Raw genomic sequence first — 576,716 nt, 5'->3', positions numbered from 1 at the left:
TCTATTCCTATAGTCCCTGAGCTTCATGTTCCAAAAACCATGAAATATGTCCAGCTGCAGCAATTGCTGGGCAATATCAATTGGATAAGACCTTATTTTAAAATCCCTCTTGAAGTTTTACGGCCGCTTTTTTCAGCCTTAAAAGGCCATCAATCTCCTGGTGAGCAAATCACCTTGACCTCCTCTCAACAGAAAACTGTTGCCCAGTTAAAGGAAATTATGCGTCTCCACTGGGTTGATCGAGCAATTCTTAATGTTTTGCCCGATGTAGTCATAATGACAGATTCTGTCCAACCTTTTGCGGCCCTTATTCAGTCAGGCCCATCAAAAGTTCATATAATTGAATGGCTATATTTACATCATAAGCCAAAGAACACGGTGACTCCTTTAGTGGATCTCCTTGCTCAGCTCATCAGCAAGGGACGCCGTCGATGCAAAAGCCTCTTTGGCATTGATTGCCGCCAAATTATTGTGCCCATGCCTTTGGAGCAATGGGAAACTGTTCTTTCCACTAGCATGGATTTGCAGTGCGCTTTAGCCGATTTTCTTGGCCAAGTGGGTTGCCATATCCCAGCCGACCCTCGCCTGCAAATGAGCAAACAAATTTCCCTGTCTTTCTCTTCCATATTATCTCCTGTCCCTTTGGATGCCCCTACTGTTTTTACTGACGGAGCCCCCTCCAGGGGGGTGGTTGCTTGGCAACAAAATGAGGAATGGCACAGCCTCTACACTCTCCCACAAAAGTCTGCTCAGCGTTCTGAGTTAGCAGCTGCTGTTAAAGCTCTGCATCATTTCTCCTCACAGCCAATTAATTTGGTAGTGGACAGTCTTTATGTTGCAAATGTCATAACTCGTTTACAGGGCAGCTATGTAAGCCCCTTATTGGATGACAATTTATTGAGCCTTTTCCTGTCCTTACAATTGCTTCCCTCTACTCGCTCCCACCCACTATTTGTGGTGCACATTCGCTCTCACCAACCCTTCCCAGGCTTTATCACTGATGGCAATGCAAAAGCAGATTCCTTGCTTAGGGCTTTGCCTGTCTCCCCCATTGAAAGTCATGCTTTCCATCATCAGAATGCAAAAGCCCTTAGCCGCCAGGTCCAAATTCCGTTGGAAGCGGCGCGTGCAATTATCCAGCAATGCCCTCAATGCTCTAATCAGATTGGCCACCCCAGCCCTGGTGTTAATCCCCGTGGGCTGGAAGCCAACCAGTTGTGGCAAATGGATGTAACTCACTTCGCCCCTTTTTCACCTTGGAAGTTTATACCTGTTTGCATTGATACGTTTTCTGGCTTTATTTGGGCCACCCCTCAAAGGGGAGAACGGGTTAGACATGTTTGTAATCATCTTGTTCGTACCATGTCAGTCATGGGCAAACCTCATTCTTTAAAAACTGACAATTCCGGTTACCACAACTGGGGTAACCAAGTGCGCCAACGCCCACCTTTGGCCATTGATTTGTTGACCCCATACGTGGCTTCCTTTAATGTCACTTGTGCCCGTATGGTCAATTGCACAAAAACCAACTGTGTGAAATTGGGCAAGGATAATTTTAATTGCTCTAATTATGTAAATATTTCTTATGTATATAAATATACAGAGCTGCCTGAAGGCTGGTTCTGGTTGTGTCCAGGCTATACATTCAATTAAATTCCAGCAAACATTAGCCATGGCACACCTTGTTGTTTAAGCCGTTTGTCCATCATATTACCCAAAAAACATCATCTGTCCCGCTCTATAGAATTGACTAATGATTGTGACAATTCTGTTTCTCTTTCCAGTAGATCTGAATATATTTCTTTAGCTGTTTCTTTCTTAGGAGTCCCTGGATTGGCTGTACGGAATAGTAGGAATATTAACTCTTTACCCTGTTCAGCAGCAAAGGCTTTAAATTTTACTTCACAAGCTCTTCACCTTTTGAACAAAGAACAGAGTGAACTCCAACATGGACTCGTGCTGCTATAGATTATTTATTGGTGCTTCATCATTATGGCTGTGAACAAGTGGACGACATGTGCTGCTTCAATATTACTGATAATTCTAAAGCCATTCAAAGCCAAATCTCTCATTTGCAAAATCTTACACACCACATTAAACAGGACGTTGGATTTTCTGGCCTCTGGGATTCATTCACCCAGTGGTTTACTGGTTGGTTGCCAAATCTGAATTGGCTTCGCAATTTTTTTCAATACGCTATTGTCATAATATGTATATTAATTTTGTTATGCTACTTCGTCCAATGCATTCCTGGTCTCATACGTCTTTTGTCTCAGCTTCTCTCTCCCCCTCAGCCACCCAACAAAATCATTGCTGCCTACTTTGCGAAATGGCAACACCAACAGTAAACATTAGGGGATATGTGGACAGACTTATTTCCGGCATGCGCTGGCAAACCATGTATCCAGAAATATTTTTGTCCCACTCACCTTTAAATCAAAAAGGAAAGGGGGAGATGAAGGTAAGCTTTGCTTCTGCACATGACTGTGGCATGATAGGAAGCTTTGCTTCTAAGCTTTGCTTCTGCACATGATGCTACACAAACTGTTCTAATACTAAGACATTCCCTCATCATCCCATAATGTTAAGTTCATATTGAGTTCATGAAAACATTACACTCTGACCTGTTCTTAATGCATAGTTGACCACATCTATCAGAATGTAATTGTTTAAGCTTTGCTATATCAATCACTAGTTATAATTTAATTAGGAGGTTTTCATGCCTGTCTAGTTCTGTGCTCCCTTTCCCAGCCTTTAATCTATTGGTGATTAATGCCTATATGTAACCTTTGCTTTGTACTTGTGTTAACCAATCAGCAACAAGCGCACCTTTACTTTGTACTTGTGTTAACCAATCAGCAACAAGCACACGTGTGGCAATGTTGTAATATTCAATAAAAGGGACTCCTCGAGGCTTGCTCGAGAGATGCCTCCCAGATGACACCTGCTAATCGTCTGTCGCTTATTTCAACCCAACACTGCAGTGTTGGATGGCAGGTTGAGAGGAGTTCCCTACCAGGACAGACTTTGCTCATGTGCTCAAGACATCGATTCCATAAAACATATTTTGTTGCATTGTGCAAAATTTGAGCAAGCCAGGGCTGAACTGATACTACCCTTGCTGGTACCTTTCCCAGGAAAATCAGAGGCTCACTATGTCAGGTTCCTATTGGAAGACCAGACAAATGCTAGAACATTAGCAGTGGCAAAGTTTTTATTGGTGGTTGCAAGAACAAATAATCCCTATATTCTGAACAAAATGCTTGTTTAACCTGGAGGTAGGCTCTATGAATTGTGTATTGCTTTGTAATGATTTGTTGGGTCTCTGGACCGTAATAAAGATTGATGATGGAAATATCAAAATCTTAGATGGAAAAGTGGAGAGTATGGGCACTAAGATTGAGAAAAATTCCACATTAATAATGGACCTTTCTAATCAAGTGAACCAACTGACAACAAAGAAGAAAAAGCAAGACAAGATGCTGGAGGGAAATTCTTAACGACAGCGCTGAAGAATAAAATTCTGTTTAGGTGGGGATTTCCTGAAGGACTTACCTTTACATATAAAGAGAGAAGAGAAACCCTTAGATTGGTGGAGGAGACCAGAATTTTTTGGAGGAAGTACTGGGAGGAGCTAGGAGGAGAAAGGCTCCAAGAGCAAGAAGAAACAAGATAAAGCTAGAATTATTATAACGACTTCTACCTTTTGTGCCCTTATATTATTATTTCTTTTTCTTTACCAACTACCCCCGATTTTAAAGTAGTCCATATAAATTTAATAAAACTGTATGGCCTTTAAGTGTATTTCCTGGAACATTAATGGTTTGAACAGTAAACTGAAAAGGAACAAAGTAGAATGTACCTTAAAGAAAGGAAAATGGGATATAATATGTCTACAAGAGACCCATGTATCTAAAGATCATATACAGGTACTAAAAAACAAGAACTTGGGTCTGGAGTTTATAGCCGCAGGAACGGAAAAGAAAAGAGGGGTGGTAATTTATGTAAAACCAGCGTTAAGTCCACAACTAATATTTCAAGATGAGGAAGGTAGAATAGTAGGAGTAGAAATACAAATAAATCAAGAAAATATAATAGTGGTAGGAGTATATGCTCCAAATAATAAATACGAATTTTACAGAAAATTGGAAGAGAAGCTTTGGGAATTTGAGAATGGAAAGCTAATTATGATGGGAGATATTAATGGAGTTATATCTATTGAAATGGATAGAACCGAGAGAGGGGGAAAATCAGGCAGACTACCATTATCGTTCTTCCAGTTGACTGATAATCATAATTTATTCGATACCTGGAGATTGAAGCATCCCACTGAAAAGGATATTACCTATTTTTTTGAAGATAAAAAATTGGGAGGGAGAATAGATGCAATTTAGCCCTCAAAAAAAAATGACACTGAGCTTGGTAAAAGCAGAGATTCTGAATAAATCTCTCTCAGACCATAATCCAGTTACTATACACATAAGATTTTTAAAAAACATATGAGAGGGAGGTGGAGGATGAATGATGAAGTTTGGAGAGATGAGCAAAAGGTGAATAAAATGAGGGAATTGTTGAAGGAATTTTTTGAAATTAATGAGAGACATGGGACAGACAGGAAAATCATTTGGGATACCAGTAAAGGCTATATGAAAGGAATTGGAATACAACAAATGACAAGAATAAGGAAGGATAGGATTTTATGCTGAAAAATTTAGAGTATATGGATGTGGGGAAAGAGTTTTTCAATGGAATTAAGGCAATATATATAGAACAGAGAGCTAAACTGATAGACAATAATGTAATTACAGAAGATATAAAAATATCTAAAGGAACAAGACAGGGTTGTCCGCTTTCGCCATTGTTATTTATAACGGTTCTGGAGGTCTTTTTAAGTGTGATTAGACAAAATAAATTAATAAAAGGGGTGACAGTAGGTCAGAATGAATATAAAGTTAAAGCCTTTGCTGATGATCTGGTAATAACAATTGAAGAACCAATGGAAAGTGTAAAAGAAGTATTGGAGGAGATTGAACAATTTGGAAATGTGGCCGGGTTTAGATTGAATAAGAAAAAGACTAAAATAATTGTTAAAAATATGGAGCAAAGTAAGATAGAAATAATGCAACAACAGACAGAGATAGAGGTGGTGGAAAAGGTAAAATATCTGGGAATTTGGTTAACTCCTAAAAATATTGACCTGTTTCAGAATAATTCCCTGGAAGGGAATAAGGAATGACCTGGAGGTGTGGGGTAGAATGAAATTGTCTTTTGGGGGCAGAATTTCTACGATAAAGATGAGCGTGCTTCCAAGGATGTTATTTTTATTTCAGACTATCCCCATTATAAAGGGGGTATGGCTCTTTAAAGAGTGGCAAAGAGTGATTTCAAGGTATATCTGGCAGGGTAAGAAGCCAAGAATAAAATATAAGTTATTAACGGATGTGAAAGAAAGAGGAGGCTTCGCCCTGCCAGATATGAAATTATACTATGAAGCAGCATGCCTATGTTGGTTAAAGGAATGGATAAAATTAGAAAATAAGGAATTATTAGATCTCGAAGGTTTTGATAACAGATTTGGATGGCACGCATATTTATGGTGTGACAAGAAGAAAATTCATAAAGGTTTTGAGAACCACATCTTCAGGAATTCGTTAATAGAAATATGGGACAGGTACAAAAATCTATTGGAACCAAGAGTTCCACACTGGCTATCTCCGTTGGAAGCTATGAGTGTAAAGAAAATTAATATAAGATGTAATTGGATTACATATGGTGAAATGGTAATTAAAGAAGGGGGGAAATGGAAACTAAAACCATATGAACAAATTAAAGAATATGTATATGATTGGCTGCATTATTTCCAGGTTAATGAAATGTTTTAAAAAGATATAAAAGAAAGTGGTTATGTAGAAAAAGATTCAAAGTTTCAAACAGAGATAATAAATAATGAATGTAAAATTTTGTCAAAAATGTATAAAATATTGTTGGAATGGAATACGAAAGATGAAGAGGTTAAATCGGTAATGATACAATGGGCCAAAGACTTTGGGTATAATATTCAATTTGATGATTGGGAAAAACTGTGGAAAGAAAATTTAAAATTTACTGAAAGTACGGCGTTGAAGGAAAATGTTATGAAAATGTTTTATAGATGGTACATCACACCGGTAAAACTAGCAAAAATGTATAAGATATGCAATAAGTGTTGGAAATGCAAAGAAAAAGAAGGAACGTTTTATCATATGTGGTGGGAATGTAAGAAAGTGAAGAGTTTCTGGGAAGCGATTTACAATGAATTGAAAAACATGTTAAAATATACTTTTGTAAAGAAACCAGAAGCTTTTCTTTTAGGGATTACAGGAAAGGAAATAAGAAGAAAGGGTTGTAAACTTTTTCAGTATGCAGTTACAGCAGCAAGAATTTTACTGGCCCAGAAATGGAAACAAGAGGAAACTGACAGACTATGTGGAATTGGATAAATTAACTGGGAAAATTAGATATGTGTGAGACCAAAAGTTCATCAAAGACTGGGGAAAGTTTGTAGAATATCTGAAAAATGTATGTGATGTGCAAACAACGCTAGTGGGGTTTCAAGAGGCACTGTAAAAGTTGAGATGTATTGTTAAAAAGAAATAGAAGGGGGAGGGAAGACAAATGGCAATACAAATGAAGGAAATGCGTACTGAAGAGACAAATGCGGATGATTGCCAGAGAAGCTGAAGGAAGTCCAAAAAGAGATAATTTGTTAAAATTTGGATAAAAATGTATAATTGTGTTGGAAAATTAATAAAAAAATATTTATTTTTTTAAAAAAAGAATAAGGAAGGATAAAGCAAAGGATACTATGGAAATAAATAAACAGATAAGGGAGAAGGAAAAAGAACTGTTGAAAAATCCAAAACAATGCTAATAAATGCAGAAATGGAATGGAAACTAAGATTATTGAAACAAAAAACCTTTGAACATGCTAATAAACCAGGAAGGTTATTAGCATGGCAATTAAAGAAGGGAGAGGCAGAAAGGCTTATAAATAGAGTTAAGTGTGAAAGCAAAATAATAAACAACCCTAAAGAAATAGAGAAACGATTTGTTGAATTCTTTAGAGAACTCTATAAGGAAGGATATGAAACAACAGAAGAAGTTAAATAATATTTAGAACAGAATGGTCTTCTGAAACTTACTAAAGAACAAAAAGAACTGTTGAACGCCCCTATTACATTGTACAAAATTCAAAGAGCAATTAAGGAAGCAAAGATAGGAAAGTCACCAGGGCCTGACGGCCTACCGGCAATATATTATAAAAAATTTGAGGACACACTGACTGACCCATTAAGAAGTATCATGAACAACATCTTAAAAGATGGAACCATGCCGGACTCATGGAAAGACAGCCTTATTGCATTAATTCCAAAACAGGGAACGGACAATCTATTTATTAACAACTATAGGCCTATCACACTTATTAACAACTATAGGCTTATCACACTCCCAAATAACGATTATAAACTATATGCAAATATTTTAGCCGAAAGATCAAAAAAAGTCTTCCAGATGATTATACACAATGACCAAGCTGGCTTTTTGCCCAGGAGGCACATTTATAGCAACACTAGAAACATTATAAACTTATTAGAGTATTTAGACTTAAGAATAGAAAAGAAGGCAGTCTTAATGGCCATAGATACCGAAAAAGCTTTTGATAGGGTCTTCTGGAAATTTATGAAAGGTCTATTACACCATATGGATTTTGGTATACAGTATATAAAAGGGATTGAAGAAATATATTCAAAACAAAAAGCTAAAATCATAATAAATGGAAATTTATCACAGGAGTGTGAAATCCGTAAAGGGGTCAGACAAGGTTGCCCACTATCTCCCTTAATTTTTATATTAACATTGGAAGTTTTATGTAAACAAATTAGGGAGGAAAAAGAAATAAAATGGATTATGCTGGGAAATAGAAGTTACAAAATGAGGGCATTTGCTGACGATCTAATTATAACTACGGAGCAACCAAAACAGAGTTTAACAAAGGCGGTGGAAATAATATATGGCTACGGTAAAGTTGCAGGGTTCAAACTGAATTTAAACAAGACAAAACTATTAGTTAAAAATTTGTTGCCAGATGAAAAAGCAGAATTAGAAAAAATAATACAAATTAAAATCTACCCCAAAATCAAGTATTTAGGATTATGGATAACACCAAAGAATATTAACTTGTATGAAGATAATTATATTAATTGTTGGAAAGATATCAAAAGACAGTTGGAGACATGGACAAGTTTAAATTTATCATTCCTGGGCCGTATTTCGGTAATTAAAATGATAGTCTTACCGAAGCTACTCTTTTTATTCCAAATGCAATTATAGGAAAGACCAGCAGTATTGACAAGTGGCTAAAAGAAATTTCTAATTTTTTGTGGAAGGGTAAAAGACCAAGAGTAAAGCATAAGATATTAATAGATACTGTAGAAAGAGGTGGCTTCGGGTTACCGGATTTGAAGTTATATTACAAAGCCTCATGTCTTCTCTGGTTGAAAGATTGGTGTTTATTAAAAAAATTGGGATATTTTAGATCTAGAAGGTCATGACACCCATTTTGGATGGCATGGCTATCTTAATTATGGGAAAATAAAGGCACACCAGAGTTTTTCAAATCATATAATAAGAAATGCTATATATAAGGTGTGGGAAAAATACAAAAGATATTTGAAACAGAAAACCCCAAGATGGAATTCTCCATTAGAAGCAATCGCTGTTAAAACAACAACAACAACATTAAAGAGAACTGGATAACATATAACACAGTATTAAGGGATGAGGAGGGTCAACTAATATTGATAAGTTATGAGAAAATAAAAGATCACTTTTCTAGTTGGCTAGACTACTTCCAGGTGAATGAAATGTTCAGACAGGACAAGCAGATAGGTTTTGAAAAGGAGCCTTCAAGATTTGAAAGAGAATTACTGAATAGTAAAATTAAAATAATCGCTAAAATGTATAGACTTCTTTTAGACTACAAAGTAATGGATGAGGAGGTTAAGGCTTCAATGATAAATTGGGCCTAAGATGTGGGCCATCCAATTATGCTAAAAGACTGGGAAAACTTATGGAAGGTAAATTTGAAATTTACAGCCAGCTATAATATAAGAGAGAACATGATGAAAATGGCTCATAGGTGGTACCTCACTCCTTCCAGATTATCAAGAATGTATAAAAATTTGGCGAATGCTTGTTGGAGATGTGGAGGAAATAACGGTGACGTGATCCACATGTGGTGGACGTGTGAAAAGATTAAAAACTTTTTGGGGAAAATATACGATGAATTAAAAAAGATGATGGGGATAACTTTTACTAAAAAACCGGAGGCATTTCTATTAAGTATTATAGATAAAGAGATCCCAAAAAATCTAAGAGAGGTATTCTTGTATGCAACCGCAGCGGCTTGTATACTTGTGGCCAAGGGATGGAAAGATCACGAGGCTCCAAAAATAACAGATTGGCAAATCAAATTACAGGAATTGGTGGAGACGGCTCAACTGCCTAGTAAACTCAGAGGAAACTCAAAGCAAAAATTTGAGGAAAAATGGGATGGTTATAGAAGATATGTTCAAAAATACAATAATAGTTTTGACTCCGTGCTAGCATTCGAGTGATAAAGGAACTAAAAGGAGGTGGATAACAATTAAGGATTTATTATGTTTTAAGAATGTATTATAAAAATTATATAGAAAGGTTTATTGTTTTGTGTACATTCAAATGTAAGATAAAATATATGCAAAGGGACTTGACAGGAAGTCAAAGTTGAAGAAGATAAAGGGGGGGGAATATTTACTTTTATTATAATCATTTTGTGTGCGGGTGTGTGGGTGTGGGTGTCTGCACATATGTGTGTTGTTGTATGCAATGTTTGGGAGGAAATACGACGGTAAATAACAAACTAAATATTGATGTATGTAATTTTTATTTCTTAATTATATTTCATGGTAGTATGGCTGTATTGTTTTTTGTAACACAAAATCATTCAATAAAAATTATATAATAAAAAAATCCAAAACAAGAGAGTATAATCCAGAATATTAAAATTTTACAATCCCAATTAAATAATTTAATAAACAAAGAGGTAGAAAATAAGATTAAATGGACAAAACAAAGGTATTTTGAATCGGCAAATAAACCTGGTAGAATGTTGTCCTGGATAACAAAGGAGAAACAAGCAGATAGGGTTATAAATAAGATTATTGAACAAGGAAAAGAAATTACAGACCTGGACCAAATAAAAATGATGTTTAGGAATTTTTATAAAAAATTATACGAGTTGGAAGACAAAGATGAGAATAAAATTAAAGAGTATGTAAGAGAAAACAAAATCCCTGAAATAGATGGCAAGGAATTTAGTAATTTAAACTCGTGCATAAGCTCAGAAGAAATAAGAGAGGTGATAAGGAAAATGGAAACTGAGAAATCACCAGGTCCAGATGGAATACTGATTACATATTACAAGAAACTAGAAGAAGTAATAATCCCTAGACTTTAAAAGATCATGAATGAGATAATGGAAGAAGGGAAAATTCCTGACTCTTTTTAAAAATATATATATATAAATTTTTATTAGATTTTCCACAGTGATAACACAAACCACAAAGCAAAATACACAAAAACAGAAAAGGAAAAAGAAGAAAGGGGTGGAAAGGGGGAACAATAAACAGATAGACAATAATAACAAACTTAATTCTTCACAAATCCAACCTTTTAAACATCTTGGCTGACTTCCTCAAATCCCTCCCTTATGAGTTTCCTTGTAATTAAAAGTAACAGCTTTCCAATATCATTACTAAACTAAAACAATTTTGAATTATAATCCATCTTATTCACTTTTCTTAACATTCTAAATCCCATTTATTTAATTATAACTTAATTTAATCCTAGGCCTATTTGTTTCTTTCAAGTAATTTCTAATTTTTTATATTACAATATTTATTCAAATAGTCCTTGAATTTCCTCCAGTCCTCTTGAAACTCCTCTTCTTTCTGGTCGTGGATTCTTCCAGTCAGGTCAGCTAGCTCCGAAAAGTCCATCATCTTCATCTGCCAATCTTCCACAGTTGGTAGTTCTTGTGTTTTCCAATTTTTAGCAAGTAATATTCGGGCGGCCGTTGTGGCATACCAAAATAATTTAACATCTTTCTTGGGCAATTCTAAACCTGTTATTCCAAGCCGAAAGGCCTCTGGTTTCTTAATAAATGTATATTTCAACATTTTTTTTCAGTTCCTTATAAATCTTTTCCCAGACGTCTTTCACCTTGGGACAAGTCCACCACATATGGCAAAAAGGGACGCGGGTGGCGCTGTGGGCTAAAGCCTCAGCGCCTAGGGCTTGCCGATCGAAAGGTCGGCGGTTCGAATCCCCGCGGCGGGGTGCGCTCCCGCTGCTCGGTCCCAGCGCCTGCCAACCTAGCAGTTCGAAAGCACCCCCGGGGGCAAGTAGATAAATAGGTACCGCTTACCAGCGGGAAGGTAAACGGCGTTCCGTGTGCGGCTCTGGCTCGCCAGAGCAGCGTTGTCACGCTGGCCACGTGACCCGGAAGTGTCTCCGGACAGCGCTGGCCCCCGGCCTCTAGATGTGAGATGGGCGCACAAACCCCAGAGTCTGTCAAGACTGGCCCGTTTGGGCAGGGGTACCTTTACCTTTACCTTTACCTTCTTTTTCTTTACATTTCCAACAAAGGTTATCACTTTTGTGATAAATCTTTGCTAGTTTTACAGGGGTCAAGTACCATCTATACATCATCTTCATAATGTTTTTCTTTAACAGTGTACATGCAGTGAACTTAACCCCTTTCCTGCATAGCCTCTCCCAGTCCTCCATCATTATATTATGTCCCACATCTCTTGCCCAATCAATCATAACCGATTTAACTTGTTCATCCTTTGTATGCCACTCCAACAACAAATTATACATTTTAGACATATTCTTATCATTAGTATCTAACAACTCCGTTTCCAATTTGGTTTTTTCTGTTGCAAAACCATTTCTCTTATCCATCTTATATAATTCGTTAATTTGATAATATTGCAACCAATTCACTTCATCTTTAATTTGTTCAAATGATTTTAATTTAAAACCTTCCTGATCCTCTAACAACAAATCTGAATATCTCAACCATTTGTTTTCCATATTTAACTTTTTTTGGGCCTGTGCTTCCATTGGTGAAATCCATTTTGGTGTTTTTCTTACTAAGAGATCTTTGTATCTAGTCCATACATTGTATAACGCCTTTCTAATTACATGATTCTTAAAACCACTGTGGGCCTTTATCTTGTCATACCATAGATATGCATGCCATCCAAATCGACATCATCATTCTCTAATTGAATCCAATCCTTGATCCAGCAGAAGGCAGCAACTTCAACGTATATCTTCAAATCTGGTAGGGAAAAGCCCCCTCTCTCTTTTATATCTGTAAGTAATTTATATTTAATTCTAGGTTCCCCCCCCCGCCAGATAAATTTAGACAATGCCTTCTGCCATTCTTTAAAACATTTAGCATTATCAATGATTGGTAAAATCTGAAATAAAAACAACATCTTCGGCAATACATTCATCTTAACCACCGATATTCGGCCCATCAATGAAAGTTTTAGGTTTGACCATACCTCAAGATCTCTGTTGATTTCATTCCATAATTTTTCATAGTTATCTTTATAAAGATTCAAATTCTTTACCGATAAGTTCACACCCAATATCATGGGAATTGGGGTTGCTTGTGTGTAAACCTCCAGCTGTTCCAACTGCTTAGGGGTGGTTGCGTCTTTCCCTGGCTGAGCAGCCTTTTGCGCGGCTACCTCAGTCGCTGGTAGAATCCGTCAGTGGGTGTCTCCTAAATTTCCTACAGCATAAGAATTCCTTAACGGACAACCTCCTCCTCGCCTCTCTGCGCGGAAGCCTTCTGCGCAGAGTGGGCGTGCCAAGCGGTGGTCCTCCACTCTCCTCACTGACTTCACTGGAAGAGTCTTGGAGCCTCTCCTCCGAAGTGCTCTCTGCCTCTCCCTTCTTCCTGGTGTCACCTACACTTCTTTCCCCAGAGGACGTTCTCTCTCTTCCCTTACTGGTTCCCTCTCCGGCAGAATCTGGTAGCCTAGCCTCTCCACTCTGCTCCGATGTCAGTTCCCTGACATCCACCTCCCTCCCAGGACCCTCCCCCTCCCCCATCCGTTCCTTGGACGGCGATGCAGGAAACCCCCGGAAGGAACTCCCCCCTCCATCTGATGATTCAAGTACCTCTCTCCACACGCTGCTGTCTCTTCTCGCTCCCCAGTCTCCCCAGTCAGATTCTTCTCCTTCTGATAATTCCCCTTCCTCCTCTTCGGAGGCGGGAAACCCCACAAATTCTTCCTCCTCATCGGTGGTGCCAAATTGCTCCCCCCAGAACCTCTCTGGTGGTTTGGGCTTTCTCGGATACCTGCTATGAAACTCCTCCTGCAGATACTCATCCCTAATATCTTCTGCTGGGACCCATGCATTTTCCTCTTCAGACTCCCCCTCCCACGCCACCAAGTATTCCACTCGCCCCCCTCTGCACCTGGAATCGAGAATTTCAGCTGCATGGCCACTGAGTTCCCTTTCCTCCATCTGTGGATGCAAGGGTGTTTCACTTTGCTGACCCAGAAATTCCCTCCCCTCCCTGAACGGTGAGAGTAAGGACCTGTGGAACACTGGGTGCAGTTTCATGTGAGATGGCAATTTGAGCCTAAAGGCCACCAAATTTACTTGCTGGGCTACTTCGAACGGTCCTAATCTCTTGGGCCATAGTTTCTTACACCCTCCCTTGAACGGTAACCCTTTGGTAGACAACCACACCTGGTCTCCCACTCTTATGTTTCCCCCCTCTCTGCGGTGCTTGTCTGCCTGCCTCTTATACTCTTCCTTTGCCCTTTCCAGGTTGATCTTAAGCTGTTGGTGTAAAGCCTCCATCTCTTCCACAAATTGTTCAGCCGCGGGAACACTCCACCTTCCCTCCCCTCCCCCGGGGAAAGCCCTGGGGTGACACCCGTAATTCGCCATAAACGGACTCATCCCCGTGGACACATGTTCTGCGTTATTGTATGCAAACTCAGCCAGCGCTAATTTGTCCACCCAATCGTTCTCCCTCTCGTTGACGTAGCAGCGTAGGTATTGTTGAAGTATGCTGTTAGCTCTCTCTGCTTGTCCGTTGGTTTCTGGGTGTCGGGCCGTCGAGAAACTCACCTCGACGTCCAGTAGACTCATCAGCTTCCTCCAGAATCTGGACGTAAATTGCCTGCCTCTGTCGGATAAAATCCTCAAGGGGACGCCATGCAACCTGAAAACATGCTCTACAAACAGTTTGGCTGTTTCTTCTGCAGACACCGCATGCAAGCACGCAATAAAATGGCACATTTTGGTCATTAAGTCAGCTACCACCATTACTGCCGTTTTGCCCCTGGCCTTGGGTAAATCAGTCATAACATCAATTGATACCACCTCCCATGGTCTCTCTGGTGTGGGTAAGGGCTCCAGTAACCCCGCGGGTGCTGCCCTCTCCCCCTTAGCTCTCTGGCAGTGCTGGCACCCGCGTACGTATTCCTTCACATCTTCCCTCACCCGTGGCCACCAAAACTGCCTGGTGACCAGTAGCATTGTTTTGTGTTGCCCAAAATGTTCCGCCGTGGGGTTGTCATGTAGTTGTTTGAGTATTTTGCTCCTCAAATCCCCCTCAGGTATGTACAATGCACCCTTATAGTACAATGCCCCGTCCATTACTTCAAATCCCCCCTGATCTTCCTCGTTACTTCGGATTTCCCTAAGCTTGGTTTGTGCATACTGGTCATCCCTCGTCAAACCGGCCAGCTCTTGCCTCCCTACTAACATTCCCACACACACCCATCGGTCCTCGGGTATGACATAACTTACTTCTGTCCCTCCCTCCCCTTCCGAGTATTCGGGCTTGCGGGAGAGGGCATCTGCTCTGACGTTTTCCTTCCCAGGCACATACCTAATCTCAAAATTAAACTTGGAAAACTCCTGTGCCCACTGCACCTGTCGTTGGTTCAGTACTCTCGCCGTTCTCCAATATTCCAGGTTCTTGTGGTCAGTACACACCTGGATTTTGTGCTGTGCCCCTATTAGAAAATGTCTCCAGCGTCTAAAGGCCTCGTGAATTGCCAACAGTTCTCGATCATACACCGTGTAATTTTGCTCTGACTTGTTCAGCTTCCTGGAAAAAAAGGCACACGGCTTCCACTGTCCCCCATCTCCCGGCTGGAGCAATATGCTTCCTACCGCTCTGTCTGACGCGTCCGTCTCTAGCCTCATCGGCTTCTGCAGATCTACATGTAGAAGCTGCTCTTCCAACGCGAAAGCCCTCTTAAGCTTTTCAAAAGACCGCTGGGCCTCTTCTGTCCATTCGAACTTCTTCTTACTACTGAGACAATCCGTTATGGGTGCCGTTAGATGGGCGAAGTTCTTGATGAACTTCCTGTAGAAATTTCCAAACCCCAAGAACCTCTGTACGTCCTTCCTGTTCTTGGGAGGCTTCCATTCTAGCACTGCCTGCACCTTGCCCGGGTCCATGGCCAAGCCCTTGTCCGACAACCGATAGCCAAGGAACTCCACCTCTCGAGTGTGGAATTGGCACTTCTCCAGTTTGACCCACAGCTGGTGCTCCTGCACTCTCCTCAGCACTTCCCTGACGTCTTTTACATGCTGCTCCTCATTCTCTGAGTAGATTAGGACGTCGTCCAGGAAAGCTACACAATTCTTGTAGAGCAGGGACCCCAACACATGGTGCATGAAACTTTGAAATGTGGAAGAGCCTGATTGGAGTCCGAAGGGCATAACTAAGTACTCAAAGGCTCCCAGAGGGGTGAACATGGTGGTTTTCCATTCATCCCCCTCCCTCATCCTTATCAAGTTGTACGCCCCCCGAAGGTCCAGCTTGGTAAAAATCTTCCCCTTCCTTACCCTGGCTAAGATTTCATCAATTCTGGGCATTGGGAAGGTCACTGGTTCCGACACGCTGTTCAATCCACGGTAATCCACTACGAGCCTGGGCTCCTTGGAGTCTCGCTTGTCCACAAAGAACACTGGACTACCCCCCACCGCCCTTGATTCCCTTATGAACCCTCGCTTCAGGTTCTTGTCAACAAACTTCCGCAATTCCTGCATCTCCCTATCTGACATGGCGTACAGCTTACCCACTGGCAGCTGAGCGTCTGGGAGTAAGTTGATCTGGCAGTCAAAGGGCCTGTGGGGGGGGGGTAGCCGATCCGCCTCCTTCTCGCTGAAGACTTCTTCCAAGTCCGCATACTGAGGTGGTACCTTCCCTTTTCCCCCTACTGCCATCCCTGCCACCCTGGCTACTGCCATCCTCAGGTTTTCCCCTCCATGGCAGTGCTCTACACAGTGGGCCGACCCAAAGGTGACTGTCCGCTGGTGCCACCCTACTACTGGGTCGTGCAGTGCCAGCCAACTCATTCCAAGTATGATGGGTGGTCCTGCTAAGGTGGCTATGTGAAAGGCAATTGTCTCTGTGTGTCTAGAAACTGTCACTTTCATGGGCGGGGTCTGGTGGGTCACCTCCCCTCCCAAGAGTTCTCTCCCATCAATAGTGGTTACTTGCAGGTACTTCCGGAGGCGGCGCGAAACGGGCAATGGCGGTCCTCTTCAGTCTCTGAAGAGGGGCTCCGCAGGAAAGGATCGTTCGCTACGGCACAGCGACGATCCACTAAGAAAAACCACGAGCAGAGTGAGCTCGTGGCCGTGGGACTCGGCGGGCACCTGGAGCGACCCCCAAAACGAAGAAGGGACCCCGTAAGGGGCTCCGGAAGCGCGGAGGGGAAGCGGTGCTGAGAGTACATCGCTCTTTCTGCGGGAGCGAAGCCGCGCGGCTGTTGCTGATGAGCGCCGACCTTTCTTCCTTAACTATTGGACTCCAAATCACCTACTCGTGAGTAAGAAGAGCATTAATTCGGAACTGTAAATTGGGAATTTGGCTGAAAGCGGGAGACGAGAAAAAGGAAGTCCGTCTCCCAGTAGTGCTTAGTGATTAAAGGCAAAGGAACAGACAAGCTGGAAGCAATAGAAAGGGATTTTAAACGGGAAGTATCATGCGTCTGGAGGAGCTAGCAATTGAAGGGAAAGGCAAGCCTTCTTGTTTCTTTCTGTTACTATGTTGATTTAATTTGGAGACCTTCTCCTTTTGGGGATTCTAAAAACTTTAAAAAACCCAGTCCCGGGCTGGCAGGGGGAAAAGGGCTGCTTTGCGGATACATACATAAAATTGAAATGGATACATAGAGGCATCATTGGAAGATACAATTAAACAACTGTATCTTGCACCTTCAGATAGACTATTGTGGTAACATTGAAAGGGCTCTGCCAGTGGAAAAAAAAGTTTTCTAGAGACTATTGTTAACTTATTCAGCTGCAGGAACTTTAATGGCGACCAAAACTTTTTTCCTTCTTTCCTGAACTGCATCAATACTCCCTCTAGTGGAGTTTGGGATTTACAAATTCCTGAGAACTAACTTTGTTTTGACTCTCTGTGGTTTGGTTATCTACTTTGAGGCCTGTCTTTCCCATGGAACATTTGACAGTTTGACCTTGAATCCAAAGACAGGTGTGGAATGAGTGGCCCTCCAAAAACAAGAGCTGCGTCGAAAGCAGGGAAAGGCCAACTTGTACAAACAACTCTGATTTCCCAGTCTCGCAGATCTTCGGTCCCTGCTGTTCTACAGGGAGCTGTACCTTCAACAACAGCCCCATCCAAGGAAGCTGAGCAGCCAACAACTGAGGATATGGCAGCAGGGGGAACTGGCAACCTTCTAGAGGAAATGCTACAACAATTTGCAATCTTGAATAAGAAGGTTGATGACCAAACAGCAAAAATTCACTTAGCCACATCTTCAATTACTAAACTATCTGAACAAGTGGCTAAGCATTCACAAGAAATTGGGAATTTAAAAGACGCTACATCTGAGAATCGGAAACTGGCCGAGGCTGCAAATGAAAAAGCTGATCAAGCAATTCAGAAAGTGGATGAATTGAAAGGAGAGGTAAGGCCGCTACACAAACATATCAGCGACCAGCAGGCCTATCTGTCCATGGTGGAACTGAGATACAGGGAAAATAATTTAAGATTACGCTCCATCCCAGAGATTGAGAAAGAGGATCTGACCGGCTTTTTGACAACAGAATTCTCTAAATTCTGGGGTATAAAGGAAGACACAGACTTTAAAATAACAACTGCATTCAGATTGGGAAGAGTTGCCAGGAAGGACAGGCCCAGAGATTGTTTGATCATCTTAAGGACCAAGCAGGAGAGAGACAAATTACTTGACCTACACTTCAATAAAGCACTTGAGATCCAGGACAGAAGAGCAGAAATTTACAAGGATATCCCTAAACAATTACTGGATCTCAGATCTAACTATACTGATCTAGCTGGACTCCTGAGAAGTAGCGGAATACCTTACAGGTGGGAGTTTCCACAAGGCCTATCATTCAACTACAAAGGAAAGAAGATTAAAATCAAAACGAAAGAGGACAGCCAGAAGTTTCTACACGACCACGGAGAAGACCTGCAGAAGGGAGTAGCAGTTCCTTGGCCTCCACCAGAGTCTGGAAAAGAGCCAGCACCCTCGGATTTGGACAAGAAAGAAGACGCCCCATAAAGAGCAACAACAGATTGATACAGGATGTCTCTACAGCTGTATAGTTGGAATATTAATGGCGCAAATACCCCGGAAAAACGCAAAAGGATTTTTCATATTTTGAAGAAGGAACATTTGGATATAATCTGTCTGCAAGAAACTCGTGTGACTAGGCTCCATAGGAAAGTGTTAATAAACAAAAGATTAGGCCAAGAATTTATTTCATCAGACAGAGTTAAAAAGAGAGGCGTGGTGATCTACGCAAAGGAGAATCTATCACCAAAATTTTTGTTTAAAGACGAACAAGGAAGAATCCTGGCAATTGAAATACAAACCCAAGGAGAAAAAGTTTTGATATTAGGAATTTATGCACCAAATGAGGGGAAATCAGAATTCTACAAGAAGCTTCATGAGACATTACTGGACTATCTGGACTATTCTAACATCATTATGATGGGAGACATGAATGGGGTGGTCTCTACCTATATGGATAAGTCACAGAACCAGAACCTGACCAAGGATGGAAGACTACCAAAAACTTTTTTCGAACTAACTGACAATATGGATTTGATTGATCTATGGAGGACGAGAAACCCCTTAGGTAAAGAAGGAACTTTCTTCTCTGAGGCTCACCTGTCATGGACAAGAATCGACCAAATTTGGACAACTAGAGGGCTGGCACCTAAGACTATAAGAGTAGAAATCTGCCCCAAGACCTGCTCCAACCACAACGCTCTGAAAATGGAAATGAGATTTACTACTGCCGATTCCTTCAGATGGAAAATGAATGACAACCTGTTAAGAGATCAAGAGATTGTAAAGAAGGCCCAAAAAGCTTTAAAGGACTACTTTGAAATCAACCTGAATACCTCGGTGGAAAAAAGAATAATCTGGGACGCAAGTAAAGCTGTTATGAGAGGGTTTCTGATACAACAGAATACGATTAAGAAAAAATTATGGAATGGGAAAAAGGACAAGATATTAGAGAAGATAAGAGATGGAGAGAAAAAATTAAGATTGAATCCAAAATCAAAAGAGACTTTAAGAGAAATTAAATTCCACCAGTCACAATACACGAAATTGATCAACCAAGAAGTGGAATGGAAAATCAAACAAATGAAACAAAGATCTTTTGAATCTGCGAATAAATGTGGGAAACTGCTAGCTTGGCAGTTGAAAAAGAGACAAAAATTAAATTATGTTACCAACCTAGAAGTTGAAGGGAAAAATATTCAGAAACCGGGAGAAATTAGAAAGTGCTTCCAGAAATACTTTAAAAAACTGTACACCCAAGGGTCCGAGGAAGTGACTGAGATAGAACAATTCTTGAAAGACAATGGCCTACCAGAACTATCTCAAGAGAAGAGATCAATCTTGAATTGTAAAATAACACAACAGGAAATCGAGGATGCCATTCAGAATATGCAGCTAGGCAAATCTCCAGGCCCTGATGGACTTACCTCCAAGTACTACAGGATGTTAAAAGACTACTTGATACAACCATTAATGGAGGTCTGCAACCAGATTATGGGGGGAGGGAGGGCACCAGAAACGTGGAAAGAAGCATTCATCACACTGATACCTAAAGTGGAAACTGAAAAGACTCAACTTAAGAACTACCGTCCCATCTCACTCCTAAACGTGGATTACAAAATATTTGCAGATATCTTGGCAAATAGATTCAAAAAAGTACTAAATGAAGTAATTCATAAGGACCAAGCAGGCTTTCTCCCAGGTAGACATTTGTTTGATAACACTAGGAATATTATCGATATTCTGGAACTTTTACAAACAAATATTAACACTAAAGCAGTGCTAATTTTTATTGATGCGGAGAAGGCCTTTGACAACATTTCTTGGAAATTTATGAAGAAAAACTTGGAAGGGATGGGAGTGGGAAGGGGGTTTGAGAATGGAATAGAAGCAATCTATTCAGAACAAAAAGCTAAGTTGATAGTGAACAATGTGGTGACAGAAGAACTTCATATTGAAAAAGGAACACGTCAGGGGTGCCCCCTTTCCCCTTTATTGTTTATTTCAGTCCTGGAGGTTTTGCTGAACATGATAAGGAAGGATCGGCAGGTAAAAGGAATACGGGTCGGAGCGAAACAATATAAACTGAAAGCATTTGCAGATGACTTGGTTTTAACATTACAGGAGCCAGAATCTAGTACAAAAAGAGTTTTGGAATTGATTCAGAAATTTGGTCGGGTGGCGGGCTTTAAGCTGAACAAACAAAAAACTAAAGTGTTAGGGAAAAATTTGACAGCTACTGAAACAGAGGAGTTTCAGAAGGAAACAGAACTAAATATTGTTAAAACAGTGAAATACCTGGGGGTCAATCTCTCTTCCAAAAACTTGAATTTATTTAAAGATAATTATGAGAAATGTTGGTCAGAAGTTAAAAAAGATCTAGAAATCTGGTCAAGATTGAAACTATCCTTGTTAGGCCGAATTGCAGCTATAAAAATGAACGTTTTGCCAAAAATGTTGTTTTTGTTTCAAGCCTTGCAGATTGTGGACAGAGTGGAATGTTTTGGAAAGTGGCAGAAGGACATCTCTAAATTTGTCTGGCAGGGCAAAAAGCCCCGAATAAAGTTTAAAATACTAACTGATGCAAAGGAGAGAGGGGGGTTTGCCCTGCCAGACTTAAGGTTATATTATGAAGCTGCGGCCTTTTGCTGGATGAAAGATTGGATTCTGTTAGAAAACACTGATGCCCTAGATCTGGAAGGCTTCAATAATTTGCTAGGTTGGCATGCGTATTTGTGGTATGACAAGGGAAAAACATACGGAATGTTTAAAAACCATATTGTCAGAAAAGCAATATTTATGGTCTGGAAAAAATACAAAGACTTATTGGAAAGCAAAACTCCGAGGTGGGTATCACCAATAGAGGCCAAGGCTCGGAAAAAACCTAATATGGAGGCCGGTTGGCCGAAATATTGGGAAATAATAGAAAACATTGGAGATAATTGGAGGTTGCAGAGCTTTGAAAAACTAAAGGGTAAGGTGCAAGATTGGCTTCATTACGCCCAAATTAATGAGGTTTTTAAGCTAGACAAAAAAACAGGATTCCAGGTGGAAAAATCGAAACTTGAGACAGAGTTGTTAGAACCAAAGACCAAGTTATTATCGAGAATGTATAACTTGCTGCTTAAATGGAACACTCAGGATGAGACAGTTAAGTCAGCCATGATAAAATGGGCTCAGGACATTGGTTATAATATCATGTCTGAAGACTGGGAGAGGTTATGGACCACCGGTATGAAGTTTACTGCATGTAATGCTTTGAAAGAAAATATTATGAAAATGGTATACAGGTGGTACATGACCCCGGTCAAGCTGGCTAAGATATACCATTTGTCCGATAATAAATGTTGGAAGTGTAAGGAAGCTGAGGGGACATTCTTTCACCTTTGGTGGACTTGTCCAAGAGTGAAGGCCTTCTGGGAAATGATTTATAACGAGTTAAAAAAGGTGTTTAAGTACACCTTCCCTAAGAAACCGGAGGCCTTCCTTCTGGGCATTGTCGGCCAGAAGGTGTTAAAGAAGGATAGAACTTTTTTCATGTATGCTACCACAGCAGCAAGAATCCTTATTGCTAAGCATTGGAAGACTCAAGATTTGCCCACACTGGAGGACTGGCAGACGCAACTGATGAACTACATGGAACTAGCCGAGATGACTGCCAGGATCCGAGATTTGGGAGAAGAAGCAATGGAGGAGGACTGGAAAAAATTTAAGGACTATTTGCAAAAGTATTATAAGTTATATGAACTTTAAGATGCCGTATGACTTGGAAGGTTAGCCCCAGCAACGAGAGTGGATTATATATGAAATTGGATAATATTCATGAAAGAATCAAAGTTTAAATGGGTAAAAACGACAATATGCTATATTTTTAGAGTAAATGGAAAATAAGGGGTTTAAACTAAAACTGCAATTGAAAATACAAAGAAACACATGAAACAAGGGTATAATTTGCTGATAATTTTATTGTTAAGAACGCACTATGCGGGAGATGCGGGGAAGTCCGATAGAAATTTGAAATAAGTTACTGAAATGGCTTTGATTTTCTGTTCTTTCTTTTTTTCTATTTTCTATGTTCTCTCTTTTTTCTGTCTTATCTGTAATTGGAAAAAATGTAATAAAAATTATTATAAAAAAAAAATAGTGGTTACTTGCAGGGGATGTTCTAGAGGCACCACCTGTAGCTGGTGTTCTAGCGCAAAATCCTTGCTAAAGAAGTTGCAAGAGCTGCCTGAATCCAGCAGCGCCTTCACTTTGATGGGGTGTCCGTTTGGGAGTTCTAGCACCTCTATGGCGATGGCTGCTCGGGGAGGGTCTGGTTTGGGCACTTCTACTGGTTGCTCGCCTGGCTGCTGTGCCCCCCTTCCTGCAGCCAAGCACTGCCATTTCCCGGCGCCTCTTTCCTTTCCTCCTCACTCCCCACTGCCCCCACCATTCCTTGCCACGCCTTCTTCTGAGGGCATACTCTGGCAAAATGTCCCGGCTGCTGGCCTAGGAAACACTTCTTACTTGCTTTCCCCTCTTTCTTACGCACCACGCTGGAGTTTGAAAACCCGTGCGCGCGCGCTCCTCCAATCTCCATTGGCTCCTCGGGTGTCACCGTAGACGCTGGCATGTCTAGAATGCGGTTGTCATGCCAACGCTCTGCTCTCCCTTCCCGCCTTTCCAGAGCGCGCGTCTCTTGCCTGACTCCTACAGCGAGCGCCAACTTGGTCAGCTGGTCCATCAACTCCGGGCGGGGTGAGCGGGAAAGTTTGTCTCTCACCCAAGAGGATAAGCCCTCCTCAAATAACATTTGTACTGGTTCGGAACTCAGATCCCACCCAAGTTTATGGTTCAACATCGCAAATCTCGACCAGTACTCTCTCACTGACTGGTTCCCTTGTTTGCACCCCATCAGTTCTTTACGAGTCACACTCTGTTCAACATCACTCGAGAACATGTGGTCCATGGCGCTAAAAAACTTCCTCAAGTCCTTCAGAGCCGCGTTCTCCGCCGCCATTAAGGGTCGGACCCAATCTCTGGCCCTCCCTTCCAGGTGCCCCACCACGAAAGCGACTCTTCCCCCATCGTCGGCAAAGTCATCATACTGCAGATCCAGCGCATACTGCACTTCGGTCTTAAAAGCGTTATAATCTCTGGGGTTGCCCCCAAACTTCTGCACTAGTCCCGGTACATTTCTTGCGATGGGGGTAATCTTCCCCTGGACATCATGGGTCCTCCTCTCATCCAGCCGCTCCGCTAGTAGAGCCAGGTGCTGTTCCAAGTCTCGGTTTCTCTCCTCCAGACTCTGTCCTCCTTTGGCCCCCTCTCCTGCGCCGGCTCCTCCGGTTTGACTCATGACTGTGCCCCTGTCCTCTTGCACACAAGCAACGTAAAGGACTGACGGATTGCTATCATGGGAATTGGGGTTGCTTGTGTGTAAACCTCCAGCTGTTCCAACTGCTTAGGGGTGGTTGCGTCTTTCCCTGGCTGAGCAGCCTTTTTGCGCGGCTGCCTCAGTCGCTGGTAGAATCCGTCAGTGGGTGTCTCCTAAATTTCCTACAGCATAAGAATTCCTTAACGGACAACCTCCTCCTCGCCTCTCTGCGTGGAAGCCTTCTGCGCAGAGTGGGTGTGCCAAGCGGTGGTCCTCCACTCTCCTCACTGACTTCACTGGAAGAGTCTCGGAGCCTCCCCTCCGAAGTGCTCTCTGCCTCTCCCTTCTTCCTGGTGTCACCTGGACTTCTTTCCCCAGAGGACGTTCTCTCTCTTCCCTTACTGGTTCCCTCTCCGGCAGAATCTGGGAGCCTAGCCTCTCCACTCTGCTCCGATGTCAGTTCCCTGACACCCAAATATTTGACTTTTTTCACAGAAACAAGGCCTGTCCTTTCAAAAAGGGTTTTTCTTTCCTCATTATCTACGTTTTCCCCTAAAACTTTGGTTCTGCTCTTGTTTAATTTAAATCCTGCTACCTGCCCAAACTCTTGAATCAGCTCCAGTGCTTTTACTGCACTGGTTTCTGGATCTTGTAAAGTTAAAACCAAGTCATCAGCAAAGGCTTTTAATTTATATTGCTTGGATCCTACTACAGTGCCTTTAACCTCCTCCTCTTTCCTCAACATGTTTAGCAAAACCTCCAGAACAGAAATAAATAGCAGAGGGGGAAGTGGGCACCCTTGCCTGGTTCCTTTCTCAATTCTGATTTCCTCTGAGACCACATTATTAACTATGTTTTTTGCTTTTTGTTCAGAATACTTCCGGATTGGCTGCCCGTTCTGCTGGAAGGGTGAGCTCTTTCGCTTGAAAGAGCACCGGTGCTTTGAAGGTCGGGGAAACTGCTAGAGCGACGCGGTACCCTTTTAAAAAAAGAATGGGAGTGCCTAAATGAATACCTCAAAAGTCAAGGTTTGAGGGCAGAAATCTGGCTGAGTCTGCAATAACCTTGTGAAGTGAAAGGATGTGAAAGAAGGATTTATATCTAGCTGTTAGGATAGAGATGATAAAGAAAACAGGAAGACACAATGAGAGATAAAGGAGGTGCTGTGGGATTGGTGGAAGTCAATGTCTTGTTGTTGTTGTTGTTTTAGTGTTTATAATATTAACTTGTAAGATATGGATTTTTTGTTTTGTTTTTGTTTTTGTTTTTTTAGTTTCCGAATGTTGATTTTTGTGTGTTGTGTATTGTTCTTTTTTGATATCTTTCGTGTTGTTGCTGTTGTGTGGAAAATACTAATAAAATTTATTTTAAAAAAAGAAAAGAAAAAAAGAAAGATACCATGCAAACCACGTTTGCCTAACTTGGAGCTTTGTGGTGTGTGAACCCACATGTCAGAACCAAAAATTCTCATGTGCTTGATGTATGGTTTCTTGCCAAACATCTTTTCATAGGGGGTACAACCAATCAGTGATGCCAATCTGCAATTAAAAGAATAAACAAAACAGCTGAGCGATTCTGCCCAATAACGCTCTGGAAGATTGGCATCATGCAGCAAGGTTTTCAAGCCTTGAAGCAATGTTTGGCTTGCCCTTTCACATAGTCCATTCATCCAAGGAGACCGTGGACTTGAAAAGTCATGTTGAATTCCTTTCTCAGTCAGAAAAGCTTCAAACTGCTGAGAAGTGAATTCTCCCCCTCGATCTGTAAATAAACATTTCACTTGTTTATCATGCACATTTTTCAACCAAGCACAGAATTCCTTGAACCTAGGAAACGCTTCTGATTTCTGCTTGTGATTGAACACATGAGTATACCTGGAATATGAATCAATGAGAACTATGAAGTACTTGGCTCCACCCAAAGAGGGTGCTAGTGGACCAATGAGATCAGCATGCACTACCTGATATGGTTCTGTAGCTTGTCTACTAGATACCTTACCTTTTGCAGCCATTTTGACCTTGTTTGCTGCACATGCCTTACACTTCATGTGGTACCTGCAGGGTTTAATAGTTATACCTTCAACTAAGGCAGGCATTTTGGAAACTGCCTCGAAGTTTAAATGACCAAGTTTCCTGTGAAAATCATGAATACATCCTGCATGCAAAACCTGGTTAATATGTGCAATAAAACAAGTTTCATCCTGTACAACATCAACAGAATCATCATAATGCAGTACAAATAAATGATCAACATAATCAGCATGCAATACATAGTCATCTTTCTTGGTGATGGTGCACTTCCTTTTCTTTAAGGAAACGTCTATGTCCTGTTCAGTCAGCTGCAAGACGCTGAATAGATCGTGTGCAGCATCTGGAACAAAAAGAACACTAAGTATTGATGCATCCAAGCTGTGAAGCACAACCGTTCCATAGCCAAAGTCAAAATGTCAAAATGTTTATTCGGCTATTATGCCCATCATAAAGCACAACACACAAAACAAATCAAATAAAACAGCGGTCTCGTACAAGCCACAAGTAATATAACACAATTCACAGCTCACAAGGACAAATATTGGCAATTCAAAAGGAAAATTTAAGATTAAGACTGAAAATTTAGACACTACGCTAAAATCAATATCTGATGTCATTATCGAAAATTCTTATAGCTATCAATAATCAGCTAACATTCCATTCTGTCTCTTGTACGAGAGGACGGCTGTTAGGAATTTAGCAACTTGTAGGGTAATATAAGGATCCACATCTTGAAGAACCCAGGCAAGCTGTAGGTCTACTGGTTTGTCAGCCATAGGCTGGATTATGGAGTTTAGTATACTAGCACGAGCTGAACTGTACATAGGGCAGATAAACATAACATGATGTAGAGATTCAGATGTTTTCATTTCACAAGTACACATTGAAGGGACTTGGCAATTAGTGAATCTATGTCTCAGCACGTTTGTTGGAAAGACATTGAACCTAGCTCTAATGAAGGCATATCGGTGAGATGCGGCCATAAGCGATGTTAAGTAGGACGGAGCACGGTAGATAGGAGTTATGCCGAGATTTAACGGCGAGCAGGCTCCACCACCAGCTAAGAAATTTTGGTATAGCTCCGCATCATCCAGCCTTTGATTTATACACCTTTTTGCCACGTTTAGATCCAGTTTGAGCAATTCAGTGGGCGAGATCTCATAGGACAGCAATTTGGCATGGATTTTTCCTGACCACAAATTTGTGAAGTCATCCCGTCACATGCATTGAATGAGATAGTGGTTCGGGAGTTTATGCCATAGGGATATTCAATAAATCAAAACTCTCCTCCATAAAACTAACTCCACTGTGGGGATCTTCATTTCTAAGCGAATAGCCGCATTACTTACGCATGTTGGTAGTTTTAAAAGTCGGCATAAGAATTGGCTTTGAAGCGACTCTAAAGGTGAGAGGTTTGCAAAGGCAGCCCATAAAGGTGCAGCATAGGCCATTGTGGCCATCACTTTGATGCTATACACTTTCAAGGCCTTGACTGGAGATCATGTGGTCATCCGCTTGTTGGATTGCACCTTCCTGCAGAGTAAAGGACACAAACAGGTGATGTCTCGACAAACATGCCGAGTCGCTCCTGAGTCGACGGTGAACAAAGATCTAGACGTCTTCTGGACCTTTGGAGTGTAGCTTGAGACCATGGCCTTCTGTTGCGCTGTCCTGGACTTCTGACCTTTGCCTGTCCTTTTCCATGCGTTGAGCTTTCGCTGCGCTGCTCTGTTGCTTTGGGATGTTTACAATCCGTCTTCATGTGGCCTAGACGTCCACATGACTAGCATTTCACTGCCTTCAAAGCTTTGGCGCCATCTAGTGGTTGCACTGCATTCTGGGATGACATCTGTGAGGACTCCCCCTTAGTGATACAGCTAACACTACGCCGATCCGCTTCATTCAACACCACAGCACTAACATGCACTACTGTTAGCTGAGCAGTAGGCAAAACAGCAAGCTGGCTGGCAATCGCTTCCCAGCTTGAACCCAAAGAATGTAGAATCATGAAGGAATACACAGCCTCTGGAAAGGTGATTCCACGCTATTGCAACTCATGCCTGAGATTCTGCATTTCCATGAGGTGAGCACATACATCTGCTCCTTCAGCAAGTGCCATATCATGCAACTTGGCATAAAAGAACAAAGAAGCTCCTGCCTCCGTTCTTAAATGTGACTCTTGGAGACTGTCCCACATTAATTTGGCTGAGCCTTTTTCATGCAAAAGACATAGCTCTTCAGGGGACACAATAAGCGTCAGAGTTCCCCTTGCTTTGGAATCCTTAGCCTCCCACTCTTGGGTCACTGGAGCTGGGGGGGCCATCTTTTCTTAGCAGGGCTTCTGCATACTGCACCCATTCCTGGTAGTTCCCCTTTGAGAGCTTCGGTATCCCCATTGCAAGTTGAAGGGCTTCCTGTACTTTAGCATTAGCCATGTCTGTGTCTTTAAAGCAGGCTCTGTCTGTTTACAAGCAGCTGCGTTTCAAACGGCACACTGCTTGAGGCTTTTGCATTCTCCTGCCACAGCCGATTAGTGCTTTTGGCTAAAAGTTCAACGTCCACCCTTATTGCCAATTAACTGGGGACTGGCAGGCTTCCCGGGGCAATGAGCACATACCTCCCATCAATCTTCTTGACACGCAGAGAAGATAAGCTGCATTCCGTTCTTTTGGGCCCGAAACCAAAAAATGTCGGAATCTCCGCTACGACTGAACTACTCCTCAGGTTGAGTCCTCTGGAATCTCCCCTCCGACGATGATTAATGACCTGAGCCTTTGATAAGGCTCTAGGCACGTTCCCCATTCAGCAGAGTATCAAACACAGCAAAAGAGACGAGAAATACGAGCTGCATTGCTAGGTTTTATTTTCTAGCTATGCAGACAGTAAGAAATACATCCTCTCTCTGTGAAAGCAGAGAGCAACTGAAAACAAAGGAACAGGAAACCAGTAACATCACATCCGTCTCCCGTCTTCTGTGAGACTTCCAACAGCCTGGAATGTCTGGAATGCAAAACAGGGTCTTGTGACTCCAAGCACTGCACAGTGGCATAAACAGAAACCAACAAAGGGCTGGGTGCCAGGAAGCTTGACAAAGGAGGACAGTCTGCTAATTGTAGGGGCCTCTGCAGCACTCACTATGGCTCAAAAGGCAAAGCTCCTTGTGAGGAGGGTAGGCAGGAGCACTGGCAAAACAAGAGAGCCAGTGTCGTGTAGTGGTTAGAGTGCCTGCCTAGGACCTGAGCGTCCTCGGTTCAAATCCCCACTGGGTGGCTTTGGGCCAGTCGCTGCTTCACAGGGCTGTTGTTATGGGGAGGAGTGTCAGGAGCCAGTCAGGACCAGGTCAGAATGAAAAACACTGGTGTCAGTGAAGTTAACTCTTTACTGAAAGAAACCAAAACAGTGCAGGCCTAGCAACTCTTCCCAGTAGGTCATGCCCCAATGAGGCAGTTACAGGGACTGAAGGGGAGATTCCCTGGCTTCTTCACCAGCCTGCTTCCTCTCTTCATCTTGGCCCCCATCCTCTGCAGCCTCTGCTTCTGCCTCAATGTTTTCCTGCTCTCTGCACTGCTCTCTGCCCCAGCCTCTTCCTGCTCACTAAACCCTGTTGCCTCTTCAGCTTACGACACCTTCTCCTTGTTGAAACGTCGCCAGCCCGGGAGCCGTGCCAGCCTGCAGCAAGCCTCCCGAACATCCATCAAAGGCGAAGTTTCAATCATCCCTGGCTGCCGCTCAGGAATCTTCCTCCTCCTCTCAGACCAGGGCGATCGGCCATAGGCAGCCTCTCTCTTATGAGGAAGCATACCAGTTTCCCTTGCACAGCGACAAGAGGGAAAAGGCAGTCTGTAGTTTCCAGAGAAGCGGACACGGAGCAATGGATCCAAACTACAAGAAAGAAGATTCCACCTAAACATTAGGAAGAACTTCCTGACAGTAAGAGCTGTTCGACAGTGGAATTTGCTGCCAAGGAGTGTGGTGGAGTCTCCTTCTTTGGAGGTCTTTAAGCAGAGGCTTGACAACCATATGTCAGGAGTGCTCTGATGGTGTTTCCTGCTTGGCAGGGGGTTGGACTCGATGGCCCTTGTGGTCTATTCCAACTCTATGATTCTATGATTCTATACTACATTTATTTACTGCAAAACAAACAACACAAAGGACTGCATGTCTGAGCAGCTCTGGGTTTCATGACACAACCCTGCTCTGTCTCAAGAGCGGAAGAGACTGAGAGAAACTCCTCCCAGTACACAGTGAGACTGGCTGAGAACAGAGTCTCACTTCCTCTCCCACGCTGTGAGACAGCTCCTGCTGTTTCCTGCCAGAGTGGCAACTGGTGGGGGCTGAAATCCCCATACTCCTCCCAGTCTGGTCCCTCATTTCCCTCTGACCACACATCGTCGTCCCACAACCACTCTACTGGCTCTGATCCTTCTTCCCTTGGGTTCACTTGGGGGTTCCCCAGCTGGTGCCTCCCACCCACTCCTCTGCACCCAGGCTGTGATGGCCTGGGAATCAGATTCGGATGCTGAACCTGAGGGATCCCAGCCTGCACAGGATTCCCCACCTCCAGAACCAGCTGAGCCGGGGCTGGGGCATGAGCCTGAAGGGTCCTCACCTGTGCTGGATCTTCAGGTGCAGGCACCAGCTGAGTCTGCTCTGGCTCCTGAGGGGGTGGAGGACCCATTGCCTGCAGGTGCTCCACTCTCAGCCCCGTCAGGGGAAGCTGAGGTTGCCTCTGGCTCCAGTAACCCTCCAGCTTCTCCTGAGCTGTAGAGGCTCAGGGCAGAGAGGCGGAGGGAACTAAGTTGCCGCAGGAGGAGTGCTCGCCTTCAGGCCAGGAGAGGCCTCAGGGGAGATAAAAGCCAGCCAGCCCCAGTCCCAAGTTGCAGGAGCAACATCGTTGGTTGTCAGTTCTAGCCTGATCCCTGACCTGCTTCCTTGCTGGCGTGCCTGACCTCACCCGACACCCTGCCCTGCACCAAGCTTCGACTTCTACGGACTGCCTTCATATTGCACCATCGACCTCGGACTGGACTTGGACCTCGCCTCTCGATTAGCTCTGGTGCCACAGCCAAGAATTTCCTGCCTCCAAGTCACAGCATACCAGTCTTCATATAGCCACCCGTCCCATCATTGCATCCCCAGATGTTGCCTGCCCCTGAGCATTGTCCATGCAAGCTGGAGGTTTGTGGGGGGTATCACACTGCAACAACATCTGGGAATGACCCAAGGCTGAGGAAGGCTGCCTTAAAAGGAATCCAGCAGGTGCCAGGTCTTAATTGTGGGGGGAGGGAATGTACACATGAGAGGAGGCATTTCCCCTACCCCCAGGTAAGCAAGCATGCAGCTCTTACTGCTGTTCCAAACCATTATCTTTTTTTTTTTTGCAAAAATTTTATTAGTTTTTACAATATCAACGACAAACAAAAACATAAAACAAACAAAACATAACAAACATAAATCCTAACCTTATTGAAAATAACAGTTATTTACTTTGTAAAACGACTTCCTCGTTTCCCCTTAGTTGAATTTCACTTCATATCCTTATAACGGTTTTCCAAATCCCAATTTTAATACCCTTTAGATTAAACGTTAACATCTTTAAATCTTTTCCTTCTTGTATTAAACATATTATTTTGTCAGTTAACATAAGTACAATCCTGAGCCCATTGAGTATCTGGACGCTATTTCCAGTTATTTTAGCTTAACAAATTTAGCTAAATAATCATTAAATTTCTTCCATTCTTCATGGTGTTCCTCCTCCTTCTGGTCGCGGACTCTTCCGGTTAGATCGGCTAGCTCCATAAAATCCATCATCTTCATCTGCCATTCTTCTACTGTTGGTAATTCTTGAGTTTTCCACTTTTTAGCTAACAGAATACGAGCCGCAGTTGTGGCATACAAAAATAGATTAACATCTTTCTTGGGCAATTCCGAACCTATTATTCCAAGAAGAAAGGCCTCTGGTTTCTTTGTAAATGTATATTTCAACATTTTTTTTCAATTCATTATAAATCTTTTCCCAGAAGTCTTTCACCTTGGGGCAGGTCCACCACATATGAAAGAATGTTCCTTCCTTTTCTTTGCATTTCCAACATGTATTATCACAGTTATGATACATCTTTGCTAATTTTACAGGAGTCAAATACCATCTATACATCATCTTCATAATATTTTCCTTTAACAAAGTACATGCGGGGAACTTCACCCCTTTCTTCCACAATCTTTCCCAGTCCTCAAACATTATATTATGTCCTAAATCTCTTGCCCAATCTATCATCACTGATTTAACTTGTTCAGGAAAGGGAGTTCATGATGGCTGGGAGTTTGTTAAGAGGGAGATACTAAAAGCACAACGTCAGGCAATACCAATGAGACGGAAACATGGAAGGTGCCTAAAGAAGCCAGGGTGGCTATCTAAAGAACTTTTAACTGAGTTAAGATTAAAAAAGGATGTGTACAAAAAATGGAAAAGGGGGGAAACCACCAAAGAGGAATTCAAACAAATAGCCAGCATGTGTAGACACAAAGTCAGAAAAGCTAAAGCACAGAACGAACTCAGGCTTGCTAGAGAGGTTAAAAGCAACAAAAAAGGCTTCTATGGGTATGTTCGTAGCAAAAGGAAGAACAAAGAAACAGTGGGGTCACTCAGAGGAGAAGATGGTGAAATGCAAACAGGGGACACAGAAAGGGCTGAACTCCTCAATGCCTTCTTTGCCTCAGTCTTCTCCGATAAGGAAAACAATGCCCGACCTGAAGAATTTGGAGCAAACGATTCAGCAAAGGAAACACAGCCCAGAATAACTAAGGAGATAGTACAAGAATACTTGGCCAGTTTAGATGTATTCAAGTCTCCAGGGCCAGATGAACTGCATCCAAGAGTATTAAAAGAACTGGCAGATGTGATCTCAGAACCACTGGCAGTCATCTTTGAAAATTCCTGGAGAACAGGCGAAGTCCTGGCAGACTGGAGGCGGGCAAATGTTGTCCCTATTTTCAAAAAGGGGAAAAGAGAGGACCCAAATAATTATCGCCCATTCAGTCTGACATCAATACCAGGGAAGATTCTGGAGCAGATCATTAAGCAAACAGTCTGTGAGCACCTAGAAAGGAATGCTGTGATCACCAATAGTCAGCATGGATTTCTGAAAAATAAGTCATGTCAGACTAACCTGATCTCGTTTTTTGACAGACTTACAAGCCTGGTAGATGAAGGGAACACAGTGGATGTAGCCTACCTTGATTTCAGCAAGGCATTTGACAAGGTGCCCCATGATATTCTTGTAAAGAAGCTGGTAAAATGCGGTCTTGACTATGCTACCACTCAGTGGATTTGTAACTGGCTGACTGACCGAACCCAAAGGGTGCTCATCAATGGTTCCTCTTCATCCTGGAGAAGAGTGACTAGTGGGGTGCCACAGGGTTCTGTCTTGGGCCCGGTCTTATTCAACATCTTTATCAACGACTTGGATGATGGACTCAAGGGCATCCTGATCAAATTTGCAGATGACACCAAACTGGGAGGGGTGGCTAACACCCCAGAGGACAGGAGCACACTTCAAAACGACCTTGACAGATTAGAGAACTGGGCCAAAACAAACAAGATGAATTTTAACAGGGAGAAATGTAAAGTATTGCACTTGGGCAAAAAAAATGAGAGGCACAAATACAAGATGGGGGACACCTGGCTTGAGAGCAGTACATGTGAAAAGGCTCTAGGAGTCTTGGTTGACCACAAACTTGACATGAGCCAACAGTGTGACGCGGCAGCTAAAAAAGCCAATGCAATTCTGTTTTTTTTTAAAAAATATTTTTTATTGCTTTTCTCAGGTACAGAATAAAGTCAGATACATAAGAAAAAAAGAAAAAGAAGAAAAGAAAAGAAAAGAAAAGGCATCCATCTTTTCTCAACATTTTTTCATCACCAACCGGACTTCCCCACATCTCCCTCATCCTGCATTCTTTATAATAAAGATGTCAACAAATTATTATCTTATTTCGTGTGTTCATTGTACTTTCAAATAGTTATATTTTAAGTTTAAAGCACTTAATAACAATTTACTTTTATCTTGGTATAAATATAATATCGTTTTAAACTTTAGTCTCTTCATATTTATAATCTAATTTCCCATAACGCCAGATCTTGTTGCTGAAGCTGGATTTTTCAAATCATGCAAATTTTTAACATTCATATAACTTGTAATATTTTTGTAAATAGTCCTTAAACTTTTTCCAATCCTCCTCCATTGTTTCTTCTCCCAAATCTCGGATTCTGCCGGTCATTTCAGCCAGTTCCATGTAGTCCAATAACTGCGTCTGCCACTCTTCCAGTGTGGGCAAATCTTGTGTCTTCCAATATTTTGCAATGAGAATTCTTGCTGCTGTTGTTGCGTACATAAATAAAGTTCTATCTTTCTTTAACACCTTCTGGCCGACAATGCCCAGGAGGAAGGCCTCTGGTTTCTTACGAAAGGTGTACTTAAACACCTTTTTTAACTCATTGTAAATCATTTCCCAGAATGCCTTCACTTTTGGACAGGTCCACCAAAGGTGAAAGAATGTCCCTTCAGCCTCCTTACATTTCCAACATTTATTATCAGACAAATGGTATATCTTGGCAAGCTTGACTGGGGTCATGTACCACCTGTATATCATTTTCATAATGTTTTCTTTCAAGGCATTACATGCCGTAAATTTCATACCGGTGGTCCATAACCTTTCCCAGTCTTCAAACATAATTTTGTACCCAATGTCTTGAGCCCACTTTATCATGGCTGATTTGACTGTCTCATCCTGAGTATTCCATTTAAGCAGCAAGTTATACATTCTCGAAAGTACCTTGGTTTTTGGTTCTAACAATTCTGTCTCTAGTTTCGATTTTTCCACCTGGAAGCCTATTTTTTTATCCAGGTTAAAAACCTCTTGAATTTGAGCATAGTGAAACCAATTTTGCACCTTATTCTTTAATTTTTCAAAACTCTGCAGTCTCCAAGTTTCTCCAACTTTTTCTATGATTTCCCCATATTTTAACCAGCCAACCTCCATATTGGGTCTTTTCCAGGCCTTGGCCTCTGCTGGTGATAGCCACCTCGGAGTCTTACTCTCTAATAAGTCCTTATATTTTGTCCAGACCATAAATATTGATTTTCTGACAATATGATTTTTAAACATTCTATGAACCTTTGCCTTGTCGTACCACAAATATGCATGCCAACCAAAAGCATTGTCAAACCCTTCCAGATCTAGGACATCAGTGTTCTCAAGAAGTAACCAATCTTTCATCCAACTGAAGGCCGCAGCTTCATAGTATAGTCTCAGGTCTGGCAGGGCAAACCCCCCTCTTTCTTTTGAATCGGTCAATATTTTAAACTTTATCCGGGGCTTTTTGCCCTGCCAGATAAACTTTGACACATCCTTCTGCCACCTTCCAAAACATTCCACTCTGTCCGCAATCTGTAGGGTCTGAAACAAAAATAACATTTTCGGCAGTACATTCATCTTTATAGCTGCGATTCTGCCCAACAAGGAAAGCTTCAATCTTGACCAAATTTCCAAATCTTTTTTGATTTCCGACCAACATTTTTCATAATTGTCTTTAAATAGATTCAAGTTTCTGGCAGTCAAATGAACCCCTAGGTATTTCACTTTTTTTACCACACTTAGTTCTGTCTCTTTCTGAAACCCATCTGTTTCTGATGGTGTCAATTTTTTTCCTAAAACCTTAGTTTTTTGCTTATTCAACTTAAATCCCGCCACCCGACCAAACTCATGAATCAATTCTAAGGCTCTTTTTGTACTAGATTCTGGCTCTTGTAATGTTAAAACCAAGTCATCTGCAAAAGCTTTCAGTTTATATTGTTTCTCTCCGACCTGTATTCCTTGTACCAGCCGGTCCTCCCTAATCATGTTCAAGAGCACCTCCAGGACTGAAATAAATAAAAGAGGGGAAAGGGGGCACCCCTGTCGTGTTCCTTTTTCAATTTTCAACTCTTCTGTCACCACATTGTTCACTATCAATTTGGCTTTCTTTTCTGAATAAATTGCTTCTATGCCATTTTCAAACCCCCGTCCCACTCCCATCCCTTCCAAATTTTTCTTCATAAACTTCCAAGAGATATTGTCAAAGGCCTTCTCCGCGTCAATGAAAATCAACACTGCCTTAGTATTCATGTTAGTTTGTAAGAGTTCCAAAATGTCAATAATGTTCCTGGTATTATCAAACAGATGTCTGCCTGGGAGAAAGCCTGCCTGGTCTTTATGAATTATTTCGTTTAACACTTTTTTAAATCTACTTGCCAAAATGTCTGCAAAGATTTTATAATCCACATTTAAGAGTGAGATGGGACGGTAGTTCTTCAGTTGAGTCTTTTCAGTTTCTACTTTAGGTATCAATGTGATGAAAGCTTCTTTCCACGTTTCCCGTGCCCTCTTCCCCTCCATGATCTGATTGCAGACCTCCATTAGTGGTTGTATCAAGAAATCTTTTAATGTCTTATAGTACTTGGAGGTAAGTCCATCTGGGCCTGGGGATTTGCCCAATTGCATATTCTGAATGGCATCTTCAATTTCCTGTTGTGTTATTCTGTGATTCAGGATTGCAGTCTTTTCCTGAGGTAATTTCGAAAGTCCATTAGTTTTTAGAAATTGGTTTATCTCAGTCGCATCCTGAGGCCCTTGCGTGTAAAGTTTTTTGAAATATCTCTGGAAGCACTTTCTAATTTCCTCTGGTTTCTGAATATTTTTACCTTCCACCTCTAGATTGGTAACAAAGTTCAATTTTTGTCTTTTTTTCAACTGCCAAGCTAGCAGTTTCCCACACTTATTCGCTGATTCAAATGATCTTTGTTTCATTTGTTTAATCTTCCATTCAACTTCTTGATTTATCAATTTCGCATACTGTGCTTGATGAAACTTAATTTCTCTTAAAATCTCTTTGGATTTTGGTTTTGATCTCAGTTTTTTCTCACCATCTCTTATCTTCTCTAATATCTTATCCTTTTTTCCATTCCAGAGTTTTTTCTTAATTGTGTTCTGTTGTATCAGAAACCCTCTCATTACTGCCTTGCTTGCATCCCAGATTGTTCTCTTTTCCACCGAGGTATTCAAATTAATTTCAAAATAGTCTTTTAGAGTTTTTTGGGCCTTCTTTACAATCTCCTGATCTCTTAATAAAGTGTCATTCATTTTCCATCTGAAGGAACCAGTTGAAGTAAATCTCAATTCCACTTTCAAAGCGTTATTGTCGGAGCAGGTTTTAGGGCAGATTTCCACTTTTCTAGTCTTAGGAGCCAGCCCTCTAGATGTCCATATTTGGTCGATTCGTGTCCATGACAGGTGGGCCTCAGAAAAGAATGTTCCTTCTTTACCCAAGGGGTTCTTTGTCCTCCAAATGTCAATCAAGTCCATACTGTCAGTTAATTCAAAGAATGTCTTAGGTAGTCTGCCATCTTTAGTTAAATTTTGGTTCTGTGACTTATCCATGTGGGTGGAGACCACCCCATTCATATCTCCCATCATTATGATGTTGGTAAAGTCCAGATAATCCAGCATTATCTCATGCAGCTTCTTGTAAAATTCTGATTTTCCCTCATTTGGTGCATAAATTCCTAATATCAGACATTTTTCTCCTTGTATCTGTATTTCAATGGCCAGGATTCTTCCTTGTTCATCTTTGAATAAAAATTTCGGTGACAAGTTCTCCTTTGCATAGATCACTACACCTCTCTTCTTAACTTTGTCTGATGAGATAAATTCTTGGCCTAATCTTTTATTGATTAAAACTTTCCTGTGGAGCCTAGTCACATGTGTTTCTTGTAAACAAATAATATCCAAATGTTCTTTTTTCAATATATGAAAGATCCTTCCTCTTTTTTCCCGGGAGTTCCCGCCATTTATGTTCCAACTTAAAAGCTGCAGAGACATCCTGGTTTAATCTATGAGTCTTAAAGGGGTGTGTCTTCCTTTTCGTCTGGGGCTGGCACAGGTGTTGGCTCAGGTTGGGGTGGCGGCCAGGCCCCTGCTATTCCCTTCTGAAGATCCTCTCCGTGATCGTGTAGAAACTTTTGCTGGTCCTCTGGTGTTCTAATTTTAACCTTCTTCCCTTTAAGGTTGAAAGATAGTCCTTGGGGAAACTCCCACCTATAGGGAATTGAGTTGTTTCTCAATAATCTTGCTAAGTCTGTGTATGTAACTCTTAAATCCAAAAGTTGTTTCGGGATATCTCTGTAGATTTCTGCCTTCTTGTCCTGGATCACCAGTGGTTTCTTAAAATGTAGGCCCAAAATTTTATCTCTTTCTTGCCTAGATCTCAAAATGATCAGGCAACCTCTAGATCTATCCTTTCTCACCAGTCTTCCCAATCTGAAAGCAGTAACAATTTTGAAGTCTTTATCTTCTTCTATATCCCAGAACTTGGATACTTCTGAAGTCAGGTAGCCAATCAAATCTTCTCCTTCAAGTTCTGGAATAGCTCTCAACCTAAGATTATTTTCCCGATTTTTCAATTCGACCATAGACAGATAGGCCTGCTGATCATTAATCTGTCTGCAAAGTGGCCTTACTTCCTTTTGTACTTCCTCAACCTTCTTGTTAGCTTGCTCTGCTTTTTGATTCGCTTGCTCAGCCAATTTGCGATTTTCTAAAGTTGTTGTTTGAAGACTCCCAATTACTTGTGTGTTTTGGGAAACCTGCTCAGTCAGTTTATTAATAGTAGTCGTGACTTGATCAAATTTTGTATTTAAAGCTGCCAACTGTTCCAGAATTTGTTTAGAAATTAGGTCAGAACCTCCTGCAGCCATATCTTCTGAAGTTGGCTCTTGGGCTGGCTGAGCCGTTTCTCCTTCTTGCAATGTCAAAACAGTAGGAACAGTAGGAACAGATGATCTACGTGGCTGGACAGTTAATGTTGTCTGTAACAATTGTTGTACAGTTTGTTTTGCTTTCGACTTAGCAGCTCTTGCTTTCCCTGTGCCACTCATTCCACAGCTGTCTATGTGTCAAGGTCAAATTGTAGCTCCCATGGGAAAGACAGTCCAAAACGTAAACAATCACCAAAAGGTTAATCCAAACAAAAAAGCAGTTCCCAGAGATTTATTAATCCCAAATCCACTAGGGGGAGCTTCCCTGTAACTCACAGAAGGAAAGAAACTTTTTCCACCATTAATCCAGCAGTCCAAAAAAGGAGAGAAAGAGAAAAAACAAACTCCAGGGGAACCTTCTTTGCCCCTTTAAAACTGCAGAGTTTCCCCCAAGTAAAACAAAGTTTCAATAAAGATGCCGGTAACAGTTTCTTACTTGTATCCTCCAGCGCTCAAAGTAGCCACTCCATCTGATACAGTTCCCGCAGTTTGACAGTTCTTCAGTAACCCGGCAGCCCAGAGATCCGGTATTTAAGCGTTTGTAATCCACTCAAAAGAGGGAGGATTTAACTCAAATCCAGTCAATTCCTCTGCCCTTCTAGCTTGCCAGATCAAACTTTGGGAATTTGCACGAAAAAGAGTTCTTTTAAATATCCCTTTCAAAGCGCTTCACGCTTGGCAAAGTCTTTGCTTTGATCTAAAAGCAGCGTCGGGAGATGGACTTCCTGTTTCTCGTCTCCCGCTTTCAGCCGAAATTTACTATTTTAGTCCCATCCAAATTCTATTAGTCCTTACTCACGAATATGAAGTTTGGAGCCTGATGTTTTCAGAAAGAAAGGACAGCGCTCATCAGCAGCAGCCGCGTGGCTTCACTTCCGCGGAAAGAGCGATGAACTCACAGCACCGCTCCCCCTTCCACGATCCGGGGCTCCTTACGGGGTCCCTTCAACGTTTCTGGGGTCGCTCCTGGTGCCCGCCGAGTCCCACGGCCACGGGCTCACTCTACCCGTGGTTTTTCTGGATGGGTCGTCGCTGTGCCGCAGCGCACGACCCTTTTCCGCGGAGCCCCTCTTCAGCAGCTGAGGAGGACCGCCATTGCTGTTTCACGCCGCCTCCGGAAGTCAAAAAAAAAAAAAAAAGCCAATGCAATTCTGGGCTGCATCAATAGGAGTATAGCATCTAGATCAAGGGAAGTAATAGTGCCACTGTATTCTGCTCTGGTCAGACCTCACCTGGAGTACTGTGTCCAGTTCTGGGCACCACAATTCAAGAAGGACACTGACAAACTGGAACGTGTCCAGAGGAGGGCAACCAAAATGGTCAAAGGCCTGGAAACGATGCCTTATGAGGAATGGCTAAGGGAGCTGGGCATGTTTAGCCTGGAGAAGAGGAGGTTAAGGGGTGATATGATAGCCATGTTCAAATATATAAAAGGATGTCACATAGAGGAGGGAGAAAGGTTGTTTTCTGCTGCTCCAGAGAAGCGGACAAGGAGCAATGGATCCAAACTACAAGAAAGAAGATTCCACCTAAACATTAGGAAGAACTTCCTGACAGTAAGAGCTGTTTGACAGTGGAATTTGCTGCCAAGGAGTGTGGTGGAGTCTCCTACTTTGGAGGTCTTTAAGCAGAGGCTTGACAACCATATGTCAGGAGTGCTCTGATGGTGTTTCCTGCTTGGCAGGGGGTTGGACTCGATGGCCCTTGTGGTCTCTTCCAACTCTATGATTCTATGATTCTATGATCTTTCGTATGCCACTCCAGCAAAAGCTTGTACATTTTAGATAAGTTTTTACCTTCAGTATCTAACAACTCCATCTCCAACTTAGATTTTTCCAAGGCAAAACCATTTTTCTTATCCAGTTTATACAATTCATTAATCTGGTGGTAATGTAACCAATTTAACTTATCTTTAATTTGCTCAAATGGTCTTAATTTATAACCTTCCTCTTCCTCTATTAATAAGTCATAATATCTCAACCATTTGGTATCCATATTTAATTTTTTCTGGGCCTTTGCCTCCATTGGTGAAAGCCATCTGGGCATCTTTCTTTCTAAAAGGTCTTTGTATTTTATCCAAACATTATACAACGATTTCCTAATTATATGATTTTTAAATGCTTTATGGGCTTTTACTTTATCATACCACAAATATGCATGCCAACCAAACACATTATCAAATCCTTCCAAATCTAGTAAATCTGTATCTTCTAATTTCATCCATTCTTTAATCCAACAAAGTGCAGCAGCTTCAAAATAGATTTTTAAATCTGGCAGAGAGAATCCCCCTCTTTCTTTAGAATCCGTAAGTAATTTGTATTTAATTCTGGGTTTCCTCCCCTGCCAGATAAATCTAGAAAAAGCTTTTTGCCATTCTTTAAAACATTTTACATTATCTATAATTGGGAGGGCTTGAAACAAAAAAAGCATCTTTGGCAGCACATTCATCTTAATCACAGAAATCCGGCCCATTAATGACAATTTTAAGTTAGACCACATCTCTAAATCTCTTTTAATTTCATTCCATATTTTCTCATAGTTATCCTTATACAAATTCAAATTTTTCCCAGACAGGTTCACCCCCAAGTATTTAACTTTTTTCACAAAATCTAGGCCCGTTTTTTCTTGTAATATTTTCCTTTCTTCATTATCCAGATTTTTCTCTATTACTTTGGTCTTGCTCTTGTTTAATTTAAATCCTGCTACCTGACCAAACTCATGTATTAGCTCCAGTGCTTTAACTGCACTGGAGTCTGGATCTTGTAATGTCAGAACTAAATCATCAGCAAAGGCTTTTAATTTGTATTGTTTCGAACCTACTGTAATACCTTTAACTTGTTCGTCTTTTCTAATCATACTTAGCAAGACCTCCAGAACCGAGATAAACAGCAGAGGGGAGTTCCAAACCATTATCAGCTTTGCCCTGGGGCACCTTGATTCCCCCTCTCCCCAGCCTCCACCCACCTCCTCAGTTGTGTAATTCTAAAGCCCTGTTGTCCTGAACCACAGCCCAATGCTGTTGTGGGCGGGAGGGGGAGGGATTTACCATTCATCACGATTTGTTGGCAGGCACACCAGCCAGATCTTAGTGGAAGCGAGGATGTAGTCATTCCCATGCACCTTTAACGCATCTCCCTCGCTAAATCCTTGCATTTAAAAAGTGAAAACTTCACCCTCCTTCAAAAATGCCATCTGTCTCCCACCTGATTTGTTATGGGTGGGGGTTGCAATAAAATGTATTTTTTCTTGGCCCATCTCTTTCAGCCCCCTGCCAGCACAGAAAGAGTTTCCATCTGTATCCTTCCTCTGAGAGCAGAAGTGTGGATTTGCTTATCTCTAAATGATTTGCACTGGCAACTTGGATTGCTCTTCTCTCTCTCTCTCTCTCTCTCTCTCTCTCTCTCTCTCTCTCTCTCTCCTCTCCCCCCACCCCCACTCTCCCCTCCCAGCCTGAATAAGGATTGCATGCCTGAGTGGCGATGATAATTGCAGGCCACATGCAGGCCACAAAGGCCCCAATTCAGGAATGCTCGGCTTAACCACGAGGTTGGACAAAGACACCACATAACCCAAAGATCCATTATTTCTTCTCTTCTTCTGTCACCACCCACCCCCAAGTCGCTTTCAAATTTATTGATTACAGTGGTGCCCCGCAAGACGAATGCCTCGCAAGACGGAAAACCCGCTAGACGAAAGGGTTTTCCTTTTTGCAATGCGCTTCGCAGGACGAATTTCCCTATGGGCTTGCTTTGCAAGACGAAAATGTCTTGCGAGTCTTGAGATTTTTTTTCGCTCCCCCCCCCTTTTTCTAAGCCGCTAAGCCTTTAATAGCCTTTTAGCAGCTAAGCCGCTAAGCCTTTAATAGCCGCTAAACCGCTAATAGCGCTAATCCGCTAATAGGGTTGCTTCGCAAGACGAAAAAACCGCTAGACGAAGATACTCACAGAACGGATTAATTTCGTCTTGCGAGGCACCACTGTATTTTGAAAAACAAACCAACAAGGACTTCCGGAGCAGTGCACTCGAAGTACGGTTGAAGGATTGTGCTCTTGGCAACTCGAGGCAGTCCAAACGCCAGAGAAAATTGAGGAGGAAACGGAGGCATGAGTTTTCCCGAGCCCACGTGGGGATCCTGCGTACAGAGCCCAGGGCACCGCATTTAAGGGGTTTCCCCAAAACCATTTAAAATCTATTTTAGAACATCTGGCCGAGGAGCTAGCAAGGGGAGAATCTCAGCGCTAAGGGGCAGAGCCATTCTCTGGCGTTAACATCTCCAAACCCAGTGAGGAAGTGCTGAACTCTCCAATAGATTTAAAACAGGAGATAAAAAGACCCCCGCCCCCCTTATAAAGAACTGGAAAACTGCTGGATATTGGCAGAGCACGGGACGGAGGCAGCAGAAAGAATATATAAAATACAGAGTGAGCTTCAAAGAGTGAAAGGGGACCAATCCCCACAGCACTAACAGTAACTGTTATTAAACTTCACAAAGGTGCCTTAGAAGAGTGACTATAACTCAGCAGAGAGTCTTATAACAGCAAAGACTGAGACTGCTGAGACAGAGACTGCTGAGATAGCAGAGAAAGGGGGAAAACCAGCAGCCTTCTACTTACATAAAGTTGCAGCTTTTAATCAGAGCCATCAATTAGAAAGAAATAAGGACAAAATACTCTGGATCAGCTGTGTGGGACGAAGGGGCTGCGAGGGGAAGGAGAAGAGTGAATGAGTCAGCGTGGAGGAGCCCCGCCATAACGGAAACAAAGGCAGGCATGAACAAAGGCAAGCAGGAAGAGGAGCTAAGGAGTCAGCCTGCATACATGAAAGGGGGAAACAGAGGAGAGAAAACACAGTGTAGAAAAAAACTAGAGGGACGCCTAGAGGCAAGAGAAGTGAAAGACGCGAGTAAAATCAACAGAAGGCAATTAAGTATAGCGGCAGCTCCACCTACAGGGCAAACAGGAAATAACAAGAATAAACTGATATAATAAAGAAATGAACATTGTTTGTATATATTAGCTAAATTTGAAAGTATGTGCAACCTAAAAAAATCAAATAACCCAAACAAAAGAAGATTCCTTGATTGATTGATTGATTGATTGATTAGATTTATTGCGGCCATTGGTCCATATCGAAACAATACATCAGAATTTATCCATAAACAATACAGTTTAAACAGTTCCAAGTTAAAACACCCATATAGAACCAATTTTACTTCAGTTAAGTAAACACTATACACAATAAGCTCCCTCTATGTAAACCGCAATTCAGATCCATCAGATCTGATCCATCAGGGAGTCGACCTGGCTTGTGTGACGGAGACCTGGGTGCGCGAAGGGGTAACTGTTACCTTACGAGAGATGGCGCCCCCGGGTTTCTCCGTCCTCCACCAGTCACGGACTGTGGGCCGGGGGGGAGGGGTGGCAGTATTAATCCGGGAAGATTGTTCTTTCAGGGCTCTACCATCGCCATCGATCCCCGGCATTGAATGTGTTGGCCTAGTGTGGGGCTCCAAGGAGAGCTTGGCTGTCTGGCTGGTGTACCGGCCACCTAGCGCACCAGCAGCCACCCTGTCAGGCCTGCTGGAGGCGGTGGCCGGCTGGGCCTTGGAGTTCCCTAACCTATTGGTATTGGGAGACTTCAACTTCCATGCTGATGCCACTCCCTCCTCACAGGCTCTGGACCTGGTGTCTTCCATGGCGACACTAGGGCTCTCCCAGTTTGTTTCGGGCCCCACACATCAAGCAGGCCACACGCTGGATTTGATCTTTGGCGCCGGTATAGATGTGATCATGTGTCCTTCAATGAAGGTGCCATGGTCTGATCACTACGCTCTGAAAGCCAGGATTGACTTTCCACCCCCACCCTGCTTAGGTGGCGAGCCGATTTGGGCTCGCCCGCAGAGGCTGATGGACCCGGATAGATTCCGTCAAGCCTTGCGGGACCTTACTCCCCCTGGCGACTCATTGACTGAGCTTGTTGAGGGCTGGAATACCCAGCTCCTGGCAGCCATCGATGAGATCGCACCTAAGCGCCCTCTGCGACCCCGCAGAAACCGGGCTCCCTGGTTTACCGAGGAGCTTCGGAAAATGAAGCGGGACCTCAGACGGCTAGAGCGAGTATGGCGGGGTGCCCGTGACGGAGCCTCAAGAACATCTTATAGGGTTTTTATGAAAACCTATGAGATGGCAGTGAAGGCCGCTAAGAAATCTTACTTCTCGGCCTCCATTGCATCCGCTAGCTCTCGCCCGGCACAATTATTTAATATAATTTGGTCTTTAACGTCCCTTGAAGGACAGCCAAATTTAAACAACAATTTGACACACAGCTGTGAGGCATTTGCGAGCTTTTTTGCGGAGAAGGTCCTGTTGCTCCGCCATGACCTCCCTGCCAATTTGGATACAATAAAGGAACTGGAGGCCCCTCGACTGTCCTCGGGTCCAGTATTGGACCACTTTGACCGGATATCTCCAGCCGATGTGGACAGATTCCTCCAAGCTGGAAAGCCCACCACCTGTCCTCTTGACCCGTGCCCGTCCTGGCTGATTAGAGCGTGTCCAGACGAGGTGCGGGGCCCCCTGGGGGATATCATCAATTTGTCCCTTGGCACCGGGATATTCCCAGGGGAACTGAAGGAGGCGGTGGTGCGTCCGCTCTTAAAGAAAACATCATTAGATCCCTCAGATCTATCCAATTACCGCCCGGTCTCTAATCTTCCATTCCTGGGTAAGGTGATTGAGAGAGCGGTTGCTGAACAGCTTGGTAGGTTTCTGGATGAAACATCGGCTTTGGATCCATTCCAGTCCGGCTTCCGCGCTGGTCATGGGACCGAGACGGCTCTGGTCGCCCTAACAGATGATCTCCGCAGGCAGCTGGATCGAGGCGGGTCGGGGCTGCTGATTCTTCTAGATCTGTCAGCAGCCTTTGACATGGTCGATCACGAACTCCTGGACCACCGCCTTGCCGACGTGGGGATCCAGGGCACAGTCCTTCAATGGCTGCGCTCGTTTCTCTCTGGTCGGGGACAGAGGGTGGCGCTTGGGGGGGAATTGTCATCACGCCACTCCTTGGTGTGTGGAGTGCCTCAGGGTGCAATTCTCTCCCCGATGCTTTTTAACATCTTTATGCGCCCCCTCGCCCAGCTTGTCAGGAATTTTGGGCTGGGTTGCCATCAGTATGCCGATGACACCCAACTCTATCTGTTGATGGATGGCCATCCTGACTCGGCCCCAGATACACTGACCAGATGTCTGGAAGCTGTGGCTGGATGGTTACGTGGGAGCCGGTTGAAGTTAAATCCTTCGAAGACGGAGGTCCTCTGGCTGGGGCGGGACGATATGGGATTGAGGGGGCAACTCCCATCTCTTGCGGGGGTGCAATTAGTGCCAGCACCGTCCGTTAAGAGTTTGGGTGTAATCTTCGATACCTCCCTCTCTATGGAGGCGCAGATTACAGCTATAACAAAGGCGGCATTTTTTCATCTCCGCCAAGCTAAGCAGTTGGCCCCTTATCTCTCTCGTCCTGACCTAGCCACTGTGATCCATGCGACGGTCACCTCCAGACTGGATTATTGTAACTCGCTCTACGTGGGGCTGCCCTTGAGACTGACCCAGAAACTCCAGCGGGTGCAGAATGCCGCGGCGAGACTCCTTATGGGGTCTTCGCTGCGAGAGCACATTCATCCAGTATTATACCAGCTGCACTGGCTCCCGGTGGAGTACAGGATCAGGTTTAAGGTGCTGGTTTTAACCTTTAAAGCCCTATACGGCCTAGGACCCTCGTACCTACGGGACCGCCTCTCCTGGTATGTCCCACAGAGAAACCTACGGTCAGCAAATAATAACATCCTCAAGGTCCCAGGCCTCAGAGAGGTTAGGCTGGCCTCAACTAGAGCCAGGGCCTTCTCGGCTGCGGCTCCAACCTGGTGGAATGCTCTGTCACAAGAGACTAGGGCCCTGCGGGACCTGACATCTTTCCGCAGGGCCTGCAAGACAGAGTTGTTCCGCCAGGCCTTTGGTCAGGGCGCAGCCTGACCCCCTCCTCTGGCAACCTGCACAAAATCTTGCTTAATCGGTTGCCATCAATTTGATTTTAACTAATTTTATAATGAAATATTTTTAGAATGTATGATTATTTGATTGTTTATTTGATTGTTGTTAGCCGCCCTGAGCCCGGCTTCGGCTGGGGAGGGCGGGATATAAATAAAATTTATTATTATTATTATTATTATGCATCTTAGTTCTGGCACTTATTGATGGTTCTTAAGTTTAGCTAAGCTGTCAGAGACATACAGTGATCCATTTCTCCTCTTTTGAAATAAAACATTAATCAGGTATCTAGCGACTGCAAGGGATCTACTTGTATCTTCGTCGTTTAATAAGTGTATTATTTGGGCTTCCTGAGGACCGTCAGCAATTCTCGATAAATATGGGGCCAGAAACTTGGACCGTGCAGCCGAATGTAATGGACAACAGAAGATTATATGATATAACGATTCTATAGATCCACTTTTACGGTCACAGAGGAGTGAGATCTGACCGTTGGAGAGTCTGTTACCCAACACGTTTGATGGGAAAACATTGAATCTAGCCTTTATAAAGGCATACCTGTGCGTCACCACAGATAAGGTAGTTAAGTAAGATGGAAGTTTCGTTGGTGGTGTGGTGTAGTGGTTAAGAGCGGTAGTCATGTAATCTGGGAAACCGGGTTCGTATCTCCGCTCCTCCACATGCAGCTGCTGGGTGACCTTGGGCCAGTCACACTTCTGTGAAGTCTCTCAGCCCCACTCACCTCACAGAGTGTTTGTTGTGGGGGAGGAAGGGAAAGAAGAATGTTAGCCGCTTTGAGACTCCTGAAGGGGAGTGAAAGGCGGGATATCAAATCCAAACTCCTCCTCCTCTTCTTCTTCTTCTTCTTCTTCTTCTTCTTCTTCTTCTTCTTCTTCTGCCAAGGTTTATCGGTGAACAGGTGCCACCACCTGTCGCAATATTTAATTGTAAATCCATCTCCTCTGATTTGTGAGTTATAATTCTTTTGGCAGAAATTAAATCCAATTTTAATAGTACAGATGGAGATAGTCCTAGGGACACAAGTTTCCCATGTATTATTTTTGCCCAGGGGCTAGGGAAGTCATCTCTCCAAAGACACTGTATCAAGTGGAGATTTGGAAGTTTATGCCATAATGCCAACCAGTAACAGAGGATGCATTTCCATAATGTGGTTTCTAGAGATGTAACATTTAGTTCCAGTCATATAGCAGTATTGCTTACACACCTGGGTAATTTTAGCAACCTTCTTAAAAGCTGGTTTTGGATTACCTCCAAATGGGTTAGGTTAACAAAGGACCCCCATAATGGGATTGCATATGCTATTGTTGCAATCACCTTTGCCTTGAAAACTTTTAACACTGATGGAATATGGAAAGCCCCATCTGAAAAGAAAAAACGCAATAACGCATAGGAAAGGGCTTTAGCTCTGTTTAATACATATGTAATATGGACCTTCCAGCCCATGTTGTGTTGGAGAAAGACTCTCAAGTACTGAAATTTAAAGACTTGGTCAATAGCTTTTCCGTCTATTCTCCAATTATAGGTTTTTCGACTCTTGGTGAAAATTAGAACTTTGGACTTAACATGGTTAATTGTAAGAAAATTTGATTTGCAGTAAACATCGAAGATTTTTAATGCCCTCCTGAGGCCGACTCTTGAGAAGGATAGGATCACTGCGTCGTCTGTGTAGAGTAGAAGGGGGCAACGATATTGGGCAAGACGGGGGGCGTGGATCGTTTCTTGAGACTCTATCAGAGACGCCCTCATATCACTTATAAATAGATTAAAAAGGGTCGGAGCAAGGATACATCCTTGACGAACACCTGTATTGATAGTTACTGGATTTGAGAGGTCGCCAGCCGGAGTGATTCTCACCCTGGAAGCCGATCCGTCATGCAATTTAGTTATTAGCCACAAAAGTCTTTTGTCTATTCCCCATCGGGCTAATTTTCCCCAAAGTAATCCTCTGGGGATGCTATCAAAAGTGGCCTTTAAATCAATAAAGGCCGCACAAAGTTGGCCTCTATTTGGGGAGGAATATTTCCGGGCAAGGTGGTATAAAACTAAGACCTGATCAACCGCTGACTGATTCGGTCTAAAACCAGCCTGTCCTGTTCAGGCCCAATCAGGTTGTTCTCTTCGGCCCACTTAGTAAGCTTAGTTAACAAGAACCTTGCATATATTTTCCCAATTAATGACAATAAACTGATATTCCTGTAATTTCCCGGATCATCTGTCGAGCCTTTTTTATGAATTGGAACAATAATCGCATCCTTCCATATTCTTGGTACCTTCCCATTGTTATTTACGGCATCAAAAGTAGCGGTCAGGATTTTCGCCCACCAGTCTGCATGAAGTTTTATAGCTTCCGCCGGGACTAGGTTGGGACCGGGGGCTTTTCCAATTTTAAGATTAGAAATGAGTCTGTGGATTTCTTCCGGGTCAGTGGGTGGCCAAAGAGGGAGCTGCTCATAGACTCCAGCGATTGTATTAATATTAAGGTCTGGTAAGGCAAAATAGTTCCTTAGAAAGGATTCCCAAATTGGGGCAGGAATAACTGTTAAGGGGTATCTTTTAGATTTTCTGTTAACCAACAGCCATAATTTTCGGGAATTACGGGTGCTTGAGGCAGCTGTAAGTGCTTGCCAGCGGTTCAGTTGCCATTCCTGTTTGGCCTTTTTTTTGCACATATTTATAAGCTGATTTTGCCTGATAGTACTCCTTGGGAAGCATATTCGCCCCTGAGGATTTGTAATCATTATAAATAGCACAGAGATGTTGTTTGGCTTAAAGAAGATTCCTGGTCTTACCCAATACAAGAGCAATTAAAAGAGGAATTTTTTAAAAGCGGAAATGGAAGTATAAAAAGTGAAGCAAGGGAAACTCCCAGAAATAAACGAAGCGCAGAGACTACACGAAACTGTTATTTTAAAAGAGGTATTGGTAGGAAAGTATTTAAATGGGATTGAGGAGGATTCAGACAACAATTGGTTTAGGTTTAGCCTCAGCCTCTAACCAAACAAGGAGAACATCGATGGTGGAGAACGAGAGCAATATGGACGTCAAAAAGTTATTATTGGCAATGGAAAGAATGGAGAAGAACCTAGGAGACAAGATAAGCATCCTAGATGGAAATATTGAAATCTTAGATGGAAAAGTGGAGAGTATGGGCACGAAGATTGAGAAAAAATCCACATTAATAATGGACCTTTCTAATCAAGTGAACCAACTGACAACAAAGAACAAAGAGCTAGACATGATGGTGCAGGAGATAAAGAATAAGACATTAAAACAAGCTGAAGCCATGAAAAAAATTCAGGCAGACCAAAGAGATTCAAGGAAACGCCAAGAGAAAAACAAAGAGGAAACTGAGGAACTGAGGAAGGTTCAGGAAGAGACTCTGGATGCAATCGCTATCCTTGAGATGAAGCAAAAGGAAATGATGTTATGCCTCCGAGGAGTTAAAGAGAACCAGGAGGAAGAAATTTCAATGAAACTATTGAAAGAACTGGCAGACTGGTTAGGAGTCGAGGGGGATGAATTATCTTTGGACATTGAAAAAATATTTAGGATTAAGGTGAACAAGTCAAGAAACAAAAAGGGACGGGGAGATTGTTTAGTATTTCTGAACTCGAGGCTACACAGAGAAAAAATCCTATTAAAGAACAGAACTGACCTTGAAGGAATGGGTTTCCCAAACCCAAAACTGACCGTACAGGCATTTTTAAACTGCACCAAAATCCCCATTTCTCCTTAGCTAAAATGCATAAACTTTAGCTGTTGAGCAAATGCAAAACAAGAACACAGCTCTCTCCTTATCAGTTTGACGGCAAGACTGGCCTTGACTTTACCAGTAGAACAGACACAGACATATCTTATGTTCTGACCACAAATGACGGGGAGACCCAAGTCTGGGACTAACGCCAGAGCATGTTCTCGGAAGTAGTGACCTTTTGCTCCAAGATAGGAGTAGGAACAGGAATATCCTTTTATGGTCAGGAGTGCAGGAAGGAAATCCCTTTTATGGTTGAAAGTACCAGAGCAGGAACATATGTGATGTCAACCTACGTATACAAGCTGACGTGGTTGGAAGGAGGGAGAGGGTGCCTGGAGGGTATATATACTGCATGAAACTTGTCATTTCTTTGGACTTGCTGTGGACTCACCACGCAAGTGCCTTCTGCTATCCGGAGAGCAGAATAAACTCTTTCTTTGAACCAACTCGGTGTCATTTTGACTTCCTTCCTCCTGTCACGGAGCAACGCAGACCCAATCGGTGAACTCCAATAAGGCTACAACCTCTTGTGTATAGAGGGCAAAGTAATTGAGATTATGAAGGAGATCCCGACCAGGTTGTTGAAGAGGAGAGATAATTATAGATCCTTAATGGCCGGGCTGAAGAAGAATAAAATTCTGTTTAAGTGGGAATTTCCTGAAGGACTTACCTTTACATATAAAGAGAGAAGAAAAATGCTTAGATCAGTGGAGGAGACCAGAATTTTTTGGAGGAAGTACTGGGAGGAGCTAGGAGGAGAAAGGCTCCAGGAGCAAGAAGAAACAAGATAAATCTAGAGTTATTATAAAGACTTCTACCTTTCGTGCCCTTATATGTTTTTCCTTTACCAACTACTCCTGATTTTAAAGTAGTTCATATAAATTTAATAAAACTGTATGGCCTTTAAGTTTATTTCCTGGAATATAATTGGTTTGAATAGTAAACTGAAAAGGAACAAAGTAGAATGTATCTTAAAGAAAGGAAAATGGGATATAATATGTCTACAAGAGACCCATGTATCTAAAGATCATAAACAGGTATTAAAAAATAAGAAGGTGGGTCTGGAGTTTATAGCCGCGGGAGCGGAAAAGAAAAGAGGGGTGGTAATTTATGTAAAATCAGTGTTAATCCCACAATTAATATTTCAAGACGAGGAAGGTAGAATAGTAGGAGTATAAATACAAATAAATCAAGAAAATATAATAGTGGTAGGAGTGTATGCCCCAAATTATAATAAATCCAAATTTTACAGGACATTGGAAAGGAAGCTTTGGGAATTCGAGAATGGAAATATAATTTTGATGGGAGATTTGAATGGAGTTATATCTATTGAAACGGATAGAACCGAGAGGGGGGGGGAATCAAACTCAGGCAGACTACCATTATTGTTTTTCCAGCTGATAGATAATCTTAATTTATTCGATACCTGGAGATTGAAGCATCCCACTGAAGAGGATGTTACCTATTTTTCTAAAGATAGAAATTGGGAGGGAGAATAGATGCAATTTAGCTCTCGAAAAAATTGGCACTGAGCTTGGTAAAAGCAGAGATTCTAAACAAATCTCTCTCAGACCATAATCCAGTTACTATACACATAAGATTTAAAAAAAACATATGAGAGGGAGGTGGAGGATGAATGAGGAGGTATGGAGAGATGAGCAAAAGGTGAATAAAATGAGGGAATTGTTGAAGGAATTTTTTGAAATTGAGAGACATGGGACAGTACCTATTTATCTACTTGCACTTTGATGTGCTTTCGAACTGCTAGGTTGGCAGGAGTTGGGACCGAGCAACGGGAGCTCGAACCTCTGACCTTCTGATTGGCAAGTCCTAAGCTCTGTGGTTTAACCCACAGCGCCACCTGCGTCCAAAGTTCATGTCTCCCTCAGTTGCCAGCAGATTCCGAGAGTGGGCCTTTCTTGTCCGTCCGTCCCCAGCATAAGAACCTCGACACGCCCAGTCTCCGCCTCTTTTCCTTACACTTGGCTCCCTTGCCAAAACTAGGTGACGGAAGTTGCATCTCTGTTTCCCTATTAGTCTCCCTGGGATTGGTGCTAGGGCTCGCAGATAAGTCTGTGAGCCTTTGCCTCCCCTCCCCCCACCTTTCTTCTTCCGTTTCGCCTGAGGCTTCGCTAACACCAGTCTCTGACGAAGTGTTACTGCTGATCAAAGCGGGAGGCTCTCTGTACGTTCCTGCCTCCCTCCCCCCTCTTGATGGCAGTCCCCTGACAAAAGGTATTTTGAATCAGCAAATAAACCTGGTAGAATGTTGTCTTGGTTAACAAAGGAGAAACAAGTGGATAGGGTTATAAATAAGATTATTGAACAAGGAAAAGAAATTACAGATCCGGACCAAATAAAAATGATGTTTAGGAATTTTTATAAAAAATTATACAAGTTGGAAGACAAAGATGAGAATAAAATTAAAGAGTATGTAAGAGAAAACAAAATCCCTGAAATAGACGGCAAGGAATTTAGCAATTTAAACTCGTGCAAAAACTCAGAAGAAATAAGAGAGGTGATAAGGAAAATGAAAACTGGGAAATCACCAGGTCCAGACAGAATACCGACTACCGTATTTTTCGCCCCATAGGATGCACTGCCCCATAGGATGCACTGCCCCATAGGACGCACCTAGGGGTTTTTTGGGGGGAAAATAAAGAAAAAAAATTATTCCCCACCCCCAGGCGCGGGGCTGGCGTGGGGGAAGCCCGAGCTTCCCCCAACCCCAGCCCCGAGAACAGCCTGCTATCCACAAGCCTAGGGAGCCTGGCGGGAAGTTGCGCCGGTCTCCCCAGGCTTGCGGAGAGCTGCGCGAAGCCCGGGCGCGCTCTTTAGCGCGCCCCAGGCTTCAGAATGCAGGTAGCTCTGCGCAGCCCTTGGGAGACCGGCGCGAAGTCGCGCCGGTCTCCCAAGGGTTGCGCAGAGCTTCCTGAAGCCTGGAGAGCGAGAGGGGTTGGTGCGCACCGACCCCTCTCGCTCTCCAGGCTTCAGCAAAAGCCTGCATTCGCCCCATAGGACACACACACATTTCCCCTTCATTTTTGGAGGGGGAAAAGTGCATCCTATAGGGCGAAAAATACGGTATATATTACAAGAAACTAGAAGAAGTAATAATCCCTAGACTTAAAAAGATTGTGAATGAGATAAGGGAAGAAAGGAAAATCCTTGACTCTTGGCATGTGTGGTGTAGTGGTTAAGAGCAGTAGACTCGTAATCTGGTGAACTGGCTTCGTGTCTCCGCTCCTCCACATGCAGCTGCTGGGTAACCTTGGGCTAGTCACACTTCTTTGAAGTCTCTCAGCTCCACTCACCTCACAGAGTGTTTGTTGTGGGGGAGGAAGGGAAATGAGAATATTAGCTGCTTTGGGACTCCTTCGGGTAGTGATAAAGAGGGATATCAAATCCAAACTCTTCTTCATGAAGCGCTGATAACCTTATTACCAAAACAAGGAATGGACCAAATATTACAAAGTACTACAGGCCAATTTCACTATTGAATATTGATTACAAAATCTTTGCGGGTGTGTTAGCAAATAGATTGAAAAAAGGCTTGAACAGAATAATAGGTAAGGATCAGAATGGCTTCTTACCGGGGAGACAGATAAAAAATAATACAAGAGTAGTGATTGATCTTCTAGAATATATTGATATGAAACCTAGTAAGAAGTTGGCAATGCTACTGGTAGATGCAGAGAAAGCCTTCGACAGTGTGGCCTGGAATTTTCTGGTCCACACTGTGGAAAGTTTGAAACTTGGGAACAAAATTTTGAATGGTATTAAAGCGATATCTGAAAACTGGAAAGCTAAGTTTATAAATATCAATGAAATAACTGAAGAATTCCAAATTGAAAGAGGCACCAGACAAGGATGTTCTCTATCCCCACTTTTGTTTATTGTGACGCTGGAAACACTCCTAATAGCGATAAGAAAGGACCCAAAAATCAAGGGGATTAGTGTAGGTAATAGACAATATAAAGTTAAAGCATTTGCAGACGATACAATTATTATTACAGAAAACCCAGAAGTATACAAGAAGCCCTAAAGAAATTATTTGAGTATGGAGGAGTATCAGGCTTTAAGTGAAATAAAGAAAAATCCAAAGTATTAACGAAAAATATGAGGGTAAAGGAACACGAAGAATTGGAAAGGGTAACAGGCCTTAAAATCACCACGAAAGTTAAGTGTTTGGGGATATGGATCACAAATAAAAATACGAATTTGTACAAGGTTAACTATGTGAAGAAGTGGAAGGAAATAAAAGGATATTTAAATAAATGGAATATATTGAACTTGTCTTTATGGGGAAGGATATCCTCGATTAAAATGTCAATTCTCCCAAAAATGCTCTTCCTTTTCCAGATGATCCCAATAATTCCCCCCCCCATTTTTTTTAATTGCTTTTCCAAATTTATAACGAAACAAATATGTAATATGAAACATACATAATAAAAAAACACTGAAAAGAAAAACACAATACTAAAAAGAAAGAACATAAAACAGTTATTGCTTTCAGTGCCTAATTTAACTTTCATTGTTAACTGATTTCCTCGAATCACCCCATCTGAATTTCATTGTATGTCCTTGTAGCAGTTCTCCAAAATCTTAATTCTAATGAAATTAAATCCATTTAATTACTATCTTCTTCTCTTTTATTAGTTCTAATCCCTATTGTTTTACAACCCGTTATTATTGTAATCCTCCGCCTATTTGTTACTTCTAAGTAACTTCCATTATCTTATATTACTATATTTAGCCAAATATGCTTTAAATTTCTTCCATTCTTCTTGAGTCTCCTCCTCCTTCTGACTGGATTCTTCCAGTCAGGTCGGCCAGCTCCAACAAGTCCAACATCTTCACCTGCCATTCTTCTAGTGTTGCTATTTCTTGGGATTTCCAGTTTTTCGCTATTAGCAGTCTTGACACAGTAGTGGCATACAAAAACAATCTAACATCCTTTTTGGGCAATTCCAGACCTATTATTCCAAGTAGAAAGGCTTCTGGTTTCTTAATAAATGTATTTTTCAACATTTTCTTCAACTCATTATAAATCTTTTTCCAGAAGACTTTCACCTTGGGACACGTCCACCACATATGATAAAAGGTACCTTCTTTTTCTTTGCATTTCCAACATAAATTATCATCTGTATGATAAATCTTTGCTAATTTTACAGGGCTTAAGTACCATCTATACATCATTTTCATAATATTTTCTTTTAATACAGTGCATGCAGTGAACTTAACCCCTTTCTTTCACAACCTTTCCCAATCTTCCAATCTTCCCACATTATATTGTGTCCAACATCTCTTGCCCAATCTATCATCACAGATTTAACTTGTTCACCCTTTGTATGCCATTCCAACAATAAATTGTACACTTTGGATAGATTTTTAACATTGGTATCTAACAACTCCGTTTCCAATTTTGATTTTTCCATTGCAAAACCATTTTTCTTATCAAGCTTATACAATTCATTGATCTGATAATATATTACCACGATCTTTCTTTGACATGGTAAATAATCTGGGATTGACGGATGCTTGGAGATTTAAAAATCCTACTGCAAAACAATTCACTTTTTTTTCAAATCCGAATCAGAGCTGGGGGAGGATAGATAGTATTTGGGTCTCGAGGGAATTGGTACAGAACTTAATTAAGTCTGAAATTTGGCCTCGAACTTTATCTGATCATAGTGCGGTCTCCATGGAGTTAAAAGGTAGAGAGGTTAAAACAGCCAGATGAAGAATGAATGAATATTTATTTAATGATCAAAAGATAGTAAATAAGGCTATAGAAACAATTGAAGAATACTTTAGGTGGAACTTAAATGGAGAAACTTCCATAGAGACAGTGTGGGACGCAGGAAAAGCGGTCATGAGGGGTTTTTTGATTCAGAAAAATAGCCAACTAAGAAAAGAAAAGGAAAAAAAGAAAGAACAGATTTTAACACAGATTATGGAAAATGAAAGAAAATTAACTGTTAACCCTAGTGAAGAGAGTTTAAAACAGAACTTAAAAATATTACAAGCTAAATTTGCTACAATAATTAACCAAGAGATAGAGTGGAAAATTAAGAGGATGAATCAAAAGAACTTTGAGTCCGCAAATAAGATAGGGAAATATCTAGCGTGGCAGTTGAGAGAAAGGAAGAAGTTGAGTACGATCAGTAAAATAAAAGAAGGAGATATGATTATGGAAGAACCAAAAGAAATAAAAAGAATATTCCAAAGATATTATAAGGATTTGTATAAAAGAGGAGAGGAAACAGAACAAGAAATAGATCAATTTTTGCAAAAACACCATCTGGAACAAATTGTAGAAGATGAAAGAGCAGCACTAGATGAGATAATAACACAGGAAGAGATAAAAAAGGCTATCAAAAAGATGAAAGCTGGGAAGGCGCCGGGACCGGACGGTCTTCTGGCCAAATATTATAAAATATTAATTAACCAAATATCACCAGTGCTGGGAGAGGTTATGAACAATATATTGAGAGAAGGAAAGATACCTAATACCTGGAAGGAAGCCTATGTTACATTGATTCCTAAAAAAGAGGTGGACACTATGGAAGTAAAGAACTATAGACCAATTTCATTATTAAATAATGATTATAAGCTATTTGCAGAAATAATGGCGGAAAGATTAAAGAAGGTCTTGATTAATAAAATTCATGGTGACCAAACAGGATTTCTCCCAGGGAGACAATTACGGGATAATGTAAGGAATTTGATTGACATTATTGAATATTTGGACATGAAAATAGACAGAAAAGCTGCACTGGTTTTCATAGATGCCGAAAAGGCATTTGACAATTGTCAGAGCTGCTTCCAGATCCTAGCTCACAGAGGATCACGCTAGCCAGCGATCATTTAGTAAAAGTCTTTATTGAGTTACATTTTCCATTCTCAAGCTGCTGCGTGCAACTCTACGTCTAATGGCTAGATCGGCGAAGTCCCGTCTGAGTCTCCGCCCCTTGCGCACCAACTTAATACCCTAGCCCTGCTCCACCTTTTCCGCCTGACTGTTCTCCTCTGGGTCCCTCTGCCCCCCGGGGTCTCTTCCTTCCTGGATTCTTCTGACGCCGACCCCCCGGACTCTCCTGTCTCCTTGCGCCGGGCTTTAGGACCTGGCTCTCTTTCAGGGCTGCCTACTGCGTCACTTCCCTGTGCATTTGAACTTGGCGCGCGCGCCCAACTTTCCACTTTCCGTCTGACCGTTTCTTCGCTCCCCGATGGAGGTGTGGCCACTCCTGACTCATGCCCTCCCCCCTGTTGTGAGCTGCCAGCGCTTGATCCCTGGCTCTCTTCCTTTTCCCTGCTCTCTGGCGGTGACGCTGGTCCCGATTTCCAACTGCTCTCCTCTGAGTCCCCTCTGGCTCTATCTCCCTGGGGTGTCCCCCTAGGCTCCCCCCTTGCCCTGGCCACTGGTGCTCCTTTCTGTGAATCTTCTGATTCACTGGAAAGACTCGGAGATCTCGGGTCGTCGTCATCACTCATCTTTTCCTCTGCCTCCTCCCCCTCGCTCTCTGTTTCCTCCCTTGCCCTTGCCTCTGCTCCTGAACCCCTGACATCCATCCCCCCCTCGAAGCCCCCCGTTCCCCCCTCCCCTCCTTCCGGTGTGGGAGCTGGGTGCTGCTGCGGCAGAGGGACGAACGTCGGATACCGTTCGCTTCCCGTGGTGGGCCTCCATTTGAAGTCTCCCGGTTCTTCCTCCCAGCTCTCGTCGACGACGGTCACCTCCGCATCCATCTCTGTGCCGCCGTGCTCGAAACCAAGGTCGTCCCCGAAAACGTCCATGTCCGTCTCTCCCTCACTGCCTCCTGGCGGCGTTGCTCGTCCGGGACCTTCCAGCCACCTCTTGCGCCACTGCTCCTCTGGTCTATCGTCCCACCAATACGAGGGTTCTGAGGCAGATCCCGAGGGTGACCCCTCCGGGGAACGGGCATCTCGTATCGGGTCCTCTTCCGAGTCGAACCCCCGGAACGTGCTTGCAGAAAGTGTGGGAGTGAAAAGCCAGTCGTCGAAAAGGTCTGCTGGCATTGGTCTATGCGGGAAGAGGGCATGAAACTCGTCCTTGAGCAGAGGTTCATCCAAGGCGTAGCCCGGCACCCAGCTGTTCGCACTGGCCGGGGTGCCCTCCTTGGCGAGAAGGTATTCTACTCCCTCTTCCCCCCACCTGGAGTCCAAAATTTCTGTGACTTCGTTGATGCGCTCCTCCTGTGCCACCCCCGCGTGCCCGGTTCTTTCCCTGAGCGGACTCGGCACCGTTCCGGGTTCCTGAAACCTGTGCGGTGCCTTGTAGGGAGTGAGCACCGATCTGTGGAACACCGGATGCATTCTGGAACCCTCCGGAAGCGCCAGCCTGAAAGCCACCGGGTTGACCTGCTCTTCGACTTGGTAGGGCCCCAGTTGCTTATGCCCTAGTTTCTTCTTGGCCAACGACCTGGCCGGCACTGCGTGGGCTGCTAACCAGACCCAGTCTCCCACATGGATCTCTTCGCCAACCCTTCTGTGTTTGTCTGCCTGCACCTTGTATGCGTGTTTGGCCAGCTCCAGGTGCCGCCGCAGCTGATCGTGGACCTCCTGCAACTCCGACGCGAACGCATCTGCTGTCTGCGGCTCCCCCTCCACCATTCTTTCCAGTCCCGGGAAGGTTCTGGGGTGCCTCCCGTTGTTGGCGAAGAACGGCGTGACCCCCGTGGACACGTGCTTCGTGTTGTTGTAGGCGAACTCGGCGAGCGGCAGGTAATCCACCCACGTCGCAGGCTGTTGATTCGCATAGCATCTCAGGTACTGCTGCATGATGGCATTGACCCGCTCCGCTTGCCCGTTGGTCTGCGGGTGTCTCGCCGACGCCAGGTTGATCTTGACGTTTAGGAAGCCCATCAGCTTCTGCCAGAAATTCGAGATGAACTGCCGCCCCCGGTCGGACAGAATAGACCGTGGCAGACCGTGAACCTTGAACACGTGGTCTATGAACAGTTTGGCGGTTTGTTCCGCCGTGGCCACCTTCGCACACGGGATGAAATGTGCCATCTTGGAGAACAAGTCCACCACCACCAGCACGGCCGTCTTGCCCCTCGAGCTGGGCAGATCCGTGACGAAGTCCAGGGCGACTCTCTCCCATGGTTCGACCGGAGTTTGCAGCGGTTCCAACAGTCCGGCCGGTGGTCTGTGCACTGGTTTGGCCCTCTGGCAGGTGTCGCACCTCGCCACGTAGTCCGCGACCTCCCCTCTCATTCCGGGCCACCAGAAATCCCTGGCGACTAATTCCACCGTCTTCTCCTTGCCAAAGTGCCCGGCAGTGGGCGCGTCGTGCAGCTGATGCAGTACCTTGGCGCGAAGTTCGTCTCCCGGCACGTAGATGGCCCCTTTACGGATGAGCAATCCATCTCTCAGCTGGAACCCGTCGGTCGCTGCCGTGCCCCTTTGCATCTCTGCCATCTTTGCTTGCGCGAAGGAGTCATTCTGCAACGCTCGTCGCACCGCCTCCAGGTCCACTGTCGCCGCAGCGCACGCCCACACTGTTGGTGCGAAGATGTGCATGGCGGCCGCTGGCGTGGCGTCCTCCAGATACTGTGGCTTACGGGAGAGCGTGTCCGCCATGATGTTGGTGTCCCCCGGGACATACTCTATTCGGAAGTCGAAGTTCGCAAAGAACTCAGCCCAACGTATCTGCCTCTGGTTCAGGAACTGTGCCATGCGCCAGTGCTCCAGATTCTTGTGGTCCGTGCAGACCTGCACCGTGTGCTTGGCGCCGATCAGGAAGTGCCTCCACGCTTTGAATGCTGCATGAATGGCCAGCAACTCCCTGTCCCAGATGGTGTAGTTCTGTTCGGACTTGCTGAGCTTCCTGGAGTAAAACGCCCCCGGCCGCCAAACCCCCTGCGGGTCTCTCTGCAGCAGGACTGCTCCCACGGCTCTGTCCGAGGCGTCTGTCTCGACCCTCATCGGCCTGCTGGGGTCGACATGCAGCAGCTGCTCTTCCGACGTGAAGAGACGTTTGAGTGCCTGAAAGGACCGCTCCGCCTGCTCCGTCCAGATGAACTTCTTTTTCTTGGAGCTAAGCGTGTCCGTGATGGCCGCTGTCTGCATAGCGAAGCCTTTGATGAACTTGCGATAGAAATTCGCGAAGCCGACAAATCGTTGGACCTCCTTCCGGTTGCGCGGGCTTTTCCAATCCAACACCGCTCGAACCTTGGCGCTGTCCATGGCGAGCCCCTTGTCAGACAACTTGTAGCCCAGAAAATCCACCTCCGTCACGTCGAACTGGCACTTCTCCAGCTTGGCGTAGAGCCTATGCTGCTGCAGCCTGGTCAGCACTTCCTTGACGTGTCTGTCATGCTCCTGCTGCGATTCCGAAAAGATCAGGATGTCATCTAAGAAACAGACGCACGTCTTGTAGAGTAGCCCCGCCAACACGTGATGCATGAACGCTTGAAAAACGTGGGAGCCATTTTGCAATCCAAAAGGCATAACTCTATACTCGTAGGTGCCCAGTGGCGTGAACATGGCTGTCTTCCACTCATCTCCCTCCCGCATGCGAATGAGGTTGTACGCCCCCCGCAGGTCTAACTTGGTGAACACTCTGCCCTTCCGTACCTTTGCGAGGAGGTTGTCGATTCGGGGCATGGGGAAGTCCGATGGCTTGGTCACACTGTTTAAGATGCGATAGTCCACGACCAGCCTTTTTTGGGGCGTGTCCCGCTTCTTAACAAAGAATACAGGACTGCCCCCCGCTGCCTTGGACTCCCGGATGAAACCGCGCTCCAAATTATGATCTATGAACTCTTTGAGTTCCTGCAGTTCGTCCTCAGACATGGAATACAGCTTCCCTTTAGGCAGCGCCGCCCCCGGCAGCAGGTCAATTTTGCAGTCATATGGTCTGTGGGGGGGTAGCCTGTCTGCCTCCTTCTCGCAGAAAACCTCCAAAAATTCTGCGTACTTGTGGGGAATCGCTTGCAGCGTGCCTAGCAGCAGCTGTGACTCCTCTTGCTCCCCTTCCTGCCGGGGCATGATGCAGTGTTCAGCACAAAAGGAAGAGCCGAAGGTCAGCTGCCTCTGGTACCAAGCCAGCGTCGGGCTGTGCTTGTCCAGCCAACTCATGCCCAATACAATAGGCGTGTCCGACAGTTGAGTGACGTTGAAGCTGATGATTTCCCTGTGATTTCCAAGCCGCAGCACCATAGGTGGCGTCTGCTTCACCACTTGCCCCCCTAGCAGCTCCCTGCCACCCACCGTGACAACCTGCAGGGGCAGCGTGGCAGGCAGCAACTGTATAGCGTGCCGGTCGACAAAGTCCTGCCCTATGAAGTCTGCATTGCTTCCCGAGTCGATGGTGATTGGCACGTCCATGGTGATTCCATTGGGTAGCTGGAGCGATGCGGTGAGCCTCACTACTGGCTTGGGCGGGAGGGGGTCCATGGGCGGTAAAATCCCTGGGGACTGCTTCACTGACACGTCTGGCTGGGCCCCAGTGCCTCTTCCTCCAGCCAGACATCGTCGTTTCCCTGCTGTGGTTCTCCTTGCTGCGTTGCTGCAGTCACCATTGCTGAGGCTGCAGTGTGCTTGTGGAGCCTCCGGGGACACTCTTTCGCCATATGCCCTGGATCCTCGCAGATATAACACTTCCTGTTCCCTCTAGGAGGCTTCGCTTTCACTGCTGCCGGTGCTAGGGCTCTGGCTGCTGACTGAGCCCTTGCACTCCCAACCTCCATCGGTTCCACCCCTCCCCCTGTTGGAGGCGTGGATTGCGCACGCGCTGCTTCTCTGGGAAGGAAGGAGGAGCCCCTGGCTGGTTCGCGCCCGCTGCGCCCTTCGTCCCTGCTCCACGGACGTTCTTCCAGCCGCACCCCCACCGCCAGCGCCCTCTGAACGATCTCCTGCGTGGTCCGGGGTCTCTCCCCCCTCGCAATTTCATCTTTAACCGAGCTGTGCAATCCCTCCCAAAACAGGTCTCTTACCGGAGCCGAATCTCTGTCCCATTCCAGGGCACTGACCAAGGCGAAAAAGCGTGCATGATACTGCCTTACGCTGGCCCTCCCTTGTTTCAATCCATGTATCTGCTGCCGAGCAAGAGCCACGTCAATACTTGATAAGAAACATCCATCCATCGCTTTAATAAAGGCATCCGCATTTTGGAGCGCCGGATCCCCATCCCTCCACAAATTGCGCAGCCATGCTTTGGCATCTCCATGCAAATGAGACATGATGAATCCCACTTTTTCTTGCTCATCTCTAAAGTCTCTTTTCAGCAGTTGCAGTGCACACATTACATCTGCTCTAAAGTTGGGGTACTGTTGCAGATTCCCATCGAAGTGAGAGACCAGACCGCCTGTTCGTCTCGCCAACCCAATTCCCTCCTGTTTGGGTGTCAGTTGCCCTTGCTTAGTAAGCATGTCCAACCTGATCTGGAGATCCCTGCAGGCGGCAGCTGCCTCCTCCTCTCTCTTCCTGGATGCGAGAGCCTCGGCATTCAGTTGTGACACTGCTTCTCTGAGTTCCGCTATCTGCTGCTCAGCCGTCATGTCGTCTGCCGTTCGTGAGCTCGCTAGTAGGCACCTGCTTCTCTCCTCTCCTCGAGGCTGTAGATGCCCACAATTAAGGAGACGGGACTTACTGTCAGAGCTGCTTCCAGATCCTAGCTCACAGAGGATCACGCTAGCCAGCGATCATTTAGTAAAAGTCTTTATTGAGTTACATTTTCCATTCTCAAGCTGCTGCGTGCAACTCTACGTCTAATGGCTAGATCGGCGAAGTCCCGTCTGAGTCTCCGCCCCTTGCGCACCAACTTAATACCCTAGCCCTGCTCCACCTTTTCCGCCTGACTGTTCTCCTCTGGGTCCCTCTGCCCCCCGGGGTCTCTTCCTTCCTGGATTCTTCTGACGCCGACCCCCCGGACTCTCCTGTCTCCTTGCGCCGGGCTTTAGGACCTGGCTCTCTTTCAGGGCTGCCTACTGCGTCACTTCCCTGTGCATTTGAACTTGGCGCGCGCGCCCAACTTTCCACTTTCCGTCTGACCGTTTCTTCGCTCCCCGATGGAGGTGTGGCCACTCCTGACTCATGCCCTCCCCCCTGTTGTGAGCTGCCAGCGCTTGATCCCTGGCTCTCTTCCTTTTCCCTGCTCTCTGGCGGTGACGCTGGTCCCGATTTCCAACTGCTCTCCTCTGAGTCCCCTCTGGCTCTATCTCCCTGGGGTGTCCCCCTAGGCTCCCCCCTTGCCCTGGCCACTGGTGCTCCTTTCTGTGAATCTTCTGATTCACTGGAAAGACTCGGAGATCTCGGGTCGTCGTCATCACTCATCTTTTCCTCTGCCTCCTCCCCCTCGCTCTCTGTTTCCTCCCTTGCCCTTGCCTCTGCTCCTGAACCCCTGACAACAATGTTTCTTGGAACTTCCTAAAGAAGGTTTTGGAGAGGATGGGAATTGGCGAAAAATTTAGAAGAGGCATAGAAGCAATATACAAAGAACAGAAAGCAAAGCTGGTGATAAATAATAATACAACAGAATATTTTAACATTTATAAAGGGACCAGACAAGGTTGCCCCCTGTCCCCCTTATTATTTATTATAACTTTGGAAGTACTTAATAAGAGACTGAGGGAGGCAACAGAAGTGAAAGGAATTAGAGTAGGAAAGAAGGAATTCAAAATCAAAGCCTTCGCCGACGATATTGTTCTGACTTTGGAAGATCCACAAGATAGTGTAAAAGAAGCATTACAAAAAATTGAGGAATTTGGAGAGGTGGCAGGTTTTAAGGTAAATAAGAATAAAACTAAAATGCTGGTTAAAAATCTAACTAAGGAAGAAACGAAAGATCTAGAACAAAAAGTGGAAATCATGGTGGTGAAAAAAGTGAAATATTTGGGAGTGTGGATCACGGCAAAAAACATAAACCTATATAAAGATAATTATGAAGTTACATGGAAAAAAATAAAGAAAGATTTGGAAATATGGGGGAGGATGAAATTTTCCTTTTTAGGGAGGATAGCAGTGGTTAAAATGAATGTTTTGCCGAGGATGTTGTTTTTATTTCAAACTCTTCCAGTTATTAAAGGTTTAAAACAATGTAAAGAATGGCAGAGAACCCTGATGAAATTCATCTGGCAGGGGAAAAGACCAAGGATTAAAATGAAAATATTAACTGATAAAAAGGAAAGAGGAGGGTTTGCTCTCCCAGATTTGAGCCTATATTATGAAGCAGCGTGCCTACTTTGGCTAAAAGATTGGATAAAACTGGAGAACAGAGACCTATTGGATTTAGAAGGTTTCAATAATTGGTACGGGTGGCACGCATATCTCTGGTATGAGAAGGTGAAAGTCCACAGGGCTTTCTTAAATCATATTTTCAGGGGACCAATATATCAGGTCTGGGAAAGAAATAAGAACCTTCTTGAAAGAAAAACACCATGGTGGATCTCACCGGTAGAGGTCTTAACAATAAAAAAAACCAACATGGAAGGGAAGACAGCCACTTATGAAGATTTGGTAAGAAAATCAGAACAAGGGTTTAAACTTAAACCTTATGAGGAAATAAAGGATCAATTCACCGGTTGGTTACAATATCATCAGGTGAATGATATGTTAAAGCAAGATAAAAGAAAAATGGGCTTTGAGGACAAGAAATCAAAATTCAATATAGAAATAATAGAAGGTAAAAACAAAACATTGTCTAAATTATATGACATATTACTGGAATGGCATACAAAAGACGAGGAAGTCAAAGAGGCAATGATTAAATGGGCAATTGATTTCGGCTATAACATCGAGTTTGAAAAGTGGTTGAAATTGTGGAATAGAGATATTAAATTTACGGCCTGTACGAGTTTGAGAGAAAATGTTTGGAAAATGCTCTATAGATGGTATCTTACGCCGGCAAAATTGGCTAAAATCTATAGATCAGAAAATAAGACATGCTGGAAATGTGGTGAAGTGGAGGGAGACCTCTACCATATGTGGTGGCAATGCAACAAGGTGAAGGTTTTTTGGGAAGCAATATATAATGAACTTAAAAAAGTTTTTTAATATACTTTTCCCAAAAGACCTGAGGCCTTTTTGCTGGGAATTATGGGTAAGGAAATAAAAAATGAAGATAAAAAAATATTTCTCTATGCCACCACAGCCGCAAGAATTATGCTGGCACAAAACTGGAAAACAGAAACTATACCTAACGTAAGTGACTGGCAGGTCAAAATGATTAACTATGCCGAGCTAGATAGATTAACAGGCAGAATACGAGACCAAGACGACCAGAAATTTCAAAAAAATTGGAGTAAATTTTGGAAATATATTGGAACGGATATATAGGAGGAACTGGCGGTATTAGAAAAACTTTATCAGCTAATAATTATAAACTTTAATAAACTAATTACGCAATCCGGGATTTATTTGATACTTACCAAAAGGGTGAAGGGAAGTCAAAGGCTAAGTAGAGCCTAATGTTTATATTATTTTTTTGTATGATTGTACGCTTACTTTTTGTATAGCATGAAAATAGGATGAATAATTTATGTTAAAATGTCTATTTTTGTATCTGTTTGTCCTTTTTTCTTTTCTTTTTCAAATTCTGAATAAAAATTTACTTGCAAAAAAAAAGATAATATTGTAGCCAATCCAATTTATCTTTAATTTGATCAAATGGTTTTAATTTAAATCTTTCATTGTCTTCCAACAATAAATCAGCATATTTCAACCATTTACTCTCCATATTTAACTTTTTCTGGGCCTTTGCTTCCATTGGTGAAAGCCACCTGGGTGTTTTCCTTTCTAAGAGATCTTTATATCTTATCCCAACATTATATAAAGATTTTCTGATTACATGAGTTTTAAAACCTTTGTCATACCATAAGTATGCATGCCAACCAAATACATTGTCAAATCCCTCCAAGTCTACCACACCAGCATTTTCTAGTTGAATCCATTCCTTAATCCAGCAGAAGGCTGCAGCTTCAAAGTATATCTTCAGGTCTGGCAAGGAAAATACCCCTCTTTCTTTTGAGTCTGTTAATATTTTATATTTTATTCTGAGGTTTTTCCCTTGCCATATAAATTTAGACAGTGCTTTCTGCCATTCTTTAAAACATTTTACATTGTCAATAATTGGGATAGCTTGAAATAAAAACAACATCTTTGGCAATACATTCATCTTGACCACCGATGACAATTTTAAATTTGACCATATCTCAAGATCTCTCTTAATTTTTTTTTAATATAATTTTTATTGGTTTTTCACAGTTTTTATAAACACAAACATTACACAATAGAAACAAACAAACACATAAACAAACATGTATAATTTCAAATCCTTTTTTCTTAAACCTTACTTCACCGACTTCCCCATACCTCCCCTTTCTGCATCCCAATTTCCAAATTTGTTTCAGCAAATCCTGCCCCTTGATTTTATCAAATTTTCCCTTATTCTTTTCCTTTACTTAATCTTTTACAGCTGTAATCCCCTTTTTTCAAAAACCTCAACATTTTAACATTCATTAATTTTACAATGTTTCTTGAGATAAATTTTAAATTTCTTCCAGTCTTCATCTGCCATCTCTTTCCCCTGGTCACGGATTCTGCCGGTCATTTCAGCCAGTCCCATGTAGTCTATCACCTTCATCTGCCATTCTTCCAGAGTGGGTAGATCTTGTGTCTTCCAATACTTTGCGATGAGTATTCTTGCTGCTGTTGTGGCATACATAAAAAAAGTTCTATCTTTCTTTGGCACCACTTGGCTGACAATGCCCAAGAGAAAGGCTTCTGGTTTCTTAGGGAAAGTACATTTAAGTACCTTTTTCACTTCATTATATATGATTTCCCAGAAAGCCTTAATCTTCGGGCACGTCCACCAAAGGTGGAAGAAAGTACCTTCAGATTCTTTACATTTCCAACATTTATTATCGGGCAGATGATAGATCTTTGCAAGCTTGGCTGGGGTCATGTACCACCTGTAAATCATTTTCATAATATTTTCTCTTAAGGCATTACATGCCGTAAACTTTATACCGGTGGTCCACAACTTTTCCCAGTCAGCAAACATGATGTTATGACCAATGTCTTGTGCCCACTTAATCATAGCTGATTTCACTGTTTCATCTTGCGTATTCCATTTCAGCAACAAGTTATACATTCTTGACAGATTCTTAGTATTGGGTTCTAACAGTTCTGTTTCTAATTTTGTTTTCTCCACCTGAAAGCCAATTTTCCTGTCCTGTTTGTAAACCTCCATTATTTGGTAATAATGGAGCCAGTCTCGTACTTTAAACTTCAACTTCTCATAACTCTGTAATTTCAGTTTATCCCCCTCTTGTTCCAAAATTTCCCAATATTTTGGCCATTTGGCCTCCATATTGATCTTTTTCACTGCCTTCGCCTCCATCGGCGACAGCCACCTTGGGGTTTTGTTTTCCAACAGGTCTTTATATCTAATCCAGACATTATATAATGCTTTCCAAACAATATGATTTTTAAAAGCTTTATGCGCTTTGACCTTGTCATACCATAAATATGCATGCCATCCAAATACATTATTAAAACCTTCCAAATCCAAAATATCTGTATTCTCGAGGAGCAACCAATCTTTCATCCAGCAAAAAGCTGCTGATTCATAGTAAAGTTTAAAGTCTGGCAGGGCAAATCCCCCTCTTTCCTTTGCATCCATTAAAATTTTAAATTTTATTCTGGGTTTTTTGCCCTGCCAGACAAATTTCGAAATGTCTTTCTGCCACCTCTTGAAACAGTCCATCTTGTCAACAATTTGCAATGCTTGAAATAAAAATAACATTCTAGGCAATACATTCATCTTAATAACAGCAATTCGGCCTAACAAAGAAAGCTTCAAGTTTGACCATATTTCTAGATCTTTTTTAACTTCTGTCCAGCATTTCTCATAATTACCTTTAAATAAATTCACATTCTTGGATGCCATATTAATCCCCAAGTATTTCACCTTCTTAACCACGGTCAACCCTGTTTCATTTTGGAACCTCTCCCTTTCGATAGCTATTAAGTTTTTCTCCAATACCTTAGTTTTTTGTTTATTCAACTTGAATCCTGCAACTTGACCAAATTCTTGAATTAATTCTAAAACCCTTTTCGTACTAGTGTCTGGCTCTTGTAACGTAAGTACCAAATCATCTGCAAAGGCCCTCAGTTTGTGCTGTTTAGCTCCGACCTGTACCCCTTTAACCAGCTGGTCCCTTCTAATCATATTTAGCAAAACCTCCAGGACTGATATGAAAAGTAATGGGGAAATTGGGCACCCCTGTCGTGTCCCTTTTTCTATTTTAAATTCTTCCGTTATCACATTATTTACAATTAATTTAGCCTTTTGTTCTGAATATATTGCACCCATACCATTCTCAAATCCTTGTCCTACCCTCATCCCATGTAGATTCTTCTTCATAAAACTCCAAGAAATATTGTCAAAGGCTTTCTCCGCATCCACGAATATCAGTACTGCTTTAGTATTTATGTTCACTTCTAGTAGTTCCAAAATGTCTATTATATTCCTCACATTATCTGACAAATGCCTTCCTGGGAGAAAGCCTGCTTGGTCCTTATGAATCTCTTCCATCAGTACTTTTTTCAATCTTTTTGCCAAAATGTCTGCAAAAATTTTATAATCCACATTAAGTAATGATATAGGGCGGTAGTTCTTAAGCTGAGTCTTTTCAGTCTCTGTTTTCGGTATGAGTGTAATATAAGCTTCTTTCCACGATTCTGGTGCCCTTTTCCCCTCCAAAATTTCATTACAGACTTCCTTCAGAGGTTGTAACAGCCACTCCTTTAAAGCTTTATAATATCTGGAAGTCAACCCATCTGGTCCTGGAGATTTGCCCAGTTGCATGTTTTGAATGGCATCTTCTATCTCTTGTTCAGTTATTTTCTGATTTAGATCTATTTTCCTTTGATGAGAGATTTTTTGTAATCCATATTTCTTGAGAAACTCATCTATATCCCCTTCATTCTGCGGCCCTTGTGAGTATATTTTTTTGAAATAACTCTGGAAGCAGTTTCTAATCTCATTTGGCTTATAAATGTTCTTTCCTTCAACCTCTAGGCTTGTAACCGTGTTTAATTTTTGTCTTTTCTTCAATTGCCAAGCCAGAAGTTTACCACATTTGTCTGCAGATTCAAATGTACTTTGTCTCATTTGTTTAATCTTCCATTCTATTTCTTGATTCATCAATTCCATATATTGTGTCTGGTATAACTTAATCTCTCTCAAGATCTCCTGGGACTTTGGTTTGGATCTCAATTTTTTCTCTCCTTCTTTTATCTTTTCCAAAATCTTTTCCTTCTTCTCATTCTGCTTTCTCTTTTTTATTGAATTTTGTTGAATCAAAAATCCTCGCATCACAGCTTTACTTGCGTCCCAGATCACTCTTTTTTCCACATCGGCCTTTAGGTTTATTTCAAAATAGTCCTTAAAAGTTTTTTGGGCCTTCATGTGGATCTCCTTATCTCGAAATAGGGTATCATTCATCCTCCATCTAAATTGACCAGTTGTTGTAAGTTTCATTTCCATCTTCACGGCGTTATGGTCGGAGCAAGTTTTTGGGCAGATTTCTACCTTCTTAATCTTTGGGGCCATCCCACTAGTAATCCAAATTTGATCAATTCTGGTCCAGGTCATCATTGCTTGAGAGAAAAAAGTTCCCTCTCTCTCAAGAGGGTTCCTTGTTCTCCATATGTCTATTAAGTCCATATTTTCAGTCATTTCAAAGAAGGTCTTCGGAAGTCTCCCTTCCTTGGAGATTGTCAATCTTTGTGCCTTGTCCATGTTTGTAGAAACCACACCGTTCATGTCTCCCATAATTATTACATTGTAATCCAAATAGTCCATCAGAGTTTCATGGAGCTTCTTAAAGAATTCCGCCTTGCCTTCATTTGGTGCGTATACTCCAACCATTAAAAATCTTTCTCCTTGTACTTGTATTTCAACTGCCAGGTATCTTCCTTGTTCATCTTTAAACATCATTTTTGGGGCCCATTTGTCTTTTACATAAATCACAACTCCCCTTTTCTTAACTTTGTCCAATGAAATAAATTCTTGTCCTAATCTTTTATTTATAAGTAGTTTCCTGTGTACCCTGGTTACATGGGTCTCTTGTAAGCAGATCAAGTCCAATTGTTCTCTTTTCAAAATATGAAACACCTGACGTCTCTTCAAAGGCATGTTCAGCCCATTGCAGTTCCAACTAAGGAATTGCAGGGCCATCTTGTTATTTTTCTGCTACTCCTCCAACTGCTCCCAGTTGTTGCTCTTCCTCTGATGGTGGTGGGTTAAGTCCGAACGATAAATTCAGGATATCTAGTGCTCTCCTTTGTTCTGCGATTGGATCCACCGTTCACTTCTGTAGATCCTCTTGGTTTCTCTCCAGAAACTTCTCTTTATCTTGGTTTGTCTTTATTTTGACCTTCTTTCCCTTGTAGTCAAAGGACAGTCCTTGTGGAAACTCCCACCTAAAGCGGATGTTGTTCTTCTTCAGCAGGTAGACCAAATCCTTGTAGAAGGTTCTCACCTCCAAAATATATTTAGGGATATCTTTGAAAATCTGTATAGGTGATTTTCCAATTTCCAAGGCCTTTTGGTAATGTAGTTTTAATATTTTGTCTCTTTCTTCCTTGGATCTAAAAGTAATCAGACAATCCCTTGGGGTCTTTTTATTCAGTCTCCTGCCCAGTCTAAATGCTGTTGTTATCTTAAATTCTTCCTCCTCCAAATCTTCCCAAAAATCAGCAAACTCTTGTGTTAGGAACTCCACGAGGTTGTCCCCTTCGTTTTCGGGAATTAATCTCAGTTTCAGATTCCTTTCCTTTCTCTGTAATTCCCACAAAGCCAAAGTTGCATCATGTTCATAGACCTTTTTAGTGATCGGTTCTAACTTCTCTTGTGTCTCTCCAGCAATACTTCTAGCTTCCTCTGCAATCTTACGTGTTGCGGAGTTTTCTTCAATCAGCCTGTTTATAGATTCTGTGTTGCTCGTCACACTTTTTGTATTCAAGTCCAGTCTTGCTGTTAGTTCTGTTAATTTCTGTGTATTTTCTGTACTCTGCTTTGTCAAAGTCTCCAAAAATTGATTTATCTTGAGTAACGCTTGTGTCACTGACTCCATGGAGGCAGCTGTCACTTTTTCTTGTCCTGTTGTTCCTATAGGAGTTAAACCTGTAATCGAGCCTCTTTTCTTTTGTTGCTGTTGTTGCTGTTGTTGCTGCTTAGCTTTGGCTCTGGTGGTTATCTCTTCTGCTGGGCCACTCATGTCCCAAGGACGTTCCCACGAAAACAGTCTCCTGATGGAAAATTCCACTGTCCTAGACTGTTACAGCCGTTACTTTAAACCCTCTAGGGGGAGCAAAACCTCAAAAATGTCCAAGTAAGGAGACATAAAAGCTGAAAACAAATATATCAGGAGGTTTGTAAATATATGTTGCAGCACTTTTTCCAATGGATACTGTTTCAGTATACTCCAATATACTGTAACAACAAAGTCTAAAAACTTTGTCTCAAACAGAACTTCAACCATGTAACTTTCCCAAGAGTTTAAAAACAGTTCAGTGCCCTAATGTCTTATTTGGCAGTCCGTTTCAGGGTATTAAGGCAGCAGAAGATTTTTCCCTTTTAGGTAAATCATGCAGTTCTTAATGTCACTTTTTCCTCCCCTCTGTCCTGCTTGCTAGAGGGGAGATCTAAGTCCCATGTCAGGTTTAAATAGTCAAAGAATGTTTCATATGGATGCAGCTTTAAATTTCTGTTGCTTTAGCTGTCATGCAGTCGGGGGAAGGCAGACTTCCTTAATTTTTTTCCTTCCCCGTTTTCAGCCAAATTTCCAGTTTTAAAAGCTTTCAAATTAGCGTTCAGTCTTACTCACAGGTTTTTCAGTCCAGATTTACAGGAAGAAATCGGCGCTCTCCGTCAATGGCGACGCGGCTTCACTCTGCGGGCTGGGTAGCGACTCTCAGCACCGCGCTCTCCCGATGCCGTTCCAGAGCCTTTAAAAAGGCTCTTTCTGCAGTAAAGGGGGGGCGCTTCTGGTGCCCACCGAGTCTCCTTGTTCACAGGCTTCCGCGCCTGTGATTTTAGGGGTCCCCCGCTTGCCGTAACGGGTCAGACCTGATCTCGCAGAGCAGTCCTCCTCCGGAGCTCGGAAAGAGGACCGCCATTAACGCTGGCGCCGACCGGAAGTCTCCAGTTCGGACCTGGATCTTGTGCCGCGCCCCTATCAATAGATGTCTCCATTGCCGAAATGCCACATAGATCGCAAGCAGTTCTCGGTCATACACTGTGTAGTTTTGCTCCGACTTGCTCAGCTTCCTAGAGAAAAAGGCACACGGCCTCCAGTTCTGCTTGGCCTCGGGCTGCAAAAAGACCGCTCCAATCGCGCGGTCGGACGCGTCTGTCTCCAGTCTCATGGGCTTCTCCGGATCCACGTGCAGGAGCTGCTCTTCCGAGGCGAACGCCTTCTTCAGTTTTTCAAAGGATTGCTGCGCATCCTCTGTCCACGCGAACTTCTTTTTGCTACTAAGACAATCCGTTATGGGCGCTGTCAAGTGAGCGAAGTTCTTTATGAACTTCCTGTAGAAGTTGCTGAAGCCTAGGAACCTCTGCACATCCTTTCTGTTTTGGGGGGCTTTCCATTCCAGCACTGCCTTCACCTTGCCCAGATCCATGGCTAGTCCTTTGTCTGACAACCTGTACCCCAGGAACTCGACCTCCCTGGCATGGAATTGGCATTTTTCCAGCTTGACCCACAACTGATGCTTCTTCAATCTCTGTAGCACCTCCCTGACGTCTCTGACGTGTTGCTCTTCATTGTCTGAATAGATTAAGACGTCATCCAAAAAGGCTACACAATTCTTGTACAGCAGGGGCCCCAACACATCGTGCATGAAGGCTTGAAAGCAGGCGGACCCCGATTGTAATCCAAATGGCACGACTAAGTACTCAAAAGCCCCCAGGGGGGTGAACATGGTCGTTTTCCATTCGTCCCCCTCCCTTATCCTAATCAGATTGTATGCTCCCCTGAGGTCCAGCTTGGTAAAAATCTTCCCCTGCCTCACACGTGTCAAAATATCGTCAATCCTGGGCATTGGGAAAGTCAGGGGTTCTGACACCAGGTTTAGGGCCCGGCAATCCATGACTAATCTGGGCTGATTAGTCTCTTTTTTGTCCACAAAGAACACTGGACTGCCCCCCACAGCCTTTGATTCCCTTATGAAACCTCTCTTCAGGTTCTTGTCAATAAACTGCAGCAACTCCTGCATCTCCCGGTCGGACATGGCATACAGCTTACCCACCGGTAACTGAGCCCCTGGAAGCAGGTTGATTTGGCAGTCAAATGGTCTGTGTGGGGGGGGCAGTCTGTCTGCCTCCCTCTCGCTGAAGACCTCCTGAAAATCAGCATATTGTGGTGGCACCTCCCTCTTTTGCTCCAGGACCACCCCAGCCACCCTGGCCACAGTCATTCTGGGTTCCTTCCCTCCCAGACAGTGTTCCAAGCAGTAAGCTGACCCAAAGGTGACCGACCGCTGATGCCATGACACCACTGGGTCATGTATTGCCAGCCAGCTCATTCCCAGTATTATTGGGGGTCCTGCCAGCGTGGTGACGTGAAAGGCAATGGTTTCCGTGTGCCTGGAGACACTCTGATCTGGAGATCTCTGATCTGCGCAGCTAGTTGTGGGAGCTCAAAATAAACAATCAGAACACAGGCAAGCACACATACTTGAAGCGATGATCGGGAGTAAGGACTGCTAACTAAAGGGATCTCTGGGAAGAGGAGCGACGGGCTGGACTTAACAATAAATCAAGAAGAAGAATAAATCAAGAAGAAGATTCATCAAAGGATCGGTATGTCGGAGCGAGACTGAAAAGGATGGGGGGAGAAAAACTTTTCTTTTTTTGTCTTATGTGAGTACCCAATAATGCCCCCCCCCCAAAGAATTGTTGCAATTACTGATCACAAGCAGGAGGAATAAGAACTGTGTGGAAATTAATTACTATGCAAGGATGTGGCGTATAGGAGCATCGGGAAACGAAAATAAGTCCTTTGTGACGCAGTCATAAAAAGAGATTTATCATGGCAGGCCATGATAAAAGTCTGGGGTGGGAAATCATAAGGCTGAGTGAAAACAAGCTTTCAAAATATTAAAAAAGTCAAAACTGCTCCCCCTAACAGCTTTGTTCTGTGGGCTCTGCAGACACCGTGCGATTAAAGGAAGTGTGCATGTGTTTATTGGAGGCTGCAGGGATGTCTCTCTATTACCCAGACTGGAGCAGCTGCCTCAGGCAGGTACATTAGGGAGCAAAAAGCAGCAATGAGGTGCTGAAGGAGAGTGCTGTGCCTTGACACCCACAGCTTCTTATGTTCTTGGGCTACACCAAAACATCCTGGAGGATCCTGATCTGTTGCCAACATTACAGTAAGATTCAACTCTTGGCCTGACCAACGTCTGCATACAAAATTTGGAGGGAGCATACTGGTCATCTCAGGTAGCAAAAATTTTGAGACTGGCCCTAGGTGTCTTGTTTATTCCACTTTAGTTTTGCTAGCCCCAAGGGTGCGCTCTTCTCTTCTCAAGATGCCAAAGTCCCTTTCCTGGTTGTTGTTGTTGTTGGCAACCATCTGTCTCGAGAGACAATGGAGTGTGTCTCCATGGTGAAGCCAAACCACTGTATTAGTAGCACCGAAGTGACCTCCCCAAGGAGCAAGCCTGGGCAATGTGTATGGAGATCCTGAGCTGCCCAGAGGACAAGACCTCCCACCCTTCTTGCTCTTGCTGATGTGGTCCAAAGGAAAGCAGAGCAAGATGTTTGGCACCAACTTGGCTGCAGGAGTTGCTGGAACGAGGCGCACAAGACACCATCCAACCATCCTAGGGACTCCACATTGGATTTGTGTAGGGCCTACTCCTTAGCCTTTTCTTTTCCTGAAGATATCCCACAAGGCAGTAGAGATTTGGGATCAGAGTTTTCTTCCTAGATGGGCTCCATCTGCTCCTCATTTCCATCTACAGAAACAGTCTTCTTGACCATTGGACCCACTCTTGATCTTGTCTGTTCTATCCATCATAACCTGTCTTTGCATGCAGAGGCAGTCTCTAACTCACCGAGGGTTTGAGATCCATCGACTACCCTTACCTAGTTTAGCCAGACAGGTAAATCTGTCCCAGGGTGTGACTACTGTCACGAGCAAACTACCCTGGAAGAAGTATGACATGTCCCACACGAGAGGTACTACCCTTCCTGTAACACCCCATACACCCTTTCCTTTGTTGTTGTTTAGTCATTTAGTTGTGTCCGACTCTTCGTGACCCCATGGACCAGAGAACGCCAGGCACTCCTGTCTTCCACTGCCTCCCACAGCTTGGTCAAACTCATGCTGGTAGCTTCGAGAACACTGCCCAACCATCTCGTCCTCTGTCGTCCCCTTCTCCTTGTGCCCTCAATCTTTCCCAGCATCAGGGTCTTTTCCAGGGAGTCTTCTCTTCTCATGAGGCGGCCAAAGTCTTGGAGCCTCAGCTTCAGGCTCTGTCCTTCCAGTGAGCACTCAGGGCTGATTTCCTTCAGAATGGATAGGTTTGATCTTCTTGCAGTCCATGGGACTCTCAAGAGTCTCCTCCAGCACCATAATCCAAAAGCATCCATTCTTTGGCGATCAGCCTTCTTTATGGTCCAGCTCTCATTTCCATACATCACTACTGGGAAAACCATGGCTTTAACTATACGGACCTTTGTTGGCAAGGTGATGTCTCTGCTTTTTAAGATGCTGTCTAGGTTTGCCATCGCCTTTCTCCCAAGAAGCAGGCGTCTTTTAATTTCGTGACTGCAGTCACCATCTGCAGTGATCATGGAGCCCAAGAAGGTAAAATCTCTCACTGCCTCCATTTCTTCGCCTTCTATTTGCCAGCAGGTGATGGGCCCAGTGGCCATGATCTTCGGTTTTTTGATGTTGAGCTTCAGACCATATTTTGCGCTCTCCTCTTTCACCCTCAATAAAAGGTTATTTAATTCCTCCTCGCTTTCTGCCATCAAGGTTGTGTCATCTGCATATCTGAGGTTGTTGATATTTCTTCCGGCGATCTTAATTCCGGCTTGGGATTCATCCAGCCCAGCCTTTCGCATGATGAATTCTGCATATAAGTTAAATAAGCAGGGAGACAATATACAGCCTTGCCGTACTCCTTTCCCAATTTTGAACCAATCAGTTGTTCCATATCCAGTTCTAACTGTAGCTTCTTGTCCCACATAGAAATTTCTCAGGAGACAGATGAGGTGATCAGGCACTCCCATTTCTTTAAGAACTTGCCATAGTTTGCTGTGGTCGACACAGTCAAAGGCTTTTGCATAGTCAATGAAGCAGAAGTAGATGTCTTTCTGGAACTCTATAGCTTTCTCCATAATCCAGTGTATGTTTGCAATTTGGTCTCTGGTTCCTCTGCCACCTTCGAAATCCAGCTTGCACTTCTGGGAGCTCTCGGTCCACATACTGCTTGAGCCTACCTCGTAGAATTTTAAGCATAACCTTGCTAGCGTGTGAAATGAGCGCAGTTGTGCGGTAGTTGGAGCATTCTTTGGCACTGCCCTTCTTTGGGATTGGGATGTAGACTGATCTTCTCCAATCCTCTGGCCACTGCTGAGTTTTCCAAACTTGCTGGCATATTGAGTGTAGCACCTTAACCGCATCATCTTTTAAAATTTTAAATAGTTCAGCTGGAATACCATCACTTCCACTGGCCTTGTTATTTGCAGTGCTTTCTAAGGCCCATTTGATGTCACTTTCCAGGATGTCTGGCTCAAGGTCAGCAACCACACTACCTGGGGTGTATGAGCCATCCATATATTTCTGGTATAATTCCTCTGTGTATTCTTGCCACCTCTTCTTGATGTCTTCTGCTTCTGTTAGGTCCTTACCACTTTTGTCCTTTATTATGGTAATTGTCACGGGAATTGGGGTTGCTTGTGTGTAAACCTCTAGCTGTTCCAAACTGCTTAGGGGCGGTGGTGTCTTTCCCTGACTGAGCAGCCTGGGTGCTGCTGCTGCTCAGTCGCTGGTAGAATCCGTGAGTGGGCGTCTCCTAAATTTCCTCCAGCATAAGAGCTCCTTGACGGACAACCTTCGCCTCGCCTCTCTGCGCGTAACCCTTCTGCGCAGAGTGGGCGTCCCTAGTGGTGCCCCTCCACCCTCCTCACTGCCTTCACTGCCAGAGTCTCGGAGCCTCTCCTCCAAGATGCTTTCTCCCTCTTCCTTCTTCCTGGTGTCACCGGGACATTCTTCCCCAGATGACGTTCTCTCTCTACCCTTACTCGTTCCCTCTTCTGCAGAGTCTGGAAGCACCGCCTTCCCCCTCTGCTCCGATGTCAGTTCCCTGACAGTAATCTTTGTATGAAATGTTCCTTTCATATCTCCAGTTTTCTTGAACAGATCTCTGGTTTTTCCCAATATTCAGCAACTGTTCTGGGGTGAGAGATTTCAGTGTGTGCCATCCGCACACTTTCATGAAACCTTTGCAGTGATCAGGACTAGAAACACTGGGTTTTTTGTTTTTTTTCATAACTGCATTGGATTTTGGACTTGGAGGGCTGGGGGAGGAATATGGCTTAGTGACAGAGTGCCTTTGAATGCAGAAGGTCCCAGGTTATATCTATCCCCAGTGGAATCTCTAGCTAGGGCTGGTAAAAAGACCCCCTGCCTGAAACTCTGGAGAGCTGCTGCCAGTTAGTGTAGATAATATTGAGCTAGATGGAACACAACAGCCTGACTCTGCATAAGGCAGCTCTGTAAGTTCCTCTGGCCATTCTGCATTTGGACTGCAGTTTTGCTGGATATGGAGCACAAGGCTGGTGATGATTCAATGTGTATTAATAGTGCCATCAAGATATTTTTTTTTTTTTGTCCAGCTGTGCAGCGCCCAATCCCAGCAAACCCCAATATTGCGCTCTCCATCTGTCTTGTGGCTGCTTCTTCAGCAAAGGAAGATTTGAGGAATTGTTTGGAAAGAACACTGTACAGCACGTTCCGCCAAGGAGAAAAACCAGATAATTACCCATTGGCTTTTCTTCCAGGGGAAAAAAAACTGTTTTCTGCCTTCTTGCACGGTGATGTGGATGTGGGCCAATTCATTACCAGGATGTACCCAGCCCACAGGCGTGTGGGTGGAGAGGGGCTTATTCGGCTTTTTTCATTGCGGTTGGTTGGATATATCCTTCAAGTCCTGGGCTGGGTTAACTTTGCGCCAAGAATGCAAGAGTGTTACTGGTAATGCTTTTGCACATGGGGAGGGAATCTTTAACATCTCTTTTCTGGATTCCTTGTGGAAGTTGCCCCTGAAGAAAGGTGGTTTTCTTAATTAGATGGGCTGCCTTCATTGTAGTTTCTTTATTTTCTCAAGGTTTGCAACAAAAATCCCTGTGATCCTCTCAAAAGTGAACACATATCTCAGGAACAGATGGAGTGTGAAGCCCTATAGACAGATGTTTCTGGACTCCACCATACTTTACTGCAGGCCATGCTGCTGAGGGTTGATGGGGGTCCATCAGCCCTGGAAAGCCAGAGGCTTCCCACCCCCCAGCACAATATTTTCTCAGTCCTGACATTTGGTTATTACATTAGATGTGTTTATTTATCTGCTCCTGTTCCTAGGAAAAACACCGAGGTAATGAGTGCTGAGGAAGATGGTAGTTCACTGACTTCTGAAATGACTTCCAAGACACACTAATTAGAGTTTTTATGGAAAATGTCCATTTTGGTTCCCAAAGTCCTAGCTCTGACTAGTGAGTACAGGTGACTCTCAACTTATGCAGAGGTTACGTTCCGGGGGCAGCTCCTAAAGCTAAAATAATGTATAGTCAAAGCACACTTTCTCTGCACCTCTGAATGCTGTGCTGCGCCGGTAAGAGGGGGCAGTGGCAGGGAGCACCATGGGCCAGATAGATGGGCTCCATGGGCCGCTACCGGCCCATGGGCCTTAGGTTGCCGATCCCTGATCTAAACCAATCTGGAGGGCATCCAGATTGCTTTTCAGTTTCACCAGATGTCCACCCCCATATTTAGCCTGGCTTGGTGAGTAATCCAAAGGAAACAATATTAATTTCAAAGGAATGCAGTCAGTTTTTACAAGGTTCAGGGCTGGCTCCAGGTGGAACTGCTAACTATTTGCTTTTGAATCAGTGGTTCTGTTGGGTATGAATCAAATGGCTGCCAAAATTGGGTGCCATTTCCAGAGGAACAGCCCTGTTAATCTTTTGCAGTGAAAGCAACCAAGAATCTTCTGTAACCTTAAAGACTAACAAATAAGCTCTCTTGGGCTACATTTCAATTCAGCAGATGCATGAAGTGTTATCCTGAGCTGCAGGAGGGGGAGGGGGGGTTGTAAAAAGTGAGGTCAGGGGAGTGAAATGCAGACAGTGATAATTGTATAATTAACTGTGGTAGTATGTTTTTTAAAAACAACAACAAGTTTTTGATGACACAGTTGTCCTGTAATTATTAAACCAATTAACATATATGATATGATAAAGATCTTTCAGTCAAGTTCATTCCACAAGTGCTAGTTTTGAATCTCTTGGTGTATTGTAACTCAGCAGTTTCATGTTGAAGTCTCTGTTAAGTTGTGGGCGAACATGTCAAGATGACACAGCGATTCTTTAAACAGCTCTTCTTTATTCAGATGCCAGAACAGAACTAGGCTGAGGAGCTCAGTCAGCCTGCTTCTATAGAGCTCCAGAACAATGCAACAGTTGCCATTTTCTAAAACTGAACGTCACTTTTCGATCCTTCATTTGTATAACTATCTACGGTATCCCCCTGCTGGCCCAGGGTGAGAACTTCAGTACATAACACCCCTCCCCACCAAGATAAGGCGTTACTTACAATCACAATGGTTTCCTTATATACAGCACCAGGGGCGCCGACTTATAAAAAATATTGGGGGGGCCCATACCGGGGTCCTGCCGCTGGTTCGCTCGGGTAGCCGGGAGAACGCAGTTCGAGGTGGCGGTGTTGGGGAGAGACCCTCGCTCAGGGCGCCACTAGACTTGGCGGCCGGCGGCCTATCTGGGGGGTTTTGGAGCGTATTTCGGCGGAGCGATTGGGGAGGAGGGGGCTTGTTGCCGGATTCTTCAGCTGAGCCGGAGATCCGCTGCTGGGGGTCCCTGGGCCGAGTTGTGAGCATGGCCTGCTGAAGGGAGATCCAGCCGATTGCGCGACGGGGACGGCCGGGGCTCTCCGGCTAGGGCGCGTGGCTGGCTGGCTGGCGAGGGAGCAGGTGGGGAGGAGGCGGGGGTCCTCACTCTCTTAGGAAACGCACCCGCGCGCCCGATTGCCACGAAGTCCGAAGGGTGCGTGTGTGGAATTAAAAAGCAAAAACGAGATACGGGCAGGGCAGGCAAAGAATTTTCTGCAAGAGGATGGAGGGCAGGTTGAAGAGAAAATCACTCAGGATGAGACAGTCAAATCAGCCATGATAAAATGGGCTCAGGATATTGGGTATAACATCATGTTTGAGGACTGGGAAAGGTTATGGACCACCGGAATGAAATTCACGGCATGTAATGCCTTGAAGGAAAATATTATGAAAATGATTTATAGGTGGTACATGACCCCAGTCAAGCTTGCAAAAATATATCACCTGTCTGATAATAAATGTTGGAAATGTAAGGAGGCTGAAGGGACATTCTTTCACCTCTGGTGGACTTTTCCAAAAGTGAAGGCCTTCTGGGAAATGATCTATAATGAGTTAAAAAAGGTATTTAAGTATACCTTTCCCAAGAAACCAGAGGCCTTCCTCTTGGGCATTGTTGGCCAGAAAGTGTTAAAGAAGGATAGAACTTTCTTTATGTATGCAACTACAGCAGCAAGAATACTTATCGCAAAATATTGGAAGACACAAGATTTGCCCACACTGGAAGAGTGGCAGACGCAATTGATGGACTACATGGAACTGGCTGAAATGACTGGCAGAATCCGAGATTTGGGAGAAGAAACAACGGAAGAGGACTGGAAAAAATTTAAGGACTATTTACAAAAACAATATAAGTTGTATGAATGTTAAAAATTTACACGATTCGGAAACTATAGCTTCAGCAATTAGATTTGGGAAACATGAAATTATATTTTAAGTAAGAAAAGGTCAAAATCTAAGGTAATACTATGTTTAATTTAAGATATAAGTAACTGATGAAAAGTATGTTAAATTTAGAGGTATAGTATTTGAAAAGTACAAAATAAGGTACGAAACAAGGTAATAATTTGCTGATATCTTTATTATAAAGAATGCAGGGTAAGGGAGATGCGAGGAAGTCCAGTTAGTTATATAAAAAATGTGTTGCATGGTTGGTTTTCTTTTCTTCTTTTTCTTCTTTTCTTTTTCTTGTTCTTTTACTTTTTTCTTCAGTGTATGTTTCTAACTTTGTATTTGAAAACTTAATAAAATATTTATAAAAAAAGAAGAAGAGAAAATCCTTTCGCTTTTCTGGGGCGCAGGGAAGTCTCAGAGCCGGAGGTTGGGGAAGGGACCCCCTTTGCTCTGCCCTCTTCTCCCGTCTTACATTCGCATGGGGGTCCCCGCCCGAGCTTGCCTGGCCACCGGGCCACACAAGGGCCGCGCTCTACGCGGCACACCTTGCTAGCCGCGCAGCTGTCCTCCGTGGCTGCGGAGCGGCCCTGCGCCGGTGCCCAGCCCCTCTGGGCGCCCGCTGCGCTGCCAATGACAAGCGGGCGACGTCGCGGGCGGGGAAGGCGTCGCTTTCTTTCCCGATCCTTCATCCTCCCAGTCTTCCAGCCCTTTTTTGGGTTGGAAGCTCGTCTCGTTCGCCCTTCTCCTTTCTTCACCCTGCGCGCAATTTTCCTCCCTCGTCTCCCTCCCCATTTCTCCTTCCTTCCTGACTGACTGACTGACGGGCTCGGGTTCGGGCTTCGGCTCAGGCTCGGGCTTCGGCTCGGGCTCAGGCTCGGGCTCGGGCAGCCACAGCGTCGGCGGTGTTGGCGATCGGCGGCGCGGGGGGATGGCCCTCCCGGGGGAGCCGGCGCTGTTCAATGGGGTTGCCAAGGAGACAGGCCGGCCGCCCCCCTCCCCCGGCCCGACGCCCCCCGCCGCGCCGGTGCCCGTTATCGAGCTGGTGCGCGCCGGGCGCCCTATAAAAGCCGCGGACGCGCCCACCGCCGCCCGAGATTATTGGGGGGGCTGAGCCCCCCCAAACGAATTTTTGAGGGGGCTCGGGCCCCCTCAAGCCCCATGGAGTCGGCGCCTATGTACAGCACTACACGTAATGGTTCAATTAGGCACAAAAGCATATCAGTTACATTTCACATACTTAGACCAACAGTGATACATGTCCAACAACATAGTCCTTTAAATAAGTTGGGCGCTTGGAAACTGTCAGACCGCTGGGGACTGGTAGCCAAGTCCGGGGGGGGGCACACAATTCTTGCTGAAGCTGTGGTGCGACACTAGGTGGCGTTGAAACCAAATCCCCTGGATCCGCTGCTGTGGGTGGAGCCTCCGCATGTGGAGTGGTCTGAGCCTGTGGTAAGTCTGGCAGACCCTCTGAAGTGGCTTGGTTCGGCTCCACGCTGGCAGTTTGCGAGGGAGGTGTAGGTGGAGCCTCGCCATCTGTAAGTGTCTCTTCCGGAGCCACGAGCACAGTTGGGGGCACCACGGTAGTGTCCAAGTCCCCAAGCCTGCGCCTAAGCTGGTCTATGTGCCAGCGCCACAAGCGTCCGTCTTCGAGTGCCACCTGGTACGAGCGAGGTCCAGTGACTCCCACTACTGTGGCTGGCACCCAAGGAATGTCCCCCACATAGTTCCGGGCAAAGACCTGGTTTCCTGGAACAAGTCTGGGGGTTCAGCCACGGCAAAGTCTGGGTGCAGCCGGTCGAGCGGTGATCTGAGGCGGCGGTCCATAAGCAGTTCAGCAGGACTCCGCCCTGTGGCCGCATGAGGGGTGGTGTGTTGTACGAACAAGTATTTGGAGACCCGCTCGTGCCAGTCTCCCCGTGCCAGTGCCTCTTTTGCCGAGCGCACCATTCTCTCCGCTTGCCCGTTGCTGGATGGATGAAATGGTGCCGTTAGGGCATGGCAGATGCCCAGTCCCAAAAGATACCACTCAAAAGTGCCTGACGTGAACTGCGGTCCGTTGTCGGAGACAAGGACATCAGGACACCCATGCGTCGCAAACAGGCCTCGCAGCACTCGGATGACGGCCTTGGTAGTGGTGGAGGGCATCAGGGCCACCTCCAGCCATTTGGAGTAGGCGTCCACCGCTACCATAAAGGTCCGGCCGTGAAAGGGGCCGGCCAGATCAATGTGCACCCTCGACCAGGGTGTCTTTGGCGTCTCCCAGGTGTGTCCCTTAGCTGCCAGTGGTGCAGGTCTCGATTCTTGGCACGCTTGACAGGCGGACACCCAGGCAGTGATGGCATCGTCCATGTTAGGCCACCAGACGTAACACCGAGCCAACGCCTTCATTTTGACAATTCCCGGGTGGCCAATGTGAAGAGCCTCCAGGACGCGTTGATGGAGTCTTTGGGGAATCACGACGCGGTCTCCCCACAGCAGACAGCCGCGATGAGCCGAGAGTTCATGTTGTCTGGTTGCGAACGGTTGGAACTCCGATGCAAAAGGCCCTTGTGGCCACCCCCTCCACACCCAGTTGAGCACACGGCTGATGGTGCGATCCTGGGCAGATGCGGAGGCCACAGTGGCAGCCGATACAGGCGCTGCCGGAAGATCCTCAATCAGGAGGAGCCGGGTCTTCCACAAATGCTGGAAGAGGGCAACGGCTGAGGGCGTCGGCATGGCCCATCGATTTCCCCGGGCGATGGACGAGCCGGTAGTGGTAGGCAGCCAGGAAAACAGTCCATCGCAGCATGCGCAGTGAGAGGACCGGTGGAGCTCTATCTTTCAGTTTCAAAGGAAGGAAAATAAAAAATAAGATCAGTAGAAGATAAAGTAAAGTTTTTGTATAAATACGAAGAAGATCTGTAGAAGGGACTTGGAAAAGAGCCAAGACCATCGGATAGAAGATCATCGGATAGGACTTCCGGGGTGGCGCCACCGGCAATGGCGGACTCCCTCTGAAACGGAGGGACAAGCTCCGCGCGAAACGGGTCTTTCCTGCTATGGCGAAGCGGGGACCCTTTAGAAATCACAGGCGGATGAAGCCTGTGACCCTGGGACTCGGCGGGCACCCTTAGCGCCCCCCCAACCCTCAAAGGAGCCCAATAACGGGCCCCGAAGCGAAGAGGGGGAAGTGGCACGGTGCTGAGAGTCTACCGCTATTTCCATGGAGCGAAGCCACACAGCCGTTGCCGGAGAGCGCTGCCTTCTTCTTGGACAATTTGGATTTTAAAAAACAACCATCGTGAGTACCTAAACTGGGGAAAATCGAACCACAATTTAAGGAACTGGGGAAAGAAAGGAATTGGACTAAAAAATGCACTACAATTCGGTACTGAAATGGGAAGGTCTAACAGGAAGCCAACCTTCTGTGTTTTTTTTTTGTAGTTTGAACAAAGCAAAGACAAAATAAACTAGAGTTTTGAAAATCAATTTAAAGAAGTGGATTTCATCATCTAAAATAGTTGAACCCCCCCCCTTCGGCAGCAGGAGGAGAAGGGGGTGCTTTCTTTGGACTATTTTATCCTGCAGAAGTAAGTTTAAAATACAGTGGTGCCTCGCAAGACGAAATTAATTTGTTCCGCAAGTTTTTTCTTCTTGCGAGTTTTTCGTCTTGCGAAGCACGGTTTCCCATAGGAATGCATTGAAAATCAATCAATGCGTTCTTATGGAGACCATCCGGGGACAGAGGGGACCTGTTTTAAAGCAAGGGAAGGGGCAGCGGGGAGAATCGCTTCTCCCCGTTGCCGCCCCTTGGTTCAAAAGGGGTCCGGGGAGAGAGGGGAAGGCGCGCACGCGCCTTCCCCTCTGTCCCCGGAGATTGCGGGGCTGGCAACGGGGAGAAGCGATCTTCTCCCCGCCGCCCCTTGCTTCAAAAGAGGTCCGGGGTGCGGGGGCAAGCTTCGTTTTGCGAAGCAAGCTCATAGGGAAATTCGTCTTGCAAAGCAACTCGAAAACGAAAAAAACCTTTCGTCTTGCGAGTTTTTCGTCTCACGAGGCGTTCGTCTTGCGGGGCACCACTGTAAAGTAATTTTCCGCCGTCCTGACCCAGGGAGCGGGGTGTCAGGACTGACGTTTGAAGCTCATTGACCACGACAGAAGCTGTTTGACAGATAGCTAAAAGAAGAAGAAAAGCTGTGATTCCAATGTTTTATTTTTGTAACATTAAACTAACAACAATTGACAAAGTATCTAAAAGTAAAAGAAACTTTGGGGCTGGATGTGCAACAGAAGTTTTCCCTCTAGGGGGAGATAGTGAAACTGTAACTAGGGATTTTCCAGCCGTTACAGTATAACCGGTGGGAATTGAATGGTGACCTTGAAGGACAATGTACTCAGAAATGTTGTGCGCTTTTCTCAAAACAAATGCTCTACTGGAAGAATTTCATGAGGGAATGAATTTGATGACTGACTTGGTTGGGAACCTTAAGCAGACTGTGGGAAATCTTGGACAGGCAGTAGAAAAAAGTACGGAGTTTACCCAGGATTTACACCAAGATTGTGCCTTGTTAGAACAGCAGAAAGAAGAGGATTCTGCTGAACCTTGGGAGTCAGAAATGGAGACACAGACGGAGGTTGCGGCCCTGCAGGAACATGAATCTTTGGAATTGGCAACTGGCTTTCGAAAAAATCAGACTCGGAAAGAAGAAGTTTGGATTGAACTGGAAATGGGGGGTTGGATTGACCCCCCTGAGCAGGGACATATGGACTTTCCTAGTCTAGTAGTGGACTGTGAGTGGCTTGGAGATATGGGGATTCCAAAGTCTGGAGGGGCTTTGAAACATGCTTCTAAGTACTACATGGAGCTCAGTTTGGACTGTGGAAAAGAGACCTTTTGGTTGGAAGGAGGCAAAAGCATTATTAAATTGGAGATCACACGAGTGAAAAGAAAATATGAAGAAAAACAGTGGAAGGGACGTGGAAGAGATTTAAGAGCCTCGGATATTAGATCACCAGGTTAATGTGCCAGTTTAATGGACAAATGGACTGACAAACCCGGGACCTGGGGGATGGGACGTTGGATGAAGATTTTCTTTTTCTTTTTCCTACTTTTTGTTATTAGGATTATTCTACATAATTGATGAATACTAGATGGATGGATGAAATGAAATTGCTTGGCTCTGGTATAAAAGTTTAAAGGAATAGGAAAGAATATAATGGTTAAGAGAAGTTATTAAAAATAAGATTTAGGTTAAGGTTTTTATAGGATAATGAGGAGAATAGAGTAAGGTAATGTAATGAAAGATTAGAATAGGGTAAAAACATGATGGTAAGGATTTGTTGAACTAACAAATTGAACTGGGATACAAAAAAGGGAGGTTTGAGGAGGTCTGGGAAAATAAGTGTAAGGAAGATATGTTATGAAAATTAATGTGTTTTTAACTGTTTTTAGTTTATGTTTTTATTTTTTGTATTTTCTTTTTTATTTTTCACTTTTCGTGTTATAACTTGGAAAACTTTAATAAAATATCTTTTTTTAAAAAAAACAAGATCATCGGATAGAGGACTAGAGCAAAGAGCTTCGGATAGAAGATCACCGAATAGGGGAATATTGGATATATCAGCATTATCCTTTGGACTGGATCTTCCAGTGAACGTGCCACCACCACCACCAACAGAAGAAGAGCAAGCATTGGGTGCAGTTGGAGGAATATCAGTGTAATTACATGATGGCGTTGCAGGTTTCAAGCTGGAATGTGAATGGACTAAATTCTCCAGAAAAAAAGGCGGACAGTCTTTCATTTATTGAAAAAAGAACATTTGGACTTGATTTGTTTACAAGAAACACATGTGATAAGGCTACACAGGAAGATATTGAGTAATAAAAGACTGGGCCAAGAATTTATCTCATCAGACAAAGTTAAAAAAAGAGGAGTGGTCCTTTATGCAAAGGAGAGCCTATCACCGAAATTCATATTCAAAGATGACCAAGGAAGATTTGTTGCAATTGAAATTCAATCACAAGGAGAGAAATTCCTGGTTGTAGGTATTTATGCACCAAATGAAGGAAAATCGGAGTTCTTTAAGAAGCTACACGAGACTCTGATGGATTATATGGACTATAATACGATCTTGATGAGAGATATGAATGGAGTGGTGTCTACAAATATGGACAAGGCACAGAGACAGGTAGTCACCAAAGATGGTAGACTACCAAAAACCTTTTTTGACATGACTGAAAGTATGGACTTAGTTGACATTTGGAGAATGAAGAACCCTCTGGGAAGAGAGGGAACTTTCTTCTCTGAGGCTAAAATGACATGGACAAGAATTGACCAAATCTGGGTAACCAGGGGACTGGTTCCGAAGATCAGCAAAGTGGAGATTTGCCCCAAAACTTGTTCTGACCATAATGCTGTGAAGATGGAAATGAAATTGACACCAATTGGCTCCTTTAGATGGAGGATGAACGATACTGAAGAGGTGACTAAGAAGGCCCAAAAAACTCTAAGAGATTATTTCAAGATAAACATGAATACTACAGTGGAAAAAAGAGTAATTTGGGATGCAAGCAAAGCGGTTATGAGAGGATTCGTAATACAACAAAATGCAATTAAGAAGAGAATTCAGAATGAAAAAAAGGATAAAATCCTGGGGAAAATAAAGGAAGGAGAGAAGAAACTGAGAGCAAAACCAAAGTCACAGGAGATCCTGAAAGAGATAAAGTTATACCAAGCACAATATACGAAGCTGACGAATCAGGAAATAGAATGGAAGATTAAACAGATGAGGCAAAAGACATTTGAATCAGCAAATAAGTGTGGGAAATTGTTGGCCTGGCAAATGAAAAAAAGACAAAAACTCAATACTATTACGAATTTGGAAGTGGAAGGAAAGAATATACAGAACCCAGTGGAGATCAGGAAGTGTTTTCAGAGGTATTTCAAACAACTTTATACACAGGAGAAGCAGAAAGAAATGGAAATTGATCGATTTTTGAAAATAAATGGACTACACAAAATCTCTCAGGAAAAACAGCTAATGTTGAATTACAAAATAACGGATCAGGAGGTGGAAGGGGCCATCCAGAACATACAATTAGGTAAATCTCCAGGACCAGATGGTTTGACTTCAAGATATTACAGATCTTTGAAAGAATGGTTAATACAACCATTGAAGGAAGTCTGCAATGAAATATTGGAAGGGAGAAAGGCACCAGAGTCATTGAAGGAAGCTTACATTACACTTATACCGAAAACAGAGACTCAAGAACTACCGCCCTATATAGCTGCTTAATGTGGATTACAAAATTTTTGCAGATATTTTGGCTAAAAGATTAAAAAAGGTGTTAGTGGAAGAAATTCACAAAGACCAAGCGGGCTTTCTCCCGGGCAGACATGAGGAATATAATTAATATTCTAGAAAAACTACAAGTGAATATCAATACTAAGGCAGTCTTGATATTTGTGGATGCAGAGAAAGCCTTTGACAACATTTCTTGGAGTTTTATGAAGAAGAATCTACAGGGGATGGGGGTAGGTCAAGGTTTTGAAAATGGTATAGGTGCAATTTATTCAGAACAAAAGGCAAAATTAATTGTGAACAATGTAATGACAGAAGAGTTTAAGATTGAGAAAGGGACACGACAAGGTTGCCCAATTTCTCCATTGCTCTTTATATCGGTCCTTGAGGTTTTGTTAAATATGATTAGAAAGGACCAAGAGGTTAAAGGTATACAAGTGGGAGCTAAACAGTACAAACTGAAAGCATTTGCTGATGACTTAGTATTGACTTTACAGGAGCCAGAACCTAGTACTAAAAGTGTATTGGAACTGATTTAAGAATTCGGACAGGTAGCAGGTTTTAAGTTGAATAAGATGAAAACTAAGGTTTTAGAGAAAAACTTAACTGTGAATGAGAAAGAGAAGTTTCGGGAGGAGACAGGACTAACATTGGTTAAGAAAGTGAAATATTTAGGGGTTAACATGACTGCCAAAAATGTGAATTTATTTAAGGATAATTATGAAAAATGTTGGATTGAAGTGAAAAAGGAATTAGAAGTATGGACAAATTTGAAGTTATTATTGGTAGGCCAAATTGCTGTGATAAAAATGAATGTGTTGCCAAGGATGTTGTTTTTGTTTCAAACATTGCAAATTTTGGATAAGATGGATTGTTTCAAGAAGTGGCAGAAAGATATTTCCAGATTTGTTTGGCAGGGCAAGAAGCCTCGAATAAAATTTAAGATATTAACTGATGCCAAAGAAAGAGGTGGATTTGCCCTGCCAGACCTTATACTTTATTATGAATCAGCTGCTTTTTGCTGGCTGAGAGAATGGCTGTTTCTTGAAAACACTGAAGTGTTGGATCTAGAAGGCTTCAATAATGCATTTGGCTGGCATGCATATTTGTGGTACGATAAGGTAAAAGCACATAAAGCGTTTAAAAATCATATTGTTAGAAAAGCATTGTTTAATGTTTGGATAAGATATAAGGATTTGTTAGAAAAGAAAACCCCAAGATGGTTGTCACCAATGGAAGCAAAGGCACAGAAAAAACTCAATATGGAGGCCAAATGGCCGAAATATTGGGAAATTCTGGAACAAGATGGAGACAGAATAAAATTGCAGAGCTTTGAAAAATTGAAAAACAAAGTGTGAGATTGGCTCCATTATTACCAAATAATGGAGGCATACAATTTGGACAAAAAAGTTGGTTTCCAGGTGGAAAAATCAAAATTGGAAACAGAATTGTTAGACCCAAAAATCAAGAATCTGTCAAGAATGTATAACTTGCTGTTGAAATGGAACACTCAGGATGAAATGGTGAAATCAGCTATGATTAAATGGGCATAAGATGTTGGACATAACATAATGATGGCTGACTGGGAACAGTTATGGACCACAGGTATGAAATTTACGGCATGTAATGCCCTAAGAGAAAATTTAATGAAAATGATTTATAGGTGGTACATGACACCAGTCAAGCTTGAAAAAATTTACCATTTGCCCGATAATAAATGTTGGAAATGTAATGAGACTGAAGGTACATTCTTTCACCTTTGGTGGACATGCCCAAGGATTAAGGCTTTCTGGGAGATGATTTATAACGAAATGAAAAAAGTATTCAAATATACCTTCCTGAAGAAACCAGAGGCCTTTCTCCTGGGCATGGTCGGCCAATTGGTGCTAAAGAAGGATAGAACTTTTTTTATGTATGCAACAACAGCAGCAAGAATACTCATCGCGAAGTATTGGAAGACAGAAGATTTACCCACCCGGGAAGAATGGCAGATGAAGTTGATGGACTATATGGAACTGGCGGAAATGACTGGCAGAATCCGAGACCAGGGAGAAGAGTCGGTGGAAGAAGATTGGAAAAAGTTTAAAGATTATTTACACAAATACTGTAAAATTAATGAATGTTAGAAGAATGTTGGAACGGAGTTATATGGCTTTAGTAGAAATGCTATAAGGAATTAAGTATAAATAGATTAATAGAATATTAAAGGAAAAAATAAGGTTAGAATGTGTTAAGATAATTATAGGATAGAAAACAGAGGAAGATGGAAAGGAATTGCTGAAACAATTAACAGAAGTGGAATACAAAAAGGGAGGTGTGAGGAGGGCGTTGAAATAAGTGAATGAAAGATAAGATACTGAAATTGTTTGATGTGTTTTAAGCTGTTTTTGTTTGGTTATGTGTCAGTGTTATGTAGTGTTTTTGTATTGTATTGTATTGTTCTTTTTTTCTTTTCTTTTGTAGTGTTGTGTTTAAATTGTTGGAAAAGTAATAAATATTATTTTCAAAAAAAAGAGAGAGGACCGGTGGAGTTGGACGATCACCGGCGAGGAGGCCCAGGAGCGGCTTGTGGTCAGTGATGAGGTCAAAAGTCCTGCCATAGAGGTATTCATGGAACCTCTTCACACCAGCCACAAGTGCCAGTGCCTCCTTGTTGAGCTGGCTGTAATTCCGTTCAGTCAGAGATAGCGTCCTGGAAAAGTAGGCGAGCGGTGCTTCTCTTCCGTCTGGAAAATGGTGACTAAGGACAGTGCCGATGCCAAAAGGTGAAGCGTCGCAGGCAAGGACCAGCGGCCTGGCTTCACTGTACTGTATCAGCACACTGTCCGATGAAAGGAGAGCCTTGACCGCGCTGAAGGCCGCCGTCTCCCGATGACCCCAGGACCAAGGTGTCTTTGTGCCGAGGAGTCGGTGAAGAGGCTCAGCCACCGTGGCTTTGTGGGGCAGGAACATTTATAAAAGTTCAGCAGCCCCAGGAACACCTGCAACTCTGTCTTGTTCTTTGGGATGGGGGCCTGCTGGATAGCGCGGATCTTGGATGTGGTCGGGTGAAGGCCAGAGGCATCAATAAGATAGCCCAGGAACTCCACCTGTGGAACAGCGATCTGGCACTTCTCCCTCTTTACCTTGAGCCCGGCCTCCTGGAATCTGGTCAGCACGGCACGGAGGTGCTCGAACAGCTGCTGGTGTGAGTCTGCGGACACCAAGACGTCATCAAAATATGGCACCACGCCTGGAAGCCCTTGCAGGAGACGCTCCATAAGGCTTTGGAAGATGCCAGGAGCCACACTCACCCCGAACTGCAACCGGCGGCAACGGAATGCCCCTCGGTGGGTGACGATAGTCTGGGCTTCAGCAGTGGCATCATCGACGGGCAGTTGTTGATAGGCTTGGGCAAGGTCCAGCTTAGCGAAGACCTTACCCTCACCCAGGGAATGCAGCAGGTGTTGGACAACAGGAACCGGATAAGCGTGCTGCTGAAGTGCCTTGTTGATCGTGCACTTGTAGTCGGTGCAGATTCTCACCGACCCGTCTGGCTTGACAGGCGTGACGATGGGGATTTCCCACTTGGCGTGGTCAACCGGCTCTAAAACTCCTTGGGCGATCAGCTTGTCCAGTTGTTCGTCCACCTTAGCCTTGAGAGCAAAGGGAACCCGGCGTGGCTTTAGCTTGATGGGGGCGACTTGTGGATCAAGGCTACAGGAGATGGGCGTACCTGTATATTGCCCCAAAGTGCCGTCAAAAACCTCGGCAAAATCTTTGACCAGACCCTCAGTCTCTGCGTTAGAGATGTAGTTGATGCTGGTGACTTCCAGGCCGAGGGCATCAAACCAGTCTAGCCCTAGGAGGCTTGGCCGCTGACCTTCGACCACCACCAGTCGGAGCAGGCCCGAAAAATCCTTGAAGGCGATCCGGAACCGGCCAACGCCTACCACGGGAATGTCGTTTCCCTAGTAGTCTCTCAGGTGTACGCGGTGAGAGTCGAGTTGCCTTTTGGACACTCTGGGTACCAGTCTTTTGATGGTGCTCCAAGACACGATGGACAGGGCAGACCCGGTGTCCATCTCCATGTCACATGGAGCTCCTTCAGTGAGCACCGTGATGTTCAGCTTGCGTCGCGTAGGCGAGTCGGTTTGGCCAATCGTGGTTCCAGACGGGCAGCGGCAGTTGGTGAGAGCGAAACAGCTTTCCTTGGCAGACTGGAGTGAAGACTTGGACTTGTGAGTCGGTGAAGGGGGGGTGTCAGACGGAGCCGATCAGCAGACCTTAGCGATGTGGCCCCTTCTGGAACACATCCGACAGATGGCGTCTCTGAATCGACACTTGGCACGGGAATGGTTGCCTCCACAGCCGGCGCATTCCGGTTGGCCCTTGGACTTCTGTTGGAACTTCCTGCGCTCCCGCTTTGTCTGGTGCACATCATCGTCTTCACTGGAGGATGCCTCATCACTGCTGGCCTCTTCGTGATGCACTGGAACTGGCTTCCTAGCAAGACGCGGGCTGCTGGCCTTGCGGATCTTCACACAGCCTCCTCAATGGCTTTCTGCAGCGTGAGGTCTGGCTTGGCGAGGAGACGCCATTGCAGATGGATGTCCCGGACCCCGCAGACGATTCAATCCATCAGGGCATCGTCTAAGTCTCGGAACTCGCAGTGCATTGCAGTCTGTCGCAGGGTGGTGGTATAGTTGTTGATTGACTCCCCCTCTGCCTGGTTCCGGTGGTAAAACGCATGGCGGGTAGCAATAGCAATCTTGGACGGCTTTGGTGCGTAGTGGTTGCGGAGCTTCTCTTGGATCGTGTCCCACGGTGTTGCCTGGACTGCTTCAGGCGCAACCAATGCTCGGGCCATCTCAAACACCTCGGGCCCACAGAGGCTGAGGAATAGGCCCCGCTTCCGCTCCTTTGATACTTCTGTCAGCTCGTTGGCTTGGAGGTAGCAGTTGAACCAAGCGAGGTAGGAGTCCCATGATTCAGAGGCTGGCGCAAACGGCGGTAGAGGCACAAGTGAAGCCATGATGCCGGCGAGAAGGGCGATGGATGGAACACCGTGCTCTAGCCAGAACAGTCAGCTCTGAATTGCTTCTGTTCAGTAATTTCGCTCAGTGATTCAGCCCAGTGATTCAGCTCTGCTCAGAGGGTGGCTGCATCTGGCTGTGCTCTGATGTCCATCGATCCCATCCTCGTTGCCAGTGTTAAGTTGTGGGCGAACATGTCAGACAACACAGCAATTCTTTAAACAGCTCTTCTTTATTCAGATGCCAGAACAGAACTAGGCTGAGGAGCTCAGTCAGCCTGCTTATATAGAGCTCCAGAACAATGCAACTGTTGCCATTTTCTAAAACTATCCAATCACTGAATGTCACTTTTCCATCCTTCATTTGCATAACTATCTACAGTATCCCCCTGCTGGCCCAGGGTGAGAACTTCAGTACATAACAGTCTCCCTCTAAAGTCCATGGCAGAGTATCCTGGAAGTCTGAAGTCTGCCCTTAATGAGTTTTGAATCTTGCCTTTTCTGATGTCAGATCTGTTCCAATTCATTCTGTTTGCAAATATTCTTAACTGTAGAATCAGAAGAGGATTGCTGGTAGATGGGTGGCATTTATCACCCTGGAAGAAGAACAGGTGAATAAACCCCTGATGTGCTTGATTACATCATTCACAATAGTTATTCCAAATTTCCTAGGCTGCTGTACAGCATTTCCAGGGCTGTTGTCGGGGAATCCAATATGACAAAGTCTTAAGAGACATTTTTGCATATAACAGGTTACTTTCCTGAGCACAAAAAGGAACAGCATGCACACATGTGTGAAGATAATGCATTCCTTTGCTTGGCCAAATCCACCCATGTTTGTGTGTACACTTGTGGCAGTGTAAGAAGAATTTTGCTGCTGGATCAGGCCAGTGACCCCTCTAGCCCAGCATCCTGATCTCACAGTGCCAACCAGGTGCCTCTGGAAAATACACAAGCAGGACCTGATTGCCACAGTACCCCCCCCCCCTTGTGATTTACAAAGGAATACTGCTTCTGATACTAGAGGCAGACCATAGACATCCTGGCTGTCAGGGAACTGCCATCAGCTCAGAGGCGAGAGGTGGAAAGGCAGCTGGGTTACAGGGAGCCTCCAAAGATCGTGAGAAGCAGCACTTCCTCCGCGGAACTTCCTCCACTTCCTCCCTCTCCGTGAGGAAGGGATGCAGGGCTCGGAGGATGCAAGAGAGAGCCAAGACACCGTGCATGAGCAAAGCGGGGGGGGGGAGGCAGGTCCCCCTTTAGCCATGCCCTCTCTGTGCAGTAGGCTTACATGCAGAGAGGGGAGGCGTCAGATGGGGGTCAAGAGACTACTCTGCTGGGGAAAGTTTAAGGACCACCCACTCTCAGATTCTGCTAGTGACTGAGCAAGACGTGGAATTGAGATGGTCTGCACTGTAAATGTTTTTGCACCAATAATAAAGCCTTTGTAAAGACCAGTGGGGATCTTGCCTGTTCGCTCTCGAGCAACCAGGCATAACAATAGCCCTCTCCTCCAATCCTCTTTTAAAGCCATTTAAGTTGGTGGCCATCACTGCCTCTTGTGGGAGGGAGTTTCACAGTTTCACTATGTGTTGAGTGAAGACAGCCTTTCTTTTATCTTCATTGGATGTCTGTGAGTTTTAATGTTACAAGAGGGAAGGACTTTTCTTTGTCCAATTTCCCTATGCCATGCATCATCTTATAAACTTCTCTACCATCTTGCCTCTCACTCACCTTTTCTCTGAACTAAAAGGCCTCCCATGCAGCAACCTTTCCTCATAGGGCAATTTTGTCCCTCTTCAAGCCCAGTGCTCCTGCCTGGGATCACATCTAGCGCAGCTTGCTCCCATTCCATTGCCAGGGGAGGAAATTTATTATTTTACTCCTCCTATCTCTGTTCTGCCCTTCATCATTCCTGTTTCCAGAGATGCTTACAGCATGCAACATTATCAACAATAAAACACAACATCCAGTAAAATGCAATTGCTAAAACAGAGAAAAGCCAACCCCTAAATTTCAAACTATCTTTATGAACTGAGCAGGCAGACTCCTTGTTTAGTTTGCAGCTGGTCAGATAAAGTAAACCCCCTGTAAAAAGCCTTGACAGCATTTTCAACTGGGCACAGAAAGGTAACCAGCACTGGCGCAGGTGGTGAATAATAATAATAGTAATAATAATAAATTTAATTTATACCCCACCCTCCCCAGCCAAGACTGGGCTCAGGGTATAACACCAGGTATAAAAACAATTGATTAAAATACAACTTAAAAACAAGATTAAAATACAACATTAAAATGCAGCCTCATTTCAGTAGAAACTCAAATCAAAAACTTTTTGGGGGTGAAAACGTCAAATCTTCACCAAGCCCAACTATCCAGACTGAAATAGAAGGGGAGACACCAGGCACAAAAGTGGGGAGAGCAATTAATATAAATGCTTACCTTGGTTCAGGGAGCTTGATTCTACATGGACTCAGAATTCTCTAGACTTTGCTTGGGCAGGCAAGAGGTACAACCAGGGTTCAAGGACAAGGAGAATATGCAGTGGCGTTGGGGAGATGTGTGGCCTGGGGAGAATCCCAAAGGTCTGAGAAAAAGACACAGAGGATAGTGTTCAGCCCCTGATGATTTGGTTGTCCACCCCTATTCTACATCCTGTTCCCCCTGTTTTAGATTGTAAGTGTAATGGGGCAGAGACCTGTCTTCTTGTACTATGAACTTGGGGCTGATGGGAATCACATTTGTCAACATCTGGAGGGCACCATACCCTGGCGGCTGGTAAAGGGTCATGCACCCTGATGGTGCTGTAAAAATAGAGCCCCATGACACTGGTTCGCAGTGAAGGACTGGTGCCACCTTCACACCAGGGGTTGTGAGTTTGCCATTCCCCAACTTGTGTTTGCTCCTTGTCCTCAAGCAGTTCATCCCACAACACTTGGGCATATGAGAGTGTGGGGGTCAGGTGGGATTGCTATGAGAAATTATGATAAATGAAACAGGCCATTGTGTCAGCAATGAAAGCATTGCGTTGACTGGGTTTGAGTCATTGACAATAATTTCTGTTCAAATCCCATAAGTCTCTGCCTCTCTGCCCATCTTCTCTGCTGTTCATTTTCTATGCCTGACAGGCACGTATAAGCATTCTAAAACACAGGCCAGTTGCTTCACCAGGCATCCTGGGGCATAAAGATAGAAGGTAGTTTTGATGTAGCTTTTGTTAGTTTAGGTAGATCTTAAGGGCCAGGAAGAGAGTTCACAAGGAGATGATAAAAATGCCTATCCTTCCTTGCCGTCCTTCCTCTCCTGTTTACTGCCTGTTTATGACCTCCGGGGTTTGCTAAAAGCATTCCTCCTTGATTCCTGTTTTATTTACTCTGAAACATGTATGCATGCTCAAATTAGTCTTTGTAGTTAAAAGGATTTATCTGATCTAACTTTGTCCCACGTGGGGATGTTTATGAAATGCTCAGAGGAAATCTGATTGGTTCTTACGAACACTGTGTAAAAAGTTCTTTTGTTTATAAAAGGGACCTGGTCCAGGGTGTGGCAGGATTATTATTGGCACTTCCTCCCAGAGTTTTGCTGGCCAAGCCTCGTGTGTATTGTATTAATCAGGGTCCCAATCCTTCCTTGCTTTCGGAACGCAACATAAGAGGCTTGCAGGTAAGTGGGAGAGGAAGGCTGGCTCAGTGGGGCTTCCTATTGAGGAATGCTTTCTGCACAAATAGTTGGCAACAGAAAAAGGGATGAGTTGAATTCCTGTTATGAACTGAATAAACGTTATGTCACAGGCCATTTAGATTTAATGAATTCTGACTCAGTTTAGATGGCTTAGGCGCAGTTAGTTTCCAAAGCACAAAGATCATGTGATCTTTTCCTATAGCAATAAGCAGATTGAAAACCATAATTGCCAAATAATAAGGATTTTCACTAGAGTACTGATAATGTTACAGCAGAGTTGGCCAAGAAATCCATTTAAAATTATTAATTTTTCAGAAAAGAGGTTTTCGGGTTTTGTTTTGTTTATTTAAAAAGCCACTTTAAAAGTCTTGTGAAAATGTTTCAATTAGTTCAGTAATTTTTCAAAAGGCACGTGCCCACCTCTTCCCTCTCTGCGCTTTGAAGAGAAACACATAAAGTGAGCAATCATAAATATGCAGTGAGTGCATGAGGGCCAGGTCAACAGGTGCAGATGCTAAACAGTTGTAATGAAAATAAATTAAGGATTTAAAACAAAACAAGACCCCACCACACTGAAGCAATTACAGTGCATTACAAGGCCTTTTATTTTGTTAGGAGCTGGTCTGTGTGTTGAAAAAGAAACCCAGGATTCTGTCTTCTACGTAATGAACCTCAGACTATGAGTTCCTCTAGCTGACTTTTGGCTACACTGCTGAATTCCAGATAGCAGCCTACCTGGCAAAAGGTGCTGTGGTCTGACTCTTTGTACGTTTGTACCAGTAGACTACATCCTATCCACACAAAATGCATAGGTGTTTCTCTCTCTCCCCTTTCCAATTGGTCAGAAGCACTCCGGGATGTTATAGAGAAAGTCAGTGAAGGGTTAGTTTGAGGAGGAGGAGTGGCTTTATGGGAATCCCAAGGCCCCCTTGGAAAGACCTAGAGGGCCATATCTGGATCTTGGCCCTGAGTTATAGGTCAGAGAATCCCAGTCTATACATGAAGTGATTGTTTGGGTGTATCAAAGAGCCATCACAGACTATTAACTGCACCCAAAACTTTGGTGTGGCCCATTGTCAATTCGGGCCCAATGGAGGCCATTGTCACCTGTGGCAGTCATTAGTGGATGTGCGACCGAGTGACGGTGCATGAACCAAGTCTTATGTGCACAGCATAGGTGAAGCTGTTTTAGGTGCAGCATTTCTGTAAATAGAAATTGAAGGGAATATTTCAGGCAACCCAATAGCATCTAAGAAGCACAATGATAATTGGTTTTGTTTTTTTTGTTCTGCCATTATTGTTGTTGTTGTTGTTTAGTCGTTTAGTCGTGTCCGACTCTTCGTGACCCCATGGACCAGAGCATGCCAGGCACTTCTGTCCTCCACTGCCTCCCGCAGTTTGATCAAACTCAGGCTGGTAGCCTCAAGAACACCATCCAACCATCTCATTCTCTGTCGTCCCCTTCTCCTTGTGCCCTCCATCTTTCCCAACATCAGGGTCTTTTCCAGGGAGTCTTCTCTTCTCATGAGGTGGCCAAAGTATTGGAGCCTCAGCTTCACAATCTGTCCTTCCAGTGAGCGCTCAGGGCTGATTTCCTTCAGAATGGAGAGGTTTGATCTTCTGCCATTATTATCCATATTCAATATATGAACATGCCTCCAAATCTAAATTCATAGAGGAAACAGTCTTTTCTTTTCTTTTTTGCTTAGATTTTAGAGCTGTGCACTAGATCCAGCCAGAGTCCAGAGCCCAGCCTGAAGCAGCACCCAGCAGGATTTAACTCTCTCCTCACTGACTGGTGAGGGGAGGGTTCAATCCTGCTCTCTGCAGGAGTCTAACATTCAGCAGGATTGAACGTTTAACCTCTTCCTTGCTTTACCTCCCCTTGAGAGAAATATTTAAACAGGGTTTAAAATCCTAATTAAGAAAATAACATAATAACATCAGAAGGATAGCTGTCAGTAGAGCATGAGGCTATTTATCTCAGGGTTGTGGGTTCGAGCCCCACATTGGATGAAAGATTCCTGCATTGCAGGGGGTTGGACTAGATGATCCTTGTGGTCCCTTCCAATTCTGTGATTCTGTGATAAATGCCTGCTGCATTAGGCCAACAGCCCTTCAGATCCAACATCCTGTTCTCACGGCGGACAACCAGATGCCCCAATGGGAAGCCCACAAACTGGGCCAGAGCACGGCAGCAACACTCTCCCATTCTGCAATTCCCAGAAACTGGCATTTGGAGGCCTACTGCCTCTGACAGTGGAGGCAGAGCAGAGCCTTCATGATGAGTAGCCACCGATAGTCTTATCAACCCTAGATTTGCCCAATCCTCTTTTAAAGCCACCCAGGTTGGTGGCCATCACTCCATCAACTATGGGGGATGTGTGCACAACTCCTTCCTTTTGTTTGTCCAGCATCCAGCTTCATTTGACCAAAATCTATCAATCATCGTGGATTTAAATTCTTGCAGTTGGAGAAGGAGACAAAGAAGACAGCAGAGGAAGCAAAAGAGAGGGCTTTGGCGGTGGAGGAGAAGATACCGCCAATAAATAGAAGATTGGAAGACTATAAGGAACAATTCTCTTTGATCGAACTTAAAGAGAAACAGTCTAACTTGAGAATAAGAGCGGTCCCAGAATCAGAAGAAGGGGAACTAATTGAATTTCTTACATCGGAATTGGAAGACTACTGGGACCTGGATCCACAAAGGGAAGAATTTAAGATAGTGAGTGCTTTCCGATTGGGAAGGGTAAAAAGAAAAAATAGAGCAAGAGACTGTCTGATTTCGCTAAGATCAAAGGAAGAAAGAGATAAAATCTTGAATCTCCATTACCAGAAAGCACTCGTGATAGAAGGTGTGAGAATTGAGATCTTCAAGGATATCCCAAAACATCTACTGGACCTCAGAGCCAACTACGCAGACTTGGTAGGCCTGCTAAAGAAAAGTAATATTCTGTTTAGGTGGGAATTTCCACAAGGCCTCTCATTCTCATTTAAAGGAAAGAAAATAAAGATAAGATCAAAGGAATATAAAGTCAGCTTTTTGAGAGACTTCGGTCAGGACCTGCGAAAAGAGGCCAGAACAAAAGAACCAGAATTACCAGGCGTGGGACCACTTGATCTGGGAAGGCATCCCCTGGGGCTGGACCAACTTGAGAAAGCGATACAACCGTCAGAACAAGAGCAACTCTTAGGAGTGGTTGGAGGAACACGACTGTAACTACAACATGTCTCTGCAGATTTTAACTTGGAACATTAGGGGTTTGAACTCCCCCAGCAAAAGAAAAAGAATTTTTCATATTCTAAAAAAGGAACAATTAGATTTGATTTGCTTACAAGAAACACATATAACAAGACTCCACAGAAAATTGCTGACAAATAAACAACTAGGCCAAGAATTCATCTCATCAGATAAGGTCAAAAAGAGAGGAGTTGTGATATATGCAAAAGAGAAATTATCACCTAAATTTCTCCTCAAAGATGAACATGGACGATTTGTAGCAATTGAAATACAACCTCAAGGAGAGAAAATATTAATAATTGGAGTCTATGCACCTAATGAGGGGAAAGCAGAATTTTACAAGAAATTGCATGAGACGTTGCTGGATTACATGGACCAAAATATTATCTTGATGGGAGACATGAACGGTGTGGTTTCGACAAATATGGATAAATCTGAAAGACAGTTAGTTACTAAAGATGGAAGACTACCAAAGACCTTCTTTGAAATGACAGAAGATCTTGAAATTTGGACCAATTTGAAGCTTTCCTTATTGGGTAGAATTGCGGTTATCAAAATGAATGTATTGCCAAGAATGTTATTTTTGTTTCAGACGTTACAAATTATTGACAAAATGGACTGTTTCAAGAAGTGGCAAAAAGAAATTTCCAGATTTGTCTGGCAGGGCAAAAAGCCCAGAATAAAATACAAAATTCTTACTGATACTAAGAACAGAGGGGGGTTTGCCCTGCCAGACTTCAAGTTATATTATGAAGCAGCAGCTTTTTGCTGGATGAAGGAATGGCTACTTCTTGAGAACACTGACATATTGGATTTAGAGGGGTTTGATAATGCTTTTGGGTGGCATGCATATTTGTGGTATGACAAGGTTAAAGTTCATAAAGGCTTTAGAAATCATATTGTTAGGAAAGCACTATTTAACGTTTGGATGAGATATAAAGACTTGTTGGAAAGTAAGACCCCTAGGTGGTTGTCGCCAATGGAGGCTAAAGCTTTGAAAAAGCTCAATATGGAATCTAAATGGTCAAGATATTCGGAGATTTTGGAACAAGAAGGTGACAGGTTGAAATTGCAGAGTTATGAGAAACTTAAAGATAAGGTGCGGGACTGGTTACATTACTTTCAAATAAGAGAGGCCTATAATTTGGACAAGAAAAATGGTTTCCAGGTGGAAAAATCAAAGTTAGAAACAGAATTGTTAGAACCCAAAGCTAAGATATTGTCGAGAATGTATGATCTGCTGTTGAAATGGAATACGGAGGAGGAAACGGTTAAATCTGCTATGATAAAATGGGCACAAGACATTGGTCATAATATTATGTTTGCTGACTGGGAACGGTTGTGGACCACCGGTATGAAATTTACAGCATGTAATGCCTTAAGAGAAAATATTATGAAAATGATCTATAGGTGGTACATGACACCAGTCAAGCTTGCAAAAATCTATCATTTGCCTGATAATAAATGTTGGAAATGCAAAGAAACTGAAGGTACATTCTTTCACCTTTGGTGGACGTGCCCAAGGATTAAGGCGTTCTGGGAAATGATCTATAATGAACTGAAAAAGGTATTTAAGTATACTTTCTTGAAGAAACCAGAGGCCTTTCTCCTGGGCATAGTTGGCCAATTGGTGCCAAAGAAGGATAGAACTTTTTTCATGTATGCTACAGCAGCAGCAAGAATACTTATTGCAAAGCATTGGAAGACGCAAGATCTACCCACCTTGGAAGAATGGCAGATGCAAGTGATAGACTATATGGAACTGGCAGAGATGACCGGCAGAATCCGAGATCAAGGAGAGGAGCAGATGGAAGAGGACTGGAAGAAGTTTAAAGTATATTTACAAAAACATTGTAAAATTTATGAATGTTGAAGGCTCTGAAAAGGAACTGAAGGGGTTCTAGCGACTAGGATAAAGAAGTTTATAAAGGAAGGGATAAAGATGTAGAATGAATATTAAATGATCTTGCTGAATTAAGTCTTAAAATAGAATACAAGAAGGGAAGGCTGGTGGAAGCAAAGAGAATAAGGTTTTGAAAGGTACTAATGTAAAAAAGTGTTCTTTTTTATGCAATAATTTTCTTTGTATTTTGTTCCTTTTTCTTGATATTGTTGTTTTTTTCCCCTCTCTTTTTTGTTGTTTTCTGTTTTTATGTGTGAATGTTAATGTTTTGTGAAAACTTAATAAAATATTATTATAAAAAAAAATCTTGCAGTTGGAGAACTGGGAGGGAGAATCTCACATTTGATTTCACAAGGGGAGGGTGGGGGAGTTTCAGCAAGTTCCAAAGGGCTGGTCTTGGATAGGGTTGCCATATATCAAAAAGTCAAAATCTGGAAAGAAATGTCACCAAGCTTTTTTCTGCAAAGACCCGAAGAAATTGGACATTGCCGACATCTTTTGCCATCCATCCAGATTTTCCCGGCCATTTAGCCAATTTCCTGGACACTGCTTTCAACTGTGGTGTTCCAGATACACCTGGGAAATTCCATGGCTACCCTAGTCTTGGATCCACCCACCTGTCTGTCTAAGCCAGTTCCCAACATTTGGTCACAGTCCAGCGTGACCAAGAGACAGAACAGAGGGTGGAGCTATTCAGAGGAGAGACTAGGCTGGATTCTCAGCCTAAGGCCACCAGGCGTAGAGAGCAGGTGTTAGGACCTCACACCATCATCTCCCAGGAAACAGCAAAATGTTGCCCAGCTGCTTAGATTTTCAAAGTACTTGTTCCTTGAAAATTTAAACCCTGAACAACTTAGATTTGAGTCCATGTATTTTCTCCTCTCACAGCTGTTTCACCAAAAGAACCACCACCCCCGTCTAGACTCAGAGTAGGTGAGCTAATAGCAGCATCGCTTTGGACAGTCATTCGTTTCTTAATTTGTACAGTGCTTTCCTGCCAGATCATGCCCAAAACAGCTTACAGAATATCAAATGAACAAGTAGGTCCATTCAAAGGGCAATGGTTTGGGTAGGGCTGGCACCAGAGATTGGCCCCACTACTCGCCCTTTCCGCATTCTTAAGAATTTCCCATCTCCTCTAATCGCAGTCTGATTTCCCAGCCTCTCTTGTATATTAGAGAGACCTGATGTGCCTAATCGAAGTGAAACTACACTTGTCAAATACTAGAGCCCCTGAACCAAATGCCTGCAAAGCTTCATTTTTCACCTAGTAAATACCAAAGCATTTCCACACCCCACCCCTTACTTACATTCCCAGTGTGTAGATCTGTTCTCATTAATATTAGCAACTTGGAGAGCAGGAAGGATCTGATTAAAAGCAGATGGGTTTAATTATCTGGTGAAACAATTCTGGTGGGTTCCCCCTCCCAACCTTCCCATTTCAATTGTTTTTTTTAAAAAAAGAAAAAGTAGTTTAAAGCAAAAAAAAAAAAAGAAAAGGTCATAGTAGGACTTGGCCAGCAAAACACAGCCCAGTAATATTGACTGGGATCTTGATCTTTTTCTCATGAGAAAATGAATGTGATGCACTTCAAACGACTCAGGGCGCCGGGACCTTCTCCTGGGGTTTGCAACTGTCATTTGTGCTCTCAGAGCAAGGACCACCAGAGAGGCGAAGCACAAAGAAAAGAAAGAAAAGAAAGAAAAGAAAGAAAAGAAAGAAAGGAAGGAAGGAAGGAAGGAAGGAAGGAAGGAAGGAAGGAAGGAAGGAAGGAAGGAAGGAAGGAAGGAAGGAAGGAAGGAAGGAAGGAAGGAAGGAAGGAAGGAAGGAAGGAAGGAAGGAAGGAAGGAAGGGTATGTATGTATGTATGATGTATGTCTGGGGCCCATGCAGTCCCTTTAGTGTTCCAAAGAATTCTTTGGAAATGGTCTGGCCCACGGTGTGCCAAATTGGAAAGAGGAAAGGAAGTGGGACAATTTTTAAGAAAGTTGGCTGGTTTCAAAGTGGAAGGGGGAGGGGCAGCGGCGGGAAAACTGGGAATCTTAGGGTTGCCATATTTTGTAGAGAACACTATGATGGCCATTCAAAGCAAATAAATGCAACTTGTCTCAAATTTCACAACTGAAAAATAGGGCACATGGCAACCCTTATTGGGATGGTTAAGGCAGAGTGTAAGAATGCAAGAACAGCTTAGTGGCTGAATCAGGCCAAAGAGGACCCATTTGGTCCAGCACTCTTCTCTCATAGTGGGCAACCAGGTGCCTGTGGGAAGCTTGCAAGCAGAACCTAAGCACAACTGCAACACTCTGCCCATTGGTGATTCCCGGTAACTGGAGTCCAGGGTTATACTGTCTCCATCAGTGGAGGGAAAACAAGCCATCGCGGCTCATAGCCATTGATGGCCTTATCTTCTGTGAAGTTGTCTAAACCCCCTTTAAAGACATCCAAGTTGTCTAAACCCCCTTTAAAGACATCCTGCTCTCCATCCTGAATTCTCCAAAATATGACCCCATTCTAGTATTGTGAGAGAGACCTATTCACCTTCTTCACAGCATTCGTATTTTTAAAAACATATTTGCACACCACCCTTCATCCATAGATCTCAGGGCAGTGAACAACATAAAAATACAAGATAAAAGCACAAAATACATAATACAAACAATAACAAAAAAACCATACAATCCAATAACCCCTTCCCCACCCTTTATTTTGCTCTTCCTTTATTATGCCCTCCCTCCCCCCCCCCAAACTAATTTATTTTTATTATTTGGAAATTTCTATACTGCCCTTCACCCAAGGATCACAGAGCAGTTTACACATAAAAGCTGCAGGTGTCACAATATCTAGTCAAAGGGATGTTGCTCCAGCCTTCTGATCACTTCAGTTGCCATTTTCATTGAATACACTTATTTGGGACTTGCCTATAACACCAAACTATTAACTATCACACATGTGTCACTAGCTTGGAATGCAGCCCCACCCCCTCATTGCAATTTGGGGGTTTTCTGATGGAGTGCCAGACACCCATCCTTCCTGCCATCTCCCAAGACAGGCATTTTTTTCTCCATTGGCGTCTCTCTTTCTCGGCTTGAGCAGAATCGAAACAGCTCAGTGTCATGATATCAGAGCAGGCAGGAAGAGGTGAAAGCCACCCTCACCTGTTTGTGGTTAGTGCCCTTCCACCAACTGCAACTCAACACAGTCCACTTGGGGTTACCAGAATGCAAGCAAGAACAGGCAGGATACTCCCTTTGTGCTTCTAGCATCCTCAACACTGGAACAAAAAATCCAAAAGAATCTGGTATGTTGTTTAATGTAATGAATCAGCAGCTTTGACAGATGTTAGGTTTTTAGCTTATATGGACCAGAATGGGTTCCTTTGAATGATTCCTTTGCTGTCCATTTGGTGGAGAGCTTCCCAGCCATAGCAGATGGGGGAAGAATCTGAAATCCCTTGGAGATGTTTTTGAAGCGAGAGGCAGACACTGAGGAGCAATGGTGGGTCATGAGAATGGTTAGCATTGAAGAGAGTCATGACTCACTGCAGACGTGCTAAAATCTGGGCAGAGGCCCTGAGAAACAAATGGAAAGGAAGTTGCCATGAACACTTTGTGAAGTGTTGTCTTGATTTCCCAGTCCATGCACTCTCCCAGAGCCCCCTGCAAGAAACAGGATGGGGGCTCTGAACTTGAGCAGGGAAACCAGTCCATTGTAGAAAAGGCAATAATGCCGCAGGAATGGGAGCCAGCCTTCAAACACCTCCTCTGGGCCCTTGAGAATGATGGTGATGAATATTGTTTTACTTGTTAGCTGTCATCTTTTCACATCCAGAAGAGTGTCCCAAAGCAACTTGTAGCATAAAAGATCCTCAAAGCTGAATCCTGAAAAGACAGCACTGTTATGTGTCACATGTTTTCATGTCCTGGGTCTAGGGATATGGACTCTCCTGGGTGGGGTTGGACTCGTTCCGGAGGCCTGCGGCTTGGGGATGTTCCAGGCAGTGGCGGAGCTTCGTGCTCCGGCACCGGGGGGAGAGAGAGCAGGCGGGGGGCTGGAGCACATCCTGGGGGCGGGGCACGCCACCTGCAGGGGCATAGCACCCAGTGGGGGGGCAGCCGCGATGGCACCCCACCGGGATCATGCTGCCGGGGCCGATGCGCTGTGATAAGAATTTTAAGGTCTTAGATATACCGTATTTTTTGCACCATAACACTCACTTTTTTCCTCCGAGAAAGTAAGGGGAAATGTCTGTGCGTGTTATGGAGGGAATGCCTACGGGTGGCATGCCTACGGATTTTCCTCCTCTAAAAACTACGTGCGTGTTATGGTCGGGTGCGTGTTATAGAGCGAAAAATACGGTATATTAAATGTTCATAAATGTACCAACCAAGCACATGTCTGAAGCAGCACAGGAAAACAGCCATGAAGCCGTTTTGGCTCCCAAACTGACCAAATGTTTTCTCTGCAAAGTCAGAGGAAAATGGAAATGCCTCTGAAATTTATTGCTCAGGGGGGAAAGCTCCTGCAAGCTTCTGTTGCACAGTCTGCTATTTCCGGACATCTGAGCGTAGCAGAGTAAAAACACAGCAGTCAAAGCCCTTAGCCTTCTGTCTTCTGTGTGTGTTGTCAGTGTGCATAAATCAAGAACCCACACAGCTTTTCCTAAGCTAAAGCGTTTATTACAACAGCATAAATTAGCCAGTGTCAAACAGATCGTAACTCATGACAGTTCCGTACAAAAGCGAAACCAGAATGAACAAAGAAAACAGCTCCTGGATATGACGCAGGATCCCTCCACCCCACAGTAGGCAGAACACATACACTGAGCTGTTTAACCCTGTAAGCTCAGGTTCTCCTCACACCCCCTCTCGTCCTGCGCTACTGGGGCCTAGCAAGTATCACCACTTATCCCAACTTCAAACCTCCACAGAACTCCCCATGACGCTGGAAGCTCAAGGGATTCATGAACCCATCTGCCAAGTTGTTGTGGCTTGGACAATACTTCAGCCGCACCAATCCTGACTGAACACTTTGACACACATTTTGGAAACGTATGTTTAGATGCTTGGTTCTGGACTTAAACTGCCAGATTCTGCCAACTTCAGACAGGGTTGATTGTCCTCCCAAACAGTGATGGGCAGGCAACAATCCCCATAGATCTCTTGCACCAGGCATCTATAGAACTCCAGTTCCCTGCACAACTCTGACAGTGCGCTGAACTCAGGTTCAGTAGAGGACAGCGCAATGATGCCGAGGGCGCCGGTTGCTAGCTGCAGGGGGAGCTGACTGTGATGTCATCCCAGACAACATTCCAGCCTCCAGGGGGAGCCAAGGAGTCGGTAGCTGAGAGCTCTGTTTCCTGTGAGAACCAAGGTCATCTTCACAGAGACCGGAAGGTGAAAGGTAAACAGAGACAAAAGTCTGCAGATGGCCAGGAGCAGGGGGGCAAGCACAAGCCCAGGCTGGTGGAAAACAAGGCTTTGTTTGCTGGCACTGCTTCTCTAAAGGCCAAAGGCAGATTTGCTGTTGATTCTGGAGCCACAGGGCACTTAACAAAGGATCGGCACCTGTTTATTTCCTTCACACCTCAAGATGGAGAAATTCAACTGGCGGGTGGTAAGACGTTGAGAGTTGCAAGAGTCGGGACAGTGAAACTGGCAAGTCTGCATACAACCATCAGCGAAGTACTTTTTGTTCCAGATTCTGCAGACAATTTGCTCAGCGTCCCACAGCTGACTGGGCGAGGCTTTGAGATTTCCTTCAAGAAAAGCGTCTGTGTCATCAAGAAGGGCAAAGAGGACATTTTGCATGCGAAGTTTATAGATGGCTTGTTCTTGATAACTTATGATGACAATGCTGTTGATGTGTCTAATGTTGAATCTTGTTGTGTTGCACAAACTAACGAAGTTCTTCATGCAGGATGTATTCACGAGGCGCACCGAAAATTTGGTCACATGTCTTGGCAGACACTGGCCAAGATGCCTGGATTGGTTCAGGGTTTGAACATCAAGCCCTGTAAGTTTCACATGAAATGTGTATCTTGTGCAGAGAATAAGGTGAAGGTTGCTCCAAAAGGCAAAGTGTCTAGCAGACAGGCTTCCAAACCCTATCAGCTTTTCCACGCAGACCTGGTTGGTCCACCTGCACCCTCTTTGGGTGGAGCAAGGTACTTCATGGTTTTGATTCTTTTTCCAGGTATATGCATGTGTTTATACTCCAACAGAAGTCAGAAGCGTTTCCTAAGTTCAAGGCATTCTGTGCTTGGTTGGAGAATGTTCACAACAAACACATTGGCTGTTTGTTTACTGATCAAGGCGGTGAATTCACTTCTCAGCAGTTTGAAGCTTTCCTGACTGAGAGGGGAATCCAGCATAGCCTCTCAAGTCCTAGATCTCCATGGGAGAATGGACTTTGTGAGCGAGCCAACAAAACTTTGCTGCAAGGCCTAAAAACCTTGTTGCATGATGATGACAGTCTCCCTGAAAAATATTGAGGGGAGTCTTTGAATACTTTTGTTTATTCCTATAACAGAAGACTGTCATCACCTATTGGTTGTACTGCCTATGAGAAGATGTTTGGTAAGAAACCTTACGTCAAGCACATGAGAATCTTTGGTTCTGACATGTGGGTACACACCCCACAGAGCAGCAAGCTTGGGAAGCATGGGGCACATGGTTTGTTCATGGGGTACGAAAAAGGTGCATACAGGGTATTCATGACTGACTCTAAGTCCATTAGGTTCACAAAGAGTGTTGAGTACAATTCTAAGTGGGGGGAGAATGTGGGAATTTTCCAGAGTCACTCAGAGGAGGATGAAGATGATGTGGAAGAAGCAGATGATGATGATGATGAAGAGGTAGAAGTGGAAGCTGAGGATGATGATCAGAGTTCGGATTCCAGCTCAGTGGGCAGCGCTGCTACTGTTGTCAGCGACAGTGATGACACAGCAGACTACAAGATCGCAAAGGCCTCGGTCAGACCATCTGATGCGTCTGACACTGAACTGGAAGAACCACTGTTCACCATTGGTCGCTTTTCTCCTAAGAAGGAGGAGATGAGTGCAGAAGACTTGCGTCTAGTACGCAGATCTGAAAGGGCCACAAAAGGCAAACCTCCAAAGTGATTTGCTGATGAGTTTGCTAAGACAGCAACTGCTGTTCTTGGTAGCTCAGAGAAGGTGTGGGAACCTTCAAGCTTCTAAGAGGTTTGGGAGTTGACCTCTAAAGATGCTGAACCATGGCTTAATGCCATGAAGGCTGAAGTTGATTCCTTGGATAGGAACCAAACCTGGGAGCTAGTCCCAGTAGTCCCAGGAATGAGACTGGTTGGCAGCAAATGGGTCTTCAAGGCCAAGACAGACCAGACTGGCAAGGTTATCAGGCACAAAGCCTGATTGGTCGCCAGAGGTTTTTCACAGGTACCAGGACAGGATTGCCACGAGACCTACTCACCCACCATCAAGTATGAGAGCATTAGGTTAATGCTCAAGATTGCTGCAGAGGAGAAACTGCATGTTTCTCATCACAATGTGAACACAGCTTTTTTGTACGGGGTTTTGGGGGAGGAGCTGTATATGCTTCCACCTGATGGAGTGCAGATACAGAAGGGAATGGTCTGTAAACTACGGAAATCCCTATATGGTCTCAAGCAGAGTGCCAGGTGATGGAAAACAAAACTCACTGAGACATTGCTTTCTCTAGGTTTTAACCAAGGCAAAGCTGATCCATGTGTGTTTGTCAAGGAGGAGGGGCAAAACAAACTGTATTGTTTATGTTTTGTTGATGATCTTCTGTTTTGGAAGAATCAGGCTTTGTACCAATGCACCTTAGCTCAGCTGAAGGAGCACTTTGACATGAAGAATCTTGGTGAGGTTTCCAACTATCTTTCCAGGACCAGGCAGGTATTTTTCTGGTACACCAAACACAGAAAATTGCTGATGTATTAACCAGGTTGAATTTGGTTGATGCAAACCCAGCAGACACACCGATGGTGACAGGTTACCAGGTAGATAGTACTATACAGATGCATTCTAGGCAAGCTGAATTTCATTGCTAGATGTTCAAGACCTGACATAGCTGTAAGCACTAACCTGCTTAGCAGACATGCCAACAATTCTACTGTTCAGGATTGGAAAGCTCTGAAGTGCATAGCCCGCTATTTGAAGGGGACTTTGCACTACAGGCTGAGGTTCACCAGTCAGAAGACTGGAGGTTTTGAAATCTTTGCAGATGCTAGTTTTGGAAGTGACACCACGGATGGTACAAGCACTTCTGGAGTATGCTACATGTACAACCACTGTCTGTTTGACTGGCTGCGCAAAAAGCAGACAACAGTAAGCCTAAGTTCCTGTGAAGTAGAACTCAATGCTCTGTCATTTTCACTCATGGATTGTGAATGGTTGATGCAATTGTTTAAGGACATCAGAGTGTCTGTGAAATGTCCTGTACAAGTGTATCAAGACAATAGATCGTGTTTGGCTTTGCTGAACTCCGAGAGTTGCAAGCAGAGAACCAAGTACTTGCAGATTAAGCTACATCGTGCAAGAGAGTGTATTCAGAAAGGACTCATTCAGGTGTCCTACATGCCAGGAAATGAAATTCCTGCTGATCTGTTGTCTAAGGTTGTTAACAGAGAACAACTTAAGGTTTATGTACAGAGGTTGCAATTGGGTTGAACCACAGGTACTACAGGTTACACGGAAAGGGGGAGGATGTTAGGATATAGTTCCGCTCCACCTTAAAAGAGTCAGGCATGATTGTTGTGTGTCACATGCCTGTTTACTTCCTGCTCACTGGGAGTTTCCGTTTTGTATATAGCTTTTGTTCTGGCTGCTTTCCCGGACACGGATGCAGGCAGTCATGTTTTTCCTTTGTTCTGATCTACGTTGAATAAAGCTGTAAATATGCTCTCCTGTCTGAATCTTCCATTGTGGAAACTCTGCAGAAAGGGTGTGCACGTGCCTTGGAATCTCTCTGAGGCTCGTGTCGCTAATTGATTGATGCTGTTCCAACGGGAGACCGGAGAGAGTCTGGAGACGACGTGGAGGCCTGCCTGATGCCTCCGTCTCCCTGGCAGTATCCCAATACTGACCCCTGCACATCAGACATTCTGAACTTCTCAAGTAACTGCTCAATCTTGCCTTTCTGACTGAGCAAGAAGCTTCCATCTTCAGCCCTGTCTATCTGTACACCTAGGTAGATCTTTACTGCACCCAGGTTCTTGAGCTGAAAATGTTTTCCAAGCTCTTTGGCAAACTTCTGCACCTGTTTGTTTGCCCCTGGGACATGTATGATGTCATCAACAAAGACTAACACCATTTCCTGTTACTCTCCTGACCCTTTAAGGTACAGGCAGCTGTCACTAAGACTCTTCCTGAAACCTAGCTTCTCTAAGGCTTCATTCAGGTACAAGTTCCAATTTCTGGCCAATTGCTTTAAGCCATAAATGGACTTGTGAAGCTTCCATACAGTATTTGGCTCATTGCCCTCAAACGTTGGAGGAGGAAGCATGTACAGATCCTCCTGGAGGTCTGAGTTCAAGTAGGCCACATCCACATCAAAGTGATGCACCTGCAAACCTCTTTCTGCAGCAATGGCTAAGAGCATGCTCAGAGTTTCACTTCTGGAAGTGGGAGTATATACCTCAGTATAATGCAGCCCCTTCCGCTGTGTAAACCCTCTGGCTACTAGCCTAGCCTTGTATTGTGGTTCTCCAGTTGCCGTGGGTTTAAGACGGTAAACCCAGCGGCTGCTCACGGCCTGTTTGCCCGCTGGCAATGTCGTGAGGGAGAACACACCTAGAGACTCCATAGAGCTCACCTCCTTCTGCATTGCCTCATGCCATTTCCTGGCTTCTTCCTGAGGCAGTTTCTGAACATCCTCACAATTTTCAAGTTCACACTGTGCCGTACCAGCCCACACACTTGTGACTGCAAACCTGTCAGGAGGTTTACCTTTCATTGTCCAAGTTGAACGTCTCAACCCAGCTTCAGGTACCCCCTCTGACCCACTAGGGCCAACTAGAACGTCCTTGGCATCAGAGAGCGCCCCCTCTGACTTACTGCGCTGTCTAGACTTTTCAGTTGAACCTGTGGGCAAAGGAGGAACACTTCTATATTCAAGCTTCACAGCTTTAGGAGAAGTCCTTCCTTCTACCTGCTCTGGGTCAGGACTCTGTGCCATAGCAGCAGGTTCAGCCTCTTCCTCTTCCTCATCAGCAGAGTCCAGCAGACTCTCTGAAAGAACATCAGGGTTCCCATGTATGCGTGTCCACCCATTCTGCTCACAGAATTCAGCACGGCTGCTGAGCAGAATCCTGGACTGATTGCCTGTTGGATAGGCAAATCCCCACCCCTTGGTCCCTGGCTCATACCCACAGAAATTCATCTTTTGGGACCTACGGCCACCCTTTCTGTGCTTGGCCTTTGGCACAAGGACCCAAGCCTCGCAGCCAAATACACGGAAAAAATGCACTTTGGGCTTCTTGCCGTGCAGCAGAAAATAGGACATGTCCCCTACAACAGCGTTGAATGACCTGTTCAACGTGAAATTAGAATTCTTCCAGGCCTCCCCCAAAAGCGCTGGGGGAGCCTGGCATCAAGCAGCAATGCTGTGGACATCTCCTGCAGCGTTCTGTTCCAGCGTTCTGCAACACTATTCTGTTGGGGTCTGTGTGGAACTGTCAACCTGTGATGTATTCCCTTCTGACAGAAGAAACTTTGCAGCGCAGACCCGGTGAATCCTCCACTGCGGTCACTCTGAAAGTTATGCACGTGTATGGTGTGCTGGTCCTGGGGGGGGGGGGGAGGTACTAATACCGTATCCGAAGTTCAGTCCAGAGTCACTAGCAGGGTAGACGATCACTAGATGAGACGCGAGGTCCGAAACAGGGAGCCGGGCGGGGGAGCAGGAACGCTGGTAGGGCAGCAGCAGGAAGCCAGGCGGGTAACAGGAACACTGGTAGAGCAGAAGCAGGGAGCCGGGCGGGGAACAGGAACACTGGTGGGTCAGCAGCGGGCAGCCGGGCGAGGAACAGGAACACCGGAGAGTCAGGAGCAGAAAGCCGGGCGAGGAACAGGCACACCGGGAGTGCAGATCTAGGTCTGGGTAAAGCAGGTACTCCACAACGACGTTGCTCCCGCAACCTGGGACCGGGCTGCCTGACCTTTATCTTCTTCTAAGGCTGGGGGCGGTCCCGGCCCCCAGGAGCCCCGCCTCTCCTGGCCTTAAGGCGAGCACTCCTCCTGGGAGAGACCAGTTCCCTTCGCCTCTCTGCCCTAAGCCTCTGCAGTTCAGGAGAGGCCGAAGGGTTACTGGGCCCCGGGGGAGGCTCACCTGTAGCCACTGAGTCCTCCAGCACCTCTGGGGCCAGAATGGTCTCACCTGGTGCCTGCCCCTGAGGATCTGGCACAGGTGCAGGCTCCTCAGCATCTAGGCCTTGGAGGCGGGGACTCCTGTGCCGGCTGGGATTCCTCCGGTTCACTCTCAGACTCGGAATCCCAGGCCATCACAGTATGGAATATTGCAGTTCCACTTCCGCAATCCAGTCTCTGATCAGCGGCGCAGTCTCACTCTTGTGTTTAATTATGAAAAGTCACCCATTTCGCGAAAAATCATCTGTCAGAGTGAGAGCATATTTGGCCCCGCCCAAACTGGCTACTGGCATAGGGCCACACAAATTTCTCGCTACGAGAAGCCAAGTTACAGGGAACCAGGCAGAGGGCCTTCTCGGTAGTGGCACCCGCCCTGTGGAACGCCCTCCCACCAGATGTCAAAGAGAAAAATAACTACCAAACTTTTAGAAGACATCTGAAGGCAGCCCTGTTTAAGGAAGCTTTTAATGTTTAATAGGTTATTGTATTTTAGTGTTTTGTTGGAAGACGCCCAGAGTGGCTGGGGAAACCCAGCCAGATGGGTGGGGTATAAATAATAAATTATTATTATTATTATTGGGAAGTGCTTTCAATGTAGGGTTCCTCAGGGTTCAGTTTTATCCCCCAAGCTGTTCAACGTCTAAACGAAACTGCTGAGTGGGGTCATCTGGAATTTTGGAGTATGTTGTCAGCAATATGCTCTTGACACACAGTTCTGCTTTTCTTCAGGTGTGGCACTGAATGAGCTGGACTGTTGTCTTCCCATGATAATGGACTGGACGAGAACCAACAAACTAAAGCTCAATTCAGGTAAGACTGAGGCCCTGTTATCAGGCAGTTCCTGAGACTGGATAGATGGCAGGTGGCCCCTATCTGGAAAAGGATAGCAGAGCTACAGTTGGCTATGCTCTGCTGAAGCAGGCTAGCAAGGAAGGAGCTGGAGGCCTCTCCTCGGAAGACGGCTGGCACACATGAGTACTGAGCCCCGGTGGAGGAGGAGATGGCAGAGCTTCAAGAGACTTTTAACGTCCCCCTTGAGCGGCTTAACGGCCAGAATAGGGAGGTCTGGTCTAAAAGAGCAAGGGGATGGTATAATAATAATAATAATAATAATAATAATAATAATAATAATAATTTATTTATATCCCGCCCTCCCCAGCCGAAGCCGGGCTCAGAGCGGCTAACATCAAATGTATAACACATTAACATAAAATCAGACAATCAATTAAAATACATCCTCAAATCAAATCTGGATCAGAATAAAATCCAATCAGATGGCAACCCGCAGATTAGGGTTGGGGACCTTATTTTTTTTTATAATAATATTTATTAAAGTTTCATAAACAATCAAAAGCTTCAAAATTTAAACAAAAAATACAAAAACCAAAAAAAGCTACAAAAATGAGAAAATGCAAAACACATAGAAGTACACAATAAAAAACAGTTAACAGAATAGAAAAAAGAGAAGAAAAAACACCAAAAAACAAAACAGATTTTTTTTTAGTATTTTCATATCTTATAGTTCATTCACTAGTTTCTTGACCTCCTCACACCTCCCTTTTTGTATTCCAGTTCAGATATTTAGTTCAGCAAATCCTTACCCTCTATCATTTCTCCTTACTCAATATCTTAACCTATAATAAATATATATTTTCCACCATTGTCAATCCATACTTACATATTCTTATTAATCTTTTAACCAACACCGCTTATTTTCAATCCAACGTCCCTTTAGGTAAAGGTAAAGGTACCCCTGCCCAAACGGTCCAGTCTTGACAGACTCTGGGGTTTGTGCGCCCATCTCACATCTATAGGCCGGGGGCCAGCGCTGTCCGGAGACACTTCCGGGTCACGTGGCCAGCGTGACAACGCTGCATCTGGCGAGCCAGCGCAGCTCACGGAACGCCGTTTAACATTTAACGTCCCTTTAACATTCATTAATTTTACAGTATTTCTGTAGATAGTCTTTAAATTTTTTCCATTCTTCTTCCACCGCCTCTTCTCCCTGGTCTCGGATTCTGCCAGTCATTTCTGCCAATTCCATGTACTCTATCACCTTCATCTGCCATTCTTCCAGGGTGGGTAGATCTTGTGTCTTCCAATACTTTGCGATGAGTATTCTTGCTGCTGTTGTTGCATACATAAAAAAAGTTCTGTCCTTCTTTGGCACCAATTGGCCGACTATGCCCAAGAGGAAGGCCTCTGGTTTCTTCAGGAAGGTATATTTAAATACCTTTTTCATTTCATTATAGATCATCTCCCAGAAAGCCTTAATCTTTGGACACGTCCACCAAAGGTGAAAGAATGTACCTTCAGTCTCTTTACATTTCCAACATTTATTTTCGGGCAAATGATAGATTTTTGCAAGCTTGACTGGGGTCATGTACCACCTATAGATCATTTTCATAATATTTTCTCTTAGGGCATTACATGTCGTAAATTTTATACCTGTGGTCCACAACTGTTCCCAGTCAGCAAACATAATGTTATGTCCAACATCTTGTGCCCATTTAATCATAGCAGATTTAACCGTCTCATCCTGAGTGTTCCATTTTAACAGCAAGTTATACATTCTTTAAAGTATCTTTGTTTTAGGATCTAACGGTTCTGTTTCCAACTTTGATTTTTCCACCTGGAAGCCAATTTTTTTATCTTGATTAAAGGTCTCTCTTATTTGGTAATAGTGAAGCCAGTCTCGCACTTTATCTTTTAATTTCTCAAAACTCTGCAATTTCAATTTGTCTCCTTCCGGCTCCAAAATTTCCCAATATTTCGGCCACTTGGCCTCCATATTGAGCTTTTTCTGAGCCTTCGCCTCCATTGGTGACAACCACCTTGGGGTTTTGTTTTCAAATAAGTCTTTATATCTTGTCCAGACATTAAACAGTGCTTTCCTGACAATATGGTTTTTAAACGCTTTATGTGCTTTAACCTTGTCATACCACAAGTATGCATGCCACCTAAAAACATTATTAAAACCTTCTAAGTCCAGAATGTCTGTGTTCTCAAGAAGCAGCCAGTCTTTCAACCAGCAGAAAGCTGCTGATTCATAATAAAGTTTAAGGTCTGGCAGGGCAAATCCCCCTCTTTCTTTTACATCAGTTAGTATTTTAAATTTTATTCTGGGCTTCTTGCCCTGCCAGACGAATCTAGAAATGTCTCTCTGCCACTTCTTGAAACAGTCCATCTTGTCTAAAATTTGTAATGATTGGAACAAAAACAACATTCTTGGCAATACATTCATCTTTATAACAGCAATTCGACCCAACAAGGAAAGCTTCAGATTTGACCATATTTCTAGATCCTTTTTAACCTCCAACCAACATTTTTCATAGTTGTCTTTAAATAAATTCCCATTTTTAGCTGTCATATTAATCCCCAAATATTTCGCCTTCTTAACCACTGTTAAACCTGTCTCATTCTGAAATCTCTCTTTCTCAGTCGTTGTTAAATTTTTCTCAAGGACTTTAGTTTTTAGCTTATGCAACTTAAATCCTGCCACATGACCAAACTCTTGAATCAGTTCTAATACTCTTTTAGTACTAGATTCTGGCTCCTGCAATGTCAATACTAAGTCATCTGCAAAGGCTTTCAGTTTGTATTGTTTAGCTCCGACCATTATACCTTTAATCAAATGGTCCCTTCTAATCATATTTAGCAGAACCTCCAGGACCGAAATAAAAAGTAATGGGGAAATTGGGCAGCCTTGTCGTGTCCCTTTCTCTATCTTAAATTCCTCTGTCACCACATTGTTAACTATTAGTTTAGCCTTTTGTTCTGAATAAATTGCACTTATACCATTTTCAAACTCTTGACCGACCCCCATCCCCTGAAGATTTTTCTTCATAAAACTCCAAGGGTTGGGGACCTTAAATGCTCACCAGGCCCAACTGTTTGTGCTGAACTTATATGGGCCTGTGAGAAAAATTGGGAGGCCACTTTCATGCAAGTTCTTATGAAAGGGGAGAGGGAGTCAGACTGAACCCAGACCAAAGGCCTGGCAGAACAGCTCCGTCTTGCAGGCCCTGCGGAAAGATGTCAAATCCCGCAGGGCCCTAGTCTCTTGTGACAGAGCGTTCCACCACATTGGAGCCATAGCCAAAAAAGCTGTGAGATACTGTGAGAGCATTTGCTTCAAGACGCTGCTACAGATGCAGGTCCCCCTCCCATCTCGTGAGAGACTGCCTTGTAGAAGCTCAGGAAGCGACCAAGGTCATCTCTCGTAGCCAGCAGCTAAGAACCGGCACATCTGTGTCTGCGAAACGTGGGAAGCAAAAAACAAAGGCAACTGGCAGGGATGGCTCTGAACAAATGCACTTAGCAGCTTCCATGGCAACAGTAAAGAACTGCGAACAGGATGCTGTGCTGACCTTTGTAATAATTATAATAATAATAATAATTTATTATTTATACCCCATCCACTCTGGGAGGCTTACAATCAAGTGTTAAAAACAATACAGCATTAAATATTAAAAACTGCCTTCAGATGTCTTTTAAAGAGAAGATAGCTGCTTATTTCCTTCACATCTGATGGGAGGGTGTTCCACAGCGTGGGCACCACTACCAGGAAGGCCCTCTGTCTGGTTCCCTGTAACCTCACTTCTTGCAATGAGGGAACCGCCAGAAGGCCCTCGGTGCTGGACCTCAGTGTCCCGGCAGAACGATGGAGGTGGAGACGCTCCTTCAGGTATACAGGACCGAGGCCCTTTAGGGCTTTAAAGGTCAGCACCAACACTTTGAATTGTGCTCGGAAACCTACTGGGAGCCAATGTACGTCTTTCAAGACCGGTGTTATATGGTCTCGGCGTCCACTCCCTGTCACCAGTCTAGCTGCCACATTTTGGATTAGTTGTAGTTTCCGGGTCACCTTCAAAGGTAGCCCCACATAGAGCGCATTGCAGTAGTCCAAGCAAGAGATAACTAGAGCATGCACCACTCTGGCGAGACAGACAGCGGGCAGGTAGGGCCTCAGCCTGCGTACCCGATGGAGCTGATAAACAGCTGACCTGGACACAGAATTGACCTGTGCCTCCATGGACAGCTGTGAGTCCAAAATGACTCCCAGGCTGCGCACCTGGTCCTTCAGGGGCACAGTTACCCCATTCAGGACCAGGGACTCCTCCAAACCCGCCCGCCTCCTGTCCCCTAAAAACAGTACTTCTGTCTTGTCAGCATTCAACCTCAGTCTGCTAGCCGCCATCCATCCTCCAACCGCCTCCAGACACTCACGGAGGACCTTCACCGCCTTCACTGATTCTGATTTGAAAGGGAGGTAGAGCTGGGTATCATCTGCATACTGATGAACACCCAGCCCAAACCCCCTGATGATCTCTCCCAGTGGCTGCATGTAGATGTTGAAAAGCATGGGGGAGAGGACAGAACCCTGAGGCACCCCACAAGTGAGAGCCCAGGGGTCTGAACACTTATCCCCCCCCCCACTTTCTGAACATGGCCCAGGAGGAAGGAGCGGAACCACCGTATAACAGTGCCCCCAGCTCCCAGCCCCTCTAGACGGTCCAGAAGGATGTTATGGTCGATGGTGTCAAAAGCCGCTGAGACTTCCGGGTAGTCTTTGCTCACAGACAGATGCGTCTCTCCCACTTTGCCAAGGTCGGGAGGTACGTGTTCGTTAGCAGAGCTAGAAGGGGGAGCTAAGGCTAAGCTGACCCCGAAGCCTTGGAAGGAGATTCCAAGGTGATATGGCGTTGTTGCAGCACAAAGAAGAGGACCCCCAGACCATTTTCAAGCTCCTAAAAGCTGAGCAAGAAGGGGGAGAACTTCTTCGGTGCTAGTTCCTGCAACCCTCCACTGACGAGAAGCCCGAGCCCGTGGGTATGTCTGTGGCTACGCTTCTAACAAACTGAAGCAAACCTAAACGATTAGCCTATTTTACTAACTGAACTTGCTAATTTACGATTAAAACAAAGCGTTTGAACCTAAAACAAAGTGCTTGAACCTAATGGCTTTTCGCAACCGACCAAGATTTTTTTTTTTTAAAAAAGACGTCTATTCCATTAATACCTAAGACGTTTTAGCCATTTTTTCCTGCTGGAGTTATGAACAAAAAGAATACCTGTGGCTTTATTATTGTTGCGGCAGAAATAAATCAAGAACTCATGAAGAAGAAATAAAAGAAGACCTTTCCCAGGTGGAGAAAATATAAAGAGGTTTCCAAAACTTAACTGTTGTTCACAAGTTAGTTTTCAACTGTCTGTTTACGCTGGCAAAAGGGACATAAGAACCAGGGACTCTCAGAGAACGGTGGTGAATGAGAAGGGATTGATTACAAAGTTATAAAACTGTCGCAAGACTGATAAGCATCGCCTCCCCTCTCCCACGAAGTGTTGCTATCTTTCCTTTCTGGGGTTGCTGTTTGTCTTTGGCTGTGGACTGCTACGGACGCTCAACGGAGTATAAATCAACCTAACAACGGCTAAGAGCACTTCTGCTGACTCATGCGCTCCAACATTTTCCTGGTTTGAGGAACGGAAATGAACTGAATAAGACTGACATAGACTGACATAGATTGAGAAGGGGGGTTGAAAATCGCAGAGAGGGAGCGACTGTTTTTCAAACAGAGACATCAGCTGGGGAATAAAAATTTTGCACGCTTTCGAAAAAGACGTTCCTCTAATAAGACTTTTAAGATAAATTACAGGGATTTTTGCAAGATCAGCAATTAGTGAAGATCCCAAAGCGCTGCATCATAATCTGCTGAAAGAGACACGGTTTCATAAATTTTATAGACCTTATACTGCACTGGAATAGCATTCCTGTTGTCTCTGGAAGAGTAACATCTAGAGAGAACTTAATAGTACATAATATTATTGCATTGTACATTATTAATTGAAAATACTCCCCAGCTCTTCTCTTATTATTTATATATACTTTTCGTATTTTCTTCCCCCTCTTTATTCCTTTACAAATTATAAATAGCATTATTATTATTACTTTCTCTTGCTAATTTTTTTTTTTACCCTCCCATCTTTTCTTTGTTTCTTTCTTTTGTAATTTTCTTTTTGGATATTTTGTTTTGTTTTGTTTGCTTTGTTTCTCTTGTTTGTTTCATTTTTGTTGTTTTTCTGGTTGTGTTTTTGTGTGGTTTTCGACTTGTGTGGTTTTGTCTTGTGTTTTTTGTTTTTTGTTGCTGTTTTTCTGTTTTTGTTTGCTTTTCCTTTCGCTATCTATTGGTAGCCAATGCAGCTGATATTAGCATCAGATGTCATTAGTTTTGTTGCAAGGTGCTGATTAATTGAGCCGCTAATCTGTTTAAAGATTTATATATATGATCTATCACCCTGAAAGAGCAAGTGAACGCAAGGATTGCAATAATTTATTATATTTATTTGATCTGATGAATTTGTGATATTGATGTATTGATGATTGGCTGTAACTAGTTAGATAATTGTTCATAAGGTAAAGGTAAAGGGACCCCTGACCATTAGGTCCAGTCGTGGCCGACTCTGGGGTTGCGGCACTCATCTCGCTTTATTGGCCGAGGGAGCCGGCGTACAGCTTCTGGGTCATGTGGCCAGCATGACTAAGCCGCTTCTGACGAACCAGAGCAATGCACGGAAACGCCGTTTACCTTCCCGCCGGAGCGGTACCTATTTATCTACTTGCACTTTGATGTGCTTTCGAACTGCTAGGTTGGCAGGAGCAGGGACCGAGCAACGGGAGCTCACCCCATCACGGGGATTTGAACCGCCAACCTTCTGATCGGCAAGTCCTAGGCTCTGTGGTTTAACCCACAGCGCCACCCACGTCCCAATCAATTTTAAATATATTTAGTGAAACTGGTGAATATAAAGAATTAGTGGATACATTATTATCAGACTGGTAAAATTGTAGTGATTGTATTAAGAAAGATTGAATTTAATTGACATTCATTAATTATCACATTGGAAATATTGTCGTGATTGTATTAAGAAAGATTGAATTTAATTGATATCCAGTCTGTAAGAAAGAGAAAAATTACCTTGTGAGCTAATTAAATTTCTTAGTGATGTCTGGTAAAAAAACAACTGTGTCAGGTTTTGCGGCAGTTTCAGCCACACAAATCAGGAGAACTTCTGTAATTGACATGGATCAACCACTAGATATGAGAGAATTAATTTTAAGTTAGAAGAAAGATATCCAAGATTTAAAAAATTATCTAAATGAAAAGGCAAAAGCAACAGAAGAAAAATTTATTTCAATGGGAGTTAAAATAGATGAAAATGTGAAAATAACAGCTGAGTTATCAACTCAGGTCAACAATTTAGTACAAAAAAATTCAGAACTGACGAAAATAGTGCTAGACCTTAAAGGTAAAAAACAGAATCTAGAGGAAGCTCAGAAAAAATTACAAAATGAAAATAGAGAGTTTAAAAGGGAATACGATAAGATAAGGAAAGAAACAGCAGATCTGAAAGCGCAGCAGGATTCAACTTTGGACTCTATTGCGATGTTGCAAATGCAGAGAAGAGAGAATACCCTAAGATTCAGAGGACTAACAGAGGACGCAGAGGAAATAACTGGGGGGGGGATCTCAAAAGAGCTAGCAGCTTGGTTAGACCTAGAAGAAGCAGAAGTAGCACAAAAAATAGAAAAAGCATTCAGAGTCAAATCTAATGTAGCAAAAGCAAATAACTGGCCGGCTGACTGTTTAGTCTCTTTTAACTGTATGGATTTCAGAAATAGAATTTTACAAGTTAGTAACAAGAAGAAATTCCAATTGGAAGGAAATGATATTATCGTCCACAAGATTATCCCAAATTGATTGATAAAAAAGAGAGACGTTTACAAACCTCTGGCCGAGGCACTAAAGGCAAAGGCAGTGGACTATAGATAGGAGTACCCTGAAGGCATCTCCTTTTTCTTTAAAGGGAAATGTAGAAAGTGCTTGTTGGCATTAGATGCGGACAAGTTCTGGAGAAAGTAGCGGAAATTGCTCGGAGGAAAAAGACAATTGTTGGGAGAATGCCACTACCGAAATTCAGGAGGGGGTGGGGTTGCGGGCTCACGACCCCGCCCACACTCCCGCGAGGCTGGCCCCAGCCTCGCGGGAGCCGGGGATTCCCTTTATTAGCATACCCACGCCCTGCCAGCCAATTGGCTGGCGGCGGGGGCGGATCTTCTAGGGCCATTTAAGGTCGGGGCAGCCCTCGGCTCGCCCCTTTTTTTCCGGCTTTCCCACGCGGTTTGCATCCTGCTTGCCTTTTGCTTTCGTCGTGTTGCTTGCCCTCGGGGAGCCTGAAGCCTTCTGCTCCTCCGGGCCATGCGGAGCCTGCAGCTTTCGTGTCGTGGGCCAGAAGCCGAAGCCGCCTTAGCGGAGCGCTCCTCCAGCGGCTCCGCAGCAACAGCGAGGGATTTTTTCCGCCGGCCAGCTGATCGTCCCGCCGGCCAGCTGATCTCCCCAACGGCCTGCTGGGCTCCCCGCCGGCACCCGATCGTCCCGCTGGCCAGCTGAGCTTCCCGCCGGCCACCTTATCTTCCCGCCGGCCAGCTGAGCTTCCCGCCGGCCACCCGATCGTCCCGCCGGCCAGCTGAGCTTTCCGCCGGCCACCTTATCTTCCCGCCGGCCACCCGATCTTCCCGCCGGCCAGCTGGGCTTCCCGCCGGCCTCCTGATCCTCCCGCCAGCCAGCTGAGCTTTCCGCCGGCCAGCTGATCTTCGCGCCGGCCAGCTGATCCTGCCGGCTAGCTGGTCTCGTGCCGCAGCCTCCCCCCGGAACCGTCCGCCGCCGCTGGAGTCTGCGTCCTCCTCACCCTTCTGGTCGCCGTGACGCGGAGACTTCTCCTCTCGGTCCAGGTTGTACCGCGTCTAATTTGGCAGGGCTGTGGGCTGGTCTGGGGTCGGGCTTTCCCGGGGTCCCAAGTCCGTTTCGCTGCTTCTAGGGGTTTTTTTGAGCAATTTAGCGCCTTCGCGTGCGCCTGGTTTTCTTTTTTCTTTTTCCACTCCGTGCGTGTCGTCAGCGGCTGATCTTGCTGCGCGCTGCCGAGGCCGGTTGCCAGCGTCCCCTATCTTTCCGTTGCTTGGCGACCGGCGCCATCTTGAGGGCCACGTGGCTGGCCTTGCGGCTGCCATCTTACTACAGGCAGACCCCGTGGGTACACCCCCCTCCGTTTGCGGCCTTTATTATCAGCTTTATTAGCCTTTATTTGCCTTGTGCCAGCTTTGCCTTGATTGCAGCCTTTGTCCTTTTGTTACCTTGTTTAGCTTTCGTACTTTGGTACTTTGTCCGTGCTTCCCTGGATCATTAGCTGATTTAATTACTGGTTGTGCGTTTTCAAAGTGCCAGACTTGGCGTGAATAACACATTAAAATACTGAGCTAGCCTTGTGCCTTTTCAATCAATATTCTGAATCAATTTAATTTAGCAGAGGTAATTCATTAGTGATTTTGGTTGAGCCTTTCAACCTTGCAAGCAGGATTAATTTCATAGATCCTGGGCTGCATACTGCATATTTGCTTCAGTCACTAAGGTCCTTAGTTCATAAGGTGCTTTATATTATACCAAAAAAAAAAAAAAAAATACATAGCAAATTATAAATAAATAAATAAATAAATAAATAGGAACACATACATAGAATAGATTGATAGTTAAATAAGTGAATAATTAAATAATTAAGTAACTTAAAATAAATAAATAAATAAATAAGATAATTAAGATAAATTAAAATAAAATAAAACTAAATAAAGCAGGAATCCAATAAGTGGCTGGTGGCGCTGTGGGTGAAACCGCGGAGCCTGGGCTTGCTGATCAGAAGGTTGTTGGTTCAGATTCCTTCACGTGCGCACTATCTCTTGCTCATTCACACACACATACGCGCATACTGAGCCTGTGTTAACATGGAGGGCAACAGCAACCCCCAAGCGCCACAACAAGGCAACGCATTAGTGCCCATGGCCCCATGTAACCCCCAGGCTATGGCACAGCTCCTTTCAGCGCTGCAAGCATTTTACGCGCAGTGCAGGACCCCAATAACCCCTTCGCCGAACATAGTGGAAGTGTCCCAGGATTGCATACCTGATACTCCTCCCAGCCATCAAGGTCAGGATGGTCCTTCCACAAGCACAGCCGGCATGGAACAACAGGCTGCGGGCAGACCCCAGACACGCCAGCAGACTGCACGCGCGCATAATTCTAAGGCAGCCCCTCAGAAGGGGAAGGCGCCCGCGAAAAAACCTAAAACTGGTACAAAAAAGGCTGGGCCGCCCAGAGGTAATAGATGTCCCCAGTGTCTTTCAGGATAACCCAGCTCAGCAAAGTTCTTCGGACGGGTCAACATTGGAGGAGGAGATCCCTCTGCAACAGGCGGTCCTGGCCGTCGTTGAACCAGCGCCAAGGAACGTCGGTTCACGTGGAGGGAAGCGGAAGTCGAAGAAGAAGCACAGGTCCAAGAAGAGCAGGAGACAGGACACATCGGATTCCGAGGAGGAGACAGGTACTTCTTCTTCTTCCGAGGAGGATAGTGACGCGCCTCTGGGGACGTACTGGGGGGAGGGGGAAGACACGGGATTCCCCCAGTGGGTGCATGAAAGGCGGGCCAATTCGCATCGGAAGGCTTTCAATGGCACCCTCGATTGGAAGGACGGGGCTTTAGTGGAAGACGTTAAAGTCTCTACTCACTTGGCCACCGACTTTGTCCCGGGGAACCACCTTACTAAGAGGAAGAGGGACAAGATCCTGAATGGTGATTTCGTTGATATGTTTTCCCTGCTACCTCCAGTGCAGGTCAAAGGAAAAGGGGAGAAAAGGAGATACTATGGTAGGAAAAGATATAGGTCGCCCAGGGTCGAACGTACATTTGAGAATTGGCTTAACGGCTATCAGGTTTTTATGGCAGTAGTGGCAGGTTGTTACCCAAAACGTGGCATGCATCTTGTGGCGTACTTAGCGCATGTCAGTAGAGCGCGGGAGCTGGCGGGAGATGAAGCCGCCATATCGTATGATGAGGACTTCCGGAGGAATGCCTCGCTTCTGTCGTCCACACGCTGGGACCAAAAGGACAATAATTGCTGGATGGAGCATGTGGGCCCCAATATCGAGAAGAAACCCCAGGATCAGTCTAAGTCCGGTAAGGTGGAGGCAAAACGCCGGAGGCATTGCTGGGACTTCAATAGGGGGGCCTGTCAACGCACCACGTGTAAGTATTTGCATGAATGCGATAAGTGCCTGGGCAGCCACCCCGCCATTCACTGTTATAAAGGGAAACAGCAGCCCTTTCGTGGCGGCAGGGGGAACCTCAACCAGGGGAGTCGGGGTCCCCCAGCCGGACCCTCAGGACCCGCCCAAGGGCCTGCTGGGTCTAGATACTAATCGGTCCTTAGGTCTGGCACACTCTCCGATAAAGTTACAGCCGTTGAGAGTGCTACTGGATCTTTACCCAAACAGACAAGCTGCCCGTATGCTAGATGAAGGGTTTTCCCAGGGCTTTAGGATCCCAGTTGTTTGTACCCCCAATGCCGGATGCCCCCCAAACCAAAAATCCGTTCTAGAGAGACCTGACATCGCCCTTAAAAAAATCAAGAAAGAGATTGCCGCGGGGAGGGTTGCCGGCCCCTTCAAATCACCCCCCATCAAAGAGCTGCATATATCACCGTTGGGCATTGTCCAAAAAAAGGCCCCAGGGGAGTTTCGTATGATACATAACCTTTCCTACCCCAAGGGAGCCTCTGTTAATGACGCCATCCCCCAGGAAATGTGCACGGTAAAATATGCATCATTCGATCAAGCTGTAAAGCTGGTTAGGGGATTTGGCAAGGGTGCCTTCATGGCAAAGTGCGACATCGAGTCTGCATTTCGCCTTCTTCCAGTTCACCCAAAGGATTATCGCTGGCTCGGTTTTAAATTCCAGGGCGCCTACTTCATTGACAAGGCGATGCCTATGGGGTGCTCAATCGCCTGTGCCGCTTTTGAGACCTTTAGCACCTTCCTAGAATGGGCCTTGAAATTTAGGACAGGTATGCAGGGGGTGGGGCATTACCTGGATGATTTTATTTTGGTGGCAAGTAGCGAAAACGATTGTGGCACCTTGCTCCAGGCCTTTGAGTCCCTAGCAAACGATCTGGGGGTCCCCTTAGCAAAGGAGAAGACAGAGGGCCCGGTGACCACCATGACCTATCTGGGTATCGAACTGGACACCTTGGCCCAAACCTCACGCCTACCGGCCGAGAAGTTGTCCGCCCTTAGAGAGCTTATTGAGCAGATGTTGCCGTTAAAAAAGGTAACCCTGAGGCAAATTCAATCACTCCTGGGGCACCTTAACTTCGCCTGCCGCGTGGTCTCCCCAGGTCGCCCCTTTTGCGGACGGCTAGCAAAGCTGTCCGCGGGGCTACGGTCTCCACACCACAGGGTACGCCTCTCTAAGGCGGTGAAGTCAGACCTACAGGTCTGGCTGCGATTCCTCGACGGTTATAATGGCATCTCGTTGTGGCAGGACTGCATGGCCTTGCGGTCAGATTTCCAGGTGCATTCGGACGCGGCGGGCTCCCTAGGGTTTGGTGTTTATTTCAGGGGGCAGTGGTGCGCCCAGCAATGGCCCCCCTCTTGGCAAGGGAAACCGATCCTGCGCGATTTGACATTCCTGGAATTCTTCCCCATTGTAGTAGCAATCCATATTTGGGCCGACCAGTTTAAGAATCGTAGGGTGTGCTTCTGGACGGACAACCAATCAGTGGTGTCAGTTATCAACAAGCAGTCAGCGCATTCTCCCAGAGTAGCGTCCCTCTTGCGCTATTTTGTCCTTTCATGTCTCCAGCTAAATCTCCACGCCGCTGCCAAGTTCGTCCCTGGCATCAATAACAACATCGCGGACGCTCTATCTCGTTTCCAGGTGGAGCGCTTTCGCTCATTGGCGCCGGATGCACAGCTGCGGCCGCAACTGTTTCCGGAAGAACACCTTTGGAGTATTGGCAGCGAGAAGCAATAAAGGGAGTATTGTCAGCTTTGGCACCCTCGACCCTAAGATCTTACAATAAGGCTTGGTTAGATTTCACAGCTTTTCGCAGGAAAAAGGGGCGGTTCAAGCCAGGCAGAGCTCCCTCTAAGTCTGAGGTCATAGAGTATATGGTCCACCTTCGCGACCTTGGCCGGGCCCCAAAAACTCTTAATATCCATTCGGCGGCAATATCCTTCTTCTCAAAAGCTCTATTTTCCATTGATCCCTGTGCTCACTTTGTGGTGCGGAAAATGTTGGAGGGCTGGCACAGGGCACGGCCGCCAGGCCCTGATGCAAGAAGGCCCATAACTCTTGGTATTCTCACACAAATCCGCTTGAAGCTTAGGTCCATTTGTTGGTCAAAATATGAAGCCAGGTTATTCTCTGCAGCATTTTCCTTTGCATTTTATGGCGCCTTGCGCATCGGTGAGGTGGTCTGCGAGGACCGCCCAACCAGTTCTAATAGAGGGCTTTTGATTGGGGACGTATCGATAGCCAGTTCCCACGTGATTTTAAAAATCCGTAGCTCCAAGACCGACCAGCTCGGCAGGGGGGCTTTGATTCGCCTCCAGGCAACTCAGAAGCCTGGTCCTTGCCCGGTAAAAGATGGCACAAAATATCTGCGCATGAGGCCTAATTCCGATGGCCCCTTTTTCCTACATGCGGACGGTTCCCCCCTATCAAAACACCAATTCACGAGGGTCTTGCGCAAAGGGATCGCAGCCATCGGTCTTCCACATGAGGAGTACGCTGCACACTCCTTTCGCATTGGGGCGCTGAAGGCGCTCCCGACGCTCTGGTCATTCAACTGGGCGAGAACGACCTGGCTTACAGGAAAGGGGTAGACCTAATGTGGAATATCATTAATGACCTTGAAGGGTTGAAGGCGTCCCAGAATAACATCACTATATTTTGGTCATCCTTGCTGCAAAGGAGATGCTGGCGTGACGCGGCGAATCCCGTGGCCGTGAATAAAGCCAGGAGAATCGTTGAGCGCTCGGTGGCGCGTAGAGTGGTTGCATTGGGGGGGCGGGTCATTGGGCACCCGTGCATCCGGTTTGACAACTTACCACTCTATCGCGGGGATGGCGTGCATCTTTCCGATGCTGGCAATGATATCTGGTTAGCCGACATTTTTCAGGGCATTAGGGATTGGTTACAGGAGGAGGGTATTGGCGGCGAGCCGCTTTGATGCGGCCCGTGTGGCGGTAGGCATTGGCAGGGGTATTGTCATGCAGATGAGATCGGGGGAGGAGGAGCGCCATCACCTCCCCCCAAGGCTTGGAGGGTAGTTCGTTAAAGGACTCCGAGGGGCGTCGCCTCGTCCGAAACCTACGGAGGCTAGGGCCTAAAGCGCGCCCCCGAGCGGTAACCCCTCGGGGAGCGCCTAGGGATATGCATCTCGGGTGGCTCCCCCTGTTGGTGCTTAACCCTCACCGGTTAGACCGGTTAGTCTGGTAGGGCCAATGCCTAAAGCCAATACCTCTCTTGCCTGTAATCAATAAAGTTGTGGCCATTTTCGCCCAATTAACCTAAATTCTGTTGTCCTGTGTCTTCATTTATCACATGTGGTGGGGGAGGGAATAGCCACGCAATCAGAGGAAATTGAACAAACAGTTGAGAGTTAGGAGACAGTGTTGGCTTATTGCAGTATGGTAGCGCTGCAGAGAGCTTGCTGGGGAGACCATGCATTAAAAAGGGACTCAAAAATAACTTAAAGAAGGTTTTAATAAGAAAAACAAAAACTCCATTTACACTAAATACATCAACAAACCAGACCCAACCACCAACCCATCCCCCAGGGTAATGGGAGAGCTAGGTGCTGCTCCTTATATACTCTACCCAATTGCTGACATAGTTTAATCAGTACAACTCAGCAGCACCTGCTATGTTTCACAGCTGTAAAGCTGGGTCTCGTTAGTTTGCTCTGGCCCTTGCTCTGGCCCCCTAAAGACATACACATCGGGTGGAACAATGATGAACCTTTACATGTAACGAAACCATTCAACAGACAGATCTAAGAAGGGAATTTATTAAACGTATACTGAGACCTTGAATGTGTAAATTTATTTATTTTTTTAACCCGTTGACTTATCATAAGAAATAAAGTACAGTGGTGCCTCGCAAGACGAAATTAATTTGTTCCGCGAGTTTTTTCGTCTAGCGAATTTTTCGTCTTGCAATGCACGGTGTTGGGAAAGTTTTGGAAAAGCTTCAAAAATCACCAAAGTCTTCAAAAACCTCAAAAAAGGCTACCACACCGCGTGGTATGAGTTGCTCCTCGAAGTCAAGTCGCAACTGTATTAACGGTGTTAAGAAAAAGGAAACAAACTTGCAAGACGTTTTCGTCTTGCGAAGCAAGCCCATAGGGAAATTCGTCTTGCAAAGCAGCTCAAAAAACGCAAAACCCTTTGGTCTAGAGAGTTTTTCGTCTTGCGAGGCATTCGTCTTGCGGGGCACCACTGTATGGATTATAAATCTATTACTTGGAACGTAAATGGGTTAAATGAAAAATCAAAAAGGAGCAAGGTGGAACATATTCTGGTTAAGCAAAAATATGATCTAATCTGTCTGCAAGAAACCCATGGAGCGGAAAAACATAAAAGAGTATTAATAAACAAAAGATTGGGGCTTGAGTTTATTACATCAAGTAAAGAAAAAAAGAGAGGGGTGGTAATCTATGTAAAACCTCACCTGGAGCCAAAACTGCTTTACAATGATGAAAAAGGTTGAACAGTGATTATAGAAGTCAAGATCAATAACGAAAAAGTGATAGTTATTGGAATTTATGCACCAAATGAAAGAAAATCTGAATTCTATCAATTCTTGGAAGAAAAAGTCATAGAATATTTAGGGGGGGGGGAGTATATTATTAGGAGATTTTAATGGAGTAGTCAATTCAAACATGGACAGAACAATAAAGAAAGAAAAGAGGCAGAACAAATTCCCAACTACATTTTTCCAATTTGTTTGACGCTTGGAGGTTTACGAATCCAACAGAGGAAGAATTAACACATTATTCAGAGCCACATAAATTGGTGGGACGAATCAATGCGATCTGGAAAACAAAGGATTTATTAAATAATATTACAAAAGCAGAAATCCATCCAAGGACAATTTCAGATCACAGCACGGTCTGGGTTAACTTTAAAGGAAAAGAAGAAAAGGTCAAAAGATGGCAACTTATCTCTAGATTTGTCTGGCAGGGCAAGAAGCCTCATATAAAATTTAAGATATTAACAGATGCTAAAGAAAGAGGTGGATTTGCCCTGCCAGACCTTAAACTTTACTATGAATCAGCTGCATTTTGCTGGCTGAGGGAATGGATACTTCTTGAAAACACGGATTTGTTGGATTTGGAAGGTTTTAACAATGTATTTGGCTGGCATGCATATCTGTGGTATGACAAGGTTAAAGCACACAAAACGTTCAAAAACCATATTGTCAGAAAAGCATTGTTTAATGTTTGGACAAGATATAAGGACTTGTTAGAAAATAAAACCCCAAGATGGTTGTCACCAATGGAAGCAAAGGCTCAGAAAAAACTCAATATGGAGGCCAAATGGCCGAAGTATTGGGAAATCTTGGAACAAGAGGGAGACAGATTAAAATTGCAGAGCTTTGAAAAATTAAAAAACAGAGTACGAGATTGGCTCCAATATTATCAAATAATGGAGGCATATAATTTGGACAAAAAAATAGGCTTCCAGGTGGAAAAATCAAAATTGGAAACAGAATTGTTAGACCCTAAAGTTAAGAATTTGTCAAGAATGTATAACTTGCTGTTGAAATGGAATACTCAAGATGAAACTGTGAAATCTGCTATGATTAAATGGGCACAAGATGTTGGACATAATATTATGATGGCGGACTGGGAACAGTTATGGACCACTGGTATGAAGTTTATGGCATGTAGTGCCTTAAAAGAGAATTTAATGAAAATGATTTACAGGTGGCACATAACACCAGTCAAGCTTGCAAAAATCTACCATTTGCCCGATAATAAATGTTGGAAATGTAATGAAACTGAAGGTACATTCTTTCATCTTTGGTGGACATGCCCAAAGATTAAGGCATTCTGGGAGATGATCTATAATGAAATGAAAAAAGGTATTTAAATATACCTTTCTGAAGAAACCAGAGGCCTTTCTCCTGGGCATGGTCGGCCAATTGGTGCCAAAGAAGGATAGAACTTTTTTCATGTATGCCACAACAGCAGCAAGAATAATTATCACAAAGCACTGGAAGACACAAGATCTACCCACCAGGGAAGAATGGCAGATGAAGCTGATGGAGTACATGGAACTGGCGGAAATGACTGGTAGAATCCGAGACCAGGGAGAAGAGTTGGTGGAAGAAGATTGGAAAAAATTTAAAGTATATTTACAGAAATATTGTAAAATTAATGAATGTTAGAAGGATGCTGGAACGAAGTTATATGGCTTTAGCAGAAATGCTATAAAGAATTAAGTAAAAATAGATTGTTAATGGACCAAAGTGGAAAATTTAAGGTTAGGGTGTTTTAAGTTAAATTTTAGAACGAAAATTGAGAAAGATGGAAAGGACTTGCTGAAATAGTTCATTGAACTAGAATACAAAAAAGGGAGGTGTGAGGAGGTCGAGGAAACAAGTATATGAAAGGTAAAGACATGGAAAGGTTGGATGTGTTTTTAAATGTTTTTGTTTTGTTTCTTTGTGGTTTTATTGTATGGTTTTTTTGTTTTTTATGTATTGTATTGTATTGCTTTGCTTTGTTTAACTCTTTTTCTTCTTTTTGTAATTTTTAAACTTTTAATAAACATTACTTTAAAAAAAAGGTGGCAACTTAATGAGAGTATGTTAAAAGATGAAAAAAAACTGTACAGAAGGCCAAGCAAATCTTAGAAGAATATTATAAGTTTAATTTAAATCAAGGAGTAGATCTAGAGACGGTTTGGGACGCGAGTAAAGCTGTCAGAAGAGGCTTCTTTATCCAACAAAATGCATTCCAAAGGAAAATGAAGGAGAAGAAGAAAATGGAGATCGGGGAGGAAATTAGAAAAAAGGAAAGGATCCTTTTCCAAAAACCAGATGATGAAGTAATTAAGCAAAGTATAAAAATTTTACAGACGTAATTCTCCATGATAATAAACGAAGAGATAGAATGGAAGATAAAATGGCTGAGACATAGAAATTTTGAGTTTGCAAATAAACCTGGCAAACTTCTGGCCTGGCAATTAAAGAAGATAAAGGAAGATAGGATTATCAATAAAATTAAAATTGAAGACAAATGGATTCAAGAACCGAAGGAAATTAATAAAAACTTTGCTAGTTTTTTTGGAAATCTATATAAAGAAGGGCCAGAGAATCTAAAAAAAATAATTGATTATTTGGGCAAAAATAAACTACCAATAATACCTAAGGAAAAAACTGAAATTTTGAACTCACCAATAACAGCTATGGAGGTGCAACAAGCTATACAGAGATCAAAATTAGGAAAGACACCGGGCCCAGATGGTCTCCCAGCTAATTACTATAAAAAGTTAGAACAAGCATTATTTCTTCCCATGAAAGACCTCATGAATAATATTCTGACAAATGGAAAGCTACCAAAAACCTGGAAGGACAGCTTTATTACTCTTATCCACAAACAGGGAACAGATGCCTCAAACATGGCCAATTACAGACCCATTGCACTGCTAAATAACAATTACAAGACATTTGCAGACATTCTTGCGAATAGATTAAAAATGGTGCTGAAAGAGATAATTCATAAAGATCAAACCGGATTTCTTCCCGGACGATTTATGCAATCCAATATGCAATGTGTGATTAATGTGTTAGAATATCTGGATATTAAAATTGATAAACCAGCAGCTATTATGTTGGTGGACACTGAAAAAGCTTTTGACAACGTGTCCTGGAAGTTTATGAAAAAATTAATGGAAGAAATTGGACTGGGAGAAAATATTTGTAAAGGAATAAATGCCATCTATTCGGAACAATATGCAAAATTGATCATCAACGGAAGAATTACTTAGGAGTGCAAAATAAACAAGGGAACCAGACAGGGCTGCCCACTGTCACCACTGATATTTATCTTGGTGATGGAAGTCTTGAACAATCAGATAAGAAAGGATCAGCTGGTTAACGGCATTACTCTGGGAAACAAAACATAAAATTAAAGCTTTTGCAGACGATTTACTTGTTATGACTGAAAACCCTAAAGAAAGTCTGAAAAGAGTGCTGGAATTGATTAAAGAATTTGGAGAAGTGGCAGACTTTAAGCTGAACATAACAAAAACAAAAATGCTTGTTAAAAATGTAACCACGGAAGAAAAGGATGACTTAGAAAAAATATTGGGCCTGAAAATCTCCTCAAAAGCGAAATACCTGGATATTTGGATCACCCCCAAGAATATAAACTTATTTCAGGATAATTACACCAAAACTTGGTTAGAGATTAGAAAAAACTTTGAAACCTGGAGTAAATTAAAATTAACATTACTGGGTAGGATTTCCATTCTAAAGATGAATGTGCTTCCAAAATTAATCTTTTTATTTCAAATGATTCCAATATTGGGTGAAGCAGGATGTTTCAAGATATGAGAAAGAGAAATTTCAAAATTCCTGTGGGAAGGGAAGAAAGCTTAAACACCTGATCTTAATAGACATAAAAGAGGGAGGAGGCTTTTCTCTACCCAACCTAAAACTTTACTACGAGGCAGCCTGATTGGTGCACATTGCAGGATCCGGACCTCCTGGACCTGGAAGGTTTTGACAACCGCTAGGGATGGCACGCCTACCTGATATATGGAAAAGCGAAAATTCATACAAATTTTACCAACCATATAATAAGAAAGTCACTCTTTGCTGTATGGGAAAAATATAAAGACCTGATGGAGCCAAAAGTCCCGTGGTGGACTTCTCCAATAGAAGCCATAGCAGTAAAACGAAAAAATACTCAGGAAAGCTGGCCAACATATAAAACACTTCTAAAAAATGAAGATAACCAAATAAAATTTAAAAACTTTGAGGAAATAAGAGAACACATCTCAGACTGGTTCCAATACCATCAGTTATTTGAAAAATTTTAATCTGACAAACAAAAGGGGTTCTCAACAGAAATTTCCCGATTCAAATCTGATCTTGTAAATTCTAAAAGAAAAACTCTTTCCAAAACTTATCAACTCCTTCTTGACTGGACAGTCAAGGAGGAGGAGGAAACAGTGGCAATGTTGAGGTGGTCCCAGGATTTTGGCCATTCAATAACCATGGCCCAATGGGAAAACTTATGGAAGATCAATTGGAAATTCACAAATTGTTACACGATTAGAGAGAACTTTCAAAAAATGCAACATCGATGGTATCTAACACCATGGAAACTTTCAAAAATGTATAAAAATGTGTCCAGTAATTGTTGGAGATGTGGAGACTCAGGAACTTTCTACCATATGTGGTGGATAAGTAGGAAAATACAGGTGTTCTGGGAGAGTATCCATGCAGAACTGCAAAAAATGCTAAAGATCTCTTTCAATAAAAAACCAGAGGCCTACCTCCTGGGAATAACAGATTTGGATATTCCACAAAAGAGGAAGGGTATCTTTTTATATGCGACGGTGGCAGCAAGAGTTTTGATCGCAGCAAAATGGAAGAGCAATGAAAGATTGGATCTAAAAGCTGACAGGATATGCCAAATTAGATGGTCTATTAGAAAAAATAAAAAATAAATCAAAACAGGAATTTGTTTCAAAATGGGAGGTTTTCAAAGAATATCTGAAAAATAAATATAGTAGCTTAAATTCTGTTGCAGCATACGAGGAACTTCAGTAATAGTTGCAAGGTAGATATAAGAAATTAGATTTATTAAGAATAAGTTTAATTATGATAAAAGTGTGTATTGGCAATAAGTCATATGAAATTGAAATATGGAATAGACAGGAAGTTGGGTCTTTAGTGTTAAGACCAATATATGTTTTATTGTTTGCTAAGAAAATTATGTGTCTATGGTTATTCTTGTGTGTAATTTGGTATTTGTGGTTTTTTTTTCTTTTTTCTTGTTGTATCAATAAAAATCTTTAAAACAAACAAACAAAAAAAGCCGCTGAGAGATCCAGCAGAACTAGGAAACAGCTTTCACCTTTGTCCCTAGCCTACCAGAGATGATCGACCAGTGCGACCAAGGCAGTTTCAGTCCCGTGATGAGGCCTGAATCCCGACTGGAAGGGATCCAAATGGTCAGCTTCTTCCAGGCGTGCCTGGAGTTGTTCAGCAACCACTCACTCAATCAACTTGCCCAAGAATGGGAGATTTGAGACTGGGCGATAGTTGGCCATATTGGCAGCATCTAAAGATGGTTTTTTAAGAAGCAGTTTAATGACCGCCTCTTTCAGCGGGTCTGGGAAGGCTCTCTCACAGAGAGAAGCATTCACCACCCCACGAAGCCCATCGCCCAGCCCTTCCCAGCTAGCTTTTATAAGCCAGGATGGGCAAGGATCAAGGAGACAGGTATTTGGTTCCACTCGTCCAAGCAGCCTGTCCACATCCTTGGAGGTAACAGATTGGAATTGATCCCACGCAACTTGACTAGACAGGACTCTAGCACTCTCCCGCCCCGGCCCTGCTCCCACGGTGGAGTCTACCTCTTCCCGAATCTGAGCGACTTTATCTGCAAAAAACTTTGCAAAATCATTGCAGGAGATCATGTGGCCCATACTGGACCCCGATGTAGCAGGTGGTTCCGCTAAATTGCGAACCACCTGAAAAAGTCTCCTGCTGCTGTTTTCTGCAGATGCAATAGAAGCGGTTATTGGCAAACGGAGAGGCCAATAGTGCCTTGAGTGCCAAGGAAAACAAACATGGAGCCTGGCACGTTTCCCTGCGCAGCTCTGCTGCCTGTCCGTCTGATACAAAAGTCCTTCCGGCCTCTGCCTCTTGCCGTTAGCAGAGTAAACACAGCGGTGAAGCATATGCAGCATGTGGGTAGTAAATTCACACACGCAGGCGTTTCTTATCTTCTTAGCCTTTAATCATGAATTTAACAGCATAGCTTCAAACCTGGTGAAAGCTCACCCATCTTGCATCCTCTCTTCGCAAAAGCGAAACCAGACTGAAACTCTCGGAGTCAAGCCACTCCCGTAGAAGTTTCTAACCACGCCTCAGGGAAGAGACGTCACCACAGAACTCTTTAACCCTGTGAGTTCTGAAACCAATAACACCCCCTCTCGTCTCGAATCCTGAGGGAAACTGTGAACCCCTATTTACAGACCTCTTTGAGTTCAACTCACCTCCCATTGCCTTTTGCCTCCCACTGGCATCTATCCCAGGCAATTGTTGAATCCCTTCCACACTCCCAGAATCACACTGTGCGAAACCAACCCACGCACTGGTGACCTGAAACCTCTCCGGTGGAACCCCCTTTGTGGTCCGAGTTGACCGCCGGAGCACAACCTCGGGCGCTCCTCCTGACCCACTGGGATCAGCAAGTGTGTCTCCAGCAAGCTCAGAAGACTCCCCCTCTGACCTGCTGCGTCTTCGGGCCTCCTGCACTTGGCTAACAGGAGATGAAGGCTCACTTTTGGGTTCTCTCTTTACCTGTGGAGAAACCCACCCCTGTGCTTGACCATCATCAGCAACCTGGTCTTCAGCAACAGGCTCCGCCTCTGGCTCTCCTTCCTCCCTTTCCTCCCCCTCAGAATCGGACAAGCATTCTGAGAGAAAATCAGAACCAACCTTTGGTCGTGACCAACCACCCTGCTCAAAGAACTCAGCATGCTTGCTGACCAGCAGCTTGGTCTGATCACCCTCTGGGTATGCAAACTTCCACCCATTTGTTGCAGGATCATACCCACAGAAGATCATGTCCTGACACCTAGGACCACCCTCCTTCCGTTGCGCTGTTGGTATCGGCACTGAGGCCCTAGACCCAAACGAACGAAAGAAATGCACCTGTGGCTTTCTCTTGTGCAACAGAAAATACGGTGTGTCACCTACATCGTGATTGTAGGACCTGTTAAAAACAAAGCTGGCAAATTTCCAAGCTTCACTCCAAAAGCTCTGAGGCAGCCCAGAGTCACACAGTAAAACCCTGACAACTTCAGCCAGTGTTTCACTCCTGTGCTCTGCCACGCCTCTCTCTTGAGGAGACTTTGCACCCGTCACCTGGTGACGAATTCCCTTTTCCTCGAAAAACTCCTTCAGAGCAGACCCAGTGAACTGTGACCCACGGTCGCTCCTGAACTCTTGCACCTTGGTGGAGAACCTTAGTTCCACCTCCGCAACCCAATCCTGGATCAGTTGCGCTGCCTCCCTCTGTGACCTGAGAGAGAAACACCATAAATTCTGAGAAAAATCATCTGCCATTGTTAGCAGAAACCTGGCCCCACCCAGACTCTCACACTTCATGGGCCCTGTAAGGTCTGTGTGAACCAACTCAAAAGGTTTTGTGGTTACCCTCTTCACCCCGGGAAACCTGCCCCTTTGAACCTTGCTGCATGCCCTGCACACTAGTGATCCCTCACATGGCGTGATTTTACAACCTTTGGTGCATCCGGGCAATCTCTTAACATCTTCCAAACAAGCATGAGACATTCTCTTGTGCCATATATGAACACATGAATCATGGCTGGGAACACTAGCACACTGCGCCTGTGCTATTCCTGCATTCCCCCCACCCTCCAGAGGAGTTTCCAGAACAAAGAGATTGTTCTTGCATTCCACGTTGACCAGGTGTCTCCCCCCTCTGAAAATGGAACAGGTATTATTTTCAAAACAAATTTTGTATCCCTGTTTTGCCAAAGCAGGTATCGATAACAGGCAACACTTCATCCCTGGTACAATGAAGCACTCCAGCTCCGCCTGCAAAACAGAAATATATACATTTGCAGCATTAGAAACTTTCCGTTTTGTCCCGTCAGCTAATGTGACAGCAGTTCCAGTTAAAACAGCCCTGCAATTCCGCAGCTCCCCAGCAGATGGCGTTATCAGGTGATGACTGGCACCCGAATCCAACACCCACTTCACATCTGTGTCCCTGCTGGCATTGTTCTGTAGCGTTGCCATGCCAACAAACGTCCCGCTGCCTCTGTCCTTGGCAGCGTCCGAAACCACAACATCCTGCGTTGCTCCGAAGACTGGACTTATCTCAGAGCTCCCAGACAACTCTGCAGGCCTTATCTCCCTCTGCAGCAGATGGCTGACCTTGAAGCCTCTAGCTCTGTTCTGTTTCCCAGGCTTCGACGCAAACAACTCTTGGCAGCCTTTGGAAAAAGAGGTTTCTCTGTGCCTTTACTGCTCACCGCCCCCCCCCCACTGCTCACAGGGCTCCCAGGACGCTTTCCTGCACCCCCAGTGGTAGGTAAAGGGCCCCCAGCAGCTTGCCTCTCTCCAAGCTCCTCACGCAGACACGTTGCATCACCCACGCAGCCTTTAGACTCTGCAAAACTGGCAGCAACAGCAGCAGTGGTAATAGTCCCTTCGCCCCCCCTCAGGGGTCCCACAGCCTTTCCCAGCTGTGCACTGGCTTCCACGAAGGTGGTTAGTGCCCTCTTGCCTTCCCTGTTCCGATGCAGCCATCTCCCGGCCCTTGCTTCCGCCCCCAGTGTTGCACACTTCCTGTAGAGCTAGCCAAGCGACCGCAGGCTTCCTTGCATCTAGAACTATAGGCCTTAAATCAGCACTTACATTGTCAGCCAGAAACGCCAGAACACGCTCCTCAGCTTCACGTTGGCTTGCAACAGCCCCAGCTGACGTAGACATCGGTTCCACCAATTCCCAGAGATTGGCTCCAACTAGGGACAACTCTGCTAAATAACTCCACTCCAGCCACGTCTGGATTGTTAACTTTTCACATGGCAGCTTAAGCTCAAAGCCATGTTCCTGGGACTGAGCCATCTCCTCCTCCCCCGGGGTAAGCTTACTCACGACAGCAACAGCTTCCTCCGGCCTCCGGCAGATCGGCTCAGGCAGACCGCTTCTCCCCAGCGAGCTCCTTCCAGCCTCAAAGACAGCTCCGGCTGGCCCCAGCAACTTTCCTGCTGGCTTCCCCCACACGTGGGACGTTCCTGCAATGCTTCAAAGCGTTGGCAAGCAGCCATAACCTATTGGCAAACGGAGAGGCCAATAGTGCCTTGAGTGCCAAGGAAAACAAACATGGAGCCTGGCACGTTTCCCTGCGCAGCTCTGCTGCCTGTCCGTCTGATACAAAAGTCCTTCCGGCCTCTGCCTCTTGCCGTTAGCAGAGTAAACACAGCGGTGAAGCATATGCAGCATGTGGGTAGTAAATTCACACACGCAGGCGTTTCTTATCTTCTTAGCCTTTAATCATGAATTTAACAGCATAGCTTCAAACCTGGTGAAAGCTCACCCATCTTGCATCCTCTCTTCGCAAAAGCGAAACCAGACTGAAACTCTCGGAGTCAAGCCACTCCCGTAGAAGTTTCTAACCACGCCTCAGGGAAGAGACGTCACCACAGAACTCTTTAACCCTGTGAGTTCTGAAACCAATAACAGCGGTGAAGAAGGTCTTCTTCGCCGTCGCTACCGCCACTTGGTAGGCTCGACATTGAGCTCTAACCCGTGTCCGGTCAGCTTCAGAATGACTTATCTGCCCCTGGTGCTCTAGCCGTCTCAACAATTGTTTCATTGCCCTCAGATCCGTGGAAAACCACAGGGCTTCCCAAGCAACTCCCTCTGCAAGGTCCATCCAAGTAGGACTAGAACCAGTGCAAAGCAGTGCCACCCACCAGCAACTCAGACAGATGTTCCAAAAGGATACCATGGTTTATGGTACTGAAAGCCTCTGACAGGTCAAGGAGTATTAAGAAGGACACATTTCCCCTGTCTCTCTCAACAGAGGTCATCATACAGTGTGACCAAAGCAGTTTCTATGCAAAAACCAGGCCTAAACCCCAACTGAAACAGATCTAGAAAATCACTTTCCTGCAAGAGTGCTTGGATGTGGCCAAGGATTCTTGTGAGAATTTCACACAAAAAAATTTCTAGATAAGACCGCAGCATATGCACAAAAAAGCAAAGTGCTACATTGAGATATATTTTATTGGAGTCGGAACTTAAGAGGTTAAGTTGTTCCCATGATGCCTCAGCATTCTGACGTCAGCTTTGGAAGCTGGGAGGAGTTTTCCTCACTGTTTCTCTCGGTCTTTGAGAGAGAAAGACGCAGTTTGTCATGGCTGCGAGAAGTCCTGGAATTTTCTGAGAAAATGATGAAATAAAAGAGCTGTAAATGGACACTACTGTGCTCTGTGTGTTTGTCGAAAGCAACGTGACAGTTTGCTGCTGTGTTTTACTCTGCTGGGCGTGACGGAGCGAAGCAGATTGCGCCGCTGAGAAGGAAGCGTGCCGGACCGCTGTAAAGAGCTAATTGGATCGTAAATCAATTAGCAGGTCAAGGACTAATCAATAAATCTACAGGTTATGGACCCCGTAATTACCGCTTGTAAAGCTGTCACTGGAGGCTGACGGAATGCCTGGATGTCTGAGTTCTGAGGCAGTGAAGCTGACCGAAGCGAAGGCCTGTATCTGAGGCAAGCAGCTAGCTGAAAGACGCAAAGGTTTGCCTGTGCTGAATGCAGCAGTGCCAAGAGCAGCAAGAAATCGTTTCTCCACGGAGCAGGAGCCAGAGGAGCTGGTGATCTGTGAGTACAGCTTGGGGCGCCTGGGGAGAACGGGAGAACATGGCAGATGGCCAGGAGGTGTTTCAAGCTCCGTTTGAACAGCTTGAAGAGCTCACCACCCAGTCGTGGAATACCTGGGCAAGAAGGGTGAGAGCGTGGTTTTTAGCCACGGAAATATGGGACATTTCCCAGAGAGAACCAGTGCAACTGGTGGACAGAGATGCAGGAAAGCTGAAGTCTGTTTCTCTGGAGGAGAAGTTGCAGAGAGAGAAAGCTGTGAGAGCTGAGATCTGCATGTTGAGGGCAGGTGTGCATGCTAAGCTGCAACATCACCTGAAAAGCGTTGAATCTGCGTGTGAGGCCTGGCGAGTGCTGAAACGTCTGTGTAAAGACTCAGCAGGGGGCCAAGGACAGATGAAAGCTGAAAGCCTAGAGATGGCTGGAGCCCCTGTTCCTGATGATTTAGCCTCAAGGAGTGCTAGTGAGCAAGTTGGGGGGGCGAAGAATTACAAAGGCAAGTTTGAAAAGTTTTCCACTGTACGTGCTGGAGTGGAGTTCAGAGGGGGCGGATCTGGCAAGGAGTGCTTTTCCGGAAGAAGGGAGGCCAGGCCAGCTGGGAGGAGCCCCAGGCAGTATTTTTCCACTGTTCGTCGTTGCTACGTGTGTAATTCTACTGAAAATCTGCGGCGAAATTGCCCCCACCGGAGTAGAGAGGCAAGGCAGGATGTTGTCAAGGTCAACTCCCATGGGAACCAGTCGGGTTTCCATGGCAACGAGCCTGGGAGAGCAGCCAGGCGTGGGACAGAGGCAGGTGGACGTGACAAACACCAGGAGGAGATTGACCAAATAACAGCCAGTATGGCGTTGTTCGAGAACAGCTGTGAGAAAGGCTCAGAGTTTTGTTTTGTGATAGACTCTGCAGCTAATCGCAACTTGATTCCAGAGACCCCTGCTGTCGAGATGTGGAATTGCAGAGCAGTTCCGGCCGGGAAAACTGTGCTTTTTGCAAATGGACAGAAAAGGAATGTAACTAACGTTGCAAATCTCTTTATGTCTCTTTTACAGGAGAAGATGGAGTGCTGTATTGTCCCAGGGATACATCACTGTCTTTTGTCTGTGCCTTATTTGTTAAAAAAGGGGTTTAAGGTTTGTTTCGAAGATGATGTCTGCACAATCTCCAAAGGAGGGAGGATGCTTGCCAAGGTTAAAAAGGGGCAGAATGATCTCTTCATTCTCAAAACGTCTCTGGAGGGTGAGGGGAAGGTTGAGAAAGCACAAGCACTGTGTGCTAAAATTCCCGCTCATGTGTCATGTGCCCATGTCTGGCATGCCAGGACAGCTCATGGTTCTTTAGAAGAACTACAGACGCTACCTGAGGTCGCCAAAGGTTGTCACATTGTAGAATGTGGATGTGCGATAGATTGTGAAGCATGCAGACATGCAAAGGTAAAAGGGTGCAGTTACCCAAAGGTGGAGAGGGTAGCCACAAAACCTTTTGAGCTGGTTCACATTGATCTGTTGGGCCCCGTAAAGGAACCAAGTCTGGGAGGGTCAAGGTTTCTGCTGACGATGCAGGATAACTTTACGCAGAATACTTGGACTCTTGGTCTCAAATCCAAGGAAGATGCAGCTCAGCTGATCAAAGGTTGGATTGAGGAGGTGGAACTAAGGTTCTCCACCAGAGTGCAAGCAGTCAAAAGTGACAGAGGTGCTCAGTTTACAGGTTCTGCTTTGCAGAAGTTCTTTCGCAAGAAAGGGATACGTCACACAGTGACTTCACCCAATCAGAGGGGGGAGGCAGAGCTCCGATGTGAGGCTCTGGTCCAGACTGCAAAGGTGTTGCTGAAGGATTCTGGGTTGCCACCAAAGTTTTGGCTGGAGGCAATCAGGTATGTGAGCTTCACCTGGAATCGTACCTACAATCCAGTGGTAGATGACACACCGTTTGGTTTGTTGCATGGCAGGAAACCCCAGGTTCATTTTCTGCGCAAGTTTGGGTCGGAAGCATCTGTGCCAGTGCCTAAAGTTTGGCAAGGGCCAGATGGATCCAAGTTCCGGAAAATGATCTTCTGTGGGTATGAGCCAGCAGCACGTGCATGGAGGTTTGCGTTCCCATCAGGTGATCAGAGTAAGTTGTTGATCAGTAAACACGCTGAGTTCTACGAACAGGATGAAAGGTCAAAGACTCCTGTCAAGCGTGATGTTCTTTCAGAATGTCTTTCTGATTCAGAACAGGAAGATTCTGAGGGGGAGGAAGGAGAGGCTGAGTCTGCTGATGACGATCAGGTCCCTGACCAAGGTCTGGAGCAGGGTGGGGCATCTCCACAGGTTGTAAAAAGAGAGGCCGAGAGTGAGCCTAGTTCTCCAGTGAGTGTAATGGAGAGGATTCAAAGACGTTTTAAGTCAGAGGGGGAATCCAGAGATGCTGAGGACACACCTGCTAGTGATGGTGGGCCAGGGGAAGCATCTGAGTTTGTGCCCAGGCGATCCAGTCGCACAACGAAGGGTATTCCACCTGAAAGATATCAGGCCACAGGTGCGTGGGTAAGTTTCACACAGTGTGAGTCTGATAGGTATGTGGATGTTCCACAGGTATTGTCAGAATGTGATGCAGAGGGGGTATTGGAGTCGGAACTTAAGAGGTTAAGTTGTTCCCATGATGCCTCAGCATTCTGACGTCAGCTTTGGAAGCTGGGAGGAGTTTTCCTCACTGTTTCTCTCGGTCTTTGAGAGAGAAAGACGCAGTTTGTCATGGCTGCGAGAAGTCCTGGAATTTTCTGAGAAAATGATGAAATAAAAGAGCTGTAAATGGACACTACTGTGCTCTGTGTGTTTGTCGAAAGCAACGTGACAGTTTGCTGCTGTGTTTTACTCTGCTGGGCGTGACGGAGCGAAGCAGATTGCGCCGCTGAGAAGGAAGCGTGCCGGACCGCTGTAAAGAGCTAATTGGATCGTAAATCAATTAGCAGGTCAAGGACTAATCAATAAATCTACAGGTTATGGACCCCGTAATTACCGCTTGTAAAGCTGTCACTGGAGGCTGACGGAATGCCTGGATGTCTGAGTTCTGAGGCAGTGAAGCTGACCGAAGCGAAGGCCTGTATCTGAGGCAAGCAGCTAGCTGAAAGACGCAAAGGTTTGCCTGTGCTGAATGCAGCAGTGCCAAGAGCAGCAAGAAATCGTTTCTCCACGGAGCAGGAGCCAGAGGAGCTGGTGATCTGTGAGTACAGCTTGGGGCGCCTGGGGAGAACGGGAGAACATGGCAGATGGCCAGGAGGTGTTTCAAGCTCCGTTTGAACAGCTTGAAGAGCTCACCACCCAGTCGTGGAATACCTGGGCAAGAAGGGTGAGAGCGTGGTTTTTAGCCACGGAAATATGGGACATTTCCCAGAGAGAACCAGTGCAACTGGTGGACAGAGATGCAGGAAAGCTGAAGTCTGTTTCTCTGGAGGAGAAGTTGCAGAGAGAGAAAGCTGTGAGAGCTGAGATCTGCATGTTGAGGGCAGGTGTGCATGCTAAGCTGCAACATCACCTGAAAAGCGTTGAATCTGCGTGTGAGGCCTGGCGAGTGCTGAAACGTCTGTGTAAAGACTCAGCAGGGGGCCAAGGACAGATGAAAGCTGAAAGCCTAGAGATGGCTGGAGCCCCTGTTCCTGATGATTTAGCCTCAAGGAGTGCTAGTGAGCAAGTTGGGGGGGCGAAGAATTACAAAGGCAAGTTTGAAAAGTTTTCCACTGTACGTGCTGGAGTGGAGTTCAGAGGGGGCGGATCTGGCAAGGAGTGCTTTTCCGGAAGAAGGGAGGCCAGGCCAGCTGGGAGGAGCCCCAGGCAGTATTTTTCCACTGTTCGTCGTTGCTACGTGTGTAATTCTACTGAAAATCTGCGGCGAAATTGCCCCCACCGGAGTAGAGAGGCAAGGCAGGATGTTGTCAAGGTCAACTCCCATGGGAACCAGTCGGGTTTCCATGGCAACGAGCCTGGGAGAGCAGCCAGGCGTGGGACAGAGGCAGGTGGACGTGACAAACACCAGGAGGAGATTGACCAAATAACAGCCAGTATGGCGTTGTTCGAGAACAGCTGTGAGAAAGGCTCAGAGTTTTGTTTTGTGATAGACTCTGCAGCTAATCGCAACTTGATTCCAGAGACCCCTGCTGTCGAGATGTGGAATTGCAGAGCAGTTCCGGCCGGGAAAACTGTGCTTTTTGCAAATGGACAGAAAAGGAATGTAACTAACGTTGCAAATCTCTTTATGTCTCTTTTACAGGAGAAGATGGAGTGCTGTATTGTCCCAGGGATACATCACTGTCTTTTGTCTGTGCCTTATTTGTTAAAAAAGGGGTTTAAGGTTTGTTTCGAAGATGATGTCTGCACAATCTCCAAAGGAGGGAGGATGCTTGCCAAGGTTAAAAAGGGGCAGAATGATCTCTTCATTCTCAAAACGTCTCTGGAGGGTGAGGGGAAGGTTGAGAAAGCACAAGCACTGTGTGCTAAAATTCCCGCTCATGTGTCATGTGCCCATGTCTGGCATGCCAGGACAGCTCATGGTTCTTTAGAAGAACTACAGACGCTACCTGAGGTCGCCAAAGGTTGTCACATTGTAGAATGTGGATGTGCGATAGATTGTGAAGCATGCAGACATGCAAAGGTAAAAGGGTGCAGTTACCCAAAGGTGGAGAGGGTAGCCACAAAACCTTTTGAGCTGGTTCACATTGATCTGTTGGGCCCCGTAAAGGAACCAAGTCTGGGAGGGTCAAGGTTTCTGCTGACGATGCAGGATAACTTTACGCAGAATACTTGGACTCTTGGTCTCAAATCCAAGGAAGATGCAGCTCAGCTGATCAAAGGTTGGATTGAGGAGGTGGAACTAAGGTTCTCCACCAGAGTGCAAGCAGTCAAAAGTGACAGAGGTGCTCAGTTTACAGGTTCTGCTTTGCAGAAGTTCTTTCGCAAGAAAGGGATACGTCACACAGTGACTTCACCCAATCAGAGGGGGGAGGCAGAGCTCCGATGTGAGGCTCTGGTCCAGACTGCAAAGGTGTTGCTGAAGGATTCTGGGTTGCCACCAAAGTTTTGGCTGGAGGCAATCAGGTATGTGAGCTTCACCTGGAATCGTACCTACAATCCAGTGGTAGATGACACACCGTTTGGTTTGTTGCATGGCAGGAAACCCCAGGTTCATTTTCTGCGCAAGTTTGGGTCGGAAGCATCTGTGCCAGTGCCTAAAGTTTGGCAAGGGCCAGATGGATCCAAGTTCCGGAAAATGATCTTCTGTGGGTATGAGCCAGCAGCGCGTGCATGGAGGTTTGCGTTCCCATCAGGTGATCAGAGTAAGTTGTTGATCAGTAAACACGCTGAGTTCTACGAACAGGATGAAAGGTCAAAGACTCCTGTCAAGCGTGATGTTCTTTCAGAATGTCTTTCTGATTCAGAACAGGAAGATTCTGAGGGGGAGGAAGGAGAGGCTGAGTCTGCTGATGACGATCAGGTCCCTGACCAAGGTCTGGAGCAGGGTGGGGCATCTCCACAGGTTGTAAAAAGAGAGGCCGAGAGTGAGCCTAGTTCTCCAGTGAGTGTAATGGAGAGGATTCAAAGACGTTTTAAGTCAGAGGGGGAATCCAGAGATGCTGAGGACACACCTGCTAGTGATGGTGGGCCAGGGGAAGCATCTGAGTTTGTGCCCAGGCGATCCAGTCGCACAACGAAGGGTATTCCACCTGAAAGATATCAGGCCACAGGTGCGTGGGTAAGTTTCACACAGTGTGAGTCTGATAGGTATGTGGATGTTCCACAGGTATTGTCAGAATGTGATGCAGAGGGGGTATTGGAGTCGGAACTTAAGAGGTTAAGTTGTTCCCATGATGCCTCAGCATTCTGACGTCAGCTTTGGAAGCTGGGAGGAGTTTTCCTCACTGTTTCTCTCGGTCTTTGAGAGAAAAAGACGCAGTTTGTCATGGCTGCGAGAAGTCCTGGAATTTTCTGAGAAAATGATGAAATAAAAGAGCTGTAAATGGACACTACTGTGCTCTGTGTGTTTGTCGAAAGCAACGTGACAGTTTGCTGCTGTGTTTTACTCTGCTGGGCGTGACGGAGCGAAGCAGATTGCGCCGCTGAGAAGGAAGCGTGCCGGACCGCTGTAAAGAGCTAATTGGATCGTAAATCAATTAGCAGGTCAAGGACTAATCAATAAATCTACATATTTGTCCATAATTCCATATTTCTAAACCAACTGATTGTGGGGGATATTCCTTAACAGAGCTAATTGTAAGTGAAGTTAATGTCAGATTGCAAAAAAGGTATTGCAAAAAAACTGCATTCTGATTCCTCCCCAGTATATCTTCAGAAAATGCCCCCCACCGAACCTCACGCTCTGGAGGAAGGAACAAACACAAGTGTACATGAGAAGAATGGGAGGGTCCCTCCTCACTCCTTCACTCAAGCCTCCTGGAACCCTCTCAGAAAGTTTTTTCAGGAGAACAGTCGTCAGATTTGCTTGCAGACCAGCCTTGCCAGTGATGTTTAAGGTGCACCTCTGGCAAATGCTGCTGATGACCAGTGTAAAATGAGAAAGGCTTCCTTTTCCTCTCCTTGAAATCCACTTTGCATTGACCGGCCGGGGGATGTGGGGTCTTGATGATGGCTGACTCTCCTACAACAACATGGGGCTGGATCCAGTGTTCTCTGTTCATTGGCACAAGGACTTTTGCACTAGAGGATGGGTGAGTTTGAATGTTACACAACAGAGAAATCCAGTGCAACACTTGTGCTAGTAGACATCTGTTGCCCAGGCAATTGAGGTGCAGTCTGTTGTGCAACAGTGTTATGAGCGATCTGCTTATTTGTTCGTTTGTGCAACAACTTTCTGCTGGCACAAAACATTTCACTGTTGTGGTTCGAGGACCCGACCCCCGCGTAGTGAAATGAGGACACAAGGACACGTGATATATGGTTAATGGGCAAGAAAAGGCCACAACTTTATTGGTTACAGCAATGGAAAAGGTATTGGCTTAGGCATTGGATCGAAGCAAGTGGGTTATTCACCAGTAGGTGGAGCCTGTCGATGCTAATCCGACTATAGGCTCACCCCTGTTGTCACCGAGGGTCGTGCCAAGGCCTCCCGCCAAGCAGGCATCGGACGGAATACACGACCCCCAGATTCCTTTAACGGAATACCCCTAAAAAATTGAAGGCATAGGCGATGGCCACACCTAGCACTTCGACACACCACAACACATTATTCCAATGCCTAACCTACCCACCAATACCACAAAAGTTGTGACGATTGCTACGAGGTAGGCAAAAAAACCAAATAGCCTAGTGCCAAATGGAAAAACTCCTACCAGGCCCCCCAGGCAACCGGGGCGACCAACCTAAGGTCCATAGCAAGGCCAAAAACCTAAGCCCTAACTAAAAGGGAGTGGAGGGTGGGTGACTTCCCGAAGAGGCGACGACGAAGAAATGAGGCCGGGGAAAGGCTGTCGCTGCAGCAAAAGGCTGCTGAACACGCCCCTCAGCGGCACCTGGTTGGGTGGCCACCGAGGGGGCGTGAGCGCCAGCCAGGTGAGTTGGAGGCAGGGGGCCACGCCCCCTGCTAGGCGGAGCTCGGGCTCCCGACCACAACCCCTCCCCTCTCTTTCAGGGAGGAGAGTCTTTGTGGTTCGAGGACCCGACCCCCGCGTAGTGAAATGAGGACACAAGGACACGTGTTATATGGTTAATGGGCAAGAAAAGGCCACAACTTTATTGGTTACAGCAATGTAAAAGGTATTGGCTTAGGCATTGGATCGAAGCAAGTGGGTTATTCACCAGTAGGTGGAGCCTGTCGATGCTAATCCGACTATAGGCTCACCCCTGTTGTCACCGAGGGTCGTGCCAAGGCCTCCCGCCAAGCAGGCATCGGACGGAATACACGACCCCCAGATTCCTTTAACGGAATACCCCTAAAAAATTGAAGGCATAGGCGATGGCCACACCTAGCACTTCGACACACCACAACACATTATTCCAATGCCTAACCGCCACCCGAGCCAAAGGCTCGCCGCCAATACCCTCACTGCTGCAACCAATCCCAGATGCTTTTGCTGACACTAGCTAGCCAAATGTCGCTCCCCAAGTCCGATAAGTGGACACCATCATTCCGGTATAGAGCTTGGTCGCTAATCCGGATACGATCATGCCGGATGACACGGCCACACATAAAGCGCACCCAACGGGCTACCGCCCGATTTACGAGTTTCCTGGTTCTTTCAATGGCCAAACAACTTTGCGCACCGCGCCACTCGATTATTTTCAGGAAGGAGGACCAGAACACCGTCGTTCTGGGGCACAAGGCTGCCAATGCATTCAAGTCTCTTTTTATGCTCCCCAACAAGTCCACACTCTTTCTGTTGGTTAGGTCATTCTCTCCCAACTGTATCACAATGGCGTCGGGAGGGCCAAAGTTGGCTACTTTTTCCCGCAGCAAAGGCATCAGCTCCTCCCATCGCATGCCTCTTCTCGCAAACCAGGAAACTCGGACATCATTTGGGAGGCCAAGATTAGGTGCCAGGCCGCAGCTTGCTGCACGTACGCGGGCCCAATGAACTTCCCGAAGAGGCGACGACGAAGAAATGAGGCCGGGGAAAGGCTGTCGCTGCAGCAAAAGGCTGCTGAACACGCCCCTCAGCGGCACCTGGTTGGGTGGCCACCGAGGGGGCGTGAGCGCCAGCCAGGTGAGTTGGAGGCAGGGGGCCACGCCCCCTGCTAGGCGGAGCTCGGGCTCCCGACCACAACCCCTCCCCTCTCTTTCAGGGAGGAGAGTCTTTGTGGTTCGAGGACCCGACCCCCGCGTAGTGAAATGAGGACACAAGGACACGTGTTATATGGTTAATGGGCAAGAAAAGGCCACAACTTTATTGGTTACAGCAATGTAAAAGGTATTGGCTTAGGCATTGGATCGAAGCAAGTGGGTTATTCACCAGTAGGTGGAGCCTGTCGATGCTAATCCGACTATAGGCTCACCCCTGTTGTCACCGAGGGTCGTGCCAAGGCCTCCCGCCAAGCAGGCATCGGACGGAATACACGACCCCCAGATTCCTTTAACGGAATACCCCTAAAAAATTGAAGGCATAGGCGATGGCCACACCTAGCACTTCGACACACCACAACACATTATTCCAATGCCTAACCGCCACCCGAGCCAAAGGCTCGCCGCCAATACCCTCACTGCTGCAACCAATCCCAGATGCTTTTGCTGACACTAGCTAGCCAAATGTCGCTCCCCAAGTCCGATAAGTGGACACCATCATTCCGGTATAGAGCTTGGTCGCTAATCCGGATACGATCATGCCGGATGACACGGCCACACATAAAGCGCACCCAACGGGCTACCGCCCGATTTACGAGTTTCCTGGTTCTTTCAATGGCCAAACAACTTTGCGCACCGCGCCACTCGATTATTTTCAGGAAGGAGGACCAGAACACCGTCGTTCTGGGGCACAAGGCTGCCAATGCATTCAAGTCTCTTTTTATGCTCCCCAACAAGTCCACACTCTTTCTGTTGGTTAGGTCATTCTCTCCCAACTGTATCACAATGGCGTCGGGAGGGCCAAAGTTGGCTACTTTTTCCCGCAGCAAAGGCATCAGCTCCTCCCATCGCATGCCTCTTCTCGCAAACCAGGAAACTCGGACATCATTTGGGAGGCCAAGATTAGGTGCCAGGCCGCAGCTTGCTGCACGTACGCGGGCCCAATGAACTTCCCGAAGAGGCGACGACGAAGAAATGAGGCCGGGGAAAGGCTGTCGCTGCAGCAAAAGGCTGCTGAACACGCCCCTCAGCGGCACCTGGTTGGGTGGCCACCGAGGGGGCGTGAGCGCCAGCCAGGTGAGTTGGAGGCAGGGGGCCACGCCCCCTGCTAGGCGGAGCTCGGGCTCCCGACCACAACCCCTCCCCTCTCTTTCAGGGAGGAGAGTCTTTGGAATGAATGTGCAGTTGACTTGCAACTTGTGTGATTGCAGCTTGACACAGCTTTTTGGTGGCCAGCCAGCTGAAATCACACAAATTAAATGCACACAAGGTGGAGAGCTTATAAGCTCTCAGACTTGCTTACTGGGGTCTGAGAGGTTCACAGAGCCTGGCAAGCAAGGCACAGAACAAAGCTCACTTGGCATGTCAGCTTCAGAAAGGTGGGTATGGGTATGTGAGGTTGTTCTGGCTATACCCACAACCTTGTGTGCAATCCCTGGACTGTAACCCTGTGCGTGATGCATGTCAACTGTCCCACTAAATGACTTTAACTGACTGCTCCATTGGATACAACCTATAGATTTCTTTTCTTTTTTAAAATTTCATCAGTATAATAACAAGAAAATGAAACAAAACATTGGCAGCTCATGTCAACAATTAAAATAATACACCAATCCTGAATTATATATCTTAATGTAGTTCATCCATATGTACAAATAGGCATCTAAATGAGATTGATGGTTGTCAGATCCATATTTAAAAATTTGTGCATCGCTACAACAATATTTGACTAAGCCTGGGTGATTTAGAATGACCTCCCTTCCAGTTGAGCAATGTGCTGTCAGAATTAATTATCTGTGCTGATTGTTCTTGTTCCCCATTGCATTTCCAGGAAGTCCCATGAGTACTTGCAAGCAAGAAATACTCACTTTGCAGTCTGCAACTGACGGATTTAGGAGGAAGGGTCAATTCTGACCACTAGGCATGCTGGCTGGCGGGAACTGTCCAGAATCCAGATGCTGCTATAAGCTGCTCTGAGTCAAGCATAGAGTATTGTGGGCTTGGCAGAGAAATAGCTTTGGGTTGGTAGAATGCTGCTGTAGATGCAAGATGCAAAAAGGGCCTCGAGAGCTTTATTTGGGGCTGGGAGAAAGAGGAACAGCAGAGAAGATTTAACTCAAAGTTTGAAAGGAATGAAGTCATAAAGTGTGATGAAGGATTTCTGCCTTACAAAAGCTCTCTAATTGCAGGGAACTAGCTGACAAGGTGAGGGGGAGTGCTGGGAGGAGGAAGGGCAGGTGATTTTAAACAAATGGCCTTTTCTGTTTTGGGGTTAATAACTCATGAACAATTTGCAGGCACATGTGCTAAACCCTGTATGTGGTGCCTACCCCTTTACCCCAAATGATGAGACAAGAGACCAGAGTATGGGTTCAAATTGGCCACAACTTTATTGAACTTCAGAAGTGGGAAACTTGGCACAGGCCTTGGCAGGTAACTCTCTCAGCCCGCCTGGCTGAGGATATGCAGGCAGATGAGGTCCAGTGAGAGGGGACTGCAAAGCACAAACTTACACAGCATGCCCTTCCACCGACCTTGTCCCGGGAGTTTGACCTACATGCAGCCGCTCTAGGGCCAGGGAGTCCCAGTTTTTGCCTTCTAACAGGCCCTGCAAGTGCCGCCGCATGGGGAGGGAGCATGAATGTATCCCCCCTGACTTGATGTTAGACTTTAGACCTTGCCAAGGCCTAAAACTGCCACCCAAGGCCCTAAGGGCCTCTTCGCCAAGTCCCACAACTGAGGACCAATCAAACCCTGTAGTCTACCCAGTCCATAAGGACTTGTTGCAAGTCGTGCAGCCAGAGGTCATTACCCAGTGGGGTCAGGTGCACTCCATCCTCCCAGAATAGGTCAACCTTATCTGCCCTGAAGGTGCAATGTGGGATAGAGAACCAGCCAATTTGCCTCATGGTATTGCACATGGCCCTGTTGATTTTTTTTCCACAGCATAATTGATGCGAGAGGGATTGGAAACCCCCTCCAGCGCAGACGGGGTAGGAGGTAGCAGTGGCGTAGCTTGGGGGTGCAGGGGGGGCCGGCCGCACCGGGCGCAACATCTGGGGGAGCGCGCACTCACACTCGCAGCTCTCTGCCCCCTGCTAAAATCCACGGGTTAGGGGGCGCAAATTACTTGCCTTGCCCCGGGTGCTGACAACCCACGCTACGCCACTGGCTGATAGTCATTGTTGGGTACAAGGCATGCAGGCTTTTTATATCTGCCCTTGCAGCAAGGGTCAGGGCAATGCCTTTTTGTTCCACTAGATCGTTCTCTCCCGCATGTATAATCAAGATCCTCGGAGGGCCATGCGCCGCTGCGGCACTACGCAGCATGGGCATCAAGCTCTGTCAATGCATGCCCCACTGGGCCATCCAATAAATGCGTACCTTGGGGTGGATGTTAAGGCTACGGCCCCCATTGTGTGACTTTGCATAATCCGCCGCCCAATGGACAATGCTGTGCCCTATAACCCAGATCTTCAGGGTGGGTGAACCTGTAAGAAAATTAAATTGCAAGCAATAAGGAGGAGGAGCCGGGACAAATGTAACTTTTGTAGGCTGCCGAGCGCCAGCGCCCCAGTGTCTTTATGTGGCTGGGATACCAACCCTGTACTGCCATTGAAGTGGCAGCCCTGATACAGAAGGAGTGCCCAGAATATTCTTAGGGGCTAACGCCACAGGCTGCTATGACTTTGCGTAAGACTGCTGTGAATTGAGATTGCATCAAAGGGTGTGTGTTTGCATGAATGAAGAAAGGGCCCTTGCACTTGGTTGGGACCCTGAAGAAGCGGCGTGTGTCCTGATATGGGCAGGGGCCCTCCTGTTCCATCGGGGACAGCGCCAGCGTGACCCCTTTCCGCAATTGGTCAGTTTTTGAGGACCACATATTGACATTCAACGTATCCCCAGAGAACTTAATGTTGGTGTCTGTCAGCCCTGATTGAGGAGCCCCAGCCAAATACTCCCCAATGCGCATGGCACCTAAAAAAGGCTAGGGAGAATGCTGCACGAAAGAGACACGTTTTGAAATTTGACCAGCAGATCTCTGGTAATTTTTTCCAAATTAGATTGAGTATGTCAATAGTGATAGGCTTCCTGCCATCCTGATGTGGGGGTATGACTTGACGCCACCCAGCCAGCAGCTTCTTGACATGAAAGCTATCACAGGGGTCCGGCCAACGAAGGAATTTACAAAAGAATGAGATAGCTGCCCTGTAAAGCATTAGTTTTAATGGCAAGGCCCTTGTGCTTTAGGAGCACCAAGAATTGAAGCACCTCCTCCTTGGAAGTGCGCCATGTCATTGAGCCACGAAAGTGCCCAAAGGCATCCCAGGCCCTGGAATAAGAACATCTAGTGGAGGGTGCTAATGCTGACAATACTCCCTGGTTTACTTCTCGCTTCCAATCTCCCACAGATCGTATGGGAAAGCGTCCGGGGTCTGGGCTGCCTCTGGTGCCAGCTCGCGGAAACACTCTGTCAGGGCTGCCTCAGGTCTCAGCTCACAAAAGACCAACGCCAAGTTCTTCTTATATACAAGGATGTTTATTTCAGTTCATTATTGGTTCCACAACCGAGGCGCGCAGCCCCTTGTCTGTTAGCCTTAGACCGTTGAAGTCCCTTCTGAGTCGGTCCCCCCCCTACACCAGCTTAAGATGCTGGCTTTGCTCCACCTCCTCCTGTCTTTCCTTTTCCGCAGGGTCTTTCTGCCCGCTGGAGTTCCGCCCCTCCTAGATTCCTCTGACGCTGAATCTCCCGATGGCTCTCCCTCCCTCCTGCGGGCTTTGGGACCTGGCTCCTCCCCCGGGCTCTCCGTTTCCCCGCGCGCTTGCACATTTGAACTTGGCGCGCGCGCCCAGCTTCCAACCCTTCTCCTGATGGTAACGTCACTCCTCTCACTGCTCCCCTCCCCTTCCGGAAGAGTGGCTTGTTCTGACCTCTCCTCCGTTCCAGCCAACGGAGCTGCTTCTCCTGACACACTGGAACTCCCCCCCCCTTCGCTACGCTCTGGAGGGGAAGCCGGCTTTGATCTCCAGCTGCTGCTTCAGGATTCCCTGTTGGCTCTTTCCCCCTGATGAGTCCCCCCTGGGGCTCCTCTCCCCCTGGCTACAGGCGCCCCCTCCTGGGAATCCCCTGATTCGCTGGAAAAGCTCATGGAGTCCCTTGGGCCACAGTCCTCCTCCTCCTCGCTGTCCTCGGACTCTGCCCAATGGTCCTCCCTCTCCTGCCTCCCATGTGCCTCTGCCCCTGAACCCCTGACACACTCCATCTGGAAACGAGAGGTAGTGCATCAGGATGTTATTGTTAAGACCAGGTATGAAACGGGCAGTGAAAGAAATATTGTGCCGCAGGCACTCCAGCACAAACCGGCGCAGCACCCTTATGACCCTCTCGGATGTCAGGTGCTCTTGCGGTTGCTTGAGAGTAACCAGGCAGGACTCCGACCTGTCTTTTACAGGCTTTATTTTGGTGCAAACTATTTACAGTGAAGAGCGTCGTAAGTTCATGTCTGGCTCAATTGCTAGCAGAATCCGGGAGTGGTCTGTTTTTGTACCTCCCCCAACATAAAAGTCTCGTCACCCCCAGCCTTTTCTGCCCCTCCCTGCGCCTCAGACTACTGCGCAGGATGTGTGATGGCAAGGGCGTGCTCCCTGCCTCTCCGGCTTGCTCAGGCTCGGTGTTAAGGCTCTTCCTAGCATCCTCCGGTCCTTGCACCTCTTCTCCACTGGAGGTGGGGCTTTCCTCCTTGCCAGAAGAGGAACTGCTTTGCAAGATTTTTGGAGGCTCCCTGTAACACAACTGCCCTTCTATCTCTCGCCTCTGAGCTGATGGCAGTTCCCTGACATCCACCCCCCCTCAAGACCCCCCTCCTCTCTGGTGAGGTCTCTAGCAGCATCCCCCTCCTGGACATTAGTGGGAGGGGGGGGAAACCCAGGAAATAATTGTCGTCTACCTCTGTGGATTCAAAAACTGTTTCCAATTCCCCCGTTTCCCTCCTCTCTGGCGGGAAGCCCCAGTTAGGTTCCCCCCCATCAGACAGCTCAGCGACTTCATCCCGGAGTCCCTCCTCCTCCCCTGAGGATGTAAATCCTACGAAGTCCCCCTCGTCCTCCATGGGTCCAAACACTTCCCCAAAGATCCTCTCCTGGGGTTTTGGCTTGTGTGGGGAAAGAGCGTGGAACTCCTCTACAAGATACTCCTCCATCACGGATTCAACGGGCACCCACACGTTTTCTGAACTGGGCTCCCCCTCCCAGGCGACCAAGTACTCTAGCTCAGTGTTTCCCAACCTTTTTTGGGCAAAGGCACACTTGTTTCATGAAAAAAATCTCGAGGCACACCACCATGCCAGATGGGGAAAGGTCACTTTTTACTTATGTAAAAAAAAATAAAAAATAGTAACAGCATAGAAGGTAATGGTTAGGCTAGCATCCCTCTTCCAAATATGCTAGGTTTTTATTTGCAGGGACTGTTCTACATGGGAAAGCATTCAGCATTGTCATTCTCCCATCTGCCATCTGAATTGGTACTATTCTGGGTCAACTTACTCTGCTGCATGTGTAGATGAAAATGGCACCAAGTGTGGGGGAGGGGGCAGAACAGGTTTCAGATACAGGATATTAAGCATACACGTACTTCAGATTGAACTGGTTGCTTGCTTTGCAAGTTTTCATTTCCCAAATGATCGCCTTGGCAAGCGCAATACCTACCAGGCTCAACGCCGGTCTCGCGCTGCCGCTTCCCGCGCTCTCAAAGACCCGGGAGGAGGAAGGCGTGAAGGCAATCCCGAAGGCGCGAAAACCTCGCGCATGCGCAGGCCTTCTGCCTGCGACAGCCCAATAGGCCAGCCGAAGCGAGCGGCGATGGGATGTGGGAGGGAGCTCGCTCGCCGCCCCGCGTGTGCCTATGTGGGGCACGTTACAGCCCCGTGACGTCAGCGCCACGCAGGCAGCCAGACGGCGAGAGCCCCGCGCTGGGCGGCCTCTCCTCGCCGCCGCCGCCCCGCCTCTCGCCGCCCGACTCGCCCGCCTCCCTCCCACGGCACACCAGGCAACGTCTCGCGGCACACTAGTGTGCCGCGGAACACCGGTTGGGAAACACTGCTCTAGCTGATGCCCGTTCCACCTGAAGTCAAGTATTTCCGTCACTTCATTACAGAGTTCCCTCTCTTCTATGCTGGGATTCGCGGACACCCCCTCCTCCCTTCCCGGGAAGCTGTGCCCCTCCCTGTAAGGTGAAAGCAAGGATCTGTGAAACACCGGATGTATTCTCATACTTTCCGGCAATTTCAGCCTGAACGCCACTGGGTTGATCTGATGGATCACCTCAAAGGGCCCCAGTCTTCTGGGCTGCAGTTTCTTGCACCCCACTCTTAAGACCAGCCCCTGAGATGACAACCACACTTTGTCCCCCACCCGTATGACCTCCCCTGGCCTGCGATGCTTGTTCGTTTTGTACACCTCTTTGGCCCTTTCCAGGTTCAGTTGGAGCTGCTGGTGCAAAGCCTCCATCTCTTCTGCAAACTGCTCTGTAGCCGGAATACTCCATTCCTCCTCCCCCTGTCCTGGGAAGGCCCTGGGGTGACACCCGTAGTTGGCCAGAAAGGGACTCATCCCCATGGACACATGTTCAGCATTATTGTATGCAAACTCAACCAGTGCTAATTTCTCCACCCAATCATTCTGCCTCTGACTGACGTAGCAGCGTAAGTACTGCTGCAATATGGCGTTCGCTCTCTCGGACTGTCCGTTGGTTTCTGGGTGTCTGGCCGTCGAGAAGCTCACCTCTACTGCAACAAGCTCATGAGTTTATGCCAGAACCGCGAGGTGAACTGCCTTCCGCAGTCAAAGATTACCCTCGATGGGGTCCCATGCAGCTGAAAGACATGATCCACGAACAGTTTGGCAGTCTCCTCGGCTGTCATTGCATGGGAACATGCCACGATGTGACACATTTTTGTCAGCAGATCGACCACCACCATGACCGCCGTCTTACCTCGTAACCTGGGCAGGTCCTTCATGAAATCTATGGACACCACCTCCCAGGGTCTCCCTGGTGTTGGTAAGGGTTCCAGTAACCCCGCCGGTGCTGTTCTTTCCCCTTTGGCCCTCTTACATCTGTCGCACCCTCGGACATATTCCCGTACATCCTCGCTTACCTTGGGCCACCAGAACTGCCTGGTGACTAGCAGCATAGTCTTATGTTGCCCAAAATGCCCAGCTGTGGGATTGTCGTGGAGCTGTTTGAGTACTTTGGCTCTCAATGGCTCTCCCAGTACATATAGTGCCCCTTTGTAGAACAACAGCCCCCCTTTCTCCTCAACCCCCCCGTTTGCTCCCTGACCTTCCTTTAGTTCCCTAATTTTAGTTTGAGCAAACTCATCGTGTCTGGTGAGTCCAACCAGTCCTGCCTCCCCTGTCAGTGCTCCCCCACAAGACCATTTGTGTGGCGAGTTCCCGCCCCCAACCAGGGAGAAATAAAGACACTGGACACTGTAGCAGGAACCCCACCCCCCACCCCAATCATTCTGTTTGTACAAACTTCACACACACTCACACTCACACACTACATACGCCACATTTCTGTTATAAATTCATAGAAAAATCAACCATACATCGGATTTGCACTGTTCCATTTTATTTTACTCCATATGACAAGGACTATCAAAGGGGGGTGGCTTGGTTCTGGTCAGCCATAATCCCTTCACCATCCCAGCACATCCACAGGAGCCCTGCCCAGTTGTTATGTCAACCCTGATGATCCCAGAGAGAAGACAATCAAGATCACAAAGAACTTGCATATGGGAGTGGATTCAGCATGGACTGAAACAAAGGACAATGATCAGATCTTCCCTCTGGGGGCAGGAAACTGCAAACTCCCCTTTGTCTCCTGGAAGTGACTCATGGGCAGGGGGAAAGGAAGAACCAGCCAGGTGACAGGACACTCAGGTTACCACCACAACTCCTCCCTCAACCCCTCCTTTCTGTAATGTATGCATGATGTTTCTGGGGGTGGGCTTGACCTAGAGGATGGGAATTTCAAAAGTTTTTATAAGGTCTTGCACACCATCTTTCTGGGTCTTTCCTCTCTCCTGCAAGTGAGGGGAACACCCTGTTGCAACAGTTCAATAAAGGCCAAGCCTACAGGCTGCTGTTTTGCTCCAAGTTATCCTGGTTGGTGTCTTTGTTTTTGTCCAAGGGAGCCCTCGGATTTTTCCGGTAACAACACCAAGTATTAAGGTTAATGGGTGAATTAGGCCACAACTTAATTGATTTCAGGAATGAGAGGTATTGGCTTAGGCATTGGTCCTATTGACTAGCCGGCTCCAGCCCGATTGCATGGGTTAACACCATAAGGGGGAGTCCTGCTGAGGCACGTCAACTAGGAGCTCCCCCAGGTCACCGCTCGGGGGCGTGCCTTAGGCCCACACCTCCATAGGCTTCGGACAGGGTCACGCCCCCCCGGAATCCTTTAACGGACTACCCTTAGCTTTTGGGGGGAGGTGATGGCGTTTCCTCCCCCCCATACATCCTCTTAACCCCATCTTACCAATGCCTAACTGCCACTCGAGCAACCGCTCGCCGCCAATACCCTCATGCCTGCAACCAATCCCTAATCCCCTTTGCCATGTCAGTCAGCCATATGTCATTTCCCGCATCAGAAAGATGCACGCCATCAAACCGGTAGAGGACCTCGTTGTTGAAACGTATGCCTGGGTGGTCAATGACCCGCCCACCCAGGGCTGCCACTCTATGCACCACCGCCCGATCCAAGGCTTTCCTTGCCCTATTTATGGCTATTGGGCACCAGCTATCTCTCCAGACCCGCCTTTCCATCAATGATGCCCAAAGAATGATGATGTTTGGGTAAGAAGCCTTCAACTCCTCAAAGTCCCCAAAAATATGCCACATCAGATCAACTGCCTTTCGGTACACTAAATCGTTTTCGCCTAATTGAATTACTATAGCATCTGGGGGGCCTTCCACTGCTGCTCTGGCCTTAACAGCGGGTAACATTTCAGCCCAGCACATTCCCCTCTGGGAAATCCAGGATATATTGATGTTTGAAGGTAAGTTGATGTGCGGCCCGAGACCGGTATTGATGGCGTGGACCCTGGCCCAATGCACAATGCTGTGCCCGATTATCCAGATGTGTACCCTCAAATTTCCTGTAAGAAAATTGAAAGAACAGGCCAAGGTCAGGTAGCCCAAGATAAGGAGTCATAAATTCTTTTTAACATAATTTTTATAAGCATCTGATTTCCAGCGGCCTAGATCTTTTATCCTCTCGGCAGACAGGCCCATGTGCATTGCTGTAGTGGCCGCCCCTATGCGAAATGAGCGCTCCGCGAACTCCTCAGGGGGTAGTCCGCATGCTGCAATTGTTAAGCGCATGACGTTGGTGAACTGGTGCCGTGTCAGGAGTGAGCCATCAGCATGGATCAAGAGAGGCCCTGCGATATTAGGTCTCATAAACAAGAAGCGCCTAGTGTCCTTAACCGGGCATGGGCCCGATTTTCCAGTTGCCAAAAGCCGAATTAAAGCCCCCCTCCCGTACTGGTCTGTTTTGGAACTGCGTATCCGCAAGCCTAGATCCTACCATGATAGTGTGACATTGCTCAACAGCAAGCCCCGGGAAGAACTGCGCTGGCCATCCTCGTACACCACCTCCCTAATGTGAAGTGCGCCGCAAAAGGCGATAGAATACGCCGCTGAGAATAAGCGGGCCTTGTACTTAGACTAGCAAACAGTTCTCAACTTTTTATGGATTTGGAAAAGGATGTCAAACGATATTGGCCTTCTCTTATCACAGCTGGGGGGCTGCAGCCTTCGCCAGCCCTCCAAGGCCTTCCGCACAACAAAGTCGGCACATGGGTCAGAGGAATAAACTGCCTTGCAAAAGAATGATATTGCCGCTGCCTGTATGTTTAGGGTTTTGGGGGCGCGGCCCAGGCGTCTCAGGTGTACTAAGTAGGAAAGAACCTCAGACTTGATGGGAAGGGAATTGATTCTAGTGGCGTAGGAGTTACTGCGGAATCTTAAGAAATCTGACCACGCTTTCTTATATGATCTTAAAGTGGAAGGCGCCACCAAGGCTAATACTCCCTGCATCACTTCAAGTTCCCAAGGCTCCATAGGTGCTTCGGGAACGGCTGTGGAAGCTGGTGCGCGTCCGGTGCTAACGAGCGGAAGCGGTGCATCTGAAAACGAGATAGGGCATCCACGATGTCATTGTTAACACCAGGCACAAATTTGGCAGAAAAGTGGATATTGAGCTCTAAGCACAAGAGTACAAAGGAACGTAGACGGACCCCTACCCTTGGTGACCGGGCGGCCTGCTTGGATATGACTGATACTACTGCCTGGTTGTCGGTGTGAAGGCATACCCTATGGGAGACTTCCGGGTTAGCGCCATCGGCCGTGGCAGAGTTCCTCTGATCGAGAGGAACCCGCTCCGTGAGAATCGGGTCTTGCCGCCGCGGCAAAGGCGGGGACCCCTTAAAAATCCCAGGCGGAGGAAGCCTGGGAACGTGGGATTCGGCGGGCACCAAGAGCGCCTCCCCTACTCGCGGGGAAACCCATTTTGGGGCTCTGGAGCGAAGTGGGGTGAGCGGCGCGGTGCTTTGAACTGATTTGACTTTCACGGAGTGAAGCCGCACAGCTGTTGCCGGAGAGCGCTGACTTTTTCCTGTGGACAATTGGATTTAAAAGTAACTACCCGTGAGTAAAGTGAAGAATTGGAGTTTTAAAAGTTGAATTAATTTGGCACTGAAGCAGGAAGGTCTAAACAGGAAGTCTGCCTTCCACTTTTGTAAATAGATTGAAGCAAAGACATTGCAAGCTAAAGTCTGGAAAGTCGTTTGTAAAGGACTAAATTTTCATCAGCTAAAAACACCAAACCCCCCTTGGAAGCAGGAGAAGAGGGGGAAAATCTTAGATTGTTTAAACCTGCAGGAGAGAGAGTAAAGAAAGATAAATTTCCACCGTCTTGAACCTGGGAACGGGGTGTCAGAGACAGACGCTTTGGGGAAGTTCATTGACTGTGAATAAAACGTTTTTTGACAGATAGTTTAAAAAGAGAAACATATTGATTCCAATGTTTCCTTCTGCATATAAAAAGGAATAAAATATCTGGAAAATGAAAGTAATTTTGTTGTTGGAGCTGCTTTCAAAAAGACGGATACAAACAGAAATTGTTTCCTCTAGAGGGAGCTTGTGATATTGTTGCTGGAGTCGATCTGGGGAATTTTACAGCTGCAGAGATTAAAGATCGTGGGAACCTGACATTGACCTTGAGCAAGAATGTGTCTAGAAGAAGTTTTAGTGCTTGCTCTTTGCAAGACAAGCGCTTTACTGGAACAGTTACATGAAAAGATGGATTTGATGACTGTTGCAGTTAGCAATTTTGGACAAACGGTGAATACCTACATAGAAACTACTCAGGAACCATCTCAGGAATTTGCTTTGACAGGGCAAGTTGTGCAGAAGACAAAGGAGGAGGTGGTTGCTGAACCTCAAGTAATAGAAATGGAGAGAGCCGCAGCCTTGCAGGAAAATAAGTTGTTGTTTCTGACGACTGAACCTGGAGAAAGTCAGATTGGGAGAGATGGAGTACTGTCTGGTTTGGAGATGGGAAGCTGGATGGATCCCCCTATGCAGGGATGTTCTGACTTTTGGGATCTGGTTGTGGGCCAGGGGGAGCTTGGAGTTGTGGGGGCCCTTAACCTTGGAGGGACTTTGAAACATGCCTTCAAATATCTTTTGGATTTCAGTGCTGACTGTGGAGAGTGGGCTGACCTGTCGAGAAGGGATAAAGACATTGTCAAGTTGGAGTCTCCCTGAGATCTACCCCTCAGTGAGAAAGGAAGGAAATTAAGAATAAGATCAGCAGAAGATAAAGTAAAGTGCAGGTATAAACATGAAGAAGACCTGCAGAAGGGACATGGAAAAGACTTAAGAGCCTCGGATAGAAGGTCACCAGGTTAATGGACTAGATGGAAGGGATAGAAAGGACTGACAAAACCCGAGACCAGGAAGAAGAGACGATGGGTGAAGATTGGAAGAAAGTTTAAAAATTCATTTAGAGAATTAGTGTAAAATTAACGAGTGTTAGAAAATGCTGGAATGAAACTATTTGGCTTTAGTAGAAATACTATAAGGATAAATAAGTTTTAAGTTTTAAGCTCTAGGGCTTTTTATGGTAAGATAAGGTTAAAATAAATTAAGGTAATTTAGAAATTTGGTCAAATTTGAAGCTTTCATTGTTGGGTCGTATTGCTGCGATAAAAATGAATGTATTGCCTAGAATGTTGTTTTTGTTTCAGACATTGCAAATTGTGGACAAGATGGACTGTTTCAAGAAGTGGCAGAGAGATATCTCTAGATTTGTCTGGCAGGGCAAGAAGCCTAGAATAAAATTTAAGATATTAACTGATGCAAAGGAAAGAGGTGGATTTGCCCTGCCAGACTTTAAACTGTATTATGAATCAGCAGCTTTTTGCTGGTTGAAAGAATGGCTACTCCTTGAAAATACAGACATTTTGGATTTAGAAGGTTTTAACAACGTATTTGGATGGCATGCATATTTATGGTATGATAAGGTCAAAGCACATAAAGCATTTAAAAATCATATTGTCAGGAAAGCATTGTTTAATGTTTGGATAAGATATAATGATCTATTTGAAAATAAAACTCCAAGGTGGTTGTCACCGATGGAAGCAAAGGCTCAGAAAAAGCTCAATATGGAGGCCAAATGGCCGAAATATTGGGACATTTTGGAACAAGAAGGAGACAAATTGAAATTGCAGAGTTTCGAGAAATTAAAAAACAAAGTGAGAGATTGGTTTCATTATTATCAGATAATGGAGGCATATAATTTGGATAAGAAAATTGGCTTCCAGGTGGAAAAATCAAAACTAGAAACAGAACTGCTAGAACCCAAAACTAAGAATTTGTCAAAAATGTATAACTTGCTGTTGAAATGGAATACTCAGGATGAAACGATGAAATCTGTTATGATTAAATGGGCACAAGATGTTGGACATAATATTATGTTTACTGACTGGGAACAGTTATGGACCACAGGTATGAAGTTTAAGGCATGTAATGCCTTAAGACAGAATATTATGAAAATGATATGACCCCAGTCAAGCTTGCAAAAATCTATCATTTGCCCGATAATAAATGCTGGAAATGTAAAGAAACGGAAGGTACATTCTTTCACCTTTGGTGGACGTGCCCAAGGATTAAGGCTTTCTGGGAAATGATATATAATGAACTGAAAAAGGTATTTAAATATACCTTCTTGAAGAAACCAGAGGCCTTTCTTCTGGGCATTGTCGGCCAATTGGTGCCAAAGAAGGACAGAACTTTCTTTATGTACGCCACAACAGCAGCAAGAATACTTATTGCAAAGTATTGGAATACACAAGATCTACCCACTTTGGAAGAATGGCAGATGAAGGTGATGGACCAAATGGAATTGGCAGAAATGACTGGCAGAATCCGAGACCAGGGAGAAGAGTCGGTGGAAGAAGACTGGAAGAAATTTAAAGACTATCTACAGAAATATTGTAAAATTAATGAATGATAGAATGATGTTGGATAGCAACTAAGGGGTTTCCAGCTGTAATGATTTAAGAGAATATGAAAAAAGGGTTATAAATGGGTTAAAATCTAATGGTAAGGATTTGCTGAACCAATAAATTGAAGTGGAATACAAAAAAGAGAGGTATGAGGAGGTCCGGGAAATAAGCTAAAAGAAAATAAGTAAAAGAAAAAATGTATGTTTTTAACTGTTTTTATTTTGTATTTTTCTTTTTTTCTTTTTCATTTTTACTGTTACATTTAAAAAAATAATAATAAATATTTTATAAAAAATAAATAAATAAATTAAGGTAATTTAATGATAGAATATAGTGAAAGATAGAAAGGATTTGCTGAGATAATTAATAATTAGAATACAAAAAGGGAGGTTTGAGGAGGTCGATGAAACAAGTTAACAAAAGATAAAGATTTGGGAATATTGGATTTGTTTTTAATTTTTTGTTTTTCCTTTTTTGTTGTTGTTGGTTTTGATGTATTGTATGTTTTGTATTTTTCTTTGTTTCTTTTTATTGACTTGTATTGCTTAATTCCTTGTTTTTCTGATTATATATATTTTTTCTTTTTTATTTTCTTTTTCTTCTTTTTCTTCTTCTTCTTTTCCTTCTCTCTTTTTTATTCTCTGTAATTTTAAACTTTCAATAAATATCATTTAAAAAGAAAGAAAGAAAGCATACCCTATGGTTACTAAATTCTTTTGACCACAAGTGCACTGCCACTACGATCGGGAAGAATTCCAAGAAGGTTAAATCTCTGGTTATGGGGTCCCCCGCCAGGCTGCAGGCCAGCGCTGGGCACACCATTGCCCCCTGAAATAAACACTGAACCCAAGAGAGCCTGAAGCGTCTGAGTGCACCTGAAAGTCAACTTGCAGCGACATGTTATCCTGCCACAAGGAAATTCCGTTATAACTTTCCAAAAACTTCAACCAGACTTCCAGATTGGATTTTACCTCTTTTGATAGGCGAATCCTGTGATGAGGTGATCGCAGACCTGCTGACAGCCTCGCGAGGCGGCCACAAAATGGGCGGCCAGGGGAAACCACTCGGCAAGCAAAGTTTAAATGGCCTAACAGTGACTGAATCTGCCTGAGGGTAACTTTTCTTAGGGGAAGAAGTTGCCGAATAAGGTCCCTGAGCGCCATTAATTTTTCTCTGGGCAGTTTTGAGGTTTGGGCAACAGTGTCCAATTCAATACCCAAGTAAACCATAGTTGTAGCTGGGCCCTCCGTTTTGTCGGCGGCTAGAGGTACACCCAACTCCCCCGCTAAAGATGTGAAAGCTTTGAGAAGTGCCGAGCACTTAAGTCTACTATCAGCTACGAGGATAAAGTCATCCAAGTAGTGTGACACACCCTCAGAGCCTGTTCTAAAGCGAAGCGCCCAGTCCAGGAAGGTACTGAATGCCTCAAAGGCTGCACAGGCCACTGAGCAACCCATGGGCATTGCTTTGTCTATGAAATAAGCCCCCTCAAATTTGAAACCCAGCCACCGAAAGTCTTCTGGGTGTACTGGCAGGAGTCGGAAAGCAGACTCAGTGTCACATTTTGCCAGCAGCGCACCGTTTCCGAATTTGCGAATAAGTTTGACCGCTTGGTCAAAGGAGGCATATCTCACAGAGCAAAGTTCCTGAGGTATCGCATCATTGTCGGACCCTCCTTTTGGGTAGGATAGGTTGTGAATCATGCGAAACTCACCGGGTGCTTTTTGGGGGGTGATGCCTAATGGGGTATATGGAGACCCTCTATGGGAGGGATGGGAAAAGGGGCAGCTACTCTCCCAGCTCTAATTTCTTTTAAAAATTTCTTGCGCGCAACCTCAGGCATCTCCCTTACCGATTTTTTATTTGGTGGGTCACCTGAATTGGGGGGGAGCTACTGGAATCCTAAAACCTGAACTAAAACCTTCCCAAAGATATATAGCAGCTGTTCCGTTGGGATAAAAATCCAAAAGGGTTTTTAACAGGGTCAGCTTGATAGGAGAAAATGCCAGGCCGAGATCAAAATTACTGTCGGTTTCCCTGAGGTCCGAATGAAGCTCCATGGCCTCCCCTGGCACCCTGGTTGGAGAAGCCTCTCCCGCCCCGAAAGGGCTGCCTCCCTTTGATGTAGGCAGTGGCCAGATGGTTTCGGAGGCAGTTCTCGCACTCGTGGCTATACTTACAGATAGGCCTCACACAAACCCCTTTGATGAATTCCCAGCATAGCCGCCCCTGTTTCGCTTTGGCCTTCCCGAATTTGGACGATTCCTGGGACTTCTTTTCTACATAGGGACCAACGTGCTCCATCCAATAGTTTTGATCCCTCAGGTCCCAACGCGTAGAAGCGTTTCTGCAGAAATCTTCATCATAATTTAGTGCCGTGGTCTCCCCCGCCAATTCTCGGGCCCTCCTGACATGGGCCAAGTAAGCAATTAAATGCATGGCACGTTTAGGATAAGCTCCACTGACCACACCCATGAACACCTGGAACCCGTCCAGCCAATTTTTGAAATTACGTTCGGCTCTGGGCGTTCTGTACCTACGCTTCCCATAGCTACGCTTCTTTCCCCCTTTACCAGTCATCTTAGCTGGTGGTAACAACGTGAATATGTCAATAAAGTCATCATTAAGTATCTTAGTTCTCTTCCTTTGAGATAAGTGATTCCCAAGGATAAAATCTGTAGACAGGTTTGTGGATGTTTTTACATCCTGGACTAGTGCACCGTCCTTTCATTCCAAGGAACCGTTCCATTCCAAGGAACCGTTAAAGGACTTGCGGTATGAGTTAGCCCTCCTTTCGTGCACCCACAAAGGGAGACCTGAACTATCCTCCCCGTGGCCCCAGTACTCCTCCATAGGAGTTTCACTATCTGAGTCAGATGAAGAGGTACCTGATTCACCCTCCGATTCAGACCGCTTACTCTTCTTGCTCTTCTTTGATGTATGCTTCCTCTTTTCCTTCCTCTTCCCTGATTGGCCATCCAGCGGAACTGGTGCCGGAACGTTGGCCACCTGTGCATCCTGCTGTTCCTGTGCTTCCTCGTCTGAAGAGGAACCTGAGGCGCCTTCTGCTGGTGCCGATTGCAGTGGTGGGTTCTGAAAAACACTAGGGAGACCTATGTCCTTTTGTGGGTTAGTAGCAATAGAGCCCTGAGCACTTGCCTTGCCCATCTTGCCGCCCCTCTGACCCCCTTTAGACTTGCCTGAGCTGGAGGACTGTGATCGCGTATTGGGCCGGTTTGTTGAGTCACTGCTTGCCCTCAGCACTGCCACACTGGCAGCAGAAGTGCTGGGGCGGTCCAGGTAGCAAGGGGGTGTATCCGGGATGCAGTCTTGCGAGGGCGCCACCACCACCTGGCCTGCGGGCTTGCATTGCCTATAAAATGCCTCAAAAGCGGTGAAAAACTGTTGATGTTCAATAGTTGATGTTCGGTACCCTTAATAACCTAGTTCAGTAAAATCGACGCCGACTGGTTTAGATTTCTAAGCACAAGATGCAAGTAATGCTGCACTAGTTCGGTAATGTCTGCACTGGCAAGTTTAAAGGAAAACCAAAGATGCCTACCCAATCCTCAATCAATTGTATTTAGATACATGAATGCTCAGAGTAATGTTAATCCCTGCTGAAATGCCTATGGTTTCAGTAGTGGAAGGATAGGAGCATACAATTCTCCTTTTAGATATCCACAACCTATATAACTTTTATGCGAAGCTCCCTGGAGCTCTCGTGCACTTTAATTAAAATTAGCCGAATGAATTATTTAGCAGATCTATAAAACCCTATAAAATTAAGGTGGGGAGCTCCCTGGAGCCCTAGCGCACTTTAATTAAATTAATTAAAACCCACTAAATGAATTATTTATCCAATATCTATGTAGCCTTATGAACTATTGATTAACTAATGCAATAACAATGATAATAAAGATCCCTGCTCTATTAATTTAAATTAAAGCTAAACTCAAAGAAATGCAGCACCCAGAGAGATACAAACTCAGATGAAAAGCTCCCAGGAGCCCTTAAGCCCTTTGATTAAAATCAACTAAATGAATTATTATCAGAATCCAGTAACCTGTGAATTATTGATCCAATTTAAGGTGATGAAATATATAAAAAAGCTTGCTGCAACCCTCATGCGCTTTAATCAGATTCCCAGAATGAAATTCCCAAGAGCATATGTATAACTTAATGTAGTCCAATCAATTAAGAGGAAAATAAACTTAAGATCAGATTACAATGAGAATTAAAATGAAATAAAATAAACTTAAATTTAAATTTAAATTAAAATGAGTTTAAAATCCCCCCAGAATGAATTCCTGGATAAGCGTATTAGAAGAGATAAGAACACCACAGAGCCGGATTAATTTAAAAGGAAACCCAGAGGCGCCTGAGGGGGCACCCTGCAAAGCCGTTAACAGGGGGGAAATGCCCTAAATGCACACACTGCACTATCAATGCCTGAACGGAAACAGCATGCAACGCAACACACCTTCAAATTCACTGCTAACTAAGCCACAACGTCTAAAAACCGAGCCAGAAAACGTCCTCTACTCCTAAATAGGGGCTGTTAAACAATCGAAGAGCGCTATGCCCTCCGCAGTGACACCAGGAGCGAGGTATATCCCTAGGGGATCCGCTTAAGAACAAGCGCCCCCTAACCGCCTGCTTGCTATAGCGGGATCCGGGAGACCCAACTGAATCCTGCGTTGATTAATTTAATAAACAAATTCCGATGTGAAATATTATTACTTTCGCAGCCGTGGATGATTAACAACTAGAAAACTGTGCGCAAAAACCCTTCCCACAGGCGGTTGCCTCTGGTAAGATGGCGGCCGTCCCCGGAGCACGTGGTCAGTTAAGATGGTGGGCGGGATGAGCTAGTAACTAAGCAACCGTAGTCAGCGCTTCCCCAGCCTCTGCCTTTTGCGTGGAAATAAAGCAACCCTACCCCAGCCGATACAGCTGCTCGGCTGCTAAGCTGCAAGCCCAAGGGCAACCTTTTGCGTCACGAATTCTAAAGGATGGCGAGCAGAAAAGATTATTGCGCTGGGGCGAGAATGTGCCCTGAAAAGTCCTCTAGCTGCTCTCTTTTTTGCGCCGTGAAGCCCTAGCCAGCCCCGCAAGCTCTCTCGACCCCCGCGAATTGCAGCTCAAAGGAAAAAACCACGTAACCTGATTTCCTGGGCACGAAAAGTTCTTCCGAAGGGGGAGGAAATCAGCAGAGATGACCTCTCGTGAACCCGGCAAAACTCCTCCCGATGTGAGTGAAAGCCAGGAGAGACAGGAAATAAATCCGAACGGCGGAGGCTGTTTTTCACAGCGCGACTACTTCTTGGAGTCCCGAGCAATCTGGAGATGGCTACTGAAGTGCCTGCCGAGGTGCGCGGGCTGGCTTGCGTCTGGCAGCAGGTAAAGGACAGGGAAGTCCGGTAACAAAAGAAGCCACGAAGCTGAAATTGCAACGCTGTTCTGTGGCCCTGCAGAGAAGCAAATCTAAAACAACAAGGTAAAGCCGGCAAGAAACTTACCAACGACCCGAATACAAATCACAGCAACAAAATTGGAGGCAAAAAAACCGTGCAGGCTGCCGCGGTGAAAAGAGGGCGAGCCCCGGCCGCGCCGGCCCTAAATAGCACAGGCCACACCCCCCAGCCACCCAATTGGCTGGCTGGGTTGACGACGCGGCCGGGATTCCCTCAGTCTCGTGGGGGCTGGAGCAACCCCACCTCCTCCGCAGGCTCGTATATGAATTTGTCCTCCTGGAACATTTGTCTGGCCACAGGTGGCTCTTCCTCTTCCATGTACTCAGGTTTCCTGGAGAGCACGTCTGCCCTCTCGTTTTGCCCCCCAGGGACGTATTGTATCTTAAAGTTAAAATTAGCAAAGTACTGCGCCCATCTGATCTGTCTCTGGTTGAGCACGCGCGCTGTCCGCTAATATTGCAGGTTCTTGTGTTCTGTTCGCACCTGGATCTGCTGCTGCACCCTGATCAAAAAGTGTCTCCACTGCTTAAAAGCCGCATAAATGGCCAACAATTCTTTGTCATAAATGGTGTATTTTTGCTCCGATTTGCTCATCTTCCGAGAGAAAAAGGCACAAGGTCGCCAATCCGCCCCTGGACCTTGTTGCAACAGCACTGCTCCCATGGCTTGGTCTGAAGCGTCTGTCTCCACCCTCAAAGGCTTCCCAGGATCCACATGCAAGAGCTGCTCCTCTGATGCAAAGACCATCTTTAACCTTTCAAAGGCCTGCTGTGCTTCCCTTGTCCATGAACAGTGGCGTAGCGTGGGGGGTGCAGGGGGGGCCGGCCGCACTGGGCGCAACATCTGGGGTTAGGGTTAGGGGGCGCAAATCCACGGGTTGGGGGCGCAAATTACTTGCCTTGCCCCGGGTGCTGACAACCCACGCTACACCACTGCCCCTGAAACAATCTGTTGTAGGCGATGTCGAATGTGCAAAGTCCTTGATTAACTTTCTGTAGAAATTGCTGAAGCCCAGGAACCGCTGCACATCCTTCTTTGTCTTGGGGCTCTTCCAGTCCAGCACTGCCTTCACCTTCTCCGGATCCATGGCAAGCCCTTTATCAGACAGCCGATACCCCAGGAACTTGACCTCCCGAGCATGGAATTGGCATTTCTCCAGTTTGACCCACAACTAATGTTCCTTCAATCTCTCCAACACTTGCCGCATGTCTTTCACGTGCTGTTCCTCATTTTCCGAAAAATTAAGATGTCATCCAAAAAGGCAACACAGTTCCTGTACAGCAGGGAGCCCAACATGTGGTGCACGAAGGCCTGGAAGCACGCGCTGCCTCTTTGTAATCCGAACGGCATAGTGAGATATTCAAACACTCCAAGGGGGGTGAACATGGTCATCTTCCATTCGTCTCCCTCCTGCACCCTAATCAGGTTGTACGCTCCTCTGAGATCCAGCTTAGTAAAAAAATTTCCCTGCCTGACTTGCGCCAAAACATTGTCAATTCTAGGCATGGGGAAGGCTATGGGTTCCGTCAGGCTGTTCACAACCCTGAAGTCCATGATCAAGCGGTGTTCATTTATCCCTTGCTTGTCCACAAAGAACACTGGACTGCCCCCTACTGCCTTGGATTCCCTTATGAAACCCCTTTTTAAATGTTTGTCAATAAACTCCTTCAACTCTTGTATCTCTTGGTCGGACATTGAATACAGCTTACCCACCGGCAGCTTGGCCCCTGTGACCAGATTGATCTGGCAATCATAAGGCCACTGGGGGGGGGGCAGCTTGTTAGCCTCCCTTTCACTGAAGACCTCCTTCAAATCCGCATATTGTCGCGGAATGCTCTTCCTCTCCTCCAGAGTCGCTCTGGCGACCTTGGCCATAGTCACCCGTGGCTCCTCCTCCCCCAAACAGTGTTCCACACTGTGTGCCGACCCAAAGGTAAGGGATCGTTGATGCCACGACACCACCAGGTCATGGAGTGCCAACTAACTCATTCCCAGGATAATGGGAGGTCCCACCAAAGTGGCCACATGAAAGGCAATGGTTTCCGCGTGTTTGGAAACCCGCATCCTCATTGGGGGTGTCTGGTTTGTGACTTCCCCTCCCAGTAGCTCTCTCCCAACGATGGTGGTAACTTGCAAGGGGAAATCTAGTGGCAACAGGTGCAGCTGGTGCTCCAAGGCAAAGTCTCTGCTGAAAAAATTCGCTGAAGCTACTGAACCTATTGACGCTTGGACTTCTATTGGGTGTCTATTAGGGAGCTCTAGCATTGCCTTGACTGCTATGCCCGCCTTGGGAAGGTCTGGTCGGGGCTTTTCTACTGGTCGCCTGCCTGGCTGCTGCCCCTGTTTGTCTGCAGCCAGGCTCTTTCGTTTCCCAGCACCTGAGGCTTGTCTCCCTCCTCCTCTTTGGCCGCTGTCGCCACCATTCCTTGCCAGCCTTTCCTCTGTGGGCAAGCCTTGGCAAAATGCCCGGGGCGTTGACAGATGAAGCACTTTTTGGCTTACTTCCAGTCCCTTCCCTCCTTTTTCTTGGGAACGTCAGCGTTTGAAATCTCCCGTGCGTGAGCAACATCAATTTCCATTGGCTCTATTTGCGACTCCCTGAATGAAGTCCCCGCCGGAATTTCAGGAGTGCGGTTGCTACGGTAATGCTCCCGCCTTTCCTGTTCACGTGCCTCTTGCCTCACCCAAATGGCTAACGCTGCCTTGGTCAGCTAATCCATCGATCGTGCCCGAGGACCCCTGGATAGTTCATCCTTCACCTCTAGATTCAAGCCCGCTTCAAAAAGCGCTTGCAGGGGTTCAGAGGCTAAATCCCAGTTTAACATGTGCACTAGCATTGCAAAGCGCGACCAATAACTTCGGACTGTCAAAGTTCCCTGTTTAAGACCCAGCAATTCCTGCCGAATTATATCCCCCTCCACCTCACTGGAAAACATCATGTCCATAGCCTGATAAAACTTTGCTAGGTTCTGCAGGGCAGCGTTCTCCGCTGCTATCAGGGGTCACACCCATTTCCTCGCAGATCCCTCCAAATGTCCAATTATGAACGCCACTTTCTCCTGGTCATTCGCAAACTCCCCTTTTTGCAAGTCCAACGCGTATTTTATCTCCGTTCTAAAAGCCAGGTAATCCTGGGTTTTCCCCCAAAACTTGCTCACAAGCGATGGTACCTTTCTCCCAACTGGAGTAGCTCTGACCTGCTGGTCCTGTGCTCTGCGATCCTCAAGCCTGGCTACGAGATCTGCGACGTGAGCTTCCAGTTCCCTGTTCCTCTGTGCCAGGGCTGCTACGGCCTGCACCTCCTCTGTCTCAGCGCCTTTGCCGGTCTTGCTCATCATGCTACCCTTTCGCTGATACACGTGAGCAACATCAAAGACTCCCGGATTGCTCTCAGGTGCTGTTGCGGTTGCTTGAGAGTAACCAGGCAGGACTCCGACCTGTCTTTTACAGGCTTTATTTTGGTGCAAACTATTTAAAGTGAAGAGCGTCATAAGTTCATGTCTGGCTCAATCGCTAGCAGAATCCGGGAGTGGTCTGTTTTTGTACCTCCCCCAACATAAAAGTCTCATCACCCCCACCCTTTTCCGCCCCTCCCTGAGCCTCAGACTACTGCGCATGATGGGTGATGGCAAGGGCGTGCTCCCCGCCTCTCCGGCTTGCTCAGGCTCAGTGATAAGGCTCTTCCTAGCTGTCGGAATCTCCACTTGGCCAAGCTGATAAAGTTCATTTTCCGGCCGAGTCTCCAGAATCGCCTCCCAACAAATAATTAACGACCTCAAGCCTTTGATGAGGCTCCAAGGCATGTTCTCCCATTAAGCAGAGAATCCAGCACAGGGAAGAGAGGTTTGGCTACATGCTATGCTTTATTTCTAAGCTACGCAGAGAGCAAAGAAAAATACACCCTCTCTCTGTGAGAGCAGAGAGCAACTGAACAAAGGAAGAAAGGAACAAAGGAACAAAGGAAACAGGAAACCACTAACGTCACATCCCGTCTCCTCTCCCGTGAGACTTCCAACAGTCTGGAAGCCCTGGAATGTAAACAGAGTCCTGTGACTCCAAGCAGCTGCTCAGTGGCAAACAGAAACTAACACTAGTATCCTCTAGTCCTTGCACCTCTTCTCCACTGGAGGTGGGGCTTTCCTCCTCGCCGGAAGAGGAGCTGCTTTTCAGATTTTTGGAGGCTCCCTGTAACACAACTGCCCCTCTATCTCTCGCCTCTGAGCCGATGGCAGTTCCCTGACATCGGACTTTGATGACTGCCTAGATATAACTCTTACCACCGCTTGTTTGTTGGACCAGAAACAAACCCTGGAATTCGAGAAGAGGGTTCCCCAAATGTGAATGGCGACTAGACTAGGGAAAAACTCCAGAAAGGTTAAATCCCAAGTGATGCTTGCTGCATGCCAAGAAGATGGCCACGGCTGGGCACACCAATGGCCCCTGAAGAACACGCCAAAACCAAAGCGACCAGAAGCATCAGAAGCATCAGAATGGACGTGGAACTCCACCCCAGGGTTAAGGCTCTTTTGCCAAAATGAGACCCCATTATAATCCTGCAAGAATGCAAGCCAAACCCTCAGATCATCCTTTATCTGCTTTGTCACCCTGATGTGATGGTGGGGGGCTACCCCCGCCCTGGCCGTGAGCCGCACCAATTGGGCACAAAAAGTACAGCCTGGCGCAACTACCCTACATGCAAAATTGAGATGAGCCAATAGGGATTGCACCTGGCGAAGGGTGGTCTTTTTAACCCTGAGCATTGCCTCCAGCAGCGCTTTCAAGGATTCCAGCTTGGTCTGCGGGAGGCGCAATGATTGCTGATGATTGTCCAGTTCAATACTCAAGTAGGAAAGGATATAACTCCCTAAAGGAAAAGAACGTGAATAGAGTGAAATCCTTGGGAGGAAAGAAAAACTGCTTACCTGATAAGGGTCTGGGGAGGCCTTGGATCCTCTCCCATTTACCCAAAACTGACTTGCGGAGAGCCCTGCGACGGAGCTAATGATCCTAGTTTAGTTTAATTGAGTTTTTAACTCAAAGTTTTAAGGTACTGAGACCCTGAAATGTATATTTTAAAATCCTTTTTAAGCATCTTGATTATTACCGGGGGAGTTCCAGAGCCTCTGCGGTAATCACTTTGCAGCAATTGAAGAAGTAAACTCACCCCTGCCTCCCCACCACGTTGTCTTTCTTCTCTTTTGCAAATACCTCCTGTCTACTATCTCAGTCAACGCACTGTAGCGTGTTTATTACAACAATAAAGGGATAATTTATAAATTTACAACTTTAAGGAAACAATGGTGACGACCAGGAGCGGCTGCAAAACCTCAGGCTTCTCTCTGAAGGCTGTAAGACCCACCTTTAAAAGAGCCACTCTAAAGAAAGCACAAACAAAAATAACTCGCTTTTACATGAACAGAGCAAAATGTGGGACAAATGAGGAAATGACTGAAATCAATGAGAGTAAGAACAAGAAGGGAAGAGAAATCCTACTCTCTCCTACCAATCTCTCTTACAGCCATAATGAAGGACTGGTTATGCAAAGAAAGGAGTGTACTAAAAGCAGCGATAAAAGCCTAAATATATTGGAAGCACAAAATATCCTCGATACAGCCGATGAAGCATCCCCGAAATTGAAAGCCAAACCCCAAGCTCCCCCCGAACCATCGCTAGACCAAAAAATGGAGGAACTAATGTTAAAACAAATTTCGGAATTGGCCTCGGGAAATATTAAACTTTCAAAAGACTCTTATCCTCATTCCCACGAGCCAAATGATGAGGGTCTCTCAATCATCAAGTGGCTAGTGCTTCTCACTGAGGACATTGAATCCATAAAGTCCTACTTGGACATTTGCACAAAAATTCTTACCATCATGGCTGACTCCTGTAAAACTCTCTGGAGAAAACCCGTCGGAATACCTGCAGAATCGGAAAATAATCATGGCCTCGCCTCCACGCTCTGCAGAAGTGGCCCGTTAAGGAAGGGTAAGAAAGCCCGCAGAGCTAATTCTTGTAAAAGGAGATCCAGAGTTGTTAAAAATGTTAAAAAAAGTAAAAACATAAAAAATCTTAAGACAGTGCATTATAAAAAAATGGTTTTCAAAAAGCTTTTTAACCTACTCGAGCGCATATCAGCCTCTGGGACTAGAGGGAACCTGGTGAAGCCTTTAGCCAAGAAGCCAGTTAAACAGGATTTGCCCCCAAACGTCTGTGCTGATAAAGCCCTGGATTGTCTAAAACCTTCAGCGCTTGCTCCACCACCAAGCTCTAAGCAAGATTTATTACCCCAAGATCCATGGTCCTACGTTTTAACCATAGACAACTCCAAATCCAATAAGGAGAACATTCCAACTAATAAGAACTGGAAGCTGGTGTTGCTTCAAAACAAGCTTGTTTTTTCAAGCTATCCTAAGCCTCCAGGACTTTTATCTCAAGAGGACCGCAAAGTCCATCTACTGAACTTCCTTAAAGCATACATGCCAGGTATTTTGAGTAATTCCTCGGAGTTGGACCTAGTGGAATATCTATATTTTGATGGCTTGCTTGCCAGGGCGGTGGTTACATTCCATGATCGGAGATTGGCAAAACTGATATATAAACATAGAGAACACCTAAAGACAAGTGGTGTAAAAATATCAAGGATCTTTAAAAATGAGACCTCCCCTATCCCACTACTCCCCAGTTCTGCAACCTCGACTGCAGCACGTCATCAAAAGGCTGAATGCCACACTTTAATTGATTTAAAATCCACTGAGGACTCGCCTAATCACCTTTCAGAGTTACTCACTAATGACCTTCAAAGACCAGACTCTCCCAGGACTTCGTATGAGGAGAGCCAAGGTAACGGGCTCGAAAGCTTTGAAAATAACTTAGTTCACTCCGACTGCGCTCTCCCCCAAGAAACCCAGAACAAAATACTTCATAGACTGAATAACCTTCGTTCTTGTCTGATAAATCTGACGAAGGACCAACCGGGACCACATAACCAAAACATATCTGATTATGTCCCAGACCAGGCTTCACGCTTCTATCGTCACGAGCTGGATTTATGGGCGAGAAACCCTCCGTTACCCCAGGCCAATTGGCTGCAGCGGAGATGACTCCATTCTCTCAGAGCTTGGAGCCGAAACCTCCCTCCTATAACCCAGCTCACATGCAATCCATCCCAGAAACAAACCTCGTCACTACATTAGCATGGGATAAAATGAGAGAATTAAATGAGACTGAATTGGGCTCCCCAAATAAAGTGCCCAGCATGGGTGCGCCAGGTTGCAACCCAAGCATCCCACACTCCACAAATGTGAGCATACTGAATACATCTTTAAACATCATTGAATTAGAACAAAACAAGAACAAAACCCAGCGGCCTGTCGGCCATGTCACCTTCAAACAATGGCTGAGATTAACCTACCCCCAATTAAGGAAGCCCGGCACACTGAAGAGAACACTACACCACCTCCAATAAGGAGAACCACCCCGAAGGTGAACTCACCAGGCTCTTGGGAAAAGTTGAGGTACCTAGATGAGGCAGAATTAGGCCACAATCAGGTACCGGAAAAATACCTACGGAAAGGGATAACACACTTCAAAGGCCCGGTGACCACTAATGTCAGTATTCAACAGTCAACAGCTGAAACTATAGAACATTTGGCTAGTTTGCCATGTATGGAGAGCAATGGGCCGGTCCATAAAAAAGTAATCCCTAAAAGCACCTTGGGAAATAATTGACAAAGATCAGACCAGAGACAAACTCCAGCCGGCTCCCTATCTCCGCGGAAATCTGACATCATTAGATATGAACAGACTCAACCCTCACTCACAAATCAAGCAAAAGCAGTTCTTTCCTTAAAAGACGCACCCAACCCATCCCAGAGCCTTAAAATTGTCTCCTGGAATGTTAATGGCTGGGCGACAAAGCAAATGGATCCTGAAGCAATGAGTTTTATCTCTTCCTTCGACATTGTGTGCCTCCAAGAGACCTGGTCCCAACAAAGTATCGCTCTCCCAAATTATTGCTCCTTTAGCTCCTGTGCTCGTAAACTAACCAACAGAGGTCGCCCCCAAGTTGGCCTCGCCTGTCTTATTTCAACCAGCTTATCTCTCACTATTTGCGAGGAAATTAAATCTTCCCCTTACTTTCTCACTATAAAGATCCATCTCCCAAAGACCAAAAACCCATGGTTGATAACTACAGTATATCTGCCCCCAGTAACTAACGATTCCGACCGCAATGAAAGATGGTCTGAACTTTCGTCTTGGCTCCATGATCTTCAAACAACTAACCCAGGACTTCCTCAAATCCTCTTAGGCGACTTCAATGCAAGAATAGGTCCCAACGATGATGATATAGTATCTCCCGCAGTACTCCTGGACAACCCCCTGCAGCCCCCCTGGGGAAACAGATGCTCTCTTGATCCTATAACAAATGCGTCGGGGAGACTGATGGCCCAATTGGCCATGGAAAACGATCTCTGCATCGCGAATGGTAACATTACTCCCTTGTCCTCGCAGCAATTAACGTGTATCACTTCCCGGGGAACCAGTGTTGTCGACTACATTTTATTGACGCCGGAGCTATTCTCAATTTCTACAAAAATGGAAGTGGCTGAATATTTTGGTGGTGACCACCTTCCATTGACTCTATTGTTAAACCTAACAGAGTCACCTTCAGTCCCATCAAACTATAGAACTATGGTACAAAGCCACCCTGTATACAAAACAAAGAAATGGACAAGCCTCAGCTCCTCTCTTGCCCTGGACATACAAAAATCATTTGATATGCCTGCAGCTCCCTCTGATCCAATCCTGCCCGCTGATCAATACCGGAAATTACTTGATGCTTTCTCAACAATTTACATAACCACCACCTCACCTACTCACCAACGCCTTTTCTCTGAATCGCCTTGGTTTGACAAGGAATGTAAAGCCCTAAGAAGGCGAATTAGGAAAATGGTCAGAATCATCAAATTTTCCAACGATCCCCAAACCCGCGCAAAGCTCATAGATATTAAAAGAACATACAGAAACATGATTCATCGCAAGAAACAGCAGCACATCCTTGAGGCTTGGTCCACTCTTCGTTCGGCTGTAGAGAGGCATGACTCCCGCTCCTTCTGGCGCTTAGTTAGACCTTCGGCACCATTCAATCCAGCTACCCAGATTTCCGCTGATGAATGGATTGCCTATTATTCAACCAGTTTCGCTTCTCCAAATCTTCTTACAGATCTCCCTCAGTCCCCGTCGGACCTCTGTTCCTGTTCTCTTAGTCCCACTTCCTCAATAAACTTTACCTCAACTCGCATTTTCAACATCATAATGTCAATGCGAAGGAATAAGGTCCCATTAGACCTTTTCCTGACTGATCCTCTTTGGTGGAGCGAACACCTGACTCCTGTATTCACCGCTATCTCCTCCGCCCTAGACATCCCCGACTCCTGGAGAGAAGCTATAATAGTTCCGATCTTCAAAGGCGGCCAGCCAAACATCCCTAGGAACTATCGCCCCATCAGTTTATTATCCATCCCGGGGAAAATATTTGCCGCTGTTTTATTGGAGGAACTTCTCTCATGGGTCCAGGAGAAGAACATTTTACCGCTGGAACAGATTGGTTTCCGAAAGTCAGCGTCAACCATGGACCACTGTCTAACTCTCTATCACCTTGCCAGTAAATACACTGCTCCTAGGCAAGGCCACCTATTTGCCACTTTCATGGACCTGGAGGCCGCCTTTGATTCCATTCCTAGGCAGAGATTATGGTCCAAACTTGCCCATCTGGGAATTGATTCACACCTCCTCTCCCTAATTATTTCCCTTTATTCAAACACCACAGCTCGCGTCCGAAGTGGTCCAAACGGCTCCCTCACTACTCCATTTCCAACGGCCAAGGGCGTCCGACAAGGTCGTCTCTTGGCCCCTTTATTGTTTAATCTCTATCTTCACGATGCAATTTCCACTCTGAAGCTAGCATCGAAGTACCCTCCTCACTTAGCAGGTCACCCCGTTGCTTCCCTTTTCTATGCTGATGATGCTGTCATCTTATCCAGAACAGCTGCGGATCTAGCAAACGCAGTTAACGCATTTATCGCCTATTGTAAGGCGGAAGCTCGGTCTTGTCAGCAGCCAAAGGTATGCCAAAGTCAGCAGCAAGGCTCATGAATGTAGCTAAGGATAGGGCGCAGGGGGGGAGCCTGAGGCCCCCATAATCAGATAGTCATCTAAGTAATGGGTCACGAAAGGGGAACCAGATGTTGTTTTCATGGCCCATTCAATAAATGTGCTGAAGGTTTCAAAGGCCGCGCAGGCCACAGAGCAACCCATGGGCATAGCCGGCCACCCTGCCTACACACTGCTCTTTTTAATTTTGTTAAATACAACAAGGGGCATTTCCCTTTCTGACTTTTGATTGGGAGGGGTTCTGGATACCGGTGTACTGGAGACAGGGATGCGAAAGCCATAACGGAACCCTGCCTCCAAGTAGTTGGCTGTGGACCTGTTGGGATAAGCTTGTAACAAAGGTAACATCGCTGAGAGGCGGACAGGGGTTGGGGCTAGGGCGGAAAAAACTTCATTTTTGGGAGGCAGCCTTGGCCTGTTGGGATCCAGAATCTCCCTTGGCATCCTTGGTTCCACTCCCCGATCCTGTCTTTCAAAAACTGCGAAAAGGGGGCTTAGCCCAAAAACACTTAGTCCATGGGTATGAACCACCGCAGCGCTCGCAAACATGGTCAAAACGGCATCTGTCCCTGCTGCACAACCCATTATTAAACTCCCAGCATGTTGACGTAGCCACCCTCTGCACTTTGGAGGGGGGTTTGCCTGACTTCTCCCCAAAAGCCCTTTTTGGGAAGTGTGGAGCCACTACAAATATCATTGTCCTTAATGTCCCAACGCACCTTGGGGTCTTCAGCAGCCCTCTCACGGAACTGCTCGTCATATGCTAAAGCCGCTGCGTCCCCCGCCATTTTTCTGGCTTTTAAGATAATGCCTAGTTAGCCAAGTGCCAGGCCTTATCAGGGTAAGCAGCGGCCACCAACCCCATATAAGAAGTGAAAGCAGTTAACCAATTGTCAAAAGTTCTGTCAACATCCACTGCCTTGTCCTTCTTATGACGCGATTCCGGCTTAAACTTGGAACTACAAGAATAGGCTGGGGAGAGCAGGGCAAATATCTCCACTAATTCCCACAGGGAATGACCCACAGGAACACAGGGGCTCGAGCCCCAGCCCTGCGCTGCTTTTGCGGGCAGCGCTGAGCCAGCCAAGCACACTGCGACTCATTCAGTGTCCCTGTGGGAGGGACACAGTTCTGGCAGCCGTGGTTAGCGGCCCAGGCAGTGCCCGCCAGAACGTTAGCTAAGAAGAAGCTCAGACACAGGCAGCTAGGGCCTTACCAAGTCGAGGCACAGATCAATCCAGTGGCCTTCCGGTTGACACTCCCGGAGGGCTCCAGAATGCACCCGGTCTTTCATAGGTCAGTGCTAACACCCTACAAGGAACCCCACAGGTTTCAGGCGCCAGGGACCGCACCACACCCACTCAGAAAATCGCCAACGTGGGTGGAGTCACCGAGGGCGGCGCCACTCAACGAGGTCACGGAGACTTTAGACTCGAGATGGGGGGAAGAGGGAGTTGAATATCTCCTCGCCAGGGAAGGTACCCCGGCCAGCGCCAACAGGTGGGTACCGGACTATGCCGTGGAGGAGCACTACCTCAAAGACAAGTTCCATGCACTCTTCCCACACAGACCTATGCCAGCAGATTATTTCGACGACTGGCTTTTCACACCCACACTTTCAGCCAGCACGTTCCAGGGGTTCTCATCAGCTGAGGAAACGGCGCCAAAAACAAGCTCCCCAGAGGGATCACTCTCGGGGTTTGCCACAGACCGCTCTTATTGGTGGGACAATCAACCGGAGGTGGGGTGGAGCAGGGAACTGCTAAGGGGGCCCTTACACGCAGCTTCACCCGAGGTAACAGGGGAAGGGAAGAACATGGACGCGTTGGGGGAGGATCCTGGGTTCGAGCACGAATGCAGAGAGATGGAAGCAGAGGAGATCGACGTCAACGAGCCCATTACGGACTGGCCGGATCCAGGTGGTTGGCTACACGCCAGGGGGAAAGAACGGTATCCCGCACTCACCCCCACAGCACTGGAGCACCCAGAACCCGCACCCGACGAGGGGGAGGGGGAAGGGGGGGGCTTCGAGGGGGGATGGATGTCACGGGCTCAGGAACAGAGGTACAGGGGAGAGAGGAAATGGAGAGCGAAGGGGAAGAATCTGAGGGCAGCGTAGGGGAGTATGACAGTGGCCCGAGAGATTCCATGAGCTTCTCCAGCGAATCGGAAGATTCCCAGAAGGAGGCGCCAATGGTCAGGGCAAGGGGGGTCCCAGGGGAGACACACCAGAAACAAGGGGCCAGCGGGAGATCAGGACCAGCGTCCCCACCAGAGCGTAGTGGGGGGAAAGAGTCCCATGTGTCAGGGCCAGCGTCTCCTCCAGCAGGGAAAGAAGATGAGTCAGGGCTGACCACGCCTCTGTCGGAGAGTGGGGGAATGGAGGGGAGGTCAGGTCCAGCTAGCCCCCCCCGAAGGGGGAAGCAGTGACAGGAGCAGTGTAACGGTCAGGAGGAAGGTTGCCGGCTGGGCGCGCGCGCCAAGTTCAAATGTACAGGCGCGTGGGACAGCAGAAAACCCGGATTGGGAACCAGGTCCTAAAGCCCGCCGGAGGCAGGGGGAAGACTCAGGGGACTCAGCGTCAGAAGAGTCTAGGAAGGGCGAGACCCCTGCTGACAGGCGGAACCAGAGGAGGAGAGAGCAGAGGAAGAGGTGGAGCAAGGCTAGAGTCTTAAATTGGTGTCTGGGGGGAGGAGATTCAGACGGAGCTTCGGCGGTCTAGAGTTTCAGACGTAGAGCTGCACGCTGCGGATGTAAAAGAGAAACTGAACTTCAATAAAGACTTTTGTATATAACAACGAACTGGCGTTGGTCCTTTGTGAGCTGGGACCTCGGGCAGCTCTGACACATGCGAACCACACTTGCCTAATTTGGAGCTTTGTGGTGTGTGAACCCACATGTCAGAACCAAAACTTTTCATGTGCTTGATGTATGGTTTCTTGCCAAACATCTTTTCATAGGGGGTACAACCAATCGATGATGATAATCTCCAATTATAAGTGTAAACAAAACAGCTGAGCGATTCTGCCCAATAACTCTCTGGAAGATTGGCATCATGCAACAAGGTTTTTAAGACTTGAAGCAATGTTTGATTTGCTCTCTCACAAAGTCCATTCATCCATGGAGAATGAGGACTTGACAAATCATGTTGAATTCCTTTCTCAGTCAGAAAAGCTTCAAACTGCTGAGAAGTGAATTCTCCCCCTCGATCTGTAAAAAGACACTTTACCTTCTTACCATGCACATTTTTCAACCAAGCACAGAATTCCTTGATCCTAGGAAACGCTTCTGATTTCTGCTTGAGATTGAACACATAAATATACCTGGAAAATGAATCAATAAGGACCATGAAGTACCTGGCTCCACCCAAAGAGGGCGATAGTGGACCAACGAGATCAGCATGCACTACCTGGTATGGTTCTGTAGCTTGTCTACTAGACACCTTACCTTTTGCAGCCATTTTGACCTTGTTTGCTTCGCATGGCTTACACTTCATGTGGTACCTGCAGGGTTTAATAGTCATACCTTCAACCAAGGCAGGCATTTTGAAAACTGCCTCAAAGTGTAAATGACCAAATTTCCGGTGAAAATCATGAATACATCCTGCATGCAAAACCTTGTTAGTACCTGCAATACAACAAGTTTCATCCTTCACAACATCAATAGAGTCATCATAATGCAATACAAACAAACGATCAACATAATCAGCATTCATTACATAATCGTTTTTCTTGGTGATGGTGCACTTCCTTTTCTTGAAGGAAACGTTTATGTTCTGTTCAGTCAGCTGCGCGACGCTCAGTAGGTTGTGTGCAGCATCTGGAACATAGAGAACATTGTATATCGACACATCCAAGCTGTGAAGAACAACAGTTCCGTAGCCTTGACTGGAGATCGTGCGGTCATCCGCCTGGTGAATCGCACCTTCCTGCGGAGTAAAGGACACAAACAGACTTTTGTCCCAGCAAATGTGCCTGGTAGCGCCCGAATCAATGATGAAGAAAGATCTAGACGTCTTCTGGACCTCTGGGACCTTTGGAGTGAAGCGTGAGACCATTGCCTTGTGTTGCGTTGTCCTTTGCCTTTTCCACGCATTGATCTTTCGCTGCGCTGCTCTGTTGTCTTGGCCTTGGGATACTTGCATTCCCTTTTCACGTGGCCTAGATGTCCACACGAGTAGCATTTCACTGCCTTCAAAGCTCTGGCGCCATCTAGTGGTTCCACTGCATTCTGGGATGGCGTCTGTGAATACTCCCCCTTAGTGATGCAGCTAGCACTACGGCGATCCGCTTCATTCAATACCACAGCAGTAACATGTGCTACCGTTAGCTGAGCAGTTGGCAAAACAGCAAGCTGGCTGGCAATCGCTTCCCAACTCGAACGCAAAGAATGTAGAACCATGAAGGAATACACAGCCTCTGGAAAGGTGATTCCTCTCTGTTGCAGCTCATGTCTGAGATTCTGCATCTCCATCAGGTGAGCACGCACATCTGCACCTTCAACAAGTGCCATATCATGCAACTTGGCATAAAAGAACAAAGAAGCACCTGCCTCTGTTCTCAAATGTGAGTCTTTCAAACTGTCCCACATTTCTCTAGCTGAGGCCTTGTCACGCAAAAGACATAGCTCTTCAGGGGACACAATCAGCGTCAGAGTTCCCCTTGCTTTTGAATCCTTAGCTCTCCATTCATCTGTTACAGAAGCCGGGGGAGCATCTGTTATGATATTAGACAGACCCTCATTTCGTAGCAGAGCCTCTGCATACTGCTCCCACTCCGCGTAATTCTTTTTATTAAGCTTTGGAATCCCAAAAGCGTCTGCTAGCCTTGCATTGGCCATCTCTGTGTCTTTAAAGCAAGCTGCATCTGTTTACAGCTGCATTCCAAAGGCACACTTCACTTTCACTTTCTCGCAAGCTTCTGCCGCAGCCTGTTAGTGCTTTGGCTTAAAAGTTCAAAGAGCTCAAAGTCCACCCCGCAATGCCATTAATTGGGAACTGGCAGGCTTCCCGGGGCAAGAGCACATACCTCTCATCAATCTTCTTGACACGCAGAGAAGATAACTTTCCGTTCCTCCACCGTCCGTCATCTTGATTCCGTCCTTCTGGGCCCATAACCAAAAAATGTTAGATAAAGTCAGCTCCGGTCCTTCGAGCTGATACGGCTCATCTTGGCTTGAGCCCAGCAGAGTATAACCCAGAGTCCGCCACAGAAGGATGAGGCAGGTATGGCTACATTGCTATGCTTTATTTCTAAGCTATGCTAAGAGCATACAAATATACATCTTGTCTCTGTGAGAAGCAAAGAGCAACTCCAACAAAGAAACGACAGTACAAAGGAAACAGGAAACCAGTAAACGTCACATCCCGTCTCCCTTTCCCGTGGGAATCCAACAGTATCTGGACTGTGGAATGAAAACATAGTCCTGTGACTACCAGCAGCTGCTCATTGAGGGAAACAGAAACCAACAGTTCCTGAAGGCAGGCTTAGGTTACATAGCAGATAAAGTATATACTAGATAATAGTGAGTCATGAGAAGACTGCATCTGAGCAGTTACCAGTTAACACTCTTTGCAGCAACCGACCAACTTACAAAACTGCCTGCCACACAGAGGCAGTTAGTCCTCTCAGAATGTTGGACTTGACTGACAGCTTTATATCCCACAAGAACATGGGGTATAACAGCTGAGTCATGGGTCTTCCCCATAGCAAGATGGCAGTCGCTTGGTTTCCAGCTTACTTAAGGGGTCCCATGTGCCATGGAGTTCAGCAGTCATTTATGCTGGCTGGTCTTTCTATCCTAAATCAATTTTCACCCCTAGTTCCCTGTCCCTCCCAACATTGGTTGTGGAAATGAGTCTTTTAGGCACTCCCCTAGAGAGGAGTGCATCAGTGCTGGTGACATTAATTCGTGGAAGGATTCGCTTTTACTGGGTTGTTTTGCCATCCTGTTTATTTACTCCTTGGCTGCATATTCCAGATATATTGACCCATGTTTGCTGGCAGATAAATTTTAAGCTTACTTTCGGTGGTAGCAATTAATCCCCCCCCCCCATCTCCTGCTTGAGAGTCTTGAATAGGAATGCACTTCTCGTGAACAACTTTGTCTGCTTCAAGAAGTGTTGCCTTTCTGCTAATTTTATTAGGATTAGAATTGGAAAGAGATCCCTGTCCCACAATATGGCCACCATCTTGGATGGCTTTAAAGGAGAATTGCACAAATTCATGGAGGAAGAGAAAGCTATCAGTGGCTACCAACCCTGACTGCAATGTTCTGCCTCCACTGCCAAGAGACAGCATGCCTCTGAATACCAGCTGAAGGGAGAGAGTGCTGGAAGTGTTGGGATGCAAATCAGCTTGCACTGCATGGGAAAGTAGATAAGAGAGAGGAGCCTCCAGATTTCCCAGACTATCATTTCGTTCCTAACCTGTGCTGACCTTCACTGGGGTGATAGATTGACTCTAGGGTTGCTGACCTCATTTCCTGCTTCTTCATCCCCATCCCAGCATAGGAGACAAATGTTATGCCTCTCCTGTTGAGGTGCAAGAGCAGGGGTAGGCAACCTAAGGCCCAGGGGCCAGATGTGGCCCAATCACCTTCTCAATCCGGCCTGCGGACGGTCTGGAAATCAGCATGTTTTTACATGAGTAGAATTTGTGCTTTTATTTAAAATGCATCTCTGGGTTATTTGTGGGGAATAGGAATTTGTTCATCCCCCCCCCCCCAAAAAAAAAAATATAGTCCGGCCCACCACATGGTCTGAGAGACAGTGGACCAGCCCACGGTTGAAAAAGGTTGCTGACCCCTGTGCAAGAGCAAGCATGGCTCAAGGCACCTCCACATTAGTTAAGTAGAGCTAGTGATCTTTCCTATTAAGTATGTACTTCCTGCAATAAACATAGCTTTTTTATTTTATTTTCCTGAAGTCAGAGTTTCAGTGTGATTATATCCAGGGTAGCTCCTCCAACAGAGATTCAGTATTAAGTTCAACATCTCCTGAGCATTTTTACTCCAGAGATGCCAACAGAGTGCTGCTGCGGTCCTTCTTGACAGTTTCCCCCCGGCATCTGGTTAGTCACTGAGCACAGCATGCTGGACTGGCCTAATCCAGCAGCTTTGCTCTTCATTCTTTTGAAAGTGTTTGCGGTGTGATGCCCTCCCAAATCCACTCAGGTTGTGGCTGTGTGGATCTCGCACATCCCTGCATGGTAGCACTGTCAGAAGCAGTGTACCTCTGGGTGCCAGAGGCTGGGAATCACATGTGCAAAGAGTGCTGCAGTTGAGCTCAGGTCTCACTTGCAGGTTTCCCATGGGTACCTGGTTGGCTATTATGAGAAGAGGATGCTGGACTCATTGGGGCATTGGCCTGATCCTGCCTCTTCCTATGTTCTTTCCCAACCTCTGGCTGCTTGTCCCCCAGGGGGGCAATGGTAAGAAGGTTTTTGATAGACAAAGTTTTTTATTTTATTTTCAACCAGGTCTAGTCTAATCCAATTAAATATTATTACAGAGATAATTTAACCTGAAATGTGGGTTATGAAGTACAAAGGATACTCATCAGATTTTCTTTCTTCATTGAGGGATTAAGTTATTTTCAAATTCAAATCCTGCATCTTTGAATTGTTCTTTTTCTTTGCTTGCTGTATCTCTTGTTCTTTCTGAACGTGGCAGCAAGTGCATTTCAGTCTCTGAATGGATAGATTAGATCAGACTCCCTTTGCTGGAGAATATCCTTTGTAAATATGCATGACATCGACCCAGCTGCCATTTTCTCCTGAACATTACAGCTAGCACTCCTCTCCAAATTATCGTACTTTGTCAGAACTGGGCAGAGTTCTGAATGCAGTGGATGTCTTGGCTCAAGCTTCACCAGACCTTTTGGGCCACAACTCCCAGCAGCCCCAGCTTCTTGGAAATGTAAGAAATTGCTATGGACACCGCAGAATACTCATTTCAAATAAGGAAAAATGGGGTGATTAGAACCATCTTGCCCAGACAAAATACCCCCCCAAAAAACCCACCACTGCCCCAACTCAGGCAACACCTCCCTCCAAAACAAGCAAAACACCCCTCCAATCCACAGTAACAAACCACTAAAGATTAGGCAAAATGTATATTCAACCCCAACCACTAACTCTACCTTTCCTTTCCTGTGAAGATAGTCTCAGCCTCATGGGAAAGGAGGGAAAGAATTCAAGACTGGCATTTTTTATTTTAAAGAAAAATCAGGAGGGGCAGGGACCTCTGGATAACAACATATATGGGACCCAAGGACCATAGAGAAAGAAAGAGCAATAATTACTGGGGTTTTCATAGGTGTGTTTAGGTTTTTCTGTATGCAAAAGATTCATCTCTTTACCTCTTTAGTTCTGAGCATTGCCAGTTCTTCTGTGAAATGGGTATTTTGTGGCTCCCAGAACAGTTTTTCTTGGCTATCCGACTATGGCTTTTGGTTCCCAATGATTCCCTGAAATAATGCATCCATTCTGACAGTTTCTTTCCCCACTCCCAAGAAACAGGGGGTCCTTCTTACCAGTAAGTCTAAAAACCATCCAGGCACCTACCTGATGTCCTGAGACCTGAAGTTGGCTCCTGCGTTACATTTTAAATGCGGCCAAGACTGGAGGTCATTGTTTGTCCTGATTTTCTGACCGTATGTCTTGTCTAATGTACTTACTTGTTCATAGATAGGTGTGGGTAGCAAAAGAGTTCCTGAAATGCTTCCAGGAAGGGATTTTTATTGGATTGTAAATCTAAACAAGTTGAGCGTCTTATAATGTTGCTTCATGGGTTCCAAAATTGTGATTACCTTCTACCAGCTGATAATTAAATGGCCAGTTTTTATTGGTATGCCATGCTGGAACACTGTTATATAAATATGTACAATTGCTATTAAGTTGCTAATAGGAAGGAAAGGAAGGAGAGAGGTCTAATTAAGGAGATAGGATATCATCATCAGTTTCCTCCCTCTCCTCCCCGCTCTGCTTTTCACAAGCAGTAATTTGAAAAGGGTTTCCAAAAGTAATTTGGAATGGGTTTCCAAAACCCCCATACACATATAAATCCCATGCACCTCCCCCATGCACCTCCCCTTTACCCACAAACTTCCCAAAACCGGCAGCACTCTACTGCTCTCTACCGGACCCAGCGGCACTCTACTGCTCCTACTGGGCGGGGCTGATTAGACCCCTGGCTCCCACAAAATAAGCTGTGGAGCTTACCTTTCCCTTGGGTACCCTCTTCCCATGCAGCCACTCTCTTTCTCTCACCGCCTGCAGCGTCTCCACTCAGGGACGGGGTGGCCGGCTCCCCCTACGAACTGGCAGGGTGTGCGCTTGGAGCCGCCGATACCAAACCGAGCTGTTCGCTTGCAGTGACGCCTTGGACCTTCGTCCCTCGTTCTTGGGGAACGCATTCCCGGCCAATGCACCAAGAAATGTAGCCTTATTAGACATTACCGATTGGTAGGGTGAGCGTTGCTCCCAGTACAGGGAGGAAGGAGTCAAATGACACCGAGGTTTGGTTCAGAGAAAGAGTTTATTCTGCTCTCTGGATAGCAGAAGGCACTGCGTGAATCGGTTCACAGCAAGCACAAAAGCAAGATAAATTGCATACAGTATATATATCCTCCAAGCACCCTCTCCCCCCTTCCCTAGGAATCCAGACACGTAAGCTTATACACATAAGTTGACATCACAAATGTTCCTGCTCCTGTACTCTTAACCATAAAAGGGTGTTCCTGTTCCTGTGCTCTTGACCATAAAAGGGTGTTCCTGTTCCTGTATTCCTTATCTTGGAGTAAGAAGGTCACCAACTCTAAGAGCACTCCTGGCCCCATTCCCGGGGGGCTGACAAGGTCTGTACGTCAGTGTGGTCAAGATAAGACCCAGATGTGTCATCCCTGCTCCACTTTGGAACTGGCAAGGCCATTCATTAGGCGTCACGGACTGATAAAGGAGAGAGCTTTGTTTATACAGCTGTGTTCTTGTTATGCATTTGCTCAAGTGCTCAAGTTAATGGTTTTTAGCTAATGCACCCTTGGAGAAGGAAAAATGAGGATTTTGGGGCCCATTTCAGACTGAGTGCACAGTCAGATTTTAGATTTTGGAAACCCATTCCTTCAATTAAAGTCATTGGTGGACAAGTTAATGCTCTGTTTCCTAAAATATTGCTCTTTACTCTGACGATGATAGTCCATCATAAGGGGGGCGCACAGGCACTAATTGCAGAAAACCCGCAGTCAAAAAAGCCTCTGCTTTCCAGAGTTTGATAGGTCTGGACTTTCTCCCCCCCCCCCCCCCCGCCGCCACCCTTTGGTAAATCTTTTGTCTTCTTAGAGGGAAGCCGTTAAACTTCTTGTGTTTCTTTTGTGCATTGTAGTGATTCATAACAGTTCCTCCCTGTCCCCAAGTTTGGAAGAAGATGTCTGTGGTTTGTCACTGCTGGTGCTTAAATAATATTCCTCCGTAATCTGTTTTAATTTATTTATTTCCAGCACAGGCAATGTTGTGCCTTCCAGATGGTGTACAAGCATCGTGATCACTTTGGGTGGCCTTTTCTGAACTTTCTGTGAATTCTACAATATCCATTCTTTGCTTTTGAGATGTGAAGTGTGCTGTGATCTTTGTAACGCAGACACTTATTACTCTAAACCAGGAGCGGTGGCTCTCTCACCCTCCTGGTTTTGTTGAACTCCCACTGGCATGGAAAACAGTCAGGGATGATTCGTTGTTGATTTTACTTGCCACATTTATATTCTGCATTTCCTTCAGAGAGCTCAAGGTGGCATGTGTTGTTCTCTTCCTCCTCATTTCATTCTTCACAACATCCCTGTTAGGCTGAGAGACTCTGTTTCAATAAACATTTTCATTGAATTTTCACAAATTTTTAAGACAGACACAAAAACATAGACATACATAACACAACAAACACAAATAACAAGTATAGTTTCAAATCCTTATTTTGTTAACATCTTTCACTGACTTCCCCACACCTCCCCTTCTTGTATCCCAATTCCCATGATTAGCTCAGCAAGTTCTTATCCCCAACTTTTACCTTATTAATGTTATACTTAATTCATCTTAAATGACCAATTTTCACTTATGGACCTCAATTTAAACCACAATACTCATCATTTAAACCCTTTTCTAAGGTCGACCCAAATTCCCTTTCACAAATTTCCCAGTTTTTATAATAATTGCAAAACAAAATACCAAAAAGAAAACATATAATTATACTCCCTTTGGATTCCAAAACTCTCACCCCACCCCCCTTTCCCGGTTTCGATCCCAAAAAATATCTCTCAGTTATCAGCTATCAGCCTGGAGACCTCACGTCCGAGGCCCTCAAATCTCTCTCAGTCCCTCTCTGTCGGTTTTGTTGGTAGTCCTTTATATTAGCCATCGGGTTTCGGAGAGGCTCTGTCTCAAAAAGATCTATGTTTCTTCCAACCAGACCTCCATATTCAAAAGTGGAGCCCAAATCTTGTTTCTTATTGCTTTTGAGTCCAAATGTCCCAAATGTCCCAAAAGCTCCAACTTTCACCTTGGTCAAATTTGTAATCCATAGGTCTTCAGATCTCCCCATAGGGAGATCCCTCCAGTCTTCCTTCTCTAATTCAAACCAAATTCTCATCATCCAGGTCTTGTTTTCTTTAAAGTCCATCCTTGCAGGCCTCTGGCTCTCCTTTTTCCTCTGCAGCATTTCAGCTCCTCCTTCCCCCTCCTCTAAAACAGCACATATCTCTTCTTTTTCAGCTGCATAGGTTTCTTGCGTCAAGTCCTTGACACAATCAGCAAGTTGGTTTACTTTAAAATTCAAAGTTGTAGCATTTGTAGCCAAAGCTTCACTCTGACCTTGTAATTTTCCCAAGAGAAAAAACATTCTATCCAGCTCAGCCTGTATTTTTCCACCTGCAGCCATTGTAATGTCTCAGGACTCCCTCTAGAGGGATTCTAGTTACTTAGTATTCCTTCCAACTTTAATCCAACAGTCAAGTTAATTTGTTTCTGTTTCTTCTTTATTTTCAACAGTTTAAAATCCAAATGTATCAAAAATAACCATAGGCTGAGAGACTCTGAGTGGACCAAGGTCACCCAGGGAGCTTGATGGCTGGGCATATATTCGAACCCTAGTCTACCAGGCCAGTACTCTGATTACTACATTGCACTGTAGTCCAACAACTGGACAACACAAGCCACAAACACTGGATGCATTCAGGTAAATCAAGGGTAGCTTAATTTAGCAATGAGCAGAAGGCAGATAGAGATTTATTTCTAGCTCTCTGTGCAATTTAGAATAGTTCAGCTGGAGTTACACTCCTCTGGATGCACTCTGGTTTGTCAGTGTCCTGCTTAAAATGTGACACCCAGAATTTGGTGCTCCAGATGTGTTCCAGATGTGGTCTGACCAGCACAGCATAGAGTAGAAGCACAGCTCCTTACAATCTTGACACTGTGCTTCTGTTAATACAGCCTAAGATGTAAGGGAGGGATGCGGGTGGCGCTGTGGGTTAAAACACAGAGCCTAGGGCTTGCCAATCAGAAGGTCAACAGTTCAAATCCCCACGACAGGGTGAGCTCCCGTTGCTTGGTCCCAGCTCCTGCCAACCTAGCAGTTCGAAAGCACGTCAAAGTGCAAGTAGATAAATAGGTATCACTCCAGCGGGAAGGTAAACAGCATTTCTGTGCAGTGCTCTGGTGTGCCAGAAGCAGCTTAGTCATGCTGGCCACATGACCCGGAAGCTGTACACCGGCTCCCTTGGCCAATAAAGCGAGATGAGTGCCACAACCCCAGAGTCGGTCACGACTGGACCTAATGGTCAGGGGTCCCTTTCACTTTAAGATGTAAGGGGCAATGCCAAGTTAAATTGCAGATCCAGGCATCCCAGGTGTGACTCATGGGATGCAATCAGCCTTCCTCCACCTGGTGTCCTCTAGGTCTTTTGAACAACAATGCACACCAGCCCCAAGCCCCAATGGTCAGAGATGATGTGAGTTATTGTCCAAAGCATATGGAGTGCACTGGGGGCATGGGGGTGGAGGAGGCTGTCTCTTGCTACCCTGTAAACCCCCATTTTGTGACTGGTGAGCGAGGTCCTTGCACAAAAGGTAGACTCTGCATGCTGGAAATCTGCTCATGTCTGGTTTAGGAACAGCTGTGTTGCTTTTAGCCAAAGGCCTTTCCCAAATGTACGATGCAGTCAATAAATAAATACAAAGTGGTACAAAATGTAAAATACAAGTTCTTAAAAATTAAGTTCTTGCCATTTGCTCTCACCAATTTCAGACAGGAAACAAAATGATATTTATTAGCTGAAGACATCCCTTGCACAGTTAACAGTTCCTTTTGCTAATTCAGTTTTTTCATTGAGGAATATCAGAAGCTGCCTCATAATAGAACCCAAACTCCTTTTCCATCTAGACTGACTGACCATGATTCTTCCGAGTTTCAGGTGTGACTTTTCCCAGGCCTTCCTGGATATTGAACCTGGGACCTTCTGCATGCAAAGCAGATGATCTGTCTTGGAGCTACATCCCCTTTCCATAGTTGTAATCCAGTAAAAGTCACAGCTCTCTTTGATGTGCATCAGAATTGCATCTGGCTCCATTTCTGCTATGTATAGTTGTTGGCACATTTGACATCACTGGCTGACTTGAGTGTCAGTAATCCTGCCGCGTGTGTGCACAGACACCCACCCCAGCCGCCTTCTCACCCCTCCCCATGCTGACACCTTTCTGTGATTTTTACTTGCTGCTGAAGACAGCTTCCTAATTTTTTGTTTCTGTTCTGTGCTTAACCTTTCTAATTCTCTTGCAGCAGCCTCATGTCATGTCTGCTGGTATGAAAATGCTTAGAGTCTGCTAATAAGCAATTGAATATGATTTGGATTAGGAGGGTGGGCACAGCACAGCAGGTCTGTTGAACCTCAGCCACCCCCCACCCTTCAAGCATTGTTAATTACTTGCTAAAATGTAAATTGCTCACAGGGAAAGCAAAGAGAATCCTGTTGCCTTCATACAGGCAGATTTGCAAGGCCTGAAGAATAAATGGACTCCTGTCTCCGCAAACAGCTCCTACCTGAGACTGCCTGTGTGTGCGCGTGTGTGCGTGTGCGCACACACTCGCATGTGTCTGCATGCACCATTGGTTCTAGGAAGGGTCCAGTAGGGTCCAATATTACAGAGGTCTGGCTGAGCAGAAACATTGCAGAATCTGAGCCAGGAAAAAAATGTAGGCTGCAGCTCAGTGGAAGAGCAGCTCCTTTTTAACTGAAAGGTTCCAGGTGCCACGATTCCTATGGAACTGACTTGGAGGGGAGGGTCAGATCAGGACAAGGGGTGAGAGGAGCCCAAAGAGATGGAGGCTGGAAGCCCAGGGATCCAAGTTGGCTGGGGAGGACATGATGGGTGGTGAGTCAGATCCCAGGGAGAGACCTAGTGGGTGGTTACTGAGCCAGCCCATGCAAGCCTCTCCAGAAGCCCCCGTTCTGCTGCCTGTGCCATTAGATCCTTCCTCCCTGCCCACTTGAGCTGAGACACCTCTGCCTAAAGAGGAGGTGTCAGGAGTAAAGTCTGGCTCCCTGGAAGGAAGTGCTGGCTTTCCTCCCATCACCTGGGGCACGGACATTCTGGTGCAAACAGTGATGCAGCCCCAGCCCACCAGAAGGAGTTCAATTTTGCTTGCCCAGCCCAAAGAGGCACCCTGAGTGCCATGCTAAAGCCTTGCCCTCCCTGATTCTATATGACAGGAGTCTGGGGGTGTGTCAATGTCTTTGCTTGCTTAGCTATGTATTATACCTGCTGCGCCTTTGACTCCTGGATTCGCCAAGTACCATAATGATTTGAGAATGCTTGGTGGGGGCGCAAGAGAGGGCTGGTCCCAGACTTTGGAACTGCCTTCCTGGAGAAGCCAGGCTGGCTCCTGTCCTTCAGCCAGTTTTGACTGTGGTCTCTCTGGAGGTAGAGTCCGGGGTACCTCCCCCTGCTGCCATAACACTCTTCAAATGTGATTTGACTCTGCCTCTAGGAAGAGTTAATCCTTTCCTGGGTGCCACACTCTCTGCTGACCAGAAGAACTTTATGGTAAGTCCAACTTGCTAATCAAGATCAGTAGCTGCAAACTCTGATAGTTACATTGCCCCTCAGCTTGCAGGAAGCAGCATCTGAATAATTTATTGCTCAGAGATATAAGGTCCAGCAGGATTCTGCTGCGCAGCACGCATTCGCATTCCAAAGCTCTGAGCAAAAGCAGAGTCACACAGCATTCAGGAGCTCGGCTTTCTGTCTTCTGTGCATCGGTGTGCATAAATCAGGCTCTCACGCAGAGTTACGAAACTAAAAGCAGTTTATTTACAGCATTCTAGCCGCAATCCAGTCTCTGATCAGCGGCACAGCCTCACTCTTGTGCTTAACCGTCAATACCTAAGAATTCCTCGAGAAATCATCTATCAGCACTAGTGCAAATTTGGCCCCGCCCAGACTGGCTACTGACATAGGGCCACACAAATCTGCATGCACCAGCTGAAAAGGTCTAGTGGTCACCCTTTCAGACCTTGGATAGGTGCACGTTTTCACCTTTGCATGCTTACACGCTCTGCACTCAAGAAACTTAGCACATGACTTCATTTTGCACCCCTCGGTGCACTCTAGGATCTTCTTCATGTAACCCCACAACACGTGAGCCATACATCTGTGCCAAAGATGAGCACACGCATCATGGACTGGAACGTTGGCACATTGTGCTTGAGCTGCCTCCGTGGTATCTGGACCTGCAAGAGAGGTTTCTAGCACAAATAGCCTATCTTTACATTCCACACTGACAAGTTGTTGCCCATCCCTGGAAATAGAACACATGTTATTCTCAAAACAGACTCTGTAATTGTCAGCAACAAGAGCGGCAACGGATAACAGCGTGCAGGACAGTTCAGGAACGACAAACGCCTGTATCGAATCCTGTAAGAAAGAACAAAACAGTGAGTCAATCTGTCTCAGAGCACGTCTAGTCCCATCTGCCAAACAGACAGTTTTACCAGAGACTACAGAGGTGCAATCCTGCAAAAAACACCAGAGGGCACGAGGTGGTGTGACGCTTCACTGTCTATCACAAAGGTCAGCACAGTGTCCTGTTTACAGCTCTTGACTGTTGCCATGGAAGCTGCCAAGTGTTTATGTTCAGGGCCATCCCTGTCAGTTTGCTTTTGGCTTTGGTTTCCCACGTTTCAAAGCTGTGGAAGAGCCTCTAATCTGGTTGCTAAAGAAGACGACCTTGGGCCCTTCCTGTGCCTCTACTGGGCAGTCTTTCACGAGATGGGAGGGAAAGCCACATCTGTAGCAGCGTCTCGAAGCAAATGCTCTCACAGTCTCCCCTCCAGCCCTTCCTGCGTTCCCTGCACCCCCACCTTTGGGAGCACAGCCTGGGCCTGCAGCTCGAATCCCAGCTCTCTGTCTTCAGGCCTCCTCGTTGCCCCTTGATATAATCAAGATTAAGCTAGTCCGCCGGCATGGCTTCCAAGGTTAAACACAACATCTCATAGCTCCTGTCCAATGAGCTCAGGAGAATGTACACTTTGAGCTCCTCAGAGATAGGGACTTGCAGCTGTCGAAGCTTATTAAAAGGGCCAGCATTTGGGTTATGTGCTCTCTCATCGAACCCCCCGGCATAAGCTTCATCTCAAAAAGACTCCTAGTAGTATGAATCTTGGCCCCAGCAGTCATTCTTTGATGAACGCGCTCAAGTGCGTCCCAGACGGATTTCGCAGAAGTTAAACCGTCAACATGAGGGAGTTGGGAAGAATCCAAAGCAAGGATTAAAAGCCCCAATGTTCTCTGGTTCCTTCTCAGCGCAGTGGCTGCCTGTACCCTCGCTGCTCCATCAGCACCAGCAGCCGCTGGAGTAGGAGTAGGTTCGCGCTGAACACAGTTCCACAGGCCCTTTCCTGTGAACCACGCCTTTGTTCTCCGCGACCAGTCTTCCCAATTCTGCCCATTAAGTCAAACGGGACATTAAAAGATTCCTGGAGCTCAGTCATCTCCTCCTCCGATCCTCCCTTGGGGCTCAGAAGTACTCACGCGTACCAGCCATCTTCCGAGGAGAGGCCTCCAGAGGCTCTTTGCAGCACACAGCTTGCAGCCAGCGAGACTCCTTGCTTCCCTCCAGGCAGGGTCTCAGAGCTGGGCTTTCTTCTGCAGCACTTCAGCACACACTACAGCACCGACATGAAAGCAGTCTTGCCTTACAGCGTAAAAGCTTCGGCTTCCATAACCTCTGAATAATTTATTGCTCAGAGAAGCCAGGCTGGCTCCTGTCCTTCAGCCAGTTTTGACTGTGGTCTCTCTGGAGGCAGAGTCCGGGGTACCTCCCCCTGCTGCCATAATACTCTTCAAATGTGATTTGACTTTGCCTCTAGGAAGAGTTAATCCTTTCCTGGGTGCCACACTCTCTGCTGACCAGAAGAACTTTATGGTAAGTCCAACTTGCTAATCAAGATCAGTAGCTGCAAACTCTGATAGTTACATTGCCCCTCAGCTTGCAGGAAGCAGCATCTGAATAATTTATTGCTCAGAGATATAAGGTCCAGCAGGCTTCTGCTGCGCAGCACACATTCGCATTCCAAAGCTCTGAGCAAAAGCAGAGTCACACAGCATTCAGGAGCTTGGCTTTCTGTCTTCTGTGCATCGGTGTGCATAAATCAGGCTCTCACACAGAGTTACTAAACTAAAAGCAGTTTATTTATAGCATTCTAGCCATTATCCCCAGTAGTGATGTATGGAAGTGAAAGCTGGACCATAAAGAAGGCTGATTGCTGAAGAATTGATGCTTTTGAATTATGGTGCTGGAGGAGACTCTTGACTGCAAGAAGATCAAACCTATCCATTCTGAAGGAAATCAGCCCTGAGTGCTCACTGGAAGGACAGATCGTGTGTTTCCTTCTCCTGTGGCATGTGAGGTCATGTCAGAAGGACTTAAATTTTAAAAGTTGCTTTTACATAACTTTGTCCGATTCACTGCCTGTAAGGGTTCCAAGGGGTTGCTCGAGAGCAAGCAGGCAAATACTTCCCTGCTCGGCTGTGAAGCCTTGCTTTTGATGCAAAATAAACTTTATCTGTCCAGAGCGCCACTCTCCCGTGGCTGGCTCATTCACTGGCAGAATCCGTGAGTGGGCGGGGCTTAAACTTTCCCCAGCAAAGTAATTTCTTGCCGCCCAGTCTGCGCCTCCCCTCTTGGCGCAAAACCTTGCTGCGCAAGGAGGGCATGGGTAACGGAGGACCTCTCCCCTCCCCGCTTTGCCCAGGCAAGGTGCCCTGGCACCGCCTCACCTCCTCCGAGCCCTGAAGCTCCTCTCCACTGGAGGCGTGGTTACTCTCCTCCGTTGAGGAGGAGCTGCTTCCCACGATCTTTGGGGGCTCTCTGTAATCCATCCGGCTTTTCCTCTCTCCCTCCTGAACTGATGGCAGTTCCCTGATGGCAGCCGAGCAGGGAAGTATTTGCCTGCTTGCTCTCGAGCAACCCCTTGGAACCCTTACATCGCCTTTGAAGTACCAGCCAATTATTACAGAATCTTTTGGTTGTTTTATTTGTTTAATTTCTAATATGTATAAACTGTACTTCCGAAGACAAGTAACAAGGCAATATGCAACATGAAAATACAATACTTCAACAAAAACATTTTTTGGGAAAAGAAACACCTACAGTTCGTCAATCAAACGAGCTGGTTTTCAATCTTTTAGTGTGGCAGAACCTACACTTTGGAACTCCCTGCCTATTGATATCAGACTAGTGCCTTCACTGTATTCTTTTCAGCACCTGCAAAAAACATTTTTGTTTAGGCAAGCTTGTTCAGAGGTGTAGAATGTTTATGTGTGTTTCAATCTGGTTTTTAGCTTACAGATGATTTTAATTATTCTTTGAATATTTTAAATAGTTGTTTTTACTGGTAATTCATTGCTTCATTCTTTTGTAAAATGTTTTAAGGTTTCTTTGGTTCTACTAATCAAGTGGTATATAAATTTTATGAAACAAATAAATATATAGCTGGATTAAAAACAACAACGTTCAAAAGGCCTGTCTGAACAGTACATTTTTCAAGAGATGCCTTTAAAAAAAAAAAAGCAGTCTGACTCTTGCTGGACTTCTTTTGGCAATGAGTTCCAAGGGCCTGACAAAGGTCAGCCGGACCTCAGGGGTGTCAGGAACCACCAGTGGTGCCAAATCATGAGATTTCAGTGTTTGAGGTGCAGCATAGAAAATCGGGGGTCCTTGCAACTGATGATGATGATGATAATAATAATAATAATAATAATAATAATAATAATAATAATAATAATAATAATTTATATCCCGTCCTCCCCAGCCGAAGCCGGGCTCAGAGCAGCTAACAACAATAAAAGTAACACAGCATTCTAAAATCAATTCATTTTAAAATCAAATCAAAATCAAATTAATGGCAACCATTGGGCTAGAGTTCTGTGAGGAATTACCGAAGGAGGGGGTCAGACTGTGCCTTGGCCAATGCAGTCCAATCAGGATAGTCACCCTCAAAAAAGATATCACCAAGCTCGAAATGGTTGAGAAATAATTGAGGGGAAACAGAGAAAAGGCAAGCAAGAGGGTACATGATGGGGTGCATAATATTATGCATGATTCTGAGGAAGTGGATGAAGGAAAGCTTTTCTCATGCATAATGCTAGAACTTGTGGACATACAATGAAGCTGACTGTTAGAAGATTCAGGAAAGAGAAAGAGAAAGGGTTCCTTCATGCAGCTTATAGTTAAACAATGGAACTTGCTCCCACAGTTAGAAGAAAGGAGATTCCAACTAAGCATACGGAAAACCTTTTTGATGTTCGACAGTGGAACGGTCTCCCTCGGGAGGTTGTGGGCTCTCCTTTCATGGAGGTTTTTAAGCAGAGGATGGATGGACTCCCATCTGTCATGGATGCTTTAGCTGAGAAATTCCTGCACTGCAGGGGGCTGCACTAGATGACTCTTGGGGTTCCTTCCAACTCTACAAGTCTATGATCCTATGACTTGCAGAAGCTAAGTAGACTGGCAGCTGGCTCTTACTCCAGTACTGGCCTCAGGACAATGTCCTCCAGCACACCTGAAGGCAGCAAGCTCTGTCCTCCCTTGGGGGAGAATGCCCAGTTGGAACAGCCAGGAGGTACTTCCGGTCTGCTGCGGAGGCTATGGCTGCGGGTTTTGTGTCATCGGAGTAAAGGACGACACAGGTCCAGCAATTTAAGGGTTGAGGGTGCTGCCATGGTTCGGCGAACCCCTGGAAAAACCCCCACGGAAGAGTGGGGACCCTAAGGCTCCAGCAGAGCGAGGATAACTCGCCCCCCCCCAAAAAAAAAATCCCCCGGCAGTCGTCGTGCTTGCTGGGGGGGAAGGAGAAGAGGCTTGAGTCCACTCTCGGCTTCACTGTACCCTATTGCCGAAGCCATGAACCGCCACCAGAAGCAGTGGATCTTCCAATTAGAGGTAAAAGTCAAATGGAACATTTTAAACTTTAAATTAGAATCTAAAAATTTAATTTGGCGAAACGGAAGCAAAACAGGAAGTCAGCTTCCAATTTCTGTGGGTGAGCTCTGCAAAGGAACTTTTTTGTGAATGGGACACAGAGTCTGCTTACAGCAACGGAGAATTGAAACATTTAACTTTGACTAGGTGGATGGCTACATTCTAACGGATATATTTATTAACTATATCAAGTTACCTACTGGGTTAAAAAGTGAAAAAACCACTGACAGCTGGAGGAATTTGAACAGGCTTTAAAAAGGAAAAGGGGAAAGAAAGGAAGTCAGCAGGGGACTCTCAGCACATCTGAGGGGTAACCCCAGAAAGTGGAAAGAGCCTGGAATAGCTTCCAAATTAATTTTAATACCCCAAATGACTTAAAGAGCCTGCAAAGAAGGATTTGTTGATTGAAACTCCAGCACGCTTCTGAATTAAACAACAAGACAATTTGCCATGGGATTATAAAAAGGAAATAATTTGGAGATATAAACTTTGGAACTACTCCAAGTCAATACTGTTTATCACAATTACAAGCAGATAAGTACAAACCAAAGAATAACCTTGTTTTTAAAGACACAAATTTGAAACTGAATTGGCCTAACCTTTTCTCTTTTTTTGCTTTTCTTTGTTTTTTGGATTTTTAAATTGCTTTTTTACCTCCAATTTTTTTACTCTTTGTCCTTTTAATTGTATATTTTATGTTTCCTGATTTATTGATTTTTTTTATTTCTTTCTGCCTTCCTTTTTGGTATATGACTGTATGATTTGGTGTTGTTGGGAGGGAGAAGGCAGACAAAAGGGAAAGGGAAACTGTAAGGAATCTGGGAGGGGGAAAATCCTCACAGTGGGATAGAGCTGATATTTGCAGGTGTGACCTTGAACAACTCAAATAGCACTGGGAACCAACTGATATGACATGGAGGGAACAATAACAAGGAGAGGGGCAGCTGCAGCTGCGGCGGCCGCTAGAAGAGCTAGTGGGCAAAAAGAAATGGGAGATAAAGAGCAGACAGATCTTCTTGCTCTGCAACTTTCTGAATTTAGGAAAGAAATGGTTCAATCAATGCAAGATTTTACTCAACAGGTTCACAGTGAAATGGGAAAATCCAATCAAACATTGATTGAACAAGTGCATAAGGATATTGAAAACTCAAATAGAATTTTGAAAAAGCAATTTGGGATATTGGGAGACAAGTTTAATAAATTGGAAAATAAGGTAGACAAACTGGAAAAAGTCAGAAAGGAGGTAGGATAATTGAGAGAGGGACAAAAAGGGGTGATGGGAACCGTGGAAGGCGTTCAAGGGAAACAGAATGAACTGGAGGACCAGATCCTCCTCTTGCAGTTAAGGAAAAGAGACAGGACATTACGTATAAGGGGGATTTCTAGAATCTGACACACAGCCTAACTTAGAAACATATGTTTTACAGACAATCTCGGAGTGGATGGGAGAAAGCAAAGACTGGTTGGATGGTCTTTCAGAGAGCTGTTTTAGAATTAGATCACGTGAAAATCGAGAATGGAGGCAGCCAGGAGATATTTTATTAACGTTAGTATCTAAAAAAAATGAAGGATGCAATTCTTCAGAATAGTTTCAAAAAAAATCTCGTGGTTGCCGGACAGAAAGTGGATCTTTTTAGAGAGATTCCATTGAAACTGAGACTCAGAAGGTCCAAATATAGGTTTTTAACAACAGCACTCACGAGAATTGATATTAGGTACAAATGGGAATTCCCAGAGGGAATCTTCTTTACATTCATGAAAAAGGTTCAGGTTAACATCAGAATTTCAGGCTTCTGGTCTGCTGTGAAGGATAATGGTGGTGTGCTGAGTGTCGTCTGTGACACAGAGCCGGCAGAGAGGTTTGGAGGGCAGCGCTAGAGCTCAGCACCCCCCAAAAAACTCCCAACAGGAGTGTGGGGACCCAAGGGTTTGTCAGCTTCGCCTTTGAGCCAGTGCCAACGACTGAGCTCAACCTCTTCAGCCCCAAATGGGCCAGGTGAGCTGGGAAAGCACTTCCAGAGACCTTCCACTGCAGGGAGCACGTCTAAGTGCTGTGGACTCACAACTTAGAGCTGTGAGCACCAAACTCAGTTCCAAAAGTCAGCGGAGCACAGCAGAGTACGAACCACACAAACGACAGCTCTGAAGTATAACATCTTTTATTCTCTACAGCTACTGCATAAACTAACTAAAGACTAATCGGAGACGCTGGACTGCATGAGTGTTAAAGCTGCTTGAGCAGTCACCTTATCTATATACAGATAACACTCAGACTCCCACAGGCTGGAGCGGAAGAAGCGATGAGCAAAATCGGCCCTCTCCTTTCTGAAACATTGTCAGCAGATTCTAGCAATGGGAGGGGTGAAACATCCTCATACTCCCCCCTTTCATGCCAACCATTGCAGAATCTAACATAACCGCAATTTATGTACATACACCAAAAGTTGTTCCTTGTTAACAACTTTGGTTAAAACATCTGCAGGTATCTCTTTCCCCGACATATAAGACACTTTTACAATACTGTTTTGGATACATTCCCTAGCTCAGTGAAGCTTGATTTGCAGATACTTCGTCCTCTGCTTGCATCCTTCTGAGTAGAGCAACGTTATACATGCTTTATTGTCCTGATAAACTTGAACAGGACAAGTGACCTTTACTTTTATATCATCAAACAGTTGCTGTAACCACTCTATGTCCATGAGGGAAAGAGTTAAAGCGTTAAGTTCTGCCTCGCAAGATCTCAAGCTTACTGTTGCCTGCTTTCTACAAGACCAATCAAAAAGGCATTGATTGTACAGACAGCACACACCTGATGTGCTTTTGCCATCAATTGTGTCACTGCCAAAACTGGCGTTGGCATAGATCTCAAGACCTCCAGATTTTTGACTAGTAAATTTCAATCTGTAATCCACAATTCCTTTTAAATATCTCGCTATTCATTTCAGCGCTTTCCAATCTTGAACTGTGGGTTGGTTTGCATGTCTGCTGATCAGATTTACACTCACAGCAATATCTGGTCTTGTACACCTTGCTATAAAACTGAGTTTGCCTAATACACTCCTGAAAAGTGTTGTATCAGGAAAAACAGCAGCATCAGCATCATGTTGATAACCTGAGACCATGGGGGTGTCTACAGCATTGGCATCGCTCAGGTTCAACTTTTCAATGACATGAGTGATTTTACGTGTCTGATGCAGCAAAACATCACCTTGTGCATTTCTCTTTACCTCTAGTGAGAGATAATTGCTGACTTCTCTGAGATCTTTCTTTTTTTATAATTAATTTTTATTAAGATTCCAATATACAGTCCACCAAAATTTAACATCCATCTCTAACATATACATATTTTAGACTTCCCTCAGCCTGTCTGACAATTTTCCATATTATCACAATTACTCACATTTCTTAAACTTATATTGCACTTTAACAATCTTAATCTTATCATATCTTTTAAGCAATATTTCTACCAGTCATTTTCACAGAGCTTCTTGAAAGCCAACAAGCGTTAATTGTTCCTCACATATGTTTTTTATATACTCTGTAAATTTATTCCAGTCCTCGGTGAATCTCTGATCGCGTTGGTTCCGAATTCTCCCTGTTAATTTGTCCATTTCAGCGTATTCCATCAGTTTCATTCTCCATTCTTCCCTCGTCGGCATTTCTTCCTGTTTCCATTTTTGGGCCATCAAAATTCTAGCTGCTGTCACTGCATACCTGTAATGGGTATGAGTTACTCATGCGTAAACTGGTGCCTTTCTCGGCTAATTTGCCTTGTTAAAACTTTCTGACTGCACAGCCCCTTCTCATGGTGGCTGCCTCAGTCACTGGCAGAATCCGTCAGTGGGCGTTTCTTGAACCTCTTCCAACATAAAAGTTGTTTGACACCCAGTCTCCTCCTCCTCTCACTGCGCGGGAGTCTTCTGCGCAGGGAAGGCGTGGGTAGCGGAGGACCTGGGCTCTCCTCACTGATGTCCAGTGAAGAGTCCTGGAGCCCTCTCTCCACTTCCCCCGTCTGCCTCCCTTTATTCCCGGTGTTGCGCTGATTGGCTTCCCCCTCTACTGAGCTGTTTCTCCCCCTGCTGCTGGGTCCTTCGCCAGCATAATCTGGGAGCCTCCCCTTCGCCTCTCGCTCCGATGTCAGTTCCCTGACATCCACCTCCCCCCCAGGACCCCCTCCACCCCTGGACCGACCTGTGGAATCAACTTCGTCTCCTTCGTCGGCCGACGAGGCAGGGAACCCCCGGAAGGAACTGTCACCATCTTCTGTGGATTCAAAACCCGCTTCCCACCCGCTCTTATACCTGCCAACTGGGTGGTCCTCCCCGTCTGATTCTTCTTCTTCGGAAAAACCTCTCCTCCCTCCTCATCGGAGTCGGAAAATCCCTCAAACCCCTCTTCATCGTCTGTGGGTCCAAATTGCTCCTCCCAGAACCTCTCTAGGGGTTTGGGTTTGTCCGGACACCGGCGGTGGAATTCCTCCACCAGGTGGCTGTCATTGAAGGCTTCCGTGGGAACCCACATGTTTTCAGACCCGGGTTCCCCCTCTCAAGCTACCAAATACTCCACCCGGCGCCCTCGCCACCTTGAGTCCAGTATTTCCGTGGCCCTGTGATGGTGTTCCCTTTCTTCTACCTGCGGGTGTGTGGTGTCTTCTCCCTCTTGCCCCTGGAATCCCCGCCCCTCCCTATGCGGTGAGAGCAGGGACCTGTGGAAAACCGGGTGTATTTTCATGCTATCAGGCAACCTGAGCTTAAAGGCCACGGGATTTACTTGCTGTGTTACCTCAAATGGTCCCAGCCGTCTGGGCTGCAACTTCTTGCACCCCCCCTTTGAAAGGTAGCCCTTGGGTGGACAACCACACCCGGTCCCCCACCCGTATGGTCTCCCCTTCTCGGCGGTGCTTGTCTGCCTGCCTCTTGTAAGTTTCCATGGCCCGCTCCAAGTTCATCTTAAGTTGCTGGTGCAGGGCCTCCATTTCTTCCACAAACTGCTCTGCCGCGGGTACGCTCCAGTTTTCCTCCCCACTCCCCGGGAAGGCCCTGGGATGACACCCATGGTTGGCCATGAATGGGCTCATTCCCGTGGACACGTGTTCAGCGTTATTGTACGCGAATTCAGCCAGCGCTAGTTTCTCTACCCAATCATTCTGCCTCTCGCTGACATAGCAGCGTAGGTATTGCTGGAGTATACTGTTCGCTCTTTCTGCTTGCCCGTTGGTCTCTGGGTGTCTCGCCGTCGAGAAACCCACCTCGACCTGCAACAAGCTCATGAGCTTCCTCCAGAACCGGGAAGTAAATTGTTTTCCGCGGTCGGAGAGAACCCTCAAGGGGGCGCCATGCAGCCTGAAGATGTGCTCCACAAACAACTGGGCTGTTTCCTCTGCCGTTACCGCATGCGAGCAAGCTATAAAGTGGCACATTTTTGTCAGTAGGTCGACCACTACCATGACTGCTGTCTTGCCCCGGGACTTGGGCAAATCTGTCATGAAATCAATGGACACCACCTCCCAGGGTTTTCCCAGTGTGGGTAAGGGTTCCAGTAATCCTGCTGGGGCAGCCCTCTCCCCCTTTGCCCTTTGGCAGCGGTCGCACCCCCGTACATATTCCCGTACATCCTCCCTCACCCTGGGCCACCAGAACTGCCTGGTCACCAGCATCATGGTTTTGTGCTGTCCAAAGTGCCCCGCTGTAGGGTTGTCGTGGAGTTGTTTGAGTACCCTTCCCCTTAGGTTCTCCCCCGGTACGTACAGCGCTCCCCTATAGTACAGTACCCCTTCCTTCTCCTCAAACCCTTCTTGGGTCCCCCTTCTGTCTCGGAGCTCTCGGATTTTAGTTTGTGCGAACACGTCGTTTCTGGTCAGCCCAGCTAGTTCTCTTTTCCCCACCAAAGTTCCCACACACACCCATCGGTTCTCGGGGATCACGTGTCGTTTCTCCGGCGGCCCCTCTCCTTCCAAATACTCCGGTTTGCGCGAGAGAGCATCTGCTCGTACGTTTTCCTCTCCGGGCACGTATCGGATTTCAAAGAAAAACTTGGAGAACTCCTGTGCCCATCGAATCTGTCTCTGGTTGAGTACTCGTGCTGTCCTCCAGTACTCCAAGTTCTTGTGATCTGTGCAAACCTGGATCTGTTGTTGCGCCCCTGTCAGCAGCTGACGCCAGCGACAAAAGGCCGCATAGATCGCCAGCAGTTCGCGGTCATACACGGTATAGTTTTGCTCCGACTTGTTCAGTTTTCTCGAGAAAAAGGCGCACGGTTTCCATTCCTTCTCGCTCCTCCCTGGCTGCAAAAGGACCGCCCCGATAGCTCTGTCGGATGCGTCGGTCTCTAGCCTCATGGGTTTCTCCAGATTTGCATGCAGGAGTTGCTCTTCCAATGCAAACGCCTTCTTCAGTTTTTCAAAGGATTGCTGGGCCTCTTCTGTCCACACAAACTTCCTTTTGCTACTGAGACAATCCATGATGGGCGCTGTCAAGTGGGCGAAGTTCTTGATGAACTTCCTGTAGAAGTTGCTGAACCCTAGGAACCTCTGCACGTCCTTCCGTGTTTTGGGAACCTTCCACTCCAGCACTGCCTGCACCTTGCTTTGGTCCATCGCTAGGCCCTTGTCAGACAACTTGTACCCCAGAAACTTGACTTCTCTGGCGTGAAACTGACATTTCTCCAGCTTGACCCACAACTGGTGCTTCTGCAGCCATTGCAGCACTTCCCTGACGTCTCTAACATGTTGCTCCTCGTTGTCCGAATAAATTAAGACGTCGTCCAAGAAGGCTACACAGTTCTTGTACAGCAGAGACCCCAACACGTGGTGTATGAAAGCTTGAAAACAGGCGGAGCCTGACTGTAATCCAAAAGGCATAACTAAGTACTCAAAGGCCCCTAGGGGTGTGAACATTGTGGTCTTCCATTCGTCCCCCTCCCTCATCCTGATCAAATTGTATGCGCCCCTCAGGTCCAGCTTGGTAATTTCCCTTCCCTCACTCGCGTTAAAATGTCGTCGATCCTGGGCATTGGGAAGGTCACGGGTTCCGACACCAAGTTGACGGCCCTATAGTCCACAACGAGCCTGGGTTTATTAGTGTCATTTTTGTCCACAAAGAACACCGGACTGCCCCCCCACCGCTTTTGATTCTCTTAGGAAGCCTCTTTTCAGGTTCTTGACAATAAATTCCCGCAACTCCTTCATCTCCCTGTCCAACATGGCATACAGCTTACCCACTGGCAGCTGAGCCCCCGGGAGCAAGTTGATCTGGCAGTCAAAGGGCCTATGGGGTGGCAGTTTATCTGCCTCCTTCTTGCTGAAGACCTCCCGCAGATCTGCATATTGCGGCGGCACCTCTCCCTTCTACTCCACAGCCATCCCAGCCACTCTAGCCACGCTCACCCTTGGGGTTTCTCCTCCTAGACAGTGTTCTAGGCAGTAAGCTGACCCAAAGGTGACTGTCCTCTGATGCCACACCTCATGGAACTTTGAAGTGTCAGGCATAGCCCTACTGGCTTTAGCCCAAACGTAGCAGAGTTTTCCTGCACAGCGAAGAAGCTAGTTGCGGCAGTAATGACTAGTCAGCTAGACTCAGAATAACTATTTACAGGATTTATTAAAAGGAAAAATAAAACCATCAGAGTTTCTGCATACAAACAAAGCAAAATAAATCCTTTCTTTCTTTCTCTCTCTCTACCATACACAGCACTTCTCCTCCTAACACACCCCTAACACCAAACTGTGCTAGCATTCCCAGATAACAGAGTTGAGTGCTGGTCGTTAACCAATCAGAGTAAGTAGTTTCTAGGTCAAGCAGACCTTGGCTTTCTGCCAAGAGTAAATTGACACTGCCTTTAGTTAATTGTGTGAAGCCAGAATCTGCAAGTTCCCACAAAATCAATTAACAGAAACTGAACACCCCCTCACAGATTCTGCTGGACAATTAACATCAAATAACACCTATGTAGGAGATCATTTTTCCAGCAAACCTAAACCCTTGCACATTTGCTTGTTCTTTATCTTTGCCAATGGTTTAGTTAATACATCTGCTACATTTTCTTCACTTGATACATAAGTACATGTGATTATATTATCTTGTACACAGCAACGTACATTTTGGTATTTTACAGAGATATGTTTGGAACGTGATTTGAAACCCTCTGTTTTACTTAAGGTTATACAAGCCTGATTATCAATGTAAACATGTACTGGTTCTCCACAATTCACATTTAAATCTGTTAACAAATGCTTGAAATAAATCACCTCGTTGCACAATTCACTCAATGCGGCATACTCAGATTCCGTTGATGACACACTTACAACGTCTTGCTTGCGTGACCGCCAGCTGATTAAAGCTCCACCAACCATTATGACTAATCCTGTGACAGATTTTCTATCTGGCAAATTTCCCCAGTCACTATCACAGTAGCAACTCAACATTTCGTCCTCGGAAGAATTTAATTGTAACATATAGCCAATTGTCTGTTTGAGGTATCTCAGAACTTGTTTTACCCCTTTCCAGGCATTTAGTGTGGGTTTTGAGACCAATCTACTTAATATGCCTACTGCGTAGCTAATATCAGGTCTGGACCACTGTGCTAGATACAATAAACTTCCAATTACAGAGTGATATACATCAGGATGTTCAAATTTAGAACTCTCATCTGTATGAAGTGTTTTTATGAAACCTGGATCCATAGGCACCGCTGCCCCTTTGCAATCCTGCATCCTGTATGTAGTCAGTAGTTGTTTAACTTTGTTCTGCTGACTAATTAGGCAGCTGCCATCTTGGGCCCAGCACACTTCCAACCCTAGATATGTCCTAACCGGGCCTAAGTCTTTCATTTTGAACTTACTGGACAATTGCTTGGCAAACCTTTTAGTTTGTTTATCTGTTTTACAGGCATACAATACATCATCTACATAAATCAGACAAAACTCTTGATCACTGCCTGTACCACGTACATAAACACAATTGTCAGCTGTACTCTGCTTGAAACCAAATGACACTAAGGCCTCATGGAAACATTTGTTCCAAGATCTTGCAGCCTGTTTCAGACCATATAGAGCTTTGTTTAATTTCAACACTCTATTGGAACCTGTCTCATAACCAGGTGGTTCGGCTAGATACAGGTCTTCTGATATTGATGCATGTAAATATGCAGTCTGGATATCAAAATGGTTTAACAGGAGTTTTCTCTTTGCTCCAAGCGTTAAAATCAGCCTTACACTGTCCCCCTTAGCAGTAGGGGAAAAAGTTTCATCATAATCTTTTCCAGGCCTTTGAGAATATCCTTGAGCCACTAAACGAGCTTTGTATTTGTACTCTCCTGTCACCAGAGGTTTAAGTTTGTACACCCACCTGCAGCCTACAATCTTTGCTCCCTCAGGCGCTGCTACTGGTGTAAAGACCTTGTGCTCATTCAGAGAGGACATCTCTTCCTCCATTGCCTGTTTCCAGAGCTCTGCCTCTTCTTTTGGTAACTTTAACACCTCCTGAAAACTCTTGGGTTCTGCAATTACACCAAACACATTTGCAGTATCTGGAGAAAAACGCACCGGAGGCACGCCTTTGTTTTGTCTTTTAGATCTTCTGGGAGAAAATTTTTCTTCTGACCCACTTTCCTCCTCAGAACTACGACCTCTCTTTTGTTGCTTAGCAACTGGTCTCTGGCTAACTCCACTTTCTTGAGAGCTCTTATCTGAACTTTCCTCCCCCTCAGACTCTGATTCTCTATGTTTACCTTCAGAGTCATGAAGCTCCTGGGAAGGTTCAAACCAAACCTCAGTATTGGCATGTAGTCTCTCCCAGCCACTATGTTCACAAAAACTGGCATTCCTGGAGATCACAATGCCATTTGTCCCTTCAGCAAAACGGAAACCTTTTCCCAGCTCCTGGTAACCCACAAACACTAACTGTTTGGTCTTAGGGTCTCCCTTCTTTCTCATTTGTTTTGGAATTAATACCCAGGCTTTTGATCCAAACACATGCAAATGGTCAATTTTAGGTTTTTTCTGAAACAATTTAAAGTACGGGGTTGTACCTATTGTTTGATGAAAGAGCCTATTTTGGAGATAACACGCGGTGAGCATGCTCTCCCCCCAATAAGACATGGGCAAATCAGCATCATCAAGCATGGCAAACATCATATCTTGTAAAGATCTGTTTTTTCGCTCTGCAATGCCATTCTCTTCTGGGGAAAAAACGTTCATTTTCCTATGCCCAATGCCACGCTTTTGTAACCAATCTCTAAAGGCATTTGACATAAATTCGCCACCTCTGTCCGTCTGAATCCTTTTGAGTTTAATGGACAGAAATCTTTCCACAGATGCCACCCAGCCTTTAAACTTAGTGAACACGTCACCCTTATTCTTCATGGGGAAAACCCAAGAGTAACGCGTGGCGTCATCCACAATTGTTAATGAAAAGCGCGCTCCACCCCTGCTTACAGCAAATGGACCAATTACATCCATGTGAACCAGCTGTAGTGGTGACTCACTAACTCTGTCACTTCTGGGGTAAGAGACTCTGTGGGTTTTAACCTTTTTACAAACATTACAATCAAGGTACTTGTTACAACTCTTTAAATTACCCCCATCAGCCAATTCAGACATTTTTAGTACACTTTTCCAGCAAGCATGCCCCATTTTCCTATGCAATAAGTGCACACAGTTGTCATGTATAGCTTTGTTATTCACTGCAGGCTGAGATTTACTGACTACTGCTGCAACTTGAGATCCTGCTTTAAGCCAAAACAAGCCTCCCTCTGACTTAGCAGTGCCTAAAATCTCACCAGCCTTCTTAATAATGCAACTGTCTCCTTCAAAATACACTTTAAACCCAGCTTTTAGCAAACAATCTACAGACATCAGATTGCTCCTTAATGAAGGCACACAAAGTACATTTTGCAGGCATTCACGAAGACAAGGAACAAAAACTGCACCCCCCGAAATCACTTCGGAAGTACTTCCGTCTGCTAGAGCCACCTGGCTGCGCTGTGCTGAGTTCTTGGAAACAAACAATTCATCTGAATTTATGATGTGGCGAGACGCTCCCGAATCGACCACCCAGACAGTTTGTTTCTCATCAGCAATCTTGACCTTGGCGGTCACCAGCTGAGCCGACTGTTTTTGTTTGAAGAATTTCTTTTTACGCTGCTGCTGCTGATCTCGTCTCTGCTCCTGCACCGGCAACTGAGACTTGACCAACTCCGGACATTGTCGTTTTAGATGCGCTGAAGACCCACATCGGAAACAACGCCTAACAGCAAACGCTGACTCCTCACCAGTACGCTGCTTTTGCTTCACCTCTGGCACGGCATGAGAACTCCTTCCAAACCGCCTGCCAGTAGAAGTCTCTGCAGCCAATGACCTTTCTTGCCTCTTCTGCCATTCTTCAATCAAACGCCCAGTAACGTAACTGACTGATAAATCATGCTCCTGTATGCCTTCTAGAGACAAAACTAAATTATCCCAGCTTTCCGGGAGAGAACTCAAAATAATAGCCACCTTCTCCTGCTGGTCTAACACACAGTCTCTTTCAAGGAGCGCAGCAAACTTTAACTGTAAACTGTGTAGGTGTTCCTGCATTGTAACCCCAGGCTGTAACATTGCCTTGTACAATGCCTTGCGAATGAACAGCTTGGAAACCGCTGTCTCACGCACATGGAGTTCTTTAAGTGCTTGCCACACACCTCTAGCTGTCTTGATTCCCCTCACATACGGCAACTGGGAATCTTCCAGCCCCAAGACAATTGTGGCCCTTGCTCTTTGGTCTTTATCGAGGTCTTCATCATTAGGCTTCGCAGGAAACCTACTCACCACTTGCCAGAGATGATCCCTCTGCAGCACTGCCTGCATGCGTTCCGACCACAGCAAGTAATTAGAGTCATTCAGACGCTCAAAAGCCATCTGAACTGGTTGTGAGGCCATCTTGAGAGCGATGTCCCTGGAACCCAGAACCAGCTACTCACGACCACCGAGAGAGAAAACAGGAACCACAGCACCCAGCACTCACACGCTGCAGCTGTTGTCCTTGTGTCCACTGCGTCACCAGCTTCACAGGAACCAGCCAGTGTCCATCTGCTGCACCAACAGGAACAACAACTTCTGGAACTACTGGAACCAACACCGTTGATGCTGACACCACCACAACTCAGGCTGGCAGCACAATGCCCATAACCTCATGGAACTTTGAAGTGTCAGGCATAGCCCTACTGGCTTTAGCCCAAACGTAGCAGAGTTTTCCTGCACAGCGAAGAAGCTAGTTGCGGCAGTAATGACTAGTCAGCTAGACTCAGAATAACTATTTACAGGATTTATTAAAAGGAAAAATAAAACCATCAGAGTTTCTGCATACAAACAAAGCAAAATAAATCCTTTCTTTCTTTCTCTCTCTCTACCATACACAGCACTTCTCCTCCTAACACACCCCTAACACCAAACTGTGCTAGCATTCCCAGATAACAGAGTTGAGTGCTGGTCGTTAACCAATCAGAGTAAGTAGTTTCTAGGTCAAGCAGACCTTGGCTTTCTGCCAAGAGTAAATTGACACTGCCTTTAGTTAATTGTGTGAAGCCAGAATCTGCAAGTTCCCACAAAATCAATTAACAGAAACTGAACAACACCACCACTGGATCATGCTGTGCCAGCCAGCTCATTCCTAATATTATTGGGGGCCCTGCTAGTGAAGCGACGTGAAAGGCGATGGTCTCCGAGTGCCTGGACACCCTCATTCTCATTGGTGGGGTTTGGTGTGTCACTTCCCCTCCTAGAAGCTCCCTGCCATCAATGGTGGCTACTTGCAAGGGGAAATCCAAAGGTAATAAGTGGAGCTGGTGCTCTAATGCAAAGTCTTTGCTGAAGAAATTACATGAGCTGCCTGAATCCAGCATCCCTTTCACCTTGACTGGGTGCCCATTCGGGAGTTCTAGCACCACTTCGATGGCTATTGCCGCCTTGGGGGGGGGGTCTGGTTGGGGCACTTTTACTGGTTGCTGGCCTGGCTGCTGTGCCCCTTGCGTGGCAGCCAAGCGTTCCCATTTCCCTGTTCCTGTTCCTCTACCACCTCCTCCTCACCCCCTGAGGCTCCCACCATACCTTGCCAGGCCTTTCTTTGAGGGCAGGCTCTGGCAAAATGTCCTGGCCGCTGGCAAAGGAAACATTTCTTGGTGGTTTTCCAATCCTTTCCCTCCTTTTTGCGCCCTTCGCTGGCGTTTGAAACTTCCTGCGCGCGCGCCCCATCTATTTCCATTGGCTCCACTGGCGGGGAAAGCTGCTTTGGTATCTTTGGAATGCGGTAGTCATGGCAACGTTGCTCTCTCCCTTCCCGCCTCTCCTGGGTCCGCGCTTCCTGCCCTACGCCAATCGCAAGCACAGCCTTGGTCAGCTGATCCATCCCCTGCGGGCGGGGTGCGCGGGAAAGCTCATCCTTCACCATAGGGGATAACCCCTCCTCGAATAACATTTGTACGGGTTCAGAGTCCAGTTGCCACCCGAGGCGGTGAACTATCATGGCAAAGCGCGACCAGTAGTCTCTAACTGACTGGTTCCCCTGTTTACAGTTCATCAGTTCCCACTTAGTCACACTTTGTTGTACATCACTGGAAATCATTGTGTCCATCGCCTGAAAGAACCCCCTCAGGTCCTGCAGGGCGGCATTCTGTGTTGCCATAAGGGGCCTGATCCATTCCCTGGCCCCATCTTGCAGGTGACCCACGACATATGCCACCCTCGCCTCATCGTTTGCAAAATCGTCATCCTGCAGCTTCAAGGCGTACTCTATTTCCGTTCGGAACGCACTATATTCCTGCGGGTTCCCTCCAAATTTGTGCACCAGTCCCGGTACCTTCCTTACTATGGGGGTGGGCCTGACCTGTGCATCTTGAGACCCCCTTTCGTCCAGCCGCGCCGTCAGGATGGCCACATACTGCTCCAACTCTCGGTTCCTCTCCACCAGAGTTTGCCCTCCAGCTGCTCCCTCCTGGGCGTTCGCTTCTCGGGTCTTGCTCATGACGCTACCTGCCTGCTGCTGCGCACGAGCAACTTTCAGGGACTGACGGATTGCTGTAATGGGTATGAGTTACTCGTGCGTAAACTGGTGCCTTTCTCGGCTAATTTGCCTTGTTAAAACTTTCTGACTGCACAGCCCCTTCTCATGGTGGCTGCCTCAGTCACTGGCAGAATCCGTCAGTGGGTGTTCTTGAACCTCTTCCAACATAAAAGTTGTTTGACACCCAGTCTCCTCCTCCTCTCACTGCGCGGGAGTCTTCTGCGCAGGGAAGGCGTGGGTAGCGGAGGACCTGGGCTCTCCTCACTGATGTCCAGTGAAGAGTCCTGGAGCCCTCTCTCCACTTCCCCCGTCTGCCTCCCTTTATCCCCGGTGTTGCGCTGATTGGCTTCCCCCTCTATTGAGCTGTTTCTCCCCCTGCTGCTGGGTCCTTCGCCAGCATCATCTGGGAGCCTCCCCTTCGCCTCTCACTCCGATGTCAGTTCCCTGACAATACCTAAATAACTTCTCATCCTTCTTTTTAATTTCATTCCCTAATATTCCTAATAAAAATGTTTCTGGTTTCTTAACAAAGGTATATTTCAACATTTTCTTCAACTCATTATACATCATTTCCCAGAAACATTTCACTTTTTTACATTCCCACCACATATGGTAAAATGTTCCTTCTTTTTCCTGACATTTCCAGCACTTATTACTAACTTTATACATCTTACCAAGTTTCACTGGTGTTACATACCATCTATATATCATTTTCATAACGTTTTCTTTTATGCAGTAAATTTCATTCCTTCTTTCCACAATTTTATCCACTCATCAAATTGTATGTTATAACCAAAATCTTTGGCCCACTGAATCATAGCTGATTTTACTTCTTCATCCTTTGTATGCCACTCAAGTAATAATTTATACATTTTTGATAAAATTTTAACATCATTATTCCAAATTTCTTGATGAAACCTAGATTTCCCCCCCCTGAAAACCTCTTTCTGATAACTCTTTTTTAAACATTGCATTCAACTGAAAATAATGCAACCAATCATTTACATGTTCTTTAACTTCATCATATGGTTTCAATTTCCATTTATTTCCTTCTTTAAATATTAAGTTCTCATATGTAATCCATCTCCCTGTCATATTGAGCTTTGTAACACTCATTACCTCCAATGGTGATAACCAACATGGAGTTTTAAACTCCAAAAGGTTTTTATACCTATTCCAAACTTCAATCAACGATCCTCTGAAGATGTGGTTTTCAAAACCTTTATGCACTCCTTTTTTTTCATACCATAGATACGCGTGCCAACCGAATCTATTATCATAACTGTCAGGGCTGCCTCAGGTCTCAGCTCACAAAAGACCAACGCCAGGCTCTTCTTATATACAAGGATGTTTATTGCAGTTCATTATCGGTTCCACAACCGGAGCGCGCAGCCCCGCGTCTCTTAGGCTAGACGTTTGAAGTCCCCTCTGAATCAGTCCCACCCCTACACCAGCTTAAGAGGCTTGTGCTAGTCCACCTCTTCCTGTCTTTCCTTTTCCGCAGGGTCTTTCTGCCCCCCTGGGTTCCTTCCCTCCTGCTCTCTCCTGAAGCGGATTCCTCAGATGCCTGTTCCCCCCTCCTTCGTGCTTTGGGGCCAGGCTCCTCCTCCGGGCTCTCTCCATTTCCGCGCGCCTCCACATTTGAACTTGGCGCGCGTTCGCTACCCCTGACCTTCCTCTTGACACTTACACTACTCCCTGTACTACTCTCCGCCTCTTCCGGCAGGATGTCCTGTCCCAATCTCCTTCCCCTGTCTCCTTCCTGCTCCGCTCCGTGTGTCACACTGGGAACTCCACTCTCTTCACTTCGTTCCTGCTGGGAAGCCGGCCCCGATCTCCCACTCCTACTCGGGGTTTCCCTGCTGCTTCCCTGCTCCTGGCAGGTCCCCCCTGTGACCCCCCTTGGCCTGACTAGGGGCGCCCCCTTCTGGGAATCCTCCGATTCACTTGAGAGACTCATGGAAGACCTCAAGTCATTGTCATCCTCTTCCTCACTGTCCTGGGATTCTTCCCCATCGCTCTCCGTCTCCCCCCTCACCTGTGCCTCTGTCTCTGAACCCCTGACATCCATCCCCCCCCCTCGAAGCCCCCCTTCCCCCCTCCCGCTGCTCGGGCGCAGGTTCCGGGGGCTCCGTCATTGCGGAGGTCGCTGCCGGACACAGGTCGTCGACGTCGATCTCCTCTGCTTCCAGTTCATTGTTTGTGTGCTCGAACCCATGGTCCTCTCCCAACATGTTCATGTCCTCCCCTCCCCCTGTTGCCTGGGTGGGGTCTGCTTGCCAAGGACCCATCCGCCACCTCGTGCGCCAGTCCTCTTCTGGTTGGTCGTCCCACCAGTAAGAAGGGTCGGTGTCCACCCCCGAACACGATCCCCTTGGAGGGCTCGACTCTGGCGTCGTCTCCTCTGCAGAGGAGAACCCTCGGAAGGTGCTGGCGGAAAGTATGGGCGTAAAAAGCCAATCGTCGAAAAACTGTGCTGGCATGGGCCTGTGTGGGAAAAGGGCATGGAACTCGTCCTTGAGGAGGGGTTCGTCCAAAGCGTAGTCCGGCACCCAACTGTTGGCGCTGGCCAGGGCGCCCTCCCTGGCGAGAAAATATTCTACTCCCTCTTCCCCCCATCTCAAGTCCAGAATCTCTGTGACCTCATTAATTGGTTCGTCCCTAGGTGACCTCCCCCTCTTGGGCGACTCTCTGCTCGGTTCTGGTGCCGTCCCTGGCTCCTGAAATCTGTGTGGGGCCCTGTAAGGGGTGAGCACCAACCTATGAAAGACCGGGTGCATTCTGGAACCTTCGGGGAGGGCCAGTCGAAACGCTACGGGATTGATCCTGGCCTCAACTTGGTACGGCCCTAGTTGCCTGTGTCCTAGCTTCTTTTTAGCTAACGATTTGGCCGGCATTGCTTGGGCCGCTAACCATACCCAGTCTCCCACCTGGATGTCTTCCCCCTCCCTCCTGTGTTTGTCTGCCTGCACCTTATAGGCCTGTTTGGCTAGCTCCAAATGTCTCCGTAGCTCGTCGTGGACCTCTTGCAATTCTGCTGCGAAATGGTCGGCTTCTTGTGGCGCCCCCTCCCCCGTCGTTACGAGCCCCGGGAAGGTTCTGGGATGCCGTCCATTGTTAGCGAAGAACGGCGTCACCCCCGTCGACGCGTGCTTCGTGTTGTTGTAGGCAAACTCAGCCATCGGCAGGTAATCCACCCAAGCCGCGGGTCGCTGATTGGCGTAACATCTCAGGTATTGCTGCATGATCGCGTTGACCCTCTCTGCTTGGCCGTTGGTCTGCGGATGTCTCGCCGACGACAGCTTGATTTTGACGTGCAGAATCCCTAGGAGCTTCTGCCAGAAGCTGGATACAAACTGGCGCCCCCTGTCGGACAGAATGGACCGTGGCAAGCCATGCACCTTGAACACGTGGTCGATGAACAGTTTGGCGGTCTGCTCCGCTGTCGCCACCTTCGCGCAAGGAATGAAATGCGCCATCTTGGTGAACAGGTCTACAACCACAAGCACCGCCGTCTTGCCTCGCGAACTGGGCAGATCAGTGACAAAGTCCAGCGCCACCCTCTCCCACGGTTGCAGTGGCGTCTCCAGCGGTTCCAGCAGTCCCGCTGGCTTCTGGTGCACTGGCTTGGACCTTTGGCATGTGTCACACCTGGCGACGTACTCCGCGACCTCCCCTCGCATCTGGGGCCACCAAAAGTCTCTGGCCACTAATTCCGTCGTCTTTTCCTTGCCGAAGTGGCCAGCGCTGGGTGCGTCGTGCAACTGCTGCAGAACCTTCGCGCGGAGATCGTCTCCCGGAACGTAGAGAGCACCCTTACGGGTCAGCAGGCCGTCGCGTATCTGGAACTCGTCGTCCTTCGCCGTGCCTCTCCGCACCTCTTCCATTTTGGACTGTGTGAACGGATCCGCCTGCAACGCGCGCCGCACCGCCTCCAGGTCCATGGCGGCTGAAGCGCACGCCCACGCCTGTGGTGCAAAAATGTGCTTGGCTGCCGCCGGTGCCGCTTCCTCGAGATACTGCGGTTTCCTGGAGAGCGCATCTGCTATGACATTGTTGTCGCCTGGGATGTACTCTATCCTGAAATCGAAATCCGCAAAGAACTCCGCCCAGCATATGTGCCTCCATGCCTTGAAAGCTGCGTGGATGGCCAGCAACTCCCTGTCCCAGATGGTGTAGTTCTGTTCCGACTTGCTGAGCTTCCGGGAGTAGAAAGCACAGGGCCTCCAGTACCCCTGCGGGTCTTCCTGCAAGAGGACGGCCCCCACCGCTCTGTCAGATGCGTCTGTTTCCACCCTCATGGGCCTGCCGGGATTCACGTGTAACAGCTGTTCTTCGGACGCAAAGAGACTCTTAAGTCTCCTGAAGGACTGCTCCGCCTGGTCCGTCCAGGTGAACTTCTTCTTCTTGGAGCTGAGAGTGTCCGTGATAGCTGCCGTCTCCCTGGTGAAACCCCTGATGAACTTGCGGTAAAAGTTGGCGAAACCGACGAACCTCTGAACCTCCTTCCGTGTTCGCGGGCTCTTCCAGTCCAACACCGCGCGGACCTTGGCGCTGTCCATGGCTAGTCCCCTGTCGGACAGCCTATAGCCCAGAAAATCCACCTCCGTCACGTCGAATTGGCACTTCTCCAGTTTGGCGTAGAGCCTGTGCTCCCGTAGCCTCTGCAGGACTTCCTTAACGTCGCTCTCGTGAGCCTCCGGCGATTCCGAGAAGATAAGAATGTCGTCGAGGAAACATACGCACTTCTTGTAGAGGAGTCCCGCTAGCACGTGATGCATAAAAGCTTGGAAAAAGTGGGAGCCATTTTGGAGACCAAACGGCATAACTCTGTATTCGTAGGTGCCCAACGGTGTGAACATGGCCGTCTTCCACTCATCACCCTCTCGCATGCGTATGAGATTGTATGCGCCGCGGAGATCCAACTTGGTGAAGATCTTCCCTTTCCGCACCGTCCCGAGCAGGTCGTCAATCTTGGGCATGGGGAAGGCTGCAGGCTTTGTTTTCGAGTTTATGAACCTATAGTCTACGATCAATCTTTTTTGGGGCGTGTCCTTCTTCTTCACGAAAAACACAGGACTGCCCCCTACAGCCTTCGATTCTCGGATGAATCCCCGCTGCAGGTTGTGAGCTATGAACTCCTTGAGCTCCTGCAGCTCGTCCTCGGACATGGAATACAGCTTCGCAGTCGGTAGCGTTGTGCCTGGCAAGAGGTCAGTTGCGCAGTCGTAGGGCCGGTGGGGTGGCAACTGGTCAGCCTCCTTCTCGCAGAAGACCTCCAAAAACCCCTTGTACTTGAGGGGTACAGCTTGCGCCATGCTGAGTCTCAGCTGCTGCCCTTCCTCTGGGCCCTCCTCCTCTTGACCGGTCTGGATGCAATGCTGCGCGCAGTATGACGAGCCGAAGGTGAGCTGCCGCTGGTACCACGCCATGGTTGGGCTGTGCCTATCCAGCCAACTCATGCCTAACACTATAGGCGTGTCTGACAGGCGGGTGACGTTGAAACTGATGATTTCTCGGTGATTGCCAATCTGCATCACCATGGGTGGCGTCTGTTGCACCACCTGCCCACCCAGCAACTTCCTGCCATCCACCGTGATGACGTTCAAAGGCAGTGTGGCTGGTAGGAGCTCTATGCGATGCTGCTTGACGAAGTGCACCCCCACGAAGTCTGCGTTGCTCCCACTGTCAATTGTAATGGGGACTTCTAGGGCGCGTCCATTAGGTAGTTGGAGAGTTGCAGTGAGCTGCACCACTGGCTTAGGTGGCAGGGGGTCTGTAGGCTGCAAAAGCGCTGGGGACTGCCCTACTGACTTGCCTGGCTGTGCCCCAGCATTTCTGCTTCCAGCCAGGCATTGCCGTTTCCCTGAAATTGCTCTTCATGTTGTGCTGCTGCAGTTACTGTTGCTAAGGCTGCAGTGTGCTGCTGGAGCCTCTGGGGACACTCTTTGGCCATGTGCGTCCCACTGTCACAGATGTAACACTTCCTGTTCCCTCTAGGAGGCTTTGTCTTGACTGCTCCGGATGCTGGGGCTCCAGCTGCTGACTGAGCCTTTGCACTCCCCAGTTCCATCGGTTCCTCCCCTGCCTGCAGCTGAGGTGAGGGACGCGTACGTCCTGGATCTCTGGGAAAGAAAGGAGGCACTCTAGACGGTGCGTGAAGCTGGCTACCCCCCTCATCGCGCCAAGGGCGTTCTTCATGGCGTACTCCAATGGCAAGCGCCCGCTGCACCACGTCTGCCAGGGTTTTAGGTCTGTCCCCCCGTGCCAGTTCGTCTTTCACAGGGCCAGAGAGTCCCTCCCAAAACAAGTCTCTGACTGCCAGAGAATCTTTCTCCCATCGCAGCACATTCAGCAAGGCGAAAAAGCGAGCATGGTACTGACGTACTGAAGCCTTGCCTTGCCTTAAACCATGGATCTGCTGGCGTGCCACATCCACATCCACGCTAGACTGAAAGCAAGCGTCCATGCATTTGATAAATTCATCAGAGTTCCTTCGAGCAGGGCAATCCTCGCGCCACAGATTGCGCAGCCAAGCCCTCGCTTCCCCATGCAAGTGGGACACAATGAAACCCACCTTCTCCTCCTCATCTTTAAAGCCGTCGCGAAGCAAATGCAACGCATATTCTACGTCTGCTTTAAAACTGGGGTACTGCTTCAGGTTCCCATCGAAGTGGGCTACCAAGTTGCCTCCTCTTCTGCCCAGTGCTACTCCAGCAGCTTTGGCCCCCGGGAACCCCACCTGGCATGCATGATCCCACCTGGCTTGCATATCTTGGCACCGCTTTTCCGCCTCTTCCCCCCTCTTCTGGGAGACCACTACCTCAGTGGTAAGCTGGGAGACTGCGTTGCGTAGCTCAGCTATCTGCTGCTCCATACTCATGGCTGCCAAACTTCGTGAGCTTTGCAAAAAAAAAAAAAAAAAATTGTGTATCTTTGGGAGGGGACTTACTGTCAGGGCTGCCTCAGGTCTCAGCTCACAAAAGACCAACGCCAGGCTCTTCTTATATACAAGGATGTTTATTGCAGTTCATTATCGGTTCCACAACAGAGGCGCGCAGCCCCGCGTCTCTTAGGCTAGACGTTTGAAGTCCCCTCTGAATCAGTCCCGCCCCTACACCAGCTTAAGAGGCTTGTGCTAGTCCACCTCTTCCTGTCTTTCCTTTTCCGCAGGGTCTTTCTGCCCCCCCCCGGGTTCCTTCCCTCCTGCTCTCTCCTGAAGCGGATTCCTCAGATGCCTGTTCCCCCCTCCTTCGTGCTTTGGGGCCAGGCTCCTCCTCCGGGCTCTCTCCATTTCCGCGCGCCTCCACATTTGAACTTGGCGCGCGTTCGCTACCCCTGACCTTCCTCTTGACACTTACACTACTCCCTGTACTACTCTCCGCCTCTTCCGGCAGGACGTCCTGCCCCGATCTCCTTCCCCTGTCTCCTTCCTGCTCCGCTCCGTGTGTCACACTGGGAACTCCACTCTCTTCACTTCGTTCCTGCTGGGAAGCCGGCCCCGATCTCCCACTCCTACTCGGGGTTTCCCTGCTGCTTCCCTGCTCCTGGCAGGTCCCCCCTGTGACCCCCCTTGGCCTGACTAGGGGCGCCCCCTTCTGGGAATCCTCCGATTCACTTGAGAGACTCAAGGAAGACCTCAAGTCATTGTCATCCTCTTCCTCACTGTCCTGGGATTCTTCCCCATCGCTCTCCGTCTCCCCCCTCACCTGTGCCTCTGTCTCTGAACCCCTGACAATAACCTTCTAAATCCAACAATTCTGTGTTTTCTAACTTTATCCATTCTTTAACCCAGCAAAGACACGAAGCTTCATAATATAACTTTAAATCTGGCAGGGCAAAGCCTCCTCTGTCTTTTGCATCTGTTAATATCTTAAATTTTATTCTTGGCTTCTTGCCCTGCCATATATATCTTGACATTGTTCTTTGCCATTCTTTAAATATTGTCACACCTTTAATTATTGGAATTGTTTGAAATAAAAACAACATTTTCGGTAGCACGCTCATCTTTATCATAGCAATTCTTCCCCACAATGATAATTTCATTCTTCCCGACACCTCCAAGTCTCGTTTAATTTTATTCCATGTTGGTACATAGTTATCTTGAAAAAGGTCAATACTCCTGGGAGTTAACATAATCCCTAAATACTTAACTTTCTTAACCACTTCCATTTCTGTTTGTTGCTGTATTCTTTCTGTTGTCTCTTGATCCATATTCTTAACAATTATTTTAGTTTTTTTCTTATTTAACTTAAAGCCGGCCACCTGACCAAATTGTTCTATCTCTTCTAAGACCTCTATCACACTCTGAATGGGATCTTCTATAGTTATAACCAAGTCATCGGCAAAAGCTTTTACCTTATATTAATTACAACCAACTGTCACACCTTTTATCTTCTCTTTTTTTTTTATAAAATTTTTATTGGTTTTACAAAAGTTTTTATAACAAACAAACATAAAAAAAGACAAACAAACAAATATAATTTCATAATGTCTTTTCATAAACTTCTTTCCTCGGACTTCCCCATACCTCCCCTTTCTGCATCCTCATGTCCAAATTTTTATAGCAACTTGTAAATGTTTTTTCCCGTCCTAATTCATCATAGTCCTTTCTTAATCTAATCTTATATTACTGCAACCCTTTCTCTCTATAAAATCTCGACATTCTAAGGTTCATCAAGTTTATAATAGTCCTTAAGATAAATCTTAAATTTCTTCCAGTCTTCTTCCGCAGTCTCCTTTCCCTGGTCACGAATTCTGCTCGTCATTTCCGCCAATGTCATATAGTCAATCACTTTCATCTGCCATTCTTCCAAGGTGGGTAAGTCTTGTGTCTTCCAATACTTTGCGATCAGTATTCTTGCTGCTGTTGTTGCATACATGAAAAAAGTTCTATCCTTTTTTGGCACCAATTGGCCGACAATGCCCAAGAGAAAGGCCTCTGGTTTCTTAAGGAAGGTATATTTAAATACCTTTTTCATTTCATTATATATCATTTCCCAGAAAGCCTTAATCTTCGGGCATGTCCACCAAAGATGATAAAAAGTACCTTCAGTTTCCTTACATTTCCAACATTTGTTATCAGGCAAATGGTAAATTTTTGCTAGCTTAACTGGGGTCATGTACCACCTATAGACCATTTTCATCACGTTTTCCTTTAAGGCATTACATGCCGTAAATTTAATACCGGTGTTCCACAACCTTTCCCAGTCAGCAGACATAATATTATGACCAATGTCCTGTGCCCACTTAATCATAGCTGATTTCACTGTTTCATCTTGTGTATTCCATTTCAACAGCAGGTTATACATTCTAGACAAATTCTTAGTATTGGGTTCTAACAATTCTGTCTCAAGTTTTGATTTTTCCACCTGGAAGCCAATTTTCCTGTCTTGTTTAAAAACCTCCATTATTTGATAATAGTGGAGCCAATCTTGTACTTTGGGTTTTAGTTTTTCATGGCTCTTTAATTTCAATTTCTCTCCATCCTGTTCTAAAATCTCACAATACTTTGGCCATCCGACCTCCATATTGACTTTCTTGTGGGCCTTAGCCTCTAAGGGTGACAACCATCTAGGGGTTTTGTTTTCCAACAGATCTTTATATCTCATCCAAACATTAAACAACGCTTTCCTAACAATATGATTTTTAAAAGCACTATGCACTTTGATTTTATCATACCATAGATATGCATGCCAACCAAATGCATTATTGAAACCTTCTAAGTCCAAGGTATCTGTATTCTCGAGGAGCATCCACTCTTTCAGCCAGCAAAATGCTGCTGCTTCATAGTACAATTTTAAGTCCGGCAGGGCAAATCCCCCTCTTTCTTTTGCATCTGTTAGTATTTTATATTTTATTCTGGGCTTTTTGCCCTGCCAGACAAATTTCGCAATGTCTTTCTGCCACCTCTTGAAACAGTCCATCTTGTCAATAATCTGCAAAGTTTGGAATAAGAATAACATTCTAGGCAATACATTCATCTTAATCACTGCAATTCGGCCTAACATTGACAATCTCAAATTTGACCATATTTCTAGATCTTTTTTAATTTCTGACCAACATTTTTCATAGTTGTCCTTATACAAATTCAAGTTTTTAGATGTTAAATTAACCCCTAGATATTTCACCTTCTTAACCACCATCAAACCTGTCTCTTCTTGAAACTTATTCTTCTCCATATCTGTTAGGTTTTTCCCTAAGACTTTAGTTTTTTGTTTATTCAATTTAAATCCAGCTACCTGTCCAAATTGTTGGATTATTTCCAACACTCTTTTTGTACTAGTGTTTGGCTCTTGCAAGGTCAATACAAGGTCATCTGCAAACGCTCTTAACTTATAATGTTTGGCTCCAACCTTTACACCTTTAACTTGCTGGTCCTCTCTAATCATGTTCAGCAACACCTCCAGGACCGAAATAAAAAGCAATGGAGAAATTGGGCACCCCTGTCGTGTTCCTTTTTCTATCTTAAGTTCCTCAGTTATTACGTTGTTTACAATCAACTTAGCTTTTTGTTCGGAATATATCGCACCCATACCATTCTCAAATCCTTGTCCTACCCCCATCCCATGAAGATTCTTTTTCATAAAACTCCACGAAATATTGTCAAAGGCTTTCTCCGCATCCACAAATATCAAGACTGCTTTAGTATTTATGTTCACCTCTAACTTTTCCAAAATGTCTATTATATTCCTAACATTGTCTGAGAGGTGTCTCTTTGGGAGAAAGCCTGCTTGGTCTCTGTGAATCTTCTCCATCAGTACTCTTTTAAATCTTTTTGCTAAAATGTCTGCAAAAATTTTGTAATCCACATTGAGTAACGAAATTGGGCGGTAGTTCTTCAGTTGAGTCTTTTCAGTCTCTGTCTTTGGTATGAGTGAAATATATGCTTCTTTCCACGATTCGGGTGCCCTTTTTCCCTCTAAAATCTCGTTGCAGACGTCCTTTAACGGTTGTATCAGCCATTCCTTTAAAGATTTGTAATATCTGGAAGTCAGTCCGTCTGGCCCTGGAGATTTGCCCAATTGCATGTCCTGAATGGCACCCTCTATCTCTTGTTCTGTAATTCTCTGGTTTAGATCCATCTTGCTTTGATGAGAGATTTTCTGTAATCCAAATTTATTAAGGAATTTATCTATGTCCTCTTCATTTTGTAATCCTTGAGAATAAAGTTTTTTGAAATAGCTCACAAAACAATTTCTTATCTCGTTGGGTTTAGATTTAATCTTTCCATCCACTTCTAAACTTGTAACTGTATTTAATTTCTGTCTTTTCTTTAGTTGCCATGCCAAAAGTTTACCACATTTGTCTGCCGACTCAAATGTCTTTTGTTTCATTTGCTTTATTTTCCACTCTATCTCTTGGTTCATCAATTCCATATATTGTGTTTGATATAACTTAATCTCCCTCAAAATCTCCTGGGACTTTGGTTTTAATCTTAATTTTTTCTCTCCTTCTTTTATCTTTTCCAAATTTTTTTCCTTTTTCTCATTCTGCTTTCTCTTCTTTATTGAATTTTGTTGAATCAAAAATCCTCGCATCACAGCTTTACTTGCGTCCCAGATCACTCTTTTTCCCACATCGCCCTTTAGATTAATTTCAAAATAGTCCTTTAGAGTTTTTTGGGCCTTCGTGTGGATCTCTCTATCTCGAAACAGGGTGTCATTCATTCTCCATCTAAACTGACCAGTTGTTGTAAATTTCATTTCCATCTTCACGGCGTTATGGTCGGAGCAGGTTTTTGGGCAGATTTCTACCTTCTTAATCTTCGGAGCCATTCCACTAGTAACCCATATTTGGTCGATTCTGGTCCAGGTCATCTTTGCTTGGGAGAAAAAGGTTCCCTCTCTTTCAAGAGGGTTCCTTGTTCTCCAAATGTCTATTAAGTCCATATTTTCAGTCATTTCGAAGAAGGTCTTCGGGAGTCTCCCTTCTTTAGTAAGTGTCAGTCTTTGTGTCTTGTCCATGTTTGTAGAAACTACACCATTCATATCTCCCATGATAATCATATTATATTCCAAATAGTCCATCAAAGTTTCATGAAGTTTTTTGAAGAATTCTGCTTTACCTTCATTTGGTGCATAGATCCCAATTATCAAAAATTTTTCTCCTTGTACCTGTATCTCCACCGCTAAATATCTTCCTTGTTCATCTTTGAACATCATTTTTGGGGCCCACTTCTCTTTTACATAAATCACAACTCCTCTTTTTTTCACTTTGTCCGACGAGATAAATTCTTGTCCCAATCTTTTATTCATAAGCAGTCTCCTGTGAGCTCTAGTTATATGAGTTTCCTGTAAGCAAATCAAGTCCAGTTGTTCTCTGTACAAAATATGGAATACTTGTCGTCTCTTCAAAGGCATGTTCATCCCATTACAATTCCAACTAAGGAATTGCAGGGCCATCTTGTTATTTTTCTGGTATTCCTCCAACAGCTCCCAATTGTTGTTCCTCCTCTGTTGGTGGTGGAAGGTTCTGTCCAAACGAGAGGTTCAAGATGTCTATTGCACTCTTTTGCTCAGCAATTGGGTCTACAGTTCCTTTCTGTAAATCTTCTTGATTTCTTTGCAGGAACCTGTCTTTATCCTGTATCGTCTTTATTTTCACCTTCTTCCCCCTGTAGTCAAAAGACAATCCCTGTGGAAATTCCCACCTGAAGAGAATGGTGTTCTTCTTCAACAGGTAGACCAAATCCTTATAAGAAGCTCTCAAGTCCAGAATGTGTTTAGGAATATCTTTAAAGATCTGTATCTGTGAGTTCCCGATTTGTAGGGCCTTTTCAAAATGCAGTCTTAAAATTTTGTCTCTTTCCTCCTTCGATCTCAAGGTAATCAAACAGTCTCTCGGTGCCTTTCTGTTCTGTCTTTTGCCCAGTCTAAATGCTGTTGTGATTTTAAATTCGTCTTCCTCTAGATCTTCCCAGGCATCAGCAAACTCTTGCGTTAAGAAGTCCGTAAGATTGTCTCCTTCGTCCTCTGGAATTGATCGTAATTTCAAATTCCTTTCTTTTCTTTGTAGTTCCCACAATGCCAGAGTTGCGTCGTGGTCATAGACCTTCCTGGCAATCGGTTCTAATTTTTCTTGGGTCTCTCCAGCAATAGTTCTAGCTTCCTCCGCAATTTGGCGTGTGGCAGAATTTTCTTGCGTAAGCCTGTTTATAGATTCTGTATTCAAGTCAAGTCTTGTTGTTAAATCTGTCAATTTCTGTGAATTCTCTGTCAATTTCTTGGTATTTTCTGCCGTCTGCTTTGTTAGATTCTCCAGAGATTGGTTTATCTTAAGAAGGGCTTGCGACACTGCATCCATGGAGACTGCTGTGCCTTTTTCTTGTCCTGTTGTCACTGTAGGGGTTATACCTGAGATCGAGCCTCTTTTCTTTTGTTGCTGTAGCTGTTGTTGATGTTGCCTTGTCTTGGCTCTCGTGCTTATCTCGTCTGCTGGGCCACTCATATCCCAAGGTCGTTTCCCACGAGAGCCTTCTCCTAAAGGAAAATTCCACTGTCCCAAGGTGTAGCAACTTTTAATTTACCCTCTAGAGGGAGCAAATCAAAATGTCCACAAACAAAGACAAAGAGCATTTAAAAAGCAAATTTATCAGGAGGCTTCTGTATGTATATTGCAACACTTTCCCAATAGATAGAGTCCCAGCCTTCCCTGATATATTGTAGCCACAGAGTCCCAAAACTTTGTAACAAGTAGGCAGTGAAACTTCCACTTTGTTACTTTCACAGGAATCTGGAGTCAGTTCAGTGTTCCTTTGTCTTATAAGCAGTTTGTGCCAGGTTGGAGGCTGCAGAGAATTTCCTTTTCCTTTAAATTGATCATGCAGCTTATAAAGTCACTTTTTCCTCCCCTCTGCCCTGCAAGCTAGAGGGGATAGTCAAAGTCCAAATGTCGGATTCAAGCAGTTAAAAACAATATCCCATACGGATGCAGCTTAGTAACTTTCGTTGCTTTAATTGTCATGCAGTCGGGGGAAGGCAGACTTCCTTAATTTTCGCCTTTCCCGTTTTCAGCCTAATTTCAAGTAATTTTGACACGAATAGAGGTTCGATCTTACTCACGGGTCTTTTTTGTCCAAATTATTCAGGAAGGAATCGGCGCTCTCCACTAATGGCGACGCGGCTTCACCCTGCGGGCTGGGTAGCGATTCTCAGCACCGCGCTCCCCGTTGTCGTTCCGGAGCCTTTAAAAAGGCTCTTTCTACACCTTTTATCTTCTCATTATTTCTTAGTGATCTTAGGAAGACTTCTAGGACCAAAATAAACAATAACGGTGATAGAGGACACCCTTGTCTTGTACCCTTGGTTATGGCAATATTTTCTGTTGTAACATTGTTAACAATTAATTTTGCTTTCTGCTCTGAATATAGTGCCTTTATACCGTTCAGGAAAGATTGACCCATATCCATATATTCCAAATTCTTTAACATAAATTCCCAAGAAATATTGTCAAAGGCCTTCTCAGCATCAGATCTTTCATATCAAAATGCTTCTGCAGCTTTGCTAGAGTGCTTTTGTAGATATTCTCATTCTTCCACAAAAATAATATATCATCTACAAAGCAAATGCAGTAGAGCTTGCGCTGATTGGACTCTTTCACAAAAACACAAGAATCAGCCTTCCCTTGCTGAAAACCTAGGGAGAACAGCACTTCAGACAGCTTGGTGTGCCAGCATCGTGCACTCTGTTTTAAACCATACAGGGATTTTTTCAGCTTACAAACCATTCCCTGTTTTATCTGCACACCATCTGGCGGTGACATGTAGATATTCTCAGTAAGAACTCCATACAAAAATGCAGTATTTACATCATGATGAGAAATGGTCATAATTTCCTCAGCAGCAATTTTCATCAACAGCCTAACACTCTCAAACTTTACTGTTGGTGAATATGTCTCATGATAGTCCTGATCAGGTATTTGAGAAAAACCTTGTGCCACTAGTCTGGCTTTGTATCTGACTATTTTTCCATTCCGATCAGTTTTTGTCTTGTAGACCCACCTACTATCAACACACTTCATGCCTGGTTCTGCTGGAACCAATTCCCAAGTATCATTCTGCTTTAGGGAATTCAACTCGGCTTTCATGGCGTTCAGCCAAGGTTCAGCATCCTTTGTGGACAGATTTTGAACCTCTTTGTAGTTGGCTGGTTCAAAAACCGCACCAGAGTTGCTGGTAACAGCAGCTTTAGCAAACTCTTTGGAGAACCGTTTAGGTGGTATGGCCTTTGTAGTTCTTTTAGATCTACGCAAAACTCTCTGGTCCTCTGGGTCTGGTGTCTCCTCCTCCTTGGGAGAATGATGACCTAAAGTAAATGAAGGTGCTGTGTCTGAATCAGTATCAGACTCATCTGAGGCTTTTGGACTTTGATAATCTGTGTCATCATCAGAATCTATGTTGGCATCAGCATTATCATCAGCAACAACAGAATTTGCCTCTTTCTTAACTGCTTTTGCACCATCATCATCTGAAATGGGATGACATTGAAAAATGCCAACTCTGTCCCATTTTGGATTACAATCCATGCTTCTGGTCAACCTAATCACTTTTGTGTCAGTGATTAACACACGATAGGAACCCTTTTAATATCCCAGAAAAATAACATGTTCACCATGTTTGCTCAATTTGTTGTCCTGCAAAGTGTGCACCCATACCTCCAAACCAACAATTTTGAAATGTTTTATGTATGGCTTCCTTTTGTAAAGCATTTCATATGGGGTGCAATCAATAGCGGACTGATATCTACGATTGTACACATAAGAAAAACAGGAAAGAGCCTCAGCCCAAAAGGGATTGGGTAGGCCCGAATCGTGCAACAGAGTTCTTATAGCTTGTTGCAAGGTTTGGTTCACTCGTTCACACAAACCATTTTGCCATGGAGATCTGGGTGTGGCAGTCATGTGCTCTATGCCCTGTTCAGTAAGAAAACTCTCAAATTCTTCTGAACAAAATTCTCCACCCCTGTCAGTAAACAAACAATGTATGTTCTCATTGTATACATTCCTGAGCCATGCACAAAATTGTCGAAACTTAGGGAAAGCTTCAGATTTCTTCTGCAGCATATAGACCCAAACATATCTTGAATGGGAATCTATCAGCACCATGAAAAAACGTGAGTTGCCTATAGACAGCGTTAGAGGTCCCAACAAGTCAGCATGTATGACTTCATAAGGTTTCTTGGCTTCTCTCCCAGATTTTACACCTTTGGGAGCTTGCTTAGCCTCATTTTCAGCACAAGAAACACATTTCATATGGTAAGGTCATTTTTTCAGTTTCATGCCCTCAACCATGATTGCCATTTTAGTTACTGCCTGAAAATGCAAATGACCATAAAGACGGTGGTACTCATGAATACATTGATCATGCAGCTTCTCATTCTTATCTACAGAAATGTTACAACATGTTTTCTCAGTTGCTTCAGCAGCTGTACCTGTAAGAAAAGGCAATTGATATAAACCATTAACACATTTAATGTGTTACTGGATCACTGCCTTGCCGTGGCAAAGGGGCTTGAATAACTCAGAGAAGCTGTGCTGTGCAGGGCCACCCAAGATGGATAGGTCATAGTGGAGAGTTTTGACCAAACGTGATCCACCTGGAGCAGGAACCAGAAAGCCACTCCAGTATCCCTGCCAAGAAAACCCCATGGACAAAGACAACAGGCATATAAAAGTTATGACGCTGGAAGATGAGCCCCTCGGGTTGGAAGGCGTCCAACATGCTACTGAAGAAGAGCGGAGGACAAGTACAAGTAGATTCAGAGCTGATGAAGCGACTGGGCCAAAGCCGAAAGGACGCTCAGTTGCGGATATGCCTGGAAGCGAAAGGAAAGTCCAATGCTGTAAAGAAAAATATTGCATAGGAACCTGGAATGTAAGAACCACGAACCTTGGTAAGTTGGATGTGGTCAAAAATGAGATGGCAAGAATAAATATTGACATCCTGGGCATCAGTGAACTAAAATGGACGGGAATGGGCGAATTCAGTTTGGATGACCATCACATCTACTACTGTGGGCAAGAATCCCATAAAAGAAATGGAGTAGCCCTCATAGTCAACAAAAGAGTGGCAAAAGCTGTACTGGGATGCAATCTCAAAAATGATAGAATGATCTCGATACGAATCCAAGGCAGACCTTTTAACATCACAGTAATCCAAGTTTATGCACCAACCACTGGTGCTGAAGAAACTGAAATTGACCAATTCTATGAAGACTTACAACACCTTATAGAAATGACACCAAAGAAGGATGTTCTTCTCATTATCGGGGATTGGAATGTTGAAGTAGGAAATCAAGAGATAAAAGGAACAACTGGCAAATTTGGCCTTGGAGTTCAAAACGAAGCAGGGCAAAGGCTAATAGAGTTCTGCCAAGAGAACAAGCTGGTCATCACAAACACGCTTTTCCAACAACACAAGAGACGACTCTACACATGGACATCACCAGATGGGCAGCATCAAAATCAGATTGATTATATTCTCTGCAGCCAAAGATGGAGAAGCTCTATACAGTCAGCAAAAACAAGACCTGGAGCTGACTGTGGCTCAGATCATCAGCTTCTTATAGCAAAATTCAAGCTTAAACTGAAGTAGGAAAGACCACTGGGCCGGTAAGATACAATCTAAGTCAAATCCCTTATGAATACACAGTGGAAGTGAGGAACAGGTTTAATTATTTAGATTTGGTGGACAGAGTGCCTGAAGAACTATGGATGGAGGCTCGTAACATTATACAGTAGGCAGCAACTAAAACCATCCCAATGAAAAGGAAATGCAAGAAAGCAAAGTGGCTATCCAACGAGGCCTTACAAATAGCGGGGGAGAGAAGGCAAGCAAAATGTGAGGGAGATAGTGAAAGATACAGGAAATTGAATGCAAATTCCCAAAAAATAGCAAGGAGAGACAAGAAGGCCTTCTTAAACGAGCAATGCAAAGAAATAGAGGAAAACAATAGAATGGAGAAAACCAGAGATCTGTTCAAGAAAATTGGAGATATGAAAGGAACATTTCGTACAAAGATTACCATAATAAAAGACAAAAGTGGAAAGGACCTAACAGAAGCAGAAGACATCAAGAAGAGGTGGCAAGAATACACAGAGGAATTATACCAGAAAGATATGGATGTCTCGTACACCCCAGGTAGTGTGGTTGCTGACCTTGAGCCAGACATCCTGGAGAGTGAAGTCAAATGGGCCTTAGAAAGCACTGCAAATAACAAGGCCAGTGGAAGTGATGATATTCCAGCTGAACTATTTAAAATTTTAAAAGATGATGCTGTTAAGGTGCTACACTCAATATGCCAGCAAATTTGGAAAGCTCAGCAGTGGCCAGAGGATTGGAGAAGATCAGTCTACATCCCAATCCCAAAGAAGGGCAGTGCCAAAGAATGCTCCAACTACCGCACAATTGCACTCATTTCACACACTAGCAAGGTTATGCTTAAAATTCTACAAGGCAGGCTTAAGCAGTATGTGTCACGGCTAAAATGGCCGCTGTTTCTTTAATGCGAATAAAGCTGGGTCAGCATGAGTCAGCTGCCTGCACCAGGTTGTATATATAAAGTGAGAAATGTTTGTTTGTTTGTCCGGGGGTTGGTTGGTTAGTGAAAGTTAATGCTAGTAGTGTTGTTGTGTGTCAGTCGCTTTTGCACAAAGACTTTTAAGATTAAAACTCTGCAAGGATATTCTCGTGGACTCTTTTATGCCGACAAGGGTCTGAGGACCAGGCTGAGGAGACAAAGGGAGGTCAGAACCCTTTCCTCCTTTTTTTGCTTTTTACAAACACTGACAGGTTATGGGCCCAGTGTTTCTGAGCATGTGCAGAGTGCAAAACAACTGACTGCATCTCAGCAGGGAGCTGGTGAGTCCTGGTGGTGTATGGAGCCAGTGGCTGTGCGTTGGAGCAGTTGGCGGCAAGCTGTAACGGTCTGCAGCGACGCTGGAGCGGCTAGGATCTGAGGATCAGGAAAGCACTCAGCGTCGACTACTGGAACAGTTTGTACTGCTAGAGGACCAAAGTAGGTGACTCACAGAGTGGCTACACCAGTTGCAGAGCCAGGCAGGACCTGAGGGTCAACAGAGGTAGCATCTAGAAGCCGGTGAGTGCCAGCCAGGACTGTCCAGTCGGCCTCTAAAGAGAGAGTCAGGAGAGATTGCTGGAGACCCCACAGAAGGTGCTCAGCAAGCACCAGCAGAGATGGCAGATTCCCAGTCTTCCCTAGTTGTAAATATTGGGGGAGGCATCCCTTTTGAACTTCTCTCAGAAAGCAACTGGCTGAGTTGGTCAATTAAAATGCAGCAGTTGTTAAGGAGAGATGGACTATGGGACTGTGTTGAAACTGAGGTTTTGAGAACTGACTCTCCTGAGAAAAAACGGCTGGATGAAAGGGCTCGTGCCCAAATTATGCTGTGTTTGAGCAACTCTCAGTTATTGCATGTAGCAAATGCCAGCACAGCGTTTGAGTGCTGGAATTTATTAAGGGCAATGCATGTCAGAGAAACTGCTGGAACTATCATTTCTCTGACCAGAAGGCTGTTCAGGACTGTTATGAAAGAAGGTGAGAGTTTGGCAACTCATCTTCAAATGCTGAAATCTCTGTTTCTTCAAGTACAGCAGAGAGGTAAGCGTTATGATGAGACTGACCAAACCTACATTATCCTTTCAAGTTTGCCTGAAAGCTGGTTGCCTGTGATTAACAGCATGGAGAGTATGCGTCCCCGAGATCTGACCCTTGAGTATGTGGTTGGAAGATTGACCGAAGAAGCAGAAAGAAGGTCATATAGACAGGCTGAACTCCAAGAGCGGAGGAGTTACAGCCGAGGGGGCCAGCAGCAGAATCTGCCAATGGAGCTACGCCAAGGTTTGGACTTGGCCATGGCGGTGAGGAGTGCTATAGATGCAACCAACCCGGGTATCTCCAACATCAATGCAAGGCAAGACTTCCAGGAGACGACGTGGAGCAGAGACAGCAATCGACGCAGAAACGTAAGCAGAAGGGGTTCTCTTCAGGGAAGAAGAACATGCGTTCTGCTCAGTTTGTGTCTGCATTTTCTCGAGAGGAGAGAAAGATATCTCGAGGAACATGGTTGCTGGACTCTGGTAGCAGCAGGATTATCTGCAACAGTCGGGAGGACTTTAAGACCCTGGGGAAGCCAGCTGATGGAAAAGAGTCAATCTATCTTGCTGATGGTCGTAGAAGCAAGATTGATGGCCAGGGAACATGTTTCCTGCAGTGCATGAACACTTCTCTACCAGAGACTCTGTTTGTCAGCAGTTTGGACTACTGTTTACTGTCTGTAAGCTGTTTGATTAATGCAGGGTATAGTGTTTACTTCACACGGGATGGCTGTCTGATAAAGAATGGAACTCAGGTATGTGGCCATGCAAAGTTGGAAAATGGGTTATATGTAATGCAGGACAAGCCTGTTAAAGCAGCCCAGGTGGTTCAGGATAATTTGCCAGTTCATAAGGGGTGTGTACATGAACTGCACAGAAAACAGGGCCACGCCAATTTCCCTGTGCTTTCAGAGATGCAAAAGGTCTGCAAGAATCTAAAAGTAAATAGCTGTAACTGTTTCCTAGATTGCAATGTATGTGAAATGGCCAAATCTAAGTGGAAGCCTGTGGCTTCTAAAAGTGACAGAGTATCTAAAGAGGTTTTAGAACGTGTCCATTGTGACGTGATAGGTCCTTTTCCACAGAAGACTGAAGGGGGCGCCAGATATGCGTTTCTGGTAATAGATGATAAATCACGTTTTAGTCGGTTGTTTTTGTTAAAGCAGAAATCTGAGTGTTTCCCCCACATTCAGACAATGGGTTGCCCAAGCTGAAAAGCTCTTCGCTCGCCCTGTTGTGCAGTTGCAAACAGATAGGGGCGGAGAATTTCTGAACAAACAATTTGGGGCATGGTTGCGACGTAAGGGGATCACTCATCACTTGACTAACCCTTATACCCCTGCTGAAAATGGTCTGTGTGAAAGACGTGGGGCTGTAATACAGTCAGTAAAGGACTGCCTGCTAGTGGATGCAGGATTGGGCCACAACCATAGGCTGTGAGGTGAGGCTTTTCTTACCGCAAACTTTTTGATTAATAGAACCTGGTCTAGCTCTATAAAAGATATTCCTTATCGTGTGCTGTTTGGGAAAGAACCAGAGTGGACAATGCTCCATAACTGGGGTTCTTTTTTTTAATAAATTTTTATTAGTTTCCATAATTTTTATAACAACAAAAACAAAACAAAACAATACAATAAACACAACGAACAAAAAACAAGTACAATTTCAAAATCTTATTTTCTTATAATTTACTTCCCCGACTTCCTCATACTTCCCCTTTCTGTATTCCAATTTCTAATCAATTATTCAGCAAATCCTTCCCTTATTTTAACTTGGATTTAATCTTACTTATTCTCCTTAGCTTATCCATTACCGCTAGTAACTGCTTATTTTCTAATCCAACATCATTTTAACACTCATTAATTTTGCAATACTTCTTTAAATAGTCCTTAATTTTTTTCCAATCTTCTTCCGCTGTTTCTCTTCCCTGGTTTCGGATTCTGCTCGTCATTTCTGCCAAACCCATGTAGTCAATCACCTTCATCTGCCATTCTTCCAAGGTGGGTAGATCTTGTGTCTTCCAGTACTTTGCGATGAGTATTCTTGCTGCTGTTGTAGCATACATAAAAAAAGTTTTATCCTTATTTAACACCCCCTGGTCGACAATACCCAAGAGAAAGGCCTCTGGTTTCTTCGGGAAGGTATATTTAAATACCCTTTTCAGTTCATTATATATCATTTCCCAGAAAGCCTTAATCTTTGGGCATGTCCACCAAAGGTGAAAGAAAGTGCCTTCATTTTCTTTACATTTCCAACACTTATTGTCCGGCAAATGATAGATTTTTGCAAGCTTGACTGGGGTCATGTACCACCTGTAAATCATTTTCATAACATTTTCTCTTAAGGCATTACATGCCGTAAATTTCATCCCGGTGGTCCACAACTTTTCCCAGTCAGCAAACATGATATTATGACCAATATCCTGAGCCCACTTAATCATTGCTGATTTAACCGTTTCATCCTGTGTATTCCATTTCAGCAGCAAGTTATACATTTTTGACAAATTTTTATTACTGGTTTCTAACAACTCACTCTCCAATTTCGATTTTTCCACCTGGAAGCCAATTTTCCTGTCCATCTTAAAAAGCTCCATTATTTGATAATAGTGAAGCCAGTCTCTCACTCTCCCTTTTAATTTCTCAAAACTCTGCAATTTCAGTCTGTCCCCTTCATGTTCCAAAATTTCCCAGTATCTCGGCCATTTAGACTCCATATTAAGCTTCTTAACAGCTTTAGCTTCCATTGGCGACAACCACCTTGGAGTTTTATTTTCCAACAAATCTTTATATCTGGTCCAGACATTAAAGAGTGCTTTCCTGACAATATGATTTTTAAAACCTTTATGAGCTTTAACCTTGTCATACCACAAATATGCGTGCCACCCAAAAGTATTGTTAAAACCTTCTAGATCCAAAATGTCTGTATTCTCAAGAAGTAGCCAGTCCTTCAGCCAGCAGAATGCTGCCACTTTATAGTAAAGTTTAAAGTCTGGCAGGGCAAATCCCCCCCTTTCCTTTGCATCAGTTAAAATCTTAAATTTTATTCTGGGCTTTTTGCCCTGCCAGACAAATTTAGATATATCTTTCTGCCACTTCTTGAAACAGTCCATCTTGTCTATAATTTGCAATGTTTGAAACAAGAACAACATTCTTGGCAATACATTCATCTTTATGACCGCAATTCGACCCAACAAGGAAAGCTTCAAATTTGACCAAATTTCTAAATCTTTTTTCACTTCTGTCCAGATTTTCTCATAATTGTCTTTAAATAAGTTCACATTTTTAGCTGTCATGTTTATTCCCAAGTACTTCACTTTCTTGACCACAGTTAACCCTGTCTCATTCTGAAACCTTTCTTTTTCAAAAGATGTTAAATTTTTCTCCAATACCTTTGTTTTTAGTTTATTCAGTTTGAATCCTGCCACCTGACCAAACTCTTGTATTAATTCCAAAACCCTTTTCGTACTAGCTTCAGGTTCCTGTAATGTAAGTACCAAGTCATCTGCAAACGCCCTCAGTTTATATTGTTTAGCTCCGACCTGAATCCCTTTAACCAACTGGTCCCTTCTAATCATATTTAGCAAAACCTCCAGGACTGATATAAAAAGTAGTGGAGAGATTGGGCACCCCTGGCGTGTTCCTTTTTCTATCTTGAAGTCTTCTGTAACCACATTATTTACAATTAGTTTTGCTTTCTGTTCAGAGTATATTGCACCTATACCATTTTCGAAACCTTGGCCTACCCCCATCCCCCGGAGATTCTTCATCATAAAGCTCCAAGAAATATTGTCAAAGGCTTTCTCGGCATCCACAAATATCAAAACTGCCTTAGTGTTTATGTTCACTTCGAACTTTTCCAAAATGTCAACTATATTCCTTACATTGTCCGACAGATGCCTACTCGGGAGAAAGCCCGCTTGGTCCCCATGGATCTCCTCCATCAAAACTCTTTTCAGTCTCTTTGCTAAAATATCAGCAAAAAATTTATAATCCACATTCAATAACGAGATGGGTCGGTAGTTCTTAAGTTGAGTCTTTTCAGTCTCTGTCTTTGGTATAAGTGTGATATAGGCCTCTCTCCACGTATCTGGTGCCCTTTTCCCCTCCATAATTTCATTGCAGACTTCCTTCAAAGGTTGTAATATCCATTCCTTCAAAACTTTGTAATATCTGGAAGTCAGTCCATCCGGTCCTGGAGATTTGCCCAACGCCATGCTTTGAATGGCCCCTTCTATTTCTTGTTCTGTTATTTCCTGGTTCAAAATTCTTTTACTTTCCTGTGAAATCTTTTTCAGTCCATTTTTCTCAAGAAATTCTTCTATATCCATATGTTTCTGAGGCCCTTGTGTGTAAAGTTGTCTGAAGTATCTCTGAAAGCAATTCCTAATCTCAATTGGGTTTGAAATACTCTTTCCATCCACTTCTAAATTTGTTACTGTATTCAATTTTTGTCTCTTCTTTATTTGCCAAGCCAACAATTTGCCACATTTATCTGCAGATTCAAAAGTCTTCTGCCTCATTTGTTTAATTTTCCATTCTATTTCTTGAGTCATCAATTCCATATATTGTGTTTGATATAGTTTAATTTCTCTTAGAATCTCATGCGATTTTGGTTTCATTCTTAGTTTCCTTTCTCCTTCTTTTATCTTTTCCAAGATTTTTTCTTTCTTTTCATTTTGGCTTCTCTTTTTTATTGCATTTTGTTGTATCAAAAGTCCTCTCATCACGGCTTTGCTTGCGTCCCATATTATTCTTTTCTCTACTTCAGTCTTTAGATTGATTTCAAAATAGTCTTTCAGAGTTTTTTGGGCCTTTTTACGAACCTCCTCATCTCGAAATAAGGTGTCATTCATTCTCCATCTGAAGGAACCAGTTGAAGTTTGCCTCATCACCATCTTTACTGCATTGTGGTCGGAGAAGGTTTTTGGGCAGATTTCCACTTTTTTTATATTTGGTACCATTCCGCTAGTAACCCAAATTTGGTCAATCCTGGTCCATGTCATTTTGGCTTCAGAAAAAAAAGTTCCCTCTCTTTCTAAAGGGTGTTTTATCCTCCAAATATCAACCAAGTCCATACTGTCAGTCATTTCAAAAAAAAGTTTTTGGTAGTCTTCCATCTTTAGTTACAACCTGTCTTTGTGCTTTGTCCATATTTGTTGAAACTACCCCATTCATGTCTCCCATCATAATTAAATTGTAATCCATGTAATCCCACAATGTCTCATGCAACTTCTTGAAAAACTCAGCTTTCCCCTCATTAGGTGTGTAAATTCCTACTATCAAAAATTTCTCTCCTTGAACTTGGATTTCGATTGCCAAATATCTTCCTTGATCATCTTTAAAAATTAATTTCGGCTGCAATCTTTCCTTTGCATATATCACTACTCCTCTCTTTTTTACTCTATCAGAAGATATAAATTCTTGTCCCAATCTTTTATTAATGAGTATTTTTCTATGTAACCTTGTCACGTGTGTCTCTTGTAAGCAAATTAAGTCCAATTGTTCTTTCTTTAATGCATGAAATACACTTTTCCTCTTTCTGGGAATGTTAAGACCATTGCAGTTCCAGCTTAGAAGTTGCAGAGCCATGATGGGGCTATTTATTTTCTCCTCCTACTGCTCCCAATTGTTGTTCTTCTTCAGTCGGTGGTTTCGGTCCGTGCGGTAAATTTACTATATCCAGTGTTCCTTTCCTTAAAGGAAGTAGCTCTTGTCCCGGAATCACCTCCTTCTGCAGGTCTTCTTCGTGTTCTCCCAAGAACTTGTCCTTGTCACTCACTGTCTTTATTCTTCTTTTCTTTCCCTTGTATTTGAAAGACAAGCCTTGAGGAAATTCCCACCTGAATGGTATGTAGTTCCTTTTCAGTAGAGTCGCCAAATCCTTGTACAGGCCTCTTGCGTCCAAAATATGTTTCGGGATATCTTTAAAGATCTCAGTGTAAAAATCTTCAATTTGAAGGGTTCTTTGGTAATGCAGATTCAGTATTTTGTCTCTCTCTTCCTTTGATCTCAAAGTTATTAAACAGTCTCTTGCCTTATTCTTCCTTTGTCTTGTTCCCAGTCTGAATGCACTCTCTATCTTAAATTCTTCTTTATCCAGCTCTTGCTGCCAAAAATTGGAAAATTCTTTTGTCAAATACTCCACCAAGTTGTCTCCTTCACTTTCAGGTACTTGTCTAATTCTCAAATTCCTCTCCTTCCTTTGCATCTCAAGCATAGACAATGCTAAATCATGCTCATCCAGTTTCTTGAGCACCGGTGGAAACTTTCCCTCAGCAGCAGTTGCAATTTCTTTCGCATCCTCAGCTATCTTTCGAGTGGTAGATGATTCTTCTAGTAATTTTCCAATTGATTCTGCGTTAGAATTTACTTTATTTCCAAGATCAGTTATGCTCTTCGTATTTAGATCAATTTTCCCTGAGATTTCCACTATTTTCTTATTGGTTTCAGCAACTTGTATGTTGGTCTCTGCCCCTTGCTTTTTTAATTCATCCAAAGAGTCATTAATTTTCCCCAAGAGCTTTCGCAAGTGCTTCTTCAGAAAACATAGTCTTTGCTTTTGTCTGTGGGACAGCTGCAGTTCCAGAGGCTCCGGATATAGAAGCCCTCCTTTTTTCAATGTCAATTTTGTACTGTCTGCCGGATCTCAAAGTCTTTTCCTGTAAATCTCCTTTCTCTTTATCATCTGCCATAACAAAGTCTTACAGTCAAGGTCATTTCCACACTCATAAACTTGTCAGACAATAGCTCTGCAAATTCAGGTCCAGTTGTTGCTGAAACCATTCACAAATCCTCTAGAGGGCGGAATATCTCAGGTTTTTTTTTCAGTCTTCAACATAAACACATTCCTGCATACAGACCAGTCCCACAATCTTTAAAAGACACACTCAGAGTCTCTTTAAAAAAAGCTCTTATAAATCCAGAGCAATACTGTCCTGCATAGGTCTTTACAGTGCAACAAAGTCAAAGTGTTTCGAAGTTGAGAGTATCCAAAGTCAGTATTTCAGTTACTTTTTAACCTTCATGTAACAACAGTCCCTAGCCGGCTTCCCTTTCTCCGGGAGTCCAATCCCGGGGTTCAGAACAGTGGTATGCAATTTAAATTCTTTCTAAAAGCAGGAATATAATGTAAATTTTCTTCCCCCCCCTCTCCTGCCTTTGGAGGGGGAGTTCCCTTCTCTTTGACGGTGGATTATTTGTCTCCCACCACCTTTTTGATTAGTAGTTACAGCTTAGACGTCCTTTACTTTGATCTTGCTACAGAACGGAAAGCAGACTTCATTTTTAAAGCTTATCCGTCTCGGTGCCAAATTTTTCAAATTTGAGGTCCAATTAAGCCTTAGGCTTTGATCCTACTCACGGAAGGTTGTCTCTTGTAATCCAATTTTCTCGGAAGAAATCAGTGCTCTCCGCTAATAGCGACGCGGCTTCACTTCGCAGGCTGGGTAAAAGCGACTCTCAACACCGCGCCACACTCCCGCCTCTGTTCCGTAGCCTTTAAAAAGGCTCCTTCGCAGCGTTGGGGGGGTGCAATGGTGCCCACCGAGTCTCCGGTTCACAGTCTTCGCGTCTGTGATTTTTAGGGGTCCCCGCTCCGCCGTAGCCGCGGGACCCGAACCTACGAAGCAGATCCCCCTCGGGAGCTCCGAGGGAAATCCGCCATTAAGCGCTGGCGCTGACCGGAAGTCCCATAACTGGGGTTCTTGGGCACATGTAAATATCCCCAAAGCTCAGCGCCAAAAAGGGGGCGCTAGAGCACAGAAACTGCGGTTTGTGGGATATCAGTCCTATGGCAAAGGGTGGCGTTTCAATTTACGCCCAGGACGCGTGGTTCTGTCACGAAGTGCAGACTTCGCTGACCAGGACAGATGGACTGCGATCCATGCCAACCCTGCATGCAAATTTAGACCATGAAGTGCTAATGAGACAACCCCCTGGGTTTGAAGAGGAGAATGGTGCAGTCTGGCATTTGAAAAAGGCTGTTTACGGTCTCAAACAAAGTGGAAGGTGTTGGAACCAGTGTTTAAATGAAGCCCTTGTAAAACTTGGTTTTAAAAGGAGTGTGGCTGATCCATGCCTGTACACCAAGGGGACAAGCAACAAATATCTAATGCTCTTAGTCTTTGTTGATGATTTGCTTGTAGCAGGGAGTTCCACAGATGGGATTCAGAAGCTCACAAGTCAACTGGAAAAGAGGTTTAAGCTTAAAGCCTTAGGCCCTGTAAGCAATTACTTGGGAGTAGAAGTAAGGCAGGAAGCTGATGGAAGCTTCCTATTGAGCCAGAAAGAGAAAATTCTTCGTTTGATAGAGCAGTTTGGCATGGAAAACTGCAAGCCAGTTCAGACTCCCATGACACCACATTTCCCAAAGACAGTGTGTGATGATGAATTTGATCAGCCTGAGTTGTATCACTCAAAAATAGGATCACTGTTGTATTTAAGCCAGTGGTCAAGGCCAGACATTGCATGTGCTACAAATGTTCTGAGTCAACGTGTATCTAAACCCAGTACTGCTGATTGGTGTGCTTTGAAAAGGCTTATCAGATATCTAAAGGGGACGTTAAATGTATGTTTAAAGATATCTAGTACACAAGATGAAAAACTAGAAGTATTTGTTGATGCGGACTGGAGAAGCTGTGTAGCTACCAGAAAATCTACAAGTGGAATGGTTATGATGTTTGCCAATTCCATAATTGGATGGAGGTCAAAGAAACAAGGATTTGTTGCAACCTCATCCTGTGAGGCAGAATATGGGAGCTTGCCACTAGCATGCAATGAAATCATATGGTTTATACAGATACTAAAAGATCTAGATTGTAAAGTTGATTTGCCTATCCAAGTGTATGAAGATAGCCAATCGTGCATTGCATTGGCAGGCTCAGAAATAATGAAATCTGCATCAAAACATATTTTTCGCATTTAAGAAACAGAAGGGGTGTCACGGCTAAAATGGCCGCTGTTTCTTTAATGCGAATAAAGCTGGGTCAGCATGAGTCGGCTGCCTGCACCAGGTTGTATATATAAAGTGAGAAATGTTTGTTTGTTTGTTTGTTTGTTTGTCCGGGGGTTGGTTGGTTGGTTGGTTGGTTAGTGAAAGTTAATGCTAGTAGTGTTGTTGTGTGTCAGTCGCTTTTGCACAAAGACTTTTAAGAATAGAACTCTGCAAGGATATTCTCGTGGACTCTTTTATGCCAACACGGGTCTAAGGACCAGGCTGAGGAGACAAAGGGAGGTCAGAACCCTTTCCTCCTTTTTTTTGCTTTTTACAAACAGTGACAGTATGTGGACCGAGAACTCCCAGAAGTGCAAGCTGGATTTCGAAGGGGCAGAGGAACCAGAGACCAAATTGCAAACATGCGCTGGATTATGGAGAAAGCTAGAGAGTTCCAGAAAGACATCTACTTCTGCTTCATTGACTATGCAAAAGCCTCTGACTGTGTCGACCACAGCAAACTATGGCAAGTTCTTAAAGAAATGGGAGTGCCTGATCACCTCATCTGTCTCCTGAGAAATCTCTATGTAGGACAAGAAGCTACGACAAGGCTGTATATTGTCTCCTTGCTTGGGCTCCATGATCACAGCAGTCACGAAATTAAAAGACGCCTGCTCCTTGGGAGAAAGGCGATGGCAAACCTAGATAGCATCTTAAAAAGTAGAGACATCACCTTGCCAACAAAGGTCCGTATAGTTAAAGCCATGGTTTTCCCAGTAGTGATGTATGGAAGTGAGAGCTGGACCATAAAGAAGGCTGATCGCCGAAGAATTGATGCTTTTGAATTATGGTGCTGGAGGAGACTCTTGAGAGTCCCATGGACTGCAAGAAGAACAAACGCATCCATTCTTAAGGAAAGTAGCACTGAGTGCTCACTGGAAGGACAGATCGTGAAGCTGAGGCTCCAATACTTTGGCCACCTCATGAGAAGTGAAGACTCCCTGGAAAACACCCTGATGTTGGGAAAGTTTGAGGGCACAAGGAGAAGGGGACGACAGAGGACGAGATGGTTGGACAGTATTCTTGAAGCTACCAGCATGAATTTGAATCTACAAAGATGAGTCTGACCAAACTGCGGGAGGCAGTGGAAGACAGGAGTGCCTGGCGTGCTCTGGTCCATGGGGTCACGAAGAGTCGGACACGACTAAACGACTAAACAACAACAACAACATTAACACATTTGGCATGCAGAATGAGCTTGCCATCTCGATGAATTTCAAAACCAGATCCAGCAAAAAACACCTTGAACCCTTGATAATCAAGCTGAGAAACACTCAAAAGATTGTCCTGAAGATGAGGAGCATACAGGACATTCTTTATTGTTGCATTAAGGCTCTTTAAAAACACAGTTCCTTGAGCCAAACTTCTGAGAACAGTCCCATCTGCTTGATGAATTGCTTTCTCTTGCTTCTCAAGATGAACAAAGACATCTTTATCTTTACACAAGTGGTTGGTACAGCCAGAGTAAGTCCTTGACTGACAACCACACCTTGTCCCCCACCTTGATCTCTTCTCTCTGCTGTCTACGTTCATCAGCATTCCTCTTATACGTGTTTTTAGCTGCGTCCAGCTTTTCTCTCAGTAGTTCGTGTAATGCCTGCATCTCCCCTACGAACTGTTCTGCCGCCGGCACCAACAAGGTGCCCTCTGGTTCTGGAAACGCCCTCGGATGTCGTCCATAGTTGGCCAGAAACGGTGTTTGTTGGGTAGACGCATGTACTGCATTGTTATATGCGAATTCTGCTAGCCCCAATTTATCCACCCAGTCCTCTTGCTGGTAGTTCACGTAGCAACAAAGGTATTGCTGCAACGTAGCATTGGTCCTCTCTGACTCTCCATTGGTTTGAGGGTGTCTTGCTGTTGTCAGACACACTTCAACTTCCAAAAGCTGCATCAGCTTCCTCCAAAACTGTGTTCCTTTGTCCGAAATCACTCGCAACGGCAGTCCATGCAGTTTGAACATGTGGTCTACAAACATCTGGGCACGAAGTGCGCCATTTTTGTGAACAAGTCCACCACGACCCAGATCACTGTCTGCTTTCGAGAAGGCGGCAAGTCTGTGATAAAATCCATCGCAATCACCTCCCAAGGTCCTTGCGGAGTCGGAAGCGGTTGCAGAAGTCCCGCTGGTGCTGCTCTAGGTGTTTTTGCTCGTTGGCAAGTGTCACATGCCCTGACATACTCCTCGGCCTCTTCTCTCTTCCTGGGCCACCAAAACCGTCTCGTTAGTTGATCTACGGTCTTGTTCTGCCCAAAGTGACCCTCCTGCCGCATGACTCGTACTCGCAAATCCCCTTCTGGCACGTAGAGCACCTCACCCTTAAACAAGATGCTTTCCCTTTCAGTGAATCCTTCAGCGCTGTTCTCCTGGTTACGTATCGCTGCCAGTTTCTGCTGTGCAAATTCATCTCCTTGTGTTTGGCGCTTGAACTTCTCTACTCCGACAATCGATGTTGCCGCTAGTTGCAACTGTTCTGGCTTCAGAATGTGTTTCAGTTCTTGGTTCTGTTCTCCCCTCATGTATTCCGGTTTCCAGGACAAGGTGTCCGCCCTCTGGTTCAGGTGTCCCGGTACATATTGTATGCGGAAGTTGAAGCGGGCAAAGAACTGCGACCACCTGATCTGTCTCTGGTTCAGTTGTCTGCCAATATTCCAAGTTCTTGTGATCGGTGCGCACCTCCACTTGGCGTCATGCACCTTCTAGGAAATGCCTCCATGTCTCCAAGGCCTCTTTTATAGCCAGCAGCTCCCTTTCCCAAATGGTGTAGTTCTGTTCCAAGGCGTTAAGCTTCCGCGAGTGGAATGCACACGGCCGTAAGTCCCTGTGGCTGTCTTACTGCAGCAGCACCGCTCCTACTGCTCTTTCAGAAGCATCTGTCTCCACTACCATCGGTTTGTATAGATCTGCGTGGTGCAGGTACTCCTCCGCTGTGGAACCTCATTGTCTCCTTGTGCCCCACCACCTCCACCCCTAACGATTGTGTGGCTTGAACCACCTCCCCCCCATTAAGGGTCTACCATCTATTGTCTGTACCTCGATTGGGGAGTCTAGTTGCTGTGTCCCAAGGTTGTGTTGCTTCACAAAATCTGCATCGACAAAGTCTAGAGAAGCCCCCGAATCCACCAACGCTTGCCCTTGCACCCTGCGACCATCTGGGAGTGTAGCGTCACGAGCAGAGCTATCCCAGGAATGGCTGGTTCCATTTGAGGCCCCTCTACTGACTTGTCTCCCAGCCCCTGGCCTCTCTTAAGGGCTGGGATTGACAATTTCCCGACTGTTCTGCTTGGGGTTTGGGCTTTTCCTCCACCCTGGCCCCTGAAAGGAATCCCCCTGTCTTCCTATCAGGACACTGTTTAGCCAAATGCCCCAGCCTAGCACACACTCCCTTCCTTCCATCTGCATCGGTTCAACAGCTTCTCCCTGACTAGGTGTGCTGCCAACCCCCTGTTCTGGAAGCTTGGGCGTGTAGGCCCTTACCCCCAAGGGCCCCCCTGCCCCCCTCTTCTCTAGCTTCCTCTGCTGTTGGCGTAGCCCTAGCTGTAAGGATGCTTGAACTATCTCTTTCAATGACTGCATGGGTTGCATCTTCACCATCTCATCCAGCATCGAAGGACTCAGCCCTGCACGATACATGGCTGCAAGGGGCCCTGTGTTCTGTCCCCAGCCCACCTTGTGCACTAGTGAATTGAAGGTAGTCCAGTAAGAGGCCACAGAGTGACCCCCTTGTCGCAAATTCAGTAGCTGCTGCTCTGCAGTGGCGTGTTCCAGTGGGCTCTTGAACATGGCATCCATCAGTCTCCAGAACTCCTGCAGGTTCCCTAGAGCATTGTGTTGCGTCTCCATAAGGGTGATAGCCCAGTCCTTCGCTGTTCCCCCCAGCCAACTGATCAGACACGCCACACGCTGCTTATCTGAGCTGAATTCAGCTGATCTCAAGTGCAAAATGTATCTGGCTTCAGTTCTAAAGGCTGCATAACTTTCTGTATCTCCATTGTATTTATCCGGGTTCAGTCCAGGCCCCCTGCTGGCTCTGAGGTTCCTTTCCTGTTCTGAAGTCAACCTTTGTTTCCTGCAGTGCTCCTGCCAAAATGTCTAATTGGCTTTTGGCCTGCCACGTGTAGCTCCTTAATTCTATTATGGGGTCTGTGGGCTCTCCTGCCCCCTCCCAGCTGCTCCCCCAGCCGCACTTCCCACATCCGGTACTTGCTCATCCATCATGGTCTTTGATGTCCTCCGGCGTGAGAGATTAAGATGATAAGATGAGACTCGGCAATCTGTAATGGCTTGGCTCTCCCACAGAAGCGGGACACCAGCAGTAATTAACTCAGGTTTATTGCTCAAACACATAAATCACTCTGGAGCTCCTTCACTCAGTGTCTGACTCCAAGTTAGCAGTTGCCAAGTCTAAACTTCTCCCCTTCCTCTTCCTCCAACAGGGGAAAAAACCCTTCCGCTTCCGTTCTTTTTCCCTCCTCTCACTGACCTTTTCCCGCCTTCGAGTCTTTGGGCTAGCTATTCCCGGCCTCTCCCCTTCTGTCTCTGAGCTAAGATTGGTGTTTAGGGCTTTGCTATCTTCTGCTTGTCTGCTCTCTGAAACTCTGCCACTGGGCTGCCCCTCCTCCCTCTCACATTCCAGTCCGCGTTCCAATGTCCTTATCTCCCTCGGCTTGCTTAGATTCCCAGCCTCTGTCAGCTCCGGAACGAAGCTGACAGATGCTATCTTCTTTTCTTGGCAGCCAGCAACATACCTCCATAAATCAAGCAGCAGCAGCGTGGAAAACAGCTCCAAAAACAGCTCCAGAAACTCTGCTTCTAGGCACCACAAATAAATCCAACATGCAGCTTCTGTTCTGCCGTCCGGTATCAGCGTCAAAAGCCACTGGGCCCCATAACCGATGTCAGCTTCGCCTTTGAGCCAGTGCCAACGACTGGGCTCAACCTCTTCAGCCCCGACTGGGCCAGGCGAGCTGGAAAAGCACTCCCAGAGACCTTCCACTGCAGGGAGCAGGACTAAGTGCTGTGGACTCAGCACCAAACTTAGTTCCAAAAGTCAGCAGAGCACAGCAGAGTATGAACCACAAGAACGACAGCTCTGAAGTATAACTTCTTTTATTCTCTACAGCTACTGCATAAACTAAGTAAAGACTACTCGGAGACGCTGGACTGCATGAGTGTTACAGCTGCTTGAGCAGTCACCTAATGTATATACAGATAACACTCAGACTCCCACAGGCTGGAGCGATGAGCAAAATCCGCCCCCTCCTTTCTGAAACATTGTCAGTAGATTCTTGCAATAGGAGGGGTAAAACATCCTCAGGGTTCCAGAAGAGTGAGAATTCCCACCCCCCCGGAGCACACACCCCGGCTGCTGTTTAGCACGCGGGAGGAAAGGGGAAGAGGCTTGTGATCGCTCCCGGCAACAACGCAGCCCCCTGCTGAAGCTACAATCTGTCACCAGAAGCAACAGATCTTCCTAATTAGAGGTAAAAGCCAATAAAACAATTAAAGGTGAAATTAGACCCTAAAACTTCAATTTGGCAAAATGGAAACAAAAGAGGAAGTCAATTCTTTAAGCAGAGGCTTGACAACCATATGTCAGGAGTGCTCTGATGGTGTTTCCTGCTTGGCAGGGGGTTGGACTCGATGGCCCTTGTGGTCTCTTCCAACTCTATGATTCTATGATTCTATGATTCTATGATTCAATTTCCGATCTTTGCGGAAAGGCTCTGCAAGGGAACTTTTTGTGAATGGGACTCAGACTCTGTTTACTGCTATGGAGAATTGCTACAGCTAACTTTGACTGGAAGGGTGGTTACATTCTATATTTTTTTAAAAAAAATATTTTTTATTCATTTTACAATACAAAAATATAAAAACACATAACACAATTTTTCACAAATACATTTTTTGGAGTTCCCTCAGCTCTTCTGCAAATCCTCCATTTTAGTCCTTCTTCCGCATTTCTTAATCTAATATTGCCTTTTATTAAATACCTCCTCCCTCTTATTCCCTTTTTTACAATATTTCTGATATTATTTTCACAGAGCCTCTTGCAAACCTACAAACGTTAATTGTTTATCGCAAATACTTTTCAAATAGTCTACAAATTTACTCCAGTCTTCAGTGAATCTGTGGTCTCGTAGGCCTCGGATCCTTCCTGTTAGTTTATCAAGTTCTGCGTATTCCATTAACTTCATTCTCCATTCTTCCATCGAGGGTAATTCTTCTTGTTTCCATTTTTGGGCTAGCAGTATTCTTGCCGCTGTTACTGCGTATAGAAAAAGCTTGTTGTCAGAGCTGCCCTAGGTCCCAGCTCACAAAGGACCAACGCTGGTTCTTGGTATATACAAAAGTCTTTATTGAAGTTCAGTTCTGCTTTCACAGCCGCAGCGCGCAGCTCTACGTCTTAGACTCTAGACCGCTGAATCCCCTGAGTCCTCCCCCTGCCTCCGGCGGGCTTTAGGACCTGGTTCCCGATCTGGGCTTTCTGCTGTCCCGCGCGCCTGTACATTTGAACTTGGCGCGCGCGCCCAGCCGGTAACCTTCCTTCTGACCGTTTCACTGCTCCTGTCACTGCTTCCCCCTTCGGGGTGGCTAGCTGGACCTGACACCTGGGACTCTTCCCCCCCCCCACTCTGCTCTGGTGGGGAAGCTGGTCCTGATTTCCAGCTGCTGCTTTGGGAGTCCCCGCTGGCCCCCTGTCTTTGGTGTGTCCCCCCTGGGACCCCCCTCGCCCTGACCATCGGCGCCTCCTTCTGGGAATCTTCTGATTCACTGGAGAAGCTCATGGAATCTCTCGGGTCACTGTCATACTCCCCTATACTGCCCTCAGATCCTTCCCCTTCGCTCTCCATCTCCTCTCTCCCCTGTGCCTCTGTCCCTGAGCCCCTGACATCCATCCCCCCTCGAAGCCCCCCTTCCCCCCTCCCTCTCTTCGGGTGTGGGTTCCGGGTGCTCCAGTGCTGTGGGGGTGAGTGCTGGATACAGTTCCTTCCCCCTGGCGTGCAGCCGACCAGTTGGATCCGGCCAGCCCGTAATGGGCTCGTCGACGTCGATCTCCTCTGCTTCCATCTCTCTGCATTCGTGTTCGAGCCCAAGGTCCCCCCCCCCAACACGTCCATGTCCGTCTCTCCCCCTGTTACCTCGGGTGATTCTGCGTGCCAGGGCCCTCTTAGCAGCTCCCTGCTCCACCCCACCTCTGGTTGAGTGTCCCACCAGTAAGAGCGATCCGTGGCAGACCCCGAGAGCGATCCCTCCGGGGAGCTTGTGTCCGGCACCGGTTCCCCAGCTGATGAGAACCCCTGGAACGTGCTGGTTGAAAGTGTGGGTGTGAAAAGCCAGTCGTCGAAATAATCTGCCGGCATAGGTCTGTGCGGGAAGAGTGCATGGAACTCGTCTTTGAGGTAGTGCTCCTCCAAGGCATAGTCCGGCACCCACCTGTTGGCGCTGGCCGGGGTGCCTTCCCTGGCGAGGAGATATTCAACTCCCTCCTCCCCCCATCTCGAGTCCAAAATCTCCGTGACCTTGTTGAGTGGCGCCGCCCTCGGTGACCCCTCCCCCGTTGGCGACTTCCTGAGTGGGTGAGGTGCGGTCCCTGGCGCCTGAAACCTGTGGGGTTCCTTGTAGGGTGTGAGGACTGACCTATGAAATACTGGGTGCATTCTGGAACCCTCCGGGAGTGTTAACCGGAAGGCCACTGGGTTGATCTGTGCCTCGACTTGGTAAGGCCCTAGCTGCTTGTGTTTGAGCTTCTTCTTAGCTAACGTTCTGGCCGGCCCTGCCTGGGCTGCTAACCAGACCCAGTCCCCCACCTGGATGTCCTCCCCGACTCACCTGTGCCTGTCTGCCGGCACTTTGTAGGCGTGTTTTGCTAGTTCCAAGGTCCTGCGGAGTTGCTCGTGGACCTCCTGTAGCTCTGCTGCCAAGTGTTCTGCTCCCTGTGGCTCCCCCTCCCCCTCCCTCTCTAACCCCTGGGAAGGTTCTGGGATGCCGCCCATTGTTGGCGAAGAACGGTGTCACCCCTGTAGACCCGTGCTTCGTGTTGTTGTAGGCGAACTCGGCCAACGGTAGGTAGTCCACCCAGGTCGAGGGCTGTTGATTCGCGTAGCATCTTAGGTACTGCTGCATGATGGCGTTGACCCTCTCCGCTTGTCCGTTGGTCTGCGGGTGTCGTGCCGACGCTAAGTTGATCTTGACGTTCAGGATGCCCAGCAGCTTCTGCCAGAAGCTCGAGACGAATTGGCGCCCCCGGTCAGACAGGATGGACCGTGGCAAGCCGTGCACTTTGAACACGTGGTCTATGAACAGCTTGGCGGTCTGTTCCTCTGTGGCCACCTTTGCGCAAGGAATGAAGTGCGCCATCTTGGTGAACAGGTCTACTACCACGAGTACCGCTGTTTTGCCCCGCGAGCTGGGCAGATCTGTGACAAAGTCCAGGGCCACCCTCTCCCACGGTTCGAGCCGCGTCGGTAGCGGTTCCAGCAGTCCCGCCGGCTTCTTGTGCACTGGCTTGGCCCTTTGGCATGTATCACACCTAGAGACGTAATCCACGACTTCTGCCCTCATCTGGGGCCACCAAAAGTCCCTGGCCACCAATTCCGCTGTCTTGTCCTTGCCGAAGTGCCCAGCAGTGGGCGCGTCGTGCAACTGCTGCAGGACCTTAGCTCGGAGGTCGTCTCCCGGCACGTAGAGAGCCCCTTTGTGGGTGAGCAGTCCGTCGCGTATCTGGAACTCCTCGTCCTTCGCTGTGCCTTTTCGCACCTCCTCCATCTTGGATTGTGCGAAGGTATCCGTCTGCAGCGCGCGACGCACTGCGTCCAGGTCCACGGTGGCTGACGCGCATGCCCACGCTGTCGGTGCGAAAATGTGTTTGGCCGCCACCGGTGCCGCTTCCTCGAGATACTGCGGTTTCCTGGATAGTGCATCCGCCATGACGTTGTTGTCTCCCGGGATGTATTCGATCCTGAAGTCGAAATCCGCGAAGAACTCTGCCCAGCGGATGTGTCTCTGGTTCAGGAACCGCGCCGTGCGCCAGTACTCCAGGTTCTTATGGTCCGTGCGGACCTGCACAGTGTGTCTGGCTCCGATGAGGAAGTGCCGCCATGCCTTGAAGGCTGCATGAATGGCCAGCAACTCCCTGTCCCAGATGGTGTAGTTCTGTTCCGACTTACTTAGTTTCCTGGAGTAGAATGCGCAGGGCCTCCAGTTCCCTTGCGGATCTTGCTGCAAGAGGACCGCCCCCACCCCCCTGTCTGATGCGTCAGTCTCAACCCTCATTGGCTTGCCGGGGTTAACGTGTAGCAGCTGTTCTTCGGACGCGAAGAGACGCTTGAGTCTCCGAAAAGACGGTTCCGCCTGGTCCGTCCAGGTGAACTTCTTCTTCTTGGAGCTGAGGGTGTCCGTTATATCTGCCGTCTCCTTCGCGAACCCCTTGATGAACTTGCGGTAAAAGTTGGCGAAGCCGACGAACTTCTGGACCTCCTTCCGATTGCGCGGGCTCTTCCAGTCCAACACCGAGCGGACCTTGGCGCTGTCCATGTCGAGTCCCTTGTCGGACAGCTTGTAGCCCAGGAAATCCACCTCCGTCACATCGAACTGGCACTTCTCCAGTTTGGCGTAAAGTCTGTGCTCCCGCAGTCTCTGCAGGACCTCCTTGACGTCTCCCTCGTGAGCCTCCTGCGATTCCGAGAAGATCAGGATGTCGTCTAGGAAGCATATGCACTTCTTGTAGAGGAAGCCCGCTAACACGTGGTGCATGAAGGCTTGGAAACAATGGGAGCCATTTTGCAGACCAAACGGCATAACTCTATATTCATAAGTGCCCATAGGTGTAAACATGGCCGTCTTCCACTCATCGCCCTCCCGCATGCGTATAAGGTTGTATGCCCCTCGGAGATCCAACTTGGTGAAGATCCGTCCCTTCCTCACTGTCGCGAGCAGGTCGTCAATCTTGGGCATGGGGAATGCTGTGGGCTTGGTCCTGGAATTTATGATCCTGTAATCAACAACCAATCTGCGTTGGGGCGTGTCTTTCTTCTTCACGAAAAACATGGGACTGCCCCCCACTGCTTTGGATTCTTGGATGAATCCCCGCTTCAGGTTGTGATCTATGAACTCCCTGAGTTCCTGCAGTTCATCCTCAGACATGGAATACAGTTTTCCAGTCGGCAGCGTCGCCCCCGGTAGGAGGTCAATCGTGCAATCGTAGGGCCGGTGGGGAGGCAGCTTGTCCACTTCCTTCTCGCAGAAGACCTCCAAAAACGCCTTGTACTTGTCGGGCACCGCCTGCACCATGCCTAGGTGCAGCTGCTGTTCTTCCTCCTGTCCCTCCTCTTCCTGGCTGGGCCGGAGGCAGTGTTCTGCACAGTAGGAGGAGCAGAAGGTCAATTGCCGCTGGTACCACGCTAATGCCGGGCTGTGCCTATCCAGCCAACTCATGCCCAACACTATGGGCGTGTCCGACAGGTGGGTGACGTTGAAGCTGATGACTTCACGGTGATTTCCAATCTGCATCACCATAGGTGGTGTTTGCTGCAGCACCTGCCCTCCCAGCAGCTCTCTGCCATCGACCGTGACGACGTTCAGGGGCATCGTGGCTGGTAGGAGCGCTATGTGATGTTGCCTGATGAACTCCACCCCCACAAAGTCTGCATTACTACCGGAGTCAATGGTAATAGGGACTTCCAGGGTGAATCCATTTGGCAGCTGGAGTGATGCGGTGAGTTGCACCACTGGTTTGGGTGGGAGGGGGTCCGTGGGCTGCAAAATCTCTGGGGACTGCTTCACTGACTCGCCTGGCTGGGCCCCAGTGCCTCTGCCTCCAGCCAGGCTTCGTCGTTTCCCTGCAGCTGTTCCCCCTGCTGAACTGCTCCTCTTACTGTTGCTGAGGCTGCAGTGTGCTTCTGTATCCTCTGGGGACACTCTTTGGCCATGTCCTGTGCACTGTCACAGATATAGCACTTCCTGTTCCCTCTAGGAGCCTTCGTCTTGACTGCTCCTGGCGGTTGGGCTCTGGTTGCTGTCTGAGCCCTAGCACCACCAATCTCCATCGGCTCTTCTCCCCCCCCCCCCAGTGGAGGCGTGGATTGCGCGCATCCTGTCTCTCTGGGCAGGAAGGGAGTTGTTCTGGCTGGCGTGCGTGCCATCCGTCTGTTATCCCTGCTCCAAGGGCGTTCTTCCAGGCGCACCCCCACTGCCAGCGCTCTCTGGACGACGTCTGTGGTGGTGTTGGGTCTCTCCCCCCTCGCCAGCTCATCTTTCACGGCTCCATTCAGCCCTTCCCAGAACAGATCCCTCACAGCAGCGGAGTCCTTCTCCCAGCCCAGCATATTAACTAGCGCAAAAAAGCGGGAGTGATAATGTCTCACCGTGGCTTTGCCTTGCCTCAGCCCATGCATTTCCCTCCTGGCCACATCCACATCAACAGTAGATTTAAAACAAGAGTCCATAGCCGCAATAAATGCTTTTGAATCTTGGAGGGCGGGATCATTCTCACGCCATAAAGTGCGCAGCCACGATTTAGCTTCCCCATGCAGATGAGTAATTATGAAGCCCACTTTCTCCCCCTCATCTCTAAAGTCTTTCCGAAGCAAATTGAGCGCGTAAACAATGTCTGCTCTGAAGTTAGGGTACTGCTCCAGGCTCCCGTCAAAGTGGGCTACGATGCTGCCCCCCCCTCTTCCCGAGGCCAACCCCCTCTGGCTTGGGTCCCGGCAGCCCTTCTTTGCCCAAACGTTCCCACCTGGCTTGCAGATCTCGACAGCGCGCTTCTGCTTCCTCTTCTCTCTTTCTGGAGGTTGCTACTTCTGCGTAAAGCCTCGTGACTGCTTCTTGCAGTTCTTTCACCTTCTCCTCTGTAGTCATCTTTGCCGATCTTCGTGAGCTCTCAAAAAAATTTTTTAGCAGACGGAGCTTACTGTCAGAGCTGCCCTAGGTCCCAGCTCACAAAGGACCAACGCTGGTTCTTGGTATATACAAAAGTCTTCATTGAAGTTCAGTTCTGCTTTCACAGCCACAGCGCGCAGCTCTACGTCTTAGACTCTAGACCGCTGAATCCCCTGAGTCCTCCCCCTGCCTCCGGCGGGCTTTAGGACCTGGTTCCCGATCTGGGCTTTCTGCTGTCCCGCGCGCCTGTACATTTGAACTTGGCGCGCGCGCCCAGCCGGTAACCTTCCTTCTGACCATTTCACTGCTCCTGTCACTGCTTCCCCCTTCGGGGTGGCTAGCTGGACCTGACACCTGGGACTCTCCCCCCCCCCACTCTGCTCTGGTGGGGAAGCTGGTCCTGATTTCCAGCTGCTGCTTTGGGAGTCCCCGCTGGCCCCCTGTCTTTGGTGTGTCCCCCCTGGGACCCCCCTCGCCCTGACCATCGGCGCCTCCTTCTGGGAATCTTCTGATTCGCTGGAGAAGCTCATGGAATCTCTCGGGTCACTGTCATACTCCCCTATGCTGGCCTCAGATCCTTCCCCTTCGCTCTCCATCTCCTCTCTCCCCTGTGCCTCTGTCCCTGAGCCCCTGACACTTGTAATCTTTTCTGTTTAATTCATTTCCTACCATTCCTAACAAAAATGCCTCTGGTTCCTTAACAAATGTATATTTCAACATTTTTTTCTATTCGTTATATATCATTTCCCAGAAGCCTTTCACCTTCTTACATTCCCACCAGGATGGTTACATTCTAATGGCTTGCAACTTTAACTATATCCAGTTACCCAGAGAGATATAAGTGAAAGTCTACTGACAGCTGGAGGTTGAAGTAACTGTTAGTTTCTGTTTGCCTCTGAGCAGCTGCTTTTGGAGGCACAGGACTCTGTTTATATTCCAGGGATTCCAGGCTATTGGAAGTCTCACGGGAGAAGGGAGACGGGATGTGACATATTCTTCTTTGCTCTCTGCATAGCTTAGAAATAAAGCATAGCATGTAGCCAAACCTCTCGTCTCTTCCCTGTGCTGGATACTCTGCTGAAGAATGTGCCTTGGAGCCTCATCAAAGGCTCGAGGTCGTTAATTATTCATCAAAGGCGATTCCGGAGACTCAGCTGGAAAATGGAGCTTTATCAGCTTGGTTGAGTGGAGATTCCGACAGTAACTTTATAAAAAAAATTGGAGGAGCTAAGGAAGAAAGGGGGAAGAAAAGACAGGAAGCCTGCAGGGAACTCTTACACATTTGGGGGGTAACCTCCAAAATAAAAGTGGGAAAGAGCCTGGAACAGCTTGCCAAGTACTCTAAAGTACCCCCCCCAAAAAAACAAAGAGAGAGTTCTCCAAATAAGATTTGCTAACCAAAACCCCAGCTGCTTGCGAACTGGAACTTTAGTTGCCTGTGAATTTGTGATCTGGAAAACAAGACTACGGCCATGGGATTAAAAATAAGAACCAACTAAAAGGACCTACAAGTTCTGGAATTATTGCAAACCACCACTATTTGAGAGACTATAAGTAGATAAGTATAATTTAAAGAATAATTTCTTCTCTACTGGTTTTTTATTCGTTCTGTGCATTCCTTTTGTTCCAAGACAATACTGGAAATTGGACTGGCCTAACATATTTTTTAATTCACCTCCCTTGTTCTCGGAATATTAATTAACTGGTTCCTTCCTTTATTTTTAAATATTGTATCTACACATTCTATGTTACACGTTTTATTGAAAGTTTTACCTTTTTCTTTTTCTATTTTCCTTTGCTTTGGGGATAAAAGTGAATGTGAAAGTGTGATGGGGAGAGAGATAGCTGACAAAAGGGAAAGGGAAACTGGGAGAAAGCTGGGGGGAGGGGTAGCTGTACGGCTGAACAGACTCAGAACTTGCAGGTGTGACCTTGAACAACTCATACAATACTGGGAACCAACAGATAAGAAATGTCTGGGCCAGACAGAATAACAACACGGAAAACAGCAGCTTTGGCTGCTGCAGCAGCTGCTAGACAGGCCAGTGTACAGCTTGGCAATAATGGGGAAAAGAGCGAGAAACAACAGACAGATCTTTTTGCACTGCAGCTCTCAGAATTCAGGAAAGAGATGATGAAATCAATGCAAGAATTTACACAACAGGTCCGTAGTGACATGAAAAAATCTAATTTATCATTGAAGGAACACAGAGACATTGAGAACTCAAACAAAGTTCTAAAAGAACAGTTTGGGATATTGGGAGATAAGGTCAGCAATTTGGAGACAAAAGCAGACAAATTAGAAAAATTAAGAGAGGAGGTCACAGGAGTAAAGGAGGAACAAAAAGGGATGTCAGGATTGGTACAAGGGATTCAAGAGAAACAGAGTGACTTAGAAGATCAGGTTTTACTTTTGCAATTACAAGAAAGGGACAGGACGCTCAGAATCGGAGGACTACCAGACTCTGACTCTGAGCCATTCCTAGACAATTTCAGAGTGGATGGGGGAAAGTACAGATTGGCTGGATGGTTTAATTGAAAGCTGTTTCAGAATTAAATTGTTTCAGAGCAGAGAACGGAAGCAGCCAGGAGACATTTTGTTAACACTAGTGACAAAAAAAGTGAAGGATGCAATTCTTTAGAATAGCTTTGAAAAGGATCTTCTGGTTGCTGGGCAGAAAGCACCGTATTTTTCGCTCTATAGGACACACCGGTGCAAAGGACGCACCTAGTTTTTTGAGGAGAAAAACAAGTAAAAAATATTCTGAATCAAATGTTGTATAAACTACTGTATTTAATAAACAACCAGTATATCAGAATCATATTACAGCCATGTAAAGTGAACAGCAGTCAACAGTGGCATTAAGAACCATCATCACTGTCATTAACAAATGAAGAGAGACTTTAAGGTTTGAGTACTCTTCTAGTCTTCTGTGAACCCCAAGAACTCATCACTGCTAGAGTCAGAATTTATGAAGCTCAGTTGCTCACAATCACTGACATCACTTTCTTCGCTAGCATATTTTACTACCTCTAGTTTACTACCTCTAGTCTTTTCTGCTTTATCATCCTTGTCAGAATGGGGGAGCTTTTCTGCAAGAAAATACAGTGGTAAGGAACTGTCAGTAATGTACAGTACAGTATCTCCAATGTTTACCATTGAACGCTTAACTGCCCCCCCAATATTTTTAAGTTGGAAGAGGGAGGGAGGGAGGGAGGGAGGGAGGGAGGGAGGGAGGGAGGGAGGGAGGGAAGGAAGGAAGGGAAAGGGAGAGCTCAACCTGTGGGTCCCCAGATGTTGGTGGACTACAACTCCTATCATTCCTCAACTCCCATCTTCCCTGGGCTCTGGCCTTGCTACCTGGGGCGATAGGAGTTGTAGTCCAACATCTGGGGACCCACAGGTTGAGAAAGGCTGAATTGTCTGTGAGGTGGGGCTTAACTGCCTCCCCCCATATTTTTAAGTTGGAAGAGGTAGGGAGGGAAAGAAGAGAGAGGGAGATCTTACATTTCTGGGTGTCTGTGGAGGGCAGCTGCCTTGCCTCGTGGAACCAGAGCAAAAGGAGGAAATGCCGGGAATTTACCAGCACAATAAGCTGGGGGAGGGGCGGAAGGGGCAGTCCCGATCCTTCCGGCACACTGTAAATCTAGCAGAGTAATAGCTGCTTACATGCGTGCAAGCAGCTTTCCCTTTGCTTGAATTACAGCCCCGGGAAGCAGCCAGCTCCGGCTGAGCTTGTCGGGGCTTTATGGGGAAGCCGGGGGTTCCCCCAGCCAGCCCGGCCAGTGTCGGGGCTGAAGGGGGAAGCCAGGGGTTTCCCCATAAAGCCCCGGCAAGTGGCTCAGGGAATAGTGGGCGGCCTTCGGGTTCAGCAAAAGGGAACAGCCCTTTTGGCTTCTCCCTCTTTTGCCTTCAGGGACAGCCTTTCTAGCCTCTGTGGGGCAGCGGGGTGAAGGCACTCCGCTACCCTGCAGAGGCTTTGCGCAGCCATCCCCAAGCTAGAAGAGGGAGACAGAGTGCTCCGTCTCCCTCTTCTGCCTTCAGGGACAGCCTCTCTAGCCTCCGTTGGGCAGCGGGGTGCCTTCACCCCACTGTCCTGTGGAGGCTTTGCGCAGCCTTCCGGAAGCTAGAACAGCAAGACGGAGGGCTGCACAGTGCCCCATCTCGCTGTTTTGGCTTCGGGGACAGCCTCCCCAGGCATTTGGCTGCAGGCTGCTATCCGCAAGCCTTGGGAGCCCTGCGGGAACTCCCGCCGGGCTCCGAAGGCTTGTGGATAGCACACCAACCCCTCTCGCTCTCCAGGCTTCAGCAAAAGCCTGCATTCGCTCCATAGGATGCACACACATTTCCCCTTCATTTTTGGAGGGGGGAAAGTGCGTCCTATAAAGCAAAAAATACGGTAGGCATTTTTAGAGAAATTCCTTTGAAATTGAGATTAAGAAGAACAAAATACCTGTTTTTGACAACAGTTCTTAGGAGAGCCGACATCAGATACAAATGGGAATTCCCTGAGGGCATTTCCTTTACATAGATGAAGAGGAGATATAAGCTGACATCAGAACTTCAGGCGAGAGAATTCCTGGATAAAAATAGGAGAGACTTAGACCCCAAACAAGACAAGGGAGACCCCCGAGCTGAGGAAGAGAAAGTCAGGGAAAATAGATAATGTAACTGACTCTGAAAATGGCCAATCTTAAATTACTGAGTTGGAATGTTAATGGTTTAAATTGTGGAAGCCAAACGACATTGGATTGAACATGTAATAGCAAAACAGAAATTAGATATAATTTGTCTCCAAGAGACACATATTGCAAAAAAGCACAAAAGGGTCTTAATTAACAAAAAAATAGGTATGGATTTCATCTCATCAGATAAAAGGAAAAAAAGAGGACTTGTTTTTTATATTAATCCTGCACTTGAACCCAAATTGATTCAGAAGGATGAAAAAGGCAGAATTTTAATAATACAAATTAAAATCCAGGGAGAGAAAGTGATATTAGTTGATATTTATGCACCTAATGATAAAAAAGCATTTGTTTTTCAAAAAACTAGAAACAGAACTAATCAAAAGATTATCTTAAATGGAGTTCCAACTTTAGAAAAAGACAGATCAGCCAGGAAAAAAGAGACCAAAGAAGGTAAACTGACAAAAACTTTTTTTTAACATGACTTAAAATTTAAAGCTGATAGATATTTGGAGAATGAGATATATGTTTGATAGAGAGTATACTTTTTACAGCCATGTATATGATAGCAGCTCGAGAATAGATTCTGTATGGATTTCCAAAGAACTGGAAACAAGAGTCAAAAAAATTGAAATCAATCCCATAACTTTTTCAGACCATAATTCCCAGACTATGGAACTACAAAAAGAAAGCCAAATCTCTTTTAGATGGAGATTAAATGATGATCTATTAGATGATCAAAAATTTGTTGGAAAAGCAAAAAAGACTCTGACGGATTATTTTGAAATAAACAGTCAAGAGCAAACAAAATTACAGACGGTCTGGGACGCAAGCAAGGCTGTAATGAGAGGACTCTTTATACAACAAAACTCATTTAAAATAAAATTGAGAGAGAAAAAGAAAAAAGAAATCTTAGAGGAAATTATGAAAAAGGAGAAACAGCTGCCAAACAAGGCAAATAAAGAGGCAGTAAAACAGGCAATTAAAACATTACAAACCCAATATTCAATGATTATAAATGAGGAAATTAGCTGGAAAAATAAAGAGAGTAAAACAAAAATATTTTGAGCACGCAAATAAACCGGGGAAGTTGTTAGCCTGGCAGTTGAAAAAAAGTGAACAAAGGAACTCCATAAACAAAGTTAACATAAATGGCAGAATCACAGACAAGCGGAAGGAAATAAGAGAAAGATTTGTTAAACATTTTTCTGAGCTGTATAGACAAACATTTAAGGCAGAAGAGTACATCAGAAGTAACAATAGATGTTTTATTGTTTGCCAAGAAAATTATGTGTCTATGGTTATTTTTGTAATTTGTGTGTAATTTGGTATTTGTGGTTTTTTGTGTGTGTTTTTTTCCTTGTTGTATAAATAAATATTTTTAAAAAAATTAAAAAGAAGAAGTAACAATATGCCATATTTAAAAGAAGAGCAAAGGAACATTCTTAACTCCCAGATAACAATGCAAGAATTAGTTGAGGCAATAAAAAGTTCTAAAAATGGGAGGCCAAATGGCCAAAATACTGGGAAATTTTAGAACAGGAAGGTGACAAATTGAAATTGCAGAGTTATGAGAAGCTTAAAGAGAAGGTGCGAGACTGCTTACATTATTTTCAAATAAGAGAGGTTTATAATTTGGATAAAAAAATTGGTTTCCAGGTGGAAAAATCAAAATTAGAAACAGAACTGTTAGAACCCAATGCTAAGATACTATCAAGAATGTACAATCTGCTGTTGAAATGGAATACTGAGGAAGAAATGTTAAAATCTGCAATGATAAAATGGGCACAAGATATAGGATATAATATTATGTTTGCTGACTGGGAGAAGTTGTGGACCACCAGGATTAAATTTACAGCATGTAATGCCCTAAGAGAGAATATTATGAAAATGATGTATAGGTGGTACACGACTCCAGTCAAGCTTGCAAAAATATATCATTTGCCCGATAACAAATGTTGTAAATGTAAAGAAATTGAAGGTACATTCTTTCACCTTTGGTGGACGTGCCCAAGGATTAAGGCTTTCTGGGAGATAATTTATAATGAAATGAAAAAGGTATTTAAATATACTTTCCTGAAGAAACCAGAGGCCTTTCTCCTGGGCATAGTTGGCCAATCGGTGCTAAAGAAGGATCAAGAATTCTCATTGCAAAGCATTTGAAGACACAAGACTTACCCACCTTGGAAGAATGGCAGATGCAACTAATAGACTATATGGAAATGGAGGAAATGACTGGCAGAATCCGAGACCAGGGAGAAGAGTCGGTGGAAGAAGATTGGAGGAAATTTAAAACTTATTTACAGAAATATTGTAAAATTTTTGAATGCTGATACATTGAAATGAATTGAAGGGGTTCTAGCAACAAGGTAAAATGTAAGATGGGATTGATAATAGATAAACTAATAGGATATGAATTTGCTGAACCAATTCTTAAAAGGGATACAAAAAAGGGAGGCGTGAGGAAGTCAGGAAAATAAGTTAACTAAAGATGAGAAATCAAAAAAGAGGGAGTTTTGTTTACTTTTATATGTGTTTTTTCTTCTTTTTTGTGTTTAGTGTTTGTATTTTTGTATTTTGTAATTTTGTATTTTTCTGTTTTTGTATTTTTCTGAACTTTTCTATTGATAAAACTTAATAAAATATTAATAATTTAAAAAAAGTTCTAAAAATGGCAAGTCTTCAGGCCCGGATGGCTTTATGGCAAAATATTATAAGAAATTAAATGAACAATTAGTGAACCCATTGAAAGATGTTATAAATGAAATATTGAACACAGGCGAAATCCCAGAAACATGGAAACAGGCCTATATAACTAATTCCAAAACAAGATGCAGATTTGCTGCAAATTAAAAACTTTAGGCCTATTTCCTTGTTAAATAACGATTGCAAATTGTTTGCAAATATTTTAGCTAATAGATTTTTTAAAAAATTAAATGAATATATACATCAAAATCAAGCCGGGTTTTTACCAGGGAGACAAATGAAGGAGAATATAAGTAATATTTTGAATATAATAGAATACTTGGAGGCTAAAAGTGAAAAGAAAGTGGCAATGATGTTTATAGATGCTGAAAAAGCCTTTGATAATGTTTCTTGGAAGTTCATGATAAAGCTGTTAGAACAAATCAGAAGCGGATTTAAGTTTTTAAAAGGAATAGCAGCAATCTATTCAGAACAAAAAGCAAAACTAATTATAAATCAGGTGATAATGGATGATTGTAAGATCCAAAAAGGAACGAGACAAGGATGCCCATTATCACCACTATTGTTTATCCTGGTCTTGGAAGTACTTGCCAAAAACATAAGAGCAGATAAAGAGATTATAGTTGTAAAAACTGGGGAAAGTGAATTCAAGCTAAAAGCGTATGCAGATGACCTAGTGATAACAGTGGAAGAACCTAAAACTTCACTCCCTAAAGTAATAGAAAAAAATCAGAAATTTGGGGAAGTGGCAGGATTTAAGCTAAATAGGAATAAAACTAAATTATTAGTTAAAAACATGAAGGAAGAAGAAAGAACTAAGTTAGAACAAAACACTGAGATTGAAGTTCATAAAAAGGTTAAATTTTTCGGGATTTGGTTAACATCAAGAAATATAAACCTATTTAAAAATAACTATGAAAAAATTTGGCTTGAGGTAAAAAGAAATCTAGAAATATGCAGTAGAATGAATCTCTCATTGTTAGGAAAAATATTGACGATTAAGATGAATGTGTTGCCAAAAATGCTATTTCTTTTTCAATCAATACCAGTAATCCTGAAAGATGAATGTGTTAAAAAATGGCAGAAAGAGATTTCAAAATTTATCGGGGGGGGCAAAATGTTGGGAAACAGGATTCCTTCTTTGGCCGCAGAGAATTTGGGTAAAATTAAGCCTGCAACCTTAGGTGGTAGTGGGCCTGCCAATTGGGTGGGCATGAACACAATTTCACCAGGTAAAACAGCGTCTTTGGTTTCTTGATTGATTAAATCAATGGTGAAATCAGAGGGTGTATCCTTAGAAAAAGTTTCAATGGTGGAAACTAATGGCGGAGGGCTCTCTATTTGTCCTGGACTGAGAGCTGGGCCCCTATGGAGTTTCCCGAACTCCTGCACTGATTTGCCCAATGATAGCCTTTCCCGCATTTTGGGCATTTTTTGGAAGGTTTAGCCTTATTGGCATCACCGTTCCTGTTTGCTCCTCCGCCAGGGGCTCTGTATTGTTTAGTAAAATGATCTGGGCGTTTGCAATTAAAGCAATTGCCCGTGGGCTTATTTGCAGCCTGGATAGCACCGGCAAGCAAAGACATCACATGACTCTGGCTGCCAACATCTGCACAGGTTTGAATCATATCGGCCAGGTCATATTTGGGGCGATGTATGATTGACTGCAAAGCCTTCTTGCAATCGGTGTTTGCATTTTCAAAGGCCAATTTTTTCAACAATTCATTTTGAGCTGTAGGGTCATCAATCTGCCTAGTGATTGCTTCTTTCAATCTATCTATAAATTGATGGTAAGGCTCCGAATGTTGTTGCTTAATATTAACAAAGGAGCTCAGTGGTTGCCCTGAGACAGGGACCTTCCGAAAGGCGCGTTGTACACAGGTCGCGGTGCGACTGAAATGTAAAGGTGTCAATTGCGCCTGGGCTGGTATATTATCATACAGACCAGCGCCAAAGAGTTGGCTGGCTGAATGCTGTGGATCAGCCAGGGCTGTTGCGCTATGCTTAAACTCACTTTCAAAAACCACATACTGAGCAGGAGATAAAAGCATGTGCATCAAATACTTCCAATCTTGAGGTAGCATTGTGTAACCATTTGCGATCCCCTCCAGCATCCCTAGCACATAAGAAGATTTGAGGCCAGAATCAGTAATGGCTTTCCTTAATTCTCTCAGAACAGAATAAGGAAGCGCCTCATACATAATCTGCTGTTGTGCAGTGCCGGGGTTCACATAGGAGATAGGGAAAGCAGATGGCATTTCCCCAGCCCATCCAGCCTCTTCCTCTAAGGAGAGGAGCCCTTGCTGCCTAGCTTGAGAAAGCGCGGTGCGCACAGCTCCTGTGGGAGAGCACGCAGGGGCTGAGGCAGGCGAAGGAGGGTTGGGGGGTGGATGTGGGCTGAGGCGTAGGGAGGGGTAGGCAAGGTTGCGATGGAGGCAGAAGCTTTGGGTAAGGTGGGAGATTGTCTGCTGCGGCTAAAAGAGCAGGGGCCGACGGAGATGCCTGTGGTCCTAATTTAGCGACGGCAACTGCACATTTCTTTCTTTTTTTTAAAGATATTTTATTAAAGTTTTCCAAGTTATAACAAGAAAAGTGAAAACTAAAAAAGAAAATACAAAAAAGAAAAACATACAAAATAAAAACAGTTAAAAACACATTAATTTTCATAACATATCTTCCTTACACTTGTTTTCCCAGACCTCCTCAAACCTCCCTTTTTTGTATTCCAGTTCAATTTGTTAGTTCAACAAATCCTTACCATCAAGTTTTTACCCTATTCTAATCTTTCATTACATTACCTTACTCTATTCTCCTCATTATCCTATAAAAACCTTAACCTAAATCTTATTTTTAATAACTTCTCTTAACCATTATATTCTTTCCTATTCCTTTAAACTTTTATACCAGAGCCGGACTTCCGGGTTGGCGCCATCGCCGAATGGCGGATTCCCTCCGAGCTCCGGAGGGAGTCTGCTCGACAGGGGTTGGGTTCTGCCGCGCCGGCGACGCGGGGACCCTCAAAAACCACAGGCGCGGATGCCCGTGGACCTGGTGACTTGGCAGGCACCATTTAGCGCCCTCCCGACCCGCGAAGGAGCCTTTTTAAAGGCTACGGAACGGGGGACGGGGAGCGGTGCGGTGCTGTGAGTCTACTGCTTCCCCTGCCGAGCGAAGCCGCATGCCATTCGTCGGAGAGCGCTGACTTCTTCCTTTGAAAATTTGGACTAAAAACCAAGAACAACAACCCATGAGTAATTTGGAAACTGGATTAAAAAATTTCCTTTTTTGTGGATTCGGCACGAGCGGGGGAGGTGCAAAGAGGAAGTCCGTCTCCCCCCCCCATTGTAAACATTCTAAAGCAAGGATTTGACAGCTAAGGTTGAGAGAAGAGTTTTTTTTTTCCTTTTTGGATAAAAGTTATTAATTCCACGGATTTAAAAGTATAAGTTACTGTGCTGGAGGATAAGAGCTTATTTTCTGATCAAGTGCCACCCTTCCCGGGACCGGGAGTGATCCGCGAGAGGAGCCTGCTGAGGAGATATAGAAGATTTTGACAGCTGTCAAATTAGCTGTCAAAATCGGAAAAAGTAGAAAGCTTTGGTTTAGCCGGTTATATTGTTACAAGTTGTTGAAAATAAAGAAGGACTGAAACAAATTAACTTGACTTTTGGATTGGAAGTGAAAGGAATACTAAATAACCAGAATCCCTCTAGAGGGGGTTCAGGGACATTACAAGAATGGAAATAGGTCGGAAAATACTGGCTGACTTGGATGAGGTTGTTTTTTTCATGGGAAAGCTGCGAAAGATGTACGAGCAAGGTCATGTTTTGTCTACAAGTGCTACAAATTTGAAGTCAACAGCAAATATATCTATTGAGCTAGAAAAGGACTTGACGTACAAAATCCAGGCAGCTGGACAAGAAAAGAAACTAGAGACTGAGGAAGAGGAGGAAGAGATATACGCCGAACAGGAGGAGCAGAAAGGAGGGGCTGAAATGTTACAGAAGGCAAATGAGAGCCGGAGGCCTGTCAAGATGGATATTAATTTGATCAAGGTGGAAGCTGGAGCTCTTGGGACATTTGGATCTAAGAAACAGGATTTGAGCTCCACCTTTAAACAAGGAGGCCTGGTTGGAAGGAACATGGATATTATAGAGAAAGTGCCCCTTCGAGACTGGGTGTTAAATACAAGGGACTTTCAAAGAAGCCGGCAGAAAGGGACTGAGAGAGATTTAAGAGCCTTGGACGTGAGGTTGCCAGGCTGATAATAGATGGACTAATGGACTATGGTCTTGGGATTGAAACCGGGGAAGGGAGGGTGGGGTTTGGAAATCCAAAGGGGGCTTGATCTTTTCTATTCTGTGTTTAATTCTGTGTTGCTATTAGTATAAGAATGGGGAATTTGTGGAAGGGAAACAGGGTCGACCTTAGAAAAAGTTTTTTATAAATGATTGAGGTATATAAGTTAAAAGTTGATATATAAATTGAACTAAATATAATAATGAATTAAGGTTAAAAATTTAATCTAAATAAATATAATAACAAATAAAGGTTAAGAAATTAGAGATAAGAACTTGTTGGATAAATATTTGGACTTGGAATACAAGAAGGGGAGGTGAGGGGAAGTCGCGGAAAAAAGTTATTGAAAATGGGATTGTAAAGGATGAATTTTTTTTCTCTTTCTTTTTTACTTTTTGTTTTTTGTATTATTCGAAACTCTAATAAATATTACTTTTTTAAAAAATAAACTTTTATACCAGAGCCAAGCAATTTCATTTCATCCATCCATCTAGTATTCATCAATTATGTAGAATAATCCTAATAACAAAAAGTAGGAAAAAGAAAAAGAAAATCTTCATCCAACGTCCCATCCCCCAGGTCCCGGGTTTGTCAGTCCATTTGTCCATTAAACTGGCACATTAACCTGGTGATCTAATATCCGAGGCTCTTAAATCTCTTCCACGTCCCTTCCACTGTTTTTCTTCATATTTTCTTTTCACTCATGTGATCTCCAATTTAATAATGCTTTTGCCTCCTTCCAACCAAAAGGTCTCTTTTCCACAGTCCAAACTGAGCTCCATGTAGTACTTAGAAGCATGTTTCAAAGCCCCTCCAGACTTTGGAATCCCCATATCTCCAAGCCACTCACAGTCCACTACCAGACTAGGAAAGTCCATATGTCCCTGCTCAGGGGGGTCAATCCAACCCCCCCATTTCCAGTTCAATCCAAACTTCTTCTTTCCGAGTCTGATTTTTTCGAAAGCCAGTTGCCAATTCCAAAGATTCATGTTCCTGCAGGGCCGCAACCTCCGTCTGTGTCTCCATTTCTGACTCCCAAGATTCAGCAGAATCCTCTTCTTTCTGCTGTTCTAACAAGGCACAATCTTGGTGTAAATCCTGGGTAAACTCCGTACTTTTTTCTACTGCCTGTCCAAGATTTCCCACAGTCTGCTTAAGGTTCCCAACCAAGTCAGTCATCAAATTCATTCCCTCATGAAATTCTTCCAGTAGAGCATTTGTTTTGAGAAAAGCGCACAACAACATTTCTGAGTACATTGTCCTTCAAGGTCACCATTCAATTCCCACCGGTTATACTGTAACGGCTGGAAAATCCCTAGTTACAATTTCACTATCTCCCCCTAGAGGGAAAACTTCTGTTGCACATCCAACCCCAAAGTTTCTTTTACTTTTAGATACTTTGTTAATCGTTGTTAGTTTAAAGTTACAAAAAGAAACAGTGGAATCACAGCTTTTTTTCTTCTTTTAGCTATCTGTCAAACAGCTTCTGTCGTGGTCAATGAGCTTCAAACGTCAGTCCTGACACCCCGCTCCCTGGGTCAGGACGGCGGAAAATTACTTTATTTTAAACTTACTTCTGCAGGATAAAACAGTCCAAAGAAAGCACCCCCTTCTCCTCCTGCTGCCGAAGGGGGGTTCAGCTATTTTAGATGATGAAATCCACTCCTTTAAATTGATTTTCAAAACTCTAGTTTACTTTGCCTTTGCTTTGTTCAAACTACAAAAAAAACAGAAGGTTGACTTCCTGTTAGACCTTCCCGTTTCAGTACCGAATTGTAGTGCATTTTTTAGTCCAATTCCTTTCTTTCCCCAGTTCCTTAAATTGTGGTTCGATTTTCCCGAGTTTAGGTACTCACGATGGTTGTTTTTTAAAATCCAAATTGTCCAAGAAGAAGGCAGCGCTCTCCGGCAACGGCTGTGCGGCTTCGCTCCATGGAAATAGCGGTAGACTCTCAGCACCGCACCACTTCCCCCTCTTCGCTTCGGGGCCCGTTATTGGGCTCCTTTGTGGGTTGGGGGGCGCTAAGGGTGCCCGCCGAGTCCCAGGGTCACAGGCTTCATCCGCCTGTGATTTCTAAAGGGTCCCCGCTTCGCCGTAGCGGGAAAGACCCGTTTCGCGCGGAGCTTGTCCCTCCGTTTCAGAGGGAGTCCGCCATTGCCGGTGGCGCCACCCCGGAAGTCCTTACCAACTTAGATGTTATCCTTCTTCCACTCCGTCTCTTTTGGCACCTCAGTGACTGGCTTAATTGGCAAATTAATTTACCCCTCCTCACTCGAAGCATGTCCAAAACTTAAATCCAATTTTTCATCTTAAGAAATGGAACTTGGTGCCCTCGCAGCATCTGGGAGATCCAAACTCCCTTGGGGGCTTTCCATCCAGTGCCTCCACCCCCTCTGCACATTTCTGCCAAGTGAGCAGACAATTAATCGGAGCCCTCGGTTCTGCGAAGAGGGTTTTTCCGATCTTTTGCCAAGCTTCTGATCCCAGAGAGCCTGACTCCGGGTACCAGGGGCACTGGCAAGCAATCTCACATAACAATTGTTCAATTTCTTTCAAAGAAATATGAGCACCCGCCACCCGCTGTCTAATGAGATGAAGCAGCTCCCTGGCATGCTCCTGTTGGAACTTTGTCAGTCCCCCCCCCCCATACTCACGAAGTAGTGCGCTGAGACTTTTCCAGTCGAGTGAAGTACGGAGGCTGCGTGAAGGGATCTGGCACGTCGGGGGTCACCAGATGTTGGGTTGAAATAAACGACAGACGAGTGACAAGTGTCATATGGGAGGCATCTACTGAGCATGTCTCGGGGAGTCCCTTTTATTGAATATTACAGCATTGCCACATATGTGCTTGTTGCTGATTGGTTAACACAAATACAATGCAAGGGTTGCATATAGGCATTAATCATCAATAGATTAAAGGCTGGGAAAGGGAACACAGACTTGGACAGGCGTGAAGACCTCATATTAAACAATTACTAGTGATTGATATTTCAAGACTTAAACCATAACTAGTGATTGATATAGCAAGACTTAAAAGAGCATAACCATCGCATTCCGTAGATGTGGTCAACCATGCATTAAGAACAGGTCAGGGTACAATGTTCCATGAACTCAATGTGAACTAAACATTCTAGGAAGGAATGTTTCATCTTAGAGCAGTTTGCCATTTGCCAGACTCATGTGCAGAAGGAAAACTTCCCATCATTCTAGCCTGATAACAGAAGGGGGGGGTACTCTGGCTTCAACTGCCAAAGAGGTTTCTTTTCCTCTTTATTGCTGAAAATTAGGGTAAAGGCCATCAATGATTTCTTATACACATATATGGGGAAAGCAGAAGTGTTCTTTACATGGGCATAGGAAGGGCTCTTGTCCTGCTCATTGCTTTGATTTTGCTGCAGTATATGAATATGTAACGCTTACTGCTGTTTGTAATCAGGTATATAAACCCAAAGCGCTAGGGGCTCTGGTACCCAGGCTCTGGAAAATATTCCACTGGGTCTTTATTGCTCAGCAATAAATTTTGCTTTCTTTTTCTCCACTGCTGTGTTTGTTGATTCTTGAAGACATTTTGAATGGGCAACAGGTATTCCTTATATGCTTGCAACATTAGAAACAGAACTACTTGAATTCACAGATCAAAAGATGATCTTAATGGGAGACTTAAATGGAGTTCCTTCCTTAAATAAAGACAGATCAGCTACGAAAAAGGAGACGAAAGAAGGTAAATTACCAAAGACCTTTTTTGATATGGCTCAAAATTTAAATATGAGAGTCATATGGAGAACAAAACATTTGTTTGATAAAGAGTTCACTTACTACAGTCATGTCCATGACAGCAGCTCAAGAATAGATTCCCTATGGATCTTAAAAGAATTGGAGATAAGAGTCAAAAAAATTGAAATCAATCCCAGAACCTTTTCAGATCACATTTCCTTGATTATGGAATTACAAAAAGAAAGTCAAATTTCCTTCAGATGGAGATTAAATGATGATTTACTTGACAATCAAAAATTTATGGAAAAAGCAAAAAAAGGCCTTGACTGACTATTTCGAAATAAACAGTCAAGGACAGACAAAATTGCAGACAGTCTGGGACGCAAGTAAGGCGGTAATGAGAGGACTCTTTATACAAAAAAATTCATATAAAAGGAAGTTGAGAGAGAAAAAGAAAAAGGAGATTCTTGCGGAAATTACAGAAAAGGAGAAACAGCTGTCAAACAAAGCAAGCAAAGAGGCAGTGAAACAGGTAATTAAAAATTTACAAACTCAATACTCAATGATAGTCAATGAGGAAATTAACTGGAAAATAAAAAGAGTGAAACAATAATATTTTGAGCATGCAAACAAACCCGGGAAACTGCTAGCTTGGCAGTTAAAAAAAAGTGAACAAAGGAACTCCATTAATAAAATCAATCTAAATGGAAAGATCACAGACAAACTGAAAGAAATAAGAGTAGGATTTGTAAAATATTTTTCAGATTTGTATAGGCAAGGGAAAGGAAAAAAAATTAAGATAGAAGAGTACAGCAGAAGCAGTAATTTATCACACATAAAAGATGAACAAAGGAAGATTCTTAATACTCAGATAACGGCCCAAGAACTGCTAGAGGCAATAAAAAGCTCTAAAAATGGCAAGTCACCACAGGCCCGGATGAACTTAGAGCAAAATATTATAAAAAATTAAATGAGCAACTAGTGAAGCCACTGAAAGATGTCATGAATGAAATATTGAATACAGATGAAATCCCGGAAAGAGGCTTACATTACAGTAATTCCAAAACAAGATGCAGATTTACTGCAAATTAAAAACTACAGGCCTGTTTCTCTTTTATTTTTTTTATAAATATTTTTATTACATTTTTCCAGATAAAGGTATACAATACAAAAAGATACAGAACACAAGAAAAGAAAAAAGAAAAAGAAAAAGAAACTCATTCTTTCCAAAGCTTGTTTCAGTCTTCCATCGAACTTCCCCACATCTCCCTCACAATGCAATCCCAACAATAAATTTGTCAGCAAATTATAACCTTGTTTCATGTGTTTCTTTTGTACTTTCAATTGTATTTTAAGTTTAAATTCCTTATTATCCATTTACTCTATAAACACATCTATTATCCTTTTTAAACATTTAAACGTTAATTCTTTCATTAATATTATCCAATTTCATATATGTTCCACTCTCATTGCTGGGGCTAACCTTCCAAGTCATGCGAAGTCCTATAATTCATATAACTTATAAAATTTTTGCAAATAGTCCTTAAATTTTTTCCAGTCCTCCTCCATTGCTTCTTCTCCCAAATCTCGAATCCTGGCAGTCATCTCGGCCAACTCCATGTAGTCCATCAATTGCGTTTGCCACTCTTCCAGTGTGGGCAAATCTTGAGTCTTCCAGTATTTAGCGATAAGAATTCTTGCTGCTGTGGTTGCATACATAAAAAACGTTCTGTCCTTCTTTAACACCTTTTGGCCCACAATGCCCAAGAGGAAGGCCTCCGGTTTCTTAGGGAAGGTGTACTTAAACACCTTTTTTAACTCATTGTAGATCATTTCCCAGAAGGCCTTGACTCTTGGACAAGTCCACCAAAGGTGAAAGAATGTCCCTTCAGCCTCCTTACACTTCCAACATTTATTATCAGACAAATGGTATATCTTAGCAAGTTTGACTGGGGTCATGTACCACCTGTATATCATTTTCATAATATTTTCTTTCAGGGCATTACATGCCGTAAATTTCATACCGGTGGTCCATAACCTTTCCCAGTCTTCAAACATAATGTTGTACCCAATGTCTTGAGCCCATTTTATCATGGCTGATTTAACTGTCTCATCCTGAGTGTTCCATTTAAGCAGCAAGTTATACATTCTCGATAGTACCTTGGTCTTTGGTTCTAACAGCTCTGTCTCAAGTTTCGATTTTTCCACCTGGAATCCTGTTTTTTTATCCAACTTAAAAACCTCATTAATTTGGGCATAATGAAACCAATCTTGCACCTTATCCTTTAATTTTTCAAAGCTCTGCAGCCTCCAATTATCTCCAATATTTTCTATTATTTCCCAATATTTTGGCCAGCCGGCCTCCATATTGGGTTTTTTTCGAGCCTTGGCCTCCACTGGTGATAACCACCTCGGGGTCTTGTTTTCAAGTAAGTCTTTGTACTTTGTCCAGACCATAAATATTGCTTTTCTGACAATATGGTTTTTAAACATTTTGTGTGTCTTTACCTTGTCATACCACAAAAACGCATGCCATCCTAACGAATTATTAAAACCTTCCAGATCTAGGACATCAGTGTTCTCTAGCAAGATCCAATCTTTCATCCAGCAGAAGGCTGCAGCTTCATAATATAACCTTAAGTCCGGCAGGGCAAACCCCCCTCTTTCTTTTGCATCAGTTAGTATTTTAAACTTTATTCGGGGCTTTTTGCCCTGCCAAACAAACTTTGAAATATCCTTCTGCCACTTTCCAAAACATTCCACTCTGTCCAGGATCTGCAAGGTTTGAAACAAAAACATTTTTGGCAGAACGTTCATCTTTATAGCTGCAATTCGGCCTAACAAGGAAAGTTTTAGTCTTGACCAAGTTTCTAGATCTTTTTTAACTTCTGACCAACATTTTTCATAGTTGTCTTTAAATAAATTCAAATTTTTGGAAGACAAGTTAACCCCCAGGTATTTCACTTTTTTAACCACATTTAATTCTGTTTCCCTCTGAAACCCATCTGTTTCTAAAGAAGTCAAGTTCTTTCCCAATACCTTAGTTTTTTGTTTGTTCAACTTAAATCCCGCCACCCGACCAAATTCTTGAATCAGTTCTAAAACTCTTTTTGTACTAGATTCTGGCTCCTGTAATGTTAGAACCAAGTCATCTGCAAAGGCCTTCAGTTTATATTGTTTCGCTCCGACCCGTATTCCTTGTACCTGCCGGTCCTTCCTAATCATATTCAGCAACACCTCCAGGACTGAGATAAATAATAAAGGGGAAAGGGGGCACCCCTGCCGTGTTCCTTTGTTCACTATCAACTTAGCTTTTTGTTCTGAATAAATTGCTTCTATACCATTTTCAAACCCCCGTCCCACTCCCATCCCTTCCAAGTTTTTCTTCATAAACGTCCAAGAAATGTTGTCAAAGGCCTTCTCCGCATCAATAAAGATTAACACTGCTTTAGTGTTAATATTTGTTTGCAAAAGTTCCAGGATGTCAATAATGTTCCTAGTATTGTCAAACAAATGCCTACCTGGGAGAAAGCCAGCTTGGTCCTTATGAATTACTTCATTTAGTACCTTTTTAAATCTACTTGCCAAAATGTCTGCAAATATTTTGTAATCCACGTTCAGGAGTGAGATGGGATGGTAGTTCTTAAGTTGAGTCTTTTCAGTTTCCACTTTAGGTATCAATGTGATGAATGCTTCTTTCCACGTTTCTGGTGCCCTCCCTCCCCCCATAATCTGGTTACAAACCTCCATTAATGGTTGTATCAAGTAGTCTTTTAGCGTCCTATAGTACTTGGAGGTAAGTCCATCAGGGCCTGGAGATTTGCCCAACTGCATGTTCTGAATGGCATCCTCGATCTCCTGTTGTGTTATTTTATAATTGAGGATTGATCTCTTTTCCTGAGACAGTTCTGGTAGGCCATTGTCTTTTAAAAACTGATCCATCTCAGACATTTCCTCAGGCCCTTGGGTATACAATTTTTTGAAATATTTCTGGAAACACTTTCTAATTTCACCCGGTTTCTGAATATTTTTCCCTTCAACCTCTAGGTTAGTAACATAATTCAATTTTTGTCTTTTTTTCAACTGCCATGCTAGCAGTTTTCCACATTTGTTTGCAGATTCAAAAGATCTTTGCTTCATTTGTTTAATCTTCCATTCCACTTCTTGGCTTATCAATTTCATATATTGTGACTGGTGGAATTTAATTTCTCTCAAAATCTCTTTTGATTTTGGATTAGATCTCAACTTTTTCTCTCCATCTCTTATCTTCTCTAATATCTTGTCCTTTTTTCCATTCCAGAGTTTTTTCTTGATCGTGTTCTGTTGTATCAGAAACCCTCTCATTACAGCTTTACTTGCGTCCCAGATTGTTCTTTTTTCCACCGAAGTGTTCAAATTGATTTCAAAATAGTCCTTTAAAGCTTTTGGGGCCTTCTTTACAGTCTCTTGGTCTCTTAACAGGTTGTCATTCATTTTCCATCTAAAGGAACCGGCTGGAGTAAATCTTACTTCCATTTTCAAAGCGTTATGGTCGGAGCAAGTCTTAGGGCAGATTTCCACTCTTATAGTCTTAGGTGCCAGCCCTCTAGTTGTCCAGATTTGGTCGATTCTTGTCCATGACAGGTGGGCCTCAGAGAAAAAAGTTCCTTCTTTACCTAAGGGGTTTCTTGTCCTCCATATATCAATCAAGTCCATATTATCAGTTAGTTCAAAGAAGGTTTTTGGTAGTCTGCCATCCTTGGTTAAATTTTGATTCTGTGACTTATCCATGTAAGTAGATACCACCCCATTCATATCTCCCATCATGATGATGTTGGAGTAGTCCAGATAGTCCAGTAATGTCTCATGTAGCTTCTTGTAAAATTCCGATTTCCCCTCATTTGGTGCATAAATTCCTAATATCAAAACTTTTTCTCCTTGGGTTTGTATTTCAATTGCCAGGATTCTTCCTTGTTCATCTTTAAACAAAAATTTCGGTGACAGGTTCTCCTTTGCATAGATCACCACGCCTCTCTTTTTAACTCTATCTGATGAGATAAATTCTTGGCCTAGTCTTTGGTTAATTAACACTTTCCTGTGGAGCCTAGTCACATGTGTTTCTTGTAAACAAATTATATCCAAATGTTCTTTTTTCAAAATATGGAAGATCTTTTTTCGTTTTTCCAGGGAATTTGCTCCATTAATATTCCAACTATACAGCTGCAGAGACATCCTGTAACAATCTGTTGTAGCTCTTTATGGGGTGTCCTCTTTTTTGTCCGGATCCGGGGTAGAAGGTGTTGGTTCTAATCCAAGCTGTGGCTGAGGCCAAGGAACTGCTATTCCCTTCTGCAAGTCCTCTCCGTGGCCGTGCAGGAACTTCTGGTTGTCCTCTTCTGTTTTAATTCTAACCTTCTTTCCTTTGTAGTTGAATGATAAGCCTTGTGGAAACTCCCACCTGTAAGGTATCCCGTTACTTCTCAAGAGTCTTGCTAGGTCAGTATATTTAGATCTGAGATCCAAAAGTTGTTTTGGTATATCCTTTGGTATAGATTTCCGCTTTTCTGTCCTGAATCTCAAGTGATTTGTTAAAGTGAAGGTCAAGTATTTTGTCTCTCTCCTGTTTAGTCCTCAAAATAATCAAACAGTCTCTAGGCCTGTCCTTCCTTGCTGCTCTTCCCAATCTAAACGCAGTTGTTATTTTAAAATCTTTGTCTTCTTTTATACCCCAGAATTTAGAAAATTCTGCTGTCAAGTATCCAGTTAAATCTTCTTTCTCAATCTCTGGGATAGATCGTAATCTTAAATTATTTTCCCGATTTCTCAATTCCACCATAGCCAGGTAGGCCTGCTGGTCGCTGATGTGCTTATGTAGTGGCCCTACCTCCCCTTTTAGTTCGTCCACTTTCTGATTTGCCTGGTCTGCTTTTAAATTTGCAGCCTCAGCCAATTTCCGATTCTCTGAAGTGGCGTCTTTTAAATTCCCAATTGCTTGTGAGTGTTGTGCCACTTGTTCAGATAGTTTGGTAATAGAGGATGTGGCTAAGTCAATTTTTGCTGTTTGATCGTCTACTTTCTTATTTAAAATTGCAAATTGTTGTAGCATTTCATTTAGAAGAGTATCAGCTCCCCCTGCAGCCATATCCTCTGTTGTTGGCTGTTCAGCTTCCTTTAGTACAGCTGGGACTGATGATCTGCGTGACTGAGAAGTCAGAGTTGTTTGAACAAGTTGGCCTTTCCCAGCTTTCGCTTTTGCAGATCTTGTTTTCGGAGGGCCACTCATTCCACACCTGGCTATGAATCAAGGTCAAATTGTCAATTGTCCCATGGGAAAGACAGTTCCTCAATGTAATAACAAAACAGCAGAGAGTCAAAACAAAGTTGGTTCCCAGGAGCCTGTAAATCCCAAGTTCCACTAGAGGGAGTATTGTTGCAGTTCAGAAGGAAAGGAGAAAAGTTTAGCCGCCATTAAAATCCCTGCAACTAAATAGATTAACAATAGTCCTTAAAACTTTTCCCGCTTGCAGAACCCTTCCCAAGTTGCCACAAAGTCTCATACAAAAGGTGCAAGCTACTGTTCCTTAGTTGTATCTTCCAGTAGTGCCTAATGTAGCTATTTCAGTTTTATATATTGTATCCGCAAAGACAGCTCTTTTCTCTTCTGTCAGCCCGAGATTGGGTTCTTAAAGTTTTTAAAGTCCACCAAAGAAGGAGGATTCCCAACTTAAATCAGCACAATAATAAAAAAGAAGAAAACTTGCCTTTCCTTTCAGTTGCCAATTCTACCAACGCACGATACTTCCAAGTTTATAATCCCCTTTCAACTGCTTCCAGCTTGTCAGTTTCTTTGCCTTTGATCTTTAAGCATTGCCGGAAGACGGACTTCCTTTTTTTCGTCTCCCGCTTTCAGCCAAATTCAAAAATTTGTAATCCAGAATAGAGTAATTCTTACTCACGAGTAGATGATTTAGAATCCAATGTTTAAGGAAGAAAGGTCAGCGCTCATCAGCAGCAGCCGCGCGGCTTCGCTCCCACAGAAAGAGCGATGAACTCTCAGCACCGCTTCCCCTCCGCGCTTCCGGAGCCCCTTACGGGGTCCCTTCTTCGTTTTGGGGGTCGCTCCAGGTGCCCGCCGAGTCCCACGGCCACGGGCTCACTCTGCCCGTGGTTTTTCTTAGTGGATCGTCACTGCGCCGTTGCGAACGATCCTTTTCTGCGGAGCCCCTCTTCAGAGACCGAAGAGGACCGCCATTGCTGTTTCGCGCCGCCTCCGGAAGTCTCTGTTTCTCTTTTAAACAATGATTAGCTAGTATGTTTGCAAACAATTTCTAACAGATTAAAAAATATACTGAATGAGTATATACATCAAGATCAAGCCGGGTTTTTACCAGGGAGACAAATGAAGGAGAATATAAGTAATATTTTGAATATAATAGAATACTTGGAGGCTAAAAGTGAAAAGAAAGCGGCAATGATGTTTATAGATGCTGAAAAAGCCTTTGACAATGTTTCTTGGAAATTTATGACAAAGCTATTAGAGGAAATTAAATGTGTGCCTAAATTTTTAAAAGGAATATCAGCAATCTATTCAGAGCAAAAAGCGAAATTAATTATAAATCTGGTAATAACGGACAACTGTAAGATACAAAAAGGAACTAGACAAGGGTGTCCATTATCACCATTGTTGTTCATCCGGGTACTGGAAGTGCTTGCCAAAAATATAAGAGCAGACAAAGAGATTATAGGTGTTAAAACAGGGAAACGTGAACTTAAATTAAAGGCAAATGCTGATGATTTAGTGATAACGGTGGAAGACCCAAAAACCTCACTCCCCAAAGTAATAGAAAAGATCCAGAAATTTGGGGAAGTGGCAGGATTTAAGTTAAACAGGAATAAAACTAAACTATTAGTTAAAAATTTGAAGGAAGGGGGGGAGATTTAGAGCAAAATATTGAGATAGAAGTCCATAAAAAGGTAAAATATCTAGGGATATGGCTAACATCAAGAAATATAAATTTATATAAAAATAACTATGAAAAAATTTGGCTTGAGGTTAAAAGGAATCTAGAAATATGGAGTAGAATGAATCTCTCACTGTTAGGGAAAATAGCAGCGATTAAAATGAATGTGCTGCCAAAAACGCTATTCCTGTACCAGTCAATTCCAGTAATCCTGAAGGATGGATGTTTTTTAAAAAGGCATAAAGAGATTTCTAAATTCATCGGGGGGGGGAGGGCAAAAGCCAATGATAAAATACAAAATACTTACAGATGTACAAGATAGAGGCGGGTTTGCCCTCCCAGACCTTAAATTATATTATGAAGCTGCTTGTCTGGTATGGATCAGGGATTGGATGAAGTTGGAGAAACAGGAAGCATTAGAATTGGAAGGACATGATAATAGTTTTGGTTGGCACGTTGGGATTCATTCTGCAAAGAAACAGTAAAGATGTTTGTACCTTTAAGAACAGTTTCTGTGAGCTTTGAGCAGATTGGGTACAGCTGGTCATGACTATAAAAGGAGGAAAAGGTGCAGTTTGACTTTGCCTGCAGGAAAAACACCCACAAGCTTTGCTGTTTGTTGTTTTGTAATAAAACCTTTATTTGATTTGATTTTACACCGGTCTCGTGGTGTCGTAGCTTCTGTCATCTGCCACCAAAGGAAAAAACCCCTCTAACAGGTTATGGGCCCAGTCCTGAGTGGGCAGAGACAGAGTGTGAAAAGAAACCAGAGACTGGAAGCAACTCAGCGTTTCTCAAGCAGCTGCCTATGTGAAGGCATCGGCAGAGAGCGTCTGTTTGAGATCAGGAGCCGAACAATTCTTCAAGCCACGTGTGAGTAAAGACTGAGTGGAAAGCTGAAAGCTGGGTGGAGCCATGGCTGGACTTGGAGCTGGAACTCAAGGGGGGAACCTTCATATTTTCCAGTAGAGAAACTGGAAGAATCCAATTATATGTCATGGAGTTTACAGATGCAGGCATTTTTAAAGAAAGAACAATGTTGGACTGTTATTGTTAACCCTCCTGTAAAAGAGAAGGATGAAGAAGTAGATGAAGCAGACCAAAGGCTAGAGGACAAAGCATATCATCATCATCATCATCATCAATCTTTATTACGGTCCAGAGACCCAACAAATCATTACAAAGCAATACACAATTCATACAGCCTACCTCCAGGTTAAACAAGCATTTTGTTCAGAAAATAGGGATTATTTGTTCTTGCAACCACCGATAAAAACTTGGCCACTGCTAATGTTCTAGCATTTGTCCAGTCTTCCACTAGGAACCTGACATAGTGAGTCTCTGATTTTCCTGGGAAAGGTACCAGCAAGGGTAGTATCAGTTCAGCCCTGGCTTGCTCATATTTTGCACAATGCAACAAAATATGTTTTATGGAATCAATGTCTTGAGCACATGAGCAAAGTCTGTCCTGGTAGGGAACTCCTCTCAACCTGCCATCCAACACTGCAGAAGGAAAGACATTTAGTATGGGTTTGGTGAAAAGCCTTCAATAGTTTGGTACTGTCAGGTTTTTAATGTAAGATGTTAACTTAAAGACATACCCATATTGTACTCCTACTGCCAGCGGACTACAGACTGCGTGTGATCGAGATCACAAGTCACTGTGTGCATTATCCTATAATCTTTGCTTTAACATCTTTTGGGCGCCTTCATAACTCAGGTAATAGTGGGGGGGGGGGTGACAGACCAATAGAGGTGGCTTTTTTAGCCATGGTTTTCTGCCATTTGCTGACAAATTCCTCATTGGTCAGGTGTTGGTACAAACCCTTCCCTAGATCAAACACTGAAATCCTGAGCCAATGTTTTAGGGCAGCCCACCACACTTTAGTTGAAATTGGGCATTCACCAGCTTCTAACAGAAGTATGGAGTTGGGGACACAGTTGGGTACCTGCAGCAGAGATCGTATAAATTTTGCCTGAAAGCCATCTAGCTTTGGCAGGTCCCCATTATGACAGACATTTGCAGCGTACAGGAGTTGGGAAACGGCTTTTGCATTGAAAACCCTTAAGGCTACTGGAACATATTTGCCGCCCTTTGTGAAAAAGAATTTGAGTATGGCTAGCTTTGTGATCTCTGCCTTTTGAAGGGAGGTTTGCCAGTGGTGCTTCCAAGATCCTGTATGATGGAATGTGAGCCCTAGATAACTGAAGTATTTGATCTGTTCAATGTTATGGCCATCCAGCACCCATTTAGACCGGGAGAAGCTTCTTTCGAAAACTAAAATTTTAGATTTTTCATAATTAATGGATAAACCATTTCCAGAACAGTAATCTGAAAATTTCCTCAGCAGATAATTCAAGCCCAGTCTGGAACATGAGATGATGGCCGCGTCATCAGCATATAACAACAAGGGGGTCCTTCTCATTCCTATTTTTGGAATGTGTCCATCTGGGTCCATTAAGTTCTCTTCTAGATTGTTTAAGAATAGACAAAACAATGTGGGGGCCAAAATGAATCCCTGTCTCACCCCCGTAGTCATCTCGATGCTGTTCGATAGCTGTCCCTGTCAACCACATCGGACCTGCAGTTTGGTTCCATTGTACAGGGCTTTTATAAGAAAGAGAAGTCGTTTGTCCTGCAAAATCAGACTCAATTTGGACCATAGCTGGGATCTGGGGATGGAGTCAAACGCTGATTTCAGATCCATGAAGGCCACAAAGAGTTTACCCTGTAGAGGCCTGGTATGCTTCTCAGCTAGGAAGGACAGCATTAGACAGTGGTCTGATGTTGAATGGTTCTCACGAAAGGCTGCCTGCCTGGGCTTCAGATAGTATATTATGTTCATTTAGAAAAGTTGTCAGTTTGCTACTGAGGAATTGGGCATACAGCTTCCCAATTATTGAGAGCAGGCTAATTGGCCTATAATTGGAGGGTACATTTGGGTGGCCTCTCTTAAAGATTGGGACTACTATAGCATGTTTCCAGCTATATGGTACCTTACCCGAGTTATTTACTACCGTAAAAAGTGCTGCCAGAAGCGGAGCCCACCAGTGCTGGTTTGATGTAATCAACTCTGCTGGGATAAAGTCTTTCCCCGCAGCCTTTCCGCTCTTCAGATTCCCAATTAATGTATGGACTTCCTCCACAGTAACCGGCCTCCAATTAGGGAGCAGTGACAATTCTGCCCTGTCATCATCCTGGAAGCTGGAAGGGAGGTTTGGATTTTCCATAAATATATTTCTGAAGTGGTTCTTCCAAACCTGAGCTGGAATGGCACAGCTGGGGGCTGAAGAACTATTTTTCATAGAGTTGGAGACCAGTTGCCAAAAGAGTTTAGTTTCATTGTTTAGTGAGGCATTCAATAGCAGGGACCAGGAATTTTGTTCGGACTGCCTTTTTTTTTTGAGGCCAAAAGGGCTTTATACTCTTTTTTTGGTTTGGAAATAAGATGGAGGTAAGTAATTTAGTCCAGCATTTCTATAGGCCAAATAAGCATTCCTTAAGGCTTCCTTCTTTGTGCGGCACTCTTGGTCAAACCAACCACGCCCTTTAAAAGTGTGTGCCTTGCCGGCTGAGTTTATTTTGACAGAGACCACATCCTGCAAGGACTCAATGAGATTTTCATACGCCGTCAGGGAGGAATCTATTGATAAATTGTTTATTATAATTGATCTTAACTTAATTGCAGTTTGTGAATTCAATATATTCTCAACTGCAATTGCTATCTCAGGTGTCCATTTTTTTCCTATGCAATGCTGGATCATTTGCTTTATCTATATCCTCATGTTCTATGTAAGAGCGCTGAATTGAGTTTTGGCCAGTAGTGGAGATGATGGTCGCTTTCAGTCCTATTATCTATGGTGAATTTTTTAATTGATTCGAAGGCCTCCCTGTTAGTGAGACAGTAGTCTACTGTGCTGGCTCCATTTGTATTTATGAATGTGTACTCGCCTTCTCTGTCCCCGGGGAGCGCCCCATTAGCAATCATAAGGTCAAGACTTATTTGTAAAAAAGCCAGGCAGAAGCCAGCATAGTTGACATAGGACAAAGCCTATGCCAATCTAATTTTGAGTTTAGAGAAGTTTCAGTTATCTCATGTGCGAGACCTTGAAACAGCAAGTGAGATTTGGAAAGCACTGAGAGTGATACACATTAGAGACACTGCTGGCAGCAAAATTACTCTAATTAGAGCTCTGTACCGAGCCAGACTAAGTGAGGGTGAATGTGTTTCAAAAACCTTCAAAGAAAGAGTAATTTATTTTCACAGTTAAATGAACTTGGGGGACATTTTTCTGAGCAGAGAAAGGTTTATATTGTGCTGTCTTCACTTCCTGAGTCATGGGATAATTTAGTGATGACACTGGAGGCAATTCCAGAAAGCCAATTAACGGTGCATTTCTTAACTGGGCGTTTGCTTGATGAGGAGGAAAGACGCCATGAGAGGAAGGCGACAACCCCTCACCGTAACTCTGGAAATGGGAGGCGGTCCAGTAAAAGATATGCAACTGATGAGGAGAGGCAACATAAAGAGGTTGTTGACCACACAGAAGAAGCAGCTTTCAGAGTCAGAAGATACTATCATTGTGGGTCAACCAAGCATTTAGTACGACAGTGCACTGTGTCTGTGGGAGAAAACACAAGAAAAGGGCGGCCTGCGTTTGCTGGGAAGCGAGGAGACAGGAAGAGTCGAGTCCAGTATGTTTCTGCAGCAGTTTGAGGCGCCATTCACGACGTTGGACAAGACTGGATTTTAGACTCAGCAGCGACAAACATTTTCGTTAAGTCTGCACAAGCCCTTGTAGAAAAACAGCCTTGTAAATCTGTAAATGTAGTACTAGCTGATAGAACAGTGCATGAGTCAGCTGGAAAAGGCAGTGTGAATATTAACTGTTTAAGCACCAAATTTACCAATGTTTTATGTGTACCAAGTTTAGAAAATAATTTGCTTTCAGTTGCAAGTCTTGTTAAGCAGGGGTTTAAGGTAACCTTCTCTGACTCAGGCTGTAAAATAGAGAAAGCTGGAAAAGTGGTTACAGCGTCACTAAAAAATGGTTTATTTGTTTTAAAAGACCAGCTAGTAAGTGATTCTGGGGCAAGTGTTAAAGCCTGTAATAGAGCCTTGCATGATGAGTGCCAGCATCTGTGGCATTGTCGTTTGGGGCATGCCAATTTCCGCAGTATGGCAAAAATGCCAGAATTAAGTAAGGGAATTAAAATGAAATAATGTTCAGTTTTTCTGGACTGCAATACCTGCAAGGAGTCTAAAAGTAAGCGGGGATCTCATCCTGAAAGTAATAGAATTAGCAAAAAGCCATTTGCTTTAGTACACTCAGACCTTTGTAGGCCATTTGCAGAATCTGAAGGAGGAGCAAAGTTTTTCCTGGTTCTTGTGGATGATTATAGCCGGTATACTTGGGTATACTTGTTAAAACACAAAAGTGAAACCGGTCAACTGATAAAAAATTGGGTCAACTATATAGAAAGGCAGTTTCCCTACAAAGTTACCCAACTGCATAGTGACCGTGGAGGCGAGTTCATGTCTGAAGCCCTCCAGATATGGTTGAAAAAGTGTGGTATTAGTAACCGTAAATTGTGTCCTTTTTCGCCTGAAGAAAATTCAGTTGCAGAATGCAAGATAAGGTCTTTACAAACAATGCTAGATTCTATGCTATGTGATTCTGGCTTATCCAGGAAGTTTTGGGGGGAAGCAATTCTCTGTGCTAATTACATACAGAACAGATTGTTTCATTCTACCATAAACAATACCCCTCATTTTTTTTTGCTTTATGGAAAAAAAACCTTTTTTGGACCATGTTAAAACTTTTGGTTGTTGGGCTTGGGTTCACATCCCAAAAGGACAGAGAAGGAAAGGAGATCCCAAGGCAAAGAAACTTAGGTTTGTTGGTTATCAAAGTTGGTCAAAGGGGTATCGTTTTGCACTAGGGCGTGGCAGAGTTGTGATATCAAGACATGCAGAGTTTTTTGAGCAAGATGCAGAACAACTAAGAAAGGAATTTAAAGATAGATTTGGGACCAGTAAGAAATTATCTCGGTCTAGAAATTCAAAGGACAAAGCAGTTGTGATCAAATGGGCACAAGATATAGGTCATAACATTATGTTGGAAGTTTGGGAAAGGTTATGGAAAACTGATCTGAAATTCACAGATTGTTCTTACTGAAAGAAAGCTACATGAAAATGATGTATAGATGGTATATAACACCAGTACAATTAGGGAAAATGTATAAAACCAGTTCAAAACTGTGTTGGAAATGTCAGGAAAAAGAAGGGACTTTTTATCATATGTGGTGGGATTGTAACATTATTTTTTTTTTTTAAAGGGAATTGATATATAATGTGTTGAAGAAAATGTTCCATTTAACACAAGGGTGGAAGAATGAGGAAATCCCGACTAAAGAACTACGGCAAGAAAAACTGATGGACTATGCGGAATTGACAAAATTGACACACAAACTATGTGACAAGGATAACTGTGACTTTAAAAGATGAATGGGAACCTTTTACGAAGTATTTGAAGAAACAACAAAATGAACTGGACTTCTTGGGAGGTTTTGAATAAACATTCACAAATTCTTTATTGGTAATATATAGATAGATAAATTGAGGATTTTTACAATTTTATAACATGCAGATAAAATTATGTGTCGAGAAACCAGAGAGAGGAGCTGAGGGAAATCTCGGGTGTGTGTGTCTTTTTTCTTTCTTAGGGGGAGGGGGGAACAATGTGGATGATGTATTTTTGTTAAAATTGTTAGGTTGGAATTCCTAATAAAAACATTTATATATAAGAAAGGAACAGCCAGGAGGCTGCTGCCCTTGCCAGCTGGCCTGTTTAAGTGATTTGGGCCACTAGTCCAGGCAAAGTGTTCCTTTTTCTGGTGTTTTTAAAACAGCGTTAGCATGAATGTTCTTACTTGTCCCATAAGTCCCCCAACCCAAGGTAGGAAGGGGGGGAGAGCATGATTCCTCTTGCTCCCACTCTTTATGACAAAATGTGTATAATTATTACAGGTGTGCAACAATAAGAGGGCGACTTGAGGTGGGGGCAGTGAGAAGTTTATTCACTTTGTTCTTAATCGGTATTCGCTCAGGAGATGTACCTTTGCAGAAAGCAATGCAATCCATTGAGAATCCTGGCAGATTTAAATCTGCAATAAAAGCCCTGGGGAAATTAAGAAGACAAAACATTAAAGGTAAAGGGACCCCTGACCATTAGGTCCAGTCGTGACCGACTCTGGGGTTGCGGCGCTCATCTCGCTTTATTGGCTGAGGGAGCTGGTGTACAGCTTCCAGGTCATGTGGCCAGCATGACTAAGCCGCTTCTGGAGAACCAGAGCAGCGCACGGAAACGCCGTTTACCTTCCCGCTGGAGTGGTACCTATTTATCTACTTGCACTTTGACGTGCTTTCAAACTGCTAGGTTGGCAGGAGCAGGGACCAAGCAACGGGAGCTCACCCCGTCACGGGGATTCAAACCGCTGACCTTCTGATCGGCAAGTCCTAGGCTCTGTGGTTTAACCCACAGCACAACCACAGACTAAACATTAACATATATTAGCATTTTTATTACACCTGTAGAAATTTTAAATGGAGTTGACTACTACTATAAAAAACTTTATGCTCTACACCACATCATTCCAATGTATGTTTTAAACATTTCCCTTAAAAAAAAGAGAGGGGAATTTAATTAAACTGACTTCTATAGCAATAAGCGCTTAATGGAGTTGAGGGTCACCTTATGGTAACTTTAAATGGAAGAAATGCACTTATTTGCACTGCAGAGCATTCTGCTAACAGGTTGCTGAACTTATTGAAGTTTGTCCTGTTACTTGGACACCGGATAATCAAGGTGGCCAGGTAGCCCTTTGGGACAGCCTTCCCTATTCTGTAATTAGGGAACTCAGGAAATCCATCAATGATTTTGGTCTAACCAGTACTTATGTCAAAGGACTTTTGGAAGGCCTGTCATCAGGCTTTGCATTAATTCCATATGATTGGAAAGCCCTCGTGAAAATGATTCTAAATCCTGGTCAATTTGTGATATGGCAGAGTGAATTTCGCGAAGCTGCCAAGCACCAAGCCACCCTTCATGCAGCCCAGGGAGTCATTTTTTATCATTTAGTAGGTGAAGGTCAGTTTGCTGCAGTAAATATGCAGACTCAACTGCCTCAAGCCTATTTTCTTTTGATTTCTGCATGTGCCTTGCATAGCTTTAAAAAGGTTCCTGAAACTGGGAAACCTGCCAAAAACTTTGCCAGCATTAGGCAAGGAGCCTCTGAGCCTTTTCTTGATTTCACTAACAGCTTGCAAGAAGCAGTAAGCGGGCAGATTGATAACCCTAACACGGCCAATGAAATCTTACTGAAACTGGCTGTTGAGCATGCCAATGACAACTGTAAAAAATTCCTGTTGGCTGCCCAAGCTTCCAACATCTTGAGCCTGTCTGGGATGATTCGCACATGCCAATCGGTAGGATCACAAACTTATAAAGCTTTGGTCCTTGCTGCAGCCCTCTGCCCACCAGATAAGACCAAGAAAGCTTGCTTCTGGTGTGGCAAATTAGGTCATTTACAAAGGGAATGTTGTTCCTCCAGGAATAACAACTCTAAACCCTCGAGAAAATGCCCATGTTGCAATAAAGGCTTCCATCGGGCAAATCAGTATGGGAGCTTGGGAGACGCCTAGTCGGGTCACCCTTTGACCCAGAACCAGAAAAGTTTTTTTTCCCCACAACCAGTAGCAGGGAACAGCCAGTACCATCCTTAAAAAACCTGCCTCCAAAGACAGTGTGGGTCTGGATTTAATTATTTTTTATTTTCTTGTGGACAACTGATTCTGTCTACATAGGCATTCAGAATGCAAGCATGGCCACAGACTCTGTTAAAGGGAGTCTGTTGCATAGCTACTTCTTTTCCTGTGCTTGCAGCTGCAGACACTCACCGAGAAGGGGGGTTTCCACACCCCATTCTGCCTCTCCCTTAGTTGTGTTTTACAGAAACTAAATACAACCCTTGAAATCAATGTCTGATTTTGTCTCAGCATTGCCATTAAAGTGGCTGACGCAAGAGCCTATTTGGATGGACCAATGGCCAATCCAGGATAAAAATTAAAAGCTTTATATGCCCTGGTGGCTGAACAACTTGCCAATCAGCATGTAGAGGTCCCGACTAGCCCCTGGAATCTGCCTCTGTTTTCCCCAAGTAGAATTTCTTCAACCATTATAAGTTACCCACAGCACCATTACAGCTTTTTTGAGTTGTTAAAACCCTCAGACATCATTTCCATAACTGGAAAAACATAGCACATGTTTAGCTGATTTCAATGCCTCCCTAAAGGGATGGTCTCATGCCCTGCAGTTCACTAATTCTGATTTTAATAACCTTAATGCAGAACTCACCCAGAAATCTTTGGACAGTTGTGACTCAGTGTGTTCCTTTCCTGGTTCGCCCAGTTATGCAAGCCAATGCCAATCCCTCATGCCATAACTTTTTTTAACTGATGACAATCCAACACGAGCTACAAGCTTTCTGAGAATCCAGGCTGGTGTGTAAAGTACATCCTTCCTCAGCTCTCAGCTCTTTCTAGCTTTTTCCAGCTGTTCTGCTCTGATAGCAGATAGCCATTTTTGTATATCAGCTTATTGAACAATTGCCTATGGCTTTGATAACCCATCAAATCAACAAGAATTTGTTGACTTTGTTTCTCTCTCTGCAGTAGCTAATTTCTCTAGTGTTCCTTTCCTTTGCACGTCAAATCTGCCTGGGCTCTTAGCAGCAGGAAATGTCCGAGCAGATGCTGCCTTGCCAGAGCTAACTGTAACTTCCTCATTCTTAGACCCAGTGGAAGTTACAATTTTTTCATCAATCTGCAAAGGTTCTAGCAAAACAGTTCAAACTGGCTCTTTGCACAGGAACAGGCTTTAGTTCGCGCCTGTCCTCACTGTTCCAAAATGCCTCAGTCATTTCCTCATGCGGTTGTGGCAAATGGATGTGATGTCTGTAACACATGTTAAGCCCTAATTCTGCGGTTCACGTCACCATAGATACCTTCTCTGGTTTTATCTGGGCTACCGCCAGCGATCTGAAACCGCAGTAATGATGAATTCAACAACTCAAGCACTTGTGAAACCTGCCAGTCGCTCCCTGGAAGATGCTTTTGGGAAAACAGTTAGGAAATGGGAAGAAGTGCAGGACCCTAGGTAATTTCAGTGTAAATTAAACACTTTGTTGTTTTCAATTAACCATCTTACTTCTGATTCAGACAGGCTTGCACCAGCAGACAGGCATCTCCACAAATCCAAGGACCTCGAGCTAACAACCTTTTTTACCAACAGCTGCCAGACCTGCAGCAGATTTACAGTGGCATGGTCCTGCGCCCCTGATCACCTGGGGGCAGGGATATGCTGTTATTTTTTATCCTTACAGGTCTGTTATGAGTTCCAGTTCGATGTGTGCGGTCAGCAGTCCAATCAGCTGTCCAGCATGGCCTGGCATCAGGACCTAACCGATCCGATTCCGAACTTCCAGCTAACCCTACAGGAGATGCCAGTAAAGCACCACCCGAGGGAGACATAGTGCCACCAAGTGCAGACCAGGAAAGAACCACATCTAGTTACTTGGGGTGACACCAAAGCCCTTGTTGCCGCCGGACAACATCAGCATTCTCAAGCCTGAACAACTAGAGACATTAGGCTCATTATTTGCTGCCATATATTTGCCCAACTTACTGCCAACTCCATGCTGTTTCTTGTCATGTTATGCCTACTTTTGCCAATGAAGGCTTTGACGAACTGTGGAGCTGTATGTTGCTTCATATAACGTGTTTCCTCATTTTTCAACTTTACAAGGTTTGCCTTGCCCCCCATGTCATGACCCTCTCTGCTCCAGCTTTGTAAACCACGCTCTGGGCCTCACATTTTGGCCCTTACCGATTCAGACTCAGAATACGCCCGTCTCTTAATATTTGGGGAAAGGGGAGATGTGGGAGTGACGCTCCACCTGTGCTGAGGCACACCTCACACCCGGCATGCCACAGCGTGCCAAGGAGCCTTGCACCCACACTCCATGAACTTGTGGCCTCTTGGCTAGCAAACAGGGTTTTTCCCCTGACCGTTTGTCCTCTCACAGATTTGGTTACTAGACATAATGCTTGTCTGGAGCATGACCGGGGACGCAGATGTAATCAAGTATCGGGGAACATTTTGGGGAAACACCTGCTGACACATGTATTCGCTAATGCTGGAAATGTGCTTAGATGGAAATACATCATGTTCAGAGTGGAATGGAAGGAATGGAATGGAATGGAGCTCGGCACGCTTCCCTATGCCAACCTGAGCCTCAAGCTTTCTTCCTGGCTCTCAGCAGATTATCGCAGCAGCAGAAAGGTGCCTTGTGTGGGTGATAAATCAAAGACTGTATGCAGACTTCTTGCTAATCTAAACAGTCTTTAATGAGTAGAAAGACATCATAAATCAACCTGGAGATCAAGCGGACATCTTCTCAGCTCGACAGCCGAAACGAAAGTAAGTCACACAAAGGAAAATTCCCGGATGGGAACAAAACCACACCTCAGATTGTCAGACATCACACAGAACTGTTTAACCCTGTAAGTTCTGATTCGCCTCACACCCCCTCTCGTCTCACATCCTGAGGGAAACTAAGTACAACCACTTATCCCAAACAACCCTTCACAGAACTCCCCATGACGCTGGAAGCTCAAGGGTTTAGTAAACCCATCAGCTAGGTTCTCCCTGTTGGAAAACAAGCCTCCTTCGGGAGAAGCTGGCAACTCTCCCAGGCTCCTGGCTTGGTCTCCGGTGACCTCCCTAGCTGCAATCCCCGCAGGATCCAGGCTATGTCTCAATAGGCAATACTTCCCAGCGTGGGAAGTACACACCCACTCCCTCCTGCTTCCCTAGCAGGGAAAGGAGATAGACAGAAACGTCTATTTACATGCTTTTATTTTGACTTTTCAGCACTACAGAAAACATGTCCGTTCACTTCAGACTCCTTCCAGCAAGTGGCAAAGACTTCCTGTACATACGCAAGAAGGTCTCAAATTACACTCTGAGCAAATTCCGGTGCATCGCCCTGTGAACTGACTGTCACATTCTTTCCCACAGTCAGTCCCTTCATTCCCATCATGTGATGTTTTCAAGCTACAAGTTTGCAGCTGCATTGCTTTCATATCGTAACACTCCCTGCTCAAACAGTACTTGAGCTGTATCCAACCTGCCTGGACACTCTGACACACATTCTGGAAACGTATGTCCAAATGCTTGGTTCTGGACTTAAACTGTCCAGTCTCTGCCAACTTAAGACAGGTTTGATTGTCTTCCCAAACAGTGATGGGCAAGCAACAATCCCCACAAATCTCTTGGATCAAACACCGGTAGAAGTCCAACTCCCTGCACAAATCAGACAACGCACTGAACTCAGCCTCGGTAGAGGAAAGTGCAATAAGACTTTGCTTCCGGGACTTCCACCCAACCAGAGATTCCCCAAACTTTACTACTAGTCCAGACACAGATTTCCTGTCTCCAAGATTTGCCCAGTCGCTGTCAGTCCAGCACGTGAGCTCGGTGTAATGCAGCCCCTTCCGCTGCGTGAACCCTCTGGCTACTAGCCTAGCCTTGTACTGTGGTTCTCCAGACGCTGTGGGCTTAATCCTGTAAACCCAACGACAGCTCCCGGCCTGCTTGCCTGCTGGCAGCTTTGTGGTGGTGAACACACTTAAAGACCTCATTGAGTTCAACTCCTTTCCCATTGCCTCTTGCCATTTCCTGGCTTCTGCTTCAGGCAACTGTTGAACTTCCTCAAAACTCTCTGGTTCGCACTGCGCTAAACCAACCCACATGATAGTGACCTCGAACCTCTCAGGAGGTATCCCTTTTGTAGTGCGTGTGGAATGTCTGAGCACTGCCTCAGGTGCCCCCTCTGACCCACTGGTGCCAGGTAGTGTGTCCTTGTCATCAGAAGACTCCCCCTCTGACTTACTGAGTCTTTTGGCATTCTGCACTTGACTGACGGGAGATGAAGGCTCACTTTTTGCCTCCCTCTTGATAGCCTGCGGAGACGCCCTTCCCTGTTCCTGCTCCTGGTCAGAGACCTGATCCTCAGCATCAGGTTCAGTGTCTACCTCTCCCTCCTCAGCAGAATCAGACAGACTCTCTGAGAGAACGTTAGGATTCCCATGGATCCGTGTCCATCCACTCTGCTCACAGAACTCAGCACTCCTGCTGACTAGAATCCTGGACTGATCGCCTTCTGGATAGGCAAATCTCTACCCCTTTGTCCCAGGATCATACCCACAAAAGACCACTTTCCGGGACCTCGGGTCACCTTTCTTGTGTTGGGCCTTTGGCACAAGAACCCAAGCTTCACAACCAAACACACGGAAGAAATGCACCTTGGGCTTCTTACCGTGCAGCAGAAAATAGGGCGTGTCCCCTACAACAGAACTATAAGACCTGTTAATTGTGAAGCTGGCAGCTTTCCAAGCTTCAGCCCAAAAGCGCTGAGGTAAGTCAGCATCAAACAGTAGTGATTCAGCTGCCTCTTGTAGCGTTCTGTTCTGTTCCTATGTTCTGCAACGCCATTCTCCTGGGAAGAATAAGCAACCGTCAACCTGTGACGTATTCCCTTTTGGTGGAAGAAACTCTGCAAAGCAGACCCGGTGAATTCCCCGCCCCGGTCGCTTTGAAAGCTTTGTACCCATGTGGAAAACTGTAGTGCCACTGCCACAATCCAATCTTTGATCAGTGGCGCTGCCTCGCTCTTGTGTTTCAGCGAGAAGACCCACCCATTTCTAGAGAAATCGTCCGTCAGCGTGAGAGCAAACTTGGCTCCGCCCAGACTGGCTACTGGCATGGGTCCACATAGGTCTGCATGTACCAGCTCAAAAGGCTTTGTGGTTACTCTCTCAGACCTCGGATAACTGCACCTTTTAACCTTTGTTCTTTTGCATGCTCTGCAATCTAAGAACTTATCACATGCCTTCATCTTGCACCCCTCAGTGCACTCTGGCAGCTTCTGGATCTATTTCCAGCAGCTGTGAGACATTCTCCTGTACCACAGATGTGCACACATGTTGTGTGTGGGAACGTTAGGACATTGTGCCTGTGCTGTCTCAGCATCCCCCTTACCTTCCAGAGGTGTTTCCAGAACATAGAGCCTGTTCCGACATTCAACACTGACCAGTTGCTTCCCACCCCTGGAAATGGAACAGACATCATTTTCAAAGCAAACCTTATAGCCATCCTGTACAAGAGCAGAAACGGATAACAAACAAAATTGTATTCCTGGCACAACATAGGCTTCCAGCTCTGCCTGTAGAAAAGAGAGAAACACATTGCCAACAGTAGTTAACTGTCTGCAAGAGTGACTGCTTTTCCAGTTGAAACAGCCCTGCAATTCCACATTTCGCCACACGAGGGCATCAGATGGTGGCTCGCTTCTGAGTCAATGATCCAACGCAGCATGCTGCCTTCACTGGAGTTGTCCTTAACTGTTGCCATGGAAGCAGCAAGATGATAAGAAGAGCTGTCCTCCTCACTTCCTCGGTCACGTCCTCCCTTTGCATTCCCATGCTGGCCTCCTCTCCTAGACTGGCTGCCATGGAAACCTGGCTGGCTGCCACGAGGACTTGGCTGACTGCCATGAAAAGCAACCTTGGAGACATCCTGCCCAGCTCTCCTCGGGCAGGAACGACGCAGGTGCTGGTCTGAACCACATACAAAACAATGAAAAGACGAAAAAGCTTGTACTGTGCCTTCTGGCTTCGCCCCCCCCTCTGTTGCCGACAGGGCACCCTGAGCCAGCTCGGCCCTCTCGGAGGCGCCGTTCCTCTTCATCACACAAACAACCAGTCACATACTGGAGCGTCAAATCAGCTGGCCTCATAGATTCCAAAGTTTGACACAAATTGTCATAGCTTTTGTCCAGAGAACTGAGCAAAATATAATGTTTCAATTCCTCAGTAAAGTTAACTTGCAACAGTCTCAGTTTGTTGAAAACAGCCTCTTAGTCACATGCTGTCTGATGCTATCACCAGGACGCAGCTTCAGCTCAAACAAGCTTCTTGTGGTGTGGATCTTTGTCCCAGATGTGGTTCTGTGATGCACTCTCTCTAGTGCCTGCCAGACCTCCTGGGCTGTCTCAAGACCCTCCACCAGCGGCAACTGTGAGCCCTCCAAACTGAGCACGATAGCTCCCAGAGCTTTCTGGTCCTTCCACTGTGAAGCATGGGCAGCTGTAACGATCGCTGCTGCAGCCCCAGATGGAGCTTGCTGTGGGGGCCCATGCGTGGCCTCCCACAGACCTTTAGCTACAAGCCAGGCCTTCACTTTCCTGGACCACTCCTCCCAGTTATGTCCATTTCATCTCTCAAAAGGAACTGTGAAAGATTCCTGGCCATCTGCCATCTTCTCCCCCGGGGCTGAGCCTACTCACGTTCCAGCAGCTCCTCTTGGCACCCGGTCCTGAAGATGAGATCTTCCCCAGCGAGCTTTGCTGCCTCAAACGTTAGGCAGGAGCTCCAGCTGGTCTTGCTTCATCCCCACACACAGGCACGATGGCAAAAGCTTCCATAACCTGCTGGAGTGTAATGTAGCCCAGCACACTTCCCTGTGCCGACCTGAGCCTCAAGCTTTCTTCCTGGCTCTTAGCAGAGTATCGCAGCAGCAGAAAGGTGCCTTGTGTGGGTGAGAGCCAGTGGTTAAGAGCGGTAGTCATGTAATCTGGGTAACCGGGTTCGCGTCTCCGCGTCTCCACATGCAGCTGCTGGGTGACCTTGGGCCAGTCACACTTCTTTGAAGTCTCTCAGCCCCACTCACCTCACAGAGTGTTTGTTGTGGGGGAGGAAGGGAAAGGAGATTGTTAGCCGCTTTGAGACTCCTGAAGGGGAGTGAAAGGCGGGGTATCAAATCCAAACTCTTCTTCTTCTTCTCTTCTTGATAAATCAAAGACTGTACACAGACTTCTTGCTAATCTAAACAGTCTTTAATGAGTGGAAAAACATCATAAATCAACCCGGAGATCGAGCGGACATCTTCTCGGCTCAACAGCCAAAACGAAAGTAAGTCACACAAAGGAAAATTCCCGGATGGGAACAAAGCCACACCTCAGAATGTGAGACGTCACACAGAACTGTTTAACCCTGTAAGTTCTGATTCTCCTCACAGTTTCATTACTGTTTCCAATTGTTGACTTCTACTAATAAAAAGAGGCTCCGCAAAGCTTGCTTTTCTTCCCCCCTTTTTTAAAAAAAATCATTTTTATTAGGTTTCCCATTTTAACAATCCAATCAAAACACATTAAAAGTTCCAAATTATACAAATACATATCAAACAGTCCAAATATTCTGCCTGAATTAAAAAAAAATTGTTGGGACTTCCCATGCTTCAAGTTCGGGTGGGGCTCTGATCATCTCATATCTCTACTGCCTTGGATAGTCTTTCCAATAGTTCCTTTAAATCTTCCTGTTGTTAACCTTCCTTCTTTCATGACCTCTGAATTGTTTCCACAAGCAAGTTGAAGTAAGCAATGATGTGTTTCTGTGTGGATTTTATGTGTATGATTCCCCTCTGTTATTGCAGTATCTCCTCACATGCTGGTGTTTGTGCCGAATCAATCCAAAAGTCTTTTCACTGCTGGCAGACGCCATCTTCTCTCAGTGCCAATGAAATAAAATCTAGGCATTTGCTCATTAATTTTCCCAGACCGGTTGCATCAAACATTAGCCTTTCCAGGACAGATTTACCAAATCGGACTTGAAATACAAATATAATGACATAATGACATATTAAGGGCTCACCTCCACCTATGACTATTTATAACTCTGCAGCTCGGTCTTATTCCATCATGGCGGATTTCCAAATTTAAAAAAGTCACGTCTCCTTCAACATTCTAGGAACCCGTCCAAAGTTTTTTGATATCTCTCCAGCAGCTAATGAGATCCTGCTTCTGTCTAATATCAACAATTGGAGAATCTTTTATCTTCTTCCAGGCAATTCAAAGATCAAAAGCTTTAATTATATAATATTGTTATTTCCACACAGTTTATACTTTTAGAGCCATATTTGTATCAACAAATACAAACTTTTCAATCTCGCTGGCTATAAATGATGTAAACTGTTCTTCTTGGGGGGGTTGCCAAGTATTATAATAAATCAGAGTACAATAGTAAAAAAAGGTTCCCCCCCTTTTCCGTTCCGTTCCAACATACCAACTTAGATGTTTTGGTTTTTTAAAAATGATGTTTATTGAGAATTTTAAAATTACAAAAAAAACAAAGAAAAAAGGAGGAAAAAAAGAAACAAGAGAAAAACAAATAGCAATTAAACAATACAAATCGAATATTGTCAGGAAAGCACTGTTTAATGTCTGGATACGATATAAAGACTTACTTGAAAATAAAACCCCAAGGTGGTTTATGGAGGCAAAAGCTCAAAAAAGGCTCAATATGGAGGCCAAGTGGCCAAAATATTGGGAGATTTTAGAGCAAGAAGGAGACAAATTGAAATTGCAGAGTTTTGAGAAATTAAAGGACAGAGTGCGAGATTGGCTTCATTATTACCAAATAAGAGAGGTATATAACTTAGATAAAAAAATTGGCTTCCAGGTGGAAAAATCAAAGTTGGAAACAGAATTGCTAGATCCCAATACCAAGATACTTTCAAGAATGTATAACTTGCTGTTAAAATGGAATACTCAGGACGAAACGGTAAAATCTGCTATGATCAAATGGGCACAGGATGTTGGACATAACATTATGTTTGCTGACTGGGAACAGTTGTGGACCACAGGTATGAAGTTTACGGCATGTAATGCCTTAAGAGAGAATATTATGAAAATGATATACAGGTGGTACATGACACCAGTCAAGCTTGCAAAAATCTATCATTTGCCCGATAATAAATGTTGTAAATGTAAAGAAATTGAAGGTACATTCTTTCACCTTTGGTGGACGTGCCCAAGGATTAAGGCGTTCTGGGAGATGATCTATAATGAAATGAAAAAGGTATTTAAATATACCTTCTTGAAGAAACCAGAGGCCTTCCTCCTGGGCATAGTCGGCCAATTGGTGCCAAAGAAGGATAGAATTTTCTTTATGCAACCACAGCAGCAAGACTACTCACCGCGAAGTATTGGAAGACACAGGAGCTACCCACACTGGAAGAATGGCAGATGAAAGTGATGGACTATATGGAATTGGCAGAAATGACTGGCAGAATCCGCGACCAGGGAGAAGAGTCGGTGGAGGAAGACTGGGAAAAATTTAAGGACTACTTGCAGAAGTACTGTAAAATTAAGGAAGGTTAAAATGACGTCTGATGGAAAATAAGTGGTATTGGTAAAAAGATTTCTAAGAAAATGTAAATAGGGATTGATAATTGGAAAATTGATATTTATAACAGGTTAACATCTTGAGTGATGATAAATGCCAGAGGGTAAGGATTTGCTGAATTTAATATCTGAACTGGAATACAAAATGAGAGGTGTGAGGAGGTCAAGAAACTAGTGAAGGAAGTATAAGATTTGAAATTACTAATCTATTTCCTGTTTTGCTCTTTGGGTTTTTCTTTTTGTCCTTTTTTCTTTTTTGTTCTTCTTCTTTTTTCTCTTCTTTTGCCAACTGTTTCCTATTGTGTATTTTTATGTGTTTTGTTTTTTGTATTTTTATATTTTTGTAGTTTTTTCTTTATGTTTAAATGTTGGAATTTTTTATTATTTGTGAAACCTTAATAAATATTATTATAAAAAACAAAAACAAATTAAACAATACAAATCGATAAAAGTCAAAATCAAAAAACAAAAACAAAACACATAGCACATCAAAATCATAAAGCAAAAATGAACCACAAAGATTTAAAAACAGATCCAATCTTCCCAAATCCTTAACTGTCATTACCTTATTTCATCGACCTCCTCATACCTCCCTTTTTTGTATTCTAGTTATTGTCACAGCAAATCCTTTCCATTTTTCATAATATTCTGTCTTTAAATTGCCTTAATCTATTTTAACCTTATCTTACCATAAAAAACCCTAAAACTTAAAACTTAAATCTTATTTATACCAATTTCTCATAACCATAGCATATTCTTACATAGTTCTTTTAAACATTTCTGCTAAAGCCAAATAATTTCGTTCCAACATTTTTCTAATACTCATTAATTTTAGAAAACATTCCTAAATAAAAATTTTAAAAAACTTTCTTCCAATCTTCATCCAACGTCTCTACCTCCTGGTCTCGGGTTTTGTCAGTCCTTTCTATCCCATCCATCTAGTTCATTAACCTGGTAACCTTATGTCCGAGGCCCTTAAGTCTCTTCCATGTCCCTTCCGCAGATCTTCTTCATATTTATACCTGTACTTTACTTTGTCTTCTGGTCCTTTCGCTCGTGGAGACTCCAGCTTAACAATATTTTTGTCCCTTCGACAGATCAGCCCCTTTTCCATAGTCCACACTGAACTCCATGTGGTATTTAAAAGTATGTTTCAAGGTCCCTCCAAAGTTGAGGACCCCCACAACTCCAAACTCCTCCCGGCCCGACGCCAGACTTGAAAAGTCAAAACATCCCTGCAAAACATCCCTGCAAAACATCCAGCCCCCCATCTCCAAGCTAAACAAGAGTCTATCTCTCCAAATCTGGCTTTTTCCAGGTTCATTCGTCAGATCCAACAACTCATGTTCCTGCCGGACCACAGTTTTCCCTCCATCTCTGCCTCCCGGGGTCCAGCCACAGCCTCCTCCCTTATCTGATCTGTCAGAGCACACTCCTGAATTGATTCCTGAGTGGGTTCTATATAGATACCCACTACCTGTTCAAAATTTCTAATCACACCAGTCATCAAATCCGTCTTCTCATGTAACTGTTCCAATAAAGCACTTGTCTTACAGAAAGCACGCACCAGAGCCTCCGAATACATTGTTGTACAAGGTCAAAGTCTGATCCCACAATCTTAATCTGTTGCAGCTGCAGCTGCAAGGCTCCCCAGTTCAGATTTAATAACAGTTTCACAAGCTCCCTCTAGGGGAAGAACTTCTATTTGTATCCATCCCTCTTCTTTTTTTTTTTAAAGCAGATCTAACGACAAAGTTTCCTTTTTCAGATATTTTGTCAATATTTTATTCCTTTAAACTGCAAAGGAGAACAATGGAATCACTATGTTTCTCTTCTTTTAACTATCTGTCAAAAACGTTTATCTATAGTCAATGAACTCCGAAAACGTCTGTCCTGACACCCCGCTCCCAGGTTCAAGACGGTGGATAATTGCTTTTCTTTACACACTCTTCTGCAGGTTTAAACAGTCCAGAAAGGAAATCCCCCCTCTTCTCCTGCTTCCAAAGGGGGTTCAGTAATTTTAGACGATGAAAGTTGATCCTTTACGACGATTTACTAAACTCTAGCTTGCCATGTCTTTGCTTTAATCTTTCTACAAAAAGCGGAAGGCTGACTTCCTGTTTAGACCTTCCTGCTTCAGTGCCAAATTAAAGGAATTTCTTAGTCCAATTTTCCATTCTACTCACGGGTTGTTGTTTAGAGTCCAATTGTCCAACTTTAACCTACTCACGGGTAGTTGTTTTTGTAGCCAGATTGTCACAGGAAAAAGGTAGCGCTCTCCAGAAACGGATGTGCGGCTTTGCTCCGCGGAAGAAGCAGTTGACTCTCAGCACCACGCCGCTTGCCCCGCTTCGCTCCAGAACCCGTAATTGGGTTCCTTTACAAATTGGGCGGGCGCAAAAGGTGCCCGCCGAGTCCCACGGTCACAGGCTTCACCCGCCTGTGATTTTTTAACGGGTCCCCGCTTTGCCGTAGCGGAACAGACCCGATTTCCGTGGAGCCAGTCCCTCCAGATCAGAGGGAGTCCGCCATTACCGATGGCGCCACCCCGGAAGTCCTTACCAACTTAGATGTTATCCTTCTTCCACTCCGTCTCTTTTGGCACCTCAGTGGCTGGCTTAATTGGCAAATTAATTTACCCCTCCTCATTTGAAGCATGTCCAAAACTTAAATCCAATTTTTCATCTTAAGAAATGGAACTTGGTGCGCTCGCAGTGTCTGGGAGATCCAAACTCCCTTGGGGGCTTTCCATCCAGTGCCTCCACCCCCTCCTTCTTTAAAAACTTGGGGCTGGTTTACTGGGCATCCACGGATGAGACTGCATATTCCCATACCCCAGGAAGAATTTGGGAGGCTGATTACTCCCATTTCAGCCTCTAATTACCCCATGGGAGCTGGAGCAATGGTATTTCAGCCATCTTCCATGGCGCCTCAGCTTGCTCTTGCACAGCTCACTTGCATCCAACCTCCTGTCGTCCTCGTTATTCCTACCCTACCCCACCCCTTTGTGGAAATAACATACTGTCAGACACATTTTAGCATTTTAGCATAACATACTGTCAGACACATTTTAGCATTTTAGCATTTTAGTGTTTCTTGATGTGACAAAATCGGCCTGAATGTTAATAGCAAAATACTGGAAAATGAGTTAATACCAAGAAAAGATGAATGGCAATTTAAAGTTGTGCAAGTACCTCGAACTAGCCACAATGACAGAACTAATAAGTAATACTTAGGCAAACAGGGTAAAAGGGAATGGGTTTGCTTAAAAACTACCTGACAAAATACAGTTCCCAAACAATACTTAGTTGTGCTTAGATTAATTTCATAGACATAATGGAAAAACTGATTTAATAAATGAAAACAGATTATTTGTAACTTTAAAAATGTCAAAGCCACTAATTTTTGTTGTTGTTTAGTTGTTTAGTCGTGTCCGACTCTTCATGACCCCATGGACCAGAGCACGCCAGGCACTCCTGTCTTCCACTGCCACCCACAATTTGGTCAAACTCACATTCATAGCTTCGAGAACACTGTCCAACCATCTCGTCCTCTGTCGTCCCCTTCTCCTTATGCCCTCAATCTTTCCCAACATCAGAGTCTTTTCCAGGGAGTCTTCTCTTCTCATGAGATGGCCAAAGTCTTGGAGCCTCAACTTCAGGGTCTGTCCTTCCAGTGAGCACTCAGGGCTGATTTCCTTCAGAATGGATAGGTTTGATCTTCTTGCAGTCAAGAGTCTCCTCCAGCACCATAATTCAAAAGCATCAATTCTTCGGCGATCAGCCTTCTTTATGGTCCAGCTCTCACTTCCATACATCACTACTGGGAAAACCATGGCTTTAACTATACGGACCTTTGTTGGCAAGGTGATGGCTCTGCTTTTTAAGATGCTGTCTAGGTTTGTCATTGCTTTTCTCCCAAGAAGCAGGCGTCTTTTAATTTCGTGACTGCTGTCACCATCTGCAGTGATCATGGAGCCCCAGAAAGTAAAATATCTCATATCATGGGAATTGGGGGTGCTTGTGTGTAAACCTCCAGCCGTTCCCAACTGCTTGGGGTGGTTGCGTCTTTCCCCGGCTGAGCAGCCCTTCTGCGCTGCTGCTCAGTCGCTGGCAGAATCCGTCAGTGGGTGTCTCCTAAATTTCCTACAGCATAAGAATTCCTTAACGGATAACCTCCTCCTTGCCTCTCTGCGCGGAAGCCTTCTGCGCAGAGTGGGCGTGCCAAGCGGTGGTCCTCCACTCTCCTCACTGACTTCACTGGAAGAGTCTCGGAGCCTCCCCTCCGAAGTGCTCTCTGCCTCTCCCTTCTTCCTGGTGTCACCGGAACTTCTTTCCCCAGAGGACGTTCTCTCTCTTCCCTTACTCGTTCCCTCTCCTGCAGAATCTGGGAGCCTAGCCTCACCACTCTGCTCCGATGTCAGTTCCCTGACATCTCACTGCCTCCATTTCTTGCCCTTCTATTTGCCAGGAGGTGATGGGACCAGTGGTCATGATCTTAGTTTTTTTGATGTTGAGCTTCAGACCATATTTTCCGCTCTCCTCTTTCACCCTCATTAAAAGGTTCTTTAATTCCTCCTCACTTTCTGCCATCAAGGTTGTGTCATCTGCATATCTGAGGTTGTTGATATTTCTTCCGGCAATCTTAATTCCGGCTAGGGATTCATCCAGCCCAGCCTTTCGCATGATGAATTCTGCATACAAGTTAAATAAGCAGGGAGACAATATACAGCCTTGTCGTACTCCTTTCCCAATTTTGAACCAGTCAGTTGTTCCATATCCAGTTCTAACTGTAACTTCTTGTCCCACATAGAGATTTCTCAGGAGACAGATGAGGTGATCAGGCACTCCCATTTCTTTAAGAACTTTAAGAACTTGCCATAGTTTGCTGTGGTCGACACAGTCAAAGGCTTTTGCATAGTCAATGAAGCAGAAGTAGATGTCTTTCTGGAACTCTCTAGCTTTCTCCATAATCCAGCGCATGTTTGCAATTTGGTCTCTGGTTCCTCTGCCCCTTCGAAATCCAGCTTGCACTTCTGGGAGTTCTCGGTCCACATCAAATGCAATTACTTTTCTAAGAATCTTGGATATAGAATATTTAAATTACTGTTTGTATCCCCTCATTATTATTTGTGCTGTGGGAGGAAAGAAGGGACAAACACTTTGTTGAGTTGGTGTTGAGTCTTCTTAGAGGTTCACATATCCTGTTGAAAGGGGAATTTTTTTTTCATGTGAGAATCTGTCATGAAATGCTGTTCCTAAAATGCATAGGCATATACACACAAAACAAAACCTGTTATAAAATTTATTTATTTATTTAAAAAACTACTCAAGAGAGGAACTAAAATTGGGAGTCCTCTGATATTTACCTGTGGAAAGAATTTGGCCTGTTAGATTTGGAACTTGGCAGCCTCTTGACTTTTGATGGTCCAGTACTTAACCCTTTTGTCTTAAGTAGCCTCTGGAGCACAGGACACATAAGAGTGATTTCCCTCAATGGTTCCAAGTTTTACGTGAAGATATTTGGATTAATTTCTCCCTGCAGTCCACTGTCTCCAAAACTCCCTTCCCCCCTCTCTCCACCCTCCTCTCTTTTAAGCTGACATAGCTTCTGTGCATGTGCAGAGTTCAAGTTTCAGCAAATCTTTTATACCATTAAAAGTGTTGCATCTTTTGGCTAAATTACCATTTGAATAAAGGAAGGGAAGGGTAAGGAGTATATTTTAAAATAAGGTTAGATTTAAAATGAAAAGAGAAACTCAGCAATTCAGGTTTTCATCAAAGCCAGGAATAGAAGTTGGTTAAATTAAATTTCTGTTAACTCAGTTCTAAGGGATCATGCTTCCTTGACCAAATAAATATACCTGCACCCCAGGCAAAGGGAATTTGGGAATACCGTCTTCTTTATGTACAGGAAATTGGGGTGCAGGTCTATATTAAAAAATGTGGGCTATCATTATTTTGTGCCATTCGCGGAACAATCCCCTGCTCCCTTATGTATGGGTAAAAATGGCCAGAGAGTCAAAATTCATGAGACCTTCAACATTCTCAGTCATTTCAGCCCTACCATTTTACAGGGATGGTCAAGGCTCATTCTGTTTGATTATGAATTTGTATGTGCTTAAACTTTGAATAGACTTTTAAGTCTGATTTTTAAATAATAGACAAAATGGTAAAAACTGTTAGATAATCACTCAAATGCTTCTTATCACCAGTTCTGCTTCAAAAACATCACGGCTTTCACCTCTCACCTTTTAAAACTTTATTCTAAACTCTAAAAACCAATCTTTCCATCTTTCTGTACCAAAAAGCAAAGCTGGGCTGAACTTCAACCCAACACCATATACCAGAATTTAAAAATTACCCTCCAATGCTTGCAGACACATTGCCTTCCACATAGCCATAAAATTGGGAGAGTTGGAAGGGACCCTGGGGTCACCTAGTCCAACCCTCTAAAATACAGGGCACCCCTGGGGGAAGGTTTCCCGGCAGCGCGGGAGCGACGTTTCGCGTCTGCGGCTTCTCCCCCCTCGCGGAGAGTGAGGCGCAGAGCAGGGTCGTGTGCGCACCAAGGGAGAGTCCCGTCTCTGAGTTACGATGCCTCAAGCTCCCACCGAGAAAGGCGACGAACCTCCACGGATTTAAAAATGGATTCCCCATCGTGAGTAGACCTAAGACAACGCCAAAGATAAGGACTACAGATGGGTGAGTCCGGGCTGTAATAGATTTTATGTATGGACCCCACCCGACGCAGAGCGAAAATGGCGCAGGACTCGGAATCGCGGGCAGCCAGGAAAGGGAGTAACGCGTAATGGCCGAACTGTGTGCATGCTGAACGAGGAGGGATATTCTCGACCAAACTAAGCAAACTTATACACACAAACTGACTTAAGACTTAAGACTGTTTGCCTGAGTTGGATGCCTATTGGTTGGGAATTTTGCAAGGACCTACGTCTGCATTTATGTTTGGATTATCAACAGGGATTTTTTTTTATTTAAGTGCCCTGCGGCTTTCAATTGTAATCTATTAAGTTCATACAGCAGTATACGCTGTTGGGAAAGACCCTAAGAGGACAGGAGGAACATAGACGGGATTGAGAGAAGACGATATTACGACTGTGCTCTGCGGATCCCTATTAGAAGGCTTGCAAGGACTTTTGTTTAAAGATTCATAAGACTCTTATGTGGTGACACTATAGTAGAGCGTTGAGTGAAGGACGCCAAGACAGATAGTTATCTGCAGTAAATTAGCATAATTGTCTTATTTCCTTTTTAGTGGTTTAAACTACTCATTGTTTACTCTTCATTACTCATTTTCATTTATTGTTTATTGTTTATTGCTTATTGCCTACCATCCATCACTCCCCCCACCCTCCACTCTCTTCCCACCTAACTCATTCATTGCCCGATTTTCTCCCTATACAGCTATAGTCAAGACCCCTCTCCTGCTTCTCCCGCCCAACTTGCAAATTCTATACAGCCACCCCCATTGCCTCCTTTTCCCTCCCCTCTCTCCCCCCACTAATAATTAAGAATCTACCTCCTGAATAACTTGATAAGTGGACTGACATTTAATACGACCTTTTTGGATACTATGTTAAATGGTTCTCTGCTAACTCCCTAACTCTGGAGAAAGAATAGAAATAGGACTGACAAATAAGGCAGGTTTTCCCTGTTGGAGGGAAAGAGACTGGAAAAGACTCTCAATATAATTGGAATTATCAATCAGGACAGCTAACCCAAATTGCAGACCAGAATTGTTCTCCTACTTGGGAATTTCCGGAACCTCACCCTTGTACCGATCTACCCTTAGCACTATTTAACTTAAGAGTGATTGTAATCTGACTGTAAGAGGTGATATTCCCAACACCCCGGGCAGTGAAGACAGGAGTGGACTGGCGCAAAGTGGTAATCTTGGATAACATATTTGAAATAATTATCTGTAAAGTAATAACGGAGCGGTAATAAAGAGATTGTGAGCCCACAAGGGGAGAGAATTAGCTCCAAAAAACATAGCGGGTAATTAGCAGCAAAATGCAAGGGAAGAATGGGAAAAGGGGAGGGGGGACCCCAGGTGAAAGGAAAATATCAAGACAGGAAGAAATTAAGGATTTAGACTTTCTGTGGTTAAAAATCAAGGAGGAACTTAAACAGAATGAAAATCACATAGAAAATAAATTAGAAGAAATGCAGGAGAGAATAGATAGGAGAATAGAGGGAGCAATAGGGGAGCTCTCGAACAAAGTTCAAGAGTTAACAGTCAAAGCAAAGACATTTGAGGAGTCCAACAAAAAAATACAGAAAGATATGAGAGAACAGAAAAGAGAGACAGAAAAAGTGAAAGAGGAGATACGAGGATTAAACAAGACACAAGAGCAGATCTGGGACAATATTGCAATGACGGAAATGCGACAAAGGCAAATGCACCTAAAATTCAGAGGCATAGAAGAAGAGACGAAAGAGAACATTAAGGAGAAAATAATTAAGGAATTGGCAAATTGGTTAGAGGTGAAAGAGGAGGAGGTCGCATACACGATAGAAAACGCCTTTAGAATTAAAACGAGAACATACCAGAACAAGACTAAGAGGCCCCTTGGAGACTGCTTAGTAGTGTTTAACTCAATAGGAATGAGGAATTTGATACTCAAAACGAGCTATCATAAAAAATTAATAATAGGCAGTAGACCAATAATTGTCCTTAAAGAAATACCGGTCAGACTGTTACGTAAGAGGGAGGGATATAGATATATAACAGGAGTCCTGAGAAGGAATAACATTCAATTTAGATGGGAATTCCCTGAAGGAATTGCTTTTTTCTTCAAAGACAAGAGATTTAAGCTGACTAGCCCACTAGAGGTGGAAAAGTTCTTGAGGAGGTACGAGAGGGAGCTTGGTAAAAAGGAGGACAGAGTAACAGACAGACAGGAAGTTGGAGATGGGGGGAGGGGGAGGGGGGACGAGGCTGCGAGGGGGGAGGGAGGGGGGATGGAGAGGTGGAGGAGGAGGAAGGTGTGGTGGAAGAGGAGGAAACAGAGGAGGAGGAAGAAACAAGGAATTGAAGGTTGGACATAAATCGGATATTCAATTTTAACAATGTCTTTAACTTTTCTGACCTGGAATGTTAATGGTCTGAATGAGAAATTAAAAAGGAATAAAATAGAGAAAGTTTTGAGAAATAAAAAATGTGACGTGGTTTGCTGCCAAGAGACCCATGTAGCTAAAAAACACAAACATATATTGGTTAATAAAAAGTTGGGAACGGAGTTTATTAACTCAGATGTGAATAAAAAGAGAGGGTTGGTAATCTATGTTAAAGAAAAACTGGAACCCAAAATAATTTGTAAGGATGAGGAGGGGAGGATCTTGGGGATCCAAATTACCCATCAAGGGGAAAGATTTAATGTAGTATCAGTTTATGCCCCCAATACAAACAAAACTGAGTTCTTTAAAAAAACTGGAACAAATATTACTAGAGCTAGAAAACTATAAATTAATCCTACTAGGAGATTTGAATGGAGTCCCTGAACCCGGGATAGATAGAAGTGAAAAAAAAGGAAAGGGAAGCAGGGGAGGCTCCCAAAAACCTTTTATGATCTCCAAGAAAACTTAGACCTGATTGACATCTGGAGGTTTAAAAACCCAACAGGAAAACAATTTACGCATTTTTCAGGGGTACACCAGAGCTGGGGTAGAATAGACCAGATCTGGATTTCTAGAGAGCTCTCGATAAGATCGGTGAAATGTGAAATAGAGCCCAGAACCCTCTCGGATCACAACCCAATATTTCTGGAAATAAAAGGTAAACCATCAGGACCATATAGATGGAGAATGAACGACTACTTACTGGAACAGGATGAGATTATTGGTAAGGCAAAGAACATCTTGAAAGAATATTTTGATCTAAACCTGAATAAGGGAACTAAAATTGATGTGGTCTGGGATGCAAGTAAGGCTCTTCTCAGAGGCTTCTTGATTCAACAGAATAAATATAGAAAAAACTTAAGAGAAGCAAAGAAGGAAGAAATACTCAAACAACTAAAAGAAGCAGAGGGGAAACTAATAATAAATCCTGAGGATGAGAGGACTAAACAGGTCTGCAAACTATTACAAACCCAATACACAACACTCTTAAATCAAGAGATAGAATGGGGAATAAAAACGATGAAACAAAGGTATTTTGAGTCGGCAAATAAAACGGGTAAGTTGTTAGCATGGCAACTGAGAAAAAGGAAAAAACAAAATGTAATCAATAAAATTAAATGGGAAGATCAAATAACAGAAGATCCCAATGAGATAAAGGAAAAGTTCCTCCAGTACTATGAAACCTTGTACAAAAAGAAGGAGGACGAAGATATAAATGAGATAGGAAGGTATTTGGAAAGGAATGGAGGGGAACAGCTGTCAGAGGAAGAAAAGGCACTACTAAATGAACCAATAACGGTGGAAGAGGTCAGACACGTTATCAAAAAGATGAAACCTGGGAAGGCCCCAGGCCCAGACGGCCTCTCCCAAAAATACTATAAAACCTTAGAGGAACACCTGGCCCCGATACTTAGTAAAGTAATTAATAATATCTTGCAAGGAGGGGAAATGCCGGATTCGTGGAGAGAGGCATATATTACAGTAATACCCAAAGCAGAGTCAGATATACTCGATGTAAAAAATTACAGACCAATTTCATTGCTTAACAATGATTATAAGATCTTTGCAGGAATAATGGCGAATAGACTAAAGAAATATTTGAACAGAGCGATTCATAAAGATCAAGCCGGATTCCTGCCCGGGAGGCAAATAAAGGATAACGTAAGACATGTAGTTAACATAATTGAATATCTGGACCTCAGGATTGATATTCCTGCTGCTTTAATCTTTATAGATGCCGAAAAGGCTTTTGATAATGTATCTTGGCACTTCCTTATAAAATGCATGGAGAAAGTAGGAATAAGAGGACCATTCCTAGAAGGCATTAGGGCAATTTACTAACCTGACAAACCCATTTACGATCACAAAAGGCACAAGGCAAGGGTGCCCTTTATCACCCTTACTATTTGTTATGGCCCTGGAAGTCATATTGAATAAAATAAGAGAAACACAGGAAATAAGAGGGATCAAAATTGGTATAAAGGAATATAAAGTAAAGGCTTATGCCGACGATTTAGTAATTACAATAGAAGACCCCATAAAAGGGATAAATAAAGTTATCGAATTACTGGAGGAATTTGGAAGGTCATCTGGGTTTAAACTAAACAAAGATAAAACAAAGATGTTGATAAAAAATGTAGACGAACAATCGAAAAACAAAATCGAGCTCGAATCCGGGATAAAGACATCGAAGGAGGTTAAATATCTGGGTATCTGGGTCTCCCCAAAAAACATAAACCTGGTGGAAGACAATTATAACAGAACTTGGAGAGAGTGTAAAAAAGACTTAGATAGCTGGAGTAGATTACAACTCTCTTGGGAGGGGAGAATGGCTGCCATCAAAATGAATATCCTCCCAAAAATGACATTCCTATTCCAGAATATCCCAGTAGTCAGGGGCACAACAATGTTTAAAGACTGGCAGAGGACCCTGTCTAGGTTCATCTGGCAGGGTAAAAGGGCCAGGATTAAATATAAGCTGCTCACTGACAGAAGAGACAGAGGAGGGTTCGCGGTCCCGAACCTGCAATTGTATTATGAGGCCTCTTGTCTCTGCTGGACTAAAGAATGGATAACTTTAGATAACACTGACCTATTGGACTTGGAGGGCTTTGATGTTAGGTTTGGGTGGCACGCATACTTATGGCATGATAAGGGGAGAGTACATAAAGGATTCTCCAACCATATTATAAGAGGGGCGTTGTTGGAAGTATGGAATAGATGTAAGAGATTAATAGAGAAAGACACCCCATGGTGGCTGTCACCCATTGATATCCTAGCAATTAAGAAACTAAACATGGAAGGCAAAAGGTGGACATACGCTGATCTTCTGAGAAGGTCGGATAAAGGATGGGAAATTAGGCCCTACGAAGAGTTAAAAGATAAATTAACGGGATGGTTTCAATTCCACCAAATCAATGCCCTCTGGAATGAACATAAAAAAGTCGGAATGAGTAAGAACAAATCTAAGTTCCAGCTAGAAATAATAGAAGGGAAATCTAAACTCTTATCCAAAATGTACAACCAACTATTAGACTGGGACACTATGGACGAGGAGGTTAAAGAGGTTATGATTAAATGGGCTATAGATTTAGGACACCCCCTAGAATACGAAAGATGGACAAAACTATGGAATAAGGATATGAAATTTTCAGCTTGTGTCGGACTCCGAGAAAATATGGAAAAGATGATGTACCGTTGGTACATCACACCAACAAAATTAGCTAAAATGTATAAAACCGGAGACAAGACCTGTTGGAAGTGCAAGAAGAAAGAGGGAGATTTTCACCATATGTGGTGGACCTGCGAGGAGGTAAAGAGGTTCTGGAGCTCAGTTTATGAGGAATTAAAAAAGATTCTAAAGTACACCTTTCCAAAAAAATCTGAGGCATTCCTTTTAGGAATGGTGGGGGATGAAATCAAGAAAGATGACCAAACCCTATTCCAATATGCAACAGTATCCGCTAGGATACTGTTGGCACAGAATTGGAAAACACCCAACATTCCAACAATCAGAGATTGGCAAACCAAGTTAATTGAGTATATTGACTTAGCAATAATGACACAGAAGATCAGGCAACAGAAAAACACCAAATTTACTAACGATTGGAATAAATTCCTCTCATACATGGAGACGATTTTAGGAAACATCAAAATCACAGTAGGTATAATATAAAAACTGCGAGGTAGAAACAATGGTTAACAAAAAACACTGCTGATTATATATCATTGAATTATAGCTCACGTTGCAGTGGTGGGAAGTCGAACAATGTAACAGATGTGTATATTGAAATTTGATTTTGGTTTTATGTAATTTTCTTTTGCTTGTTGATTCCGTTTTAGTGAATGATGTATATGTGTTTTAAGATGTTGTTATAAAAATAAAGGTTTATTTAAAAAATAATAATACAGGGTTCATAGCAATATTTGTACTATGGCGGCCAAGAGGGCCAAAATGGAGCCCGGCACGCTTTCGCTACGCACGCAGCTGCCTGTGCCGGTCACGGAAACGTCCTCCTGCCTCTTTGGCCGGTTTAGCAGAGCTAACACAGCGGTCAGAAGCGATTGCAGTGTGTGGGTAATAAATCAGAACACACACAAGCCGTTCTCTTATCTTCTACAGCCTTTAATCGTGTAGCATAACATCGTAAATTTCACCCGGCGACAGCTCGCACATCTTTCCTCTCGCAGAGCGTACGAGAATGAACACACACAGAGAAAGCCACTCCCGTATGTGTATTGCAGCCACGCCTCAAGATGTGAGATGTCACTCAGAACTCTTAACCCTGTAAGTTCTGAAACCCTTCACACCCCCTCTCGTCTTGCATCTTGAGGGAAACTGTGAACACCTATTTACAGACCTCTTTGAGTTCAACTCACCTCCCATTGCCTTTTGCCTTCCTCTGGCATCCGTCCCAGGCAACTGTTGAACCCCTTCAACACTCCCAGAATCGCATTGTGCGAAACCAACCCACGCACTGGTGACCTGAAACCTCTCAGGTGGAACCCCCTTTGTGGTGCGTGTTGACCGTCTGAGCACAAACTCAGGTGCTCCTCCTGACCCACTGGGGTCAGCAAGCGTGTCCCCTACATCACAAGACTCCCCCTCTGACTTGCTGCGTCTTCGGGCCTTCTGGACTTTGCTAACAGGAGACGAAGGCTCACTCTTGGGTTCTCTCTTAACAGCCTGTGGAGACACCCAACCCTGTTCCTGACCCTGATCAGAGACCTGGTCCTCAGCAACAGGCTCAGCCTCTGCCTCTCCTTCCTCCTCAGAATCAGACAGACACTCTGAGAGAACGTCAGGACCATCATTGAGTCTTGACCAACCATCCTGCTCACAGAACTCAGCATGCTTACTGATCAGAAGCTTGGTCTGATCACCCCCCTGGGTATGCAAACTTCCACCCATTTGTCGCAGGTTCATACCCACAGAAGATCATTTTCTGGTACCTCGGACCACCTTCCTTCCGTTGAGCCGTTGGTATAGGCACCCAAGCCTTGGAACCAAACACACGGAAGAAATGCACCTGTGGCATTTTCTGATGCAACAGAAAAAACGGTGTGTCACCTATAACTTGGTTATAGGACCTGTTAAAGGTAAAGCTGGCAGCTTTCCAAGCTTCACTCCAAAAGCTCTGAGGCAACCCAAAGTCACACAGTAGAACCCTGACAGCTTCAGCCAGTGTTTTACTCCTGTGCTCTGCCACACCTCTCTCTTGAGGAGACTTAGCACCCGTCACCTGGTGACGTATTCCCTTTTGCTTGAAAAACTCCTTCAGAGCAGACCCAGTAAACTGTGACCCACGGTCGCTCTTGAACCCTTGCACCTTGGTGGAGAACCTTAGTTCCACCTCCGCAACCCAATCTTTGATCAGTTGCGCCGCCTCGCCCTGCATCTTCAGCGAGAAAGACCAACCGTTCTGACTAAAATAATCTGTCAGCGTCAGCACAAACCTGGCCCCACCCAGACTTGGACACTCCATGGGTCCAAACAGGTCTGTGTGTACAAGCTCAAAAGGTTTTGTGGTTACCCTCTCCACCCTGGGATAACTGCACCTTTGTACCTTTGCTTTTCTGCATGCCCTGCACTCTAGGGATTTCCCACATGCTTTGAGTTTGCAACCCTTCGTGCACCCGGGCAACTTCTGAACATCTTCCAAACTGCTGTGCGACATTCTCTTGTGCCATAAATGAACACAAGAATCATGACTGGGAACACTAGCACACTGTGCCTGTGCTCTTCCGGCATTCCCCCCACCCTCCAGAGGTGTCTCCAGAACAAAGAGATTGTTCTTGCATTCCACGTTGACAAGCTGTCTCCCCCCTCTGGAAATGGAACAGACATCATTTTCAAAGCAAACCTTGTACCCTTCCTTTACCAGAGCAGGTACAGATAACAGACAACAATGCATCTCTGGCACAACGTAGACTTCCAGCTCCGCCTGTAAAAAGGAAACATAAACATTTGCAACGTTAGACAATGGCCTTTGTGACCCATCAGCAAACACAACAGTTTTGCCAGCTGAAGCAGCCCTGCGGTTCCGCATCCCGACAGCAGGTGTCTCTCTAATCAGGTGATGACTCGCTCCTGAATCGACTATCCAGCGCACCACTGTGTCCTTGCTGGAGTTGTTCTTTAGGGTTGCCATGGAAGCAGTAAGATGATAAGAACAGTCTCCCCTCTCTGAGTCACGTCCTTCCTTCGCGTTCCCACGCTGGCCTCCTCTCCTGGACTGGCTACCATGGGAAACGACCTTGGATACATCCTGTCCGGCCTCTCTGCTCCTCTGTGGACAGGATCTTTTGAAATAACACCGACGAGTGGAAAAAGACTGAACAGAGCTTTCAGCTGGCTTGCCCCCCCCCTTGCAACCGGACGGGCTCCCTGTGCCAGCTCTGCCCTCTCTGACACGGCGTTCCTGTTTGTCAGCCAAGCGTCCTGTCACGTACTGCAGAGTAAGATCTGCGGGACTCATCGACTCCAAAGTTAGACACAAATTGTCATAACTTTTGTCCAAAGAGCTGAGCAAAATATAAACCTTCAGCTCCTCTGAAAAGTTAACTTGCAACAGCCTCAACTCAATGAAAACAGAGAGCATCTCAGTAACATGCTGTCTGATGTTGCCACCTGGACACAACTTCATCTCAAACAAGCGTCTAGTGGTGTGGATCTTTCCACCAGCCGTGGTCCTGTGGTGCACTCTCTCTAGAGCCTCATAAGCTTCCTGAGCAGTGTCAAGACCCTCGACCAAAGGCAGCTGTGAACCCTCCAAACTGAGCACTATAGCTCCCAGGGCTTTCTGGTTGCGCCTTTGCGAAGCATGAGCAGCTGCTACATCTGCCGCCAATGCGCCTGCTGCAGCCTGTAGAGGGGGCCCCTGGGTCGCCTCCCACAGCCCCTTGGCTACCAGCCAGGCCTTCAGCTTCCGGCTCCATTCTTGCCAGTTTTGTCCGTTTAATTTTTCGAAGGGGACGGAATATGATTCATGACTGTCTGCCATCTCCTCCCCCGGGGCTGAGCGTACTCACGAACAACAGCAGTAGCTCCTTCTGGCTCCCAGCAGATCAGCTTCTCCTCCCAGCGAGCTCCTTTCAGCCTCAAAGAAAGCAAAGCTCCAGCTGGCTCCAGCGTCTTCTCAGCTGGCTTCTCCCACACACGGGACGTCTCTCCTGCAACAGCTTCAAAGCTTTGGCTAAGTGCCCATAACCTATGGTGGCCAAGAGGGCCAAAATGGAGCCCGGCACGCTTTCGCTACGCACGCAGCTGCCTGTGCCGATCACGGAAACGTCCTCCTGCCTCTTTGGCCGGTTTAGCAGAGCGAACACAGCGGTCAGAAGCGATTGCAGTGTGTGGGTAATAAATCAGAACACACACAAGGCGTTCTCTTATCTTCTTCAGCCTTTAATCGTGTAGCATAACATCGTAAATTTCACCCGGCGACAGCTCGCACATCTTTCCTCTCGCAGAGCGTACGAGAATGAACACACACAGAGAAAGCCACTCCCGTATGTGTATTGCAGCCACGCCTCAAGATGTGAGACGTCACTCAGAACTCTTAACCCTGTAAGTTCTGAAACCCTTCACATGTACTACCAGAGAGAGACACACAAGCTATGCTCCTATCATGCAAGCACACACGTGTACTAAGGAAGAGGAAAATAAAAGCATCCAACTTTATACAGAACCCTTTTAGCAGATCTTAAGATAGTTTGAGTGAGTTTACTTCCTTAGACTAAAGAGTGAAAGTTCCTAGAGAAATGATCTTTAAAGGAAGATACAAGTGAACAGTTTTCTTTTTTTTAATTTTTTCAATTAATTTTCCAAATTTAACACCACACAAAATAACAAATAACAAAACATACAAAAAAGAAAAACAAACATGCATACAACACTTCTTACAGTTAAAAATCCAAATTACATTCCATTGTTGAGTGACTTCCTCGAAACCTTCCTGACTGATTTTCATTAGATCTCATTGCGTGGCGAGTTCCCACCTCCCCCAGTGGAAATAAAGACACATGACACCATTATTAAGGTTAATGGGCTAAAAATGGCCACAACTTTATTGGTTACAGGTAATGAGAGGTATTGGCTTAGGCATTGGTCCTAACCATCTATCTGGCTTCAGCCTGCATGCTTGAAGTCCGGGAAGGGTTAACCACCAGAAGAGGGAGTCCTGCTGATGCACATCAACTAGGAGATCCCCGGGGGTCACCGCTCGGGGGTGTGCCTTGGGCCCTCACCTCCATAGGCTTCGGACAGGGCCATGCCCCCCCCCGGAATCCTTTAGCGGACTACCCTTCAAGATCTGGGGAGGTGATGGCGCTTCCTCCCCCTCTCATCTACATAACAATACCCAAACCAATGCCACTCAAGCAAAAGCTCGCCGCCAATACCCTCAGACCTGCAACCAATTCCTAATTCCAGGCAATATACCAGCCAAACCACACATCGTTTCCCACATTGGAAAGATGTACGCCATCCTCCCGGTAGAAGGCCTCCTTGCTGAACTGGATATTGGGGTGGTCAATGACCCCCCCCCCCAGCGCTGCCACTCTACGTGCCACAGAGTGTTCCAGAATCTTTTTGGCCTTATTTATCGCGATTGGGCACCGACAGTCCCTCCAGACCCGCCTCTCTGTCACGTATTCCACGCGGCGTTTTCAGCAAAACACTAAGAGTTCCAGGTTTTTCAGTGCAGTCCTTTTTAATGTGAGCTATATACAGGCATTTACAAAAGAAACAGTCCATACAGAGTACTTACAAACGAATACTCTCCACCACAGCACCACCACACTACAGCACAACCACCACACTACCTGTTGAAACAGGCTTTCCTTTTTAAAACAGGTGATAGCCAATTACACTAATCACACTCCTGCTGAGTCACTCTGACCCAGCAGAGTATTGCATCATCCTGTTGAAGCCTGCAGACTTATCCAGTATCCTGCAAATCCCAACACTCCTCCTTAAGTCAAAGGCTTGAGACCCAATAATTCTCTTAAGTCTCGAAATTTAGGAGCATCCAAACATTTTGTATACAAATCTGCCACATTACATTTTGTGTTACAGTGCTGTACCTTTAACACATTTCTTTCCAAAGCATTTTTCACATTTCCGTATCTTATCGCAATATGTTTACTCTTGCTCTTAAAGTTCTGTTGGTTAGCAAGTTGTTGTGCAGCCATGTTGTCACTTAGCACAGTGATTGACATTTCAGAAGGTATTCCAAGCTCTTTTGTTAGGCAAGCAAACCACTCTATTTGTGATACACATTCGCTTATGGCTGAGTACTCTGCTTCACAAGTACTTGTGGCAACAAATTTTTGTTTCTGGGATTTCCACTGAACCAGGGCATTTCCAATATATATGGCATAGCCAGTGGTAGACTTTCCATTTTCTCTATCCCCCCAGCTGGCATCAGCGTATGCATACACTTGCTGATCATATCCTGTATCCAGCACCTGTTTGTAATCTTTTGTGCCTTTCAGATACCTTAGGATTCTTTTAAGTGCTACCCAATCTCTCTGAGCCGGGTCTGCACTTCTTTGGCTTAACATGTGCACTGCCAATGTTATGTCGGGTCTTGTCCAACAACTTAAATATAACAGAGAACCCAACAGAGAATGAAACGCTGTTGCATTCTCACATTTTTGCCCTTCTGGTTCATTTTTGTACTGGGTAGTTATGGGAGTGTCAACCTCATTTGCCCTCTCCATTCCATATGTCTTCAGTAACTTTTCGATTTTTTCCTTCTGACTCAGAGAGTAAATGCCCTCTTCATTTCTCTGAACCTCTACTCCTAAGTAATTCTGAATCTCTCCCAAATACTTCAGCTTGTATTTGTTACCTAGGCTGTTTATAAACCAAGACACTTGCTTTTGTGCAGTTGTTATTAGACAGATATCATCAACATACAAAAGTAAATAACAAACACTTCCTTGCACCATTGCTGAATATAAACAGGAATCAGCCAGGCTTTGTTTGAATCCCATCTTTTTCAAAGTTGTGTCTATGCATTCATGCCATAGACGTGCACTTTGGTGCAAACCGTATAGTGCCCCTTGCAGTTTTAATACCATGCTGTCTTTTTCTAGCTCATAACCTGGTATTTGCTGTAAATACACCTCGGCGTCAATAGGAGCATTTAAATATGCTGAGGCAACATCAAAATGATTAACTTTTAACCCTCTCAGACTTGCCATTGCTAAAACTGATTTTACTGTTTCAGCCTTTGCTGTTGGGGCAAACACTTCATCATAATGTATCATTTTCCTCTGTGTAAAGCCCCGTGCAACCAACCTGGCTTTCCTCTGACAACTACCATCAGCCAGCTTTTTCACTTTAAAAACCCACTTACAGCTTATGGGCTTTTTACCTTCAGGCAATTCTGTAGGTACAAACACATTGCTGTTTAGCAGAGAGTTATACTCTGCCTGCATTGCCTTTAACCACGCCTCTTTCTCTAGAGTAGGTAACTCTTGCACTTCTTCAAAGTTTTCTGGCTCAGTTACACAAACCTGGTTTATGGTGGCTGGGAACCCATAACGGTCTGGAGGTTGACCTTTATTACTTCTTGCAGACCTCCTTGGTTCATTAATCTCACCCCCTGGGCTACCTTCAGGACTGCTTTTGGGGTGGATTGATTCTTGAGATTTACCTCCTCCTGTCCCTGTTGCACTTTCTTCTCTCCCCTGCTCCATGCTAGCAGCTGGAGAAAAATGCTCAACCTTTACTTCCTCCCTTTCAGTTTCTCTGGGAGAGCTGCCAATTCTTAGCTTTGTTTCAGCTGCCTTATCAGGTATGCTTGGCAGTAAAACTTTTTCTGGCAGCAGGTTTGCATGTATCTTGGGCCAGTTTCTTTGCTCATTAAAGCTGGCTGATCGACTATAACTCAAAAGGTTTTTATCATCTTCAAACCTGTAGGCTTTCGTACCACTTTCATACCCAAGAAATAGCAACTGCTGTGCCCTTTCCCCACCTTTTCTTCGGTTTTTCACAGGTATGTCAACCCATGCCTTTGTCCCAAAGATTCTTAAATGTTGCAAACTGGGACTTTTGTTATAGAGAATTTTATAGGGTATGTCATCTAGTACCCTTGACCACAAGCGATTCCCAATATAATTCGCGGTCTTAATACTCTCAGCCCAGTACTTAATTGGAAGATTTGCATCTGCTAACAATGCTTTCATTTGTGTCTGCAAGACACCTCCCCTACGCTCTGCTACTCCGTTCTCCTGAGGCGTGGCCACATTGGTAAGCCTATGTTTAATCCCTTGGGAACGCAACCAGTTTCTTAGGGAGCTTGCCATAAACTCCCCTCCCCTGTCTGATTGAATAGAGGACACCTTTTCACCAAGTTGCCTTTCTACCCTTCTTACCCAGAACTTCAAATTTTGGGCAACGTCGGACTTTTGCTTTAATGGATAGACCCAGCCAAATCTAGAAAAATCATCCACTAGGATTAATCAATACTTGTTGTGGGAGACACTTGGTGGAAAAGGACCAGTTACATCAGCATGAATCAACTCCAGTGGTTTTTTGGTTTCTCTCTGGCTTGCTCTTGCTACTGGGCAAGCCCTGCTTTTAACCTCCTTGCAGATATTGCAGTCTAAGTAATTATCACAACTTTTTATGTTTTTCATCCCCCCACACAACTCCAATGTTTTGTTTAGCACCTTATAGCTAGCATGAGTCAGAAAAGGGCTCCAGAATCGTGGAAAGAAGCGTATATTACACTCATACCGAAAACAGAGACTGAAAAGACTCAGCTTAAGAACTACCGCTCTATATCTTTACTTAATGTGGATTACAAAATTTTTGCAGACATTTTGGCAAAAAGACTGAAAAGAGTATTGGTGGAAGAGATTCATAAGGACCAAGCAGGCTTTCTCCCAAGAAGGCATCTATCAGACAATGTGAGGAACATAATAGATATTTTGGAATTATTAGAGGTGAACATAAATACCAAAGCAGTTCTGATATTTGTGGATGCGGAGAAAGCCTTTGACAATATTTCTTGGAGATTTATGAAGAAGAATCTATGGCGGCCAAGAGGGCCAAAATGGAGCCCGGCACACTTCCACTGCGCAACTCTGCTGCCTGTGCAAATGACGGAAACGTCCTCCTGCCTCTTTGGCCGGTTTAGCAGAGCGAACACAGCGGTCAGAAGCGATTGCAGTGTGTGGGTAATAAATCAGAACACACACAAGCCGTTCTCTTATCTTCTACAGCCTTTAATCGTGTAGCATAACATCGTAAATTCCGTTTCAGACACCCAGCGACAGTTCGCACATCTTTCCTCTCGCAGAGCGGACGAGAATAACACACACAGAGAAAAACCACTCCCGTATGTGTCTTGCAGCCACGCCTCAAGATGTGAGACGTCACTAAGAACTCTTAACCCTGTAAGTTCTGAAACCCTTCACAGAATCTACATGGGATGGGGGTAGGGCAAAGATTCGAGAATGGTATGGGTGCAATATATTCAGAACAAAAGGCTAAATTGTAAATAATGTGATAACGGAAGAATTTAAAATAGAAAAAGGGACACGACAGGGGTGCCCAATTTCCCCACTACTTTTTATATCAGTCCTGGAGGTTTTGTTAAACATGATTAGAAGTGACCAGCTGGTTAAAGGGGTTCAGGTCGGAGCTAAACAGTATAAGTTAAGGGCCTTTGCAGATGACTTAGTGCTTACTTTACAAGAGCCAGACACTAGTACGAAAAGAGTTTTAGAGCTAATTCAAGAATTTGGTCAAGTTGCAGGATTCAAGTTGAATAAACAAAAAACTAAAGTATTGGAAAAAAACTTAACAGCCATGGAAAGGGAGAGGTTCCAGAATGAAACAGGTTTGACAGTGGTTAAGAAGGTGAAATATCTAGGGGTCAATATGACAGCCAAGAATGTGAATTTGTTTAAAGATAATTACAAGAAATGCTGGTCAGAAGTTAAAAAAGATTTAGAAATATGGTCAAATTTGAAGCTTTCCTTGTTAGGCCGAATTGCAGTTATAAAGATGAATGTATTGCCTAGAATGTTATTTTTGTTTCAAGCATTGCAAATCCTTGACAAGATGGACTGTTTCAAGAGGTGGCAGAAAGACATTTCGAAATTTGTCTGGCAGGGCAAAAAACCCAGAATAAAATTTAAGATTTTAACGGATGCAAAGGAAAGAGGGGGATTTGCCCTGCCGGACTTATAACTTTACTATGATTCAGCAGCTTTTTGCTGGTTGAAAGAGTGGATGCTCCTCGAGAATACAGATATCTTGGACTTGGAATGTTTTAATAATGTATTTGGATGGCATGCATATTTATGGTATGATAAGGTTAAAGCGCACAAAGCTTTTAAAAATCATATTGTTAGGAAAGCATTGTACAATGTCTGGACCAGATATAAAGATTTGTTGGAAAACAAAACTTCAAGATGGCTGTCGCCAATGGAGACTAAAGCTGGGAAAAAACTCAATATGGAGGCTAAATTGCCAAAATATTGGGAGATTTTGGAACAAGAGGGGGATAAATTGAAACTACAGAGTTATGAGAAATTGAAGACCAAAGTACGAGATTGGCTCCATTATTATCAAATAATGGAGGTTTACAAACAAGACAGGAACATTGGCTTCCAGGTGGAGAAATCAAAACTAGAAACAGAATTGTTAGAACCCAACGCAAAGAATTTGTCTAGAATGTATAACTTGTTGCTGAAATGGAATACACAAGATGAAACAGTTAAATCAGCTATGATTAAGTGGGCACAAGACATTGGTCATAATATTATGTTTGCTGACTGGGAACAGTTGTGGACCACCGGTTTGAAATTTACGGCATGTAATGCCTTAAAGGAAAATATTATGAAAATGATTTATAGGTGGTACATGACCCCAGTCAAGCTAGCAAAGATTTACCATTTGCCTGACAATAAGTGTTGGAAATGTAAGGAAACTGAAGGTACTTTTTATCACCTTTGGTGGACGTGCCCAAAGATTAAGGTTTTCTGGGAAATGATATATAATGAAATGAAAAAGGTACTTAAATGTACTTTCCTTAAAAAACCAGAGGCCTTTCTCTTGGGCATTGTCGGCCAATTGGTGTCAAAGAAAGACAGAACTTTTTTTATGTACGCTACCACAGCAGCAAGAGTACTCATCGCAAAGCATTGGAAGACACAAGATCTACCCACTTTGGAAGAATGGCAGATGAAGGTGATAGACTATATGGGACTGGCTGAAATGACTGGCAGAATCTGTGATCAGGGGAAAGAGACGGCGGAAGAAGATTGGAAGAAATTGAAAGTTTATCTTAAGAAACATTGTAAAATCAATGAATGCTAAAATGTCGAGGTTTTAAGGGGGAAAAAGGAAACTACAGCTGTTAAAGATTAAGTAAAAGAAAAGAATAATGGGAAAATTTGACAAAACTAAGTGTTAGGATTTGCTGAAATAATTTTGGAAATTGGGATGTAGAAAGGGGAGGTATGGGGAAGTCGGCGAAATAAGGTTTAAGAAAAAGGGATATGAAATTATACATGTTTGTTTGCGTGTTTGTTTGTTTGTATTGTGTATTGTTTGTGTTTATAAAAACTGTGAAAAACCAATAAAAAAAATTATATATAAAAAAAGGAAGTTTCAAACTCCAGCGAGAGTCGCAAAAAGGAGGGAAAGGATGTAAAAACGACCAAGAAATGTTTCCTTTGTCAACGGCCAGGACATTTTGCCAGAGTCTGCCCACAAAGAAAGGCCTGGCAAGGAATGGTGGGGGCCATGGGAGGCGAGGAGGAGGAACCCCAGACCCCGGAGCAGGGAAACGGAAATGCTTGGCTGCCAATCAGCGGGCACAGCAGCCGAGCCAACAACCAATGAATGTGCCCAAACCAGATTCTCCAAGAGCCGCAATTGCCATTGAGGTGGTGCTTGAACTCCCAAATGGGCACCCAGTGAAGGTTCAGGGTACGCTGGACTCAGGAAGCTCATGCAACTTTTTTAGCAGGGACTTTGCCTTAGAGCATCAGCTTCACCTGCTACCTTTGGATGCACCTCTGCAAGTCACCACCATTGATGGGAGGGAACTGATTGCGGGGGAAGTTACACACCAGACCCCACCGATGAGAATGAGAGTATCTAGGCACTCAGAGACAATTGCCTTCCACGGTGCCTCATTAGCGGGCCCCCCAATAATATTAGGGATGAGCTGGCTAGCGCAACATGATCCGGTGGTGGCGTGGCATCAGAGGACCGTCAGCTTTGGGTCTGACTACTGCCTGCAGCACTGCTTCGGCGGGGAAACGCCAAGGATGAGCGTAGCCAGAGTGGCTAGTACTGCAGTGGAGGGTAAAGGGAAGGTGCCACCACAATATGCTGATCTGAAGGAGGTTTTTAGTGAAAAGGAGGCAGATAGACTGCCACCCCACAGGGCGTTCGATTGCCAGATCAATTTGCTCCCTGGGGCGCAGCTGCCTGTGGGTAACCTGTATGCCATGTCAGACAGGGAGATGAAGGAGTTACGGGACTTTATCGACAAGAACCCAAAGAGAGGGTTTATAAGAGAGTCAAAGGCAGTGGGGGGGTAGTCCAGTATTTTTTGTGGACAAAAAGGGCACTGATAAACCGAGGCTTGTAGTGGACTTCAGGGGGGTAAATTTGGTGTCAGAACCTGTGACTTTCCCTATGCCCAGAATTGACGACATTCTGACGAGAGTGAGGAAGGGAAAGATTTTCACCAAGCTAGACCTTAGGGGGGCTTACAACTTAATCCGAATGAGAGAGGGAGATGAATGGAAGACCACCATGTTCACACCCCTGGGGGCCTTTGAATATCTCGTTATGCCTTTCGGATTACAGTCAGGCTCTGCCTGTTTTCAAGCGTTCATGCACCACGTGTTGGGGTCTCTGCTTTACAAGAACTGTGTAGCATTCCTGGACGACGTCTTGATATATTCAGAAAATGAGGAGCAACATGTGAGAGATGTCAGGGAAGTGCTACAACGATTGCAGAAACACCAGTTGTGGGTCAAGCTAGAGAAATGTCAGTTTCATGCCCGAGAGGTGGAGTTCCTGGGGTACAAGTTATCTGACAAAGGCTTAGCAATGGACCCAAGCAAGGTGCAAGCAGTATTGGAGTGGAAAACCCCTAAGACATGAAAGGATGTGCAGAGCTTCCTAGGTGTCAGGGCTGCTACCCAGTCCCAGCTCACATAGGACCACGTTAGCCAGCGTTCACGTTAAAAGAGTCTTTATTGGGTTACAGGTTCCATTTCCAAACTGCAATGTGCAGCCCCACGTCTTCTATGTCAGACCGGCGAAGACCCGTCTGAGTCTCCGCCTCTAGCACACCAGCTTAATACCCTAGCCTTGCTCCACCTCCTGCGCCTTTCCTTCCGTCTCTGGGTCCTTCTGCCCCCCGTGGTCTCTTCTTTCCTACTCTCTTCTGACGCGGACCCCCCTGACCCTTCCGCCTCCTTGCGGCGGGCTTTGGGACCTGGCTCACTCTCCGGGCTGCTTACTGCGCCAGCTTCCACTGCATTTGAACTTGGCGCGCGCGCCCAACTCTCTACCTTCCTCTTGATCGTTTCGTCGCTCCCGGAGGTGGGCGTGACTACTCCTGACTCATGCCCTCCCTCCTGCTGAAAGCCTCCGGAACCCGATGTCTGGTCCCCTTTCTCCCCGCTGCTCCCGGCTGGGCACGTGGGTCCCGATCTCCAACTGCTGCTCTCTGATCCCTCTCTGGACCCTTCTTCCTGGGGTGTCCCCCTGCTTTCCCCCCTTGCTCTGACCGCTGGCGCTCCCTTCTGGGAATCCTCGGACTCACTGGACAGGCTCGGTGATCTCGGGTCGTCATCCCCACTCATCCTTCCTTCGTATTCCTCCCCCTCGCTCTCTGTCTCCTCCCTTCTCTGCGTCTCTGCTCCTGAACCCCTGACACTAGGTTTTGGCAATTTCTACAGGAAGTTCATCAAGAACTTTGCACACTTGACAGCCCCAATCACGGACTGTCTCAGTAGTAAAAAGAAGTTTGTGTGGACGGGGGAAGCCCAGCGATCCTTTGAAAGATTGAAGAAGGCGTTCGCGTCGGAAGAACAATTACTACATGTGGATTTGGAGAAACCACTGCGGTTGGAGACAGACGCGTCAGACAGAGCTATTGGGGCGGTTCTGTTGCGGCCAGGACTGAACAAGCAAGAATGGAAACCGTGTGCCTTTTTCTCGAGGAAGCTGAGCAAGTCGGAACAAAACTACACCGTGAACGACCGAGAACTGCTAGCAATTTACGCCGCCTTTCGTCGGTGGCGCCATTTTCTGATAGGGGCGCAGTGCAAGATCCAGGTCTGTACAGATCATAAGAACTTGGAATATTGGCGGACAGCACGGATGCTCAACCAGAGACAGATTCGCTGGGCGCAGGAGTTTTCCAAGTTTTCCTTCGAAATCCAGTATGTGCCAGGCGAGCAAAACGTGAGAGCAGACGCTCTCTCGCGGAAACCAGAGTACTTCGAAGTAGAGGAGCCTCCGGAGACCCGACACGTCATACCTGAGGACCGATGGGTGTGTGGGGGAACTCTAGTGGGCACGAGAGAACTGGCAGGACTCACAAGGGACGATGAATTCGCACGAACAAAAATCAGGGAACTCCAAGATGGGAGGGGAGCACCAGAGGGGTTCGAAGAGAAGGAAGGCGTGTTGTACTACAGGGGGGCGATGTACGTATTGGGGGAGGCTCTAAGAAGAAGGGTACTCAAACAACTACATGACACCCCCACAGCGGGGCACTTTGGGCAACACAAAACCATGATGCTTGTGACCCGACAATTTTGGTGGCCACGGGTGAGGGAAGATGTACGCGAATATGTAAGAGGGTGTGACCGCTGCCAGAGGGCCAAAGGGGAACGCACGGTACCAGCGGGTTTGCTGGAACCCTTACCCACACCAAACAAACCCTGGGAGGTGGTGTCAATTGATTTCATGGCAGATTTGCCCAAATCGAGGGGAAAAACAGCAGTGATGGTAGAAGTCGACTTGCTAACCAAAATGTGCCATTTTGTCGCCTGCTCACATGCGGTGACGGCGGAAGAAACGGCACGGTTGTTTGTAGAACACATTTTCAGGCTGCATGGCGCCCCCTTGAGGGTTCTCTCAGACCGCAGAAAACAATTTACTTCCCGGTTCTGGAGGAAGCTCATCAGCCTACTGCAAGTCGAGGTCAGCTTCTCGACAGCGAGACACCCAGAAACCAATGGGCAAGCGGAAAGGGCAAACTGCGTACTCCAGCAATACTTACGCTGCTACGTAAGCGAGAGGCAGAATGATTGGGTAGAGAAACTAGCGTTAGCAGAATTTGCATACAATAACGCTGAACATGTGTCCACAGGAATGAGTCCATTTTTGCCAATTATGGGTGTCATCCCAGGGCATTCCCGGGTAATGAGGAACAGAGCTGGAGTGTGCCCGCAGCTGAACAGTTTGTGGAGGAAATGGAAGCGCTACATCAACAGCTCAAGATGAACCTAGAAAGGGCCAAGGCCAATTACAAGAAGCAAGCAGATAGACCACCGGTATAAAATTCACGGCATGTAATGCCTTGAAAGAAAACATTATGAAAATGATATACAGGTGGTACATGACCCCAGTCAAGCTTGCAAAGATATATCATTTGTCTGACAATAAATGTTGGAAATGTAAGGAGGCTGAAGGAACGTTTTTCCACCTCTTGTGGACATGCCCAAGGGTGAAGGCCTTCTGGGAAATGATTTATAATGAATTAAAAAAGGTATTTAAGTATACCTTTCACAAGAAACCAGAGGCCTTCCTCCTGGGCATAGTCGGCCAGAGAGTGATAAAGAAGGATAGAACCTTTTTCTTATATGCAACTACAGCAGCAAGAATTCTCATTGCCAAACACTGGAAGTCACAGGAGTTACCCACGCTGGAAGAGTGGCATACGCAACTGATGGACTATATGGAACTGGCTGAAATGACTGGCAGAATCCGAGATCTGGGTGAAGAAACAATAGAAGAGGACTGGAAAAAATTTAAGGACTATTTACAAAAACACTATAAGTTGTATGAATGCTGAGAATTTGCTAAGTTTTCAAAGAATTAGCTTTAACAAATAAAATTCGAAAATGGTGGAAATTAAGTTATAACTATGAAAAGACCAAAGTTTAGAGTAAAACTTTTTTTAGGATCGATGGAAAAATAAAAGGTGATTTAACAATAAATATTCTAAACTTAAATTATAATTAAATGAAAGTATAAAAAACGCATGAAACAAGGTTATAATTTGCTGTTATTTTTATTGTAAAGAATGCAGGGTGCGGAAGATGTGGGGAAGTCCAGCAGATCATGAAAAAATGCTCTGGAAAGATGAATATTTTCTTTTCTAACTCTTTTCTTTTCTTTCTGTAAAAATGCTTTTGTTGTGCTATGGATGATGATGTATTTGAATTTGGTACCTGGAAAAAAGCAAATAAAAAATATGATTTAAAAAAAAAATACAAGAAGCAAGCAGATAAACACCGAAGGGAAGGGGAAACCATAAGGGTGGGGGATCGCGTGTGGCTGTCCACTCAAGGGTTACCCTTTAAGGGAGGGTGCAAGAAGTTGCAGCCCAGACGACTGGGGCCATTTGAAGTTATACAACAGATAAACCCCGTGGCGTTCAAGCTCAGGTTGCCCAACAACATGAAAATACATCCCGTGTTCCACAGGTCCTTACTCTCACCACACAGAGAGGGGCGGGAATTCGAGGGGCGGGAGGTAGAAGTCATGCCACAACCACAGGTAGAAGAAAGGGAACACCAGAGTTCGGCCGCAGAGATAGTTGATTCAAGGTGGCGTGGTCGGCAAGTGGAGTACTTGGTGGCGTGGGAAGGAGAGCCTTGGTCGGAAAACACGTGGGTGCCAGCAGAGGCAGTTGGCGACGAGCATATAGTGGAAGTGTTCCACCGACGGTTCCCAGATAAACCCCAGCCCTTAGAGCGATTCTGGGAGGAACAATTCGATACCACAGAGGAGGAAGAGAGTTTCGAAGGGTTTTCAGAATCCGAAGAAGAATCGGATTGGGAGGGTCATTCCTTGGGTGGGAACCTTAGCAGGTGGGAAGAGGTTTTCGCACCCACAGATGAGGAGGACAGCTTGGCTTGGTTTCCTTGGCTCACCGACCAGAGAAGAGGCTACAATAGAGCCCTCAGGTCGGAGGGGGAGTGAAGGGGGCCCTGGGAGGGAGGTGGATGTCAGGGAACTGACATCAGAGGCACAGGAGAAGGAGAGGGTCTCTGATTCTGCAGGAGAAGGTCCCAGCGCTAGGGGGAGACTCAGCTGGGAAGAAGGGGAAGAGAATGAGTGTAACACCAGGGATCCAGGAGAGCAACGGGAGGTGCAGGGGCTCCAGGACTCTTCGTTGGAAGTTAGTGAGGAGAGCCCAAGCACCCCGCTGCCCACGCCCACCCTGCGCAGGAGACTCCCGCGCAGTGAGAGGCGGAGACGATTGGGCGTCAAACAACTCTTATGTTGGCAACGCTTTAAGAAACGCCCACAGACAGATCCTACGAGTGACTAAGGGCAGCCATGCTGAGATGGGCTGTGCAGTCCGGAGGGTTTAACCAGGCAATCCAATGCTCAAACGGGGCAGGATTACGCACGAGTAACTCCCAACCACTACAGCATCCAACTTCCATCAACCCATGTCCTTTATCTTTTCTGCTGAGAGACCTAGGTGTACCGCCGTAGTGGCCGCCCCAATACGAAAAGAGTGAGCAGCAAATTCTGCCAGGGGGAGACCGCAAACCACAATTGCCTTGCGCATCACACGTGTGAATTGATGCCTAGCCAGCCGAGATCCATCTGAATGTATTAAAAGCAGGCCAGCAACATTTGGTCTTAGATACAAGAAACGTCTTGTGTCTTTTACAGGGCAAGGCCCCTTCTTTTGAGTTGCTATTGTTAGGGTGTGAAACCTAAGACGCTGGCAAGTTAGCAATGTCATGTGACTTTAAGTAGTCAAGCTCGTTAAGTTGTTAAGTTGTTAAGTTGCTCAGTATATAAAGAGTGTTTGTTTTCTCTGTGCGTTGGGGCGTGAAGCAAAAATGTCCGAAAGCTCCGGAGGTGTTTCTGTTATCTTTCTGCAATAAACCTGTCTTTGGAAGGACAGGCTTCCCTGTGTCGTTATTTCTTTGCTGCTGAGACTCTGAAGCTTGTACTGCAACAAGAATCTCTGCACTGGACTTAATTAATGCTCTGCAAAGAGAGCTGTTGCTGGTGGCGCAGCGGAAGCGTTTACTGGACCAGTACACAAACTCTCTTAGGTTATGGATCCTTCTACGTTTCTACAGCTGTATTGTGTGCAGAGAAAGTGAAAGCAGCTTTCGGATGAGAGAAGACCGGCTTGGTCGTAAATCCAGCTCTTAAAGGAACTGAGAGGCTGCAGAAAATTGAGAGAGCTGCGTAAGTGAAGATTTACAGCTTCATTAGCTGCAAAAGGCTAGCTTGACCTCCCATTGTGTTTGTGTTTTGTTAACAAAACCAGAGGACGGTGGTAGGTTGCTAGTGAAGAGACGGGGAAAAGAAAAAAAAGTTTAAAAGGCTTCAGAGGAGGCTGGAGGCATCTGAAAAGTGAGTAAAACAAATCCCAAGGGGAAAGAGAAGAAAGGGCACACAGAGGGAGTAGCAGCAGACCCCAAGAATGGCAGTGGAAAATTTCCAGGTTCCCTTTACAAAGTTGAACTCTGCTAATTACGTGCAGTGGTCTAAGAGGGCTCAAGTCTGGTTGGAAGCCAAAGAAGTGTGGGCTGAATATGTCCAGAGGCGAAAGCCGTTTGTGGCTGTTGCAGCAGATGCCACAGCAGAGCAACAGGCTGCTGCACATGCTCAGAACAGGGAACATGATAAAATGGACACTAAAGCTAGATGCATGTTGATGGTATCGATAGACGATTCCCAATTACATCATGTGGAAAATTTAAGGTCTGCATTTGAAATTTGGGAAGCTCTTAGGCGAATTCACCATAGAGCCACGCCCGGAGAGAAGGTGAACATTATACGTGCTTTGTATGAGTTGAAACTGAAGCCAGGGGATAGTGTGGTTGAACACACGTCACAGATGACTGAGTATTTCAACCGACTGTCGTCTTTAGGTGTGAATTTTCCTGAAAATATTAAAGTTTATACTCTGCTTAGCAGCCTGCATGCAGAGTTTGAAAACTTAGTACTAACTTTACAAGTTTTGCCAGAGCACCAGCTGAATATGAATTATGTGACTGGTAGATTGTGTGAGCAAGAATATCAACACCATTGAAAACGTATTGATAATCCAAATACCCCAAGGGTTGGATGTTCAGATAATTCCCAGCGTGGGGAAACTAGCAGGCAGAGCTGTAAGGAAGCCTCACAAGTGTCTGCTATGGCCAGCAAGTCATGTTTTCGATGTGGCAGCAGGTTTCATTTGATAGCAAAGTGTCCAGAAAAGCAACAGGAATTTCAGCAGTCCAAGGCCAGTTTCCGGAGTTACAGGGGAAGACGACGTGAGAACTACAAGAATCAACAATCCAGAGGGGGAGCAGGTGCTGATAAGGGACTATCTGCAATGGCAGCACAACAGAGTCCTAAAAAGAGCCAACAAACTTTGAAGTGGATAATTGACAGTGGAGCAAGTCACAGTTTAGTTCCAGCGACATCTAGTGGCCGCTTGATGAACTGCAAGACATTGCCAGTTGCAAAAATCGTGACTATAGCAGACAATAGTAAACGAGAAATGAACCTTAAAGGCACAATTTATGTTAACTGTTTGCAAACTAACCTTCCTGTTTTTGTTCTTCCAGGAATGAAGAATGGACCTTTGAGTGTGTCATGCCTGGTAAAAAGTGGTTTTAAGGTTGAGTTTGAAAATGATGTGTGCACCATTTCGAAACAGGGGAAGGGGCTAGTTAAAATTCCCTGTAAGGATGGGCTTTTTGTTTTGGTTGAAGGGCAGTTAGCAGCAGGTAGATGTTCAACAGGTGAAGCGCAAGCTAAGTGTGTAAATAAGGCTCCTCATACAGGTTGTGCACATCTACTACACAGAAGGTTAGCTCATATATGCTTTAAGTATGTAAGCAAGATGCCAGATTTAGCTGAGGAGTGTAACATTAAACCCTGTCCAAATTTTCTGGATTGTTGTGCTTGTAAACATGCTAAGGTTAAGACATGTAACTATCCTAGATCTGATAGAGTAAGCAAGAAACCCTTTGAACTTGTGCACACAGACGTGTGTGGCCCTATGCCAGTCAAATCGCTTGGAGGTGCGAGATTTATGCAAATTTTGGTGGATGACTTTTCAAGGGCTAGTTGGGTTTTCTTTCTGAAAGAAAAATCACAAGCAGCTTCCATCCTGATGGATTGGATTGCAGAAGTCGAATGTAAATTTGACACCAGGGTACATAAAATACAATCAGATCGTGGTGGGGAATATGTGAACCACACGCTGGAGACGTGGTTAAAAAGGAAAGGTATAGTTCATAGACTTACCAATCCCTATTCACCACAGGAGAATGCAGTTGCCGAAAGAAAATTTCGAACATTACAGGAAGCCAGTGCTGCTTTGCTGTTTGATTCTGGACTTCCACAGCGTTTTTGGGCTGAGGCTGCACTGTATGCGAATTATACTTTTAACAGAGTGTACAATAGCACAGTAGGCAACACTCCTTACTTCATGCTATTTGGGGAAAAAACAAAAATTGATCATCTAAGAGTTTTTGGATGTCGTGCTTATGTGCTGGTGCCTAGGGCACAACGTAGGAAAGGCGATCCTAGGTCTAAAGAAATGTTTTTCTGTGGTTATCAAGCAAACACAAAAGGTTGGAGATTTGTGAATGTAGAAGGCAATCAAACGAAAATCACAATCAGCAGAAGTGCAGAATTTTTTGAACAGGATGGTTGGAATAAGATTCATGGAAATCCTGACATACTATTTGATGTGGTGAACAGTAGCAATGAAACTCAGGCCCCAGGGCAGGTATTAGTTCCAGAACAGACTGAGGAATTTGAGTCTAAGGACGAGGGTGAGAAATCGCCTAGTTCACCCAAATCTGTAAAGTCAGAATCTTCTAGCTCTAAAAGTTCACCTGTACAGCAAGAGAGACGTGTAAAGTCAGAATCAGAAAGTTCTTCAACTACTAGTGACAAACAGGTGACGACTAGTGATTCTGGGTCAGAGGGGAAAACTGAAGGAACAGCGCAGGAACTGTTAAGGCATTCTAAGCGTACCAACAAAGGTAAACCTCCTGAAAGGTACCAAGCTATTAGTGTTTGGGCTGGTTTGGCAAATTGCAAACCTGAAAGTTTTGAGGAAGTTGAGCAATTACCCCAGGAGGAGGCCAGTAGGTGGCGTGAGGCCATGCAAAAGGAGTTGAATTCTATGAAAGAACTGGGTGTGTTTTCCATCACCAAACTGCCAGAAGGCACCAAGGCAGTAAGTTGTAGGTGGGTGTACAGGATAAAGACAACAGCGATGGGGAAACCAGAGTACAAAGCAAGACTTGTAGCTCGAGGTTTTACGCAAAGAAAGGGGTTACATTATTCCGAAGTCTATGCACCCACTTCAAGGAGTGAAACCCTACGGGCACTATTAGCAGTTGCTGCTCAGAAAGGGTTCAAAGTGAATCAATTTGATGTCTCTACAGCTTATCTTCATTCAGACTTGGCTGAAGAGCTCTATATGGAGCTACCGCCAGGATTGAAAGTTGGTAAATCAAATCAGGTATGGAAACTACATAAATCTATTTATGGACTCAAGCAATCTGCTCATAATTGGAATGAGTGTTTGAATGACGTTTTGGTAGGCATTGGTTTTAGCAGGAGCAAGGCTGACAATTGCTTATATTTCAGAAGTTCAGGAGATGCTCAAGAATCTTTGCTTGTTTATGTAGATGACCTGATTTATACTTCAAAGACACAAGAACAAGTAAAAAAACTAGCCAAAGAGTTAAATAAACACTTCAAAGTTAAGAATCTTGGTGATGTGAAGGTCTATCTTGGTGTTCAGATAGATAGGACCAAAAATGGCAGTTTTCTACTGAATCAAAAAGGCAAGATATTGCAAATGTTGAAAAAGTTTAACACGACGGAGTGTGCAGGTGTTAGAACACCAATGGAAATGGGTTTTGTAAAAGACAATGAGTTCAAGGATAGTGCTGAATTCAAGCGTGCTGAAATCTTTCAGTCAGCACTGGGAAGCTTACTTCATCTTTCGCAATGGAGTAGACCAGATATTGCTTACGCTGTTAACTTACTCAGCAGAGAAGCTTCGAAACCTAGTGTAAATGCATGGAAAGGAATTCAAAGAGTGTTAAGATATTTACAATACACCAAAGATTTTTGCCTTGAATTATCTTCGGAAGGACAAGCACAGATTACTTGCTGGGCAGATAGTGATTGGGCAAATTTAAAGGATAGAAAATCAGTGTCTGGCTGTGTAATAAAATTTGGTAACTCTCTGATTGGGTGGAGATCCAAGAAACAGAACCTGATTGTTTTGTCGTCAACAGAAGCTGAGTTCTGTGCCTTATCTGAGTTATGTAGAGATCTAGAATTTTACAAATGCTTGGCACAAGAGATGTATGAAAAGGCTATCACTCCAATCACTGTATGGGGTGATAATCAACCGTGTCTTAAGTTAGCACAAAATGGGCAGTTTAAAGGTCGTACAAAACATTTGGATATCCGCTTTCAAAATGTTTGTCAAACGGTAAAAGCAAGAATTGTTAAATTAAATTACTGTCCCAGTCATGAAAATCAAGCTGATGGTTTTACAAAACCGCTTGGGTTTCAGCGGCATGAAAACTTTTGTGAAGAAATGGGTCTGAAGTAATTTTATTTTTTTTGTATTGCCAGCGAGAGGGGGTGTTAGGGTGTGAAACCTAAGACGCTGGCAAGTTAGCAATGTCATGTGACTTTAAGTAGTCAAGCTCGTTAAGTTGTTAAGTTGTTAAGTTGCTCAGTATATAAAGAGTGTTTGTTTTCTCTGTGCGTTGGGGCGTGAAGCAAAAATTTCCGAAAGCTCCGGAGGTGTTTCTGTTATCTTTCTGCAATAAACCTGTCTTTGGAAGGACAGGCTTCCCTGTGTCGTTATTTCTTTGCTGCTGAGACTCTGAAGCTTGTACTGCAACAAGAATCTCTGCACTGGACTTAATTAATGCTCTGCAAAGAGAGCTGTTGCTGGTGGCGCAGCGGAAGCGTTTACTGGACCAGTACACAAACTCTCTTAGCTATAAGCCGGATGAGGGCCCCTTTCTCCCGCTGATCAGTTTTAGAGCTCCGGAGATGCAGGAATAAATCCGAGCTAGATAATGTCAGGTCATTCAAAAGGATTCCCCCTCACAAACCACCTCACCAATGCGCAGGGCGCCGAAGAAGGCTATAGAATAAACAGCCGAAAATAAATGTGCCTCGTATTTTGACCAACATATGACTCTCAATTTTTTATGAATTTGGTATAGAATGTTGTAATTTATGGGCCTCCTACTGTCGCTGCTGGGTGGCTGTAGCCTGCGCCAACCCTCCAATGCCTTACGCACTAAAAGGTCCACAAAAGGGTCGGTGGAGTTGACGGCCTTACAGAAGGAGATTGCTACAGACTGTATGTTAAGAGTCTTTGCTGCACGGCCCAAACTCCTTAAGTGTGATAGGTACTGGAGCACCTCTGCTTTTGTGGGAGGGGTGTCTTGCCTAGCATTTCTTAACTTACTCTGAAACCCTAAGAAGTCAGACCATGCTTTTTTATATGACTTAAGCGTGGATGGGGTGACCAAAGCCAATACTCCCTTCATGACATCTCATTCCCAAGGCTCCAAAGGTGCTCCGGGAATGGCCGTGGCAATTGCTGAGCCTCTGGTGCTAACAAGCGGAAGCGATCCATCTGAAAATGAGATAAAGCATCCACAATGTCATTGTTAACCCCAGGTATGAACTTAGCGGAAAAATATATGTTTAGGTCAAGGCACAACAGGACAAAGGACCTCAGTAAATTTGCTACCCTAGGGGAGCGTGATGATTGCTTTGACAAGATAGAAACCACCGCCTGATTGTCTGTCCAAAAACACACCCGGTGATTGCTAAACACGTCCGCCCACAAGTGTACTGCAACTACAATCGGAAAAAATTCTAGGAAGGTGAGGTCACGTGTGATAGGCTTTCTCTGCCATGCAGAGGGCCAACGCTGCGCACACCATTGCCCTTTAGAGTAGATGCCAAACCCCAAGGAACCGGCTGCCTCAGACTACACCTGAAAGTCTGCACGAAGCAATAGATTATCCTGCCACAAGGAAATGCCATTATACTTGTCCAGAAACTGTAACCACACCTTCAGATCTGACTTAACTGCGTTGGAAAGGCTGAGGTGCCCGGAGTCCTGCTGACAACTTTGCCAGGTGCCCACAAAAGGGACGACCAGGGGACACCACCCTGCATGCAAAGTTGAGGTGGCCTAGCAGCGACTGTATTTGTCTAAAAGCGACCTTTTTGAGAGGGAGTAGCTGTAGGGTTAGTTATTTTAGTGCCCTTAATTTCTCTTTGGGTAAGCAGGAAATCTGCGCTATTGTGTCCAGTTCTATGCCCAAATAAACCATGGTTGTGACTGGGCCCTCAGTTTTTTCCGCGGCCAACAGCACCCCAAGCTCTTTGGCCAAGTAGGTGAATGCTTCTAAAAGAGCGGAGCAATCAGGCCTGCTACTTGCTACAAGAATAAAATAATCGAGGTAATGGGCCACCCTCTCGGAACCAGTCTTAAAACGGAGCGCACAATCTAAAAATGTGCTAAAAGACTCAAAGGCTGCACATGCTGCTGAGCACCCCATTGGCATGGCTTTGTCTACGAAATAGGCCCCCTCAAACCTAAAACCCAGCCATCGGAAGTCCTCTGGGTGGACAGGCAGGAGGCGGAAGGTTGACTCGATGACGTACTTTGCTAATAATGCCCCCTTTCCAAACTTTCGAATAAGTTTTACCGCTTGGTCGAAGGAGGTGTATTTTACAGAACAAAGCTCCTGTGGTATCGCATCATTGACTGAACCCACTCTTGGGTAAGAAAGGTTGTGAATCATGAGATACTTGGCGGGGGCCCTCTTAGGGACAATGCCTAATGGTGAAATATGCAAATTCTCAAAATGCGGTTCCTCAAAAGGCCACCCTCCCTGCTAAAATTTCTTTTTGTATTTTCTTTTTTGCAATATCTGGCATTTCCTTTACTGGTTTTTGATTCGGGGGGGGGGGGTCACCTGAATTAGATAGGAATGACACAGGAATTCTGAAACCGAGGAAAAACCCTTCCCAAAGATATTTTGCAGCTTGTTTGTTTGGGTACAAGTCAAGAAGCATTTTTAAAGGCCGGACTTAACTGGTGAGAAGGCCAAATTGAGGTTCAAATTAATAGCGGTTTCCGGCTGGACCCTGGGTGGGTCCGGGGGCACCCCTAGCACCCTGGTTGAAGTGCCCCCTGCCCCCCCTCAAAGGGCTGTTTTCCTTTGAAACATGCTGAGGCCGGGCGGCTGCCTAGGCACTTTTCACACTCGTTTAAGTACTTACAGTTTGTTCTCATACAAACCCCCCTATTAAGCACTGCCTACGATGTTTCAAATCAACCTTTCCGAATTTTGATGGTTCCTGAGGTATATTTTCCACGTAAGGGCCCACGTGTTCCTGTTAGGATATTTCCGTTCCACCTTAAAATGGAGCAGGCTTTGTGAGTCACAGAGTCTGCGCATGTCCTGTTCACAGGATGTTTATGTTTGCTATTCCTTTCGATTTCTCAGTCGGTCGGAGACACTGACTCAGAACGGTCATGTTTTCCTTTGTTCTGTTCAACGCTAAATAAAGTCTGTAAATATGCTCTTCTGCGGTGCAACTTTCTGGCTGTGTTTCTGCTGATAAAGAGTGTGCACGAGCCCTGGAATGTGGCAATCTATTTCTGAGGCTTTGTGTCGCTAATTGCTGATATTGCCTGTCTACGGGAGATCGATGGACGTCCGGCAGCTGGCTTGGGGCCATGATGGACTATATCTCCCTGGCAGTATTCCCAACAACAAGGTTTCGGGCCCAGATTCACAGCACCTACAGGAAAGTAAAACCGCAACAGACTGCGTTTGAGAGGTATGTGCGTGAGAGTCTTTGATCTCCGGCAGGGCTTAATTGGCCTGGGAGCCGAGCCAGATCGTGATTAATGAGCTGCCAAGATAAGAAGTCTTTGAAGGCAATAAGACTCACGGCTAAAGCAAAAAGCTGGAAATGGAGTTTTTCCAAGCTTCTGGAGCTGCTGACTGCCCAAAGTTAAATGGGCAAAATTATAAAACCTGGGCAAAATGGTGTGAAAGTTTGCTGCGTCAGTTTGGGGTGTGGCATACCGTGTCTGAGGCCCCTCCGGTTCCTCTGACAGAGAAATGGAAAGGCCAGAATTCGAAAGCCATTGATGTAATAGTCTTATCCGTCTCTCTGGAGGAAATCCAGACGCTTGCTGGCAACACCACTGCACGTAAGATGTGGAATGCTTTGAAAAAAGCTCACCAGCCAGTCATCCCAGCCCAGAGTTTGGCTGCATCGGAGGTCCTGGCTGTTTCCCAGAATGCAAGTGAATGCAGGGATGCTGAGGGCACCGGTTGCAAGCTGCAGGGGGAGCTGACCGTCACGTCATCCCAGGCAGCATTCCAGCCTCCAGGGGGAGCCAAGGAGTCGGCAGCTGAGAGCTCTGGTTCTCGTGGGAACCAAGGTCATAGCCTTTGCAGAGGCCGGAAAGGCAAAGGTAAACAGAGGCAGGTGCCTGCGGATGGCCAGAAGCAGAGGGAGGGTGAAGAGCCCACGCCAGTGGAAAACAAGGTTTTGTTTGCTGGCACAGCTTCACCAAAGGCTAAAGGCACGTCTGGTGGCCAGGAGCAGCAGGGGGGCAAGCTGCAAAAGCCCACGCCGGTGGAAAACAAGGGTTTGCTTGCTGTAAAGACTGCTCCAACAGCCAAAGGCAGTTTTGTTGTTGATTCAGGCTGTACGTGCCATATATTGAAGGATCGCCACCTGTTTATCTCCTTCACACCACAAGAAGGTGAGATCCACCTGGCTGACGGAAGGACATTGCAAATCACAGGAGAAGGGACTGTGAAACTGGCAAGTCTGCACACTACCATCAAAGGTGTACTTTATGTTCCGGGAGCTGCAAGCAACTTGCTCAGTGTCCCACAGCTTACTGGGCGTGGTTTTGAGATTTCCTTCAAGAGGAGCGTCTGTGTCATCAGAAAAGGCAAAGAGGACATTTTGCATGCAAAGTTTATGGATGGTTTGTTCCATATAACTTATGACAACAATGGTGGTGCTGTTGTGTCTAATGCTGATTCTTGTTGTGTTGCACAAACTAACAAAGTTCTTCATGCAGGTTGCATTCACGATGCACATCGAAGATTTTGTCACCTCTCTTGGAAGGCACTGGCCAAGATGCCGGAGGTGGTTGAGGGTTTGAACATCAAACCCTGTAAATTTCACATGAAATGTGTATCTTGTGCAGAGAACAAGGTGAAGGTTGCTCCAAAAGGCAAGGAGTCTAGCAGGCAGGCTTCCAAACCCTACCAGCTAGTGCACGCAGACCTGGTTGGTCCACTTGCGCCCTCTTTGGGGGGAGCAAGGTACTTCATGGTTCTAATTGATTCTTTTTACAGGTACATTCATGTGTTTATGCTCGAACAGAAATCGCAAGCGTTTCCGAAGTTCAAGGCCTTCTGTGTTTGGTTGGAGAATGTTCATGGTAAACGTATTGGCTGTCTGTTTACTGATCGGGGCGGGGAGTTCACTTCTCAGCAGTTTGAAGCTTTCCTGACTGAGAAGGGAATCCAGCATGACATGTCAACGCCCAGATCGCCATGGATGAATGGGCTTGCGGAGCGAGCAAATCAGACATTGCTGCAAGGAATGAAAACCTTGTTGCATGATGCCAATCTCCCTGATAAGTTTTGGGGGGAGGCTTTGGGGAATTTTGTTTACACTTTTAATCGCAGATTGTCATCACCCATTGGCTGTACCCCCTATGAGAAGATGTTTGGCAAGAAACCCAACATCAAGCACATGAGAATCTTTGGTTCTGACATGTGGGTACACACCCCACAAAGCAACAAGCTTGGGAAGCGTGGGGCACATGGTTTGTTCATGGGGTACGAAAAAGGTGCATACAGGGTATGGATGACTGACTCTAAGTCCATTAAGTTCACAAGGAGTGTTGAGTACAATCCCAAGTGGGGGGGAAATGTGGGAATTTTCCAGAGTTACCCAGAGGAGGATGAAGGTGATGTCAAGCAAGCAGGTAAAGCTGAGGAAGCTGCTGAGGATGATGAGGATGATGATGATGATGATCAGAGTTCGGATTCCAGTTCAGTGGGCGGCGCTGCTGCTGGTGTCAGTGACAGTGATGACACAGCAGACTACAAGAGCGCAAAGGCCTCAGTCAGACCATCTGATGCGTCTGACAATGAACTGGAAGAACCACTGTTCACCATTGGTCACTTTTCTCCTAAGAAAGAGGAGATGAGTCAAGAAGACTTGCGTCTGGTACGCAGATCTGAGAGAGCCACGAAGGGCAGACCTCCAAAGAGATATGCTGATGAGTTTGCTAAGACAGCAACTGCTGTTCTTAGTAGCTCAGAGAAGGTGTGGGAACCTTCAAGCTTCAAAGAGGTTCAGGAGTTAACCTCTAAAGATGCTGAGCCTTGGCTTAATGCCATGAAGGCTGAAGTTGATTCCTTGAACAGGAACCAAACTTGGGAACTGGTACCGGTAGTCCCAGGGATGAGACTGGTTGGCAGCAAATGGGTCTTCAAGGCCAAGACAGACCAGAATGGCAAGGTAGTCAGACACAAAGCCAGATTGGTTGCCAGAGGTTTTTCACAGGTACCAGGACAGGATTACCACGAGACCTACTCACCCACAGTCAAATATGAGAGCATTCGGCTGATGCTCAAGATCGCTGCAGAGGAGAAACTGCATGTTACCCATCATGACATTAATACAGCTTTTTGTTGTACGGGATTTTGGGGGAGGAGCTGTACATGCTTCCACCTAATGGGATGGAGATACAGAAGGGAATGGTCTGTAAACTGCGGAAATCCTTATATGGTCTCAAGCAGAGTGCCAGGTGTTGGAACACAAAACTCACTGTGACATTGCTTTCTCTAGGTTTTCACCAGGGCAAAGCTGATCCATGTGTGTTTGTCAAGGAGGAGGGACAAAAGAAACTGTATTGTTTATGTTTTGTTGATGATCTTCTGATGTTTTGGAAGAGTCAGGCTTTCTACCAAAGCACCCTAGCTCAGCTGAAGGAGCACTTTGACATGAAGGATCTTGGTGAGGTATCCAACTATCTTTCTCCACAGGTGGAGAGGGACCAAGCAGGTAATTTTCTGGTACACCAAACACAGAAAATTGTTGATGTATTAACCAGGTTGAATTTGGTTGATGCAAACCCAGCAGACACACCGATGGTGACAGGTTACCAGGTAGACAGTACTGCTGAAGCGTTTTCTGACACAACGCTGTACAGATGCATTCTAGGCAAGTTGAATTTCATTGCCAGATGTTCAAGACCTGACATAGCTGTAAGCTGTAACCTACTTAGCAGACATGCCAACAATCCTACGGTTCAGGATTGGAAAGCTCTGAAGCGCATAGCCCACTATTTGAAAGGGACTATGCACTACAGGCTGAGGTTCACCAGTCAGAAGACTGGAGGTCTTGAAATCTTTGCAGATGCAAGTTTTGGAAGTGACACCACGGATGGTACAAGCACTTCTGGAGTATGCTACATGTACAACCACTGCCTGTTTGACTGGTTGTGCAAGAAGCAGACAACAGTGAGCCTAAGTTCCTGTGAAGCAGAACTCAATGCTCTGTCGTTTTCACTCATGGATTGTGAATGGTTGATGCAACTGTTTAAGGACATCAGAGTGTCTGTGAAATGTCCTGTACAAGTGTATCAAGACAATAGATCGTGTTTGGCTTTGCTGAACTAGGAGAGTTGCAAGCAAAGAACCAAGTACTTGCAGATTAAGCTACATCGTGCAAGGGAGTGTATTCAGAAATGACTTATTCAGGTGTCCTACATGCCAGGAAATGAAATTCCTGCTGATCTGTTGTCGAAGGTTGTTAACAGAGAACAACTTAAGGTTTATGTACAAAGGTTGCAATTGGGTTGAACCACAGGTACTGCAGGTTACACGGAAAGGGGGAGGATGTTAGGATATTTCCGTTCCACCTTAAAAGGGAGCAGGCTTTGTGAGTCACAGAGTCTGCGCATGTCCTGTTCACAGGATGTTTATGTTTGCTATTCCTTTCGATTTCTCAGTCGGTCGGAGACACTGACTCAGAACGATCATGTTTTCCTTTGTTCTGTTCAACGCTAAATAAAGTCTGTAAATATGCTCTTCTGCGGTGCAACTTTCTGGCTGTGTTTCTGCTGATAAAGAGTGTGCACGAGCCCTGGAATGTGGCAATCTATTTCTGAGGCTTTGTGTCGCTAATTGCTGATATTGCCTGTCTACGGGAGATCGATGGACGTCCGGCAGCCGGCTTGGGGCCATGATGGACTATATCTCCCTGGCAGTATTCCCAACAGTTCCATCCAATAATTCTGGTCCCTCAGGTCCCAGCGGGTGGTAGGCAGCAAGGAGGCATTCCTATGAAAATCTTCATCATACATTAGTGCGGCTGATTCCCCAGCTAGTGCAAAGGCCCTTCTCACATGCGACATATAAGCAATTAAATGCAAGGCACGCTTGGCGTAAGCCGCACAGACCACACCCATAAAGACCTGGAACCTATCCAGCCAGTTCTCAAAAGTGCATTCCGCCCGAGGTGCCTTATACTTCTGTTTACCGTAGGAACACTTCCTTTCCCCTTTTCCAGAGACCTTTGTTGGTGGCAAAAGGGTATGTCCACATAGTCACCATTAAGGATCTTTGTCCATTTTCTCTGGAAGAGCTGATTTCCCAGAATGACGTCAGTGGAGACATTAGTGGACGTTTTAATGTCCTCCACCAAAGCACCCCCTTTCTATTCCAAGGACCCGTTAAATGTTTTACAATGGGAATTAGCCCTCCTCTCATGAACCCACAAAGGCAGCCCACAACTATCCTTACCCAAGCCCCAGTATCCGTCCAATGGGGCATCACTATCGGAATCTGACGAAGAAGTACCTGAATCATCATCAGTGTTGGAATGCTTACTTCTTTTACTCTTCTTCGCCACATGCTTCTTCTTTGTCTTTCTCTTTCCTCCCTGCTCTTCACTGTTGACCAGAACAGGGGCAGCGGCTGTGGATGTTTCCTGTTGTCCCTGCACCTCCTCCTTTGAGGAAGATCCAGATCCACCTTCTGTGAGTGTGGGCTGAGGTGGCGGCTCCTGGAAAATACTAGGAACATCTACGTCCTGCAAAGGTGTGGAGGCCCCAGCGCCCATTGGCCTGCACTGGAGATAGAATGTCTCAAAGGCGGAAAAGAACTGGGCAAAGGCCTGAGGATTGCAAGGCATACCAGGCATTTGAGACCCTCCCTGCATGCCAGACCCATCTCCGTTAGGAGAGGGGAACTGTTGGTTGCCCCTGGATGCCATGTTAACCAGCGCAGAAACCCGCGTGGACCGAGGACCCTTAACAATGAACACAATTAGGCGCAGACCTAATCAGTGTACTAAACTTAGCCTAAACGGCACACTAATACCTAGAAGTGACCCTTGCTGGGAAGTTTTTGCCTCTGCACATGAGTCTGAGAATGTTCTGATCAGTTCACATTGAGTTCAGTACCCTGACCTGTTCTTAACGCATTGTTGACCACATCTATCGGAATGTAATTGTTTAAGCTTTGTTATATCAATCACTACTTACAATTTAATAAGGAGGTTTCATGCCTGTCCAGTTCTGTGCTCCCTTTCCCAGCCTTTAATCTATTGGTGATTAATGCCTATATGTAACCTTTGCTTTGTACTTGTGTTAACCAATCAGCAATAAGCACATACGTGGCAATTGCTGTAATATTCAATAAAAGGGACTTCTCGAGACTTGCTCAAGAGATGCCTCCCACATGACACTTGCTACTCGTCTGTCGGTTATTTCAACCCAACATCTGGTGACCCCGACATGATTGCCAGATCCCTTACGCAGCCAGCCCCTGTACTTCACTCGACTGGAAAAGTCTCAGCGCACTATTTCATGAGTATGGGGGGGGGGAACTGACAAGGTTCCAAAAGGAGCATGCCAAGGAGTTGCTCCATCTCGTTAGACAGTGGGTGGCGAGTGCTCATATTTCTTTAAAATAAATTGAAAGATTGTTATGTGAGATTGCTTGCCAGTGTCCCTGGTACCTTGAAACAGGTTCTTTGGGGATATAGACTTGGCAAAAGATCGGAAAAACCCTCTTCGCAGAACCGAGGGCTCCGATTCATTGTCTGCTCACTTGGCAGAAATGTGCAGATGCCGTTGCTAAATTAGGACCTCAGGCATCTCCTTCGGCCCCTGCCCTTCTAGCCATTGCAGACAATCCCCCACCCTACCCAAAGCTTTTGCCTCCTTCGCAACCCTGCCAACCCCTCCCTACGTCTCAACCGTCTCAGCCCACATTCTCCCCCCCATCCCTCCTTCGCCTGCCACAGCCCCTGCGTGCTCTACAGGAGCTGTGTGTGCTGCGCTTTCTCTGGCTAGGCAGAAAGGGCTCCTATCTTTAGAGGAAGAGTCTGAATGGGTCGGTGAAATGCCATCTGCTTTCCCTATCACCTATACAAACCCAGGAACTGCTCAACAGCAGGTATTGTACGAGACGCTTCCTTATTCTGTAATGAGAGAATTAAGGAAAGCCATTATTGATTCTGGCCTGAAATCCTCTTATGTGATAGGGATGCTGGAGGGAATAGCAAATGGTTATATAATGCTACCTCAAGACTGGAAAGATCTGATGCGCATGCTTTTATCCCCGGCTCAGTATGTGGTTTTTGAAAGTGAATTTAAACATAGCGCATCAGCCCTGGCTGATCCACAGCATTCAGCCAATCAACTTTATGGCGCTGGTCAGTATGATAATATAACAGCCCAGGCGACGCTGACACCTTTATATTTCAGTCGCACCGCGACCTGTGTACAACGCGCCTTTCGGAAAGTCCCTGTCTCAGGGCAACCGCTGAGCTCCTTTGTTAATATTAAGCAACAGCATTTGGAGCCCTACCATCAATTTATAGATAGATTGAAAGAATTAGTCACTAGCAGATTGATAACACTACAGCTCAAAATGAATTGATGAAAAAATTGGCTTTTGAAAATGCAAACACCGACTGCAAGAAAGCGTTGCAGTCAATCATACATCGTCCTAAATATGACCTGGCCGATATGATTCAAGCCTGTGCAGATGTTGGCAGCCAGAGCCATGCAATGTCCTTGCTTGCCGGCGCAATCCAGGCTAGTAATAAGCCTACGGGCAATTGCTTCAATTGCAAACGCCCAGGTCATTTTGCTAAACAATGCAGAGCCCCTGGCGGGGGAGCAAACAGGAATGGTGATGCCAATAAGGCTAAACCTTCCAAAAAATGCCCGAAATGCAGGAAAGGCTATCATTGGGCAAATCAATGCAGGAGTTCGGGAAACTCCATAGCGGCCCAACTCTCGGGCCAGGACAAATAGAGAGCCCTCCGCCTTTCGTTTCCACTGCTGAAAATTTTCCAAAAAATATGCCCTCTGATTTTACCATTGATTTGATCAATCAAGAGACCAAAGACACTGTTTTACCTGGTGAAATTGTGCTTATGCCCACCCAGTTGGCGGGCCCTTTACCGCCTAAGGTCGCAGGCTTAATTTTACCCAAATTCTCCGCGGACAAAGAAGGAATCCAGGTTATTCCAGGAGTCCTAGATCCTGACTATGTGGGCACAATCATGGTTCAACTTTGGAGCCATATGCCCATGCAGTTAAAAAAGGGTGAGTCCTGGGCACATTTGGTGGTGCTCCCTTCTCACCCTACTGCTTCTATTATGGATAGTAATTTGCACGAGCTCTCTCCTTTCCCTCCACAGCTGTTAGCTGTAATCCAGAGGATTGGTGAACAGAAGCTTCTTCGTAAGTATAAAATCAATGGTAAAGTTCTGGAAGGCTTGATTGACACGGGCGCAGACATTTCTGTAATTTCCAGTAGTTGCTGGGACCCCACGTGGCCCCTTGAGTCTGCCTCTGCAGTTTGGGGTGTAGGTGGACCTCAAACCTCTTCCAAAAGCGTACAGTGGCTGCCTGTTTCTCTGCCTGATAGCTCTGAAACCATTGCATACATCCAGCCTTGCATGCTAAAAATCCACCTTAATCTGTGGGGCAGAGACTTACTACAACAATTACAAGCTACCATTCAATTTAATGAGTAAGCTTGCACTCCCCCTCAACTGGAAGTCCACCACCCCGGTATGGGTGGAACAATGGCCCATAACGGGGGAAAAGCTACTTGCTTTAAAACAATTGGTGAGTGAACAATGAAAAGCATCATTTGTCCCGCTCTCGATATCGCTGCTCTGTGGTATTGACTAATGATTGTGATGATTTTGTCTCTCTTCCCAGTAGGTCTGAATATATTTCTTTAGCTGTTTCTCTCTTAGGAGTCCCTGGATTGGCCGTACGGAATAGAACATTAACTCTTTAGCTTGCTCTGCAGCAAAAGCCCCGAATTTTATTTCACAAGCTCTTCACCTTTTGAATAAAGAACAGAGTGAACTACATAATGGACTTTTACAAAATTGTGCTATCGATTATTTGCTCATGCTTCATCACTATGGCTGTGAACAAGTGGACTACATGTGCTGCTTCAATATTACTGATAATTCTAAAGCCATTCAAAGCCAAATCTCTCATTTGCAAAATCTTACACACCACATTAAACAGGACGTTGGACTTTCTCGCCTCTGGGATTCATTCACCCAGTGGCTCACCGGTTGGTTGCCAAACCTGAGTTGGCTTCGCAATTTTTTTTCAATACGCTATTGTCATAATATGTATATTGATTTTGCTATGCTGTTTCGTTCAATGCATTCCTGGTCTCATGCGTCTTTGGTCTCAGTTTTTTTCTCCTCCTCTGCCACCTAATAAAATCATTGCCGCCTACTTTGCGAAATGGCAGTACCAACAGTAAACATTAGGGGAGATGTGGGCAGACTTATTTCGGGCATGCGCTGGCATACCACGTATCCCGAAGTACTTTTGTCCTATTCACCCAGAAATTATATAGTAACACCTCGCAAATAAGAAAAAAAAGGGGGAGATGCTGGGAAGTTTTTGCCTCTGCACATGAGTCTAAGAATGTTCTGATCAGTTCACATTGAGTTCAGTACCCTGACCTGTTCTTAACGCATTGTTGACCACATCTACGGAACGCGATTGTTATGTTCTTTCATGTCATGATCAATCATTAGTAATAGTTTAAGTCTTGATACTCAATCACTAGTTAATAGTTTAATAAGGCTTCCCGACCATTACCTTTTCCAGTGCCTCTGGCGGGACGACTTTGTCAATCCGTGGGTAGGAAAAATCCAAGCCAAACTTCTGAGCATCGGAATTTCCCCAGCGGACTCCTTAAAGACGAACTTACGCTCAGCCAAAAGCCTTATAGAGCAAAGATTAGCAGACATTGAAAATCAACACAACCTCGCCTGGGGTGGGGGTGTCTGCTCCCCCAGGTATCACGGAATAACCCCACCACTTGGCCTTCCATCATACATGTCATCTCTTTCATCTGTACCACACTGACTTGCATTTATTCGTGCAAGGTTCAATGTCCTTCCATCGAACCTGCTGAGCCACAGATTTTCCAAGGGTTTGGTGTCTCCGCTATGCGTGTGTTACGGGAAAACTGTTGAATCTCTTCCACATATAATGTTCAACTGTCCCCTACATAGCAAAGCCAGGACTAAATTCCTGGGTCCTGTTTTATTGCGCTTGGTTGGCAGGCCTGTTGAGTCACACGCCACACTACTTTTGCAGGACACAGATCCCTCTGTAACTCTGCAGGTGGCGAGATTCCTGAACGCGGTTATCTCACACACAAAAATCACTAAAAAACAACAACATCACCAAAACTAATTGGACAGTTATGATGAGAGTGCATGTTGGATCTCGTCTTCAGTTTTCCTTTTTCTGCCATCCGTCCCTTGGAGCTCCCCAGGCCCCAAGCTGTTATTTGGCTCTGCTCAATGACCCACCCTTGCATCGTGATGTTCTCCTTCTGGTGCCGAATATATCGGTTTTTATGCCTCTGTCCTTTTATGTTTGTACATATTTTATGGGCTAATAGCCGTAAATAAATAAATAAATAAATAAATAAATAATAATAGTTTAATAAGGAGGTTTCACGCCTGTCCAGTTCTGTGCTCCCTTTCCCAGCCTTTAATCTATTGGTGATTAATGCCTATATGTAACCTTTGCCTTGTACTTGTGTTAACCAATCAGCAATAAGCACATACGTGGCAATTGCTGTAATATTCAATAAAAGGGACTTCTCAAGACTTGTTCGAGAGATGCCTCCCACATGACACTTGCTACTCGTCTGCCGGTTATTTCAACCCAACAGACCCTAGTTCAGAATGGACAGCACCAACCTAAGGGATTCCATCCCTCTAGCTCAGTATTGTTCGCGCTGACTAAAAGACCTTATAGATACAGCCAGTTCAGTATTGCCAGCCCAGACCCGAATAAAGCACAAGGGATTCGGACACTCTAGCTCAGTATTGTTGCACTGACTAACAGACCTTATCGCTAATTCCAACAAGCTGGAACCGAATTATAAGCTGCCCAGGAGTTGCCCCTTAATTGCTCTTGGCGCTTCCTGCTTTTTAGTACGCTACCGGCACTTTACATTAAATTCCGACCCTTATTAATTATTGCCCCCCCTTTGAATTCTTACTTTATTTTTATTTATTTATTAAATATTAATATATATATATATATATAATTTACCCGCTTAGCACGGAAATTTATTAAACAAATTAAATTAAGCCACGAAGCACCTCTGTGCCAGTTACAATAAGATGTCTAAGAAGCCCGCGAGCACTTTATAACACAGCCACCAGTGCACTTAACAAGCAGGCCCTTGAGACACAGCCCCCAATGTGCTTTAGAAAAAACAAAGAGTTAATCCTCCCTCCGCTACTGCTGCGGTCAAGGGTAATTGACCCACTAGTACTTATTATTTTAGTCAGGAGAATTATAGCAAACACCATTTAAAGCGGGTCGCAACCCTGTGATTGACCCCGCAAAATTACAAGCTAACAACCCGAAGTATGCAACAAGGTATGCACACCGCTTAATGCAACGTTGGCAGCTCGTGAGGCTGGAAGGGTGCCTCACCTAAGATGCCCGCTGCCGCTGCGCCACGTGGTCTCTTCCAAAATGGTGCCGTGGTAACCCTGGCGACCGTAAACCGCTCTCCCCGGCCGGCGTGTTAATGTTAAACCACAATTTTACCTTTTTGAAAGCCTCCCAAATTGATACAGTACAATAAGGAAACACCCCTTAGAGAGTCACAGCCTTATACGTTACCCCTCCTTTTATATATATATATATAAGATATTTATTAAGGTTTTCAAGAAATTACAAAATAGAAAAGAAAAAAGAAAAATACAAAAAAGAAAAATACAGAATAAAAATAGTTAAAAAACAATTCAATCATCACATATTTTTCAGTTGCTTATTTCCCGGACCTCCTCACACCTTCCTTCTCTGTATTCCAGTTCAAATTATTATTTCAGCAAATCCCTCCCCTCTTCATTCATCTTAATCTTCAATTTTTAAATATTATAACAATAAATGTTTACCTATTAATAACCATTTTCTCATATTCCCTTATAACATTACAGTTAAAGACCACTTAGTTTCAATCCTAACATCATTCTAACATTCATTAATTTTACAGTATTTCTGTAAATAATCTTTAAACTTTTTCCAATCTTCTTCCATGACTCATCTCCCTGGTCTCGGATTCTGCCAGTCATTTCTGCCAGTTCCATATAGTCCATCACCTTCATCTGCCATTCTTCCAAGGTGGTTAGATCTTGTGTCTTCCAATACTTTGCGATGAGTATTCTTGCTGCTGTTGTGGCATACATTAAAAAAGTTCTATCCTTCTTTGGTACCAATTGGCTGACCATGCCCAGGAGAAAGGCCTCTGGTTTCTTCAGGAAGGTATATTTAAATACCTTTTTCATTTCATTATAGATCATCTCCCAGAAAGCCTTAATCCTTGGGCACGTCCACCAAAGGTGAAAGAATGTACCTTCAGTTTCTTTACATTTCCAACATTTATTATCGGGCAAATGATAGATTTTTGCAAGCTTGACTGGTGTCATGTACCACCTGTATATCATTTTCATAATATTCTCTCTTAGGGCATTACATGCCGTAAATTTCATACCTGTGGTCCACAACTGTTCCCAGTCAGCAAACATAATGTTATGTCCAACATCTTGTGCCCATTTAATCATAGCGGATTTGACCGTTTCATCCTGAGTATTCCATTTCAACAGCAAGTTATACATCTTTGACAAAGTCTTAGTTTTAGGTTCTAACAATTCTGTTTCTAATTTTGATTTTTCCACCTGGAAACCAATTTTCTTATCCAAGTTATATGCCTCCATTATCTGATAGTAATGAAGCTAGTCTCACACTTTATCTTTTAATTTCTCAAAGCTCTGCAGTTTCAATTTGTCTCCTTCTTGTTCCAAAATTTCCCAATATTTTGGCCATTTGGCCTCCATATTAAGTTTTTTCTGAGCCTTCGCCTCCATTGGTGATAGCCACCTTGGGGTTTTGTTTTCAAGTAAGTCTTTATATCTTGTCCAAACATTAAACAATGCTCTTCTGACAATATGGTTTTTAAATGCTTTATGTGCTTTAACATTGTCATACCACAAATATGCGTGCCACCCAAAAACATTGTTAAATCCTTCTAGATCCAAAATGTCTGTGTTCTCAAGAAGCAGCCATTCTTTCAGCCAGCAAAATGCTGCTGACTCATAGTAAAGTTTAAGGTCTGGCAGGGCAAATCCACCTCTGTCCTTTGCATCAGTTAATATTTTAAATTTTATTCTGGGCTTCTTGCCCTGCCAGACAAATCTAGAAATAGCTCTCTGCCACTTCTTGAAACAGTCCATTTTGTCCACAATTTGCAATGTTTGAAACAAAAACAACATTCTAGGCAATACATTCATTTTTATCGCAGCAATACGGCCTAGCAGTGAAAGCTTCAAATTTGACCAAATTTCCAAATCTTTTTTCACTTCAACCCAGCATTTTTCATAGTTGTCTTTAAATAAATTCCCATTTTTTGCTGTCATGTTAATCCCCAGGTATTTAACTTTCTTAACCACTGTTAAACCTGTCTCATTCTGAAACCTCTCTCTCTCTCCATTTTCTCCAAAATCTGCAATGATTGAAACAAAAATAACATTCTTGGCAATACATTCATCTTGTTCTGTTGGTGGTACCGCCTTCTCTAACTTGTCCAGTCCCAAAGGTAGTGGTACTATGTATTGTATTCCTGGTTTCAAGGCTCTTAGCTCTTCTTCAGCTTCTTTTTGCAAATCTTCTCCGTGTTCTTTCAGAAATTTTTCTTTATCTTCCACTGACCTTATTTTGAACTTTTCCCCTTTAAAGGTAAAAGATAGGCCTTGGGGGAATTCCCACCTGAAGATGGTTCTATTTCCTCTTAACAGGGCCACTAGATCTCCGTAGTTAGACCTAAGATCCAAAAGATGTTTAGGAATGTCCTTGAATATCTCCACTCTTGATTCACCTATTTCCAAGGTCCTTTGGAAGTGCAGACTTAATATTCTGTCTCTCTCCTCTCTTGATCGGAGGGTAATCAAACAGTCTCTCACCCTGTTCTTTCTCCCCCCTCTTCCGAGTCTGAACGCACCTACTATCTTAAAGCCCAACTTGTCTGAGTCTAAATTCCAAAAGTCTGCAAATTCTTGCGTAAGAAAGTCAGTCAAACTGTCCTTCTCAAGTTCAGGTACAGCCCTAATCCTTAAATTTGTCTGTTTTTCTTTCAATTCAATCATAGACAGCAAAGACTTATGGTCCTCGAGCTGCCTGCAAATCGGTGATATCTTTTCCTCCACAGCCAATGCTTTTTCTTTAGCTTCTTCAGCTATTTTTTGGTTCGAAGTAGATTCCTGCAGCAGTTTCTCAATAGATTCTGTATTTGAGTTCACCTTCTGCCCCAAATTATTAATGCTTGTAGTGTTTTGATCAATTTTAGTTGTCGCTTCAGCCACTTGTTTGCTCAACTTTTCCAGAGATTCAAAAATTTTATCTAAGGCTGTAGCTAAGCCCCCTTCAGCTGCCATTCCTTTAGATGCCACCTGAGCTGGATCTTCCCCTGGTTGGGCAGGGAGGCCAGATGCTGATGGTCTACGCTGCTGCAGTCTAATTTTACCAGATCTTGTTGTTTTTTCCTGAGTCAAGTCTGCCATAACACTTTATCTAAGGATCAAGGTCAGTCCCACGATTACTTGTTTATGGTGGAAAATTCCCCTTTGGTATGGCCAGTTTAGAGTGGAAAATTCCCTGGCCAATTGTAGCAATTTCAAAGTTCCTCTAGGGGGACACAATAGCAGTTCCAGTTTGTAACAATAAAATAACTATTCCAGCTTTCAAAATTCCCCCCTTTAGTCAGAAAGAACAACAGTTTCAAGTCAAGTAGGACTTTTCAGAATCAAAGTATCCTTCTTGCAGAGCTAGCTGTCAAAAAGTTACATTGTCCTTTGACAGCGCGTTTCCCAATACGGCAATTTCAATGTCCCTTGACAGTCCGTTCCCAGGCATTAAGTGGTGGTCTTAGTTCCCTTTCTCTCTTCTTTTGCGGGCAAAAGATACTTCCCCTTCTCCCTCCCCCCTCCCCTCTCCCCGCACCACAGGGAGGGAATTCTCTTTTTATTGATGTAGGATTTGAGTCTTTTTCAGCGCGGTTTTCAGGCTCTTTGCTTTGACAGCCTTTGCTTTGATCTATTTACATAAAAGGAAGGCGGACTTCCTGTTTACACCTTCCCGCTTCGGTGCCAAATTAGTCCTTTTTTTCTTAAATTCCCCGATCTTCAGACTTAACCTACTCACGGGTAGTTGTTTCTTAGCCGAATTGTCACAGGAAAAAGGTTGGCGCTCTCCGGCAACAGCTGTGCAGCTTCACTCCACGGAAGAAGCAGTTGACTCTCAGCACCGCGCCAGACTCCCCGCTTCGCTCCGGAGCCCTTTCCAGGGTTCCCTCGCTGATTGGGGGGGCGCTAAGGGTGCCCGCCGAGTCCCACAGTCACAGGCTTCACCCGCCTGTGATTTTCAAGAGGGTCCCCGCTTCGCCGTAGCGGCAAGACCCGATTTCCGCGGAGCTACTCCCTCAGAACTAGAGGGAATCCGCCATTGCCGATGGCACCGCCTCCGGAAGTCGTTACCCTTCCTTTTTTAGGTGGTAACTATCTGCACATCTGCGGCGCTCCGATGCTGAAACGGGGAGGCGCAGGTCCCTGCGGTGCACAGCAAGCAGAAGCGCAGGTAAGCAACTGCTTTAGCCTTTAAGCAGAATTGAACCAGAAGGCGCTTTTCCGGCAGCCAAAAGCAAGTGCAAGCAGGAACAACCTAAAGGAACCCCACCACCACCACGCATGGTGATTCCAGCCCCACGAAAAAGAGGACGGAGGTTTTTTGCACCACCAGCCACCATTGCTGTGGCAAGCCAGATCACGAGGAAAGGTGCCCAACAAAGGAAAACCCTAGCGATTTCAGCTCGGAATGCTGAACAAGAGAAGCCCCCATGATTTCAGCTCTTATATTCTATAAGTTATCAGCCCGCGGAAGCCTTCTGGACTTCTGGGAAAAGATATATAATGAATTAAAAATAATGTTGAAATATACATTTATTAAGAAACCAGAAGCCTTTCTACTTGGAATAATAGGAATGGAACTGCCTAAAAAATATGTTAATTTTTTTGTATGCCACAACTGCAGCAAGAATTTTACTTGCCAAAACCTATTGGTGTTTCACAACTTTCTGACTAGTTGCAGGACCTTAGCCAGACCTAGCAGAGTACACGCAGAATCCACGGAGGCTCGAGCAAAAAGCTCGCAGGTCCCACTTGCAGTGCACGAGGCCGGCGATGACGGAAATCCAGGTATCCAGAGAAACGAAGCAGCAGGCAGCAACAGCCGGAGCGTAGAACCGAGGAAGCAAAAGTGGAGCGTAGAAGCAGCCAAAGAGGGAGATTCCCCCAGCCGCACCAGTGCTAAATAGTGCTAGCCACACACCCCAGCCAGCCGATTGGCTGGCCAGGTGATGACGCAGCCAGGAATTCCCCCGATGGCGCGGAGGTTGGAAACGGCCTCCGCGCACGGGGGGGGGGGGTGAAGTCCGCAACTCCACCTCCTCTCCAGCTCCAGCTTGTCCTCTAGCAAAAGATCAGAATATCTCAACCATTTATTTTCCATATTTAACTTTTTGGGGACTTTGGCTTCCATTGGTGAAAGCCATCTGGGAATTTTCCTTTCTAAGATATCTTTATATCTTATCCATACATTGTATAATGATTTTCTAATCACGTGATTTTTAAACCTTTATGCTCCTTTATCTTATACCATAAATAAGCATGCCAACCAAACACATTGTCAAACCCCTCCAAATCAAGGACCTCAGCGTTGTCTAATAGTATCCATTCTTTAAACCAGCAAAAAGCTGCGGATTCAAAATATATCTTCAAATCTGGCAGGGAAAATCCCCCTCTTTCTTTTGTGTCTGTAAGTAATTTAAATTTAATTCTGGGCTTTCCCCCCTGCCAGGTAAACTCAGACAAGGCTTTCTGTCAATCTTTAAAGCATTTCACATTATCAATAATTGGTAGGGCTTGAAATAAGAACAACATCTTGACCACTGATATTTGTCCCATTAAGGACAATTTTAAATTTGACCAAATCTCAAGATCTCTTAATTTCATTCCATATTTTTTCATAATTGTCCTTATATAAATTCAAAATTTTAACTGATAGATTCACCCCAGGTATTTAACTTTTTTTCACAAAAACTAGGCCTGTTTTTTCTTGAAGAGATTTTCTCTCCTCGGTATCCAATCCCCCCCCCCCCCAATACTTTGGTTTTGCTCATTCAACTTAAATCTGACTACCTGCCCGAACTCTTGAATCAACTCCAGTGCTTTTACTGCACTGGAGTCTGGATCTTGAAGTGTTAACACAAAATCATCTGCAAAGGCTTTTAATTTATATTGTTTAGCTCCTACCATTATACCTTTAACTTGTTCCTCCTTCCTTAGCACACTTAACAAAACCTCCAGAACAAATATAAAAAGCAGAGGGGAAAGTGGGCACCCTTGTATGGTACCCTTTTCAATTCTGATTTCATCTGACACCACATTATTAATTATAATTTTTGCTTTTTGTTCATAATAAATTGCATTAATACTATTTAAAAAATCTTGTCCAACCCCAATACTTTCTAAATTTTTTATCATAAATCTCCAAGACACATTATCGAAGGCCTTCTCTGCATCTATAAACATTGACATCTCTTTACATGTCACTTTTTTTAACTTCCAACCTTTTCAAAAGATCTATTATATTCCTAATATTATCTTTCATATGTCTTCCAGGCAGAAATCCTGCCTGGTCTTTATGTATATAGTCTGACAGGACCTTCTTCAACCTATTGGCCAAATTATTAGCAAAGATTTTGTAATCCACATTAAGTAATGAGATTGGTCTATATTTTTTTACATTGGATCTGTCTTGATCTTGTTTTGGTATCAGAGTTATAAATGCTTCCTTCCAGGTTTCGGGTGCTTTGCCCCCTCTTAATATCTTATTGCAGACTTCAACCAATGGCTGGATAAACCAATCTTTCATAGACTAATACATTGCTGATAATCCATTAGGTCCTGGAGCCTTGCCAAGTTGCATCTGATTTATCGCATTGTCCACTTCTAGTCGTGTGATTAATCCATTAAGTAGGATCCTTTTGTTTTCAGGAATTTTTTGCAGCCCATTTATTTTGATAAATTGCTCAATTTTATCTTTATCTTCCTTTCCATTTTTATACAGTTGTTTGTAATATTTCTGAAACCATCTTCTTATCTCCACTGGGTTCTCCACAGACTTTCCTTCAGATACAGTATTTGTAATAGTACTTTGTTTGTCTCTTTTTTAATTGCCATGCTAACAATTTTCCACATTTATTTGCAGTTTTAAAATTCCTTTGTCTCACCATCCTTATTTTCCATTCTATTTCCTGATTTAAAATCTGAGAATATTGGATCTGCAAAACTTTAATTTCCTTTTGAATCTGCTGGTTCCTTGGATTACATCTCAAAATCTTCTCCTTATCTTTTAATTGAGACAAAATATTTTCTTTTTTTCTCATTCTGTATCTTTTTCCTAATTAATCTTTGTTGTATGAGGAATCTGTTGGGAAACTGCCAGGGAGATAACGTCCATCATGGCCCCCAAGCCGGCTGTCGGACGATCCATCGGCCTCCCGTAGTCACGCAGATCCAACAGTTAGGGGCACAAAGCCTTTGGAAATAGACAGGCTGCATTCCTAGGCTGGTGCACCCTCTTTCAGCAGAAAGCACAGTCAAAAGCTTGCACCGCAGAAGAGCAGAAGAGCATATTTACAGACTTTATTTAGAACATGAACAGAACAAAAGAAAACACGTCCATTCTCAGTCAGCGTCTCTGACCGTCTGGAATCGAAAGGAATATCAGAACATAAACATCCTGTGAATAGGACATGCGCAGACTCTGTGACTCCCAAAGCCTGCTCCCTTTTAAGGTGGAACGGAAATATCCCAACATCCTCCCCCTTTCCGTGTAACCTGTAGTACCTGTGGTTCAACCCAATTGCAACTTCTGTGTGTAAACCTTAAGTTGTTCTCTGTTAACAACCTTAGACAACAGATCAGCAGGAATTTCATTTCCTAGCATGTAGGACACCTGAATCAGTCCTTTCTGAATACACTCTCTTGCACGATGTAGCTTAATCTGCCAGTACTTGGTTCTCTGCTTGCAACTCTCCGAGTTCAGCAAAGCCAAACAAGATCTATTGTCTTGATACACTTGTATAGGACATTTCACAGACACCCTGATGTCCTTAAACAGTTGCATCAACCATTCACAATCCATGAGTGAAAATGACAGAGCATTGAGTTCTGCTTCACAGGAACTTAGGCTCACTGTTGTTTGCTTTTTGCACAACCAGTCAAACAGGCAGTGGTTGTACATGTAGCATACTCCAAAAGTGCTTGTACCATCCGTGGTGTCACTTCCAAAACTTGCATCTGCAAAAACTTCAAGACCTCCAGTCTTCTGACTGGTGAACCTCAGCCTGTAGTGCATAGTCCCTTTCAAATAGCGGGCTATGCGCTTCAGAGCTTTCCAATCCTGAACCGTAGGATTGTTGGCATGTCTGCTAAGCAGATTACAGCTTACAGCTATGTCAGGTCTTGAACATCTGGCAATGAAGTTCATCTTGCCTAGAATGCATCTGTACAGCGTTGTGTCAGAAAACGCTTCAGCAGTACTGTCTACCTGGTAACCTGTCACCATCGGTGTGTCTGCTGGGTTTGCATCAACCAAATTCAACCTAGTTAACACATCAGCAATTTTCTGTGTTTGGTGTACCAGAAAATTACCTGCTTGGTCCTTCTCCACCTGCAGAGAAAGATAGTTGGATACCTCACCAAGATCCTTCATGTCAAAGTGCTCCTTCAGCTGAGCTAGGGTGCTTTGGTAAAAAGCCTGATTCTTCCAAAACATCAGAAGATCATCAACAAAACATAAACAATACAGTTTGTTTTGTCCCTCCTCCTTAACAAACACACATGGATCAGCTTTGCCCTGGTGAAAACCTAGAGAAAGCAATGTCTCAGTGAGTTTTGTGTTCCAACACCTGGCACTCTGCTTGAGACCATATAAGGATTTCCGCAGTTTACAGACCATTCCCTTCTGTATCTGCATCCCATCAGGTGGAAGCATGAACAGCTCCTCCCCCAAAATCCCGTACAAAAAAGCTGTATTAATGTCATGATGGGTAACATGCAGTTTCTCCTCCGCAGCGATCTTGAGCATCAGCCGAATGCTCTCATATTTGACTGTGGGAGAGTAGGTCTCGTGGTAATCCTGTCCTGGTACCTGTGAAAAACCTCTGGCGACCAATCTGGCTTTGTGTCTGACTACCTTGCCATACTGGTCTGTCTTGGCCTTGAAGACCCATTTGCTGCCAACCAGTCTCATTCCTGGGACTACCGGTACCAGTTCCCAAGTTTGGTTCCTGTTCAAGGAATCAACTTCAGCCTTCATGGCATTAAGCCAAGGCTCAGCATCTTTAGAGGTTAACTCCTGAACCTCTTTGAAGCTTGAAGGTTCCCACACCTTCTCTGAGTTACTAAGAACAGCAGTTGCTGTCTTAGCAAACTCATCAGCATACCTCTTTGGAGGTCTGCCTTTGGTCGCCCTTTCAGACCTACGTACTAGACGCAAGTCTTCTGGACTCATCTCCTCTTTCTTAGGAGAAAAATGACCAATGGTGAACAGTGGTTCTTCCAGTTCATTGTCAGACGCATCAGATGGTCTGACCGAGGCCTTTGCGCTCTCGTAGTCTGCTGTGTCATCACTGTCACTGACACCAGCAGCAGCAGCGCCGCCCACTGAACTGGAATCCGAACTCTGATCATCATCATCATCATCATCATCCTCATCCTCATTGTCATCAGCAGCAGCTTTCTCATCTTTAGCTGCTTGCTTGACATCACCTTCATCCTCCTCTGGGTAACTCTGGAAAATTCCCACATTTTCCCCCCACTTAGGATTGTACTCAACACTCCTTGTGAACTTAATGGACTTAGAGTCAGTCATCCATACCCTGTATGCACCTTTTTCGTACCCCATGAACAAACCATGTGCCCCACGCTTCCCAAGCTTGTTGGTTTGTTGTGTGCGTACCCACATGTCAGAACCAAAGATTTTCATGTGTTTGGTGTTGGGTTTCTTGCCAAACATCTTCTCCTAGGGGGTACAACCAATGGGTGATGACAATCTGCGATTATAGGAGTAAACCAAATTCCCCAGAGCCTCCCCCCAAAACTTATCAGGGAGACTGGCATCATGCAACAAGGTTTTGATTCCTTGCAGCAATGTCTGATTTGCTCTCTCCGCAAGACCATTCATCCATGGCGATCTGGGCGTTGACATGTCATGCTGGATTCCCTTCTCAGTCAGGAAAGCTTCAAACTGCTGAGAAGTGAACTCCCCGCCCAGATCAGTAAACAAACAGGAAATACGTTTAGCGTGCACATTCTCCAACCAAGCACAGAATGCCTTAAACTTTGGAAACGCTTGCGATTTCTGTTCGAGCAAATACACATGAATGTACCTGGAAAAGGAATCAATCAGAATCATGAAGTACCTTGCTCCTCCTAAAGAGGGCGCTAGTGGCCCAACCAGGTCTGCATGCACTAGCTGGTAGGGTTTGGAAGCCTGCCTGCTAGACTCCTTGCCTTTTGGAGCAACCTTCACCTTGTTCTCTGCACAAGATACACATTTCATGTGAAATTTACAGGGTTTGATGTTCAAACCCTCAACCACCTCTGGCATCTTGGCCAGTGCCTTCCAAGAGAGGTGACAAAACCTTCGATGCGCATCGTGAATGCAACCTGCATGAAGAACTTTGTTAGTTTGTGCAACACAACAAGAATCAGCATTAGAGACAACAGCAGTGTCCTCATAAGTTATATGGAACAAACCATCCATAAACTTTGCATGCAAATAGTCCTCTTTGCCTTTACTGATGACACAGACGCTCCTCTTGAAGGAAATCTGAAAACCACGGCCAGTAAGCTGCGGGACGCTTAGCAAGTTGCTCGCAGCGCCTGGAACATAAAGTACACCGCTGATGGTTGTGTGCAAACTTGCAAGTTTCACAGGCCCTTCTCCAGCAATTTGCAACGTCCTTCCATCAGCCAGGTGGATCTCACCTTCCTGAGGCTTGAAGGAGATAAAGAGATGCCGATCCTTCGAGATGTGGCGCGTACAGCCTGAATCAACAACAAAGCTGCCTTTGGCTGTTGGAGCAGTCTTTACAGCAAGCAAACCCTTTTGCAGCTTGCCCCCCTGCTGCTCCTGGCCACCAGACGTGCCTTTAGCCTTTGGTGAAGCAGTGCCAGCAAACAAAACCTTGCTTTCCACTGGCATGGGCTTTTGCAACTTGCCCCCCTGCTTCTTTTTTTTAAATTCATTATAATTCCCCCCCCCAGAAGTCTTTTACCTTGGAGCAAGTCCACCACATATGATAAAAAGTACCTTCCTTTTTTATACATTTCCAGCATAAGTTATCACAGTTGTGGTAGATCTTCGCCAGTTTAACAGGGGTTAAGTACCATCTATACGGGTGGCGCTGTGGGTTAAACCACAGAGACTAAGACTTGCTGATTGGAAGGTTGGCAGTTCGAATCCCCACTACGGGGTGAGCTCCTGTTGATTGGTCCCTGCTCCTGCCAACCTAGCAGTTCGCAAGCACGTCAAAGTAGATAAATAGGTACCGCTCCGCCGGGAAGGTAAAACGGCGTTTCCGTGCGCTGCTCTGGTTCGCCAGAAGCAGCTTAGTCATGCTGGCCACATGGCCTGGAAGCTGTATGCCGGCTCCCTCGGCCTATAAAGCGAGATGAGTGCCGCAATCCCAAAGTCAGTCACGACTGGACCTAATGGTCAGGGGTCCCTTTACCTTTACCATCTATACATCATTTTCATAATATTTTTCTTTAACATTGTACATGCAGTAAACTTGACCCCTTTCTTCCAAAGTCTCTGCCAGTCCTCCATCATTATATTATGTTCCACATCTTGTGCCCAATCAGTCATAACCAACTTTACTTGCTCATCTTTTGTATGCCACTCCAATAACAAACTATACATCTTAGACATGTTCTTAACATTGGTATCTAACCACTCTGTTTCCAATTTGGTTTTTTTCAGTCACAAAACCTTTTTTCTTGTCAATCTTAAACAATTCCTTAATGTGGTAATATTGAAGCCAATTTACTTTATCTTCAATTTGTTCAAATGATTTTAACTTAAATCCCTCGTCATCTTCTACCAATAAATCTGAATATCTCAGCCACTTATTTTCCATATTTAGCTTTTTTTGTGCCTGCGCTTCCAATCGGAGAAATCCATTTGGGTGTTTTTCTTACCAAAAGATCCTGATATCTAATCCACACATTATAAAGTGCCTTCCTAATTATATGATTCTTAAAGCCACTATGGGCCTTTACCTTATCATACCAAAGATATGCATGCCAGCCAAACCTATTGTCCAATCCGTCTAAATCCAGAATATCTTCATTTTCTAAGTTAATCCAATCTTTGATCCAGCGGAAGGCCGCAGCCACAAAATATATCTATAGATCAGGCAGGGGAAAACCCCCTCTTTCTTTTGTATTCATAAGTAATTTATACTTAATTCTCGGTTTTTTCCCTTGCCAGATAAATTTAGACAGGGCCTTCTGCCAGTCTTTGAAGCATTTAACATTATCAATAATAGGTAGAGTTTGAAACAAAAACATTTTCGGCAATACATTCATCTTAACCACCAAGATTCGACCCATAAGTGAAAATTTTAAGTTTGATCAAATCTCTAAGTCTCATTTTATTTCATTCCATACTTTCTCATAGTTATCTTTATACAAATTCAAATTCTTCGCTGTTAAGTTCACACCCAAATATTTAACCTTTTTTGTAAATGCTAGGTCTGTTTTTTCTATAAGGGTTTTTCTTTCATCTTTATCTAAATTTTTGTCCAATACTTTGGTTTTGCTCTTATTTAATTTAAAACCAGTCAGCTGCCCATACTCCTGAATCATCTCCAGTGCTTTCACTGCACTGGTCTCTGGATCCTGTAAAGTTAGAACCAAATCATCAGCAAAGGCTTTTAGTTTATATTGCTTAGAGCCCACTACAATGCCCTTTACTTTCTCTTATTTTCTCAGTGGGCACCCTTGCCAGGTTCCTTTCTCTATTTTAATTTCTTCCGATACCACATTATTAACAATAATTTTAGCTTTTTGTTCAGAATAAATCGCTTTGATACTATTTAAAAATTGTTGACCAACCTCAATACTTTCCAAATTTTTTCCCATAAAAAGCCAAGAAATATTATCAAAGGCTTTCTCCGCATCAATAAACATTCATAATGCTTTAGTATTTCTTTTAGCCTCTAATCTTTCCAAAATATCCACTATGTTTCTAATATTATCTTTCATATGTCTTCCAGGCAAAAAACCTGCCTGGTCTTTGTGTATATATTCTGTTAGAACCTTTTTCAATCTATTAGCCAGAATATTTGCAAATATTTTATAATCCACATTAAGTAGTGAGATTGGTCTATAATTCTTTACATCTGATCTATCTTGCTCAGATTTCGGTATCAGAGTTATATATGCGTATCTCCAGGTTTCAGGTGCCCTCTCCCCTCTCAATATCTTATTACAAACCTCTGCCAAAGGTTGAATTAGCCAGTCTTTAAAAGTTGGCAGATAATCCATCCGGTCCTGGGGCCTTGCCCAATTGCATCTGGTTTATTGCTATCTCAACCTCCTGTCTTGTAATCATGTCATTGAGTAATGATCTTTTATCTCTGGGAATTTTCTGCAGCTCATTTGTCCTAAGGAATTGCTCAATTTTATCTTTATCTTCTTTACCTTTTTTATACAGCTGTTTAAAATATTTCTGAAAACATTTTCTAATATCCCCAGGGTTTTCCACAGATTTTCCCTCTGATACAATGTTTGTAATAGTATTTTGTTTCTGTCTCTTTTTTAATTGCCAAGCCAACAATTTTCCACATTTGTTTGCAGATTCAAAATTTCTCTGTTTCATTAGTTTTATTTTCCATTCTATTTCTTGATTCATAATTTGAGAAAATTGAGTCTGCAAAGCTTTAATTTCTTTTTGTATCTGTTGTCTTTTTGGCTTTGATCTTAAACTCTTTTCTTTCTCTTTAATTTGAGATAGAATTATTTCCTTTTTCCCCTTTTGTATCTTTCTCTTTATGGCATTCTGTTGTACGAGGAATCCTCTCCTAAAAGCTTTACTAGCGTCGCAAATGACTCTTGTTTCAACCTCTGTATTTATATTTAATTCAAAATAGTCTTTTAGAGTCTTTTGGGCCTTTCTCACCACCTGATCATTCCTCAACAACCCATCATTCATCCTCCATCTGAAGGAACCCTGCAGATACAATTTCATTTCCAATAACACAGCATTATTATCAGAGCATTTTCTAGGACATATCTGGATTTTTGTTACCCTTGGAGCTAAATCCTTGGTAATCCATAGGTAATCGATTCTCGAGAATGTCTGGGATGAATTTAAGAAAAAAGTATAATCTTTCTCTATAGGATTTTGTAGTCTCCATATGTCTGACAGATTGTATTTGTCTACCGTATCAAAAAACAATTTTGGGAGTCTGCCTGCATTTTGTACTTTCTGCTCTTGTGATTTATCCATGAGTGTGGAGACTACACCATTCAAATCTCCCATTAATATTATTTTGTAATCCAGGTATTCATTGAGCTTTAAATCCAAATTTCAAAAAAAAAATCCACTTTTCCATCATTTGGTGCATAAATTCCCAATAAAAGATATTTATTGCCTTGTGCTGTAATTTCCACGGCAATGTATCTCTCTTCCTCATCCTTAAACAACAACTTGGGGTTCCATTTTTCTTTGACATAAAAAACCACTCCTCTTTTTTTTACCTTATCTGATGAAATAAAGTCCTGTCCAAGTTTTTTATTCTGTAAAATTTTTCTGTGCAATCTAGTAACATGTGTTTCTTGTAAGCAAATTATATCCGAATTACGTCTTGCCAAGATATGAAAAACTTGGCCTCTTTTTTTCGGAGAGTTTAAACCAGTAACATTCCAGGAGTAAATTTTTTAAGACATCTTAGCTTTTTAGGGGCCTTCGACCCCAGCACCCAAAGAAGGGTAACTTTCCAAGCCGAGTTCCTTTGTGTTTTTCTCCAAAAATCTCTCTTTTTCTCCCACAGTTCTGATTTTTTGTTTCCTCCCTTGAAATTTGAAGGAGAGGCCCTCTGGGAATTCCCACCTGAAGAAAATATTTTTCTTCCTTAGAGCAGTTGCCAGATCTGTGTAGTTATTTCTCAAAGATAAGAAATGTCTTGGGACTTCCTTAAACAAAATCACAGCTTTCCCATCTATCTTTAAACTGTTTTTATAGTGGTGTCCTACTATCATATATCTTTGTTCTTTTGTTTTGAAAATCACCATACAGTCATGTGTGATTTTAGAGTCCTTTTTGGGGCCAAATCTGTATGCTTTATCAATCTGTCAGGGAACTGCCATCAGTACTGGAGGGGGAGCGCAAAAGCCAGAGGGATTCCAGAGAGCGTCCAGGGATCAGGAGGAGCAGCCCATCTTCTGGGGAAGAGAATCAGCGTAGCACCAGTGGAGAAGGGGGGCAGATGGGGGAAGCGGTGAGGCGGTCCCATGACTCCTTGCCTGGGACCAGTGGGGAGAGTAGGGGTCCTCCGTTGCCCACGCCTTCCCTGCACAGAAGTCTTTCGCGCAGAGAGGGTAGGCGGAGACTAGGCGTCAAAGAACTTCTTCGCTGGAAGAAGTTTAAGAAACGCCTACTCACGGATTCTGCCAGCGATTGAGTCAGCCACGGGTGAGTGGCTGTTCGGACAGAAGAGGTTCACTTTGGCAACCCAGCCAGGTGTTTGCACCCAGCCGGGGAGATAGGCACCTGCTTACGCATGAGCAACCCCTTAGAACCATTACACAATCCACAAATTAAATTCTTCTTTTGAAATCTCCCAATAAGTTGAAAATTCTTCAATAAGCCAGCCCCACAAGTTGTCCTGCTCCTTCTGAACTACCCCTCTCAATCTCAAATGGGCCTCCTTCTCCTTCATCTGAAGAAACACAATTGAATTTTGCGCTTCCTGCTGTACAGTTTCTAAGTCCCGGACCCTTACAGTTTCCAATTGTGTAATTCTTGCCTCATGTGTAGTTAAGTCTGATTTCACTGTCTTCAGGTCCTGCTTCAATTCAACAAAGTCATTCCTCAAATCTTGAATAGTTTTTTGGTTCCCTCTTACTTCTGTTTTAATTTCCTGAAGAAGTTGCATTACAGATTCTTCAAATGTTGGTGTTCTAGAGTCTCTTCTTGGCTTAACTTTTGCTTTCTCTGGTCTCTCTGCTTTCTCTGTCTTGTCTCCTTTGTCTCCCCCATCCATATGTTCTCTCACTTTTTTTCTTTTCTTCCCAAGGTCAGCTACAGTCACCATGGGGAGATAGTGAAGTAAACAGGCTAGGTTCCCAGCTTCAAAAGTCCCCACTTCAGAATAAGAGTCTTTCCTCCCCACAGTCTTTTAATCTGTACAGGACTTATTATTTACTCCTCTAACCAAGTCCCCAGAAGTTTATTTCCAACCTTTAACTTAGTAACCAGAGGATAGAGATACAGTTCCAAATATTTTTTGAGTTCTGGCAGCTATGGTGACTTTGTATTCCCCAAAGCAGAAAACGAAAGTTGAAAGTATCCGATCCCTTTGTTACGTCACAATGGAGTCTAGCCTTGCCTCACCCGGGAGGTCTGCTTCCACAAAGAAGATATAACAGTTCAAACAGTTTCCAAATTCTTCTGCAGGGAAATTACTTTTTGTCTTTATCCCCCCTTCCCCCTGCTAGAAGGGGGGTGATTGGTACACTTGAAAGTCTCTAAAGGAATAAAATTAAAGTTGCGGCTTTTGGTAGCGTTAGCTGCTTTCACTTTTACTTCAGCGGAAGGGATTGAGCTCCATTTTTAAATCCCTTTCCTTTCCAATTTAAGTCACTTTACTCACGAATTTCAAAAGATTTTAAGTCCGATTTTTCTTTGGAGGAATTGGCCGCACATGATTGCCGGACTCAGAGCTTCGCGCTTTGAAGGAAGCGAATTGATTCTCCAGTGCCACCGTCTCCAACCCCGCTCGCACTCGGCGCTCTTTTTCAGAGCTTAATGGGGAGCAGGGGAGTCGTTCCCGGCACCCACAGGAACTCCAGGTCCTCAGAACGCTCGATCTGAGGGGTTTTCTGGGTGCCACTGTGCTCTAGCGGCTCTCCCCTGTCTTCAAAGCGCTGGTGTCCTTTCCATGAAAGAACTCCTGTCCGCCATAATCGGGCGAGCCAAGCGGAAGTCCTGAAACAAAGTTCTTAACCTGAAGCACTGTTTCTGGGTTAGCGGAGTCTGTAACCTGAAGCATATGTAACCTGAAGCATATGTAACCTGAGGCACCACTGTATATGGAGAATTAGAAATCCAACTGAAAAAGACTTTACATTCTATTCAGATGCAAATCAATCATTTTCACGGATCAACTACCTATGGATATCCAGAGACTTTGTTCCTAGAGTTATTAAAATGGAAATCTACCCTAAAACTTGCTCAGATCATAATGCAGTGTTTATGGAATTTAAATTGTCTCTGCAGGGATCTTTCAGATGGTGAATGAATGATAATTTGTTGAGGAATGAACAAGTGATTAGTAAGGCCCAAAATACTCTAAAAGAGTGTTATAATAATAATAATAATAATAATAATAATAATAATAATAATAATAATAATAATTTTTATTTATATCCCGCCCTCCCCAGCCGAAGCCGGGCTCAGGGCGGCTAACAACAATAAAACAGTACAAAAGTACAGCACAAACAACACTCTAAAATCATTCATGATAAAATTAATTAATTCAAGCCATTGGCAACCATTGGGCCAGAGCTCTGCGAAGATTGCCGAGGGAGGGAGTCAGGCTGTGCCCTGGACAAAGGCCTGGTGGAACAGCTCTGTCTTGCAGGACCTGTGGAAAGATAAGCCAATCTTTGAGATTATCCTCTTCTAATTGGGGTGCACCTCTCACTCTTAATTGGGTTTCCCATTCTCTCACCTGAAGAAAAGCTATTGCATTGGAATTATCATACAACATCTCTCAACATCAGATACTCTAGCTGTCTCTAATTGTGTCACTCTTGTCTCCAAACTTGTGACATCTGTCTTGACCTCTTTCAGTTCAGTTCTCAGCTTAGCAAAGTCCTGTCTCAGATCTTGTATACTCTGCTGGTTCCCTTTCACTTCTGCTTTAATTTCAGTTAATAATTGTATCACATTTTCCTAAAAGGTTGCAGCCCTGGAGGGCCGTCTTTGCTTGCTCTTATCTGTCTTTTCTCCCTTCTCCCCAGTCATAGCTGCACAACAGTTTCAAGGTCAATCCCACACTCAAGTCAAAGAGAGAAAGGGAAAAGAAAAACAAAAACAAAACAATTTCCCACCACAGCCACCTGTAGGCAGCTCAGCAGTTCCCCACTTCCTTTTTACTCTTAGAAAATTTTTCAAATACTCCACAGAGTTCACTTGCACTTTTAAATTAATCCCAGAGGGTAAAATATACTTTTTATACCATTAAATCCAGTTCAGGCAGCTGCAGTTTACTTTGTATCCGCCAAAGAGGAAAACAAAAGTTGAAGAGTTCCTCTCCCTTTGTGACGTCACAATGGAGTCTAGCCTTCCCCTGCCGGGAGGTCCGCTTCAGAAAGAAAGAGTCTTTTTAAAGCCAGTTATATACACGCAGGGTTCTCTTCCTTAAGTAAAAATTTACCCCCCCCCCCCGCTAGAGGGGGGGATTTTTTAGTTCTACTCGAAAGTTTTCTGACTGTTTCCTCAGCTTACGGCTTCGGTCAGCGCTAACTGCTTTCACTTTTCAATCAGTGGAAAGGGATCAACCTCTGTACTTAAATCCCTTCCGAATCTAATTTTGAGAGTTCAAATTAGTTTCTTTTTCCTTTACTCACGGTTCCAGATGCTTAATTTTAATGGAGAAAGTGGCTGCTCACGATCGCCGAACTCGGAGCTTCGCGCTGTGAAGGAAGCAAGTTGATTCCACAGTGCCCACGTCTCCAGCCCCACTCGCTCTCAGGGCTCTTTTTAGAGCTTACCGGGGAGTGGGGGAATCGCCAAGGGCACCCGTCGGAACACCAAGCCCTCAGAACGCGCAATCTGAGGTTTTTTCCAGGCTACTGCGTCGCTCTTGCGGTCACCCCAATCTTTACAGTGCTGGGGCTCTTTCAGCAGAAAGAGCTCCCATCCGCCATATCAGGTGACCAGCCGGAAGTCCACAAGTGAACAGTTTTCCTAAGATAAGATAGGGAGAGAATATTTGATAAAGAATAGGTCTCAGTCTCAGTCTCGGTCACTTTTATTGCACATAGCCAAAGGCTGCCGCAATGTACACAGAATTATTTGACAATTAAAAGAAAATATACTGAATTGATAAAAAGACTTAAAACATTTATATTATTAAAACATTACGTACTCTAAACAGAGCTATAAAAGTACCCCAATGTGCAAATAAAAACATTAAACAATAAAATTCATAAGCTAAAATCATCACATGGTCAGTAATGTTAAAAACAATATCAATTAATACAGTGTGCAATTTATACTCAGAGTTTGGTGACAAAGATAGAGCATAGCCTGAGGTAGATAGATAGGATCAAATAAATTCATCTCCTTTACAGTTAATGGCTACCTTGGCTATATAATTTGCTCTAATTTTCCTAGCAGCAGTTGCAAAAAGTGCTACCCGTCAGGTCACATACCTATTTGTGTCTGCGAGGAGATATAAAATCATGTCAAAGGGGTTCTGGCCAGGGGACCCTGTCATTATAGGTACTAAAAATCTTTTTCTTGCACCATTATATAAAGGACAGTGCAAGATATAATGCATAAGGTCCTCTACTTCAGAACATCCCCTTATGCAAACACGTTCGTTTTTTGGTATGCCTCTGTGTCTCCCATCTCTATAAGCAGAGCTTATTGTATTTAGTCGTAGCTCGGTAAAAGCTTTTCGAAGTTGTGCAAAAGTCAATTCATTAAAATAAGATATGGTAAATGTTCATTGGCCTCTCTAAGTTTAAAATACAGTGGGGCGCATGTAGATGTGCACATAGAGTTTAGATCGTTTTTAGTTGCCACTGCCCTCATGATTCGTTTAAAAATATTTTTTCTGGGAATATAAGGGAAGTTCTTTAATCTCAGTCACTGAGAGTTCATATTTGCCCATCAGGGCATGATGTACCCAGTTTTTAAGGGGTAATCAATTTGAGAGCTCAATCAGGCATTTTTTTGGTAGCCTAGTGTTGTCCATCTGTTGAACTCTAAACCAGTAACAGAGAATTCTTTTCCCAACCTGACCATGGCAAATTGCACGTCTTTGGGTAAACCTAAAAGAACTCTTAAAAAATAATTCTGTGGGGGTTCCAAACCCGAGACCTTTAAGGTACCCCAAACCGCTGCACCATATAAAATCTGGGCCATTGTTTTTGCTTTATACACAGATAGAGCTGGGTTGACCAAATTTCCACCTTTACAGGCAGCGAATTTCAGAATAGCTTTTGCTGATTTAAAGGCCTGCAATTTAATATTGGATAGCTGTGTGTAATGGGAATTGGGGTTGCTTGTGCGTAAACTGCAAACTGCTCCAAGCTAGCCGTATAGCTAAAACTTTCCCTGGTTGACAGCCCTTGAAACGCGACTGTCTTAGTCACTGGCAGAATCCGTCAGTGGGCGGGACCTAAATTTCCTCCAACATAAAAGTTGCTTGACTCCAAGTCTCCTCCTAGATTCCCTGCACGGAAGCCTTCTGCGCAGCGTGGGCGTGCCAAGCGGAGGTCCTGTGCTCTCTCCGCTGATCTCACTGGAAGAGTCTCTGAGCCTCCCCTCCGCCTTACTCTCAGCTTCCCCTTTCTCCCTGGTGTCCCCTGGATTTCTTTCCCCCGTGGAAGCCCTCTCTCTCTCCTTGCTAGTTCCCTCCCCTGCATCACTGGAGCGACTTTCCTCTCCTCTTCCCTCTGATGGCAGTTCCCTGACACTGTGTATTCCAAGATGCCGTTTCTGAATAAATCAATCCCCGATACACTGACTGACTGACTCTCTCACACACAGATATGTTGCTGGGCAGAATAAGTAGATAGGCAGGACACGCCTCCTCCTCTCTGGAGAGTCAGCAGAGACCATCAGGAGATTCTTGAGTATGGGAGGGGTGAAATCTCCTCATCCTCCCCCATTTCATACGACCATTTCAAGAATCTTTAACATAACTGCAATTTACACATACACTCCAAAAGTTGTTCTTTGCTTACAACCTTGGTTAACATATCTGCAGGTATCTCTTTTCCCGGCATATAACACACTGTGACAATACAAATGAATAAGCAGCTTCTGGAAAAATCTTCACACACATTCCTTCCTCTCAAATGCAAATTGACATCTCTAATTAGGCAGATTTGAACAAACCACTTTTCAGAACTCAAATACACGCTTTCCTTCAAATATCAGGTAAGGAAATAAATGCAGCGTTCTGTGCTATTACTCTCAGCACACTTCATGCCTGGTTTAAAAACCCCACCAGAGTTGCTCGTGACCGCAGTCTTTGCAAACTCTTCAGAAAACCTTTTCGGTGGTACACCCTTGGTTGTTCTCTCGGATCTGCCCAAAACTCTCTGATCCTCTTGTTCTGGTGCTTCCTCCTCTTTGGGGGAATGGGGAGCTAAAGTATATGAAGCTGCTAAGTCTGAGTCAGCGTCAGACTCACCTGAGGCTTTTGGGCTCTGATAATCTGTGCCATCATCTGGAATTACACTGGCATCAGGATTATCACCACCAACAACACTTGCCTCTCTCTTAACTTTCTTTGCCCCTTTTGCACCATCATCACAAATGGGATGGCACTGAAAAACGCCAACTCTGTCCCATTGTGGATTGTCATCAATACTCCTGGTCAGCCTTATAGTTTTCGTGTCTGTGATCAGAACACGATAAGACCCTTTCTCATATCCTAGGAAAATACCATGTTCTCCACGCTTGCTCAGTTTGTCACCTTGCGAGGTGTGCACCCAAACCTCCGAACCAAAAATTTTAAAATGCTTTACACATGGCTTTCTTCCGTGAAGCATCTCATATGGGGTGCAATTTACACTAGACTGGTATCTCCTGTTATACACATGACAGAAAAACGAAAGAGCTTCGGCCCAAAAAGGATTGGGTAGCCCCGAATCATGTAACAGCATTCTGATTCCTTGCTGCAGGGTCTGGTTCACTCTCTCACATAAACCATTCTGCCAGGGTGATCTGGGCGTGGCTGTCCTATGCTCAATGCCCTGTTCAGAAAGAAAACTCTCAAACTCTTCTGAACAAAACTCTCCACCCCTGTCTGTGAAAAGACAACGTACATTCTCATTATGTACATTTCTGAGCCATTTACAAAACTGGCGAAACTTGGTAAAGGCTTCAGACTTTTTCTGCAGCATATAGACCCAAACATATTTCGAATAGGAGTCTATCAGAACCATGAAAAACCTTGAATTGCCTCTAGAGAGCGCTAGGGGCCCCACTAAGTCTGCATGAATGACTTCATATGGTTTCTTGGCCTCTCTTCCAGACTCTGTACCTTTGGGAGCTTGCCTTGCCTTACTCTCAGCACAAGAAACACATTTCATGTGGTAGGGACATTCTTTCAACTTCATACCCTGAACCATATCAGGCATTTTTGCCACAGCCTGGAAATTCAAATGACCATAAATACGGTGGTAATAATGAATACATTGGTCATGCAACTTCTCATTCTTATCTACAGATAAATTGCAACACTCTTTCTCAGTTGCTTCTGCAGTGCCTGTACCTGAAACAAAAGGCAATTGGTACAATCCATTTACACATTTTGCATACAAAATGAGCTTGCCATCTCTAAGAATTTCACAGCGAGATTTAGCAAACACCACCTTAAACCCTTGACGATCAAGCTGGGAAACACTCAACAAATTGTCCTGAATATCAGGTGCATACAGGACATTCTTAATAGTTGCATTCAGGCTCTTTAAGAACACAGTTCCCTGAGCCACACTTGTGAGAACTGTCCCATCTGCTTGATGAATTGCTTTCTCTTGCTTCTCTTTTTTTTTTAATAAAAAAAATATTTTTATTGCTTTCCAGGTACAGATATAAAGTCAGATATAAAAAAGGAAATAACAGAAAAAGAAAGAGAAAGAGGGAAAAAAATCCATCTTTCAAAGACATTTTCCCATCACCAGCCGGACTTCCCCACGTCTCCCTCACCCTGCATTCTTTACAATAAAAATATCAGCAAATTGTTACCTTGTTTCATGCATTCTTTTGTATTTTCAAAACAATATATTTTGAGTTTAAGGTACTTATTATCAGTTTACTTTTACCCTAAATTAAGTATAATGTTGCTTTAAACTTTAGTCCTTTCATAGTTATAACTTAGTTTCCCATATCACCAAATCTTATTGCTGAAGCTAGATTTTCCAAATCATGCAAATTCTTAACATTCATATAACTTATAGTATTTTTGTAAATAGTCCTTAATTTTTTTCCAGTCCTCCTCCATTGTTTCTTCTCCCAAATCTCGGATTCTGCCAGTCATTTCAGCCAGTTCCATATAGTCCATCAATTGCGTCTGCCACTCTTCCAGTGTGGGTAAATCTTGTGTCTTCCAATATTTTGCAATGAGAATTCTTGCTGCTGTAGTTGCGTACATAAAGAAAGTTTTATCCTTCTTTAACACTTTCTGTCCGACAATGCCCAAGAGGAAGGCCTCTGGTTTCTTGGGGAAGGTATACTTAAATACCTTTTTTAACTCATTATAAATCATTTCCCAGAAGGCCTTCACCCTTGGACAGGTCCACCAAAGGTGAAAGAATGTCCCTTCAGCCTCCTTACATTTCCAACATTTATTGTCAGACAGGTGATATATCTTTGCAAGCTTGACTGGGGTCATGTACCACCTATATATCATTTTCATAATATTTTCTTACAAGGCATTACATGCCGTGAATTTCATACCGGTGGTCCATAACCTTTCCCAGTCTTCAAACATGATGTTATACCCAATATCCTGCGCCCATTTTATCATGGCTGATTTGACCGTCTCATCCTGAGTATTCCATTTAAGCAGCAAGTTATACATTCTTGCAAGAACCTTAGTCTTTGGTTCTAACAGTTCTGTCTCTAGTTTCGATTTTTCCACCTGGAATCCTGTTTTTTTGTCTAATTTGAAAACCTCTTGAATTTGGGCATAATGAAACCAATCTTGCACCTTGTCTTTTAATTTGTCAAAACTCTGCAACCTCCAATTGTCTCCAATTTTTTCTATTATTTCCCAATATTTTGGCCAGACGGCTTCCATATTGGTTTTTTTTCGGGCCTTAGCCTCTATTGGTGATAGCCATCTCGGGGTCTTGTTTTCTAATAAGTCTTTGTATTTAGTCCAGACAATAAATAATGCTTTTCTGACAATATGGTTTTTAAAGATTTTGTGAGTCTTTACCTTGTCGTACCACAAATATGCATGCCATCCCAAAGAATTGTTAAACCCTTCCAGATCTAGGACATCACCGTTTTCTAATAAAAACCAATCCTTCATCCAGCAGAAGGCTGCAGCTTCATAATATAACCTTAAGTCTGGCAGGGCAAATCCCCCTCTTTCTTTTGCATCAGTTAAAATTTTAAATTTTATCCTGGACTTTTTGCCCTGCCAAACAAACTTTGAAATATCCTTCTGCCATTTTCCAAAACATTCCACTCTGTCCACAATCTGTAGGGTTTGAAACAAAAACAACATCTTTGGCAATACATTCATCTTTATAGCTGCAATTCGACCCAACAAGGAAAGTTTCAGTCTTGACCAAATTTCTAAATCCTTTTTGACTTCCGACCAACATTTTTCATAATTATCTTTAAATAAATTCAAATTTTTGGAAGACAAATTAACCCCTAGGTATTTCACCTTTTTAACCACATTTAATTCTGTTTCCTTCTGAAACCCATCTGTTTCTGAGAGTGTCAAATTTTTCCCCAGGACCTTAGTTTTTTGCTTATTCAACTTAAATCCCGCCACCCGACCAAACTCATGAATCAGTTCTAAAACTCTTTTTGTACTAGATTCTGGCTCCTGTAATGTTAAAACCAAGTCATCTGCAAAGGCTTTCAATTTGTATTGTTTCACTCCGACCTGTATTCCTTGCACCAAACGGTCCTCCCTAATCATATTCAAAAGCACCTCCAGGACTGAGATAAATAAAAGAGGGGAGCGGGGGCACCCCTGTCGTGTTCCTTTTTCAATTTTAAACTCTTCTGTCACCACATTGTTCACTATCAATTTAGCTTTTTGCTCTGAATAGATTGCTTCTATTCCACTTTCAAACCCCTGTGTCAGGGAACTGCCATCGGCGTAACAGGTGGGGAGAGGGCTCACGGAGGCTGGGGGGGACTCAACAGCTGAAGCAGGGACCAGCAGGGGGAGAGATGGGTCTCTGGAGGAAAGTCTCATGAAGGCTGAGAGAGACGCAGCAGCTAAAGCAGGAACTAGCAGGGAAAGGGGAGGATCTCTGAGGGAAAACGAGCAAGAGGGAGGGCTCAGGGACACGTCCAGCGAGAACAGTGGGGAGGTGTCAGAAGCTCCCATAGGGAGACCCATTCCTCGCAGGAAGCTGTCACGCCGCGAGTCCCGAAGACGTGTTTCCGTTAAGGAGCTTTTATGCTGGAAGCGCTTCCGAAAACTGTTACCATAAAGCACCAATGCTGCAGCAAGCAAAGGCTCCAGCAGCTCAGTCAGCTGCTTGTGGCTGGAAAGCCAGACAGGATGTTTGTGACTGTTGCCATGGAAACAAAGGGGCAGTCCATTCTGTACTGAGCACCGGATGTTAGCTCAGAGTGTGTGTCATATGACCCGTACTGGAAGTACATGGGTGGAGTTTCTTCTTGCTGTTGTCGAGTGCAGACATGTTTCTCTGTACTGATATGAGAGACAGAAATAAAGGATGTAAATAGTTTTCTGTCTGCTTCTTTCCCCTCACTGGGGGACACCAAAGGGGAGAGACGAAGAACGGTGTGTTCCTCTCACATCTGAGAAGAATCGCCGGGACCTCGCCTGCTTATCAGCAGAGTGGAGACGCGGGGAGGTCGACTGGAATATCTGCCGGTGCCTACGCTGTGGCACATTCCTCTGAGAGACGCAGGCAGAATTCCAATAGTGGCAGCCTTCGGATGGTTGCTGTCCATCGGACATCTGAATGAGAGGCTGGTGAATTGTCCTCTTCTGCTCCATGGAAGCCTGTTTTGAGAGGCTGATTCTCTGCAGCCAGAAGCTGACCAGAAGAAGCTGACAGCCAAGCCAATGCCCAAGGTATGAGACTTTTAAGGGCTTAGAAGTGTGAATGCAGATTGATTCCTTCTCTGCTTCACGGAGAGCATGTGTGGGAAAGCAGCTCCAACTTAGAAGAGGCCTGCATACCAGGCATTTTTGTGGTTTCCTGTCCGAGGAAAGGAATGCGCTGTTGCTAGGCAACGTCCTTCAGAAGGCTGTGCCTCAGAGAGGAGAAATGGAAAGTTACTCGAGAGGGCTGGACAGTCAGACTATGCTTCAGAGAGGCGAAAACAAAGTTTGTTATGACTAGGTCCTCACGAACTGCTGGAAGGGACTTTCCAACGCAGCCAGTGTCAGAGTTGCCAGGTGTCAAGAGAGTAAACAAGCCAGCTATTGGATTTTAGAGGCTTGTGTTTTAGAGTCAATGCAAGGACTCAAAATGGATGCTAAGAAGGGGGGAGGTTTGCCTTCTCCACCCCTCCTGACAAATGACAATTATTCATCTTGGTCTGTAAAGATGAAGGCCCTGCTGCAGAATCAGAGACTGTTTGGGGTGATTGAGAATCCCATCCCAGCAGCACCAACGCGTGCTTGGGAGTCACAGAATGTGAAGGCTAGGACTGCTATAATTCTGTGTGTGTCAGACTCGCAGCTTGTGCATATACAGCATTTGGAATTTGCGCAAGAGGTTTGGAACACGCTGCGTACAACGCATCAGAGAGATGCTGGTTCTTCAGCGTTGCTGTATTTTGAGAAGTTGACCAATCTGAGATTAGCGCCTGATGGAGATGTTCAAGCGCACCTGACAGAAATGAAGTATCTGCGTCAACAGATGGTGGAACGCAATTTCCGTCTACAGGAGGAAGTGTTTTGCTTCATGATGATAAACAGCCTTAACCGCACCTACAAGGTTGTTGCCAGTCAGCTTGGTTCGCTACCTGCTCAGCAGCTAACCACAGAAAGAGTGTGTGCCGTTGTCCTGAACGAACACGACAGACTTGCTGCACTGGAAGTGAAAGACAGAGGGAGGCAAGAACAGAGTTCAAATCTTCCCACTGCTGATGCTACTGGAGAGCATGCCGTAGCATTGAGTGCCGTCCGATGCCACAATTGTGGACAGACTGGGCATCTACAGCGGAACTGTAAGAAGCCGCGACAGTCAAAAGGAGCCAAGAACAGCTCTACGAAGCCTGACGCGTCAAGCAAAAGCCGTACCAACTGCCAGGTGAAACCTGCAAAGGCTATGATGGCGAAAGGAACCACGCCAGATGTTGGGAATGCATTTATAATCGATACGGGCGCCACGAAGCACCTCTGCCCACACAGAGAACTGTTTTCGACATTGAAGAAGCAAAGCTTCACTGTGAAACAAGCCAACGGTCAAGAACTGGAAGCGACCGGGATTGGAACTGTGTATCTTGAAAATCTGAACTTGACTATAAGCGATGTTTACCTGGTTCCAGAACTGAAATTTAGTCTGCTGAGTGCTTCGCAGATTGCAAAGAAGGGACTAAAACTGTATTATGATGCTAAAAGATGCAAGATCTACAAAGATGGAGAACTGTTTCTTACTGCCAAAGAGAAAGATGGACTGTATTTGTTGACTTTTGATCAAAGTGATTACATGAAATGTAATACTTCTGATTCTAACGAAATTTCTCTTGCAGGTGTGACCAGTGTGAACACCAAGAAGGTGGCCAAGAAGGTCCACAGAGCTTTTCAGCGGGTGTATGCTGATGTGATTGGTCCTTTAGAACCATCTAGAGGCGGTGCAAAATATTACCTTGTGTGTGTTGATTGTTACACGAATTATTCTTGGGTTTATATGATGAAGAAACCGCAGGAAACTTTAGAAAAGGTTCAAGAGTTTTGTGACAAGGTTAAAAGTATGCATGATGCTAACATTGATTGTCTTTTCACAGATGACAAGCCAGTTTTTCTTTTACAAGATTTCCAGAGGTTCCTGGATGAGAAAGGGATAAGACACAAACCTGCTAGTTCCGAAGAAGCATGGAAGAAATGTGTCTGTGTCAGGGTGAACAAAGAATTGCAAAAGGGGATGCATGCGCAATTGCTAAGTTCACATTTACCACATGAATATTGGGCCGAATCTTTAGCGTCCTATCTTCATGTGTGGTTGAGAAAAGTCTCAACAGAGTTGGGATGTTCTCCTTTTGAGAAGCTGTTTAATAGAAAACCTTCTGTTGCCTATTTTAAGGTTTTCGGGTCTCATGTGAGAACAGAAGCTCCAAGTGGGGTAAAGAATGCCACAGGCATCTTTGTGGGTTATGAAAAAGGTCTCTACAGAGTAAGTTTGTCTGAATCTGGTCAGGTGATTCTCACAAAATTTCTAGAGAGTGCTCCTGAACGAGAGAGAGTGATTGTTCAAACTTTTTCCACAGATGATTCTGATGATGATGATGATGAGTTTGATCTTATTGAGTTCAGTGGTACTGATGATGATGACACTGATAGCTCAGACAGCTCAGTTGTCACAGTCATTGAGAGGAAATCTCAAATAATGACTAGACCCTCAGAAAAGGAGGATAAACCACTGATTAAGCTTAGTACTGGTTCTCCAGAGAGTTCAGAGGCTGAACCAGAAAGCAGAGAAGAGCAGCAGCTCTTACAAAGGTCTGAGAGAGCAACGAAGGGTGTACCACCCAAGAGGTATTCAAAGGAGTTTGCTAACCTTGCATATGTTGCTGTTGTAAACGATCAAGGACAAATTGAAGCTGTGTCTGAGTCAGAGACAAAGGCACAACAGAGAGTTGTTAACCAAGGTATTACAAAGTCACACAACCAGAGAGGTACATTGGTAAAACCAGTGGCGGGTAGTTCCAAGGGTGGAACTGAAACAACAGGGGAATGTTATAAGTATAACAACTGTTTGTTTTCTTCTCTGGATGACGCTTTGCTCGCAGCACGCATTGATACTTTAGGGGGAGTATGTTACCATAAAGCACCAATGCTGCAGCAAGCAAAGGCTCCAGCAGCTCAGTCAGCTGCTTGTGGCTGGAAAGCCAGACAGGATGTTTGTGACTGTTGCCATGGAAACAAAGGGGCAGTCCATTCTGTACTGAGCACCGGATGTTAGCTCAGAGTGTGTGTCATATGACCCGTACTGGAAGTACATGGGTGGAGTTTCTTCTTGCTGTTGTCGAGTGCAGACATGTTTCTCTGTACTGATATGAGAGACAGAAATAAAGGATGTAAATAGTTTTCTGTCTGCTTCTTTCCCCTCACTGGGGGACACCAAAGGGGAGAGACGAAGAACGGTGTGTTCCTCTCACATCTGAGAAGAATCGCCGGGACCTCGCCTGCTTATCAGCAGAGTGGAGACGCGGGGAGGTCGACTGGAATATCTGCCGGTGCCTACGCTGTGGCACATTCCTCTGAGAGACGCAGGCAGAATTCCACTGTCGGAATCTGCAAGTGATTAGAGCAGACATGTCTGAGGAGCTCTGTCACACACAGAGGTTTGTGGAGTTGCACAAACTCTGAGGGACTACGATTTTACGCACAAGCAGCTCATCATCCCATCACAGCATTCCGACAGTCTTTGTAAGCTGCCTGTGCAGGAGAAGGCATCATGAGCGACCCAGCCGGAACCGGAGAAGCAGGAGTTGGAGCGGGTCCAAGCTTGGAAGAAAGGTACCGAGCGTTGGAAATCCAACTGGCGCTGCAGACGGCGAGGCTTGAGGAGAGAAGGGCTCAGGATGCAGACAAGAAGGGGAGAGCCACCCAGTTCACCAGAAAGGTACCAGGATTGGTGCAGAAGTTTGGGGGGGACCCCAAGGACTACCATGCCTTTAGAACAGAGATGCAATATGCCCTCAATGTGCAGTTTGATGAATTCCCTGACGAGGAATCGTGAGTGGCTTTTGTGATTGGGCATCTTGAAAAAGGGGCGAGGGACTGGGTTAGACCCCTGATGGCAACGCATAATGACGTCCTAAAGGACACCATGAAGTTCTTTTGTGCAATGGATCTCATGTTTTCCAGCGATATTGAGGAGGGAGTGGTGCGCAGACAGCTAATGGCTTGCAAGCAGGGAAGCCGATCTGTCCGTGAGTACTGGACTGAGTTCACCATGCTGGTTCACAGATTGGGGTGGGACTTATCGGCGGCACCCATTCAAATGCTATTTGAAGAAGGCCTTGCTTCGGCTGTGAAAGACGAACTTTCCCGGGGTCCTAGGGCGGATTCTATGGATCAGCTGACTAAATCTGCGCTGACCATAGGAGCGCGCCAGGAGGCGAGAGCTTTGGAGAGGCGGGAAGGGAAGGGGGAACGTTGGAAGGAGTTCCGCATTCCTGACATTCCAGAGACAACTTTCCCGCCGGCAGAGCCGATGGAAATCGGAACAGCGCGCGCGTGCGCAGTTTCAAAGCCCAGTGAGGGGGGAAAGAAGGAGGGAAAAGGCGCCCGGAAATGCTATCTCTGCCAACAGCCAGGTCACTTTGCCAGAGTCTGCCCCCAGAGGAAGGAATGGCAAGGGATGGTGGGAGCTGTTGAGGGAAGAGAGGAGGGAAAACCGGAGCAGGTAAAAGCCAACGCCTGGTTGCCACAGTCGGGGCACAGCAGCCAGGCCAAAGAGCAATGAAAGTGCCCGTGCCAGAAGCTCCTAAACCTGCCCTAGTGATAGAAGTGTCGCTAGAGCTGCAAAATGGACACCCCCTAAAGATAAAGGCGCTGTTGGACTCAGGCAGCTCCTGCAATTTCATGAGCAAAGAGTTTGCAGCTGAACACCAGATACAGACTATCCCTTTAAGCAACCCCCTGCAGGTGACCACGATCGATGGCAGGGAGTTGTTGGGAGAAGTCAGCTTGCAGACCGTCCCAATGATAATGAAGGTGGCAAGGCACACAGAACTGATAGCGTTTAATGTGGACACCTTGGGAGGAGCTCCTATTATTTTGGGGATGAGCTGGCTAGCGTTACATGATCCGCTGGTGGGCTGGCATCAGAGAGTGGTTTCCTTTGGTTCAGCACATTGCTTAGAACACTGCAAAGGGGAAAAGGGTTCAGCAGGGGCCCAAGCCACCCTAGCAGGGACGGAGGTAATGGAGAAAGTGAAGGTACCACCACAATACGCAGATCTCAGCGACGTGTTCAGCGAGAAGGAAGCTGACCAACTACCCCCGCATAGACCCTTTGACTGTCAAATCAATTTACTCCCTGGGGCACAGCTTCCTGTAGGCAAGTTGTATGCCATGTCAGACAGAGAAATGCAGGAGCTAAGAGAGTTTATTGACAAGAACCTGAAGAGAGGCTTCATCAGAGAGTCCAAAGCAGTGGGGGGTAGCCCAGTGTTTTTTGTGGATAAAAAAACATGGACAAGCCGAGACTTGTGTGTGACTTCAGGGCCTTAAACGCAGTGTCAGAACCCTTGGCTTTTCCTATGCCCAGGATTGACGACATTTTGACCAGGGTGCGGAAGGGAAAGATTTTTACAAAGCTGGACCTAAGGGGGGCGTACAACCTGATACGTATAAGGAAAGGGGATGAATGGAAAACCACCATGTTCACCCCTTTGGGGGCATTTGAATATCTCGTTATGCCATTTGGCTTACAAGCAGGCTCGGCGTGCTTCCAATCGTTTATGAACCACGTACTGGGGCCTTTGCTTTACAAGAATTGTGTGGCCTTCCTAGATGACGTGTTGGTGTATTCTGAGAATGAGGAGCAGCATGTGAGAGACGTCAGAGAAGTGTTGAGCAGGCTGCAAGCCAACAGGCTGTGGGTGAAACTGGAGAAGTGTCAGTTTCATACCAAGGAGGTGGAATTCCTGGGGTACCGCCTGTCAGACAAGGGATTGGCCATGGATCCCGGCAAGGTCCAGGCAGTGCTGGAATGGAAAACACCCAAAACCAAGAAGGATGTGCAGAGGTTCCTTGGGTTTGGGAACTTTTATCGTAAGTTCATCCGAAACTTTGCACACCTGACGGCGCCCATTACGGACTGTCTCAGCAGTAAGAAGAAATTTGTTTGGACTGAGGAGGCGGAGCGAGCTTTTGAGGAACTGAAAAGGGCCTTCGCCTCTGAAGGACAACTTCTGCATGTGGATTTACAAAAAAAGATGAGAGTCGAAACAGACGCATCAGACAGAGCCATAGGGGCGGTGCTTCTTCTGCAGCCAGGGAAGGAGGAGTCAGAGTGGAGACCGTGTGCCTTTTTTTCGCGAAAGCTGAACAAATCCGAGAGGAACTACACGGTGTACGACCGAGAACTTCTTGCTATTCATGAGGCTTTCCGGAGATGCAGGCACCTGCTAATTGGCGCACAACATAAGGTGCAAGTGTGCACTGACCACAAGAACCTAGAGTATTGGAGAACGGCACGAGTGCTCAACCAACGGCAGTTGAGATGGGCCCAGGAGTTCTCCAAATTTAACTTTGAGATTTGTTACGTGCCAGGCCCAGAGAACGTTAGGGCGGACGCTCTCTCACGCAAACCTGAATATTTGGAGGGGGAGGGAGCACCCGAAGAAAGACATGTCATTCCAGAGGACCGCTGGGTGTGTGGGGCGGCATTGGTGGGGCAAAGGGAACTGGTAGAGGGAACGGTGCATGATGAATACGCCCAGGACAAACTCAGGGGTCTCAGGAGGGAGGGAGATAAACCCGGGGGTTTTGAGGAGAGAAACGGGGCGTTGTATTACAAGGGAGCGTTATATATACCTGAAGGTGATTTGAGGGAGAAGGTACTCAAGCAACTGCACGATAGCCCCACAGCAGGGCATTTTGGGCAACACAAAACCATGTGGCTGGTTACCAGGGAATTTTGGTGGCCCAAGGTCAGGGAAGATGTGCGGGAGTATGTGAGAGGGTGTGACCAATGCCAGCGAGCCAAGGGGGAGAGGCGGGCACCGGCAGGGTTATTAGAACCGCTACCCACACCTGAAAGACCATGGGAAGCAGTGGCAATAGATTTCATGACTGATCTGCCAAAGTCCAGAGGGAAAACAGCCATCATGGTTGTGGTAGACCTGTTAACCAAAATGGCCCACTTTATAGCCTGCTCACATGCTGCCACGGCAGAAGAAACCGCTAAATTGTTTGTAGAAAATGTGTTTAGGTTGCATGGCGCCCCCTTGAGGGTGGTTTCAGACCGAGGGAAACAATTTACTTCCAGGTTCTGGAGGAAGCTCATGAGCTTACTGCATGTAGAGGTCAATTTTTCGACTGCCCGGCATCCTGAAACCAACGGGCAGGCGGAAAGAGCCAATGGCATCCTCCAGCAATATTTGAGGTGTTATGTCAATGACAGAGAGAATGATTGGGTGGAGAAGCTGGCGTTGGCGGAATTTGCCTACAACAATGCGGAGAACGTGTCCACGGGGATGAGCCCTTTTTTGGCTAATTACGGGTGCCATCCCCGGGCTTTCCCAGGGGAGGGAAGGGGAGAACTGGAGCGTTCCAGCTGCCGAACAGTTCGTAGAAGAAATGGAAGCGATCCATCGCCAGCTCCAACTTAACTTAGACAGGGCCAAGGAGGAATATAAGAGGCAGGCAGACAAAAACAGAAGAGAAGGTGAAACCATTAGGGTGGGGGACCAGGTGTGGCTGTCAACCCAAGGGTTACCATTCAAAGGGGGTTGTAAGAAGTTAAGACCCAAAAGACTGGGCCCATTTGAAGTCACGCAACAGGTCAACCCAGTGGCTTTCAGACTCCGGTTACCGAACCACATGAAGCTGCACCCAGTTTTCCACAGGTCATTGCTGTCACCGTATAAAGGGGACAGAGAAGGGAGGGTCACTCGGGGACCAGCAATGGAGGAAAGGGAACACAGCTACCATGTAGCGGAGATCCTCGATTCCAGGTGGAAGGGAGATCAAGTAGAGTATTTGGTAATGTGGGAAGGGGAACCGGAGTCGGAAAACACCTGGGTCATGGCAGAGGATGTCAATGACGAGGTTTTAATAGAAGCTTTTCATCAGAGGTTCCCACGTAAGCCTCAGCCTGTAGCGAGGTTCCGGAGGGAATACTTTGCCACCACCGACGAAGAAGAGGAGTTGGAGGGGTTCACAGATTCCGAGGAGGAGGAGGATTCAGCGAGCCGGAACGGCGACCGATGGAGGGAAATGTTCGAGACGTCTGAAGATGAAGAGGATTCTTTTCGGGGTTTTACCTCCTCACCACCCAGAGGAGAGGGAACGGGAGGGGGTGAAGGGGGCCCTGGAGGGGAGGTGGATGTCAGGGAACTGCCATCGGCGGAACAGGTGGGGAGAGGGCTCACGGAGGCTGGGGGGGACTCAACAGCTGAAGCAGGGACCAGCAGGGGGAGAGATGGGTCTCTGGAGGAAAGTCTCATGAAGGCTGAGAGAGACGCAGCAGCTAAAGCAGGAACTAGCAGGGAAAGGGGAGGATCTCTGAGGGAAAACGAGCAAGAGGGAGGGCTCAGGGACACGTCCAGCGAGAACAGTGGGGAGGTGTCAGAAGCTCCCATAGGGAGACCCATTCCTCGCAGGAAGCTGTCACGCCGCGAGTCCCGAAGACGTGTTTCCGTTAAGGAGCTTTTATGCTGGAAGCGCTTCCGAAAACAACCACTGTCGGAATCTGCAAGTGATTAGAGCAGACATGTCTGAGGAGCTCTGTCACACACAGAGGTTTGTGGAGTTGCACAAACTCTGAGGGACTACGATTTTACGCACAAGCAGCTCATCATCCCATCACACCCCGTCCCACTCCCATCCCTTCCAAATTTTTCTTCATAAACTTCCAAGAAATGTTATCAAAGGCCTTCTCCGCATCAATAAAAATTAACACTGCTTTAGTGTTAATATTAGTTTGCAAAAGTTCCAAAATGTCAATAATGTTCCTGGTGTTATCAAACAAATGTCTACCTGGGAGAAAGCCTGCCTGGTCCTTATGAATTACCTCATTTAGCACTTTTTTAAATCTACTTGCCAAAATAGCTGCGAAAATTTTGTAATCCACATTTAGGAGTGAGATGGGACGGGAGTTCTTAAGTTGAGTCTTTTCAGTTTCCAGTTTTGGTATCAATGTGATGAAAGCTTCTTTCCACGTTTCCGGTGCCTTCTTCCCCTCCATAATCTGGTTACAAACCTCCATTAGTGGTTGTATCAAATAGTCCTTTAATGTCTTATAGTACTTGGAGGTGAGTCCATCTGGGCCTGGAGATTTGCCTAGTTGCATATTCTGAATGACACCCTCAATTTCCTGTTGTGTTATTCTGTGATTCAAGATTGTTCTCTTTTCCTGAGATAGTTTTGGTAGTCCATTAACTTTTAAAAATTGATCTGTCTCAGTCTCTTCCTGAGGCCCTTGCGTGAACAATTTTTTGAAGTATCTCTGGAAACACTTTCTAATTTCTTCTGGTTTCTGGATATTTCTCCCTTCAACCTCCAGATTGGTAACAAAGTTCAATTTTTGTCTCTTTTTCAACTGCCATGCTAGCAGTTTTCCACATTTGTTCGCCGATTCAAATGATCTTTGTTTCATTTGTTTAATTTTCCATTCAACTTCTTGGTTTATCAATTTCGCGTATTGAGCTTGATGGAATTTAATTTCTCTTAAAACCTCTCTTGATCTTGGTTTTAGTCTCAGTTTTTTCTCCCCGTCTCTTATCTTCTCTTTTTTTTAAAAAAAAATATTTTTTATTGCTTCTTTCCAGGTACAATTTTATCATCATATGTTCAACAAAAGCAACTTTACAGAAAAAGAGAAAGAAAAAGTTAGAGAGAAAATCATCTTTCCAAACCAATTTTTCCATGACCTACCGGACTTCCCCACATCTTCCCCACCCTGCATTCTTTACAATAAAACAAGAGCAAATTGTTACCCTGTTTCATGCGTTTTTTGTACTTTCGATTAATTATATTTTAGGTTTAAAGTACTTATTGTCAAATTACTTTTCAAAATAAATCTTAGAATTTACTCTAAACTTTGATAATTTCATAATTATAACTTAATTTCCCCATCTTCAAATTTTATTGCTGAAGCTGATCTTTCCCAACCTTGCAAATTCTCAACATTCATATAACTTATAATGATTTTTTAAATAGTCCTTAAATTTTTTCCAGTCCTCTTCTATTGTTTCTTCTCCCAGATCACGGATTCTGCCAGTCATTTCAGCTAGCTCCATATAGTCCATCAGTTGCGTATGCCACTCTTCCAGCGTGGGTAAATCTTGTGTCTTCCAATGTTTGGCTATAAGAATTCTTGCTGCTGTAGTTGCATATAAAAAGAAAGTTCTATCCTTCTTTAACACTTTCTGGCCGACAATGCCCAGGAGGAAGGCCTCTGGTTTCTTGTGAAAGGTATATTTAAACACCTTTTTCAACTCATTATAAATCATTTCCCAGAACGCCTTCACCCTCGGGCAAGTCCACCAGAGGTGAAAGAATGTCCCTTCAGCCTCTCTGCATTTCCAACATTTATTAACAGACAAATGGTATATCTTAGCCAGTTTGACTGGGGTCATGTACCACCTATATATCATTTTCATAATATTTTCTTTCAGGGCATTACATGCCGTGAATTTCAAACCGGTGGTCCATAACCTTTCCCAGTCTTCAAACATTATGTTGTGCCCAATGTCTTGAGCCCATTTTATCATGGCTGATTTGACTATCTCATCCTGAGTGTTCCATTTAAGCAGCAAGTTATACATTCTTGAAAGCACTTTAGTCTTTGGTTCAAGTAATTCTGTCTCTAATTTTGATTTTTCCACCTGGAAACCTATTTTTTTTTGTCCTTTTTAAAGATCTCTTGAATTTGGGCATAATGAAACCAATCTTGCACCTTGTCTTTTAATTTGTCAAAACTCTGCAACCTCCAATTGTCTCCAATTTTTTCTATTATCTCACAGTATTTTGCCCAGCCAACCTCCATATCAAGTCTTTTTCGGGCCTTTGCCTCTATTGGTGAGAGCCACCTCGGAGTCTTGTTTTCTAACAAGTCCTTATATTTAGTCCAGACAATGAACAAAGCTTTCCTGACAATATGGTTTTTAAACAATTTGTGGACCTTTACCTTGTCGTACCACAGATATGCATGCCATCCAAAAGCATTATTAAACCCTTCCAGATCTAGGACATCAGTGTTTTCTAGTAAAAACCAATCTTTCATCCAGCAGAAAGATGCAGCTTCATAATATAACCTTAAGTCCGGCAGGGCAAATCCCCCTCTTTCTTTCGCATCTGTTAGTATTTTAAATTTTATCCTGGGCTTTTTGCCCTGCCAGACAAATTTCGAAATATCTTTCTGCCACTTTCCAAAACATTCCACTCTGTCCACAATCTGTAGGGTTTGAAACAGAAACAACATCTTTGGCAATACATTCATCTTTACAGCTGCAATTCTACCCAACAAGGAAAGTTTTAGTCTTGACCAAATTTCTAAATCCTTTTTGATTTCTGTCCAACATTTTTCATAATTGTCTTTAAATAAGTTCAAATTTCTGGCGGACAAATTTACCCCCAGGTATTTCACTTTGTTAACCACATTTAACTCCGTTTCCTTCTGAAACCCATCTATTTCTGAAGATGTCAAATTTTTCACCAAAACCTTGGTTTTTTGCTTATTCAACTTAAATCCCGCCACCCGACCAAACTCATAAATTAGTTCCAAAGCTCTTTTTGTACTAGATTCTGGCTCCTGTAATGTTAAAACCAAATCATCTGCAAATGCTTTTAATTTATATTGTTTCTCTCCGACCTGTATTCCTTCTACCCGCTGGTCCTTCCTAATCAAGTTCAGCAAAACCTCCAGGACTGAAATAAATAACAGAGGGGATAAGGGGCACCCCTGTCGTGTCCCTTTTTCAATTTTGAACTCTTCTGTCACCACATTGTTCACTATCAATTTAGCCTTCTGCTCTGAATAGATTGCTTCTATGCTATTTTGGAACGCCCGTCCCACTCCCATCCCTTCCAAATTCTTCTTCATAAATTTCCAAGAAATGTTGTCAAAGGCCTTCTCTGCATCTATAAAAATTAACGCTGCTTTCGTGTTCATATTTGTCTGCAATAGTTCCAAAACGTCAATAATGTACCTAGTGTTATCAGACAAATGTCTACCTGGGAGAAAGCCTGCCTGGTCTTTATAAATTACTTCATTTAGAACTTTTTAAAATCTATTTGCCAAAATATCAGCAAAAATTTTATAATCCACATTTAGGAGTGAGATGGGTCGGTAGTTCTTAAGTTGCGTCTTTTCAGATTCCAATTTTGGTATCAATGTGATGAAAGTTTCTTTCCACGATTCTGGTGCCCCCTTCCCCTCCATAATCTGATTACACACCTCCATTAATGGTTGAGTCAAATAGTCTTTTAGTATCTTATAATACTTGGAGGTAAGACCATCTGGACCTGGGGATTTACCTAGTTGCATATTCTGAATGGCACTCTCAATTTCCTGTTGTGTTATTCTATAATTCAGGGTTTTTTGTTTCTCTTGAGATAATTTTTGTAATCCGTTAATTTTTATAAATTGATCCATCTCAATCTCTTCCTGCGGCCCTTGCATAAACAATTTTTTGAAGTATCTCTGGAAACATTTTCTGATTTCTTCTGGTTTCTGAATGCTTTCCCCTTCAACCTCCAGATTGGTGACAAAGTTCAATTTTTGTCTCTTTTTCAACTGCCATGCTAGCAGTTTCCCACATTTGTTTGCTGATTCAAATGTTCTTTGTCTCATTTGTTTAATTTTCCATTCAACTTCTTGGTTTATTAGTTTCCCATATTGTGCTTGATAAAATTTAATTTCTCTTAAAACTTCTTTTGACTTTGGATTAAGTCTCAGCCTCTTTTCACCTTCCTTTATCTTCTCTAGTATCTTATCTTTTTTTCCGTTCCAGAGTTTCTTCTTAATTGAGTTCTGCTGAATCAGAAACCCTCTCATGACCGCTTTGCTCGCGTCCCAGATTGTTCTCATTTCCACCGAAGTGTTCAAGTTTATTCCGTCTCTTATCTTCTCCAATATCTTGTCCTTTTTTCCATTCCAGAGTTTTTTCTTGATCGTATTCTGTTGTATCAGAAACCCTCTCATAACTGCTTTACTTGCGTCCCAGATTGTTCTCTTTTCCACCGAAGTGTTCAAATTGATTTCAAAATAGTCTTTTAAAGTTTTTTGGGCCTTCTTCACAATCTCCTGATCTCTTAGTAGGGTGTCATTCATTTTCCATCTGAAGGAACCGATAGGAGTAAGCCTCAATTCCATTTTCAAGGCGTTATGGTCGGAGCAAGTTTTTGGGCAGATCTCCACTTTTCTAGTCTTAGGTGCCAACCCTCTAGTTGTCCATATTTGGTCGATTCTTGTCCATGACAGGTGGGCCTCAGAAAAGAATGTTCCTTCTTTACCCAAGGGGTTCTTCGTCCTCCAAATGTCAATCAGATCCATACTGTCAGTTAGTTCAAAAAAGGTTTTAGGTAGTCTGCCATCTTTAGTTAAATTTTGGTTTTGAGACTTGTCCATATAAGTAGAGACCACCCCATTCATATCTCCCATCATAATGATGTTGGTATAGTCCAGATAGTCCAGCATTATCTCATGCAGCTTCTTGTAAAATTCCGATTTCCCCTCATTTGGTGCGTAGATTCCTAATATCATAAATTTTTCTCCTTGTGTTTGTATTTCAATTGCCAAAATTCTTCCTTGCTCATCTTTAAATAGAAATTTCGGTGACAGGTTCTCCTTTGCATAAATCACCACGCCTCTTTTCTTAACTCTGTCTGATGAAATAAATTCTTGGCCTAGTCTTTTGTTAATTAATACTTTCCTGTGGAGCCTAGTCACATGCGTTTCCTGCAAGCAAATAATGTCCAATTGTTCTTTTTTCAATATGTGAAAGATTCTTCTTCTTTTTTCCGGGGAATTCCCGCCATTAATATTCCAACTGAGGAGCTGCAGAGACATCCTGGATCAATCTGTTAGTCCTATAGTGGTGTATCTTCTTTTTCGTCTGGACCCAGAGGTGCTGGTGTTGGTACAGATGCAGGCAGAGGTAGTGGCCAAGATGCTGCTGCTCCCTTTTGAAGGTCCTCTTCGTGATCTTTCAAAAATTTTTGTTGGTCTTCTGCTGATTTAATTTTAACTTTCTTTCCTTTAAAGTTAAAAGATAGTCCTTGGGGGAACTCCCACCTATAAGGAATTGAGTTGCCTCTTAGTAGTCTTGCAAGTTCTGTGTAAGTAGCTCTGAGATCCAAAAGTTGTTTCGGTATGTCTCTGTAAATTTCTGCTCTTTTGCCTTGAATTACCAATGATTTTTTGAAATGTAGGCCTAATATTATGTCTCTTTCTTGTCTGGATCTCAAAATGATCAAACAGTCTCTAGATCTGTTCTTCGCAACCACTCTTCCCAATCTAAAAGCAGTAACAATTTTAAAGTCCTTGTCTTCTTCTATACCCCAGAACTTTGATAGTTCTGACGTCAAATAACCAATCAAATCTTCTTGTTCAAGTTCTGGGATAGCTCTTAATCTAAGGTTATTTTCCCGATTCTTCAATTCCACCATAGACAGATAGGCCTGCTGGTCGTTGATTTGCTTGCACAGTGGCCTTACCTCCCCTTTTATTGCCTCGGCCTTCTGATTAGCTTGTTCTGCCTTTTGGTTAGCTTCCTCGGCCAACTTGCGATTTTCTGCAGTTGTTGTCTGGAGATTCCCAATTGCTTGTGTATGTTGAGTAACTTGCTCAGTCAGTTTATTGATAGTGGCTGTAACTTGGTCAAACTTTATCGACTGTTCATCAGCCTTTTTATTTAAAGCTGCCAGTTGTTCCAAAATTTGTTTAGAGGCTGGGTCAAGCCCTCCTGAAGCCATATCCTCTAGGGCTGGCTGTTTAACTTCTCCTTCTTGCAGTCCTAAAACAGTTGGGACAGATGATCTACGTGGCTGAGATGTCAAAGTTGTTTGTAGCAGTTGTACAGATTGTTGTACGGATTGTTTTGCTCTCGTTTTGGCCGCCCTTGCTTTCCCTGCGCCACTCATTCCACAGCTGTCTATGTGTCAAGGTCAAACTATAAGCAATCCCATGGGAAGAACAGTCCAAAGTGTAAACAGCGAGACAAAAGATAGCCAAAATAATGTACAGTTCCCAGAGACTTATTAATCCCAAGTCCTCTAGGGGGAGCACCCCCGTAATTCAAAAAGAAACTGGAACTTTTTCCGCCATTAAAATCCCAGCAGTTCAAAATAAATTACAAAGGCACCTTCAATGCCCCTTTAAGCGTGCAGAGCTTTTCCCAAATTAAAACAAAGTTTCAGAGATGGTGCAAGTAACAGTCCTTATTTGTATCCACCAGTAATGCTCAAAAGTAGCACTTTCAGCATTGAATACAGTTTCCGCAATTTGACAGTTCTCTTGTGTCCTGACAGTCCGCAGGTTTGGTTTCTTAAAACCTTCGTAATCCACCAAAAGGAGGAAGATTTCCAGTCCAAATTCAATTATTTAACACAAAACTAGTCCCTTTAGTTTCCCGGTAACAAGTCCAAACATTGCACAATAAACCCAACTTCTTTTATAATCCCTTTTCAAAACGCTTCCCGCTTGTCAGAGTCTTTGCTTTGATCTTTAAGCATAGTCGGAAGACGGACTTCCTGTTTGCATCTCCCATTTTCAGCCGAATTAATAACTTTGGTCCCAAAAAATCTTATAATCCTTACTCACGAGTTTGAAGTTTGAAATCTGATATTCCAGGAAGAAAGGACAGCGCTCATCAGCAGCAGCCGCGCGGCTTCGCTTCCACAGAAAAAGCGATGAACTCACAGCACCGCTCCCCCTTTCACGTTCCGGAGCCCCTTACGGGGTTCCTTCTTCGTTTCCAGGGTCGCTTCTGGTGCCCGCCGAGTCCCACGGCCACGGGCTCACTCTGCCCGTGGTTTTTCTTGATGGGTCGCCGCTGTGCCGCAGCGCACGACCCTTTTCCGCGGAGCCCCTCTTCAGAGCACGAAGAGGACCGCCATTGCTGTTTCGCGCCGCCTCCGGAAGTCTGCTTTCTCTTGCTTCTCAAGCTGAACAAAGAGATTCTTGTCTTTGGCCACGTGGTTTGAACAGCCAGAGTCGACCACGAAGAAACTCCGCCCACGTTGACTGGAACAGCGAGAGATCAAGGCCTTTGAAGTAGCAGGTGCTTGGGGATTTCGTCCTCCTCCCCCTCTGCCTCTGAAGTTTCCCTTCTTCTTTGAAGACTTCTTACACTGGAAACTCAAATGGCCTTGTGCTCCACACGAAAAGCACCGCTTCAATTTCAAAGCTTTAACAGCAGCAGTTTCACTTTCACTTTCACCTGCTGAAGACTCAGGCACATTTTCAAGCACATTTCTAACAGCACAGTCCTGGCTTTCTCTAACAGCCTGTCTGCGATCCCACTCATTCAGGAGCACGCTAGACACATAATCTTCTGTTAGCCGGTCAGAAGGCATTGTGGAAATCTGGGCAGCTACTCCATCATAAGACTCATCTAGGCTATTGATCATCAGCATTGCAAATACAGCCTCTGAAATAGCCAGGTCTCGCTGAACAAGGTCCTGTCTGAGACGCTTTAATTGAGACAGATGGCTAGGCAAATCACCACCTTTCTCCAACTGCAGCCTGCACAGCTTCTTAAAGAAAATCACACTGGAACCGGCATTCTGCCTCAGATGCATATCTCTCAACTTATGCCAAACAGTTTGTGCAGTCTCTTGACCCTCTAAGTTCACCAGCAAGTGGTCTGAAACACTCAAAACAATTGTCCCTCAGGCTTTCATATCTGCAGCATGCCACTCAGCCCAATCATCATCATCCTTATCTGGAGGGTCATCTTCTATTGTGTGAAATAGCTTCTCCCTCTGTAAAAGCGCTTTCATCTTTACTTGCCAAACTGCATAGGTTTCAGGCATGAGGAGAGGAAAGGACAGAGCCATCTGGCCAGAATGTGCACAGGCCATGTCTGCTATTACTTAGAGCAAGACACTTCCCTCGTGCAACACAGATAAAGCCTTGACTCCTTCAGCCACTCTCTCTCCCACTCAGAGCGCAATTAACAGGCAAACAGGGGTGCTATCTTCTTCCTTTGGCAGTCAGCAAATCAAGCATAAATCAAGCAGCAGCAACAGCAACAGCGGCAGCTTGAATACTCTGCTCCAAAACAGCTCTGCTTCTGGGCACCGTAAATCAGTCCAGCATGCAGCGTCCGTTCCACCGTCCGGCAATCAGCAACAGAAACCTCTGGCGACTGGGACGACTGGGACGACTGGGATGACTGGAACAACGTCAGGTCAGATGACTGGAACAACGACTGGGCCCATAACCGATGTCAACATCGCCCTAGATCCAGTGCACCAACTGGACTCATGCACCTCATCCCCGACTGGGCTAGGCGAGCTGGGTAGCACCGCCAGAGACCTCCTTTGTCACAGGAACAGGTCACGGTGCTGTGGACTCTCCGAGTGGTTTATACTCTGCAAGACTCTGCAAAACTCTGCTGCGCAACGACTGTATTATTGAGACAGTGAATCCGGTGCTCTCAGCTCTAAGCTGTGAGTCCACAGCACCGTGACCTGTTCCTGTGACAAAGGAGGTCTCTGGCGGTGCTACCCAGCTCGCCTAGCCCAGTCGGGGTTGAGGTGCATGAGTCCAGTTGGTGCACTGGCTCTAGGGCGATGCTGACAATTTAAACGTATTTACTTGGTTTATAATGTGTTCAACCAGGCGCCAAACATGCTTTTTAGGAGGACTTCCGGGTTGGTGCCTCCGGCAATGGCGGAATTCCTCTGATCGGGAGGAATTTGCCCCGTGGGAATTTGGGTCTGTACAGCCACGGCGAAGGCGGAGACCCGTTAAAATCACAGGCGGGAGAAGCCTGTGAACGTGGGATTCGGCGGGCACCTTTTGCGCCTCCCCTACTCGCGGGGAAACCCGGTTTCGGGGATCCGGAGCGACGTGGGGTGAGCGGTGCGGTGCTTCGAATCGTCTGCTTCTTCCACGGAGCTAAACCGCATAGCTGTTGCCGGAGAGCACTGACTTTTTCCTGTGGACAATTTGACTCTAACGTAATTACCCGTGAGTAGAGCTGAAGTGGGGGAATTGGATTTTTAAATGTTTAATTTGGCATCGAAACGGGGAGGTTCAATACAGGAAGTCCGCCTCCCCTTTTGTAAATAAACTAAAGCAATGAGCCTGCAAGCTGAAGTCTTGGAAAGCCTTTTGTAAAAAGACTAAATCTCCATCGGCAAAGAATTAACCCCCCCCCCTTTGGAGACAGGAGAAGAGGGGGGGAAGTGGTGGACTGAATATGCCTGTAGGAGAGAGTCAAGAGAGTTAGAATACTGCCGCTCAGACCCTGGAAACGAGCTGCTAGCAGGATTGATGTCTTTTGGAATGTTCATTGACAGCGTTTAGAACGTTCATTGACAGGTAGCTAAACAAGAGAATACATTGTTTCTACTGTCTCCGGCTGTTTTTTTTTTGTTTGTTTTTTTTAAAGGAGTAAAAGTAACTGAAAACTGAAACTAACTTTGGATTATTGGAACATTGTTTAAAAGAGGACAGTACTGACGAATACAAATAGAAACTGTTTTCCCCTAGTGGAAGCTTTTGAAATTGGTTGCTCTACAGGAGCTGGGCTAGGGGAATTTCCAGCTGCAAGATAAAGAATTGTGAGACTCTGGGATTGACCTTGAATCTCTTAAGTGTTATGGCAAATGGAAAGGAAAAAACAGACGGAATGTCGACAGAAGAGGCCTTAGCGGTCGTATTAGTGAAAATAAACGACTCGCTGGAACAGCTTCACAAGAAAACAAACGTGATAAATGTGAAAGTGGATGCTGCAAATATTAAAATAGACTTAATTGTAGAAAGTTTAAATAATCTGGGACAAAAGGTGAATACCAATACAGAAACCATCCAGAAATTGATACAGGAATCTACTCTGATACGGCAAACTGCGGATGAAGTCAAGGAGAAAACCCTTGCTGCTGAATGTAAAGCAATACAACTGGAGAGAGAGAGAGTCCCATCCATACAAGGACAACTTGATGAACATAAGCTGGCATTTGTTATGACTGAACTTATAGAGAAACAGATGAATTTGAGGATCAGAGCCCTACCTAAGGAAAAGGAAAGCTTGACAGAGTTTCCGGAGGAGACAGGACTAACATCGGTTGAGAAAGAGAGGTATTTGGGGGTTAGTATGACCGCCAGAAATGTGAATTTATTCAAGGATAACTGTGAAGGACGTTGGATTGAAGAGAAGGGGGATTTGGAAATATGGACAAATCTGAAGTTGTTATTGTTGGGCCGAGTTGCTGTGGTGGGGATGAGGGTTGCTGTGTTGTCGGGGATGTTGCTTTTGTTTCAAACATTGCAAGCTTTGGATGGGATGGATTGTTTCAGGAGGTGGCAGAGGGACGTCTCTAGATTTGTTTGGCAGGGCAGGAAGCCTTGAGTAAAATTTAAGATATTGACGGATGCCAAAGAAGGAGGTGGACTTGCCCTGCCAGACCCCTAAACTTTGTTGTGAACCATCTGCTTTTTGCTGGGTGAGAGAATGGTTGCTTCTTGAAAGCACTGAAGTGTTGGATAATGGCAGATGAAGTTGATGGACTATATGGAATTGGCGGAAATGACTGGCAAGATCCGAGACCAGGGAGAAGAGTCGGGGGAAGAAGACTGGAAAAAGTTTAAAGACTATTTATAGAAATATTGTAAAATTAATGAATGTTAGAATAATGTTGGAATGAAGTTATATGGCTTTAGTAGAAATGTTATAAGGAATTAAGTATAAATAGATTAATAGAAAATTAAAGGAAAAAATAAGGCAAGAATGTGTTAAGATAATTATAGGCTAGAAAACAGAGGAAGATGGAAAGGAATTGCTGAAACAATTAATAGAAGTGGAATACAAAAAGGGAGGTGTGAGGAGGTCGTTGGAAATAAGCGAATGAAAGATAAGATATTGAAAATGTTTGAAGTTTTTAAATTGTTTTTGTTTTTGTTTTGTATGTAGTGTTTTTGTATTTTTTTTTCTTTTGTTTGTTTGTAGTGCTGTATTGAAACTGTTCGAAAAGTAATAAATATCATTTTTAAAAAAACAAACAAACATGCTTTTTAGAACGCTTCCCAAATACAATGACCTGCGTCTTATCATAGTTTATGGATAAAGCATTCCTCGTGCAATATGAACTTAATTTTGCAAGCAGCCGTCTCAGGCCCACCTGGGTTCTAGATACAAGTACTAGGTCATCAGCATACATTAAAACTGAGAGTTTTTGGTCGAGAATTGTGACGGGGCAAACTGTAGGCCCTCTAGTTCTTTAACCATGTCATTAATATAAAAATTAAACAGGAAAGGTGCCAAAATGCATCCCTGTTTGACTCCAGTAATGGTCTTAATTCTAGTGGTGAGATGGCCAGCCAGATCCACCTTTACTTGTATTGATGTGTCAGTATATAATGTTTTGATGAGAAATAATAGACAGAGGTCTATATTTATCTTTTCCAATTTTTGCCACAATGCATGTATTGGGACCGTATCAAAAGCTGACTTTAGATCGATAAAAGCAACATATAATTTTTGCTTCAAATTATGGACGTATTTACATAGCAGAAAGTTCATCAAAAAGCACTGGTCCAATGTGGATTTCCCTCTTTGGAAACCTGCCTGGACTTCCGATATCACCTTATTTGTATCTGCCCATTCTTCTAGTCTCCCAAGAAGGAGCCTGGCATATAGTTTGGAGGCTACATCTAACAAACTAATGGGTCTATAATTGGCAGGGTTTTTCTTATCACTCTTTTTATATATTGGGGCAATTATACTCAACTTCCACCCTTCAGGTATGCGACCTGAGCTGTTAATGTATGAAAACAATTTTGCAAAAATGGGAGACCAGAAATCAGGTCTTATCTTATAGATTTCCATTGGGATCATGTCTTCTCCTGGAGCTTTATTAGCTAGTTGGTTTGCGATTAGCCTCTTAATCTGATTGGGCGTGACGTCTGGCCATTCTGGCAGTTCTGATAACTGAGTGTAGTAAACTTGTGGAGGTGGGTCAGGACAGGGGCCATATATTTCTGTAAAATATGTCACCCAAACCTTTCCTTGGACAGATGCTTCTAACGAGTAGCCCAGCCCATTTGTGCCTTGGGCAACCAGATGCCAAATTTTTCGTGAATCCTTTTGAAGTGCTACATCTCCCAATGCTTTCCACTGTTGTTCATAATATATTTGTTTCTTGCTTTTAAGTAATAATTTATAATTGTATCGTAATTGGGCTACCTCAGCTTGTAGAGCAAGATTGTGCTTATCCTGTTTTAACTTCAGTTTTCTAAGTTCCCTAGCTAGGCATTTTTTGCTATTCTGACATTCCTTATCAAACCAAGTCTGTCTCTTAAACTTTTTGTTTTTTATCACACTAGTTGTCGTCATCAGTGGGCACATTCGATTGTTTATGTTCTCATCAAGTCCGATTATGTTTCCGGTTTCTAACAACATTTCCCCCTTTAATAAAGCAAATTCATGGGAATCCAGGATCTGAATATTTTTTTCTTGGACCTGTGCATTCCATTTTAACCTTCTATTTCCAAGTATCAGATATTCTGTTTCATCCAATAATTTAGAAAAGGCAGGAGAAACGAATGATGTCAGAGATAACTCAAGTGGAAAGTGGTCACTTTCAGCTCTGGGAATTATCCTGAAGGTATCTCGGTTAACTGGCACATTATTAGATGTTAGGATATAATCTATGGTGCTAGTAAATCCTCTGGGGGAGATAAAAGTAAAATAACCCTCTTGATCCCCTTGACCGTGCCCATTGCATAACAAAAGGTTATGCTTAATTATCAGTTCACAAAGATATTTCCCAGGGCGATTAGAGGTGGTGTCCATTGCTGCCCTCTGACAGATTTCGGGTTCCTCCTCCAAGTTTAGTCCAGATAAGATTGTATTTTGTGGGGAAACAAGGCCGATCCGGGCATTGAAGTCACCTCCCAAGACAAGCCGAGGGTTAGGTGACAGAGAGTCTATACTTTCGAGTAGTTGGTCAAGTTTTTCCCAATGCCACTACCGAATATCAGGAGGGGGTGGGTTTGCGGGCTCACGACCCCGCCCACACTCCCGCGGGGCTGGCCCCAGCCTCGTGGGAGCCGGGGATTCCCTTCATTAGCATACCCTCGCACCGCCAGCCAATCGGCTGGCGGCGGGGGCGGGCCTACTACGGGCCATTTAAGGTCAGGGCAGCCCTCGGCTCACCCCTTTTCTCTTCTTTCCCAACGCGGTTTGCATCGTTTACATCCTTCGTCGCTGGCATTGGGAGCGTTCCTTACCAATTGCCCCTTTCATTACCGGAGCTAAAACGCTGCCGAAAATTCTCTCTTCGCGTCGCGGGAGCATTGGCAGGAAGCGCTCCGGGTCCTGACTTCACTTACCGGCTTACTTCGGAGCCTCGTGGAGCCTGAAGCCTTCTATTCCTTCGGAGCCTCGTGGAGCCTGAAGCTTTCTTCTCGTGGAGCCTGAAGCCTGAAGTCGCTTCAGCAGAGCGAGCCTCCAGCGGCTCCTTCATCGCGACAGCAGCGGGAATCTTCCTGCTGCGTGCGCATCCCGCCGGCCAGCTGATTGTGCGCCGCAGCCTCCCCCCGGAGCATTCCGCCGCCGCTTGAGTTCTGCGTCCTCTTCACGCGGGTTTCCCTGCTGGGTTTCCTTGAAGCGGAGGCTTCACCCCTGCACCCAGGTTGTATCCGGCTGAATCGCATCTAACTTAGCGGGGCTGCGGGCTGGTTTAGGGTTGGGGCTTTCCTGGGGTCCCGAAATCCGTTTCGCTGCTTCTGGGGGCCTTTTGGGCAATTTGTGTGCCTTCGCGTGCGTCTGGTTTTCATTCTTTCCCCTCCTTGCTAGTCGCCAGCAGCCAATCTTGCTGCTGGCAGCACGCAGTTGAAGCCGGTTGCCAGCGTCCCTTATCCTTCCGTAGCTAGGTGACCGGCGCCATTTTGAGAGCCACGTGGCTTGCCTAGCGGCCGCCATCTTCCTATAGGCAAACCCCGTGGGTACATCCCCCCTCCCTTTGCGGCCCGCGAGCTTGCCTTGTGCCGGGTGAAAGCAATAAAAAATCGCTCCTTTTATTTGCAGCTTTTGTCCTTTTTGGTACATTGTCCTTGCTTCCCAGGTTCATTAACAAATTTAATTAACCGGCTGTGCGTTTTTAAAGTGCTGGACTTGGGGGTGAACAACTTAATTAAAATACAAAGCCAGCTCTGGTCCTTTCAATCAATATTCCGAATTAATTTTAATTTGGCAGAGGTAATTCATTGGTGATTTTGTTGAGCCTGTCAACTTCGCAAGCAGGATTAATTTCATAGATCCTGGGCGGTATATTGCATGATTGTTTTAATCACTAAGGTCCTTAATTCATAAGGTGCTGTATATGTAAGATAAGGCTCAGTAGGAGATAGAAGCTTTAGATTATCGCAACTCACTTGATCACTCCTGCGTTAAAGTGAAATAAATTAATAAGCATTATAAATAACAATAATAATAAAAATACATAATAAATAAATAAACAAATTATTAATAATAAATAAATAAATAAAATAGATAAATAAATAAATAAATAAGTAAATAACTTTAAAAAATAATAAAATAAAATAAAATAAAATAAAACTAAATAAAGCAGGAATCCAATAAGTGGCGGGTGGCGCTGTGGGTTAAACCGCTGAGCCAGGACTTGCTGATCTGAAGGTCGGTGGTTCAGATCCCTTCACGTGCGCACTCTCTCTTGCTCATTCACACACACATACGCTCATATTGAGCCTGCTATAACATGGAGGGCAACAGCAACCCCCAAGCGCCACAACATGGCAACGCATTAGTGCCTATGGCTCCATGTAACCCCCAGGCAATGGCACAGCTTTTTTTCGCGCTGCAAGCATTTTACACGCAATGTAGGACCCCTATTACCCCTTCGCCAAACATAGTGGAAGTGTCCCAGGATTGCATACCTGATACTCCTCCCAGCCAGCAAGGTCAGGAAGGTCCTTCCACAAGCACAGCTGGCACGGAACAGCAGGCCACCGGCAGGCCCCAAACACGCCTGCAGACTGCGCGTGCTCAAAAATCTAAGGCAGGCCCTCAGAAGGGGAAGGCGCCCGCGCAAAAACCTAAGAATGGTACAAAAAAGGCTGGGCCTTCAGTGCCTGCCCGTGCTGCGCCCCGTCCAGAGGTAATAGATGTTCCCAGTGTCTTTCAGGATAACCCAGCTCAACAAAGTTCTTCGGACGGGTCAACATCTGAGGAGGAGCTTCCTCCGCAACAGGCGGTCCCAGCTGTCGGTGACCCAGTGCCGCGGAACGCCGGTTCATGTAGTGGGAAGCGGAAGTCGAAGAAGAAGCACAGGTCCAAGAAGAGCAGGAAACAGGACACATCGGATTCCGACGAGGAGACAGGTACCTCTTCTTCTTCCGAGGAGGATAGTGACGCGCCTTTGGGGACGTACTGGGGGGAGGGGGAAGACACGGGAGTCCCCCTGTGGGTGCACGAAAGGAGGGCCAATTCACATCGGAAGGCCTTCAACGGCACCCTTGATTGGAAAGACGGGGCTTTAGTGGAAGACGTTAAAGTCTCTACTCACTTGGCCACCGAATTTGTCCCAGGGAACCACCTTACTAAGAGAAAGAGGGACAAGATCCTGAATGGTGACTTCATTGATATGTTTTCCCTGCTACCTCCAGTGCAGGTCAAAGGAAAAGGGGAGAAAAGGAGATACTATGGTAGGAAAAGATATAGGTCACCCAGAGTCGAACGTACATTTGAGAATTGGCTTAACGGCTATCAGGTTTTTATGGCAGTAGTGACAGGTTGTTATCCAAAACGGGGCATGCACCTTGCGTCGTACCTGGCACACGTCAGGAGGGCGCGGGAGCTGGCGGGAGATGAAGCCGCCATATCGTATGATGAGGACTTCCGGAGGAATGCCTCGCTACTGTCGTCCACACGCTGGGACCAAAGGGACAATAATTGCTGGATGGAGCATGTGGGCCCCAATATCGAGAAGAAACCCCTGGATCAATCTAAATCCGGTAAGGTGGAGGCAAAACGCCGGAGACATTGCTCGGACTTCAATAAGGGGGCCTGTCAGCGCTCCGCGTGTAAGTATTTGCATGAATGCGATAAGTGCTTGGGCAGCCACCCCGCCATTCACTGTTATAAAGGGAAACAGCAGCCCTTTCGTGGAGGCAGGGGGAACCTCAGCCAGGGGAGTCGGGGTCCCCCCGCCGGACCTTCAGGACCCGCCCAAGGGCCCGCTGGGTCTCGATACTAATCGGTCCTTAGGACTGGCACACTCTCCGATAAAGTTACAGCCGTTGAGAGTGCTGCTGGATCTCTACCCAAATAGACAAGCTGCCCGTATGCTAGATGAAGGGTTTTCCCAGGGCTTTAGGATCCCAGTTGTTTGTACCCCCAATGCCGGATGCCCTCCAAACCAGAAATCTGTTCTAGAGAGACCTGACATCGCCCTTAAAAAAATCAGGAAAGAGATTACCGCGGGGAGGGTCGCCGGCCCCTTTGAATTACCCCCTATCGAGGAGCTGCATATTTCACCGTTGGGCATTGTCCCAAAAAAGGCCCCAGGGGAGTTTCGTATGAGACATAACCTTTCTTACCCCAAGGGAGCCTCTGTTAATGACGCCATTCCCCAAGAAATGTGCACGGTGAAATATGCACCATTCGATCAAGCAGTAAAGTTGGTTAGGGGATTTGGCAGGGGCGCCTTTATGGCAAAGTGCGACATCGAGTCTGCATTCCACCTTCTTCCAGTTCACCCAAAGGACTATCGCTGGCTCGGTTTTAAATTCCAGGGCACCTACTTCATCGACAAGGCGATGCCTATGGGGTGCTCGATTGCCTGTGCCGCTTTTGAGACCTTTAGCACCTTCCTAGAATGGGCCTTAAAATTTAGGACAGGCATGCAGGGGGTGGGGCATTACTTGGATGATTTTATTTTGGTGGCAAGTAGCGAGAGCGATTGTGGCACCTTGCTCCAGGCCTTCGAGTCCCTAGCAAACGAACTGGGGGTCCCTTTGGCAAACGAGAAGACAGAGGGCCCGGTGACCACCATGACCTATCTGTTAGTTTCAGCTCTCTTCACTGTGCAGCAAAGTGCTTGTCACAAGACTATGTTTACATTCCACAGTCAGAGCACTGTTGGGTTTTCACACGGGAATGGGAAGCTGGATGTGACGTACACTGGTTTCCTGTTTTTCACTGTTCTCTCGGTGTTCGTTATTCCAAGGAGAAGGACAGTTGCTTCTCTGCTCCCGCAGAGGCAAGATGCATGTTTGTAATTTCTCAACTTTAAACTGAAAATAAAGCAGCATTAAGCATGTGGCACGTACTGGTCATCATTCCGTTGTGCAAAGGACTCTGCAATATCAACATTTTGGTTATCGGGCCCAGAAAGATGTAAATCAAACTGAGGAATGCCGGCAGAGGTACAGAGAAACGGACGGCGTTATCTGCTCTGCGCGTCAAGTTTGATTGATGAAGGTATGTGCTCATGCTGCCCGGAGCAGCCAGGCAGCCTGCCAGCTTCTAATTTATAGCTTTATGGCTGGACTTTGTACTTTTAAAGCCGTTTTGCCGCGATATAGACTAAGGCACAAGCTCACAGCTTGGATGACTGGGAAAGCGAAAGTACTTTTTACAAGTGCTTTTGGAAGCTGTACTGTGACGCAGCTTGTATAAAGCAGCAATGACGGCTAATGCAAAGCTGGTTGATGCTTTTGGGATTCCTAAGCTCAATAAGAATAATTACGCGAACTGGGTGCTATATGCAGAGGCAATTCTGCGGAAAGAAGGTCTGTTTAATGTTATTACAGACAACCCCCCAGCTCCAATTACAGCTCAATGGGCTGCTAAGGATTCCAAAGCAAGGGGAACGCTTACATTGATAGTATCCCCAGAAGAGCTCTGTCTGTTGCGTGGAAAGACCACAGCCAGAGAAATTTGGGACTCTTTAAGAGAAGCTCACTTGAGGACAGAAGCTGGTTCCTCAATGTATTTTTATGCCAAGCTGCATGATATGGCTCTTGCTGAGGGTGGAGATGTGCGTACACATCTGATGGAGATGCAGAATCTGAGACATGAGTTGCAACAGAGAGGACTCAACTTTCCAGAGGCTGTGTATTCCTTCATGATACTACATTCTTTGGGACCAAGTTGGGAGTCCGTTGCCACTCAGATTGCTGTTCAACCAACTGCTCAGCTCACAGTAGCCTATGTTACTGCCGTGATCCAGAATGAAGCAGATCGCCGGGGTGCTAGCTGCATGGATATGGGGGAGTCTTCACAGACGTCATCCCAGAGTGCAGTGGAACCACCAGAGGGCGCCAAAGCTTTGAAGGCAGTGAAATGCTACTCGTGTGGACGTCTAGGCCATATGAAGAGGGAATGCAAATATCCCAGGGCCAAGACAGAGCAGCGCAGCGGAAGCTCATCGCGTGGAAAAGGCCAAAGCAAAGGCAAAGGTCCGGTGTCCAGGACAACGCAGCACAAGGCAATGGTCTCACGCTTCACTCCAAACGTCGCAAAGGTCCAGAAGACGTCTAGATCTTTCTTCGTTGTTGATTCAGCAGCTACCCACCACATGTGCAACGATAAGAGACTGTTCGTGTCTTTTACACCGCAGGAAGGTGCGATTCACCAGGCGGATGACCACACGATCCCCAGTCAAGGCTACGGAACTGTTGTTCTTCACAGTTTGGACTTATCGATTCAGGATGTACTTTATGTTCCAGATGCCACACACAATCTTCTCAGTGTGATGCAGCTGAATGAACGGAACATTGACGTTTCCTTCAAGAACAAGAAATGCACCATCACAAAGAAAGACGATTATGTATTGCATGCTGAATGTGTTGATCGTTTGTTTGTTTTGTATTATGATGATGTTGTGCAGAATGATACTTGTTGCATTGCAGGTTCTAACAAAAGTTTGCATGCAGGATGTATTCATGATTTTCACAGGAAATTTGGTCATTTGCATTTTGAGGCAGTATCTAAAATGCCTGCCTTGGTTGAAGGTATGACTATTAAACCCTGCAGGTACCACATGAAGTGCAAGGCATGCGCAGCAAACAAGGTGAAAATGGCTGTGAAAGGTAAGGTGTCTAGTAGGCAAGCTACAGAACCATACCAGATTGTTCATGCTGATTTAGTCGGTCCACTATCGCCCTCTTTGGGTGAAAATAGGTTCTTCATGGTTCTCATTGATGCATTTTCCAGGTATATTTACGTGTATAATCTCAAGCAGAAATCAGAGGCTTTTCCAAGGTTCAAGGAATTCTGTGCTTGGTTGGAAAATGTGCATGGTAAGAAGATAAAAATTCTTTTCACAGATCGCGGGGGAGAATTCACTTCTCAGCAGTTTGAAGCTTTTCTGACTGAGAAAGGAATTCAACACGATTTGTCCAGTCCTCGCTCGCCATGGCAGAATGGACTTTGCGAAAGGGCAAATCAAACATTGCTTCAAGGGTTAAAAACCTTGCTGCATGATGCCAATCTTCCAGAGAGTTATTGGGCCGAATCTCTCTCGTGTTTTGTTTACAGTTACAATCGCAGGTTATCTTCAGCGATTGGTTGTACCCCCTATGAAAAGATGTTTGGCAAGAAACCATACATCAAACACATGAAAATTTTTGGTTCTGACATGTGGATTCACTCACCACAAAGCTCCAAGTTAGGCAAGCGTGGTTTGCATGGTATCTTTCTAGGTTATCAGAAAGGTTCTTACAGAATAATGATGACTGACTCTAAGACAATTAGGCTCACAAGAAGTGTTGAGTACAATGCCAAGTGGGGGAGAATGTGGGAATTTTCCAATGTTATCCTGATGACAGTGATGAGACTGAGGATAAGCAACAACAACCCACACCCACTGATGAAGGTTCTGATTCTGAGTCTGAAACTGAATCTGATAATTCAGAGGATTTCAAGAGTGCGAAAGCCTCTATGCGACCCTCTGAAAGCTCTGATCAGGAATTGGAAGAACCATTGTTCACAATAGGTCATTTTTCTCCTAAGAAGGAAGAGGAGAGTGTTGAAGACCAAAGGCTAATTCGCAGGTCACAAAGAGCCACAAAAGGCAGACCTCCAAAGAGATTTGCTGATGAATTTGCTAAGACAGCAGTAGCAGCTGTTAAAAGCTCCAAGAAGGTATTTGAACCTTCAAGTTTCCAAGAAATCCAGGATTTGGATTCTAAGGAAGCTGAGCCATGGTTAAATGCAATGAAGGCTGAGCTTGATTCCTTAGGAAGGAACAAAACTTGGGAACTAGTTCCAGTAGTTCCAGGAATGAAACTGCTTGGAAGCAAATGGGTCTTCAAAGCGAAGACTGATCAAAATGGCAAGATAGTCAGACACAAAGCCAGATTGGTAGCCAGAGGTTTTGCACAGGTACCAGGTGAAGACTATCACGAGACCTACTCACCCACAGTGAGATATGAGAGCATTAGGCTTATGCTCAAGCTAGCTGCAGAGGAGAATCTACACATTAGTCACCACGATGTGAATACAGCATTTTTGTACGGATCTCTAGGTGAATCACTTTATATGCTTCCACCTGATGGCGTACAGGTAAAACAGGGATTTGTTTGTGCTCTGAAGAAGTCCCTTTATGGTCTCAAACAAAGTGCACGGTGTTGGCACACAAAACTCACTGAAGCATTGTTTTCTCTAGGTTTTCAGCAAGGGAAAGCTGATCCATGTGTGTTTGTCAAAGAGGAAGGGCAAAAGAAGCTGTATTGTTTGTTTTATGTTGATGATATTTTATTCTTTTGGAAAGATGTCACAATGTACAATAACACCCTAGCTCAACTGAAAGAGCACTTTGACATGAAAGATCTTGGTGAGGTAAACAACTACCTATCTCTGGAAATAGAGAAAGATCAAAGTGGTAACATTCTAGTACACCAGTCACGGAAAATTGCTGATGTGTTAAGCAAACTGAACCTGATGGATGCTAACCCTGTAGACACACCGATGACAACAGGTTATCAGGTAGAAGACACTGAAGAAGCATTTTCTGACACTACACTGTACAGAAGTGTGCTAGGCAAGCTAAACTTCATTGCCAGATGTTCAAGACCTGACATTGCTGTTAGCTGTAATTTGCTAAGCAGACAAGTCAACAATCCTACTATTAAGGATTGGAAAGCTTTAAAACGCATAGCACGCTATTTGAAAGGCACTATGCATTACAGACTGAGATTTAACAATCAGAAGTCTGGTGGTCTTGAAATTTTTGCAGATGCAAGTTTTGGAAGTGACACTACAGACAGGAAAAGTACGTCTGGAGTTTGCTACATGTACAATCAGGGTCTATTTGATTGGTCATGCAAGAAGCAAACAACAATTAGCTTAAGTACTTGTGAAGCTGAACTGAATGCACTGTCTTATTCACTTAAGGATTGTGAATGGTTGTTACAATTGTGCAAAGACATGAAAATTCCTGTCAAATGTCCAATCCAGGTTTACCAGGACAACAAAGCATGTTTGGCTTTGCTGAATTCGGAAGGTTGTAAGCAAAGCACGAAGCACTTGCAATTGAAGTTGCAACATGCTAGGGAACATATTCAGAAGGGACTCGTAACGGTGTCCTATATGCCAGGTAATGAAATTCCTGCTGATGTATTGTCCAAGATTGTATCAAGGGATCAACACTGTACCTATGTACAGAAGTTGGGTTTGTACTGATATTGTACGAACACGCTGCCCAGTGATGTTCACAGAAAGGGGGAGGATGTTAGTTTCAGCTCTCTTCACTGTGCAGCAAAGTGCTTGTCACAAGACTATGTTTACATTCCACAGTCAGAGCACTGTTGGGTTTTCACACGGGAATGGGAAGCTGGATGTGACGTACACTGGTTTCCTGTTTTTCACTGTTCTCTCGGTGTTCGTTATTCCAAGGAGAAGGACAGTTGCTTCTCTGCTCCCGCAGAGGCAAGATGCATGTTTGTAATTTCTCAACTTTAAACTGAAAATAAAGCAGCATTAAGCATGTGGCACGTACTGGTCATCATTCCGTTGTGCAAAGGACTCTGCAATATCAACACTATCTGGGTATCGAACTGGACACCTTTGCCCAAACCTCACGCCTACCGGCTGAGAAGTTGTCCGCCCTTAGGGAGCTTATTGAGCAGATGTTGCCGTTAAAAAAGGTAACCCTGAGGCAAATTCAATCACTCCTGGGGCACCTTAACTTTGCCTGCCGCGTGGTCTCCCCCGGTCGCCCCTTTTGCGGCCGGCTAGCAAAGCTGTCTGCGGGGCTACGGTCCCCACACCACAGGGTACGCCTCTCTAAGGCGGTGAAGTCAGACCTACAGGTCTGGTTGCAATTCCTTGACGGTTATAATGGCATTTCATTATGGCAGGACTGCATGGCCTTGCGGTCGGATTTCCAGGTGCATTCGGACGCGGCGGGCTCTCTAGGGTTTGGTGTTTATTTCAGGGGGCAGTGGTGCGCACAGCAATGGCCCCCCTCTTGGCAAGCAAAACCGATCCTGCGCGATTTGACATTCCTGGAATTCTTCCCCATTGTAGTAGCAATCCATATTTGGGCCGACCAGTTTAAGAATCGTAGGGTGTGTTTCTGGACGGACAACCAAGCAGTGGTGTCAGTTCTCAACAAACAGTCAGCGCATTCTCCCAGAGTAGCGTCCCTCTTGCGCTATTTTGTCCTTTCCTGTCTCCAGCTAAATCTTCACGCCTCTGCCAAGTTTGTCCCTGGCATCGATAACAACATCGCAGACGCTCTATCTCGTTTCCAGATGGAGCGCTTTCGCTCATTGGCGCCGGATGCACAGCTGCGGCCGCAACCGTTTCCAGAACACCTTTGGAGTATTGGCAGCGAGAAGCAATAAAGGGAGTATTGTCAGCCTTGGCACCCTCAACCCTAAGATCTTACAATAAGGCTTGGTTAGATTTCACAGCTTTTCGCAGGAAAAAGGAGCGATTCAAGCCAGGCAGAGCCCCCTCTAAGTCTGAGGTCATAGAGTATATGGTCCACCTTCGCGACCTTGGCCGGGCCCCTAAAACTCTTAATATCCATTCGGCAGCGATATCCTTCTTCTCAAAAGCCCTATTTTCCATTGATCCCTGTGCACACTTCGTGGTGCGGAAAATGTTGGAGGGCTGGCGCAGGTCACGGCCGCCAGGCCCTGATGCGAGAAGGCCCATAACTCTCGATATTCTCACACAAATCCGCATGAAGCTTAGGACCATCTGTTGGTCAAAATACGAAGCCAGGTTATTCTCTGCAGCATTTTCCTTTGCATTTTATGGCGCCTTGCGCATCGGAGAGGTGGTCTGCGAGGACCGCCCAACCGGTTCAAATAGAGGGCTATTGATGGGGGACGTATCGATAGCCAGCTCCCACGTGATTTTGAAAATCCGCAGCTCTAAGACCGATCAGCTCGGAAGGGGGGCTATGATTCGCCTCCAGGCAACTCAGAAGCCTGGTCCTTGCCTGGTAAAAGATGGCGCAAAATACCTGCGTGTGAGGCCTAATTCCGGTGGCCCCTTTTTCTTACATGCGGACGGTTCCCTCCTATCTAAACACCAGTTCACGAGGGTCTTGCGCAAAGCGATCGCAGCCATCGGTCTTCCACAGGAGGAGTACGCTGCACACTCCTTTCGCATTGGGGCAGCGACCACCGCTGTCCACATGGGTTTGCCGGCCGAAAGGATAATGGATATGGGGCGTTGGAAATCTAACGCGTACAAGGGTTACATCCGGTAGCTTCTCTAACCCCCCCCCCTGGCCTTCTTCCCTAACCCCACGCCGCACTCCCCCCTGACCTGTCACTAGTAATCTACATTCCCCTGACCTGGCCCTCTTATTCTCTCATTCCAGGTATCGGTGTGGTTCGGTTGTGGTTTATCGGCCACAGCATAGTATACTGGGCCAAGCAGCGTGCAGAGAACAGGGGCTGGGATGCTGAACTGCGGTTACCCAGCAACGTCGAAGTGTCATGGATCTCTAGGCGTGGTATGCGCTGGGAAGAATTTCTCCCGGCAGTTGCGGGAAAAATCGCGGCAGAAGGCGCTCCCGACTCTCTGGTCATTCAACTGGGCGAGAACGACCTGGCTTACAGAAAAGGGGTAGACCTAATGTGGAACATTATCAATGACCTTGAGGGGTTGAAGGCCGCCCACGATAACATCACAATATTTTGGTCATCTTTGCTGCAAAGGAGATGCTGGCGGGACGCAGTGAATCCCGTGGCCGTGAATAAAGCCAGGAGGATCGTGGAGCGCTCGGTGGCGCGTAGAGTGGTTGCATTAGGTGGAAGGGTCATTGGGCACCCGTGCATCCGGTATGACAACTTACCACTCTATCGCGGGGATGGCGTGCATCTATCTGATGCTGGCAACGATATCTGGTTAGCAGACATTTTTCAGGGCATTAGGGATTGGTTACAGGCTGAGGGTATTGGCGGCGAGCCGCTTTGATGCGGCCCGTGTGGCGGTAGGCATTGGCAGGGGTATTGTCATGCAGATGAGATCGGGGGGGAGCGCCATCACCTCCCCCAAGGCTTGGAGGGTAGTTCGTTAAAGGACTCTGAGGGGCGTCGCCTCGTCCGAAACCTACGGAGGCTAGGGCCTAAAGCGCCCCCCCCCGAGAGGTAACCCCTCGGGGAACGCCTAGGGATATGCATCTCGGGTGGCTCCCCCTGTTGGTGCTTAACCCTCACCAGTTAGACCGGTTAGTCTGGTAGGACCAATGCCTAAAGCCAATACCACTCTTGCCTGTAATCAATAAAGTTGTGGCCATTTTCGCCCATTAACCTAAATTCTGGTGTCCTGTGTCTTCATTTACCCATCTGTGGTGGGGGAGGGAATAGCCACGCAATGCCACCTCCGAATATCAGGAGGGGGTGGGGTTGCGGGCTCACGACCCCGCCCACACTCCCGCGGGGCTAGCCCCAGCCTCGCGGGAGCCGGGGATTCCCTTCATTAGCATACCCTTGCACCGCCAGCCAATCAGCTGGCGGCGGGGGCGGGCCTACTACGGGCCATTTAAGGTCAGGGCAGCCCTCGGCTCGCCCCTTTTCTCTTCTTTCCCAACACGGTTTCCCACCCACCTGCCCTTTAGGTTCGTCCTTGACTTTGCTATGGGTTTCAACTGGTCGCCGCAAGGGGCCTGGTAGGAGTTTTTCCATTTGGCTAATTGGCTGGAATTTGAAGCCACTTGGTTTTTTCGCCTACCTCGTAGCAAAACGTCACAACTCATGGGTTTTGGCGGTAGGCATTGGCAGGGGTATTGTCATGCAGATGAGATCGGGGGGAGGAGCGCCATCACCTCCCCCAAGGCTTGGAGGGTAGTTCGTTAAAGGACTCCGAGGGGCGTCGCCTCGTCCGAAACCTACGGAGGCTAGGGCCTAAAGCGCGCCCCCGAGCGGTAACCCCTCGGGGAGCGCCTAGGGATATGCATCTCGGGTGGCTCCCCCTGTTGGTGCTTAACCCTCACCGGTTAGACCGGTTAGTCTGGTAGGGCCAATGCCTAAAGCCAATACCACTCTTGCCTGTAATCAATAAAGTTGTGGCCATTTTCGTCCATTAACCTAAATTCATTTACCCATCTGTGGTGGGGGAGAGAATAGCCACGCAATATGATCTCAGTTCCTCTCAAGACTTTACTGGAGGTATGTACACGCAGATGAAATAAGTATTTATCAGGAAACTATCAGAAAGGGACAACACTAAAAAATTAGAAGTGGTCAACGAGGGACACTGTTGAATTGATACATTAAGAGAGGTTGACACCAGCACCGCCAGCCCCCCACTAGGCCTTCCATACTTTACAGTTTTAAGAGCTGGTTGAGTGTAACTTGTAAAACCCTGTAATTCAGCCATAGTGCCCTCTTTTGCCCAGATTTCTTGAAGAAAGATGATATGTGTTTGTAGATAAGAACAGAAATCACTGTCTTAGATCTTGTTCATCCACCCTGTTACATTCCATGAGAGAAGTTTAATTGTTTTACAGTGATTTACTCTTAGTCAGTTGTTGGCCAATGTACTCTCGGAGTTTACCAGTTTTTGAGGCAACAGAGTATTGCTAATGCTAGTGGAATAATCCAGATGTTCGATTATTTCAGTCGTCGTACATAAAGTGCTCACATTTGTAATCACTGGGCCTTTTCTTTGCAAGTTGTTTGCCAATGGGGATTTCTTGGGTGTATTTCCTGACTCCTCCTTTTCTAAATATCTCATCTTTGTCCAATACTCCGGTGGTTCTAGAGTTATCATTCTGTTGTGGCCATTGAGTCTATTATCAATCTCTGCCTCCGGTTCTTTAATCTCTTTCAATGTCTGCCTCATAAGATCAAGCCTCTTGATAACTGTTTGTTGCTCTTCCTGAGGGAGATTCCTAAAGGAGCTGAGAAAATCCTCTTCCAAAGGATTTACAGAGTGCTCAGATTCCTGAAGATGATTGTCTAGAGGAATCGGCTGTTCCTTTTGGCTCACCTGGTTATTTTGATGTTGGGCATGATCCTGCGAGTTCAACTCAGGCATGTCTGTTTCCTCCCCACCTGTCAAATTTTTTGTGCGATGTCATTACTTCCATTGGGGGTCCAGGCTTTGGTTTTGTGGGCTCCTCTGAAGCACCAGTCCTCATCTTACATAAGGGTGCAACAATAGAATTGCGAAATACTCGGGTTGGGAAAACTCCTCTGCTTGACAATCTGAATTTCAGCTTGTGAATCATGAGGGCAGTCTAGTAGAGGAAAAAGTTAACATAATTTTTTGGATTTGATTTGTGGTATTCAAGAGTTCAGTCCTAACGAGGTCGATCTCTGGAAGTCCAATGCCAAGTAAGTCTGATAAATGTCGTTTGGAATGCTGGGCACCTTTCCAGCTAGGAGTTTGATCTGGCCTTCCACCAGGGGCGCCGACTTATAAAAAATATTGGGGGGGGGGCCATACCGGGGTCCTGCCCCGGGAAGTTTTCTAAATTTTAGATGAAAATTAGTGAGTTTTAAAGTATTTCGGCGGAGCCGGAGCGATTGGGGAGGAGGGGGCTTGTTGCCGGATTCTTCAGCTGGGCCGGAGATCTGCTGCTGGGGGGTCCCTGGGCCGAGTTGTGAGCACGGCCTGCTGAAGGGAGATCCAGCCGATTGCGCGACGGGGACGGCCGGGGCTCTCTGGCTAGGGCGCGCGGCTGGCTGGCTGGCTGGCTGGCGAGGGAGCAGGTGGGGAGGAGGCGGGGGACGGCGGCGGCGCTCTGCTGGAGGGGCGCCTGAGATTATTGGGGGGGTGGAGCCCCCCCAAACGAATTTTTGAGGGGGCTCGGGCCCCCTGAGGCCCCATGGAGTCGGCGCCTATGCCTTCCACAAATTGTCATGCAGATCTTTTTTGGTTGGAAGATTAAATAAGAAGAAGTTGTTTTAAGAGCCTCTGCGTGTTCTATGTTGAACTTAGGGGTCTGCTCTTGTTGTCGCCAATTTCCTTTGGTACTATGGTGTTCTGTTGATGCCTGCTTGTTATTAACTGATAAACTGTGGACCTCTTTGGATAATTGGGTTATTTGAGAGGCAATACCTATAATTTGTTGGAAGATATGATCAACCGTTCTTGCAATTAGAGTTAATTGGGTGCTCTCCCTACTTGTTATTCCTTCCTCTCTGAGCGGCACAGGATCAACTTGCCCCATTGCTGAATCCAGTTCCACGCTCTCACCTTGAATACTCTCCCCACACTCACAATCATCTTCAAGAGGAGAAAACCGTTTTTTTGTTGGAACTATAAAAGCAGATTTGTTTAAAAAGTCCTCTATTTTAGATTGTTTGGGAACCGGTGAGAGAGCTACATCCTCTGGGTCCCTGTGGCATTTACTAGCAGGAATAGCATCACCGTGGGGAGTAAACAAGGAGAGGTTTCCCCAACCAAAAAAGAGAGAAAAAATAGAAAGTGCTCAGTTTGTTCAATTTAAGAGCTTCTCTGTGTGGAGACTGCCAGGAGTTTCAAGAACAAAGTATAGAAGGGAGTTGGCGGTTAATAGCTTGCAGCTGGCGGCCTGCCCAGGATGCTTCACAGAACCTGCCCAAGATGTTTCTCATAGCATAGACAAGAAGGTGCTGTTAGAATCTCAGTAGGTTGGTAAGTTAAAAAGTAGAGAAGTAAAAAAGGAAAAATTACTTCCCCGGGTGGCCGTCAATGCTAATTACAGTCCTGTTATCTGCGGAGTTCCGAAGGGTTAATTCAAGAGTTGATATAACCACTCAGAAATAATAGAACAGCCATAGATTTGATTTAAAAGGAATGCAAAAGTGAACATTTTTTTCCTGAACTTGCATAGGAATAGTAAGCCTATTTTAGGAAAGTGAGATGTGGGGTACCTTTAGCAAAGACTGCAGTTTCCTTGTTAAAGGAAGCTTACTCAGGAGTAAATTTTCCTGGCACAGAAGTCGGGGGGGGGGGACTGAAAGAGACTGAAACGAGGGGGGGGGCATTTTCCAAGAAAAGAGGCCAGGAAATCCTGGCTGATCTTAGACTGATATCAGGAGCCTTACAATAACCCTTCTGTCCAACCGAATCAAAGTTAAAACTGGACTCAGATAGACAATTGCTGACTATGGAAGCTTCTACCTTTAATAAAAATTTTCTTAGAAGGAACACTATATTTTCATAGTCATAATACTTCCAAAGATTCCTCAGAACAACAAGAATAACAACACTTTTCTCTCAAAAGGAGACCTACTGAAGGCTTAATGAAATACAAACAAACTGCATTTTATCTTGTAAAAGCATCTTGTGCTTAACTAGACTTTGCAGCAGGAAAAATTAAGTACAGAGCACATGGCACAGGAGAATGGAGTCACAGCCTTCCTTGTTACACAGACCTTAAACATTGTGAGTTTACAAACTCCAGGTTTTAACAAAACATTTTCAAAGTTACAAATCTTCCTTTTCTTTCTTCCTGCTCCCCCTTACTGTAGAAAAGAGATAGGTATACACATTCCTCAATATTTGCCATGTTGATTTGATCAGACTGCAAACATGGCTCTCTCACATAAAAATTTTTGAAGCAAGCTTGCATTTTTTAAATGACACATTTAAGATAAGCAGCTGCTGGATGTTACCTAAAGCCAATTTAAACACAGGAAAAACGTTTCTTAAACACAAATTGAAGGGGTCTGTCAGAGTCCAGGTGGGAAGTAAGCACCAGCCGGGCTTCTTTCCCATCAGGAGTCTGCAGGTTCATTTATTTTGAATGAAGTGCACCCATTTTAATAACACTGGTCTTTACTTTATACTGCAGTTTTGTTTTGTTTTGTTTTGTTTTGTTTTTTTAAAAATAACCTACAATAAACTCAATCTGGACAAACTCTGAGGGATTGGTACAGGAAACACAATCTGGACAATCTCCAAAAAGGGGAAACCTGGACAATCTCCAAAAAGGGAGGACCTGGACAAACTCCGAAAGGTCTGGAAGGGGGAAACCTGGACAAACTCTGAAGATTTAGAGAATTATTGGTTGCTGTGGTTACAGTATCCCAACGCACTGCCCATGTTCCCTACTTATACTCACTTCCGCATGCGCTGTCTTGGTGATCCCGGGATCTCTTGACTGGTTGTTTAAGGCTGGCCTGATCAAGCTTTGCTTCCTCTGGTTAACCCTGCTGGACCTCCAGTTATTTCCAGATCCTGGGATCGATGGAGGACTGGTTATTCCTCCTGGCAAACTGCCTGGTGCACGCTGGATCACCAGTCCTTCCTCGCTCCCAGAATCCGGGCAACCAAATGTCCCTTCGTGCGTCGCCATCTGTTGTAAACAAAATCTGCCCTTTTTCCCTTATGGGGTGTCCAAGAGCCCATATAGAGTCCTTATGTAGGTTCCCTATTGGTAGGAGAAAATAACAGAGGCCAACTAGAGAATATTGAGAAGCAAAGCAGCTAGTAAGCCTGATCTTTATTGATCTGTTGCAACAGGGTGCTCCCCTTACATGCAGGAAAGGAGGAGGAACTCAGAACCAAGTTGTGCCCGCTCTTATATAGACATTTTTAAATTCCCTGCCCTGGAGCTCAAGACCACCCCCCCATATCACAGAAGGGGTGTAACCCGAGACCACCCCCCACATACTGTAGCGTTCCCAAAGCAAGAAAGGACTGGACTCTGATTAATATTATACACACGAGGCTTGACCAGCAAGACACTGGGAGGAGTGCCAATAATAATAATAATCTGTTCACCCCTTGGCCCAGGTCGTTTTATTCACAAAATAACTTTTTACGCAGTGTTCGTAAGAACCAATCAGATTTCCTCTGAGGATTTCAAAAAACCCCACGTGGGACAAAGTCAGATCAGAAGAAATCCTCTTAACTACAAAGAAACTATTTCCTACTTGAGCATGCATACATAGTTCAGAGTAAATAAAATAGGAATCAAGGAGGAATGCTTTTAGTACCCCTGGAGGTCATAAACAGGAAAGGAAGGATGACAATGAAAGATAGTATTTACCATCTCCTTGTGAACTCTCTTCCTGGCCCTTAGATTAACAAAACTAAGGAAAGGTACATCAAAGAAGCTACCTACTATCTTTATGGCCCAGGATGCCTGGTGAACAACCGGGCCTGTGTTTAGAATGCTGATATGTGCCTGTCAGGCAGAGAAAATGAACAGTAGAGAAAATGGGCAGCGATGCAGAGGCTTGTGGGATTTAATCAGAAAATATTGTCAATGACTCAAACCCACTCAATGCAATGCTTTCATCGTGGACACAATGGCTTGCTCCATATTTCATAAATCCTCATAGTAATCCCATCTGATCACTACATCTCACCATTTTTATTATTATTTATTATTTAAATTTTTTTTATTTGTTTTTGTGTTTTGTAAGAAGAGCTTAAGATAGTAGAGGTTAAGGTAGCAAAGGTACTGTGTTCTCTTCATGTTCATGTATGTGTTCTTGTATCACATAAAGATGTTTAGCAGACATTCCTGAAGGAGAGCATAACATCCTCTGCCTATTCTTTTCTAAAACTGAGTGACTAGGCATGACCAATGTCAGTCCGCTGAGGCAGCACTGAGCATCAGATAAATTGGCAGGAATGTAGTTATAACTCTGATTACACGTGAAGAACCAGCTATCTGGTAAACGCACATGAGCATAATTAAAAATAATCTGTTGAACACGTGAACAAGTCCAAGTTGGCCTTCCTGTGTCTAGACAGTGAGCTGCTTTCTTATTGCAGTTCACAATCTGAGCACAAGAGGTGCTGGCGGTGCTGCAACTCTAGGTTTGTATAATGATATCGCATCCAGAGGTAACATTTGTGTCACCTTTCCCCAATCATTGAAATTGGTATAACCAATGACACCTTCAGGAATCCATTCAGCAAACCACTTTCCCATGTTTGTGGCATGTGCCATATGGAACGGGTGTGTACAAACTGAGCTTATACAATTTCCTAAGGCAGTGTGCATATCATATGTTTCACTCAGACAAAAATGAGAGACAGTAGCAACTTCAGCTAAACGCATCCACAAATTATAGCTATGACTAGAAAAAGTGTCAGGCTGCATCAAGGCCGTCACATGCTGAACTGAGAAACCCTGCAAAGTGTACAGAGCTGCTTCAACTAGACTGTCTACCTGATGTCACTAACTGTGCGAACAATTCCTCTTCCTTTGCAGTCGGATACTTTGCTGCAGCTTCAGAAAGATTTAGAGGCCATCCGGAGCAGATACACTCACTACTTCAACCTGTCGCTGGTGAACAATGGTGTTGACGACAGCCTCGAGCAACTCCAAGAGGCCTTTGAGTGCGCTTGCAACTCTCCCCAGTGGGTTCCTGTGTCTTGGGTGTACTGAGCTGGCCTGGTAGCCCCCAGATCCCCTCTGCCTGCCCTCATTACAGCAAGTTGAGGACAAAGAGGGTCACCCATTTGCCTGCTCTGTGCTTTGTCCAATGCACAACCCCCTCGTCCTGTCCCCATTCCTCAGGGCAGCTGTTGCTCTGTTACTGTCAGGGCAAGAGCCCGGTCCTTCCTGCTGCAAAGACCCTCAAAAGAGTATGTGCATGGCTTGTGCTTAGCACAGGGTAGCCCACACATACAAATGTTAGCACATAAGGAGGAAAACCCCTATCTAAAACCATTAAGATGTCTTCAGGAATGATATTAAGAGCACCTTCTGGTGTGAAAGCCATATGCTGTGAATGCTAATGTGCAGGCTGAGCTGTGTTTTAAACTGAACAGTGCCACCTCAGTTTTAGAACCCTAATTTCTTTAGATCTTGTCAAGTGAGATTTCCTTACTCTTTCTTATGCTGGCCCAGGCTGCCTGCTCTGGATGGTTCTTGCTGGTTACTCTGAGCTCTGTTTCTTCTTGCTTCTTTTTCTTCTTCACACTTTTGTTACTGCCCTGAGAGGAGAAACGACAAGAGTTCAGAAGAGCCACTCTGCTTTTTGGCTACCTCTCTGGTATTGGGTTGGAGTGTTTTTTTTCCTGCTGGGAGTAGGTCACGCAGGAGTTGGGCAACTGTAAGAATGGCCACAGGCCAAAAGTGAACAGAATCATTGCCTTTGTCTCCCTTGTCTCCCCACACAATGGGCTGCCAGAAATCTGAATTCATTGCTTGCAGAGGGCTCCCCCTCATTTTCTCCTTCTAGCATTCCACCTATCCTTGTCCCTCACCCCAAAGGAATCAAGAGACACACCCATTTTCCTGGAATGCAAACTACATAACTAGAATGAGGAACGGCTAAGGGAGCTGGGCATGTTTAGCCTGGAGAAGAGGAGGTTAAGGGGTGATATGATAGCCATGTTCAAATATATAAAAGGATGTCACATAGAGGAGGGAGAAAGGTTGTTTTCTGCTGCTCCAGAGAAGCGGACACGGAGCAATGGATTCAAACTACAAGAAAGAAGATTCCACCTAAACATTAGGAAGAACTTCCTGACAGTAAGAGCTGTTCGACAGTGGAATTTGCTGCCAAGGAGTGTGGTGGAGTCTCCTTCTTTGGAGGTCTTTAAAAGCCTCAGCGCCTAGGGCTTGCCGATCGAAAGGTCGGCGGTTCGAATCCCCGCGGCGGGGTGCGCTCCCACTGCTCGGTCCCAGCGCCTGCCAACCTAGCAGTTCGAAAGCACCCCCGGGTGCAAGTAGATAAATAGGTACCGCTTACCAGCGGGAAGGTAAACGGCGTTCCGTGTGCTGCGCTGGCTCGCCAGATGCAGCTTTGTCACGCTGGCCACGTGACCCGGAAGTGTCTCCGGACAGCGCTGGCCCCCGGCCAATAGATGTGAGATGGGCGCACAAACCCCAGAGTCTGCCAAGACTGGCCCGTTCGGGCAGGGGTACCTTTACCTTTACCTTTACCTTTAAGCAGAGGCATGACAACCATATGTCAGGAGTGCTCTGATGGTGTTTCCTGCTTGGCAGGGGGTTGGACTCGATGGCTCTTGTGGTCTCTTCCTACTCTATGATTCTATGATTCTAGAAGCTACTGCATCCATGAGCGTTATCAGAAAGCCACAACTGAAAGTGAATTTCTTCCTAAATGGAAGATAAATGCTGAGCTGTTCACAGCAATTAAGTCATGCACATATGTGTGCAAATCGATTTTTCTTTTAAGTGTGCATATACCAGCTGATTCCTTGACACACAAGCACGGTGGGTTACACAAGGCCTACCATTTCGCTTAGCTCCCTGACACTCTCAGAAAGATCTGACTTCCTCTTCTCTTTCTCTTTCTTTTTCTTCTTCGCTTTCTTGATTTCTGTTTGCAGCTCTGGAGAGGCTGGGGGAGAGGAGACTGCTGCACTGGGTTCCCCATCACTTTCAGTCTCCTGCTTCCGCTGAGTGGGAAACAAAACACATCAGTCAGGCTTCAGCCAAGGACAGCGTACTACTATACAGGCGGCTCTATGGGAGCATTTTAAGACAGATCTTGCAGAGGAGCTCATGTTTGGCACCTGCATGCGTCAACAAGAGATAAAACCAGGGATTTCAAGCCATTCACATGCACTTACCTGCAGAGCAAGGAGCAAAGTGCACTATTTTAGGGTTTTGATTGTACTGTTAGCTGTGTGAGAGAGGATGAAATAAGGCTGCTCACCCAGCACCAGGACACATCTCCTCCTTTGACAAAGACTAGGTGGTAACCTGGGCAGAACTGGAGGGGTGCTAGGCAAACTTTTAATAAGACTAGAGTTCAGCCTGTAACCATGTTACCTATCCATATGATCGAGTAGAAAGGAAGAGAGCTGGCAAGAATATTTGCACACACGTGCGCGCACACACACCCTCCAAGAGTCTTGACAGGTTTTTCAAGCCTCCCTTGCCACACAAAACAGTTTGAATTTGACCAAGCTTCAGTGTGAATGACGGTCACCAGTACTGCAGGCAGCTACAGGTGGCAGCAAACTTTTAATGATCACACCACCCACAGCTACTCTGGAGATCTTTACCTGTTGCCTTCTCAATGCCACCCCCCAAAAAAAAAAATCCCACACATTCAAAACAATACTAAAAGGTAGGCTCTAACAGACACTGACCAAATAAAAATAAAAAGCTGGAATGCAGTGCTGCAGCAAACCAACCTTTGGTGGTGTCAGGGGTTCAGGAGCAGAGGCGAGGGCAAGGGAGGAAACAGAGAGCGAGGGGGAGGAGGCAGAAGAAAGGATGAGTGACGACGACGACCCGAGATCTCCGAGTCTGTCCAGTGAATCAGAAGATTCACAAAGAGGAGCACCAGTGGCAAGGGCAAGGGGGGAGACTAGGGGGACACCCCAGGAAGAAAGAGCCAGAGGGGACTCAGAGGGGAGCAGTTGGAGATCGGGACCTACGTCACCGCCAGAGAGTAGGGAAGAGGAAGAGCGCCTGGGAACTAGCGCTGGCAGCTCACAACAGGAGGGAGGGCACGAGTCAGGAGTGGCCACACCTTCATCGGGGAGCGAAGTGACGGTTAGACGGAAAGTGGAAGGTTGGGCGCGCACGCCAAGTTCAAATGCACAGGAAGGTGGCGCAGTAGGCAGCCCGGAAAGAGAGCCAGGTCCTAAAGCCCGGCGCAAGGAGACAGGGGAGTCAGGGGGGTCAGCGTCAGAAGAATCCCGGAAGGGAGAGACCCAGGGGGGCAGAGGGACCCAGAGGAGAACTGTCAGGCGGAAAAGGTGGAGCAGGGCTAGGATATTAAGTTGGTGCGCAAGGGGCGGAGACTCAGAAGGAGCTTCGCCGACCTAAGCATAAGGCGTAGGGTTGCACGCAGCAGCTCAAGAATGGAGACTGTAACTCAATAAAGACTTTTAATCAACAACCGCTGGCTAGCGTGATCCTCTGTGAGCTAGGATCTGGAAGTAACCCTGACAGTAAGCTCCTTCTCTTCAAATTGTGGACATCCACGACCTCGCGGAGAGGAGGGAAAGCGGGTGCCTACAGGAAAGCTCACGAACGGTAGACAATATGACGGCCGAACAGCAAATAACGGAACTCAGAGACGCGGTTTCACGACTGACTGCCGAGGCGGTGGCATCCAGGAAGAGAGAGGAGGACGCAGCGGCCGCCTACAGGGATCTCCAGGTCAGGTTGGACGTGCTTACGAAGCAGGGGCAACAGACACCCAAATCAGAGGGGATTGGGTTGGGGAGACGCACAGGCAGTCTGGTCTCGCACTTCGATGGGAATTTGCAACAGTACCCCAATTTTAGAGCAGACGTAATGTGTGCACTACAACTACTGCACAAAGACTTTAGAGATGAACAAGAGAAAGTGGGGTTCATCATGTCCCATTTGCATGGAGACGCTAAAGCATGGCTGCGCAATTTGTGGAGGGATAAGGATCCTGCGCTCCAAAATGCGGACGCCTTTATTAAAGCGATGGATGGCTGTTTTTTATCAAGCATTGACGTGGATCTTGCCCGAAGGGAGGTGCACGGACTAAGACAAGGGAGGGCCAGCGTACGGCAATATCATGCCCGCTTTTTCGCTTTGGTCAGTGCCCTGGAATGGGACAGAGATTCGGCTCCCGTCAGAGACCTTTTTTGGGAGGGCTTGAACAGCGCGGTGAAAGATGAGATTGCGAGGGGGGAGAGACCCCGGACCACGCAGGAGATCGTTCAGAGGGCGCTGGCGGTGGGAGTGCGGCTGGAAGAACGTCCGTGGAGCAGGGACGAAGGGCGCAGCGGGCGCGAACCAGCCAGGGGCTCCTCCTTCCTTCCCAGAGAAGCAGCGCGTGCGCAATCCACGCCCCCAACAGGGGGAGGGGTGGAACCGAAGGAGGTTGGGAGTGCAAGGGCTCAGTCAGCAGCCAGAGCCCTAGCACCGGCAGCAGTGAAAGCGAAGCCTCCTAGAGGGAACAGGAAGTGTTACATCTGCGAGGATCCAGGCCATTTGGCGAAAGAGTGTCCCCGGAGGCTCCACAAGCACACTGCAGCCTCAGCAATGGTGACTGCAGCAACGCAGCAAGGAGAACCACAGCAGGGAAACGACGATGTCTGGCTGGAAGAGGAGGCACTGGGGCCCAGCCAGACGTGTCAGTGAAGCAGTCCCCAGAGATTTTACCGCCCATGGACCCCCTCCCGCCCAAGCCAGTAGTGAGGCTCACCGCATCGCTCCAGCTACCCAATGGAATCACCATGGACGTGCCAATCACCGTCGACTCGGGAAGCAATGCAGACTTCATAGGGCAGGACTTTGTCGACCGGCACGCTATACAGTTGCTGCCTGCCGCGCTGCCACTGCAGGTTGTCACGGTGGATGGCAGGGAGCTGTTAGGGGGGCAAGTGGTGAAGCAGACGCCACCTATGGTGCTGCGGCTTGGAAATCACAAGGAGATTATCAGCTTCAACGTCACTCAACTCTCAGACACGCCTATCGTATTGGGCATGAGTTGGCTGGACAGGCACAGCCCGACGCTGGCTTGGTACCAGAGGCAGCTGACCTTCGGTTCTTCCTTTTGTGCTGAACACTGCATCATGCCCCAGCAAGAAGGGGAGCAAGAGGAGTCACAGCTGCTGCTCGGCACGCTGCAAGCGATTCCCCACAAGTACGCAGAATTTTTGGAGGTTTTCTGCGAGAAGGAGGCAGACAAGCTACCCCCCCCACAGACCATATGACTGCAAGATTGACCTGCTGCCGGGGGCGGCGCTGCCCAAAGGGAAGCTGTATTCCATGTCTGAAGACGAACTGCAGGAACTCAAGGAGTTCATTGATCATAATTTGAAACGCGGTTTCATCCGAGAGTCCCAGGCAGCGGGGGGCAGTCCTGTATTCTTTGTGAAGAAGCGAGACACGCCCCAGAAAAGGCTCGTGGTGGACTACCGCATTTTGAACAGTGTCACCAAGCCGTCGGACTTCCCCATGCCCCGAATCGACGACCTCCTCGCGAAAGTACGCAAGGGCAGCGTGTTCACCAAGTTGGACCTGCGAGGGGCGTACAACCTGATTCGCATGCGGGAAGGAGATGAGTGGAAGACAGCCATGTTCACACCCCTGGGCACCTACGAATATAGAGTTATGCCTTTTGGATTGCAAAATGGCTCCCACGTTTTTCAAGCTTTCATGCATCACGTGTTGGCGGGGCTCCTCTACAAGACGTGCGTCTGTTTCTTGGATGACATCCTGATCTTTTCGGAATCGCAGCAGGAGCATGACAGACACGTCAGGGAAGTGCTGAGCAGGCTCCAGCAACATAGGCTTTACGCCAAGCTGGAGAAGTGCCAATTCGACGTGACGGAGGTGGATTTCCTGGGATACAGGTTGTCTGACAAGGGGCTCGCCATGGACAGCGCCAAGGTTCGAGCGGTGTTGGATTGGAAAAGCCCACGCAACCGGAAGGAGGTCCAACGATTTGTCGGCTTCGCGAACTTCTATCGCAAGTTCATCAAAGGCTTCGCTATGCAGACTGCAGCCATTACAGACACGCTCAGTTCCAAGAAAAAGAAGTTCATCTGGACAGCGCAGGCGGAGCAGTCCTTTCAGGCACTCAAGCGTCTTTTCGCCTCGGAGGAACAGCTGCTTCATGTCGATCCTAGCAGGCCGATGAGAGTTGAAACAGATGCCTCGGACAGGGCCGTCGGAGCAGTCCTGCTGCAGAAGGACCCGCAGGGGGTTTGGAGGCCCGGAGCGTTTTACTCCAGAAAGCTCAGCAAGTCCGAACAGAATTACACCATCTGGGACAGGGAGTTGCTGGCTATTCATGCAGCGTTCAAAGCATGGAGGCACTTCCTGATTGGAGCCAAGCACACGGTGCAGGTCTGCACGGACCACAAGAATCTGGAGCACTGGCGCACGGCACAGTTCCTGAACCAGAGGCAGATACGTTGGGCTGAGTTCTTTGCGAATTTTGACTTCCGAATAGAGTATGTCCCGGGGGACACCAACATCATGGCGGACGCGCTATCCCGTAAGCCACAGTATCTGGAGGACGCCACGCCAGCGGCCGCCATGCACATCTTCGCGCCAACAGTGTGGGCGTGCGCTGCGGCGACAGTGGACCTGGAGGCGGTGCGACAAGCGTTGCAGAATGACTCTTTCGCGCAAGCAAAGATGGCTGAGATGCGAAGGGGCACGGCAGCGACCAACGGGTTCCAGCTGAGAGATGGATTGCTCATCCGCAAAGGGGCCATCTACGTGCCGGGAGACGAACTTCGCGCCAAGGTACTGCATCAGCTGCACGACGCGCCCACTGCCGGGCACTTTGGCAAGGAGAAGACGGTGGAATTAGTCGCCAGGGATTTCTGGTGGCCCGGAATGAGAGGGGAGGTCGCGGACTACGTGGCGAGGTGCGACACCTGCCAGAGGGCCAAACCAGTGCACAGACCGCCGGCCGGACTGTTGGAACCGCTGCAAACTCCGGTCGAGCCATGGGAGAGAGTCGCCCTGGACTTCGTCACGGATCTGCCCAGCTCGAGGGGCAAGACGGCCGTGCTGGTGGTGGTGGACTTGTTCTCCAAGATGGCGCATTTCATCCCGTGTGCGAAGGTGGCCACGGCGGAACAAACCGCCAAACTGTTCATAGACCACGTGTTCAAGGTTCACGGTCTGCCACGGTCTATTCTGTCCGACCGCGGGCGGCAGTTCATCTCGAACTTCTGGCAGAAGCTGATGGGCTTCCTAAACGTCAAGATCAACCTGGCGTCGGCGAGACACCCGCAGACCAACGGGCAAGCGGAGCGGGTCAATGCCATCATGCAGCAGTACCTGAGATGCTATGCGAATCAACAGCCTGCGACGTGGGTGGATTACCTGCCGCTCGCCGAGTTCGCCTACAACAACACGAAGCACGTGTCCACGGGGGTCACGCCGTTCTTCGCCAACAACGGGAGGCACCCCAGAACCTTCCCGGGACTGGAAAGACTGGTGGAGGGGGAGCCGCAGACAGCAGATGCGTTCGCGTCGGAGTTGCAAGAGGTTCACGATCAGCTGCGGCGGCACCTGGAGCTGGCCAAACACGCATACAAGGTGCAGGCAGACAAACACAGAAGGGTTGGCGAAGAGATCCAGGTGGGAGACTGGGTCTGGTTAGCAGCCCACGCAGTGCCGGCCAGGTCGTTGGCCAAGAAGAAACTAGGGCATAAGCAACTGGGGCCCTACCAAGTCGAAGAGCAGGTCAACCCGGTGGCTTTCAGGCTGGCGCTTCCGGAGGGTTCCAGAATGCATCCGGTGTTCCACAGATCGGTGCTCACTCCCTACAAGGCACCGCACAGGTTTCAGGAACCCGGCACGGCGCCGAGTCCGCTCCGAGAGGGAACCAGGCAACGGGGAGTGGCACAGGAGGTGCGCCTCAACGAAGTCACGGAGATTTTGGACTCCAGATGGGGGGAAGAGGGGGTAGAATACCTTCTCGCTAAGGAGGGCACCCCGGCCAATGCCAACAGCTGGGTGCCGGGCTACGCTCTAGATGAACCTCTGCTCAAGGAAGAGTTTCATGCCCTCTTTCCCCATAGTCCAATGCCGGCGGACTTTTTCGACGACTGGCTTTTCACGCCCACGCTTTCAGCCAGCACGTTCCGGGGGTTCGACTCGGATGAGGAACCGACACGAGACGCCCGTTCCCCGGAGGGGTCACCCTCGGGATCTGCCTCAGAACCCTCGTATTGGTGGGATGATCGACCAGAGGAGCAGTGGCGCAGGAAGTGGCTGGAGGGTCCAGGACGAGCTACGCCTACAGAAGGAAGCGAGGGAGAGACCGACATGGACTTTTTCGGGGACAACCAGGGTCTCGAGCACGGCGGCACGGAGATGGAAGCAGAGGTGACCGTCGTTGACGAGAGCAGGGAGGAAGAACCGGGAGTCTGCGGATGGAGGCCGGCCACGGGAAGCGAACTGTACCCGACATTCGTCCCTTTGACACTGCAGCACCCAGTTCCCGCACCGGAGGGAGGGGAGGGGGGAAGGGGGGGCTTTGAGGGGGGATGGATGTCAGGGGTTCAGGAGCAGAGGCGAGGGCAAGGGAGGAAACAGAGAGCGAGGGGGAGGAGGCAGAAGAAAGGATGAGTGACGACGACGACCCGAGATCTCCGAGTCTGTCCAGTGAATCAGAAGATTCACAAAGAGGAGCACCAGTGGCAAGGGCAAGGGGGGAGACTAGGGGGACACCCCAGGAAGAAAGAGCCAGAGGGGACTCAGAGGGGAGCAGTTGGAGATCGGGACCTACGTCACCGCCAGATAGTAGGGAAGAGGAAGAGCGCCTGGTAACTAGCGCTGGCAGCTCACAACAGGAGGGAGGGCACGAGTCAGGAGTGGCCACACCTTCATCGGGGAGCGAAGTGACGGTTAGACGGAAAGTGGAAGGTTGGGCGCGCGCGCCAAGTTCAAATGCACAGGAAGGTGGCGCAGTAGGCAGCCCGGAAAGAGAGCCAGGTCCTAAAGCCCGGCGCAAGGAGACAGGGGAGTCAGGGGGGTCAGCGTCAGAAGAATCCCGGAAGGGAGAGACCCAGGGGGGCAGAGGGACCCAGAGGAGAACTGTCAGGCGGAAAAGGTGGAGCAGGGCTAGGATATTAAGTTGGTGCGCAAGGGGCGGAGACTCAGAAGGAGCTTCGCCGACCTAAGCATAAGGCGTAGGGTTGCACGCAGCAGCTCAAGAATGGAGACTGTAACTCAATAAAGACTTTTAATCAACAACCGCTGGCTAGCGTGATCCTCTGTGAGCTAGGATCTGGAAGTAACCCTGACAGGTGGTCTTTCTGGCTCCACTTGGGCGACTTCCTCTTTTACCTTTTCCTTTCCAGCAACACTGGGAGGAAAACAGGAGCTTGGTTTCCATCTTTGAGCCACCTGGTGCATTATGTACAATTCTACCCTGTTCTGCCTAACTTTTTATACTGGAATTGGAACACTGGTGTTGGTGATGTTCGGAAAGCTGGTAAACACACCCAAAATACATGGGCGGCAAGCTTCAGTTTTCCTTATTTCATTTAGCAGTCTGACTCCCTCTAGAGCCATAGAAAGGAGGCTAGAAAGGGATAACTGACTGCTTCCCCTGCCCCAAGGAAACAGCAACCCCTGCTCTGCCTTTTCTTGCACAATGCACTTTGTACACCCCAAACCAGCCCACCTACCCCCCCCCTTTAAGGCAATGGGAGCTGCAAACATTACCTATTATAATCCACATAATCCATCTTCCAGGCCTGGGGAGTTTTCTCATTGGGCTTGCTGTGTGCATCCAACAGGCCTTGCTTGATCATCATCTTCTTATGAGAAGCCTATTGGGAAATAAGCAGAGGAGACACCTGCCACAAGGCAAGGGCACGTGCTTTCTTATTGCTGCCATTTCCATAACCCTCAAGGTCCACAAGCAGCAATAAAACAAATCTCTCTTTGTTCTTATGCAACTTGAGAACTCAACACCCCTTATGTCCAGCCCCTAACAGAGCCATCAGTCTTGGGTGATAGATCTGGGTCATCTTTGCACAGAGTGCTCTTGAAGTCTACTTTAACATCATTTAGCTCAGCAACAGCAAAAGCAACCATTTCAAGTGACCAGAGATTCTACCCGTTTCTGTGGTAGCAAGGTGCGGCCAAGATCTTTGAAAGTGCAGCCAGGCATGTACAATTTGATACAACAATGAACAGCAAGCATAAGGTACAAAGCTGAGGCACCAAGCGAACTGTTCAAACATACGCCCCGTGGGATGATGCACCCAGTTCCCTGAAAATTCTGTTGCTCCAGGAGCAAGTATCAAGCCGCTCTTCTGAATCTGCTCCCCTGTACAGCCAAATGGCGCAATGCCATCTCGATACTCACTTTTGGGCCAAGTCCCCACTTGCGAGGGTACGTGTCTCTTTCCATGGTCACACACTTGATTTTTGCCACAACTCCATAGTCACAAGTAGAGATCACTGCAATTGTCATCAAGGCAATGGCTGCAGGAAGAAGAGTACAGGTTGAGCACCCTAAGGACTGACACAGTACAGGACCTGACATTGCCCAACACATGCTCTTTCTGTAACCCACAGAGTAAGACTTACAACAACATCCTCCATAGCACCCCTATTTACTACTTAAGGAGGTTCTCCCTCTAGAAAGCAGAATGTACGTTTTTGGTGTGAGAAACACATGCACATGAAGCATGTAAGCAGGACACAGGTTAACACCCACCCACAAGGGTATTTTAATGCTATTTCCCCACATTCTTGCACTCAGGTTTTTTTCCGTTTGGAAAACGCACACCAGAGCAATATGTGATCAGACAGTTTCATTCTTCCTGGTTGAGTCAGAGCCCCATAAAGCTCTCTGACCCTGCTTGTTCCACCCAGGCCCTGCTAGCAGCCAGCCATGCATCCCCATGCCCCTCCCCCCCAGTAGAACACTGGAAGGCTGAAAGGTGCCTGGAGGCCATTCAACACCAAGACCCAAGAACAGGAATCAGGATGTGGCAGGAAGGGCAAAGCAGCAACACTTCATCATCACTTCACATGTGGCCCTGAGTAAGTGCAGGCAGGTGGAGAAGTTGAAGAAAGCTGTTTAAAAGGTAAGGCAATTTGCAAGATTACTATGTAGTTCCAAACACACTTTCGGAGTAAGCAGAAAAGATGGGCCTCATTTCTCAGTGGCAGAGAGCTAAGCTGCATAGTTGTTCCCACTGTTTCACATTCTCACTCACCAAGACACTTTGCTTTTGCCCAGCCCAAGGCAGGCGTCCATAATCTGAGGTCACACTTGCAGGACCATTTTTCAAAGCTAGAGTGTGGAGTTGAACGCGCATCTTCTCTCCAACAAAATATGTGATGCTGCCCATTCCGTTTTTATTTCATTTCATGAGCACTTTCCTACTGAAAGTACCGAACCCAAAGCAGTGCATAATAGGAGACGTATTATTAGGTCGAAAAAAGTACAGTAAGAAAACTATGTTTTGATTTGCAACTAGGTGGCACTATAGTCCCATTTCAAATAGGCAAATCATCACTGCCACCCATTCCAGTACTGGAAGAAGGAAACTGCATGCACTCCACAATGAAGTGTTGATTCATAATCACCCGCCAATGGAGCCTGATAAAAGGGCAGCAGCGCTGGGGAGAGAAACCTCTGCTGGATATGCTGGAATCTTGTGTTGCTAGCTGGAACAAACATTACTAGGCTAGGCAGCCAAGGTCTGAGCTCAGAATGATGCCTCCTCCTGCAACCCACTTCCTTTATACAAAGTGCAAAACATGTAATCAGGAGTGCCATTTTGGCCCCAAAATCGTGGATGCCCAGGGACCATGGGTGCCATGCAGCATGCATGGCCCTGGCACGGAAATTTGTGGGTGTCCAGCCCTTCATGGGGAATTCTGTAGGTGTTCGGGCACCCAGGGAGCCGGCACCTATGTTTGCAATAACTCAATTATAACAACCTAAGACGGCAAGTGCCAAGCTGCCAGTTCTCACCTGTGCAGATGGCCTCTCCTTTTGTGGTGATAACAACTATTTCCCGATTGAATTCGATGCCATCTTCATACCGCAGCAGGCCAGGAAGCATGATCTTTGCACCATAGCAAATGGCGTTCACCTGAGCAGAAAATAAAAATGATCTTGCTTCTACCAACAGCTATCACTGTAAAATTCTGTTTTTCACTGTTTTCAATCCATGTACTCCTAAGTCTTTGGAGTTACACCCACAAAAATTATACCTCCTCACCAAGAGGCTGTCAGTATATGGAAACATCACCGCTGCAGAAAGCCAGTTTGTTGACATCACATAATGCGCCTATCTGCGGGAAAGAAGAATTTCCCAGGACGTTCACAGGCTGGATAAGTCTCTGTGAAGAGTGTAATCTGAAACCTTCCATTTGCGCATGTTCAGGAAGTTTGTCAGACATGCTGGAAGAACTGAACTGAAAGGACGTGTTTTTCTCTAGTGCTGTAATGTCAGAAATAAACATCATGTAAATAGATTTCTGACTTATTTTCTTTCCCCTGCGGAAGCATTTTACCCACTCTTGGGAAAATGTCACCTATCAAAATCTCCCTGGTCTGTCTGGATATCAGCCAGAGGAGGTTACCAGTAAGCAAGCTCCGAGGACAGTGAGAGGGGCCAGCCTCTATGGAGGGGGCTTGCAAACCAACAGAGGCTTGCATGGTATGGTGGTAAATAAAGCTCCATACTGGACAGCATCCTGCACCGTCAATACTGTAACCACCAACAGTGGCATTCACTCCCTTAAGGTACCTGCCCTCACCCCTCCCACCTTTAAACAGCCCCGGAAGCAGAAATTAGAACTAAAGCAGTCAGGCTGCATCGTTTTCTGAAGATTCTTAAATAAAAATACTTCTGCAGACATCATCTTAGAAGGCAACAATGTAAGAAAACAAGGAATGCCTCTTCTAAGAAACAGTTTGACAAAAAAGTGACGTTGTTAAGCAGTAGTGATGGACTGTGGTGCCTTGGCTATAAGTCCCGGGAACTCACCGTGCTGTCCTTCATAACCAGTCGCTTATGGGATGTCAGCAGCTTCTCCGGGGGGGGGGGGAGATCACCCTCCTGAGGTATGTCTCGTCCTTGTTGTTGTCATATTGCCATTGGGCATCCAACACATCATGCATAGTCACCATGTGGTCCTAGAAGCAGAAACCACCCCAATATATTATATAACTGGGAATATGGAAAGCAGCCTGACACAAAAGCCAGGGTGTTCTTTTAACCATCCATCTTAACTACTGCTACTCTGACGGGCAGCAACTCTTAGTCTCTTAGTTTCCATCACTGCAGTCTGATCCTGCAATGGCTGCAGATGCCAAGCATTTGATCTAGAACCGTCTACATCCAAAGCCATGCACTGCATCACTGAGCCATAGCCCCTCCCAGCCTGCAGGCCACTGCCCAGGGCAAAAGGGCTGGGAGAAAAGAAGATAGTCCCATGGACAAGCTTCACGTCCTGAACACACTGGGAATTGGGGTACACACACAAAGGCAAGTGTTATCACGGACAAAAACAAAAGTGAATAGTGAAGAGCCACAAGGTAAAGCAACCCCCTCATCTTGGCACTCTTCGTATGTTTTTGGCTACAATTCTCACCAGCCCCAGCCAATAAGGAATGGTCAGGGATGATGAGAGCTGCAGTCTAATATATGCATCGAAGACACCAGATTGGGAAAGACAGCATTAATGCCTCTCCTTTGCAATTCCATACAGCTATTTAAGTTTGACCATTCATAAATTCTACAGCATTCTCTTCACATATCCTAAAGCTTTTTCCCCATGTGGAAGATGTCACCAGCAACGCTAACCCGCTCTGCAGAACTTTGCAGAAATCACATGCAGGGAAAGTTTGGGACTACTGAGCAGTTGTTTGTTCCCCACTCTAGAGAACTGCAGCGAGCAGCACTACACAAGAGGACTGAATATGAATTTCTGCAGAGCTGACATGGGCGTAGCAAACATCAAGTTATCAAAGTTCCAGAAACACACTGTCAGGGAACTGCCATCAGCTCAGAGGCGAGAGGTGGCAGGGCAGCTGGGTTACAGGGAGCCTCCCAAGATCGTGAGAAGCAGCACTTCCTCAGCGGAGGAGGGAAGCCCCGCCTCTAGTGGGGAAGGTATGCAGGGCTCGAAGGATGCAAGAGAGAGCCAAGACACCATGCATGAGCAAAGTGGGGGGAGGCAGCCCCCCTTTAGCCACGCCCTCTCTGTGCAGTAGTTTTATGCGCAGAGAGGGGAGGCGTCAGATGGGGGTCAAGAGACTACTCTGCTGGGGAAAGTTTAAGGACCGCCCACTCTCAGATTCTGCTAGTGACTGAGCAAGACATGGAATTGAGACGTTCTGCACTGTAAATGTTTTTGAACCAATAATAAAGCCTTTGTAAAGACCAGTGGGGATCTGGCCTGTTCGCTCTTGAGCAACCACGCCGGTAGGCATAACAGCAATCTGAGAGTCCCTGATGTTGCTCGAGGGTAGCTGCATGAAGGCAGCACAATGAGCAAGACCAGAGCAGCCAACGGTAATGAGAGCCTTAATGGAGAGGAACCGTCACCTGGGGGCGCACGTGGCGACACTGTCAGCTCGGTTGGAGAAGAGGCGAGCACAGGACGGTCAGGTCAGAGCCACCCCAATTGGGAGAAAGGTCCCAGGGCTAGTGAATAAGTTTGGAGGAAAGTCCCAGGACTACAATGCATTTAGAACAGAGATACAATATGCGTTGGAATTGCAAGAAGGGGAGTTTACTTGCAACCGGGAAAAAGTTGCTTTCATAATTGGACACCTTGTTTTGTTTTGTTTTAAAGCTATTTATTGAAAGTTTTTAAAATATAGCAAAAAATGAAAAATAAACATACAAAATAACATACAAAATAAAAAACAATTAAAAACACACATTAATTTTCAATAACATAACTTCCATACACTTATTTCCTCAGACCTCCTCACACCTCCCCTCCCTGTATTCCAATTCAATTTGTTAGTTCAGCAAATCCTTACCATTAAACTTTTACCCATTTGTGAATTTTTTTTTCATGTCTCCTAAAGCATTACAGCTGGAAACCACTTAGTTTCTATCCAACATCCTTCTAACATTCACTAATTTTACAATATTTCTTTAAATAGTCTTTAAAAGTCTTCTTTCACCGACTCTTCTCCCTGGTCTCGGATTCTGCCAGTCATTTCAGCCAATTCCATGTAGTCGATCACCTTCATCTGCCATTCTTCCAGAGTGGGTAGATCTTGTGTCTTCCAATACTTAGCGATGAGTATTCTTGCTGCTGTAGTAGCATACATAAAGAAAGTTCTGTCCCTCTTTGGCACCAATTGGTCGACAATGCCCAGGAGAAAGGCCTCTGGTTTCTTCAGGAAGGTATACTTAAATACCCTTTTCAGTTCGTTATATATCATTTCCCAGAAAGCCTTAATCTTTGGGCATGTCCACCAAAGGTGAAAGAATGTACCTTCAATTTCTTTACATTTCCGACATTTATTATCGGGCAAATGATAGATTTTTGCAAGCTTGACTGGGGTTATGTACCACCTGTATATCATTTTCATAATATTCTCTTAGGGCATTACATGCCGTAAACTTCATACCTGTGGTCCATAACTGTTCCCAGTCACAGATAGGTAGCCGTGTTGGTCTGCCATAGTCAAAATAAAAAAAAAAAATCCTTCCAGTAGCACCTTAAAGACCAACTAAGTTAGTTCTTGGTATGAGCTTTCGTGTGCATGCACACTTCTTCAGATACACTGAAACAGAAGTTGCCAGATCCTTCTATATAGTGAGAAGGTGGGGAGGGGTATTACTCAGAAGGGTGGTGGGAATGGGAGATTGGCAGATAGCTGAGATGAGCCTGTTGACGACTCTTAACGACTGCAATAGGTCTTACAGGAAAAGGCAAGGGGTGAGAAGGTGAAAAATGGCTTAGTCATGTATAATGAGATAAGAATCCAATGTCTCTGTTCAGACCAGGTCTCTCCATGGTTTTAAGTTTGGTAATGAGTTGCAATTCAGCAGCTTCTCTTTCCAGTCTATTTCTGAAATTCCTTTGTAGTAAAACAGCTACTTTGAGATCTTGTATAGAATGTCCTGGGAGATTAAAGTGTTCTCCTACTGGTTTCTCTGTTTTGTGATTCTTGATGTCAGATTTATGTCCATTTATTCTTTGGCGTAAGGTTTGGCCTGTTTGTCCAATATAGAGAGCTGAAGGGCACTGTTGGCATTTGATGGCATACACAATGTTAGACAATGAGCAATTAAATAGTCCCGAACTGTGGAGAAATCCCTGGAGTTAAATACTCAGCTGTACAGCTAAATCACTGACTTTGGTAGGAAGTTCCCTTCTTCTCTCCTGTATTATTTATATTATTTAGCTCATATCTACTGTGGCTATGGGCAAGAGGAAACGCCTCAGAGAAGCAGAGGAATTACTGCTTCTCCCTAGCCCCAAGCTACAAGCTAAGGAAAGAAGAGACCAGTCAAATCCTCAAGCAGCAGTTACTACACACAATAGATTTCTTCCACTAAGTGATTTGGATGTAGCTAATAACATTCCCAAGTCCCAAAATACCATCTTACACACTTGTAATCTAATGAGCACTCCCATCAAGGGTGGGTCCGACGTGGATGGAAAAAAGATCCAGGATAAAGAGAACCAGCTGGGAAATGAGTCCTCCCATTTACAACTAGTCATTAGGACACTGGACTGTATATTTAAAAAGATAGACTTTCTGACGTGCTCAATTTCCAAGCTAACTGAAAAAGTGATGGATATAGGATGCCAAAATTGCCCTCAAAATTAACTACCAGAGGGGACCTCCAGGGATAGCCCCACCAAAATCTGGGGCAAAGGGGATGAGAAAATACAAACTAAACAATCTCATGTGTAAGCAAAATCTAACACTGCAACCAAAGAAGGTGTGCCTAACGATAAGGTCAGAGATATGGGACTGGTCAAGCTTAGAAGGAGCTAAAATTGCCCTAAGTAAAATCCTGAGAATAAGCATAGTTCATATCGATCTTCATGCTTTACTTCCGCTAACTCAATCAAATGGCCCTTACAAAGTTATTTTAGCCTTCCATTCGCTGAGATTACCCTTATTAATAATAAGACAAAAATGGAAATTCATAAAAACAAAAATCTTACCCACAAGGGTTTTTGCGGACAGCATAGTAAAACCACTACTTGTGGAAAAAGAAAAAGAGATATTAGATTCAGAAATAAGCTCTATAAAATCGCCAGACAAAGAGATGTTGCTTTCCCCACAGAGAACGGAGGAGATCGCCTGCAGTCCACAACCAGGAACAAATTTGGGTAGTTCCAGAATATCCAGTGATGAAAGCGCCCTTATGAATTCATTTGACGAATTACAATCACAAGAAAAAGAAAAAAATAATAAATAAATTAGACAAATTAAGAGAGAAGATGTTTCAGGCCAAAAGTAAAATAGGAAACAAAGAAATTCAAACAAACAGGGCCATTGAAGGCTCAGTGGACCTTCTCAAATTTAGCCCACAGCCCCAAAATAGGTCTATAAAATCCAAGGCAACGATACAGACAATCGCCCCGCCACCCTCATTAGTTAATTTGGAACCAGCTCATCCTGCACCAACCGGAATGGATATATCTATTAAAGAACAGCAAAATGTAAACAAAATTTCGACACATTCCTCAATGCCTGACCTGGAGTCATCATTATCGGACGGAGAATCCCTAGCTGATGATTTAGAAGTTCAATCTGTTATTGATGCGGACTGGACAGAAGATCCCTTGGGCCATATAAATAAGATGATACACCCACGGAAGGAAAATCTAATAATAACTAAAACTTGTACCGACCTAATCTCTGTTCCCTTAGGTGATAAGCTCTCTGATAAAACAAGGGATTTCAGAGAGGAGACCAGACCAAACCAGGACACTACCCCTATAGGATCGGGCGAGCAGAGCATAATTATAAACAGCTCAAGAGGCACACCTGCGTCAAAAGGAGAGAAGTCATCTACTAATAGTCAAAGGAAAATTACTGACTTCTTTAAATCTGACATCCCAAGATCAGCGTTCCTCCCTTCTCCATTGTGACTACCCAAACCCCAGTCAAATCTCTCCCCCCCCCCCCCGTTCTCCTTTTTAAGCTGGAACATAGCAGGTTGGGAGGGGGGAAAATCCGACCCGGACTTTGTAAAACTAATAAACTTACACCAAGTAATTCTTTTACAAGAAACATGGGAAGAGGGGAGAGTAGATATTAATGGTTTTGATGTTACATCATTACCGGCATGCCCGTCTACTAAAGGAGGCCGGCCTAGTGGAGGATTAGTTATAGCAATTTCCTTGAAAATACAGGCAAAACTCACGCTTGTAAATGCATCCACCTTTGCAATTACAGCCCTGATTACGGGGAAAATTTTTGAACTTGTTATAACAAATGTCTATCTTCCTCCTGAAGGCAACACTGCAGACTTATACAATAAATGGGGAATTTTGGAGGAACATCTTACTCTTTGTCTCTCCAAATACCCCAATATACCCAATGTTATAGCAGGGGACTTCAATGCTCGCATTGCAACAAACTAGGAGTCTTTAATCAAAGCCAAATGGTGGATAACCCCAGAATTCATTAATGACCTCACCCTCCATACTCAAAGACTTTCCAAAGACAAAAGGGTAAATGAAGCAGGAACCCTTCTTTACCAATTGGTACTACGTCTAAACTTAGTGATTCTAAACGGGAACTGCCCGCCAGACGTACCGGGCGATTTTACACACATAAGCCCCTCTGCAAACAGTGTCCTGGATTATATGTTAGTATCTCATGACATATTCCCCAAATTTTCCCATTTCAAAGTTGAAAATATTCAACTGAGCGACCACTTACCGTTGGTCGCCACAATGACTATAGACTGGACCCCAGATGGAGACAGGCACCCAACACATCTGATTACGAACTCAGTATTGCAAATCAAAAGTGTTAAATGGTCCGAATTACAGGCCCAAAAATACTCAGCATATTTCCAACGAGAGCTAAAACAAGCATATTCAGGCTTAATCGAGGACTATTACGATTATGACCAAACTCTAAAACTATTCTCGAATCTGTCAGAAGATCTAATGTCCTTTTTCTCTGTTCCGACGCATAAAATAAATTGAACACAAAGGAAGATAGGTGCATTGTGGTTCAATAGTGCTTGTAAACAGGCTTGACAACTTCTTGGTAACATCTACAAAGAGTATAACGCCTCCGGGGCAACGGTCCTGCCAAAGGAATATTTCCTAGCAAAATCGGCCTACAAGCAAATTCAAAAGGGAGCTAGACAGGAATGGCAAGTGAATCAATGGCGGGCAATCATAGAAGCCTCATCATTACGGAACTCTAGACAATTTTGGCTCCTGGTAAATAAAAGAACTAAAAGATACCCTTTAACTATTATCCCTGCCCTGGTTTGGGAATCTTACTTAAAAAATTATTTTGCCACAACTGACTGTATTGCTAACACAAGAGATGAATTTCAAGAACAGCTTCCCCTCTGGCCCCCCACCGATCCGGAGGACATCCATGATTTGATTGTTAAACTCAAAACAGGGAAAGCACCTGGGCCAGACTTGATCCCGGCAGAAGCTATAAAATACCATGCGGACTGGTGGGCTAAAGTCCTGGCGACCATTTACGATGCCGTTAACAACTCTGGAATGATCCCGGAAGTATGGAAGGACGCTATTATCGTTCCAATCCACAAAAAGGGCTCACCAGACGACCCGGGAAATTATAGAAATATCAGTCTGCTCTCAATAGTGGGGAAACTGTATGCCCGCTTCCTGTTGAACAGACTTATCCAATGGGCCGAAGAGAAAAAATTAATTGGGCCTGAACAAGCTGGATTTCGCCCAAAACAGTCAACAATTAATCATATTCTAATTTTACAGCATCTTGCCTGGAAATATTCCACCCCAAAGGGTGGCCAACTCTGTGTGGCATTCATTGACCTAAAGGCAGCATTCGATAGTATCCCCAGGAGCATCCTCTGGAAAAAACTCACCCGCTGGGGTATCGACAGAAGGCTTCTCTGGCTAATAATCAAACTCCATGAGAACTCAGTGGCCAGAGTGAGACTCACCCCGGAGGGCGATCTCACCAATTCAATGTCCATTAACAGAGGTGTCCGACAGGGTTGTATATTGGCTCCATTCCTGTTCAATTTGTTCATAAGCGACATGAGGACTCCCCTAATAGAGGCTCAAGAAAGGATTCATGCACCCCGCCTAGCACTTTATTGTTGCCCTTTGTTACTATATGCGGATGACGCAGTCATCCTTTCCTTTTCGAGAGTAGGTCCCAGGAGGGCCCTAAAATTTTTTGGATCAAAAGACATTCGAATCTGAAGACAAATGTGGCAAACTTCTGGCCTGGCAAATGAAGAAAAGACAGAAACTAAATACGGTTACAAGCCTAGAAGTTGATGGAAAGAATATATAAACCCAATGAGATCAGGAATTGCTTTTTGAGTTATTTTAAAAAAACTATATTCACAAGGCCCGCAGAAGGAAGAAGATATAGATGAGTTTCTCAAGCAATATGGATTACAAAAAATCTCCTATCAAAGTAAAGTGGATCTAAACCAGAAAATAACAGAACAAGAGATAGAGGGTGCCATCCAAAATATGCAACTGGGCAAATCTCCAGGACCAGATGGGCTGACTTCCAGATATTACAAAGCTTTGAAGGAGTGGTTAGTGCAACCGTTAAAGGAAGTCTGCAATGAGATTTTGGAGGGGAAAAGGGCACCAGAATCGTGGAAAGAAGCGTACATTACACTCATACCAAAGACAGAGACTGAAAAGACTCAACTTAAGAACTACCGCCCCATATCATTACTTAATGTGGATTACAAAATTTTTGCAGACATTTTGGCAAAAAGATTGAAAAGAGTGCTGATGGAAGAGATTCATATGGACCAAGCAGGCTTTCTCCCAAAAAGACATTTGTCAGACAATGTGAGGAATGTAATAGACATTTTGGAACTACTAGAGGTGAATATAAACACTAAAGCAGTTTTGATATTTGTGGATGCAGAGAAAGCCTTTGACAATATTTCTTGGAGCTTTATGAAAAAGAATCTTCATGGGATGGGGGTAGGCCAAGGTTTTGAGAATGGTATGGGTGCAATATACTCAGAACAAAAAGCAAAGTTGATTGTAAATAATGTGATAACGGAAGAATTTAAAATAGAAAAAGGGACACGACAGGGGTGCCCAATCACCCCATTACTTTTTATATCTGTCTTGGAGGTGTTGCTAAATATGATTAGAGCTGACCAGCTGGTTAAAGGGGTACAGGTCGGAGCTAAACAGCACAAACTGAGGGCCTTTGCAGATGATTTGGTACTTACGTTACAAGAGCCAGACACTAGTATGAAAAGGGTTTTAGAATTAATTCAAGAATTTGGTCAAGTTGCTGGATTTAAATTGAATAAACAAAAGATAAGGTTTTGGGGAAAAAAATATCAGTCATGGAAAGGGAGAAGTTCCAGAATGAAACAGGCTTGACGGTGGTCAAGAAGGTGAAATATTTAGGGGTTCATATGACATCTAAGAATTTGAATTTATTTAAAGACAATTATGAGAAATGTTGGTCAGAAGTTAAAAAAGATCTGGAAATATGGTCAAATTTGAAGCTTTCAATGTTGGGCCGAATTGCAGCTATAAAGATGAATGTATTGCCTAGAATGTTATTTTTATTTCAAACATTGCAAATTCTTGACAAGATGGACTGTTTCAAGAGGTGGCAGAAGGATATTTCGAAATTTGTCTGGCAGGGCAAAAAGCCCAGAATAAAGCCCAGATATTAACGGATGCAAAGGAAAGAGGGGGATTTGCCCTGCCGGACTTAAAATTTTACTATGAATCAGCAGCGTTCTGCTGGATGAAAGAGTGGATGCTCCTCGAGAATACAGATATCTTGGATTTAGAAGGTTTTAACAATGCATTTGGATGGCATGCATATTTATGGTATGATAAAGTTAAGGTGCATAAGGCCTTTAAAAATCACATTGTCAGAAAAGCACTTTACAATGTTTGGACTAGATATAAAGATTTGTTAGAAAACAAAACTCCTAGATGGTTGTCACCCTTGGAGGCTAAAGCGGTGAAAAAACTCAATATGGAGGCCAAGTGGCCAAAGTATTGGGAAATTTTGGAACAAGAAGGTGATAAATTGAAATTAAAGAGCCATGAGAAATTGAAAACGAAAGTACGAGATTGGCTCCATTATTTCCAAATAATGGAGGTTTACAAACAAGACAGGAAAATTGGCTTCCAGGTGGAGAAATCAAAATTAGAAACAGAACTATTAGAACCCAATGTTAAGAATTTGTCATGAATGTATAACTTGTTGCTGAAATGGAATACACAAGACGAAACAGTTAAATCAGCTATGATTAAGTGGGCACAGGATATTGGTCATAACATTATGTTTGCTGACTGGGAATGGTTGTGGACCACCGGTATAAAATTTACGGCATGTAATGCCTTAAAGGAAAATATTATGAAAATGATCTATAGGTGGTACATGACCCCAGTCAAGCTAGCAAAAATCTATCATTTGCCTGATAATAAGTGTTGGAAGTGTAGAGAAACTGAAGGTACTTTCTATCACCTTTGGTGGACGTGCCCGAAGATTAAGGCTTTCTGGGAAATGATATATAATGAAATGAAAAAGGTACTTAAATGTACTTTCCCTAAGAAACCAGGGGCCTTTCTCTTGGGCATTGTTGGCCAATCGGTGCCGAGGAAAGACAGAACTTTTTTTATGTATGCTACTACAGCAGCAAGAATACTCATCGCAAAGTACTGAAAGACCCAAGATCCACCCACTCTGGAAGAATGGCAGATGAAGGTGATAGACTATATGACATTGGCTGAAATGACTGACAGAATCCGTGAACAGGGGAAAGAGACGGCGGAGGAAGATTGGAAGAAATTTAAAACTTATCTCAAGAAATATTACAAAATTGATGAATGCTAAAATTTTGAGGTTTTTAGTAAAAAAAAGGAGATTACAGCGACAAAAGATTAAGTAAAAGAAAAGAACAAATAAGGGACAAATTTGATAAAATTAAGTTTAGGATTTGCTGAAATAATTTTGGAAATTGGGATGTAGAAAGGGGAGGTTTGGGGGAGTCAGAGAAGTGAGGCTTATGAAAAAAAAGGAGATGAAATTATACATGTTTGTTTGTTTCTTTATTTGTTTGTATTGTCTATAAATTTTTTTGTAAAACCAATAAAAAAAATATAAAAATAAATAAATAATTTTTTTGGGATCATATTGTAACACAAATTCCCTTACAATTAATTATGGAAAATCTAAGATCCTAGTTTTCTCAAAGAGCCGGAAACTCCACAATTGGAGAATTGATGGGAGAGTCATCGAACAAGTTTATAGATTCCAATACTTGGGAGTTTGGTTACAACATAACCTTAGTTGGAAGGCCCATGTAGCTTATGTTACAAACAGAGCCAAAGCTATCTCCTTGGCGATCTTGCGATTCTTCTTCACTGATGGAGCCCTCCACATCCCATCGGCGTTGAAAGTGTTCAAGGCCAAGGTGATCCCGACAATTGCTTATGCCATCTCAACTTGGGGGACTTTTGTCAACCTATCTCACCTAGGTTATTCAAAATCAGTTTTTAAGAGGGATATTGAAACTGCCCAACTGTGTAAGTAATACAGCGTTACGCATGGAACTTAATATTGTATCCCTGGAAAACGCCCTGTGGAAGCACAAACTCTGTCACTGGTTATCTCTATGGCACAATCTCCCAAACTTGTATTTGATACAATGTATGTGGAGAGATGATTTCCAGAGCCCATGGGTAAAAAATTTACAACTGAAAATTACGACAATGGGAATCTCCCCATCTAAATTACTAGAGCAGGACATAGTTCCAGCTAAAAGAACAGTAACCTGTAAACTAGAGGAGATGGACTTGCAGCAGAAAATGGTGTTGGGCAATGGTACCTGCTCACCTCAAAACCTTGGTTTATTACCCCTCTTAAGGCTCCCAAATTATTTGAATTCCTTAACTTCTTCGGCTCATAGATATGCCTTTGTAAAGGCAAGATTCAACACCTTCCCATCGAACGTGCTGAGAAATAGATTTTCCAATGGACAGATATCGCTCTTATGTGATTGTAATTGTGGGGCACCGGAATCGTTGCATCACATAATCCTTGATTGTGCTTTTCACTCATCGGCCAGGAGCAAGTTTCTTGATCCATATCTAAAAGGAATCACCGATGATTCGAATGAAGCCAAACTGAGATATCTATTAAATGATGAAGACCCCCTAAGATCACTCACGGTTGCCAGATTTCTGATCAGCGTCCTATCCCTAAAGAAAGACTCCTGTGCGGCTCGGATAACCCTTTTAAACCATGACCTATGTTTTAGGATGTAACTAGGTGATATCACCACTGATGTCTTTTATTAATTTATGAGCAGAGGGCGATGTTTATGTTGCAAATTTATTGTAATGTATGGTGTTGGTCTTTTGCTTATTTTGCTTTGGTTTTTGTCTGGTTTTTTTTTTTGTAAGTTTTTGGCTGTTTTAAATTTGGAGGTTTAAGTATATATATGTTGGTGGGAATCTGTCGTGTGACGGGCCAATGGCCATAATAAATATCAATCAATCAATCAATATCTCATCATGCCGTTTGGATTACAATCTGGCTCTGCCTGCTTTCAAGCCTTCATGCACCACGTGTTGGGCCCCCTGCTGTACAAGAATTGTGTGGCCTTTTTGGATGATGTTTTAATCTTCTCGGAAAATGAAGCACAGCACGTGAAAGACGTCAGGCAGGTGCTGGAGAGATTGAAGAAGCATCAGTTGTGGGTCAAGCTGGAGAAATGCCAGTTCCATGCTTCGGAGGTTGAGTTCCTGGGGTACCGACTGTCGGACAAGGGATTGGCCATGGACCCGGAGAAGGTGAAAGCAGTGCTGGAGTGGAAGAGCCCCAAGACAAAGAATGACATACAGCGGTTCTTGGGGTTCAACAACTTCTACAGGAAGTTTATCAAGAACTTTGCACACTTAACAGCACTCATAACTGATTGTCTCAGTGGCAAGAAGTTGTTTGCGTGGACCAAGGAAGCGCAGCAGTTCTTTGAAAGTTTAAAAAAGGCCTTCGCATCTGAGGAGCAGCTCCTGCACGTGGATCCTGGGAGGCCCTTGAGGGTGGAGACGGACACTTCAGACCGAGCCATCGAAGCAGTGCTGCTGCAGCAAGGACCGGGGAAGTATTAGAGGCCTTGTGCCTTTTTCTCCAGGAAACTGAACAAATCAGAGCAAAAGTACACTATTTATGACAAGGAATTGCTAGCCATTTTTGTGGCTTTTAAGCAGTGGAGACCCTTTTTGATTGGGGCGCAGTAAAGGGAAGTCCTCTCTCTGCACAGCATTGCTTCTTTTCTCTTGCATTCTGGGAAGTCTTGCCTATAAGCTTTTCTCTGCTTCTGCACACACTGCACAACTTGTTCCAAAGGGACTTCCGGAGGCGGCGCGAAACGGCAATGGCGGTCCTCTTTACGCTGTGAAGAGGGGCTCCGCGGAAAAGGGTCGTCCGCTGCGGCAGAGCGGAGACCCGCTAAGTAAAACCACAGGTAGAGTGAGCCTGTGGTCGTGGGACTCGGCGGGCACCAAGAGCGACCTCGGAAACGAAGAAGGGACCCCGTAAGGGGCTCCGGAACGTGGAGGGGGTAGCGGTGCTGTGAGTTCATCGCTCTTTCCGCGGAAGTGAAGCCGCGCGGCTGCTGCTGATGAGCGCTGACCTTTCTTCTTTGATCATTCGACTTTAAACAACACACCCATGAGTAAGAACTTCAAGGCTTTGGGATCTAAATTTTTGGGAAATTCGGCTGAAAGCGGGAGACGTTAAAAAGGAAGTCCGTCTTCCGGCTCTGTTTAAACTGTCAAGCAAAGGCTTTAATAAGCTGAAGCGTTGAGAGGGGTTTCCTCTCCCTTAAAAGAAGTTGGAATTGACTTTGCAAATTCGGACTGGATTGTACAGGATTAAAAAAGTTGTGCTTGCTTAATTGGACTGGACTTAGATCTGAACTTCTTCTCCTCTCTTTGGTGGATTACAAAGTTTAAAGAACCCAGCTCCCGGGCTGCTTGGATACAAAAGAACCATCAGACTGCGGTAAATTGTATCTAAAGTTAAGTTGTTACATCGGGGCTATGTGGTGAGATACAAATAAGGGACTTTTGCTAGCACCACTGTAAAGAACTCTTATTTTTGATTTGGGCAAACTTTTGCAAGCTTAAAGTGACTTTTGAAGGTTCTCTTCTCCTAATTTCCTTCTCTATTGTTTTCTGGGAACTTATTTTTTTTTATAAAATTTTTATTGGTTTTACAAAAGTTTTTATAACAAACAAACATAAAAGAAAAACAGACAAACAAACAAATATAATTTCAAAATGTCCTTTCATAGACTTCTTTCCTCGGACTTCCCCGTACCTCCCCTTTCTGCATCCTCATGTCCCAATTTTTATAGCAACTTATAAATATTTTTTCCCATCCTAATTCATCGTAGTCCTTTCTTAATCTGATCTTATATTACTGCAACCCTTTCTCTCTGTAAAATCTCGACATTCTAAGCTTCATCAAGTTTATAATAGTTCTTAAGATAAATCTTAAATTTCTTCCAGTCTTCTTCCGCAGTCTCCTTTCCCTGGTCACGAATTCTGCTTGTCATTTCCGCCAATGTCATATAGTCAATCACTTTCATCTGCCATTCTTCCAAGGTGGGTAAATCTTGTGTCTTCCAATACTTTGCGATCAGTATTCTTGCTGCTGTTGTTGCATACATGAAAAAAGTTCTATCCTTTTTTGGCACCAATTGGCCGACAATGCCCAAGAGAAAGGCCTCTGGTTTCTTAAGGAAGGTATATTTAAATACCTTTTTCATTTCATTATATATCATCTCCCAGAAAACCTTAATCTTCGGGCATGTCCACCAAAGATGATAAAAAGTACCTTCAGTTTCCTTACATTTCCAACATTTGTTATCAGGCAAATGGTAAATTTTTGCTAGCTTAACTGGGGTCATGTACCACCTATAGACCATTTTCATCACATTTTCCTTTAAAGCACTACATGCCGTAAATTTAATACCAGTGTTCCACAACCTTTCCCAGTCAGCAGACATAATATTATGACCAATGTCCTGTGCCCACTTAATCATAACTGATTTAACTGTTTCGTCTTGTGTATTCCATTTCAACAGCAAGTTATACATTCTTGACAAATTCTTAGTATTGGGTTCTAACAATTCTGTCTCAAGTTTTGATTTTTCCACCTGGAAGCCAATTTTCCTGTCCTGTTTGAAAACCTCCATTATTTGATAATAGTGGAGCCAATCTTGTACTTTGGGTTTTAGTTTTTCATGGCTCTTTAATTTCAGTTTCTCTCCATCCTGTTCTAAGATCTCACAATACTTTGGCCATCCGACCTCCATATTAACTTTCTTGTGGGCCTTAGCCTCTAAGGGTGACAACCATCTAGGGGTTTTGTTTTCCAACAGATCTTTATATCTCATCCAAACATTAAACAACGCTTTCCTTACAATATGATTTTTAAAGGCACTATGCACTTTGATTTTGTCATACCATAAATATGCATGCCAGCCAAATGCATTATTGAAACCTTCTAGGTCCAAGATATTTGTATTCTCGAGGAGCATCCACTCTTTCAGCCAGCAGAATGCTGCTGCTTCATAATACAATTTTAAGTCCGGCAGGGCAAATCCCCCTCTTTCTTTTGCATCTGTTAATATTTTATATTTTATTATGGGCTTTTTGCCCTGCCAGACAAATTTCGCAATGTCTTTCTGCCACCTCTTGAAACAGTCCATCTTGTCAATAATCTGCAAAGTTTGAAATAAAAATAACATTCTAGGCAATACATTCATCTTAATCACTGCAATTCGGCCTAACATTGACAGTCTCAAATTTGACCATATTTCTAGATCTTTTTTAACTTCTGACCAACATTTTTCATAATTATCCTTATACAGATTCAAGTTTTTAGATGTTAAATTAACCCCTAGATATTTCACCTTCTTAACCACCGTCAGACCTGTCTCTTCTTGAAACTTATTCTTTTCCATATCTGTTAGGTTTTTCCCTAAGACTTTAGTTTTTTGTTTATTCAATTTAAATCCAGCTACCTGCCCAAATTGTTGGATTATTTCCAACACTCTTTTTGTACTAGTGTTTGGCTCCTGCAAGGTCAATACAAGGTCATCTGCGAACGCTCTTAACTTATAGTGTTTGGTTCCGACCTTTACACCTTTAACTTGCTGGTCATCTCTAATCATGTTCAGCAACACCTCCAGGACCGAAATAAAAAGCAATGGGGAAATTGGGCACCCCTGTCGTGTTCCTTTTTCTATCTTAAGTTCCTCAGTTATTACATTGTTTACAATCAACTTAGCTTTTTGTTCGGAATATATTGCACCCATACCATTCTCAAATCCTTGTCCTACCCCCATCCCGTGAAGATTCTTTTTCATAAAACTCCACGAAATATTGTCAATATTTCTGGGAACTTAATGGTGGAAACTTTTTACTTTGTTTTCTAACCTTTGGGGAGCTCCCCCTACTGGATTGTGGAATATCTAGTCTCTGAGAACTGCTGGTTGTTTGCAAATCTTCTGTTTGAATGCTTACGCCTTGGATTGCCTTTCCCATGGGACTTACAGCTTGACCTTGATACTTGGACAGCTGTGGAATGAGTGGCGCTGCAAAAACAAGGGCTGCCAAAAAAGCAAAACAAACTGAACTGTTGCAATCAACTTTGCCTGTGCAGCCACGCAGATCATCTGTTCCAATTGTTACAGGCCTGCAAGAAGGAGAAGTAAAGCAGCCAGCCTTTGGGGACATGGCTTCAGGAGGGCCGGATGCAGCCTTTAGAGAAATACTTGACCAGCTGGCAGCGTTAAACAAGAAAGCTGATGAACAGGCGACTAAACTTGATCAAGTGACAACAACAATTAATAAACTGACTGACCAAGTTGCTCAAAACACACAGGCAATAGGGAATATTCAAACAACAACAGTAGAAAACCGTAAATTGGCGGAAGAAGCAAATTTAAAAGCAGAACAAAATAAAAAGAAGATTGAGGAAGTAAGAGGGGAAGTAAGGCCACTGAGTAGACAGATCACTGAACAGCAAGCCTATCTGTCCATGCTGGAATTGAAAAATCGGGAAAGCAATCTTAGGCTGAGAAATATACCAGAAATTGAGAAAGAAGATCTGATTGGCTTTTTGACAGCAGAAATATCAAAGTTCTGGGGTTTAACTGAAGACAAGGACTTCAAAATTGTCACCGCTTTTAGATTGGGAAGAGTGGCGAGAAAGGACAAACCAAGAGATTGCCTGATCATTTTTAGATCTAGGCAAGAAAAAGACCATATACTCGGCTTACACTTTAAAAACTCATTGGTGATCCAGGGAAGGACAGCAGAAATCTTCAGAGATATACCGAAACAACTTTTGGATTTAAGAACCACTTACAAAGACCTTGCAGGACTATTGAGAAACAACACAATCCCCTATAGGTGGGAATTCCCTCAAGGACTTTCTTTCAATTTCAAAGGGAAAAAAGTAAGAATTAGAACAGCAGAGGACCAAGAAAAGTTCCTGAACGACCACGGGGAGGACCTTCGGAAAGGAGTAGCAGGAGTTTGGCCACCACCTCCGTCTGGCCCAGCACCCGTCCCACCTCCAGATCTAGACGATAAAGGAGACCCATCCCTATTGGTTGACAAATTGATTCAGGATGTCTCTTCAGCTTCTTAGTTGGAACATTCATGGCGCAAATTCTCCCGAGAAAAGGAAAAGGATTTTTCATATATTGAGGAAAGAACAATTGGACATTATTTGTTTGCAAGAAACACATGTAACTAGGCTCCACAGGAGAGTCTTAATTAATAAAAGACTAGGCCAATAATTTATTTCATCAGATAAGGTTAAGAAAAGAGGGGTAGTGATTTACGCAAAGGAGAGCCTATCACCAAAGTTTTTGTTTAAAGATGAACAAGGAAGAATTTTGGCGATTGAAATACAAACACAAGGAGAAAAATTTTTGATAGTAGGAATTTATGCACCAAACGAGGGGAAATCGGAATTTTACAAAAAGCTGCATGAGACAATGCTGGATCATATTGACTATACTAACATCATCGTGATGGGAGATATGAATGGGGTGGTCTCCACCTATATGGACAAATCACAAAATCAAAACTTAACCAAAGATGGCAGATATCAGGGGATGATTAGCTGCTTGTGCTTAAAATAGTGCCCCTTCAGAGTTTGTGCGACCCCACAAACCTCTGTGTGTGACAGAGCTCCTCAGACATGTCTGCTCTAGTCACTTGTAGAGTCCGACAGTGGCTGTCTGCGGAAGCGCTTCCAGCAAAGAAGTTCCTTAACGGAAACGCGTCTCCTGGACTCACGACGTGACAGCTTCCGGCGAAGCATAGGTCTCCCTGCAGTTGCTTCTGACACCTCCCCGCTATTTTCGCTCGAAGTGTCTCTCACCCCTTTCTCTCCCCTGCTGCTTCCTGCCTGGGCTGCTGCGTCTCTCTCAGCATTACTGAGATCCCCCTCCAGAGACCCCGCGCTCCCCCTGCTGGTCCTTGCTTTGGCTGTTGACTCTCTCCCAGTCTCTGGGAGCCCTACCACTTCCCTTTCCTCCGATGTCAGTTCCCTGACATCCACCTCCCCTCCAGGGCCCCCCTCTCCCCCGCCCCTACTCTCTCCTCTGGGCGGTGAGGAGCTGAAACCCCTAAAAGAATCCTCTTCATCTTCAGACGTCTCGAACATTTCCCTCCATCGGTCTTTGTTCCGACTCGCTGAATCCTCCTCCACCTCGGAATCAGCGAACCCCTCCAACTCTTCTTCTTCGTCGGTGGTGGCGAAGTATTCCCTCCGGAACCTCGCCACTGGCTGGGGTTTCCGAGGGAATCTCTGATGAAAAGTTTCAATCAAAACCTCGTCATCTACATCCTCTGCCCTGACCCAGGTGTTTTCCGACTCCGGCTCCCCTTCCCACATTACCAAATACTCTACTTGCTCTCCCCTCCACCTGGAATCGAGAATCTCCGCTACATGGTAGCTGTGTTCTTTTTCCTCCATAGCTGGTCCCCTATTGACCCTCCCCTCTCTGTCCCCTATATACGGTGACAGCAATGATCTGTGGAACACTGGGTGCAACTTCATGTGGTTCGGTAACCGGAGTCTGAAAGCCACTGGGTTGACCTGTTGCGTGACTTCAAATGGGCCCAGCCTTTTGGGCCTTAACTTCTTACAACCTCCTTTAAATGGTAACCCTTGGGTGGACAACCACACCTGGTCCCCCACCCTAATGCTTTCTCCTTCCCTTCTGGTTTTGTCTGCCTGCCTCTTATATTCCTCCTTCGCCCTGTTTAAATTAAGTTGGAGCTGGCGATGGATCGCTTCCATTTCTTCAACGAACTGTTCTGCGGCTGGAACGCTCCAGTTCTCCCCCTCCCCCCCTGGGAAGGCTCGGGGATGACACCCGTGATTGGCCAAAAAAGGGCTCATTCCCGTGGACACGTTCTCTGCATTGTTATAGGCAAATTCTGCCAACGCCAGCTTCTCCACCCAATCATTCTCTCTGTCATTCACATAACACCTCAAATATTGCTGGAGGACACCATTAGCTCTTTCCGCCTGCCCGTTGGTTTCTGGATGGCGGGCAGTGGAAAAATTCACCTCTACATGCAATAAGCTCATGAGCTTCCTCCAGAACCTGGAAGTAAATTGTTTCCCTCGGTCCGAAACCACCCTCAAGGGGGCACCATGCAATCTAAACACATTTTCCACAAACAATTTAGCGGTTTCTTCTGCTGTGACCGCATGTGAGCAGGCTATAAAGTGGGCCATCTTGGTTAACAGGTCTACCACAACCATAATGGCTGTCTTCCCTTTGGACCTGGGCAGATCAGTCATAAAATCTATTGCCACTGCCTCCCATGGTCTTTCCGGCGTGGGTAGTGGTTCTAATAAACCTGCCGGTGCCCGCCTCTCCCCCTTGGCTCGTTGACATCGGTCACACCCTCTCACATACTCCCGCACATCTTCCCTGACCTTGGGCCACCAGAATTCCCTGGTAACCAGCCACATAGTTTTGTGTTGCCCAAAATGCCCTGCTGTGGGGCTATCGTGCAGTTGCTTGAGTACCTTTTCCCTCAATTCCCCTTCAGGTACGTATAACGCTCCCTTGTAGTACAACGCCCCGTTTCTCTCCTCAAAACCCCCGGGTTTGTCTCCCTCCCTCCTGAGACCCCTGAGTTTGTCCTGGGCATATTCATCCTGCACCGTTCCCTCTATCAGTTCCCTTAGCCCCACCAATGCCGCCCCACACACCCAGCGGTCCTCGGGAATGACATGGGTCTCTTCGGGTGCACCCTCTCCCTCCAAATATTCAGGTTTGCGTGAGAGAGCGTCCGCCCTAACGTTCTCCGGACCTGGTACGTAACAAATCTCAAAGTTAAATTTAGAGAACTCCTGGGCCCATCTCAACTGCCGTTGGTTGAGCACTCGCGCAGTTCTCCAATACTCTAGATTCTTATGGTCCGTGCGCACTTGCACCTTCTGTTGTGCACCAATTAGTAGGTGCCTCCATCTCCGGAAGGCCTCATAAATCGCAAGAAGTTCCCGGTCGTACACCGTGTAGTTTCTCTCAGATTTGTTCAGCTTTCGCGAAAAGAAGGCACACGGTCGCCACTCGGACCCCTCCTTCCCCGGCTGCAGAAGAAGCACCGCCCCTATGGCTCTGTCAGAAGCGTCTGTTTCGACCCTCAGCTTTTTTTGTAAATCCACATGTAGAAGTTGTTCGTCAGAGGCGAAGGCCCTTTTCAGTTCCTCAAACGCTCGCTCCGCCTCCCCCGTCCAAACAAACTCCTTTTTGCTGCTGAGACAGTCCGTGATGGGCGCCGTCAGGTGAGCGAAGTTTCGGATGAACTTACGATAAAAGTTTCCAAACCCTAGGAACCTCTGCACATCCTTCTTAGTCTTGGGTGTTTTCCATTCCAGCACCGCTTGAACCTTGCCGGGGTCCATGGCCAACCCCTTGTCTGACAAGCGGTACCCCAGGAATTCCACCTCCTTGGTATGAAACTGACACTTCTCCAGTTTCACCCACAGACTGTTGGCTTGCAGCCTGCTCAACACTTCTCTGACGTCTCTCACATGTTGCTCCTCATTCTCCGAATACACCAACACGTCATCTAAGAAGGCCACGCAATTCTTGTAGAGCAAAGGCCCCAGTACATGGTTCATAAAGGCTTGAAAACACGCGGAGCCCGCTTGTAATCCAAAAGGCATAACGAGATATTCAAATGCCCCCAAAGGGGTGAACATGGTGGTCTTCCATTCATCCCCTTTCCTTATACGTATCAGGTTGTACGCCCCCCTTAGGTCCAGCTTGGTAAAAATCTTTCCTTTTCGCACCCTGGTCAAAATATCATCAATCCTGGGCATAGGAAAAGCCACCGGCTCTGTCACTGCATTTAGGGCCCGAAAGTCACATACCAGTCTCGGCTTGTCCGTGTTTTTTTTATCCACAAAAAACACTGGGCTACCCCCCGCTGCCTTGGACTCTCTGATGAAGCCTCTCTTCAGGTTCTTGTCAATGAACGCTCGCAACTCCTGCATCTCCCTGTCTGACATGGCATACAACCTGCCTACAGGAAGCTGTGCTCCAGGGAGTAAATTGATCTGGCAATCAAAGGGCCTATGCGGGGGTAGTTGGTCAGCTTCCTTCTCGCTGAACACGTCGCTGAGATCAGCATACTGTGATGGCACCTTCCCCTTCTCCATCACTTCCGTCCCTGCTAAGGTGGCTTGGGCCCCTGCTGACCCCTTTTCCCCCCTGCAGTGTTCTAAGCAATGTGCCGAACCGAAGGAAACCACTCTTTGATGCCAGCCCACCAGCGGATCATGTAGGGCTAGCCAGCTCATTCCCAAAATAATGGGAGCGCCTCCCAAGGTGGCCACATTAAACGCTATCAGTTCCGTGTGCCTTGCCACCCTCATTATCATTGGGATGGTCTGCAAGCTGACGCCTCCTCCCAACAGTTCCCTGCCATCGATCGTGGTCACCTGCAGGGGGTTGCTTAAGGGGATAGTCTGTATCTGGTGTTCAGCAGCAAACTCCTTGCTCATGAAATTGCAGGAGCTGCCTGAGTCCAACAGCGCCTTTATTTTTAGGGGGTGTCCATTTTGCAACTCTAGCGACACTTCAATCACTAGAGCAGGTCGAGGAGCTTCTGGCACTGGCACTTGGGGAAGGGGCACTTTCACTGCTCTTTGGCCTGGCTGCAGTGCCCTGCTGGCAACCAGGCGTTGGCTTTTACCTGCTCCGTTTCTCCCTGCTCTTCCCCCTCAACAGTTCCCACCATCCCTTGCCATTCCTTCCTCTGGGGGCAGACTCTGGCAAAGTGGCCTGGCTGTTGGCAGAGATAGCATTTCCGGGCTCCCTTTCCCTCCTTCTTCGCCCCCTCACTGGGCTTTGAAACTGCGCGCGCGCGGGCTGTTCCGATTTCCATCGGCTCTGCCGGCGGGAAAGCTGGCTCAGGAATGTCTGGAATGCGTAACTCCTTCCCACGTTCCCCTCTCCCTTCCCGCCTCTCCAAGGCTCTTGCCTCCTGGCGCGCTCCAATGGTCAGCGCAGATTTGGTCAGCTGATCCATAGACACCGCCCTGGGGCTCCTGGCCAGCTCGTCTTTCACAGCTGAAGAAAGACCTTCTTCAAATAGCATCTGAATGGGTGCTGCCGATAAATCCCACCCCAATCTGTGAATCAGCATGGTAAATTCAGTCCAGTACTCACGGACAGATCTGCTTCCCTGCTTGCAAGCCATTAGCTGTCTGCGCACCACCCCTTCCTCAATATCGCTGGAAAACATGATATCCATTGCACGAAAGAATTTCATAGTGTCCTTCAGGATATCGTTGTGCGTTGCCATCAGGGGTCGAACCCAATCTCGCGCCCCCTTCTCAAGATGCCCAATTACGAAAGCAACTCGGGATTCCTCATCAGGGAACTCATCAAACTGCACATTCAGGGCATATTGCATTTCAGTCCTAAAGGCATGGTAATCCTTGGGGTCCCCCCCAAACTTCTGCACTAATCCTGGTACCTTTCTGGGGAACTGAGTGGTTCTCCCCTTCTTGTCTGCATCTTGAGCCCTCCTCTCCTCGAGCCTCGCCGTCTGCAGCGCAAGTTGGACCTCCAATGCTCGGTATCTGTCTTCCAAGCTTGGACCAGCTCCACCCCCTGCGGCTCCGGCTCCTGCTGGGTCGCTCATGATGCTTTCTCCTGCACAGGCAGCGTACAGAGACTGTCGGACTGCTATCAGGGGATGATTAGCTGCTTGTGCTTAAAATAGTGCCCCTTCAGAGTTTGTGCGACCCCACAAACCTCTGTGTGTGACAGAGCTCCTCAGACATGTCTGCTCTAGTCACTTGTAGAGTCCGACAGTGGCTGTCTGCGGAAGCGCTTCCAGCAAAGAAGTTCCTTAACGGAAACGCGTCTCCTGGACTCACGACGTGACAGCTTCCGGCGAAGCATAGGTCTCCCTGCAGTTGCTTCTGACACCTCCCCGCTATTTTCGCTCGAAGTGTCTCTCACCCCTTTCTCTCCCCTGCTGCTTCCTGCCTGGGCTGCTGCGTCTCTCTCAGCATTACTGAGATCCCCCTCCAGAGACCCCGCGCTCCCCCTGCTGGTCCTTGCTTTGGCTGTTGACTCTCTCCCAGTCTCTGGGAGCCCTACCACTTCCCTTTCCTCCGATGTCAGTTCCCTGACATCCGACTACCTAAAACTTTTTTCAAACTAACTGACAATATGGACTTGACCGACATATGGAGGACAAAGAACCCCTTAGGTAAAGAAGGAACATTCTTTTCTGAGGCCCACCTATCATGGACAAGAATTGACCAAATCTGGATATCTAGAGGACTGGCACCTAAGACAAAAAAAATAGAAATCTGCCCCAAAACTTGCTCCGACCATAATGCTTTGAAAATGGAATTGAGACTTACACCAGTTGGATCCTTCAAATGGAGAATGAATGACACCTTGTTTAGAGATCAAGAGATTGTAAAGAAGGCCCAAAAAACGTTGAAGGACTATTTTGAGATAAATTTGAACACTTTGGTGGAAAAGAGAACAATCTGGGACGCAATTAAAGCTGTCATGAGACGGTTTCTGATTCAACAGAATGCGATCAAGAAAAAACTCTGGAATGGGAAAAAAGATAATAATAATAATAATAATAAAAATAAATTTTATTTATATCCCGCCCTCCCCAGCCGAAGCCGGGCTCAGGGCGGCTAACAACAATAAAACAGTACAAAAGTACAACATAAACAACATTCTAAAATCATTCATTATAAAAATTAATTAATTCAAGCCACTAGCAACCATTGGGCCAGAGCTCTGCGAAGATTGCCGAGGGAGGGAGTCAGGCTGTGCCCTGGCCAAAGGCCTGGTGGAACAGCTCTGTCTTGCAGGCCCTGCGGAAGGATGTCAAGTCCCGCAGGGCCCTGGTCTCTTGTGACAGAGTGTTCCAGCAGATCGGAACCACAGCCGAAAAAGCCCTGGCTCTAGTTGAGGCCAGCCTAACTTCTCTGTGGCCTGGGACCTTCAAGATGTTTTTATTTGAAGACCGTAGGTTTCTCTGTGGGGCATACCAGGAGAGGCGGTCCCGTAGGTACGAGGGTCCTAGGCCATATAGGGCTTTAAAGGTTAAAACCAGCACCTTAAACCTGATCCTGTACTCCACCGGGAGCCAGTGCAGCTGGTATAGCACCGGGTGAATGTGATCTCGCAGCGAAGACCTCGTAAGGAGTCTCGCTGCAGCATTCTGCACCCGCTGGGGTTTCTGGGTCAGTCTCAAGGGCAGCCCCACGTAGAGCGAGTTACAATAATCCAGTCTGGAGGTGACCGTCGCGTGGATCACAGTGGCTAGGTCAGGGCGAGAGAGGTAAGGAGCTAACTGCTTAGCTTGGCGGAGATGGAAAAATGCCGCCTTTGTTATAGCTGCAATCTGCGCCTCCATGGAAAGGGAGGTGTCGAAGATTACACCCAAACTCTTAACGGACGGTGCTGGCACTAATTGCGCCCCCGCAAGAGATGGGAGTTGCCCCCCCAATCCCATATCGCCCCGTCCCAGCCACAGGACCTCTGTCTTCGAAGGATTTAGCTTCAACCGGCTCCCATGTAACCATCCAGCCACAGCTTCCAAACATCTGGTCAGTGTGTCTGGGGCCGAGTCAGGATGGCCATCCATCAACAGATAGGGTTGGGTGTCATCGGCATACTGATGACAACCCAGCCCAAAACTCCGAACAAGCTGGGCGAGGGGGCGCATAAAGATGTTGAAAAGCATCGGGGAGAGTATCGCACCCTGAGGTACTCCACACACCAAGGAGTGGCGCGATGACAATTCCCCCCCAAGCGCCACCCTCTGTCCCCGACCAGAGAGAAACGAGCGCAGCCATTGAAGGACTGTGCCCTGGATCCCCACGTCGGCAAGGCGGTGGTCCAGAAGTTTGTGATCGACCATGTCGAAAGCTGCTGATAGATCTAGAAGAATCAGCAGCCCCGACCCTCCTCGATCCAGCTGTCTACGAAGGTCATCTGTTAGGGCGACCAGAGCCGTCTCGGTCCCATGACCAGCGCGGAAGCCGGACTGGAATGGATCCAGAGCCGATGTTTCATCCAGAAACCCACCAAGCTGTTCAGCAACCGCTCTCTCAATCACCTTACCCAGGAACGGAAGATTCGAAACCGGGCGGTAATTGGATAGATCTAAAGGATCTAATGATGTTTTCTTTAAGAGTGGGCGCACCACTGCCTCCTTCAGTTCCCCTGGGAATGTCCCTGTGCCAAGGGAGGGCCCGCACCTCGTCTGGACACGCTCTAATCAGCCAAGACGGGCACGGGTCGAGAGGACAAGTGGTGGGCTTTCCAGCTCGGAGGAGTCTGTCCACATCGGCTGGGGATATCTGGTCGAAGTGGTCCAATACTGGACCCGAGGACAGTCGAGGGGCCTCCAGTTCCTTTATTGTATCCAAATTGGCAGGGAGGTCATGGCGGAGCGACAAGACCTTCTCCGCAAAAAAGCTCGCAAATGCCTCACAGCCGTGTGTCAATTTGTTATTTAAATTTGGCTGTCCCTCAAGGGACGTTAAAGACCTGATTATGCTAAATAATTGCGCTGGGCGAGAGCTAGCGGATGCAATGGAGGCCGAGAAGTATGACTTCTTAGCAGCCTTCACCGCCATCTCGTAGGTTTTCATAAAAGCCCTATAAGATGTTCTTGAGGCTCCGTCACGGGCACCCCGCCATACTCGCTCTAGCCGTCTGAGGTCCCGCTTCATTTTCCGGAGCTCCTCGGTAAACCAGGGAGCCCGGTTTCTGCGGGGTCGCAGAGGGCGCTTAGGTGCGATCTCATCGATGGCTGCCAGGAGCTGGGCATTCCAGCCCTCAACAAGCTCAGTCAATGAGTCGCCAGGGGGAGCAAGGTCCCGCAAGGCTTGGCGGAATCTCTCAGGGTCCATCAGCCTCTGCGGGCGAGCCCAAATTGGCTCGCCACCTAAGCAGGGTGGGGGTGGAAAGTCAATCCTGGCTTTCAGAGCGTAGTGATCAGACCATGGCACCTTCGTCGAAGGAGACATGATCACATCTATACCGACGCCAAAGATCAAATCCAGCGTGTGGCCTGCTTGATGTGTGGGACCCGAAACAAACTGGGAGAGCCCTAGTGTCGCCATGGAAGACACCAGGTCCAGAGCCTGTGAGGAGGGAGTGGCATCAGCATGGATGTTGAAGTCCCCCAATACCAATAGGTTAGGGAACTCCAAGGCCCAGCCGGCCACCGCCTCCAATAGGCCTGACAGGGTGGCTGCTGGTGCGCTAGGTGGCCGGTACACCAGCCAGACATCCAAGCTCTCCTCGGAGCCCCACACTAGGCCAACACATTCGATGCCGGGGATCGATGGCGATGGTAGAGCCCTGAAAGGACAATCTTCCCGGATTAATAATGCCACCCCTCCCCCCGGCCCACAGTCCGCGACTGGTGGAGGACAGAGAAACCCGGGGGCGCCATCTCTCGTAAGGGAACTGTTGCCCCTTCGCGCACCCAGGTCTCCGTCACACAAGCCAGGTCGACCCCCTGCGAGATAAAGAAATCTCGCAGGGTGGCGGTTTTATTGCCTATAGACCTGGCATTGCACAGCACCAGTGACGGAGGTGAGTAATCCTTGCTCACCCTACCCTCGTCCCTCGGGATGGGGCGCAGATTGGAAAGGGTACGAGCGTATCCATATCTCGATCCCCTTCGCCTGTAACATCTGCCCCCACCGCCATACCTCCCTCGCCCCTCCACGGTAGCAATCCCAGGCCTCATAGTAACCTCCATTGATGGCAATTAATATTATTCTTTCGCAGCCTAGAACAATAAAACCTTGAAACAATAAAAACAAAAAACAAAAACAACCCAGAAAACAATAAAACAATACAAACAAAAACTGCAAAAATTACAAATTCATCAAAATCCAACAAATTCCCCAGCCCACCCAAACATCCATCCCACCCCCATATATAGAATCGAAAGGGAAAGGGAAATATTAAAAAACAAAAACAAAACATGTTAAAAAGAGCTCTGCACTCCTCCGGGTCCTCCTGGGCAGCAGCAGCATCAATGGCAACAACCATCCTTGTGAGGCCCCACCCTGGGCCAGATAGTAAGTGGCAGGAGCAGTCCTTGTGAGGCCTGTCAGGCCCTCCCTAGGCCAGGTGGTAAGTGGCAAGAAGGAGCAGGGCCCTCAGGCACTCACGCAGGAGAGTCTTCCTGGGCAGCAGAGCAGTCCTTGTGAGGCCCCAGGCCCCGCCCCAAGCCAGATGGTAAGTGGCAAGAGCAGGGCCCTCAGGCACTCACCACAGGGGAGTTTTCCTGGGCAGCAGAGCAGTCCTTGTGAGGCCCCAGGCCCCGCCCCAAGCCAGATGGTAAGTGGCAAGAGCAGGGCCCTCAGGCACTCACCACAGGGGAGTCTTCCTGGGCAGCAGAGCAGTCCTTGTGAGGCCCCAGGCCCCACCCCAAGCCAGATGGTAAGTGGCAAGAGCAGGGCCCTCAGGCACTCACCACAGGGGAGTCTTCCTGGGCAGCAGGAAGATATAATAAGATATTAGAGAAGATAAGAGACGGTGAAAAGAGGCTCAGACTTAATCCAAAGTCAAAAGAAGTGCTAAGAGAAATTAAATTTCACCAAACACAATATGCGAAATTGATTAACCAAGAAGTGGAGTGGAAAATTAAACAAATGAGGCAAAGATCGTTCGAATCAGCAAATAAATGTGGAAAACTATTAGCATGGCAGTTGAAAAAGAGACAAAAATTGAACTTTGTTACCAATCTGGAGGTTGAAGGAGAAAGTATTCAGAAACCAGAAGAAATTAGAAAGTGTTTTCAGAGATATTTTAAAAAATTATTTACTCAAGGGCCCCAGGCAGAGTCTGAGATAGGCCAATTCATAAAAATAAATGGATTACAAAAGCTATCACAAGAGAAACAATCAATACTGAATTATAGGATAACACAGCAGGAAATTGAAAGTGCCATTCAGAATATGCAATTAGGTAAATCCCCAGGCCCAGATGGACTTACCTCCAAGTATTATAAGACATTGAAGGACTATTTGATCCAACCACTAATGGAGGTATGCAATCAGATTATGGAGGGGAAGGGGGCACCAGAATCGTGGAAAGAAGCATTCATCACTTTGATACCGAAAGTGGAATCTGAAAAGTCTCATCTTAAGAACTACCGTCCCATCTCACTCCTAAACGTGGATTATAAAATTTTTGTTGATATTCTGGCAAGCAGATTTAAAAAGGTTTTAAATGAGGTAATTCATAAAGATCAGGCAGGCTTTCTCCCTGGTAGACATATGTCTGATAACACCAGGAATATTATTGATATTTTGGAACTATTGCAGACAAATATGAACACGAAAGCAGTGTTAATCTTTATAGACGCAGAGAAGGCCTTTGACAACATCTCTTGGAAATTTATGAAGAAAAATTTGGAAGGGATGGGAGTGGGACGGGCGTTCCAAAATGGTATAGAAGCAATCTACTCAGAGCAAAAGGCTAAACTTATAGTGAATAATGTGGTGACAGAAGAGTTTAAGATTGAAAAAGGGACACGACAGGGGTGCCCCTTATCCCCTCTTTTATTTATTTCAGTCCTGGAGGTGCTGCTCAATGTGATTAGGAAGGACCAGTTGGTGGAAGGAATACAGGTCGGAGCGAAACAATATAAACTGAAAGCTTTTGCGGATGATTTGGTTTTAACATTACAGGAGCCAGAATCTAGTACAAAAAGAGCTTTAGAACTAATTAACGAGTTTGGTCGGGTGGCGAGATTTAAGCTGAATAAACAAAAAACTAAGGTTTTGGGGAAAAACTTGACACCTTCAGAAATAGAGGGGTTTCAGAAAGAAACGGAGCTAAATGTGGTTAAAAAGGTGAAATACCTGGGGGTAAATTTGTCTGGTAAAAACTTGAACTTATTTAAAGACAATTATGAGAAATGTTGGTCAGAAAACAAAAAAGATTTAGAAATTTGGTCAAGACTAAAACTTTCCTTGTTGGGAAGAATAGCAGCCGTAAAGATGAATGTATTGCCAAGGATGTTGTTTCTGTTTCAAACCCTACAGATTGTGGACAGAGTGGAATGTTTTGGAAAGTGGCAGAAAGATATCTCGAAGTTTGTCTGGCAGGGCAAAAAGCCCAGGATAAAATTTAAAATATTAACAGATGCGAAAGAAAGAGGGGGATTTGCCCTGCCGGACTTAAGGTTATATTATGAAGCTGCATCTTTCTGCTGGATGAAAGATTGGTTTTTACTAGAAAACACTGATGTCCTAGATCTGGAAGGGTTTAACAATGCTTTTGGATGGCATGCATATCTGTGGTACGACAAGGTAAAGGTTCACAAATTGTTTAAAAACCACATTGTCAGGAGAGCTTTATTTATTGTCTGGACTAAATATAAGGACTTGTTCGAAAATAAAACACCGAGGTGGCTCTCACCAATAGAGGCAAAGGCCACAAAAAGACTTAATATGGAGGTTGGTTGGGCAAAATATTGCGAGATAATAGAAAAAATCGGAGATAATTGGAGATTGCAGAGTTTGGACAAACTAAAAAACAAGGTGCGAGACTGGTCACATTATGCCCAAATTCAATATAACTTTAAGATATAGTACGTCCCGGGGTGTGTGTGTGAGAGCGGACACACTTTCCAGGAAGCCAGAGTACATGGTAGGGGAAGGACCACCTGTGGCCAAGCAAATGTTCCAAGAAGACAGATGGTCATGTGGGGGAGCAATGACAGGGGAGAAAGAACTGGTTGGGCTCACCGGACACGATGAGTTCGCTCAGACTAAAATTAGGGAACTTAGAGATGGAAAAGAGGGAAATGGAGGTTTTGAGGAAAAGGGAGGGCTCTTGTACTACAAAGGGGCACTGTATGTACCAGGGGAGCCACTGAGGGCAAAAATCCTTAGACAGCTCCATGACAACCCCACAGCTGGGCATTTTGGGCAGCATAAGACCATGCTACTAGTCACCAGACAGTTCTGGTGGCCCAAGGTAAGGGAGGATGTACGGGAATATGTCCGAGGGTGCGACAGGTGTCAGAGGGCCAAAGGGGAAAGAGCAGCACCGACGGGGTTACTGGAACCCTTACCGACACCAGGGAGGCCCTGGGAGGTGGTGTCCATAGATTTTATGACAGATCTGCCCAAGTCAAGGGGAAAGACAGCGGTGATGTGGTGGTTGATCTACTGACCAAAATGTGCCACTTTGTGGCATGTTCCCACGCGGTGACAGCCGAGGAGACTGCCAAGCTGTTCACGGATCACATTTTTAGGCTGCATGGGACTCCACTGAGGGTCGTCTCCGATCGCAGGAGACAGTTTAGTAAACTCATGAGCCTGCTGCAGGTGGAGGTGAGCTTCTCAACGGCTAGACACCCAGAAACCAACGGGCAGGCCGAGAGAGCGAACGGCATATTGCAGCAGTACCTACGCTGCTACGTCAGTGAGAGGCAGCATGATTGGGTAGAGAAATTGGCACTAGCTGAGTTTGCATATAACAATGCTGAACATGTGTCCACAGGGATGAGCCCCTTTATGGCCAACTACGCGTGTCACCCCAGGGCCTTCCCAGGGCGCGAGGAGGAGGAATGGAGTGTGCCAGCGGCAGAGCAATTCACAGAAGAGATGGAGGCTTTGCACCAGCAACTCCAGCTGAATTTGGAGAGGGCAAAAGAAGTATCTAAAAAGCAGGCAGACAGGCACCACAGGCCAGGGGAGGTCATACAGGTGGGGGACAGGGTGTTGTTGTCATCCCAGGGGTTGCCCTTAAGAGGGGGGTGCAAAAAATTGCAGCCTAGACGGCTGGGGCCCTTTGAGTTAATCCAGCAGGTCAAACCAGTGACATTTAGGCTGAAATTGCCGGACAGCATGAGGATACATCCGGTGTTCCATAGCTCCCTGCTTTCGCATTACAGGGAGGGGCAGGGCTTCCCAGGAAGGGAGGAAGGGGTGTCCACCCATCCACATGCAGAGGAGAGGGAACGCTGTAATGAAGCAACGGAAATACTCGATTCCAGGTGGAGAGGGCACCAGGTAGAGTACTTGGTGGCCTGGGAGGGGGAACCCAGCTCAGAAAACACGTGGGTTCCCGCAAGATCCATCACAGAGGAATATCTTATTAATATGGTTGTGAGGAAGGTGCAGGGGAGGTTGTATTTCCTGAGAATGCTCAGGGGACTGAATCTATCCCAGCACCTACTTCTGTCCTATTATCATAGTACCATCGAGAGTGTCTTAACCTATAGTATATTATCGTGGTATGGGGGCAGCTCTGAAACGGATAAAAAAGCTTTACAGCGAACAATTAAAATTGCCCAGAACGTTATTGGGCTCCGACTACCAACCCTGGATGAGATCTTCACGTCTCGCATCTTGAAGAAGTCACATAATATTCTGAGAGATCCCACCCACCCTGCTCACAACTTCTTTGAACTATTGCCTTCGGGCAGAAGATATAGGACAATGAAAACACGAACCACACGCCTTCTGAATAGTTTCTATCCAAGAGCTCTGATTGCACTAAACTACGATCTCAGGGCCAGTTGCAAGGTTTAGTAAGTAGGGAGTAGAAGGAATGAGATAGGTTTTAGGTTATGTTATGCTTTTAATAGGTCATGCTATATTCTGGATTATGTTATGTTTTATAGATTATGTTTAAATAGGATGAGAGTTCGGAGATACGTGCAAATGTATATGTGAACCCGGTCTTTGGGTGGGTGTTTGATTTTCGTTGTTGTGTATACTGTGTATATACGGACAATGACAGTAAATTTATCTAAATCTAAATCTAAATATCTGGTGGAGAAGTTCCATGCTTTGTTCCCACATAAGCCGAAACCCCAAGCGAGGTTCTTGAAAGTGGTGTTCGGACCCACGGACGAGGAGGAGGACTTCGTAGGTTTCCCACCCTCAGGGGAGGAGGAAGGACCCGGGGACGAGGTTGGGGAATTGTTTAAGGGGGAGGAATCTGACTGGGACGTCCAACCAGCTGAGAGAAACACGGGAGGATGGGAAGCAGTTTTTGAATCCACGGAGGATGATGACTATTCTTTCCGGGGTTTTCCTCCATCGCCCGCCAACACTCAGGAGGAGGAGACAGTTAGAGACCCCACCAATTGGGGGGGGGGTCTTGAGGAGGGGGTGGATGTCAGGGAACTGCTATCAGCTCAGAGGCGAGAGGTGGAAGGGCAGCTGGGTTACAGGGAGCCTCCAAAGATCGTGAGAAGCAGCACTTCCTCCACAGAGGAGGGAAGCCCCGCCTCTAGTGGGGAAGGTATGCAGGGCTTGGAGGATGCAAGAGAGAGCCAAGACACCGTGCATGAGCAAAGCGGGGGGGGGGAGGCAGGTCCCCCTTTAACCACAGAGAGGGGAGGCGTTGGATGGGGGTCAAGAGACTACTCTGTTGGGGAAAGTTTAAGGACCGCCCATTCTCAGATTCTGTTAGTGACTGAGCAAGACATGGAATTGAGACCTTCTGCACTGTAAATATTTTTGCACCAATAATATAGCCTTTAAAAAGACCAGTGGGGATCTTGCCTGTTCGCTCTCAAGCAACCATGCCGGTAGGCATAACACACTAGTTTTATTCACCTGTAACAAATGGTCAATAATGGTTTCTGTGCAATTAGTCTCATAGGGGTCATGGATGATTTTTGTGGGTTGGGGGAGAGAACTGGCAGAAACAAAGCTTCCTGTCTTTGACATCTCCCAACTACTCAATCTCCCAAAGTTTAATTACCAGAACAGGGGAATCAGCCTTCTACTGAACTCTACTCTACTCACTTAGGGTAGTGACAATCATGTGCTCTGACGCATACCCTGCAACGTACCTTCTCTCCCATGACCCCGGATCGCACTAGCCGGAGCTCCTGCATCTGACCTCCAACTCCCAGCAACAAGCCCAGGTGCATGCACAATGTCCGGATATAGGTCCCAGCTTCACAGCTCACCCAGAAGATACCAGAGAACAGGGCAGAGTCAAAGCAGATGTGTGAGTTATGGAGTTCTGTTGACTTAAAAGAGTTCGAACAGAAAGCATCCATGAGCCATCAGTATTGGGTGATAGATTTAAGTCATCTTTGCACTGTGTGCTATGCGATCTGTTTTGCATCATTTGGTTCAGTAAACACCTCCGACCAGGGGTTGTTAACCTATGGCCTTTCAGATTTTGCTGAGTTACAACTCCCATCGTACCTGAACATCAACCATGCTGGCTGGGGCTATTGGGAACTGTAGTTCAGGAACAACTGGAGGTCCACAAGTTAGACACCCAAGGAAACACCCCAAGAAAACACAAGACTTCACACCGGTCAAGGAAGTGATCTAGTCACCCAGAGCAGTGTATAAAAAATTGGAGAAGAAAGGCTGGAGAGGCTTAGGAAGTAACCTAGAAAGGGTTTCCGGGAGGGGGGGGGAGAATATTTTTTTTTTCAATTTCTCAAAGCTCAGCTTCTGCTTTGCAGATATGATTTGAGCATAAGCTCATGATTTAAGGCACATTAACTTGTGGCCCTTCAGATGCTGGTGCACTCTTCAATCAGCCCCAGCTAGCATGGCTAATGGTGGGGGATGAAGAGAACTATAGTCCAACAGTATCTGGAGTGTCCCTGGTTCCCACCCACAGCCCTTCAAAGTGTGCATTAAAAGAAAACCAGTCATACTGCACAGTGGCGGATATTCATGTTCTGGTACCAGGGGGGCGGAGAGCAGGTGGGGGCGTGGCTGGTGCATGTCCCAGGGGCATTGCACCCAGCGCGTGGGGGGGGGCAGCTGCGATGGCATCCCACTGGGATCACGCTGCCGGGGGCAGTGCGCTCCCCCGCCAGTGATACTGCAGACATCATATAAAACAGTTTCATTACCCAATCTTTCTGGATCATATTCTACCAATTTGCTCTCATAGATTGTTCAGACTCTCAGCTGCCTCTTCACTGCAGCAATGAGTGGGGGCCGCTGGAAGAGGGCACCAGTCAGCGTTTCTATTGCCTGCAGAAGGAAGCAAATCAGATACCACTTTAAAATGCTTGCACCCTTGTGGTAATACACGATTGACACATGCAAGGAAGAATGAAATTTCAGGTCTTTTCCCCAAACACACCAAGCTCCATTTTATCAACTGCATTCACCAAGTATATTTAACTTTGGTTTGGTACGATGTGGTCTTAAGAAGCTTAATGCTAAGACTAAGTTAAAGCAGTTATGGTAATGCAAAACCATGAGTTGGCAAAACATATGGCTAAATCAAGGAAAGCAGGGAGCTGTACTCAACTAGTTTGATCATTAATCACCAAGGTTACCAAAGAACAAAATGAACTCAAATTGCTACCTGCAGTGCTGAGCAATGGTGCACACTCTGCTTTACAAGTATGCACAGAATGTTCCTGGGAAATTCCAACTGATCTTTAAAGAAACCACCACCATGCAGGCAGCTCAACTTCTTTAAAGTAGCTATGAACCTGCTCCCAGATCAGAGACCACTAAATCAATCTTTGTTGTTGTTGCCCCTCCCCCCGCCCCCCCCCAGCATCTCTAGCAATGACAAGGGTGGCTTCAATACCATGCGGCTATAGGCAGTCAGAGCTGTCATTAATCTTAGAAAACCAAGGCCCAAATAAAAGGAGCCTCAATTATGCTTGCTCTATGTCTACTCTGTAGGTAGCTGGAAGCTGCACAGCACCAAGAACCTAGAACAGAAATCCTGATGTTGCAGGAAGCATAGAACAGCACCACTCAGCGAATGGATAAAACAGCATCATCACTCTGCTTAGAACACAATCCCAGAACACTGTCCCTTCCCATACATGTGAACAGTTTTCAAGGGACACAGAACTACCATCCAAAGTATACTTCCCATAGCAAACAGGACAGACTGAGACTGGCAATTTGAGCTCTGATTCACAACAAAGAGAAACATTCCAAAGATTATAAGCCAAAAAAATATGTATTCATTTTTAAAAATTTATATCCTGCCTTTTTTCCACCATGGAACCCAGAACAGCATACCTGTGGGTCCTAGAAAGGTATCTACCCAGCAGAAAGTGAAACAAGCGACAATTTGCTTTGTGCTACCACTTTTGGTCTGAAGCAACAGTAAATTACTCTTGAAAATTGAAACATACTGATTTGTTTTTGCATCTAGTTTTTGTTTGTGATTATTTTAACAGTGATTTATTGTGGCATTTTAAACAACATTCATGCCTGCTGCATGCTACCCTGATATCCATGTGAAGAAATAGTTGCTATAATCATAACTCCTACAGCTAAATTTAATATGGGAAAAGTTTCTACTGCCATCATTCACACTGATGTTCATGACCACCCACACATCCCCTACCTCAAATTTTCCTGCCTAGCAGAGACTTACCCTTGACAGCTGAACCTCACTCTCAATTGCATTGTGCAGCCGAACAATTCCCACATACAGTGGTGCCCCGCAAGACGAATGCCTCGCAAGACGGAAAACCCGCTAGATGAAAGGGTTTTCCGTTTTGGAGGTGCTTCGCAAAACGAATTTCCTATGGGCTTGCTTTGCAAGACGAAAATGTCTTGCGAGTTCCTGCGGGGTTTTTTCTCCCCCCCCCCTTTTCCCAAGCCGCTAAGCCGCTTATCAGCTGATCCGAAGCCGCTTAGCCGCTTAACAGCTGATCCCCTAAGCCGCTTAACAGCTGATCCGCTAAGCCGCTTATCAGCTGATCCGCTAAGCCGCTTATCAGCTGATCCGCTAAGCCGCTTATCAGCTGATCCGCTAAGCCCGCTAAGCCGCTAATGGGCTTGCTTCGCAAGACGAAAAAACCGCAAGACGAAGAGACTCGCGGAACGGATTCTTTTCGTATTGCGAGGCACCACTGTACTCTTTGCCTGGAAGACGACAGAAGAGTAGTCAGGAGAGGCCACTTTAATTTACTTTTTTCACCATACCGGTGATTGTGCTGTTTCTATGTCTAGCAATATGCTTCTAGGCTTGATAAAGAGACAAAGCAGATGGTATACCTGCACTCTGTTGAGACAAGCGTGTTGCTCGCTCAGTGCATACAATCAGGCACCCAGTCACTTTGGGGTCGAATGTGCTACTATGCCCTGTCTTCTCAACACGTAGGATGCGGTGGATCCAGGCCACCAATTCATGGGAAGAAGGGTTAGAAGGTTTGTCCAGATTGATGAAGCCCGTCCTGGAAGAGAACCACAGGGACTGTTAACAACAATCTATATAGGTGTGGACTCTGCTTGCTCTTCAAAGAACAAACCTGAATTAGGACCCAAATCTACCTTAAAACAAGACATACTAATAACCTAAACTTTGAGATTAGCATTACCCGCAACTAGGGATTTCAAGCAGGATCCAGTGTCCATGGAAATACTGAATTGTGATGCTAATTTTGTGCTTGATACTGTATGCCACATTTTTTTGGCATACGGTTCTAGTAACACAGCTTCAACCCTTTTTTACCTACCCTCCTACCTGTTTGCTAACTAGCAAACAGTTTGTGACTAACAATTTTTAAATTATAAATTACATGGCACAGTGAAGGTTAAGAGACATTGTGCCAAACAAAAGCATTCATGGATAGAACAAAGAAACTACGGTAACTGGCAGGTATATAGCAAGAATAAAAAATCCTCCAAAACATAATAGTAGGGTAAACAGAATATCCAGCACCCCAAACTCTGCAGCTGTGATACAAAGCAATATGTAAGGACCAATGTATGCAAGTCAGTATACAGGCGGCAATCATTTCAGGCACCAAATGGTGTGCAATTGCCAATATGCAGATCCTTTTGAACCTTGAAAAGGGAAGAACGGGGGCAAAACAAGTTGCACTTATGTGCACTTGGCTGATGTGCATGGAGGATGGTAATGGCTGTCACCTCCAGAGAAAATCCTGGAAGAGTTAAAGTGGGCAGTGGAGCCCCAGCCACAACTTGTGTTCATCTAAGCCTCATTTGTGCCTTTCCCAAGTGTTTAATAACTAACCTACCTCCCCCAGATTACAGAAGGAACACCATGTGGGGAAAATCTACTCTTAAGCTCTATCTTGTCTTATTTTACATACTTGCCAATCTCTCTTTTTAAGGGATTTCAACCAGAAGGAAGGGGTGTGTAGTGTGCTGTCCTCGCATTCAACTTGTCCAAGTTCTACAAAAATCCAAAGCAAGCAAGAATTAATAAACAATTAATGCTATGGCGTTCTTAGGTTGGAGCCAAATCTCAATGTCTTAAAACTCATTGGAACTATTTGATATAGAACAAGTTGCTCGGCCCATTAAAAAAACCAATCATATAACTGGTTAAGATTTGTTCTCAAAAGGAAAATCAATCCTCCTTTAGATGGAGATTGAATGAAGGCATATTAGATGATAAAATATTTTTGGAAAAAGCAAAAAAGGTTCTTAGAGACTATTTTGATTTGAATCTTAACGTGGGTACGAGGCAGCAAGTAGTGTGGGATGCTAATAAGGCAATGATGAGGGGACTGTTTGTCCAACAAAATGCAACTCAAAAGAAATTAAGAGAAAAAAGGAAAAGAGAAATTTTGGGTGCAATATTAGAAAAAGAATTAGTTAAAAAACCAAAGAAAGAATCAGTTAAACAAGCAATCAAATTATTACAAACATAATATTCAATATGAGAGCAAGAGTAAGATAGATCAATATTTAAAAAAACAGTAACTTACCAAAAATAAAAGAAGAAAAGCTCAGACTTTTATATGACCAAATAACAGTGCAGCAAGTGTCACAAGCAATAAACCAAGCAAAAACAGGGAAATCAGGGTGAACAGCTTGTGATTCCCCTAGAAGACACTATTAATGAGATCTTAAGATCAGGCGAAATCCCAGAGACATGGAAAGAAGCATATATACCATTAATTCCAAAGCAAGATTCAGATTTGACCCTATTAAAAAATTATAGACCTATTTCATTATTAATCAATGATTATAAATTATTTGCATACTGTCAGGGAACTGCCATCAGTGCCGGAGGGAGAGAGCAAAAGCCAGAGGGATTATAGAGAGCCCCCAGGGATCGGGAGAAGCAGCTCCTCTTCTGGGGAAGAGAATAAACGCAGCTCCAGTGGAGAGGGGGTGCAGGAGTCGGATGTGGCGAGGCGGTCCCACGACTCCTTGCCTGGGACAAGCGGGGAAGGAAGGGGTCCTCCGCTGCCCGCGCCCTCTCTGCGCAGAAGGCTTTCATGCAGAGAGGGAAGGCGGAGACTGGGCATCAAGGAACTTCTTTGCTGGAAGAAGTTTAAGAAACGCCCACTCACGGATTCTGCCAGCGATTGAGGCGGCCAGGGGTGAGTGGCTCTCCGGACAGATAAAGTTTACATTAGCAGCCAGCCAGGGAGAGGTTTGCCCTGCTTGCGCACAAGCAACCCCTTGTAAACCTAACAGCAATCCGTGAGTCTCTGACGTTGCTCGGGCGCACCCTGGGGAAGGCAGCACGATGAGCTAGACAGGACCAGCCGGAGAGACGGAGCAAGAAGCCATGGTGCGAGGTCTGGTTGAGAGGAATCGAGACCTAGAAGCACATGTCGCTACGCTGTCAGCGCGGCTGGAGGAGAGACGGGCTCAGGATGCACAGGTCAGGTCCACCCCGATAGGGAGGAAGGTCCCCGGGCTGGTAAATAGGTTTGGAGGGAAGCCCCATGACTACAATGCTTTCCGAACTGAAATTCAATACGCTTTGGAATTACAAAAAGGCGACTTTACTGATGACAGGGAGAGAGTGGCGTACATTATTGGACATCTGCAGGATGGGGCGCGGGAATGGATCAGACCCCTGATGGCAACGGGGAACGATGCGTTGAAAGACCTAATTTTTTTTTATCAAGCAATGGACGCAATGTTCTCCAGCGAAGCAGAGGGAAGTGTGACCTGGAGGGAGCTGCTGGGGTGCAAGCAGGGGAATCTGTCCGTCAGAAGCTACTGGTCACGTTTTGCAATGTTAGTGCACAAGCTCGGGTGGGATCTAGATTCTGAACCCGTACAAGCGCTGTTTGAAGCAGGTTTGAGCCCTGAAGTGAAAGATGAATTGTCCAGAGCGCCCCGCCCGGGGTCGATGGATCAGCTTACAAAGACTGTGCTTGCGATTGGTGTATGCCAAGAAGCGCGGGCTCAAGAAAAGAGGGAGATAAGGGAGGAGCGTTTCCATGGGAACCAAATTCCTGAAATGCCGAGGGAGCCTTTGCAAGTGGCAGAGCCGATGGAAATCGATGGAGCGCGCGCGCGCAGTTTCAAACGCCAGTGAGGTCAGGAAAAAGGAGGGGAAGGAGTGGAATACTACCAAGAAGTGGTTTTTTTCAAAATAAAATTTTTATTGAATTTTCAAAGTTTACACACACACAAACAATACACAACACAAACATACAAACACAAATACAAACACATATAATTTCTAATCCCTAATTTCTTAACCACTTTCCTGGACTTCCCCACACCTCCCCCTCCTGCATTCCAACTTCAATAGTTTACTCAGCAAGTTCTTTGCTCCCTCCTTTACCTTATTACTATTTTACTTGATTCTTCTTATTTAACCAAATTTAACTTATAAACCTCAGTTTAAACCAAAATACCCATCCTTTACATACTTTTCTAAGGACGATCCCATTTCCCTTCCACAGATTTCCCAATTTCTATATTATTTACAAAACAAAATAACAGAAAACAAGATATAATTGTACACCCTTTGGATTCCCAAACTCTCCCCCCCCCCTTTCCAGGTCTCGATCCTCAACAAGTATCCATCAATCTATAAACTCTCAGCCCGGATCTCTCACGTCCGAGGCCCTTAAGTCTCTTTCAGTCCCTCTCTGCCGGTTTTGTTGATAGTCTTCTATAGTAAACATCGAATCTCGGAGAAGCTCTGTCCCAATGGGGTCTAGATTTCTTCCAACCAGACCTCTGTATTCAAAAGTGGAGCTCAAATCATGTTTCTTGATCCTTTTAAATCCAAATGTCCCAAATGTCCCAAAAGCTCCAATTTTCGCCTTAATCAAATTTATAATCCATAGGTCTTCCGATCTCCCCGTGGGGAGATTCCTCCAATCTTCATTCTCAAGTTCGAACCAAATTTTCATCATCCAGGTCTTGTTGTCTTTATAATCCATTTTTACAGGCCACTGGTTGTCCTTTTTCACCTGCAACATTTCAGCTCCTCCTTCCCACTCCTCTGAGTCTGCACATGTCTCTTTTTGTTCGACTGCAGAATTTTCTTGAGTCAAGTCCTTGGAATCATCAACCAGATTATTTACTTTCAATTTCAGAGTCAAAACATCTGTAGCCATAGCTGCACTCTGGTCTTGTAGTTTTCCCACGAGAAAGAACATTCTTTCCAACTCAGCCTGTAATTTTCCATCTGCAGCCATTGTAATGTCTCAGAACCCCCTCTAGGGGGGTTCTGGTTACTTAATATTCTTTCTCCAACAGTCTGATTACTTTGTTCTTTATTTTCAACAGTTTCAAGTTAAATGTATCAAAAATAAACAGCAGAAATAACAAAAGGCAAGTTCTTGTACCTTTGACAGCTCGTTTGACAGCTGTCAAACTCTTTATACCTCCTCAGCAGGTTCTCTCGCGGATCACTCCCGGATCCCGGGGGGTTGCGCCTCAGCTCCTTAAAATCAGTTCTTATCCTCCAGCAAAATACTTATAGTGCCAAATCGTGGAATTAATGACTTTTATCTCACAAAGAGAGAAATGGTCTCTCGACCTTAGTTATCCAATTCTTGCTTTAAATTGTCTACAAAATGGGGGGCGGACTTCCTTTTAACGCATCCCCCGGACGTGCCGAATTTAAAATAGAAATTTTAAGTCCAATTTCCGTATTACTCACGGGTTGTTACTTTTGCAGCCCAAATGTTCAAGGAAGAAGTCAGCGCTCTCCGGCCATGGCTCGCGGCTTCACTCCGTAGAAGAAGCGATTCACTCACAGCACCACGCCACTCTCCGTCACCGGCTCTGAAGCCTTTAAAAAGGCTTCTTCGCTGGTCGGGGAGGGCGCAAATGGTGCCCGCCGAGTTACCAGGTCCACAGGCTTCCGCACCTGTGGTTTCTGAGGGTCCCCGCATCGCCGCCGTGGTAGGACCCGTCTTCTACGAAGCTGATTCCCTCCGGAGCTCGGAGGGAATCCGCCATTTGCCGATCGCGCTAACCCGGAAGTCCCACCAAGAAGTGTTTCCTCTGTCAGCGGCCAGGACATTTTGCGAAGGTCTGCCCCCAATGAAAAGCCTGGCAGGGCATGATGGGGACGGCAGGCCACAACGAGCAGGAGGAGAAGGGGCCGGCTCAGGGAAATGACAAAGCCTGGCTGCCGACCAGCAGGGGCAGCAGCCAGGCCAGCGACCAGTAAAAGAGTCCCGACCTGACCCTCCCAAGGCACATATAGCCATTGAAGTGGTGCTAGAACTCCCAAATGGGCACCCAGTCAAGGTGAATGGCCTGCTAGATTCTGGGTCGTCATGTAATTTCTTCAGTAGAGACTTCGCTCTGGAGCACCAGCTGAGCCTGTTGCCACTAGATTTCCCCTTGCAGGTGACCACCATTGATGGCAGGGAGCTGCTGGGGGGGGGGAGTGACACACCAGACACCGCCAATGCAGATGAGTGTTTCCAGGCACACGGAAACCATTGCCTTTCACGTGGCCACGCTGGCAGGACCCCCAATAATACTGGGAATGAGCTGGCTGGCACTACATGACCCAGTGGTGTCATGACATCAGCGGTTGCTCACCTTTGGGTCAGCTTACTGCTTAGAACACTGTCTGGGAGGGAAGGGCCCAAGAATGACTGTGGCCAGGGTGGCTGGGGTGGCCCTGGAGGAAAAAGGGCGGGTGCCACCACAATATGCAGATTTGAAGGAGGTCTTCAGCGAGAGAGAGAGAGGCAGACAGACTGCCCCGCCACAGGCCATTTGACTGCCAAATCAACCTGCTTCCAGGGGCCCAGTTACCGGTGGGTAAGCTGTATGCCATGTCCGACCGGGAGATGCAGGAGTTGAGGCAGTTTATTGACAAGAACTTGAAGAGAGGTTTCATAAGGGAATCGAAGGCGGTGGGGGGAAGTCCAGTGTTCTTTGTGGACAAAAAAAAGACCATTCAGCCCAGATTAGTCGTGGATCACTGGGCCGTAAACCTGGTGTCAGAACCCGTGGCCTTCCCAATGCCCAGGATTGACGATATTTTGACACGTGTGAGGCAGGGGAAGATTTTTACCAAGCTGGACCTCAGAGGGGCATACAATCTCATTAGAATGAGGGAGGGGGACGAATGGAAAACTATCATGTTCACCCACCTGGGGGCTTTTGAGTATTTGGTCATGCCATTTGGATTACAATCGGGATCCGTCTGTTTCCAAGCCTTCATGCACCATGTGTTGGGGCCCCTGCTGTACAAGAATTGCGTGGCCTTTTTGGACAACGTTTTAATCTACTCGGAGAATGAAGCGCAACACGTCAGAGACATCAGGGAGGTGCTGCAGAGATTGAAGAAGCATCAGTTGTGGGTCAAGCTGGGAAAATGCCAATTCCACTCCCGGGAGGTCGAGTTCCTGGGGTACAGGTTGTCAGACAAAGGACTAGCCATGGACCCAGACAAGGTAAAAGCAGTGCTGGAATGGAAAGGCCCCCCCAAACAGAAAGGATGTGCAGAGGTTCCTAGGGTTCAGCAACTTCTACAGGAAGTTCATAAAGAACTTTGCTCACCTGACAGCACCCATAACGGATTGTCTCAGCAGCAAAAAGAAGTTCACATGGACAGAGGAAGCGCAGCAATCTTTTGAAAGGTTGAAGAAAGTGTTCGCCTCGGAAGAGCAGCTCCTGCACGTGGATCCGGAGAAGCCCATGAGAGTGGAGACGGACGCGTCCGACCGGGCCATTGGAGCTGTACTGTTGCAACCTGGGTCCAAGGAGGAATGGCGGCCTTGTGCCTTTTTCTCTAGGAAGCTGAGCAAGTCGGAGCAAAACTACACTGTTTATGACCGAGAATTGCTTGTGATTTATGCGGCATTCCGACAATGGAGACACCTTTTGGTTGGGGCGCGGCACAAGATCCAGGTCCGAACAGACCACAAGAACTTGGAATACTGGTGGACAGCGTGCGTGCTTAACCAGAGACAGGTCAGATGGTCCCAGGAGTTCGCCAAGTTTTTCTTCGAGATACAATACGTGCCTGGAGGGGAAAATGTTAGAGCGGATGCACTCTCCAGGAAGCCGGAATACATGGAGGGGGAAGGGCCTCCGGAGGCCAGATACATGTTCCCCGAGGATCGGTGGGTGTGTGGGGGAGCGTTGGTAGGGAAACAGGAGCTAGCAGGACTCACCAGAGACGATGGGTTTGCTCAGACTAAAATCCGGGAGCTCAGAGGCGGGAAGGAAGACAAATGGGGGGTTCGAGGAAAAGGAAGGGCTACTGTACTACAAGGGCACGCTGTATGTGCCGGGAGAGGTATTGAGGGGCAAGATACATCCGGTGTTCCATAGGTCCCTACTTTCACATCACAGGGAGGGGCGGGAATTCCCCGGAAGGGAGGAAGAGGTTACCACCCACCCACAGGTGGAGGAGAGGGAACACTGTAATGAAGCTATGGAAATACTTGATTCGAGATGGCGAGGTCACCAGGTAGAGTACTTGGTAGCCTGGGAGGGAGAACCCAGGTCTGAAAACACTTGGGTGCCTGCTGAATCTATCACTGAGGGGTATCTCGTGGAAGAATTTCATGGTTTGTTCCTGCATAAACCTAAACCATTAGCTAGATTCTGGGAGGAAGAATTTGGACCCACAGACGACGAAGGGGACTTTGTGGGTTTTTCTGCCTCCGAAGAGGAGGGAGGGGAGATGTCCGCGGGAGAGGAATCAGACTGGGAGGTCCATCCAGCTGCAGGGGATCCGAGGGGATGGCAGGCCGGTTTTGAATCCTCAGAAGATGATGACAGTTCTTTCAGGGGATTCCCCACATCGCCTGTCGAAGAGAGAGAGGGGGAGGCATTGCAAGATCTCGCCAGGGGTGAGGGGGATCCTGAGGAGGGGATGGATGTCAGGGAACTGCCATCAGTGCCGGAGGGAGAGAGCAAAAGCCAGAGGGATTATAGAGAGCCCCCAGGGATCGGGAGAAGCAGCTCCTCTTCTGGGGAAGAGAATAAACACAGCTCCAGTGGAGAGGGGGTGCAGGAGTCGGATGTGGCGAGGCAGTCCCACGACTCCTTGCCTGGGACAAGCGGGGAAGGAAGGGGTCCTCCGCTGCCCACGCCCTCTCTGCGCAGAAGGCTTTCATGCAGAGAGGGAAGGCGGAGACTGGGCATCAAGGAACTTCTTTGCTGGAAGAAGTTTAAGAAACGCCCACTCACGGATTCTGCCAGCGATTGAGGCGGCCAGGGGTGAGTGGCTCTCCGGACAGATAAAGTTTACATTAGCAGCCAGCCAGGGAGAGGTTTGCCCTGCTTGCGCACAAGCAACCCCTTGGAAACCTAACACATACATATTAGCTAATAGAATGAAAAAAGTCCTGCGGGAATATATTCATCAATATCAGGGGATGATTAGCTGCTTGTGCTTAAAATAGTGCCCCTTCAGAGTTTGTGCGACCCCACAAACCTCTGTGTGTGACAGAGCTCCTCAGACATGTCTGCTCTAGTCACTTGTAGAGTCCGACAGTGGCTGTCTGCGGAAGCGCTTCCAGCAAAGAAGTTCCTTAACGGAAACGCGTCTCCTGGACTCACGACGTGACAGCTTCCGGCGAAGCATAGGTCTCCCTGCAGTTGCTTCTGACACCTCCCCGCTATTTTCGCTCGAAGTGTCTCTCACCCCTTTCTCTCCCCTGCTGCTTCCTGCCTGGGCTGCTGCGTCTCTCTCAGCATTACTGAGATCCCCCTCCAGAGACCCCGCGCTCCCCCTGCTGGTCCCTGCTTTGGCTGTTGACTCTCTCCCAGTCTCTGGGAGCCCTACCACTTCCCTTTCCTCCGATGTCAGTTCCCTGACATCCACCTCCCCTCCAGGGCCCCCCTCTCCCCCGCCCCTACTCTCTCCTCTGGGCGGTGAGGAGCTGAAACCCCTAAAAGAATCCTCTTCATCTTCAGACGTCTCGAACATTTCCCTCCATCGGTCTTTGTTCCGACTCGCTGAATCCTCCTCCACCTCGGAATCAGCGAACCCCTCCAACTCTTCTTCTTCGTCGGTGGTGGCGAAGTATTCCCTCCGGAACCTCGCCACTGGCTGGGGTTTCCGAGGGAATCTCTGATGAAAAGTTTCAATCAAAACCTCGTCATCTACATCCTCTGCCCTGACCCAGGTGTTTTCCGACTCCGGCTCCCCTTCCCACATTACCAAATACTCTACTTGCTCTCCCCTCCACCTGGAATCGAGAATCTCCGCTACATGGTAGCTGTGTTCTTTTTCCTCCATAGCTGGTCCCCTATTGACCCTCCCCTCTCTGTCCCCTATATACGGTGACAGCAATGATCTGTGGAACACTGGGTGCAACTTCATGTGGTTCGGTAACCGGAGTCTGAAAGCCACTGGGTTGACCTGTTGCGTGACTTCAAATGGGCCCAGCCTTTTGGGCCTTAACTTCTTACAACCTCCTTTAAATGGTAACCCTTGGGTGGACAACCACACCTGGTCCCCCACCCTAATGCTTTCTCCTTCCCTTCTGGTTTTGTCTGCCTGCCTCTTATATTCCTCCTTCGCCCTGTTTAAATTAAGTTGGAGCTGGCGATGGATCGCTTCCATTTCTTCAACGAACTGTTCTGCGGCTGGAACGCTCCAGTTCTCCCCCTCCCCCCCTGGGAAGGCTCGGGGATGACACCCGTGATTGGCCAAAAAAGGGCTCATTCCCGTGGACACGTTCTCTGCATTGTTATAGGCAAATTCTGCCAACGCCAGCTTCTCCACCCAATCATTCTCTCTGTCATTCACATAACACCTCAAATATTGCTGGAGGACACCATTAGCTCTTTCCGCCTGCCCGTTGGTTTCTGGATGGCGGGCAGTGGAAAAATTCACCTCTACATGCAATAAGCTCATGAGCTTCCTCCAGAACCTGGAAGTAAATTGTTTCCCTCGGTCCGAAACCACCCTCAAGGGGGCACCATGCAATCTAAACACATTTTCCACAAACAATTTAGCGGTTTCTTCTGCTGTGACCGCATGTGAGCAGGCTATAAAGTGGGCCATCTTGGTTAACAGGTCTACCACAACCATAATGGCTGTCTTCCCTTTGGACCTGGGCAGATCAGTCATAAAATCTATTGCCACTGCCTCCCATGGTCTTTCCGGCGTGGGTAGTGGTTCTAATAAACCTGCCGGTGCCCGCCTCTCCCCCTTGGCTCGTTGACATCGGTCACACCCTCTCACATACTCCCGCACATCTTCCCTGACCTTGGGCCACCAGAATTCCCTGGTAACCAGCCACATAGTTTTGTGTTGCCCAAAATGCCCTGCTGTGGGGCTATCGTGCAGTTGCTTGAGTACCTTTTCCCTCAATTCCCCTTCAGGTACGTATAACGCTCCCTTGTAGTACAACGCCCCGTTTCTCTCCTCAAAACCCCCGGGTTTGTCTCCCTCCCTCCTGAGACCCCTGAGTTTGTCCTGGGCATATTCATCCTGCACCGTTCCCTCTATCAGTTCCCTTAGCCCCACCAATGCCGCCCCACACACCCAGCGGTCCTCGGGAATGACATGGGTCTCTTCGGGTGCACCCTCTCCCTCCAAATATTCAGGTTTGCGTGAGAGAGCGTCCGCCCTAACGTTCTCCGGACCTGGTACGTAACAAATCTCAAAGTTAAATTTAGAGAACTCCTGGGCCCATCTCAACTGCCGTTGGTTGAGCACTCGCGCAGTTCTCCAATACTCTAGATTCTTATGGTCCGTGCGCACTTGCACCTTCTGTTGTGCACCAATTAGTAGGTGCCTCCATCTCCGGAAGGCCTCATAAATCGCAAGAAGTTCCCGGTCGTACACCGTGTAGTTTCTCTCAGATTTGTTCAGCTTTCGCGAAAAGAAGGCACACGGTCGCCACTCGGACCCCTCCTTCCCCGGCTGCAGAAGAAGCACCGCCCCTATGGCTCTGTCAGAAGCGTCTGTTTCGACCCTCAGCTTTTTTTGTAAATCCACATGTAGAAGTTGTTCGTCAGAGGCGAAGGCCCTTTTCAGTTCCCCAAACGCTCGCTCCGCCTCCCCCGTCCAAACAAACTTCTTTTTGCTGCTGAGACAGTCCGTGATGGGCGCCGTCAGGTGAGCGAAGTTTCGGATGAACTTACGATAAAAGTTTCCAAACCCTAGGAACCTCTGCACATCCTTCTTAGTCTTGGGTGTTTTCCATTCCAGCACCGCTTGAACCTTGCCGGGGTCCATGGCCAACCCCTTGTCTGACAAGCGGTACCCCAGGAATTCCACCTCCTTGGTATGAAACTGACACTTCTCCAGTTTCACCCACAGACTGTTGGCTTGCAGCCTGCTCAACACTTCTCTGACGTCTCTCACATGTTGCTCCTCATTCTCCGAATACACCAACACGTCATCTAAGAAGGCCACGCAATTCTTGTAGAGCAAAGGCCCCAGTACATGGTTCATAAAGGCTTGAAAACACGCGGAGCCCGCTTGTAATCCAAAAGGCATAACGAGATATTCAAATGCCCCCAAAGGGGTGAACATGGTGGTCTTCCATTCATCCCCTTTCCTTATACGTATCAGGTTGTACGCCCCCCTTAGGTCCAGCTTGGTAAAAATCTTTCCTTTTCGCACCCTGGTCAAAATATCATCAATCCTGGGCATAGGAAAAGCCACCGGCTCTGTCACTGCATTTAGGGCCCGAAAGTCACATACCAGTCTCGGCTTGTCCGTGTTTTTTTTATCCACAAAAAACACTGGGCTACCCCCCGCTGCCTTGGACTCTCTGATGAAGCCTCTCTTCAGGTTCTTGTCAATGAACGCTCGCAACTCCTGCATCTCCCTGTCTGACATGGCATACAACCTGCCTACAGGAAGCTGTGCTCCAGGGAGTAAATTGATCTGGCAATCAAAGGGCCTATGCGGGGGTAGTTGGTCAGCTTCCTTCTCGCTGAACACGTCGCTGAGATCAGCATACTGTGATGGCACCTTCCCCTTCTCCATCACTTCCGTCCCTGCTAAGGTGGCTTGGGCCCCTGCTGACCCCTTTTCCCCCCTGCAGTGTTCTAAGCAATGTGCCGAACTGAAGGAAACCACTCTTTGATGCCAGCCCACCAGCGGATCATGTAGGGCTAGCCAGCTCATTCCCAAAATAATGGGAGCGCCTCCCAAGGTGGCCACATTAAACGCTATCAGTTCCGTGTGCCTTGCCACCCTCATTATCATTGGGATGGTCTGCAAGCTGACGCCTCCTCCCAACAGTTCCCTGCCATCGATCGTGGTCACCTGCAGGGGGTTGCTTAAGGGGATAGTCTGTATCTGGTGTTCAGCAGCAAACTCCTTGCTCATGAAATTGCAGGAGCTGCCTGAGTCCAACAGCGCCTTTATTTTTAGGGGGTGTCCATTTTGCAACTCTAGCGACACTTCAATCACTAGAGCAGGTCGAGGAGCTTCTGGCACTGGCACTTGGGGAAGGGGCACTTTCACTGCTCTTTGGCCTGGCTGCAGTGCCCTGCTGGCAACCAGGCGTTGGCTTTTACCTGCTCCGTTTCTCCCTGCTCTTCCCCCTCAACAGTTCCCACCATCCCTTGCCATTCCTTCCTCTGGGGGCAGACTCTGGCAAAGTGGCCTGGCTGTTGGCAGAGATAGCATTTCCGGGCTCCCTTTCCCTCCTTCTTCGCCCCCTCACTGAGCTTTGAAACTGCGCGCGCGCGGGCTGTTCCGATTTCCATCGGCTCTGCCGGCGGGAAAGCTGGCTCAGGAATGTCTGGAATGCGTAACTCCTTCCAACGTTCCCCTCTCCCTTCCCGCCTCTCCAAGGCTCTTGCCTCCTGGCGCGCTCCAATGGTCAGCGCAGATTTGGTCAGCTGATCCATAGACACCGCCCTGGGGCTCCTGGCCAGCTCGTCTTTCACAGCTGAAGAAAGACCTTCTTCAAATAGCATCTGAATGGGTGCTGCCGATAAATCCCACCCCAATCTGTGAATCAGCATGGTAAATTCAGTCCAGTACTCACGGACAGATCTGCTTCCCTGCTTGCAAGCCATTAGCTGTCTGCGCACCACCCCTTCCTCAATATCGCTGGAAAACATGATATCCATTGCACGAAAGAATTTCATAGTGTCCTTCAGGATATCGTTGTGCGTTGCCATCAGGGGTCGAACCCAATCTCGCGCCCCCTTCTCAAGATGCCCAATTACGAAAGCAACTCGGGATTCCTCATCAGGGAACTCATCAAACTGCACATTCAGGGCATATTGCATTTCAGTCCTAAAGGCATGGTAATCCTTGGGGTCCCCCCCAAACTTCTGCACTAATCCTGGTACCTTTCTGGGGAACTGAGTGGTTCTCCCCTTCTTGTCTGCATCTTGAGCCCTCCTCTCCTCGAGCCTCGCCGTCTGCAGCGCAAGTTGGACCTCCAATGCTCGGTATCTGTCTTCCAAGCTTGGACCAGCTCCACCCCCTGCGGCTCCGGCTCCTGCTGGGTCGCTCATGATGCTTTCTCCTGCACAGGCAGCGTACAGAGACTGTCGGACTGCTATCAGGGGATGATTAGCTGCTTGTGCTTAAAATAGTGCCCCTTCAGAGTTTGTGCGACCCCACAAACCTCTGTGTGTGACAGAGCTCCTCAGACATGTCTGCTCTAGTCACTTGTAGAGTCCGACAGTGGCTGTCTGCGGAAGCGCTTCCAGCAAAGAAGTTCCTTAACGGAAACGCGTCTCCTGGACTCACGACGTGACAGCTTCCGGCGAAGCATAGGTCTCCCTGCAGTTGCTTCTGACACCTCCCCGCTATTTTCGCTCGAAGTGTCTCTCACCCCTTTCTCTCCCCTGCTGCTTCCTGCCTGGGCTGCTGCGTCTCTCTCAGCATTACTGAGATCCCCCTCCAGAGACCCCGCGCTCCCCCTGCTGGTCCCTGCTTTGGCTGTTGACTCTCTCCCAGTCTCTGGGAGCCCTACCACTTCCCTTTCCTCCGATGTCAGTTCCCTGACAATCAAGATCAAGCACGGTTTCTACCAGGCAGACAAATGAAAGATAACATCAAGCGTATCTTAAATATAATAGAATATCTTGAAGTAAGAAATTAAAAACAACTGCCTTAATGTTTATAGATGTTGATAATGTCTCATGGGATTTCATGAAAAAAATTCTAGAAGAAATGAATTTTGGAGAAAAACTGGTAAGGGGAGTCCAAGCTGTTTACTCAGAACAGAATACTAAGTTGATTGTTAATCAGGTGATAACAAATCATTGTACAATACAAAAAGGAACCAGACAAGGTTGCCCCCTATCACCACTTCTGTTCATTATGATCCCGGAGGTATTAGCAAGGAATATAAGAGCTGATAAAGATGTTGTAGGAATAAAAACAGGTAAGAATGAATTTAAACTGGAAGCATTTGCTGATGATTTAGTAATTACAGTAGAAGACACAAAAAATTATCTCCTTAATGTTATAGAAAAGATCCAAGAATCTGGGCAGGTGGCAGGATTTAAACTTAATAAAAACAAGACCAAATTATCAGTTAATAACTTAAAAGAATCAGAGAAGAAAGACTTATCCCAATCCATAAACACAGATTCATAAAAAGGTGAAATATTTAGGAATACTGCATTTAATACTATTCTTCCGCATAGATTGGTGCCCAAATTATTAGACCTGGGACTTCCACCATGTTTGTGCAGGTGGATATTAGATTTTCTATCAAACCGTTCCCAAAGGGTCAGGTTGGGTTCCCACGTCTCTGCGGATCTCATCACGAACACGGGGACGCCGCAGGGGTGCGTGTTGAGCCCGCTTTTATATACACTCTATACAACTGACTGTGCCCCCAAATACCCCAGTAATAAGATCATTAAGTTCACAGATGATACAACGGTGGTTGGTTTAATCACGGCTGGAGAGGGGGAGGCGGCCTATAGGGAGGAAGTTGAGCAGTTGGGGGAGTGGTGCAGGAAAAACAACTTATTCCTTAACTTAAAGAAAACAAAAGAGATCATTGTGGACTTTAGGAAATGTAAATTGAATCTTCAGCCACTTATTATTGAGGGGAAGTGTGTGGAACAGGTCTCGGTGTTTCAATTTCTGGGAATGGAGTTGAGAGACGACCTAACCTGGGGAGAAAACAGCAAAGACCTGGTGAAGAGAGCACAGCAGAGGTTATATTTTCTGAGAATCCTCCAGAAAAACAATCTCTCAAAGGACCTGTTGATGGCATTTTACCATTGCACAGTGGAGAGCGTAATAACTTATGCTCTCTGTGTGTGATTTGGGAGCTGCACGGCCAGGGAAAAAACAATGCTATCCAGGGTTGTAAAGACTGCAGAGAGAATAATTGGGTGCACTCTTCCCACCTTAGATCAAATCTATGCTGCCAGGTGCCATATGAAAGCGGCAGAGATAGCGCAGGATAGTACGCACCCCAGAAATGATCTCTTTCAGCTTCTACCTTCTGGAAGAAGGTATAGGGTTATAAAGGCCAGGACCAGCTGCCTGAGAAACAGTTTCTACGCAAATGCAGTTCTGGTTCTAAACGCAGCATAAGGGGTCTCTATAGTATAGTGTATTTTAAAATGGGGTTTCAGAGTTTTTAGGGATTTTTGAATGTTTTATGTAGTTTTGTAGTAGTTTTATGTAGTTTTGTAGTAGTTTTATGTAGTTTTTCAATTTCATTGTTCTGCATGGGACAATGACAATAAAGATATTGTATATCTTATATGGTGAACAATGAAGAATCTTAATATTTATAAAGATAAATATGAAAAAATTGGAATGAGATAAAAAGAAACTTGGAAATCTGGAACAGAATGAATCTTTCCTTGTCAGAAAGAGTTGCAGCAGTCAAAATGAATGTATTGCCAAAAATGTTGTTCCTTTTTCAAACAAGGCAACTCACAGCAACATCTTCATCTCACAGAGATTTCTGTTCTTTCTTTTTATTGTGCTTCTTAGAGACAGAGCCTACAGAAAGACAAAAAATAAAAACAATACTACAAATAAATGGAACTAGAAGTAAACTTGGCATTGTTCACCCACCTAAAATCAAACCTAAAATTAGTAATCTGATTTCAAATTTTAGATCAGAGATAGGAAACTTATGACCTGGAGTCCAAATGCAACCCTCCAGCCTCTCCATCTAGCCCTCTGAACTCTTCCCAGGCCATACACACTCCCCAACCCACAGCCTTGCTTTGTGCTTTTGCCTGTCTGGAACCCATTCTTAAACTTGGCTCATGCTTCTTGCTTGCATTGCATAGAGCAGAGCGTGAAGAAACTAGCTTACTGTACAAATTTGGAATCTGGGTTAAAGGAGGATCTACACGGATCCTCATGGATCCTCCACTTTTTTAAAAAATAACCCCAACAAATGCAGTGTCAAATCACACCTGGAAGGCACGCCTACAGACTGGACTATAAAAAACGTGGCTCCAACACTTTGCCACGCTGCAGCACCACAAAAACATGGATCTGAGGCACAGATCCTCATGAATTCATATGATTTTAATACTGAAACAAAATAAAAACACCATGATACTGTAGACCACTTCTTAGTCTGTGGGCAGAACCAAAAAAATCACGCATCCACTGTTTTGTGGTGAATCAATGGTGCAAAAACATGGTTAAAAAAATGGATCCTCATGGATCCTCATGATTTTTGCACTAGATCAGCCCAAAGTCACCATCAGATCAAACATCATGGCCATGGGCACAGCATTCAACACAAAAATCACGTATCCACGGCTTACTGGCGACACCGTAGCCCAAAAACATGGTTTCAAAGCATGGATCCTCATGGATCCTCGTGCTTTTTCCATTGGGCCACCCCAAACTCACCGTCAAATCACACATCATGTCCAGGGGCACAGCCTGCACCACAAAAAACTCAGACCCACAGCTTCCTGGCAATGCCATGGCCCAAAAACGTGGTTTTTAATAATAATAATAATAATAATATAATACCCCGCCCATCTGGCTGGGCCTCCCCAGCCATTCTGGGCGGCTTCCATAGAAACCAAAAATACACTAAAATATCACACGTTAAAAACTTCCCTGAACAGGGCGGCCTTAAGATGTCTTCTGAATGTCAGGTAGTTGCTTATCGCTTTGACATCTGCTGGAAGGGAGTTCCACAGGGCGGGCGCCACTACCGAGAAGACCCACTGCCTGGTTCCCTGTAGCTTTGCTTCTCACAATGAGGTAACCGCCAGAAGGCCCTTGGCGCTGGACCTCAGCGTCCAGGCAGAATGATGGGGGTGGAGACGCTCCTTCAGGTATACTGGACCGAGGCCGTTTCGGGCTTTAAAGGTCAACACCAACACTTTGAAGCACGGATCCTCATGGATCCTCATGCTTTTTCCATTGGGCCAACCAAAACTCACCGTCAAACCACACATCATGCGCAGGGGCACAGCCTGCACTACAAAAACCTCGGATCCACGGCCTCCTGGTCATACCATGGCCCAAAAACGTGGTTTTGAAGCACGGATCCTCACTCTTTTCACATTGGGGCTCCCCAAACTCACCGTCAAATCACACATCATAGCCAGGGGCACAGCCTGCACCACAAACATCATGAGTTGCACTACAAAAATCACAAAAATGCCCTTACCTGCACTGTTAATGTCACCACTGGAACATTATTATTAGAGCCGATAGGAGAATATATATGACTAGCAAGATATGGTTCATCTTCAAGAACAGATCAATTAAATGCCAAAGTATTAAAGAGGAGAAAAAATATGAAACTGCTTACATACTGTCAACTAATATCCCGATTCATGAAACACTGTATGGCAAACATTTAAATCAGTGAAAAGACAGAATTTGAGTCCATCATAACAGAGGTCTACCTTTTGGGTAAAATTTATAAACTATTACTCAAATATGACACCGAGCCCAAACAATCAAAACCTTATATGACACAATGGATGCAAAAAAATTAAGAGCAGTTCACAGTGGAACAATGAGAACAATTATGAATAAAGGAATAAAATTTGCTGCAAGTTAAGCCCTAAAACAAAATTGGTACAGTGGAACCTCGGGTTGCAGACATAACCCGTGACTGATGCACGTCCGCAACCCACAGTGTTCACATCCTGAAGTGCCACGTCTGCACAGGCACCGGCGCAATTTGGCGCTTCTGCGCATGTGAGAGCTGCGAAACCCGGAAGTAACCCGTTCCGGTACTTCCAGGTTTCCCGTGGTCCGCAACCCAAAAACACGTAACCTTAAGTGGCCGTAACATGAGGTATGACTGTACAAAAATGTTCTTTCAATGGTATATAACTTTGAAAAATATACAGAAGATGAATAATGCAATGAATGGACATTGCTGGAAATATGATAGACCTTCAGGAATCTTCTTCTATTTATGGTGAACCTGTGAAAAGACCAAAAAGTTTTACAGGAAAGTTCATTTCAAAATGAAAAAATGTAAAAAAAACAACCCTAAATTTGCATTGGACCCCAAAAATATGCTGTTGGGAATGACTCCTTCAGCTACTGTATTGTGAAATCATCAGTGGAACTACTTAGTTATATGACCACAGCAGTCAGAGTGGTGTTGGCTAACATATGGAAATCTGACAGATGTTCTGAAATAGATGCATGGAAAGAGAAACTATCAGAATATGCAGTAATGGCAAAACTCGCCAATTTAGTAAATAATTGACTCATCTTTATAATTTGTATACAACTTAACAGAACTGTAACAAAATGAACATCTGTATGGATTTGTATAATAGACCTTAGTTACAAAAATATTTCCTGTTTAAAAATAGAAGCTTTGTGTGTATATGATAAAGAAAGAAATATATAGGAGAAGAAATCTTGTCTGTCTGATCTAGAAATGAAATAATATTTTAAAATAATTCTTGCTTTAGATTTTTATAATCATATATGGTATTTCTCCAATAGCAAACTACCTAGAATTGGAAATAATATTTAGAATACTAACCTTTGTTTAACTCTTGATAAATGTCAGCTTGCTGAGTTATTTTGTACCATTGTGATTCAATGTTATATTTGTGCTCAACAGAGGAAACCCACATGTCCTGAAGGTGTTGCTGTGCAATGCTAGGTCAATGATTCATAAGACCACTGCCATCCATGACTTGATCATGGATGGAGGACTTGACCTGGCATGTGTGACAGAGACTTGGTTGGATGAAGCAGATGGTCCTGTCCTAGCTGCTGCTTGTCCACCAGGTTTCTCTTACACACAGCAACCCAGGTCATGTGAGGGGGGGGGGGTTGCAGTGATTTTTAGGAAGTCACTAGCTTGCATCAGGCGTCCTACTGGGAAGACCCAGTTCTCTGAGTGCATGTTCTGGAAGTTGGGCAATAGGGGCAGTACAGGATTCCTTTTGGTGTACTGACCTCCCTGCTGCACCAAGGATTCCCTGCCCGAGCTGCTTCAGGTCATGGCGGATGTTCTCCTGGAGATACCTAGTTTGGTTGTCCTAGGGGATTTTAACATCCATGCCAACACGACCTTACAAGGGGCTGCTTGGGACTTCGTGGGAAGCATGGCTTCCATAGGGCTGTACCTGAATAAGTTTGGCCCAACTCATAGTCACGGACATGCCTTAGACCTGGTGTTCACCTCTAGTGACGTGGGTGATCTGACACTAGGTAAAAGTGAAACCAAAGAAGTGCCATGGTCAGATCACTTCCTGGTGCAACTGGACTTCTCCGTGACCCTTCTCCTCTGCAGGGAGGTGGGACCAATTCGGATGGTCCGCCCCTGCCACTTAATGGATCCAAATGATTTCCAGAGAGTGGTAGGGAATGCTTTATCCCATGTTGATGGCCTTTCAGCTGATTCCCTGGTGGCCCGCTGGAATGCGGAGTTAACCAGGGCTATTGACTGGCTCCGAAGCGCCCTCTCCGATTGCATGCAGCCCGGACAGCCCCATGGTTTTTTTCGGAGCTGAGGGCAAGAAAACAATTACTGAGACGGCTAGAGCGTCGGTGGCAGAAAACTCGTTCTGAATTGGACCGGACACAGGTTAGAGCTCAATATCGAGCCTACCAAGTGGCGATAGCTGAAGCGAAGGCACAAGACAGGGGTTGATCATCAGGTGAGCTGCGCACAGGTGAGAAGGCTGAACTTCTGCAGGGGCAAAACACTGAATAGCGTCTCTGCAGAGGTGCCATGTATGAAGCACCTGCACCAAAGCTCGTGGCTCTGAATGCAGGGTCTGCCCTATTTTCTCCCAGTCCCTGAGCCGGAGAGACCCGCTCTCTGGATACCAGGGACACTGTGCATCAATTTCCTGCAAGAGAGCATTAAGTGCCTTGCAGGAACAAGGATGCCGTGCTTTTGAGAGCAAATACTAAAGATCTTTACGATGTTGCAATTGTTGGGCAGAAAGGGAACTCCCCATCTTCCTTCCTTCATATACACACCGGGATCCTTATAGAGGATGCGAGGACGCGTCCGTAGCTCTTGCCGTGCGAAGTGAGTAGACTAGCCCCAGAGAGTTGGGCGCCAGATGAAGTGAAGGCACAAGACACGGGTTGATCATCAGGTGAGCTGCGCACAGGTGAGCTGCATGCAAGCTGCCGGGCAGCCCTGTGGAGCCTCCTTTTATTGAGACAAATATGCAAACCCAAGCAGATACATTTTGGGCTTTGACCTTTACACATCTTCCGGTCCCGAGATCGTGGGGTGGTACAAAGTTATTTTGGCACCTGTTTCCACCACGTCATTTTCCCCTTTCACAGTGTATGATGAAGGAGACAAGAGGTCTCAGGGACAAAGGTTACAGACAGGACACCGCAGACTACTGAGACCGCAAAAGGTTAGACAGAGGGAACAATGTTCAGACAGCTGTGGCTTGTCTGGGGGGGGGATGTGCCACGCACCCCAGGGTCACACGTGCAGGCAGACTGTGGCTGCCTGCTGGTGGGGAAGTGTGCTCCCTCCGGACCCCACTACCCACTCCGCGATCATCCCTACAGATAGCGACAGCGAAGAAGACTTTCTTCACCGCCTCTATTGCATCTGAAGAAAATAGTAGCAGGAGACTCTTTCAGGTGGTTTGCAATTTAACGGAAACACCTTTACCACGGGGCCTTGTAAAGACCCCAAGATCTCATGCAATGATTTTCCAAAGTTTTTTGCAGATAAAGTCGCTCAGATTCGGAAGGAGGTAGACACCACTGTAGGAGCAGGGCCGGGGCGGGAGAGTGCTAGAGCCCTGTATGTTCAAGTTGGATGGAATCAATTTCAATCCGTTACCCCTGAGAATGTGGACAGGCTACTTGGATGCGTGAAACCAACCACCTGTCTCCTTGATCCTTGCCCATTCTGGCTAATAAAAGCAAGCCGGGAAGTGCTGGGCGATGGACTCTGCGGGGTGGTGAATACTTCCCTCTGTGAGGGAGCATATCCAGACCTGCTGAAAAAGGCGGTCATTAAACCGCTTCTTAAAAAAACATCTTTATACCCGGCCAGTATGGCTAACTATCACCCAGTCTCAAATCTTCCATTCTTGGGCAAGGTGATTGAGCGGGTGGGTTGCTGAACAACTCCAAGCACGCCTGGAGGATGCAGACCATTTGGATCCCTTCCAATCGGGATTCAGGTCTCATCATGGGACTGAAACTGCCTTGGTCGCGCTGGTTGATGATCTCTGGCGGGCTAGGGACAAAGGTGAGAGCTGTTTCCTAGTTCTGCTGGACCTCTCAGCGGCTTTTGATACAATCGATCATAACATTCTTCTGGACCGTCTAGAGGAGCTGGGAGCTGAGGGCACTGTTATTCAGTGGTTCCGCTCCTTCCTCCTGGGCCGTGTTCAGAAAGTGGTGGTGGGGGATGAGTGTTCAGACCCCTGGTCCCTTACTTGTGGGGTGCCTCGGGGTTCCGTCCTCCCCTCCATGCTTTTTAACATCTACATGAAGCTGCTGGGAGAGATCATCAGGGGGTTTGGGCTCGGTGTCCATCAATATGCGGATGATACCCAGCTCTGCCTCTCTTTCAACTCAGAACCAGTGAAGGTGGTGAAGGTCCTGTGTGAGTGCTTGGAGGCGGTTGGAGGATGGATGGCAGCTAATGGATTGAGGTTGAATCCTGACAATATGGAAGTACTGTTCTTGGGGGACAGGGGGTGGGCTGGTGTGAAGGATTCCCTGGTCCTGAATGGGGTAACTGTGCCCCTGAAGGACCAGGTGCACAGCCTGGGAGTCATTTTGGACTCACAGCTGTCCATGGAGGCACACGTCAATTCTGTATCCAGGGCAGCTGTCTACCAGCTCCATCTGGTACGCAGGCTGAGACCCTACCTGCCCGCAGACTGTCTCGCCAGAGTGGTGCAAGCACTGGTTATCTCCCGCTTGGACTACTGCAATGTGCTCTACGTGGGGCTACCTTTGAAGGTGACCCGGAAACTACAACTAATCCAGAATGTGGGAGCTAGTCTGGTGACTGGGAGTGGCCACCGAGACCATATAACACGTGTCCTGAAAGACTTGCATTGGCTCTCAGTACATTTCCGAGCACAATTCAAAGTGTTGGTGCTGACATTTAAAGCCCTAAACGGCCTTGGCCCAGTAGAACTGAAGGAGCGTCTCCACCCCCATCGTTCTGCCCAGACACTGATGTCCAGCACCAATGGCCTTCTGGCGGTTCCCTCACTGCGAAAAGCAAAGCAACAAGGAACCAGGCAGAGGGCATTCTCGGTAGTGGCGCCCGCCCTGTGGAATGTCCTCCCATTAGATGTCAAAGAGATAAACAACTACCTGATATTTAGAAGACATCTGAAGGCAGCCCTGTTTAGAGAAGTTTTTAATGTGTGACTTTTTAATGTATTTTTATTTCATTATTTTGGAAGCCACTCAGAGTGGCTGGGGAAACCCAGCCAGATGTCGTTTAGTCGTGTCCGACTCTTCGTGACCCCATGGACCAGAGCACGCCAGGCACTTCTGTCCTCCACTGCCTCCCGCAGTTTGATCAGACTCATGCTGGTAGCTTCAAGAACACCATCCAACCATCTCATTCTCTGTCGTCCCCTTCTCCTTGTGCCCTCCATCTTTCCCAACATCAGGGTCTTTTCCAGGGAGTCTTCTCTTCTCATGAGGTGGCCAAAGTATTGCAGCCTCAGCTTCACGATCTGTCCTTCCAGTGAGCACTCAGGGCTGATTTCCTTCAGAATGGAGAGGTTTGATCTTCTTGCAGTCCATGGGACTCTCAAGAGTCTCCTCCAGCACCATAATTCAAAAGCATCAATTCTTCGGCGATCAGCCTTTTTTATGGTCCAGCTCTCACTTCCATACATCACTACCGGGAAAACCATGGCTTTTACTATACGGACCTTTGTTGGCAAGGTGATGTCTCTGCTTTTTAAGATGTTGTCTAGGTTTGCCATCGCCTTTCTCCCAAGGAGCAGGCGTCTTTTAATTTCGTGACTGCTGTCACCATTTGCACTGATCATGGAGCCCAAGAAAGTAAAATCTCTCACTGCCTCCATTTCTTCCCCTTCTATTTGCCAGGAGGTGATGGGCCCAGTGGCCATGATCTTCGTTTTTTTGATGTTGAGCTTCAGACCATATTTTGCGCTCTCCTCTTTCACCCTCATTAAAAGGTTCTATAATTCCTCTTCACTTTCTGCCATCAAGGTTGTGTCATCTGCATATCTGAGGTTGTTGATATTTTTTTCCGGCGATCTTAATTCCGGCTAGGGATTCATCCAGCCCAGCCTTTCGAATGATGAATTCTGCATATAAGTTAAATAAGCAGGGAGACAATATACAGCTTTGCCGTACTCCTTTCCCAATTTTGAACCAATTAGTTGTTCCATATCCAGTTCTAACTGTAGCTTCTTGTCCCACATATAAATTTCTCAGGAGACAGATGAGGTGATCAGGCACTCCCATTTCTTTAAGAACTTGCCATAGTTTGCTGTGGTTGACACAGTCAAAGGCTTTTGCATAGTCAATGAAGCAAAAGTAGATGTCTTTCTGGAACTCTCTAGCTTTCTCCATAATCCAGTGCATGTTTGCAATTTGGTCTCTGGTTCCTCTGCCCCTTCGAAATCCAGCTTGCACTCCTGGGAGTTCTCGGTCCACATACTGCTTGAGGCTAACTTGTAGAATTTTAAGCATAACCTTGCTAGCGTGTGAAATGAGTGCAATTGTGCGGTAGTTGGAGCATTCTTTGGCACTGCCCTTCTTTGGGATTGGGATGTAGACTGATCTTCTCCAATCCTCTGGCCACTGCTGAGTTTTCCAAATTTGCTGGCATATTGAGTGTAGCACCTTAACAGCATCATCTTTTAAAATTTTAAATAGTTCAGCTGGAATACCATCACTTCCACTGGCCTTGTTATTTGCAGTGCTTTCTAAGGCCCATTTGACTTCACTCTCCAGGATGTCTGGCTCAAGGTCAGCAACCACACTACCTGGGGTGTACGAGCCATCCATATCTTTCTGGTATAATTCCTCTGTGTATTCTTGCCACCTCTTCTTGATGTCTTCTGCTTCTGTTAGATCCTTACCACTTTTGTCCTTTATTATGGTAATCTTTGTACGAAATGTTCCTTTCATATCTCCAATTTTCTTGAACAGGTCTCTGGTTCTTCCCATTCTGTTGTTTTCCTCTATTTCTTTGCATTGCTCGTTTAAGAAGGCCTTCTTGTCTCTCCTTGCTATTTTTTGGAAATCTGCATTCAATTTCCTATATCTTTCACTATCTCCCTCGCATTTTGCTTGCCTTCTCTCCCCCGCTATTTGTAAGGCCTCGTTGGACAGCCACTTTCTTTCATTTTCTTTTCATTGGGATGGTTTTCATTGCTGCCTCCTGTATAATGTTACGAGCCTCCATCCATAGTTCTTCAGGGACTCTGTCCACCAAATCTAAATCCTTAAACCTGTTCCTCACTTCCACTGTGTATTCATAAGGGATTTGATTTAGCTTGTATCTTACCGGCCCAGTGGTTTTTCCTACTTTCTTCAGTTTAAGCTTGAATTTTGCTATAAGAAGCTGATGATCTGAGCCACAGTCAGCTCCAGGTCTTGTTTTTGCTGACTGTATAGAGCTTCTCCATCTTTAGCATTGGATAACTTATGGGAGATTAATACAAAAAGAAGGAAGTAAATGGAAGATGAAACCATATGAGGAAGTTAAAGAATATGTAAATGATTGGCTACACTCTCATCAGGTTAATGAAATGTTTAAACAGGATTTTAAAGAAAAAGGATTTGATGAAAATAAATCAAAGTTTGAAGTTGAGATATTAAGTAATAAATATAAAATTTTGTCCAAAATGTATAAATTGCTGCTTGAATGGCATTTGAAGGATGAGGAGGTAAAATCGGTTATGATTCATTGGGCTAAAGATATTGGGTATAATATACAGCTGAATGATTGGGAAAAATTATGGAAAGAAGGTTTAAAATTTACTGCATGCAATGCTTTAAAAGAAAATGTGATGAAAATGATGTATAGATGGTATGTTACACCCGTTAAATTGGCTAAAATGTATAAGGTAAGCAATAAATGTTGGAAATGTAAAGAAAAAGAAGGAACATTTTATCATATGTGGTGGGAATGTAAAAAGGTGAAAAACTTCTGTGAAATGATATATAATGAGATGAAAAAAATGTTAAAATATACATTTATTAAGACACCAGAAGCATTTTTACTGGGCATTGTAGGAGATGATATATATAGAAAGGATTATAAATTGTTCTTATATGCAATGACGGCAGCAAGAATATTATTGGCACACGAATGGAAGCAAGAAGAATTACCAACGAAAGAAGATTGGAGGATGAAATTGATGGACTATGCAGAATTAGACAAACTAACAGGAGGAATTCGAAACCGGCGGGACCAGAGATTCACAGAAGACTGGTGTAAATTTACAGACTATTTGAAAAGTAATTGTGATGATCAGGTTACGTTTGTAGGTTTGCAAGAAGTTTTGTGAGGTGAATAATTTGAACTATTGCATAATTGGATAAAGAGGAGGATGTTAGTTTAGATAATTAAAGGCAATAGGAATTTCAGAAATGCAGAAGAAATGATAAAAATGGGGGATCATCAGAGGTGCTGATGGAAGTCCAAAAAGATTGTATAAGATGTGAAGTTTTGTGGTATGTATGACAATTAATATGTTTTTAAAAAAGAAAGAGAGAGACTGTAGCCAAAGTAGAGCCACCAACAAACAATAACCTGAGGGGGTGGCCCTCTATAGCTTACAGAAGTACAAGAAAACCAACCATCAGAGGAGCCAAAAATAGCCCAATATGGACTGAGCATGCACAGTGGCCAATGCTGAGTGCCTTAGGAGAAAAACAGAAAAAATGGGGGGGGGGTTAGAATGGAATAACCTGGGGAAGGGTACGAGCTGGCTGGCTGGCAGAAGGAATGGAAGTGTTCCACCCACCAGTGGTTCATTGCAGGTCCTGTCCTAATAGTGTTAACATAGAGTGCTTATCTGTTCAGAAATGGCATTTCCCCAAAACTAATCGTAATTTCAACACACTTGCAGGACTCCTTAGTTAAGCAGAAATGTAGAAGCTTGATTCCAGAATGTCTACCCTGGTTATTGTTATGGGGGCAGAAAATTGCAGACAGAGGGGGAAAGAAGAGGGACTTGGCCTGCTCAAGGCATTATGATGTACTATGGGGTAAAAGTATCCCAATTTCAACAAATAGTGAAATTAAGCCAGGTAGATACAGTATCCAGCTAAGTTCTACTCAGGGTAGACATTCTGAAATCAATGTACCCTAGTCAGTCATGTCCCATCATTTTCAATGGGTCCACTCTGAGTAGGACTAACATTGGGTACTGCCAGCTAACGAGATCTAAAGTGTCAATTACTGACTAGGAGCAAGAACTTGGGGCCGTAGTGGCATAAACTCAATGAAGACGTCAGCCACAAGGGTATAGTATCCATTGAAAGGGCTGGTTCCAGGATCTTTAGGAACAGGATTAGGGATGAAACTGACAGTGTCGTAATGTCATTGTACAAATCAGTGGTGCAACCACCAACAGGAATCCTGTGTACAGTTCTGGGCATTCAAGTCTGCTGTGCAGGGATTGTGACTTTTTGGCTACGTAAATAGGTAATGACACTTAAAACCTGAAATGCTGGCAACCACAGGGTGAAGATATATATAGATATTTTTTTAAAGAAAAGTCTTTCTGGATCCAATTTCATCCAGCCTTCTTTCTCCAGTGGAGCTCAGTCAGGTGCTTCTGTGAGGCTCACAAGTGGAACGTGAAAGCAACAGACCTCATCCCCCTCATCCCCCATCAGAAATGACATTTTTATTTTTATTTTAACAAATAGGACAGATTTAAATCATGAGCAAGCTGGAAATGTTGGGTATTGAATCCTACAGCACTTTCCTTGCCTTTTAAAATAATTATGGTTATTGTTTTTAAAAAATATATTTTCATTGTTTCCAGCACTAGTCCTACTCAAGAGTAGGCCCACTAAAACTATATGTTCATGGCAGTGAGATCCTTGAGCCGCTGAGTGATAAACTGTTCATCTTTCCAGCCTTGCAGTGTAAGTCTCTTAGCCAATGCAATAGTTTGCAGAACCCACTCTTGCTGCATTTTGAACATTTGTTGATATGGTGACAATTTCAAGAGAAGCTTGCCCAAGGTCTCTTGATAGCCTTTTTATGCAGTTAAATAAATAAAAAAATACACAGTGCTATTACCTCTTGGGCGGTGATGTTGTAAATCAAGCCTTCTTCGGGAGAAGCTGGCAACTGTCTCGGGCTCCTGGCTTGGTCTACGGTGACCTCCCTGTCTGCAATTCTCGCAAGATCCAGGCTAGGTCTCAATAGGCGACACCTCCCAGCATGGGAGATGCACACCCCCTCCCTCCTGCTCCCCGGCAGGGAAAGGAGATAGACAGAAACGTCTATTTTACATGCTTTTATTTTGCCCTGTTGGAACAGATGCATGAGAAGATGGACTTGATGAATGAAAAAATGGATTTGACTGTTGTGGTTAATAACTGTGGACAAACAGGGAACATTGATACAGAAATTATTCAGCGACCAACTCATGAATCAGTACTGACTGGGCAAGAACAGAAGATAATGGAGGAGGATGCGGTTGCACCTCAAATAATACAAATGGAGAGACCCGAGGCCCTACAGGAGCATAAGCCGCTGTCATTGAAGATTGAAGTTGGAATGGGCCAGGGGGAATTTGGTGTTGAGGAGGTTCCTAACTTTGGAGAGACCTTGAAATATGTTTTTAAATATTTTTTGGATTTTATCGAGGACTGTGGGGAGTGGGACTTTGGGGAATGGGTGGGTTTGATGAAGGGAGATGGAGACAATTCTGGGTTGGAACCCCCCCCCCCCCCGAGAACTACTCCTCAATGAGAAAGGAAAGGAATTAAGAAAGAGACCAACAAAAGACAAGGAAAAGGGCAAGTATAAACAAGAAGAAGAAATGCAGAAGGGACATGGAAGAGACTTAAGGGCCTCGGACATAAGGCTTCCAGGTTGATGGACTAGATGGATTGGACAGTAAGGACTGACACGATCCGAGACCAGGAAGATGAGACGTTGGATGAAGATTGGAAGAAAATTTATAAAGGAAACTTTTTATTTTGGGAATTGGCTAAAAATTAATGAATATTCGGGAAAATGTTGGAATGAAACTATATGACTCTAGCAGAAATGATATCAGGAGTTATGTACCGTATTTTTCGCTCTATAACACGCACCTGACCATAACACGCACATCGTTTTTAGAGGAGGAAAACAAGGGAAAAAATATTCTGAATGAAACAGTGGACGTATCATTTTTGTGCTTCATGCTGTGGCCACAGACATGTGATCTGATGGTGAATTTGGGGTGACCCAATGCAAAAATCCTGAGAATCCCTGTGGATCCATGCTTTGTACCACTTTTTTGCACCATTGCAGCCCCAGGCAACAGTGGGTGCGTGATTTTGGGGGGGCAGGCTGTAGCCATGGACATGCTGTGTGCTCTGATGGTGAATTTTGGCTGACCCAATGCAAAGATCCTGAGGATCCATGTGGATCCATGCTTTGTAACCACGTTTTTGCACCATTGCAGCCCCAGGCAACAGTGGGTGCGTGATTTTGGCGGGGCAGGCTGTAGCCATGGACATGCTGTGTGCTCTGATGGTGAATTTGGGGTCACACAATGCAAAGATCCTGAGGATCCATGTGGATCCATGCTTTGTAACCACATTTTAAGTGGGGAGGGAAGGAAAAACACAGAAGGCTAAGAATGCAGGAGAGGGCTATAACGTGAGGAAAGGAAGGCAAAAGTTCCCCCCCACCCACCCACACAAGCCAGCCAGCGCGCTCGCTCGCTCTCTCCCTCCCATCTGCATGTTTTCCGGCTGCCTGATATTTATTTTTTTTAATTGCCTTGACAGAAGAAAGCATTTTAACTGCATTAAGAACTATTTAGCAGCGAAACCTAAGCTTTGCCATCCCTTAAGAGGTACACAACACTGTAATCTTCCAGATCGCATGAATTTACAGGCAAAACACTGTTTAAGGATTTCATCCTTTTAAATTGAAGAAAGCATATTTGAATGCTGTGTGTCCCCAAAAACAAAAAGCAGGAAGTCAAATCAGAATTTTAAGCTGAACCTGTAATCTCTCTCCCTTCACAAACATTGTTCCCTCCGGAGCACAGAGAGGAAAGCAGACACTTTGCTTGCCTGGAGGGGAGGGGCTTTCCCTGCTCTTTGTTCCGTTTCAGCAAACACAGCAAGGAAACAGAGCGGGTGGGCAGTAAGACCCTGAGACAGAATGCAGGAAAGCAACCACTTCCTCTGCTTGCCTGGAGGGGGGGGGGCTTTCCCTGCTCTTTGTTCCGTTTCAGCAAACACAGCAAGGAAACAGAGCGGGTGGGCAGTAAGACCCTGAGGCAGAATGCAGGAAAGCAACCACTTCCTCTGCTTGCCTGGAGGGGGGGGGGGCTTTCCCTGCTCTTTGTTCCGTTTCAGCAATCATGAAGCCCGATTTGATTTTTGTCTGATTTTTCGGCTCCAGGGACCACACATTCACTCCATAACACGCACAGACATTTCCCCTTCCTTTTCAGGAGAAAAAATCTGCGTGTTATAGAGCGAAAAATACGGTATATTTGAAAACTAAGATTTAAGCTTTAAGGTATTTTAGGGTAAGATAAGGTTAAATAAATTTGAATAACAGAATATGGGGAAAGATGGTAAGGATTTGCTGAGCTAATTATTAAGTTAAACTGTCAAGATAAATTTTTTAACAAAAATTGAAAAAGATGGAAAGACTTTGCTGAAATAATTAAACTAGAATACAAAAAGGGAGGTGCGAGGAGGTCAATGAAACAAGCAAATGGAAGTTATAGATATGTAATTTGGGATCTATGTTGTTTTCTTTTTTCTTGTGTTTTCCATTTTTCTTTTTCTTTTTTGTTGTATTGTTGTTTCTTTTTTCTTTCTATGTATTACAGTGTTGTTTTTAATTTTTCTTTTTTCTTTATAACTTTGAAACTACTAATAAATATTTTTTTAAAAAAATACATGCTTTTATTTTGACTTTTCAGCACTACAGAAAACATGTCCGTTTACTTCAAACTCCTTCCAGCAAGTGACAAATACTTCCTGTGCATACGCAAGAGGAAGGTCTCAAATTACACTCTGAGCAATTTCTGGTGCATTGCCCTGTGAACTGACTGTCCCACTGTTTCCCACAGTCAGTCCCACCATTCCCATCATGTGATGTTTTCAAGCTATCAGTTCACAGCTGTGTTGCTTCTATATCGTTACATACTCCCCCATATGAATCAATGTGAGCTGCGAACAAAGCTTGATCCAGAGAAGAAAACAAACAGTTGTTATACTTATAACAATTCCCTGTTGTTTTAGTTCCACCCTTGGAACTACCCGCCACTGGTTTCACCAATGTAACTCTCTGGTTGTCTGTTTTCCAAGGAATGAGTGCATCTGCATTACCTTGGCTAGGGAATGTAGTGTTACGCTTAGCAACTCTCTGTTGTGTCTTTTTCTCTGACATAGACACACCTTTAATCTGTTGTGAGTTGTCAACAATAGTAACACATGCAACAGCTGAGTTAGCAAACTCTTTTGAATACCTCTTGGGTGGTACGCCCTTTGTAATTCTCTCAGACCTGCGTATGAGGTGCTGATCCTCTCTGCTGATTGGTTCATCCTTAGGACTCTTTGGAGAACTAGTTCCAACTGTAAACAGTGGTTCATCCTTCACTTGTGAAGGTTTAGCCATTGTGTGAGATTTCCTCTCAATGACTGTGTCAACAGAGCCTTTTGAGCCATCTGTGTCACTCTCAGTACCACTATAATCAGCAAAATCAGAATCATCATCTGAATTGTCTTCAGTGGGAAATGTGTGAACAATTACTCTCTCCTGTTCAGGAGCACTCTCTAGAAATTTTGTGAGAATCACTTGACCAGATTCAGACAAAATTACTCTGTAGAGACCTTTTTCATAACCCACAAAAATGCCTTTTGCATTTTTAACTCCATCTGGAGTTTCAGACCTCACATGAGATCCAAAAGCTTTCAAATGTGCTACAGAAGGTTTTCTATGGAACAGCTTCTCAAAAGGAGAACTTTCCATACCTTTTGAAACCTTTCTCAACCAAGTGTAACAATAACACGATAAAGATTCAGCCCAAAACTCATGTGGCAAATGTGAACTCAGCAATTGTGCCTTCATGCCATTCTGCAATTCTTTGTTCACTTGTACACAAACACTTTTGTTCCATGCACCTGCAGAAACAGCAACCTTATGTTGTATCCCTTGCTTTTCCAGGAAATCCTGAAAATCCTGTAAAAGAAAAACTGGCTTTTCATCTGTGAAAAGACAACCAATATTAGCATCATGAACACTCTTAACCTTATCACAAAACTCTTTAAACCTTGTTAAGGCTTCTTTGGGACTCTGCAAAATGTATATCCATACATAATGAGAGAAATGATCCACACACACAAGATAGTATTTTGCATTGCCTCTAGATGGTGCTAGAGGACCAATCACATCAGCATACACTCGCTGAAAAGCATTGGTAACTTTTGTTGCCTTCTGAACGTCTGTCGACACACCTGCAAGAGAAATCATGTTAGAATCACATGCAACAGATATATTGTCATCAGATTCCTTAAATGTCAACAGATACAGTCCATCTTTCTCTCTGGCAGAAAGATACAGCTCTCCATCTTTGAAGATTTTGCAGCTTTCCTTATCATGGGACAACACCAGTCCTTTCTTTGTGATCTGCGAAACACACAGCAAGTTAAACTTTAAATCAGGGAAAAAATGCACATTGTTAATTGTTAAGTTCAGGCTTTTCAGGTAAACAGTTCTGAACCCGGTGGCCTGGATCTCCTGACCGTTGGGCCTGTTTCACAGTGAAGCTTTGCTTCTCAAACGTAGAAAACAGTTCTCGGCACGATGTCATGTGTTGCGTCGCTCCAGTGTCCAAAACAAAAGCGTTTTCCGTTGAAAATGTGGCTTTTGTCGACAACAAAGCCTTTGCAGGTTTCACCTGGGACTTGGCACGACCTCTGCTAGAAACTTCAGGCTTTCCAGAGCTCCCTCTAGCTCCTTTCTGTTGACATGGCTTCTTACAGTTCCTCTGAACATGCCCAGGCTTGCCACAATTGTAACAACAAACAATGTTCAGAGCTTCAGCTTGCTCTTTCCTTGCAATAGCAGTGGGGGCGCTATAACTCCAAGCCTCACTCCCCCTGTCAGCAACATCCATTGCAGCAAGTACAGGAACAGCAACAGTTCTTTCACTCCCCCTTCTGGGCTCAAAGCTCCTCCCAGCTTTAGATAAGCTCTCAAGAATTTGGCCAGCGCCATCTTGGCTCTCCCCCTCTGGGGTAGCCAACTTTCGGCTCTTGCTTCTCACTCCAGCTTCACAAGCTTTCCGGAGCTTCTGAGAGAACAAAGCCATCTCAATCTCAAGCTTCAGCTTTCAGCAGTGAGCTGAAAACTCCAAAGGTCTATTGGGCTGTTTGCAGTCTGCTTGCATCTGGCAGTCAGCCCAGCTTGGAATTCCCCTTCTCTAAGAGTCTGTAAACAACAAGCCTTCGCTGTTATTCCAACAGCTCTTTGCTGCTTGGAAAGTCCCTTCTTTCCCAGTCTGAGATAGCAAACAAATGCTGAAATCCCAACAGAAAATGCAGCCTTTCAGCGTAGCTTTCACTTCGGATTGCTTTAATCTCACTCTTCGGAAACTTACTAGCTCAAATTAGCTCAAAAAGTACTCACGTCTTGTCGCTAGGCAACGGAACTTGGCAGGCGTCTTATCAGTTTCCCTGGAATTTGAAGAATGTGGCTCTCTCTCAGTGCTGTTTTTATCCAAAAGCAGCGTCTTTTGTGAACCAGAGAAGAATCAATCTGCGTTCACTTTTTAGCCATAAATCTGCATACCTTTCAGGGATCCGTCCGTAGCTTATCAGCAATACCTCTCCACCGGTGCTCAACCGTCCTTTGTAGCTTCCATCCGCTCGCTACCACTCCCTTTTCAGAGGATGTGTTTACGATCCATCGACCTCCGATCTGCTACCAGATGTTGTAAATCAAGCCTTCTTCGGGAGAAGCTGGCAACTGTCCCAGGCTCCCGGCTTGGTCTACGGTGACCTCCCTGTCTGCAATTCCCGCAGGATCCAGGCTAGGTCTCAATAGGTGACACCTCCCAGTGTGGGAGCTGCACACCCCCTCCCTCCTGCTCCCCGGCAGGGAAAGGAGATATACAGAAACGTGTATTTTATTTTGACTTTTCAGCACTACAGAAAACATGTCCGTTTACTTCAAACTCCTTCCAGCAATTGACAAATACTTCCTGTGCATACGCAAGAGGAAGGTCTCAAATTACACTCTGAGCAAATTCTGGTGCATTGCCCTGTGAACTGACTGTCCCACTGTTTCCCACAGTCAGTCCCACCATTCCCATCATGTGATGTTTTCAAGCTATCAGTTTGCAGCTGCGTTGCTTCTATATCGTAACAGGTAGTGGCCGTCAGCCTCCCTGTTCATCACCCCTCCTTTCAGTGCATACAGTACACAATCCAGACTGATTCATGCTTTGGTTAGGTAACCACTCAAACGGAAATCATTTTTATTACCGGCATTGGCAATACTTTTTTGTCGTGCAAGGAAGAAACCTGCAAACAGCCCTGAAAAGGGGGGTTGGTGCGATTCTGGTGTGTGTGGGGATTCAGGCATTTTCTCTGAAGGGGCCAAACACTGCTAGCAACCCAGAATTGGAAACCATGGTCAGACCATGGTCAAACCATGTTTTCCAGTTCTGAAGGCCGGTTATGGTTTATGTGAACTTAGGAGTTGGGAACATATGAGCCAGGTTGCTGGATCAAGCCAAATGGTGGGGGTGGGGCATCTAGTCCAGCGTCCTTTCCCTACAGTGGCCAACCTGGTATTCACAAGCATGCTGACTCTGACAATAGAGGGTAGAGCATAGGTTTTGTGACTGACGTCACTGATAGCCTTATCCTCTATGAACCTTCCTCCCTGCAAGGGATACATTTTTTTTTGTGGGGTAATCCATCAAGGGCTGCATGCAGGGGGGGGGTGGGCAGGAGAGAAGGTGTTGGGCAGGACTTTAACCAAATTTGGGGCAGAGCCACACCATCCTTTCTCTCACCACACCAGCATTCGTTCATTCTGTTTCTCATATACTATTTATTGATTCTTTTTTTAAAAAAATACTTAAGTTTTCAAAAGCAAATTTCCAAAAACAAAGTCCAATTAAACATAAACTCTTGCATCCAGCATCTTAGTGTTTTCTTATTTACACTGCGCTTTGTCGCGCTCAGACTTCATTCCTTCCCTGCTTCGGCTTTCAGAAATTAACACCTACTCCTACAGATTCTTATTTACCCTCCACCCACATCACAAAATTTAAGTTAATCCTGCTACAGTTTTTTATTTTTTAAAAAAAGATATTTATTGAAGTTTTAAACAATAAAACAAACCTTCCAATCAAACCAAAGAAGAAACAACATTATCACACTCAAAACAAAACAGAAAAATACAGTAAAAGACATAAAAAGGTAAGAGGTAAAAAAACATAAGAAAAAAAACATAAAAATCCATTTTTTTACTTATTATTTTCATAACACTTTTTCCTGACTTCCTCACATCTCCCTTTTCTGTGTTCCTTTTTACACAATCATGTTCAGCAATATCTTACCCTCTTTCAAATCTTGGTCTATATTATACATTTCAACCCATTGTGTCTCCAATTTTTTTCCCTTTATATCCTTTTGTTTACATTTGACACAGTGTAATCTAATTTTTCCACCCTTGTCTTTTGAAACATTTGTTACATACTCATTTTACCTATGTCACTGATGCCACATTATCTTTATATCTTGCATCATTTTAGCATTCCAACATTTTAACATTCCAACATTTTACAATGTTTTTGCAAGTAGTCTTTGAACTTCTTCCAGTCCTCTTCCACTAACTCTTCTCCCAGGTGTCGGATTCTGCCAGTCATTTCTGCCAATTCCATGTAGTCTATCACTTGCATCTGCCATTCTTCCAGAGTGGGCAAATCTTGTGTCTTCCAGTACTTTGCAATAAGTATTCTTGCTGCTGTTGTCGCATACATAAAGAAAGTTCTGTCCTTCTTTGGCACCATTTGGTCGACAATACCCAAAAGGGAGGCCTCTGGTTTCTTAAGGAAGGTATATTTAAATACCTTTTTTAGTTCATTATAGATCATTTCCCAGAAGGCCTTAACCCTTGGGCACGTCCACCAAAGGTGAAAGAATGTTCCTTCAGTTTCCTTACATTTCCAACATTTATTATCAGGCAAATGATATACTTTTGCAAGCTTGACTGGGGTCATGTACCACCTATATATCATTTTCATAATATTTTCTTTTAAGGCATTACATGCCGTAAACCTCACACCGGTGGTCCATAACCGTTCCCAGTCAGCAAACATAATATTATGACCAATGTCTTGCGCCCATTTAATCATAGCTGATTTGACCGTTTCATCCTGAGTGTTCCATTTTAACAGCAAGTTATACATTCTCGAGAGTACCTTAGTTTTAGGTTCTAACAGTTCTGTTTCTAATTTCGATTTTTCCACCTGGAAGCCTACTTTCTTGTCCATATTAAAAACTTCTCTAATTTGATAGTAATGTAGCCAGTCTCGCACTTTATCTTTTAATTTCTCAAAACTCTGCAATCTCAATGTGTCTCCATCTTGTTCTACTATCTCCCAATATTTCGGCCACTTGGCCTCCATATTGAGTTTTTTCAGAGCCTTAGCTTCCATAGGTGACAACCACCTTGGGGTCTTGTTTTCTAATAAATCTTTATATTTTGTCCAGACATTAAACACTGCTTTCCTGACAATATGGTTCTTGAATGTTTTATGAGCTTTAACCTTGTCGTACCACAGATATGCATGCCACCCAAACGCATTATTAAACCCTTCCACATCCAAAATGTCAGTGTTATCAAGAAGTAGCCAGTCTTTCAACCAGCAGAATGCTGCTGATTCATAGTACAACTTCATGTCTGACAGGGCAAACCCCCCTCTTTCTTTAGCATCAGTCAATATTTTAACTTTTATTCTGGGCTTTTTGCCCTGCCAGACAAATTTAGAAATGTCTCTCTGCCACCCCCTGAAACAGTCCATCCTGTCAACAATCTGCAGAGTTTGAAACAAAAACAACATTTTTGGCAATACATTCATCTTTATAGCAGCAATTCGACCCAACAAGGAAAGCTTCAGTTTTGACCAAATTTCTAAATCTTTTTAAACCCCTGACCAACATTTCTCATAGTTATCTTTAAATAAATTCAAATTTTTGGCCGTCATATTTATCCCTAGGTATTTCACTTTCTTCACCACATTTAAATCTGTCTCCTTCTGAAACCTTTCTTTTTCCATTGTTGTCAAATTTTTCTCCAAAACCTTAGTTTTCTGCTTGTTTAATTTAAATCCTGCCACCTGACCAAATTCTTGAATCAGTTCTAAAACTCTTTTCGTGCTAGATTCCGGCTCCTGTAATGTCAAAACCAGGTCATCTGCAAAGGCCTTAAGTTTATATTGTTTAGCTCCGACCTGAATTCCTTTAATCAACCGGTCCCTCCTAATCATGTTCAAGAGCACCTCCAGGACCGAAATAAATAACGATCCTGCTACAGTTTTTAAACTTCTACAACTATTCCATATATACACAACAAATTTATTCCACTCCTCTTCAAACTTTGTTACTTTTTGATGTCTAATCTTATTAGTTATTTTCACCAACTCCGCATATTCAAACATCTTCACTTGCCACTCCACTAACGTTGGGATCTCCTGGGATTTCCATTTCTGGGCCACGAGAATCCTAGCGGCAGTCGTAGCATACGTAAATAACTTACAATCCTCTTTTTTTACTTCATCTCCTATTATCCCTAGCAGGAAAGCCTCTGGTTTCTTTGGGAATGTATATTTAAACAGTTTTTTTATTTCGTTATAAATCAGATCCCAAAAGTTTTTCATTTTTTCACAAGTCCACCACATGTGGAAGAGTTCACCATCTTTTAATTTACATTTCCAGCAGGCCTTATTGCTCACTCTGTACATTTTAGCTAATTTAACAGAGATAATATACCACCGGTACATCATTTTTTAAAATTTTCTTTTAAGGTAGAGCATGCTGTAAACCTCATACCTTCGTTCCATAGTTTTACCCAGTTGTTATAGTTAATGTTATTGTTAGCTATTTGCAGTATAGTAACGCTGCAGAGAGCTTGCTGGGGAGACCATGCATTAAAAAGGGACTCAAAAAGTACTTCAAGAAGGTTTTAATAAGCAAAACAAAAACTCCATTTACACTAAATACATCAACAAACCAGACCCAACCACCAACCCATCCCCCAGGGTAATGGGAGAGCTAGGTGCTGCTCCTTATATACTACATCCAGTTGCTGACACAGCTTAATCAATGCAACTCAGCAGCACCTGCTATGTTTCACAGCTGTAAAGCTGGGTCTCGTTATTTTGCTCTGGCCCTTGCTCCGGCTCCTTAAAGACATACACATCGGGTGGAACAATGATGAACCTTTACATTTAAAGAAACCATTCAACATTTCCCCTGCGGTTCATCATTGTGGAACAAAAACATAAAGCATATTTTATACATGTCTTTCATGTGTAACCTTTGGAAGTGCTTTTGTAAAAATGTCCGCAATTTGATTGCCACCTGAAACATATTCAAATACAACCATTTCATCAGCAATTAGTTTCTTTACAAACTGTAAACGTAATCTTAAGACTCTAGTGCGCTGCGTATTGGTCTCTGAACACAGGATAGCGAGTCCACTCTGGGAATCAAGATAAACTTTTACTGGTAGTGTTACTTGCATCTGTAGGTCTGCAAATACCTGCAGATACCATTCTACATCACGAGTGGCCTGAACGCATGCACATAATTCACTCTCTGTTGTGGAGAGACAAATAATGGTTTGTGTCTGGGACTTCCATTCAAATGGACAACCATTATAACAAAACACCATACCAGACACACCCCTGCAATTATTTTGTTCCACTGCATGAGATGCATCGCAGAAAATTTCAAAACCTTTGTCAATACTTGATGTAAACGTCAACCTATAATGTTTGGTATGTTTAAGGTACATTACCACTCTCTTAAGAGCAGAGAAACATTGTGTAGTGGGCTTTCCCCAAAATTTTGCCAGAAAGTGAAAAGCATAAGTTATATCTGGCCTTGAGATTCTTTGAATGAAATTTAGCTTCCCTATAGCAGAACGATACAAAGTTTTGTTAGGAAATGGCTTATCTTCACCTGTAAAGGTGAAACCACACACCATAGGCGTTTCCTTCCCATTTGCATTTTCTAAACATAGCATTTCAACAAGATCATCAATTTTTGCAGTTTGATGAACCAGAAAAGATCCATTTTTGCCTTTCTCAATTTGCATGGATAAGTAATTTTTAGCTATGCCTAATTCCACCTGTCAGAGCTGCCACCCAGTCCCAGCTCACATAGGACCAAGTCCGCCAGCGTTCACTTTATAAGAGTCTTTATTAAGTTACAGGTTTCATTTCCGAACTGCAGCGTGCAGCTCTACACCTTCTGCCCTAGGTCGGCGAAGACCCGTCTGAGTCCCCGCCTCTTGCACACCAGCTTAATACCCTAGCCTTGCTCCACCTCCTTCGCCTCTCCCTACGTCTCTGGGTCCTTCTGCCCCCCTGGGCCTCCTCCCTTCTACTCTCCTCTGACGCTGACCCCCCTGATCCTTCTGCCTCCTTGCGGCGGGCTTTGGGACCTGGCTCACTCTCCGGGCTGCTTACTGCTCCAGCTTCCGCTGCATTTGAACTTGGCGCGCGCGCCCAACTCTCTACTTTCCTCTTAACCGTTGCCTCGCTCTCTGAGGAGGGCGTGACCACCCCTGACTCGTGCCCTCCCTCCTGCTGACAGCCTCCGGAACCCGATGCCTGGCTACCTTCCTCCCTGCTGCTCTCAGTCTTGAGCGTGGGTCCCGACTTCCAGCTGCTGCCGCCCTCAGTTATGAGCGTGGGTCCCGACTTCCAGCTGCTACTCTCTGAATCTCCTCTGTTCCCTTCCTCCTGGGGTGTCCCCCCGGATCCCCCCCTTGCTCTGCTCACTGGGGCTCCCTTTTGGGAGTCCTCTGACTCACTGCTTAGGCTTGGAGATCTCGGGTCGTCATCATCACTCATTTTCCCTTCGGATTCCTCCCCCTCGCTCTCTGCTTCCTCCCTTCTCTGCGTCTCTGCTCCTGAACCCCTGACATCCATCCCCCCCTCGAAGCCCCCCCTTCCCCCCTCCCCGCTTTCAGGTGTGGGTGCTGGGTGCTCCATCATCACGGGAGGGAATGCCGGATACAGTTCGCTCCCCGTGGTTGGCCGCCAACTGAAGACCTCCGAGTCTTCCTCCTCGCGGTCGCCGACGTTGACCTGTTCCGCTTCCATCTCTGTACCGCCGTGCTCGAACCCAAGGTCCTCCCCGAACACGTCCATGTCAGTCTCTGCGTCGGTCGCTCGACCTGGCATCTCCAGCCACTTCCGGCGCCATTGCTCCTCCGGTCGATCGTCCCACCAATACGAGGTGTCTGACGCCGAACCCGCCGGCGATCCTTCTGGGGAACGGGTGCTCAGTGCGGGTTCCCCGTCCGAGTCGAATCCATGGAACGTGCTGGAAGAAAGTGTGGGCGTGAACAGCCAGTCGTCGAAGAAGCTCGCTGGCATGGGTCTGTGTGGGAAAAGGGCATGAAACTCGTCCTTGAGCAGGGGTTCCTCCAAAGCGTAGTCTGGCACCCAGCTATTGGCGCTGGCCCGGGTGCCCTCTCTGGCTAGGAGGTATTCGACTCCCTCTTCCCCCCATCTGGAGTCCAAAATCTCCGTGACCTCGTTGATGGGGTCTTGCTGCGTCACCCCTCGCGTCTCCGTCCGCTCCCGGAACGGACTCGGTGCCGTCCCTGGCTCCTGGAATCTGTGAGGTGCCTTGTAGGGAGTGAGCACCGACCTGTGGAACACCGGATGCATTCTGGAACCCTCCGGCAGCACCAGTCGGAAGGCTACCGGGTTGATCTGTGCTTCGACTTGGTACGGACCAATTTGCTTGTGCCCCAACTTCTTCTTGGCTAGTGACCTGGTCGGCACTGCGTGGGCTGCCAACCAGACCCAGTCTCCCACTTGGATCTCTTCGCCAACCCGCCTGTGCTTGTCAGCTTGCACCTTGTAGGCGTGCTTAGCTAGCTCCAGCTGCCGTCTGAGTTGATCGTGTACCGCCTGCAACTCTGACGCGAACGCGTCCGCCGTCTGTGGTTCTCCGTCCCCCACTCTCTCCCGTCCCGGGAAGGTTCTGGGATTCCTCCCATTGTTGGCGAAGAACGGCGTCACCCCTGTGGACACGTGCTTCGTGTTGTTGTAAGCGAACTCGGCGAGCGGCAGGTAATCCACCCAGGTCGCAGGTTGTTGATTGGCATAGCATCTCAGGTACTGCTGCATGATGGCATTGACCCTCTCTGCTTGCCCGTTGGTCTGCGGGTGTCTTGCTGATGCCAGATCGACCTTGACATTTAGAAAACTCATCAGCTTCTGCCAGAAATTCGAGACGAACTGGCGCCCGCGGTCGGACAGGATAGACCGCGGCAGACCATGCACTTTGAACACGTGATCTATGAACAGTTTGGCGGTTTGTTCCGCCGTGGCCACCTTCGCACACGGAATGAAATGTGCCATCTTGGTGAACAAGTCCACCACCACTAGTACAGCTGTCTTGCCTCTCGAGCTGGGTAGATCCGTAACAAAGTCCAGGGCCACCCTCTCCCACGGTTCAAACGGCGTTTGCAGCGGTTCCAGCAGTCCCGCCGGTGGTTTGTGCACCGGTTTGGCCCTCTGGCAGGTGTCGCACCTCGCAACGTAGTCCGCGACTTCCCCTCTCAGTCTGGGCCACCAAAAGTCCCTTGCGACTAATTCCACCGTTTTTTCCGTGCCAAAGTGCCCGGCCGTGGGTGCGTCGTGCAGCTGCTGCAGTACCCTGGCGCGAAGTTCGTCTCCCGGCACGTAGATGGCCCCTTTACGTAAGAGCAAGCCGTCTCGTATCTGGAACTCGTCGCCCTTCGCCGTGCCCTTGTGCACCTCTGCCATCTTCGCCTGCGCGAAGGAGTCGTCCTGCAACGCCCGCCGCACCGCATCCAGGTCTACTGTGGCTGAAGCGCACGCCCACGCTGTTGGCGCGAAGATGTGCATGGCTGCCGCTGGCGTCGCCTCTTCGAGGTATTGCGGTTTGCGGGACAGTGCATCCGCCATGACGTTGGTGTCGCCTGGGACGTACTCTATTCGGAAATTGAAGTCAGCAAAGAACTCCGCCCAACGTATCTGCCTCTGGTTCAGGAACTGAGCCGTGCGCCAGTGCTCCAGATTCTTGTGATCCGTGCAGACCTGCACCGTGTGCTTGGCGCCGATCAGGAAGTGCCTCCACGCCTTGAAAGCTGCATGAATGGCCAGCAACTCCCTGTCCCAGATGGTGTAGTTCTGCTCCGACTTGCTGAGCTTTCTGGAGTAGAACGCTCCCGGCCTCCAGACCCCCTGTGGGTCCCTTTGCAGCAGGACAGCTCCCACTGCTCTATCGGACGCGTCTGTCTCTACCCGCATCGGTCTGCTGGGGTCGATATGCAGCAGTTGCTCTTCCGACGCGAAGAGACGCTTGAGTGCTTGAAAGGACTGCTCCGCCTGCTCCGTCCAGATGAATTTCTTTTTCTTGGAGCATAGCGTGTCCGTAATGGCCGCCGTCTGCATCGCGAACCCCTTGATAAACTTGCGATAGAAGTTGGCGAAGCCGACAAACCGCTGGACCTCCTTCCGGTTGCGCGGGCTCTTCCAATCCAACACCGCACGAACCTTGGCGCTGTCCATGGCTAGCCCCTTGTCCGACAACTTGTAACCCAAGAAATCCACCTCCGTCGTGTCGAACTGGCACTTCTCCAGTTTGGCGTACAGTCTATGCTGCTGCAGCCTCTTCAGCACCTCCCGAACATCTTGGTCATGGGCTTGCTGCGATTCGGAGAATATCAGGATGTCATCCAGAAAGCAGACGCACTTCTTGTAAAGGAGTCCCGCCAACACATGATGCATGAAAGCTTGGAAACAGTGAGAACCGTTTTGCAATCCAAACGGCATCACTCTGTATTCGTAGGTGCCCAGAGGCGTGAACATGGCTGTCTTCCACTCATCGCCCTCCCTCATGCGGATGAGATTGTACGCACCTCGCAGGTCCAACTTGGTGAACACGCGTCCCTTGCGCACCGTCGCTAGTAGGTCGTCAATCCTGGGCATGGGGAAATCAGAAGGCTTGGTCATCTTGTTTAAGAGGCGAAAATCCACCACCAGTCTTTTTTGGGGCGTGTCTTTCTTCTTCACGAAGAAAACAGGACTGCCCCCTACTGCCCTGGACTCCCGGATGAAACCGCGCTGCAAATTGTGATCTATGAACTGTTTGAGTTCCTGTAATTCGTCCTCAGACATGGAATACAGCTTCCCTTTCGGCAGCGTCGCCCCTGGTAGGAGGTCAATCTTGCAGTCATATTGCCTGTGCGGTGGTAGCTTGTCAGCCTCTTTCTCGCAGAAGACCTCCAGAAAGTCTGCGTATTTGTGGGGGACTGCTTGCAACGTTCCCAACTGCAGTTGTGATTCCTCCTCCTCTCCCTCCTGTCTGGGCAGGATGCAGTGTTCTGCGCAATAAGAGGAGCCGAAGATCAGCTGTCTCTGGTACCAAGCCAGTGTCGGACTGTGCCTGTCCAGCCAACTCATGCCCAACACAATGGGCGTGTCCGACAGTTGGGTGACATTAAAACTGATGACTTCCCTGTGGTTGCCAAGGCGCATCACCATCGGTGGCGTTTGCTTCACCACCTGCCCCCCTAGCAACTCTCTGCCATCCACTGTGACGACTTGCAGGGGCAGAGTGGCAGGCAGTAGCTGTATAGCGTGCTGCTCCACAAAATCCTGCGCTATAAAGTCTGCGTTGCTTCCAGAATCCACAGAAAGCGGCACTTCGATAGTGACGCCATCGGGTAGCTGGAGAGATGCTGTGAGCTGCACTACTGGTTTGGGTGGGAGGGGGTCCGTGGGTTGCAAGATCGCTGGGGACTGCTTCACTGATGCGTCTGGCTGGGCCCCAGTGCCTCTGTCTCCAGCCAGACATCGTCGTTTCCCTGCTGTGGTTCTCCTTGCTGCGTTGCTGCAGTCACCATTGCTGAGGCTGCAGTGTGCTTGTGGAGCCTCCGGGGACACTCTTTCGCCAAATGGCCTGGATCCTCGCAGATGTAACACTTCCTGTTCCCTCTAGGAGGCTTCGCTTTCACTGCTGTCGGTGCTTGGGCTCTGGCTGCTGACTGAGCCCTTGCACCTCCAACCTCCATCGGTTCCCCTCCCCCTCCAGGCGGAGGTGTGGATTGCGCACGCGCTGCTTCTCTTGGAATGAAAGAGAAACTTCTCGCTGCTTCGCGCCCTCCACGTCCTTCATCTCTGCACCATGGACGTTCTTCCAGCCTCACCCCCACAGTCAGCGCCCTTTGGACCACCTCCTGCGTGCTTCGGGGCCTCTCCCCCCTTGCAATCTCATCCTTGACCGCAGAGCTTAGACCCTCCCAGAACAGGTCTCTGACAGGGGGCGAATCCCGGTCCCACTCTAAGGCACTGACCAGCGCAAAAAAGCGGGCGTGGTACTGCCGGACGCTTGCCCTCCCTTGTTTTAGTCCATGAATCTCCCGTCGGGCAAGATCCACATCAATAGTAGACAAAAAACACGCATCCATCGCTTTGATAAAGGCATCTGCATTCTGAAGCGCCGGATCTTTATCCCTCCACAAATTGCGTAGCCACGCTTTAGCATCCCCATGCAAATGGGATAGTATGAACCCCACTTTCTCTTCCTCATCTCTAAAGTCTTTTGCCAGCAGTTGCAGTGCGCACATTACGTCTGCTCGAAAATTGGGGTACTGTTGTAAATTCCCATCGAAGTGAGCCACAAGCCCTCCTGCTCTCCGTGCCAACCCAACCCCCTCCGGTCTGGGTCCTGGCTGCCCGTGTTTAACCCATGCTTCAAACCTGGCGTGGAGATCTCTGTAGGCGGCTGCCGCATCCTCCTCCCTCTTCTTGGATGCCAGTACCTCCGCGTTCAATTGGGTAACTGCCTGTTGCAGCGCTGCAACTGTCTCTGCTTCCGTCATCTCTGCTAACCGTCGTGAGCTTGCTCCCAAACACCGATCCCCTCCTCCAGCTGCCTCTCTCTCCGCTGCGAGATATCAGGTGTCCGAAGCTTTTGTGAGACGGGTCTTACTGTCAGAGCTGCCACCCAGTCCCAGCTCACATAGGACCAAGTCCGCCAGCGTTCACTTTATAAGAGTCTTTATTAAGTTACAGGTTTCATTTCCGAACTGCAGCGTGCAGCTCTACACCTTCTGCCCTAGGTCGGCGAAGACCCGTCTGAGTCCCCGCCTCTTGCACACCAGCTTAATACCCTAGCCTTGCTCCACCTCCTTCGCCTCTCCCTACGTCTCTGGGTCCTTCTGCCCCCCTGGGCCTCCTCCCTTCTACTCTCCTCTGACGCTGACCCCCCTGATCCTTCTGCCTCCTTGCGGCGGGCTTTGGGACCTGGCTCACTCTCCGGGCTGCTTACTGCTCCAGCTTCCGCTGCATTTGAACTTGGCGCGCGCGCCCAACTCTCTACTTTCCTCTTAACCGTTGCCTCGCTCTCTGAGGAGGGCGTGACCACCCCTGACTCGTGCCCTCCCTCCTGCTGACAGCCTCCGGAACCCGATGCCTGGCTACCTTCCTCCCTGCTGCTCTCAGTCTTGAGCGTGGGTCCCGACTTCCAGCTGCTGCCGCCCTCAGTTATGAGCGTGGGTCCCGACTTCCAGCTGCTACTCTCTGAATCTCCTCTGTTCCCTTCCTCCTGGGGTGTCCCCCCGGATCCCCCCCTTGCTCTGCTCACTGGGGCTCCCTTTTGGGAGTCCTCTGACTCACTGCTTAGGCTTGGAGATCTCGGGTCGTCATCATCACTCATTTTCCCTTCGGATTCCTCCCCCTCGCTCTCTGCTTCCTCCCTTCTCTGCGTCTCTGCTCCTGAACCCCTGACACCACCACATCAAATTTCTTCTGTAACTGTGATACTACCTGTTCATATTCCTGTTTAGTTTTTGTAGAAATTAACACGTCATCTACATACACACATATTTTTGTTACAGAGTTTGCCCCTTCCCTTTATAAACTCACAATTGTCTGCCTTGCCTTGCGAAAAACCAATATCCAGCAATTCTTTTGCTAAAGTTTGGTGCCAATTCCTTTCACTTTGGTGCAGACCATACAGGGATTTATTTAATTTGCATACCAAACCTTCAGCGGCGTCTATGCCTTCAGGAACACGCATAAAAATTTGTTCTTTTAAATCTGCAAACAAATATGCAGTTTTTATATCTAGGTGATAAACAGAATGTCCACGTTGCGATGCATTTTTTAACAAAAGCTTAACTGTTTCATATTTTACACTTGGTGAATAACACAAATCATAATCTTCGCCTGGAATTTGTTGAAAACCCCTAGCAACTAATCTAGCCTTGTACCTTACAACTTCATTTTTCTCATTCATTTTAACTCTATAAACCCATTTTGAATCAATAAGTCTCATATCTGGGGTTTGTGGTACAAGAGACCAAGTGTTATGCTCTTTTAAAGAAGCTATCTCAGAGTCCATAGCTTTATACCAATTTACAGCTTGGTGCTTAGGTAAATTCTGAACATCATTGTAGCTTTTTGGCTCAAAAACCGCCTTATTGGCATACACAGTACATGTTTTTTTCCCCAAATTCTTTTTTATTTTTATTTCTAGCATAAAATACACCAAAAAAAGAAAACCACAAACAGTCCAAAAAGGATTAAAAAAACACAGCAAAATACATAAGCACAAATAAACCACATAAAAAAACCTTAATTCATACTGTATTGTTGATCTGACTTCCCTCCACCACAGTTTGAGTTATATCCCAATGTTATCTTCTGCAGTGTCTTTTTACCATCTTTACCTCTTCATCGCAGGTTTTATATTACACCTACTGTGATTTTGATATTTCCTAAATTTGTTTCCATGTATGAAATAAATTTGTTCCAATCATTAATAAGTTTTGTATTTTTCTGATACCTGATCTTCTGTGTCATTTTTGCTAACTCTATATACTCAAATAACTTAATTTGCCATTCTCTGATAGTTGGGATGTTAGGTGTTTTCCAATTTTGCGCTAGCAATATCCTGGCTGCTACCGTTGCATATTGAAACAAGGTTTGATCTTCCTTCTTAATCTCATCTCCGACCATTCCTAAAAGAAAGGCTTCGGGGTTTTTAGGGAATGTATATTTCAAGACCTTTTTTAATTCATCGTAAATGAGGCCCCAGAACCTTTTCACTTCTTCACACGTCCACCACATATGGTGGAAATCACCCTCCTTTTTTTTACATTTCCAGCAGGTTTTGTCCCCGGTCCTATACATCTTTTCCAGTTTCACTGGAGTGATGTACCAACGGTACATCATCTTTTCCATATTCTCTCGGAGTCCAACACAAGCTGTGAATTTCATATCTTTGTTCCAAAGTTTCTCCCACCTATCGTAATCCAAATTATATCCCAAATCTATGGCCCATTTAATCATAACCTCTTTCACCTCTTCATCCTTGGTATCCCACTCTAGTAATTGATTATACATTTTGGATAGAAGTTTGGTATTTCCTTCTATTATTTCTACCTGGTATTTAGATTTTTTTTCATTCATCCCTACTTTTTTATGTTCATTCCAGAGGGCATTAATTTGATGGTACTGAAGCCACCCCGTTAATTTATCCTTTAAATCTTCATATGGTCTCATTTTCCATCCCTTATCTGATTTAACCAAGAGGTCTTCATAGGTCCATCTTTGGCTTTCCATGTTTAGTTTTTTGATTGTTAAGATGTTAATCGGTGATAACCACCAGGGGGTGCCCCTTTCAATCAGTCTTTTATTTCTGCTCCATACTTCCAGTAACGCCCCTCTAATGACATGGTTGGAGAATCCCTTGTGCACCTTTTCTTTATCATGCCACAGATACGCATGCCAACCAAATCTGGCATTAAAACCCTCTAAATCCAACAAATGCGTATTTCCCAGGGTTATCCAGTCCTTAATCCAACACAGGCATGAGGCCTCATAATACAATTTTAGGTTCGGAACAGCGAACCCTCCTCTTTCCCTTCGGTCTGTAAGCAGTTTAAATTTAATTCTTGCTCTTTTCCCCTGCCAGATAAATCTGGACAGGGTCCTCTGCCATTCTTTAAACATTGTTGTGCCCCTAATCACTGGGATGTTTTGAAATAAAAATATCAGTCTTGGGAGAATGCTCATTTTAATAGTAGCCATTCTTCCCACCCACGAGAGTTTTAATCTGCTCCAACTGTCCAAGTCTTTTTTAATCTCTTTCCAAGTTCTATTGTAGTTATCTTCTACTAAATTTATGTTTTTTGTGGATATCCAAATACCCAAATATTTCACCTTTTTCACTACCTTAATCCCTGTTTGCCGCTCTAACTGATTTCTTGCGTCTTCAGCCAATTTTTTTGTTATTATCTTTGTTTTGACTTTGTTTAGCTTGAATCCGGACAGCTTTCCAAACTCTTCAAGTAGCTCTAAAACTTTATCAATGCCTGTTGTTGGTTCTTCTAATGATATTACCAAATCATCGGCATATGCCTTTGATTTGTATTCTTTTGCTCCAATTTTAATTCCTCTAAATTCTGGTGTTTCCCTTATTTTATTCATAATGACTTCCAAAACCATGATAAATAGGAGAGGGGACAGAGGGCACCCCTGTCTTGTACCTTTAGAAATCATGAACGGATTTATTAAGTTATTATTAATAATTAATTTGGCCTTTTGGCCAGAATAAATCGCCTTTATGCCTTCTAAAAAGGGCCCTTCTATCCCTACCCTCTCCATACATTTTAACATGAAGCTCCAGGATACATTATCAAATGCCTTTTCGGCATTGTCAGGGGTTCAGGAGCAGAGGCGAGGGCAAGGGAGGAAACAGAGTGAAGGGGAGGAGTCCGAAGGAAAGATGAGCGATGACGACGACCCGAGATCTCCGAGTCTTTCCAGTGAATCGGAAGATTCACAGAAAGGAGCGCCAGTGACCAGAGCAAGGGGGGAGCTTAGGGGGACACCCCAGGAAGAAGGGACAAAAGGGGGTTCAGAGAGCAGCAGTTGGAAATCGGGGCCAACATCCCCAACAGAGCGCAGTGGGGGAGAAGGGCGCCAGGCATCGGGATCAGGCGGCTCGCCGCAGGGGGGAGGACATGAGTCAGGAGTGGCCACACCTCCATCGGAGAGAGAAGAAATGGTCAAACGGAAAGTGGGAGGTTGGGCGCGCGCGCCAAGTTCAAATGCACAGGAAGGCGGCACAGTAAGCAGCCCGGAAAGGGAGCCAGGTCCTAAAGCCCGCCGCAAGGAGACAGAAGGGTCCGGGGGGTCAGCGTCAGAAGAATCCCGGAAGGAAGAGACCACGGGGGGCAGAGGGACCCAGAGAAGAACGGTCAGGAGGAAAAGGTGGAGTAAGGCTAGGGTATTAAGTTGGTGTACAGGAGGCGGAGACTCAGACAGAGCTTCGCCGGTCTAGCTTATAAGACGTAGAGTTGCGCGCTACAGCTTGAAAATGGAAACTGTAAATCAATAAAGACTTTTATACAGTGAATGCTGGCTAGCGTGATCCTCTGTGAGCTCGGATCTGGAAGCAGCTCTGACAGTAAGCTCTGTCTCAAAAAATCTTGGCACCTAAAACCTAGTAGAAAGGGGTGAAGACTGGTGCCTACTCACGAGCTCACGAACGGCAGACAAGATGACTGCCGAACAGCAGATAGCGGATCTGCAAGAAGCAGTGAGGCAACTGAATGCCGAGGTACTCGCATCCAGGAAGAGAGAGGGGGAAGCAGCCGCCGCCTACAAGGATCTCCAGGTCAGGTTGGAAATGCTTACGAAGCAAGGGCAACTGACACCCAAACCGGAGGGAATTGGGTTGGGGAGAAGAGCAGGCGGTCTAGTATCTCACTTCGATGGGAATTTACAACAGTACCCCAACTTCCGAGCAGATGTACAGTGTGCGCTGCAACTGCTGGACAAGGACTTTAGAGATGAGCAAGAGAAGGTGGGGTTTATCATGTCCCATTTGCATGGAGATGCTAAAGCATGGCTGCGCAATTTGTGGAGAGATAAGGATCTGGCGCTCCAAAGTGCGGATGCCTTCCTTAAAGCGATGGATGTGTGCTTTTTATCAAGCATAGACGTGGATCTTGCCCGGAAAGAGGTGCACGGACTGAAGCAGGGGAGGGCCAGTGTAAGGCAGTATCATGCCCGCTTTTTTGCACTGGTCAGTGCCCTGGAATGGGACAGAGATTCGGCTCCAGTCAGAGACCTGTTTTGGGAAGGCTTGAGCGGAGCGGTTAAAGACGAAATTGCGAGGGGGGAGAGACCCCGGACCACGCAGGAGGTCGTTCAGAGGGCGCTGACGGTTGGGGTGCGGCTGGAGGAACGTCCATGGAGCAGGGACGAAGGGCGTGGAGGACGCGAACCAGCGAGAGGGTTCTCCTTCGTTCCCAGAGAAGCAGCGCGTGCGCAATCCACGCCTCCGCCAGGAGGGGGAGCGGAACCTATGGAGGTTGGCGGTGCTAGGGCTCAGTCAGCAACCAGAGCCCTAGCGCCGGGAGCAGTCAAAGCGAAGCCTCCTAGAGGGAACCGGAAATGTTACATCTGCGAAAGTCCTCAACACATGGCGAAAGAGTGTCCTCAGAGGATCCACAAGCTCAATGCAGCCTCTGCAACGGTGACTGCAGCTACTCAGCACGGAGACTCACAGCAGGGAAACGACGGAGTCTGGCTGGAGACAGAGGCACTGGGGCCCAGCCAGACGAGTCAGTGAAGCAGTCCCCAGAGATTTTGCAGCCCACAGACCCCCTCCCGCCCAAACCAGTAGTGCAGCTCACTGCATCGCTTCAGCTACCCAATGGCCTCTCTCTAGACGTGCCAATCACCGTTGACTCAGGAAGCAATGCGGACTTTATAGGGCAGGACTTTGTCGATAAACACGCTATACAGCTGCTGCCTGCCACGCTGCCCCTGCAGGTCATCACAGTGGATGGCAGGGAGCTGCTAGGGGGGCAGGTGGTGAAGCAAATGCCACCAATGGTGATGCGGCTTGGAAATCACAGGGAGTCATCAGTTTTAATGTCACCAGACTGTCGGACACGCCTATTGTCTTGGGCATGAGTTGGCTGGACAGGCACAGTCCGACCTTGGCTTGGTACCAGCGGCAGCTGGTCTTCGGCTCATCATATTGCGCTGAACACTGCATTCTGCCCCGGCAGGAGGGAGAGGAGGAGGAGGCACAGCTGCAGCTGGGGACGCTGCAAGCAATCCCCCACAAATACGCAGGATTTTTAGAGGTTTTCTGTGAGAAGGAGGTGGACAGGCTACCCCCCCACAGACCATATGACTGCAAAATTGACCTACTGCCAGGGGCGGCACTACCAAAAGGGAAGCTGTATTCCATGTCTGAGGACGAACTACAGGAACTCAAAGAGTTCATAGATCATAATTTGGAGCGCGGTTTCATCCGAGAGTCCAAGGCAGTGGGGGGCAGTCCTGTATTTTTTGTCAAGAAGAAGGACACACCCCCAAAAAGGCTCGTAGTGGACTATCGGACCTTGAACAGCATGACCAAGCCATCGGACTTCCCCATGCCCAGGATCGACGACCTCCTCGCGACGGTGCGCAAGGGCCGCGTGTTCACCAAGTTGGAGCTGCGAGGGGCGTACAACCTCATTCGCATGCGGGAAGGAGATGAGTGGAAGACAGCCATGTTCACGCCCCTAGGCACCTATGAATACAGAGTTATGCCTTTTGGACTACAAAATGGCTCCCACTGTTTTCAAGCTTTCATGCATCACGTGTTAGCGGGGCTCCTCTACAAGACGTGTGTCTGCTTCTTGGATGACATCCTGATATTTTCTGAATCGCAACAGGATCACGACAGAGACGTCAAGGAAGTGCTGAGCAGGCTACAGCAGCATAGGCTGTACGCCAAGCTGGAAAAGTGCCAGTTCGACGTGACGGAGGTGGATTTCCTGGGCTACAAGTTGTCCGACAAGGGGCTCGCCATGGACAGCGCCAAGGTTCGCGCAGTGTTGGATTGGAAAATCCCGCGCAACCGGAAGGAGGTCCAGCGGTTTGTCGGCTTTGCGAACTTCTATCGCAAGTTTATCAGGGGGTTTGCGATGCAAACGGCGGCCATCACAGACACGCTCAGCTCCAAGAAGAAGAAGTTCATCTGGACGGAACAGGCGGAGCAGTCCTTTCAGGCACTCAAGCGTCTCTTCGCGTCGGAAGAGCAGCTGCTGCATGTCAACCCCAGCAGGCCGATGAGGGTGGAGACGGACGCTTCAGACAGAGCCGTGGGAGCAGTCCTGTTGCAGCGAGACCCGCAGTGGGCTTGGAGGCCGGGAGCGTTTTACTCCAGGAAGCTCAGCAAATCTGAACAGAACTACACCATCTGGGACAGGGAGTTGCTTGCCATTCATGCAGCATTCAAGGCGTGGAGGCACTTCCTGATCGGCGCCAAGCACACGGTGCAGGTCTGCACGGACCACAAGAATCTGGAGCACTGGCGCATGGCGCAGTTCCTGAACCAGAGGCAGATACGTTGGGCTGAGTTCTTTGCGAACTTCGACTTCCGCATAGAGTATGTCCCAGGAGACACCAACGTCATGGCGGATGCCCTATCCCGTAAACCGCAGTATCTGGAGGAGGCGACGCCAGCGGCGGCCATGCACATCTTCGCACCGACAGTGTGGGCATGCGCTTCGGCAACAGTTGACCTGGATGTGGTAAGGCGCGCGTTGCAGGATGACTCCTTTGCGCAAGCAAAGATGGCAGAGGTGCACAGGGGCACGGCGGCGACCGACGAGTTCCAGGTGCGCAATGGATTGCTCATCCGTAAAGGGGCCATCTACGTACCGGGAGACGAACTTCGCGCCAAGGTACTGCAGCAGCTGCACGACGCGCCCACTGCCGGGCACTTTGGCAAGGAGAAGACGATGGAATTAGTCGCTAGAGACTTCTGGTGGCCCAGAATGCGAGGGGAAGTCGCGGACTACGTGGCGAGGTGCGACACCTGCCAGAGGGCCAAACCAGTGCACAGACCGCCGGCCAGACTGCTGAAACCGCTGCAAACCCCGTTCGAACCGTGGGAGAGAGTGGCCCTGGACTTTGTCACGGATCTACCCAGCTCGAGGGGCAAGACAGCGGTGCTCGTGGTGGTGGACTTGTTCACCAAGATGGCGCATTTCATTCCGTGTGCGAAGGTGGCCACGGCGGAACAAACCGCTAAACTGTTCATAGATCACGTGTTCAAGGTTCACGGTCTGCCACGGTCTATACTGTCCGACCGGGGGCGACAGTTCATCTCGAACTTCTGGCAGAAGCTGATGGGCTTCCTGAACGTCAAGATCAACCTGGCGTCGGCAAGACACCCGCAGACCAACGGCCAAGCGGAGCGAGTCAATGCCATCATGCAGCAGTACCTGAGATGTTATGCAAACCAACAACCTGCAACGTGGGTGGATTACCTGCCACTCGCCAAGTTCGCCTACAACAACACGAAGCACGTGTCCACAGGGGTGACGCCGTTCTTCGCCAACAATGGAAGGCACCCCAAAACCTTCCCGGGACTGGAAAGAATGGGGGAGGGGGAGCCACAGGCAGCAGACGCAGTCCTTTCAGGCACTCAAGCGTCTCTTCGCGTCGGAAGAGCAGCTGCTGCATGTCAACCCCAGCAGGCCGATGAGGGTGGAGACGGACGCTTCAGACAGAGCCGTGGGAGCAGTCCTGTTGCAGCGAGACCCGCAGTGGGCTTGGAGGCCGGGAGCGTTTTACTCCAGGAAGCTCAGCAAATCTGAACAGAACTACACCATCTGGGACAGGGAGTTGCTTGCCATTCATGCAGCATTCAAGGCGTGGAGGCACTTCCTGATCGGCGCCAAGCACACGGTGCAGGTCTGCACGGACCACAAGAATCTGGAGCACTGGCGCATGGCGCAGTTCCTGAACCAGAGGCAGATACGTTGGGCTGAGTTCTTTGCGAACTTCGACTTCCGCATAGAGTATGTCCCAGGAGACACCAACGTCATGGCGGATGCCCTATCCCGTAAACCGCAGTATCTGGAGGAGGCGACGCCAGCGGCGGCCATGCACATCTTCGCACCGACAGTGTGGGCATGCGCTTCGGCAACAGTTGACCTGGATGTGGTAAGGCGCGCGTTGCAGGATGACTCCTTTGCGCAAGCAAAGATGGCAGAGGTGCACAGGGGCACGGCGGCGACCGACGAGTTCCAGGTGCGCAATGGATTGCTCATCCGTAAAGGGGCCATCTACGTACCGGGAGACGAACTTCGCGCCAAGGTACTGCAGCAGCTGCACGACGCGCCCACTGCCGGGCACTTTGGCAAGGAGAAGACGATGGAATTAGTCGCTAGAGACTTCTGGTGGCCCAGAATGCGAGGGGAAGTCGCGGACTACGTGGCGAGGTGCGACACCTGCCAGAGGGCCAAACCAGTGCACAGACCGCCGGCCAGACTGCTGAAACCGCTGCAAACCCCGTTCGAACCGTGGGAGAGAGTGGCCCTGGACTTTGTCACGGATCTACCCAGCTCGAGGGGCAAGACAGCGGTGCTCGTGGTGGTGGACTTGTTCACCAAGATGGCGCATTTCATTCCGTGTGCGAAGGTGGCCACGGCGGAACAAACCGCTAAACTGTTCATAGATCACGTGTTCAAGGTTCACGGTCTGCCACGGTCTATACTGTCCGACCGGGGGCGACAGTTCATCTCGAACTTCTGGCAGAAGCTGATGGGCTTCCTGAACGTCAAGATCAACCTGGCGTCGGCAAGACACCCGCAGACCAACGGCCAAGCGGAGCGAGTCAATGCCATCATGCAGCAGTACCTGAGATGTTATGCAAACCAACAACCTGCAACGTGGGTGGATTACCTGCCACTCGCCAAGTTCGCCTACAACAACACGAAGCACGTGTCCACAGGGGTGACGCCGTTCTTCGCCAACAATGGAAGGCACCCCAAAACCTTCCCGGGACTGGAAAGAATGGGGGAGGGGGAGCCACAGGCAGCAGACGCGTTCGCGTCGGAGTTGCAGGAGGTCCACGATCAGCTCAGGCGGCAGCTGGAGCTAGCTAAGCATGCATACAAGGTGCAAGCGGACAAACACAGGCGGGTCGGCGAAGAGATCCAAGTGGGAGACTGGGTCTGGTTGGCAGCCCACGCAGTGCCGGCCAGATCGTTGGCAAAGAAGAAGCTTGGGCATAAGCAACTGGGGCCCTACCAAGTCGAGGCACAGGTCAACCCGGTGGCCTTCCGGCTGACACTTCCGGAGGGATCCAGGATGCATCCGGTGTTTCACAGATCGGTGCTCACTCCCTACAAGGCTCCTCACAGATTTCAGGAACCGGGAACGGCACCGAGTCCGCTCCGGAGGGGGACCGAGCAGGGGGGAGTACCGCAGGAAGAGCCCCTCAACGAGGTCACAGAGATTTTGGACTCTAGATGGGGGGAAGAGGGGGTAGAATACCTTCTCGCCAGAGAGGGCACCCCAGCCAGTGCCAACAGCTGGGTGCCAGGCTACGCTTTGGAGGAACCTCTGCTCAAAGAAGAGTTTCATGCCCTCTTCCCGCACAGGCCCATGCCAGCCGAGTTTTTCGACGACTGGCTTTTCACACCCACGCTTTCCGCCAGCACGTTCATGGGGTTCGACTCGGACGAGGAACCGACACTGGAAACGCGTTCCTCGGAGGGGTCACCTTCGGGATCTGCCTCAGAACCCTCGTATTGGTGGGATGATCGACCAGAGGAGCAGTGGCGCAGGAAGTGGCTGGAGGGTCCAGCTCGAGCGACGGACCCGGGAGCGACCGACGCAGAGACTGACGTGGACGTGTTCGGGGAGGATCTTGGGTTCGAGCACGGCGGCACAGAGATGGAAGAGGAGGTGACCGTCGTCGACGAACGCAGGGAGGAAGAACCGGAAGTCTTCAGCTGGATGCCCGCCACAGGAAGCGAACTGTATCCGGCATTCGTCCCCATGACGATGGAGCACCCAGCACCCACACCTGAAGGAGGGGAGGGGGAAAGGGGGGGCTTCGAGGGGGGATGGATGTCAGGGGTTCAGGAGCAGAGGCGCGGGCAAGGGAGGAAACAGAGAGTGAAGGGGAGGAGTCCGAAGGAAAGATGAGCGATGACGACGACCCGAGATCTCCGAGTCTTTCCAGTGAATCGGAAGATTCACAGAAAGGAGCGCCAGTGACCAGAGCAAGGGGGGAGCTTATGGGGACACCCCAGGAAGAAGGGACAAAAGGGGGCTCAGAGAGCAGCAGTTGGAAATCGGGGCCAACATCCCCAACAGAGCGCAGTGGGGGAGAAGGGCGCCAGGCATCGGGATCAGGCGGCTCGCCGCAGGGGGGAGGACATGAGTCAGGAGTGGCCACACCTCCATCGGAGAGAGAAGAAACGGTCAAACGGAAAGTGGGAGGTTGGGCGCGCGCGCCAAGTTCAAATGCACAGGAAGGCGGCACAGTAAGCAGCCCGGAAAGGGAGCCAGGTCCTAAAGCCCGCCGCAAGGAGACAGAAGGGTCCGGGGGGTCAGCGTCAGAAGAATCCCGGAAGGAAGAGACCACGGGGGGCAGAGGGACCCAGAGAAGAACGGTCAGGAGGAAAAGGTGGAGTAAGGCTAGGGTATTAAGTTGGTGTACAGGAGGCGGAGACTCAGACAGAGCTTCGCCGGTCTAGCTTATAAGACGTAGAGTTGCGCGCTACAGCTTGAAAATGGAAACTGTAAATCAATAAAGACTTTTATACAGTGAATGCTGGCTAGCGTGATCCTCTGTGAGCTCGGATCTGGAAGCAGCTCTGACAGGCATCTATAAAAATTAGAGCCACGGGAATGTCGTTTCTAAGATCCAAATATTCTATAATATCTACTATGTGTCTTACGTTATCCTTTAACTGCCTATTAGGCAGGAATCCGGCCTGATCTTTATGGATAGCTTTTGTCAAATATTTCTTTAGTCTATTTGCCATTATTTCGGCGAAGATCTTGTAATCATTGTTAAGCAGTGATATAGGCCTATAATTCCTTATATCCAATTTGTCTGAATCTGGTTTGGGTATTAACGTGATGTGTGCTTCTCTCCACGAGTCTGGTATCATCCCTCCTTGTAGAATATTATTAATTACATCCTGTAGAACCGGGGCCAGATATTCCTCCAAGACTTTATAGTATTTTTGAGACAGACCATCTGGGCCTGGTGCTTTCCCTGGCTTCATTTTCTTGATTGCTTCCTTAACCTCTTCCAGAGTTATTAAATTATTTAAGTATATTTTTACTTCTTCAGTAAGTTGTTCTCCCCCATTTCTTTCCATATATCTCTCTATCTCTACTATGTCTTCATCCTCCTTTCTTTTATACAACGTTTCATAAAATTGAAGGAATTTTCTCTTTATTTCATTGGGGTCCTCTATTATTTGCTCTTCCGATTTAATTTTATTGATCACATTTTGTTTTTTCCTTTTTCTTAATTGCCAAGCCAGTAAGCTCCCCGTTTTGTTAGCGGATTCAAAATACTTTTGTTTCATTGATTTTATTCTCCATTCTATTTCTTGATTTATTAATGTGGAGTATTGTGTTTGAAGCAATTTAGAGATTTGTTTAGTCTTTTCATCCCCAGGGTTTATTATTAATTTTTTCTCACAATCTTTTAATTGTTTAACTATTTCTTCCTTCTTTGATTCTCTTAAATTCTTTTTATATTTATTCTGTTGGATCAAAAAGCCTCTAAGCACTGCCTTACTTGCGTCCCACACGATATCAATTTTAGTTTCTTTATTCCAATTTAAGTCAAAATATTCTTTCAGGGTATTTTTAGCCTTCTCAATAATCTCATCATTTTCAAGTAAATATTCGTTCATTCTCCACCTATATGGTCCTAATGATTCGCTTTTTAATTCCAAAACAATTGGGTTGTGATCAGAAAGTGCTCTTTGTTCTATTTCACATTTCCTTGTTCTTATCGAGAGTTCCCTTGAGACCCAAATCTGATCGATTCTGCCCCAGCTTTGATGCGGTTCCGAGAAATGTGTGAATTGTTTCTCTATTGGGTTTTTGTGCCTCCAAATATCAATCAAATCTAGGTTTTCTCTAAGGTCATTAAAGGATTTTGGAAGTTTCCCCTGGTTCACTTTCCTCCTTTTTTCACTTCTGTCTAATTCCGGTACAGGGACTCCATTCAGATCCCCTAAAAGAATTAATTTGTGATTTTCTAATTCTAATAATACTTGTTCCAGTTTTTTAAAGAAATCTGCTTTATTTGTATTGGGGGCATAAACAGTTACTACATTGAGCTTTTCCCCTTGGTAATTAATTTGGACCCCTAGGATTCTTCCTTCCTCATCTTTACATATTAGCACAGGTTCCCATTTTTCTTTAACATATATCACCAACCCTCTTTTTTTCTTAACATCTGAGTTAATAAACGCAACTCCCAACTTTTTATTTATCAATATGTGTTTATGTTTTTTAGCTACATGTGTCTCTTGACAGCAAATCACATCCAAGTTTTTATTCCTCAAAACTTTCACTATTTTATTCCTTCTTGACAATTCATTTAGACCGTTGACATTCCATGACAAAAAATTTAACGACATTACTAAAACTAAGTTCTGTTTATTCTAGTTAAACTTCAAAGTTGTATTTTAGACTTTCAATTCCTTATATATTCTTCCTCCTCTGCCTCCTCCTCTCCCACTGCCCCTTCTTCCTCCTCTGCCTCTTCACTCTCCGCCCCCCTTCCTTCCTTCGCCTCTCTCCCCTCCCCTCCCCCCGTCTCCACCCCCCTCTCTATCTCTTGGTCTGTCCTCAACCTTGCCAAGCTCTTTCTCATACCTCCTCAGGAATTTTTCCATCTCTTGCCGGTCTGTCAACTTAAATCTCTTTTCCTTAAAGAAGAAAGCAATTCCTTTGGGGAATTCCTATCTATATTGTATGTAGGCATACACAGTACATGTGAAGGGTTTCAGAACTTACAGGGTTAAGAGTTCTGAGTGACGTCTCACATCATGAGGCGTGGCTATGTTTCACATACGGGAGTGTTTTCTCTGTGTGTGTACTTCTCTTTCGCTCTGACCGAGGGGAGAGATGTGTGCCTTGTCACCGGGTGCTTAAGGCTGAATATACGATGTTTTGCTACATGAATAAAGGCAGTTGAAGATAAGAGAGACAGCCTGCGTGCAGTCTGATTTATTACCCACACAGTGCAGCAGTTTCTACCGTTGCGTAACACTCTGCTAAAGGGCTAAAGAGGCTGGAGAAGAATCGAACGGCACAGACAGTACAGTGGCGCAGCTGAGAAGAGTGCCGGACGCCATCTTGGCCCGCATAGTACAGTGGTGCCTCGCAAGATGAAATTAATTCGTTCCGCAAGTTTTTTCTTGCGAGTTTTTCGTCTTGCGAAGCACGGTTTCCCATAGGAATGCATTGAAAATCAATCAATGCGTTCCTATGGAGACCGTCCGGGGACAGAGGGGAAGCGCCGCGGGCCTTCCCCTCTGTCCCCTCTTTTGAAGCAAGGGGCAGAGGGGAGAAGATCGCTTCTCCCCGTTGCCGCCCCTTGGTTCAAAAGGGGTCCGGGGACAGAGGGGAAGGCACGCGCGCGCCTTCCCCTCTGTCCCCGGAGATTGCGGGGCTGGCAACGGGGAGAAGCGATCTTCTCCCCGCCGCCCCTTGCTTCAAAAGAGGTGCGGGGGCAAGCTTTGTTTTGCGAAGCAAGCCCATAGGGAAATTCGTCTTGCGAAGCAACTCGAAAACGAAAAAACCTTTCGTCTTGCGAGTTTTTCGTCTTGCGAGGCGTTCGTCTTGCGGGGCACCACTGTATTAAAATGTTCATCTGCAAATCATTGTGGCTTCTGCCTCTTTCTATCTGAACATCTCAGTCCGGAAGGAGAGGCAGACTCCTCAGACTTAATGGGACTATGTAAACTACTAGTTTCAGGTTGTAAATCATCATTGTCAGACTGAAGAGATGCCTGTAGGCTAAGCTCATGGTCAGAAAACTCAAGAGAATTTAACCTCCCCTCGGGTGCCTGTGACTTTAAATCAAACAAATTATCAGATTCAACAGGCTTTTTGTCTTTTTCTATTAATTCAGAATCATTATTATTCCCTGCTGCTGCTGCTTCGTCCTCTTCTTCCTCAGTATTATCTATACCATTAGTATCTTGGAAAACAGCAACTCCATTCCAATTTACAGTTTGTATCATGCTTCTGGTAATATGAAATTTGCCAGTTGCTGGTATGTAAATTCTGTACGCCCCCTGCTGGTAGCCCATTAATTTTCCCTGAACACTACGCTCGCCCAATTTCTGCTTAGCGGGATAATGCATAATTACATCTGAACCCCAAATGCGTAGGTATTTTAGATTCGGGCGTTTTTTAAACAGCTTCTCATGGGGGTGACATCTAAACCAGAATGATAACTGTGATTTCTAACATAACAAAACGCATTAAGCGCTTCAGCCCAAAAGTCTTTGGGCAGATTAGCATCGTGCAGATACGTTTTAACCCCTGCCTGCAAGTCACGCTGCACAACTTCAACAAGCCCATTTTGCCAGGGACTTCGGGGGCAAGGTAACTCATGAGTAGTCCCCTGCGCTTCCAGAAATTTCTCAAAATCCTCAGAAACAAATTCCCCGCCCTGGTCAGAAAAAACAGGTTCTTAATTGGTTTGTTAAAGTGCGTTTTTACCCAGTTGCAAAAAACCTTGTACTTCTCAAATGCTTTGGACTTCTCAGCTATTGCATAATTCCAACAATATCTACTATACTGGTCTATCAGAGTGAGCCAGTACTTAGAACCTCCTAATGATGGTGGGAGTGGCCCAACTAAATCACAATGTACACGCTCAAATGGCTCAGTTACTTTCCTATCTGAGCACCTACCCTTGCGTGCAACCTTAATCTTATTCTTGCAACAGGATAGACATTGCATAAAGAATTTACATGGTTTTAAGTTGAGGCCGTTAACAATGTTCTTTGTCTTGATTACATCAGCAAAATTCAGATGTCCTAGAATTCTGTGCGCCTCATGGACACCCCCGGAATGTGGCTTTACATTCCTCAACCCCTGGCTTGACTGTACTGCTCTGCAATTTATAGGCGATTGTGAGTAGGTGCGAAAATACAGTCTATATAAACCATCAGATTCCCGGGCATACAATAGACGTTTGTTCCCATCGAAAAACTCACACATTGACTTTAAGAAACGCACAGTTATGCCTTGACGAGCAAAACACCTTACTGATAATAAATTGTCCACTGACGGGCAGTAAATGCAGTTCACTATTGTAATGTTTAAAGAGTCAAGTTTAACAGTACCCCTGCCAAGCGACTGCAAGACTTGTGAATTGGCTAAATGTACATTACCAATTTCCTCTTCGAAAGAAATAAACAAGCTTCGATCGTTGCATATGTGCTGAGATGCGCCTGAGTCCACAATAAAAGAATTCCACTTGGCACCTTTAATTCTTCTACGATCTGTAGTCCAAGCATGAAAAGCTTGCAGCTCGTTTCTGTCTTTATGGTACGATGTCGGCTGCTGGGCTGACAACCGTGACTGACGAACAGAAACAGACTTGGGAGTACTTTGCTTTCTTTTGGATCTGCAGTCCTTTGCAAAATGTCCCTGCTTATTGCAGAACCAACAACGCTTTGCAGCTTTAAATGCAGTTGTACCACCACAGGTTTGCATATGGCGTTCCTCATTATTTCTGGAAATAGGAGTGCTTATGGCACAAGCCTCCCTTCTATCCAACTCGCCCATTAATCTTGCCGTTACCCCTTCCACAGTGCTGGTGGAACGGCAGATATCTGGCTAGCTATACCATCAAAGTCCTCATTAAGGGAACATAGAATGATAAAAACATACTGAATATCTGGTATCTCCATGTCCCTTTGAATTAATTCGCAGCGTATTGCCTCCAGACGTCTCAAGTGTGCTGCCAAATCACCACCAGGCTGCAACTTCGTCTGGTACAACTGCTTGAAAAACATCAATGCAGACGCTGACTCTTTTCTAACATGCACTGCTGCAAGACTGTCCCACATTTCTTTGGCAGTTTTCTTATTTCTTATATAGACTACTTGCTGGTCGCTGACTGCCAAATTAATTATCGCCCTGGCTTTCGAATCTCCTTTCGACCAAGCATTAGTTACAGGGTTAGGAGGGTCATCAGTTACATAGGTCCATACTTCTCTAGAGGTCAAAAGTGCCTCCACCCGAAAAGACCATAAACTATAGTTCTCATCTGTTAGCTGTGGGAAGACCAGAGCCTTCTCAGCTTCAGGAACCCGGTCAACCATTCTGGAACTCTTCCAGACCCACACAAACTACGCCAACAGGAGAAGGAGTTTTCAAACCTTTCTCAGAGTCCAAAAATATGCAGTCATCCACTCAGCAGCTGGGCCCATAACCAAAGATGTTGGCTATTTGCAGTATAGTAACGCTGCAGAGAGCTTGCTGGGGAGACCATGCATTAAAAAGGGACTCAAAAAGTACTTCAAGAAGGTTTTAATAAGCAAAACAAAAACTCCATTTACACTAAATACATCAACAAACCAGACCCAACCACCAACCCATCCCCCAGGGTAATGGGAGAGCTAGGTGCTGCTCCTTATATACTACACCCAATTGCTGACACAGCTTAATCAATGCAACTCAGCAGCACCTGCTATGTTTCACAGCTATAAAGCTGGGTCTCGTTATTTTGCTCTGGCCCTTGCTCCGGCCCCTTAAAGACATACACATCAGGTGGAACAATGATGAACCTTTACATTTAAAGAAACCATTCAACAGTTATATCCAAAGTCAACTACCCATTTTATCATGACTTCCTTTATCAGTTCGTCTTTTGTGTCCCATTCCAGGAAATGATCATACATTTTGGATAGAAGTTTTGTTCTACCCTCTAAAATTTCAATTTGGAATCTTGACTTTTTATCACTAAATCCTGTTTTTTTGTATTCTGTTAATATTCCATTAACTTGATGGTATTGAAGCCATCCCGTGAAAGCGTTTTCTATACTTTCATAAGGTTTTAACTTCCACCCATTCTCTGTTTTCATTAAAATGTCTTCATAAGTTGCTCTTCCCCCCTCTATATTTAACTTTTTTACTGTTAACACTTCTATTGGGGATATCCACCAAGGCGTCACTCTTTCTAATAAACTTTTATTTCTATCCCACACCTCATACAGGGCCCCCTAATTATGTGATTTGTGAATCCTTTATGTACTTTCACCTTATTGTACCATAAATAGGAGTGCCACCCATATCTGTTATTGTAACCCTCCAAATCCAACAAATCAGTATTTTTCAAAACTATCCATTCCTTTATCCAACATAAGCATGAAGCCTCATAGTACAGTTTTAGATTTGGCACTGAGAATCCTCTTTCTTTTTTATCGGTCAATAATTTAAATTTTATCCTGGGTCTTTTCCCTTGCCATATAAACCTTGATAGGACTTTTTGCCATTCACGAAACTGTGTTATTCCTCTAATAATTGGAATCCTTTGAAAAAGGAACAGTATCTTCGGTACAATATTTATTTTAATCGCCGCCATTCTACCACTCCTGGATATTTTATTTTTTAAAAATAAATATTTATTAATAATTTTCCATTTTAAAAAGCCAAAAAGAAAAAAGAAAAAGAAAAATTAAAAACATATACAGTTTACAATCCTTATTTTCTATAACATATTTCCCTGGCTTCCCCACACCTCCCCTTCTTATATTCCAATTCAAATTGTAAATTCAACAAGTTCTTATCCCCAATTTTTAACCCTTTTATACTTAATTCATTTAAAAAAACCAATTTTACCTTATAAACCTCAAAATTTATACCTCAGTACTCATTCTTAAATCCTTTTTTCTAAAGTCAACCCAAATTCCCTTCCACGAATTCCCCACTTTTCATACTGATAACAAAACAGAATAAAAAGAAAAAGACAAATTATAATTATACACCTTTTGGATCCCCAAACCCCACCCCATCCCCTTTCCCAGTTTCAATCCCCAACAAATGTCCATCAGTCTTAATCTGCTATCAGCCTGGAGATCTCACGTCCGAGGCCCTTAATTGTCTCTCAGTTCCTCTCTGCCGGTTTTTTTGTTAGTCCTTAATATTAAACACCAGATCTCGGAGATGCTCTAACCCGATGGGGACAATGTTTCCTCCAGCCAGACCACCATACTTAAAAGTGGAGCCCAAATCTTGTTTCTTGCTCCTTTCAAGTCCAAATGTTCCCAAAGCTCCAACTTTCACCTTAATCAAATTTGTAATCCTTAGGTCTTCAGATCTCCACATATAGAGATCTCTCCATTCTTCAGTCTCCAATTTGGACCAGATTTTCATCATCCAATTCTTGTTTTCCTTTGTAACCATCATGTCAGGACTCTGGCTCTCCTTTGTCATCTGCAACACCACATCTCCTCCTTCCCTTTCCTCTAAAACAACATGTGTCTCTTTCTCCACACTCTCAAAGTTCTCAACTTTCTCCTCTTGTCCAGCTGCATGAACTTCCCGGATCAAATCCTTATCAAATTCAATGCACTTGTCTACTGTTAAGTCCAGGGTTGCAACGTTGGTAGCCAAAACATCAATTTGGCCTTGTAACTTTCCCAAGAGAAAGAAAATTCTGTCCAATTTAGCTTGAGTTTTCCCTCCTTCAGCCATTCTTGTAATGTCCCAAAAACCCCTCTAGAGGGATTTTGGTTACTTAGTATTCCTTCCAGTTCAAATCCAAAAATCAAGTTAGTTTGTATCGGTTCTTCCTTATTTTCAACAAAGTATAACCAAATTGTAACAAATATAACCAGCAGAGACAATAGAAAACAAAGTTCGCTTTTTCCGTCTTGACAGCTAATTTGACAGCTGTCAAGCTCTTCGATATCTCTCCAACAGGCTTTCTCGTGGATCACTCCCGGGTCCGGGGGGGGGGGTGACACTTCAGCTCCAAAAATTAGCTCTTATCCTCCAGTAAAAATTACTTAAACTGCCAAATCGTGAAATTAATATATTTTGCCCAATAAGAAGGAAGAAATCCTCTCGACCTTAGTTAGTTAGTCCTTGCTTTAGATTATTTATAGGATGGGGAGACGGACTTCCTGTTTACGCCTTCCCAGATCGTGCCTAATTAAAAAAAAAAAAATTCTTTAGAAATCCAATTTCCGTACTACTCACGGGTTGCTGCTTTAAAATCCAATTGTCCACAAGAAGAAGTCAGCGCTCTCTGACCATGGCATGCGGCTTCACTCCGTAGGAGAAGCAGTCGACTCACAGCACCGCGCCGCTCACCCCGTCTCCCGTTCCGAAGCCTTTAAAAAGGCTCCTTCATGGGTCGGGGGGCGCAAATGGTGCCCGCCAAGTCACCAGGTTCACAGGCTTCACCGCCTGTGATTTTTAAGGGTCCCCGCGTCGCCGCAGCGGCAAGACCCAAATCCTGCGGAGCCGATTCCCTCCAGAGCTCGGAGGGAATCCGCCATTAGCTGATGGCGCTAACCCGGAAGCCACTCCTGGATAATTTTAATCTGTTCCATATATCTAGATCTCTCTTAATTTCTGTCCAAACTGGGGTGTAATTAGGTAAAGGTAAAGGTACCCCTGCCCGAACGGGCCAGTCTTGACAGACTCTGGGGTTTGTGCGCCCATCTCACATCTATAGGCCGGGGGCCAGCGCTGTCCGGAGACACTTCCGGGTCACGTGGCCAGCGTGACAAGCTGCATCTGGCGAGCCAGCGCAGCACACGGAACGCCGTTTACCTTCCCGCTGGTAAGCGGTACCTATTTATCTACTTGCACCCGGGGGTGCTTTCGAACTGCTAGGTTGGCAGGCGCTGGGACCGAGCAGCGGGAGCGCACCCCGCCGCGGGAATTCGAACCGCCGACCTTTCGATCGGCAAGCCCTAGGCGCTGAGGCTTTTACCCACAGCGCCACCCGCGTCCCTTGGGGTGTAATTATCATTAAACAAATTAATATTTTTTGTCGTTAGCCAAATTCCTAAATATTTTGTTCTTTTTACCACTTTAATTCCACACCTTTGCTCCAGCAGTTCTCTCTCTTTTCCATCCATGTTTTTAACCATCATTTTTGTGTCTGTTTTATTTAATTTAAATCCTGACAGTTTACCAAAATCCTCTATTTCTTCCATTGCTTTTACAACGCTTATTTGTGGGTCCTCTAAAGATAATACTAAATCATTGGCATAAGCCTTTAACTTAAATTCTTTTACTCCAATTTTTATACCTCTTATTTCTGATGACATTCTTAACTTATTAGTTAACACCTCCAGAACCATTATGAACAGCAACGGAGACAGAGGGCATCCCTGTCTTGTGCCCTTCACAATATCAAAATATTCTGTTAATGTATTGTTTACAATTAATTTAGCTCTGTTTGGAGTAGATTGCTTCTATACCTTTCATGAAGGCACCTTCCAGTCCCATTGATCCCATACTCTTCATCATAAATTGCCATGACACATTATCAAAAGCTTTCTCTGCATCGATAAACATTAACGTGGCTGATATACCATTTCTGACTTCCAAAAATTCTATTATATTTACAACGTGTCTTATGTTGTCTTTGAGCTGACGTTCAAGAAGAAATCCAGCTTGGTCCTTATGTATTAACTCTTTAAAACTTTGTTTCAATCTATTTGCTAATATTTCTGCAAATAACTTGTAATCGTTATTCAACAGTGATATCGATCTATAATTCTTAACATTTAAACAGTCAGCTTCTTGTTTAGGGATTAACGTTATGTATGCCTCTTTCCAGGTACTTGGGATGTTTCCTCCTTGTAAGATGTTATTCATAACCTCACAGAGAACTGGGGTCAACTGTCCGTTCAGAATTTTATAATATTTAGTAGTGAGTCCATCAGGTCCTGGGGCTTTACCTAATTTCATTTTTTTTATAGCCCTTTGGATCTCTTGAGCTGTTATTGGTTTATTTAGTGGTTCTCTTTCTTCTACCGATATTTGTTTCCCTTTATATTCTTCTAAATATTTTTTTCCTTTTTTTTTTTTTTACATCTTCAATCTCTTTCCTATATAATTCTTTGTAGAATCCTTGAAAATCTATCTTTATTTCTTTCGGATCTTCTGTTTGGTGTTCTCCTGTTTTTATTTTATTTATTACGTTTTGGTTTTGTCTTCTCCTTAGTTGCCATGCTAATAGTTTCCCTGCTTTGTTAGCCGATTCAAAGAATTTCTGTCTCATGAATTTTATTTTCCATTCTACTTCTTGGTTCACCAATATTGAAAATTGAGTTTGTAACATTTTAATTGTTTGTTTAATCTGTTCATCTTTTGGTTTTGTTATTAATTTCTTTTCACATTCTACCAAATGAGCCAAAATTTCTTCTTTCTTCTTCTCTTTCAACTTTTTCCTATAACTATTTTGCTATATCAGGAAACCTTGCATAACTGCTTTACTCACACCCCATACTATATCTAAACTCGTTTCTTGGTGTAAGTTCCATTTAAAATATTCTTTTAAGGCCTCCTTTGATTTATCTACTACTTCCTGATTCTCAAAAAGATTTTCATTCATCCTCCATCTAAATGAATTTTGTTCTTTGCTCCTTATTTCTAGGATCATGGGGTTATGGTCCGATTATGTTCGTGGTGTGATCTCACATCTCACAACTCTTGGAACCACATCTTTTGATAGCCATATATAGTCTGTTCTGCCCAAACTTTGGTGTGGCTCGGAGAAGAAAGTGAATTGTTTTGTGGTTGGATGTTTCAACCTCCAAATGTCTATTAAACTGTAGTTTTCAACTAGATGTCCTTGGAAGTTTACCTTGTTTAGACTTTTTCCTTTTTGTTGATCTATCCATTTCTGGCATCACCACACCATTGCAATCCCCCATTAATATTATTTTCTGATCGACCGTTTCTATCAGTTTTTCCTCCAACCTCTTATAGAATTCTGCCTTATTTGTGTTTGGAGCATATAAACCTACCACATTCAGTTTCTCCCCCTGGAAAGTAATTTGCACCATAATTATTCTCCCCTCCTCATCTTTCAAGATTAATTTAGGTTCCAGATTCTCTTTGATATACATTACCACACCTCTTTTCTTATTAACATATGAGGATATAAACTCCGTACCCAACCTCTTATTTTTCAAAATATGTCTATGTTTCTTTGCAACGTGAGTTTCTTGCTAACAAATCACGTCTAAATTTCTTTTTTTCAAAACATTTCCCACTTTATTTCTTAGATTTCTCATTTAGCCCGTTTACATTCCAAGTTAACAATTTCAAATTCATAATGAAAAACACTCAAACTCAAACTTAAACTTTAGATTTGATTTGGGTGGTTTTTGTCCTCTAAGATCTCTTCTTCTTCTGCTACTTCTTCTTCCTCGTCTTCTATTCCTTCCCCTTCCCCTTCCTCCTTTTCTTCCTCCTCTTCTTTGTTTCTTTCCCTTTTCTTCTTTTTTCTCTCTACTTCTAAATCATACTCCGCTCTGGCGGGTCTGTGGTCAATTCTGTTTCCCTCCAGCTTTCCTAGCTCCTTCTCATATCTTCTCATATCTGCCGCTCCTCGGGTCTTAAATCAAAAACCCAGAGAGCAGGAGAGCTTGCTTTAATGCCGCTGGGTGCCCCTGTCCCTCAAAGAAACCCCCATGAGGTTTTGAGGTCCGCAGAGTCCTTGAGAAGCCTCTACAAGCTCCCCCACTGTTCAGAATCCCCAGAGGGGTTTTCCCGCACTTCTTTGATGGCCGCAGCAAACAGGAAGTCCCTATTTATTTATTTATTTATTTATTGATCATTCATTGATTCATTTCTTCTCCCTCTCCCTTCCCCCCCTTCTCGCACACTTACACACACTTCACACCATTCATGCATCCACCCTCTTTATAACTTCTCTAAAGTTTTGTCTCTCACACGCAAATACATGTTCATATTTCCAGTGGGGATGGAGTCGGAGTGGTGCAAAGGCTTGCTAAGCTGATACATTTATGGAAAGCTGCTTGATCTGCTTATTGGAGCTCAGTCATATAATCTCTCCCTCTGCCCCCACCCACTCAGTGCCAGTTTTCAGAACTCTCTGCCCAGAATTTGTTGTCTTAGGCTAGAGTGTTACTAGATCCTCTATTATTACTTGTCTTCAGGAAAGGGAGAGGGCTTCTTATGGCCCAATCTGTCTTGGGAGGTAACACAGCAAGTCCCAGGAAGAGCCCGTAACTCAGTGGCAGAGCATCTGCTTTGCATGCGGAATGTCCCTGCTTCATCTTTAAATAATTGGATGAAAGGTGGGGTATAAAACATAGTAACTCAAAAAGACTTGTCCTGGGAAAGCTGCAAGGAATGTCTCTCCCCCTCCCCCTCCTTTCTATCTATGGTGTGTGTATAACTCTGTGCTGTATTTACAATCCCAGGGCAAGGCCCTCAGAAGACATCAGTATCCGTGACTTCTGCTGCTGCTGCACCCACTCCATCAACAGCTGCCCCGTTCAACAAAGCGTTCACATTTACCACCTCTGTGTATGTATGGACGTCTTTCTGTTTTTGTTTCTTTGATGTCCCTTGGTAGCACTGGTGTTTCATATAGCAACAGCAAGACACATGATCACTTTTCAGAGAGCCAGTGTAATGTGGTGGTTATATTCCTGAGAGGTGCGTTCGGCTAAGCGATGAAGGTCACCCTGGCCTCTTAGTTCGAAGCTTGGTTAGAGCAGCTGTGGCCAACCTGGTGTCCTCTAGCTGTTTGGGATTAGAGCTCCCATCAGCCCCACACTGGTAGGAGTCATAGTCCAAAACAGCTGGAGAGCACCTAGTTGGTAAAAGGCTGCATTAGACTATTACAGGGGTGGCCAATGCCCAAGAGACTGTGATCTACTCACAGAGTTAAAAACTGGCAGTGATCTACCCCCTTTTTGGGAAGTTCAGGTCAAAGTTGTTGAGTTTTTTCAGAGAGGAGGTTAAATGTTGAGATTTTTTTAGGGGAGCCACAGTTGTTCAGCTTCTTTGGGGAAAGCCAATGATCTACCAGTCATCTACCGCAGACGTACAGTGATCTACCGGTAGATCACGATCTACCTGTTGGACATGCCTGGACTATTAGATTGAGGACCCGGGGAATAACCTTCAGTACTAACTTGCAGGATTGTTGTGAGATTAAAACAGGAGAGTCATGGCTGTCACCTTGAGCTCCACGGAGCAAATATAGGGTGCAAGACCGGAGCCTTCACCCCACTTGGGAATAAGCCCAATGAAATCCAGTGCTTCTGAATAGGCATGGGCAGGTTCGCAGCCTATGTGCACTACGTGGGAGGTGGAGATGAAGCTCAAGTGAACTGTTGTAGGGGAGGGTACAACAACCTGCCTTCTATCCTGGTTTGGCTGCCCTTGGCTCTTGTTGACAAGGGTTCAGAAGAACACAAAAAACCATAAACACACGACATGCTATCTCATTACCAGCCACCACCAGAATTCTTGGCCATATTTGTAAGCCGATTTCTCCATAATGGCACTAGCCCTAACGATAGTCCTTTTGCTAGGACAGAAATTGCATGTATCATAGTGTATTGGTCAACCTGCCAGTAGCCACTGGTGTGTGTTGAGACTGGTGGGTTTGGGAGGTCAGGAGCCCAACAGTAGGCGGCAGCAGAGCCAATGACAGGCAGAGCCAGATAAGTCCTCCTAGCTGAGTTCTGCAAGGGGCAACACTGATTTGATTTGATTTATTGTATTTCTATGCCGCTTTCCATTCAAATGAATCCCAAAGTGGCTTACAAACAATAAACAACAATAACAGAACACAGGTGGGGGCTGACTGAAGTCAGTAGGGCAGTGCTGCATTTGCCCAGGCTAGCCTCCCCTGCAACCTGCAGCACTGGATATGTGAAATAAAATATAAAATCAAAAGCCTTCATGCAGATCCAGGCACAGAAACTGAAATGCACCCATGGAGGGGCTGAATGAGAGCATGGAAGCTGGAAAAGATGCAGTGGCACAGTTAGCCATAATGTAGCTTTTATGGCTTGGGAGGGAAAGCCTGTAATCTGTACTCATGGAGGTGACTAAATCATCCTTTTGCCATCTGGAGGCTTCAGTTGCATAAGCAGTCACATGGAGAAGGTCGCCATGGGGTAGGCAGTTCTCATTCCATCACATTATAATCAGACCTGGGGAACAACCATTTAGATCAGGGTTGCGGTTGCTGAACTACAATTCCCACCAGCCTTTGCAGCCAGCATGGCCAATAGCCAGGGATGATCAGAATTATAGTTCAGCAAAAATCCTCTCCCACGCCTGATTCAGATGGGAAAGGGTCACAGGGGATTAGGAACCCAGGCTCCCCGATGTGTGAATTGGGAGAAGCTGAAATTCTGCACTGTGCATGTGTTGTGCAAATTAAGTAACCATGCACATGTTTAATTTATATATGGAGGGGTCATTCAGCGAACACTTCCATCTTGTCATGCAATTCAGGTAGAATAGCTCATTATCTCATTGCTTTTAGGGATAAGCCTAGATCTGTTTGGCCACTCACCGACACATACTTGGGTGGCATATAGAGCCACAAAAAAACAAAAAGCAACACAGTGTTAATAGACAATGCATAGTGCAGGTAGGTAGTGAACTCTTAGCATCCTACCAAACTATACTTCCCATTAGTGAGAGTCATGATGTTTAACTGGAACAAATATGTAGTGTATACACGTGTACCTTCTTCCCTCCCCGCCCCCCGCAAAACTTTTGATTCCCTTTTCGAAAAGGCCAAATATTGTACATTAATGTTTTTGCTTTGTCTTCTAGACCTGAAGTTAACCTTGATGCAATCCTCTCCAATCTTGCAACATCTGTCCCTCCAATAGAAGGTGAGTTTTTGTTTTAAAATGGGGTGTGCCGCTCCATAAACATATTACTGACCAACAGGCTTATCTGTCTTTGGTGGAACTGCGAAACAGGGAAAATAATTTGAGATTACGCTCTATCCCAGAGATTGAGAAAGAGGACTTGATTGGCTTTTTAACAACAGAATTTTCTAAATTCTGGGGTATAAACGAAGATACAGACTTTAAAATAACAACTGCATTCAGATTGGGAAGAGCTGCTGGGAAGGACAGACCTAGAGACTGTTTGATTATCTTAAGGACTAAGCAGGAGAGAGACAAGCTACTCGACCTACATTTTAACAAAGCACTTGAGATCCAGGACAGAAGAGCACAAATCTACAAGGATATTCCTAAACAATTACTGGATCTCAGATCTAACTACACTGACCTAGCTGGACTTTTGAGAGGTAACGGAATACCATACAGGTGGGAGTTCCCACAAGGCCTCTCATTCAAATACAAAGGAAAGAAGACAAAAATCAAAACGAAAGAGGACAGCCAGAAGTTCCTACACGACCACGGAGAAGACTTGCAGAAAGGAGTGGCAGCTATTTGGCCACCACCAGAGTCTGGAAAAGAGTTACCACCCTCGGATTTGGACAAAAAAGAAGACGCCCAACAAGAGTAACAACAGATTGTTACAGGATGTCTCTGCAGCTGTATAGTTGGAACATTAATGGCGCGAATTCCCCAGAAAAACGCAAAAGGATCTTCCATATTCTAAAGAAAGAGAATTTGGACATAATTTGTTTGCAAGAAACCCACGTGACCAGGTTACACAGGAAGGTGTTAATAAATAAAAGATTAGGCCAAGAATTTATTTCATCAGATAGAGTTAAGAAGAGAGGCGTGGTGATCTACGCCAAGGAGAATTTATCACCAAAATTTTTGTTTAAAGATGAACAAGGAAGAATCCTGGCTATTGAAATTTCGACTCAAGGAGAGAAAGTTTTGATATTAGGAATATATGCACCAAATGAGGGGAAATCAGAATTCTATAAGAAGCTGCATGAGACACTACTGGACTATCTGGACTATTCCAACATCATTATGATGGGAGATATGAATGGGGTCGTCTCTACTTTTATGGATAAGTCACAGAATCAGAATCTGACTAAAGATGGAAGACTACCAAAAACTTTCTTTGAACTAACTGACAATATGGACCTAATTGATTTATGGAGGACGAGAAACCCCCTAGGTAAAGAAGGAACTTTCTTTTCTGAGGCCCACCTGTCATGGACAAGAATCGACCAAATCTGGGCAACTAGAGGGCTGGCACCTAAGACTACAAAAATAGAAATCTGCCCAAAGACTTGCTCCGACCATAACGCTTTGAAAATGGAAATGAGATTTACTACTGCCGACTCCTTCAGATGGAAAATGAATGACAACCTGCTAAGAGATCAAGAGATTGTAAAGAAGGCCCAAAAAGCTTTAAAGGACTATTTTGAAATTAACTTGAATACCTCGGTGGAAAAAAGAATAATCTGGGACGCAAGCAAAGCTGTTATGAGAGGGTTTCTGATACAACAGAACACGATCAAGAAAAAACTTTGGAATGGTAAAAAAGACAAGATATTGGAGAAGATAAGAGATGGAGAGAAAAAATTAAGAGTGAATCCAAAATCAAAAGAGACTTTAAGAGAAATCAAATTTCACCAGTCACAATATGCGAAATTGATTAACCAAGAAGTGGAATGGAAAATCAAACAAATGAAACAAAGATCTTTTGAATCTGCGAACAAATGTGGGAAACTGCTAGCTTGGCAGTTGAAAAAGAGACAAAAATTAAATTATGTCACCAACTTAGAAGTTGAAGGGAAAAACATTCAGAAACCGGGAGAAATTAGAAAGTGTTTCCAGAAATACTTAAAAAAATTGTACACACAAGAATCCGAGGAAGCAACTGAGATAGAACAATTTTTGAAAGACAACGGCCTACCAAAATTATCTCAAGAGAAGAGATCAATCTTGAATTGTAAAATAACACAACAGGAAATCGAGGATGCCATTCAGAATATGCAACTAGGCAAATCTCCAGGCCCTGATGGACTCACCTCCAAGTACTACAGGATGTTAAAAGACTATTTGATACAACCATTAATGGAGGTTTGTAACCAGATTATGGGGGGAGGGAGGGCACCAGATACGTGGAAAGAAGCATTCATCACACTGATATCTAAAGTGGAAACTGAAAAGACTCAACTTAAGAACTACCGCCCCATCTCACTCCTAAACGTGGATTACAAAATATTTGCGGATGTGTTGGCTAACAGATTTAAAAAAGTATTAAATGAAGTAATTCATAAGGACCAAGCAGGCTTTCTCCCAGGTAGACACTTGTTTGATAACACCAGGAATATTATCGATATTCTGGAACTTTTACAAACAAATATTAACACCAAAGCAGTGTTAATTTTTATTGATGCGGAGAAGGCCTTTGACAACATTTCTTGGAAATTTATGAAGAAAAACTTGGAAGGGATGGGAGTGGGAAGGGGGTTTGAGAATGGAATAGAGGCAATCTATTCAGAACAAAAAGCTAAGTTGATAGTGAACAATGTGGTGACAGAAGAACTTCATATTGAAAAAGGAACACGCCAGGGGTGCCCCCTATCCCCTCTGTTGTTTATTTCAGTCCTGGAGGTTTTACTGAATATGATAAGGGAGGATCGGCAGGTACAAGGAATACGGGTCGGAGCGAAACAATATAAACTGAAAGCATTTGCAGATGACTTGGTTTTAACATTACAGGAGCCAGAACCTAGTACAAAAAGAGTTTTGGAATTGATTCAGAAATTTGGTCGGGTGGCGGGTTTTAAGCTGAACAAACAAAAAACTAAGGTGCTAGGGAAAAACTTGACGGTTACTGAAACAGAGGGGTTTCAGAAGGAAACAGAACTAAACATTGTTAAAAAAGTGAAATACCTGGGGGTCAACCTGTCTTCTAAGAATTTGAATCTGTTTAAAGATAACTATGAAAAATGTTGGTCAGAAGTCAAAAAAGATCTAGAAATTTGGTCAAGATTGAAATTATCCTTGTTAGGCCGAATTGCAGCTATAAAAATGAACGTTTTGCCAAAGATGTTGTTTTTGTTTCAAGCCTTGCAGGTCGTGGACAGAGTGGAATGTTTTGGAAAGTGGCAGAGGGATATTTCTAGGTTTGTCTGGCAGGGCAAAAAGCCCCGAATAAAGTTTAAAATACTAACTGATGCAAAGGAGAGAGGGGGGTTTGCCCTGCCGGACTTAAGGTTATATTATGAAGCTGCGGCCTTCTGCTGGATGAAAGATTGGATCTTATTGGAAAACACTGATGTCCTTGATCTGGAAGGCTTCAATAATTCGTTAGGTTGGCATGCGTATTTGTGGTATGACAAGGGGAAAACACATGGAATGTTCAAAAACCATATTGTCAGAAAAGCAATATATATGGTCTGGAAAAAATACAAAGACTTATTGGAAAGTAAAACTCCGAAGTGGATTTCACCAATAGAGGCCAAAGCTCGGAAAACATCCAATATGGAGGCATATTGGCCGAAATATTGGGAAATAATAGAAAACATTGGAGGCAATTGGAGGTTGCAGAGCTTTGAAAAATTAAAGGATAAGGTGCAAAATTGGCTACACTATGCCCAAATTAATGAGGTTTTTAAGCTAGATAAAAAAATAGGATTCCAGGTGGAAAAATCGAAACTTGAGACAGAGTTGTTAGAACCAAAGACCAAGGTATTATCGAGAATGTACAACTTGCTGCTTAAATGGAATACTCAGGATGAGACAGTTAAATCAGCCATGATAAAATGGGCTCAAGACATTGGTTACAATATTATGTCTGAGGACTGGGAAAGGTTATGGACCACCGGTATGAAATTTACGGCATGTAATGCCTTGAAAGAAAACATTATGAAAATGGTATACAGGTGGTACATGACCCCAGTCAAGCTCGCTAAGATATACCATTTGTCTGACAATAAATGTTGGAAATGCAAGGAGGCTGAAGGGACATTCTTTCACCTCTGGTGGACTTGTCCAAGATTGAAGGCCTTTTGGGAAATGATCTATAACGAGTTAAAAAAGGTGTTCAAGTACACCTTCCCTAAGAAACCAGAGGCCTTCCTTCTGGGCATTGTCGGCCAGAAGGTGTTAAAAAAGGATAGAACTTTTTTTATGTATGCTACAACAGCAGCAAGAATCCTTATCGCTAAGCATTGGAAGACCCAAGATTTGCCCACACTGGAGGACTGGCAGACGCAATTGATGAACTACATGGAACTGGCCGAGATGACTGCAAGGATCCGAGACTTGGGAGAAGAGGCAATGGAGGAGGACTGGAAAAAATTTAAAGACTATTTGCAAAAGTATTATAAGTTGTATGAAACATAAGATGCCGTATGATTTGGAACGTTAGCCCCAGCAATGAAATTTAATTACCTATGAAATTGATAACATTTATGAAAGAATCAAAGTTTAAATGGGTAAAAATGACACTATGTTATATCTTTAGAGTAAAAGGAGAATAAGAGATTTAAACTTAAATTGCAATTGAAAATATAAAGAAACACACGAAATAAGGGTATAATTTGCTGACAACTTTATTATCAAGAATGCATCATGGGGGAGATGTGGGGAAGTCCAATGGAAATTTGAAATAAGTTGTTGAAATGGTTTGTGATTTTCTGTTCTTTTTTCTTTTTTTCTTCTATTCTGCCTATCCTTTTGTTCTTTCTGTAATTTGGAAAAAATGCAATAAAATTATTATAAAAAAAAATAAAATAAAATGGGGTGTGCATTTTGAAGAGAACGTGGCTCTCAGGCTGGAAAAAAACAACTTCTCTAGTCCTGCTGGTACAGCCACATCTCCTTCCCTCTCTAATCTAGGGATAAGGAACCTTTAGCCCTCCAGATGTTGCTGAACCACAAGTCCCATCAGGCCCAGCAAGCATGTCCACAGCAGTCAGGGATGATAAAGCTCAACAGCATCTGGAGGGCCAAAGCTTCCATCATTCCTCATATAATCCAGTCTTGCTAATTCTTGAGAAGAAGAAGCTCTTCAGGGCCCTTTCCTGTAGTCTGCTGCCTGATGGCCTTTTTCTTAACTGGGTATGCTGGATGTTGAACCTAGGCTCTTCTGCATGCAGTAAGCTCTGCCACTAAACATAAACTTCCCTGGATATATGCAGTAGAAAAGGAGTAAACAGAAGCAAATGTTTCAAGAGATTGGGTATACCTGGTTGACTTGATCTATAGCTGCAGTTTGCCAGATGTTGGTGGGTGGTTTATGTAACAGACTGTGGAACGTCTGCCAGCACCATCTGGTCAACACAGGGTCTCCTGCTCTCTTTGGCCTTGGAGCGCCTGCAGGGGGTGCCAAGTCAACATTTGCACTTGTGATTCAGTCAGCAAATGCCGCGGCAACACCCTCTTCTGAACTGGTGGCAACCGCTACTCTGTCATTTGGAAGTCTGTTGAATTCAGCTCCAACTGCTGCGGCCACCACACCAACGGTAAAGGAGAGGAAGAAGAAGAAGAGTTTGGATTTGATATCCCGCCTTTCACTCCCTTTAAGGAGTCTCAAAGTGGCTAACATTCTCCTTTCCCTTCCTCCCCCACAACAAACACTCTGTGAGGTGAGTGGGGCTGAGAGACTTCAAAGAAGTGTGACTGGCCCAAGCTCACCCAGCAGCTGCATGTGGAGGAGCGGAGACGCGAACCCGGTTCCCCAGATTACAAGACTACTGCTCTTAACCAGCATACCACACTGGCTCTCCCCAGGAAGATGCCAGAACCTCCCCAGGCCCTGCGAAGCTGCCTCAGAGTGATGCCAGCAAGCTTGGAGCAATGCAGTTGCTGCCCCAGCCCCAGGTCCATACTCCAGAACCTCCTCGAGATCCTCCTGCTCTGGCCACACTTTCGTTGGAAGAGGTGGATGCAATCAGTCTTGCTGTGGCAGCAGCGGGAACAGTAGCACCTGCCAAAGAAGCCATTCCCTCCACCTCTCCCACTGATTCAAAGGCTGAGGTGGTTTCTGTGGCAACATCTCTGGACCAGCACACTCCAGCAACCTTGCCTTCAGCAAGCATGGCCTCTCAGCCTGCCGAAGTGACCAGAGTGCTTCCAGCTTCCTGTAGCCCAAGTGCGTCCATCCAGGCCCTGGCCACTGGCACCTCTGCATTCACAGTCAATGTCTCGCCCCCTTCTGTGTATGCACTGCCCCCCGCCACCTGCTCTTCTGGCTCAGCCTTCAGCCAACCTGCAATTGAGGTTTTAGTGACCCCTTCCATGCCCCCCATCTTCGGCCAGCTCTCTGCAGCGCTGCCTTCTCCATTTAACCAACCCCCTGCCACCCCGCCACCATCCACCTCCGCCATCACCACACAGGCAGCAACTCCCGGGTTCAGTATATCAGCATTTGGTGGTGCCACCACCTCCACAGGCTTTGCTCAGCCAGCCTTTGGCCAAGCCCCCACCTTCGGCCAGCCAGCCAGCACATCAAGTGGGTTCACCTTCAACCAGGCAGCCTTCGGGGCACCATCCAGCACAAGCACCACCAGCTCCTTCACTTTTGGACAGCCTGCGGCCACTGCAGGCACCAGCCTCTTTGGCCAAAGCAGCACCCTGGCTTTGGGGCAGAGCTCCATCTTCAGGCAGGGGGCATTCATCTTTGGGGGCGCGGCCACCGCCACCCCAACATCCTTGGCTGGATTCAGTTTCTGTCAAGCTCCAGGTAAGAAGGCATGTGCAGGGACCAAGGGTAATGGGTTAAGCGGGAGAGGAAAGAGCCGTAGCTCAGTGGCAGAGGGACTGCCTTGCATGCAGAAGGCCTCAGCTTCAGTACCTACAATCTCCATGTTGGGTCAGGAGAGTCGATGAGACTCAGTGTGGACAATACTGAGCTGGTTGAACCCAGTGCCCTGGCTCAGTTATAAGACAGCATCCTATGGTTCTGTTCAATTCAGCCCTTCATTCAGATCCAGGCGGACTAGAATCTTGCTTTATTTTTTAAGGGAAAGGTCCATGACTCATTGGTGAAACAACTGCTTTGCATGCAAAAGGTCCCAGGTTCATTCTCTAGCAGCATCTCCAGGGCTGGCTGAGAAAGACTCCCTGCCTGAAATCCCGGAGAGCCACTGCCAGTCAGTGTTGACAATACTGAGCTTGAAAGACCAGTGATCTGACTCCAAATAAGGCAGCTTCTGGTGTTCTTCCTGTGTTCCCATGAGGTGTCCTGTGGCACCTTAAATGGTATCCCACAAAAATTTAAAGGTGACTTGAAAAACCTCAAGTTTTCAGAAGAAATATCAATGATCCGGGACATTTTTAGTTTTCTCACTGAAAGAATTGGAAATGCAGTTGCTGCCTGGAGGCCCCTGTAATGTACAGGAAAGGTGATGGGGGAAGCCCAGGGCATGATCCATCAAGACATTCCACTCCCCAGAAGCACAGCAGGGGGATGGGGCGGAGGGAGCTCTCCTCATGGATCACAGTGCCCAAAGGTGGAAAACTAATTAGGTTTCAATATACAAGATGCACATTTAAGAAAGAACACCCCCTCCCGCCCTGCTAATTACCGGGACAAAATATCTTTAAAAGGCATAAGTGAGCCCTGCCTACAGGAAAGGGGCCTTAATTACAGGAAAGTGCCTTAGTTTTGATGGCAGGGTGTGCATTTTGAAGTGAGCAGGGGAATTCTTTTTAATACAAACATTTCATTATCTTTTCACGGGAACAGGTGATTTATGGGGAAATTAATCCTGCCGTCCAGTCAGCGCTTCCCCTGCGCAGCACTGCTTTGAAGCTGGAAGCTGACCCGGACAGGAATAGCAGAGTCGCAGCGGTCCTGCATCCGTGTGAGATGAGGGATAAATCAAGTCCAAAGACAGTTCGGTTCCTATCTCTAGAAGCGTTTATTTACAGAGCAATAAATCCATCAGAACTTTCCAGCATCTCTGTGCTCAAAAGCACACACTGTCTCTCTGCAGCCTTAGCTGCGTCTCAGTCTCAGTCAGAATCGAAAGCAATTCTCTGAACACACACAGACTGTGACGCACTTCCCTGCGTCAAGCTCCTCCCAGATACAGGACACCACGGAGTTTTAACCCTGTCAGTTCCAAACTCCACACCCCCTCTTGTCCTGCATCTGGGGACAATAGCCAACAATGCTTTCCCCATACACAGACCCTCACAGAACTCCTCGTGCTTCTGGAAGGTTAATGGTTTAGTGAAACCATCAGCGAGGTTCTTGGTTGAGGGACAGTATTTCAGAGCAACTAGCCCCTCATGAACGCTCTGACATGCATTCTGGAAACGTATGTCCAAATGTTTGGTCCTCGCCTTGAATTGCCCCCGTCTCGGCCAATTTGAGGCACGGTTGATTGTCTTCATGCACCACAACGGGCAGACAATTCTCTCCACAGATTTCCTCGACCAAACACACATAGAACTCCAACTCTCTGCAAACCTCTGATAGCGCACTGAACTCAGCTTCAGTAGACGAAAGCGCTATGAGACTTTGCTTCCGGGACCTCCACCCAACTACTGAGTCCCCAAACTTCACTACTAGGCCTGACACTGATTTGCGGTCCTCAAGGTTAGCCCAATCTGAATCCACCCAGGCGGTCAGCTTGACACCGCCCTCAGCTGACATCTTGAGGCAAGAATCTTTGGTATCTTGCAGGTAACGTAGCACCCGCTTAACACCATTCCAGGCCTGCACACTAGGACTTGAAGCCTCTCTACTGAGCAGATTGACAGCAAACGCAATGTCTGGTCTGCTCCACTGTGACAAATACAACAGACTACCCAGAGCTGACTGAAAGAGTTCAGTATTTTCAAACACAACGCGTTCTACTTGCTGACACTCCTTCACGTAACCAGTCTCCATGGGAGTTTTGGCACCCGCACAATCAGACATCCTGAACTTCTCAAGCAACTGTTCAATCTTACCTTTCTGGTGAAGCAAAAAGCTTCCATCACTTGCTCTTGTGATCTCTAAGCCTAAATACGACTTGACGTCTCCAAGCTGCTTTAACTTGAACCGTTTTCCAAGCTCCCTAGCAAACTTCTCCACCTGTTTACTTGTCTGTGCCATTATCAAGATATCATCAACGAATACAAGAACCACTTGCTGTGTCTCTCCTGACCCCTTCAGGTACAGGCAACTGTCTGCAACACTTCTCCTGAAACCTAGCACTTCCAAGGCTTCATGTAGGCACATATTCCAATTCCTGGCAGATTGGCGTAATCCATAGATGGATTTGTGCAACCGCCACACGACGCCTTGCTCACTGACTTCAAACCCTGGAGGAGGAAACATGTACAACTCCTCCTGGAGATCTGAGTTCAGGTAGGCGACATCTACATCAAAATGGTTCACCTTCCAACCTCTCTGTGCTGCTATCGCCAAAAGCGTTCTCAAAGTCTCTGCTCTCGAGGTCGGCGAATAGACTTCTGTGAAGTGGACACCCTTCCTCTGTGTGAATCCTCGGGCCACTAATCTCACTTTATACTGTGGTTCTCCAGCTTCTGTGGGTTTAAGTCGGTAAACCCATCTGCAACTCACAGCTTGCTTTCCAGCCGGCAGCTGTGTGAGTGAGAACACACCAAGAGACTCCATTGAGTTCATTTCCTTCTGCATCGCCTCATGCCATTTGCTAGCTTCTTCCTGAGGCAACTTCTGAACATCCTCAAAGGATTCAGGCTCACATCTAGCCACACCAACCCAGACACTAGTGGCTTCATACCTTTCAGGAGGCTTACCCTTGGTTGACCTTGCTGACCTCCTCAGCGTGAACTCTGGAACTGCGCCTGATTCACCTGGATCAACCCTACCATCTCCTGTGTCAGAAACTTCCCCCTCTGACCTGCTGCGCCTTTTTGGCCGCACAGCTGGGTCTGCTGGTGAGGATGGCTCACTCCTTGGCTCAGACTTGACCGAGACCTGTGGAGGGGTCTTGGGACTCCCTTTTGGAGTGGTTCGGAGACTCTGCCTTGGAGATCCCGGCTCTGGACTCTGTGGCTGTGGACTGTGCACCTCAGCAACAGGTTCAGCCTCGTCCTCCTCCTCTTCCTCATCTGAGTCTAACAGAACATCCGGGTTTCTGTGTAGACGTTTCCACCCACTCTGCTCGCAAAACTCAGCACTGCCGCTAATAAGCAGCTTAGACTGGTTGCCAGTAGGGTATGCGAAACGCCACACCTTTGAACTCGGCTCATAGCCTACAAAGATCATCTTCCTAGACCTTGGCTCACCCTTTCTGCGCATGGCCTTTGGAATGAGGACCCAAGCCTCACAGCCAAACACTCGCAGAAAATCCGTTTTCGGTTTCTTCCCATGAAGCAGAAAGTACGGAGTGTCTCCCACACTTGAATTGAACACCCTGTTCTGAACAAAGCATGCTGTCTTATAACTCTCAGCCCAAAAGCGCTGTGGCAAACCCGAGTCTGCCAACATAGCGTTCGCTGATTCCTGTAGGGTCCGAAGTTTTCTCTCTGCAATTCCGTTCTGCTGCGGAGAGTAGGGGGCAGTCAAACGATGACTGATACCTTTCTGCCTGAAAAACGATTGCAGCGCAGAACCTGTGAACTCCCCTCCGCGATCAGATTGAAAGGAAATCACCCTGGTAGAGAAACGCAGCTCTACTGCTGTGATCCAATCCCTGATCAGTGCAGCTGCTTCTGACTTCTGTTTAAGCGTAAACAGCCAGGTGTGTTTTGAAAAATCATCAATCAGAACCAGAATCCATTTAGACCCAGCTAAAGAAGGTGTTGGCATGGGTCCTGACAAATCTGCATGCACAAGTTCAAAAGGTTTACTGGTTCTCCTCTCTGACCTGGGGTATGTGCATGTTGTGACCTTTGATTGCTTACAGGCTTGACAATCTAGGTATCTGTCACATGCCTTGAACCTACAACCAATTGTGTTCTCTGCGGCTTTTCGTACATACGACCACGATGCATGCCCTAGGCGTCTGTGCCAGAGATGTAAACAATCATGGTGTGGTGGGACATTTGCACACTGCAATTGGGCATCTTTAATGGACTTTCCACTAGCCCCATTTCCACCAGCCCCATTTTCCACCAGCCCCATTTTACCAACAGCCCCATTTTCAATAGGCATCTCCACCAGAAAGAGCCTGTCTTTCCTCTCAACACTATAGATCTTCTTCCCATCCCTGTAGAAGGAACACAGATCGTTAGAGAACAGAACATCAAACCCAACAGCCATAAGCTCTGACACACTTAAAAGAGAATGTGCAAGTTCTGGAACCAAATAGGCTTGCACCTCAGCATCTATAAAAGAACAATATAAAAACCCAGTTTCAGTCAGTGGTCTCTGAGACCCGTCAGGTAATGTGACATAGCATCCAGTTTTAACTGTCTTGCAGTTCCTCAGGAGCCCTCGGGAATTCACGAGGCAATGTGAAGCTCCCGAATCGATTACAAGAGATAAAATGTCTCTCTGGCTGTTTTCCAAAGATGCCATGGCGACGCTCGCACCCCCACTGCCAGTGTCCTTCCTGGCTGCCATGGTTACAGCCTCCCCCCGACTAAGGCTTTCGCAGCTTCCCAGAGATACCAACGCAGCTGTGAGGTGATAAGACGCCTTGTCTCTGTTTTTCTCCTGGCCTGTTGCTTTCCCACATCTCTGCTGGGAACCGGCCCTGGGAACCTGCTTTGTTGACATTCCACGCCGGCCAGTGTCCTTGCCTTCCTGGGCCTCTGCAGAACAATGCCCTTCGCTGTTGGACGTCGCCTCAAAGCACAAACAACTCTTGGAGACTTTGGCTTTCCCAGAGCTCTTGGAACGGCTTGCACCCCCACTGCTGGGTGCCCAGCTGCCTGAGGAACGGTCTGCAGCTGCCTTCCTCTTCCCAGCTCTCAGCCTCTCTCCCGGACCATCACACAGATGTGTTGAAGCATGGAAACAGTTTCCCAAAACAGCTCCAGCCCCCTCTGGGCTTGATGCTTTCTCTGGGCAACTCTCAGCCCCCTCTGGTCTGGCTCCCACTAAGGCTTGACATGCCATCTTCAGTGCCTGCCACGCGACCCAGGGCTTACTCCCTTGCAGGTTTGGCAACAGCCAAGCATCAACGCTGGCCCTTAAAATGGCTAGCACCCTTTGCTCTCTCTCCAGAGCAGCCACGTCTGCTTCTACTGCTCCTGCAGACTTCTCACTGGACTGGGCAAAGACTGGATCGGCCTGGGTGCAGTCCCAAAGCTTCCTTTCTGCCAGCCAGTAGTGCATGCGCTTACTCCAGGCTTCCCAAGTGGCCCCATGCAGTCTTTCACCGGGGTAGCTCTCATGACCTTGCTGTGCCTGAGCAGCCATCTTCCTCCCACCGGGGCTTAAACGTACTCACGCGATTGCCAGCTAGCTGGACTTCCAAAGCAGCCGTTTCCTCTTGGCTCTTGGCTCCGCTCTCCAGCAGCCTCTCCCACTGCCCTTCCTGGCAGGAGCTCAAAGCAGCTCAAAGCTGGCAACCTTCCTCCCTCCTCACACATGTCAGGAAACACGGAACCTCCATAACCTATGGGGAAATTAATCCTGCCGTCCAGTCAGCGCTTCCCCTGCGCAGCACTGCTTTGAAGCTGGAAGCTGACCCGGGCAGGAATAGCAGAGTCGCAGCGGTCCTGCATCCGTGTGAGATGAGGGATAAATCAAGTCCAAAGACAGTTCGGTTCTTATCTCTAGAAGCGTTTATTTACAGAGCAATAAATCCATCAGAACTTTCCGGCATCTCTGTGCTCAAAAGCACACACTGTCTCTCTGCAGCCTTAGCTGCGTCTCAGTCTCAGTCTCAGTCAGAATCGAAAGCAAGTCTCTGAACACACACAGACTGTGACGCACTTCCCTGTGTCAAGCTCCTCCCAGATACAGGACACCACGGAGTTTTAACCCTGTCAGTTCCAAACTCCACATGATTAACACAGCTCCAGATCCTTCTTGCACAAAGGAAATCTGAGTCCTCGGCTGGGACTCATTTAGCAGTTGCTGCCATTTTGAGATGTATTTAATGGAAATCCAGGCTTTTTTAATTCCTTCAAGATTTTAGAACCTCAGCATTGCTCAGTATTTTTGCTTTTTTTGGAGAAAAGGCGAGGTGATGGGAGTTGAAGCTCATCCATGTACAGAGGGCACCACGTTGCCTATCCTGGCTTAATGTAACATGTTGAGGCCATGCTGTGCTTATCACTAAGCCCACAATTAAAACCATTTTGCATAGCAATCAAGGCCAGCAAGAGCACCGCAATAGGGGGCTTCCAGATGACATCACTAAATGTAGGAAGCTACCATATACTGATCAGGTGATCAGTGGTGTCCACATGGGCTGGCAACAGCTCTCCCGCATCTCAGGCCAAGGGAGTCTTTCCCAGTCCTTCCCAGAGATACGGCTGGGGATTGAACCTGGATCCTTCTGCATGCAAAGCAGGTGCTCAACCCCACTGAGCTGTGGCACAGTCCTCCTCTCTCCTCCCCACTTCCTCTCAAAAGACCTGGGCAAAGAGGTACATTTTTGTGAAAAATTATACAAGGAGGGGGCCACACTCAACTCGTAAGGGGGGATGTTCCATAGCCTGCCGCACATCAATGCACCTCCTACAAACTTTACATGGCAGTGGCATTTCTAGCAAGGCCTCCTCATTCTGCACACGCAAGTCTATATTCTGTGGTCTCCTTCACTGACTTGTTCTCCTCTAGACACTTTGGATTGTATCTCCCAGCTAACCTGGCTTTTTGGACTACAACTCCCATCAGCCTCAGCTAGCACAATCCAGTGGTTCCCAAAGTCTTTCAGGCCACTTCCCCCTTGGTTCCATAAACTCATCCCCAGTGCTCCCTACCCTATGAAAAGCATTATTCAAAATTTGCATGATTCACCAAGGGCATTGACAACACAGTGGAATTCAAAACACTGTGTTAATCAATGGCAGAGTTATTCAAAAGACAAATATATTTAGGTTAATTAATTCAACAAAATTGATGAACTTGATCCAGTGATAACATCTTCCCACTTTGGCAACCCCTAGCCTGGACAAAGGGACTGGCTTGGCAAGCTTGCTCTCATGCATTCTACCCCAGACACAGGATCCCAATACTTGGAAGGGACTCCTGGCATCATCCAGACTGACTCCTCCCCTCAAACTCATATCTTTGGTTCTAGTCCAGCAGTCCTCATTTGTCTTGTGTCTAAATGCTGACTCTTTCTCCCTGCCCTCTTTTCTTTCTTTTTCTCCCATGTCCAGCATTTGGCTCCAGCAGCCCAGGCCCTATGTTCGGGCAAGCGGCCAACACCAGCAGGTACCTCTTTGGCCAGGTAATCTTTCCTAAACTTATCGTCACGCTTCTTCATGGGCAACCCCCCCCCCTGTGCTTGGTTCTGGTGGGAAGGGCAGGGGAATCCCCCTTAGGGGTTTATATATTCCAAGACCATAGATCAGGAGTAGCCGATGTGTTGCCCTCTGGATGCTGCTCATCTCCTGCCTCCCATCACCCCTGACCACTGGCCATCCTGGCCGGGGCTGCTGGAAGCTGGAATCCAACAACATTCTGGAGGGCACTATCTTGGTTCATCCTGCCATAGATTTGCATTGTGGTCGATTCAGGGACATGCAAGGAAGTGCTTCATACAGTGCAGAGCAATATGAGTCAAGGATACCTTAAAGACCACATGACCTTTTATATCCTAGCTCACCTGACCATGAAAAAATGCCTGTGCTCTGCCTTCACTGTTTGAAGCAGTGATGTTGCTGCACACCAGTTTTTGGGAACCCCAGGAAGGAGAGAGTTGCTCCTTTTGCTTAGGTCCTGTTTGTGGGTTTACCATTGGGGCAACTGACAGTAAGAGCTGTTTGACAGTGGAATTTGCTGCCAAGGAGTGTGGTGGAGTCTCCTACTTTGGAGGTCTTTAAGCAGAGGCTTGACAACCATATGTCAGGAGTGCTCTGATGGTGTTTCCTGCTTGGCAGGGGGTTGGACTCGATGGCCCTTGTGGTCTCTTCCAACTCTATGATTCTATGATTCTAACTGGGTGGCCACTGTGAGAACAGGATGCTGCACTAGATGGGCCGCTGGCCTGATCCAGCAGGCTTCTCTTATCATCTTAAATCTGTTCCCCAAAATCCAACCTCCCATCTTGCAGGAACTGATTGGCTGGCTCCTTTCCTGCCTCCCCCCCCCCTTTGCTAATCTCACAGGATTCAGATTCTTTCCCCTAGAAAAGATGACTCCTGTGTGCTTAGCAGAGTAGGGGGAGGAAGAGCCTAGAAGAAGGAAGGAAATATATTGTTCTTCGCAGCTTGTGAGTATTCAGATGTCTATAGCCCACCGCAATTCCCCAGAGGTACAGATGAAGTTGAACACATTGTCTACTTAATACTTGCTTTCTACACTCATGGCTGTCCCGTCCCATTCATCTGTCAGGTTAGAAGATAATACCAAGCAGTAACTCTTTGGTGGTGGTACCTAAACCATGGAATCTGTTTCCAGCTTCAGGACAGTCAGTCCTAGAGACTGACCCTTTTAAATAAGCTGTCAAAACTTTTCAGGGATGTTTTTATGTGCATGTGTGTGTGTGTGTGTGTGTGTGTTTTATCGTCTTCTGTTGCTGTTGTGATTTAAAAAATAATAATTGTGACTTTCTTTTCCTTTAATTGTAGTCCACTTTAACGAATAACTTTTGAAAATCATGCTGTATACATTTTTTTGTATGTAAAAGCAATATATAAGTACAGTCATACCTCTAGTTGCGGTCGCTTCATGTTGCAGATTTTTGGGTTGCGAACGCGGCAAACCAGGAAGTGTATACTTCCGGGTTTCACTGCATGCACAGAAGCGTTCTGTGTGCTTCACACATGTGCAGAAGCGCTCTATTGTACTCTGCAGTTGCGCAGAAGTGCCACTCTAGTTGCAGACTTTTCTGGGTGCAAATGGCACCCCGGTACGGATCGTGTCTGCAACTAGAGGTACTACTGTATCTAAACCCAGAAAAAGCCAAGACGCCAATAACTGGATCTGACATGTGGGTTCCGAAGTCACAGAGCGATACGCTCAGCAAACATAGTTTGCAAGGTCTTTCCCTGGATTCAGACAGAGTTTCTGATGGGAACTGTGACAAGATAAACCCAGAAAAAGCCAGGATGCCAATGGATGGGTCTGACATGTGGGTTGAGATGTCACAAGGCAGGGAGCATAGATTCTTCCTGTGGTATGGAGGCTTGTACAGAGTACTAGAGCCTCATACCAAGCTGATTTTACTCACTGGGGATGTTGAGTGCAGAGCAGTGTGTGTGTGTGGGGGGGGAAATGTGTGTATTTTCCTAGGCTACCCCATTGCTGAAGACTTAGATACTAAGTCTGTTGCTGTTGTAAACAGCACTTGCACTGAGATGAGTTCCACTGATACAGTGGAGGAGATGTGCCAGGTGCGCAGATCAGGAGGAGCTACAAAGGGTGAAATGCCCACCAGGTATGCTCAGGAGTTTGCTAACACAGCTGTTGCAGGTTTAGCTGTGGTTAGTGGCTCGTCACAGGTCTTGAAACCCAGAGTCTTGAAAGGGGTACAGGGTTTGTCCTCAAGGGACTGGAAACCATGCCCAAAGGCATCAATGTGACAAAAAACACACAAATCAGTATCGTTTAATTACCCTGTGCAACCTCTCTTGATAGCTATTGCCACTTCCCAGCATTTGTAAATTGGCTTTGAAATGGGCAAAAGACAAAACAATGACCAGCGATAGCTTGCCTTCCTTCCCAGTACCCTTCAGCTATCAAGTAGCTTATAGTACTGGTACAATCTACAGCTGGGTAAAGATAGATGCTAAATCACATGAGAGCATTATTGCTTAAGGCAGGATACAGGGTTTGAAAGAACCCTAAACACAAACTGGTGAACAAGCCTACCTAGGATTTGTATTCAGCAGTACAGTCGTACCTCGGAAGTCAAATGCCTTGCGACTCAAACGTTTTGGCTCCCAAACGCTGCAAACCCAGAAGTGAGTGTTCTGGTTTGCAAACGTTCTTTGGAATCTGAATGTCCAATGGGGGTTCTGTGGGTTCCAGTTGGCTGCAGGAGCTTCCTGCAGCCAATCAGAAGTTGTGCCTTGGTTTCCGGACGTTTTGGAAGACGAATGGACTTCCAGAATGGATTCCGTTTGACTTCCGAGGTATGACTGCATCTTCCTTTGCTCTCTCTGATCTGTTGCTTCATGTGGAAGAGCGGTATGTTGGGGGACAAGGGTTCCATCCCCAGCATCTCTATTTAGGTCTGATAGAGACTCCCGTATGAAACCATGGAGAGCCATTGCCACTCTGTGTGGACAATACTGAGCTGGACAGAGCAATAGTTGTTTTCCTATGGGTAAGATGACTTTGCTACCCTTCCTCACTTTGTAAAAAATATGAGATTGCCAGGTTGCCCTCACTGGGTGCACACGCTGCATGGACACCATGCATGTACAAACAAAAAGATATTGCTGTATGATAAGGAGGCCATCAATGTTATCATTGGCTTTCTGATCAAAAGGTGGCAGCAGGGAGAAGCTGCCCCAGTCCAAACTCTAAGGAAACAACCTCTCTGCATGCCAAATACAAAAGAGACCAGCTGAGTGGGAAACGTTGCTGCCATAGGACCTGCTTCTACACATGGGTGACTCAGAAGCACCAAATTGTTGCTGTTCAGCTTTAAACTAGAATTGGAATCACAACTGTGCTCCTAAGATGCTGAAATCTAAACCACATCTTGTAGTCAGTTGGGCAGTTCCCTTTCCCCCTAGTTCCAATTGTTGTGGGGATTTAAATTGGGAGCATTATGGGGTAGTGAAAGGATTAAATACCTTCAGTCCTTACCGAACCTTATATTATAACCTTTCTTGCCCCAGAGAAATAGGAGGAGAGAAATTGTTATAAAGGCATTGATATTTGGAAAGGGAAAGGTTAACATGATAGAGTTGAGAGGAGAGGCATACCATTCAGAAGGGAATGGCTTGAGCAAATTCTATCCAGGCCATAACCAGCCAGGAATGCTACTGAATAGTTGTGCAATGAATCATCTATACCTGATGCAGTTGCACAGCTGTTCCAGTGTGTTTTTTCAGGGGGTACTCAGGGGTAAGTAGCAACAGCACCACTTTTTGTTGCTGTAAAAATGTGTGGCATTTATTGTAACAACTTCATGGTGAGTACTGGCACCTATTTTTCTAGCTCATGGGCATAGCCAGGGGGTTTTTTTTGGGGGGGGGTAAGCTTTTGTTGGGCGGGGAAGAACTTCATATTTGTATTGATTTTTAATGATTGGGTAGATCAATATATATATATTGATCCTATGTTATCAAAATACACTGAAATGTTTAACTGTTTCTTTAAATGAACCCTTCCGCTACACTTGCCATCCTCTTTTGCCACACCAGGGTGGTGCACCATATGCTTTGAGAACCACTGCCTGAATAGTTCTCAAAATTATGGAATAGTTGGAGCTCCATAATTGCATGCATTAACTGTCTCCAAATACAGGAGAGCATATATTTATGGAATATATGGGAAATAATTGTGTACAGTACAGCTGAAAACGCTGGCGTTAAGATAAATTCAACAGTGTAAATAAGGTTTGATGGATGCAATCATGGAATACTGATGGGTATAGTTTTTGTAAAATATGCAGGGATTAATTATATGTACTGTATTATGAACCATGGAAAGAGAAGAAGGGAAGTCACTGATATCTTAAGGATGTAAAATGAGTATTTTAAATTGTAAAATAGTGGTGTGACAAGCACCTGGGAGCTTTCAGGGCTTGCAGAAGGTTGAGTTGGCTAGTAGAGGGCAGGAAGAAAGTCAGGGCCCTGCCAGACTGGCTTCCCCTGCGACAAATACACCCCCCCACACACACACACAATAACAACAACCCCACCATAGGGCCTCACATTCTGTTGGCAATGATGTTGGCAAGTGTGTGGCTCAGGAGCCTCTCGTCCTCATGAAGGGGCTGCAAGCCCACCAGAAGGCTGTAGTCCAGGCATAAGCAAACTTGGCCCTCCAGCAGTTTTGGGACTACAATTCCCATCATCCCTGACCACTGGTCTGTTAGGATTTGTATCTCACCAGCTGCTCAGCAAGCAGCACAATGGTTGTTTATATCATGTGAGTGTCTGAGAGCATGAGAAAGGAAGTCTGAGTACTGCTAGAGAAGTTACTTTCACTTCTGTGTGAGACATTGTTCTGTACTGCTGCTGAGAGAGAGCAGACATGCTGGTGGATTCTCTGTATATATGGACTGTTAAATAAAGTAGCTTATAGCTACTGATTGTCTCTTTCTTCTGCAATGAGATGCCAGAAGACGAGTGTGCTCCACTCAGGAGGGAGGGGTCACTTATCACCGGTCTCTCTGGACTGAGGAAGATTTACAGCCAGAGGGTGACCACTGGAGAGATGCCCCGGTGTCTTGGGAAGGTGGCGGCCTTCCCGGACGTTTTTCCAACAGGGATTAGCCAGGGATGATGGGAGTTGTAGGCCAAAAACATCTGGAGGGCCATGTTTGCCTATGCCTGCTGTAGTCTATCATGCCGAAATCCTTCAGGAATTGTGTGTCCAGCTCCATCTGAGTCACCATCCAGGCACGCTGTGGAGCTGCATGGATGAGAGATGGGCATCTTCGGCCAGTCAGGGGTGAAGAGCTGGCAAGATCCCCTGTACTGAGCAGAAAAGCAAACTCTTTGGCCCCTGAAATCTCTCCCAACTCTCAGCAGCCCTCACTGTGAACCATACTAGAGAAATTTTGTCCTGCTTTTGCTGAGCTACAACACAGGAGCGCACCCCCAGGGGGCCATGATGTGGTAACCCTGGCGAAGCATTGCAGAGCAACTGAGAAAGCAGAATGATGTTTGCGTGGACAGTCCATTAAAAAGCTGCACTATTATTGCATTGATAGAACATTGCAGAATACGGCCCCCCTTCACACAAAAACATCCGTCTGGAGGCACAGTAGCTTTCATTTCGGAGGTTGTGGTTTTACATCTTCCTATTTATTTATTTATTCAGAATTATTTATTTATTTCATAAAATTTATACACTACCAGATGATATGAAACATCAAAGCCGTTTACAGAAAGATAAAACCATAAACTCAGAAAAAACTTACAGTACATTAAACGCTGAAGAAGTGAATACCAGAATAGATCAGAACTCACTCCAGCACATCTAAGCATCTTGTCTAAACATGAATTATTTTAGCAGGCATCAGAAAGAGTCCAATGAAGGCACATGATTAATCTCAATAGGTAGGGAGTTCCAAAGTGCAGGTGCTGCCACACTAAACAATGGAGTTCTTACAAATGTGGAATGGGTACCATGTGGCATCTGTAACAGTACCAGTTCTGTCCATTGAAGCAGCCAAGTGGGCACATGTGGGGTAGGTGATCTTGTAGGTAAACTGGTCCCAAGTGGTTAAGGGCTTTGTATCCTAATAGCAGCCCCTTGAACCTGGCCTGGTAGCAGATCAGCAACCAGTGCAGATCTCTGAGGAGAGACATTATATGCTGACAAATCCTCACTCCTATAAGCAACCGTGTTGCAGCATTCTGCAATAACTAATTGCTCTGTGGCAACAGGCTGCAATGACAACTCTTTGGGGATGCACGGGTGCGCTACAGAATTCCTGATATTTGCACTTTCTGCCTAAGACGCCGGTTGTTGTTTTACAGCCACAGCTATTCTGTAGAATGCCTGAACAATGTGGGAGAGAACAGAGTTTCAGTACTTTGGCTGGGTTTTGTTTTTGCGGAAAGTGTAGATTCCCCAGAGATTCCTTAGATCACTTGAACTGAAACGTTGCCTGTACATGCACACATATACCCCTTTAAGGCAGAAATGGATGCCAACGAAATGGTCACCGTTGGGAGCAGAATTCTGGAAAGGGTGGTCCAACGCAGCAGGCTGCCCTTAAGTGTTAAAAGGACTTGAATTGGTTAATACACAAAGATGAACGCACAATATTGGGTGCCTAAGAATGTAAAGAACAGATTTCCGATTGGCTTGCCCGATTATGGCAGACAGGAGTTAGAGACTGTCCACCAGGAGGCGTTAAATTCAATTGTGTTTCTTCAATTGAAGGAGAAGGAGGCCCATTTGAGATTGAGAGGGGTAGTCCAGAAGGAACAGGACAACTTGAAGGGTTGGTTCATTGAAGAATTTTCAACTTATTGGGAGATCTCATAGAATCATAGAGTTGGAAGAGACCACAAGGGCCATCGAGTCCAACCCCCTGCCAAGCAGGAAACACCATCAGAGCACTCCTGACATATGGTTGTCAAGCCTCTGCTTAAAGACCTCCAAAGGAGGAGACTCCACCACACTCCTTGGCAGCAAATTCCACTGTCGAACAGCTCTTACTGTCAGGAAGTTCTTCCTAATGTTTAGGTGGAATCTTCTTTCTTGTAGTTTGGATCCATTGCTCCGTGTCCGCTTCTCCGGAGCAGCAGAAAACAACCTTTCTCCCTCCTCTATGTGACATCCTTTTATATATTTGAACATGGCTATCATATCACCCCTTAACCTCCTCTTCTCCAGGCTAAACATGCCCAGCTCCCTTAGCCGTTCCTCATAAGGCATCGTTTCCAGGCCTTTGACCATTTTGGTTGCCGTCCTCTGGACACGTTCCAGTTTGTCAGTGTCCTTCTTGAACTGTGGTGCCCAGAACTGGACACAGTACTCCAGGTGAGGTCTGACCAGAGCAGAATACAGTGGCACTATTACTTCCCTTGAGCTAGATGCTATACTCCTATTGATGCAGCCCAGAATTGCATTGGCTTTTTTAGCTGCCGCGTCACACTGTTGACTCATGTCAAGTTTGTGGTCAACCAAGACTCCTAGATCCTTTTCACATGTACTGCTCTCAAGCCAGGTGTCCCCCATCTTGTATTTGTGCCTCTCATTTTTTTTGCCCAAGTGCAATACTTTACATTTCTCCCTGTTAAAATTCATCTTGTTTGTTTTTGCTCAGTTCTCTAATCTGTCAAGGTCGTTTTGAAGTGTGATCCTGTCCTCTGGGGTGTTAGCCACCCCTCCCAGTTTGGTGTCATCTGCAAATTTGATCAGGATGCCCTTGAGTCCATCATCCAAGTCGTTGATAAAGATGTTGAATAAGACCGGGCCCAAGACAGAACAGTGTGGCACCCCACTAGTCACTCTTCTCCAGGATGAAGAGAAACCATTGATGAGCACCCTTTGGGTTCGGTCAGTCAGCCAGTTACAAATCCACTGAGTGGTAGCCTAGTCAAGACCGCATTTTACCAGCTTCTTTACAAGAATATCATGGGGCACCTTGTCAAATGCCTTGCTGAAATCAAGGTAGGCTACATCCACTGCGTTCCCTTCATCTACCAGGCTTGTAATTCTGTCAAAAAACGAGATCAGGTTAGTCTGACATGACTTATTTTTCAGAAATCCATGCTGACTATTGGTGATCACAGCATTCCTTTCTAGGTGCTCACAGACTGTTTGCTTAATGATCTGCTCCAGAATCTTCCCTGGTATTGATGTCAGACTGACTGGGCGATAATTATTTGGGTCCTCTCTTTCCCCCTTTTTGAAAATAGGGACAACATTTGCCCTCCTCCAGTCTGCCGGGACTTCGCCTGTTCTCCAGGAATTCTCAAAGATGACTGCCAGTGGTTCTGAGATCACGTCTGCCAGTTCTTTTAATACTCTTGGATGCAGTTCATCTGGCCCTGGAGACTTGAATACATCTAAACTAGCCAAGTATTCTTGTACTATCTCCTTAGTTATTCTGGGCTGTGTTTCCTCTGCTGAATCATTTGCTCCAAAATCTTCAGGTCGGGCATTGTTTACTTTATCGGAGAAGACTGAGGCAAAGAAGGCATTGAGGAGTTCAGCCCTTTCTGTGTCCCCTGTTTGCATTTCACCATCTTCTCCTCTGAGTGACCCCACTGTTTCTTTGTTCTTCCTTTTGCTACGAACATACCCATAAAAGCCTTTTTTGTTGCTTTTAACCTCTCTAGCAAACCTGAGTTCATTCTGTGCTTTAGCTTTTCTGACTTTGTGTCTACACGTGCTGGCTATTTGTTTGAATTCCTCTTTGGTGGTTTCCCCCCTTTTCCATTTTTTGTACACATCCTTTTTAAATCTTAACTCAGTTAAAAGTTCTTTAGATAGCCACCCTGGCTTCTTTAGGCACCTTCCATGTTTCCATCTCATTGGTATTGCCTGACGTTGTACTTTTACTATCTCCCTCTTAACAAACTCCCAGCCATCATGAACTCCCTTTCCTTTTAGTATTACTGTCCATGGGATCTCACCCAGCACTTCCCTAAGTTTTGTGAAGTCGGCTTTCTTAAAGTCAAGAAATTGAGTCCCAGTATGCTTGGCTGCTCTTTTCCGCTGTATAGTAAACTTCAGAAGAGCATGATCACTCGCGCCTAATGATCCTTCCACTTCTACCCCACTAACCAGGTCATCAACATTGGTTAGGACCAGATCTAAAATGGCTGTTCCTCTTGTTGCTTCTCCCACTTTCTGGACAATGCAAGGCCAGTGAGGAATCTGTTTGACCTTATGCTCTTGGCTGAGTTTGACATCCAACAAATATCCGGGTAATTGAAGTCCCCCATTACTACTGTCTGTTGGAAATCAAGCCTTTATCAGGAGAAACTGGCAACTCTCACAGGCACCCGGCTTGGTCTCCTGTTGACCTCCCTGTCTGCTCTCCCGGCAAGATCCAGGCAGAGGTCGCGATAGGCGATCCTTCTCAGCGTGAGAAGAACACACCACTCTTTCCTGCCCCCCCCAGGCAGGGGAAAGAGATAGACAGAAACGTATTTACATGCCTTTATTTCTGTCTTTGCAGCGTTACAGAAAACATGACTGCTTTCTTCAAACTCCAACAGCCGAGAGAGTAACTCCTCCTGTACTTCCTGTACAGCTCATATTACACTCTGAGCTAATTCCGGTGCCCTCTGCACTGTGAATAGACTGTCCCTCTGTTTCCCACGGAACAGTCCCAACATTCCCATTATGTTTTGCTTTCAAGCTAGCAGGAGCTCGCGGCTGCATTGCTTCAATATCGTAACACTATCTCCCTTCTTTTTGCATGCTTGGCCATCTGTTCCAGGAAGGCATCCTCTATGTCCTCCGTTTGGCTTGGGGATCTATAGTAAACTCACACAATGAGGTCACTGTTATTCTTCTCTCCCTTAATTTTGACCCAAATGCTCTCACTTTGGCTTTGAGGTTCTAAATCTTGGATCTCTTCACAGGTATACACATCCCTGACATATAACGCCACTCCTCCTCCTTTCTTGTCTGGTCTGTTTCTCTGAAATAGATTGTATCCCCCCATTATTACATTCCAATCGTGGGACTTATTCCACCAGGTTTCAGTGATGCCTATTATGTCATATTTAGTTTGCTGTACCAAGAGCTCAAGCTCATCTTGTTTATTTCCCATGCTTTGTGCATTAGTGTACAGACACTGAAGTCCATTAATCATTCCCCCGTGTCTCTTATTTAAGGATTTTTTCCTCCCACCACTAGGTCTGCGTGCTGTTTGCTCCATTTGGTCTATGACATTTGGATGATCATCTTCATCAATTGATAGACTCCTACCTTCAGGAGCACTGTCTCCCTCCCCCACATTAGTCAGTTTAAAGCCCTCCTGATGAGGTTTCTGAGATTTTTGGCAAAAACATTTCTCCCAACCGTTGTGAGGTGCAGCCCATCGCTTGCCAGAAGTTCATCTTCAAGAAACTGCAGTCCGTGATCTAAGAATCCAAACCGTTCCTGTTTACACCATTTGCGAAGCCAGCTGTTCACTTCCACTATTTTTCCCTCTCTCCCTGGGCCACGACGTTCAACTGGGAGGACAGATGAGATGACAATTTGTGCATTTAATTGCTTCAATTTCCTGCCCAGATCCTCGTAGTCTCTTTTGATCTTCTGGAGGCTATTGCTTGCAGTGTCATTGGTTCCCACATGAACCAAGAGGAAGGGGTATTCGTCAGTGGGTTTTATGATTCCTTGCAGTCGTTCAGTTACATCTTGGATCTTAGCCCCGGGGAGACAGCACACTTCCCGAGACATCTTGTCAGGCCCACAGATCACTGCTTCTGTTCCCCTCAGTAGGGAATCCCCTATCACCACTACACGCCTCCTCTTAGGTTTGGTCGGGGTTCTTCCATGAGCTGTCTGTTCCAAGGTCGCCTGCACATTCCCTGAGGACTGACTTTGCTGCTCGTCTTCATATACCTGATCAACTGTAATGAGGGAGAGATCCTCAAATGGAGTCTGCTCTTCGTCTTCCATGCTAGGGGAGAGGACCTCAAAGCGATTGTGTATTTCTAAACAATCAGAGCGAACCCTGGGCCTCCTACTTCTTTGAGTCACGTTTCTCCATATATCTGGCTCCTGTGTTGGTGAACTAGCCTCCTTCTCAGGGGAGTCCCCTGTCACCTCCTTGGTGGAGACGGTGTGCTCTGTTGCTTCCAAGAAGAGCTCCAGCTCTCTAATTCTTTGGAGCGTAGCTACACGTTCCTCCAGTTGTTGGACTTTGTCTTTTAAGAGGGTAATCAACATGCAATTGCTGCAGGTAAAGCTGCCTGCAACCTTTGGCAAGATGGCAAACATTGCGCAGGAACCGCAGGCGCAAAAGCAGAATTAAATTTGTGGGTTGATAAAGCATATAGATTTGGTCCTAAAAAGATTCAAAAATTACACATGATTGTATAGTGATTTTTAAAACAAAAGAACAAAGAGACACGATATTGGGACAACACTATAAAAAAAAGTCTAAAGATAGATGGGAAAGCTGTGATTCTGTTCAAGGAGGTCCCACATTTTTTATCTTTGAGAAATAATTATACAGATCTGGCAACTGCTCTAAAGAAGAAAAATATCTTCTTTAGGTGGGAATTCCCAGAGGGTCTCTCCTTCAAATTCCAAGGGAGGAAACAAAAAAATCAGAACTGTTGGAGAGAAGGAGAGATTTCTGGAGAAAAACGCAAAAGAACTTGGTTTGGAAAGTTCCCCTCCTTTGGGTGCTGGGGCTGAAGGGCCCTAAAAAATTAAGATGTCCTTACGAATTTACTCCTGGAATGTGAATGGTTTAAACTCTCCGGAAAAAAGAGGCCAAGTCTTTCATACTTTGGCGAGATATAATTTGGATATAATTTGTTTGCAAGAAACACACGTGTCAGGGGCTCAGGGACAGAGGCACAGGGGAGAGAGGAGATGGAGAGCGAAGGGAAAGGATCTGAGGGCAGCATAGGGGAGTATGAAAGTGACCCGAGAGATTCCATGAGCTTCTCCAGCGAATCAGAAGATTCCCAGAAGGAGGCGCCGATGGTCAGGGCGAGGGGGGTCCCAGGGGGGACACACCAAAGACAGGGGGCGAGCGGGGACTCCCAAAGCAGCAGATGGAAATCAGGACCAGCTTCCCCACCAGAGCAGAGTTTGTGTGGGGGGGAAGAGTCCCAGGTGTCAGGTCCAGCTAGCCACCCCGAAGGGGGAAGCAGTGACAGGAGCAGTGAAACAGTCAGAAGGAAGGTTACCGGCTGGGCGCGCGCGCCAAGTTCAAATGTACAGGCGCGCGGGACAGCAGAAAGCCCAGATCGGGAACCAGGTCCTAAAGCCCGCCGGAGGCAGGGGGAAGACTCAGGGGATTCAGCGTCAGAAGAGTCTAGAAAGGGAGAAAACCCAGCTGACAGGCGGACCCAGCGGAGGAAAGAGCAAAGGAAGAGGTGGAGCAAGGCTAGGGTCTTAAACTGGTGTATTGGGGGAGGAGACTCAGACGGAGCTTCAGCGGTCTAGAGTCTAAGACGTAGAGCTGCGCGCTGTGGCTGTGAAAGCAGAACTGAACTTCAATAAAGACTTTTGTATATACCAAGAACCAGCGTTGGTCCTTTGTGAGCTGGGACCTAGGGCAGCTCTGACAGTAAGCTCCGTCTGCTAAAATTTTTTTTTGAGAGCTTATGAAGATCGGCAAAGATGACTACAGAGGAGAAGGTGAAAGAACTGCAAGAAGCAGTCACGAGGCTTTACGCAGAAGTAGCAACCTCCAGAAAGAGAGAAGAGGAAGCAGAAGCGCGCTGTCGAGATCTGCAAGCCAGGTGGGAACGTTTGGGCAAAGAAGGGCTGCCGGGACCCAAGCCAGAGGGAGTTGGCCTCGGGAAGAGGGGGGGAAGCATCGTAGCCCACTTTGACGGGAGCCTGGAGCAGTATCCTAACTTCAGAGCAGACATTGTTTACGCGCTCAATTTGCTTCGGAAAGACTTTAGAGATGAGGAGGAGAAAGTGGGCTTCATAATTACTCATCTGCATGGGGAAGCTAAATCGTGGCTGCACACTTTATGGCGCGAGAATGATCCCGCCCTCCAAGATTCAAAAGCATTTATTGCGGCTATGGACTCTTGTTTTAAATCTACTGTTGATGTGGATGTGGCCAGGAGGGAAATGCATGGGCTGAGGCAAGGCAAAGCCACGGTGAGACATTATCACTCCCGCTTTTTTGCGCTAGTTAATGTGCTGGGCTGGGAGAAGGACTCCGCTGCTGTGAGGGATCTGTTCTGGGAAGGGCTGAATGGAGCCGTGAAAGATGAGCTGGCGAGGGGGGAGAGACCCAACACCACCACAGACGTCGTCCAGAGAGCGCTGGCAGTGGGGGTGCGCCTGGAAGAACGCCCTTGGAGCAGGGATGACGGACGGATGGCACGCACGCCAGCCAGAACAACTCCCTTCCTGCCCAGAGAGACAGGACGCGCGCAATCCACGCCTCCACTGGGGGGGGGGAGAAGAGCCGATGGAGATTGGTGGTGCTAGGGCTCAGACAGCAACCAGAGCCCAACCGCCAGGAGCAGTCAAGACGAAGGCTCCTAGAGGGAACAGGAAGTGCTATATCTGCGACAGTGCACAGCACATGGCCAAAGAGTGTCCCCAGAGGATCCAGAAGCACACTGCAGCCTCAGCAACAGTAAGAGGAGCAGTTCAGCAGGGGGAACAGCTGCAGGGAAATGATGAAGCCTGGTTGGAGGCAGAGGCACTGGGGCCCAGCCAGGCGAGTCAGTGAAGCAGTCCCCAGAGATTTTGCAGCCCATGGACCCCCTCCAACCCAAACCAGTGGTGCAACTCACCGCATCACTCCAGCTGCCAAATGGATTCACCCTGGAAGTCCCTATTACCATTGACTCCGGTAGTAATGCAGACTTTGTGGGGGTGGAGTTCATCAGGCAACATCACATAGCGCTCCTACCAGCCACGGTGCCCCTGAACGTAGTCACGGTCGATGGCAGAGAGCTGCTGGGAGGGCAGGTGCTGCAGCAAACACCACCTATGGTGATGCAGATTGGAAATCACCGTGAAGTCATCAGCTTCAACGTCACCCATCTGTCGGACACGCCCATAGTGTTGGGCATGAGTTGGCTGGATAGGCACAGCCCGGCATTAGCGTGGTACCAGCGGCAATTGACCTTCTGCTCCTCCTACTGCGCAGAACACTGCCTCCGGCCCAGCCAGGAAGAGGAGGGACAGGAGGAAGAACAGCAGCTGCACCTAGGCATGGTGCAGGTGGTGCCCGACAAGTACAAGGCGTTTTTGGAGGTCTTCTGCGAGAAGGAAGCGGACAAGCTGCCTCCCCACCGGCCCTACGATTGCACGATTGACCTCCTACCGGGGGCAACGCTGCCGACTCGAAAACTGTATTCCATGTCTGAGGACGAACTGCAGGAACTCAGGGAGTTCATAGATCACAACCTGAAGCGGGGATTCATCCAAGAATCCAAAGCAGTGGGGGGCAGTCCCGTGTTTTTCGTGAAGAAGAAAGACACGCCCCAACGCAGATTGGTTGTTGATTACAGGATCATAAATTCCAGGACCAAGCCCACAGCATTCCCCATGCCCAAGATTGACGACCTGCTCACGACGGTGAGGAAGGGACGGATCTTCACCAAGTTGGATCTCCAAGGGGCGTACAACCTTATACGCATGCGGGAGGGCGATGAGTGGAAGACGGCCATGTTTACACCTCTGGGCACTTATGAATATAGAGTTATGCCGTTTGGTTTGCAAAATGGCTCCCATTGTTTCCAAGCCTTCATGCACCACGTGTTAGCGGGCCTCCTCTGCAAGAAGTGCATATGCTTCCTAGACAACATCCTGATCTTCTCGGAATCGCAGGAGGCTCACGAGGGAGACGTCAAGGAGGTCCTGCAGAGACTGCGGGAGCACAGACTTTACGCCAAACTGGAGAAGTGCCAGTTCGATGTGACGGAGGTGGATTTCCTGGGCTACAAGCTGTCCGACAAGGGACTCGCCATGGACAGCGCCAAGGTCCGCTCGGTGTTGGACTGGAAGAGCCCGCACAATCAGAAGGAGGTCCAGAAGTTCGTCGGCTTCGCCAACTTTTACCGCAAGTTCATCAAGGGGTTCGCGAAGGAGACGGCAGCCATCACGGACACCCTCAGCTCCAAGAAGAAGAAGTTCACCTGGACGGACCAGGCGGAACAGTCTTTTCAGAGACTCAAGCGTCTCTTCGCGTCCGAAGAACAGCTGCTACACGTTAACCCCGGCAAACCAATGAGGGTTGAGACTGACGCATGAGACAGAGCGGTGGGGGCAGTCCTGTTGCAGCAAGATCCACAAGGGAACTGGAGGCCCTGCGCATTCTACTCCAGGAAACTAAGTAAGTCGGAACAGAACTACACCATCTGGGACAGGGAGTTGCTGGCCATTCATGCAGCCTTCAAGGCGTGGCGGCACTTCCTCATCGGAGCCAGACACACTGTGCAGGTCCGCACGGACCATAAGAACCTGGAGTACTGGCGCACGGCGCGGTTCCTGAACCAGAGACACATCCGCTGGGTGGAGTTCTTCGCGGATTTCGACTTCAGGATCGAATACATCCCGGGAGACAACAACGTCATGGCGGATGCACTATCCAGGAAACCGCAGTACCTCGAGGAAGCGGCACCGGTGGCGGCCAAACACATTTTCGCACCGACAGCGTGGGCATGCGCGTCAGCCACCGTGGACCTGGACGCAGTGCGTCGCGCGCTGCAGACGGATGCCTTCGGACAATCCAAGATGGAGGAGGTGCGAAAAGGCACAGCGAAGGACGAGGAGTTCCAGATACGCGACGGACTGCTCACCCGCAAAGGGGCTCTCTACGTGCCGGGAGACGACCTCCGAGCTGGGCACTTCGGCAAGGACAAGACGGCGGAATTGGTGGCCAGGGACTTTTGGTGGCCCAGATGAGGGCAGAAGTCGCGGATTACGTCTCTAGGTGTGACACATGCCAAAGGGCCAAGCCAGTGTACAAGAAGCCGGCGGGACTGCTGGAACTGCTACCGACGCCGCTCGAACCGTGGGAGAGGGTGGCCCTGGACTTTGTCACAGATCTGCCCAGCTCGCGGGGCAAAACAGCGGTACTCGTGGTAGTAAACCTGTTCACCAAGATGGCGCACTTCATTCCTTGCGCGAAGGTGGCCACAGCGGAACAGACCGCCAAGCTGTTCATAGACCACGTGTTCAAAGTGCACGGCTTGCCACGGTCCATCCTGTCCGACCAGGGGCGCCAATTCGTCTCGAGCTTCTGGCAGAAGCTGCTGGGCATCCTGAACGTCAAGATCAACTTAGCGTCAGCACGACACCCGCAGACCAACGGACAAGCGGAGAGGGTCAACGCCATCATGCAGCAGTACCTAAGATGCTACGCGAATCAACAGCCCTCAACCTGGGTGGACTACCTACCGTTGGCCGAGTTCGCCTACAACAACACGAAGCACGGGTCTACAGGGGTGACACCGTTCTTTGCCAACAATGGGCGGCATCCCAGAACCTTCCCGGGGTTAGAGACGGAGGGGGAGGGGGAGCCACAGGGAGCAGAACACTTGGCAGCAGAGCTACAGGAGGTCCACGAGCAACTCCGCAGGACCTTGGAGCTAGCAAAACACGCCTACAAAGTGCAGGCAGACAGGCACAGGAGAGTCGGGGAAGACATCCAGGTGGGGGACTGGGTCTGGTTAGCAGCCCAGGCAGTGCCGGCCAGAACGTTAGCTAAGAAGAAGCTCAAACACAAGCAGCTAGGGCCTTACCAAGTCGAGGCACAAATCAACACAGTGGCCTTCCGGTTAACACTCCCGGAGGGTTCCAGAATGCACCCAGTATTTCATAGGTCAGTCCTCACACCCTACAAGGAACCCCACAGGTTTCAGGCGCCAGGGACCGCACCTCACCCACTCAGGAAGTCGCCAACGGGGGAGGGGTCACCGCGGGCGGCGCCACTCAACGAGGTCACGGAGATTTTGGACTCGAGATGGGGGGAGGAGGGAGTTGAATATCTCCTCGCCAGGGAAGGCACCCCGGCCAGCGCCAACAGGTGGGTGCCAGACTATGCCTTGGAGGAGCACTACCTCAAAGACGAGTTCCATGCACTCTTTCCGCACAGACCTATGCCGGCAGATTATTTCGACGACTGGCTTTTCACACCCACACTTTCAACCAGCACGTTCCAGGGGTTCTCATCAGCTGGGGAACCGGCGCCAGACACAAGCTCCCCGGAGGGATCGCTCTCGGGGGCTGCCACGGATCGCTCTTACTGGTGGGACACTCAACCAGAGGTGGGGTGGAGCAGGGAGCTGCTAAGAGGGCCCTGGCACGCAGAATCACCCGAGGTAACAGGGGGAGAGAGGGACATGGACGTGTTGGGGGGGGGACCTTGGGCTCGAACACGAATGCAGAGAGATGGAAGCAGAGGAGATCGACGTCAACGAGCCCATTACGGGCTGGCCGGATCCAACTGGTCGGCTGCACGCCAGGGGGAAACAACTGTATCCAGCACTCACCCCCACAGCACTGGAGCACCCGGAACCCACACCCGAAGAGAGGGAGGGGGGGCTTCGAGGGGGGGATGTATGTCAGGGGCTCAGGGACAGAGGCACAGGGGAGAGAGGAGATGGAGAGCGAAGGGGAAGGATCTGAGGCCAGCATAGGGGAGTATGACAGTGACCCGAGAGATTCCATGAGCTTCTCCAGCGAATCAGAAGATTCCCAGAAGGAGGCGCCGATGGTCAGAGCGAGGGGGGTCCCAGGGGGGACACACCAAAGACAGGGGGGCAGCGGGGACTCCCAAAGCAGCAGCTGGAAATCAGGACCAGCTTCCCCACCAGAGCAGAGTAGGGGGGGGGGAAGAGTCCCAGGTGTCAGGTCCAGCTAGCCACCCCGAAGGGGGAAGCAGTGACAGGAGCAGTGAAATGGTCAGAGGGAAGGTTACCGGCTGGGCGCGCACCAAGTTCAAATGTACAGGCGCGCGGGACAGCAGAAAGCCCAGATCGGAAACCAGGTCCTAAAGCCCGCCGGAGGCAGGGGGAAGAATCAGGGGATTCAGCGTCAGAAGAGTCTAGAAAGGGAAAAAATCCAGCTGACAGGCGGACCCAGCGGAGGAAAGAGCAAAGGAAGAGGTGGAGCAAGGCTAGGGTCTTAAACTGGTGTATTGGGGGAGGAGACTCAGACGGAGCTTCAGCGGTCTAGAGTCTAAGACGTAGAGCTGCGCGCTGCGGCTGTGAAAGCAGAACTGAACTTCAATAAAGACTTTTGTATATACCAAGAACCAGCGTTGGTCCTTTGTGAGCTGGGACCTAGGGCAGCTCTGACAACATATTACAAGATTGCATAGAAAAAGTTTACAGAATAAAAAACTGGGTAAGGACTTTATTTCATCAGACAAAGTTAAAGAAAAGGGGAGTGGGTTTTTATGTCAAAGAAAAATGGAACCCCAAGTTGTTGTTTAAGAATGAGGAAGGAATATACATTGCCGTGGAAATTACAGCACAAGGCAATAAATATCTTTTATTGGGAATTTATGCACCAAATGATGGAAAAGTAGAATTTTTCAGAAATTTGGATTCTAAACTCAATGACTACCTGGAATATAAAATAATATTAATGGGAGTGTGCTGGTCCAGGGGGGAGGTTACCGTGAGGCGTGGTCAGAGTCCGGTCCTGGGTCGAGGGTCTGGAGACTGTCCACCAAGGGTGAAGCGGGGTCCAAAGCGAGAAGCTGGGCAAGGTCGGGAACTCTGGAAGAACAGGTCTGGGAGCTGGCAGAAACAGGTTTCCAACGACATTGCTCCCGCAACCTGGGACCAAGCTGACTGGCCTTTATCTTTTCTGAGGCCAGGGGCGGTCCCGGCCCACAGGTGACCCACCTCTCCTGGCCTTAAGGCGAGCACTCCTCCTGTGAGAACCCAGTTCCCTCCGCCTCTCTGCCCCGAGCCTCTGCAGCTCAGGAGAGGCTGGAGGGTTACTGGACCCAGGGGGAGGCTCACCTTCCCCTGACAGGGCTGGGAGAGGCGCACCTGCAGGCAATGGGTCCTCAATCACCTCCGGAGCCAGAGTGGATTCATCTGGTGTCTGCTCCTGAGGATCCGGCACAGGTGCAGGCGCTTCAGATTCAAGGCCCTGCCCCAGCTCAGCTGGCCCTGGAGGCGGGGACTCCTGTGCAGGCTGGGATTCCTCCGGTTCAGCCTCTGAATCAGATTCCCAGGCCATCACAGGGAGATTTGAATGGAGTAGTCTCCACATTTATGGATAAATCACAAGAGCAGAAAGTGCAAAATGCAGGCAGACTTCCAAAATAGTTCTTTGACATGGTAGACAAATATGACCTGTCAGATATATGGAGACTACAAAATCCTACAGAGAAAGACTATACAGTGGTGCCTCGCAAGACGAAATTAATTCGTTCCGCGAGTCTCTTCGTCTAGCAAATTTTTCGTCTTGCGAAGCACGGTGTCGGAAAAGTTTTGGAAAAGCTTCAAAAATCACCAAAAACCTCAAAAAAGGCTACCACACCGCGTTCTATGAGTTGCTCCCTCGAAGTCAAGTCGCAAATGTATTAACGGTGTTAAGAAAAAGGAAACAAACTTGCAAGACGTTTTTGTCTTGCGAAGCAAGCCCATAGGGAAATTCTTCTTGCGAAGCAGCTCAAAAACCGCAAAACCCTTTTGTCTAGCGAGTTTTTCGTCTTGCGAGGCATTCGTCTTGCGGGGCACCACTGTACTTTTTTCTCAAATTCGTCCCAGACATTTTCAAGAACCGACTACCTATGGATCACCAGGGATTTAGCTCCAAGGGTAACAAAAATCCAAATAAGTCCTAGAACTTGCTCTGACCATAATGCAGTGTTATTGGAAATGAAATTGTATCTGCAGGGTTCCTTCAAATGGAGGATGAATGATGGGTTGTTGAGGAATGATCAGGTGGTGGGAAAGGCCCAAAAGACTCTGAAAGACTATTTTGAGCTAAATATAAACACAGAGGTAGAAACAAGAGTCATTTGGGATGCTAGTAAAGCGTTGATGAGAGGATTCCTCATACAACAGAATGCTATAAAGAAAAAGATACAAAATCAAAAAAAGAAAACAATTCTATCTCAAATTAAAGAGAAAGAAAAGAGTTTAAGATCAAAGCCGAAAGGCCAACAGATACAAAAATAAATTAAAGTGTTGCAGAATCTATTTTCTCAACTTATAAACCAAGAAATAGAATGGAAAATAAAACTAATGAAACAGAGGAATTTTGAATCTGCAAACAAATGTGGAAAACTGTTGGCTTGGCAATTAAAAAAGAGACGGAAACAAAACACAATTACAAATATTGTATGAGAGGGAAAATCTGTAGAAAACCCTGGGGATATTAGAAAATGTTTTCAGAAATATTATAAACAACTGTATAAAAAAGGTAAAGAGGATACAGATAAAATTGAGCAATTTCTTAGGACAAATGAATTGCAGAAAATTCCCGCAGATAAAAAACCACTACTCAATGGCAAGATTACTAGACAGGAGGTTGAGATGGCAGTAAACCAGATGCAACTGGGCAAGACCCCAGGACCGGATAGATTATCTGCCAAATACTATAAAACTTTTAAAGACTGGTTAATTCAACCTTTGGCAGAGGTTTGTAATGAGATACTGAAAGGAGGGAGGGCACCTGAAACCTGGAGAGAGGCATTTATAACTGTGGTACCGAAATCTGAGCAAGATAGGTCAGATGTAAAGAATTACAGACCAATCTCACTACTGAACGTAGACTATAAAATATTTGCAAATATCCTGGCTAATAGACTGAAAAGAGTTTTATCAGAATATATACATAAAGACCAGGCAGGTTTTCTGCCTGGAAAACATATGAAAGATAATATTAGAAATATAGTGGATATTCTGGAAAGATTAGAGGCATAATAATAATAATAATAATAATAATAATAATAATAATAAAATTTATTTATATCCCGCCCTCCCCAGCCGAAGCCGGGCTCAGAGCGGCTAACATCAAATGTATAACACATTAACATAAAATCAGACAATCAATTAAAATACATCCTCAAATCAGATCAGGATCAGAATAAAATCCAATCAGATGGCAACCTGCAGATTAGGGTTGGGGACCTTAAATGCTCACCAGGCCCAACTGTTTGTGCTGAACTTATATGGGCCTGTGAGAAAAATTGGGAGGCCACTTTCATGCAAGTTCTTATGAAAGGGGAGAGGGAGTCAGACTAAACCCTGACCAAAGGCCTGGCAGAACATAAAAGAAAACCAAAGCATTATTAATGTTTATTGATGCCGAGAAAGCCTTTGACAATATCTCTTGTTTTTTTATGGAAAAAAAATTGGAAAGTATTGAGGTTGGTCAACAATTTCTAAATAGTATCAAAGTGATCTATTCTGATCAAGAAGCTAAAATTATTATTAATAATGTGGTACTGGAAGAAATTAAAATTGAGAAAGGAACCAGGCAAGGTTGCCCACTTTCCCCTCTATTATTTATTGTGGTCCTGGAGGTCTTGCTGATCAGTTTGAGAAAAGAAGAGAATGTCAAGGGCATTGTAGTTGGTACTAAGCAATATAAATTAAAAGCCTTTGCTGATGATTTGTTTCTAACTTTACAGGATCCAGAGACCAGTGCAGTTAAAGCACTGGAGATGATACAGGAGTATGGGCAGCTGGCTGGTTTTAAATTAAACAAGAGCAAAACCAAAGTAATTGATAAAAACTTAGATAAAGATGAAAGAAAAACCCTTATAGAAAAAACAGGCCTAGCATTTACAAAGAAGGTTAAATACTTGGGTGTGAATTTAACAGCCAAGAATTTGAATTTGTATAAAGATAGTTATGAGAAAGTATGGAATGAAATAAAAAGAGATTTAGAGATTTGGTCAAACTTAAAATTTTCACTTATGGGATGAATATCGGTGGTTAAGATGAATGTATTGCTGAAAATGCTGTTTTTATTTCAAACTTTACCTGTTATTGATAATGTCAAATGTTTTAAAGAATGGCAGAATTTATGTCCAAATTTATCTGGCAAGGGAAAAAACCGAGAATTAAGTATAAATTGCTTGCAGATTCAAAAGAAAGAGGAGGCTTTTCCCTACCTGATTTAAAGATATATTTTGAGGCTGCGGCCTTCTGCTGGATTAAAGATTGGATCAATTTAGAAAATGAGGACATTTTGGACCTAGAAGGATTGGACAATAGGTTTGGCTGGCATGCATATATTTGGTATGACAAAATAAAGGCCTACAGTGGCTTTAAGAATCATATAATTAGGAAGGCACTTTTTAATGTTTGGTCTAGATATCAGGATCTTTTGGTAAATGTTTATCTACTGAAAATAATAAATATTATTTGGGAAAAAAATAAGAATGTAAAGAGTAGCAAATTTGCTGTTCTCTGACCAAAACATCTGGTTCAACATCCTGCTTCTTGCACTGATGCTGGTTTTTTTGGTGAAAAAATAAACATTAAGCAGTTAATTTATTTATTTTAAATAAATAAACAATGAGTGACTAACACCCCCCCCAGGACTACCCCCCCCTTTAGCACAAAGTGTGACCTTTGTAGGGATGGGCCAGGAAGGTGAGCATCTCCTTCAGGTCCTGCACAGGGTGGGTGGGGGTGATCTACCAAGGTATGTGGTCTTAGCACCAAAGTTTTGATCCTTACAAACCACAATGATTTCGCTGCCCTTCAGGGCTGGATCTGCCCAGCGGTCCACATCACACCCTTTAATATCATACCTGCGTAGGAAAAGGAGGGCTGGCAAGTGCCAGAGAGGTGGTCTTCATACGCCCACCTGTCGCCCAAGAAGGCCTGGGTCATCCCAGCAACAACATCCCCGTGAGGTAGGTCAGACACAAGAGATGGTGACACCCAAGACCACCCCAGTGAGCTTCCTGGCTGAGCAGGGATTTGAACCTGGGCCTGCTGGATCAACACTCCCAACTTGGTGCACCAAAGTGGCCTTTCAGGGCTCTTTCATTCTTTCAGCAACCCACTTTCCTTTAGAATAGCAGACCAGAGGACAATTTTTCTGGTGATAACAGTGGCTTCAGACCGCCCACCGCCCCCCCAAAAATGTGGGTTCCCAAAGACTCCCCAAATTTGTCATTTCTAAGATGAAAAATGAGTTTTTAAAAAGTTTTTTCTTTCTTTTGGGAATAAAAAAATTATTGACCACCCCAACTGTGATGCCAAAGTCTTTTTTGTGCCCACAAAGCTTTCAAATTTTCTCCATTAAAAAAACTATTTCCCACCCCTCATTTTCAGGGTTTCCTACTGTGATGCAGTGATGCAAACAAGGCCCCTAAAAATGTGTTCTGTTAAAAAACCTTTGGTTCATCTTTCCTGGGGATGATAGGCAGCAGCTCTCCAGTGAAGGAATCTTCATCCTTGGCTCATTGGCCATTCTGGCTGGGGCTGATGGGATAGCAAGTTTTTGAGCTGGGAAAGAATGGGATGGGGAACCAGGCAGAGGGCCTTCTCGGTAGTGGCGCCCGCCCTGTGTAACGCCCTCCCATCAGATGTCAAAGAGAACAACTACCAGACTTTTAGAAGACACCTGAAGTCAGCCCTGTTTAGGGAAGTTTTTAATGTTTAATGCTGTGTTGTGTTTTTAATATTTGATTGGGAGCCGCCCAGAGTGGCTTGGGAAACCCAGCCAGATGGGCGGGGGTATAAATTATTATTATTATTATTATTATTATTATTATTATTATTATTATTATTATTATTTGCTCCAGAGCAGCCTTCTCCAATGTTGGATCTCCAGATGTTGTTGCACCACATACCCCACCCTCCTCAGCCAATATTGCTAGCGATTAGGAGTGTTGGAAGTTATAGTCCAACAACAAGGACCCAGAGTTGGGAAAGTCTGTTCTAAAGCTTAGACCCATTTGTGATTATTTTGGTGCACTTGATCAATTTCCTGGCTGCCCTGGAAGACCTGCCTTGTAGGCCTTTTTCCACCTGGCCTGGGGGGGTGGTGTCATTTTGGCCCTGACTGACTCCAGCTGCAAAAGCTGGGGTTGCTGAACAGGCTCGTGGTCTGGGTTATTGCTTAGGGGGATTTGTTTTTGTTTTGGTTTTTTTTGCTGTTGTTACTGATTTTACTTTTTGTATATTTATTTTTAGATCTCATGTGGAAATGGTTCCATTTGGTTGTGTACTTTCTGATGTGTTTTGGTTGTTATTGTTTATGATTACTTTTGTTATATATGTAATTTTGTCATGTTGTAAGCTGCCTTGAGCAAGGTTCTAACTATGGAAAGGTGGCATGCAAATAAGATGCCGATGATGTTGATGATGGGAGCTGGAGCCCAACAGCACCTGAAAAGGTTCTCTGCTCCTTGCTCTATATACATTGTTCAGCTGTCTTTTTGGATTGTAGGGGGCCCTGGGAGTGGGAAGGGGACTCAGAGCAATAGGATTGAAGCACATGAAAGTATAGAGTATAGTTGGTACCCACTTAGAGTGAACAAGGATCAGGCAGACACAGCTTTGGAGAAAAAGAAGGTGAGGTTTTATTGCTGAGCAATAAGGACCCAGTGGGATCTCTTCCAAAGAACTGGGACCATGAGAAGACAAATCCTGAGGTCTTTATACCTGAGCGAATCACAGCAAATCACAGATCATGAGACAGTCATGAGACAGTCACGAACACCAACGGAAATTGGCCAATTAGCGTGCTTCTTGCCATGCTTACGGCTCCTGGTCAAGTGCAGAGTTCTACTCCCAACTTCTGCTTTCCCTTGTCTGCACAAATGATGCACAATGATGCACACTCTGACCTTTCCCCCAGTTCTGACAGAACAGGGAGTTTTGGCGTTTTTGTGGTTTGGCCCTTCCTGTTCTTGTGGATTATTTTAGCCTGCATCTGAGGGGGATTTTGTACCAGTGTCTCTGATTCATGTCTTCCCCTTGTTCAGGGTACAAGGATGTTTCTAGGGGAAAGGTCGGTTCTAAAGTTGCTGTTCCAAGCAGTTTGCAGTTACCTAAGGCAAAAGCTTTCCTTTGATTCAAAATGGATTATAAAAATACTGTAAGCCCTGATTATATGTGAGCATATATGAATATATTGATTACTGGTAACTGATTATATGAATAGCATAAGGGTAGCCCTTCTTTCCTTGCCTCAGGATGGCCTCCCATTTTTGATTCACCAGCATCTCCATTGGTGAGATCCTGCGCAAGCAAATGATTCATCATGCCAACAGCAACAGGAAGTGGGAGCTGATCGCCAAGATCATTGCCAATGGGTAGCTGGCCCCACCGGTAAGAATGATTGGCTTTCAGAATTTTAGCAACCAAGGTTGTTTCAAGACTTTCAGAGGTGGATTCAAGTCACTGAAATGTATACGATAAGCAGCTGATTAACAGGAAGACATACAAACTCACCGCAAGAAGATCAGGATGAATTCAGGGTGAATGCTCATCACTGTATAATTGCCCCACAAATCACAAATCACAACTAATACTGAAGTCAAGACCAGACATAGTATAAACTCAGTGTAAGCTTTCCACAAGCAAATTAGGATGAATCTTCTATAAGTTTTGAAAAGTGCTTTGTCCATCTGGTTGTCCATCTCTTCTTGAGATATCAATCACCAAACTTGGCATGGGGGTTCCTGAGCTGGGGGGCAGCAGTCTTCCTCGATGTTTGGATGCCAGCCACCATTTTGAATCAAGATGGTGGACCAAAATGTCATTTTGACATGACTAAGTCCATTTTTGGCATAGGTTTGGCCATAGGCACCAAGTCCCAGGGCCCTGGGTGCCATGGCTTCCACAAACTGTGGCATGGCCATGTGTGCATGCTGCGGGGCTTGGGCATACTACATCATCACGCCCCCGGTGTGTGTGCACTACATCGCCATACGCTGCTATGTGCATGAGTGACGTTGGCACACCGGGGGTGTGATGATGTAGCGCACATCCGCAGTGATGATCCATGGCCCCAGGCACCTGCAGTCACAAGCCGGCACCAGTAGGCTTGACTGTCTCTAAAGATAATAATAATTAAACTTGCTTGGAAGGGTGGAAGGGAAGGCGGTGTCTTTCCCCTTTAACACCTCTTGCGAGAAAGAGGATTTTTTGGGAGTAGAATTTATCTCCCTCCCATTGCAATTGTTGGAGCAGCAGCAGGAAAGGAAATGAGTGGATGAGGGAGAAGGAAGTGGAAGGGCTTTGGAGGTGAGAAGACAGATTTGCATTCTTTTCTGGCTCAGATTAAAAACTTTAGTCTGTGATGCTCAGTGTGTAATTGGAACACTGGGAGTCACCAAGATTCATCTATTTCCCAGCCAGGGCTTACAGAAACTTGGCAACTTCACTGTTTTAAAAAGGTGCTCTCTTTTTGTTATTTTCCTGTTCATTTTGCTTAGCCCACAAGCAAGGAGCTGAGAGCCTCAGCCTTCCCAGTGATGCCTCTCTTTGCCTTTCAGGAAACGACAATCAAGGAGCTGAAGCAACAATTTATAAAGCAGCCAGATGCGAAAGGCGTTGTGGTGGATGGCTTCCCGCAGACATTGGCCAGGTGTTAACGTTTGAGGAGCAGGTAGGAGACAAATCAGGCAGAATGAAAGAAACTCTGGAAAGCCACTGCCAGTCATTGCAAACGATACTGAGCTAGATGGCCCAAAGTGGAGGAACATAGAGAAGAAAAGGAACAGAAGGGAAACACTGGGAACAAGGATGAAACCAGTGTCAATTTGTAGTGCTCCAGACATACCCTGGGCAGCAAAGAGGGTGAGAGGATGGCCGCCATGTTTAAAGCCTGACACTTGTCTCCCTTCTCTGGCAGATCAGCTCCCCAGATCTTGTTGTCTTCTTGGTCTGCCCCAGCCAGAAGCTCCGGCAGAGGCTAGAGAAGCGTGCCCAGGAGCAAGGCCGCCTGGACGACAACCCCCATGCTGGAGACATTCAAGCAGAATGTGCCACTGATAGTGAAGTATTATCAAGAAAAGGGAACCATTGTCCAGGTAATGACCTTCCTGAACTGAGTTGGTGGGGATGCTCTAAGGCGTTGGGAAAGAGAATTTGCTTTCATCAGGACTGGAGACAGAGCAAAAAAAAATTCAGTTGGCATTTGAAGGCGAGCTGAACTAACTCACACTTTCTGAAGCAGTACACAAACTGCAGCACAGACATCCTTCAAAATTTGCACTTTTCTGAATTTTTCAATGCACTTCCTCCAGCCAAGTAATGTATACAAAAATACATATACTAGTATAAAGCATGCATAAAATGCATATATTGATGAAAATAATCTACAAAATCCACTATACAAGGGAAAATTTCTTTGCAGAAATGTTTTATTAGAGAAAATAGCATACCAAAAATAAATAAATAAATAAATTCATTACATTTGTATACCATCCTTCATCCAAAGGTCACAGGTGATTCACAACATAAAAATACAAGACAAGAACACAAAATACATAATAAAACAAAAACAAGCTCAAAACAGTCATCCCCCCCCCAAAAAAAAAACACATTTTAGAGGCCATGGAATTGGCCAAATGCCTGGTTATAGAGAAACATTCTTGTCTGGCACATAAAGATATGTAATGAAGGTGCTAGCCAAACTTTGCTGAGCAGAGCATTCCACAGACTGCAGAAAAGGGCCCTTCTTGTGTTGCCACCCACTGGACCTCTTGCAGAGTAGGCACACAAAGAAGGGCTTCAGAAGATGATCTTAGAGTCTGGGTAGGTTCATATGGAGAGAGGTGGTCCTTGAGGTAATTGTGGCCCTGAGCCATTTAATGTTTTATAGGTCAAAACCAGCACTTTGAATTGGGCCTGGAAACTAAGTGGCGGTGAGTGCAGTTGGGCCAGGATTGGCATTATGCGCTCAAAACATCTTGTACTGGTGGACAACTTGGCTGCTGAAGTTTCTGAACCATCTTCATATGCAGCCCTACATACAACACATTGCAGTCATCTAGCCTAGAGGTTACCAGAGGATACGCAACAGGAGTTAGGCCATCCCTGTCCAGATGGGGGCGTAGCTGGGCCACCAGCCAAAGCT

At 45.6% G+C, this 576,716-nt stretch overlaps 1 protein-coding gene and 1 pseudogene across 2 annotated transcripts; one reads left to right on the top strand and one right to left on the bottom strand.

Annotated features, from left to right (window-relative positions):
- Window positions 1–125,597: 125,597 nt before the first annotated feature.
- Window positions 125,598–406,637, top strand: LOC309523322 (uncharacterized protein). The gene is made up of 2 exons (XM_082207128.1): window positions 125,598–125,756; window positions 405,899–406,637. Exon 2 carries the CDS (start codon window positions 406,036–406,038, stop codon window positions 406,495–406,497), a length of 462 nt encoding a protein of 153 aa, XP_082063254.1. The 5' UTR covers window positions 125,598–125,756; window positions 405,899–406,035; the 3' UTR covers window positions 406,498–406,637.
- Window positions 406,638–423,136: 16,499 nt separating this feature from the next.
- LOC309523252 (H/ACA ribonucleoprotein complex subunit DKC1-like) lies at window positions 423,137–459,764 on the bottom strand (annotated as a pseudogene). The gene is made up of 6 exons (XR_014224651.1): window positions 459,470–459,764; window positions 426,877–427,025; window positions 425,856–425,976; window positions 424,233–424,351; window positions 423,584–423,690; window positions 423,137–423,221 (listed from the first exon to the last, which is right to left on the bottom strand). The product of XR_014224651.1 is annotated as an H/ACA ribonucleoprotein complex subunit DKC1-like (transcript).
- Between the last annotated feature and the right edge of the window lie 116,952 nt (window positions 459,765–576,716).

The sequence above is a fragment of the Podarcis vaucheri genome (assembly GCF_965113315.1).
Source record: "Podarcis vaucheri genome assembly, chromosome: W".
Classification (NCBI taxonomy): Eukaryota; Metazoa; Chordata; class Lepidosauria; order Squamata; family Lacertidae; genus Podarcis; species Podarcis vaucheri.
This window is presented reverse-complemented; position numbering and strand designations above follow the sequence as displayed.

Coding starts and splice junctions, on each gene's coding strand:
- LOC309523322 (XM_082207128.1), top strand. CDS start 406,036: ATGCGCTGGGAAGAATTTCTCCCGGCAGTTGCGGGAAAAATCGCGGCA.